This window comes from Marmota flaviventris, chromosome 4 (assembly GCF_047511675.1).
Source record: "Marmota flaviventris isolate mMarFla1 chromosome 4, mMarFla1.hap1, whole genome shotgun sequence".
Lineage (NCBI taxonomy): Eukaryota > Metazoa > Chordata > Mammalia > Rodentia > Sciuridae > Marmota > Marmota flaviventris.
In genome coordinates, this window is record NC_092501.1 from 132885168 (window position 1) to 133461883 (window position 576716).

At 37.9% G+C, this 576716-nt stretch overlaps 2 protein-coding genes and 2 pseudogenes across 2 annotated transcripts; 2 read left to right on the forward strand and 2 right to left on the reverse strand.

Annotated features, from left to right (window-relative positions):
• Positions 1–24570: 24570 nt before the first annotated feature.
• Positions 24571–99220, reverse strand: Cog6 (component of oligomeric golgi complex 6). The gene is made up of 19 exons (XM_027928957.3): positions 99033–99220; positions 96310–96453; positions 94415–94486; positions 91258–91316; positions 83460–83571; positions 81649–81731; positions 81208–81278; positions 78741–78834; positions 72640–72768; positions 72470–72561; positions 70818–70882; positions 65869–65960; positions 61124–61241; positions 47034–47165; positions 46562–46729; positions 43294–43401; positions 42298–42351; positions 39390–39469; positions 24571–25675 (listed from the first exon to the last, which is right to left on the reverse strand). Exons 1-19 carry the CDS (start codon positions 99183–99185, stop codon positions 25528–25530), a joined length of 1974 nt encoding a protein of 657 aa, XP_027784758.2. The 5' UTR covers positions 99186–99220; the 3' UTR covers positions 24571–25527.
• Positions 99221–145306: 46086 nt separating this feature from the next.
• Lhfpl6 (LHFPL tetraspan subfamily member 6) lies at positions 145307–381411 on the forward strand. Its single transcript, XM_071610784.1, has 4 exons — positions 145307–145640; positions 147134–147697; positions 350116–350214; positions 380318–381411. The coding sequence occupies exons 2-4, from the start codon at positions 147313–147315 to the stop codon at positions 380434–380436; spliced, it is 603 nt and encodes a 200-aa protein (XP_071466885.1). The 5' UTR covers positions 145307–145640; positions 147134–147312; the 3' UTR covers positions 380437–381411.
• Positions 381412–383072: 1661 nt separating this feature from the next.
• Positions 383073–400244, reverse strand: LOC114087293 (small ubiquitin-related modifier 2 pseudogene; annotated as a pseudogene).
• A 26100-nt stretch (positions 400245–426344) lies between these two features.
• On the forward strand, positions 426345–426979 carry LOC114087294 (NOP protein chaperone 1 pseudogene; annotated as a pseudogene).
• The last annotated feature ends 149737 nt before the right edge of the window (positions 426980–576716 follow it).

Consider the following 576716-nt stretch of genomic DNA (forward strand, 5'->3'; position numbering starts at 1 on the left):
CAAGCAGAGAGGGAAAGTAGAAAGAAAATTCTGAAACTTCACAAAATATGAGAAGCTTTATTTTCTTTCCACTTCTAAAAGTATTATTAAAACCATTCGTTAGGATATTTCTAATGCACAAATGCATTTGTTAAAAGTATTGGAAAAAATGTATTTGGATGTTTTGCACTCAAAGAATTAAGCCAGTGTCCATGGGGGGGACTCAGGAGGCTGGTGACCCCGACAGGTGCTTTTGGTAGCAAAGCGTCTAGTACATACATATTGTGGGTGCACTTCAGCTATTCAAACCCAGACAGAGGAAATGGGGGAATGAACGGGGGGTGAGATGGGGCTTAGAAATGAATAAAAAGAGAAAATGGCCCAAAACCCTTTGCTGGGGCTCTTCATAGGATGAAAGCCTGCATTGTGTGGAGATGTGAGTCAAAATAAGAAGGTTATTCAGCTATCACAGACTGCATCGAAATATAAAATCATTCTTTTCCAGCCAGTTTCTGAAACTACCAAAAAAAAAATTCTCATTACCTTATTAGCTATTTTTTTTCCTTTTCTGTAGCCCACAGTCTTTTCATATTTTTAGGAGAACAATTAATTTTTAAAAATTGAAAATCTCTCTTTTCTAACCTGTCAGCTGGGTTTTGCATGTTCCTGTGAATTGGATGAATGCTTGGACCTAATTTGATGTTTGCCAAAAAAAAAAAAAAAAAAAAATACTGTTAAAGTCCTGCAGCTCTCTTGTAAGTGTCTATGGGAGCAGCCCTCCCCTCCCCTTCTCTTCTCTAAAACAGCTCCCCTTCGTGTCCCTGTCCCACCCAGGGGCCCTTCACCTCCCTCTATTTTCCTTGGTTGAGAGCCTCACAGTGAATAGGAAACATTTTTAAGAGAGGGGAGGAGGGCTTGAGAAAGAGAATTTGAGGCCAAATGGGGTCCTTGGAGGAAAAAGAATTCAGAACTGCTGATATAACTCAATGGCATTCACTGTTGCAGAGTAATGAACTTTTTACTTAGTTAGCAGCAGTTCACCTAATGTCCTAGACTCATTTGAGACCATTTTCCAAGAAGAAAAGAAAGCCATGTGGTTCACGGCTGTGCATCTGCGCTCGGTGCTGAGAGCCATGTGCCTTTTCTTGTGCAGACTTTTGTGCAAGGGAAAGACAAGCTCTTATCTTTGTCTCTCTGCCTGGTTCCTGGTGTGGGATTCTTTCATATGAATAAACACAAGGGGAAAGTAGGTGGCTTTTCATCCATTTTGAAAAGGTAAACTGGCCTGAAAAATTATGGGCTTTAACTTGATTACAATCTTTCATGTCCAATGTCTCCAGACCTCACTAAATAATAGATAATAGAGGGTTTATGAAATATCCATACATTTATCCTAAAGCTATCTTCTATTTGGTTGACTGAGAGGGTCATGCATTAAGAAACCATGGGATCCTTTTTCTCATTTCTTCCATATTAATATGGACACCTGAACAGAAGTAGTCATTTTCATTTGTTGTATTAATATCTGTGGATTACTTCAACCTCAGATAGAAGGACCCTTTCTTTCAGGGAAGGGTCAACTGCAGGGTGACATTTATGCTTCCTCATTATCTTGGTTTTTATTACCTTGTTTTATACATTCAAAAGCAAGAGAAGGTAATGGGGAGTGGAATGGATCAAATTATGTAGGTGCACGTACAATACAGCATATTGAATCCCACTGTCTTGTATAATTATAATGCACCAATAAAAATAAAATTAAGATAAAAAAAGCAAAAGTTGTGAACATTTAAATCTAACTTGATCAGATATCAGGAAATGGGTTATCTTGATGCTTGAGAATTTCTTCTTCTTCTTGAAAGTAAGCCTGCTGGTGCGAGACCTGTACCTGGGAGGAGCAGGTACTGATCTTGGTTTCCAATGAGAATGCATGATATTTACAGTTCAAATATTTGAAACTCTCACTATTTGACTTAATGACACATATTCTTGGGACATCACTGTGGATTTTGACTGCAGCAGATAGTGGCTAATCTAAGATTCTATATGGGTTATAAACATATTGCCTGGCCAACAGAAAGTTTCTTCCAGATTAGCAGATGCTATGCCTTGCTCATAATACCTCCCTAATGAATACTTGTTAATTTGATCAGTCTAGGATGACACCTCTATGGACTTATTTGGTAGCCAGATTCTTGAACATTCTTTCAATATTTGTACCTGATGGTTCAGTTCTCAGAGGTGACATGGAGGTGGGGGAAACAAACTGGTTTCCGACTCTGGTCCATTTCCTAAGATGTCAGAGACACACCTTTCTGAGGTGACTTCAGGTCAGACTACTGGAGAGGTCCTTGTTCAGTGAAGTCACGCAAAGAATCTGAAAGGATCTCTTCAGGGCCTCCTGGATGGCCCCTGGAGCCTGCAGCTGAGATTTCTACCTCTGACTTCAGCAGGATCCCTGGGCGCCATTTGGTCTTTCTCTGTCCCTGCTGTTGAACCTGAGAAATGGTGCAGCCTGGCTGGCACCTTCCCAGACCACTTCCTCTGGTAAGAAAAGAATAACAAGGCTTTGTAACACAGAAAAATGCACACCACCCGTCCTGGATACCCAGCCCAGGCCAGAACAGGATCCAAGTTCACAGAAGCCCAACCGAAGGGCATGGAAACAGGGCTGTCACAGGAATTTAAGGCCACCCTCCATCCATGATCCCAGACTCTATTATGTTTGCCTCCAAATTAGTCCAGCACAGGCCAGAGGGGTCCAGAGTAAAGTTAGCAATCAGCATAACATCTGCCCTACTTATTAAATACAAGCCCTGCATTGTTCTGAGGTCTTGATAGGACATGGTTTTATTCTTATTCTGTAAGGCAGATACTAGTATTATTTCTATCTTACTGATGAAGAAACTGGAGCACAGAGATCTTTAAATAAATCACCCAAGGTCACAGTTTGATGCTTCAAAATTCTTTGAAATTCTTTCAAAAGGTGGAGTAAAATTCTCCTGCTTCCTTGATGTGAATCAGATTTAGGGATGATTCTAATAAGTATGACGTGGTAAAAGTGATGGGATGTGCTACCTCGGCTAGAATGTAGGATGTGATCTACCAATAATTTTCATGTTTTTCAACCTGAATATATGGAACACCTTGCAGTTTCCTGAGCAACTATTCTTTCCAGTATCGCAGTCCTCTTTTGGCCAAGTCAACTCCTACTCTTTTAGGAATTCATCCTAGGGAGCATCTCCTCTATTTTATGTCCCTTTCACCCCACCTGGCCTCTGCTCTTGCTCTCTACTTCTGGAGAACCTCCCAGCTCCAACTCCAATTTCCAGTGTGACTGAAGATAGCCCTGTGCACAGTGTCCCTGTGTTGACATTATCTGTTTAAATGCTTGTCTCCCTAGTTGGGAAGCTCCTGGACAATAATCACAGAATATTTATCTTTGTACTCCCAGTGTCTGGCAAATAGCAGTTGCTTAAGAACTGAAATAATACACGCCAAGTACTTAGCCTAACACTTGATAACAGTAAGTGCTCGATTCATGGTGAAGCTGCTGTTGCTAATTTATTGATGCATAAATTAGTTACTACTCACCTATTCCTGGCAACAAGTAAAGACAGGAACGCTGAAAGAAAAGAAAGAAAGGACACAAATAAAGTAATGAAGAACTAAAGACATGGAAGATAAGCAATTGACTGAGCCAAATCAAAGCAGACTCACGAGAAAATCAAACAAAGCAAGGGGAATTTGACAAACTTTCCTAGAAGCGAGACAGTCTCCACTAGGAAAATGGTAAGTTCCCTGTAACTTGAGTCACTAAAAACTAGACCAGACGAACCACTTGAAAATATGCAGCACTAGATATCAGAGTTCTGGCCGAGTTAGTGGACTTTTCTTATTTCCAATTTCTCAGACTCATTCATAAAATAATTATAAAAAGGACACAAAGTATTTTTTTACATCTTTTCCCACGTGCTGCCCTTTGTTTTTCCAATGGAAAATATACAATATGTTATATATTAACATCTTCAAGCAAGGAGGCTGAGCAGGACAAGTGGCTAATTTTTTCTTTTCTTTTTTTTTGCAGAGCTGGAGTTGAACCCAGGGCCTTGTGCATGCAAGGCAAGCACTCTACCAACTGAGCTATATTCCCAGCCCAATGAGTGGCTAATATTTAACAATAACATTGGGGAAGACAGAGACAGTCATTACACTGGAAACTTGTTCAAAACAACCTGAATATTCTGATTAGGTCTATAATGGAAATTAAAAAATAAAATAAAAAGTTGGGCAGATTGTTTCTGGGTGTTTGTTGATTTATCTGAACAAAATCGGTCAGAATAAATTTCCTTTAAATAACAACCATTTATAACACACACGTTGTACTTAATTTCTCTGGCTCTCCTTTTGCCTCTTCCTCCTCCCCTCCCCTCATCTGCCCCCCTTTTCATCTGATAGTTCCTAGAAACAAAGCCAAACGCTAAAATAAAAGAGCTGATATTACTATTCTCTTGTTTTCTTTAGCTTTTTAAATATAGTCATATTTTTTCCCACTCTGTCCATCAGAATTTTGACGAGAACACTTCTTTCAGAAGCATCCCTGAAAAGATGATTTGAGGATATTTCTAGCATTCACTTTAGTTGGCTTCTGGATGCTTTGTCTTGATATTTTATTAAAATGTAATACCACATTAAAAAATAACTCAGTTATTAGGGTTTTGTCAGATACTCGGGCAAAACCACAGAATGAGAGAGGTGAATGGGAGAAGGGAGCCTCCTGAACAAGTCCCTCATGTCATTGACAAGGAAACCATGTCCCCAGGTGCAGTCAGGTCACAAAGCTAGTTAGGAGTCAAAGTTAGGACCAGATCCCAGACACCTTCCTTCTTCATCTGGAATTCCTCCATTATACCAAGGACTAAGTGAGGAGAGACAAGAGTTGTATGTTTCCCCTCCATTTTCTCCAACCTCATTCCAGAAACATAAATAGAATGAAACAAACAAACTCTTATTTTGTGACCTGCACTGTTCTATACTTTTGTGTTCCTCAATTTATTTGAGTCACATCATCATCTCCACCTTTCCAATGAAGAAATAAGGCACGATATGTTACTTTGCCAGAGCAACTTACCTGAGGTGACAGATGGCAGACACGGGACGGGACTCCAAGGCCTAGCTCCAACCCTGCCCTCCCTCCCCCCCTCCCCTCCGCTGCCATTACAAGGGACAAAGCAGACCTCCCTCTGGGGCAGGGAAAGTGGTGGGTGGGGAGCCTACTGACCTGCCTGGGTGTTGATGTTTCCCTGATATTTCCATGTGGTCGCTGCAGCTTTGCAGTTCTGTAGCTTCTCTTCTACACAATCACTAAGAATGAGCCTGCAATCTCACTCCTGTGGAATTTTGGGAATATAATCACATTGATTTTGCAATGATGTAAAAATATGAACTTCACCACTTTTTCCCATCTTTGTAAACTACCCAGATATAAATATATTTTAAAATTCTGACCAAATCACTGATAAAAGGTAATTCTAATCAAGAATACTTACCAAAAAAGTATAAAAATCTATAAATAAAGTAAAAATGAATTTTGTGGGCTGTGGCTGTGGCTCAGTGGTAGTGTACTTGCCTAGCACGTGTGAGACACTGAGTTGGATTCTCAGCACCACATATAAATAAATAAAATAACGTCTATCAACAACTAAAAAAATATATATAATAAATTTCCTAATATTGAAAACCACAGATTGAACAGAAAAGCTTTTGAGCATAAGTTGTACCCAACACTAAATATAGTTCTCAAATTTTTCAAAACCACATTCAATGTGTTTCTTATATTTCCTCTCTAAATTCCAAAAACAATTGGCCTAACAATTTTAGAAAATGAATTTCCACTGGCAAAGAGACGCCCTCCAATGTACATTCCATTTATAAATTTTTGAAATCATATGCAAAATAAGTAACGTGAAAGATTTCAAAAGTTGTGATCAAGGGTTCTTTTGGCAGATATGAACTTGGGGCGTATTGGAGAGCATTCTGTAAATAACAAGCTCTGATTTACCCCCCCAAATAGACAGGGAAGCAGCAGGCCAGGCCTTTCTCTACAATGAGACAATTGTGCTCTGAGAACAGCAAGGTGGCTTCAGGCCTGCCAGCTCAGCACACACCACACACTCATGTGCATTTCCGCTCAAATGCCTGACAGACTTCATGGTCTCTGGTCTGATTAACTTTTAGGTTCAGGTCAGCCAATATTTAAACATGGTGGGGTAAAAAATAAGAATGCAAATTTAAAAACATCGATAGATTTTCAGTTTCCATTTCCATCTGTAACATATGAGTTCGGCACGATGGTTTCCATGTGGGCTAGCCACAGCATTTCTTCTTCTAAGGAACTCGTGGACTTTTAAGCAGTAAGGAGCCAATTATGACACGGAAGGAGGTGAAGTCATAGAAAAGAATCAATCTATGTGCATAAAACTACCAGCCTTAATAGAATCCTAATAGAAGTCAGGCTGGTGCAGGGTCACGCGAGGACAGGCGGGAGTTGGTCCAGTTTTCACCAAAGGGGCACCGTCAGTCTGAAACCATACAAGCTCCAGATCAGGGCTCTCATTTTGTTTTTTTCTCTTGTTCTAATAGAAGCCGAGGTAGAAACACACAATAAACTAATAATTGAAAATTATTCACTAATAATTAAAAAGTATGGTATTTTGGCCTCTTTGGTTGTTACTGAGAAATGTGCAAATATCATAAAATCACATGCTCTGGGTGTGCCAGAAGTCACAGAAATAGATGATTCCAGTGCTTAAGATAGTCACTGTGAGGGGAATTCAAATCATAAGAAGACCTTTCTCTGCAAACTGCCAGGAAGTGAATTTGGAAAGTATTCGTTGTTGTTTCCATCCCAACTAAGGACTCTTCATAACACACACACAAAAAAACAAACAAACAACAATAAAAAAAAAAACCCAAATAACCCAATCAATAAATGGGCCAAGGAACTAACAGACACTCCATAGAACAAGAAATACAATCAATCAACAAACATATGAAAAAATGTTCATCACCTCCAGCAATTAGAGACATGCAAATCAAAACTATTCTAAGATTTCATCTCACTCTAGTCAGAATGGCAATTATCAAGAACACAAGCAACCATAAGTGTTGTTGACAATGTGGGAAAAAAGTTCATTCATATATTGCTGGTGGGACTGCAAATTGGTGAAACCAATATAGAAAGCAGTATGGAAATTCCTTAGAAAACTTGGAATGGAACCACCATTTGACCCAGCTGTCTCACTCCTTAGTCTATACCCAAAGAACTTAAAATCAACATACTACAATGACACAGCCACATCAATGTTTACAGCATCACAATTCGCAATAACTAAATTATGGAACCAGCCTAGATGCCGTTTAACAGATGAACGGATAAAGAAAATGTGGTTCATATACACAATGGAATATTACTCAGCCTTAAAGAAGAATGAAATCATGGCATTTGCAGGTAAATGGATGGAGCTGGAGAATATCATGCTGTCAGCCTACAAAAAACAAAGACCAAATGTTTTCTCTGATAAGTGGATGCTAATCCATAATGGGCGGGGGGTAGGGAAGAATGAAGGAACTTTGGATTGTACAGAGGGGGCTGAGGGGAGGGGAGGGGAGGGAGTGTGGGGATGGGAAGGACGGTGGAATGAGACAGACATTATTACCCTGTATACCCATGTATGATTACACTACCAATATGACTCTGCACCATATTCAGCCAGAGGAAGGAGAAGTTGTGCTCCATTTGTGTACAATGTGTCAAAACGCATTCTGGTGTCATGTGTAACTAATTAGAACAAATTAAAAAATTAAATTTAAAAAAAAAATTTTAAAACCTAGTAATAAACAACAGCAACAAAAAATAAAAAGTATTTGTAAATATCCAATGACCTGCACCCCGCTACTTTTCCTTTCCTGGCATTAGGACGGAGGGAGGGCTCAGAGGTAGAGAAGCATGAGTTGGGCAGAAATAGCTTTGACCCCTGCTGAGACACTGCAGCAAGTCCTTCCTCCTCTCAGACCCTCTTCATTCTTTTCTGAAAATTAGCAAAACCCAGGTCTACCTTGTGGGGCTGAACCATAAAACATACAAAGACCTGGCCCCAAATTGTTGACCCCCAAATGGCAGGTGTACAGAAAGAAGAGGGTCTCTGAGGAGAGTGATGGGGTGCAGGCCTTCACCAGCTAGTAACTATGCTGCCCCGAGAGTTGCTAACTACAGTTGGTTGCTCTGTAAGACCTACCAGTTCCTCCGCGGGAGCAAGAGAGCCTGAGGACATTGAAAAAGGGGTATCTTTCTTTTTCTTAAAGAGACCACAAGGTGAATCAAATATGAGGTTACTTGGAGCATCTTTGAGAGTTGAGAATGGAGTTGTCAGGCCAGGAAGGGGGGTCTGAGCAGAGTCCAGATAAATGATTTGTCACCATGGTGCCAGGGGTTAACTTTAGGAAAATGTATCTCAGGTGGTTACCTAGAATTCCTCTGACTTTTGACAACCAAGCCAGTTCAATTGCTATACAGCTGCTGGTGTCCCTGCTAAGGACAAATCAAGAGTAAGCCCCAGCTTCAGACCTTGAACAATGAAGAATTAAGGAAATACAAGCTCCCGGAGGGCAGGAACCTTGTCCGTGTTGTTTAAATTGAATGCTGAGCACAATACCAAATGCCTGCACACATATGATAGGACTCAAGAAATGTGTGTTGGATGAAGGATGTAAACGATTATAAGAAGCAGGTAGAATATATTCTGGAGGTTGAGAGGCGGGGGACACACCAATGGGTTAGTTGAATACATCAAGAAAAGTCTGATGGCGTATTGTAAGACTTTAATTAAAAAAGGGCAAAGGGAGATGTTTCAGGAAACAGCATGAATAGCGGTGAATTGTGGATGTGCTTAGAGAGCACATATCCTCAGATACATGCTCTGGGGTCTAATGACAGATTGCTGCGGGGAGCAGCACCCAACCTGGAGTGGCAGGACAGGGCCTTGCCAGGGATGTCGGTGGGGAGGAGGCCAGGGCCTTGGTATTTAACTTCAGAGAGTGTTAGAAGGGGAAGTTGGAAACTTGATTTCTCCTCTGTGCCCAGCTTGAACATCCTCTCTTCTCCCTTAAATTCTTCTCCCCAGTACTAAACAGAGTCCCAGGATGCAGGCATCAAAAATTTGTTGGATGGATAAATGAGAAAGAAAACTTTCGAGGCAGGAGGATGGGATAAGAAGGACCCACATCCATTTTCAATAACTTTTTAAAAATGCTTTTCATGGGCTGGGGCTGGGGCTCAGTGGCAGAGCACTTGCCTAGCATGTGTGAGGCACTGGGTTCGATCCTCAGCACCACATAAAAATAAATAAATAAAAGTATAAAATATATATATGATTAAAAATATTTTCATTTACTTTTAAAAATAAGTCTTTAGGACATTGTTTTCAAAGGATGCTCAAAACAACTTACTGAAGTGTGCAGATGGTCTGTGTTATCTTCCTCCATCAAGGAAGCAAAGGACGGTGGTAGGGGGTGGTTAATGCACTCCACCAAGGTAGCAAACCAAGGAGGCATGGATCATCACTGTGTCCCTGCAGAGGACCCTGTCCTGGACCAAGACACTTCCAAGACTGCCCCAGGGTCCAACACAAGATCAGTTTGAGGACCAGGTGACAGGCCTGAGCGGCAGGGCAGGGCCTCACTGGAGAGTGCTGAGGACAGGCTGAGGTGCTGGTCGCCCACATTGTAACTCCGCTGGGACACATACCTGGCTGAGCTTGTCTCCAACATGAAGATGGTATACAATGCAATGCTTGGAGATCTTGCAGTATGACTTGACTAGTACAAGTGCTTTCCAGTATTGGAAGAAATAAGCCAACAGACTGGGTGTGGTGGTGCACAACTGTAATCCTAGTGAGCCAGGAGGCTGGGGCAGGAGGATCACACATTTGAGGCTACCCTGAACAATCTAGCAAGACCCTGTCTCAAAATTTAAAAAAAAAAAATTTAAAGTGTTGGGGATGTAACTCAGTGGTAGAGTGCCCCTGGGTTCAATACCGAGTACCAGGAAAAACAGACAGAATAAAAGCAATAAGACAGCAGGATGGTTGGGTGATCTGTCACCTGCTGAGATGATATACAAAGGCCAGACCCTGAGCTGTGGGATCCAGAGGTTCTGCCCATCAGCCTTGTATGAGATGACACGGGGTGGTAGCAGGCTGTCTTCCTGCTGGGCTGGTGGTACCCAGCCTGCCACACCTGCATCTGTGAGGTTTTGCTCTGCCCCTACCTACGACTCCAGGAGCAATTAATGAGGAACAGCTAATGCTCTGACACCAGAGAATGAGAACGTAGGCTTGTTTTGAAAGAAAATGAACATGAAAAAGACGATTAACACTATATTGAGTGAGGTCTTGCAGAGACAAGAAGAGAAGGCAACGAAGCGGTGGAAGCTCTTTTGAAAAAAAAAATCTCTCAGCAACAAAGAACGTTGGTAGCTACACGCTTCGGCGGTTACTAAACTCTTCGGTAATTAAAACTTGATTGGGAGAAATGAAAGCCTGTGATCTTAAGCCTTTCTCATTACAAATAAGCCTTTCACAATTAATTCTTGAGCCGTTCCTCTTACAGCAAAGTTGACAGTGAACTTTGTTCAGTAATTCTGACTAATGGCTAGGGCCACCTCTAGAGACACAAATGGATTTCTTTTTCTTTTTAACATAATAAAATGGATTAAATTAAATAACATTGAAAGGAAAAACAAACACATACGAAGGCGTACAGTACAGAGAGGCAGGGGGAGATGGTGACAAAAAAAAAAAAAAAAGAATAAAAAATTGGATCCAGTGACAGAAGATCTGGGACAGTCAAGATTCTGTCACCTAAGACAAATCGCTTGTCTCTGTTTTCTTTCTTTCTGTTTTGGATCTGTAAACATGGGACTAGAAATAACATGTGACTTTGAGGCTCTCAGCAGAGGCCAATGAGAGCCCACGTGTGTGTGAGGTTGGTGAAAGTCCTGGGGCAAATGTTAGCTGCTCCTGGCACCCCCCGGTGGCTGCCTCTGAGGACAGTCCCATCCCCTCCATAGAAGCTGGGTATAGCATATGCTGCCTTGTGGGGCTCTGAGGCCATGGCATTCCACAGGCAGCCCAAAGGGAAACCCCCGCTAATACGGACAAGCCCTGGTGGAGGATGTTAATTAGGTCAATTACCAAAATTGCCACCTGTGATGCAAACCAGAAAATATTTTTACCTTGCGATACTGATTTCCAATTTTCTTTGCAGGATAGATTTGAATGATGAATGGGACAAAGTCCCAAACATCGTAAATAAGAGCACAGGAACTTAGGTCAACTGTGTTTGGCAATGTTAAGGCACTGGGTTATTGCGGATGTTGAAATTTCATAAGGGAGTTAGGTACTTATTTCGTTAGTTCAAACTACAGTAACAACATCTTTCAGACTGGGTGATTTATAAACCATGAAATTTACTTCCTATAGTTCTAGAGTCTGGGAAGTCCAGGATCAAGGTGCCAGTAGATTGAAAGTCTGGTGAGGGCTGCTCTCTGCCTCAACCATGGTAGCCCCTCAGTGCCCCTCAGATGGTGGCAGAAGTAAAGAAAGCCCCCTCAGGCCTCTTTGATGAGGGCACTATTCTCCTGCATGAGAAACCCACCCTTGTGACCTAACCACATCCCCATCTCCCCTTTCAATACAATCACCTTGAGGGTATGGGTTCCACATATAAATTTGGGGGGGAACACAGACATCCAGACCATGACAGCAATGTATTGAAATATTTCCTTCCACTCTTAGCTTTCATTGTGACATAAAATCATAATTGCTAGTAGTTGTTGGACACCATTGTGTATCTGGCACTGTGCTAGGTTATTTGATTTTATATGGCTTATTTTAATTCTCACAATAAACTTATACATTATGACAACTGATAATCCCCACTTCAGAGTTGAGAAAACTGAGCTTTAGAGAGAGTAACTCTTCCAAAGCCCCACAGTCAATAGCTGGAGTTCACATTAAAATAACGTCTTGGCCAATATGCACATTGGATGTAAAACACTGTGGGAATTTGGAAAAGTGCAAAGGATGTTGCCCAGATGGAGGGAATAGGAACTGATTCAATCACTCTGGAAAATAGTTTGGCACTCTCTTATAATCTTGAATATTCCCATATTCTACAACCCAGAAATTCTACTCCAAAGTAGATTCTCACACATTTGCACTAGTATATGTACACCGGACAGTTACAGAAGCATTATTGAGATTGTAAAACCAACAAAAAATACTAGAAAGGCCCAAATTTGTCAGAAAGATGTGATTTGTCACACAGTGAAACATTATACGACAAAGAGAGATGAATTGGTATTCTCTCTATACTCTTGCAGAGATGAATCTTTAAACTAAGTGGAGAAAATAGTTGCAGAAGGCTACCTACAGGATGATATCACTTTAATAAGACAGAATGCAAGCAAAACTAACAAACAATAACCAGGGACACTTACATATGTGTTAAAACTTCTTTAAAAATCAAGTGAACAGTAAGGACAGATTTTTAGCCATTGGTTCCCTCTTGGGTGGGTGGGGCAGGGAATACATGCACATAGGTAGATGCAATAGTATTGGGAACATTCTAGTCATTAAGTTGGGTGGTGAGGGCCACAGGTGACTGCTTTGTTATGCTTTGTGATTAACATATAAATTAAATATATTATTTTCAGTGAAGCTGTACATAATTAGAACTTCCTTTTTCAAAGGTACAACTGAGACTGAGCTTCAAAGGTAGATGGGTAAATGAGGAGCTTCCTCCTCCCATCTCCACCCACAGGCACTGAAAGTCTCGATGAAAATAAAAAGTAAATCTGACCAAGGTGCATGGTTATGATTATTGAAGTTTATTTTTCTGGTCCCTTCAAGTTGGAGGACTACTTGGGCTCTGGAGCCTGGATAAATAATCCTGCCAGTAGAGCCAAGCCAATGAGAAAGATCTAGGCCACCCACACAGCAATCATGAGCTCCACTGGGTGGGCAAGGAAATTGCAACGGTCCCTGCCCTGTGGCAGCACTAAGCCACCTGTGGAGCCATAGTAGGGGCAACAGAAGTAGCAGTGGGCAAAGCTGTCCAGTCAGCCTGGGGGCCAGCAAGTGAGTGCCAGGGAGATATCAACACCAGGGCACTCCAGCTGAGGCAATGTAAGAAAGTGCATAATTGAGCATAATAGAGTTAAAATATAATTGCCTCATTAAAACGAGTTACTAAATCTCATTCTGTGTGAGTGTGAAGAAGATAGACACGTATGTTAAACAGCAAGAAAAAAAATGAACTGCGTAAATGACTGGGCTGGTGAGATTTGAGTGCCCTGCAATGCCACCTAGAGAGCAGGAGACTGGATCCTCACTGCAGGTTGTGAACCCTGATTTGTGGCTGCTCTTCTGCAATGGTGGCTCAGAATTGGGCTGACCAACTGTGACTCTGTCTTATCTCCTGGACCCAGGAGGTCTCCATTTTGGAAGCTGAAGCTCTGGTTGAGGGAAGCTCTTCCCTATCATTTTGCTGTCGCCAGAGTTTACAAGCTCAAGTCAGCTGTAAAACATGGCACTTTTCATGACTGGATACCTTCATAGCAGAATTCAGAGCTGGAGTCAGGGAAATGTAAGAATCGGTTTCGTTGCTGGGCACAATACTTCACACCCCCCCGCAAAGCAGAACATGTCCTTGCCACCCTGTAAGAAAGCCCATACAAGTGGCACTTTCCCCAGGAAGTGTACACACCCTCAAGCTTTGGTGAGATCCAGGAAGTGCACTCTCCATGAAATCACCCAGAGACAATGCTTCTCTCTCCTCACAGTCTTACCACCTACAATGTTTCCTGGCACTGCCACCTCCACTTCTGCCCTGGAATTCTCCAGAAGGAAGAAACATCTCAGCTTCTCACCTCCTCTAGAACATTTTAACACACACACACACACACACACACACATAAAATGTGATTTCTGACAATACCTTAGGACTTTTTATTACCTCAACAGCCACAAGCAGTCACGCTTCATTTTGTTCTCAATTCTCTAACAGGAGCACAATCTGGCAATTAGCACAAGTTAGGCCGAAAGGGGCAAAGTTAGCTTTTGTCTTAGAACCCTGATGCATTAAAATGTCAAGACTAATGAGTTATTTTCTTTTCTGTATTACAAAGCACATAAATGTTAACAATCTGATGTCAGTAAGTATTGCTGCTAAGAGGCCAAAACATGTGGAATATTTTTTTTAGGTACAGCTTAGGCAAGGAGATGGAGGAAGGAAATGTCCAAGGAAGGAAGGAAGGAAGAGGGTAGTGTAGCCCAATCCTAACCCATGCCGAGAAGCCTGACTGTACCATGCACCCGGAAAAACAGGACACATCAGGTCCACAGGGGAGGGCTCCAGGCTCCACCCTCACAGCTGATGTGACCCACCTCTGCTGGTAAGCCCTTGACTTCAAATGCCCATTTTCCCTTATACGGGCAGATTTCTTTCTATGTGTGATTAAATACTCTGTGGATTCCTCAGATAAGTTCAGGAGTGCGAAAAAGGGGGAGGATAAGCTTTTTAATTACAAGCAATCTAGCCTGGCAAACAGAACTCTCAACCTGTCCAAGTCCCAGACTTCTGAACCTCGCCCAGATCCCCATCTGCTTCTTTCGTGGGAGCTTGGGGAGGGGGTGCTGATTCAAGTTCCCACAGAAAGAATTAGAAAATCTTGGACCAAATGTTTTGCTTTAACAAATGAAGTCTCAGTTCTGGATAAAAGTCAAATTGTTAAGATATTCCACTGCTCTGGTTTGGGGGTTGGGGGAGAATAGGATGGGATGGGGAAAGGACAGAACCAGATTTCAGTTCATCTTGATGAAATTTTAGAGTTACAAAGGATACTCTTGTCCCCACCCCCAGATTTTTTCTGGGTGCAGGCCAGGGGTGGATGGATGTCTGCAATCCCTTAAGTGAGTCTCCCCACCCCACTCTCATACCCAGTCTCCCTGAGCGCCAGGATACTCCTGAAGCCTCTGAATGGAGGCCCCTGAAATGTTATGAAACAGGAATTGGCAACCCTTTCCTTCCAAGCTGCCAAGCTAGAGAAGAGGTTGGAGGAGAGTGGAGGCAAGGAAAGGAGACTATACTGTGTCAGCTGGGTGTCATGACTCGACTGGTTAGGTGCCCCCCACTGTGCACCCACTGCTCAAGTGGCAGGCAGATGGAGGGCAGATGGGCCAGGAGGGTGGAGTCAGAGGCGGCACTGGAGAGAGCGCATCTAGAAGCCAGAAGTGGCCGGGTGGCAGCTGCTGAGTCTCAGCCAGGCTGGCACAGCTATCAGGAAACCTGGAGTGCCACCCTCTGGCAAGTGAGCCAAGGGTTGGTTGCTAAATCCTCTAACAGAACCCTCCCCTCAGGCGCTTGGCATCTGAGCATTAATGGTCTTGGCACTTGTCCTAATTGCTCAGAATATGTGCTCAGTACAGAGTAATTCCTCCATCACTCTTAGTAACTATCTGCACACAGCACAGAAGCTGTGATGTTTTTATACAGAGAATTCCTTTGCCGACCACCAAAATTCTATGAAAATGTCTCAGAGGCTACTGGGTATAAACCAAACTCAAGAGTTTTACATTAAGTTTAGTCTCCAAATTATGGATGGTTTAAATTTAAAGCCAGCAGGATGCCCACCAAGCAAGAAAATTGCTTCCTTATTTTGTTCAAGAAATCATCTAGAAGAAAACTTGCAACACCCAGTTATAAAAAGGATTCATATTTTATCTAAAAAAAAAAACATGGAAGTTGGAAACCAATGTTACCTACATCACTTATTTATACTAGTTAGTATATAATTAAGTCCCAAAACTCACTTTGAGATAAGGCCATGCCAGTGAATGAAATCAGGTTATCTCTAGTGTATAAGACACTGAGATCTTTTGGAGATTAAAGTCATATGCTAGTATTAAAAAAACAGGCAAGCCAAAAGAATCCAAGAAACTCAATCCAGGGAAAGAGAGATGAACAAAATAAATTGCACCTAAATATGCTGAGAGAATTTGGCTTGGTTTATCATGGAATCAAAGCAACTGGAGCTGCCAGTATTTCAATTATCTGTGACTTGCTTAATTAGTAAGTCTATAGCTTATTTTTTATAAGTGTGGAAGAGGAGACAGAGAGCAAGAGGCACCAGAGGAGCAATACCAAAGAAATCTACCCCCACTGATTATTCTTTTTAAGAAACAGATTTTATTGCCTCACTCCCTTGCTAAAAAATTTAATAGCAAAAATGCAAATAACATACTTCTAAGTAACTCACAGTTCAAAGAAGAAATTATAATGAATAAGATTTAAATATCTAGAAATAGCGTAAAACATATAAAGCCCAAACTTATAAAACTAAAAGGAAGCAGAGACCAATCAACCATTATAGTTGAAGTGTTTAACAATATGGCTCAATAGGTTGCATACAACCCAGACTAAAAACAAGAAGGGTACTGGGATGCAGTGATACATGCCTATAACACAGTGACTCAGAAAACTGAGACAGGAGGATCACAAGTGTAAGGCCAGCCTCAGCAATTTAGGAAGACCTTCAGTAACTCAGAAAGATTCTGCCTCAAAAAGGGCTGGGGATGTAGCTCAAAGGTAAGCATGCCTTGGTTCAACCCCTAGGGAGGGGGAAAACCTCAGAAGGACTACAGTTGATTTGAACAAGCCTAAAAAAAGGTATCCTCTTAGCTCACGTACAGCACGGCACCCAGTAACTATAGAAAACTCTCATTTCCCAGCTTAGAGAGGATAATTTACTAAAATAGATAGTATGCTGGATCACAAAGCAAATATAAACAAATATAAAAGGACTGATACACCAAACATTTTCTGGTTACAGTGGAATTAAACTTGAAATCATCAACAAAAAGATAACTAGGAAACATTCATATGTTGGAAATATACTTCTAAATAAGAAATAAGGGGTCAAATTATAATGGTAACTAAAAAATACTTTGAACAGTAATGAAAACATGACATACAAAACTTAAATAGCTAAATCTGTGCTTTCATGGAAATATAGATAAACATATTAAATGGACATTTAAATAAATATATTACTTAAAAGAATATCCAAAAATCAATCTATAAACTTCTACTTCAAGGAGGAAAAAAAAAACAAGTAGAACACAAAGAAAGTAAAACAAATTAATAAAAATACAGCAAAAATAAATTAAATAGAAAACAAGTATAAAGAAATCTACAGTAAAAAATAATTTCCGTGAAAAGACTAATAAAATCCAAACTATTTTATTTGATTAGTTATTTACAAAACTAACCAGAAAAGAAAATTTAAATTCCCAATACCAAGTCCATACACATTAAAAGATAAGAGGATAGTAAGGAGAACATTATGACAATAAATTTTGATAAAATGAACCTAAACCTTGAAAAAATAAAATTTACCAAAACTGACACAGAAGAAATAGAACAATGAATAGTCCTATATGCATTTTGAAAAGCTGAATTTTTAATTTGAAACCTTCCCATGAAGACATATCTAGAGCTAGTTGGTTTCACCTGGAATTCATCTTCCAAACAACAGAAAAAAAGACTTTATCCCAGTTTGTTTAGTACCAGTTACTAGTTACCAAAACCTGACAAGGATGTGAAAGAAAGGAAAAGTACAGGGCAAGTTTCCCTCATGAAAAAAGTTGCAAAAAATATAAATATTACCAAAGTCAGTCAAGAGATATATTAAAAATATAGTATAGTATGACTATGGGGTTTATTCCAGAAATGCAAAGTTGTTCTGACATATGAAATTTTCCATATTAAGAGGGCTAGGAAATGGTTATGTATTTTGGTAATGGAGATTGAACCCTTGGGGTGCTTTACCACTGAGCTGTATCTCCAGCTCTTTTATTTGAGACAAGGTCTCACAAGGTTGCCGAAGGGTTGGCCTTGAATTTGCAATCCTCCTGCCTCTGCCTCCCAGATCCCTGGTGCCACAGTCTGGCTGGGCACAAATGCCGCAGTCTGGCTGGGCACACAATCACGAGCCACCACACAGCTTGTAGATTCAAACAGCAACTCTTTATTCCCGAACTCACACCAGCCGTCTACAATCACGTTCTGGGGAAATCCACGTTCTCTGCCCAAATCCACGTTCTCTGCCCAAATTCACCTCCACTGGGCTTCTGTCTCCCAAAATATATTGTCTGAATCCCGTGAGAACTCAAGGGGAACTCAGGCAGCAGGATACGCCCTATTCCCAGCAGGAATAATCTTAAACCTTAAACCTGGAACCTAAACCGGGAACGCCCTAATCCGCCTTGGTCCTTGAGCAAGGTCACCTACATTCAATGTCACTGCAACATGGGGTACGCTGGCAAGGAAATTGTCATACCTACTTGGCTAATGGCTCCCAGCACCCTGGGATACAGGAGCATGCCACCTCATACCCAGCACATATAAGTGTATATAGAAAAAAGTTTTGATAAAATTCAATGCTCACTCATGATTTAAAGTAATTACAAACTAGGAACACAAGGAAACTTTTTTGGTTTTATAAAGTGTATCTACAAAATATCTACCTAGTGAAATTGAAAGCTTCTTCTCCTTCCAGACGATTCAGAAAAAGACAAAGGTGACCACTGATAGACCCATTCTGTTAAACTATGTAACATTGTTATATTGGTTGAACATTGTGCAATGCCATAAAGCAAAAAGGATAAAAGAAACAAAACTGTTGCTATCACAAATTATATGTGTACCTATTTAGAAGATTCTAAAATATTTGTAGATAAAGTTTAGAATTCATGGGTAAATTTAGCAAGATTACTAGTCAATATATAAAACTAAGTCCAGTGATTTATACAGAAAGAGAATTTATTATGCTCAATTTAGATTAATCTCAGGAATGTGAGATGGGTTTATCATCAGAAAAATTACTAATATTATTTACCACAAAGCTGCACAATCACCTCAACAGATTCTAAAAATCATTTAATAAAATTCAAAATCCACTCATAATATAAAAACAACATATAATAACAGAAAAGAACTTCCTATTCAATAACAATCACCTACTGAAAATCTTTATCAAGCTATATCAAGCATAGTTCTTAAGGGTAAGATATTGGAAACATTACTTTAAAAACTGAATTAAGAGAAGTGACTATTATCATTGCTATTTAGTTATCATTGTGCTAGAGTTTTGGGATGGCATTAAAAAACAATGAGAGGTATGATATATAAATTGCAAAGAAACAAAATCATTTAGCTTCAAATAATATAAATGTACATACAGAAAAATCAATGCAAAATCATTGGAAATAATAAGTCATTTAGAAAGGTGCCTTGGGGCTGGGGATATAGCTCAGTTGGTAGAGTTCTTGCCTTGCATGCACAAGGCCCTGGGTTCAATCCCCAGAACCAAAAAAAAAAAAAAAAAAAGGTGCCTTGATGAAATATAATTAACAAACAAAATCAACTCCATTTCTACATACAAAAATAACTTTAAAAAGTAATTAAAAATATATATCATACTATTAAGAACTATAAATTTCATAGGCATAAACATATCAAAGTTTTCTTAGATCTGTATGGAATTATAACATATGTTTGAAAGTTACTAAAACTATCCTAATAAGGAAAATGTAATATGCTATGATTTTGATTACTACTATAAAGAAATCAATTTTTCCTAATTGATACATAGGGTCAAAGCAACAAAACAATTGCAATCATCTTCTTTTTTTTTTTTTTCCAGTAGCAGGTCTTGAACCCAGGGTTGCTTAACCACTGAGCCACATCCCTAGCCCTTTTTTATATTTTATTTAGACATAAGGTTTCACTGAGTTGCTGAGGGCCTTGCTAAGTGGCTAAGGCTGGCTTAAGCCACTGGGATTATTACAGGTATGCATGATTGTGCAGGGCTCTGACCATATTCTCAATAGCTATTCCAGAAATCTGAGTTGATTCTCTATTATACTGACAAATATTAAGTTGTTATTTGTGGAATAACATAAAGCCAGAATGGCTAAGTCACTCTAGAGGAAGAAAATGAAATAGAACATTATATACTAAGACTTTTTATAAAGCTATAATAATTAAGATAATTGTTATTTGGGCAGGAATAAGTAAATCTACTAGAAGAATGCAGTAAAAACCCATAAGTTAATTTATCCACATTCATGGAAGTTTCAATTATGACAGATGGCATTCACCTCACCCCACCATGATCACACCAAGGAAGCAATACCAACTCTGCATTATTCCCCAGAGGCTGTAGGTTACCAGGAGCAATTCCATGGCTAATGATTTACCACTTTCAAAGTGAGTCTTTCGGTAAATCTTAAGGGTGTGTTTGCACATTTTTTTGGTTAATGCAAATTCTATTATAGCTTATTTTTATATGAATCATTAATCTGTTACTACTCAGTGGAAAAGTAATTTTCTTTCTTGAAAGATGCAGAATAAAGGCAGGGTACCTTGACCTGATGTTTTTGTTTTCTTTTTTTAGCAAACTTTTGGGGCTCTTTTAACACTTGCCTTGCTTATATCTTTATTTATTAAAAGAAATGAATACAACTGTAAGCAAGAATTCCTGGCCTACAATTAAATATGTATTCCAACTATGTGGTATACTAATCAAAAATTTGGTTTCCTTTTAGGACTTCATTTCCAAGGCAAATGCGTTTTTCTACCTCAATTCAATCCTCATTACATTTTATATTCCTTCTGAGGCCTGGCTAGCAAAATAGTGGCCAGCTCTTGCCTGAGTCCTTCAAACAACTCATACCGATGGCATCCCTTGAAAGACTCATAACCTTTCAACACGGAGAACCAACTCTGGATGCTGGCTGGCCCTCCTCCTTCTTGTCACTTTGCTTTGAGTAAGCAAAACCTATGTTTGCTGCCCTGGAATTTCAGATCTGACATTCATGGAAACAAAGAAAATATTTAAGAAAATTAATTTTAAAGCAATAAACTTTGAAAATTGTAGACTGGTTTAGAGTTTCACTGTTTTAAATACACAAAACTAAAATACTTTGCCAAAATATAATGTATCTCCTCGAAGAAAGCAAATAATTCATAAGAATATTTTTGGCCTATCAAAAATTTTCCATGTTTCAGCTCATTTTTGTAAGCTTAGTACCAGTTATTTTTACTTATTAAATTATCAGTGCAAAGAAATTTTTATTTTTAACATTCACTGGCATTAATTTTAGTTGGATTTGATAGACTGGCATGCTGTTATTAATATGGTTATTATATTAATTTCTCAGCTAACTTGTAGTAATTTTCTGTTTAGACCTGTAAAAATATAATTATAGTATGTATTTCCAAAAGCACTCTCTGAGGAAATATAAATATGTATTTTTCAAGGTGACTGATAATCATGCTTAAATATAATCATAGCCCCCAAAGTAACCATTTGTGGGACCATCCATATTATCTAAAAAACATATTTAACTAGGAAAATTAACTGACCTGCTGCAAGTATTAAATATTACTATGTGAATCTGCATTTTACTTGTGTATTTTAAAGTCCATAGACTATAAAAGAGTCACAAATTGGGCAATTACCTAGCACTACCATTGTCAGCTTAAAGAAGATACCTCACTTTTTGACTTTCAAAAAATGGCTGTCAGAAAGGTTTCCCTAAATCTCAAAAATGATAAGATCACAGAATCTGAATTAAGAACATGCCACTGGCATATATATATATATATATATATACACACACACACACACACACATTTGCAATTAATCTAGTTTTATTGACATAAAAATCATGTAACATAAAATTTACTATTTCAAAAGAAAAATTTAGTGGTATTTAATGTATACCATGTTATACAGTCACTATCACTAATTCCAGAACATTTCTATCACCTCAAAAAGTACCTTTTAGCAGTCATTCATAATCTCCTCCTCTCCCTATCCCTGGAAACTGCTAATCTACTTTACATCTCAACAGACTGGCCTATTCTGGATGTTTCATACAAACAGGAGTCAGTGCAGCCTCTTCTGTCTGGCTTCTTTCAATTACCATGATGCTTTCAAGATTTCATCCACATATCATCAGTACTTCATTGTTTTTTATTGATTAATAATACCTCATTTTGCGGATTTATCACATTTTGTTTATCCTCTGATTAGCTGAAGGATACTTGGGTTGTTTCCACTTTTTGGTGATTATAAATGCTGCTATAAATGTTTGTGTACACATTGGTTTCCAATTCTCCTATCAATACTGAACACACAGTGTTGCTAACTAAGTTCTGATGTTCTGTAGGTTAGGTGTATTATATGGTGACTCTAACTTTTTGAGGAACCTCAAACTGTTTTCCACACCAACTGCACCATTTTACATTCCCTTCTGCCATGTATGAGGGTATCGATTTCTCCACATCCACACCAAGTTGTTACTGTCCTTTTAAGATTAATACTGTAATCAGCCAGGTATGTGTGAAGCAGTACCACATTATGGTTTTGATTTGGATTTCCCTAATGACTAATAATGTCAAACTTCTTATTTTCTTATTAGCTATTTGTATATCTTATTTGTAGAAATATCTATTCTAATCCTTTGAATATTTAAAAATACAGTTGTCTTTTTATAATTGAGTTGTAAGCTATATTTTGAAGATACTAATTTCAGATACTAGACCACTACCTATATATGATTTGCAAATATTTTCTTCCACTGTGTGGGGTCCTTTTTCATTTTTTCAATAGTGATCTTTACTGAACATACTTTAAAACTTAAAATTGTCCTCTCCCCATCTTTTGGATGTCTATACTTTTGACATTATTAAAAAAAAAAACTTGCCAAATGTAAGGCCATAAAGATATATAGCTATATTTTCTTCTGAAAGTTTTAGTCTCAGTGCTTATATTTAGAACTGTCATCTATTTTGACTTCATTTTTTAATACAATGTAACATGGGGTAGATTTACAGTTGTTCCAACTCCATTTGCCAAATAGATTATTCTTTCCCCACTGAATGCTCCTAGAAACCCTGTTAAAACAAACAAACAAAAATAAACAAACAAAATAACAAAAACAAATTAAGCATAGCATAGATGCATGGGTTTATTTCTAAACTCTAAATTTTATTCTACTGAACTACAGATGGTCCCCAACTTTCAACAGATAAACTTATGATTTTTCAACTTTAAGACAGTAGGAAAGTGGTTATGTATTCAGTAAAAACTGTACTTCAAAATTTGGAATTTTGATTTTTTTTCCCTCTTTGTCAATGTTGTATAAGAACAGTGAGCTGCAGCTCCCAGTCAGTCACATGATTCTGAGAGGAGAGTGAACAACCAATATTCTACAGCACACTGTGTTGCTAACTAAGTTCTGATGCTCTGTAGGTTAGGTGTATTAAATGAATTTTTTACTTAATGATATTTTCAACTTACATTAGTCTTATCAGGACGTGGTCCTACGGTAAGTTGAAGAGCATCTTTATGTGTCCATCCTCATGCTAGTATGACACTTTTAATTATGGTGGCATTGTAACAGGTTTTTAAGTTTTAAAACCTATTAAGCAGTCCTCTGTTATTTCTATACAAATTTTAGGGTCAGCTTGGCCATTTCTGAAAGAAAAAAAGGTAGATGGAATTTTCATAGGGATTATGTTGCATCTATAGATCAGTTTGGTGTGTACTGGCATCTTAAGTCTTCTAATCCATATTACTTAGGCATTTTCCATTTACTTAGGTCATCCTTGATTTAATAAGGTTATACTTATGACACATCAAAATAGTCCAAAATGCAAACTATGACCTATGTAGCAAATCTAAGTATTACCCTTGTGATTATAAGTGATTATTACCACTTATAATCTTTTATTTTGACTTTGTTCTCAAATCTTATCATATACCACATTTGCCTGCTTGTCTTTGACTAGTTATCTCAGATTTGCCATATATATATATATATATATATATATTTTTTTTTTTTTGGATAAAGATTCAGGGATACTTAACAACTGAATCACATTCCTAGTCTTTTTAAATTTTTAGACAGTATCTTTCTAAATTGCTGAGACTGGCTTTAACTTGTGATCCTTCTGCCTCTGCCTTCTGAGCTGTTCGGATTATAGGCATGCGCTCCAATGTTCAGCTGTTATATATATGTGACACACACACACACACTCTCTTAAATTTTTTTTAGTTGTAGATGGACACAATACCTTTATTTGTTTCTTTGTTTGTTTGTTTTTTTAATGTAGTGCCGGGGATCAAACCCAGTGCCTTACACATGCTAGGCAAGCACTCTACTAACTTAGCCACGACCCCAGCCCTTGCCCTATATTTTTATTAATACCTTTTCCAAAAATAGATTAACAAGATATACAAAAGTATGGCAAAGAATGCTGCTCTAGAAATAGTTCAATATTGTACTTGAGAAAGCCAGATTAAAAGAAAAATACATTTTTTTTCTTAGAAAAAAAAGGAATTCACTAATGGTATCAATTGTTTCTCATAGAACAAATAAAATATGTAAAAATTTAAGCTTTGGATTTGTATTATGCTTTATTTTTCACATATATCACGTATATTTATTGTAGAGAAAATAATACAATTATATACTTTCACCAAAATGGATGATGTAATTCTTTTGCTCCAAAATAATTCATATTGGTTTGAACACCAGATAAATTTGTCTTTGGTTATATTTAGGACCCACACTATATGACAAATGCTATCTTTAAATACTAGACTAACATGTAGCTCAGGATACCTACACATCTAAAACTCAGCAAAGTGATGAGCTCTACTTTGAATTCCATCCAGGGTATTCAGAGTAGACTCCAACCTATTTAAATTACTTTCTTTGTTCTCCCTTTTAGCTGACTATATATTTAAAATGGCATTAAAAAGTATATAACCATTTATGTGCTATGTGTGAAAGTAAAGCAGAAATGAGACTATTGCTATATATACCAGCAGCACAATCCACTGTTATTTTCCTCTTTCTCAACACCCATTTAGAATACTTATTTTGGGAACAAACGTTCAACAAAACTATTTAGTCTACATACTCACATTAATAACAAGAATGCAAAGAAATCTTCAGGTAAAGATGCATTTACTATAATTAATGATAGTTTTAACAAAATTTGGTGTTAATATAGAATTAGTCTTTTTAAAACTATCCTTAAACCTTTCATATTACTTTTTCCCATAGATTTTATGTTCCAGAATAAAGAAGAAATTGCAGAGATGGAGAGGTAGTTAACAAAGAAGAGAATAACTTTATCCAGAAAGAAGATGCATACAATACTAACAAAGGTCAATGTCTAGTTACTTCCATACAATTGAAAATGGAAAAAAATTACTGGGACATATACAATCTTATGGTACAAAGAAATCTGTAACTCAGAAATTTCAAAGATAAATAGACGGAAAAACAAAACAACTTTCAGTATTTTAGGGAAGTGATATTTTGCTAACACAACCAAGGAAGACAATCAGGAGAGCAGTGTCTGCACTTGCTGGGGCGACCGGTGCAGAATACTCTCTGGATCTTTGTATTCATTGACTGGATTCATCACGGCTGCATACACTTCACCATAGGCTCTGCAGATCAATTCTGTAGACTGTTTTACAATTTGCTCTCTGTGGATAAGCAAACAAAGCATGAACACATGATCACTAGGAATTATACAGAAACTTCCTATTTGAATCAACGCATTTCCACATTTACCAAACCTCCACTACTACTTAAAAATCATTGCACAACTACAGGTTATTTTCTTGGTTTAGGGATAAAAGATATTTTAAAATATTTATCATTTATTAAAGTCTTTCTCATTGCTATGTAGGTTCCAGAGGGCAGGGACTGTGTTTTATTCAGTGCTCTATCTTTAGGGAAATAACAGTGTCAGGCTATACTGATGCTTCTCTGTTTATGACCATATTACACTCAATAAACCTACTGTGAATTGAAAATATCATTTATCAAAAATGCACTTAAGGTAGGATGACCTATTGAACCTCCTATCTTAAACATGCTCAGAACACTTAATATCAGCCTGCAGTTGGAGCCAAATCATCTCACACAGGCCTATTCTATAATATAGTACTGAATATTTCAAGCAATGTACACTACACTATAGCGGACAACTGTATTCAGCTGTTTACTCTCACAATCACGAGGCTGACTGGGAGCCGCAGCTCACTGCTGCACAAAATCATGATTATACTACAGCGCATGTTGCTTGTCTAGGAAAAGATCAAACTTCAAAACTTCTACTGAAAATGTAACACTTTTTGCAACAACATGAAGTTGAAAAATCCTAAGTCAAACCATTATAAGTCAAGGGCCATCTTAGTAGACAGTTAAACAAGAAATGAATTGTGACCTCCATCAATGTATTGATTTTGCAAAAGTGATTACTAATACATTAACCTTAAAGAAATAAGTTTGTAATTACTTATCAAAGCTTTTATGTCTCAGAAAAACTGACAGTAAACTGACGTTTCACCTGGAGGCCCTACGCTGAGACCACATCTCCTAGGCTCCTCCACAGCTCTGGATATCATCACCAGGCTAACCATGACACTTGCCTGGAACCAACTGCAGCATTCTCACACGGCTCTAAAAAAGCACCTGGAAGAACAACAGATGCAGCCTTGCAATGTTTTTAAAAATCATCACGCTAGAGAAGAGCACTGGGTTTTCTAAATCTGCAATCACCTCCCTCCATATTGTTGTGACACCTTCTTTTTTTCCCCAGCTGCTTGAACTATTCATGCATCACTATTCCTGGTCCTGAGAATGCCAATCTCTATATCCCGATTTTTACAAAAACTACATAAAAATATGCTTTTCAAGCTTTACAACTACTTTTCTTATAAATGTTTCCTATTTCTGTTAATGGCATCACTGAGTCCTATCATCTCTTGCTTAGAGGACTAAGAACACTCTTACTTGGTCTTCCCCTTTCCCGTCTTTCGAATACTCAGTCCTTTGTAAGCACTGCTGTTAGATACACCTTTCTGAAGCAGACTTTTTTTTTTTTTTTTTAAAGATTTAAATTACATTTATGAATTTATGTAAAAATTATGTAACTTACATGTAAGTTAGGGAAAATTATAATAAAAACAAATAATGAATATATCTGAATCTGCAAACCAATATGGGAACTAGAGGATGACCAACATTCTTTTTTTTTTTTTTTTTCTTTTTTTTTTTTTTTTTTTTTTTTAATTTTTTTTTTTTATTGGTTGTTCAAAACATTACACAGCTCATGACATATCATCTTCCATACATTTGATTCAAGTGGGTTATGAACTCCCATTTTTTACCCCAAATACAAGTTGCAGAATCACATCGGTTACACATCCACATTTTTACATAATACCATATTAGTGACTGTTGTATTCTGCTACCTTTCCTATCCCCTACTATCCCCCCTCCCCTTCCCTCTCATCTTCCCTCTCTACCCCATCTGCTGTTGTTTAATTCTCTCCCTTGTTTTTTTTTTTTTTCCCCTTTCCCCTCACAAACTCTTATATGTAATTTTGTGTAACAATGAGGGTCTCCTTCCATTTCCATAGTTTCCCTTCTCTCTCCCTTTCTCTCCCCCCACTCGTCTCTGTTTAATGTTAATCTTTTCCTCATGCTCTTTGAAGCAGACTTTTAATCAAGTCTCTCCTTTACCCGCTGTCTTTGAGGAGCTTTGGTGGCTTCAGAGAAATCAACATTCCTCCCTCAAGTACTTTCTGGATCACTTCTCTCAGTTGGAGTCCAATGCAGCTCCTCACTGCTCTCTTTGCTCTGAGCTTGGGGACTTCATTTCTTGTACTCACTCCTCCATTTGCCTGATATACATTTGATAACCATTTTGCCTCCAACTACTTTAAATGTCCTAATGTTCTGTAAAAATGTACTCTCATCCATGAAGTCTCTGATCTGCAGAGCTAGAAACAATCATTTCCTTTTTGAAACATCCATGGCACTTTCTTTGTTCCTCTTACGGCATTTACCACTCCTTAAACTTTAAGGTTCTACATTTTCTTAATTCTCATATCCTAATAGCTTTATGCTGAGGGAGGGGAGAGTTCCACATCAAATCTATATACCAACTGCAAAAGAGCTCAATCTTAAAATGTCAAAATTTACTTTTAAAAACATCTGAAACTACACAAATATAAGATATTCATACCTCAGCTATCCTGCAAAACTTCAAGTAACTGGATATTGTTCATATTCTTATGTTCCCTAAAAACCCAGGATACTGTAATTGCTCACTGAATGACTGAAGGAGAAAAATAACTTTTCATGAATTTAAGTAGCCCTATTTCTGGGTCGTTGAGCCATCATTCTTTTTCATAAATACTGGGTTAATGGCTATTTCAGGCCAAGCTTTCTCTCCACATAGTCGAGTATACTGTGTGATCAGACTAATGTAACAGTGATGGTGGTAATAACAAATTGTGTTGTCATACAAGTCAATGCCAAGAAATCACAATCAACAAAACATATTCTTTAAGTTGTTTTCCTGGGAACTATATTCTTTTTGATAATAATAGACCAAATAATATATTTGATGGCTATCTGTGGAAATATATATTCATGGCCTAGGACATAAATGGATGGGTGGAATGGGGAGGGAAGTTCACCTATGATCTTGGATCATCAGTACCTCATTCTGATGAGATCCTATATCCTTAGCAACTAACATTTTATTTAAAACTAAAGCAACTTGACATTTTCCATATATTGCTGAAGCTTCCAAAATTAGAGTAGGTAGAAAAAAGATGCACTTAGTAAGTTCTCTAAGAAAAGTGGACTGATATTAGGGTCTGTGCCACCTTTCTGCTAGAGGGGATAAAGGTAGAATCTGGTTTGGAACTCTACTTAACCAGATGAGACTCCAAGATGTTTTGTGATCTACTGACTGCAGATCTTTCGTATAATTAACTGAACTAACAATGAATGCAACAAATGATGCAAGATAGTTCTAATAAATTAATAGTTGAAAAATACTCTAAACTGGTTTTGAAACAACTGTTGGATATAATATACATTTGATAACCATTTTGTAACAAGGCAGATACTCGATTTTAGAAAAACTGTTTTTAGTTCTTTACTCGATTTTAGAAAAACTGTTTTTAGTTCTTTACTTAGAGCAATATGACAGATTTGAGGGGCTGTCATGGCATTCATTACACCTCATAATTGAAAAATCTATACTTAATCTGAATACAGGGTATATTTGCTAGTATATAAACATACAGAAATAAGGCTGTTGTTTTTCTATTGGTGCATGTTAATTATACAGAATAGTGGCTTTCATTGTGGTATATCTGTACATGCTCATAACATAGTTTGATCAACTGGATTCCCCAACACATCTCCTTACTCTCCACTCCCCTTCTTCATTGAAGACATGAAGATAGGCCCCCCACCTCCAGCTTCCATATATGAGAGAAGACATGTGACACTTGTCTGGCTTGCTGCACTTAACATGATGATCTTCAGTACTATCTATTTGTTTCTGCAAATGTTCTAATTTCATTCTTTTTTATGACTGAATAATACTCATTTGTATATATTGATATACATTTTCTTTATTTCTTTTTAATTGAAGTTAAAAATCAGAATAAGGTATGACTATTAAATAAACTTTAAAAATTGAGACAAACTGATAAATTAGAATTATTGAAAACTCTGCTGTAAATTTTAAATTTTATTTTCTAATCCTAATAATGAAAAAATTTACATATATTAATTCAGTTATAACTTAAAGCACATTTCTGTTTCTAAGATAAATTAGCTAAAAATGTCAACAATTCACAATGTGGCTGAAAAACCATAAGTTTGCAATACAGAAAAACAGATAAAGCAATATTGCTAAAACAAAGATAAATAAGACCACACCAATAAAACCAAGCAAGACTTTTTAAATGTTGTATTTGGTGGAATAGGGCTTCTTCAGTCTATATATAGTAAAGAGACTAAAAATGAACACAGATATGCTGTGGAAGGTGAAAAGTTAGCAAAGCTGGTGAAGAAAAGAAGTCTTTCATGAAGTAGGGAAAAAAAAGGGAAGCAAAAGAAACTTCGCTCTGCCCAGTCAGCTTGCTAAAGCCAACCAGATAGAGACAAGAGGGAAAGGGAGATTCTCTGAAGTGAATCCATGTCAAATTCAAAGTGTAAAGAGCAAGAGCTCTGACTGATAGTGTGATTCCACAGTTCTGAACAAAACAGGGTTCATTCATCACCCCTAAAGTCAGGGAGAGGTCCATCTAACACAGTGCAACAGAATGGCACAGTGAAGGAACTGCTGTCAGAAGACTCAGGTGAAGCTCCGCCACTATTGTTGCCTTTAACTTCCAGGATTAATCCCTCTACTGTGAAGTACTAACTAGACAATATTATAAGACACTTTCAGCTTTTAAATTATACTATTCAATTGAAAAATAAGAGCATTTTAATGAACTCCTGTTTAAAAAGAAATTTCTATGTGTCTATTTACCTCCACATGTACAGACATTATTTTGAGGGATTGGGTTTGCTAAATGATGATATGATAGGTAGGTAGGTAGGTAGGTAGACAAATGAACGATAGATGCTTACATATACTTTTAAGATAAAGGATAAACTACATTATAATTACTTCTAAAAATAAAAAGGAAGAAATAGTAAACTATAAAATAAAAAATAGAGAATAAAACCATTTTAGAATTACAGAAACATACTTTTATATATGAGTAACTGATATTTTAAATTTTCAAAAGTTATACTTGTCCTGGATAGATTATTAAACCATCCAGAGACACCAATAGAGCACCATTTAATAAATTAATCCATCATATTGTCTGCTTTCCTTCCTTGGACCAAATTATTTTTCTAATCACTAATATCATATATGAAATACAGGGTTTCAAATAATGGTGTCAATATAGTGACAGATAATTAATTATCAAAAATGGAAAGGTTTTAGGTATTCTGTAACTAAATCTAAAACAACCAAATCATCAACGGTGCAGACACATACTTCTGGAAACTTGGAACATCCTTATCTACTGATCTCTATAGGAAATGCAATTTTCTTATCAGCAGAATATGCAGGCACTGATTCTAACAGAGAAATAATCCACCTGCATATTGAACAATCACAGTCAAGCCATAGCTAGTAGATGAAGAGTAGGTTTTGAATTGTTACATGCTAGAATCGTAGTCCTGTTTTTTATGAGGCCAAAAGATATCTATCACAAGGGGTAGACATTTTATTTTAATATAAGCTGTGATCATTTATAAAGTTAGACCATTAGTTTTTGGGACTAATTTATTAAATGGTGCTCTACTGGCCTCTGGATGGTTTAATAATCTATCCAGGACAAGTATAATTTTTGAAAATTTAAAATATAATCTTTATACAAATAAAGAATGAATACAAGTAAAAATTCTAATAAATCATTAATGAAAAAATTACTATTGAAATGTTAAAACTGTTAAGCTGATTCACAGGCCATTTTAAGGAATTCATCATTTATAGGCACTTGAAAAAGAAGATTCGAATATAACAGTTTAGATAGAAAACAGTTTAATGTGTCACAGCACATTAACTGTACCTCGGGGGACATCTTTTCTACAAGACAGAATCTACAAATTAACATAACCCCATAGTTTGAGACCTTTGATGAACAGTGAACAGAATCAAACAAAGGCACATTCACTTAAACAAATAATCCTTCTGGACTTTGTTTACATTATTTCCAAATTTTGGAAACTCTTCAATTTGCTGCATTTAGGAAGCAATTTGCTGTACCAGTGTAGCATACAGCAAATATAATAATCACATAGTTAATTTATTATCAGAAAAAAAGAAAAAAGAATTGAAGGAGAAGATTAGCTTGCTACACAAATTTACAGAAGGGCAACATTTTTAAGTTACTTGTGCAATAGAATTCTAAAATTGAGAAATTCTATTTGTCCAGGTACAAATGTCACAATGCTGTAACAACTTAGTGTTATATGTTTAAAAAAAAATTTAAATAATAACTTAAAACCATATGAAGAAATCTTTCTCATTTTAAAATATGTTCAAAGAAATTAAGTGTATTTTAAATATAAAGCACTGAGCTAAGAAATGAAGTGCTTACTTTCAGAATCAGAGAGCTTGTCATTAATCAGTACTTTAGAATTTTGGTTGCTATAACAACATGATACAACTATCACCATTACCATAAACCCAGCAATTCTAAAAATAGTTTATTTCAACATTCAGGTTTTGTTATCACCAATTGAGCTTTATTACAGCATCATGTTTAATAGTGCAATCAAATGTATCACAGAAAAAAAGGTGTCAACAGTTCAAGGCTGAAAATCTAAAATGATGACAATATACTTACGAATAACAGATTGTGTAAACATTTTCTCTTTATCACAATATAAACATTAAAAATGTCACAATGGGTCAGGTCAGTTTTTCACCCCAGGTCATCTGTCTCTCAAAATGAAATGTAGACATGTTTCATATGAGTCCTAGGAACATATCTCACATAAGTATTCTCTATCACATATGCCACACATCTTTGAGCATCCTTTAAAAAAATAAAATGCTATCAACATCTTAGAAAGGGTTAACAAAAATATAGGATAGTCTAAATAGCTTACAAGCTCTATCAGAAGACTTCCAGATTTGATAATAAATTCAGCAAAGTAGCAAGATACAATCAACACACAAAAATCACAATAGTTTTTCTATACACCAATAACGAATCTGCTGAAAAAGAAGTCAGGAAAACAATTCTATTCACAATACCATAAAAAAAAAAAAACCTAGGAATAAATCTTACCAATGAAAATTACAGAATACTGCAAAAAGAAACTGAAGAAGACACTAGAAGATGGAAAGATCTCCCTCATGGATAGGCAGAATAAACATTGTTAAAACGGCCATATTAACAAAAAAGATTTGCACATTCAATACAACCCCCATCAAAAGACCAATGACATAATTTGCCGTGAACAATACTTTATATACAGAGTTATGAAAAATTGTGCTGTGAATGATAAGTATGAATGTAATGCATTCCACTATTGTCATTTATGAAATAAATAAGACCAATGACATTCTTCATAGAACTAGAGAAACACAGTCCTGAAGTTCACATGGAAGAATAAAAGACCCAGAATAGCCAAAGCAATTCTGAACAAAAAGTGATGCTGGAAGTATCACAAGGTCAAATGATACCACAGAGGTACAGTAACACAAACAGCATGGTACTGGCAAACAAGACAAAGCAGACACTCAGATCAATATAATAGAATAGAAGACACACAGACAAACCCGCACAGATACAGTTATCTAATCCTTAAAAAAAAATGCTGCCAAAACACATTAGAGAAACGACAGCCTTTTAAACAAATGGTGCTAGGAAAACTGAATATTCTTATGTAGGAAAATGAAATTAGATCCCTCTCACCCCGTACAATAGTCAGCTCAATACAGACTAAAACCCAGAACTTAGAAACTATGCTACAGCTACAAGAAAACAAAGGGGCAACACTCCAACATACAGACACAGGCAATGACTTCCTCAATAAGACTCCTAGAGCTCAGCAAATTATACCTAGAATTAATAAAGGGAATGGCATCAAATTTAAAAAGCTTCTACAGAGCCAGACACAGTAGCACACACCTATAATCCCAGCAACTTGGGAGACCAAGGCAAGAGAGGATCACAAGTTCAAGGCCAGCCTCATCAAGTTAGCAAGACCCTGTCACAAAAAAATAATGAGGACTAGAGATGCAGCTCAGTGGCAAAGTTCCCTGAGTTCAATTTCTAGTATCACCCCCACTCCCTGCCCTCAAAGTTTCTGTATAGCAAAGGAAACAAATAAGACTTGAAGAGAGAGCCTAAAGAAGGGAGAATATCTTTGCCACTCTTCCAACAAAGGATTAATATCCAGAATATATAAAAAATATTTTAAAAAATACCAAAAGAACTAAATTCATTAAATGGGCACTAAAGACATTTCTCAAAAGAATGGCCAACAAGTATATGAAAATGTCCTCTACATCTTTAGCAATAAGGAAAATGCAAATCAAACTACTCTGAGATTTCATTTCACCCAGTTGCAATGGCAATTATCAAGACTACAAATAATAATAAATGCTGATGAGGTAGTAGGGAAAAAAATACTTATACACCACTGGTGGGATTCTAAAATAGTACAACTTCTACCGATATCAGTATAGAGATATCGTTTTATTTCTTAAAAGACTAGGAATGGAACCACCTGTAATCCAGCTATGCCACTCCTTGGTATTAATCCAAAATAATTAAGTCAACATACCATAGAGATACATGCATTCCAGTGTTTATAGCAGTGAAATTCACAACAGTCAAGTTATGAGCCAGCCTAGGAGCCCCTCAACAGATGAATGGATGATAAAAATTTGATATACATATACAATAAAGTTTTATTCAGTAATACATACACAATAGAGTTTTATTCAGTCACACTTCTTTGTAGACAAATATTGAATAAAATATTCAACAAAATATTACATTCAATATGGGAATTTTTGCTGTAGTTATGTTAAATTTATAGATTTCATCTGCTCCACTAGTAAATTTTCCCATTTATGAACACAGTATGCCTATTTATTCAGATCTTCTCTAAAATTTTAATAAAGTTTTCTGGCTTCTTAATAAAATTTTATAGCTATGTTTGTGTGCTCATTCCTAGAAAACAATACTATGGCTATTACAATAAGGGCTTTTATTTTTCATTACTTGTTCTAACTAAATATTGTCAGTGTATATCAAATGTACTAATTTTTGTATGCTAATTTTGAATCTGGCCAAGTAACAACTCTATTTCAGTTCTATTAGTTTATTAATTATTTGCTTCATTTTTTTGCTAAATATCTAAAACTAATAATTTTTATTCTTTTTAATAGTTAATGACTAACCTCATTATATTGACTACCCAAGGTAAATAGATGTGATAGTCTGACATATCTTATTTTGAAGTTTAGTGAAAATGTTTCTAATGTCTCCTCATTAAGGGTGATGTCTGTGGGTATACTTGCAATGTTCCAACCTGATTACATGATATTTTTTTTCAACTGGTATGTGTAATAAGGTTAAATTAAGATTTTTTTTTCCCTTTATATCCTTTGGCTTTGATATGGTTCCCTTTTAGTACAGTGGCATGTTTAGTTTATTATCTTCATTAAGGATTTTTACAATATCTGAAAGGCTTTATACCAAAGATTTTTAGTATGATTTTTATTAATACAAAATATTCCCTTTGGGCCTTTTAATGCTATTCACCCTGAATTCAATTTTGTCTGTGAATACTGCCTGCTACTCTTGCCTTATTTGGGGGCTACTTTGTTCTTAAATGGTTATTGCATGTTCTACCACAGAGCTTACACCTTTACCTTAGTAAAGATACTTTTGGTGAACATGTAATCAAGGTTGACAGTGGAGATTTTTATTGTTGTTGTTTTTGCTTTTTAAAGATAATATTCCATTACTTTTTAGTTTGCAATGAAAAGTCAGTGGTAGTATTTATCATTACTCCCTGCTCTCTTCCTCTGGCTACTCTTCAGATTTTTCTTTTTATCACTGGTTTTCAATAATTTAATTATGGCATGCCTGGTATAGTTTTCTCTGTTGGGATTTATTTTGCTTTTTGGATATGCAGATTCATGCTTTCCATCATATTTGAAGAAAACTCTATTATTTTTTCAAAATGTTTTGTTTCAATCATAATGATTTTTCATTTTTATATCATATCTATATGTAAGATTATTTAATATTTTTAAATTTTTTATTTGTCCTTTTAGTTATATATGACAGTAGAATGTATTTTGACATCACATATACATGACTTCCCATTTTTGTGGTTGTACACAATGTGGAGTTACACTGGTCATGCATTCATTTGTTAACATAGGAAAGTATGTCCAATTCATTCTACTGTCTTTCCAATTCCCATCCCTCCCCTCTTAATATTATTTTACAATTTCTAAATTTAGATTTTCTAAATCATTCTGTGCTTCAGTTTTGATGTTTCTACTGTCCTCAAGTTAACTGATCTTTCCTTCAAGACTGGCCAGCTGGTTCTCAAGCACATCTAGTAAAATTTTCATTTTAGATATTGTATTTTTCAAGTTTAAAATTCTCATTTTCTAAAATCCCTATTTATTCTCTCAATATAATATAATGTTTTCCTTTAAAATCTTGACCACATTTTTAATAGCTCCTTTAAACATCTAGTAATTTGCAAGCATTAATTTTGGGTCTATTTTCTAGTTTTGCTTCTCCTTCTAAATATTTCTGATTGTATGCTTAGCATTCTGGAAGCTACACTGTTGACTGTATGTTGTCATCCTTCAGAATGCTTCATTTGTTCTCAAGGCAGTTAACTTAGTTAAAATTATCTTGGTCCTTTAGATAACTTGTTTTTAAGCATTGTTAGTGTGAATCTAAAATACCCTTCACTGTAGGATTAAATCAGCCCTTGGACTTTCTGAGGTCTCCAAAGCATGGTCCAAGTTCTAGGTGCTTTTCTGCTCATAGATTCTCAGAAGTTGTTCTTTCTCTGATATTTTCTTTTTTTCCTTCCCTTCTTTCTTCCCAACTTGCTTTTTATCTGTTTATATGGGTACTCCTGATAGTGAATATAGGTAGTAGTTACCAAAAAAAGGAATTCTGTTTCTCTTATAACAAAAAGAAAATGGTTTCTTCATAGGTACATGCTTTATTTCTAACATATATTACAGAGAAAGAATCTTGAATAAAAAAGTTCTCAAGTCATATCTACCTTCTTACATATTCGTTTTAGGTAGCATCTACATTTCCTTTATTTCTTGTCACCCATGGAAATCATTCTGATTCAATAAGCAAAGATTTATTGAGAACAGTTAATATATGCATAGTTGTGGTTTCTGCAATCCAAATTTTCTATTTTCATGCCACTACAAAGTGAATATGAGAGTTTGTCATTGAAAAAGAAGAGCTCCCTTTTAATTGATCCAAATAAAGAAAGAAGGAATTCTTTAAAATGATTTTTTCTTCCTAGTCTTTCCCTCATTATCTATACTGTCTTGCTTCCTGGCTATTTACATTTATTCATCAGTTTATTCTAAGGCTGAGGTGTTTAAACAAAATCTCCTTTGAAAGTCAGTCAAACTTTGGCAGAAAAGGGGAGAGAGAGTAATACGTGTTCCAAAGTACTGCAAAGATAGGGAAAAGTGAAGTTCAGAACACAGCATTAGCAAAACAGGCAGGATTTTAAAAGAATGCTTTACATTTCAAAGAATCAATTGACATATTAAATATGAATAGAAAGACCGGAATTAGGAATATAAAGACGTAAAATAACATTTGCCTAAAAACAAATCATCATTTTAAAAAGGCTCAAAATTCAACTGAATAAAAGTTATTTCCTATTATTTCAAATACTTTATAAAGAATATCAAATATACAAATACTGTGCCTCTACAGTACCAGAAATAAGGATAAAAATTATTTGGGGGAATAAAAGGAATTGTCATCAACAGACAAAGGCAGAAACGCACATTAGAATATCTGTTTGAATGGTGAATGCATAAAAAGTGCTATATATTTTCAAAGCAACCCTGAGTTAAAATAATTGGTCAAATTGGTTATGATTTCAGTTATCCTGAACAAAAATACATTCACAGATCATATTTACTTTTAAGGTATTTTACAAATGACATTTTACAATTTTTTTAAGGAAAACCTCATAATTTGAGCCATGGAATAATGGTGATTCTTTTATAGTCTTTTAGCTCTTTAAGTAGGTTATGTATAAAATGTTTTGGGATAATCAAATATAAAGTCACCAAAATATCATTAAATTCATTTACTCTTACATTCACCTATTAAAGGAATTTCCTATTTCCCTGTCTCAGAAAAATACAGTCCTTCCCACTCCTAGCCAATTCTTCATGCTGAATCAACAGCTGCCTCCTTGCTCAGCTTACTGCTGTAGTCCTTCCCTCCAGAACAACAGGTTTGGACCACATCTGGAACAACACCCTTTTGGATACTTGACATATTCAGTAGTTATTTTCTGAATTTTTTAATATAAATATTTGCTTAAGGGCAGTGGTAGAGTGCTCGCCTAGCATATATAAGGCACAGGGTTCAAACCTCAGCACCACATAAAGATAAAATAAAGATATTGTGTCCACCTACAACTAAAAAATAAATGTTTAAAAAAATATACATATTTGCTTACATGTTTAATTGACCCACCAGACTATAAGCTCCATGAGGACAGAACAAAGCCTTTTAAATCAATTTTTGCCCTGTTAGTAAGAAAGCACTTAATGCACAGTTGTTCAAAGGACAGAAAACAATATATAGATAATTTTGCCTAATTTTCTACTTTGTGTTGACAATTTCGTTAATTTCTTTCTTAAAATTAAGGAGGTAAGTAACTGATCTATCAGTTACTTCTAACTGTAATATTCTAATACTTTGGAATATTACGTGGTTCTAATATTTTAACAAATGGTTCTTTGTCCTGAACCTGTTCCTGATACAAATGGTGTCTGAGTTTTGATGATTTGACATACTATTTTTCAATTCTACAGTGGTGAGAAAACAATACACATTTCATAGAAACCATACTGCAGATTTTGAATTTTGGTCTTTTCCTGGGCTAACAATACTCTAATTAGATGTTGAGCAGCAGCAGTGATCTGCAGCTCCCAGTCAGCGACAGGATCAAGAGGGAAAAGAACTGGCACTCCACATTGTGCAATGCTGCTAAGCTGCCATGGTCAGTAGTGGATTAAATGAGTTTTGACTTTTCATATTTTCAACTTAAGATGGGTTTATCAGTACATATTACTATCTTAAATTGAAGTATATATATTATATTGAACAATTTTATAATACATTTATAGAAAGCACTGTGGTCCAAAATGGTCTATAAAATAATCATCTGTATCACACAATAAATATATTGTTGATCTCCCATGACATATGCAACATTATTCTGACATATTTGTACTCTTTAAATAGGTTATGTATAAAATCTTGGCATTATGGTTATATAGCTCCAATTATTATGAAAATAATTTAAAATCATAACTTAATTACAATCATTTACTAATTAGAGATTTTGGAAAAATTTTGGCAAAGAATAAAAAAATGGACAGTGTCAGGTCAGAACCCTTAGGTGCTGAGGCCAGAGAAAAAGTAAAAAACTATACATCTTCAAAAGTAAATCTCCTAGTGTTGAAAATAATTTTTTTCAAGAAAAGTGCTTGATGGTTAAAAATATGTGACTCTTTAGCAACTATAGACCAAAACCACTTACTTCACTGTAGCACTTAGGAGAAAGTTCAGCTGTGGCATTAATAGGTTGTCTGGGGCTGACAGATAGCGATCAAACTGAACCTTGAAAGAGAAACACAAAACATAAAGTTCACTGATCAGCTTTCAAAACATTTCAAATAGAACAACTTATTTTACGAATTTAAGGATTAAATCTTAGGAAAAATCCCATATTCCAAATAACTAAATCTTTTTGTTTAAATGCGTATTTCTTAAACATCTAACTGAATTTTTCTAAAACTGCCAACTTTTAATAGAGTCACTACTAGCAACACCTGTTTTAAAACCCTGAACCTAAGTCATTCATTTAAATCACCCTCACCAAGTTTAACAAGAAGTAAAGTTTCTCTGGTTCAAGTATATCTTCCATGCATCTACTGTATTTGTTAATCTGCTTGTTTGTCCATTCATTCAACTGGTATTTCTCAAGTACCTGCTATTAGTAAGGTCCTCTGCTAGCTAATGGGGATATAATAGTTAAGAGGATAATCCCTAGCTTCACAGAGCTTAGTGAGACAGATATTTAAAAACCAATAATATAAATACTACAAAATTACACATAGTGTTAAATACTACAATGGGAAAACCAAGGTAGCATAAGTATAAGTCAGGGATCCAGGTTTGTGGGTTTGGCAAAAGCCTCTCTAAGGAGAGGACATCTGAATTGAGAGTTTAGGATGAGCACAAGCTACATAAGTAGGGAGAGGGTTCATGGAGAGGGGACTGCATATGAGAAGGCATGAGAGGAGAAGGAAAATAGCTAGATATGTAGAGATCAGCTCGCATAGGACTTGCACACTTTACATAAAAACATTAGTAAGCCACCAAAGTTAAGTTAGGGTATAATGTGATGTACGTTTTAAGGAACTAAATCAGGCATGGAGAGGAGAATGAATGGAAGACTGCGATAGCTGAAGCAAGGTGCCCAGTAGGCAGCTGTTGCAGCATTTTAGACTCAAGGGGCAGCAAGGAGGGAGGCGCAGAGGCACTTGAGAGTCAGTGCAAAGTCGCCAGGATTTGGTTACTGATAACAGGAAGAGGGGACTGACTCTCACATTCTGGATCTCTTAAGTAATTCACATTATTATCATAATACATAAATGCATTCTTCATCCATCTGTTTAGCTGTGTAACAGCTGTACTGCTTACTAGACCATGTTCATTTTCATGCCAATTCTTAACATAATGCATTGAAAACAGCAGACACTTGGTTAATGACTGCTAAAATGATAAATGGATAGATGTTCTTATTCCTCTCTAAGTTAAAAGCAGTTGTAGGAGAACCTGGGTCTGGCAAGGCAGGGTTAGTTTTGGATTTCCTGAAACCTCCCATTTGGAGGTTACGATCAGTAGATATAAAACCATAAATCACACAAAAAACTCAATCAAAACTTTGTTTCTTCTGAGACATATGCAACTTATTTTTCAGATCAATACCAGACATATAAAATTTTGAATGGGGTTTAAAAATACGTTATAGATTATGTTATGGACTGAATATGTGTCAGAAGGAGAAAAAGGGAGGAAACATACATTTACAAGTAATGTAACTATTTTTGTTTATATATATATATATATATATATATATATATATATATATACACACACACACACATACATACATACACACACATATATACACACACACATATATACACACACACATACATATATATTCATTTTGTGGGGATAAATAAAAATTTATGTGAAATTATTGACTTATGTGTTGAGTTTACATATAACCTTCTCAGAATCTTATATCTTTTGTAATGAATCTAAGATTCGTTTTCACTAATTTTAAGTTGAGCTTTTTCCTTTGCAGTTTTACAGTGTTCACTGATCTAGTTTTATTTGATACATGAAGTTATAATTATTACCTCTATACATAGTGTCTTTTGCGATGACATAATGTTCCTTATCTTTCCTATTAAGTGCTCTAAATTCTCAAGTATTAACATAGTCATCTGTGTTCTTTGTATTTGTTAGGTATTTTGTAAGCCTATCCCTTTATTTTCAGTTGTTTTTAGCTCTTCAGTTATTTTTAGGTTCAGTTATCTTAGTACTAAGTATTTTAAATACTTGGATAGGTGGCATAGTACAGTTGCTAAGCTCACTGGCTCTGCAGGCCAGCTTCCTGGGCTGAATGTGGTTAGCATGAGGACTAAGGAGTTAAAGCAGAAAAAAAAAAAAGGCAGGTATGCTCAGTAAAGGATAAAGGCTGTTATTGTTCATTGCTGTTATTATTACTATTAATAGTAGTACTATTTAAAGCTTTTAAAAGGGATCCTTTGTATAAGGAATAGGGTATATATACATGACTTCAAATTAAAAGCACGAATGGTTATACATATATGCAAAATACATACTTAAGACAGAGAAACATGCTACAAAGAATGGAGCTCATGCAGAAAGGAAGGAACAAGCTCTTCACCTGAAAAGAAGTTAATAAAGTGGAGCTTCGGAAATTCTCATGCTCAAGAGTAATATTCTGTTTTAAAACTGAAATCCAATTTCAATTATCATCTCAGGGACAAGTCAAGAACTATAAACCAGGAACCATGGCAGTAGCAACTCTATGATATGTAGCCCCACTTCCTTATGTCTGTCAGTCTTGTTTCTTCATTAGGTTAGCAATTAAACTCTGAAAATGAAGAAATCCTAAATAGTAATGATGAAGCCATTAAAGTAGGTGAAATGTTACTGTAAATCACCCTCTTGGTTAATCTGATCAGTTAAAGAAATATATGCTCGTCTGGTGTTATTGGACCCGATGTGAACACAATTCATCAAAACAACAAAATGATCATGCATAACCAAATTATCAAATAGAAAAACTTTAGAACAGCGTTTCTTAAGGAAATATAAGCTGAAATGTTTTATTATGCACTTACCATTGCAGCCTTCAGTGCCACAGAATCTAGATTGGGCAAATTGGCTAAACAGCCCTATTTAACAAAAAAGCAGAAACAAGATATGAAAATGTGGATTTACACATTAATTCACTTAGGGAACATGGTACACTAGTGGGCTGCCTCAATTCAGGAAGTCATTTAGCTATTTCCGAAGAAGTATCATTTCTTCAACTTCAGTAAGAACAGTGACTGTGATTTTGAGGGAGTAAGAAGCACATAAGCTCATCAATAGTGGAAATATTATTTATTCATAAGCAAGAAAAAGAAGATGCTAGCAAGATGAGGCTGAAGAATTTCACTTTGATAATTTTAGAAAAGAAAGAAAGAAAGCAGAATTGGTTTCTACTTCTATATTTCTACTGGGGCTGTATAACCATGTTAGGTTATGCTGGTTCTAGAAGCAAACCGCTTTCCTTTAAGGATTTGTTAAATTAAAAAGAAGACAACTACCATTTATACAGCAATCTCTGTATTAAATTAACTGATAAAAACAAGTGACTTTGATAAATGAATATTCTCTGTACATCACATGATATTAGTTTCTATATATTTTCATTACTTTTAAAAAAATATATTTATTTTTTAGGTGTAGATGGACACAACACAATACCTTTATTTTTATGTGGTGCTGAGGATCGAACCTGGGTCCCGCCCAGCTAGGCAAGCGATCCACAGCTGAGCCACAATCCCAGTCCCTATTTTCATTACTTTTAACCAAAACCATTTGTAGTAGGAAGGACACTATTTGGGGGTACCCCACTCAGTCCGAGAACTATACATGAATCATCTCGATTTCAGAACAGTCCTATGAAACAGATACTATTTTTATTCCCAATCTGCAGTTGAGAAAACAGACACAGAGAGAAACTCACCTCCCCAGGAAAACACAGCTAATCAGTAGGAGAGCCAAGATTAAAATCCAGAGGCCACACTCTACACTGACCTATTTCCTCAATTAAGAACACCAATGCTTACCTGTTCAGGTTTGTGTTGCTGTACGGTGTTATAGATGTAACTCAAGCCTACTCTAGTTAAAACATAAGACGCTTGCTCATTTATAAGTGTGTCCAAATGTGCTTCAATCTAAAATAAAACACAGTAGAAAGAAAACAATTTAAAAGAGGAATAGCACTGATGAGAGTAGAAGCAGACCACCCTGGAGGCTGAGGCTCATCACCAGGAACCTGTTTCCTGGAACGGCACTGACAGGAGCCTTCAGACAGCGTCTCTAAAAAAGGCCTTTTCTTCTCCCAAAGAGGAAGTCCTCCTACAAAAGGAAGAGAAAGTCTGACTCAAAAGGAGTGAACACCAAAGAAGATTCCAAGACTACCCACTCACCAAAGAAAACGGTGCTTCTCAGCTCTTTTAAAGCTGGTAATTAGCAGAACACAAACAAAAAACACCACAACAACTGTGTCCACTAAAACACTTAGGAAGAGTTATGAGAAGATGAGGGCTCTGTATGCCTGACCTCCTGACAGTCAACTTGCTGGACTGACTCAACAAATCAAATCAACATCTGGAGAAGCCTGGAGGAAATCCCCCCAGGTTGAGGCAGTAAATCCTCCTGAGGATCCAGCAGGTCTGTGACAAGCAGGGAGAGCTGAACCCGGGTCCAAGATTTCAGGTTCAGAAATGGTCAAGAAGATGTGAGTGGCATGTGCTCCCCAGATCTGTGCTATCTCTGGGGAAGCCACCTAATGCTAGTGGGGGCAGAAGGCAATGATAGGAACACTCAATTCACCAGTGGCAGCATTTCCTAATAGGAAGATGCCTGGACTCTTCCTTCTACCTCATTGGGAAGCCCCCAGTTTTACCAGTTTGTTTACCAATGGTACAGACAACTACCAACTCTGGTTATCTGCCACCATCGAAGTGCTTGCCTTGTTCAAGCAACTGCAACAGCTGTTCTCTTCCCCCTTACAACTTTCATTTATTTAAAGTTAATGCCCAGTGATGTATAATTAGAGCTCTTACTTACTGGACTTATTGGAAATCAAAGAAAAACAAGATGTGCAAATGTAAACCTTTAAAGAAAGTGAAAAAGAGAGTAGTTACTAACAAGAACCAAATAAGCGATCTGAAAGAAAAAAGGAAAGAAACTAACACAGAACAAATATCAAAGAAATAGATTAAAGGGAAGAAATTTAAAGGAAATTGGAGAACACATCCTTAAGATTACATCAATCAAGGGCAGAAGCTTTAGAATATAAAAAATAACATATAAAGAAGATTTAAGAAATAACAGAAAATTTTACTGACCAAAAGAACGGTTTAAGTTTCAAACTGAAATGGCTCTCTGAAGTCTAAGATGGAAAAAGAAACACTTCTAAAAATATGGATAGACATAGCCTGGTCTTTTTACTTGAAACACTGGAAGATGCTAAAAAAGTCACTGGAAGAGCAGAAAAGTTACTAATAAGACAATTAATAGAAAAGGTCTGAAAACCAAGAATTCTTAGCCCAACAAAAAACCTTAAATTGGAGGACCCCAATAAACCAGGTCTTCCCTTAGTCACACTAACACAGCCCTTTCCCACGCTGAATCCGGGGTGCTCTGTGTGACCAGCACTGGCCATGGCACATGAAAAGCATGACCCAAGCACGGGCTTAACTGACACTTCCACATCACGGATTGCTATCCACTCAAGGAGTCTGCTGGTGGATTCTGGGAGAGCAGTGAGGAAATGGCTCAGAGAGGCTTGAGAAAGGGGCATCTGAAATTTCTGCTGATAGAACAATTACTGAAAATGCCCCTATGGTAATAAAGATTTGCCTGAGGAGATTTCTGGAGGAAAAGCTGAAATATATGTCAAAAGTCCAGATGACTCATTTTTATGGGGAAAAAAATAACCAAGGATCTAGAGAACGTGAATAAATTAATAAATTCAATAAATTAATAAGACAAAGAACTTTGTACCATGCAAAAAATTAGTATGGAACACTTAACCTGATACTGGTGATAAAGCAAGCTGATGAATACCTGAAATATTTGAATATCTTAAGAAGAGATTTAGACAACTTTCAGAGATTTGGATTTGAATCAGTGGCAAATACAGAAAAAAAAAGTGAAAATTTTTAAAGAAAATGTTAGTAATTCCACAAAAAGCCACAAAGTTACTCAAGAATGGGGGAAAAAAATCACTCTTCATTACATGGCTCAACCATTAATGGTGTTTACAGTCATAATAATTTAATGCAGTATAAGTCTAAATAAAAATTATAACTACATTTGAAGGATGGGAAAGCTCTCAGTATACCCAATTACTGTGTGTGTATGTGTAAGCAAAGAAATAAATTTTTATCACTCAGAGTACACATTCAATACATTAAATCTATATTTTAAAAAATTAGTAAGTAGCAATACAAATATTTAGTTACAAATATAAATACCAAAAGAGGTAAATATAAGAACTGAAAGAGGTTGTCCTTTTTAGAAGGAGAACAGAAGAAAGATGTTTGGGTGGAGAGGATGGTACACTTTCTTTTTATAACAAACTCTAGAATTACTTAACTCTAAACCATTAATATAGATAATTTTGAAATATTTCTTTTAAAAGAAGGAATTAGAAATTAGAAAATATCACAAATTTAGACCTAGCAAAACACATTCCTCAGAAAAACTCAAAGTTTAACAAATGAATTTTTACTATATCTACTACCTACTTGTGATAATTCAGTTTTGTTTTGTTTTTTTTTAACATCATACCTACCAATATCACTTTAAAATTGGAACTCATGTATTTGGTGAATTTTACAAATAGCTTTATTTTAGCCATCATACAGAATCCTAAGCAATACCATTTGGAGAAGGGGGGACTGGTAATAACAAATTGTAATGTTTTGCCTAACACTGGTTTACACACAGATAAAAATATATCTGTCCTCTGTAACACATTTTGCATTAGCTACAGAGATTGAAAAATATGGCATATTATTCTCAGCTCAAAATCTGAGACTGCATATAGCAGTGAATAACTATTCAAATTATTCATATACACTGCATGCTACCATGCTATACTATGGTCTGAACCAAGTATCTCAACAATTTCATACTCTGGCTCCTCCAAAGCTGAAAACCAAAACACTGAACATGTGGTATGTCTATGTATCCATCCTTCCACCACATTAAATCAAGGGATCATAGTAATTAGGTCACGTTGTCAAAACCAGTAGCTTAAAGTGATCACAAGAAGAAAAATGGTTCCATCATAAGGAATGGTCATTCTTTAGCAAAATTTACCTGAAACTGTAGCATTTCCAGACGTCTATCAGTGAATTCAAATAGGGCTAATGTTGTCTTCATCATATATAGTGAATTAACCATGAAAGTGGCCATATCAGCTGTGCCCAAATTACTGGCTGACACAGTACACATCTGGAGGAGTGGATCCAATACACAAGACAAAACCTGCACATGAAAAACAAAATCAATTCTTTATTTCCTAATGAGTGATACATTCCTGGATTACTGGCATTTCAGAATTAATGCCAAACTAACTGGTAAGATGCCAACTTACAGAAGAACATGAAAAAGAGTAAATGATAATAACCATATAATTTTAAAAATGGGTATGAGTGAATAAATTCATTTAAAATAAAGATCGACAATAAAAAGGGGTTATCTAAATATATGAGTTACAAATGCCAGCATTCAAACAGAATGTACAATAAAGGAGCAAAAAGCAATCACTAAAAATGAATTCATAAACCACCTGCACAAAGTCAGCTTGACGAGCATCCAATGGTATGACTGAAGAATCATGCGATGCCAAAACTTCACGCAGCAACATGAGTGTCTGATTGAGTGCAGCACTTGGTCCAAGATCAGGTGGTGGGAGTTCAACCTAAAATAAAGAACGTTTTACCCACTCAACTTTTATCTTTCCACTAAATTTTTAGGTATACATGCCAGTTCATGATAAAAACAATACATGTACAAAATAAAAAATACTGGATAACACATTAGAAGTCTATAATTTATCAGTAGCTTATTTAGAACTATATTAATCAACACAAAAAGCAATACAACTTTGGTCAGATTATCTCAGAATTTCATTTGAATTGAAGAATTATATTTAATGTTATTTGAAATGACCTTGTTTTTTGTTTGTATGCTTTTAGCCCACATCATAAGAAAAAACAGACTAGTGACATCCCAACTATAATAAAGTTGAGAAACATCACTCATTCTCAGGCCTAAATCTAAATGATCTGTCCAGTTATGTCCAGGTTAGGTGTCCAGGAATCAATTTTTCATCACATACTCCAGCAGTGTCAGGAGGCCAGTCCATGGGTCATACACATTGCAAATCACTTCACAAAAACAATATCATTAAAATCTGGGGCTCTGGAAATCAATTAAACTGAGAATTAAACAAACAATACACAGCATCAATGAAACAAAGAATTGGTTCTTTGTAAAGATAAGCAAGATAGATAAGCCCTTAGCCAAACTAACCAAAAGAAAAAGAGAGAAGATCCAAATTAATAAAATAAGAGATTAAAAAAAAAGGAGAAATCACCACAGACATCACAGAAATCCAGTAGACCATTAGGAAGTATTCTGGAAACTTTGATAAACTGGAAAACCTGGAAGAAATGGATACATTTCTAGTCAAATATGATCTGCCAAAACTGAATCAAAGGACATAAAAACAAGCAGACCAATAACTAGCAATGAGATGAAAACAGTAATAAAAAATCAATAAAGAAAAGCCGAGGACCAGATGAATTCTCAGCTAATTTCTACCAAACTTTTAAAGAAGAATTAATGCCAATACTCCTCAAATTATTCTATGAAATAGGAAAGGGTAGAATATTTCCAAGTTCATTCTATGAAGCCAGTATCACACTTATACCAAAACTAGATAAGGACATTGGTCAAGGAAAGAAGATTACAGACTAATATCCCTGATAAACTTAGATACAAAAATCCTCAATAAAGTATAAGAAAATTGTGTTCAACAACATATTACGAAGATTGTACACTAAATCAGAGATGCAAGGATAGTTTAATACATGCAAATCAATAAATGTAATTCATCACATAAACAGAAATAAGGATAAAAATCACTTAGTCATCTCAATAGATGCAGAGAAGGCCTTCAGCAAAATTCAGCACCCACTCATGATTAAAAACACTGAAGAAACTGGGAATAGAAAGAACCGACCTCAACATCAAAAAGGATACACATGAAAAACCCAAAGCTAACTTCATCGTAAATGGGGAAAAACTGACAGCATTCTCTTTAAAATCTGAGATAAGAAAAGGATGTCCACTCTCACCACTCCTATTTAATATTGTGCCAGAAATTCTAGCTAGAGCAATTAGGCAAGAGAAGGAAATAAAAGGAATAAAAATAGAAAAAGAAGAAGTTAAATTATCACTGTTTGCAAATGATATGATCCTTTACCTAGAAGATCTAAAAAACTCCACCAAAAGACTGCTAGGATTAATTAACAAATCTGGCCAAATAGCAGGTTACAAAATTAACATACAAAAAAAATAGCTTTCCTATATACCAGTTCTGAGAGAGAAATCGAGTACAATTCTATTCACAATACCCTAAAAACAAACAACCAACCAACAAAAACAACAACAACCACAACAACAAAAACCCTGTTAATAAATCTAACAAAGAAGGTGAAAGGCCTCTACAATGAAAACTATATTAACACTGAAAAAAGAAATGAAGATCTCAGAAGATGCAAAGACCTTCCATGTTCATGGATAGGCAAAATTAATATTGTTAAAATGTTAAAATGGTCATACTACCAAAAGTAATATATAGATTCAATACAATCCTCATCAAAATACCAGTGATATTCTTTACAAAACTAGAAAAAAGCATCCTAAAATTCATTTGTAAGAATGTAAGATCCAGGGGCTGGGACTGTGGCTCAGCAGTAGAGCACTCGTCTCACATGTGTGAAGCCCTGGGTTTGATCCTCAGCACCACATAAATAAAAAGGTATTGTGTCCACTTACAACTAAGGGAAAAAAAAAAAAGAAGAAGAAGAATATAAGACCCAGAACAGCCAAAGCAATTCTAAGCCAAAAAAACAATGTTGGAGGCATCACAATATCTGACTTCAAATTATATTACAGAGCTCTAATAACAAAAACTGGCCTAAAACAGACACACAGATCAATGGAACAGAATAGAAGAGACAGAGACAATCCCACATATCTACTATAGTCATGTGATCCTTGACAAAGGTGACAAAACATACACTGGAGAAAAGACAGCCTTTCAACAAATGGGACTTACTCAAACTAAAAAGTTTTTTTCTCAGCAAAAGAAACAATAAGAGAGGTAAATAGGGAGCCTACATCCTGGGAACAAATCTTTACTCCTCACACTTCAGATAGAGCCTAATATCCAGAGTATACAAAGAACTCAAAAAATTAGACAATAAGATAACAAATAACCCAATCAACAAATGGGCCAAGGACCTGAACAGACACTTCTCAGAGAAGGACATACAATCAATCAACAAGTACATGAAAAAATGCTCACCATCTCTAGCAGTCAGAGAAATGCAAATCAAAACCACCCTAAGATACCATCTCACTCCAGTAAGATCGGCAGCCATTATGAAGTCAAACAACAACAAGTGCTGGCGAGGATGTGGGGAAAAGGGTACACTTGTACATTGCTGGTGGGACTGCAAATTGGTGCAGCCAATTTGGAAAGCAGTATGGAGATTTCTTGGAAAGCTGGGAATGGAACCACCATTTGACTCAGCTATTCCCCTTCTGGGTCTATTCCCTAAAGACCTAAAAAGAGCATGCTACAGGGACACTGCTACATCGATGTTCATAGCAGCACAATTCACAATAGCAAGACTGTGGAACCAACCTAGATGCCCTTCAATAGACGAATGGATAAAAAAAAATGTGGCATTTATACACAATGGACTATTACTCTGCATTAAAAAATGACAAAATCATAGAATTTGCAGGGAAATGGATGGCATTAGAGCAGATTATGCTAAGTGAAGCTAGCCAATCCCTAAAAAACAAATGCCAAATGTCTTCTTTGATATAAGCAGAGTAACTAAGAACAGAGTAGGGACGAAGAGCATGAGAAGAAGATTAACATTAAACAGGGATGAGAGGTGGGAGGGAAAGGGAGAGAGAAGGGAAATTGCATGGAAATGGAAGGAGACCCTCAGGGTTATACAAAATTACATACAAGAGGAAGTGAGGGGAAAGGGAAAAATAATACAAGGGGGAGAAATGAATGACAGTAGAGGGGGTAGAGAGAGAAAAGGGGAGGGGAGGGGGGATAGTAGAGGATAGGAAAGGCAGCAGAATACAACAGACACTAGTATGGCAATATGTAAATCAATGGATGTGTAACTGATGTGATTCTGCAATCTGTATACGGGGTAAAAATGGGAGTTCATAACCCACTTGAATCAAAGTGTGAAATTTGATATATCAAGAAATTTGTAATGTTTTGAACAACCAACAATAAAAATTTTTAAAAAAAGAACCAATGAAAGATGTTTTGGCACAACAGAGAAAATTTGATTATGGTTACATATTAGGTGGTATTTAAAAGAATTACTGTTAATTTCATTCAGTGTGATAATGACATTGAGTTTTTTTTTCCCCTCAGGTAATATATACTATTATACTTAAGGGTGAAACTTTAGATGTTTGTCCCTTACTTTCCAAAGCTCAGCAAAACGAAACACAACAAATATATAAATACATATACACACACCCACACCCACACACAGCACATACACTTAGAACAAAATCTAAAAAATGAAAATTGTTGAATGTGAGTGGATATTGTAAAATGCAGAATTTTAAAAAAAATGAACTGTGTAAAATGCAAACTTTGAAATAATAGTGTGCATTTAATTAAAATAGTGTGCATTTTATTAAAAAAAAAAAAAGACAAGACAGCCTTTTTAATAGATGGTGTTGGGAAAACTGGTTATCCACATGTAGACAAATGGAACTAGACACTTATCTCTCAGCCTGCATAAAAATCTACTCAAAGTTAGACCAGAAACTGCAACTCCTAGAAGAAAATGTAGGGTCGATACTCCAGTACAGGCAACAACTTTCAACAGGACCACTAAAGCTCAGGAAATAATACCAAGAGTCAATAAACAGGATGGCACCAAATTAAAAAGTTTCTGTACAGCAAAGGAAATGATCAAAAATGTGAAGAGAGAGCCTACAGAATGGGAGAAAATCTTTGCTAGCTACTATTTTGACAGAGGATTAATATCTAGAATATATGAAGAACTCAAAAATCTTTACACCAAAAAAAAGCAAATAACCCAATTAATAAATGAGCAAGTAAATAAATAAGACACTTCTCAAAGAAATACAAATGGCCAAAAAATATATGGAAAAAAATGTTTAACATCATTAGCAATTAGGGAAATGAAAATCAAAACTACACAGATTTCATCTTACACCAGTCAAAATGGCAGTCATCAAGAATACAAATGAATGTTGGAGAGGATGTGAAGAAAAAGAAACACTTTTACACTCCTGGGGGGATTGTAAATTAGTATAACCACTATGGAAATCAGTATGGAGGTTCCTTAAAAGACAAGGCATGGAAGCACCATATGAACCAGCTATGCAACTGCTCAGCATTTATCCTCAAGAATTAAAAGTCATATACTATAGCCATACATGCATACATGTTTATAACAGCACAATTCACAATAGCCAAACTACAGAGCCAACCTAGGTGTCCATAAGTGGAAGAATAAAGAAAGAAAATATGGTATATGTACAAAATGGAGTTTTTGCTAAACTTTACCTTAATACACATTTTAATATTAATACTATCCCATTCATCAAACCAACAACCCAAAAGTATTTTATGATCTTTCTTTTCCTCACTTCCCTGACCTCATTTACCAACAAGCCCTGTATCACTAAGATATATTCATATATAATGCTGCAAACTGTCCCCATGCTACCACCCAACAGCGAGGCATTGTCATCTGTTGCCTGGCCGACTCCAAGAGTCTCCTGAGATGTCTCATCTCCCCTACTCTACCTTCCAGTCTCCATACATCAGCCAAAATAATATTTTCAAAATGTTTTAAACGTTTAAAAGTAAATAAAAAAAGGTCAACCCTCTCACTAAACCTGTTAAGTCTTCAATGACTCATCCTTGCACTTAAATCCAATTGTCTTAAAGTATGTAACATTCAAAACAAACTATAATCTCTATACTCGTAGCAGATGCGTGGAAAATACAATTTAAAAAGAAAAAAAAAACAACACCCTGAGAACAGCACCAAGAAACGATCCAATATCTGAGAATAAGCCTATCAAAAGATGTGTAAGGCCATAAAATTATATTACTGTAAGAAACTAAGGAAGGGAGAGCTATACCACATTCACAGACTAGAAAATTCATTATTAAGATGTTAAATTCTCCCAAAGTAAATCAATCAAAATCCTAAAAAGCTTTTTACTTTGAAAAATTGACAAGATGATTCTAAAATCCACGTGGAATTGCACAGAACTTAAAATTGTATTGCTTAAAATAGCCAATGCACTACTATCAAAAAAAAGAACAAAACTGAAGGATTTATGGTAATAGATATCAAAGCTGTAGAGTGATTAAAGAATGTGGCACTGGTACAAAGGATAGAAAAATAAACCAATAAAATCAACATTTATAAGATAAAGCCAATCACATGGTCATGTTTTCACTGTAATTCAGAGGGAAAAGACAGTCTTTATGATGGTACTGAATCAAGTGTACTGAATATCCAGGTTGAAAAAAATCCTCACTGCTACCTTACCTCATATTCAAAAATCAATCTGAGAAGGATCAAAGACCTAAATGTGGAAATACCTACTAAAACTCATGAAGCTCCTTGGAAGAAAACATAGAAGAACACCCTCAATGCCCGGGTTTCTTAAACAGAACACAAAAATGAATTAATTTCAAAAGATTAGTACACAGGAAAGGATTAAAATTAAGGGCTTCTATTCATCAAAATATACCATTAAGGGTGTGATAAAACAATTCAAAAACTGAAAATTATTACAAAAGAGTAGGAGGGAAAAAAAAGACAACCCAATGGAAAACTGGACAACAAACTTCAAAAGACTACATCTAGCAGCCAATAAACATGAAAACCTGTTCAACACCATTAGTCTTCAGAAAAATGCAAACTACACACGTGAAATACTGTCCCATACTTTCCACAATGGCTAAAATTAAAAAGACCAACAACATCAAGGACTAGAGAGGCTGTGGAGCAACTAACACTTTCACACATTCCTGGAAGAGTAATAGGAAAATATTTTCAGGAGAAATACCTACTAGAACTCATCAGTTCTATCACCCAGATATATTCCATATCTGGGGATACAAACAACAGAAATGAAAACTTATGCCCAGCAAAAAGATGTACAGAAATATTCACAGCAGCTTTATTTACAATATTCAAGAACTAGAAATAACGCAAACACCCATCAACAATAGAATAGGCAAACAAATTGCACTGTGTTTATATAATCTATCTATACAAAGGAACTTCACAATGATTAAAAAATGAACTACTAAACATGCAAATGGATCTTACAGACATAACATTAAATAAACCATAAGAGCCAAAAATGTATACACTGTATAAATTTATTTACATGAAGTTAAAAAGCAGGGAAAAGGGGGGAGAGAGAGTCAGATGGTGATACATGCTGGGGAAGGTACTGACTGGTCAGGGCAAGAGGAAGCCTTCTCAGGTGCTAGTTAGGTATAATATCTTGATAGGGATGACGGTTAATGAGTACATACATATAAAGATTCAGTGAAGTATACACTATGACTTCTGTATTGGACATTATATATCCATGTAATATCAAAAATTTATAAACAAAGTGATCATTAATAATACTTAATTAATGCCCAAGAGTTTTGTGAAACACATACCCATAATTGTATGTTCATTTTCCCTAATAATTAAGTTGAAGTATAAAGAAAAAATTTCACATTTAAAAACATTCTTCAGTCTACTGAAAACTTCATATTCAGTATATTACTTTCTTTGTGTAGAGATATAACATGAAAAACAGCTCTCATTCTTCTTGTGACTAAGCGCTTTTTATCCCTTTTAGAGTATAAGTTTTGACTTTCCTAGAGAAAAATGAAAAGTTTGCACCATATCAACTGCAAAAGCTCTTTCTAGACTTCATTTCTCTGCAACTTTATTTTATTCTTTCAAATATCTTCTATTTAAGATCTTCCAATTTTCTGTTCTGTAATTTCAAAATCTTCTCGGGCATTTGCTTTAAAAAATGAAAACATATAAACCAAAAAACACCTTTATATTTTAAATTAATTTCCTTATTCTATATACAGACTGTTTTTGCTCATGATAAGTGACATACATATTTGGGCAATAAGTAAAATTAAGGTTTTTTGAATACCTTTGTTTTACTTATTAATTTTTTTAATGTGGTACGGAGGATCGAACTCAGTGCCTTACGTGTGCAAGGCAAGCGCTCTACCACTGAGTCACAACCCCAGCCCACCAAAATTAAAATTTTTTGTTTGTTTTTGGACTGGGGATTGAACCTAGATTGTTCCACATCCCCAGCAATTTTTATTTTTTATTTTGAGAAAGGGTGTATGTTACTTAGGGCCTCGCTAAGTTGCTGAGGCTGGCTTTTAATTGCAATCCTCCTGCTTCAGCCTCTCAAGTTGCTGAGATCATAGGCATGTACCACCACACCTGGCTGGAATTAAAAAGTTTTTAAGTCAATAAAATTATCCAAGATAAAAAATACAAACAAATATCTGTTTGAAATAATGTTAAAAGCATTTCGATTGAAAAATATCTTTTTTATTTATTTTTTCTTAGCAGACCAATCTGTAAGGAACAATCTAAAACTATTCATTTAGAATGAGCACATGAATATACTGGAAATCTTGTTAAGATACATATTCGACTCACTAGGGTTGGAGTGGGGCCTGAGATATTTGCATGTACAATAAGTTCCCAGGTGATCCTTTGCTTTGAGTAGTAAAAAGGGACTCTAAATAACCATAGCCTGGAATTTAATCACAACGTATTTTAAAAGATCATGAAGGGCTGTTTTCAGAGGAATGGGCAAAAATCAGTTCTATTAATTTAGTGTGGGTTTCATTTATAACAGACTATATCCTTTATAAATTAGAATTATATTATTATTACAGTAAGAAGAATTTCAGAAAATATCTGTGTGGCTTGAATTGATACAGCACTATCTTTTGCTCTCCTAGACTTGTAGTCATGAAATGTTCCAGGAAAGCCTGGTAGGGAAGAGAGTACACACATGAGTGTTCAAGTGCTCCAAATGTTTTGTGAGGAAAAGAGGTACATGTTTTAATAAATGAAGTCCTTGAATTTTCTTTTTTTATATAAAAAGTTTCTCTCTGCTTATACCTTTATTATTTTTTAATATATTCTTCCTAACAATTTTACTATCCACTTAAATTTCTATTAACCAAAATTTCCACGTGGGAGCTCTCCTAATGAAAAACATTCTGCAATATGTGTTGTTCTCTTTATAAGGTTAGAATCATTAGAATCATTTTAGAGGAAGTGAAATGGTTGACAAGAAGCAGAATGAGAAAAGATATAATTAATATAAACTATCAAATTCTTGAAAGAAATTTGAAACAGTTTTATGTGTGTCTGTGTGTGTATACCTATAGGCAACACAGATGTTGAAAAGAGTACCATAAGCCAATCTAATTTAATGTGAAAATATCCTTTAATTCAGCCCAATTCATATCTGAGAAAAACGTTTCAGGCTACAATTATTAACAGCAATGACAACAAAAACAACAATAATCATTAGAACCCATTCATTGCTGTATATTCACATTTGCTGCAATTGGTGACTGGTAATTAATAGATTCAAATTACAACTGCTTTCTTCACATTTTTACACTGTTCAAGGTTTTCATTGCAAGAGGCCATCCTTAAAAGCTGCCTTTTGTTATCCATTTTATCTTCCTATTTTCTTGCAACTTTCATTTTAACTTCTATGAGTAATAAAATATAGAGAAATTTAACATTTGATAGGGAGATAAACAAACTGGCACCCACTTTGGAAAGGTAAACAAAGTTCCTAGTATAGACAAAAACAAACTTCAGGAACATCAAAAATATTGAGTGAAACCTTAGAAACATCTAAGAACATACACCTAAACAAATTAGTTAAACAACCTATAATTTTCTTACCAATGAAAGCTAACTTCATCACAAACTAAATTCTAAATGTATTTCCTGTGGAGAACTTTTCAAACATGGCATGTTTTCAAGGGAAAAACTATAAGGAGAAAAAAACTTAAAAAGATTTTGCCATGGAAAAATTAAAAGTTGATCAGAAAAGACTATAGGCAAATTTAAAAGGAAAATGATAATTTATAGAAAATGTTTATAACATAAATGTTAATATTCTTAAGGTATAAAGAATATCAGAAATTAAGAATAAGACATAATCCAGTAGGAAAATGGCAAAGGACTCAACAACTCACACACAGGCAAAAAAGATAAATAAAATGTTCATTCTTTACAGAATCACAGAAATTCAAGTGAGAAAAACTATGAGATGTCACTTTTTGCTCACCATATTGGCAAAGATCTTTTAAAATACCCACTGTCCAGTCTTGGCAAGGCTTGGTACATTTGACAGGAGGCTATATGTAGACTTGTCCAGATGGTTGAAAGTAAGGTAAAGAGGAGTGGCTGCCTACAATCACACAGCATTTGCTGGACATCACAGAGGACTTTGCTCATCTTAGTGAATTTTCGATCTTCAGTATATATAATTTCATAATTTCTTAAAGCAATGCTTAGTGGTGACAACACATACAAAAATTAATCCATGATGGTTTTGCAAAGTGAACACGGTAAAGTGACAAAGGTAAAAGAAAAAGTAAGATAATGACGGAACATGGGCTTTCAAAAAGGGAACCCAGTCATTCAGGTAAGTAGTACTGAGTTCCTTGTGATCTAGGATTTAGGAAAATTTGTTTTCTGGGTCTATAGCTTTCCAGCTGATTCTCTTGTGTTTTTACAGTGGACAATCATAACATTCATCAATAATCTAATGTCTCCTCATTTGAAATATTTAGATCTCTTTTCCCACCCCTGCCTTTCTGAAGTACTGGGAATTGAACTCTGGGTCTGGCCCAGGCTAAGTGCTAGGTAAGCACTCTACCATTGAGCCATACCCCCAGCCCTTTATCTGGTCTGTCTACCTTGGCTATTATCCAAAAGTCTTGGCAAGCATTCTTGATCTTCATTTAGATAGGAATATGCCTCTAGAACTTCTATGTTAATTATGTAGGCTATTAGTTCTATTTATCTTCATATTATTAAAGAAGTATTCTTCCATTACTTATGTACTAAGGTTTTTCTCCCCAATTTGATTAAACATCATGACAATATAAAATTTAACATATTTTACATATTTAATGTCTATTTTTAATCACCATATTTTAATGTGTAAACACTTAACATATATGTATACATATATACACACACATAAACATGTATATAATAGTATCCTTGATCACCTAAAACATTTATTTTCTAACTCTGATATATTCTTATATTTGTGGAATAAATCACACCTGGTCTTAATATAATGATGGGTCTGACCTAATGACACATTTTTTGGAAAGTGAAAAAGTGACTGACTTGTGGTCATCACTACTGCACTACCTTTAACAGGTTTTAATGTCAGTATTATACTATCAAAGAACTGGAATGCTCCTCCTATTTCTCTGTGTTGTATAAAACTGTCCACTCCTCACAGATATGAATGAAACATCTTGGCAATCTGAGATCAGCTGTGCAGAATATTCTTTAGTTGCCTTTCCTCCCTCCCAAGGTGTATTTACATTTACCATCCTTTTTTATTTCATTATTTTTTTCTGATGGAGACAGAACTTTAATTCCTTTACGTGTGCAACGGTCCTCATATACCAAACAAGTAAGTAATACACTTTTAAAAACTATTTGGACACTGGACAGCAGGAATTGAAGGACAGTGATCCTGTGAGGAGGTAACAGTAAGGCAGGCTTACATCTACCCAGTTTATCATTTGGAGAAAGGCCCTGGCTGCAGCACAAGATGAGAAGCTAGTCTCCCTGTTTCCTCTTATCTTTTAACTATTTTAAAATCAATTTATATCATCTTAAAATTTTTCTTCTTACGCAGTTTTCCAGATTATTTCAGCATAAAATTGCATATGGTATTCTCTACAAAGTTTTAATCCACTTCTGCCAATTTTCTGATTTCTAAAGTTATAATCTTTAAATTTTATTTGTTTTTCCTTAATGAGATTTGCTAGAAGGTCATCAATTTTGTTGGTCTTTTAAATAGTTCTGCTTTTCTCTTTTCCAATTTGTCAGAGAAATTTGATTTCATCCTTCCTAATTATCACAGTGTTATTATTATTGTCTTTTGAATATCCAAATATGAAAGACAAATACATTTTTATTTTCAGTCATTGAGTCCCTCATGCAGCTTTGAGTAATATACTTATCCCTGTGCTTTTCTACTTACTGAAATTTGGCTGCTGTCCCTACCACAAGACTAATCTTGTTCAGCAAGGCCACTGGTCATCTATACAGTGCCAGAGAGCAAGCCTGCTGCCTTGTCTTGACTAGAACTCCTCATGCAGCACCTGTCATCTACCAGCCTACCTCCTGGAAGCTCCACGATCTTGGCCTTCTGATAAAACACTCTCATCTTCCTCCTTCCACTGGTTATTCTCTCTCAGCATCATATTGGTAACTTTTTTCCTCTCTTAAATGTCAGTGTTCCCCCAACTGTGATTCCTGGTAGCTTTATTCTTACAAAAAATTATCCCTAGTAACTTCATTTAAACCTAAGGGTTCAAATACATCTTTCATGCAAAACTCTAAATCCAAATGCAGAGTTCCAATTCCAGAGAGGTATTCCACAGGTAGGTCCCTCAAATTCAACTTTTCTACTTTATCTCCCAAATTTTACCCCTTTTCTGTATTCCAAAGATTTCCGATCAACAGAGAAATTATTCCAGACCCATTCCTCTCTCTTATCCATATTCAATCAGTCATCAAGTTTTGAAGATTTTACCTTCACCCCTCAAGTATCTGTCCATCACGGGTATTTCCGAATCCCTCTTAGGTCATGTATTTCCACAAATGGCTTCAGTACTCCCTTCAATGCCTGTCTCCCATCTGGCCTCCCTCCTACTCACACAACACACCAATTTCCAAGTGATTTTCTTAACAAATAAAAAAAAATGTGTTTATTGGTGACTTGTAGCTTGTGTTCTGGCATATTCTATTTATTTCTTCTACTTAGAAGACCCTCTATTTACCTCCTTCTTCAACATCAAAATCCTATATGTCCTTCAAAGTTCCCTTTAGCACCTCTCTCCCGGAAAAGAAGCATGCATGGATTGCCACACACTCCTTCTTTTGTGCTAACACAGCACCCTAAGCACAGGAGTTTCATAAAATGTGATGAGTATAGCAATCACTGATTCCACTGATCATTCTCCCATAAAGGAGACACGACCTAAGGCCAACAAAGGCCACTGCACTCTTATTAGCTAGTGTTTGTCTCTTCATGTTCAATGTTTGTATCATGTATGAATTATTTCAGAAAAATTAATTTACATAAGAACTCATATAAACAAACAGAACCAGAATTGACTGTTAATAAATTTCTGGTGCAAACACATACACAAAGCAAAAAAATATAAGATAGATACTTCAGTTCCATATATTATTGTTGCTTTCCAAAAGAACTTGTGTCATGCACAGTTACCATGAAGTAGACTCCTATTAAGGCTTCTCTGAGCTTAAAAAAACAAAGATGGACCACGTTCTCTGCTACTAACTATTTGACACTATATAATACTATTCTTCAGGATAAAACCTATGCCTAATACGACCAGACAACTGGATGAAGTTATACAATCAAAAATAATATGATCGGACTATTGGATACAGTTATACAATCAAAAAGCCAGCATTGGGCTGGAGTTGTGGCTCGGTGGTAGAGTGCTTGCCTAGCATGTGTGAGGCACTGGGTTTGATTATCAGCACCAAATATAAATAAATAAAAATAAAGGTCCTCAACAAATTTAAAAAAACAGCATGGTGATTGGGACACATCTCTGAAAAAAACTAATAATAAAACAAAAATAAAGAAAAATTTAACCATTATGAACCCATTCCACAGGCCCTGCCACAATACCCTGCTCAAATTAAAATATTACATCTTATAGGACTCTTCCAGGTTTTTGTCATTGATTTATCCTTTGTGGGGTATTTTTTCTAATTTATTTGTTTTTATAAATAATTATAGTATAAAAACCAAAGGAGCACAAAGTTCTTACGAACAATGTTATAACATCAGAGGGTAAAAATGTAAGCTGTTTGAAAAAAAGTTTTTTAAGAGTTCCAGTTTTCTAATCTGTGTGGTGTGTTGGCTCCTACCTAAATATAGTAAGTTTGCTTTAGTTACACATTTTTGGTTATGGAAAAAATGGTAGTGAAACTAGGGCTTGACATTCTATCTCCACTTATGACTCAATGTTATACTATTCCAGGAAGACAGATTATAAACTTGGATCCAGTAAGCCACTCAATATGAATTTGTTCTCAAAGTAAGAACTCAAAAGAATATTGAATAAGATTGGGGGGGGGGGGGGATCATTAACCAATGTAAAGACATTAAAACATCTCTAAATGCGAAAAATTCACAGTCACATAGTTTAAGAACTGTATTTTTCAAACATACCTTGTCCATTAATTTACTTGCATGAAGACTCAAACTATTGAAGAATATTTTTTTGCTTAGCAAATGCATTTCTTCAATGGTAGTCAATAAAGTAGTTGCACTATTTCCAACAATGCCACTAAAAGCAAACAATATTTCAGATTGCAAAACAGAAACTAAAACAATTCAGTTTTTTTTAGTATAATGCTTTAAAAAGACCTATATTAAAATGAAAGTTTTTATTTAGAATACAATTTATGAATCAAAAAAATTATTCCAGCTTCATATAAAATTATGGGTTTTTTTAGTTAATGATGAAAAAGGAAAACTGAAAACAAACTATATGTTGAGCATATTTATTTTGAAAATCCAAAATCCAAAATGCTCCAAAATCTATAACTTTTGAGTGTCATGTTATATTCAAAAGTTAATTCAGAGCACTCTGGATTTAGGATATTCAGATTAGGGATGCTCAACTGATAAAGTCTATGTAAATATTTCAAAATCTGAAAACTTTTAAGTTTAAAATTCTTCTGGCCTTAAACATTCTGGATAAGGGATCCTCAACCTACACTATTTTTAGTATTTCACAATCTCTTTTAGCACAACTGTAGGTTAGAACCTACCTCTGCAATGTGTAAACTGTACCTCTATTTTTCCTCTATTAGAGTAAATGAGTCTTGATTATCCAAGGCCTATTTTTAATTCTAAGAAAGGCATTCCATCAACAGCTCTACTAATAAAATAATTAAATTGTATAAATACTGAGTTCTTTTGATTACCAACTGCTATATCAATAACAACTAAAATTACAGCTTCTCAATTTTAATATGGCTGCTTAAAAAGTAGGACCCTTAGACTAATTATGAAAAATCTGATATTTTGGAATATTCAATTACATTAGTACATTCCATAATTTTTAATTTACTACTATAAAATATTTCTTACATCCATCCAAATGGTTTTCCATTTTTGCCAGAATCTAAGATAAATATCCATATAAAACAAATACCAATTTTATTTTCCTAATTTATATATTAAAAACAATTTTAAATTGTTTTTAGGGAAATTTTTTGTTGATGTGAAAATATACTATAATTTGGTAGCAAGTTATAATTTGTAAAGGCACAATAAAATCATATAATGCCTAAACCAGATTGCTCAAGACAAATATGATGACATCTATAAATAATGATAAATAGTAAGTTAAAAATACAGCAAATTTATTGATAAATTATATATTACATGTGAGTTACTACAAAAGCAAATATTTATACTATATATCTCAATACATTCTACAACTGAAATAAATTGGATAGATTCTTACACAGTTCATACAAAGAAAGCAAATTAGCAGTTAAAAAATATTTAAAGCAAACAGTAAAATACAATCCAATTACTAAACAGGTATCTGTCACAATACCTGTATTTTTAAAAGAAATAAATATTTCAATTAAAAATATTATAAGTGAAACACTAAAATAGATTATAAAGAATTCCCACAAATGCCTATGCAAACAATCAAAATGACTTCCTCAAAATAAATGTATATATTAAGCAATAGTGGATGTAAATTAAATGATTGCAAAAAGAAACTGATACTTTGATGAAAAAAATGAAGAAATATCAAGATATATTTACAGTATTTTGGAGTTACTGGTTGTAATTTACAGTTACTCAGGACTGGAATTTACCGGTTACTGAGTACTCACTAGTGTTCAGTAACTGGTCCAGATACTTACAGACATTTCTTCTGATATTTCACTTCATATTTCTACCCAACATGCTTATTTGCCTATTGCTGTTTTAGTTCTAGGTATTATATACTGATATAGAAGACGAGAGTTAAAACTCTTTCATACAGTTCTTTCCTACCACATATCCAAACATGACCTTCCCCAGCTTTCCTAATACACTTATGATTATAGGGTTCTGATAAATATTTAATGCTTACACCTTTATAAGCACATTAATACTATTCAGAGCTGAACAAGGAATTGGGGCCAGCCAACATGGTGAAGAAGCAGGCTGATGAAGAAGATGAACCCCACCTGACAGCCATGCAGTAGGCCTGGAGAGTAACCACCTGGACTGGAAGACAAGAGTGCTCCAAGAGGAAGGTCAGGAGGAACGAGGGGAAGGGGATTGCTTAATGTGTTAGGCTGTATCTCTTGGAAGTGTACAGCCCATTTAATAGACTGGATCTAAAACAGTGATAAGGGCAAAGGAAAGTAAACAAATACAAAAACAGAGCAGTTACTGACTTAGAGTGAAATGTTCCAGGAAAGGATACAGAATCTAAGTGTGCTAGATTCCTTGTTTCCCGGATTCCACATCCAGGAAGTACACTGGTTAGACTGTGCATGTTTCCTGCTTTTCCCCTAAGTTGGCAATTCCTCTACACTTTTCTTCATGAGTTTCTCCTCTTCCTGACGTCTACACACTGGCATGCCTGAAGACTCAGTTCTAGGCCTTATTCCTCACTCTTTCACTCCTTAAGTAATCTTACCTAGTTCTATTGTTTCAGATATTACCTATACGCTGAAGACTACCAAATTTATAGTTTGGGCCCTCATTTCTGTTATGTCACTAGCTCAAGTTCTACTCTACGTTCACAGGTATATCATATCTGACTTGGCCAAACGGAACTGGACTCTTTACCACCACCACCCCATCAGCCTATTCCTCTCCAATAGTTCCCATCACAACAAGCAACAATATCATCCACCTTGTTATTCAAACCAAATGCCAAGAACTCATCCTTGACTACTCCCATCTCACATTACCTGAACAATTTATGTCCTACTGGCTATAACATAAAATGACTCCAGAATCACCACCTTGAAGACTATCACTCTTGTCTAACCCATTGTCTATGCTTCCTAAATACCTGCCTTGCTTCCCCTTAATGCCACTACATTATATTATCCACATAGTTTCCAGAATAACTCTACTCATTACTCAGCTCTGGTCACACAAAATCCTCTCAAATCTTTCTCAACGACTCAAAGTCAAATCTAGATCTTCAGCCTGGTCTACAAGTCCCATATGACCTGCCTCTCTCTACCTTTCTGACTCCCCTACTCCTTCCAATTCATTATAGAGTCCAACCACTGGTCTCCGTTCTGAGTCTCCATAGTGCAACCTTTTCCTAGCTTCAGAAACAATGTACTTCTGCATAGGAGATCTCTCTCCAAGATCTTTCCATGCCCAACTTCTCCACATTTTTCAGGACTCTCAACTGTCACCTCCACTGAAGGAGCTTCAGAAATTGTCACAAACACGCACCTACTCATACACGGTCACTTCCTATAATTTCTATTTCCTTTCTCCTGCTATATTTCTCTTCAGGGCTCTTATCACTATCTAAAATCATACGTTTCCCTTGTTAGAATATAAGATTAGGAATTGTTTTGTTCATTGCTATTTCCTTAGCAACTAGAAAACCAACAAGTTTACAGTCAACTTTTTAACTGACTAAATGAGGGAATGTGTCACCAAGTAGAAAAGGAACATGCAAAAACACTATATCAAAAGATTTTGTTATCCTCCATACCATGATCAAATATAGAACAATTATAATTCTCAGAGCCTAAAAAACCTATTATTATCTTTAAAATCCAACTGATTTTATTTATAGCATTTTCTACATTAGAAAATAAGTTGTCATTACCTTCAAATAGGTTTTTATGAAGCACCAATCATGGGTATTACCAAACAATTTTTTTAAATTACTTTATAACTTTTTTATAACATACCACTTACTATGTCTATTTGCTTTTAGTTGCTCCAATGTTTTCTAAGTATTTATCATACTCATTTAAAGAAGTCTAACTCATTACAACTGGAGCTAATTTATTGTTAAAGTATGAGGAATATTAATAATAAGTTTGTATCTAAAATGTTATATTAACCCAAATCTAGTGCTATAGCCTGTGGCTTAGTTTTATTTGAAAATCTACCAATGGGATGTGAAGTCCTTTTTTTAGATTGACATTTGAGTGGCTACTCTCAGTCTCTAACAGGTAGATAGTCATCACTGTAATTTTTGTGGTGTTCTGTGAATTAGTGATCCCTGAACCTCTCTGGATCAGACAGTTATAACCCTCTTGGGTTTTAACAGTTGGAATTCTGATCCTGATACAGGCATACTGGATTTTAAATAATTTTTAATGGAAATATATGGAGATTATAAAAAATATAGCTTAGAAGGACATTGTTTTAACAATTCCACATACAGTGCAGATTTCCAGTGACATTTATAATACTGCTCAAGTGTGTACTACCAAAAGACATGCAAAGCAAAAATGAGTGCAAATTTTAGAATAAGACAAAGTTGCTTTTATGTAGAGAAGATAAAACTATCACTCTATTTTATCACTGATAGGAAACCAAATGCTAAAGAACAATTTAGGTTATTTACATCCAGAATAGGATATGTCACTCATTATGTTCTATAAAGTTGCTTCAGTTGTCATGGACCTTATTTACTAATATAGGAAAACTCAAATACTTTGAAGATCTATATTGTCATACAAGTTGTGTGTGTTTGTATATGTGTGGTTATGCTTAAAGAAGAAAGAAAGAAAGCGAAATGACATCAAGGTAAATATGCAGGTATAACAGGCACATAAGGAATCAGACCATGTGGAGGTTCTACCAGTTACACTTAAGCACCCAATGAAAACAAAATATCTTATACTGTCCTCTAACTGATAAGAAATATCCCAAGGGATTTAACAAGCACATTTCATTATTCCACTTACCTGATTGTATGATGATAAAATTTTAGGAGATTAGAAATTTTATATAATAAAACTGCTCCAGGTTCAGCAAGTATCACTTGTTCAATTCGAACCTATTAAAATATGTAACAAAAATTAAACATTTCTTTAAAAATGTCTTTTCTTTATTAATGATGTGGTATGAATAGCATCAAAATTGAAAGAACAATTTCATTCATGCAGAGATCATAAAATACCTTCTTAATAATATTTACTAATAGTAAGTCATAAGAGATGATAAACATCTTAAACATAGGTATACTCTACAAAAATGATCTGTGATCTGCAGAATTTGGCTTAGGGCAATTATCATCAGAAATATCACATAAAATGGGGTCATTCTGAAGTTTATTACCAGTTTGAAAATAAATTTAGTTCAACAATAAATCACAAAAGCAGTTGCTATATTCTTAAAACACATATAATTGGTGAAAATAAATGCTCTGTCACAAAATATTCCTCCCAAAATTAAAGAATTTCTTAAGCTATTGTGCCAAGTTTGTTCCTATTAATCAGAGTATAGGAAAGGAGATAAACTGTAAATTAGTATCAGCATATTTACCTAACTATAAAACTACTGGGGCAATAATTAGATCTGGCTCAACATTAGCTACGAGGACTCTCCTCTAATTAAAATTCCATCTCTCACTGATCTTTCTCTTCCTTTGTATTTCATTGCTAATGAACACACTCTCAACCACACTGATATGTATCTACTTATATGTTGCATCTGCCCTTAAGCTACTACTTATATTGTAGCTTCTTGCTTTCCTAATTCTACATATGAACACAGACACTGCACTGTGTTTTCTGCTTCCTTTACATCTTTGCAGCATCTGGTAGAACAGCACATACATAACAGATATTTAATAAATCCTTTTGAAAGTTGAAGTTTCTCTGTAATTGGATTTCAGAATATGTCACAATGCCAACAAATGAAACCTGATAAAATGAGATTTATAAATGTATGCGTAACACCATACAAAACCTCTCGAATTACAGAAATTAATTTATCTTTACACTGATGTGTTTATAAAATTGATCCTTTGGAATAAGGCAACAGAAGAGCAAATTACACTATACTGCAAATCATGAATGGCATTTGAATTTAAAAATCGTAATTCCACTTGATGATTTCTTTTTAGATCCAGGCCTCATGGAAACTTAAATTATATCTTCCATCAATAAAATGATATTTTTTCTAAATATCAAATATAATTATTAGAGCAAAATATAAAGGTTGTTAACTATAGACAGAGTTTTTCCTTAGCAGATTTATAACACCATCTGAGATTATCTGGCAACCTGCCTTCTAGAATTTAGAGGCATCAGGAAAATATTCTTTATTCCAGTTCTCTTCAGACAGAGAGAAAGGAGTGACGGGCAGGAAAGGAGGAAAAAAATGCAGAGGGAATAGAGGGAGAAAAGAAGAAAGAGGAAAGAAAAGCAATGCCCACCTGAAGGGTCATGCCACAAAGGCTTTGAGGGAAAGCGGCCTCTGTCAGTGAAGGCAGACACTACGACAGAGGCGGGCGGCAGCATCAGGAGATTCACAAATGACACATCAAGACTGATTTGTCTGCCACATAGAAAGGAGCAACATGTCTTATGAGAGCTAGTAAGAGACCAACCATTAAGCAAAAGCCAGAAGTATCAGGAAAAACAACCAGAGACCAGAGAAACAAAAATAAAAAACATAAAAAGAGACTCAAGAAGTGGTAGCAGCAAAGACTGATTGGAAATTAAAATGGCAATGACTGTGAAGGACAAACATTATTATCAGAACTTTAAAGTAGATCTAAAGTTTGTATAACAGTTCTAGCACATAATAACCACTCAGTAAATCATAACTGTACTATGAGAAGGGCAAGGACGGGACAGGCAGACATTTAAAGTAGCAAAACAGGCAGTCCAACAGCAGAAAAGCTGGGCAAGACATAGGAACAGCGGCTCTCTTCTCCAGGGCCAGTAGGAGTGAGGAGGCATGAGAAGTGGTGCTCCTGGGGACCCGGGGAGAAGGGAGCCAGGAAGGGATACTGACAAGCCTCCCTTGCCTCAGTCTCACAGGTAAGGCACAGAGTAGGAAAACATCCCCAGGTCTCCAGCAGTCCCTGGGGGCACCATGAGTGTATCCTGCAGTACAGTATTCAGCTCTACTTCCCATACCATTTACCTTCATAAACACCCATTTTCATAGAACCCACTGTAATTTACATACATTAAATTTTTATTAAAAGAAATAGAATCCAAATGAGGGCTGAATCTTTCAGGAATCTACATTTACATTTACATTAAAGGACCATCTTACCCATGGGCTTAAAGAACAAAAGGTTGTGTGTGTGTATGGATTCTGATGTTTCTAGCTACAACTTAGCAGTGAATACACCTTCAAAAGTAATGGGTTGGATGTTGATGAGCCATAGAATCCTAACACAATATATTTAATTTTAAGTTTAGGGCACAGATTTTTTTTAAACAGGAAATAAGTATAAAGATCATGTCTTAATACATATGCTTGCAAATATTTAGATCTACAACCTATGAAATTTTCTTTATTGGGAAAAGAAAAGGCTGAACAGGATAGAGCAAATAAAAAATGAAGATTCTCAAATGTATCTATGACCACTGAGACCATTTCTTTATGCTTCAAAAAATCAAAATTCCATGGGCTGCGTGCGGATGTAGCTCACTGGTAAAATGCTTGCCTAGTATGCATGAGGTCCTGTTTGGTTTCAGAATGAACAAAAGAAAACAAAGCAAAACAATGTCTCAAAATCAAAATGTCCCCTGTCCTTTAAAAAAAATCATTCCTACAAAGAAAAAAGACTGAATTGACAGAAAGGCAGTCAAAACATCTAATATCATATGTCATTAAGAAAAGGTTAGTTGTTCGTCTAAAAGAAAGAAATGTTGTATTAATGGAATGCAAAAGCAGATAATTTCTAAGAAAAAATTCAGAATTATACTTGCAAAAGAAAATATTAAAGTAAGATTTCTTTTTCCTCAGCTAACAACTACATCATTGAAGATGATATCAGATAGCCAAATGAAGTCACATAAGAGGAAAATTCTTCAATAGTGTAACATTTTCTGTGAGTGTATTAAGGAAGGGAAGGTACAAGAGTTATTGGATCATGAAATAAATCACTACCAAGCTCATTTGACTATAACAACTGTGAACACCTCTAAAGCATTCTCTGCAGTATGCAATAAACATTACTAGCATATGGAAAGACTTAAGATTTCTGCCACTTCAGAAACCAAAAAGATTCTTTTTACACTTTACAAATAAAAAAGGTATTTGTTAACTGTATTTCTTTTTTACCTTTGGTATCTTACATTACAATTTGCCAGGGATGGTCATAGTAATGTCCTATAATTGTTATCAACACCTTTCTGTGTATATACATTTAAGGAAAATGAAATAAGAATTTCTAAGTACATTTTAAAACAAAGGCAGACTTGAGTATAAAATTTTTTATGTAGGTAATGAGTGTTAAACAATTTTTTTTCTTTATTTTTTGTTTATTTATTTTTATGTGGTGCTGAGGATAGAACCCAGTGCCTCACATATGCGAGGCAAGTGCTCTGCCACTAAGCTACAACCCCAGCCCCGAGTGTTAAACAATTTTAACATAGAACATTTCTTAATCAGACTAAGACAGGAAACTATAAGATCCATTGAAATGTCAAAGAATTATAATCTTTTATGTAATTACTTTTTTAAAAAGAAAAGCTGCAATAGAAATAATACTATAAGTAAGGAAGGAGGAGATAGGCAAGGCAGATAAAGCACAATTTACTTATCAAAGTGACTAGGAGTTTCACTTAACCGTAAGTGACTATAAAAAGGCCTAAAAAGTATAGGGGAAAAAAATCTTATTTTTATTTTTCCTTTTTTTTTTTTTTTACTTTTCTAATAACTGCTAGTATACAAAGCAAGCAACATTTATATGAGCTATAAATGTCTGAAAATCAAACTATGGCAAAAAATAGTTCATTTGGGAAACGTGTATTAAATACTTTGCTATTTGTTTATAGTTGTTACACAACTGGACCCAAAGATGATCAAGTTATAGTAATAATTAAATTTGGGTGTGTTGTCTGAGATTTTCTTTCCTGAGATAAAATATAAAGAAAAATCTCAGAAATGAAAGAAATTAGTTTGAACCTTAATTCTTGATATAAATAAGCCACAAAACTCACAAATTTCAACTTCTATATGCTAAATTGAGATCAGTCAACAAAGAAAAGACAACAATTACCAAGTATTCCATAAATACTAATAAAAGAAAAGAAAATCTGCTCCGAAGTTTAGCACTAGGAAGTATACAGTTATCTCATTTAGTCCTCACAGTGACCCTTGACAGCAGTTATTCCCACATTCAGGTTAAGTGTTAGAAAATAATGGTGCAGAAGAGTTAAGCAACATACGATTAAATGGTAAAATGGAAAATTCTGCCCAAGTTTGATTCCAAATTTTGTTCCTCTAATGTAAATAATATTGATGATGATAATAGTATACAATATTATTTTAACCGTTGATTAATAATTATTTATTGCTATAATAAACAAAAGATTACTGTGTATGAAGTAATAAAACAAATTAACATTTTCATAGGAAATCTTTAAGAATTAAAACATTAGTTATTTTAATTTAAAACACTTTTCTCAACTGATTAATGTAAATAACTGTGGGAAGTAATCTGTAAAAAAATAAGTCAATATATGCAAACTAAGAATATTTTTAATTTTCTTTCTTAGAGAAAAAACTGACAATGATTATATTTAAATGTACTTTATTTGAGCTTGGTAAATGTATTAACAAAATAACAGCTTTAGCTCAAGCTATTATCAGTTTCTTTAAACTCATGAGAATAAAGCATTGTTTAACCAGACACTTTTTAACATATAAAAACAAAATATTTTACCTTTAGAGGTCTGCACACACCTTCAGTGATATGCCCAACAACTTCTTGAATATTTTCTTCAACACCTAAAATTAAGTACTCAAAATTAAAAATTTTTTCCATGTAACTTTTTCATATAAGTTCTAAAAGCTAACAATAATACCAGGATCAATGGCATTAGTGACATTTAAAATAACCATTAACAATATTGTATTAAGTTTGATATGTTTGGGGACATTACTAGTTGTCTTAATAACATATTACTAATTGTGTCAATGACTGATGTGTGTCTCAAAAAGTCTTCTTAATTCCTTTGACTGTTAAATAAATAAAATGAACATTCATCGTGAAAAAAGAGTAACTGTATGAAATGGTAAAAAAGACCATGAAACATATCAACTGAAGGAAGATGTGAAGATGTGCTAGCACTTGTTCTACAAAAACCTTATTCAAGGTGCAGCACAGGGCACAAAAACTGACAAGGACAAAGATGAAAAACAAACACTGCAATCTCACAGAAGACACTGACATTTTTAAAATACCAACTACTTATCAGGCACTGTACTGGGTAATGACATTTACTACTTATAACTACCTTCATCTTTACATATAAAGAAACAGGCTCAGAAGATTTAAGTCACTGCTGTAGAATAACCTTTTTCATCTAATTTATACATCCTACTACATACTATATATACTATAAGTAGACTATATATTACTATTTTCTCTACCTCTTAATATTGCCCCTCATGTATACTTTTCTAAAACACTTTTAAAGAAATACATTTTTTTAAACTGGATAATAACAGATTTTTAAAAATTTAAAAATGAAGAATATGCCAATCTAAGATATATATAGCATCTAATATTAAAGAGCTGAAATTTATGAAAGTATTATCACCAATTTGTACATGGCCTCTTATATATCATGTGATAAACCACAGTGATGTACGGCTGAGCCACACAGAACAATCAAGTATTACCAGATGAAATATTTCCCTTCACTTCCTATCAAAGGGAGCATCTCTCAATTACACATCAAACCCTCAGACTCTAACCAGGCCTTCGAAGGCAGTCACAACTAAGAAGATTTGAAATTCTAGAGATATTAGCAGCTATTAAATGTAGTCATTGTTCTCCCTTGAAACCAAGACAAAAATTTTAAGTACATTTAGTACACGTCGTAACAAAACCTCTTTATAACAGTTTCATGAGAATGAAAAAAGATGCTTGGTGATAGAAATAAAAGAATTAGCAACTTAATGACAGTAAGCAAGTTACTCAGTCTGTTTACTCACAGATACAATGAAATTAATACCAATTTTTACCTTTAAAGTGTCAGGGTGAGGATCTGAAATAATACACCAGACACTCCAAAAATGTTTTAGGAGCAAAACAGAGGAGCGTAGGCTTGATGCGGAAGGTAAGAGGGTCTGCTACAAAACTGAACTGTGTATGACAGGATGACAGCAATGAGGAGGAAGTCTATTAGCAGCATGCAGTGGGGGGAGTCATAGCAAGGACGAGGAACGAGGATGTTTACCAGACCATCTAGATGTGAAGTGTTTATCTCAGTGAAGAAGATGGGCAACAAGAACAGAAATAGAGAGCCTCAAGAGCCTAGTGCTGCTTTCTGCCTGGTGTTAGCAATACAACACCCATTGTGCACTCACCTTGTGCTGTTACATGCTTCAGGAGGGCTTCCAGGTGTTCCTTCTCAGAAGCAGTAGCTTGATGAAGCCACGCCAACATATCTCCCACATACCTAATGACAACTACATGTTAGTAAAAATGTCCTGGGAAAAAGATCAACTGATGTCTCTACTGACGTCGATTACTGTACCTCAAAGGGTCGTGGGAGTGCATTTCAATGGGCCTGGGGGTACCTCCAGGGCCCCCTCTTGTAAGAGCATCAATAAACCCGCGAACAACTGTACTTCGCCTGGCTGTTCCAAATTCATCTAAGGTATACCTAGAAGACAAGGTTATATGAGAGATTTGGGTTTTTTTCCTAAATTACATCAAGCTAATCACATAATTTCTAAGATAAGCAAACACAGTTAAAGCATCTTTGGGTATTCTCTTTCAAGTTATATTGGTTTTAAATTAAAAAATAAATATTGTGAGGTAAGTTTAGCATGTTGAAAATTAAGTCTAAAAGTACAAGAAAGAATGCTTCTCCCAAGAAAGAATGCTGGGACTGGGATTAAAACAGTTCCTTATTCCTCAATGGCAACAAGGAATAGCGCCCTGGATTAGCAAAAGTAAGAAAATCGAGCCAAGGTGGGAATCCTGAACTCTTCAGGTTTTGGTTTCTTTGCAGTCCAAAATATGTAGAGTTTTATGTGAAATCATATACCTAATTCTCAGAAGCTGGTTATGATTAGAACTGTGTAATCCAAAATTAAAACTTTTTCTTCTACATTAAAAAATTCTCCTTATGATACTATTACAACTTACCACCCCCCAGATTGTTATCCATTTTTAAAACCTTATTTTAACTCCAATAAATAGAGATTAGATGTTCCTTAAGTTTATTAACCAATCATGCATACATAACAAATATCTCTTATTTTAACAGACATTTAGAAGTCACCTATTGTAACTGAAAATGGGGGAAAGTTTTTCTACAGGGAAGGGGGGGAGGACAGGAAAATTTGGGGAGCAATTTATGAGGATGGCCTGGAGCTGCCAGGAGTACCCATTTCATTGACTGGACTCTGCTCTTATCATTATCATTCCTAACACCCATTCCCCAGTTAAAAGTTTTATTTTAATGTACGCAGGAAAAATATTTGTATCAACCTAAAGTCAGCAGATTTCACACCCTGACTTTTAAATTCCTAACATTTTCTCCCAGTCTAAATATTAAGAATTATTTTTTATTAACCAATAATACCTTAACAAAAGTTACCAACATTTCCCAAAGATTTCCAGCAGAATTCATTCCTTAGGTACTTCTGCATTCTTTGGCATGTTGCTAACTTAATGAAAACTCCACATTTTGTTAAATATGAGAAAGCTGGGAGATGTATTATTTTCAACTAAAAGGAAAAGTGTAGTGAAGTGGCAAATAACTAGAATTTTTAGGAATCCAAACCTTTTTGAGGACTGTTCACTATTAACTAGACTGTGGTTCTTTGTGTGTGTTTTTGCTTTCAATTAAAAGGAAATAGTTTTGAAATTCTCTGCAGTGACACACCAGCCTAGGAAAGGGAAAATGCACTACCAGCAAGGCCTGTTAAACTACATGACCGCCCTCCATTTTTTTTTAAACATATGAGGATCAAAATGCACACTTCTATTTGGATCTCTTACTCTTCAGTTACACATATGATCTATGTGAATAAGGTATCTGATCCTATGAAATAAGGCACTTATGATCAGACAACCCACTACAGTAAAAAATTCATAAACCTTTCACTTTTTAACTATTTTTTTTTTTAGCTCTAGAGAGACACAACATCTTTATTTTATTTATTTATTTTTATGTGGTGTTGAGGATCGAACCCAGTGCCCCATACATGCGAGCCAGGCAAGTGCTCTACCACTAAGCTCAACCCTAGCCCAACTTTTCACTTTTTAAATACATAAAACTAATCTCCTTTCCTAAAATGCTACCATAGTAAAGAAAAACAACATGATTTCTGTTCCAAGATATTCATTGGGGGGACAGTTATACCAGAAACACATAAATTCACTGGTTATTTTAAATGGGAGGGGATAAGCAACCCAGGTAAACACTGCAATTTAACAGATATAATATGGGATATTAGTAAACATTATAATCCTTCTGCAAAACAAATATAATTTAAGCAAAACAGACTGAGCCATGAAGAATCTTCAAAATATCCGTGGCCATGAAACATCTTTCTCAAAGACAGAAAAATTTTGATAAAAATCAGACTCTCTTCCAATAAAGTTCAAAATTTCAAAATGTTGCTTTATAAAGGTTATAAACACTCAAATTGTCTAAACATTCTAAAATTTCCCTAGTGTAATTTTTTTAATTGTGTTCATCTATATTAAATAAAAGAAAATTCTGGTTAAAAGGCAAATTAAAAGAAAGATTTTGATTAAAAGTCAAGTGATAAAAGAATAGTATAGTTGTTTTTCTTTGGAATGCAACAAAAACACATAAAAATGAAGAAAAATAAGTTTTGTAAAAACTACTACATTCTCAAATAAGTTATGTTCTGAGGGTTTAGAAAGAAAAGGTATCTATTTTTTCATTTCCATTTATAATAAATTTCTTTTTAAAGAAATTTCTGTACTTGATGTATTAAAATAATACATTAGTATTACAGTTATATACTACCTAAGAAACACTTGAGTTAGGTTATTTTCAATAACTGATACTTTTCTTGCACATGATAACACATTTGAGACACAATGTACAGAGAAGCTTTTACACATAACTTAAAAGAAGTTCAAATACTGCCATCTGGTGGTTAACATGAAATATTAAGTTTTTCCTAAATTTAATGAAACTACTCCTTGGAAGACAGATGATTACTTAAGAAAAGGCAAATTTTCTCTTTTTAAGCATTCATCATATCCCAGTAAATGTTCTTAAAAAACTACTTCCCCATTCCACTCCCTAATGTCTCTTAAAGTCTTTTAAATTTGCCATCATTGCCCATTTCCTGGCACGTGTCTTTCCCAGATAAACCTTTACCACTCTATTTGCCTCTCCATTCCATCTTTCAAGCTTTTCCCCTGCTTGTCATATAGACCTTAAATACATCCCTACTTAACTATCAGTTTCTTAGTCATCTCCTTTCCAAATAAATAATATCTAAAATTAATGCTATGCCAAGCAATATTCTAAAGCACCTCATGTGAATAAACCAATTTAATCTTCACAAGAGCCCTGCAAAGTATGTACCATCAGTATCTTCATTTTACAGCTAAGGAAAATGAAGCTTTCAAGGGCTTGTTTAAGAAATCTGGCTCAGCACCACAACTCACAATATCTAACCAACCTAGATGCCCTTCAGTAGATGAATGGATTAAAAAAATGTGGCATTATACACAATGGAATATTACTCAGCAACAAAAGGAATAATCATGGCATTTGCAGGTAAATGGATGGAGTTGGAGAAGATAATGCTAAGTGAAGTTAGCCAATCCCCAAAAAACAAGTGTCAAATGTTTTCTCTGACATGAGGAGACTGATTCATAGTGGGGTAGGGAGTGGGAGCATGAGAGGAATAGAAGAACTCTAGATAGGGCAGAGGGGTGAGAGGGGAAGGGAGGGGGCAGGGGGTTAGAAATGATGGTGGAATGTGATGAACATCATTACCCAAAGTACATGTATGGAAGACCCAAAATGGTGTAAATATACTTTGTATACAACCAGAGATATGAAAAAATAAGCTCTATATGTGTAATATAAATTGTATTGCATTATTCTGTCATATATAAAAATATCAATAATAAAAAATGAGAAAGCATTTTCACAACTACAAATTTAAAAAGAAATCTGGCTCAGGAGGTTGTGGCAGGAGGATCACAAGTTTGAGACCAGCCTCAGCAATTTAGCAAGGCCTTAAGCAACTCAGTAAGACCCTATCTTAAAATAAAAAGGGCTGGAGTTAATGCTCAGTGGAAAGTATTCCTGGGCTCCATCCAGGTACTCCCCACACCCCACCCCAAAAAGAAATCTTACTCAAAAATTCACCTTATGAATTCATATTGAATTGCTTCTTTCCAAGTGTTGATCAAGAATGATAACTTACAGTGAGTACCACCTCACCCCAGTTAGAATGGATATTAGCAAAAGAAAAGTAACAAGTGCTTATGAGAATGTAGAGGAAAAGGAACTCTTATACACTTCTGGTGGGAATATAAGTTATAAGAGCCATTATGGAAAACAGTAGGGAGGTTCCTCAAAAACTAAAGGTAGAACCACCATGTGATGCAGCTATCCCACTCCTGGATGTTCAAAAGAAATGAGGTAAGAATGCAAATGAGATACACACATGTCTGTGTTTAACACTGCTTCACTATTCACAACAGCTAATATATGGACTCAATCAACAGATGAACAGATAAAGAAAATATGGTGTATACAAACATGGAGCATTGTTCAGCCATAGAGAATAAAATCCTGTCATCTGCACCAAATGGATGGAACTGGAGGACATCATAAGTGAAATTAGCCAGACATCAACAAACAAGTATTGTATGTTCTTTGTCACACTTGAAAACAAACAAAAAGTCAGGCTGAAAGCAGAACAGTGATTACTAGAGATTGGGAAGGAGGCCGCAGGGTGGAGACTGGAAGAAGGATGGATGGATACAATCCCTGCATGCTGTATGCATGTAGGGAAAGAACACAGAGAATCCCATTAATATATACAGTATGTGTTGGGAAATGGAAAAGTTACATTTCTGTAAAAATGCTGACTAGAGAAGTCAACTGTCCTTTTTATGTGTCTGAAACACAAAAAGGCACAGAAGCATCTTTTAGAACAAAACCTTATGAACAAATATTAATCTGCAGACAATGCTAACTAACACTTGATTAAAATTAAACACCAAATGTTTTACATACCAAGAGACTTATAATCATTGCCAATATCTTGAAGTAAAAATACTAGAAAGAAATTTCAAAGTAGAAACAAGCTGCTAAGCTGCTGATCAACAGTGACCATGCACAACATTCAGGGTACTATGATCTGGCTCTTACTGCTAAATCAAGGGCAAACTTTTGCAATGAATCTCCCAAAAGCGCATGTTTGCTCTCAGTCCACATCTTTGCACCTGTTATTTCCTCAAGCTGGGATGTTCTACTCAGTAGCTTCTTCCATGAAAAATACTTATTCAACCACAGAAATCACTTTATAACTCTTTCCCTCAGGAAATATTCCCTGACGATCATTTCTTTCCCCTATCCCAGAATATGTGAACAACCCAACACCTGAGATTCTCCCTCTAAACCAGCAATTAGTATATTTTATTAAAATGCATTTTCTTATGTCTGTTTCTATAAAATAAAGCAGTTTGATGTTGTGTCTCCAGCATTCAGAACAGTGCTTAACACACTAGAGTGTTGCTATTTTACCCAGAAGTCCCAATCTTTGTATTCTGTAACTCCCCCCACCCCACATACACACACACACACACACACACACACACACACACACACTGGGAACTGAAGTCAGTACCTTATATGTGCTGGCCCAGCACTCTGAGCTACATCCTAAGCCCTGTGTTCTCTGAGTCTATGATAGGATAAGTAATGTTCCAATCAGAAAGTAAAGAAGAAATCCTCTGAAAGAGATGTTTCAGAGCAGGATCCGATCAATGGCTCTGTACAAGTTCCTTGGCTGTTTACTTGGGTTTCTGAAAGCTTATTTTCATACTACTCCAGGCATTTAAAAAAAATATATTTACTTTTTATTTTATGAGAAATAATAAAATACAGGATGATTTATAAATAAACAAGCTAAATGCATAGGATTCTCATCTAAAACATTACCATGGAGTTCTTGATTGGCAATAATTTATAAGGTCAAAGACCAGGATCCTCTCTTTACTTGAATCCTACTGATGGAACCTACTGATAGAAATACTCTTATTTCATCTCTGGGTGATTATATCTCACAGACCCTATATGACTGTCTTCTCAAAGGAAAAGTTGATATAGGAGTTATAGTGACTTATAAGGCAGTTAATGAGATAACAGGCTAATTAAGCCACTCAACCTCCACATATCTAGGAGGACAACTAGATACAGGACACCACCTTGGTCTTCCCATCCATATTGTGTTCTGTAGCAAGTAACATTCAAATAATATACAACAGGGTGAAAATATCACTGAAAAGCATAATTACTTAAACTATTATACATGAATTTGTTAGTATTAAAAAAATCAATAAAATTTATCAAAGAAAATTACTTATATAATACATGTCTATAATGTAGGGCCTTCTTACTTGTATAACACAGGTCTATCCTGTAGGGCTTCCATTGCCTGAGTTAAAACTGGAGATATGTCACACGACTCTTGTGTCAATGCTCTGCATTCACCTGTAAAACAACATTATAACCTTTGTTAAAATTAAAATTGGATATTTATTATGTCCACTGTATACCAGCAATCTAAATTCTATAGCAAAAATGCTTTTAAAATGTAGAGAATATGTCAATCAAAACCTATTTTATATGGTCAACCAAACTAGAAAAGTAAGTTTAAATACTTATATAACCTTACATAACCACAAATGCTGTCAACCATACTCCAGATCTGTATTTTTTTATTACAGAAAAACTACAGTTCTGGAAAAAAAAATCAATGAATAAACATTTACTGAATTACTGTCATATACATGGTAGTATAAGGGAAGGGAAAGGAACACTAAAAATATATTACCAGTGCATTTCCTCAGGAGCAATATTTAAATAGTGTGCTAAAATGTTAGTGTGCATAACTGATATATGGTAATAAAATTATGATTTCAAAATAGTTTGGATTTTATGGAACTTTGTGTGTGTGGTGCTGGGGATCAATCCTAGGGCCTTGCCCATGTGAAGCAAGCACTTTACCACACCACTGAGCTACACCTCAGACCCCAAAAATTTACATTTTAAACTAAAAAATCTCTATGTCAACATTTTCCTTATTTTACTATTCAATTTTATCCATAAAGTGCTTACAAGTAACTACTATGTTCAAAGAACTTATGACTTGTTCAGAAATTCCCAATCTTCTGGTATATGAGGACCTTGCACCAATAGTTTATTTTCTAGCATGCACTGACTGAGAAAAACCCAAGCATCTCTACGTGGCTCCACAGAATGTAGTATTCAAGGTCCAATGGTAAATGTTGAGAACCACTATGTCATCTGTAGAGATCGCAGAAAGAAATGTGAGGCAATGTCCTTGCTGTTGAGAAAGTAGAAATCCAACTAGAGAGATAAGATGTATGTGTGAAAAGTTATATCATAACAGTGTAGCATAATTCTGGATGCTAAATAAATATTTCCAGAGGTTAGTGTTCAGAAAGGGGAAGTCACTATGCTTTACTACAGTTATGGATAATTCTAGAAGACAGAGAACCCTAGCACTAACTTGAAAGTTGAGACAGGATTTGAATTCCAAGAGAGAAAGTCAGACAACTCCTGATGGGAGCAGACAATGTAAAGAAGAAGAGAGGCAGAAAAACAAGCAGGCTCAAAGATAAAATCATCCAGGGGCTGCGGCTATGGCTCAGGGGCAAGGCAGTGGGTTCGATCCTCACGAAAGAAAGAAAGAAAGAAACTGTGTCCATCTACAACTAAAAAAATATGTAAAAAAAAAAAAAAAAAGATAAATTCATCCAAACCAGAGCACTGGGTTTTCCCAGTACAGTAGTACAGGTGTAACTGGCTAACTAGATTTAATTCCAGGTCCTTCCAACAGTGAGCTGGTAGTAACACACAGTAAAATATTATGTGTACCTGTTCCACTCTTGCTCATTTCAACTATCTTCTCTCGTTTTAACAGGCTATTTTGCAAACAATTTACTGAAACATCCTAAAACAAATGTAAATAGAGTATTGTGGTAGGCAAAATAATAGCCCTCCAAAGTTACACACAACCAAATCCCTGGAACCTGTGAATATGATACCTTACACAGCAAACAGGATTTGGCAAAGTAATTGAGGTGATAAACCTTAAAGTAGGATTGTTTTCTCTGATTACCCAACTGGGTCTAAGGCAATTACACAGTCTTAAAATGGAAGAAGATTTAGTCAGAGATATGAGGTGGGAAAAGAGGCAGAAGAAATTCAAAGTGAGACAGTGATTTGACTCATCACTGCTGACTTTGAAGACAGAGAAGGGGGTCATAAGCCTACGAATGCAGGAGGCCTCAAGAAAATAGGAAAACCCCTCAATGACAGCCAACAAGGAAACTTAGACATCTATCCCGCAAATGCAAGAACTGAATTCTGCCAATACACTGAATGAGTTAGGAAACAACAGACCGTCCCTTGAAGCAGCCCTGCCAACACTTGGGTTTTAGCATGGTGAGACCATGCCTGATTTCGAAGTGTCAAATAATAAATCTGTATTGTTTTAAGCCATTATGTTTGTGGTAATTTGTTACAGTGGAAAAAGAAAATGAATTCATCATTTGTAACTTTATGTAAATAACAAGAGATGCCCAATCAGCTTTAATGATAACCTAAAACAGAAACACTGCCTTCATTTTTTTATCATCATCCTTCATCAAATATGCTCTTGGCTGAGAGCAGATGCTCATGATATAAACACAAAGACAATATGTTCAAATGTAAAGTTCACTTTTCTTTTCAAAACTACTTTTGATTACTAAAATCTAATTACAGCAAATAAAGGCCAAATAAAATTATCAAATACTGATATTCATGAAACTACACAACATGAAGGAAATCACTCACTTTGAGCCCACCGGTAAAGTCTTTCATACGCCGTTTCTTGAAGTAAGGCCATCTGTTCCATAATTTCTAAACTAAAAAAAAAAAAAAAATTGAAGATTACAAACCTAAATTTTCAGTCAATAGCTATATCTAAGCACCTAACTATTTTTATTTAATTACATAATGATTTAGCTATCCTATGTTAACTTCATTTTGGAGAATAATTTTTCAATAATTTTTCTAATTAAATAAATGTCAAATTTTAATAGTATCACTTACTTATCAACTACTACTAGGGTATAACTAATGTCAGAGTATAACTTCTGTCTTTCCCAAAGATAAATAATAATGGACTAAGTCCTTATTTCATAAAATGTCATATAGTTTTAAATACAATCTAAAGTGTCTGAGACTTTGGAAACATAAGTAGCAATACTACTAGTGCAGGGAACAGTTACTCACCCTGCTGTTTGCTGGTTTGTTCGCAAGAGAACTTTGACATCATTATGAATCTGTTTTACTCGGCCCAATGCCTTGAAGAAATCCTTTAAAATTAAGAAGATGACTTTAAATATGTCCATGCTGTCAGGTAAAATTATATTATTCTAAATTAAAAGATCACTATAAAGAGAAGACAGACTTTCATATATTCTAATGAAGTCTCTCTATACCAATCCTAACTTTCTTCCAATTTTTATACAAAGTATAAGCGGTATCACTTCACATTTTAAGACACATTAATTTGATGCCTTCCATGTACCAAATAGCATGCGAAGTTGCCAGCAATATAAAATTTCTAAAGACAAAAGTCCCTGTCCTCAAAAAGTGTATAATCTAGTGAGAGACAAATGAAAACCTGAAGACTAACACAAAAAGCAAAAACACGCCCACTATTACATATCTATGACTTAAGCACATCACTCTAATTGCTGAAGATGCTGTTTTATATGTCAGCTATGCAGCCATTCTCTTCTCCTTCCCCCTTACCCATGAACAGAATGCAAAGCTGGATACATAAAAGACGCTCATTACATACCAAGAATTGACTGATGCTGAACTGATAACTGATTTTTTTTTCCTTAAGGAAAACATATTAGAGCCTTACTTTCCAGAAAATGTATTACTGAGACACTCAGTGAGATTCCATCACCACCTCAAGAACCCTTCTTGCCCTTTGATCCCTGATAACATCAGGCTTAAGTTTATATAGCTCCTTCCAATCAGGAGACCAAAATATTCTTTTCTGGCACAAACCACATTGTCTTCAAGGGGAAAAACAAAAAACAAAAAACCCTGAAATTTCTCTTTTTTATTTAACATTTTGAGAGGTTTCATAATTCTGTTGGTCAGTTTGCAAAGAATGGCATAAGCTTAAAAAGTCAATTATATGAAAAGATAAGCAATTTCCAACTCCAGGAAAGATAGAAGTTATAAAATAAGAAACTTCTACTCCGGGCTGGAATTGTGGCTAAGCAGTAGAGTGCTTGCCTTGCATATATGAGGCACTGGGTTCAATCCTCAGCACCAAACAAAAATAAGTAAATAAAATAAAGGTATTGTGTCCATCTACAACTAAAAAAAAATCGAAAAAAAAAAAAGAAAGAAAGAAACACCTACTCAAAGTGACCTCACTGTGACTCACAAATAGGAAATGTGATGAGACTACTGAGGGCTGCGGAGGGGATAAAGAGAACACAGGTGTGTACTGTTGTGCTTAAGGAGGAGAAGAGGAAGTAAAAGACTAAATCATATTTCATGATAGTGAATCAACATAAAACAGTCAATAAATAACAAAAATATATTCTAAATTCAAGATCTAGAACAGAATTTGCAAAAGCAGCAGTTAACAAGGATGAAACCGGCTGATGAGACCGAAGAGACAGGAATGGAACAGTGAGGCAGGTTTCTTTTTTTTTTTTTTTTAAAAAAAAAAAAATATATATATATATATATATATATATATATATATATTTGTAGTTGTACACAATATCTTTATTTATTTATTTATTTATTTTTATGTGGTGCTAAGGATCAAACCCAGGGCCTCGCACGTGCTAGGTGAGCACTTTGCCGATGAGCTACAGCCCCAGCCCCAGGTTTCTTTATAAGTTGTGTCGTACCCTGACTTTTTAAAAATACAAATGTAACTCTGAGAAATAAAAATTAAAAGCTAAAATGTGCATCTTAATTTCTCAATTTAGAATAAGCTTTAAAGTAACATGTGTAGCTGCTACACTCTTAAATTAAAGTTATTCTAATAGAAGCAAGGATACCTCAGTAACTGGCCCTTCTCTTGTACCTCGGAGAAGACTCATTTCATCAGAAGTCAGTTGGAACTTAGACAAGAAGGCATCTGCAACTTGTGCTCGAATTTCTAATCTTTGACTACAATAGGAAAAAAAACAAACAAGGAATAGAAATCAAGCATACAATGCATTTGCATATCTATAAAACAAATTGTACCCTCTGACAATAATTTTGTAAAACAAATTTGTTAAAGATTCTAAGTATCTTTGAAAACCTTGTTTCTACCTTAAATGTTGGAAACTCATTTTATTGGAAATGCATCAGGTGATAAAGTAACTGGAAACTCATCAGGCAAGTTTGTGATACAAACTAGCTGATATTATTCAACATTTGATATTTAAAGGACTCAATCATTATGTAAAAGCAGAAATAAGTTCATAAATGGTCTCTGCATTATAAACTTTCAGCCACTTATGAGTACTGGGATAATTTAAATATATAACTTGACAAGGTTATTTTTGAAGACAGAATTATACTCCTGTTTTCAACCAGTTTCTTCCCAGTCACTAAAATATCCTAACCTTTGAAGTTTTCATATGAAGTACACAAACACCAAAAATCAGGTCCATTCATTTTTTAAATTTTAGATTAAAAGAGAAGTGAAGAATCCTACTAATTCTCCCCAATCTCCAAAGTCACTTCTCTACTTGGGGTTCCCCATATTTTCTATATGATAATTAAAATAATGTTTTAAATTATATTATCTAAATACAATCTTATATAGCCTAGCTGACAATCAGAAAAAGGCATACTCTAGTCTGAAAAGCAACCTATATGGACATAAAGGATTAGGTGGACTGCCAACCATCTAAAGGTCACCTAGGAACATGAACTCCCTGAACAGAACCTGTTCCACATTCCTGGTTTCTCTATCTTGGATCTGGAAGTACATAAATATGATTGTAAAAGTATAATCAACAAAGATACACATGTACAGATAACACGACAAGTCAGCCCTCATTATTTTATTTGCACCTTCGGATCTGGAGGGTTTGAGTTTACAAAACTAAATATTCCAGTTGAATAACATAGAAGCTATACAGTTTATAGTTCTACAAACATAGAAATCTACAAAGGAAAAGTCAGTTGTCCAGGTTTTCACTTTAAACAATAAAACTTAACTGGGTTTGAAGAGTTGAAGAGCACAGGTCTATAACTGTCCTATTACTACTATCTAAAAGTCACCTTCACAGGGTTTATTTTATACTCTTAAAGTTGTAATCATTATCACACAAGATTTAAAGTAATTATAAAACTTCATAAAATTCCTTGAGATAATACAAACTGACTCAACTAAAATCCCTTTTGGAGCTTTTTTGATCAATATTTAGAAACAATTTATTTAGGGGCCAAGGAAAATCAGTCACTTTATGTTTTCACTTGTTTTAACTAAAACTAGTGCTACCCATCTTGATCATACCCCTTAATCACTAAAATTGATCCCAAATAATATGGTCGACTGGATCTAAAAATCAATCCATGAGATAAAGACTGAACCACAGACTTTATATCTACAAAAGAGATGGCCCAAAAACATTTTCAAGAATGGCTATTCTGCTAAAACAAGGGTTAGGTATCAAAAGATGGCAACTTTTAAAGTAGTGACAAAAATAAATTCTAATATATTTTAAAATCATATAACTCTTTAGTTTTATAACATTTACTTTTTCCAAGTAAATCTTTCCCACAACCATTCTGACAGAAAGCTACCTCTAGATGGCTCAATGGTTTGGTCTGGCAGCATTAGTGCACTGAAATGATATTAGTGGGGACTTACAACTTGTAGGCTGTAGCAGAGCCTGCTGTGACAAAAGGCACATGAGATGCAAACCTTGCCCTCACCTCACATTAACACTGACATATACAACTTCTGAGGGGTTTTGATATCTAAAATTTATATAAAATAAATGCTAATACAAAAATATAAATAATCATAAACTACAATTTCTATAGTACTTGAGATACATTCACACAATTACCACATGTAATATAATATACATATGGAAAATATATAGTACTGAATAATATACAGCATTTAAAAATATGAGGTAGATAATAGATGTTAGTACAAAGTGATCTAAGACAAGTTGCAGAACTATATACACAGGAACTTCCATTTTTCCTTACAAAGAAACTACACACACATATGAATTTCCAATACATGCACTTACATATTGCCCAAGTATTTAAATTAAGACTACTCAGTCTTCATGATTCCTTCAAATAATTCCAGAACAAAACACATAAATCTTCTGATACTTTTTTCTTTTCCTGAAGATATACTCTAAGTTCACCTCAATGAAGTAATTTCAAAATAATAAGAAAACACACACACAGGCAGTGTATGAGACAAAATGAAAAATGAAGGAATATAAATGGCAAAACAAAATGAAAAACATGTCATTTTTCCACTATTCAATGACATGCAAAATTAAAACAGTGTGATAATACTTTTCCTCAATAAAATTGGCAAAGTTTTTGATGACAATACCTACTGCTGATGATGGTATAGTAAAAGATATTCTCATGTATTTGGAAGTATAAATTGGTATAGCATTTTGGACAGAAATTTAGGCGATACACATCAGGATACTTTTAAAAAGTTTATATCATTGGGGCTGGGGTTGTGGCTCAGCGGTAGAGTGCTTGCCTAGCACATGTGAAGCACTAGGTTCGATCCTCAGCACCAAATATAAATAAATCAAAGTTTTTTAAAAAAGGATGCTTTAAAAAAGTTTATATCATTGATTCATTACAATGCTAAGAATTAACCCTGAGCAAGTAATCTGAAATGTACATAATGATTTAAAAACATTTTCTGAACCATTATTTTAAGTAATGGGAATAATATGAATACTCAATAATTTAAGAATGGTTAAATATGTGGATTCTTTCACAAGAGAAAATACAGCACCCTTTCCAACTCATGCTATGGTTTAAAAAATCCAGCAAATAAAATAAATTTGTGAATCTTTTATCTTGTCATTTTAGAAACTAGCAGATAAAATAATTTGGGCACAAAAACTTTTTTTTTAAAATACAGAATGTATAATTAACAAAAATGCATGAATTGGACTACATCAGAACTATAAACTGTATAGCTTCTTTGGAAAACAGTCTGCAGTTCCTTAAAGAGTTAAACATAGAATTATCATTTTTGATCCAGCAAGTCTTAGGTATGTGCCTAAGAGATAAAAACATGTCTACACAAAAACCTGTACATAAATAGTCATTGCATCATTATTCATAATAGCCAAATAATAGAAATAATCCAATTATCTATCAACTTCTGAGCAATCCCCAAAATCTTATGTATTTGTACAACAGATTATTCTGCAAAAAAAGCAATAATGTTAACATAGATGACCCTTGAAAACATGCTAAGCTAAAGAAGCTAGACATGTATGATTCCATTTACATGAAAGGTTTAGAAAACAGGCAAAGCTATATAGGAAAATGTAGATTAATAGTTGACTAAGGCTGATGACTATTTGTTAAAGGTCACAAGGTTTCTTTTGGGGTAATGAAAATGTTCTAAATTTGATAGCTGCAAACTCTGTAAGTATACCAAAAAAACACTGAATTATACACTTTTGAGTGAATTTTATGGTTGTGAATTATATCAACAAAGATGTTTTTTAAATACACCAAAATACATAAAATGCCACTTAGCATCACTGTATAAAATATAGCCTTAAAAATCATCCGATATTTTCTTTTATTTTAATACTTTTTATTCTTATTAACTTTTATTTAAGTTGAGCACAATCAGCATTACTCCCACAAAGTCTCAAGACATAAGAATATCATAGGCAATATCAGCAATAAGAACTTAAAATTTAAAAGTAACACAGTCAATACAAAAACCTTGTCATGTAAAAAGCAGCTAGTACCTTGTCATGTAAAAAGCAGCTAGTACCTTGTCATAGTAAACCTTGTCATGTAAAAAGCAGTAAGACTCTGCCCTTAATATCCAGTTAGAAATCAAAGACCACTACACCCAGCAAGAGTTCAGGAATTAGAGAGCAGAAGATAAGCACTATGAGAGCAACAACCTGTGGGAATAAAAGAAGAAATCACTCACTCCTGTTCTTGTACTGAGTAAAGGTGGCTGGATGTACATGGAAAACAGCTAGATAAGAGAACTGTGAACTACAAAGGTCGACTAAACTTCCTATGAAATAAACTAATTCTCAAAGTAATAAGGAAGCACATGAAATATATATATGCATACATAGATACACATAATTCTCAAGGAACATGTATATGCATGCACACACACATACACATGGTTGCCTAGAATTTTTAATTGTGTAAAATATTTTTAAATGTATGATAGGCGTATATAACATACATATACTAGGACCTTAAAGGACTATGTGTTTTCAACAAATACATTCTGGGAAACAGAATTCCAGACAGAATGAATAAGAACATAGAAAAAGTCTGTATGGTGAATAAACACAGTCAAATCAGGAAATATACAACATTACCCACTTTAAATATGTATGCCCACAAAAAAGCAAGCTCCTATGTATTGAGGGGGATAAAATGTGTAAGATCAAAAATTATATTTTTAAAAAATTAATTAAATCTCCAAATCCAATTTTAAAGAATGTTTGAATTCAAGGTTATTTACACATTTTTCTTATCCTTTTCCTTTACAGCATGGTCACTGTAATAAACTATTTTGTGCCTTATCCTCCCAGATTTCATTTCCAGTGAAAATAGAGACTTTATAAACTGTCTAAGCTGGAGGGACCCCTCCATATCACCAACAGTATCTTCTGTAGGATAGGCAGAAGGTCCAAATTGCTTCTAGGTCCAAATCAGAGAGTCTGAAGAAGGAAGAAGTGATGCTCTCTGGATTACCCTAACCTTTCACTAAGCAATGAGAAAATACCTCATACAAGCTTCTGCAATACATTTTTACATGTATATTTGTGCAAAATAAATTGCCTGAATAAAACAATTAGATATCATGTTATCCAAATAAGCCCATAGCATTTCTATTTCCAAAGCAAACTGCTCATTTTTTTAAAAAAATCCTGTTAAAGGAAAAGGTAATATTTTAAAAAGGAAAACAATTCTTTGCTAACCCCTAGGAACCTGTTTCATAACTTCTGCTATGTAATTTTTCTAAAACACACACACACTAATGTTTACTTGGCACATCAAATCTATAGCTCTGAGGATGCTACAATGTCACCAAATTTTCAGTTCCCAAAAGAATATCAGATCAAACTCTTTCAGAGGCTTACTAAAATAATGAAAGTAAACAACCTTGCTTAGTTTTGAGAAAATGTGAACAAGCATAGTGTTCTTATATCGTCTCCCATAGACATTAATCAGTCTCATTTTCATATGTTACAAGCTAATACAATGCTTACTGTTTTCATTTTATGTTCCTTTTCTGACGCTGGAGTAGTTCATTCACTCAAAAAAATATTTATAATCTAATGCATCAGCACTGGAGTTACAAAAAAGAACAAGAAACTGTCATTGTTCGTAAGGAGCTTATAGTTTAGAAAGAAAAAAAAACAATAATTAATAGCAAACTGTAAAAGACACTACAATAAAGATGATAACAGAAAGATTGAACCTGGAACAGGAAAAGTTTAAATCAGCCTTATATGTAAGATGGCTGACCTGTTATCTTCTTGGTTTTAGTCACATTTTTTAAACTAAATCAATGCTGGTTTATTAGCCAACATTAAAGAGAAAAATTTATGTTCTTGATCTATAACTGGGAAATTATTTTTCTAGTAAACTTCTTTCAGAAGAGTGGTTGTAATATGAAAAACATAATTTTGTGCTAAGGGCATAGGCTCACTCTGTCTACAGAAACTCAGTTAACTGCCTCTCCTGTAGAGCTGGCACCTTGTAGCATCAACCATCCTTTCACAATGGTATAGGTATAACTCTCCTCACCACCATCCAACCCACTAACAAGACACACTTTTGTGGTGATGGAACTACTTGGTCTCTTGACTGTGGTGGTGCACACATGAACCTATGCAGTTGGTAAAAATTATGTATTAACTACATATGTACACATAAATGAGCATAAGAAAAATGGGAAATCTAAGTATGACTAGTGTATTTTATCAAAGTCGTTATCTTAGTAGTGGTATTACGTGGTTTTCAAGATAACCATGAAAGATATCTGGGTACAGGCTACAAGGGATTTTTGAATTCTTACAACTGCCTATGAATCTACAATTATCTCAAATTAAAAGTTTAATTAAAAATATTAAAATGTATTTTCAAGCTTAACAGTTACTATGGGAGAATTATGGGAGAGGGCACATCCCAAGAAATACGAAAGATCTGAATACCATTTGGGCTAAGGCAAAGCTTTTCAAATTGTCATCTCTGGGCCACCTGCATTAAAATATCAGGGATAGTGTTAACAGCGCAGGATCCTGAGCTCAACCCAAGAATGACTGAATCACTAATCAGAAAATAGTTGTTTACTTTTATACAATGAGAAGTTTTGAGGAAAAGGCCAAAATGTGCCATCCTATTAAGCTTCCAGATGGTTCTACATTTGCTATGATAAAGTATAAGGAACATGAATGGCAGCATTGTGAGGAAAAAAAAAAGAGGAAAATTGGGGTACATGTAACATCAGACTAAGTTATTCCCAAAGAAGTAATTGTTCAAATTTAATGGATGGAAAATTCTTTCTTATAGTGAGCCAAAAGGTACCACCTGCAAATTTCTCCATTGAGACTTCATTCCAACCTCAGCAAAATCACAGAATAAATCTAGCTTTTTAAAAACTAGACAGATTATCAAATATTTGAAGAGAAACACCATGTCCTTCTTAGATCTATACTTCTAATACATAATTCTGGTTTTTCAGCTCTATGCCACTTGATGAGATCCTTATCATACTACTAACCCTGCTGTTAAACTAAGTCACACATGGCTTTGTTAGCCATGTGTGGTCTCAGTCAACTCTGTTATAGGAGTATAGAAGCAGCCACAGACAATCTATGAACACTTGTGTTCCAATGAAACGTCATTTAAAAAAGCAGGTGCTAGTTGGATTTGACCAGTGGTCATAGTTTGACAACCTATAATCTGTTACTGTACACTGAGCTACTCTACAATAAGCAGTTAAGGTAGTAATACCTCCGCATTATCGATGGAACATGCAGAATACTTAGATTAAAATGATACACCAACCTACAGAGTGAATGACAGGTATATTGTATCACTGTATAACGCTTCTCCCTCTTTATAAACTCCAGACATAAGAATGCAGTTAGTGAGTTTTACCTTAATTATTAACAAATTTTACAGCATTCAACCAACATATTATAATAATCCATATTGCACTTAATTTCATTCACTTGTCAATCAACAGTCTACTTACTTTCATAAACTACAAGGAATATTTATACTTAATTACACCAGAAAGGATTAATCATAGTAAAACCTAAGAGGCAATAATTCTGAAAAAACAGTGTAAGAAAATTATTACATTTTAAAACACAATCGTTTCTGAACTTCATAGTAAACAACACATCATCATTTCTGTTCCAAAAAAAGGATCTCTCAAACTTAGTAACATGTTTAATGCCTTAAGCTACTGTTTTTATGTTTATATTACTACTAATAATAACTCGGGTTTTGGTGCTGTATCAATTTTAACTATACTTATATTATTTTAATTTTGATTTGCAGTTAGGGACAATTTTCTTTCCACTTAACCTCCAAATTAATTAAGAGGTGAGTATACAAATAAAAACTTACCTTTCAGATTGAAGCTTAGTGGTTTTTACTATTAAATCTTGAGTCTGTTCCTTTGCTGCCTAAAATTATAAACATATAAAACATACATAAACATATATACATTCCAATTGCATTATATTTTAGAAAACGAATACCAACACCTATGGAGTTCAGACTCTCCAGAATTTGAAAGTTTAAAATATCCAAGTGACCCAAATAGATGATTCAAGGCTCATACACTAATTTTAATAAGAGGAGTTCCCTCATAAGTCTCAATATACACATAATGCTAAAATTTACAAAAAAGAAAAAGGTATCTGTTGCTGTCTAAAGAACTTACAGTTCATAACTCTTTAGTGAAACAGAAGCACTTGAAGAGCAAGTTAAGGGTGAGAACATAACTTTAGTTATGAATATGCCAGGTTGGGAAACCAAGAGACCTCTAAACAGGGCCATAAATTAAGTCACTAAAATGTAGGTATGGAGCTCAACAGAAATGCATGAGATGGAGACAAAAATTTGCGAGTTGGAATATGTAAGATACCTACCAAATAGAGTGTTGGTAAGGATCAGAGATACCCCATCTAAAAGACAAAGGGCAATTCCTGACCAAAATTCATACCAAGCAATGCTCCCTCCCCCAAGCCAGACTGAAAAGATCAGAAAAAAATGATGAAAAGGAATTCTATCCAAAGATCAGTCAAACATTTATGAAATGGGTTCAAACAAAACACACGTGTAGTAAATAAGACTCTCTCTCAAAGTCTCAAACTGGAGAATGCTACAAAAATAAGGCAGAAAGCAGTCAGACATGGTGGCACATACCTGTAATCCCAGCGGCTCAGGAGGCTGAGGCCAGGCGGATCATGAGTCCAAAGCCAGCCTCCGCAAAAGCAAGGCACTAAGCAACTTAGCGAGAATACAAAAAAAGGGATGGGGATGTGGCTCTGGCTCATTGGTCCAGTGCTCCTGAGTTCAATCCCAGTACCAAAAAAAAAAAAAAAAAAAAAAAAAAAGACAAAAAGCAAGAAAAGAGGCAAGAGGACATGAGAAACAGAGGGTTCATGCCTTGAAGGGACACTAAGCCAGAATTATGCAGAGTGGAAACTACAGAGTGAGTCAATCTGCTAAAAGGGTGGATACCAGAGAAAATACCTGAAGATATTGGATCATTTTCATGCTAGAATACTATAATGTTGTATTCCAGTTGCTGAGATTTCTACAGCTGCCTCAAATCTAGACACTCCAGCTCTGAACTGCTAAGGCCTCGTCCTCCTTCTGCAAACTCTACCTTATTATTTCCCATGCATCCTGACAATAAGAGAGCCCACATCTCACTCTTTAGTGAAGAAATTTTGAATGTGTGTTCCTTACAACCAAATCATATTACTATCAAACAATGGCTACATAAAAAAAAAATGTAAACTTTGATAATTCAGAATAACACTGATTTTTAAAGAATACAGGCGAACATGACGGCTTCCTAGACACTCTTTTGAATTGTGAATCTTTAAATGCAATAACTTCTTCAAAGGCTTACATTTTTATCATTTCACTTTAAAGTTTACCTTTCACCATTATACATAACTTGTCTTGTACAATTTTTTTCAAATATACTACTTACTTAATTCTCAGAAATGTTTACATTTTAATATTTCTGGAAAAAAGAATGCTTAACAAAAGCAATATCAAAATTGCTAATTAGCTTCTTTTTATTCCTAGTCATTAAATTGGTGGCATACATTACAATCAAGAATGTCTAATTGGACAGGCACAGCAGCGCACGCCTGTAATCCCAGTGGCTCAGGAGCCTAAGACAGGAGGATGGAGAGTTCAAAGCCAGCTTCAGCAATGTCGAGGTGCTAAGCAACTCAGTGAGACCCTGTCTCTAAATAAAACACAAAATAGTGTTGGGATGTGGCTCAGTGGTTGAGTGCCTGAGTTCAATCCCCAGTACCAAAAAAAAAAAAAAAAGAAAGTCTAATTAATCAATGAAATAGGATATTTTAGTATAATAGTATAGTGTAACAGAACCAATATTTTCCATTTTTTTCATATTTCCTTACTCTCTATTTATAAATTGTGGTCTTAATTCCAAAATAATAATTAATAGTACTAGTGAAGATTATCATCCTAAAATAATTTCTAGTTAATTTATCTTAAATGTTAAGGATGGTTATTATTCATTAAGTAATAAACATGATATAAATGTAATTTATGAAAGAAAAACCACACCCAAAGGAGTAAAACATAGCACACAAAAAATTACTGATTAATTTTTTTTTTTTTAATACTAGGGATTGAACCCAGGCATCAACCACTGAACCACATCCCTAGACAGGGTCTTACCAAGTTGCTTGGGGTCTCGTTGAATTGCTGAGGCTGGCCTTAAACTTGTGATCCTCCTGCCTGAGCCACCCAACCCACTAGAATTACAGGCATGTGCCACTCTGCCCAGCATACTGATTAAATTCTTAAATGTTATCTCATAATAATAGTCATTTTTTAAATGCTCCATGTTTAAAGTATTTTAACAAGTAGTAAGTAATTAAATTAACCCTTATAATAACCACTATGAATAAGAGATAGAACACTTTAATAAATACTTCTCTTTATAAATGGATAAATTAAAAACATTATAGTTGATGAATGGGAGCTATTAAGACTTCAATAACATTACAACCAAATAAATTAACTTTATGAAAAACTGGGGAGAATGAACAAAACTCAAAATCATGGCTCTAATGGCCTGCTGAGCTAAGAAATGACTCATGCACCAAAATTGAATGTGAACAGTAGCAGGTGATCAACTATCTAAAAAAATTAAAAAGCTATGGAGAAAATCTTCTGCAAGTGATGAAAATGCTTTACATCTTGATTATAGGGGTTGTTTCCTAGAAGTAGAAAGCAATTTAAACACTTCAAGTGGATACAGTTAGCTCTGTACTGACAAGACCAAATATAAAGGTTTCTAGAATTAACTGGGTAATATTAATAAACCAGCACCCAGAGAAACACAAACATTTATAAGTATTTTTAAAAAGTGTAATATTTATATTCAAACTTCCTTTACAGCATAATGCATCAGATATCCATATATTCTGCAGACCTGTCTAATAATTTTGAAAGCTTACTTTGCACCAGGAATTATGCTTAAAATCTAGCCATTCTACAGCACCTGTAGGCGGCTTGTCATATCTTGACAACAGCTGCTCATTGCTTGAATGTCCTCATTTATGCTTTCAAGTTCCTGAAAAGGAGAAAAATTGCATCAAATATTATATATACTATTAAATAAATGTCTCCTCTCTTTGCCAAATCCTTAGTCATTCATACACATACACACTCACACACACATTTTGTCAAGGCATAATAAGAGATTTCCACATTTAAACTAGAAATGCTTAAAAAGACAAATACCTAGTTCTAAAAAGGTATAAAGAAGTTAATCTATTCTCTCAGAGAGTATAGAGAAAACATAAATGTTTAAAAAATATGCATAATTTTTGTTTGTTCATGGACTTTTGTTTTGTTTTGTTTTAGTTTGTGGTGCTGGGAATTGAACCCAAGAATGTTCTACCACTGAGATATAGCCTTGATACCAGTAGGACCATCTTACCCCTAGTTGTTCCAACAAAGAATATCTCCAGACATTGCCAGTGACCCCTGGGGAACAAATCAAGGGGGAGAGGCCAAAGATGCTACCACAAATCTTTTAGTTCAGAGACAGTCCCTAACATATATCTGGCCCCATATGTAAACAGTGCCAAGGCTAAATATCTAGATTTATAAATTCAATAGTAGTTGCAAGACTGGGTGGAGCACTTGCCTAGCATGTGTGAGGCACTGGGTTTGATCCTTAGCACCGCATAAAATAAAGATATTGTGTCTATCTACTACTAAAAAAATTTTAAAGTGGTTGCACAATTGCCTTCTAATTGTTCATCATTCCTTCTTTATTTATGAGCTAAAGCACTTCTATAGAAACAAGGCTCCCCTTAACAACTGCATGATGCAATTGGTAAAAAAGACAAAATAAATGCTTGAGCCTTTCCTCTTAGTTAGCAATTTTCAAAGTATGCTAGTTTCCTTATATCTACTGAAGATAACCAATGAAGATTCAGTTTGATTTTTAATATCATTATAAACTCATAGATTTCATGTTTGATGTGTTTCAGTTCAATGCAGTTACAATAATTACTGATGCTCAAACTGACTTATCTTTGGTCAGTAGAAGCCTCTTTAAGAAGCTTACCTCCAGAGTCAATTCGACACTTACCTAGTAGTCTTCCTAGACAGTTTCCTTACCTTCTGGCAATGATAAAATCAAGTTTAGAGACCATAATTTGGATGTGTTTATCACTACTATCTCTTCCTTTTTTTATGAATTCTACCAAACTTTTCTTTTGCCCTTCTAGGATCCAACAGACGGTCATCTTTTCATTGTTAAGCTTACCTTCAGTCAATAAAATCCTATGAAACTGTTAAAATATTTATTGTAACCATGTATAACACTTCCATGTCATTCACAAAGAAATGTCAATATCGTATTAACAATATTATATATTAACATAATAAAATACTATAGAATTAAAAAAATAAATAAAACTTATTTTCATGGGGAATAAACAGCACTCAAGTTTGATGAAACCTTATTTATACATTGAAGTAATTGATCCCTGAAACTTGCATAATTTAGGATGAAGTAAAAGTGATTCAATACTAATTACTCTCCCATGAAAAAGTAGTTATCCACAGGAAAGTTATTCAATGAGGAGATTTTTCTATTGGAAAACTATTTAGATAAATATTTTTTGTTAAAACACTAAAATTCCTAAGAGAATTTCCTAGAACAAATGTTACACTTTCTAAGAACAAGCATTAGCAGAGTTTAGATTCAGAAATCACCCTATTTCAAATAAAGACTAAAGATACAGCTGGAGTACAGCAAGTCATTTTCTATTTGAACGTGGTACATTAACAGCAAACAAACCAACTTAATTCAAAATAATACTCATCCAAACAATACTCAGTAAGTTCTCAAGAAGTGCTAAACAAAAAGAATTCACATACCTCCTTCACTTCTTTGAAAATGCTTACAAATTCTTCATTGATGGCTAAACTTCTGCGTTCAATATCTCCACGTAAATTTCTTCGAGTCCGCAAACTATTTTCAACAAAAAATGTTGAAAGTGCCTTGAGAGCTTCCAACATCTCCTGTTTCAATTGATAATACAAGAAAATTATTGAGAGTAATTTTTAGGTGGTTTCCTAATCTCAAGATAAAATGTACTGAAATCACTTTTGATGAATTTGTTTCCATTCAACAATCCAAAAACTACTGGATGACCTTCAAACTACTGAAGAGTAAATTTATTTCTGGAATATAATAGGTATATACTTAGCTTACACACAATAGCCTAAATACAAGGTTATTCACTGCAAAATTGTGTGGAATTACAAAAATTGGAAATAACTGAAATGTCCACCTAAAAAAATTGGCTAAACAAGTGATGACATATTAATTTTTCAAAATGAAGAAATCCTTTATGTACTTGGTATGAGCTGAGATACAGTAAGTGAAACTGCAAGGTATAAAGCTCCCGAAAACTATTACAGGTTTTAAGCAGGAGAGTAACACAATATGTTATATACAGCTAAAGTTTATTCCAGGGGCTGGGGTTCTGGCTCAGCAATAGAAAGCTCGCCTAGCGTTCAATCCTCAGCACCACATACAATTAAGTAAATAAAATAAAGGTATTGTGTCCAACTACAACTAAAAAAATATATATATTAAAAAAGTTTATTCCAACTTTTTAAGAATGGATGGTACAGGAAGGTAAGAAAGCAAACAAATAAAACTAAAATAATCTAAGCAAGACTTGATGATGTCTTTCACCAAGATGGTAGCAGTGCAGATGAAAAAGAAATATTCACCGCCCCCCAAAAATTTTAAATGTACAGTCTATAAAAGAGTTTCATTTATGGGTTGCATGGCACAGGTGAAAAAAAGAACTAAAACCAAAAATTATTTATATGCTTCTTGCCTGAATGGATGAATGGTGATGTTCTTTTTAGCAGTGAGAGCAGAATTGGTCTGGGGGAAAATCAAGAATTTTGTCCTTGTTAAGTTTTTATAATGTCAATCAGGTGTTCAATTGAAGGCATAATAATTGACAACTATTTCTACAAAATCTGAAACTGGGTACAGGTGTCAGTAACAGGGTTACAGATTAGAGAGTCATCATATGTAATGCTATTTATAAAATTAAAGGAGATCTATTACCTACAGAGAGAATATGGTTGGAGGAGAGAGCAGAATTCTGTTCAGGATATTCTCATAGAACCTGGCATTCTACAGATAAAAATGCCTACACCTGAACTACTGTATATTCTACGAGGCTTACCCTTCCAGCTTTCAGTTATGTTATTTGAAAGGAAAGTGACCACCACACTAGGGGCTAACATTATCCTGCAGCTATCATTCGTTCAGCCTGTCCTGCACCTAACATTAATTTAAAATATTGTCTGGATTGACAAAAATAAAGTATTTAAATGCAATTTAATATTAGTAAAAATGTTTACAACTACAAATGCTTATTGTAAACACACACGCACACACACACACAAAGACTGCCTTAAAATATTCTAGGGCCTGGCTGAATGGACAGAATCCTAAAGTTATTAGTTACATGACTTAACCTAGTTGCACTCCCTCCATTCCTTATTTTTTCTCCTGGGTAAAAAGGAGAGAATGTTATCAACATTAGAGTAGTTGTATTGCATGAAACAGTAAATAACAATGTTAGACACATTAAGCAATGCCAATTTATGATAAAATAAACATTTGTTAAGAAACAGCAAGTGCTGGGCACTGTGCTTAGGACTTCACCGATATTCTCTAGAGTCCTCACAACAACCCTGAGAAAGTCACTAGCAGTATTCCCAGTTCCCAAATAGAAGCTTAGAGAAGTTAAGGAACTTGCTCAAATCACCATGCACAAATGTGGTGGTTACCGCTAACAATTACTGATGGCCTTAGAACCCTTCTTTTCCAACTCATGACACTGTTATGTTACAAGTTCTTACTGACCTTTTGTTTTCCAATTACCTACATATTTACCTATAAAGCTCTCACTTTTACTAGCTCCCCCCGCCCTTTGGCATTCTTCAGGCGACTGCGTGATATAGAAATGATATTTAGCTATGACAGGAGCTGGAAAGTCCAACCCTAGTTTCAGAAGCAACTTGGTCGGTTGTTTATCTTTAAAAAAAAAATAAAATAAATAGTGGATAAGTCCACAAGTCATAAGCAGCACTTAGCTTACAACAACAAAAACTAGTAGATGAGTTCATGCACGCCTTGGGTAGAAAGCAGATCTTTGGCGCTGCAAACTGTTACTGTTCTCACCCGGTAGTGAAAATGCTCCCTGCTCACACTGTTCGGCCCTACTAACGCCCAATAGCGACGCCCTACCAAGCAGTCCAAGAATTTTGTCTCGGGCAGGGGTTTCTCATCCATCTCAGACACCTTCACACCTGGGGGTGAGGGGAGGCGCCTTCCGAGAGGCCACAACTGGAAGCCCCTTTCCCTTCCAGGGTCTTCTCGGGCTTGCCTTCTCACCTGCCCCGAGCTGGCAGAGCCGCGCGCCGGGGGGTCTCGGGTCACTCGCGGCTCCCCGCGCAGCCGGCACCGCGTAGAGGTCAGAGTGTGCGGACCGACAACGCCCCCTGTGCGGCTCCAACCCCGGGAGAAGAGGGGTTCTAGGACCTGCGGCCCTGCTCGCCCGGGTTACCTTGTCGTTGTCCAGCCGCGTCTCCAGGATCTTATGCAGCTTGCGCGACAGAGGGTTGCTGGTCTGCGCCGACGTCCCGCCTGCCCCATTGCTGAAGCCGTTGGTGGCCCCGGAGGCCGGCACAACGACCACTTCCCCGCCGCCCTCTGCCATAGCGACTAGCGAGCCACGACGCACGACCCGCCCCCAGAGGCGGTGCTGCCAGCTCAGCCCTAACTGGGTAACAGGCGGGCAGAGCGAGAACTGCGCATGTGCATATCGGTCTGCGCATGCGTCCTGATGAGAGCGAGCTCGTCCAGGCTGACCGACTGTGGCTCCTGGGGAGAGAGCAAGGGGAGAGGTGGCGGGCTGGTCCAGGCTGACCGGCTGCGGCTCGCGGGGGGGGGGGGAGCAAGGGGAGAGGTAGCTCCAGTGAGAGGAAGAAATTCGAGGTATTAAAAGGGGCTTCGTGATTCCTGAATCTAAGAAATTCTGAGCCAGTTAAACGCAAAATTGTACTGAATCCTGTGCCTGGCATACGCGTTCACTGAAACAATTCTTGTTAAGTTCACTTTATCCAAATTTCGTCTTTCGGAAGAGTATTTACTGAATACAGAGTATATGATTCTGATAGACTGTAGAAAATACGTTATGTGTGAGAGACACGTCAGTCATCCTGCTACGTTCTCTCTGGCTTTGTGTCTAAAGTTGTTCTGCCAACTCAGCAGCACTATGATTTCTCGTGGAGAATTTGTGTGTGCTGGATGGAAAGGAGCAGATACTCAACATCACCGGCCAAGGTCTATCCGTCTCTACATTTGGGGTTATAACTGTTCTGGCTCCTGCCTCTGGCTCCTCCATCAGCTTGTCCCAGGCCTCTGTAGTCCGTGCTTGAGTTAAAGTCACTTCACGCTCCAACTTTAATTCCTCCTGCAACTGCTTAACACGGACTTGGGCTTGCAGATCTGCTTCTGTAGTGAGCTGCTGCTCATCCCACACTGTTGCTATCTTGCATAACTCTTTAGGCTATACATGCTTGCTCACTAGCAACAGTATTTTCCATACTTTTGGGGGTGTTTGGTGCATCAATCGCCATATTCAAAAGGTGGTCCCCAAGCATCCATAATAGTTGCCACGCCCCCCCCACCCCGGCCTCACACACCACATTTCCCCTTTCCAACTGCCATAGTCTCTGTGCTCAGCATTTTCTTTGACTTCCTGCAGTGCTCACCAATTGTCACATGCATAGCCCAGTTGTGCCAGGGCAGTGGAGTAGATTCTGGAGAGACACAAAAAGGTACCTGGAGACTGCATGAGAGACCTCTGACTTATTGAGAAAAGCTTACAAGAGATCATGATGTATTCTGTTTATCATAGGATGTTTAGCTGCATTCCAGGCCCCTACCCACTAAATGCCAGTAGTACCATCCCCAGTTAGAACCATCAAAAATGTTTTCATAAATTGCTAAATGTCCCTGAGGGCCAAATTTGCCCTGGCTTGAGAACCACTATTCTAAGCCTTAAAGATATTAGCTCCCTAATACTACTTTTGACAAATTACCCAAACTGAACACAGTGTCACACACCTGTAATCCCAGCTCCTCCAGAGACAGAGACAGGAGCATCGCAAATTCTAGGCCAGCCTCAGCAATTTAGCATGAAACTGTTGCAAAATAAAATATAGCTGGGCACAATGGCACACACCTGTAATCCCAGTGGCTAAGGTGGCTGAGATAGGAGTATCACGAGTTCAAAGCCAGCCTCAGCAATGGGGAGATGCTAAGCAACTCAGTGAAACCCTGTCTATAAATAAAAATACAAAATAGGACTGGGGATGAGGCTCAGTGGTTGAGTGCCCCTTAGTTCAGTGCCACAGTCTGGCTGGGCACAAATGCCGCAGTCTGGCTGGGCACACAATCACGAGCCACCACACAGCTTGTAGATTCAAACAGCAACTCTTTATTCCCGAACTCACACCAGCCGTCTACAATCACGTTCTGGGGAAATCCACATTCTCTGCCCAAATCCACATTCTCTGCCCAAATCCACATTCTCTGCTGGGCTTCTATCTCCAAAATATACTGTCTGAATCCCGTGAGAACTCAAGGGGAACTCAGGCAGCAGGATACGCCCTATTCCCAGGAGGAATAATCTTAAACCTTAAACCTGGAACCTAAACTGGGAACGCCCTAAACACGATTATCTTAAAACCGGGAACACCCTAATCTGCCTTGGTCCTTGAGCAACGTCACCTACATTCAATGTCGCTGCAACATGTCAGCAACATGGGGTACGCTGGCAAGGAAATTGTCATACCTACTTGGCTAATGGCTCCCAGCATCTCCCCCCTTCTGATTAATTAAACAACAAGCAATGTGGCTTAAGGACCATGCCTGGTAGGTTGTCCAATTCAACATATGGTTCTTACCCGTCATCGGAAAACTGACCTTTAGGCGTCAGCCTCCTGTCTTAGGTTGATACCACTGCAATTGAATCATACCCGTCACTGACTACCGGTCCAGCATACAGCCATACTTGTGGATAGGTCTATGCACCAGTGGGGGGGTGAGGTTCTTTGCCTCACCTCTGTTGGCCCCCAAATTTGGCCTTGGTGCCAGTGGGGGAGTGAGGTTAATGTGGCTTATGGACCGTGCCTGGTAGGTTGTCCAATTCAACATATGGTTCTTACCCGTCATCGGAAAACTGACCTTTAGGCGTCAGCCTCCTGTCTTAGGTTGATACCACTGCAATTGGATCATACCCGTCACTGACTACCGGTCCAGCATAAGCCATTGGCCCCCAAATTTTAGACCATCACTAGCAGAAGGGAGGAGAATACAGAAATGCCACAACACCAAGCAAATTGACGGCTCCTTGGGAAAAATTGCATCACTGGTGACACCATCAGCAAAGATATGTCAGCACTACCACAATTAACATGGGGTGTGCTGGCAAGGAAATAAAAATTGCATCACTAGTGACACCATCAGCAAAGATATGCCAGCATTACCACAATTCGCTGCACCAAACGATAGTTACATAGTCCAGGCAAGTTCTGCAAGCAGTTCAAAGCGGAGGAATCTATCAATATGTCCATTTCCTCCCAAAGTAAGTTGACTCTTTGATTGAGCATTACTTGTTGAGTTCTTCACCGGCACTGGGATGGAGATAGGAATTCTGGCAATGATGCTAAAGAGACATTATCCTGAAGAGAATTATTAAATATAATGAAAAGGAAAGGTGAAAGTAAACAAACAGATCTGTTAACCTACTTTAAAAACAATCCTTAACAGCCTTTTACCTAATTTAAACTAGTAAACAAACAGATCTGTTAACCACCTTTAAAAACAATCCTTAACAGCTGTTTACCTAATTTAAATTAAACCATTTAAATCACGTGAATAAAAATAATAATAATTCGGATCCATTTTTTCATGAGCGCTCCTCATATAAGAAATATGGACATACGCACATACAGACATACAACACAAAACACAAGAGTGTACACAAACGTACAACACATAAGAAAATAGTAAAGGCCTTGTAGCTTTACCTAGGTGAAATCTCCATTGCAATGTTTAAAAACTCCAGTCAAAAAATAAAACTGATCAGAAAAACATTAACCTAGGTTTGTATGAGCTCAAAAAATAAAAATAGAACCTTATGATGTGGAAAAATGCAATAATAAAATAGCTATTGAAAAAAGCATCCTGGTTAATCACTGTCGCAGATGTAAGAATGGCCAAGCTGGAGTTCTGGATATCAGCTGTTATGGATTTGAGTCAAATCATCTTCTTTTCGATCTGTAGAGACTGTTTTAGTTAATCTCTCTGGAATCCAAATGGGCTGCTGTTCTCCCTGTGGAAAAACACAAACAGACCCCCGACTCCAGACAATCACTGGGTCAGGACCTTTCCATTGTCCTGTTAGAATATCTTTCCAAAGTACTTTAGGCTTATGTACATTTTTTGGATACATATGCCTTTCCGCAGCACTAAGTCCTGATGAATCCAAATTTAAAAAGTTTAGAGTAAAAAGCGTTATTTTAAGTTTATCTTTGGGGGATATATACCCCCTTCCAATTCCCTCTTTTTGCTTTAATAAGTATGTTTTAATAGTTTGATGAGCTCTTTCAACTATGCCTTGTCCCTGTGGATTGTATGGGATTCCTGTTATATGAGTAATACCAAATGATGAGCAAAATTGTTTAAAAGAGGTAGAGGTATAGCCAGGACCATTATCGGTTTTTAACTGTTTAGGAACGCCCACAGTGGCAAAATTTTGTAAGCAATGAGCTATAACATCTTTAGTTTTTTCTCCGGCATGAAGGGAGCCCATCAAAAATCCGGAAGAAGTATCGACTGTAACGTGTAAATATTTTAATTTTCCAAATTCTGGCAAGTGTGTGACGTCCATCTGCCAAATATGGTTAGGTATCAGTCCTCTAGGATTGACTCCAAGATTAACTTGTGGTAAAAATGTCACACAATTTTGACATTGTTTTATTATATGTCTGGCTTGTTCCTTAGTTATTTTAAAACGCTTTTGTAAAGTATTAGCATTAACATGAAACCTTTTATGAAAATTTGTAGCTTCTTCAAATGTAGAGAAAATATGTATGTCATGTGGAGTTTTATCTGCTAAATCATTGCCTAAACTAAGGGCTCCAGGCAATCCTGTATGTGCCCTAATATGTCCTATAAAGAATGGATCTTTTCTGTCCCAGATTAGACTTTGTATAGTGGAAAACAAAGAGAAAACAGTAGAAGAAGGGGAAATCCTACCAGCATCTTCAAGAGATACTATAGCATTAACTACATACTGACTATCAGAAAATAAATTAAATACAGAATCTTTAAACATCAAAAAAGCTTGTAAAACTGCATTAAGCTCTACCTTTTGAGCTGATTGTTTGGGTACTAAAAATGTAAAAGTTTGATCAGGGGTAACTACTGCTGCTGTACCATTATTAGACCCATCAGTGAATATATTTGGAGCATTCATGATAGGTGTTTTTCTTGTTATTTTAGGAAAAACTACAGGATGCTTAGTCCAAAAAGACAACAAAGGATTAGATGGTAAATGATTATCAAATGAAACATTAGATTTACACATGATTATTGCCCAAGTATTTAACTCATTAGCTAACTCATCAATTTGATCCATAGTATATGGAGTAATAATTTTATTGGGAGAAATTCCAAACACTCCCTTTGCTGCTTTTATTCCTTTGAGTATTAATTGTCCTACAGCCTCAGGATACCTAGTAAGAATAGTGTTAGGAGAATAAGATAAATGTATCCATAATAATGGACCTTCTTGCCAAAATACTCCTGTAGGAATATTTTTTGTTGGTAGTACAATAAATAATAAAGGCAAACTTATATCAATTCTATCCAAATGCATATTTTCCATATATGTTTCAATAATTTTTAATGCCTTTCTTGCTTTAGGAGTTAACATGCGGGGTGAATTTGGATCTGATGGACCTTTTAGAATATCAAATAAAGGTCCCAACTCTCCTGTTGGTATACCTAGATAAGGCCTTATCCAATTTATGTCTCCCAATAACTTTTGAAAGTCGTTAAGTGATTTGAGTTGATCTACTCGTATTTGAATTTTTGGTGGACGGACCATGGTTGAGGATAATAGAACTCCTAAATAATTAATTGGAAAATTTAATTGTACTTTATCTATTGCTATCTCTAGATTATAATTTTTTAATAAGTTTGTAAGTGTGGCATAACATTCCAGCAATATGTTTTTATCTTTATGTGCCAATAATACATCATCCATATAGTGAAATATTTGTAGTTCAGGATTTTGATTTCTAAGTGGCTGGATTGCTTTGTTAACATATATTTGACACATAGTTGGACTGTTAGCCATCCCTTGAGGGAGTACTTTCCATTCATATCTCTGATCAGGACCTTCATGATTTAATGCAGGGATAGTAAATGCAAAACGTGGACTATCCTCGGGATGAATTGGAATTGAAAAAAAAACAATCTTTAATATCTATAGCTAAAACATGCCAGGTTTTTGGCAAAGCAGACAATTGAGGAATCCCTGATTGAGCAGGTCCCATAATAACCATCTCATTATTAATGGCTCTTAAATCTTGCAATAATCTCCATTTACCAGATTTCTTTTTGATGACAAAAATGGGAGTATTATGGGGAGATATGGAAGGTTGTATATGTCCTTCCGCTAATTGTTGTTTGACCAGATCATGGGCTACTTGTGTCTTTTCTTTAGTCAGGGGCCACTGAGGAACCCACACTGGTCTTTCTGATTTCCAAGTAATTTTGATTGTCTCAGTGGCCCTTTCTGAAAATCCAACCCATGTCTGTCTGTTCCTTGATCTATTTGTACTGGTGCTGCTATACCTTGCCCTTGTTTTCCTAATCTTTTTTCTTTCCTAAAGCCTTGTCTAGCCCTAGTAGTGGGCGCATTAGGATTGATGTTATTTGTTAACGTCAAACCTAATTGATCTAGGACATCTCGTCCCCATAAATTTATAGGAAGATGATCCAATACATATGGCTGTAGAGTTCCTTCACATCCTTCAGGATCCTTCCAATCTAATATCATAGAACTTCTATGGGGATTAGTCGCCACTCCTAGGCCTCGAAGCGTTTGAGTGGCTTGTTGTAATGGCCAATGTTTTGGCCATTCTTGACGAGATATGATGCTAAGGTCAGCTCCTGTGTCCAGTAGCCCATTAAACTCATGACCTTGAATATTTAGTTTTAGCATTGGGCGAGAATCTAAATTTAAAGACAACATAGCCCAATCTACACCTGTGGAGCCTAATCCCCTGGAACCTCTTTCTACACTATGACTAGGAAATTTATTATGTAGGCTGGGTATTATTAACAACTGTGCTATTCTATCTCCAGGTAGGTGAAATTACTGATATACCTCTTGGAGAACTAGCTGTAATTTTTATTTCACCTACATAATCGGGATCAATTACCCCAGGACTTATCATAAGTCCTTTTAATGTAGATGAACTACGTCCCAGTAATAAGCCTACTGTTCCTTGGGGAAGAGGTCCTTTTACTCCTGTGGGAATGATTTGAACTCCCATCTCTGGAGTTAATACTGCTCTGGCAGAGGCGCAGATGTCCAACCCTGCGCTCCCTCGGGTTTGTCTGATGAGGGATTTAATGGACAATGTGTCCTGGGCACTACCCTGATGGTGTTGCTGGGATCCTCCATTGCCCCGTATATTTGTGGTTGTGGGCCCCGGAGCATTGGGCCCCCCTGTCCGTTTTTTGGCAATGGAGCCTGATGCCTTTCTCCACGATATCTTGGATAAATACCTGGTCTTTGTCCGTTTTTTGATAAGGGAGTACCTTCTATGGTGGTTTGAGAACGGCATTCATTAGCCCAATGTCTCCCTCTACGGCATCGTGGGCAAATACCCGGTATTCTATTCCTTTGATACCTACTTTTGTTAAACCCTCCTCCTATGGGGCAATTCCTTTTAAAATGTCCTGTTTGTTCACAATCATAGCATGTTTTTGGCCTGGCATCTAAAGCCTGTTGTACTGCAGCTGCCAAGACTTGCCCTTGTTCAATAATATCTCTACATAATTTAATATATGTGTTTAAATCTTCATGTCTCCATGGTCTAATAACCTCTCTGCAGCAACGATTTGCTTGGTCATAAGCCAGTTGTTTTATTAATGGCATTGCTTGTTCTGTATCCCCAAAAATTTTGGCAGCCGTTTGAATTAGCCTATCTACAAAGTCAGCGTAAGGTTCATTAGCTCTCTGTATTACCTTAGATAACTGACCTTGTAAATCTCCATGTCCTTGTAAAGTCTTCCATGCCCTAACTGCGTCTGCAGCAATTTGTGCATATATAGCAGGATCATATTCAATTTGTTGCCGTTGACCCTCATAAGGTCCTTTTCCTAACAACATATCTAGATTTCTTTGAGGGTAACCGGCTGCTGCATTTCGCCTAGCTGTCTCCGTGCAAAATTCCTCATTGGCAACCTTCCATAACAAATATTGTCCTCCATTTAGTACAGATTTACACATGCTAGCCCAATCTGCTGGCGTCATGTCCAAGTTAGTAATGGACTCAACCATGCTTACCGTGAAGGGAGCTTGGGGACCATAGGTTGTTACAGCCTCCTTTAACTGCTTCACTGTTTTAAAATCTAATGCACGGTGAATTCGCTGCCCTCCTGCCTGTTCAAGTACAGGGCATGCTAATCTTTGAGGTCCTGTCTCAGGATCCCATTTATCAACTACGGGGTTTGAGGGCCACTCAGCTGTCTCCATCGGTGGGGCTGTTGGTTGAATTACGCCCTCTTGTGATAAAACGGAGTTAGTAACAGCCTCCTGTTGTGGCCTTTTTCCTAACAACCCCTTTTCCTTTAAATTTTCTTCCTCTGTCTGACTAGCTCGAGAGACCTTCTCTTTTGTTTGATCTAAAATGTCTTTCTCCATGGTCTGAACCTCTAACAATTTACTTAACATCTGTTCGGTTTGTTTTTTACTTATTTCTAATCTACTATAAAGATAACGCAACCCAATAAGATAGCACAAAACAAAGCCGAAACTGAATGAAACAAAAACGGAATAAAAAATCATTGTATCAATTTTCTCTTCCTCAGGGCCGACAAACTTCAAACCTTTAGTCAACCATTTTTTCCAGTTTGCCTGAGAAATTTCTAGGGATAGGCAGCTTGAAACAAAAACAAGATAAATCAAAACAATAACACATTGTTTTTTGAATTGGTCACCCATTCTTTCGCTCTTCCTCAGGGGCGAGCAATTTCACTTAACTCCAGGCTTTAGACGTTCCCAGTACGAGCCGCCAAATGCCGCAGCCTGGCTGGGCACAAATGCCGCAGTCTGGCTGGGCACACAATCACGAGCCACCACACAGCTTGTAGATTCAAACAGCAACTCTTTATTCCCGAACTCACACCAGCCGTCTACAATCACGTTCTGGGGAAATCCACGTTCTCTGCCCAAATCCACATTCTCTGCTGGGCTTCTATCTCCAAAATATACTGTCTGAATCCCGTGAGAACTCAAGGGGAACTCAGGCAGCAGGATACGCCCTATTCCCAGGAGGAATAATCTTAAACCTTAAACCTGGAACCTAAACTGGGAACGCCCTAAACATGATTATCTTAAAACCGGGAACACCCTAATCTGCCTTGGTCCTTGAGCAACGTCAGCTACATTCAATGTCGCTGCAACATGTCAGCAACATGGGGTACGCTGGCAAGGAAATTGTCATACCTACTTGGCTAATGGCTCCCAGCAGTTCAGCCCCCAGTACTTCCAAAAAATAGAAAGGACTGGAGATCTGGCTCAGGGTAAAACACCCTTGGTTTTAATACCCAGTATCAAAACGAAAAGAAAAGAAAAAATTACCCTTAAACTTGTGTTTTAAAAGAATATTTGTTGCAGTTTATTGATCAGGAACTACAGCATGAGTTGACAAGGTTATTAGGTGATTTAGGCTCAAGGTATCTCATGAAGTTGCAGTCCAGTATCAACTAGGACTGCATCATCTAAAAGCTTATTGGGGGTTGGAGGATCTGCTTCAAGATGTCTCACTCATATAGCTGGCAACTCAATGCTACATGTTGATATAAGTTAGCTCTGTGGGCCTCTCCACAGAGCTGACTGAATGTCATCATTATGTGGCACTCTTACTGTTAGGTATCTACTATAGAGGTAATACAAAAATTTCCCAAAGTGTGCGATCAAAGATATTCACCACATCATGTTTTGTATTAGAAAGAAACAAAATAGAAGTACACAGGGAGGGAAGAGAGAGAAGTGGGGAGAAAGTTAGGGAGGCAGACAACCAAAGTGTTATCTATGGGGGACTAAACAAACTAGAGTGCTTTCATTCATTCAGGATAACACTTTGCAACTTTTAGCTGGTATCACATAATTTTGTGACGCTAACTATAAGTTATAGTGTAAGCGCTAAAAAATCAATATTAAAATCAAAGTAAGTACTCAAGTGTTTTATCACTTACATATATTTTTGAATGAAGTTTTTCTTTTAGCAAAAATATTTAAGATAATTTTGTATATTGAGTTCCACAGTATACTAGAACACTAACAGAATTAAAAGAAAGGCTCTGACCCAAATAATGGGAAAACAAATCTGTGCATATAAAAGAGTAAAGGATGTTTGCCAAGCTACGGCAAGCTGAGATAAATTAGCATTTTTTTTCTTAATGATAGTTGAATGGAGGGAGGTCCCATCAGGTTTCCCACCCTCATGTGAGTGCTTATTTAAGCTTGCTTGCTTTTTGGCTTCCAAGATAAGTGGAAGTCACATTACATTGACCACTGTGGTTTCATCAAAAGGACATTTATTAAATCCACATTTAGTGAATCAGAATTTTCAGCCTTCTGCATTTTTCATTACATTAATAATAATAGCTCCCATTACTTAGCATCTGCATTTATTGAGTATCAGACTCTGCTAGACTCTTTTCATACACTATTATTATCTTCACAATTACCCTACAACGTGAGAATCATTCCCATGTTATCATGTAATTAGTACTCTGTTACTGATGAGTAATCTAAGGCTAAGGAATCTTTCCAAGGTCATATGACTAACCTCAGATCACATAGCTAGTTACTCGTTCACTTGGCAGTTAGAAACAAGATTCTATTACTGCTTCCTTGGTTCCAATTTTGAGTTGTATACACCTCTCCTTGAAATGTAGGCAAAAGAGAAAAAAAAAAAAACTTTTGCAGGTGAAGTTTCAAATGTGCTCTGTGTTGGTCTTGACATGGTTTTTAATGTCTTCACACTGACAGCAGCATTATTTTTCTAAAACACAGATTTAGTGCTTTTTTTTTTGGCTTTAAAATCCATGATGGCTGTATATAACCAGAGATATGAAAAATTGTGCTCTATATGTATAATAAGAATTGTAATGCATTCTGCTGTCATATATAAATAAAAAATTTACATAAAAAAGAATTATAATGCATTCCACTGTCATATACAAATAAAAAAAATTTTAAAGCCATGATGGCAATTAGTGAATAAAAGAACATTTTAGCAGGGTACACATGAGACTTCATAATCAGACCTTCATGATCAGATCTCACATTATCACTTTAACCTTAATTCTGGCACCTGCTCCATGACTGTGATACTGTATTTGTTGGATACAAACACATCACAAACTTAAGTCTCCATTCATTCACTCTTACAACCCTCTTGTCTCAGTCCAGTCAGGCTGCTATAACAAAATTGCCTTGGACTGGATGGTTTATAAATAATAGAAATTGATTTCTTACAGTTCTAGGGGCTAGGAAGTTCAAGATCAAGTAGCCAGCAGATTCAGTGCTGATGAGGGCCTACTTCGTGATCCAATAGACAGTCATCTTTTCATTGTTAATCTCACCTGGTGGAAGGGAGAGACTGGCTAGTTCTCTGGGGTCTCCTTTATAATCCCAAACCTGGGACCTTTGCTCTTATGCTCTAATCACTTCCCAAGGCTCTGCCAGCCTCCATATATCCCCATTTTTGGGGTTAGGATTTCAACATATGAATTTTAACAAACACTCAGACCTAACACCACTGTCCTAGGAATGCCTGCTCTTGTGAGATTGATCAAATTATATTTATCCTCAGGATTCCCCACAGATATCAATTCTTCTCTGCATGTTCACAATGCAGCTCTCCTTAAGCAGAATTAACTAATCTCTTACGCAAATTCCATAGCCCTTAACATATGATGCCTATTATAACTTGCCTCATCTGATTATTTTAAAAAATGATTTATGTATTTGCTGTTCTCCAGCTAGACTCAAAGTACCTACATAATGGAGACTCTGTCAGGCATCTCTACCTTCCTAGTTTCCAGCACAGCATGTTGCATAACATATATCAGTAAGTTAAATCCTTAACAAATGAAAAGTATTGAAGTTTTATGGTTTTATAAGTTATGGTTCATAAGTGAAGCTAAAAGGAGCAAACTGTGCATGAGTTAAGTAGAAAATTATTTACTGAAGGAATTTTGAGTATGTCTTAGAATCAATAGGAAAGAGAAAGAACCAAGTTTGTAAGAGAGGCAGAAGCCACCAAAAGCAAATACACAAAATCACTGCACAGAACAGCTTGTCATAGATCCACTGTCATCAGATTTTCTACCCACATAGTGATCCTAGACACAAGATTCCTCTGTGGCACAGCTGCTGATGCTGTGCCTGGAAACTGTGTTGCCTAAAATTCTATTATCCCTGAAGAAGTCTCCACTATCCATGATTTTTGTGTCACTTTCTCTTGATGCAAAGTCTAGGACAGGCTGGGTGCTGTGATGCACATCTGTAATCCCAGTGACCCCAGAGGTTGAGGCAAGAAGATTGTTAAATTCAAGGCCAGCCAAAAGTGCAAGAAATAAAATCAAGAATCAATAAATGGGATGGATTCAAACTATAAAGCTTCCTCTCAGCAAAAGAAACAACCAATGAGGTGAATAGAGAACCTACATTTTGGGAGCAAATTTTTGCCACATGCACATCAGATAGAGCACTAATCTCCAGGATATATAAAGAACTCAAAAAACTTAACATAAAACAAAGAACCCAGTCAATAAGTGGACTAAGGAGCTGAACAGATACTTGTTAGAAGAAGATATGCATTCGATGTTCAATGCCTCTAGTAATTAGAGAAATGCAAATCAAAACTAAGATTTCATCTCACACCAGTCAGAATGGCAATTATCAAGAATACAAACAACAATAAGTGTTGGCAAGGGTGTGGGGGAAAACGCACACTCACATATTGCTGGTGGAACTGCAAATTGGTGCAGGCAATCTGGAAAGCAGTATGATGACTCCTTAGAAAACAGGAAATGGAATTACCATTTGACCCAGCACTCCCACTCCTCAGTCTATACCCCAAGGACTTAAAAACAGCATACTCTAGTAATGCAGCCACATCAGTGTTTACAGCAGGTCAATTCATAATAGCCAAACTGTGGAACCAACCTAGATGCCCTTCAATAGATGAGTGGGTAAAGAACTGTGGTATATATACACAATGAAGTATTTTTTTTAATTAGTTACACATGACAGTACAATGATCTTGACATATCAAACATTTGAATCAGATGGGATATAATTTCTCATTTTTCTGAGTATGCAGTTTGCAGAATCACATTGGTCATGCAGTCACGTATATACAGAGTAATAATAATGTCTGTCTCATTCTACTATCCTTCCTATCTTCCCAACCCCTCCCCTCCCCTCCCAACACTTCTCTCTACCTAATCTAGGGTAACACTATTCTTTTTTTTTTTTTCTCACATCTTCATACATGTATTTTGTATAACAATGAGGGTCTCCTTCCACCATCCATGCAATTCCCTTTCTTCCTCCCTTTCCCTCTCACCCCTCTTTCCTATGTAGAGGTAATCTTCTTCCCATGCTCTTCCTCTCTTCCCCATTTACTCAGCAATAAAAGAATAAAATTATGGCATTTGCAGGTAAATGGATGGAGTTAGAGAATATCATGCTAAGCAAAGTAAGCCAGTCCCAATAAACCAAAGGCCAAATATTTTCTATGATAAGTGGATGCTAATCCAAAATGAGTCGGGGGCATGGGATGAGTGGAGGAACTTTGGATGGGGCAAAGGGGAGAGAGGAAAGGGCATGGGGGTAGAAAAGATGGTGGAATGAGACAGTCATCATTACCCTAGGTACACGTATGATTGCACGAATGGTGTAATCCTCCTTTGGGTACAACCAGAGAAGTTAAAATTTCTGCTCTATTTGTGTACAATGAATCGAAGAACATTCTGCTGTCATGTGTAACTAATTAGAACAAACAAATAAATAAACAGGCTCAACAGCCCTGTCTCAAAATAAAATGACCTGGGGATGTAGCTCAGCTATAGAGTGCCCCTGGGTTCAATCCTCAGTACCAAAATAAACAAATAAAAAAAGGTCAAGGACAGATGCTTCTCATTTCAGAGCTTAGATAATAGGTTTGGACCTAATGCCAGGAGAACTGAGAAAATAGAAAATTGATCCAATACAGAAAAAGAATTTATGTACTGTGCAAGCTCCATTCCCACTAACAAGCACATGAATGAATGAATGGATGGATGAATGGATGGGTGGATGCCAAATGTCCACCAGAGGTTGTCCTTCAGATAGGCAATATCAACATATACTCTCCCCACCCCCATACACATATGCTTAAGGAATGTTTTTACCTTATAAGTTCTCAATCCAAGCATCCTAACAGCTTAAATCACAAGACCTAAGCTCAGTTATAAACATCTGTTTTAACAGTTTCAAGAGGCAGCAGAGATTTAATAAACAAAGAGTTTCAAGGGCAGCATTAGAAATGGTATCAGAGGCTCAGGTTTGGCTACCACTGGCAAATTGGGCACTCAGCAGTGGTGGAAGTCAGGTGAAGGGAAAGACAGGTTATAGATTGGATGTCCTTGTCACTGTTTTACTTTGTGCATGGGCATAAATTAGTAAATCAGGGGTGGTTAGGAAGAAAAATGAATGAAGTCCACAGAGTGAATGTTTGTTGTTTTTTTCCATCTGGTTATTGAGAGCATTCATTGCAATGGGGCCTTTTCATTCATACACATATTCATCTGACTTTAGAAAAATTTTAACCCAGGACCCCAAGTGACACAGTCACATATTTCTTCTCTAAGCCTTCTTGTCACCAGTATTTCCACTTTGTTTTGAACAGGTGTTTGGCCAGTGAACCAAACCCTTATCCACTGTTTGTGAACCAGCATAAATTCTTATCTCGATCCTATTCTCTCAGGTAAATTGAACAGCAAAATGTGAAGATTTCCCTTTCCACTGTCCTTCAGAAACATCCATGAAACAGATCGATATCTACAGCAGATGGCTTTTATCTGGTAGAAGAATTACAGGCATCAATATTGCATGCACACTTGGTTCAAATATTCTGCTTTCTATGTGATCAACCACAGTGAACTTCTCTTGAGGCCAGAGTATGGCTGAGGTAGGAGTGATAAAGGAATCAAAAAGACCTTAATGAAGTATTTAATTTGGGTTCTATGCACTGCTGAATATTTTTATAAGTTGGATCATATTATAACATCTGCCATGCTACCCAGTGTAGTGGTCATAAGCATCTTGCCTGGTAGTTATGTGCTATTGCTTGGCTAGAATGCAAAATGATTACACCATATTGTTTGAAATTGTGGAAACCATTTGAACTGTTATATCTCCATCAGTATTCACAAGTTTTTCCAAGTTTTTCAAGGATTTTTTTCATACCAATCTATGCCTTGAGTCCTTAGAGAAGACAGTGTTTAGATTCTCCTTCAAAGACAAAATTAGGGAGGTGCTAGAATCAGGAGGAAATAAAGCCCAACACTTGAATATCTTTATTTCCTTAAGCATGTTGAGTCCTTCCTCCACATTAAACCAAGTATTTTCTGGTACTTCAACTTCTTTTATCATAGGTAAGAATGGAGAGAACCTTAAATCTGTGAACTGAACAATTTAACCTCTTCCAGCTATCAGAGCCAGTACATGGTCTACAGAAACAAGAATTTATAATAAGTGTATCCACCTCAGTACATTCAGTCAGAGCTAAAATTATATTCACCCTTGAAGTGTATTCCTACACATACTACATAAATTGTTGATGATTTCTTCTAAGTAGCAAAGGCTGACATCTGACTAGTTTAGGCTGAAGATCATCATCCTATACAGGAGAGTATGTGCTGTTTGGGATGTCATGGGACGTTCTGGTGTAGGTTGAGGATTTGAGTATTCTAAGTTTTCCAAATCTGATTGCATATGTACATTCCAGTTCTGGAGTCTTTACCAATCAATGTCCTAATTCTCACATAAGTCACTTGGTAAGACAGTGCATTGATTGACATTGGGCAAATCACTTGACAAATTTTGCCATGTTTTCTTTCTTTCTCTCCTTCTTTCCTTTTATTTCCTTTTCTTTTTTCTTTCTGGTTCCCTCTGTCCTGTAGCTATAAGGGACAGAAATTCTTTTGGCATATCTCATACATAGTTGTTGAATCTCAGTTTGTATCTTTAACCAAAGGTTTAGGAATCTGTGCTTGTCATTCTTGGTACTGTTCAGTAATATAAGACAGAGTCACTCACTCCATGATAACTGAATTTTATGTTCTTCTTACAGTAGTAGGTACATGGTCCTCTCAAAGCCCTGCCATTAATAGGCCTGTTTCTCAAGACTGACCACAGGTATCAAGAGTTATCACATGCCCCAAGCTGCTCAAGCACTATCCAATGGTACCATCTAGTTTTAATGTCTTCAGCACCCATCAGACCAGATGACAAATATTAGTTCTCCCATGTTTTCCTTCAGAATTAGTTGTTAATGGACAAATCAAAGATGCTCTGTGATACTGAGTGAATCAAGCTCAGAAAATAGGAAGAAATTTAGCAAATCACAGTTGAAAAAAAAAAGAAACCTGGAGAATCAAACTTAGAAAATTAGCAGAAACAAAGTTAAATCCAGTCGTCAGATGCATAGAAGAAAGGCCTCCCTAGATCCAGTTTGATAAGGACATCAGTGGCCTGAAAGCTGAGTCTTAGATTCTTTAGCTGATTCTCTACACACCTGTCATCAGCCACAGCAGCACTACCGGCCCTGGAAACTGATGTTGTGACACAAACATCACCATTCCTCACAATGCCAGTTTCCTTGTGTCCCTGGACCATGTGTCTGTGTTTGTGTGTCTGATTGGTGGAAACTAAAGTACATTTTCTAGTTTCTAGAAACGCTGAGAAATCAAGGACAAAATCTTACCTTTTATTTTAGTCCCATCAATTCCTCTGTAAAAGCCCTTGTAACTAACTTTTCATTCTGGAGTCCCTGTACTCTGTGCTCCCTCTCCCTCAGGGATTTTGAAGTGCGGATCCCATGTTTCCGACCTGTCTTTCATCATGACTCTCTCGGCCTTTTCTTTGTGCCTCCTATTATTTGCCTTCACTGCTGAGTCCTCAATTTTTAGGCATTGAAGATTTTCACAAAGAAATATCCCTTGATTTCTTTCTTCTTTCTGTTACCTCATCAATTTGGAACCTGCTCCATTTTCTTTCTGCTTCAGAGATTTTTTTCCGAGGTTGTTTTTATCCTCTAATTTGTCCTTGAAATTCTCCAAATTTGGGTTTAGTGATTGAAACCTCACAAGTCACAGATGTAAAGATTTCAAAACCTTTAGCAATAGATTCCCCTCTTCAAATGAAACCTGCAGAAAGGTAGCAGTGACTGATCCGAGGAGCAGGAACATGGCCTCCAGCCCTCTCTCTGCTAAGTGTACCCATCTAGTCGTCTGTGCAGCCCCCGGTGGCTGCAGGGGGGCTGCAGTTGCAAAGCAGCAGAGAGGGTAATTTATTGGAAGGATAAGAAACAGCTCAAAGAACTGAAAAAAAAAAAAAAAAAAAAAAGACTGGAAATTGGGCTGGAAACCAACCAGCAACAAGAGATCTCAGTAGCAGGAAACATTTGCCAGTTTTTTGAACACTGCTGCTAGTTATTTTTCTGCTTTTGCTCAACACTCAAAGCCCTGAAGCAAGTCCACTTTGGCCAAATGCCTGCTCACTGGTCATGACACCATGATCTACTGTCCCAACTCGACAGCACACCACCAGAGAGCTAATTCTAGTCAACGTAATAACTATACATTTGTGGTCCACGAGACAGGTAAGAAAGTAATCTATATAAGAAAGGTGCAAAATCCAAGTAGATAGTAAAAAGATTAGTCACAGTTCCAGCTTGGGGGAGTGGAAAGGGCCAATGCGCAGATTTCAATTAACTTGAGCAGAGAGCCGAGATCAATTGCAACTGGGTGGTGGGGTTAAGAGGTGGGTTAGAAATAAGAAGTGGTGTACCCAAATTAGGCAACTAGATTGATGGGAAAAATTACATTAAGAGTTATATCAGAAGTTGCAATAAAAATAAAATAGCTAAGGAGGGGTCAGTTGTAGCAGTTTGCAAGAAAAAGAAAAGACTTAAAAAGCCCCCTTTCTACATGAACAGGCTCAGTGTATTACCCCACAATACAGGTTGAATATCTCTACAAATTGCCACTAGGTTTCAAGTCCCCATCCAAAATCTCTAAGCACAGCCTGATTACTTTTGAGTAAAGAGATGATAAGTGACTTAGTAATCCAGGATAGTGTAAAAATAAACATACAGAAAAAAATCGAGATAAAATCCTTGGTATCTATAGTTTTGTACCAAATTTAGCAAGCAAAAAGTCATTTGAGGTGCCATAACTGAAGAAAAATAAATGAAAAATAAAAAGAGCCATTCAAACCGTGTGGAATCAACTGAATAATATACATTGTTTTGTTTCTAAATCTGACAACTAAACATCTAATTTCAGTTTGAAAAGATGTGTAATGATGATTTTCATTTAAAAATATGTAGTATTATTTGGTAAGTTTTGAAGAGAGAACCTAATGCCCTCTCATCTGCATGGGATGTGTTCCAAGGCCCCCAGTAGATACTAAAACCATGGATAGCACCAAACCCTATCTGTAGTATGTCTTTTTCTATAATTACATACCTATAATCAAGCTTAATTTGTAAATTGTCACTTTAAGGAATAAACAACAATAAATAATGTTAAAACAATTATAATGATAAGCTATAATAACACTTAGGAATTTTTTATTTGTGGAATTTTCCATTTAAAATATTTGGACTGTGGTTGATCACAGATATCCAAAGCTGCAGAAAGTGATGCCACAGATAAGAGGAAACTACTATATTTATCAAATTTATTTATCAAATTTAAATGATCTGAATCATTAAATCTTTATGGTTAGGCTTCTTAGTACCAGTTATAAGTGCTCAAGTAAATTTGAGTACTTAAGAAAAGCTTGTTTTTGTGTTAAATTTATAATTCCACATTAGATATTTCCTTGAAGTCAAAAATTTTCAGATTGTTAAATCAATCACATTTACAAAGATCTTTGAATATTTAGGAGAATATATGACTTGGGTGAACTTAATATGAAATGTTCAAAATAACTTATAAACTAAAGTTGCATATAAATGCTTGGAGAAACAATACTCTAAATTCAGAAACTACACAAGTATAAATTAGCAATTACTAGATATGTAAGTAGATTTACTTGATTCGTAAATTTTGTCTACAATTCACATTTAAAATTTGAATATCTAGGCTGGGGATGTGGCTCAAGCGGTAGCGCGCTCGTCTAGCATGCGTGCTGCCCAGGTTCGATCCTCAGCACCACTACAAACAAAGATGTTGTGTCCGCCGAAAACTAAAAAATAAATATTAAAAAATTCTCTCTCTCTCTCTAAAAAAAAAGAAGTATCTCTGGGAAAGTTTCTGGGCTATAGCGTTTAATTGCTCTTCAATACTTGGTGAATAAAGCCTTAATTCCTTAGCTTAAATCCAGTAGGCCTTTAAACAAATAAATAAATAAATAATAAAATTTGAATATCTGGATTATTAATGAAAATGAATGTAGATGTAAGGATTCCTTTCTGTACACAAAATTTATTTTTAGATATATATTTTTTAAAAAGCTTCAACTAATAATTTTTTTAAAGGATACTGAGGCATTGTCATCAAAAGAAAAATATTGTCTGACAATCAAAAAGTCACACATGTTCACCATGCTGTCCCTGAGGCAAATGTGCAAAACCCAAAGGCCCATGAAGACCGTTTGAAAACCACAGCTAAAATGCCCTGATCTGAGAGTTATAAAATATGGTTTGGATCTTACCACATGACACCAGCCAACTCAATTTACGCCACTGGGACTTAGTCCCTTATCTGCAAAATACCATAACAATACCTACATTATAGAGTAATCAGACTTTGTGTACAGGCTGTATTATCTAGCCCATAAAGTAGCACACAGTGGCCACATTTATCTAAGCAATTTCACACCACTAGCTATTATTGTACAGTGCAACTATATAACAAGCCTTCCTTCTTGCCCAAGTCTTGCAGAACATTTCCACATTCTCAAAAAAATGCATAAATATTTTCACACATTTTCTATTTCCTTTCAGTTTCTAGTTTCATCTGGCACACACATGTCCATGCACACACATAAATGCATATTTTAAGGTGTAAATATTCATGTACCATCTAAAGCTTGGGCTGGGTCCTCTTTCATGGCAAGGATGCATTTATTCTCTAAAAGCAAGCTTTCACTGGGCTCACAGTCTGTTCTTGTGGTCCCAATCTACAGGGTTGCCAGCTGGCCCCTCTCATTTAACATATAACACATTTAATATCTGTGTAATGATGTCTTCAATTTAAATATCCACAGTTAGTATTTTCAAGGTTTCATTTCTATGCAACAGCTTTACCATATAAACTATCTATTCCCCCTTCTTTCTGGGAGGCATCCACATGACTTTTCTGCATAGACCTGACAGCTTTCTGCTTTTAATTGATTGGTATTGATTTTTCTTTCAGACTATATGAGACCATGGCATCTTAGCAGAGCTAAGCAACCTATCAGAGGCACTCTGATTTCTGTTGCACTCTTTTTCCACTTGAGTTTCCTACACATGCTGTGCTGTTCCTTGGCCATCCTGCCCCTCTGCCTGGAATGCACTTCCTTCCTTCTTCCTTAGCACTTACTCAATAGCTCAGAAATCTCATCTCCCAAACATCTTCCAAGTTGGGTGCATTTTCAAATCATCCTACAAGTGATTTCTCCACTATAATTTCCATGTTCTGTAAATTATCCACTGATTTTTCATTATTCCTACTAGTTTGTGAGTTACTTGGTCTTCAAATACTTGATAACTTATGTACTCTCTGAAATTGTTTAAGTGCTACAATCTGAATGTCTATATTCCCCCCAAATTTTTATACCCCAAAGGTGATAGTATTAGGAAATGGGTCTTTCAGAGGTGCTATTGTTTAAATGTGGAATGTCCTCCAAAGGTCCTTCTGTTAAAGGTTTGGTCCCCACCTTGGTGCTATTGGGAGGTCGTGGAACTTTTAAGAGGTGGGCAGGGCCTAGAGGATAGTCGTAGGCCATTGGGGTACATCCTTGAAAGGAATTATGTGTCACTAGTCCCTTCTTCTTCCTGTCCCTTTCTCTTCATGAAGAGGGGAACTTGCTCCACCACAACTCCTGCCACAATACGCTGCCTCACCACAGGTCTAAAACCAACGGGAGCAAACAAGCATGAACTTGAACCTCTAAAAATGTGATCCAAAATAAACCTTTTTTCCCTATAAGTTTGTTATCCCGGATATTTTATTTCTCTGATGAAAAGTTGACTATCACATAAAAGTAGCATTGTGAATACATCTATTGCTGTGACTGTATTGAAATGCTGTGGGAGAATTTTTGGAATTGGTTTGCTGGGCGAGTTTGGAAAAGTTTGGATAAGCAGGCTAGAGAAAGACTACAGTGCTAAAAGTGGACTTAGCAGGCAAAGCTGGTAAGAGTTCAGAAGACCAGTCTGCTAATAGAAATGAAGTTAATAAAGGCTATGCTTATAAAATTGTTTAAAAATAAGAAAAGATCCATGTGGTCAAGGAGGCAGAACACAGGTCACAACAATTCAGAGTCATCCTTGGTGATAGCCCTGCCCAATGCCACCCATAGCTCCTAATGGACACCAGCCCTCTCCGCAGGTCCCCCAGCAATCAGAGCATGTTCTAACCTCTGCCACCTTTGAACAATGTGTGCGTTAGAATTCTGTCATTGTAACAAAATACCTGACTGAGACAATCAATTTATAAAAAGAAAATGTTTATTTTGTTTATTTTGGGGGGTGGAGGATTGAATTCAGGGGCACTCGACCACTGAGCCACATTCCTAGCTCTATTTTGTATTTATTAAAGACAGGGTCTCTCTGAGTTGCTTAGCACCTCACTAAATTGCTGAGGCTGCCTTTGAACACACTATCTTCCTGCCTCAGCCTCCTGAGCCGCTGGGATTACAGGCATGCGCCACCGCGCCAGCCAAGAAAATGTTTATTTTGCATCATGATTTTGGAGTTCTAGTTCATGATCAGTTGGCTCCATTGCTTTTGAGCCTGTGGTGAGAGAGCACATCATGGCAGGAGTGTGAGACAGAGCAAAACCTCTCACCTTATGGCCAGGGAGCAGATGAGATGAGAAAGCTAAAGGGGGCCTAGACACATATCCTCTTCAAGAGCATGCCCTCAATGACCTAAACACTTCTTATTAGGCCCCACCTCTTAGGTTCCACCCTAGTGACACAGTAGGGACCAAGCCTTTAACACATAGACCTTGAACATTCAAGATCCTAACTATTGCAAACACCCGAGGAAGCTCACCTGAATATTTGTATAGAAGGTAATTTTAGTGCCAATGTGTGAATCAAATCAAAGAGTACCAACTAGTACCTTTATACATACCTACCATGTTCCCCTAATCTTCCTCTCCTATTTAGTTCCCCCCAGTACAATGAAATAGAAAAATTAACTATCTCAGAATTCAGGAAAGTGTGGCATAAGCTTTTAAAAACTATTCAGTTTTGATCCCTAGCACAGAGCCATTGAGTATCTTCAGAAGGAGGATGAGGAAGTTCTATGTTAAAAAGGAAAAGAAGAAGGGAGAAGAGGAAAGAAGAAGGGAAGAAAGGAAGGGTTTAAAAGAAAAGGAAATGTTCCCTGTGTAATTTTTCACTGCTGATCAATGTGGAGAGGTTTGATCCGGCAGTTGCCAGAGTGTGGCCCCACTGGACAGGAACTCCATCATTGCCTGGAAACTGGCTGGAAAATCAAATTCTCAGGCTTCAATCTAGATCCAGTGTTCAGAAATTCTAAGGATGTGTGGGGCCCCAAAATATGTGTTTCAACAACCTCTGCCCCCTAGATTTTGATAGATACTAAAGTTTGTATTCTACTGCCCTGGGGTAAAGCACATGTTTTCTCTCTGAAGGAATACGCAACCACATAGGATCCAAAGACAAGCCACAGCTCTGCAATAACTTTGCACTCTTTCTCTCTCCCACCCTCTCTCGTTTTTACAAACCACCTATGGAAATGGTATTATTTATATATGAAAGAAATAAAAAGCAAAATTTATATTCCTATTACTACATAAATGCCTTGTCTATTTTCCTAGCTATAAGACACCTTGAGAGTTTAAAATCATGTGTTACTCCTCTATTTACCCCAAGCAACGATTAGTATAATGTTTTATACATTTAATACATATTTGTTAGTGAAAAAAATAATGAGCTGATCACTTATACAAGGAGACCGTTCACTTTATTTGAAATGTGCAAAGCATCCCTTTAGAGATGCTTGCTAGTTAATTCTTGTTATTGCTGTCACATGGGCTTTGGGCTCTATGATCATCTAGTAATACCAACATGACGTGTGTTAGTTTCTTAGCCATAGTGGAAGTTAATTATGGCAATTGAGGAACACAATTCAAGTTTAGTATCCTACCAATTTGGGATTAATAGCATTGTTTTCCTATACAAAAAAAAAAAAAAAGATCAGGTTCTTAGGTCAGTGTCAGGTTCTTAAAACACTCAGTAAATCATAGCTGATGATGATAACATTGACATCAGGGTTCAGGGTTATAAAATCTATAAGTAAAGAACTCATTGGAAAATTGTATGTCACTTCTGATAACCTAAAACAAGTTTAGACTGATCAGAAAATTGGCAAATATTTGCTAACTAACCTTCTAGAAAATGTACATACTATCACTGAACTGTGATGAATTTTGAAAATGCTAAGACAGACCATAAAATCAAACACAGATGGTTAAAAGCAATTTCTTTTATGAGCACAGATTTATGGCTCAGTTAATCAATATTTGCATTTGATTTGTGTAACTCGGTGTTAAGCCATTTCTCTACAAACTGCAAATTAATATTAATGAGAAATTCAGTGACATTCAGTAGCAGCCATTCTGTCACTGCGCTGAAGTAATCATTGATTTTTTAATTGTAAATATTCAGGCAGTACAATTTTTGTCAGCTTAAGGCAGTAATTGCTCAGAAACAGAAAGACTGAAGTCGGGTGAGACTCTATCATAGGAAATTTGAAAGTAAAACTGTCAACAGCAGCTGGTCAGTAACATTTCAATCACTTTCCAGCCATTGGCAGATGAAAATGAGTGATTATATCCCTCATAACAAGTAGCTTACCCCTGGGGTTATTTGGTTTGGAATTTGTGACCATTAGGTTTAAAGAGCTTCCTGATGTCAAAGATGGAGTGGTTCATTCTCTCCAAGGAATTCAATTATAAGGCCGAGAAGACAAGTCACCAGCTGGTACTTTCTATCAAGGGAGAGAAGAGCAGAAAGGAAAGCTTGGGAAAAGAGGGAGAATGAATGAATTCTCTTGCAAGCTTTGTGATGTTCCAGGATCTTGGCTAAGAAACCTGAAAACTATGGACAGCATGTTACTGAGCATAGCCCTGCTCTTTATATATGATAGAATAAAAAGTATATCTAGGGCTGGGGATGTGGCTCAAGTGGTAGCGCTATCGCCTGGCATGCGTGCAGCCTGGGTTCGATCCTCAGCACCACATACAAACAAAGATGTTGTGTCTGCCGAAAACTAAAAAATAAATATTAAAAATTCTCTCTCTTTGAAAAAAAGGAAAATTATTTATGAAGTATGTGTCTAACCTACTTTACCATACTTGACACAAATTTATGTAGAGAATTTTTAAATTGGGAATGCTTTCAAAGTCATTGAATTGATATACTATATTTCTATTCAACTTTGGGAAGCAATGCCAAATTTTTACAATCTCTAATGATACCAATATTACTCTTTTCTTAAACAAAAGATTTGAAAATGCCATATATTTAGTTTACTTTAATATCATATGTTAAATAGATGTTATCCCTGAATACATACATGATAATTTGTTAGGTAAAATTTTACATAAAAAAACTTAATTATTTGCTGAAATTATGATGTCCTTCAAAAGGTAAGAAATAATCTAATATAATGAAAGAACACCTAGTTAACTGTCTGTGTCTTCTTTAAGCAATAATATTAATGATTCAATAATGAGGCTCTTTCCATCAGAAAGAAGAACATAAAATACAGATATAAGACAGAAAATGAATGCATATTATTGAGCCTAACTTTTCCATTTGCTCCCAGTAGGGTGCAAAGAATATATTTTGCAATCAAAGCCTTATGTTTAATTCAAAGAAAGCGATCTTTTCCAAAACATCTCATATAATATTTGAATTGCGTTTAAAACTATCCCCACTAGTTCTTCTTTTAAAATGCTATATTTGCATTAGTTGTACATTTTTACATAACATTTTGAATGTCCGTGCATTGTAAGATGTTTGTTTATTAAATGAGTGAAAGGGCTACTTTAAATGTATATTAGAAATAGAACAGAATAGAAATATTAAATAAAATTAGTGTTGTAGTCAGCTTTTTCACTGCTGTGACTAAATGATCTGACCAGAACCATTTTAGGAGAGGAAATGTTTATTTGAGAGCTACTGGTTTCAGAGGTCTTAGTCCATGGAAGGCCAACTCCATTCCTTGGGACTTCAGGGGAGGCAGGACATCATAGCAGAAGAGTGCGGCAGAAGGAAGCAACTCACATCATGATCAGTGAGCAGATAAGACTCCACTGGCCAGATACAAATAATACATCGCAAAGCCACGCCCCCAATTCCCACCTCCTCCAGTCACACCCTGCTACTTCAGGTATCACTCAGTTAATCCCTATCAGGGGACTAAATCACTGATTGGGTTAAGACTCTTATAACCCAATCATTTCTCTTCTAAATCTTTTTGCATTGACTCACATGTGAGATTTGGGGGACATCTCACATCCAAACCATAACAATTAGCAAGCATGAAAATATTAATATAAACATTTTATATATTTGCATGTGAATGTTTATTTTATGCATATGCAAAATATATAAATGAGGACATAAACATGGAGAAAAATATCAGGTTTTCAAGGAGTGAAACATCATGTGGGAGAACAGACGACTCATAGGAAAAAGTCTTCACTAAAAATAAACAATAGCTTGTTTCTTTACATAAGTGAAATTATAAAGGTGTCAGTAGAAAAATTAGGGAAGAGAATTATGGGAAGAGAGCAGAACAGGAAACACCAGGTGTGGGAAGCAAGACACCTAGATAGCAGTCTCTCTGGCAGAGTCTGTTTGATATACCATTGTGCAGCTCTGAAGTCTACTAAAGGTGTGCAAATTCCAGGGGCAATTGTTGAATTATAAATTGCAGTTAATTTTGGCCAATTTCAGCTTTTGATTCAGTTGTGGATTTCAGCTCTTTGTTCAGTTATATGAAGGAATATATATTTCAGTAAAGGTAAATACATGGGAAATTATCAGGGCTAGTGTTATTATAACACTGATTTGTAACTCTATTTCATTTTTTAGTCTAAAAGCTAGTAGGATGTAGCCTCGGTTCGTAACTCCATGTTTTGTTCTTTACATAATTTAAGAAACTAATGAATTAAAAAATTAGTTTATTTTTGGGACACATGTGTACAAATATGTAATTTCATGACATCAATAACTGAAAGGGGGGGACAGAGTTGTAACTGAACAGAAAATTTGTACATTATTGAAGTTAAGCAGAAATAAAGTCAAATTAGTGATATTTTGAGATATTAAAGGTAATTCCAGTAAAAGTCACAAAAAAATAGTTATAGAATTTATAAAAACATGAAACAAGAAGAGAATTAGAATGTTTCGCTGTATAAAATCAACTAATGACAAAAAAGGGAGTGATTCAGGGATAAAAAGAGATAGTGAGGGGCTGGGGTTGTGGCTCAGTGGTAGAGCACTCGCCTCGCACACGCAAGGTTCTGCGTTCGATCCTCAGCACCACATAAAAATAAGTAAGTGAAATAAAGGTATTGTGTCCAACTATAACTACAAAATAAATATTTAAGAAAAAAGAGATAGTGATGGGGTCACAAAAGCTATAAAGCACAGAAAGAACAAATAACAAAATGGTAGCAGGAAAAACCTCCTTACCAGTAATTCTTTACATGTAAATGGACTACAATCTCCAGGCAAAACTCAGAGATTGGCAGAAAGGATTTTTAAAAATGATGTAAAACTATAAGTTGTCTGCAAGAGACACTTTCAACCTAAAGTTACAAATAAGTTAAAAGTGAAAAGATGGGAGTTGGGGCTGTGGCTCAGTGGTAGTGCACTTGCCTACATGTGTGAGGCACTGGGTTAGATTCTCAGTACCGCATATAAATAAATAAAATATAGGTCTATCAACAGCTAAAAAGTTGTTTTAAAAAAGTGAAAAGACGAAAAAAGATATTCCATATACATAGTAGCCAAAAGAGAGTAGGGTAGTTACATTAAAATCAGGCAAAATAACATAAATTTTAAAAGTTCACAAGAGAGGACATTATGTAAGATCTGATACAGCAAGAAGGTAACAGTTGTACATATTTGTAAACATAATAACAGACTATCAAAAGGAAGCAAAAATTGAAAGGAAAAGTAGTCATTTATACAGTGATAACTGTAGGTTTCAATACCCCTTTCTCAGTATCACATAGAGCACTCAGACTCAAGATAGGTAAGAAAACAAAGGACTCAAACAACATGGATGAACAACTAGATCCAACCCAGGACAGTATACTCAGAAGAATGTCTGTTCTTCTCAAGTGCACATGGGACGATTTTCAGGATAAACTACATCTTAGGCCACAAATTAAGACTCAATAGACTTTGGGGCTAGGGCTGTAGCAGAGCCCCCACCTCGCACATGTGAGGCACTGGGTTCGATCCTCAGCATCACATAAAAATAAATAAACAAAATAAAGATATTGCGTCCATCTATAACTAAAATATATTAACAAAAACAAAAAAAGACTCAATAGACTTTGAAGATAGACTCATACAAGGTGACTTCTCTAATTACAACAGGATGGAACCCTACATCAATAACACGGGAAATGATGGAAAATTCACAAGTTTGTAGAAATTGAAGATTATACTCTTAATCCATTGACCAAAGAAGAAATCACAAAGGAAATGGGAAAATACTTAGAAATCAATGCAAATGAAAGTACAACATACCAAAACTTATCAGTCACAGCAAAAGTAGGTTAAAGGGGAAATTTATAGCTTTAAATGCTTACAGTAAAAACCAAGAAAAATCTCAAAACAACAGTTGAATTTTACAACTTAGAAGCTAGAAAAAGGGGCTGGGGATATAGCTCAATTTGTAGGGTGCTTGCCTTGCATGCACAAGGCCCTGGGTTCAATCCCCAGCACTACAAAAAAAAAAAAAAAAAAAAGCTAGAAAAAGAACAAACTAAACCCAAAGTTAACATAAGGGAGAGAAAAATGAACATGAAACAGAGATAAGTGAAATATAGACAAGAAAAACCGATAAAATAAAAAGTTGGATCTTTGAAAAGATCAACAAAATTGATGAGTATTCAGCTAGATTGACTAAGAAAAAATGAAACATATTCAAATTTCTAAATTCAGAAATGAATGTTGGAGACATTACTACCAATTCTACATAAGGATTACAAAAGAATTCTATGAAAATTGTATGCCAACAAAATAGATAAGCTAGTTGAAATAGACGATATGGAAAGAAATTAAGAAAACAACTCCATTTATAATAGCATCAAAAGAACAAAATACTTAGATATTAACTAAGGAGCTAAAAGACTTGTATAATGAAAAACTATGAAATACTGCTGAGAGCAGTTTTCATAGTTTTTCATCAGAGAAGATGCCAATAATTGGAAAGCTACTCCTTATTTATCAATTGAAAGACTTAAGGTTGCTAAGACATCAATACTGTCCAAAGTGATCTACAGATTCAACACAAACCCCTATCAGAATCCTAAAAGCATTTTTTTCAGAAATAGAAACATCCATATTAAAATGTATGTGGAATCTGAAGAAACCCCACAAAACCAAAGCTTTTTTCTTTTTTCTTGGAAAAATAACATAGTGGACTCACACTTCCTAATTTCAAAACTTACTGAAAAGCTATGGTAATAAAAACAGTGTGGTACTGACATAAAGCAGACTTACAGACCAATGGAAAAGAATAAAGAGCCCCAAATTAATCCCTTGTGTTCATGTCCAAATAATTTTTGACAAACATGCTAAAATCATTCAGTAGGGAAAAGACACTTTCCAACAAATAGTGATGGGCAAAGTGGATATCCACATACAAAGGAATGAAGTTGGTCCCTTGCCTAATACCATATGCAGAAATTAATTAAAAAATGATTGGAGACCTAAACATAAGAACTAGATATAAAACTCTTAGAAGAACATTTCGAAAAAGATTTATGACATTGGGTTTGGCAATAAATTCTTGAACATGATGAAAGGCATTGGCAACAGAAGAAAAAGTAGACAAATTAGATTGTTTAAAAAATAAATGTCTATCTATCAAGGATACTATCAACAAAACTAAAAGACTGAATAAGAGAAGATATTTGCAAATCATGTATCTGTTAAGTCACTAGTATATTTATAATATGTAGAGAATTTCTAAAGCTCAACAAGAAAAAAATAAATAGTCCTACTCAAAAATAAACAAAAGACTTGAATAGGCACTTCTCCAAAGAAGATAACATGAATGGAAAATAGGGACAAGAAAAGACATTCAACATCATTAACCATTAAATAAATGCAAGTCAAAACCACATTGAGCCAGGCATCCTCGCACACACCTATAATCCCAGCTATTCAGGAGGCTCAGGAAGGAGGATTGCAAGTTTAAGGCTAGCCTTGGCCACTTAGTGAGATCCTGTCTCAAAAGAAAAAATAAGTTCTGGGGATGTAGCTTTGTGGTAAATCATCCAATATAGGGATGGGGCGAAGCCCACATTGAGATATCACCTGACATCCATTAGAAGACTACCATTAAGAAACTGAAAATAACAAGGTCAGCAAAGATGTGGAGAAATTGGAATTCTTGGTTTTACCAGTAGGAATGTAAAATGTCATCGCTGTGATGGGAAACCATAATGGTGGTTTCTCAAAAAAATTAAAAATAGGGCTGGGGATGTGGCTCAAGCAGTAGCGCGCTCGCCTGGCATGCGTGAGGCCCGGGTTCGATCCTCAGCACCACATACAAAAAAAAAAAAGATGTTGTGTCTGCCAAAAACTAAAAAAAATAAATAAATATTAAAAAAATTCTCTCTCTCACTCTCTCTCACACACTCTCTCTTTAAAAAAAAAAAAAATTAAAAATAGAACTAACATGATCCAGCAATTGCACTTCTTGATATTTACCTAAAAGCAATGAAAGCAATCTCAAACAATTGTTGGTGTTCCCATGTTTTCAGCAGCATTGTGAACAATAGCCAAAATGTAGAAACACCCAAATGGCCATTGACAGATGAACAGATAAGCATAATGGAGCATCTATGTCCCATGGACTATTATTTACACTTAAAAAGGAAGAACATTCTGAACATATTGCAACATGGATAAACCTTGAAAACATTATACTAAGTGAATTAAGCACTCACAAAAACACATCTGATTTCACTTATGATGAGGTACTTAGAGGAACCAAAATTATAGAGACAGATAATAGCATTGTGGTTGCCAGGAACTGGGGGGATGGCAGAATGGGCATCTATTGTTTAATGGATATAGAGTTTCTATTTTGCAAGATGAAATAGCTCTGGTGATGGATGATGGACACGAAACATCATTTTCTCATTAGATTCAATGGGAATTAATAGGAATATTATTTGAGTGGATTCTGTGTTCTTATTGCATCTTATCAGGTGGTGCAGAATTTTAATTTGTCCAATTACTGACGATATTCACTTTGATTTGATTAAGGTGGTGTCTGCCAGGATTCTTCCCTATAAAATTACTCCTTTCCCATTTCTATTAAATAAATATTTTGTAGGAGGATGTTTTGAAACTATTTAATATCCCATTTCTCATCAAACTTTAAACTTATTTGAAGACTTAAGTTTTCCTATTTTATTTCATGAGTCATAATTTATTTTTTATTTTATTCTAGTTTTTAGGTGTAGTTGGACACAGTACCTTTATTTTTTCAGTTTATTTTTATGTGGTGCTAAGGATTGAATCCAGGGCCTCGCATGTGCTAGGCGAGCATTCCACCACTGAGCCACAACCCAAGCCCAGTCATAATTTATTATTATCAATATTATTTTTTTAATACTCAAATTGTCCCAGATTTGCTGGGTGGGAAACCATCCAAGCTGGCTTCTAGGTTCTTTTGCTACTTTTCCATCATTGAGTATTTTTCTTCTACCTTCCAGGATCATCTCGTACTTTCTCTTTCACAGTCTATGTACTTTCCAGTTTGTGGCAAATACACATCACTTCCTCACAAATAAATTCTGAGGTCAAATTGTTACCGCTGTTGACCAGTGATGAGTCCTTGCTTCCCTAATGTTGAAGTATAACATCAGAGAAGCACACAGAGGCAAGGTCAGAGTGGAAAGTAGACGTTTATTAAAGGACAGCAGAAAAGACTTCTCCGGAGGAAGAAGGGGACTCAAGAGGTGGAATCCCTGGAAGTGCGGTTGTCTCTCCTTTTTATAGCTAAAGTCTTCTTGCATTCCTGTCACATTCCTGTCCTTTGTTCTGTTAAGGGTGAGGCACAGGTGAGCCAAAGGAGTAATCTGGGCAGGAAGGACTTTTGGGTCAGCATTTTCAAGTTTGCTGGGAGCCATTTCATTAACACTTCTTTGGGATGGGCTCTGGGCCTTGGGGACATTAACATTCCAATAGTTGTTCTGCTTTTCCCGGAATTCATTCTCAACATGGCCTCCATTTTGGATCTTACTCGATATTAGACCCGATTTACCTAACTACACTGACTACCTGTCTTTAAATCTGGCTTCAAAATGTCAGTGGTCACTACTATCAAGCACTCTTTATTTATAGGAGAAAAACAAAAACCAAAAACAGTTTCCATGGGTCTTCCAAAAACCAGAACATCAAAGATAGGGGAAGGCCCCCTGACTTCTCCTTTACTGGGGACTTTACCCATTTGTGCTTCTCATCTGGTCTCTGCAGACATTGTAATTTAACATGCCCATCCACATTGAGTCATTTTGACAAAAAAAAAAAAATGTTTGAAGGTTAAATCTGAATAGAAAAAGAAGTTGTAAGGAAAGAAGAGACAGTAATTTCATATGTCAGAAAATTACTAATTGTGTATTTTTAGTCTTTATGTCTCATCTGCCCCACTCTAAAAAAAGGGGGAGGGGCATTGATAAGTGCTACTGAGATACAGAGGTCAGGAGTGTCCTCTGAATAGCAGAGGGGAGTGGCAGAGGAAGGACTAGCAATGTCATTCTTGAGCTGAGCTTAAAAGGATGACAGAGTTTTCTTTGGCAGATGAAGTCTGGAAATAAGCATTGAGATTTTGACTTATTCTTTCTCATTTTGTTTTTTTTCCTTATAGCATTCATTTCTGATTTTAGCACTGAAATCCTCACAGAGTGGCAAGGAAAACGTGGATGTACTAAATCCAACAGACCTGTGTTACCGTGTTACCATTTCTAGTAGAACCATTTCTATTCAAATTTACTATGATTGTTTGTTAAATTTTAGCAGCTGGGGATCAAACTCAAGGCCTTGTGTATACTAGTTGACTCCTTTACCCCTGGGCTACATCCTCAGCTGCATTAGAATTTAAAGGCCACAAACTCTCCAGAGGTGAAGAAAGTGTTCTGGAGTTGGGACCAGAGTCCTGTGGTTGGGTCTTGGCTCTGCTTCTTACTCCTTGTCTGAATAGGACAAAACTTCTCTGAGTCTGTTTCTCATCAGTAGATGGAAAAATCCATCTTGCTTGCCTCACACAGCTGTTGTAGGAATTTAATGAGAGAAAATATCTGTAAACACATTCTAACCTGTGACATGTTCATTGAATGTGAGGTATTATCCCCAAGAATGTGCAGTACAGAAATGGACATCCAACAAATCCTTAAGATTTTCAAAATAATTTTTAAAAACATTTTGGAATACTTGTAAATTTATGGAAAACTTGCAAAGAGAGTACGTATACCCCTCACTCAGTTTTAGTTTGCCCTATTGCTAGAGTTTTAAGTACTGTGGCAAATTCATCCACACTTAGACACCAACATTGGTATACTACTATTTACTCCCAGGCTTTCACCAAACGATTTTAGCATCTTTTTTTCCCACTGATTTCCTTTTTAGCTCCAAGATCCCATGTGGGATACCACATTGCATTTAGTCCATGTCTCTGGAATTTCCTCTGCTCCTGGGCAGTTTCTCCAACTTCCTTGTTTTTCTGATCTTGACAGGTTTGGGGAGTTCTGAGGTCAGTATTGAGTAAAATGGCCTCAATCTGCATAGGTCCTTTGTGGTTAGCCTGGGTTATGAGTTTTGGGAAAGAACACCATAGAAGTCCAATGCCCTTTGGTCACATCATGACACAGCTACCTGGTACCCACACAACGTCACTGATGCTGATACCACTGGGTTTTCAGTGATGAGTTCTGCTTCCTCAAATGTTGAAGTCTGAACATTAGAGAAGTGACTGAGACAAGCAAAGAAAGCAAGTTTTATTTAAATAAAAATAGTAACACAGACTTCTCCCAGGAAGGAGAAGGGGGCCATAGCTGGTTTTATGGAATCCCCAGAAGTGAAAGTGTCCTGTCCCTTTTATACATTTTAGGTTTTCTTTGTTCTCCTGCCCTCTTCCCCCTCACCTCTCTCCTTCCTTGTGCATGTGACCAGGTGCAGGAGATGCCAGTGGGATGACCAGAAGGTAAGAAGCAGGCAGGCTGGAAGGGCTAAGATGGAGCCACCAGGCCAGAAGGGAATCACAGCCCAGCAGGTAGTAATTAGCAGCTCCCTGTCTGTTCAGAGGTGCTTCATTAACAACCTTCTGAGAGGGGCAGAATAGGCAGGTAATCAGTAATCAAAGGGCTCTGGAGGTATTAACATTCCAATCTCCCAGGGGTGGCCTCCAACTTCCTGGACACAAACCGGACTCCATTTTCTTGATCTGACCCAATTACCTGTCTACACTGACTGCTGTCTTTAGTTCTCCCTTCAGTGCTGTTCACCTTGGTCACTGGGTAATGGCTGCCAGGTATCTCCACTTTAAAGTGACCATTGCCTTTGTAAGTCTCTCAGTCCAATTCACCTTCAAGGCAGAGGGGGATAAATTCCACCCCCTGAATAGAGTCGATGGGGTGATATCTATGTGTAATAACTGGAATTCTTCTGTCAGGAACTTATTTTTAAACCATCTATGAAAAGAAGCAATATTCATTGATATGAGGTTTTGTTTTTTTATTCTCTGCTTACTTAAACTTTTTGTTAAGAATGAGAAGATTAACATTCAGTCAACTGGCAGAGAACAGGAGATAAATGAAAAGGCACTAAAGACCTAGAAAATCCACCAACTAGAGTATAAGCTTTTTCATGCCTGCAGAGTGATTACCAGTCTAGTCACAGGAATGCCCAAGAGCTGAGCTTCCTAATGAAGCAAACCATACCCCTGAGGCACCAGCAGGTGTCACTGTTGAGTAACAGCTGTGTGGCTTCTGGCTCTTCTGGTCTGTAAGCTCTTGCTGTGGACTGGAGAAGCATCGTGCTGTATCCATCATTTGTAATTCAGCCCAGAATATGTTTTAAGTTTAAATAATAAAAAGTGATTCCACTTCTGAAACCTGATTAAGGTAAAGTGATGTGTGAGCACTTCTGCGACAATTTCAAAATCTGAAGACTTCTATGGAGGAAACATGGGTATTCAATTTAATTTTCAATTCTATTGGTAGGCTTCCTCGTGTTTTTTTGTTGTTGTTGTTTGTTTATTTTACCTACAGCAGTCATCTTCAAGATTAGTTATTCGTTAAAATTTATATATATGTATCAGTGGGTGTTATAGTATGCATATTATTTAGTAAAGACTTTGAGGATCATATTAATGTGTCCATAGGACCCAAAGTTTGTGGATTTTCTAGGTCTTTAGTGCCTCTTCATTTACCCCCTGTTCTTTGCCAGTTGACTGAATGTTAATCTTCTCATTCTTAACAAAAAGTTAAGTAAGCAGAGAATAAAAAAGGTTATTTAAGATGACCATCTGGGCCTCAAATGATAGAGTACAGTACTTTAGGTGGCTGCTAAACTGGATTGCCAGGATAGGTTCAGACCCAGCATGGTGCACATACCTGTAATCCCAGTGGTTTGAGAGGGTGAGACAGGAGGATCGTGAGTTCAAAGCCAGCCTCTGCAAAAAAGTGAGGTGCTAAGCAACTCAGTGGACCCTGTCTCTAAATAAAATACAAACTAGGTCTGGGGATGTGGTTCAGTGGTCAAGTGCCCCTGAGTTCAATCCTCAGTACCAAAAAAATAGGTTCAGAGATAGAGAGGGAGGAAGCAAAGCCTGATTAGAGGAAGGAATATTTACCTTTTGGAGAGTTGCCCCTGAGACTTCTTGAACACAAAGTAAAATATATTTCTACCCCTTTCCCAATGTTCACTTTTCAATTAACATGTATCAGTATATCTAAGATCATTTCCACTGGGAAACTTTTATTTTTGTTTAGCACAGCAAACTGAACGTTGCATCAAAATTTAGGGCATATTCTGATACTTTATTTATATTAAAGACTTGGTCTGAATTTGTCTTCTTTTTTAAAAGGAACTGTGGAAAACATAATAGACTGAATTCTGAACTACCATATTTTAAAACAGAAGTTCACTTGATTTTATATAACATCTTATAAGGGTAGATCATACTTAGATCATAGGTTTGAATATGTTAGGTTATTTATTCTAAATGATTCTAAGATAGTAGAAGATAAATTAAAATATTATCCACCACTTTTTGAGTAGTTAATACAACCTGGGAACTATTTTAAGTACTTTACTCACATTATCTCATTTAGTATTTAAAAATAACACAACGGGAAGAGATTATTATCTCCATTTTGTAGGAAAGCAAATTGGTGTTTAGACATAGACTAAGTAGCTTATCTAAAGTCAGAAACTCAGTGAGTGGCAATGTCCAGAATCTGTTTACTCTAAATGACAACTGACCTTCTCTTATGGGTGTTTCTGTAGCTGGATTAAATTCAGATCAATCCCCTTACAGTGGCAGCAAGACATTACACTATCTCATATCAACATTTAATCCAAGAAACTTGGAAAACCATCTAGACAAAATTTTTTTCTCTTCAATATAAAACAGAGAAAACAATTGGATTTAAGTTCATTGTACTGTGTTGTATTTAGGATCTTGATCTTAGCATGTTCCTGGCAAATGAGTCTTACCTTAAAGTTCATCCTAAAAGGGTGTGCAGACTTTTGGTGCAGACTTGGATTGTTTTTTACTAAGTGAATTTTAAGATGACAGCAGTTTGGCAGAACCTGGTTGGGGAAATAAATGACTAAAAATAGATGGTTTAGATTAATTTAGCACATGGGGAAGCTTGGCATCATATTATGCTATCATTCTCTAACACTGATTAGTACTGATTATAACAGAATCAATATTATAGCTTTAAAATTTTATAAAGGGCATTATTTTTATCTAAGCAATATAGGAGCATGAAATGGGAAAGTTATTCAATGACAAAATGGTTTATCCCTGCATCTAAATCCTTGCTGGGTTTGTTGAACTTTGAAGAAGTTTATCTCACATAATCTTAGCTAACACTGTGACAAGAAATCTGAAACTGTCCTGCTTGGCTGTTTGTGATCACTTTATCAGTTTCGTTACACAAGCTTTAAGTAAGCCATTACTATAAACTAAATGTTTGTTTCCCCTACAAATTTGTACCTTGAGGCCTTATCATCAACTCCTTGGATTTAAAGGTGGGATCTGTGGGAGGCGATCTTGTGGAGCTCTTGTGAATGGGATTAGTGCCCTTATAAAAGAGACCCAGTGGGTTCCCTCTTCCTTCTGTCAAGTGAGAGAAGATGAAGCAAAAAAGAGAACTGTCAATAAATCAGAAAGCCAGTTCTTGCCAGACACTGCATCTGCTGGCACATTGACTTGGGACTTCCTAGCCTCCAGATTGGACACATTTCTATTGTGTATAAGACACCTACTTTTTGGTATTCTGTTATAGCAGCCCAAATGGTCTCAGGCAGCTATGTTTAGAGGAGAGAACAGGATGATCGGATTCCTCATTTTCAACGTTACTTGTCCAAGGTCAGAAAACTAAATCAAGCCCAGAACTGGGTGTGCTTGACTTCTACTTCTCATCAGAGCTCCTTTTAGTGCCTCCCCCTTTTCTGCTTCTCTACACACAAAGACACAAGTTGGCATCAATCAAACACTAGATGTTTATTCTCTATCTGTCCAACCAGACTCAAAGTCTTCTTTGAAAATCAGGCCTTTCCTCTCTTTACCACAACATCATTGTTTTCTGAGCTAAATCCAGGTTCAAATAAGTCTTGTGACAGATTTGGATCAAAAGCAGGTGGTAAGTAAAGACTTAAAACTTTGCAGAATGTTATCCGTTATTCCTGATTGAGCATCGTGACTGTGAAAGAAATAATGGCCTAAATGTGTAAAAGCAAAAACAAAAGAAGAAAAATAATATAATTAAGTGATGAAGTGTTCACAGTAAAGACAGAACATGGACTTAGCTTGGCTTACTGCAGTTTTCAATATCCCTCTACTAAACCAACCCATGCCCATGTTAATGTGTAAAGAATAGAGATGTTAATTGGGATGCCAACCAATTAACAAAAGAGTCAAAGTTAAGCTGAAATGTAACGTGTACCTTTATCTAGAAGAAAAATCACTGAAGATCCCCTCTCCTTTTTGATGCACTTCTGCCACTAGGAGGCTTCTGGTATCAAGAAACCAAATACTTCAGAAGAATCACGTTCTCATCCAAGCACCATCATTAACACAAGCTGTACCACTAAGTGATATGAATGAGCAGATTGATTCACATCACCTTAGGCAAGTGGTCAGATACAACAGCAAATAATTTTATTAGGTAAAGATGCTGCCCAGCATCAATGTGTTTGCAACAAAAGTATATCTGAGTCATAACTACTTCGTTCAATACCCAGACTCTGGATTTGAACTCCGATCTTTAATGTGCTGTGTGGATTCTTTGCACCACTGAACACTGTTCTTTTGTTGTGATGGCCAGAAGCCACTCCAATGTCTTCTGGAAAAGATCCATCTGTCAGACAACAGTGTAGCAGAGCATGTTAAGTGTTCTTTCTTGAGTCAGTAATTATATGGGCATTATTATTGTCTAAGCAGTATAGGGGCAAGAAATGGGAAAGTTAGTCAATGACAAAGTGGTTTATCTTTTTCTTAGTTCCTGATGGACCTTTATTTTATTCATTTATTTATATGTGGTGCTGAGAATCGAACCCAGTGCCTCACACATGCTAGGCAAGCGGTCTACCACTGAGCCACAGCCACAGCCCTGGGCTTAAAGATGATATAAAACTCATGCTAAACAGATGCAAAGTGACTGTTTTTAAAGAAGTTTCCTTTGGAACATAGTCTAATAATATATTTTAAATAAGTTGGTTTTGTGTTTTTTTTTTTAAAAAAACAGACTAATGTTTGAATCAGTTAGTCTTTGGGGAAGCACACATTCAAATCGTCTTAGCAAGGGGACTCTTTAATTGGGGGAAGGATTCTTATAGGGCTTTTTGTTCACAATCACCTCTCAGAGGAATAACACCAGCAGGACAAGGGCGAGGTGGGGTGCTAAAATGCTCAGAGACCATGTTGGAGACTTCAGCTCCCAAGGGTGGCCTGGGAGAGAGGTGTAAAGAGACTCAGAGGAAGTTATTTATGTGGGAGGGGTTGAAGAACAGCAGGGTTGTGTAAAGTAACAGCAGGCAGAAATCCCTAAGGAGAGAGCAGCCCATGAGAAACTGCCCAGGGCAGGGGGCTCAGGGATTAGAAGGCCCAGTGTTCCAGTTTTGGGTGGATTGCTATGAAGTGCTAAAATGTGCAAGCCACCTCCTTTGTCATTCTCTAAGGCTTCAGAAAATCCGCCACCCATGGCGTCTCTTCCTTTGAGATAAACAAGAAGTCTCTTCCACTTTGCATTTGGCAGGAGAGAACTCCAGGGCGACACAGATGTGAGGCCCCACAGTCCCCTGAGAAGAGGCCTGGGTTTCTCCAAGGAATATGCAGAAATTCAGGAGGCTTGCTGGATAGAGGTCAAAGCAACAGAAATGTTAAAGAGAAAATTGATCCAAAGTTACTGTTTTGGGACCTGTGAGTCCCAAAGATGTCAAATTAGCCCAGGAAATGTGGGGTCTCTCCCTCAATCTTCTCCTTCCATCTGTTAGTTAGTATCTGGACTCCGGCTTTCTTCCACCTTTCTCCCACACTGTGGTGTCCTCTGGCTGCTCCAGTCACCTACCGCTCTTAATTCTGTTTTCATCCGTTTTTTATTCCTGTTTGAATCAGTTAGTCACCTCCTTGTCCAAGCTCCTTAGTTCTTACCATGCCGAGACATTGATCTTTCAAAGATTTAACCAGCCAAATAACGTTCTTCTTTCATTCACTTTCACTATAGTTGGCAGGTCAACAAAACGTACCACTTAAGATACAATCTCTGGCCTGGCAAGCCAATGCTAACCGCTGCCATGAGTTCCCTGATTCCCTCCCTGACCCATTAGTAAATCCCTGATGTTGTCAGCATACTGCTCACAAAATAGTAACAGTAACTAAAATTGAAATGAATATGCTAATTTTCACTTTGTGATAGTTCCCATCAGGGTCTCCGAAGGGGGCCAAAAAATAAATAGCAGTCTTCTTCCCCATCTGCAATCTGAAAAAAAAAATTGAGGGGGAAAAGGGAAATATGAGTGGCAGAAACCAAATATCATTTTTCTTATTGAAGATGGCCAAGGGGGCATGTAGGCGAAAGGCAAATGGGGGTTGGAAAATGGAACCCTGAGCTCAGCACACTTGTCAGCTTGCTGCTGTCTCAGTAGTGTGGCTGGGGCTGGCCTCCTAGGGTTACAAACAGGCACTCCTTACCCACAGAGAGGAGTCAGGGAAGGGATTGTGTCCTTTCTGCAATTGCCCGAATGTTCCAACAGTGGGCAGAGGCTGGGTGCTCTGAAGGAAATATACTCCTGAGGAAAATCAGAGAGCTGGGAAGAGGTATTTTCCCTCTATTATTTCATCATGACTATAAAGGAAAAAGTTTAGGAGAATTTTGGCTCCCTAACTGCTCTTAAGAATTATATTATCTAGTTAAATCTTTCCATTTTGGCTTTCTTCTTTTAGATTTTTTTGATTAGCATATTTGGTCCATACCTTATTGTGCCTTATTGTGGTGATAGGAAAATTTTGGATTTTAAGATATTGTAGGAAACAAATCTTTGCAAATTTTCTCAGAAATTATAACTGATTTGTTGCAAATATTATAGACTAAAAAAATTCTTCTCTTCTTCTGTCATATTGATACTACTCATCTTTCTACATATTACAGGAAAATAAAAACAAAAACAGAAAACACAGTCATAACACTGAAGGTGTCTGAGATGATTTTTTGGTGCTAGAAAAAAAAAAGTAAAACAATTCAAAAGTAGCACAAACATGGTAGTGATTCAGTATTAGACATAATTATGTATTGCTTTAAAAGGCACACTAGGTCATGTGACAAAAAATATGTATTATGGTCATTTTCTATTTTGATGACTTAATGTGAAGCATTTTCTATACACAACATAATTTAATACTTCACACTTTTCTTTTGGTAAGCTTCTGATTTTAAATCTGCATGTCACTTTAATTTATAAAAGATAATATATACAAATTATATAACATTTTATATTTCCAAAGTAATTTGCTAACTTTAAATGAATAATGCGAGCATACCCTTGGGACCAGATCACAGACAATACATGCCTTATTTCCATGAGAATTCATGGGAGATATAGTTATACAAATAATTAAGTTCAAAAATTGTGCATAACTATACAAAATAACTTCTACAGGAGGCATGTTTGGAGTCGATCAAACACATGAAAGAAAAGGAAGTTCTTAGCAAAAGAAATTGGCCACCTCAGCTTAATAGGTTGTTGGAATAGCTAGTAAATATGTATATACAAATAGGAAAATTAGCATGCTAAAAGCAATGCACTTTCTCACTGGTAGACTGAACCGGGACCAGGAAACCTGAGGGGTCACATGTCCCTTGAGATTCTTTTCGCTATGTATAAGATAAACGTGATGCAAAAAGATACCCCAGTGATACCCACTTAAATTCATCTTAAGAAGAGACTTGTGATGGGAAAGGATGATTTAGTAATGAAAGAAGGAAGAAAATGGTAAAATGGAGGAATTTATCATGATCTCACAGTATTTATTTTTGTATGCTTCCTTTGTACTAAAACCTATAACTGTATTTTTTCAGCCAGTGCAACTTATCTCATCATATCAGTTGGAGAACAATTGATTTAGTTTCTCATTGCTAGAGAATGGAGGAGATCAGGTGTGGCGGTACACACCTATAATCCTAGCTACTTGAAAGGCTGAGATTGAAGCATTCCAAGTTGGAGGCTAGCCTGGGCAACTTAGCCAGACCCTGTAGCAAAAATTAAAAGGGCTGCAGATGTAGTTCAGAGATAGAGAGTCCCTGGGCTCAATCCTCAGTATTGCACCAACCAACCAACAAAAAACTGCAGTCAAAGGAAATCTCTCTTCCCTAGCCCTATTAGAGTATCTGTTTTGCTGCCTGCTAGTTCTCTTTCGTACTAGTCTATTAGTTCTCCCACCTTCCTGCTTCTCTCTCTTGCTGGTCTGTATTTAAGTGAAACCTCTTTGCATCAGGCCATTTTATACCTCTGAGGACTTCTGTCTCTTGGGATTGCTGAAAATTAAGACTTGAAGAAGAGACATTTCACAGACTGTTTTCATTGCTGATCCTGTTTCTCTGGCCACACTTTAAAGAGGGTCTGTAATTTCTAACACATGCGCAGAAAATGAATGCCTGCCATAGTCACCATTTGCCTGAGAATGGGTCTCCCTGGGCACTGTTCTGTCCTCTCTCATGTGTACTCTGTGTCTAATCTACTTGTCTGGTGCTGGCTTCTTGATTGCAAGAGAAAAGTCAGTGGGAAGAGTCACATAGGTAATAACAGTGACATAAAAAGGAAAGGGTTATTGGTTGACCCCAGGAAGTTCTCAGTTGAAACAGCAGCCTAACAGAGGTCTTGAGGATCCTGACTTTTTGCCATTTGATTCCATCATTCTTAGTGTGTTGGCTTTTGTCTTCATGCTTGCCACCTCATATTGAAAGATGGACGCTGTGCTACAGAATGTTATCATGGCCATTCTCTGGGCTAGAGGAGAGAGGAAGTGGGTGTGATGGTACCAGCACCCCTCATCAGTCAGAACTGTTATATGGCTGCTCATACTTCAGCTGAGCCTGGGAAATGCAAATCTTAGCTTTAGAGCTGCTATAGGAGAGAAAGACATGGAATGATGTATGCCTGTAATTTCAGTGACTCCAGAGGCTGAAGCAGGAGGATTGCAAGTTCAAAGCCAGCCTGGGCAACTTAGCAAGAACCTGTCTTGAAATAAAAATTGAAAAGGGCTGGGGATGTAGCTCAGTGGTAGAGCACCTTGGGTTCAAACTCTATTACTGAAAAAAAAATAAAAATTATATATATACACACACACACACACACACATACACACGAAGAAGAAGAGAGTAGGAAATGACGTTTTACCAGCCAAACTATAGTGTATGCCTTCAATGTGAACTAAAGAAATCCCTTACCGACTTCTCCCCAATGGTCAGGAGTGATTGATTCCATCTTTCCTATTTTTCACTATCATACTCCTCATATAGCACACATCAGTTGTTTAAAAGCCAATAACCATTCTGCAGATTGCACTAGAATAGGGATAACAATCATAAGGTTACTGATTTATTCATTGAATTCCTCAGTTCATCTTTAATTATTGAGTATCTACCTACTTCTGCTAATCACTGAAATACAATGTTGACAAATGTATATTTCCTGTCACTGAGTATATATCTTATCTGTACTGTGGTTAATCAATTAAGAATACTTTCAGATACTCGAAGGAAATTCAACTCACAGTGACTTAAACCTTATTAACAATCTATAATTAGTTATGACAATATGTATAACTCATAATAACAATAATTTGCTTTTTAAAAAATTCAAAAGCAGCTGAACAGGAGCTCCCCAAGATGAGGGTGCTAGGATCATGTTTCTTTGATGCCCTCTGTCCCCATGATTGTAAGATGGCTGCCACAGCTCCAAATATCTCATCCTTCAAGAATGTGCACAATGACAGCCAAGATAGTGACAGAATGATTATCTTGTGCCTCCTTGTTTTATCAGAGAGTGCAATATTTCTCAGAGGTCTCCTTAGCAGACTTATTGGCTAGAATGGGGTCAAATGACCACTAACAGCTTTAAGGAAGTCTAGAAGAGTGTCTGGTGAGGAAGAATTAGGGGATTGGGAATTAATATTGAGTAGTGGTCAGCAAAGAGCATTGTCATAAATGCCTTAGAGTTTTCCACATACTTTTACATTCATGATCCCATGACTCAACGGGACTACTAACCAAACATTCTGGAAATCCAAAATTGGAATAAGAGGTATAAGCAGCATCCACCATGTGGGAACTTCTGGCAATAAAGTCATTTAAAGATCCTGTGAAAGTGTAAATTTAATGCAAAGGTTTTAGAGATATTATAATGTATTTTGCTATAAAACATGCATGTAAGAACCCAAGGAGAAATTCAGAAGATTTTATAGTTTGGGAAGATAATTACATGGTGGAATGAAAAGAGAAATCAAGATGCAAGGATTCTAGGCTCTGCTTTGGATAAACTACTGGCAGTATTCTAAGCCCGTTTCCTCATCTGTAAAATTATGTACTTGAACAAGATTAGAGGATCCCTCAAGTCCTTCTCAAATGTAAGAGAACCTCTATAATCATAATGCTGAAAGTCATAGCTAAAGTAACAATAGAATTCATTTATTTCAAGTTCTTTTTACAAATGAGACAACTTAAGACTCAGAAAGGTCACCATTTGTCTCAATTTACTCATTTAAGTTAGAAATTTGAGTCTCAGTATATAGCACACAATGCTTGATATCACAAATAATTGAATTGCTTCTCAATATAATTTTAAACATTTGGCCTCTTTCTTAGTTTTTCATCTCGGGCAGAATCTCTCTGAGAGCATTTACTCTGTGTAATAAAATGCAAATAATGAGATTCTTTAAAAGTCCACTTTTTAGTGATTAAGTCTTTGGGTACATGATTTTATCTCTCTGTAAAATAAAAATTGAATCGTATCTTTAGAGGTTTTTTTTCTTTTCTTTTTGGAGGACTAGATAATCTAGTGTGCACACTAAAACACAGCAAGGACCCATCTGTGGTAAACATGAATACCATTAGTGTCTCCCCAGCCATCCATTGCAGGTATTTAAAGCTACTCCAAACTTGGGGAAATGTCTTAGGTCCATGTCCCCAGCAGGTTGTGTAGGGGTGAATCTGAATCACACTATTATTATTTTGTCTTTATATGATCATATCTTTTACCTTCATATTATATAGATATGAAGCCTCTGTGTAGTAACTAAGGGTGTGGTACCTAACTGGGAGTCAGACCAACCATTATGCTGCCCACTGAGCTCAGTAACTGGTGATTTCTAGAAGAAGAATAAAAAAAAAACAAAAAACAAAAAAACCAAAGGATTCTAAACCTAGGATTTATGGGTGCTTCGTGGCATAAAACCACCTAACAATTCATTTAAACAGACTTTCTCAACCTTGGCATTTATTGACACTTTGGGCCCAATTGTTCAGGGGACTGACCTGTGCGTTGTAGTTAGCAGGTTCCCTGGCCTTTATCGCCTAGATGCCAGAAGCACCTCTCTAGTCACAGGCCATAACCAAAAATATCTTTAGACCTTGCTGAAGGTCTCCTGAGTAGGAGAACATATTCCCCTTCTCCCTCTTGAGAACTTTATAAGTTTATTATATATGTGCTCTTTTTTTTCCTGAGAGACTCATTAGTTTCATCACATTCGTATAAAGGTCTATGACCTCGAAGAGGTTGGAACCAATCACTTAAAACCTTTCAAACTAATAACAATAGAACACACATCTCCAGTAGTAGTTGTGGGGGAAAAATGTACACCATCATGCTAATTAAATGGTGCAATTTGAAAATGTATTATAGAATATATATCTACCCGTTTATTACTTTCAACTACTTTGAAGACATCCATCAAAAAACCTACATCTGGGAAGTATCTACTTCAAAAACTGCTACTCCCAGATGGCAGGCTTCTGCTTCTTAAAATACTGTCTTCCGCAGAGATTCCCACAGTCATCCACCGATTTTAGTACTAGACTTCCAAAGGGTTAGTGCTAATGATGAGTTAAAAAAAAAATTAAGTCCAGAGGGGAAATCGAAAATAGATGTTTTCTAGAAAAGTAGTATAGATTGCAAGATTATTGCAAGATTTATTAGAAGGATGGAGAAGGGAATGAGGCGCCAACAGGAAGGAAGGGACAGAGAACAGTGAAGGCAGGAAGGAGGGAGGGGGTAGAAAGGGGAGGGGGAAGAAGCAGAGGATGAGGAGGATGAGCCAGAGGGAGAAGAGGAATTCCTTGAAAAAACGTTCCCAAACGCGGTATTTATTGGGAAAGACCCGTTAGAAGTCGCCTCCTGACTTCTCCCTGGATTGTCTGGAAAGACGACTGTCCCCACGGAATCCTTGAGTCTTATGCTTTGAGCCATCTTCTCAGTCCCAAGTTCACACCCGCCTTGTTCACCGCCTTCCAAAGTGACCACTGCTCAAGAACCTTCCCAAAGCTCAGAAAGCTCACTTTACCCACTCTTTAAGGCCCTCCTGCTCATCCACGTCTCCTAAAGACGGTAGGAAAATTGGAACTTAAACCTAAATACTCCGAAAGCCAAACAAGGACCGCGTCCCGTTTTCGTGGCCCCTCGGGAGCACCCGAGAAACCCAGTAACTTTCTCCCCTACTTCTCAGTCCGTCAGCCTCTCCCACTGTGCCCTTTGATGAAGACGCCAAGAGAGGGGGCGGGGAAGAGGGATTCCGGGCTGGCAGAGCCTGGAAGGCTGCTCCCCAGGGGTGGGCTTGCACCCGCGTGGGCAGCGGGGCGCGCCCCCTCCCCGCCGTGCGCGCCAGGAACGTCGCCGGCGGCCGCGCCGCGTCCTCGATCTGTCTGCGCTGGGTCCCGCGGGGCGCGAGGGGAGGGGACAGGAGAAAGAGGAGGGCCGGGCAGCCGAGGGGAGGAGGCGGTGCGTGCCTCGCCTGCCAAACGGAGAGCTGTTCATCTGCGTGCGATCCCCGGCGCCCCGCGCGCGGCCGCAGCGCTCCGCCCGAGCCGCCCCGGAGACTCCGGAGTGGGGTCTGCACTGCGTTCCGCTGCCGGTCTTTCCTGAGACCCTCAGCTCCTGCCGGCCTCAGCCCTCCCAAGTCGGCCCCGGGTCTCTGCGGCTAAGGACAGCGGCAAAAAAAAAAAAAAGAGAGAGAGAGAGAGAGAAGGACGTTCTTCTGTGCCTTGGATGTTCCGGTCCGGGAAGGACAGCAAGTTGTGTGTTGCGCCCGGGACTCGGGAGAGAAGGTGGCTGCTGTGCTTCAGCCATGTAAGTAAAGCACTCGGCTGCCCCACGGGCGTGGGTTCAGCTTCTTTCCCTCGGGCCCCCTCTGACCCGGACGCTGGAGTTGGGCTGGTCCCGGGCTCCAGACTTCGCGAGCTCGGCTGTTCTGCCGGCTCTGCCTGACTGCCGCGTCTGCTGTTGGCATTGGCCTCCGGGGGGTGCTGCCTTCCCATCCTTATCTCCTATTTTCTCCCAGAGCCGGCTGGAAAATGCCTCTTTCCCTCTTTTGGAATTGAGGGATCCTTGTGTGTCTTAATGGGTGGGGTGGAGGTGAGGCAATTGCAGGGGGCTGAATCTGGGCTTGTCTGGACAAGAGCTTCTCATCCATATGGAGAAGAGGGCCCTCGCGCCCCATGCCACTCCCTGCTGGTCTTCGGAACCAACCTCTGGGCTGGGCTCAAAAAGAACTTCAGCCGCTGATCATAGTCGGCAAGATTTACAAAATTAAATGAATGAATGAATGAATGAATGAATGAGTAAAAGAACCCTGAGTTCCCTTTGAATGATATACAGAATTGGAGATGGGGCATTGTGTGGGGAAGAGACAAGTGGGGGCTAGGAATTTGTTATGGACCTCCAAAACTAGAGTTAGGAAGGTGGTGGGCTCTGTGCTTCTGGATTCATTTCTTTATGAAAAGTGTGGGAATGGTTGAGAAACTCGTTTTCAGTGTCAGGAGTGGAAGAAAATGCACGTGGAACCATTTGAATGACTGAGGTTTAATGGTGAGTGCTGAAAAGTGTGGATTACCTTTCATATTAGACAAGTGTTCTGCCACAGGAGTGGTTCCCGTGAAATTATTGGAACCAATGAATCAGAATAGCAGATGTGAAAATAAGACACACGCAGGTTTTCTTTTATACTAGAAGATAGTTATTAGGACTGAGGGAATTCTCAAATGCTACTGATTGAGTACTGGAAGTGTCTGATAATAATTGTGTCCAATGTCTGTGCTTAGATAGTCATAATGCTGGTTAAATTTATGGTATTCTGCAATTGTAAAAATATTATCCTAATTATTTTGATTGGGTTCATGCAGAAATAATACACCCTTAAAGGGACATGGAAAAGTTGCTATAAACTGTGAGCATGAACTTACAAGCCAAATAAACAAACCACAGTGTAGTTCATTTTATTTTAATACCCTGAATTATGTTTAGTGCCAGTAAAAATGCTACATTACTTTTAATGTGAGTATATGAAATGAATTCACTGCTGTGGTAAATAGAATGCATTTCTTTAAGTAAATAGCTGTCAGAGTTCATTTGGGAGCATTTATACGAGATAAAGATGTGAAAACGCTTTCACGTAGTTTGAAAAAGCTTGAGTTATAGGGCAGTTTATAGAAGAAATTAGTTCTTCCCACTTTTGAAGTATTGAGTCAAGTTTGGATATTCCTTCAACTGTAGGCCAACTGGATAGGCGTTATCAATTCTCTGAAAGTATTTAACTTTTCATATTTCCTATTGCTGTTTTCCAGGGACCATCATCCTTACTACAGAGGATGGGAAGTTGATGCCCAGTGAGATTGGAAGATCTGTTTTGTTCATAGACACTCTCCTGTGGATTCTCTGTGTTTTCTGGTGGTTTCACACCTTGACTCATTCCTGCAGTTCCAGAACGTTGACTTCAGGCCCTCATTGCCCTATTTGGTGAAAGATGGCATCCAGCCTGACTTGTACTGGGGTGATCTGGGCTCTGCTCTCTTTTCTTTGTGCTGCCACCTCCTGTGTGGGCTTCTTTATGCCTTACTGGCTCTGGGGATCACAGCTGGGCAAACCTGTGTCCTTCGGTACTTTCCGGAGGTGCTCGTATCCTGTGCATGATGAGAGTCGGCAGATGATGGTGATGGTGGAGGAATGCGGGCGCTATGCCTCCTTCCAGGGCATTCCCAGCGCAGAATGGAGGATCTGTACCATAGTGACGGGCCTGGGCTGTGGCCTGCTCCTCCTGGTGGCGCTCACCGCTCTCATGGGTTGCTGTGTGTCGGAGCTCATCTCCAGGACCGTGGGAAGAGTGGCTGGAGGAATTCAGTTTCTGGGGGGTAAGTGACCTGCTAAACTCAAATTGTTTACCAGAATCCCAAAGCCATGTTGAAAATTATATGTTTCATTTGTCTATTGAGATATTGGATTGGAATTCACAGGAGAAGTAGATATGGAATGGCTTTAGTGATAGACTGTCAAAATCAAAGATTTTTACTGGAATTGCTTCACAACTTCAAGGGCTCTTAATTTCTGTACATGCCTATATATATATATATATATGTGTATATATATATATATATATATATATATATATATATATATATACACACACACACACACACATACATACACACCATGGGCCTGCTAACTACCATCTCGTGGGAGACAGTATCATCTACATTGTGTTGTAGTTGGGGAGTATGGATTTTACAGCTTCTTGCTCTTTTATGTACAACAATAGGCAATTGGATTATCTTTGTCATACTGGGAACTTCAGGTCTTTAGAAGTAAAGCTTTCCTAGAAAAGCACAAAGGGTTTTTGATTCAACATTGTCCTCATTAGCCTCCAAGACTCCTTGATGGGTCTCAAATCAACCCTTGCCCAGACATAAACCATATTTCTGAATAAATGTTATTATTTTAAACTAGAGAACAGTTTTATATTAACAACTATAAACTTAATTATACTACCAAGATAGCCATAGGCCTAATTACCATGTTAGGACTTAAATGTTCCTGGATGCTTTTGCTATGCGAAAAAATAGAAGAATACTGTATTTAACAAATGAGGTGTGCTTGTCCCAAATGGACTGGATAGTTTCACTCACACTGAAAAGGTTTGATTTTTACTTGGCTTTCCTCCAGAAAGTATTGCTTCAGTATCTCTGGTCATATGGTTCTAATTGCACTTTATATATTTTCCACTGTGGTTTTCACCTCCATTCTTCAACCTGACTGGCTGAACTTGTCTGATTTACAATCCACCCTGGTGAAATATGACAACCTCCATAGATAGTGCAGACTGAAGGGAAATGGGAAACCTGGAAAACTTATAAAATGTATTTGTAACCTCATGACAAAGTAGAAGTCTGTTATGCTCCCATTTGGTGTTCTCCTGTATTCTTTTAGCAAGAATACGGAAGAATAAAAAGAAGCATTAATAATGCATAGTTCTGAGATAGCCAGTACATACTTGAGAACCCCAAATGGATTGTTTCAGATTATTTAATAGAAAATGTTCAAGTAACATTTCAAGGGTGTTTAAAATGCAAGTGGCAAAAATATTTGTGCTTTGGAATGAGAATTAGACATGTTTGCAGTTCTTCATTTCCTTCTTCTGAATTAACTTTTTGTTGTTGTTGTTCCTGTGCTTTTGCATCTTAGTCTGCCTAGAGGAAAGTTGAGGAACCTAAAAATTCAGTCCTTACTGCTTCAGTATTCAACACTAATAAAAATCTTGCCTGTGACGTGTGTATGTAGAGAAATATAATAAAACTATTAGGAAACATATAGAGGTTATCATTGAAATAAAAACTCAGTGTTCAAAACTTGTTCAGAGCACAGGTTTTTAGAATAGAACTAATGCCAGAAGCATTTTAAAAATTTTCTTTAAGAATAAACTGGGTTTGCTGTTTGTTTCACTTGGCTCTGGAAAAATGCTTAGGCAGTTTCATTTTCTCCTCTTATGGTAAATATTACTTTCCATTTTTTCTTCATTTTAGGGCAGAGACTGCTATTATTTCTGGCAGAATAGGAAAATGCTTACAAAGAGAAATCAGTTTTTATTGATTATCTTTAAACATATAATGAAGGAAGACAACAGGAAGTAAATCTGACACCCATGAGATTTATGCTTCCCTCTCTGAGCTATGTATAGATTTTTTTTGAATTATATAGAGCTAAATGTTCTACTTTACAGAATACCCAAGGGACAGACAATTGGGAAAGTTATATGTATCTTAAAAGAAACCAGGTTTTTTCTTTGTCTATGCTTTTGGTGTACCCTGATTTGGTAAGAGTTACTCACCATAAACTAAGGTTATGATCTGTTATTAGCAGTTGATAATATTTTATTTCTCAAGTGTATATATGTATTTCTTATATCAGCAAACGGTAATTCTGGATGTAAAACCTAAGAGGGGTTTTCTTTTCTTTTTTTTTTTTGTTCTAATTAGTTGTACATGACAGTAGAATGCATTTGAACACATCATACATAAGTGGAGTCTAACTTCTCATTCATTTGGTTGTCATGTAATCATATACGTACATAGGGTCATAATGTCCAATTCATTCTACTATCATTCCTACTCCCATGTCCCCTCCCTTGGCTTCACTTCCTAGAGGGTTTTTCTGACTCTAACTTCTTGAGAGTACCAGTGAGTAAATATACCAATTACCAATGATAATGGTAACTTTAGAATTAAAAAAAAAATAGCTTGAAATACATAACAGGTTTTGAAAATCTGTTATTAATCACTCTCAGGTAATAAGAGACCAGATGACAGAAGAAAACACTCCAAAAAGAATTTCTCTTATTGTTCATTTCGTAATTGTTTGAGTTTCTAGTCATTAAATCTTATGTGGTAAGTAATTTATTTTGTTACTTTTTTTTAATAAAATGGGTGAGTTTTATAAAGATCTCTGCAAAAATTCCAAACCAGTCAGTTCTGTGAATCTCATAGACTGCGTGTTTTAGAAATGTAATCAACATACAGGGAACTCTGCTGTGAGGCAGATTCTCTTACTAAAAATGATTCGCCCAGAAGGGTTATGTTTAGCTAAAGTGATGGTTGCTCCAAAAACAACAGGAAGCAGGAGAATGGCAAAATACAGAGGCATCCTGCTTAACCCCGCCTGCAGTATCTGGAGTTCGCACATATGGTGTAACATCAGGCAGTAAAACCCCTGCAGTACTTTGGAACAAGTTAAAGGACAAAATGTCAACCTTAATTTTGAATCTTCTTGCTATGGATGGCTAGAGGTAAAAATTTCACTTGTCAACTGATAGAACAACATAAAATGGTCTGGTTGTATATGGATGTTTGCTACCTGTCCTAGGAAAACTGAAGGAATCAAAGATGAGTGCAATTTCCTGTGGTCACTTGGACACAAACTTAATTTCTGCCATCTCTGTCTCATACTATAAGACACGTTTACATTATAATTTTTTTAAAATAGTAAGAGTTGAGTTCTACTTTCAATTGATTTTTAAAAAAAAAAAGCATATAGAAAGACTTTGGAAAATATAATGTATGATGAAAGTGTTAACATGTATGTGATATGGCAAGGTTCCTCTGAGAACATAGAGGTGTTAAAGTTGTTTTTGTTCAACATAAAAGTATGTGCCTTCAAATACTGTTGTGCTCATTAAGGACTCCAACAGAACTTTAGAAAATTGATGGCAAACTCTCTGATGTAGTAGTAAAATGTTTTATTTACCTCTAAAGGAGACAGCAGGAATATTGTGAAGATATAGTAAATCTGTAATTTCTGTGAACTTGTGCTTGTGAATGTCAGTATCTGAATTTGTAGATTTCATCTTAAGAGTCTGCTGATGTTGAAATGAGGGGAAAAAAATCAAAGAAAGCCCCAAATTTCGACTGTTTAGTTTGATGTGTGTTACCTACATGTATAAGAAGGGGGTGGGATGCTAGCCAGCAGCATAGTGTCTTTCCAGTTTAGACACTCCTCTGTTCTAAGAAACCAGGGGAGATCCTCTCCTCAACTAATTGATAGTTGAGTGCTGTTCGTGACACTAATGAAGACAGAGTGTCTCTTGGAGCATCCTTTTTTCTCTGTGTGCTGAAAGCACCATGCCTTTCCAGGGTGCCCTCGCTGGAGGATCCCACCTGGGCCTGTCTTTCATTCTTTGGGGAGATTGCTCCAAACTCTCCTTCCTTTGCTGTACTTTAAGCCTGATCTGTCATCTGATATGTAGGTTATGCTTTCCTTTATATCCAGGCTCTCTGTCAAGTGACAGCTGAATAATAAGATAAATAATAAGTGTTGGCATATTAATGGGCATCCTGGCTTTCTAGTGATGGTGTCTCAACTGAAAGCAGTTGCTCTAATTTTAAGAAATTCTGGGATTTTTAGGATGTTGGGGAGGAGGCAAAGCTTTTTTTGCTCTTCTCTAGGTTAGGTCATATAGATTACTATTTGTGTTTTTAATCAGTTTGCTCTAAGCTATAATATGAGGTCCAGGTGAGTGATCTTTAAGTTCTAAGCCAAAGGGGTGTGTGTGTGTGTGTGTGTGTGTGTGTATATATATATAATAAATTACATATTAAATTTCCTTTTATCTACCATTCTCTTATACCAGAAACAAGATTTTATTGATGGAAACTAAAAATAAGACCCTATAACATTCTCTGTAGTTTGCATGCAGTGGTTTTTCAGTAAGGAATTACCAGTTAAAAAATAAGAAATCCATACAACAGACCATAGGGATGGGCCTTGATGGCCCCTGGCCAACTCGATGTAGCCATGTCCATTTAGGAAAAGCAGGATGATTAAACCAGGAGTGTGGCTTAGGAATCAGCTATTCTGAGCTCTGCTGCTAGGCAGGATGGCACTTAATTCAGCTCTGGCTAGTGAACATGTTTCCTGGTCCTAAGCATCTGTAGGGGAGAAGATGATTTTCTCTTGCTCAGTGGTAGGACTTTCTAGAACCATAGACTCACATCTTTTATTGCAACTGTGCACACTGATCATGCACAGAAAGAAGCTTGAGATGGAGCATAAACAATGTAGCCCTGGGAGGCAGGCTTTGCCACCAGGAAAGAGTGGAAGGAAGCTGCATTGGGGACAAACACCAGCAAGCGAACCAACAGAGTTCATCTACTCCAAGTCTGGATTTCATAGAGGCAGGGATGGTGGCCAATTGATAATTTATAAAATCTAGAATGCCAAACTTTATATTTTCATACCTGATACTTTGTTTTCCCTAGTGCTGGTAAATCAAACCCAAGGCCTTGTGTATTCTAGACAAGCACTCTGCCACTGAGTGACATCCCCAGCCTGTGTGATAATGTTTTAAAATGACATTTTCAGATAATCATTGATAGCAGTTTTATTATTATTTTTACTTATTTTTTTCTAGAGGAACTTGTTTTCTAAGTTTTAACCTAGCAAGTTTTTGATGTCTTCCTATGAAGCTTCCAATTCTCCATATTCTGGTTCCCTACAGTATTCCTTTAATTTTCTAGTGGGCCTGGAAAAAATCACTAGAAAGCTTTATTCCCCATGGAGAATACAAGGTCCTGCCCCACAGAGTGTGTTGGGCAGGTCTGGGTGAGTGAGGCCCAGGTGGAGCACTTGAAATAAATTCCACTGGTGCTCTAGAGCCAGATGGTTGAAAGACCACATTTTGAGAAACAAATCCATGTCATCCCCTTTAAACCTCATGTTATATTATTATTATGGTATAGACTTACAAAACCAATAAGCTTTGAATGAATCATCAGACTTGTTACATCTGTAATAATTATTTTCATGGTGATGGGATTTGAGCTGGAGAACATCAGAATGGCTGTAGGAAGAGATGCCTTAATACTGTGATTGGTTTCTTGCTGACTTTAAGTGATTTTCACCCATCTATATGCACTTATGAAGCAGAAGAACCAAATATTTTCCATGCTTAGAGGAAGACTGTATTTTGATTTGTGACTCAAGCTGTAGATGACAGGCTCCCACCACCATCCCAGGTGCTATGTTTTTACATCCTTCACCCTGAGACAATATCATGTTATTGGTTCATGTTCAATTAGAGTGTTCTCAGATCCTTCATTTCTTTTCTTCCAAATGTACTCAGGTTTTTTTTTTTCTATTTTAAGTCAATGGATTTTATTTCCTACCATTGAATCTCTTAAGTAGTAATAATGATAACAGTTCTTAAAAATGGTGGAATATAAAATTATCCATTGCTCTTGGACCTGTCATATTAACAACCCTGCAACCCTCCTCCCTACTGGAATTCTTTAAATTTTCTTTTTTTTTTTTGACATGGTCCAATTCTCCACTTATTTTTTTTAAATATTTTTTTAGTCATAGATGAACACAATACCTTTGTTTATTTATTTATTTTTTATAATGGTAGTGCTGAGGATCAAACCCAGTGCCTCACATGTGCTAGGCAAGCACTCTACCACTGAACCACAACCTCAGCCCCTCTCCATTTATTTTTGCAGGGTACAGTCTTCCGAAAAGAGTTATTTGATTTTTTTTTCACTTACTTTCCTTTGTTACCACCAGCTAACCCAGCCATAGTCAGAAATAAAGATTACTGAGGCCAGGGTTAGTATGGATAATTAGCCTTGTTAACCCATAGACTGCATATTGGTTAGTTGTCTTTAAAAAAAATGTTGTTGTCAAGGAAATCAACTGATGAATGCAAATCCATAACCACTACCATAGAAAGAACTCAAAAAGCACTCAAGAGATCTTTACACTATTCTATATAGTATCACAAGATGCATAACATTTGCACTCCACACAAAGTTGTCATTGTACACCGACAGTATTTGAACTCTCTAGCTTGGCAAGGGTGTTTTACTGTGGGTGTTGGTTAAAATAAAGAAGAATAAAAACATGAGTTCAAACCTTTTATTCCTGATGTCGTTAAAACTGATCTTGTTGCTCTTTTAAAGTCATCCTCAAGTGTGTTCCGAGGAACGTTAATCCTGGGTGTACCAATATGTATTGATAGGAAAAAGCAAAATGATATAGGGACAAGGAGATTTGAGAAATTCTTGGCTAGGGGAAGTTAAGAGCTTTCATTAGAGCAGAACTTGACACAGAGTCTTTGGTATGTTATGCAAATTGCCAATCTCCTGGGCAGAATGGGTTGAAATATAGTATTGTTTCCCTAACTTACTTGAGCCTAGCACCCTGAAGAGACCTGTGAGTTAGTTTCCATTTCACTTCAGTGAAGCAGGTTATTCATTCTTTTTACAGATGAGAACACTGAAGTTCAAAGAGTGACCCCCAAAGTTATCCCTTTAGTTGATGAATATCTATGAATACTGTCCCCATCACATTAAAGTGTTAATTTATCCTTCCTTATGTTATAATTAGAATATAAAATTTTTGACTGTTGTGGATACGAAGATAATAAGACTCTTAACATAAGTGGTGTTTTGTTATTGTTGTTCCCTCAGTTTTTGCTTCTGGTACAATGTGATATAATGAATTTTTGCCACTTTTCAAAAAGAATATTACAGTCTAATGTGAATAATGTAATGTGTGACAGAGTGGTCATTAAGGGAGAAAAACCAAACAAACAAACATACTGAATTTTAAAAAGCTTGGTAACCATCCTTTGTTAAGGTACAGATAATATTAATTCCAGAGGACACATCTCTTCCATAACCAAGCCAAAGACTTTGTATCGCTCTTTAAAAATCAAGAGTAATGTCCTATATTGCCAATGTTGATCAATAAATTACTATGATAGAAACAAATAGAACTTTTAAAGTTCTAGCTAGATCATAATGAAGGAGCTCAGGGATTTCTTGAGGGTTTATGGGTTTTGAATAGTTATTTTTAGAGGATAGTGCGGTTGGACACAGCATAGCCCAGGTCTAGCCATTGATGTTGCTGACTTATTATTGGGGAATTTGTCATCTTTTCTTTTGCTTATATGATAGAGATCATTCCAGCTAGTAATTTGCTCTCAGAATTCAGTAGTTCTCCACAACTGACCTGCTTATCTCTGTAGTAAATATTTACCCTCCATGTGTCTCAAATTTTTAATAAGTGGACAAAATCTGGTATCTTAATATACCAAAGCATGTGTAAAAATGTTGTTAAATTTAAAAATGAAATTCTATTTTACGGGTCTCTAGTTTTTCTTGTCTTATCTTTTAGTAGGACTCTAAGGAACTATAGCATATTTTTATTTCTAGATCTATAGTGATGAGACTAGTAAATGACACCTGATGTGTTAAATTAATGTTTGATGCATTATTTAGTTTAAATTACTTTTCAATGACACTTGTATCTATAGGGGGCAACCTTATTATTCTGTATCTCACAGGAACATTTCTTCTATACCTCACAGGAATATTTCAAATGTGAAATAAAATAATGCTGTTAATGTGATGACACTAAACAATATCCCTTTAACTGACGTCCCTGTATAATGTTAGTTCTTTGAAAAAAGTATTCTATATATGTTTAAATGATGCTGCATAATACCATGGTTCCATCTCCAAGCACATTTTAATAGTTCAGAACAATTTTGCAACAAATATATCATCTTAATTTTAACATTGTGTTTCACAAACTTACTTGGGAATGTCAAGGTTCCATTTACCTGTAATATGCATTGCTTGCTATCTCTGAGTTAATGGTTGGTAGAATAAACCCTGGGAAATGTTCAGTTAAATATGTTGTGATTCCAGAAGATTGGAATGGGCTTATGAGCATTTGCTTATTAAGAGCCTATTATGGGGCTGTGGATATAGCTCAGTTGTTAGAGTGCTTGCCTTGCATGCACAAGGGCCTGGGTTCAATCCGCATCACCATAAACAAACAAGCACATTATGTCAAATAATGTAATAAAAATAGGGATGTTGTTGAGATAAAACTTGGGATATGGTTTATACTATTGCAAAGCTTATAGTCTTATGGAAGGAACCAACAAGTGAAGTATAATTATAGTCTGAAGGACTCCTAATGCATCACACACACTTCCATGCTTCCTTGCAGATGGAGATCAGATGACTCACTCAGCAACCTTATGTGGTGTGTCCCTTTCCTTTTCCATTCTGTTTTCCCCCTACTTGGTTGTGTAGCTCAAAGGACTACATTCCCCATGACATCAGCATCTGAGCAAATTTAGCCTGAGGGGGGCACTTTGGAGGTGAGAGGCAGGGAGAGGGCAAGTTATTCCTCCCACTTCGGCTCTTCCTTGGGCAATAATGGTAGGCAGGAGGTGTCTCTCCTTCTAGAAACCCTACCCATCATCCCAAATTCCATCAGAAATCACTGACATGATCCTACCTTAATTGGATGGCTGGTTCCTCTAGTTACTAGTAATGCTGTCTTTCTTATGTTAATTTCTTATGTTAAATTCTCTATGTTGAAATACCTTGGATGGTTTCTGCTTCCCTGGGCAGACCCTGGCTGAATTACAACACAAATTTCAAATTCATATCTCAGCCAAGTAGAGGATTATATCCTCCTTGAACTTTGTGTGTGTGTGTGTGTGTGTGTGTGTGTATCTGTGTGTGTAGACAAAAATCATTAAAGTTTAGTCTAGGAGTTCCTAAAGCACAGTGAAATATGAATGAATGCTGCGTATGTTCAGGGGAGAAGCGCCATTCTCTCTGTGAAGGCTCCAGTGCAGAGATGCTAGCTGAGCTGGGGCTCATATGCTGGAGGCCCCCTGGGCCTTGGGGAAGAAGAATACCAAGTCCTCAAAGCCAAGGGATTATAAGAAGATCTGATTTGAGGTCAGGGAATGGCCACAGATTGACCACAGGAAGGTCATTTATTAACATGTTCATAATTGAAAACTGCAGTCACTTACATATTATAAATGAATCATATAGTTGGGAAACCCAATAGATGACTGTCATAGCTAATGTTAGTCATGTTATAGCTCTGTATTAAAACAAAGAAAATAAAGAAACTAGTTACCTCTTGATTTTTCTCTATGAGTTAACATTCATGTCATGTAAAAGCCAATTGCATCAAAGGTCACAAAGCACAAAGTGTTCTTCTGTCATCCCAGTGTAATTTGTAGTTCCCATATATTTGTCACATTGAGTCTTTGAAGAAAAAAAAGAAGTAATGTGCCTTTAAGCTCTAAAATATTTTGATTCTGTGATTAAATGGAATCTTCATTTGAGTCTCCTTGGTGAAACTGTGTGAGCATGGCTTTTTTAGTTGTCTGTGCAGCTGTTCCTCTAAGCTCTGGTGACTGTATTAAAACACATGCCTTGCCCAGTGCCATGGCGCATGCCTGGAATCCCAGAGGCTCAGGAGGCTGAGGCAGGAGGATCGCCAGTTCACAGCCAGCCTCAGCAACAGTAAGGTGCTAAACAACTCAGTGAGATCCTGGCTCTATATAAAATACAAAATAGGGCTGGTGATGTGGCTCCATGGTCAAGTGCCCCTGAGTTCAATCCTAGGTACGAAACCCCTCCCCAAACAAACAAACAACAACAACAACAAAAACACCAAACCAAACCAAACACCTCAAAAAAAAACAAAAAAACACATGCCCCAAAGTTGTGGTGAGATGACCCATATTGTCCTTTCAGTACTCCACTAATATACCTTTTGTGTGGATGGCAGATCACAGTGGGTAATGCTGGGTGAAACTAGGCACACATAGCAAGCACTGGGTCTACATAGGACCATAGCATTTTAATATCAGTGTGATTGGGAAGGGGGACACAGAGCCATGTTCAAGGTCAGTGTAGCTTACTCAGTCCTGGCAATGCTTGGTTCCCATAACAATCCAACTTCCCCATATTATTTCTACTCCCCTGCTAAGTGTGCACAATTGTCTTGGATAGAAGAATAAGATTTTTCCCTGTTCTCTTTATGTCTAGAAGGGGACTTCAGTGGACTAATTTCCTGCAATTTAGTATATGGTGGGACATCACTTTTTGTTATTATTTGTTTTATTTTTCTCATTTGTGATTATGTTAACCAGCCTAAAGAGAATATTGCAATTCCTATGTGTTAAAGCAATTCCTTTGTAGATTTTATAGTCACTTCTCAGAAAGTGTTAATTCTCCTAACGGTGCTTTGAGCAAGAATAGTCATTTTAATCTTAAAGGAAGTTACCCTGGTACATAGTAGGTGTGAAAACAAAAATTTACTATATCTTGGGACTTTTCTTTATTTACTTATTCAATAAATATTTTTTAATTAGGTTTGTTCTAGGCACTGGATACAGAATGCTGATTAAAAATCTAGGGTTCTTGGTCTAATTAGAATTTTAGTCTAGTGAGGGAGACCAATGTTAATTGAATACTCTCAAAAATAACTATAAAATTATAATAAATATTAGGAAGAAAAGGTGCATCATTAGAGGTGATACGAATGGGGTGCCAAAGGCTGAGATTCCTGAAGAAGTCAGGTTTGAGTTGAGACCTGATGCACAGAGGGACAGGAAGGAAGAGTGTCTCTCACATGGGCGATGGCAGGGACTAGGTCCTCAGGTATGAGGGGGCAGGTTGCCTTTGTAGCAGTGTAGAGCAGAATGCACAAGGGAGGATGGAACAGATGAGACTGGAGAGGAGCCAGATGGCTTAGTGGTGGACCTGGCTACTCTTCTTAGTGATCCACACAGCGAGGCCCTGGACCCTGGCAAATGAATGGGGAGGTGAGGCCTGATTTGTGAGGCAAGATGATCTCTTCAGTTCTAGGCAATTTGTGGTTCAAGTTATGGTGGGACTTTGTTATGATTTGGAAATGAGGTGCCAAAAGCTTCTGTGAATGCTGGGCTCAGTGTTGATCTCAGAGATAGAAACCCATGAAAAGATGAAGAGGTTTGTGCAGGAAGGTGGGATGTATTCCTATCCCTGCCCACATAAGAAGCTCATTTATTTAAGGTAAATTGTGAGAGACTTGAGTTGAGAGGTGGTTGGTTGGAAATCACCTGGATTCTTTTACTTAAACCCATCCTTTGAGGCAGAACTATTGTTATATTTTGGAAAAAGTTATAATGACATTTTTCTGTCTATACTTTGTGTAAGTTAGGTAATTCAGTGTCTAGGGTATTTAGTTAGGGGATACAGCTGTTTGGTACCCTGTTCTCTTTCTTCACAGGGCTTTATATGCTTGAGATTACTTATTTAAGTTTTGCAATTAGGTGTATAATGTCTTTCTTCTCTGATGGGTTGTAATCCCTGAGGACCCAGGCATGGTCTATTTTAATGCCCTATTTCTAGAACCTAGTGGAGTGCCTGTGAGAGAGTAGGCAATAATAATTTGCCATCTGCTTGAAACTTGATATAGCATAGACTCTTTGAAAAGCTACTAAGTATGTACCTTTAATTCAGTTTGATTTTGCAACTGTTGATCAGATCCCCTACTTTGCTGAATGGCAGTGCTAGGCCTGGACTTGAATATGACAGTGTCTGCTATCAAGAGGCTCCACATTTCGTATAAAGAGTTGGACAGATGATGTGATGCAGGTGCAAAGAGGATTCAGAGAGATGCCCCCAAGATCCTGTGCAGCACACATACTGGGTAGGCTATGGAACAAGGTCAGCTCATGCAAATCCTTAGCCCAACTCAGCTACAGATCCTGAGTCCTTCCTCTTGGGTCTTCAGTTTTACTATAGAAAAAAACCAAGAAACAAACAAACAAAAAAGCTAGGCAAAGATACATTAGGAATTTTGGAATATTCCTCATTGGCCAGGGGCTAGCCACTGTAGCCACATGGTCATTGAATTTCAATCTTCTCCTTGTGTCCCGCTTCATAGCATTGCTTCTGCCTTGGTTTCCCTGTTTGCCTTGCCCTCAAGTGCTTCAGTAAGAAAAAAGTCTGCAGTTCTCTTGGTTGGACCTGGCTCCTCTTCCTAGTGATCTACAGAGTGAGGGCTTGGATTCCATAAAATGTTAGAGACGCAGAGATATGAAAGATGGGATAAAAATACAACAGATGTGGCTTGGCAGTTCATTGTCATTGGTGGGATTAAGCATCAGTGCTTGCTCCCTGTTTTCACATCCACCTGCTTCCTAGAATAGGGCAGTCCTTTACGGGAATAGGGAGGTGAGTCCTGATTTGTGAGACCCTGGAACGTGATCCATTCAGTTCCAGGCATTTTGTAGTTCAAGTCCTGTGAGACTTTGTTATGGTTTGGATGTGAGATGTCTTCCCAAAGCCCCCATTAACGCAGGAATAGTCAGAGGTGAAATGATTGGATTAAGAGATTTATGACCTTTTGAATGGACTATACCTGGATTGTAACTGGGCAGGTGGGGAGTGGCTGGAGGTGGTGGGTCACTGGGGCATGTCTTGGATGACACATCTTTGCTTCCCTCCCTCTCTGCTTCCTGTCACCATCATAAGCTGAGCAACTTCCATTGGACCCTTCCCCGTGACATGCTGCCCCACTTTGGGCCCTGAGCAGTGGAGTTGGCTGTCTGTGGACTAAGATCTCTGAAACCATGAGCCCCAAATAAACTTTCCCTCCTCTAAGTTGTTCTTGTTGAGTATTTTGGTCACGGTGACAAAAAACTGACTAAAACTTTGGTGGAAAATCAGGTGGACAGTTGGGACTGTTGGGCATGGAGTTCATGAGAAAGATCGGAGCTAAATATATGGATTTATACAAAGAGCATTTAAAAAATCTTCACATGTGAGGCTGTCACTTTATTTGCTCTTAACAAGACATGACTTTTGCTTCTTGACACTTTCTTGACTGTTCTGGAAAGGCAAGCTCCTACTGTGACTGAATCGTCAATCTTCAGCCTCGTGTTGGACTGGGTCTGCTGGATTATGGAGAAGTTTGTACTTTTTTATATTTGTCTAGCATAAAATGCAATAAAAATCAAGGTGGGAAAAAAGGTCATTTTGCGTGAGGTTCATTAACACAGAGTTGCCTTGGGAAAGACAGTCTAGAAATGACCATGAACTAGTAGAAAAAAAAAAAAAAAACAGCAGAGGTGTGAAGGGTGAATATTTTAACTTTTATTTTTCATCTCATGCATAAAGATGGCATTCTATTTTGATCACCTGGTGGAAGAAAGTCAGTTCATTTATCTCTTCCCCCCACCGTGGCTCTCCTGATTATAGCCTCCTGGTAGGAACCATTTAAAATTCAATTTGGCAGCCTGTGCCCTCGGTGCTCAGTAGGTTTCATTAAATTACACAGCAGTGCGTGCGTCTTCCCTGTGTGGCATCTTTCGATATACATTTGATTTCAGTGTAATTTCAGACAATTGTCCTTTGTGGGGAGTGGTTTTACCACGAGAGTCGTGCAGTCTAGTTAGAAACCTGAACTTGAACCTCATGGGATTTTAAGATAGCAGATGATACCGCACCAGGGAGATGCAGTGTGTCTCTCCATACTTTTCTTACTTGGCTCGTTAAGCTTGTAGTGTTTGGCAGATTGCTTCTGTAGCATTACTTACAGCTTAAGATGAGGGTAACAACATGTTTTTCTCTAGGTGAGATGCTTCAGAATTTTACATGCAATCAGATTTTTTAACAATATTTATTTTCCTTGGGATGGTATGTAAAATTAAATGTTAGTACTTTTTCTTGTCTTCATAATTCTCAAAGTACTGCTTTCTGTTGATGGGTTCACATGATTCTATGGCCATGCCTTGTTTTGCAAAGCTGGAGAACCCCAGGTTGTGGACACTCAGTGGGAGACACTCATCAGTTTCATGGCTCTGGGCAAGTTACTGACTCTCACTTTAGTGCCTTCATTTAGTACGAGTAGAGGTATGAACTCATTGATTTTTTTGTGAATTTGAAGTATATGTAAGTCACCTAACATTAACCTGATAAAGTAGATTCCTAATAAATGGGATTGTTTCTAACAGAGTTATTACATAGACATTTACTGAATCCTGCCCTATGCTGGGCAACATTCTAGATTCTGGGGGACAAAGTAACGAACAGAAGCAGACTAATAAATAGTTGTAAAGAAATAATTTTGTCTATAGCATCGAATAGGAAAGGAAAGAAAAGGAAAAGAAAAGAAATATAGAACTTTGGTTGTATTTTCATCTATTTTTACTTTACTGTTGCTCCCCTTGACATATTCTCAACTGGCAAGTGAACTAATGATAGAGTTATCAGCAGCAGATTTTTATATTCAGGAACAGATAATACACTTGGTTGCTAGGTGTATTGGACCTCCACAGACCATAACTTGAAATATCATATAGATATCTATATAGATAGTCTAATGTCTCACAAATGTTTTTCGTTGTTTTTTATTTGCCACTATATTGTGAGTTTGTTTGCTCATGGTGGTACTTTTAAATACCACCTGTCATATTTGTAAGACTCTTTCTTTTCTTTTTTTTTTCCTTCGTGTGTGTGTGTGTGTGTGTGTGTGTGTGTGAGAGAGAGAGAGAGAGAGAGAGAGAGAGAGAGAGAGAGAGAGAGAGAGAGGGGATAGAACCCAGGACTTTGCACATTGCTAGGCAAGTGCTCTACCACTGAGTTATACCCCCACTCTGAAACCCTTCCATCCTTCCTTTAACATCCCCACCTCCAATATACTCACATGTATATATAATTTGTTATAAATATTTGTTCATAAAATTTTTATTTTATTCTCTTTTGCTAACATTGGAGACCAATTAAAAAGTAAAATTCATTTTTCAGAGTTCTAAGTCAATTAGTGTCAGGTACTTTTAATGTAGCATTGTACAATACACAAAACATTTATTTACACATTTTCTCATATAATCTCAATACTGTGCTACAGCTTTGTGTTTGAAACTCTGATTGATGAAACAAAAGGAGCAACTATAACACAGGGCGTAACCCAGAAGTATATACATTTATTGCTTTGGTTCCTAGACGCTTTCTCTCAGAAAGATGTTACTGTTATTCTACCAACAACAAATTTCAGTATTGTGTTATGTAGCTAGATTTTTATTCTATCTTTGAAAAATAAAGCTTGTCAGTGATAGTTGCAGGTGTGTGTTCTCTAAGATTAGAGCTCATTCCAAAGGTTTAGAAGCTTTCATTCTTGATACTCAGGGGAATTGAGCAAAATAAAAATAAAATACCTTTGATGGTTGTATGTAATTCTTTAAAAACTGTAACAAGTACACTGTAAGGGAAAGATAAAAAATGTTTTGAAACTGAAATTAAAGATGAATCAGAAGGATGTAATTCTGAATTATTTTGAGACCAGAGGATCAATCCATTAGAGTGAGAAAAATTTTTCTTGAATATACTTTGAGATGGTTGTTTAATGTAATATACAACTATATATAAGTGAAAGATGCTGTCATAAGATCTGGGTGACCATTTAAAAAGTCACTTGGCATTAAATATTATTTAGTGTCATGGTGCACTATCACCTTGATTTCAAAATGGCTCATTGGTGAATGGGGAGTATCTGTCCTTTGCTGGCTCTGTTCTGCATTCCTTTCTTCCTCCAATCCATCCTCATGTTTCTGACAGAGGATGTTCCTGACACTGATTGTGGCCCTTCATACTTAAAATATCCCTGTAAATTGAAGACCGTCTACGCTGTGCCTCTAGGAGCACTGATCTAGGTCCGCTGGCCTTCTTCTTGTGCATTTTACTTTAGCCAAACTGAATCTTCTAAGGCTTCTTGTGCCCTCTATATAATCCCATTTTTATGCCTTTGTACACATTGTTCCCTTTATCTTCCGGTTCCCTTCCTCATAGGCCCAGTTATGCTTGTCTTTGAAAAACTAATTTGAATGTTGGCTTCTCCATAGCGTCTATGGATTGCACACTGGTCTGCATGCTCCTTTTCCTAGGCTCCCAGGGACTTTATCAACATTCTTGGTGGGAAGTTGGGGAGAGCACTATTTACCATATTTGATTGTCAGGACCCCCTTCTATACTTTCAGCACACCCTGTTACCAATCACTATATATATATATATATATATATATATATATATATATATATATATATATATATATATATTTGACTTATGACTCCCATAAAAGTATTCTGGGAAATTTTGAATCCAGGTATGCTTCTAAGAAAGATACTGGTTTGGGGCCCATGACATCTTTGACATATGTTCTCTGCATTACACTATTCATTTCCCTTCCTTTTTTGTGATAAGGTCATTTCTGTGTCTGATACTCTAATACCTCATTGTACAGTGGAAATTCTCCAAAATTTTGTTTTGCATATCAATAACTCTGTGCTTAAAATAAAGACCTGTTTAAATGTAAATATTTTTGATCAAGTTAATATCAAGTGCTGGTCTTTTTTTTTCCTTCCCATTTTTCTTATATTAGTACCAGTGGCATGGAAATAGTCAAAAGTTGAAAATGTTACCGCAAGATAATTCACAGACATTGCTTTGTATTGATCCAGTCATTTTTGTCAAGGGTCTTTAGCAGGTGCTTCTGCCAGCACACCATGATGATTACCTCAGCCATTTACTTTAAACAAAATGAACTTATTTACTCTTTTTCTGAAAAGGAAAAAGAGAAATTACCAGGGATAGGGGTTGAGACTCACTGCCACTGTGTATTTTAAAGGTGGTAAATGTACTCAGAAACATTCTCTTTAATTCAGTCTTTGTTGGTGGATAAAATGTCTTTTCTGGCCCACTACCAGGACATTCTTAAGTTTGTGTTACCAAACATTTCTATTTCAAAATATTATCAATCTAGGTGGCAGTCCTGCATTGTTGGAAGGACACCTGTAAGTTACCTATTAATGCAGATATACTGGTCACTAGGATCACCTTGCCGCACTGCCTCTGGTAGATGATCAAAATATATCTTATAGTACAGCAACTGATGGGGGTGCTTGGAACTTGGTCCTTCTAGATAAGTGGATCTCCTGAGATCATGTGATGTGAGTTATGTTCTTTTAACTTGCACTTGGAAACACTTATGTTCCTTTCCAAAATGCTAATCTTTCCAAATTTGAAAAAGTTTCCCGAAACTGGACTGCACTTGGCCCTCAAGTATTAGCTACTTGAGTTTTGCGTGGAGGAGCAGTACTGCTGTATCCCTCAGCCTGTAGAAAGAAGGGGTAGACTTAGACAAGTAGGAGGAACAGCAAAATTGGTTAGGTATATTTACTTAATTTAGAAATATATCCCTTTGTGTGTGTGTGTGTGTGTGTGTGTGTGTGTGTGTGTGTGTGTGTGTGATGCTAGGGATTTAACCCAGGGCCTTGTTCATGCAAGGCAAGCTTTCTACCAACTGAACTATATCCCAGCTTCTAGAAATATATCCTTTTAACTGTGGAATTTTTGTTTATGCATTAAAGGTCAGTTTAGCATGTATATGTTTTTTTTCCCTTAAATGTTATAATTTTCACTGTTTCTTTTTTCTTTAGACTGATAATTATGAAGGCAGTGAATATATCTGTCTTAGTTGAAATTTCTTTCATCTCTAGCACATAGTAGGTCTCAACAAATTAGGCCATTAATGATGAATGAATGCAAGGTTGAATTCTATTGTATTAATAAAACAGTAAGGGCAACCGAGTAATCATGTTCTTATATCTAAAATACATCAGGTGACATATTTGTAAGGGGCATGAAAAATGAAAATGCAGGGCCTCTGGTTCAAAAGTCATTGAGAATTTCAAAAAAGTGACAGAAGAGCACTAAAACTAAGGGTACCCCTATGAGGCTGTGCAGGTTGAATACTGAAACCACCCTTCTCTAAAGCAGAAAGGAGGCAAAGTTTGAATTCCCGTTTTGTATTTTTGCTTGGGAGGTAAATGTACTTCGTTCTTTCAATTCTAGTTCATAGTATGAAAACTTTGCTTCTTAGATTCCTGATGAATTAGGGAGAACAAGTGCTTAATCCTAGTAGCTATATTAGTTCCAAATAGGAACTAATGCTTAATTTACCATCTTTGAAGTCAGCCTTTGCCAGTTCTCTTCGTGCAAAATTTAAAGCAGTAACTCCAGGAACCTAAGCAATCTATTCTCATTTGTGGCCCTGCTATTTGACTTTAACTGTGCTGTACAAGTAAATCATTTTGACCTGAGATCTACTCTGTATGAACTCTAGTAGATGATTATAAATTAAAGGAGTGAAAAATGGGCTTATTTCTCTCTAGTTTTGGAGACAGAGGGAAAAATCTAAAGTGGAATTGCCAGTTTCGGGTTCCAGGAAGAGGTAAGAGAAACCTTCACGTTTAAGAAGTCCCGTGGGGGTGGTTCAGCTTACACGTGAAATTGAACTGTAATAAAGCGGAAAGAAGACAGACCTTCTCCAGGACTCCTTGCACAGTACATAAACCTGAATGGAAAGTAAATGTTGGCCCCTCTGCAGTCTCCACAAATTTGAAAGTACACTGGGAAAGTATAGATTATCCTTCAGCCACTGAAAGTCAGTCTGAAGATCAGGAGCAGAGCAGTCTATAGTTTGTCCCCGGCTGTCCTGTGCCACAAAATGAGCCACAAGGAGAACTGTGCATACCTGGCCAGAAAGGAACTGCCTAGGAAAAAGGCAGCCCACATTATAGCTGTCCCTTTGTCCTTCCCACCTTGGGACTTTGAACTGTCTGAAGAGCAGTTTACTGCCAAAGTTTGTAGCTACTGCTTCTGCCATAGTTAACCACCTTCAGATATTGTCACTTGTAAGCAAGAGGTAGGGCTTTGCAAATTCAGATAAAACAAAACAAAACAAAATCTGGTTGCTTGGTCCTGGGCAGAGATTCAGTAGTGAATTAGGAGTATGTTGTGACTAAAATCATCTGACTGTGGATTTTCATCTTATTTGTTAATGTATAGAGATAACAAAGTGCTGGTAACTTGAGAAAACATATTTAAACATCATTATTTCTCATCTGTGTGCTAAAGTTTGAAATGCAAGTAAGTGCAGCCGTAGTTTCAGAAATGGCTGCTTGGTGGGTATGAGCAGAATCTCACACCAGAGCTTATCAACATTGGAGCTTGAACCCTGCTTCTCCCAGGAAGGGCAACACAGCTCTGGTCACCCATGTGTGATCCTCACTGCGTTTTCATATGACGAGATACTCATCCAGCAGAGACAGAGGAAAGGACAGAATGAACGTTTGGAAGACATCTCCTTTCCTGATGGATAGAACCATGCCCCCATGTCCTGATTGACCTGTCCAGCACTTCAGGCCTTGTGAATCTGGGTAGATCATCATCCAACCAACTATGGATGCTTAATCTAGCCCTGAAGTATACCTCGGAGAACAAGATTGAAACATATGGACAATGATAAATGATCTAAATAGTATGAAATGTGATCCATTATGTACCCACCATAGGTGAGACAGGTTTATTTATGATCTTTACCACATCTCTATAAAGCACTGTTGGCTCCATTTCACTGATGAGAAAGCTGAGGTGTGTAGCAAGCTAGCGGCCAGTTGAAATTGTTACTGGGTGGAGGCTTCCTTGGTTGTTGTGTTCCTAAAAGATTTCAGTCGAGAGACATAGGTGGAAAACGCATAAAGGGTTTATTTGGTGAGATGGAGGTATACCTTGACATGGAACTGATGCATCTAATAAAGGAAATGGCCTGGGGTTGCCCGTGAGGCAAGTTTTTATATTTGGTCTGAGAACCTCTCTCCTCGTGTATGATGTATTTGGGGTGTTATTGCAGCTTCCACCATGGCTTAGTGCTTCTGAGCCCATTTTGTTTTGTTGAAAATTTTCCAGCGTAGGTTGTATCAATTTTCTACAGACTAATAGGGAGTTGTCTGAGTGCAGATGGAGGCCCCGGTGGTGTAATGGCCTCGTGGATGCTGCCCAGGTGCAGAGCCTGGACTTCCTTTCCCACCTCTGTTGCTCATATCTTTCTAAGCCACCTACTCTAACAGAATTCAAACATCAATCAGGTAAGCCCAGAACTGTTTCTTCTCACTCTAATGTGCTCCTTCCTGCTGAGACTCAGGTGAATTGCAGTAAAACTGTGTATCTTCTTCTAAGAGACACTTCACATTTTTTCCTGGAATGGTCAGAGAAGGTGCCATGGACCCACATGTACATTTTGAACTAGGCCTGCAGACACCTGTGGCTTGAAAAAAGGAGAAAATAGAGGAAAAATATTTCAAACTTTCTTTTAAAAATATTTTGTAAATATCTCGTATAAAATTGATAACTATTAGCCTCCTTATAAATGTTAATATTAGGTGAGATTTACTGATGCAAGATTATCCCCAATAATTGTTTTGTGGGGAAAAGTAGAATAAAGGCACACTGTCATTTTAAAAACTTATCAGTTTAGGGGTGGAGGGAAGCGATTTGATTCAGTGGAAGAGCCCTTGCCTTGCATGTACAAGGCCCCAGGTGTAATATCTAGCACTTAAAACAAACAAAAAACCTACATCACAACAAAAAAACAAGTTTATAAATTTAAGCTAGAAGTATTTTGTGAAAAGGTATATTGTGTGAATGAATTTAAAAGATTTTAACCTTCAAGTTCAGAAATTTTCACAACGGGATGCAGAGATTCATTCACAAATTTTAATCTATTGTGATGATTATTGATCCCTCCAAATTATCTTCTTTATTCTGTATTTTCATTCATATCTTCCAAGTATTTTCTAATCCCAGTACAAACTCCAGTTCTTTTTAAAAACATGCGTTAAAAAAGCCCTTTGAACACTAGGATCTGATGATATTCATATTTAAGTCGTAGAATAATCTATTTTAGGAATTAATTCATTTTACCTAATTTTTATTCCACTTCATAAAAACAGGAGTGTTTAAGCAAGAAATAATCTCTATTTGCCATTTTCATCTATTTAAAATATTTCACCTATTTAAAATCTCTTATTTATCTTGTGCCCAAAATATCGTATTCATTTGTATATATTACTCGTTATATTACATTTGTTTTTAGAATCTTCAAAAATCAATATGTTATAGCTTTTGTTAGGTTAAAAATCAGTATGCAGTGAGTTTAGCTTTAGACCTAGTTGTTTTTTCTTTATGTGAATATAAGCTAGGACAGTGTCAGTCATCAAACATCAGATTGATGTTTAACCTTTAACCTCACTAACATTATTCATTACTTTCTGGTGACTTCTGATCTTCTTGCCCCTAGGCTTTTGACCTAGATGCTTAAAGACCCTGTGACTCTGGCTGACTTGAAGGAAGAGAAGCTAATGGTCACTAACTAAAGTCTCCCAGAAGTCCTCTTATTTAGGAGAAAGATGTTTTTTCCACCAATTTTTGATGGTTCAAGTACACAGGCTCAGAAGGTTAAGATACAGCTATTTGTGTAGCAGCTGAGTCTTAAAGTACAGGGATGATCAAAGCCAACAGAGGATAGGACAGGCAGGCAGAAAGAGACAGGAGACAAGGAAGCAGCAGAGTTTAGACATGAGCACAAGGAAGATAAGTGGCCAGGCTTGCTGTGTGTAGAAAATTAGACAGTGGTGTGCTTTGCTTCTCTAAAAAGCTACAATAATTAGGGATAACGCTGACACTTTCTTACAGAGAGGCTTTGGAGTAATAGGAGAGGCACATACTCTGTAATGTTCTTTACTGAGGATGGAATTTGAACCTCTCAATTAGGGCTTCTTATTTCATGCGTTTGGAGAAGAGCTGTGTCTGGGCTCTGCATTTGTGCGTATGTTTATGTTTTTAGAATATGAAGTCTCAGACCTTTTCTGATTCTCAATGGGGACTGTGACTCTGACACACAAAACTTTAAAAAATACACTACTGTAACTGTGAGCCTTTGATGAGTACCTCTAGCTGGTTCTGTGTCTTAAATGCTACATTGTATATTTGTGTTCAATTTTAGGTGTCTTTTAAGTAGTTCTATGAAAGTTCACTATATTGCTGTATGATTGTTTCTTACGTAGGACACAGACACAACTCTAGGAGTTCCTTGTCCTGTGATATAATGCCTTGAACAGGTCATGTCTTCCCCCCTGATTTAATGGTTATATTTATAACCTTTTACCTGTGCCGTTACAGACATTGATTGTTACCTGGGCGGTTACAGACATTGATTGGAATAGTTCTTTAGACTTTGTGTGGACTGAGGTACAACTTAAGATTTCCTAAAAAGAATAAGTTTGCCTAAAACTTGAACTACATGAAATACTTATTTTTTAATTGTTTTGGTAACAGTTTCAATTGAGTGGTAATATATTTATGCTGATGGAATTGTCAATTATTACCTACTGAATCTGATTGGATGATTAGATGAAGAAAGCAATGAAATTATAGGCTTCTTCTCCCTGTAAGCTTTCAAGGAATAACTTCATTTACATTAAGTCAATGCCTTAAATACTTAGAAAACACACACTCTCTCTCAATGTGGCGAATACACTGACAGTTATAGTACTTAAAATGTAACTATATTATATCTGTCATAGCTTTAATCATGATTAAATAGTTGTTACCCACGGATGCTAATTATGTGGCCATTTTTCTTGAATAGCTCTTTGATTATTATTCAGTTATTTAAAGTTCCACTCCTACCTCCTCTTTTTTTGCCACATTTTTAATAAATTCTGGATTTAAAAATTATATGAATCTTCTCAAGAATGAAGTAGGACTTTTAATTATCTAGATCATGTGTATTGGTGGTTTGGAACACAAAAGAAATCATTGAAGGAAGTACTGCTTTCTTTGGGTTGTCACCAAAGCCTTCCAAGGATATGTATAGAAATGGAAAAGATTCGCTTCTCTTTATTGCTTTAAAGATGCTGATAAAACTATGGTCTCTAGTTTCAGTTTCCAAAGAAGAGTTTGCCAACAGTACAAGTGACCTGGCATTTTGGTTAAGGAGAGCTTTGGAACCAGATAGTCTTTAGGTTCTAAACCTTACTGTGTTTAACCTTATGAGTTCAGCCTTGTAGACCAGGTCTTCCTTAGGGCAGTTTTGAGACTCTTGGACTTTTAATTTGATGCGAGGGGGAGTATTAAAGGGCTTAAGCAAGGCCAAGTAATGATTGTATCTTCTGTAGAGTAGATTTGTAACGAGGATTGATTCAGGCCAAAGGATGGCCCATCTAGGTGAGAAATTAGTCTAAACTAAAGCAGCAATTGAAATGGAGAAGACAACTTGGAATTCACTATATTAAGGGGTGAAATCATCAGGTACTAGTGTTGGGAACTGGGTCTTTGGTTGTGTCAACAACTGAAATAAAGAACTCAGAAGGTAGGGGTATTTTGAAGGACATCGGTCATAGGGGCGTGTTCAGTTTTGAACACTATTGAGTTTGAAGTAGAGTGAACCTGCAAGCATTCAGCTGTAGTGATTTCACTTGAAGGTGTCGTTGTGACAAGACATAAAATTTGTACTTATCAGTGTATGATGATGTTGAAGTCATCATAGTGAAAGAGATTATTAGAAAGCACATAGAGGGCCGGGGATGTGGCTCAAGTGGTAGCGCGCTCGCCTGGCATACGTGCGGCCCACATACGAACAAAGATGTTGTGTCCGCCAAAAACTAAAAAAAAAAGAAAGAAAGCACATAGAAGCCAGGAGAGCACTAAGCAGAATATATACTGAATAAGAGAAATCCCTTGTAGGATGTACAAGATGATGTTACCCAAGAAAGGCCAAGATATGAAATGGAGAGTGGGTGGGATGAAGAAGAGCTGAAGGTCTCTTAGGAGATGGACTGACAGGGTGAGAAGAATTTTACTCATGGAAGAAAATTATAATATGAATATAAAATATTAATGATAAAAGAGAAAAGAATCTGACAAAGTTGGAAATTGTGGTATGTCTTTGGGGAACTATGCATATTATAATTTTGCTAAAGTGGTAAATATGAGCAAAGAAAGTTTAGGCATGAAAATCTCAGTGGGGGCCAGAAGATACACACATGATTTTTTTAGTAGGCCTCTGTTTCCCTTCTGCATAGGTGTTTCATAGGCTCTTAGAATTTCAAAGTGAACAGTGCATGAGTTTGTTTTTCTCCCACCATTCTCCATTGCTCCAAGTCATTTCCTTTCCATGGGTAGAGCCACTTGTGGTTAATCAAATGCTTAAGACTTCCATAAATTGTTTCATCCACTTTACAGCAGAATAGTCAACATTTTCAATTTTTTTTATTATTCAAGTTCATGCCTCCTGCTCACTTCCAGCTGGACATTTCTGCACATTCAAGAAGACTCACATAGTCATTTATTAATGGCATCTTTTAGCCATTGCTTTTTTTTCAATCATCTTACTGCTAAGCCAATCTGCATTTTGACCAGAAAGAACATCAACATCGTCAAATATCTTGTTAAAATCAAGACACATCATGCCTGTACCATTTTCTTACTGTATGAAAACTAAAACTTAGGTGAATTTAATACAGTTTATTTTCAGAGACACAGTGCTTCTTTCTGGTAATCACCTTTTTCTTGAGAAAGTCTTCAAGGATATTTGGCTAATACTTAAATTAGCAACGTTTTTCAGGCTTTCACAATAAAATTATTGATTTGTGTTTCACAAAGCTAACATTTTCTCCTTTTAAAACTGAGAGAAAATAAGAATTTGATGGGTTGCAAGCCCTGGATTTTTAGCTTACTGGAATCCTTGCCATCAATTCATTGCTAATAGATCCCTATAACAAACTCCGATATCACTTTTTGCTCTCAATAGAAGTGAGCAAGATGCACAAGCTTATTCAAATAGGTATTCAGAGAAATTTGTGGATAAACTGCATAATCTAGAAACTAAGCACAAATCTGATGTTTGGCATTGCCACCCATACATGAATGGATCCATCCATCCACCCACCCATCCACCCATCCACCTACCCACCCATCCACCTACCCATCCACCCATCCACCCATCCATTCACCCATCCACCCACTTATCTACCCACCCACCCATCCATCCATCCATCCACCCACCTACCCACCTACCTATCCACCCATCCATCCATCCATCCATCCATCCACCCACCTACCCACCTACCTATCCACCAATCCATTCATCCATCCATCCATCCACTCATCCATCCATCCATCCATCCCCCCATCCATCCCCCCATCCACCCACCCACACATCCATCCATCTACCCTTCCATCTACCTACCCACCCATCCATCTACCCATCTGTGCACTAACCTTCTAATATATGCCAGGCACTGAGTTACCTATTTCACTGAATAATTGTCTCAGATTTTATGACAATTTTTTTTCAAAAAAAAATGAGTTGTGATCACAATAATAAGCTTTAATTTATTTATTTTTAATTACGCTAGTATTACTTAAAAAACACTTATTTCAAAAACTATCTTTGGTGCAAGATAAGGATGCATGAATACTCATGAAATATGTGAATGGATTTACAGTGATTATGCTGTGAAATACACTAAGGGCTAAATATATTTTGGGGAGCTCAAACAGACATGATCTCTGCCTGCATGGGAGTTGTTCTGCTGGTATTTTCAATTTCCAAGCAGTAATGGAAACCAGTATGGAAAATGGTTTTATGCACCAATGAAAATAGCTGACTGCTCAGGTTGGAGGATGATTGAAGACAGTGAGGGTTCAACAGAAGAATCTGTTTGCTGAATCCTCCATCATCTCCCAACCTCTAGGATTGAGGTCAGTGGAGACAATCAACTCAAATTCTAGTCTTTCGCCAGGCAGTAAAGCAGGTTCTTCCTTGGAGGCTGGACTGGCCACCATCAAAACTTGGCAGGATAGAGTCAGAGCCTGGAGCTTCTGCTGGGCGGGAAGGAGTTTTGACTATGCATGTTACAGAGGGAAAGTGAAAACCAAACAGATATAAAAACGGTTTCAAAGTACTTTCCAAATCTGGTTCCTAGGATAAAATATTCCACATATAGAATTGAGAGAGAGCTGACTTGTTAAGAAGTGCAGCTTTTGGAAATGATTTTGTTTGGGCTAGATTTTTGTATTAATGTATATACATGTGTGAGTGTTTTACTCTATTTACCTAGTTTTATACCTTTTAATGGACTGAATTGAAATGGATAGGTAGAAGCAGGTCATCATCCTGACTAAAATGACACAGCTGTGTTCTCTAAAGTACCATGCACGCTCACCCAACATTCATATGCTTCAAAAGGGTGTTTTTCTGCCTGTGTTTACGTTGTATATCTTATCCTGGGGTTTTTAGACAGGCTATTTCAGCTTCTTATTGCTTTCTCACAGGATTTCATAAAAGGCAGCATTTCCCATTCTCTGCTGCTACAAAAAGTATGAAAATACATGCCACCCATTTTAAGAAACAAATGGGTGTCTGGAAGTTTTCTCTACCTAACGCTAGTTTCGTATATAAAATCTGTCATGTTTTGACTTTTATGGTATTTCATATTGGCAAGAAAAGCCAACTCTCAGGGATGTAACCAAGACCATTTGCTCTAATTCTTCTCCTAGTGGCAAAGGAAAGAGAAAAGTGGTATTCATGAATATCCTCAATACTCTCGTGCAGACAGTGGCAAACATTTTTCTATTAAAAAAAGGCCAGAGAGTAAATATTTTTGCCTTGTGGGCTATAAGGTCTCTGTGAAAATAATTCACCTCTGTTTTGGGGAATTTGTTAATGAATGGCACAGGCTGTTTTTCAATAAACCTTTATTTACAAAATTGGCTGCAGGCAGGATCTGACCTCTGCTCTAAGGTTTGTTGACTCCTGTTAGCAAATCCAGCCCTGAGGCCTGTTTTTATCTGGCCGTGGTGCAAGGGATGGGGTTCACAATTTTAAAGCATTGCTAAAATAGGAAAAGGAGGAGGAGAGAGGAACAGGAAAAGGAAGAAGAAGAAAAAAAGAAGAAGAGGAGGAAGGAGAGAGACACCCCCCCCCAACACACCCCTTAGGTGGCCCACAAAGCCTAATTTATTTCTTTGCTGTTTGGAATTTTATGGAAAAAGTCTTTTAACCCTTCAGCTAAAAGATTATTGACTTTGCTTGATAATTTGGAGTTTGGATTTGATTTTGCACTTATTTTCTATTTTTTCATGCTTCCACTTTCAGTAATACGGAGCAAGAAAATGTATTAGGGAAGAAGGCAGTGTTAAACTTTTCAGAGTATATTGGGTATCAGAAGAAATACTGATAGTTTTTTTTGGTTGCTTCATTCTTTTAAAGTTTAAGATTTTACAGGGAGTTTTCAAAATGTACATTATTCTCTTACTTTGAAAGGTGTTTTTAAGTGAGATCGTAAAAACTAATTATGTTTTCCTTTTAAATTCTATGCCTGAAATTTGGAGTTTCCGGACCTTTATTTGGAGCATAAACCAACCACACCAAGACCTTTTCAATGATAGTGATGTTCTTTGATATGAGCCAAAAAATAACACAGTTAACATTTATTCAGAGGTTACTATGTGAAAGGTACCCTGCTAAGTGCTTACCTTACATTTTCTCACTATTTTAAAAGATAGGTATGATTAAAAACCCATTTTAAAGTCAAGGAAGTAAAGATACAGAGAAAATGGGAAACTTGTCCAAGCCAGGAAGTGGCAGAAATGGGCTTTAACTCAGGTTTGGGGCAAGTTCCCTAAGCAGGGTCACTTTCAGTTTTCTTTCAATGTCCTTCAAAGTGAACTCCCCGTTGTTTATGACTTCATCCATCTCAGGAACCATATGCAAGTGATACTGCAAATAGATGATGTTTGTTGAGAGTCACTGAGACATGCTTTCAGCTTTCTAAGGATTTATTAATATTTCAAATGATACTTCAAGTTGAGCATGTGGAAAAATCCAGTTGCCTTAGAGAATTTAACAAAAAAGGGAGGGGTGGGAAAATGAGCAGTCTCCTGATCCTATGTTCTTCTGTGCAGTTAAATACAGTTTCTACCCTCAAACAGAAGGGCGAATTCCATTTGAAGGGATCCTCCTCCTCTTTCTTTCCAGTCTCTCCAAGGAGATAAAATCATAAGTTTGGAACTTTGAACTTGAGAGGCACATACTTGCCATAAAAAGAATTCAGTTTCTCAAGTTCCCAGAAGTTCTTTCGGCATTTGTTTGAGTTTCTGTTTCAGATATATCTTAGGACGTAATCGTTTAAAAGTTGAGTTAAAATATAAATAAAATGGCCTTTCTGTTGATCTGGTGCCTTCAGATTGTCATTCCCCACTTGACTCCCATGAGCTGATTGGCTCTGCAATCCCAAGGGGATTAATGCATAAAAGTCTCTCCTTTAAGTACACAAACTTAATTTTCCATCAGAGTTTCTATTTCCTCAATCCCAAACTCATTTCACTTACCTATGGCTAGATATTTACCTATATATTTCCCCAAGGCAACCAGAGGAGCCCCAGAGTAGGTGGCTGAGGGAGTGAGGAAACAGACTGGAATTTGCTTGCTTCAGAGTGATGATTCTCACGCAAATAGTTTCGAAAGAAGGCTGGGGTTGTCAGCTTCATTCTTTTGAATTGACTCTGCCAGGAATTTTCAGTTTTACTAGATTATACACAGAATGCCCTTTTATAATAAGCAAATGTTCATTCAGAAATAACCCAAGTAAAGCTGACAAAAAAACAAAACAAAACAAAACAAAACCCTATCATCCCACTAAAATCCCTTGGAAACTATCAGTCACTTCTCAGTGTTTCTTTGGCCATTTCCTCCTCATTCAGTGGCTGGTTTTCTGCTGTGATACTGGTGCCAGCATTCCATCTTATTTTAACAGCTACCCAAATATAAAAACCGCAGCACCAAAATTGTAGTTGCCGCTTCATTTTGCACTATTTAAGAACTACTTTGTCATGTGTAATTTACAGTAAACTTGAACAACAAAATGCAATTAAAAAAAAAGTTTTTTTTTTGTCTATAGGGTTTAGAACTGATATTCTCTTTGATATAAACTGGATCTAATTTTTAAAGAATACTCTGTCACCCCTTGATATTGTGATGTCATTGCTTTCCCTTCTGTTTATTCTTTCTCCATTTGTCTTCCTCCTGGTATGGGATGAACTGGATGGTAAATTTATTTCAAGACAGTTTGTTTTTATTCTAAGCAAATGGTATCTTTTATACTATTTTTTTCTTTTTCTGCTTTTTGGTGCTAGAGATCAAACCCAGGGTCTTATGCATGCCAGGCAAGCGTCTTACCACTGATCTACACCTCCAGCTCTAAGTGACTTTCTTTTAAAAACAAAGGGGGGTTCATTTTGACCCTTGGAATATTATTACAACGATGGAATGGAGGCGTTTAAACTTTGCGAGGGCCACTCATCCAGAGCAGTTCTTCTGCAAAAGTACAATATTTAAATAACTTCTTTTACTTATTATTGATAATAATATTAAGTCAAGATATAATAAAGTATGCCGACAAGTTTTACAAAACCTTGTTCCATCAGCATTTAAAAATTTCTCCCATTAGAGTTAGTATACTGCTCCAATTGCTCATTGGTGGAGGACGGTATGTAGTATTCTTAATCCTTCATGCACAAAAGTCTCTCCTTTAAGTACACAAACTTGATTTTCCATCAGAGTTTCTATTTCCTCAATCCCAAACTCATTTCACTTACCTATGGCTAGATACTTACCTATATATTTCCCAAAGGCAACCAAAGGAGTGTAATATCACCATGCAGCTTTAAGGAGCCTTGTTTGGTGCCACAGTACTTCTTTTTGACATATAGTTCACTTCCAGGTAGGGCGGTTATGGGTGATGAATTACAGGCAGAGCCAGACCATTATTTAGTGCTCCTGAGTTTTGTACTGCATGGTCCACTCACTGAAGTTCAGTGATATAAAGGTGCACAAATATTCCTTCCTCTGACTCCATATGGATATCATTGTCTGGATGGATTTACTATAAACAGATAGTTAATACTCATTGTTTCCTTTACTGCTTCCTTTTGGAAGGAATCCAAGTCCTGGCTGTAGAGTTTACCATATTTTCTGAAATACTTCTCATTAAGCATTCTATAATGGTGTACCAGGTGTTAGGATCAGAGTATACTAAGTCAAGGTTGTCCCTGGCCTTGGCAACTTGTCTGCCGATTTGGCCAAATTTGTAATGTGTTTCTATTAAAAATAAATAAAAATGAACTATCAGAGGACAACAGCTCATAGGCTTCTGGCTTTCATGACTCTGGATGGTGGCAGTGTTTCCACTGCAGTGACAGTAGCAGCCCATGTTTATACCGAGTGCTCCCTACAAGGCCAGCATGGTACTGGGAGGCTACATGTTACAGGATTTTCATTGCCTTTGGGAAATACACAAGAAGAGTCAGTTCTCTTAGGTGACAGCCCTGGGGATAGTGTGTGTTAACTCATTGTACAGAGTGAAAAAGAAGAGGCTCAGAGAAGAAAAGGAATGTAGTATCTCATTCTTAATTTTAAAATTGTTTCTAGTCCCCTGAGCTAGTTGTTATACTTTATGACCTGAAATCATGAATATAATCTGTTACCCTGGCAGGAATAATAAAATACGGAGACATGACAATGGATTAATAAAGATCTGATGAGGAGCAAAAACCTCCCAATCACCTGAAGATATGCTGCCCCCAGGAAGGCAGACATTATGTTCCAAGTCCCATATCTCCACTTGGCCTGTCTGTTTGATTCTTATTAGCCAAGAGGGCATTAAAATATGCAATAGTGCTGCTCACAGAAACCTCTCTGTCTGCTGACTTGCAAGCTTTACCTCTAAGAATATTTGTGGTCCCTCGTGCCATTATCTGTATTCACTTATCAACCCCCTGGACTCATTTATTTTAGTCACTTAAGAATGGGTTTGCCTTTTTCCCTGTACAGGACGTCTTTCTGTATTTTGTTTCTGTCATTAGTAGCTCTAGTGACGTGGGGGAGCACGGACTTTCAGAAGAAGGGATTTTCTTCTTTGATCATCCTTCTACTTCTCTGCTTCCCATGTGATCTTTCCAATGTAGAGTTATGGGAATTCTGTTCCTTTTAATTTTTATTGCATCCTGATTTTCATTTCTAATTTCATTAGCCTTGAATTTTAAAAGGCCATTTTTTTCCACTGTTGCTTTGCTAGATAATTCAGAGGTGCTATGTGGGGTGTGTGTGTGTGTGTGTGTGTGTGTGTGTGTCTTTCTGGCATTGCCCCATGACCTTAATGACTCATGTCCTGAGGAATTAAAAGAATAAATACGATTATTCCTGTTGCATTCATTATCAACTTCCAGTCATCAGCTTTCTGCATAAAATATTTTTTTCCTTGAATACCCTCTATTTCCCCTCTATGAGGAATTTATTCTCCCCTTGGTGCGTGGGGACAAATTACATTCATAACAGCCATTAATGATAATGGGAAGAGTGTGTAAATCTTTGATGCATTGAAAACTGAATGGAACCCTGGTGGTTCTTTTTCTCTATCTTTCCTTACCAGATTTTGTTTGGCAGTCTGTGTTATAGTTGTGTAAAAATACCTTTCCTCATATTTTTACTGTTTATTGCATGCATGCACGCGGTGTACACACACACACACACACACACACAAAAGCGCACAATACTTCTCACCTTGGTCGAGGATTGTTCTTTATGGGTTGGTACCCCCATGAAGGCAGGAACTTATTTGCTTTATTTTTCTCTTCATGTTTAATACTGAGTGTAATGCATTGCCCACGATGGGAGCACAGTAGGTTCTTGCCATCTACAGTAATAAATAAGTCCATGAACATGAACATGGAAGCAAAATGACTGTGAACCCTGTCTGGGCAATATTCTAGTTCTAGCATAAATGTTGTGAGAGTTATTGCATAAATATTTGTTCTGATTTATAATGCATGGGAGAGATTGTGGGGAAGTTACAAGAATACAGAATTTGAAGTTACAGGATTTAAACTCATCCTGCTGGTCTTTGGCTGTGAGTTTTAGCAAAATGTCCTCAAGTCTCTATCTAGCCTGAGTTCTCTGTTGTAACATAGAGCACTACCTACCTCAGAGTGCTGTTGAGGGAATCAAATAAGAGCATGTCATCATTTTGATTCAACAAACATTTATTGTACTTAGTATTTATGTAGTGCTGGGTCCTGGGATAAGTTCTTAATAAATAAGGCTCCACTCCTCTTATCCTGAAATTCATAGCCTGTGAGCGATGTTCTTCTCAAAGTGTAAAGGGCACATAAGTCATGGGTATTTTAACAGTGTCAACCCTGATGCTGTAGGTTTGGGGAGATGTTGATGTTGCTGGTCCAAAGACCAAGCTTGAATAGAAAGGCTGCAGGGAGAGTTGGCGAGACAGTCCTGATGCAGGTGGTTAGTGCTGCTTTATTACAGGCATTAAAATACGGTGAGACAGAAAGAGAGAGAAGTTTGCACTGGGGAAAGGGGAGGAGGCAGACAAAGATTCTTAGAACTGGGCCATCTGGGCAAAAGGTTCCTAGAACTGGGCAGTCTGGATCATCCGGAAGAGATGTTGATTTTGAGCTGATATTGCCTAGGAGGTAACCTGTAGATTTGGACAGTTACCAGGTTCATGAATTGCAGAGTGCCTCTTCTCCTGTATGGTATTCTTTTGCCTTGGTTGGTACACCAGAAGGTGGTTTGTTGTTGGCACACACTACCATTTGTCTGATTGGGCAATGCTGAGAGAATTTAAAGGGTGTTCAGTAAAGACTATGATAGATTTTTTTAAATGTTTAAAAATAAAGTCAAAGAGATGTTTTCTCTCTAGGGAAGAGAAGACAGGGAATTGTCACAGAACCGATGTGATTCTGCAATCTGTATACGGGGGAAAAATGGGAGTTCATAACCCACTTGAATTAAAGTGTGAAATATGATATGTCAAGAACTATGTAATGTTTTGAACAACCAACAATAAAAATTAAAAAAAAAAAGGAATTGTCACAGAACTGCCTGTGATTTAATTCAACGACACATATTGAATATGGTCAAGAAGATTTTCCCCACTCCGTGGGATCTAGGTTAGGGTCCCTCCTGTGCTTGGCAGCATGCAGTGCCTGTCTGCAGCTTGACGCTCCTCACACTGAACACAACCTCTTCTGTTTGCCTCCTCTACTAGACTTTAACTTCTTAAGGTGCAGACAGTTGTCTTCCTGTCTGATTTCTCACCCTCAGAGTGGGGACACATGCTCCTCATTTCTAATAAAATTTTTTTGACAGGTCAGTTTTGCTTATGTTTATGATGAGGATGGCATTTAGAGACTAGAAAGCATTCTGTAAGAAGGTGCTAGATTCTTCCCTTCCTAAAATAGGGTATCCTGCCTAGTACAGAGGAGAGCTGATCAAAGCTTTCCATTCTGTCTAGTATTTCTGCTAAACAAAGAGATAGTCTAATATTGCCTAATTATTTATCTCATATGCCAGTATACAACTGAAGCCAAAACTTGTGTGAGACCTGTTTTGTGAATAAATTTATTGTGGCTTTTTATTTTTATTTTTTGGTACTAGGGATTGAACTCAGGGGCACTCAACCAAGGAGCCACATCCCCAATCCTATTTTGTATTCTATTTAGAGACAGGGTCTCACTGGGTTGCTTAACACCTCACTGTTGCTGAGGCTGGCTTTGAACTCAGGATCTTTCTGCCTCAGCCTTCTGAGCCGCTGGGATTACAGTTGTGTGCCACTGCACCCAGCATTTTGTGGCCTTTTAAAAAATGTTTTATTATAGTTGTAGATGGACACAATACCTTTATTTTACATATGTATGTGTGTATGTTGTGCTGAGGATCAAACTCAGTGCTAGGATCGCACATGCCAGGCAAAAGTGCTCCACCACTGAGCCACAACCCCAGCCCTGTTGTGGCCTTTTTTTTAAATATATTTTTTTAGTTGTACACGGACACAGTATCTTTATTCTGTTTATGTATGTGGTGCTGAGGATTGAATCCAGTGCCTCATACTTGCTAGGCAAGTGCTGTACCACTAAGCCATAACCCCAGCCCCTGTGGCCTGCTTAATGGTATTATCAGCTTGCCTTATAGTAAGCAGAGGAGATGAATGACGCTAAAGGAAGTATTATCTGTGAAAATACAGCATTTCATCATTATGAAAGAATGTTGGATCATGAAAAAATAAATAAGTACATTAATCAGCTGAGAGGTAGCTTCCAACTATGCATGAAGTGCTCTATTGAACTTCCTTGGGGATGGTGGAGAAAGGAAAATTAACATTTATGTAGCATCTTCTCTGTTCTAGTCACCGTGGGGATATTATCTCGTTCAATCTTTACAACCTCCAATGAGACAGAAATTATTATTGCAATTTTTCACATAATGGGATGAAGGGTAGCTATCCTGTTTTAGGCCTCACAGCTCATTCACCTACAAAGCCTTTTATCTTTCTCTATAATTCCAGTATTTTAATATGTAAAATAGTACCTTGATTAACTGGACCATGTGGTAGGGATAGAGTGTTCCTTTTAATTGAAGTTCATCATTGGAGGCCATGAAAATACTCCTTTACTTTGTTCAAGATTGTTCAAAATTATATTGGTGTGTGTTGTTATCTTCGTATTGTGCAAAACATAACACTTAAATTTTTGTTGCAAAAACCCTTGCATTCCTTTATGTGAACATTATTGTGAACATCAGTTTTAATAAACTAATGTTTTGACAAACTCACTGAAGTTTAGTGCTAACTTAGTTTCAGACATTTATTTTGCAGGTAGGGAATAGTGACCTAGAGAAATTACGAGACACTGCTCAGGGTCACTGTGTTTCTTTTTGGAGGCACACTGACTATGTGATTACAGAACTTTCTTCTGAATATAATAATTTGTGCATGTAAATAGTTATTGCTTGAGTACGGGAGTCTTGGCAGTGAACTATTTCTTTATTTTCATAGCAGAATGGGGCGGGGGAGTCTGTTTTACAAAGAGCAAAGAGTTTTCTGATACTGCCAATTATGCAAAATAGACAAGGGTTAGAATAGAAAGATATTACAATACTTCTGAGGCCTGGTTGTAATTGAATTTCACATAGTTACATTTGTCACTTTCCTGCCTAGGAGTGAAGTAGTTGATGCTGTATTGTGATGTTTTAAGTTATGAATTTTGAAGAAGCCAAAAGCTAACTTTCTGTTCTACATTGCTTTTCATTTTGATCATGGTCAGAGATATCTATTTGCCCCATACCTGTATTAATCTCTTGGCCAGAAAGTTGAACTCCCTCTGAACAGTTCCTCTGCCCTCTGAGTCTGTAGGATCCATGTAGCACATTGCATTTAGCATATGAAGCCGTGTACTGTGTGTATATGAGGGGTACAGAGATTCATATGCCATACTGTCAAATAATTTACAACACTCCAGCATTTGACTAAATAGAGATTAAGCTGCAGTGAAAAACTTCTCATGATGGAGTTCAAGATGTTAAGGGGAAAGGACAAATCTATGTGACCATGGCACCGGGAAGGGGATGGGGTGGCAAGGATGGTTGGTACCTGTTGGAGAAGAGTTGTCAATGGTTAAATTAATTGGTTGATCAGAATTTTAGTAGGTCAGAGGGGAAGTGAACAACATTTCAAATCACAGAGATGCAAAAGAATGTGGTTGGTTGTTTGGTGATTCTGGTTTGATGTGCCTGAACAAGTGGGAAGAGATGCAGTAGAGATCAACTAGAAGGAAACGTTGGGATGAGATAGTGGGACATCTTGAATCCCATGCTAAGTTGTTCAGAGCATTCTTTAGGACCTTGGCAGCTATTAAAGATCTGACTTGCATTTATGTGATGATATGTCCTGACATAATATTGTAGTCAAATAACAATTTTGACTTAGTAAAAAAAGTACTGTCATGATTGAAGAGTGTATTAAAGGAGCCAAAGAACGAGGAAAAGAAACCTTTTAGAGGACAAATGATGAAGGTCTATATTAGTGCAGTGACAAAAATAATGGAGAATAATAGCAGAGCATTGGGATCCAATTATGTACAGAATTTACAAGCTTAAATGACCGATAATGTGAAGTAAACTAGAGGAGAGATCAAAGTGCATTGATGAATCAGGAGTCATAAGATATAGTGCTCATAGTGACTGAGAAAACACAAAGGGAGGGAAAAAAGGAGGGACAGAATGAAGTCCAAGGAGCAACTTTGGAAGGAAGGTGATTGTATCAGTTACCATGTGCCGTATAACAAATATCCCTAAATCTTATATCTTAAGACAACAACCACATGCTAAGGATGCTTATGAGTTTATGGGTTGGCAGGGTGGTTCATCAGGTCTGCGCTGGCTTAGGTTAGAGACATCTGCTTTCAGTCATGTGTCTGCAGAGAAGGTGGCTGGTGGCTGGTTGGAAGGAACCTTGCTGGAATGGTGTTGTGTGTCTGGTTCTCATCACCCAGCAGGCCTGCCCTGTTTGTTTTCATAACAGCAGGGGCAAATTCCCAGGTGTACATGGCCTTTTGAGATCTAATCTCAGTACTGACACAATGTCTATTACACTACATTCTCTTGGCCAAAGCAAGTTACAAGGCCAATCCAATGTCATGGGGTGTAACAGCCAATAACATTTTAAGGACTATATCTATAGGAAGGGGTGAAAAATGAGGCTATGCTAGAATCAGTCCATTAGAGTGATTCATAATCATTAGGTGATTATCAAAATAATTTAAAAGTGATATTTCATTAATTATATCCAATTGTTTCCCAATGAAAATTAAAATGAAAGACTTTTCTAAGGTGAACCTGAAAGTGTTGAAATATTTGTTTAAATGACCCACATTTTGTTGGAATTATAGGAATATTCTTCAGAGTTCCCTTCACTTGGTTTCTGAGGCTTTGTATTTCTGCATTTAACTGCATTCAAAAGCATTAATAAAGTTTCCCTTGTTCACCTAAAATTACCCACAGAATAATAGTGTAGGTAGGCACTGATCCTGCAAATAAAACATCCCAAAGCATCATTTCACTCTTAGTACCATCTCCTAAAAGGCTCTCAGTAAATAAAAGCATTTGAATAAATGTCACTGTACCTTCATTGTCCCTGGGTGGAGACCTTCATCTTGCAGCTTCTGAAGCTTGCAGGGCTGCTTTTGCTATAAGGTTGGCGCACTGTAAAATGTCACCAGTGGCAAGGTGTGCTTTGTCTCTGTAATTCGCCTACATCATTCTTATTAATGATGTTTTGCTAGCCCCCTGTAGAGCCTTTGAATAGCTTTTCCAGAAAAGACCACCCACAGTGAAAATATTAAGCCTATCCAGTGGACTTGAATGTGTTCCCTATGAAGTGGAATCTTTATGTAAAATAGACACTTGGGAAGCAATTATTATTAATTACAGACCCTTTCATCACAGCTTTTGATCTTTGGAGTGCACCAATAGTCTACAGCCTTCAGAACAGGGACAGTGTGTCATCGCCTAACAAAGGCTTCTGTGCCACTAAGAACAAAGAGACTTTTTGAAAAATATTCAGTTTACCAATTACTGTCACAATCATAGTCTTTGAATGTGGTCCTGTGTGTTCCTCTCGGTTAATGGATTCTCCTTATATTAATGCTGGCCCTTGCCTCTGTTATAGTTTTTAAGGGGATGTGATTAAGCCACTTGCTGATATTGGGGTTAGGTTACCCATGTGTACAATTTATTTTGATCAAAAAACCTGTTGAGTGAGATAAACACACTGTTTTTGATCCATGAAGGAAACGGTGCATTGCACAGAATTTTTGAAATTTTTTGAAAAAATTCTTGTGGATTTTTTCTGGTGTTCAAATATTCATCCTTGTCTAATAAAAGACATAGGCTAGGGCTGGGGTTGTGGCTCAGTGGTACAGTGCTTGCTTAGCGTGTGTGAGGCATTGGGTTCGATACTCAGCACTGCATATCAAGAAATAAAATAAAGGTCCATTGGCAATTAAAAATTATTAAAAAAGGATAGGCGAACCTATTTAGCTTATTCACACATAATTAAAGAAGTTAGCTAAGATATTCTGAGTCATTGTTAAGTAAAACTTCTAGGTACAGAGAGCTATCATTATATTAGTAATCAAACACTTAAAAATATATATTACTTTTGTCTGTGTTTGAAGCATATTCTATAATGTGTCAAAAATTGATTTTGGGGAATGGAGTAAGGGATGGGTGGGAATGAAAGATGCTGGAAATGAAAACTAAATTTCCCTTTAGAATAAAAAGAGATACACTGCGTTTCCATTGTGTGGAGAGTCTGTGTGGTTAAGATGTTAGTTCTCCCCTAGTAGAAATATAGATTCAGAGCATGCCCAATCAAAATCAGAATCACAGCTGGACTTTATGTAGATGCTGGCAAGTTGATTCAGACATTTAAATGGAAAAATAATAGAATAAATGTAGCTGAAATAATTTTGAAAAATAAGAATTAATTTGGAATACTCTGACATTACCTGATTTCAATATTCATTGAAAGGCTTCATTAATCCAGATTGGTGGTATTGGCAAAGGGAAAGACACATAGATCAGTGGAAGAGAAGAGACAGCTCAGAAGTGTATATATATGTATATATACACAAATGATAACATGGTTAAAAGTTCAGCAATAAGTGAATCTGGGTAAATGTTATTTAAATGTTCTTATTCTTGCAATTTTTTTGCATGTTTGAATTTTTTTTCTGATTTAAAAAAATTCTGCTTCCTTAATAGGAATATCTAACATACATTTAAAAGGTATCTAAAACCCAAATAATTCAATTTTGGAGCATTTCTTTTAACCAGACAATTAAATTTTCCTCTGTACAAGCTTCTCAAGCATGCAAAGCCCATTGTTAACTTAATAAGCATATGTAAACTGAATTTATCTTATTCATAAAACCATAATAAATAGAGTCAGACCTAGTTAATAGCTTTATAATTGTGACTGGAAATGTGTATTACTGCATTACCTCAGACTTATTCGAAAAATTCAAAGAGTAGAATGAAACCACTTCAGTTATGAAAATACAATGACAAGCTAAATGTTTGGAATCCCACAATTACAGTGACCGCCTATTGACCAGTAAGGTACCTGAGAGTAGATGACTTAGTCCTGTCACTTTGGTATACAATTTAAAAGCCATAAAACTAAAGTCAATTTTTGTAATGGAAAATGTAGTTGTGTAAAAAAAAAAAAAAAAAAAAGTCAGATTTACCGACATATTGTTTACTTGGAGTAAAGTCATCTTGTTGAGTTCTGTGAGTTTTCACAAAAGTATAAATCAAGATACACAAAGCTCCACGGCCCCCCACAGGGTTCCCTCTAGCCCCTGGTAGTCACCCTGCCACCCACCCTGACAACCAGTGATCTGTTTTCTGTATCTATAGTTTTACCTCTTCCAGAAGGCTGTATAAATTAAATATATAACTTAAAAAAAACTTTATTGAGATAAAATTTACATACTATTGAGTTTATTCTTTTAAAGTACACAAATCAGGCCCTGGGTGGTGGTGCATGCCTATAATCCCAGTAACTTGGGAAACTGAGGAAGGAGGATCACAAGTTCCAGGCCAGCCTCAACAACTTAGCCAGGCCCTATCTCAAAATTAAAAAATAAAAGATTGGAATGTGGCTCATTGGTAAAGTACCCCTGGGTTCAATTCCCAGTACCTCCCTCTGCCCTTAAAAAAAAGTATCCAAATAAAAGTTTCTGGTATATTTGCAACGATGTCCAGTCATCATTAAAATCAATTTTAGAACATTTTCATCAATTCAAAAGAAATCCAATACCCATTTATTGGTATTCCCATTTCCCTGTTTCCGCACACACTCTACAGTCCTAGGAAACCACTAATCCACTTTGTGTCTAATGTAGCCTTTTGAGTCTGGCAGCTTTCACGTGGCATAAGGTGTTTGGGATTCATCCATATTCTTGCATAAAACAGTATCTTTTTGCTTTTTATTTCTGGGTAGCATGCTGTGGTCGTGCTTATGTGGGTCTCAAATACTTGTTTTCTTTTCTTTTCGGTTTTTAGTTATAAAAAAGCTAAACATTTGCCCGAAACTTTTGTATAAGCACAAGTTTTCATTTTATTAGAGAAACAACTAGAAGTAAAACTATTAGCTTATGTAGTATATGTATGCAGAACTTTACAAGCCAAGGTGTTTTCCAAAGTGGCTGTATCATTTCACATTCCCACAAACAATATATGAGAAATCCAGTTATATATATATATCTTTGCCAACACTGTCTATGATTTGTGTATTTAATTTGAGGTATTCTGAAATTGTAGTAGTAGTATTTCATTGTGATTTTGGGGATGTGTCTAAGAAATTTTTGCCAAAATCAAGGTTACAAAGATTTCTTCCATATTTTCTTTCATAAGTTCAATTGTTTTAAATTTTACACTTAGATCTATTTTTTTACATACGGTGGAAGTCAAGTTTTTAATTTTTTTTTTGCATATGATATACAATTGTTTTAACATCATAGTTGTAAAAGTTATTCCTTCTCCACTGTATTGCCTGTGCACTTTGGTTAAAGATGAACTGACTATATATTTGATTTCAATTTGCATTTTCCTAATGATCAGTGAGTATCATTTCATATTCCTGTGTACCTTCTATGCATTTTCTTTGCTAAAGCATTTCTTCGAAATCTTTTGTTTTCATTTTGCAACTGGATTGTTTTAACAGGAGTAAGTCTTGAGATCTCTTCATATATCCTGAATACAAATCCTTCATCAGATATGTAGTTTGCAATATTTTCTATGACTTCTCTTTTCATTCTTCTGAACAGTGTCCTTTAAGGAAGTTTTTTTATTTCAATGAAGTCTGGTTTATCCGTTTCTATCTGTATTGATTGTGCTTTTGATGTTTTAAAGCTGACTCCTGTATCCCATGACATGCCCCCTATCTTTTTTTTTTTTAAGCCTTTCATCATTTCTGGTACAAGATGTCCCTTGTCTCACCCTGTACTTTGTTTGCCAACACTGGAATCAGCCATTTCTCCGGAAGAGGGGTGGTTTCTTTTGCTATGGTATTAAGGAGGTGGAATTTTGATTTTTTAAAAAAAATCTTTTCTTCCCTTAAATTTGTGAGTAATTCTGCATAATTATTTTGGATGTGACTTTTATTCTTAAGTTAGGTAATATGACTTTTCCAAACATGAAGTAATAAGAAAAAAAGTTCCTAAGTGATTGTGAGTTGTCTTCAGACATATCCCATCTGTCCTGTACCTAACCTTCCTTAGTGGCTAACCACTTGGAGAAGTGTTGTCATCCAAATAGTGAGAAACAATATCCTATTCCTGCATATATGAAAGTTGGCGATTTTCTAGGTAATGTTTTTATAATATTCTAGTTTCATTTTATTACCTAGATGTGCTCTTTTGAAAGCAATATTTTATAATACTTGGAACATCTTTAAGCCCTTCTTGCCTTGGCAATTATTTATCTGTGAGATAAGACAGTGTGGTCCCACTGAATTTTATGGCCTTCATATTTTGTTGGTTTTCCTATGGGTGAGTCAGGGATCGGTATATGTAAGTCTCTTGTCTTTCAAGAAGAAAATGGCTTATAAAATTGCACCTAAGATACAGTATAGTGGACTGGGGTTGTGACTCAGTGGCGGAGCGCTTGCCTCACACATGTAAGGCACTAGATTTGATCCTCAACACCACATGAAAATAAATAAACAAAATAAAGATTAAAAAAAAAAACAGATACGGTATAGCACAGCATTCCCATCTTTGGATCTCTATTGATTCTGATCATTGAAATCAGTAATTAATATCAGAAGAATACTTCATTCATAACACCAGTGGAAAGCAAAAGAAAGAATAAATAATTAAAACAGAGTTTGGAAGTGTTACATATGCTTTTTGATTTGTAAAATTTTATGATTTCAAAATTGGCAGAACTTTTTGGTCTGTAGGTTTTAAGTTTAGCAGCATCTGAAAGAGAAGCCTTGTAGCTAAAAAAGGCCAGATTTGTGTAGTATCTTACTGTTTTGCCAAGAATTCAGGATATAGTGTCTGTGTTCACTATGCTAGTTAATTTGAGAATAGTGGGAAGGCATTTGAGACCAGTTCCTTGGAAAGACTCTCTATAGAAATAAAGTACTGGCCACAGACCACATACCCAGTTTCAGCCAAAAAAGCATAGTAAATGCTTGTTGTTGGTGAATTTAATGGTTCAGCATGTTGATTTTGGTTTCATTGTGTGTCAAAGCACTGTGTTAGTTATTGGGGATGCAAAGATGAATGCAGGTAACTGATGCAAGAGATGACTCATCGGAAACCACTGAATGGAATAGAAGTCAGGCTTGGGAGAAGGATCAAAAGTGCTTGGGATCCCCCTCCCTCCTGATAACAAGGAAGTAAAAGTTAGAACTAATAGGAGTAACCAGACCCTGGAGTGGGGAGAGTGGAATGTGGAGGAGAAAGAGTAGCAGGAGCTGAAGTTTAGATGTGGAAAACAGCAGAATTTGGGGAAGAAACTTTTTAAAGCGATTTGGTGCTGTTAGGGCAGGAAATTGGAGACAGGGATGGTTGTTGGTGAGACTGAAATGGTAGGTAAAGGCAGAGCATGAAAGGATTTGTAAGCCACATTGAGGATCTTTAGTCTCAAGAGCAATGAGACACTATTGAGCAATGCTAAGCAGTAGGTGACCTTGTCAGTTTTGCAATCTAGGTGTGAATTTGAAAGTGTTTGAAATTTAGGTATTGAATTTGAAAGTCACAAGACTGGAAAGCAGTCTATTTTGGATGAGACTTCTATCTAATTCAAGGAGTAAGCAAACAGAGACTTGGAATAGAGAACTAGAGGTAGGGATGGAAAGAGGGCAAAACAGTACTTGCTGGTTGGCTGGATTTGGCATGTGAGGGAAAGAGAGGGGTTGAGTCAAGGATGACCCTGGGTTTCTGGTTCCGTGCCTTTATCTCTGGCCATGTTTGGATGAGCAGGTGCAGACTGATGCTGGGATTCCCACACTGTACTGTCATTTCTAGCACAGATGGCTGGTTTGTCCCAGAACTTCTGGTTCACTAGGGTCAAGTGGACCCAAGAATTTGGATTTCTAAAAAATTACCAGGTGATGCAGAGACAAAAACTTGAGGACTATTAGATTACTGGTTTTCAAATGAAAATGTATATTAGAATCTTCACAGGTGCTTATTAAACATGTAGACTCCTATGCCCAAAGATTGAGTTCCAATCTCTAAAATAATCTATTTGGATCATCAATGAACAATGCAAAATTAATAATGAAAAAATACTTAAAACTTGGACTTTAGGTGTATTCTTAGGAGTTTTCCCACTGATAAGTTCATTTTAGCATCATTTTCTCTTACTATCTTCTTATAGGTTCTTTTCATTCTTTACATGTGAATTTATAATAAGTTAGTTTGATATTTTATGAGGAAGGAATCATTCCCATTCACTGAGAGGGCTTCTGTTCATCTTACCTGTTCTACTATGATCTGCAATCATTATTCCTCCCCAATAAGGAGGCCAAGGACACTCACAGGATTACCACGGGAGCTCCTTGGATTCTTAAGTAGCATCATTGAAGAAAAGCTGTATTGCTGTACCAGAAGGAGCTTATCCTTGCTCTATTAATCCACTGGTGTTTGGTTCCTCTTTTTAGATTTCATCAGTTGCTTTTTGCAAGTAGCCAAACAGCATTGGATAAGCCAGCAAGGTGTCTGATAATTTAATTCTTTGATCATATATTTAGATAGGGTTCTAAAACCATAAAAGACCCTATAGTGGCCATAGATGACTGCAAAATAAATTCTTCCTTGGTCAAAAAGCCTAAACAATTTCCTCAAATTTTACTTCTATCAAAATTTTTCTCTCTTTTAGTAGTAGGTTCACTCCATTCTTCAAGTTTTTAGGCAAAATAAGCTTTATTTCCTTCTGCTCTTCAGGGATGACAGTTAAGTAATCCAGGTCCAGTAGGAAATGACACTTCTTATAAAAATCATGGATAGTTTTTAAGTGGCTGAGATATGAGAAGTGACACAATGGAATTGCTAAAGAAGCTGTAAATTAAAGAATGTTGTGGATCATAAGAACTTTTTGGAATCTTTTAAGACATTATCCAGATGTGTCTAAAACAGTTCATCAAGATATTGCTGTGTCTGTTTTATGCTAATTTGCATCAGACAATTTCTGGATGGAACTGCTTCAGCAGCCTTATTTTGGACTATAGCCACCGATTCCTGAGGCCTGAGAAACCCATGACTTGGTGAGGTTACGTCATAGCAAAGCTGGAACTCGAGTTCATATCCCTCGACTCCAGATTCAGTGCCATTTGCCCTTACAGTCAGCCCTCCAATTGCACACGTTCAACATCTGCAAAGTCAACCAACTGCAGATTGACAATAACTTTATTCAAAAAAATAAACTGTGTCTGTACTGAACATGCACAGATTCGTTTTTCTTGTTACTCCCTAAACAATACAATATAACAACGACTTGCATGACATTTAGATTGTATTAAATACTATAGTAAATCCAGAGATAATGAAAGGCCCACAGGAGGATGGATGTATGGGTTATATGCAAATACCAGGTAATTTTGCATAAGGGATTTGAACATCTGAAGATTTGGGAATACTCAGGGGTCCTGAAACCAATCCCTAGGTTTGGTTTACTAAGGGATGACTATGATTATTGCCAGCACCATGATGGGCAGTGGCATGGAGAGGTATGTCTTCCAGGCAGAACACTGAGTATATTGGGATGGATGGTTCTAGGGTGTGGAGACAAATACTTTACAAAGATCTGCAAATTGGTAGACAAAAAAAGTGGTACACTTTTCTTGCAAGTCAATAACCTCAAAAACAGGAGGCATTGAATGATAAATAATTTGTGGTATGTGTATATAATGGAATATTTTTCATCCTTAAATGAAATTCTGGTAACTGCTATAACGTGGCTGAACCTTAAAAACATTTTACTAAGCAAAATAATTCAGGCACAAAAAAAAAATATTGTATTGTTCCACTAAAATAGGGAACCTACCATAGGCATATTCATAGAAACAGGAAGTAGAATGGTGGGTACCAAGCCCTGGGGAGGAGGAGAGTGGGGAGTTATTGTTTAATGGGTGCAGAGTTTTTGGTTGGGAAGATGAAAAAGTTTGGGGAGGTGATAGTGTTGATGGTTGCGCATCATGGATGTATTTGATGGCACTGAATTGTTATACCTAATAGTGTTGCTGGTTGCACATTATAGATATTTTTCATGGCACTGAATTGTTATACCTAAAAATGGTTAAAATGGTAAATTTTATGGTATGGGTATTTTGCTTCATGCACAACTACCTAGGAAGATGTTTTATTCATTTTAATTCCTTCCCTAGCAATTACCACATAGCTTAATAAGCATTTGTTGAACTGAATTGAACCTGGCGCCAGAGGAGAAGGGATGGAAGAGAAATTTGTCAGGGATTGCAGAGAAGTGGGGATTCCAGCTCACTCAGGCAGGATAGATTCCCACAGTGGCAAAAATAGCTCTTGCCAGAGGTTTGGCATCCTGACAGCAGAGCAGCTTGTCTTACACAGTCATGGGTGGAGCCTTCTAAGAAGGTCTGAGCTGGTGGTGAGGGTCACATCCAACACAATGGAGTGAAGACTCAAGCAGGACAGATAATCTGTTGTTTGTATGCGTGTTTATTGTCATCGTCAGTTGAGTAATTTTTAAAATTTTTTCATAGAGAGCAAAAAGGGAAAAATGGCAGGACTTAATTTGTTTTCCGGCTGTGGTCTTAGAGTGACCCAAACCAAACCCTTCCCTGGTTGGCTGTCCATGAGATCCATTTACCCAGCAAGGGCCCAGCTGGACCTTGGAGAAGGAGGAGTGATATTGGGCAGCCCATGCTGTGCATTTCGATGTCATTTACATGACCTGCTAAGTTACTGGAGACACAAACCTTACCAATCCTGCCAGGTCCTGAATAGCCAGGGTACAACAACTATCTATAGGTATAATTGTTTCTCCATGCCAGAGTCCTTGTCAGCCATTCTGTTTTCACATAAACGTCTATTCAAGACTGAAACATAGTTTCAGTTTCTTTTCTGTTTATTGGTGTGTAAATGTTTTGAGAGAAAAAAATACTTGTAAATGCATTTGTTTCTACTCTCTGGCAAAGTGCCCTTTGATCCAAGTCATTAAGAGGAAATCCTAAATTAGCTAAACAGAGGTTTGAGGGTTCACTTTGATAAGAGTGTAATTTTATCATTTTTCTTCATTAACATAATTGTTCCCACTCTTAGGTAAATATTGTCCAATGGAAACATGTTTTACAGAAGGATGAAACCATTTTTATAGTTATAATATGAATTATAAATCCCAAGCCCTCCCACAATGGATTAAAATCTACAATGAATTATTATATTAAGTAAACTCTTTATAACCTGGTGATCTTATTTCCATAAAAAAACCCCAAAAAAACTTTCTACTGGGTTAGGGCAGAGATAAATTTTCACTCCTTTCAATAACATTAACATGTGTTTCAAGGCACAGATTGTTATAGGAATGCAATATTTCTAATAATGTGTGTATCATATCCTGGGAAGGTAGGGCACTTAAAAGCAGATATTTTAAAAAATAAATCATGTTTAAATAAAACATTATATCCATAAACAACTTTCTAATAAGAATTAAAAGTGTAGTTTCTGGTCAATTTAATTTAAGATTATCCAAATAATACATAGAATTAATTAGAAGACTCTAATGTGCTAGTCTATTTTTTCGTCAGTCTCCTATTTTCCTGCCCACTTTGAACAATGAATATATTATCATGAAAAATGTGCTCCTATATACAGCTTTGTGTTCCATTCCAGCTACTTTTATGATTTGGCAGGAATTCTACCACTCCATCCCCATCCTTTTATATTTCCAAAGAATTTATAGGCTATCTTAACTGTGAGTTTTTTAAAGTTTTAAATCATAATTTAGCTTTGTTTTCATTAATAAGAATCTATATGACATGTATTTTATCTCAGTTTTTACTTGCCATCTTTATGAAATTCTTTCAGAAACGGAGTCTATTTAAATTTCATGAACATGTTATATTCTATAAAAGTTTATTACATGCAGTTTTAATGGAAGAGCACAAAACGAAAGAGACTGACGTGTTCTGTGACAGGTAAACTTTTAATAGTCTCTATGAACCAATGGTGCAACTTAATTAGTCCACTAAATATTTAATGTTGACTTGTAAATATTTCTAATGTCATCTTGAAGAGCAGTCTGAGTTTTGGGGCTCATTCTTAGACGAGTGTTCATTTATAAGCATCTAGAAAGACAGATATATAAGCATCTAGAAAGACAGATGCAATTTATATATATGTATATATAATATACATATATGTATATATAACATATATATAAATTGCATCTGCCCCTGCTTAGTAAAGAGGCACTGACTTCACCTATGCTGTACACAGGTTAATTAAGTCCAATTTCCCCAGTGGCTTATTCCCGATAGTTTACCCAGTACCACCGGGAACCTGTATTTAGTCTCCCATGCCATGGGCCTGAGCAGCATATTATGCAGGAGGTGAAAGAAAGAGTTGGGTTCCAGGAGAGAAGTGAAGTGAAAAACCCAATGACTTTTCCACTTGCTTTCATAAACTGGTTGCTGTAGTTTGAGTCTGAAATGTCATGTGTGGAGAGCAAGCCTTTGACACAAAGGACTGGTTTTTGTGTTAAAGGCTTGGTCTCTAGCTTGGCATTATAGGAGGTGGACACATAGGAGGGTGGAGACTAGTGGCATTTGCTTGAAGGGGATTGTGGGACCCCAGCCTCTTCCTGTTATCTTTTTTTCATTCCCCACCATAAGGTGAATGGGCCTCCTCTGCCACATGCTCACCATGATGCACTATGCCACAGAGCAATCTGGCCAGTGGGTCATGGACTGAACCCTCCCCAACCGGGAGCCAAAATAACCATTTCCTCTTTTTAAAGTTATTTGTGTGTCAGTCAGCTTTTTGTTACTGTGACAAACACCTGAGAAAAACAACTTAGAGGAGGAAGGATTTGATTTGGCTCATGGTTTCAGAGGGTTCAGTTCATGGTCACTAGCTCCATTACTTTGGACCTGATGAGGCAGAACTTCATGGTGAAGGAAAACTGCTGAGCTCACTGTGGAAGCCAGGAAGAGTGTGTATGGGGGAGGAGGGACAAGATAGAGTCCCCAAGGGCATGTCCCTGGTAACCTACTTCCTTCAATCATGTCCTACTCCCTATAGTTAGCATCACCTACTAATAATGCCATCAAATTATTAATTCAAAAATGGATTCATCCACTGAAGAGGCCAGAACCCTGATGATCCAAACAGTTCCCCAAATCCTGGGCACCTCTGGAGACCAAGCTTTCAACACATGAGTCTTTGGGACACTCATATCCAAACCATAACAATTTACTTCAGGTCTTTATTACAGTAACATAGGTGACTATACTTGTCAAATATGAGTCACCTCCAGGGCCAAAGATCCCTGGTGTATTTGGTCCATGGGCTAAGAGCCTTTTCAGAATTCAGCCGTTGTCTGATATGATTATTGCATTTTGTACACATATTACTTTTGTTTTTTAAGTAAAATATCTGAATCATATAATAGAGAAAAGACTAACTGTTTAGGAAAACACTTGGCAGATAATATGGATCTCAATGTGAATAGGAACCATATGTTGCTGCTATTTTAAATGTAAAATGAAAAAACTAAAAGGCTAAGGAAATGTTATGCTGTGTATTGGGGCCACGGACTATATTTGTCATGAGCTCAGTGTCTATTTTAAAATGAAAGCATAGAACAGGGTTGGTAAACTGTGGCCTGTAAGTTCCTAATTTTTTTTTGTGTGTAAATAAAGTATTATTGAAGCACAGCCACGCACATGCACTTAAGTATCATCTGTGATTGCTTTCATGTCACAGTGGTAACATTGGCAATTGCAACATAATTTATGTGGTTTATGAGGCCAAAATTATTTACTATTTGCCCATTACAGAAAAAGTATGCTAATATCTAAGGTAGATGAATAAATCACATTTTACATAGAGATATCTTTTTTTTAAAAATATTTATTTATTTATTTTTAGTTTTCAGCGATACAACATCTTTGTTTGTATGTGGTGCTGAGGATCGAACCCTGGCCGTACGCATGCCAGGCGAGTGCGCTACCGCTTGAGCCACATCCCCAGCCCCTAGAGATATTTTAATATAAATTACAGATACCTTTACATCCCACCCCTAATTCCTTTAGTGAATATCTTATAAAAAAGCAGTATTTCTATATAGTCAAGCTGAATTATTATGCCTAAGAAAATTAATAGCAATTGCTTAATGTAATTTGATACATTCTTATGAAATGTTCTCAGTTGTAACTGGTTTTTCCAAGACAGAGTCCCTCCAGGACTATCCTTGAATCTGGTGACTGTGCCTCTCAAGTCTCTTGAATCCAGACATGCCCCTTTTGTAATGACATTGACTTCCTGAGAAGTCCATGCCTTTTCGTCCTGTAGAATATATCTGTAATATATATGGTTGTTTGCAAGTGGAATCATTGGCTGTGTTCCTCTGGACCCTGGATTTATTTAAACTGGAAGCTAGATGTCAATTACATTGGGGCTAAACGGGGGCCAGAAATTGCCCCAAATGATTCTCAAATCTACTCCAATTCTGAGGATTTGTGCCATTTTTAGTGACACTAAGGTTGACTATTAGCTTATTCAACAAGTTTTTTTAAAGATAAGAAAAAAATAGCATCCGGAGTGCTAGGAATAAAGAGTTGGAGGTGGAACTTGCAAGCTGACATTGATTTCCGACTGCCTTTATTGTTCCAGGCTGCCTACCTTGCGTAATAACCTGACCTTGACTCACTCACTGTTGCTTTTTAAATGGTCTCGTGTCTGGATTGTATTCCCAATCAATGAAATCCTTTTGTCATGGTTGAGTTTAATGGACCTAGACCTGTTTTCCTGATACTTGGGCCTTGTTAGGGTTCTGAATTGTTCAGGTTTGCATTTTAGTTGTATTTCTTTTTAAGTGAAACAATAGCAGAGAAAAACAACAAAAATGATGAAAGATTGTAACTCTGGATAATGAGATGTGAAAGAAATGTGGTCATTGAGACTTTGAGAAAACCAAGCAGTAAGTTAACAGTTGCCTTTAGGTAATTATAATGGCTAAAAATTTGAATGAAGTTTGAAAGCTCTGAAATTTTCCAGCATGGAAGTTTGTAGAGTTGGCACAGTTGCTTGACATGAAATATACTGGATATGGAAGAATAAATCTGCCTGAGGCAGACACGAGCTGGGACTTGCAACCTTTTAAAATGGACTTTCATGGTGTTAGTCTTAAGTTTCCTATTTTGCTTGATACTTATTATTCCCTCGGTTCATAAACTTGTGTTTTACAGCCCAAGTCTAGTTTTTGATGCACCTTACCCCAAATCGTGTAGAATTGTTTAGTGTGTTTTTAGGGCTGTAGACTTAGAGCTGCCAGTGACCTAATGCTGTCCCATTCTTGTCAGGCAGGAAGGCATTTAAGGCAAGAGGAGGGCTTGAGTATGAGGAGCGAAGACACAGCAGACAGAAGAGTGAAGGAACTTAAAAAATTCCCACCTGGCTCCAAGGGCTTCCATCAGCAGGAAGACAGTTAATCAAAATGACAGGTGCAGAGTTATAAGCCCCTCAGAGGGAACACACTCAACAGCTTCATAATGACCTCAGGGAGGTGTCTCAGCTACTCTTGGAATGGATGTGTTAGAATAGCTACAGAGAAGACCTGTTCTAATTCTAATTCAGGAATTGAAAATTAAAGAATCATAATCCATTGTTTTAGGAAAAGTAATTGCCTAAGAAGAATCTGCCTGTTAACTTGCTCACCATGTTGTAAGTAGAAGAGTGGTAAATCGGAACTAGATTCATAATGCACTGGTTTATTATTATACTAGTTTAAGTAGAATTTAAATTGCATTCTGCTCGTCAGACGTGCAAGACATTTGGGTGTGTGGGGAGGGAAATGCAGGTGGAAGATAAAAGGGGAGGGGTTAGGAAGAGGGAGGAGGAGCTGCCAAACTGGCTGAGACTGTGAAATGAGGAAAGGAAGGAAGAAAGGTTGGGTAGGAAGACTGCAGACTTTGGTGCAGTTCTACAAAGATCTTAGCCAGGCTAATGGGGAGTCTTAGAGCCAGAGTTGCCTATTAGAAGAATATTGTGGTGGGCAGAAATGGTAGAGCTAATGGCTAGATCTAATGCTCAAGGGAGCACCTTGGAGGAGGCCTGGCTTTGGCGTGTGTGCAGAGGGACTAAAGACGTTGACAACCGTGTCCTTCTGTTCACTCTCCTTTTCTCTTGAAGAGAGCGCTGAGAGGTAGCTCCATGCCTGCCACACAAGGATCATGAGGGAAACCAGTATCATTCCTTCTCTTCATTCTAGGGCTTTATTTATGTTCTCATGGCAGTAACATAGTTGTATAATTAAACTGAACAGAGAGTGCCAAAGAGTGACCCTCTGCAATATTTATTTCTCTAACATTATAGAATTTGCTCTAGAGGAAAAATTGTTTTGATAAAGAACATTTGCTTCTTGCTGCTTGCTGGGCACGGGGCTGTGATGTAACAAACTTGTAGAAGTCTTGCCAAAAAGATGATGAAAGGCGCTTAATGCATGAAGAGAATGGAATGAGATCCCAGGTCTCATCTTTCCTTCTCTACACAGTGTCAGGTGGAAAGCTGAAGTAGGTGATCAAGTTGGTGTCATGGACAGCAGGATAATTTTTTTCTGTTCTCTGCTTGCTTGAGATAGTTCTTTAGAATGCTCATGGTCTTGGTCATCCCTCATGCCCTTCCTTTATTATATCCTGAGCTCGACCACTTATTCACTTTAATAAATAGGAACAGGTGATTTTGAATCTCAAAAGAAGAGATGAAATCACAGCAGAAGAATGTTTCTGTGTTTAACAAAACTTCAATTAATTTCTTGTTTGCTTCAATTTAGCTGTAAAAATGCAACAACACACAACTTCCCAGATAAAAATTGGTAAGTAACAAAATAGAGTGCGTACACTGTCTCTGAATTCACGGAGTAAGCTGATTGAACACCTGAAATTCCCATTTGGTGATATAGGATGACCTTATTTCCTGCAAAAATAGCTTTAAAATATCCATCCAGTCTCTGTTCTTTTAGATTTTTATCTAAATATTTTCCAGTAAGAAATACATTTTCATTCTTTACAATGCCAGCTAAATAAGAAGACAAGCAATTAGTGGGACTACTCAGTTGCTCTGTTGTATGGAGCTCAGAAGAAAAAGAAGGGACAGAGAAAGGAGGTCCGTAGAACATAGTGTGCGAGGGCATGGATTATGGTAGCATTTTGGGTTGAATGGTGTTCACCCAAAACATATGTTGAAGTCCTATCCCCAGGTACCTGTGAATGTGATCTTGTTTGGAAATATGTTCTTTACAGATAGAATCAGGCTAACATGAAGTCACTAGAGTGGGCCCTAATCTAATATGATGGGGGACCTTACAAGAACAGGGACATTTGGACAAAGACACACAGAGAATGCTATACAATGACAGAGGCAGATACTACACACTGTGCTGCCACAAATCAAGAAATGTTTGGAGCCATGAGAAGCTGGAAGAGGCAAGGAAGGATCCTTCCCTAGAGGCTTGGCAGAGAGCACAGCTCTGCCTGACCTTGATTTCAGACTTCAAGCCTCCAGAACTAGGAGAGAACACATGCTTACTGTCTTATGATAACCAGTTATGGCAGCCTTTGGAAAATAGTATGGAAAATAATATGTGTAGTATTTCAAATGGTAAGAGAGTGAAGAGATTGTACAATAGCAATAAGAAAAAAAAAGATATAATTGCTACTTTCAGTTTATTTGAATTGATAAAGTAGGGATATGTTACAGTTTCATACAGGTATAGCACAGAAGCATCGCTCATGACATTCTCCTCTACCTACCCAGGTCTCCCCCAGAGGATAACCACCCTTACCACTTTCTTAGATATCATTTGAAAGTATGCAAAGTATTCACAAGCACATAAATACCTACTTTCTCTCATACCTCTCAACAGATGGCAGCGTGCTGTTTACACATTTTGAATGCTGATTTTTTTTCACTTCCAACATCTTTTGAGATCTTTTAATGATTCTAAAGCTACTATGAAATAAAGAAAATTTAAATTTGATCTATGAAACCCAGTAATTGTCTTTGTCTACTTTATGTTGCCATCAGGGTTAGTGCCCCACACATGGAATGCATAGTACTACCATGTTTTGAAAATTACCATGTGTAAGGTACTATGCAAAGTAGTTTACATATTTTATTGAACATGTTCTTGGGTACAGGCAGAAGGATTAACAAAAAAGCTTCAATTTCCTTTGCCTAAAGAATATAAAAGAAGTGTTTACTTTTGGAACAGGATCAAATTCCATTTGTGCTCTAGGATCCTGAAAAGAATAAAAAATGGAAATATTTATAGGTAGTCCTGATTACTGCCAAATTGCCTCAAGGTAAGTTTCATGTTCAAATACTTACCCCTTGTCTTTAACTTGTCATTACTGAAAAACACTATTTCTTTGGTGTTATAAATCTAATTTTTCTTTGTACTGAACTTATGTACAGCAAAGTAAAGAGCCTGGTTTTGATATTTCTGAAAGCTCCTAAGTAGGATCAGAAAAACAAAGATATATGTGTATTTTATACTGAGGTTGTGAGCCAGTGACACGCAGAACCCAACATGCCACTCCCAAATTATTGTTGCTACCACTTAACTACGGGGTTATAGGTTATTCCCTGGAAACTTGTAGCGGGCAGTTGGAAGGATGTGAAATGGTGTTTGTGTTGGTGAAGGAGTGGGGAAGTATCTGTGGCATTACCACTATGCTGCAGACAGGGACACATAAAAGACCATGTGTCTTCCAATCTGCTGTAGAAACAAGATGAGTAGCCAATACTTCCATAAGCTCATCCAGAGACCTTCATTCTTGGCATGGACACCAATGGGGAAGGGGAGTCCTTTTCTTCCACTTGATGATATCTTTGCAAGAAACATGGTAGCAGAATCTCCTTTTTTGGGGGAGGAGGGGTGTCAGCAACTTAGCTAGGCAGCTGGTACCAGCCTCCTTTGTAGCTATATGTGACAGGTAGCCAAGTTCTGGCCAGTGAGATATGGATGAAAGGGATATGGGGCACTTCCAAGTCCTACCCTTAAAAGGAAAGTGTGTCTTCACTGTTTCTTATCTTACTGTTCAGATACACATGTGATGGTGGGAATAGGAGCTCTTGGACCCAAGAGGAAAGCCACATGGTGAGGACAGGGGCCTGGGATACTTCTCAAGGGAGAAATAAACACTATCTCACTGAAACCTTGTATTTTGGGGGTACTGTTTTCAGCAGCTTAGATTGCATCCTCATAACTCAACCCAGAGACCTAGGCTGTTCACATCTTCATCTTCTGGATTCATATTTACCTTATTTTCAAGGTAATACCTTGAAGTACCTCACATTTGGTGTCATAGGCTCTATACATAGTACAGTAAATTATATAGTATTTATTTTTATAGGCAGAAAATAACATAAATTTGAATTAATTTATTAATTAAGAATAACAAACTGTATTTGCTTTATATTATTTGGATTATGTACAGGATTGGGAGGAAAATTGTGTTACTACAATAAAAATAAGTTGATAGATCGTTGCTAGTATTTGTGAGCAGTGTCAATTAGTTGTTAGATTGAAAAACGTCAATTAGAGATATATTGTTCAGGGCTGTAAATTTATACCTACTTTAATAGTACTTGGAAGCCACCAAAGGTGTATTAGTTAGCTTGTCGTTGCTATAACAACTTAAAGGAGGAAAGGTTTATTTTTGCTCACAGTTTCAGTCCATTGTCAGCTGGTTCCATTGTTTCTGGCCCTGTGGTGAGGCAGAATATCCTCACCTCATGGTAGTCATGAAGGAGAAAGAGAAAGATAGATAGACAGATGTGTGGGGGGGGGGAGATGCTGCACACACACAGAGAGAGACAGACAGAGAGACAGAGACAGACAAAAGGAATCCTTCAAAGGCACACCCTTCCCACTATCTACTTCTTCCACGTCGACCCCCCCACCTCCTAATAGCCCATTCATCTATGCATCATCAGTGGATTAACCCATTTATGAGGTTAGAGCCCTCATGATTCAGTCACTTCATAAAGACCCCTCCTGTGAACATTGTTGTATCAGAGACCAAGTCTTCTATGCATGAGTCTTTGGGGGGACATTCCAGATTGAAACCATAACATAATCCATATCCATGGATTAGCATCATTCTTTAATACTCTCATGGTTGAACCAAAAATGATTTGAAACATGGTTCAGGGTGTGCAAATGCTGGAGGGAAGAAGACTATCAGGCAGGAGGCGCCTAAGCACTCAGGGGAGGACGAAAAGAAAATGTCTCAAGACTAATTATTCTTTGTTTTTACTGTGTCCTTAGACTTCAGATGAGAGCACTTCTGTACATCACAGCATAGTGCCTAAAACATTAGAAACCCTCATGCACCAGGTATGAGCATACTGAAGTGTTCAGCCGTTAGGAGTTCTCTTCCCCCCACTTCTTAGGACCCTGAACACAGTAGGGACCTGTGAATGCCTATTGAATCAATGCACATGGCACACAGACTCTGCCATTATGTATGGTTGTAGCTAGAAGCGAAGGAGTTGACATACATTTTGTGTGTTCTTTCATGGCAGTGGCATCTCTGCTAATTGGGTACTAGGTGATAATAAGCTTGCCCTCCAGCTGTCTTAAATAGAAGCTAGCTAGCCTTCATGGCCTTAGCCATCTTCCTTGCTTTTGACAACATAGAGTAAATTCTTTGAAAATCAAGGCATATATACATTTTTTCCCATTCCAAAGAGTATAAGCAATACTATAAGTTCATTATTCATTCTGTGTTGTGTTAATTCTTGCCAAAGGGGAAAAATGAATTTACAGGGAATTCTCGGAAGGATGTCTAGAGACCTAAAAATAAAAGTCCATGGTTTTATTTTAACTTTGTCAATAGGGGTGACAAGTGCAAGAATTGTAGCCCACAAGTGCGGGAAGCCGCTCGTAAATTCTATTTTCCACTGTGTTTTATCTTGTCTGCCACTTTCCCTAAAATGGAAATAATTTTTAATATCGAGAGAGAGAGTGAGAGAGAGAGAGAGAAGAAAGAGAAGAGAGACAGAGAAATTCCACTGTCATTTGTAAAAGTGGCAGTGTGGTGAGTGGATGCTCATGGGAACACAGGTCTATTTTAGTAGCTGGTCTCTGGGAGAGGAGGATGCCCTACAGCCCAGCCCTTGAGCTCTTCAGGATGCTGCTGGTCTTGTCATTACTATTCCCCTTTGGGGTCTTCAAGCTGCTTTTAAAGACTAGCCGGTGACTGTAGGACCTGATGAGAAGAGTTGTAATTTTCCATTCTTGATCAGCATGTGCAATATCCAGAGATCAGGCAGAGGAGAAGGGCTGCAATTGTGGCTCAGTGGTAGAGGACTTCCCTAGCATGTGTGAGGCACTGGGTTTGATCCCCAGCACCACATAAAAATAAATAAAATAAAGGCAGAGGAGAGAAAAGTTGAGAGGTAGGTGGTCAGTTTCCCTGTTAAGAAGCAGATTCAGCCTTGTTTCTGGGGGACAGGACAGGACTAGAGTATATTTAGGAGTTTAGAGCTGACTTTGGCTCTTTGGTTCAGAGTGGGGAAATGTTTCTATTTTATTCATAATTTTATAATTCTATTTCATTCATAATTGGACCAGAAGCTCCTTTTCTGACCTTACACACTAGGGAGCATGCAAGCACCATACAGTCATTATATTAAAAAAATATTTATGATTGAACAAAAGTCAAAATGGTGTCTGCCCTTCTTGTAGGACCATCTCATCCGGAAGTATTTGACCATAAACTATCAAGTCTGTACAAAATAGGAGACAGGTCAGATAGAATAATATTTTTTTAGCTTAAAATTTTATGACCACCTATTTTACAGAAATAAGATTAATTTGGAAATTGAAGATTAATGATTAATTTAGAAATAAAGATTATTGGAAGTTCTTAACTCTGACAACATGGTCAAACCCCTAGTGGGTGCAGGAAAGTTTCTGTGATAGAAATAAACAGACATGTAAGAGTTTATCCCTGTCCTACTAGTTTTATAGTATATTTGAGAAAATTAAAAACATCTGTAAAAGCTAAGGAACAAGAAATCAGAAAAATGGGGAATATATAACCAGAAGCAGACCTCAGCTTGATACCAACATTGGGAGTTCTTATATCAGGGTTAGACTTGAAACCTCACCGTCTTTTCTGAGCATTAAATGATTTCTGCTTCTGGGAACACAGGGGCATCCTGTGGAATTGGCCTCCATGATGCAGGTCCATGGATAACAGCACAAGTGTGTCATAGGAAAGAATAAGGAAACAACCCCAGATGTGTTCCTGTCTACTCAAGGAGGTAAATTTGGATTTCATCATTTGGTGGAATACATTTGTTTTTTTCCTAACACAGATGGAACCATGCTGTCAATAGTTCAAAGAGGGACAGGAGACAGAAATCTATCGAAATGGACTTAGCCTCCACTGAAGTTATTGTAGGTTTCTTCTGGAGAATACTGTCCTTAATAAGCAGGAGGATCCTGCTCATTGCATGATACTGTGTTGGAGTGGTTTGAAAGCACACCACCTCAGGCAGCATCATGAAGTTCAAAGATCTCTTTGCTAGGGATATGTGTTACAGTTTGGTGGGCCAGGGGTCAGTTGAGGAAAGGAAGACACTAGGGAGCATGCAAGCACCATACAGTCATTATTTAATAACAAATCTTTATGATTGAACAAAAGGAAATGTAAGACTTTACCCCAGAATGCTAATCCCAGACAGATACACTTTTTACTGCATGGAAGGTTGCTGAGATTTTTTTAAATTTCATTTTTTTGGTACCAGGAGTTGAACCCAGGGGCACTTAATCACCGAGTCATACCCCCAGCCCTTTTTATTTTTTTTCTTTTGAAATAGAACCTTCCTAAGTTGCTTATGGCCTCACTAAGTTGCTGAGGCTGGCTTTGAACTTGTGATCCTCCTGCCTTGGCCTCCCTAGTAGCTGGGATTATAGGTGTGTGTACCATGCCTGGCAGTTGCTGAGATTTTTAAGTGCCAGTATTACTGTGGGGGAGCCAGAAAGTCTGTAGATGTACTACAAAACCTGTAGTACAACTTAACAGAATTCTGAACAAACTGATTAAATGTGTCATTTTGAAATTTGAATAAATCTGTCACTTGAAGATTGATTTCAAAAGATCAAGGTTCTCTCAGTATCTACTGTTTGATTCTTGAAGGCATTCATAACCTAAGATTTATGTTTATTTCAACGTTGCTGCTTCTGAGAGTGGAGATGCACTCAAAACCTTCAAAATTACAGATTTAAAATGAGATTACACATGATTTCAATGGTGACAATTACTACTTTGAGGCTAGATTGTAGGGTCTGAAGGCAAAGCAAGTAGGGACAGAATGAATAAGTGTCTGACTTCATGAGATGGTGTTGTAGTCTCTGATTATGTCGTGTAGAATCAGCACATTGGATGCTAAACACTAATGCAAAGCGGCTGGCCAAACATGGGGTAATACATTAAGAGCGCTAGACAGGCAGAAAGAATCTAGAATGTAAACTCAGGGAAATTTTCTCCAACCACATTTGGTTAGTTGTAGATTGCTTTTGTTATTAGTTGTCATTGCATATTTTGAAGTAATTATTACAGTGAGAATAGTCCCAAATATTTCTTAAACACCAGTATTTGTGTCTTTAATATAGCTTAGGTTTTTTTTTTCTTTTGGGTACCAAAATCATTTTCTCCCTCCAACCTCTCCCATGTATATCTATATCATTAAGATCTACATCAATATCTATAAATCCATCTGCTATAAATATCAGTATCTACATATCTATCTACTATAAATAGCATGGCTATTTAAAATGTAGTTCAATTAATTTCAGATCAACTAGAATTTATTGCAATGTGCTAATCTCTGTACTAGGGCCTTGCAATACAATGGTAAATAAGCTCCGAGAGCTTTTGTCAGTCAATATAATGGATTATTATTGTTATTATATAACACGATTATTTTTAGATTTCTGCATACTTGGGGGCATTATGCATATATTTATTCCTATATAACACAAAGATAATGCTGTGAAACCATGTTAATAGAGGGAGATGAGAGTCTTTATTTTAACTGGCAAGACTGGTTTCTATCTTGGGTGCTGTATTTCTTAAGGATTAGTGCCTATTGTGTAGTATTTTCTTTTTTCTCTGTGACTATCCAGAAGCATTCCTTATTAACATTCTTATATCCATTGAGTTTTATGTAAAAGAGAGAAAAATTATTGTTATAAATCTGCAACCACGAGACTTGGTGAGGATGATGTTTTTATTGCATAGATGATGACGAGTGCCTTTTGCACACGCTGGTCTGCATCATGCAGTTTTGAACCTTCCTGATGGACCAGCTGAAGAAGAGGCAGAGCTCCTCCAATACATGCTGTGACTTGTGGCCCCGTGTTCTTGACCTGGTCATCATTAATAATTTTAAATTGTCACTGTTCTTCAATGTCAAGAGGAAGATGCAAGGTTATTCAGTCACTAAAATTAACATTTAGCAATTGCCCTCCTTTTCTGGTCACTTCTCACTGTTAAATTAACCCATAAGTGATTCTTCTTGAATTAGTAACTAACAGTAAATTCATTATGGCTGACATGGTGAGCTAAGATAAATTAAATGGAGAGAAATCTATTGCCAAACAGGATGATATCCTTCCAGAAATGCAATACTATGACAAAATATATTGTTATGGAAATTAGTTATTTCATTATCCCCTTAATATGAATTTTAAGTGAAAAGAGAGAACTGTTGTCACAATGCTCAGAAATTTGAATTTTAGAAAAGATGATATCATTTCTCAGTGGTGACCTCAGAAACGAGCCCATGATTAGGGTCTATAATGAAAATGGCTCTTTCACAGGGTCTGAGAGTTATAAATATGATTCATGTCTTTAAAAAATAAATAAATAAAAACCAAGACAAAGCTCATGCCATTCAAAGGGTTGCATCAAGACTGGGAGGAAAACAGTAGGTAGCTCGTGTTGCATCTTCTGACTGTTCTGGTTCCTTTGTCCAGAGCTCAAATGCCCTGAACCTTTGCCATAGGTGATTCTCAGGTACATTCTTCCTTTTCTGCAGTCATCTTCCCTTTCCTTTATGTCCGTTGAGGTTATTTTATTTTATTTTCATTAGCCGTATGGCAAAGTTGCCTCTCCTTGGTAGATAATCGAATTATTCAAAAAGTTTTATTTCCTGTGCTGATCTTACATTCTCAACATATCTGTAACCCAGACTAGAATAGTAATCTTAGTTCCATGCTATTTTAGGGCCTGTTTCTGCTTCCTTAGGACATTTACCATGAAAGTAGTTCATTATCTCCATACTTAGTCATGTGAAGGTCCTTCTCCCTGATGGCCTGTCTAGTCCATGATAGCTGGAAATCAATTTGTCTTATTTCTCACTGGGTTCACTGTTGCACAGTAAGTGTAGAGAGAAGTCCAACAAGCGTGGCTGATATTTATGCATGTTTATACCATTCGTTCAAAGTACTTTTAGCCAAAAGACACATATTTTATAAAAATTTGTGCATGCTCCTCCTTTTTGCATACCTTCTATAGGTCAATATATTAATTGCAGTTGTCCTAGAAAGTAAAATCAAGACCTCGTTCCCTTCTCTTTCAATGAGGCTTTGAGCCAGGAAAGGTTACCAGCTCCAAATATGTTCTGGTCCTGCAAATTATGTGATATTTATGAACCCCCTTGAAGACACTGCAGTCTGTCTGCCTCCTATTCTGCTGTTTTCAGACAGGCCTTATCTCTGAATTACAACTTTCCTAAAAAAGTCCTGCTGATTAAATTATACTTATTTTGAGGAAAATTCAGGGTATATAAAGTCAATATAAACTGGATTTCCCTCAATATTTGAACTAAATTGACATTTGTTGAATACAGTCGGCCCCCTGTATTCCCAGGTTCTGTATCCTTGGGATCAACCAGCTGTGGATTGAAAATGTTCAGGAAAAAGTTATGTCTGTACTGAACATGTATCGTCTTCTTTTTCTTATTTGTGTTCCCTAAACAATACCATGGAATAATATTCACATAGCATTTACATAATATTAGGTATTATAAGTCATCTAGAGATGTCTTAAAGTGTGAAGGAAAATGTGTCTTGGTTATATGCAAATACTACACCATTTTATGTAAGCAACCTGGTATCTGTAGATTTTGGTGTGTGTGTGTTTCAGGGGTGGGGCTGGAACCAACCACCACCCATACCCAGGGACGATTACATTCATTTCTCAAGAGTGCAGAGGTGTTCTTAGCTCCTTTCTTTATCTAAGCTTGCATTTCATAATTTAGATCATCACTAGTTTCTTTACATTATTAAAGTATGGCCTGCTTGAACTTCAACTGTCCTGTTATCCACCCTGGCTTTATGACACCTTTTATGTATTCTTATGCCATCTTTTCCTGTCCCTCGGTAATAAGACTGTTCAAACAAACCTTTCTTTTCAGGGTTAAGATCCTGTTAACTCGTATTTATGGAGTCTTTCTTTACCTCTAAGGCTCTCTTCCTTTAAGCTCTTTTCTGTCTCTTGCCTCTCATTGATTCAAATACCAGCCTGGATTCTGCAACTTTTACGTTATGTGTTCACTTGTATCAGTATGTCTGTGTAGCAGAGTAGCTGTGGTAGAAAATGATACAAAAATAAGTTCTATATCTAAGAATTTTCTCTCAGACTTTTTATGTCTTCATTTTGGAAATCTTTCTGGAAAGCTCTCCAGAATCCACTCCCATTGTAGAGTTTTCTAACGATGAAGAGTCCAGTTGGGTCATTCTTCCTATGATCTGACTCTTCGTATTCATAGTCATGACATACTTTTGACTTATATTAGTTTTCAGCAACCTAACTAACCTAACCTAAACTCCCTATAATAATAATGACAATAATAATTACCTGAGACTGCCTGAATTCAGCATAGCAGGCACATTGCATGTATTAGTTCCAAAGCATAAGATTAGATAGAGGAGGAAATAAAGACCCAAAGTAGTTATGTAAATTGTCCAAGGACATGCAGTTAGGAAGGGTCAAGTAGATTTATAATTTTTTCTGCAAAGACCCCTGAAGTTGTATTTCCCTCATCCTACATCTTTAACGTTTGCTAATGTCAGATACCAACTCATATGATATTCCAACTATACTATTCTTTAAGACTGATTTTATTATAATTCAATTTTCCCTTCCTTTCATACTTCTTGCATCCTTTAATACCTCATAAACATTCTTTCTGTACCTGCTTGCAAGTTATTGCCAAAAAGTGTTTGTTGAGACAGGACCTAGAACACAGGAGAGTTGTCCAGCACCAGAAGCTTCCCGTCAGGGTGACTGTCCCTGATGCAGCGCATTTCAGATAGAGTTGATGAACCAGCTCTTTTTAGGTACAGTTAATTTACAAGCTACAAATCCCTCTAACTATAATGCCATTCAACTAATATTTCTATATCATGCCTAAGAATTTAATGCAACTGAAATCAACAGGAGTGAGGCACAATATTAGATCCTGTCTATATAGCAAAAAGAACAAAATAGTGTCTTTTGTGGCTTCAGAGGAGGAAAGAACAAACAAGTCTACAGGTAATTATGTGTATACTGTGATGAATTTCTCCTGGATATAGACAGACCTAGTTGAATGGTAGGGGCCGCATCTTGTCTGGTGGCAGAGGGAGTCTATCTCTCATTGGTCATGTGCAAGCTGTACCTCAAAGGCATTGTGGCAGGCTCTGCAGGCCATGATGATTTCACCTGCACATGGGTTTCAGCCTGGGGCAGGTACATGTGTGAAAGGTGAGTTCTCTGCTGTCACTTTAGCGTGGGGCTCTTAGCACAGTATAGAACAGCACCGGAGATCTGGGTTATGACTTTGCCCACCAAAAATCTTGGACTTGGCAATGCTGTTGACTGTGCACTACTTACTGATAAGAAGCAGGCCACCTGGACTTGAGTCCTGTGCTGCCCGTCAACTCACTGCATATCCTTAGGAAATTCACCGAAATCTTCTGCCTCTTGATTTACCTATCTGAAAAATCTCTTAAAATACCAATTTCCTGTTGAGATTTTTGTGAGGGTATGTTAATATTTGTGAAGCACTTACACAGTGCCTGGTACCTGGTATTAAATGCTGGTTCAATAGAGGGTAGATTTTTGGTGTAGGAAAGGGACATGACAAAAGTCGGAAGCAAAATGCTTTTTCCAGTGAGGATGAGAAGGATGGATTGAGGAGAGGCTGTGCGTGTACCCAGCTGTTGAGGTGAGGTGAGGATTGTAGTGGAAGCAATCAGAAAGCAGATGGATTGGGTAAGAAATAATGAGGGAGGGTGTAAAGAGAATGTGAGAGAGCCACTTTCTTTCAGGATTCCACTAATTTTCCTTTTTGCTCATTGGGTTAGTCTTATTGATTCATAAGTCTTGAGTCACAAACTCTTTTTTGTCTTTTCTGACTTTTGGAGAGAAAAAAAGTTATCAGTCAAAAGCAAATAATCATGCATCTTTCAACTGCTGGGCTATAGGCACAGTAAGACATGTTGTCGATGTCTGGATGGGTAGTAAGTCTTTATCATAACCGTATTTTACTTCTGTAACCTGAAGAAGCCATCCAATTCTTCACTCTCTGTGAAGATGTGGTTAATAAGCAACAAATACCCAGGATAAAGCCAGCACAGCATGACTTACCAGAGCCCTGTTGGTACGTACTGACCAAATGATAGGAACCTGATAATCAGAGGTTCTTCAAATATGAAGGAGGAAATATAAGACTCATTTTAAGCCTCTAATCTCCTTTTCTACACATGAAATAAACACAGAACACGTGGTTAGCAGCTCATAGGCTACCAGTACAACTTGGTTGTGTGTAATGTTTGATATTTCAGGACACTGAAGTTCTGCTCTCCTAGATTTAATTCAAGATGAAAGGATCACAGAGGTACTACAATGTGCAGCCCTCACAGTAACCCAGTTTAAAAATAGGGTATCTTGACTTCAAACAGGGAAGGAGCATTGATTGATTGACACTCTGAGCAAGGGCCTTTGTCTGCCTCTGATTTGTGTAAATGGTCTATCTCAGAACTAGGAAGATAGTTGTTAAAAGAAAGGCAAAGAGTTGGTGTTAGCTTCCTGTCAACATAACAAAATATCTGAGATAATTAACTTATAAAGAGAAAGCGTTTATTTTGGTTCATGGTTTCAGAGGTTGAAATCTCAGCTCAGAACCTCTGGTCTCTTCCCTCAATAGTGTATTTATCATCTTATACTGAGTTTCAGCAATGTTAACTGGTTTGGGGAAAAGAAAAAGAAAAAGAAAAAAAAATATATGTCTATTAATGCTCAATAAGTAAGGATTTTGCTTGTTATTGAAGTCATGAAATGAGAAGAAAATTTTAGTATAATTGATATTTGACCTCAATTATAGGCTGAGGGGGAGTTGAGGAAGAAAATAATCCCTCAAAACTCTTTTAATACTCAGAGTGTGCTAGGATTTTGATGTTGATCTGATCAGTAATTTGAGGAAATGGTACTAACTCAATTGAAAAATTGATAAGTTCAAATGTCAACCATAAGTCAAATAAATTAGCAAGTCTTTAAAAGTGGGTTTATGGTAGAATTTCTACCATTATCGAACTCTCTAAGTATATTTATATTTGAGTTGGATTTGCAAATTTTAGTGTTTGCAAACATTGTGTGTTGAAATGTTTCGATAGACCTGTTTACAATCTGTGGTTTTGAGACACCATAGTAGAAAGATTTATTATAATGATAGTATTTTCATTTCGGTAAACTGTTGCTGGTTTTTGGAGATTTGATTATTTTAAAGTAAGTAATTTTTATGAGTGTGTTGTTTTTGTTATTGTGAGTTGGAAGGGAATTAGAACCTGCTTGTGTTCTAATATCCAAAAACTCACTAAGTAGCTTTCAGTACCATTTGCCTGTCTCCTGACCCATTCTGACCAAAATACCTCAATTTATACGATAGGCAATGATTTGACAACTTTTTTGACAGATAGTATGAACTATGATTCTAAAGAAGAGAAACCCAGTGGAATCAGGATTTCGACTTTTGGGGTCATTTTGAGATCACTGAAAACTGACATAAAGAAGAGCTGTCTTTTTATGTTTTTGCTTTATTTTACGAAGTGAAATGGTCTCCAGGAGTGTTGAGGTTTAGGATAGTTGTTTTCACTTTTTGGTGAGAAGAAAGTGCTTTTGAGAAACTTTGCTTTCTAGGTACTTATGGATAATCCCATTTTACATTTTTGAGCTCTTAAAGGGTTAATTATTTTGATCTTAATTCTTAGCCTTAAAGACAATAGGAATGTTGCTGGGACAATAAGGCACTGGGAATGCACTCTTGCCTGCCATCTAGGTTTCTTAGCTGTGTGTCTTGGCTCATAAGTGTCATATTGCTAGTGTACGATTCATGGATTTATTGATAAACTGTGCCTTAGAGAGATGTATCATTAGCAATGTAATATGTCAGCTATGTGCACCACGTGAAACTTACATGATCATGATGGAATGCTGGTTTGAACTCTAGATCCAATTTTCTCTTAACAGCTTTTTATATGCACAAGTTGATAATATACTTAGCTTTGCTATGTGCTTCATATATGTAGTCACACTTTGAGGATTATGTAAAATTCTTGGACAGTATGAAGAAAGATTATAATAAATGGATTCCAGTGTGCTTATTTATATGTTTTAAAGTTCATTTCATGCATGGGTTCTGACTTTCCAGATAGTTGCTTTGCTTAACATCTGATTTATTAATTCTCATTTTAATATCAGATAAGCTTTGGTTTTGCCGATTTGCTTGTGTTTCGGGGGCTGTGTCACAGACTGGATGCTACTCATCATTGTCATCAGCAAACACCTTTGTTGTTGATTCCTGAAACCACTGGTAGGCTGCCTGAGCATCTGTAGTTTTTAAAAGCTCTCCAGGTGATTCTAATGTCTTCCCATGCTGAGAAATTTGAATACAGGTATTCAAATATCATATAGGTATGGTCTGAAGAAATGTTTCCAACCCTGAGATTCCGTGTGGGTTGGTTCTATGTGAACTATTACAAAGGCTTGGAAAAGATTTGGAAAATTTTTGAAGATGCGAAGTTAACAAAGACAAAATATGCATTATAGGAGAATCTTTCACTACTTGGGATTTTGTATGACACTGTTTCTAATAGAAATCTTCTTTGGTATATTCAAGATAATAAGTTGATTTTAAAAATGTAAGTTGTTTAAAAGTGTGACATATTTGCATGTAGTTTTTCAAAACACAACCACTGGGGACAGTAGCCAAACAACTTGGATCTATTGTCTTGTACCAGAATGGAAGTGTTTTGACACCTAAATTATTGGCATTTCAATACTTCCGGATCTAGGAAAACCAACTCTAAGTTTTGTAAAATTATTAACCAGTTAAATTCAACAAACATGCAATGAGAGATTTACTGAGGGAAGTAAAATCATGGAGAACTGTGAACTTCACTTCTTTAGAAGTTTAAGCTTTATCCTGATACAGGGGAAGCCATCAAAGGCAGGAGGTGGCCTGATAAGATTTTTCACTTTAGAAAGCTCTCTTGGAGTGAACGGATGCTTTGGAAGAAGGGAAAGCTGTTGTGAGGACCTGAAACTAGTCAATAGATTATTTCAACAGTTAGAGCTAGAGTTGATGGCACAAACCTGCCTGATTAGGGGGGAGTGGAACAGAGGGGGTGGGAAATGTGCATATGGTGACCACATAATTTATCCTTCCCATGTGGACCATTGTGAAAGCGAAAGGAAGATATTTAGAATTATCCCAGAATGACAAGCATAAACTAAAACTGATCCAGACAATTGGAGACATATAATGGAGCTAAGTGTGGAGAGAACAAGGGTAACTTCTAGGGATTTTTAAGAAGTTGAGAGAAGTTGGGCAAATATTTGGATCTAGAGGGCAGGAAGAATGTCTGGGCCAGAGACACATATTTGGGTCTTCAGTATAGATAAGAGTGATAAAAGATGATCCCTTGATTACTTAAGGTTATTCCAGATTTTTGGATAAAATGAAGAGAGCCAAGGGTCCTATATGTGTTTGAAAAACCAGAGCAAAAATGTCATTCTTCATTTGATCCCCTTGAAAATCAAAAGCATTGAAAATTAAATGAGTACATAGGAATTATTTTTTCCCCCCATACTATGAACTATGAACTATTCCCTGGCTTTACAAGTGTTATCTTCATTTATGCTCTTTGTACTTCATTACTTGTTTCCTTTCCAATTAGCAAATTGCATTCTAAATCGTCTTGGGCACTCAGGAACTAATTATATAATTTAGAAGTGTAAAAGTTCTCATTACCCCCCTACAGTCTACAGTATTTTTCTTTGGAACCTTTGGAGCATTTGGCAAGACTTTACCTTGAACACAATTTCTAGAAAAGGTATTGTCTTTGGATCACATGGGCAGATCACATGGTTCTTCTAGAACTACAAAGCACACTCTATTTCAGCATGAAAGATTTAAGTGATTATCAAGCCCTGTGCTTTAAATTAATAGAATGTCTCACAGGCTGATGTAAGATGATTTCTGTAATATGTTGGACCGCAGCATTGATAAGACTCCCTCCTGTGTGGGCATGTTTGATGCTTGCTTTGTGTTTTGACTATTGTCTTTGGGATTGTAAATTACTCAGGCAAGCTCATCAGAATAAATTAAATTCAACATCTAATTTTCATCAAGGTTTTTGTTTTATACAGTTTTCCTATTTGGCTAATTGAGGCTTACAGAGGTCTAGTGCTTGGCCAAGGTCATCTAACACTTTAATGTCTTTGCTTTGAGGAGTCTTCTTTTAGTTCCTGTTGATTCGATTCCTGCATTATATATTCATCCATCTGTTAATTATCATCTCGTCATCCTTGTCGCTCTTGTTATGAACTGGCTGTGTTTAAGGACCCTCAACACCTAAGGGATTTATGGGACATCCTGCATGCTCGTGAATTATCTTTTACCTGAAAATGAGAAACATATAGAGATCAATTATTATCATCTCCTGCATGGCAGATGCGGCTCTCTAGGGGTTTGTTACCCCATGCCAGCAAAGTCAAGACAGGGGCTGCTCAGGCTTACCACTAGGTGCTTGAGTGGCGTTCCATGATAAGTCATATACTGTCTGGTATTTGAAAGCTGGCATGGCAGAAGGCAGGATGGCCTAATAAATTACTTCATTTCAGGGGCACAAAGTCTTTGCCAGGATACGAATATTTTGCATTCATTTCCTAGAGGCTATTGAAAGTGTGGCATAGCTGTTAGATATTTTGTTGTGGTTGCTGCTGTTCAAGAGCTTTATCTACCCAGATACAAAATGTAAAACTTCCAGGAATCCAGCAGGAGACTATTCAGAAGAATTAGACAACTGGAACCCATAATTAGCCTCCATAGTCTTGAGCCTTCTAGGATATGCTGGAATGCAAAAACACTTTGAAAATTGCTTGGGTGAAATTTAATTAATGAAGTTGTGTTGCATACCATGAATATACAGAAGGATATACTGTAATTATGTAACTTTAGAGGAACGAATTTATTGGAAACATGACCCAAGTTATGCTCTGTTTTTGCCCTCTCTGGCTAAATTGTTTTCCCATAGTTGCTTTTTTTTTTTTTTTCAATGAAAGCAAATATTTTTTTTATTATTGGCCTTCCTCTTTAGTGAGTAAACCTTTTTTTTTTTTAAGTAATTTCTTCAACTTGTGTTCCTTCTCTCTTTTCCCTCTTTACCACTTCTGTATCATGATGGCTGGGAAGAGCCTGTTAATGTTAATACAGGGACAATCAGTGAGCCAGTTAATCACCTGCCTCTGCCAGATAGCTGGCGCTGCTTTGCTGTCTGACAGAGATAAATTAGAAAGGGAGAATGATGATTTAAAACAATACCTTAAAATGATTATCAAACAAAGGCAAGCATTTACTAAGCTGTTAAACCAGAGAGAAGTCCCCTGGAAGGGGAAAAGGGACAGCCTTTATCTTGCAAAAAGGGCAAATGGTAAAATAAAGTGTCAACCCTGGCACATTTTATGTCAATTCAAGTGACTAAAGGCCAATTTGGCACAGCATGTGTTTGGATCATACGCTGTAAAATGCATGACCTTGTTTCCTGCCACTGATTTATAGCTTCGTGTGCCTCGGGCTTTTATTTTCCTTCCTGAAGAGGAGAACCCTCGACCCTTGATGGAAAAGTGGCAGACCTGCAGAAGAGGCAGGAGTGTGGGGGTGCCCCTCTCCTTGAAGGCGACACCCATGCATCTCCAGCCTGGATTGCTTTGTGAGTGCAGCCAACAACAGGCAGGGACAGGATTTTGTCAGAAATACCACGAAATGTAAAACAGCATGAGATTCTTTGCCAGGTGAAGTGGGCAGAACTGTCACAGGTGCAGCCACTCCATTTATAGGGGATTCAGGTGTGATCAGGATCAAATCAACACCGTTCAACACAGGGGCTCAGAGGGTCCTAAAAGGAAGGTGTAGGACTCTGAGTTGGTAGTTATTTATTGATTTGATCTACTCCTGCAAATTCCTAGAAAACTCACATATTCGTCTGACACATTCTCAGAGCTTGTTTTCTAATATGTGACATTACATGGGGGATGGGAGTCCCTTGTCCTTTCACTCTTCACTCTCATTCTTTTGGCTTCTGGCTGGAATTTGAGTTTACATCAATCAGTATGTTCTCATTGGCTTTTTCAGCTTTGGGAATATATTCTTTTTATAAGTAAATGTTGAATTTGGCACTTTTGCTGCCCCTTCCCTGCCCCTGTTTTTGGAGCTCTACAAGAGAATGACAAGGTGCCTTTCCCCTACTCCCATCATTTGGCAGCCATTGGTTAACACTGGTTGGATAATAGCAAACTACACAGGCAGGTGTGTGGCGCCCGTTTCTTTGGTGAAATCTTGTTTTTGCACCCAGCATGGTGTTCTTGCTTAGATGATCATGGTTCTTTATAACTGGGTGAGAACGATAATCTGATATTCATCACAGGTATAAACATGATGCCAAGGGACCCGTATGGATGCCAAAGTACCTTCCCTTTATCAGTTCCGTGTTTAGACTAACTGGACTTCAAGAGAATAGACTGAGCCTCAGATGCAGAGAGGGGACAGGGCTTTTGTTCTGTGCTTTCAGAAGAGACCCTGGCACTTAGAGCTTGGTCACTTGTGGTTTCCCTCCACCCCTTCACCCGTTTAATCTATTCATAACCAGAGAAATAAGGACTTGTAAAATGATGGAACTTGAAGGGGCTTTGGAAGTCACCTCTATTTGTTTCATGTAGGAAGGGAGTGAACTCAGTTACTTTAATTTGGACAGATTAAATAATCAGTGACTAAGATGAGAGTAGAATGTAGGTCTCACACATTCTCAAATCCTCTTAGACCCCACCATTCAGGCTTTTTTTTTTTTTTAAACAAGAAGAAGTGGTTATGAAGATTATGGATTTCAAGAATCTTGTTGGAAAGAGTGGGTTCAGGATGAATTTATCCCTTTAAAAAAAAAAACTGGTTCTCAGAGTTGCAAAGAGAGTGTCATTTCTTGATGACTGCATAAAGATCTAAGTCTTATTCTCTGTGACACCTTTTAGTTTTGCTTGGGAAAATCTAACCTCCTAGCATTCATTTTGACAAGCCAAGAGCCATTTGACACAGTTCTTCCTGGGCAAGCTATTCATTCTGTCCTAGGTTTCTTGTGTACGAGGCTGCTGATTTTGAGGTTGATCTAACCTGGTGCTTCTCAGAGTGTGGTCCCCAGACCAGCACCAGCACCACCAGCAGCATCACCTGGGAGCTCAGTGGAATTGCAAATTCTCAGGCACCATTTCTGACCTAATATATCCCAAACTGGGTAGAGTCCAGCAATTTGTGTTTTAACAAGTCTGCCCAGTGATTCTAATGTGTGCTCAAGTTTGAGAACCACTGATCTAAATGATTCTTTCTGTACTCCCTTTGGCATAGACTATAGTTATGAAACTGAATGGGTCATAAGGGAACATTTATACAAGAAGAAACTAAGACTCACAGATAACTAATTATCTCTTGAACTTCATGAGGGAGGAATAACTGTTCTGTAGCTCTAGTCTATGGCTTTGTTGGTTTTATTGGGGTTGGGGAATCTACATCCAAATTATAAGTTCTGTCGAGCGAGGACCACACCTGGCATATTCCCTGTATATTTCCTCAGCTTCTGTCAGTCTCTGGAATACACTTGAGACTGAATATTGGTTGAAGAATAAATGCACGAATGACTATTGAGAATGCTTTGGCACTGTGGTATAGTGGAAAACACGTAAAATTCAACAAGGGGCAAGTCCAGAATCTCAAGTTTGATCCTCTTTAACTGGGTAAACTAAATTGTATTGCTTTATCTTTGGGCTTGAGAATTCTCATCTTTTTTACAATAAGATTGAGCTAGAATTGGTATTCCAGGACACCCCAGTATAACATTGAATAGTCTGTGACAGAAAATACACAGACAAGATGAGTGCAGATAGAAATCTTAAGCTCCATTAAGACTGGCTTTAGTTAGTCTTTCTCCATGAGATTTCCCATTTCCGTATCTCCATCAAGTGCGGGGTTTCTGTTCTCTCCACTAAAAGGCTCAGGGGTCACTCCAGTTGAACTGGGCTAACTGGGCTGCGCCAAATAACCACACAAGAGACACAAATACCTTTTTCTTTGGGGTCGCTGTGACAGCTCCTCTGACTTTAAGGGTCTGCAGAAAGAGAGAGAGCACTTGCTGACCCCTTTTATTGAGGAGAAGCTATTCAAATGAGGCAAGGGGTCAGGTTTCAGGGGGCTGAGTCTATCTTCATGATGTCCACTGTCAGCAGGTTGACTGACACCTGGGTAGGCCACACCCAAGGGCACAGTAAGAGAAGGAGACACACACAAGGCACTTCCATGGAAGATACTATCCTAAACAGGGCAAGGGGTTATATTACAAAGGAACAGGTGAGCATAGCTTCACTCATGGGGCTGTAGCAAGACACACCCATGCACGAGACACCGACCCTTGAACCCAAGAAGGGTGGGGAAAGCTCTGCCACATTTCTGCGACTGAGCGCCTCAGCACCCAGCCGGGAAGTGTGACCCAGTCACGTGTAAGGTTGGTCTCCCACAATCAAGGTCTAACTCTCCTAAAATATTGTTATGTTTTTTTTTTCTTTTTGTGACCCTCAACCCCAATTTTTAAAAATCATTATTTGACTCTATCTTGGAAGTAATGGAATATATTCATACTTAAACTGCTAACAGGAGAGGCTAAGTTGTATGTACCATTTAGCCAACAAAATTCTGGTACAGTAAGCATGGCAGAATACATACTCAATAAGTGGAAAGGCATTATGCAAACTAATGAGGGTCATATATATGTTGTGGCATCATAAAGGCCTGGCTTTGGATCTTGGCTTAGAAGATGTAACAGTGAAACTTATCTTTTTGAAGTTTAGTTACCAACCTGTCAAAGAAGTAATACCTAATTTATAGAACTCTTATGAAGAATAAATACAATAAGAATGTCAAGCTCCTACTACGGTGCCTGGATCATAATAGGTCCCCAGTAAAGTACAGTTTACGTTCCTTATTTCGACATTTCTCCATGGCCTACCTTTCTGAGCACCCTAGAGAGATTGTATACTTATTTCTTCACTCTCAGAACATTTTATCTTTGTATACATTTTTCCCATACAATTTTCAGAATATATTTTGAGAAAGAGATTCAATCAAGAAAAACACTGGGAGATGGAGGATAGAAACGCATGTCAGAAGCGAGGCTAAATTTAGAAGATTCACAACCTTGGGAGTATCAGAGAGGAAACATTTACTCTTAGGATTAGAAAAAAAAAATAGTTTAAGGTCAGAATCCCATGGAATTCTAAAAGAAGGGTAGTCCCCTTTTTGGGAAGTTGAAACCATTCTTTCAATTGGGGGTTATATGATTTGATGTAAAATGATTCCACCTCACATGGATGAACACTGTAAAAACCATTGTTAGATTATTCACTGTTATTCAGAAAATACACTTTGACACTTGCACAGAATAGAGGATAAGGCATAATAGGGATAGAGGATAAGGAAAGGTCAAGGTATACAGCCTGTGAATGGTGGGATATTTTTTTCTTTGGGAACGCAGAACATCTGGGTCATAAGTCTCAATGAAGATGGTCTTTCTGTGGCCAATAGCAGAGAAATGAAGGGCAGAACAAAGTAGCTTGTTCTTGGGTGGATCTTTCTAACCCAGCCTGCCATCCTGTCTCTCCCAGGGCTGGGGATGGTCCTTGGAACCAAACTGGCAGGGAGTGCCTGGATCCCCATCTGTATTCTGCCAGATTCCACACACGCCAGGCCCCATCAATTGGCTCCGTTTTTGGGATTGAAGAGTGATCCAAAGATATGAATATTTTCCAAAACAACTGCAATGGAGTAAAATATAAAATGAGGATAGGGCTGGATCGGTCACTTTGTAACTGATGACAGAGACACTTGATCTTATTTCTTACATGCTTTCTGTACTCTGAAAAGAAGGAGTGAAAAGCATCACTTGTTTTTTTTGGTCAAGGAAACAGATTCCACATGGATTTGTAGAGTTAGGGTGAGATAAGAAAGAACATGAAGACAGGCTGAAGCATGATGGAGAAGATAAGGATCCGAAAGAAACCATAGACAGATATCAAGACTTGATATGATCTTTCTGCTTATAAGATCTTCAAATAAAAAGGCATTTTGATGAGCTATTGCACTTCTGGAACAGAAAACAATAGGTATTAATTAGTACGTGGTCCCAGGGAGACCTAGGAACCACTTGTCAGGAAAAGGAAATGTTCAGAGGAGGCATAGGCATAGACTGGAATGGATGAGAAATCTGATTTCCAGAAAGTTATGGAAAACATTACAGAATGATAGAAAGTTACAGTAGAAGGTTAGGAAGGGACCCCATGTCATTGCTACTGTGGAGAAGTATTTCTCAAGGAGAGCTCTGCCCCTACTCATATTCCACAAGAGTAGATTCCTAACACAGGCAAAATCATGCTCAGTAGCACCACATACAGAAACATGCACAGCAAATACCTCTTCAAGGTAACTCTTGATCTAGAGAAAAGTTAAACGTGTTCTTAAATTGGTAATTGATTGTAAAATTTTTACTAAAATTCAGAGGGAAAAAATAGTTTATGTTATCTTCCTAAACTTTGCCCTTAAAAAAAAAGAAAAATTAGGTTTTGTAAAGAAAGAAAGAAAATAGGTTAACCTGAAGTTATTCATTTTTCATAAAGCAAAATTTCTGTCGTTGTCGAATAGTATACTCTAAAGCATTCTTTGTTCAAAAAGTCAAGCTAATTGGGCTGAAAAGCTCAACAATTTCCCCTTGACTTTAGTTGACTCCTTTGTTTATGGCTCTTATGTATTCATTAGAGATGGCAAAAGTACTTCTTTTCTGTTTTTCTTTTGGAGGCAATTTTAATAAATTGTTAGAAACAGAGTGCCATGCTTGGTTATGGATGTCCACCAAAGATGAAGTATGCTCAGTCTATTTGTCATGCCTTATAGTTCATCCTCATTTGTAAATTTTTAATCAAAAGTGAGTACATGTATAATAATATACTACTCTAAGAAATTAACAGATTTGGAGGAGGTAGCTCTGTGGTAGAGCCTTTGCCTGTGGTAGATGGATGTGCAGGCCCTGGGTTCAATCCCCAGTACCACCACCATAATAATAATAATAATAATAATAATAATAATAAATAAACAGATTTGGCACAAAATGTTAAGATTTGACAATTTGGGAAGTGAATTCAAAGTATTGACTATATTAACCCATGACCTTTTGTATATTTGAAGTACTTTATTAGAAAATATTTAAAATGATAATTAAAAATACCAGATCCAGTAATTTAATTTGAAGTTTAAATTGCAGTTTTTCCTCCAAATATTTTTGTTTTGTTTTACTTACCAATCAGAAAGCCAAATTGCCCATTTCTGTAAAGAATACATCCTTTCAATTAATTTCTATGACCCCTAGCTTTCTACCTTCTCCATTTGCATGTGTATTCTTTCTCTGGACAGATGCATTCTGACCTGTTGACTAACTTAGAGTTTGGTGGAGAATTTAGGTTACAGACCAATGATTTTAGACCTATGTAAAATACAGTTCCTCAGGCACATGCCAGCCCCAGCTCCCAATGCTGAAAGCAGAAGGAGGACTCAGGTTCTGGTCTTGCCCTTTCTAGTGACTTCTCCCTGGGGAGGGACACAGTAGTCCTCTTGGCAAGGAGGACAGATATCTCCACAGTTTGTCCCAGGGCCAAAGTGACTTCTGGAAAATAGTGTCATGTGAAAATAGGTTTTATAATGAGGAATGGGGTAAAAAAAAATGAAGAATGTTACTTAGAAGCCAGCACCACTCAGCATGTGTCATTTATAGCATTCTACAGACTTAACTCTGCCTTTGGTGGATGATGCTGTCTTCAATTTACTGTTACTGTCTGTTGAGATGCCTTGATGGTAGCAGACTCCAGAACACTGCATATTTATTATTAGCCTTCGTTGTTACCATCTGCCCATGGGCAGTTGAATAGAAGGCAGCCTTCTTCAGAATTCTCATTGAGCACCTTGAGTTTGTGTCTCAGAGCCTATTCTATTTCTTACAAGTTGTGATTTTAATATTATCTAGTTATACCATCTAACCGTCTTTTCTTTAGAATCCTTTCTTTATTGATCATCTTGGTATTCTTAAAGAAAAAGCATTGCTAATACTAGAATATAAGAAAGTCTTGAAGTAAAAAAGATAGTCAAATATGAAATTGTGAAATGAAAAAATAATCAAATTATAATATATGCACATGCCAATTTTTTCCATGCTTTGCACCATATACCAAACTAATACCAAATATATTATGTTCCTAAATGTGAAATTCCAGGATATAAAACTTCTGGAATAAAACAGAGGAAGGAAGTATTTATGACCTTGTGTTAGGCTAAGATTTCTTAGATCAACATTAAAAGCATGATTCATAAAAGAAAAGAATTATAAATCTGTTTTCTTATCCCTTATCTGCTAAATAACTTGTTTATCCACATTGTTTTAAAACACTCATAACTTGATAATAAGAGAACAATTAAAAAGTGGGCAGAATGTTTGAACAAATATGTGGATGTCAGATTATCACATGAAAAGATGTTCAACCTGATTTTTCTTTAGGGATATATAAATTAAAACCACAATGAGATACCATTCAGCATCTATTAGGATGACTATTTAAAAAGTCTGGTATGGTTAGCAATGAGGTGTCCTTCCAAAACTCCTGTGTTTTTCTTCCCTGTGTCTCCTACCCGTCTCTCTCTCTCTCTCTCTCTCTCTCTCTCTCTCCTTCCTGTTTGCCATGATTGAAGTAGCACTCCTCTGCCAGGCCTTCCCACCGTAATGTCTGCCTTACCTTGGCACAGAGCAATGGAATTGGCTGATTATAGACTGAACCTCTGAAATCATGAGCTGAGATAACCTTTTTCTCTTTGTAGTTTTTTTTTTTGTTGTTGTTGCTGTTTGATATTGTGGTCACAATGATGAAAAACTAACACAAAGACTAACTAACCATACTCAGTGTAAATGACATGAATTGGAACTTTCAAGTTCTGCTGGTGGCAATGTACAATGTTACAGCTACTTTGGAAAGCAGTTTGACAGCTTCTTTAAAAGGTCACACATGTGCATACCAAGTTGTGCTAGTCAGTTTTTTTGTTTTTGTAATAAAATAACTGAGATAATAACATTTTTTAAAAGAGAGTTATATTTTGGCTAAGGTTTCAGGGGTTGTAGTCCATGATCAGTTGGCCCTCTTGCTTTGGGACTATAGTGAGCCAGCACATCATGGTGGGGAGTATGTGGTGGGACAGAATTGCTTGCCTCATGGCATGGGCAGCAAAAAGACAGAATGAGGCTAGGGTCTCAATGTCTCTAAGGGCATGCCCTGATGATCTAACTTCCTATCAACTGGGCCTCATCTCTGAAAGATTCTATTACCTCCCAAGAGTGTCACAAGCTGGAGACCAAGCCTTTAATCTATGGACCTTTCAGGGACACTCCAGATCTAAACTATAGCACCATACTATCCAGCCATTCCACCTGTGGATATTTACCAGAAAGAAATGAAAGTATGTATTCTTATGAAGTCTTGTGTCTGAATGTTCATAGCTGTTGTAATAGCACAAGATGGAAGCAATGCAAATATCATCAATAGATGAATGGATGAACAAATTGTAGTATAACTATATGCACTAGAACATTACTCAGCAACAAAAAAGAATGAATAGATGATATAAGGGTGAATTTTAAAATAATTATGCTGAATGAAAAAAGCTAGATAAAAACATATATGCTGGATGATTCCATTTATATAAAATTCTTGAAAATTCAAGTTAATTCATAGTGAAAGAAAGTTAATCAACAGTTACCTGGGATGGAGAAGTCTGGAAAGAGGAGAGGGAGGAATTGTGAAGGATCACAAGGAAACTTGATGAGGCCATGGATGTATTTATTATTTTAATTTTGAGGGTGTTCTTACTATTATCTGTACATTAAAATTTATAAAATGGTATACTTCAGCTTTTTGTGTATAAATTATATCTCAATAAAGCTATTAAAAAGAAAAACAAAGAAGAAGGGGGGAAAGAAAGAGAAGGAGGCAGATGGGAGGAAAGGTTTTGAAATCAGAGACCTGGGCTGGGGTCCTGGATCTTCTATTTACTTGCAAATTGCATAACCTCTCTGAGCTCAGTTTTCTTTTCGATAACACAGAGTTACTAATATCCTCCTCATACACAGATAATGTGAGAAAAAATATACTTTTTCAATATGCAAATCCTCAAGAAATATTTGCCATTATTATGAATATCATTGATGATATTTCACTTGCAGATACAAACTGCAGCAATTTGGGTCATTTACCTTCCACATGGGGGGCGGGAAATGTCTGGAGCCCTGTGGGGTGGGAAGGATGTTGAAGTAGGTGTGAGGTGGATGGAAGAAGCAGGTATGTCACCTTTTGCTGTGAGATGGAAGATCAAACCTGCAACTTGTTAGACCTCTGACTGCACAGGAAATGTGTTGCAGCTGCCCTCCTGATTGGGGTCTACGGGTCCCAGCATGCACTGGTCCAATTTAATGTGGGCCACAGAGCACTGCTTGTAAGGACGTGCAGTTTCTGTGGTCTACCCCCAACAGAGAGGAACTGAAGCAAAAAACGGCAATAAATTCTTAATGCATTGCGCACATTATGTCTCATGTAATTTTTAAACAAAAGGCATACCATGAATTTTTTCCCAGTATGCTGGAATATATTTATGTTTACCAAAAGATGGCCAGCTATTGCTTGGATAAAGCGAAAAGCTTTTATAAGCACAAGAATGTTTATAAAGAAATTGTTTAGACACATGCATGTCCACAGTTCAAAATATATATATATATTGTGGTTTCTGTTTCCATTAAACATCTACTTCTTGCCTAGCCTGGAGCGTGGAAGTAGATGCAAAGCACTAGCCATTTAAAATCTAAATCAGACTTTAATAAGGGAATGTCATGTTTCATTTAAAAGCTTCTCTTCACCTCCTTTTCTTGTGCTGTCAAGTGAAAGAAAAGCTAGCTTTATAATTACACGGCTGCCTCTGCTTCAGATTATATGTGAGATCTCACATTATTTTTCCACACCTTTCTCTCTCTCTCTTTCTCCCTGTTCCACCTCCTCCCCTCTCTGCCATCCAGCCCTCCCCCACCCTGGCCTTCTTCCTCACCCTTCCTTCTTAAGGACTTGACGGAATGATGGAGCTCTGTTGATTAAGCTGCTGAACGGAAGTGGCCCTGATTAATTTAAGGGTGACAAGCAAAAAAATAAAATAAAATAAAATAAATGACTTGAGTGTAAAATGTTTCTCACTGTGGATCATCATCCTAACCTGGCTGGGTAGAAAATTAGGTAATTTGGTTTTCCACTGCTCAGCAGAGTGTGAAATCAGATGGAACTTAACTTTGACAAATGTTTACTCTCTTGTAGTCAGTGTCCCTACTGCTGTTCTGAGGTTCTTCAGGTCCTCTCTCACAGTTGATCATGGTATTTGCAACTGGACACTATTCTGACCCTCACCCCTCCTGAAGAACTTGGCAAACTTATCGAGAGCTGCAACTGCAGGTCCTCATTCAGATATATTTTGTGGCAGCCTCTTACTTTCTTTTTTTTCTTTCCTAATCACAACTATTAACTGCACTGTGGATCACAGAATAGGAAGTCCACAAAAGCAAGCACTGAATATTGGAAATCATCACATTATTCCCTAAGAGTTATTGTGAGAAAGATAATGCACAAAAATCACTGCTAGAGTTTGCATTGACTGTCCCCCAGAGGCCCATGTATGGAAGTCTTAATCTCCCAGGCTTAATCTCCACAGCCTGGACACTTTTAGGGTGAGGGAGGCTAGTGGAAGGAAGTTGTCATTTGAGGTCATGCCTTTGAAGAGAGGGCATTTTGGGACCCCTGGTCTCTTCCTCTCTCTCTTTCTCTTTGCTTCCTGGACACCATGAGGTAAACAGTCTTCTCTGCCACTTGCTCCTGCCGTGATGGAATGTGCCACCCCAGATCTAATGCAACAAGACTAACCCACCGTGGGCTGAAACCTCTGAAACCATCAGCCAAAATACATCTAGCCTCCCTATAAATTGTTTATCTCAGGTATTTTGTCATAGTGACAAAAAGGTGACAAACACAGTTCCATCATGGTAGAGCATAAAGTTATGTGATTTTATTTCTTTTTTCCTGGGGCAGTGTACTTGGGGTTATTTTTTCTGTTAAAAAAAAAAAGAACTTAGTTGATGCTTGATCACTGGCCTGCCAAACAGGTCAGTTTTGAATGGAAATGTCTGAGATAAATGGTAGGGGATGCGGAGAGAGATGTTTCATAGATTCTGTGTAATGACTAATGAGGACTGAGAAACCATTGGTAATACCTCTATGATAGTAAAGAAATCCATCTGTTATGTTTTGAATTTGCATTTGTTCCCCAAATGCACCTGTGTTTACATAGGACTATTTGGAGATGAAATGATAGGATTGTGAGAGCTGTAACCTAATCAGTTCATCCTAGTTTGAATAGGCAGTTGGGGACATGGCAGGAGGAGGTGGGTCACTGGGGGCATGCCCTGGAAAGGTAGAAATTCCCTGTATCCCCTCCTCCTTTCTCTGCTTCCTAGCCCCATGAATGGAGCAGTGCTCCTTCACCATGTCCTTGTACCCTGGTGTCCTGCCTTACCTTGGGCCTAGAGCAATGAATTCGGCTGACCAAACTTCAAGAATCATGAGCCCAAATAAACTTTAATTTCTTAAAGTTGCTCTTATCAGGTATTTTGGTCACAATGATGTAAAGCTGACTAATAAGCCATCCAGGCATAAATAATTTTTTTGGTACTTAAGACAAAATGTAATTTAGATGATGTATAGATGTACGTATTGTCTTCCGTTCCATCACTGGAAACCTATAGAAGGTTTAGACCTACTGGAAGATTCTTAGCTTTGGAAGAAACCAAGGAAGTCATCTCCACCTGACACATGAATCCACGTGACCCTCAAACAATATTAAACACATTCAACGTGAGGGAACTCACTACTATTGGATATTTCTGTTGGGAAGGTCATCCTTCTTTTATCCAAAATCAGCCTCTTGGCATTTTAACCAATTGATGAAACTTGACATTCCGGAGCCTTTGAGAATAAATTGAATCCTCTTCTGCCTGGAAGGCCCTCAAATTTTTCAGATAGTGCTCATATTTCCACTAAAATTCTTAGTTCACTCACCACGTAAAATAGTCCTCACTTATTTTAGTAGTTTCTAAGTCTCCTCTAGGGTCTTGCACAATTCCTTGCACACAGTAGGTCTCAGTGAAGGTCTTGACAGAAGCCTGACACCAGTCATATCCACTGAAATTCTACTGGCAACTGCATTCCACTAAGATCCTACTATTTGGAATGTGGAAATAGCAGTGATTCCTAGGATGTTTTGAGGTTGATATCATCAATGTTTAAACTATTCATGTGACTTCTATTTCCTCCTTCCTTGGTTGGTGAATCCACCCTTCCTTTCTCTTTTTAATTTGCACCAGTGCACAGAAAAGAATGTTTAGGAGAAAAAGACATGTTGATATAAACTAATCTAGCATGAAAGATCTAGAAAAGAAGCCTGACCTTTGAGGAAAATATAAGTTCTTTTTTTAAAAAAAATTTATTTTGCAATCTGTACACGTGGAAAAATGAGAATTTATACCCTATTTGAATCAAATGTATGTCAAGATCATTGTATTGTCTTGAGCAACTAATAAAAAAAAATAGAGGAAACAGAAAAAAAATAAAAGTTCTTTTTCCTCCCTATTTGATGAGAACTAACTAGAAATTTTATTTGTAGTTAATTAGTTCATGTACTAGCCAGTTCATTTCTGTTTATTTCAGAAAGGTCATGTACATTGCATATGAAATTATGTATTTTTCTTTAGCTTTTGGCATTTTGTGGGTTATGTGGGTATTATGGGGCTTTATTATGTTCTTCCCCTCCAAAACAATTCATATGTTGAAGCCCTAGATTCCAGTACTTTAGAATGGGAATGTGTTTGGATATAGTCTTTGAAGAGGTGATTAAGTTAAAATGAAGTCATTAGGCTGACCCCTAATGTTAATATGACTGTTGTTCCAGAAGGAAGACCCTGTGAAGACACAGGGAGAAGGTGGCCATGTATAGGCCAAGGAGGCTTAGAAGAAATCAACCTTGCCAACATTTTGACCTTGAACATGTAACCTCCAGAATTATGAGAAAATAAATTTTTGTTCTTTAAATTGTCTAGTGTATGGTACTTTGTTATGGCAGCCCTAGTAAACCAGTAAAATGAGAAAATGCCTATTGTGTAAATTCTCAGTGTGAACCCAAGCTAAGATTAAAGAAGATATAAAATAAAATATCTTATCAGATATAACTACACATATTTGGTTATTAGGGATAATATTGGATCTACTGATCTTATTCATCTGAAATTTTTCATTTGAAATAAAACCAGTTCTTCTTGTTTTTAAGAGTTTTGAAAGGAAAATTCACAAAACATGGTGACTAAATTATATGCTTTAAAACCTTATTCTCTACAATAACTAAATTAATGTAATTTGAGGCATGCTAACAGTCCTTGTGGTGACTAACTGATGTGCTGCCCCACTACACTCATATTTTTATTACTTTGTCATGCATCACCAAAGCTATGATTTTGCCAAGGAATTATATGCCTAAACTTCCAATTTCATCACTTTATTTTATTCTTATTTTCACATGGTCTCTAATCACATATAATTGTTAGCCTGCCCAAGGATTTTTGGAAGAAGCTTTTCATGTTTGGCCAAAGAGCACATTGTGGGAAATTGATCCGGTGACCCAAATAGGCACCCAGCAAGTTACTGACAAAATGGGGACAGAACATTAATTATGTGTCTGCATTACAAACTGTGGGTTACCAATTAGTGGGTTGCAGCCAACACTTACATAAGTTAGAATAGAATCAGGTGGGCAATATCAGATACATTGATAACCTTCCTTAACATAGTAAGGCTAATCATTGTATAAAATTCTGTTGTGGTTATATTCATTAACTCGACATACATATGGCACCTGCTGTATACCAAGCACTGTCCTTAGATGCTTGGGATACACCAACAGACAAACAGACAAGGATCCCCAACCTCATAGAGCTTACTTGGAAGTGGGAAAAAGTACATGATAAATAATAAGCATAATAAGTAAATTGTGTGATATATTAAGAAGGTGACTGTGCTGTGGGAAAAAAGAAAAAGTGGCAGAAGGAAAGGGGATTAGAAGTGGTAGTGTGGGATGGATACATTGGTAAATAAGATGGTCATGATAGTCCTCATTGCATGGAGGTTTGAGCAGATAGGAGGTGAGGAAGTTGGCCAGGTGGATGAGCCAGAGGCAAATAGTGTAGGCAGAGGGAATAAACCAATGCAAAGGCGTAAAGGTGGGAATTTCTAGAGTGCTTGTGGAATGGCAGGGAGGCAGTGTGTCTGGAGAATGAATCAGGGAGTGTTGTATCAAAGAGGTCAGAGTAGGCCAGATAACATAGCTCTTGTTAGGCCATTGGAGGGATTATGGATCTTGTATTAAATGCAGCTAGGAATTTCTCAGGTTCTGGGCAGAGGACTCATATGTGTGGACTGTGATAGACAGTGCATTTATTATTCTAAGTCTCTCAATTTAAAAAAAAAGACTAGAAGAGATGGTCATATCAGGAATTCTTTAAAACTCCTGTGCAATGGAATTTCTGTTTGTAATATGTTGGGATAAAGTTCCACAGATGGTCTCTTAGTATTTGGAAGTGGTTTATCAAACCTGAATAAAAATAAGAATTGCTTGGAGCTTTGTTAAAGATCCTGTCTCCCAACTTTACCCCAGACCTGCTGGATCAAAATGTGCATCGTTTAAAAGCAACTCAGATATTTCTTTTCTATTCAGGAACATGTTCAAATCACTGACAGTTTGAAAAATCTGAGTTCCATTGCTGCCATTTCCTAGCAGCTAGGCATTGGTCAGGTGACAACCTTGAGCCTCAATGCCTACCCCACAAGGCTGTGTTAAGGAGTTGAACAGTCTGCCACACACACACACAGGGAACACTCAGTAAATGGGAGCCATGTAAGTCCCAGGGCTTGTCCCCGGGTAGCTCTTGAGAGTGGGAATAACTGGTAAAGGATGCATAGGAGAGTGGTTTACCAGAAAATGAGTTCTTCCTGTCAACAATCAGTTGTTCTTCAGGCCCACTGGACTGTTTGCTAGCTGTTCTCAGAGTGTCATGTGGGCCTGATGAAATCGGTGAGCCAAGGTCCCCTTTCATCTGACTAATTATAGTGAAGCATGAAAAAAATGTTAATTGCTTGACTCTTGGCTCCTGTTTTCCTTAGCATCATGCTTCCCTGCCCAGACTCACTCTGAGGCAGCCCCTTGTCAAGCTTTGGAACACGTGGTTGATGCCTCTTGAGGAACTTCATGACCACAGCAAGAGCAAGGGTTCAGGTCTGTGCTCACGGAGTAAGTGGAAAGAGAGCAGAAAACAATGAACCTTTTCTTTCTCCCTAATGAAATGCCACAAATAACCATCCTTCATGGTGGCAATAAGGTTGAAAATCCAAAGAAGGATCCTCTGGGAAGCCTTAATATACTTTGTAAGAAAATTGTTAATTGTTAGGGGAGAAAAAGAGGGCGATTTTAGGCACAGTGTCACATTTCTTTTAATGCATAGACTTTCTAAAAGTTGAATTTTAATTGAATTAGGGAGACTACAAATTATATTTTATGGTCTAAGGACATAATTCTGGGCTGTTCAAAGGAAGATAATTTCAAACATTCTAATAGCAGAATAGAATAACACGAGAAAGGATAACTTAGAGTCTGTTACTATAATGAAAGGTATATACATATTCACATAAAAAATATTGTGACCGAGTTGAAAGAACCTGGACTGAGAATGAGAAGACTAGTCCTGCGTCAAACATCAACTTTCTTTTTTTTTAAATTTTTAAAATATTTTTTTAGTTGCAGATGGACACAATATCTTTATTTCTATTTATTTATTTTTATGTGGTGCTGAGGATCTAACCTAGGGCCTTATGCGTGTGAGGCAAGCGCTGTACCACTGAGCCACAATCCCATCCCTCAACTTCCTTTTTCTGACTGCAATAATAGCGACAGTAGTAGTAATATTCAGAATCGAATGAGCACTCATCATGCGCCAGGCTTTATGAGAAGGACTTCACTTTTAACCCTTATATATAAAGGAAGTTCTATTACTGCTTCATGCTATGCATTAAGAAATTCAAGCTTTTTAAATTTTTTTTTTAATTTTTACTTTTTTTGTGGTGCAGAGGCTCAAACTCAGGGCCTTGTTCATGCTAGGCAAGAGCTCTGCTGCTGAGCTATACCTGCAGCCCAGTCAAGGACACCCAACCCCAGTAGGCCTGGGAAGGGAACTTCCTTGGTCTGACTGCAGAGTTTGTTCGTACTCAGAACCTTGAGCTGTTGCCTCAGATCATAATTTCTTATGATCGCAGACAGCGGGAAATGAAGCTCTGGATCTAGACCTCAAAACTAGATCCTTTTGAGAAGATACTTCCCTCAAAAATAGGGTGGAGGGGAGAAAGGATACGCCTTCAGGTCAGGGACCCTCAGCATCACTTGGGAATGTGTTTGAAATTCCCATTCTCGGCCGCTCCAGACCTATTGAAAAGCCTTGTTCAGGGTAGAGCCTAGCAATCTGCATTTTCCTGAGCTTTCTGGGTGATTCTGATACTTGCTCAAGTTTGAGAACCACTGGTCTGAGGGCACACCGTCCAAATTTCTTATCCAAGTTTAATAATGCGTATTTGTTTTTATGTTGAATATTGGACTTGGTTTGGGTCAGATTATTTATTTCGAGATTTCCAATAGTGTTAAAAGAGGTGTAGAAGTTTTTACAATTATTAAAAAAGAGAGACATACATTTTACAAGGTTTGAGAACACTCATTGTGATTCATGATTTCTAAAGAAATTTATAATTTAATTGAGGGAACAATGCTTCCATTAATCTATCTTCAGGTGCCCAGTAATGAGTTCAGGAGATGAAGAGGTTGCTGGTGGGAGGTAGAGTAAAGATCGAGACTTGTTTGGGAGAAAAGCACTGAAAGATGCAAAAGGACTTGTCCTTGAAAAGAGGGTTTGGGGAAATGCACTGAGGTCCTGGAGGGGTCAAGGCAGAGAGAAAGAGGCTCTTTGGAAGGTAAAAGGACCAAACTGGAAAGTAGAGTTTGGAAAGGAAGAATGAACTCGTTTGTATTTCTGGGGAAACTCTGGTAGCATCCCGAGAAAGGCAGCATCTTTGAAGAGTCAGAGTCAGAGTGTTCTGTCAGAGACGTGTGCAGTTGTACCAGCTGTGATCATTCAGCAGTGACAGAAACCCAAATGAAAGTGCCTGAGTCAAAACAGGATCTCTCAACTCATGTCAATAGAGATCAGAGAAGAACTGGCTCGGGGCCTGCCAGGCCGAGGAGCTCCAGCAAGTCACTATTTATGGGTCTCCTTATTATCTCTGTGCCAACCCCTTTCTCAGGGAGGTGCCCTTCTAGCATCACTAAGTTAGTGGCCTGAAGCTCCAGGCCTGTATTAAGTCATCAAAACCCCAGATAGTATCCTAAAATTGAGCCTTTACTTCAGACAGTCTAGACCAGGTCCACATCCTTCCCAAAAGATGGTAGGTAGGGCCGCTGAAACCTCAGCGACTGAGAGTGGGTTCCTTTGGGAAGCGGGACTGTGGTTACAGAAAAGGTGTGTCTAGGGTGGTTGAGGGATGAGCCCACTAGAGGGATCACCAAGGGAGCAGAGGACCCAGGATGCTGTTTGATCCAGGTACAGACAGATGAAGGCTAGGTTCGTATTCATTCCTGCAAAACCCAAGAGGACAAACTATGATCATTGCTGTACGGAAATAATCACCATGACTTTTAACAGGTCAGTAAGAGGAAAACAGCTCATTGTCCTGCCTGGGGTGTAGGGAAGAGATTAATTGGTGCTATTAATACTTATTGTGAAGTTGAGAAGTTTGGGGGAAAAGAGAGCCTCACGGTATTACCAGGGGAGGTTTTTGTAGTTGCTGGGGTGTTATGGGGGGGGGAGGGGGGCCCAAAAGGAACTGTGCAGCTGGTGGTACCCAGGGGTGTAGAACTGGACATTTGCTCCCTACATCCTTTACCCTTGAATTTTTAGCACAAAGAGCTGACAGTACTTTTCTCTTACTTTCATTAAATTAGGTATTTGGGGGCTTGTGTATCTTTCCACAGTGTAAATGTTGTAAGCTTTAAGAGCAGACTTCCGAACCACAGTTGCAGCCTCTAGTTATTCAGACTTGTATCCTCTACTGATTTTTTTCCCCATAATTTTAACCTTTGAAGTGAACAAATTTCTGGGTAAAATGATGAACATGACTTTCTAGAATTAAAAACCATCTTGACATTCCCTATTTCATATGTAGATAGGAAAAAAGCAAATTATTGAAAGGCAGCTAAGTTTAGCTCAGCCTTCACAGAGGAGGTGCTCTACCTTAATGGAGCAGCTGACCAGGAAACAGATTTCCAGCTGATTCTGAGTTGGGCATTGGATAACTCTGATCTTGGGAAAGCTGCTTGTCCTCCGGAAGTTCCTCTAGAAGCAGAAAAGTGTTTGTGGATTGGTTTGGAAAGAGTCACCCAAAAGTAAAGTGAAGTCAAGATGTTAAATATGTCAGGCAGTGATAAAGGTTTAGAGTGACATGGAAACACTCAGTGGTTTTTCATCTCATAACTGATAGGGACTCTGAGGCGGGATGGATTCAACATAGTTGTCTGCAGAGCCTGCAGTTATAGCTGAGAAGAGCAGAGCTTTCCAAGTGTGTACTAGCACTGAAATCAGTGTCTTCATTAGAGTATTAATCGCGGTAGAAGTGGGAATTAAACTTGGCAACATGACAGAGAAACTGACATCAGAGATATTAAATTGAAAAGATCGCCACTCAAATCAAATCAGATAATGCTATTAGCGTCATCTCTGGCACTCTCAACACTCTAAAGGGATGGGAGAAAATAAGCCCTAAGTTAAACAGCTGCGTGTGCCTCCCCCCCCTCTTTGGGATTGCTGTCATAATCTCAGGAGATTAAATATAAAATCAAAGCAGGAGAGCTTCTTGCTGATTGACGCCTATACAAATATTACAAATTCATTAGTCACAAATTAATTTTTCCTGTGGCTGTACAAAGTCAGAAGAGAAAATTCTGCTTATGAGAAGCGAATTGTGCTAGTATATTTTAGCCAAGCGCTTATTAAAAAAAAATGCTCATTTTGTTCTAATGAGTCTGTTCCTTGTGCCTCTAGCATGAGAACGGCACCAGGGATGACATGAAGTTCCTACTGGAAATTTGGTAGAGTTTCTGTAAATAGGAGCATTCTGCATTCTCTCTTCATTTCCCCACCCCCTCCCCGGTCATGACGAAGACAGTCAAATTGGAAACTCTGTATGAAGACTAAAATCAGCTCTTTCATAACTCTTTCACCTTGACCTTTCTCTCATAGTGTTCAAAGTCAGTGCCAGTAATGAAAGCCCTTGTAGTTTTGTGATTACCTGATTTTCTCTTCTCTTTTGCTCAGCATTACCATAAAACCTGACATTATGCCCCCAATCTGCCTCTCATGGAGACTGCAGTAAGTGGGGGTTTGGCTTGAAGCCCATTAATGGATTTTGAAAGTAGTTTACTTGCTCCAGATGAAGAGCAAAGCACTCCATCGCTGAATCCATACTCCCTGCTGAAGGTAATAGTTCCATTTTATTTTTCTGGCTCCACAATTTACATCCAGCAGTTAGATTTGGGATAGTCGTCTGCCTTTGGGATTTCAGAGTGTTATGATTTTAGTGCAGGGGTTTCATGGAGCCACCTGCAGCCTGCACATCAGAGAGGCTGCCAATGCTGTGGTCATCTCCTCTGGCAACTGAGATACACCCAGAGTTTTGTGGAAAGTAATGATAGCTCTTTACCCCAAGCTGGTCATTGGAGATGTCTTGGGTAGGAGCGCCCCCTGGATTTCAATGATGGCTAGTAGAGCAAACATTTTCTAAAATGGGATGTAATTAGCCTTTTCACTAAATGATAGATCGCCTGCCTTCCCAGGGAGACTATTTTTGGTCTGGCTACTTATGAAGTTATGTGCTCTTTTCTGTAGCTCTCTGCTGAGGAGTTACCCCGTTTTGTCCAGGAAGGATATCACTCTCTTTGGCATTCAGACACCTGGTACCTTTTGTATTTGGGAGGTATAATTGTAATTGCATGCATGTATTACGTATGTGTATGTGTGTTCTTTTTAATTATACATGACAGTAGGATTCATTTTGACCTAATTATAAAGGCATGGGATACACTTTGTTCTAATTCAGTCCCTAGTACTTCCCCTTCCCCTTCCCTCCTCCATCTCTTTACTCTACTGATCTTTCTGCTATTTATCTGTAGTTTATTTTTTTAAATTAGTGTCTTGTGGATGTACACGATAGTGATATTCACTGTGGTGTAGTCATATATGTACATAGTGAAGTTATATCAGATTTATCCTACTATCTTTCTTTATCCCATTCTTCCTCCCTTCCCTTCATTCCCTTTTGTCTCCCCCAATAATCTTTCTTCTATTTTTTATCTACCCCCCCTTATTTTGGATTAACTTCTTCATACCAGAGATAACATTCTATCTTTGATTTTTGGAGCCTGGCTTATTTCACTCAGCATGATAGTCTCCAGTTCCATTCATTTGCCAGCAAATGCCACAAAGTCATTCTTCTTTATAGCTGAGTGATACTTCAATGTGTATAAGTACCACATTTTCTTTATCCACTTCATCTGTTGAAACGCACCTATGTTGGCTTTATAGCTTGGTTATGGTGAATTGTGCTGCCATAAACATGAACGTGGCCATGTCACTGTAGTATGTTAATTTTAAATCCTTTGGGTATATACCAAGGAGTTGGAATAGCTGGGTCATATGGTGGTTCCATTCCTAGTTTTTTAAGGAATCTCCATACTGCTTTTCAGAGTGGTTGCACGAATTTGCAGTCCCACCAAACAATGTATGAGTGTGCCTATTCCCTCATATTCTCACCAATATTTACTGTTACTTTTATTCTTCACAGTTGTCATACTGATTGGAATGAGATGAAATCTCAATGTTGTTTTAATTTGTATTTCTCATTGCTAGAGATGCTGAATATTTTTTCATATATTTGTTGACCATTTATATTTCTTCTTTTGAGTAGTGCCTGTTCTGTTCCTTTGCCCACTTATTGATTGACTTATTATTTGTGTGTGTGTGTGTGTGTGTGTGTTAAGAGAAGAAGCTTTTTAGTTTGATACCTTCCCATTTATTGGGTTTTAATTTTACTTCTTGCACTTCAGGGGTCTTGTTGAAGAAGTCAGTTTCTAAGCTGACACATTCGAGTGTTGGGCCTATATTTTCTTCTAGTAGGAGTAGGGTTTCTGGTCTAATTCCTAGGTCTTTGATCCACTTTGAGTTGAGTTTTGTGTGGGGTGAGAGATGGGGGGGTGTCTAATTTCATTTTGCAACATGTGGATTTCCAGTTTTCCCAGCACCATTTGTTTAAAAGGCTATCTTTTCTCTACAGTATGTTTTTGGCACCTTTGTCTGATATCAGATAACTGTATTTATGTGGGATTGTCTGTGTCTTCTGTTCTCTTCCAATGCCTGTTTTGGTGCTAGTACCAGCATGCATGTAGTTTTGAAGTACTGGGTTTGGGTTTTGAGAGAACCTTCTTCCACCATTCCCCTTGCTATACTGGAGATTGAACCCAGGGGCACTCTACCTTGGAGCTATATCCCCAGCCTTTTTAAAAATTCGATGTTTTATTTTGAGTCAGGGTCTCTCTAAGTTGCCTAGGCTGTCTTTGAGTAGCTGGGATTACTGGTATGCACCACTGGGCCCAGTTCAAAGAGCCTTCTTTAGGGTTTTGATCTACTACATTTTATTCAACTTGTTTCATCAAGGTTTTGGGGTACTCTGTGTTTCCCTAAAGCTGTCAAGTGTTAGAATCCTGCCCCTCAGGTGATGGGCTAGGAAGTAAGACCTTTGGGTGATTAGGTCATGAGGGTGGAGGCTCTGTGAATGAGATTTGGTCCTCTATAAGAGAGGCCCCAGAGAGCTCCCTGGCCCCATGTGAGAACACAGCAAGAAGATGGGTCCTCCCCAGACTCCAGATCCACTGTCCATCTTGGACTGCTCAGACTCCAGAATGTGAGAAAGAAACATCAGTCATTTAAAAACTCCTTGGTTCATGGTTATTAATTAGAGCATCCTAAGCAGACTAAGACACAGGGATGGAGCTGACTGAGCTCTCCTTTTCTCTTCTTCTCTGATCTCTTTTAAGAGCAACCATTAATTATATACCTGCTGTGTACCAGGCCCTTTTTAATCTATTGTCTTATTATACCTATATGTTTGCTTTGAGAGATTGTTTCTCCTGACTTGAAATAAAATAAAAAATAAAAAAACACTAATGTTCAGAGAGGTAAAATGACTCCCAAGGTCACCTAGTTGGTTAATCATTGAGCTGGATTTAATCCCAGGTCCCTAAATCCTGAGTGCTTTCATAACTCTACTGGTCCCAACTCTGGCCAAGCAGCAGCACAACCTGGAAAATTCCAATAATAATAATAATAATAATAATAATAATAATAATAATAATTATTATTTATTTACATCCCAAGTTTCTTATATCCTCAGCTTGAGATGGTTCCTGGCACTTAGTAGGCATGTTATAAATATTTATGCCTAGCCATTTTGAGTAGGTAACAAGCAATACTTTAATCATTAAATCAACATATACAATTGGTCCCTTCCATATTCATGAATTCTGTGTCCATGAATTGAACCAACCATGAGAACATTTGGAAGAAAAATAATTTTATCTGTACTAAACATTAATGGACTTTTTTTCCTTGTCATTTTTTCCTAAACAATAGAGTATAATAATTATTTAGATGATATGTACATTATAGTGGGTGTTATAAGCAATCTAGAGATGATTTAAAGTATTTAAAAGGATGCATGGGTTCTATGCAAGAAGCAGCACATCATTATAGAAGGGACTGGGCACCCAAGGACTTTGGTGTCTGGGGGTCCTGCAAACAATCCTCTTTGGTACTTAGGGATTTGTGCACTTACAAAAAAGCCCAATATGAAAGTACAATACAAATGAAAGGTACTGTTGTTATAAAACAAGTTATAAGAGAAATTCCACGTATGATTGACTGGAGTCACTGAATCCTATTAAAGGAAATCAATGGGTCAGAGTGAAAGAAGTTGTAAGTTGGGAATTGTACCTAGCAAAGAGGTTTGGGGAGACCATTGCCCTGAAATCTGAACAGATCCAGTGATTTGAGAGACGTTTTTATGTTAATAAAATGTATTACAAGATCTGAAGGCACTACACCGTAAATCTACTTGGAAAATAGATGACCCTGTTTGATCCACAGTACGTGTTTCTGAAGGCCTGATTTTCTCTATGTGAGAGCTGGTTGGATTCACCTGTTTCCCATTGCTCCCGTCTGCCAGCAGATGTGAATGTGGAGAGTAAGGAGAGCTGGAGATGAGAAAGGGGTGCAGTCATTTCATGTTCTAACCAAATACTTATGATTGACACATGCAGTGGAGTACCTACACAGTCAAATGACTTGCTTGCTTCTAGCTCTTTATAAGCAACCTGTCAATATAAAGGGAAATTTCTGAACTCTGTAATTAATTAGAAAAGGGATGCCCATAATCGGAGTCAGAGACCCCTTTATCTAGTCACTGCATAGTTCTGTTCTGTGAATATGTCCATACGGTTAAGTGTAGCATATTTTAGTCAAATTAAATTTTCAATGACTGTCAAACCTAATTCCAGTTAAATATATTAGCCCATCTATAGTTTACTGAGCTTTAGTTTATAGCTTATTAAGGTTATTGTGGATTAGTTTTGTACTTTGATATTCCTGGGATAATTTTTTACGTTAACTAAACATTGTTTGCGTAAGGTGAGCACTCCAACCTGACTATGGGAATAATATCGAGCAGGGGTTAAAAGTGTGGTGGAGTCACATTGGACATGAGCGAATCAGGCTCTGGAAATGAGCTGCTTGGATGCTTTTTAATAAGAGACCTCAGACAGGTTACCTTCGACATCCTTTAATCTCCCCATGTTTAAAATGGGGATTGGAACATGTCTTCACTGACTCTTTCTCTGCTACCAAAGGGAGAAATGAATGGTGAAAAATGATATGAACGACTTAGCAGAGTAGCTTCCTATGGACAGTACTGAGAGCGAACAAGCACTGGCAGCAGTCTTGCAGATGGCCGATGGCACTGGAGACCACTGTGCTTAGTGGTACTTTCTTCCTTTTCACGTGGTGGTTGCTTTAGCACTATGGCCATCACTAGGAATAAAAAGCACCTGCCCAGAGATTTGGGATGATGTGTGGGGGACCCTTGGCAGAATCCTCTACATGGGGTCTGGGACTCTTCAACCTGGCAGTGTAATGATTTTTTCCTTTTGGGGGGAAATAAACTAGGTTAATGTGATATCTATTGTCCAAGATTTAAAACTTGGTTACTAAATCTTTGCACCCTCTCAGAAGGACCAAAATATGTCCTGGGTTGCAATTCCCTGTGAAGTCTGTATTTTTTAGCTTAGAAATCATGCTTGCTTGCTGTTCTATGTAGGAACAGGGAGAAACTGGGCTCCCAGGGTTCTAAACAGTAAAAGAGAAGTTACTGGATATCACTGTGGGCTGTGATGTCTTCCTTGAGGACATTAGTAGTAGTCAGAGCACCCTGTGTTCTTAACCAGAATGCTCTATTAACTCATTAACAGAAAATGTATCTTCTGTAGAGCTTTTAATGTGTGGGAAAGTTGGGGGTGGAAGCAAATAAAACTACAGTGTCTTTGCCAAGGACAACTATTGCTAATATTTTATCATAAGCCAGGCACCTCCCATGCTTATGTTTAGGTTTTGGCTTAAAAAGTGGTGATTATACTTTCTATGTAATTTGGTTCTATGTACTTTTAGTTTTATAAATATTTCCTATCTCATTTCAGATTTTCCATTAGTAGCTAAGTGGTATCATATTCATGGGACATTTTTACTATTCTTTTGTTATTTAATACTAATGCCCTTTAGTAGTCTTTCTCTATTATAAATCATATTTTGATGCCCATTGGGTATCATTTCCTGAAAATATATTCCTCAGGGTGAAATTACTTGATCAAGACTATAAGTATTTTAAGTCACCTAATGTGTATTGGCAAATGGCATTTTAGAAGACTGGAACAAAATAGGGCTGGGGTTATGGCTCAGTGGTAGTGCGCTTGCCTTATATGCGTGAGGCACTGGGTTTGTTCCCCAGCACCCCATTAGAAATAAATAGATAGGTAGGTAGGTAGGTAGGTAGATAGATGGATAGATAGATAGATAGATGTATTGTGTCCATCTACAACTAAAAATATTTTAAAAAGAAGAAGACTGGAACAAAGAAGTGATCAACAGTAAGGAGATGGTTATATAATCTACGGCACATTCACATGATGGAATATATACAACTATTAGAATTGTTTTAGAAGAAAATCGACATTGCTCATAATATTACTATTTGCCTTTTTGGAAGAAAAGTTGAAAGACTTGTATTTTATACACACAGAACAAAGACATAAAGGAAACATAATAACAACCAATGCCTTTGGTTAAAAAACTTCGGGTAACTTTCATTGTCTCTTTTATTATTTTAATGCATTACAAAGTGTCTACAGAAAATTGCTTTCTAAATGTATTTAACTAAATGGATGATGGTCCTAAGGTTCTAGCATTCATATGAATCCTTCCGGCTGTTTTAACGTTCTTAAACAAAAATGATACGCCAGTGTTACTAAGAGAAGCACGTGTCCATTCTTCAGTCTCTTTAGTTTATATGCTCTGGAGTCTTAATTTTCGTAGCAATTCAGGAAAGACTGCCTGCTCACAATGTGTTCATTTCCTAACTCATTCATTCATTCATTCAGAGGTGTTCATTGAGCACTTGAAGTGCTGGGCACTGTATTAGGGATAAGGAGATGGAAAGATGAATGAAAACTATTTCTGTCCCCCCAGTGGAAGTCACAGCATAATCTATTTGAATGGACATTTGGCTCATACCAAAAATTTAATAGCCAAAGTAATATAATTTTTTACCTCTAGTTATTTAAATATCTTTATGTAGTTATTTACATTTATTTTCTTGACATATTACCTGTGGCAATGTTTATTACTTTGAATTCACTATATAATACAATAACCACATGTAGTTATTTAAATCTAAATTAATTAAAATTAAATGAAATTAAAAATTTATTTTCTCTATTGCCCTAGTCATACTTCAAGTTTAGCTGGTGGCATCAGATAGTGAAAAAAGTTATATTGCAGAGCCCTGCTGTAGGAAGAGGGACCTGTCCTTTCCCATCATTTTCACTCCACATCCTTACCAAATCCCTCCTAGACTTACTGTAGCCTCCCAAGAGGATTCCAAGTGTTTCCCTTGAAATTGACTTTGCACATCCTCGTCAGACAGGTAATCCTTGCAGAACTGTGTTAGTCAGCTTTTTGTTTCTATGACCAAAATACCTGACATAAACAGCTTAAAACAGGAAAGTTTGGCTCACCGTTTTAGTTCATAGTTGGCTAGCTCCATTGCTTGGCTCTGAGGTGAGGAAGAACATCATGTTGGAAAAACATGGTGAAGGAAAGTTGTTCAGCTCATGTCAAGAAGGAAGGAGAGAGAGAGAGAGAGAGAGAGAGAGAGAGAGAGAGAGAGACACACACACATTCAAGACCCCCCCCCCCCTCCAAGTAATCAGCTTCCTCCAAGTTGGCCCCAGCTCCTAAAATTTCTACCAACTTCCATAATGCCATCAAATTATAAATTCTTCAGTGGATTAATCCATTGATGAAATCAGAGCCCTTATATTCACTTCTCAAAAGTATACCTCTGAATACTGTTTTGCTGGGGTCCAAGCCTTCCACACATGAGTCTTTGGGGGACACTTCATATCGAAACCATAACAAGAACTCCCCTTTGCCCTGTCCAAAGTTCCTCCCCTTTGCTCTGTCCAAAGTTCCTCCATTCCTCTCATGCTCCCCCACCCACTATACCCATTATGGATCAGCATCCTCATATCAGAGAAAACATTCGGCATTTGGTTTTTGGGATTGGCTTACTTAGCATAATATTCTCCAACTCCATCCATTTATTTATCTGCAAATGCCATGATGATATTCTCTTTTAATGCTGAGTAGTATTCCATTGTGTATATATACCACATTTTCTTTATCCATTCGTCTACTGAAGGGCATCTAGGTTGGTTCCACAATTTAGCTATTGTGAATTGTGCTGTTATTAAACATTGATATGGCTGTGTCACTGTAATATGCTGTTTTTAATTCCTTTGGGTATAAACCAAAGAGTTGGATAGCTGGGTCAAATGGTGGTTCCATTCCCAGTTTTCCAGGAATCTCCATACTGCTTTCCATATTGGTTGCACCAATTTGCAGTCCCACCAGCAATGTATGAGTGTGCCTTTTCCCCCACATCCTTGCCAACACTTATTGTTGTTTGTATTCTTAATAGCTGCCATTCTGAGTGGAGAGAGAAGAAATCTTAAGAGTAGTTTTGATTTGCATTTCTCTAATTGCTAGAGATGTTGAACACTTTTTCATACATATTAATTGTATATCATTTTCTGAGAAGTGTCTGTTCAGTTCCTTGGCCCATTTATTGTTTGGGTTAACTGATTTTTTTGGTGTTACGATTTTTGAGTTCTTTATATACCCTAGAGATTAGTGCTCTATCTGATGTGCATGTGGTAAAAATTTGCTCCCATTCTGTAAGCTTTCTATTCACCTCACTGATTGTCTCTTTTACTGAGAAGAACCTTTTTAGTTTGAAACCATCCCATTTATTGATTCTTGCTTTTAATTCTTGCGCTATAGGAGTCTTATTACAGAAGAAAAAGTAGGCCCAAATCTTCATCATGTTGGATTAGGCCCCTTGTAAATCTTTTTTCCTTCTTTTACACTGTAAAGTCTTGGAGTAGTTTATACGTACCACATATGGGACTCACAAATCTTTGTTGACTAAATTTTGAGACATACTGCAGTCACTATCTTTATTTTCATAGCATCATTTGAGGGCCTTAAATAGCAGCGTGGTCTTTATTCTATTGAAGTTTGAGTTGATTGTCCATTTTAGGGAGTTAATTTTTTCCCACCTGCTACATATAATTAGAAACAGGGATTTTATACTGATCATTTTGTAGGGCTTCCAGGAAAATCAGAGCTCGTTAAATGCAGAAAGAATTGCATTACCAATTGAAAATCTCCCAAGCCAAATAAGCAGCAGTGAGTGAAGACAAGCTGCATCTTCTGCAGCCGTCCACTCTAGCTTCACTTTCCAGATTAAATGAATAATTGAAGCCTCCTTGAGACTTTGTGTGTGGTGTTATTGTTTTAATCGTAGGCGTTATCACTGCACATATTATAGTTGTACTCTTGTGGCAGATGCTTAGCTGCACAGCTAATTACATGGCTGCAGATGTAGCTGTAATTCCAGCATTAGCAACCACTGGCTTGCGATTGCCAGGTCCTTTCACTACACACTCCAGAGATCAACATTCATGACGTGCAGACTGACATACCTGAGAAATGCCCAACCACTGGCAAAACTAGGACTGCCCTCTTTGTGGGTATCCTATAAGTCTTATTCATCCTTGCCCCCATTACAAATTATGATTTTATCCACCTGCTCTGGTCCCCTATCAAGCTTTTATGGACTTCTCTCCCTCTTGTGTCTTCTCTATCTCATCTATGTGGAGTGTAGGAAATAACTAAATAATTCCTGTGTCTTTTCTGTATCAGTAAAGAGGAATAAGTGAGGCATAAAAAGACACCAGGTCCCCTACAGCATCCTCTTTAACTCATTATTTTTCCTTTTTTTTTTTTTGTTATCTGTTACTACTTCTGGTCTCCAGCTTTCTAGCTGACATTAAAGGAACAGCAATTTGGATTTGATTTAAATTGGTGCTTGCTTTAAATTTCATATCTAGTATCTTTATTGTTTTTATGTAGATGATTACTTCTGTAGTTCTCTAAATAGAAGTCTAAACTTTATTCCAGCTCTCTAGAAGTTTGTGTAGTAGTTCACAATCAGCAGCCAAGAACCCATCAGAGCTGAACAATCTTCAGGCATGTCATGTTTATAAGAGAGATGGGAGTCTTTGGTACTGTGCAGATCGTGCATGAGAGATGGAGTAAAAGGAAGGTAAAGCCAACAGACAAAGAAAAAAAAAATGAGGAACCACCTAAACCCAACAGTTTTCTTTTAAAGATGTTTTTGTTCCTACCTTTCAAATGTAGGTTGAAAGATATAGAATGTAAAGCAATACCTGCAAAGTCACAGGTTTTGAGTCCAAGTGGTAGGTGTGAGTGATCATTTAGTTTTGGAACCATGTTGCTTTGGTAAATATGTAAGGATGTTTTAAAACTAGTCAGCACCATCCATTGCACAGCCACATAAGTGAGGAGTACTGTTTTCGGCTTCATGTTTCTCTTCAGGAAATGGGAGCTCTAGCCTGGCCCATAGATGTTGAATCTACTGGGACCATATGTCAACATAAGGTGCACTGCAGTTAACCATTGCCACAAGACACAACTACATCTTAATTTTGTAGTTAAGTTTTTCTTCATGTGGGGATAGGAGGGTTTGTCTAATTTGAGAAATTGAGCTTAGAAGTTGCATCTTTAATGGGGGAAGAAGATGGGATGTGTTGGAGAGTGAGAGGGAGGTCATTGTGAAGGAAAGGATTGGGAAAAGAATAGATTGCTGGGATAAAAGAGAACATAGCTTCACCAATTATCCATTACCTGTTCTCAGAGCTGGCATTAAAACTCTCAAAGGCTGATCTTTTACTCTTGGACATTTTTATAATTTGCACTCAACCAGACATCTTTATTGGAGCAGTCATAATGAAATTATTATAAACTGGTGGCTTAAAAACAACAAATATTTATTGCTCATCATTCTAGAAGGTAGAAAGTCCAAAATCAAGGCCCTGGAAACAGATGCGTCCAATGAGGCCTCATTCTCATAGATGGCACCTTCTCATGATGTCCTTACAGGGTGGAAGGTCCTCCATGACCAGGGCCCACATCCTATCCATGCAGGTGGAGCAGCTGTGACCTATTCCTCTTCCAAAGAACCCACTGCTTAATACCACCCCATTGTAGGGAAGGTTTCACCATGAATTTTTGGGCAAACACAAATATTTAACCATAGCATTGGAGAAGGCTTCTGAAAAATTGATTTCTTCCTTTTCCTCCGTGGGGTAAATAGCAAAAGCAATTAAGGAAAGCATTTCTTTAAATGTCACGTAAAGGTTTGCCTACAAAGTAACCCAAACATACTTTACCATGCAAAGTCCCTGACATAATTCTATGGACCATATATATTACATGAATGTGGGAGCTTGCTAACTGTTTGTCAAATGCTTTGAAAGCATCAAAGCACTTTCAAAGAAGCCCAGTATGATTAATTCATAAAACACTTCATCAAGGCATGTAGGTGCAGAGCCTTATTATTGTTGTTGTCATTATCTTTCTTATTTCACAGTTGGACACACAAAAATGTAGGAAGGTTAAGTGCTTTGCCCAAGGTCACTTAGGAAACCAGCGATACAACCAGAGCAGGACAGGCGAGCTCCAGGCTGCGGCAGCATCCTTTGTCTACTAAAAATGGAGACATTGTTCTTTTCTTTTTTTTTTTAATCTGCTAGAAATCAAGCCAAAAAGTCATTGCAAAGTTTTGAATATTGAATAATCTCTATTCTGTCTCCATTTGTTTCTTGGCTAATGGCAGAGGGACGTAGAGGATTGCCTGACTGACTATTGGCCCGTTTATCAATTTTAACCAGTTTTGGAAGAAATGCTTCCAAAAGGAGTGGAACTTTTTGTTTGTGATGGTTTCCAAAAATGCCTAAGATTACGTTTCATTTGTGAGAAACTGCTTGTGTTTCATATATCAGTGATTCATCTTCCTTTTTATATTAAAAAAAGGTACTTTTCCATTTCATTGAGTTTTGACTCTTGTGTGAAGTGTCGCTTCCTCAGAAGATAGCATTTGTACCAAAGTGTCTGTCATGTGCTGACTAAGTACTATTGAATGAATTAACAAGAATATTCAAACAATTTTAGCAAATTTTAATAAGCAAAGGCACAATTTGAAGCTTTTCTTTTGGGCTACCTACTCATTTGAAATTATTGAGCCAGAGTAATACAATAAGAAGCTAAACTGTATTCTTTTGACTTGCATCACCCTGGTATGTTAGCATTTTCTTCTATTCTATAAAAGGGGCTCAAAGTGACCCCTGCATTTTAAGCTGGTGAGATTGCACTTACCCTTTGTAGTGACAGATTGCGATGCCTCTCTTACTGGCAAATCTATCTTTAGAGAAAAGCGAGACACCCTGACCACAGTCATTGCATTGTCAGTAATACTCTGTAACTGCTTGGGATGATACGGTTTATACCCCTATGTCTGTTCTCATTAGTGACCTGCAGTAGCCTCTGTCTGCCTCAGAGATTTCTGGTTTGTAGGTCCCCCTGGGATAGGTTTGTATATATGCCATCCATTTAAAAGTGATGGTAAAGGGTTGCAATGCATTTTTAAAATGTATTAGTTGATCCCATCTATACTGTTGATAGCAAAAGCCCTGCTATCTCCCTATATAGCAACTGTATTGTTGTAGCTGTCTTTCGATGGAAACAAAAATGACACTAAGACAGAAAACATCTGCCAAAACGGAGACCCAATCTATAGTGCTTATTGAGCACTCCACTGGAACTGTGGAAGTCAAGGTCTTGTTCCATGAAAAAAGCCCACCCCCACCCTCCAGTGAATGTGTGTAGTTCCTCAATAAGAAAAAGGATCAGACCTATAAATGGTCATGCCTGATTGACAAAGCTGTGTGGAATGGGTGTGAGGGTCAGCCTGTCTAGCCTCCAACCCTTATTGACCCAGTGGATTTCATGGCCTTCAGCAGATTACTCATCCCTGAACCTTATTTTTCTCATTAGTAAAATGGGTATGGCAACACTGATCCTGACGAGCTTTTGCAAGGATTAGAAACCTTGTTGGTAAGGTGTCTTACAAAGCCTTCAACTAATAAACACCCCATTATTTCTTACTAAGAATAAGTGTGGACTGAGTGTTAAGTTGTTGGTATATGTGTAAATGCTATAGGAGGTCAAAGCAAATTTAAATTTATTTCACTACAGTTTCTAGATTTTAAAAATTGGGCTCATTCATTTTTTTTTAGTTTCATCCTGATTTCTTTTGTTCTGTGAAAACGTACTTATTTTCATAGCTGCTTTCATATCTGTTGGCTCTTGATTATCCACAGTGACGGAAGCCAAGGAACATATAAATAATTAAAATTCCAAGGTAGAACAACAAGAAACCTTATTTTAGTATGTTTTCTAGTGCAATCTTGCAGCAAAATGAATTCATTTTTGTCTTCCTTTTATTTCTTTCCCATTGACCCCATGGTGCTCCTCAATGACATCAGCAATGACTAAAAGATGACTATCATATGGAAGAAGAGATTTCTTTTGACTCGCTTATGAATTAAGTAATTAATTTTAGTATATTTGGAAAAATGGCTGAACCCATTTCTTTGAACCTAAAAAATAAAATTTCCAGAAAACCTCTACAATCCTTTGTATGTGTTCCAGAATTTAGATTTCTTTGAATCTAAAAAATAAAATTTCCATTCCACATTAAAATGCCTTTAAGGCATTGTTCGGTTATAAAAATCATGATGTTGATAATGCGAACTATCTGACACTTCTGAAAACATTCCTATTCATGATTTGTATGCAGCATGATTTTTTTTTTCTGATGATTTGTCTTCCTTCCATATTTTGCTTAATCTTATATTAAGTGTAACTGTTACTCCCTAAGTGGTCACTGACTAATGAGGGGAAAGTGAGTCTGAACATATGGGGTATTAGTAGAAACCTTTCTAGAATTGAATCCACAGGTTTACAAATGGATAATTGTGAATTGTGTGCAGATGAGAACTGCCATGTTTGGGCGTTTGTTTTCGTCACTATAAATATCAGTATGTTCCCTCTGTCTAAACAAGGAAGGGAGGAAAAAGTCCATCAGCCATTCTGAAGGTTAGGGCGATGATAGGCAGCCTCATATGTAAATCTCTAGGGAATTTGTCTATCACACACAGGCTGTACCACGTCGTTTTGATATTCAACCCCCCAAGTGAGAATCTCTGCACGCAATGAAGGATCTTCTTGAGAGTGGTTTGTTGCAAATGCCAGCAAGGTACGGGCTGTTGCCATCCAGTATTTAAAACCTTCACAGCTGACTGCAGTCTCCTGCTTACCTGCTTGTTTCTGTTACAGGGAGTTCACATTGATGGAGAGAACTTTTTTAAAAAGGAAAGCACATCCTGTAGAGGAATAAGGAATATGAGGGAAAAATAAAGGGAAGAGGAGAAAAGAAGGCGAGAAGGAGGCGCTTTCAATTTTCCATCACTAGCTGCTTTCCCTAGGAGAATCCACATCATTTATGAATCAGGGTCATGTGTTCATGAAGAAATGGTTTTTCTGATCAGCCTGGGGATGCTCTCAATTTTCTAACAACCGCAGCACACTAAGGAGACATCGAACCCATTTCTAAAGTTTAGACTAAAGCAAATAGGTAGATGGCAGAGCCATGTTCTGATGACTGCTAAGAGGGAAACACATTTTAGGGTAAAAGAATGTGGATTTAGGGAATAGCAAGTTCCTCCTGGCTATGTGTTGTTGAATGTGAAATAGCTTATGAGCAACTGAATGATCTGAATGAATTAAATGAATCTGGAGCTTGGTAAAGAGGATATGATTGGCAAAAATAACTGGCATAATTTGCATGCAGATGACAAAGCATAGTTCTGGGTGGATTTGAGACCAGGGCAAAGGACAAGTAGCTGATTATCCAAGAAAAGGAAATGGGTACATAGCTGGTTGCTAATACCTCTGGGGGAGGGGAAGGATCACCCTTTCCAACATAAGCAGTTACCCCCCTCGTAAGCTCTTTTGCCACTTCTGGGCAGGAAAGAGAGAGAGAGGGTGGGTGGTCTATAAAAAGACAAGAGACTCGCACTCTCATGGGCACCTGAGTCCCAGCTTTCCAGAGAAGTCTATCTCTGTCTCTCTGTTCTCTCTCTTAAATAAAATTTGCTTTGTATGCTTTGTCTCGGTGTTTCTTGGGTGTTTAATCTTCAACACAGGGGAATCAGGATCTCTCTCTCTCTCTCTCTCTCTCTCTCTCTCACACACACACACACACACACACACACATAAGTGTAAACAGAATATTTGAGAAGAACCAATCTTGTAATAGTCCTCCTCCAAATGAACGTTTTTAAACTGAGAAAAATAATTATTCAAGTAAGAAGGTAAGTAATGCTTCTTGTGGCCTGATCAGTAACAAACCTTCTTCCTTATGGGATGCCAAGTTTCAAACTGCCTTAAGCATCTTGAGCCCCTTGTATGTGCTGAAAAGCAAATAGCAGTGAACCTTAAGCCATTCTCTTCCCATGCAGGATTCACTTACATGAATATCTCAGCCTTTTCCTGTTTATCAGTCAATAAGCTATTTACATTGGCGGCTCCATCTTCTTTCCCTCTGCATTGATTTTTGGTGTGTCTGTAAACTTCTAAATTTGGTCCACTTGAATTCTGAAACCAATGAAGAAACCTGCTTCAGTGTTTCATCTAAAAAATATTAAAGGAAATGGAATCTGTACCAATAAACTGTGTGTTTCATGACATCATAAAATGCCTTTCCCTGGGGCAGAATTGGATGAGAAGTAGCAAGATATGGTTTTGTTAAAAAATTGTAACCAGGAAGACAAGGGCTTGGGATAATTCAGACCTATTGTTTTTGTATATGTGACATTTTTATGTTAGATTTGAGTTAGGGGGCATGGAAAAGTTTCATTTTTTGGTTGCTCTCCAAAGTCACAATATTGGTGGCATTTCTCAAGTCTTTGCTCCAAATGTGACCCCCAGAGAGAAGACAATGAGGAGGGGTGTATAGCTAGAGAGCTGGGACAGAGCAGAGATTAGGCCACAAAAATTCCCCTCCCCTTTTAATAAATGTTCAAATAAGTCTCTTCTGTGACATATTACTCTTTTTACCATTTTTATATGTTTCCAATGCGGTTTTAAGTTTCTTTCAATAAGTAGTGTTTGCTTTTAATGTGAATATACTACGTTTATAATACAGACTTTGGAAACTATAAAAATGTGTTTTAACACTAAAATAAAATTTATCAATAATCTGAGTCATTAGAGATTTTACACACCCTCTCTCTTTCTCTTTGTCTCTCTCTGTATGCATATGAATATGCATATGCACACATACACATATATTTTTTCCCTACATTCAATTATATATCTCTCTAAGTATATGTATTTATAAACACATACACACACACACACACACACACATATATATATATATATATATATATATATATATATATATATATATATATAACATAACATAATATACAAATCTGTAGAGTTATATATATTATTCTTCATTTTGTGTGTGTGAGGAATTGGCTCATGCAATAGGCTAAGAAGTCCCATGACCTGCTGTCTGCAAGTGGGCAGCCCAGGAAAGCCTATGATATAATTCTGATCCAAGTTTGAAGGCTTGAGCACCAGGGGAGCCAGTGGTTTAAAACTCTGCCTAAGGATAGGAAAAAATGCAGTCCAGTTCTAGCAGGCAGACAGGAAGCAAGAGTTCCTTCTTTTTCTGCCCGGGACTGAATGAAGCCCACCCACCTTGGGAGGGCCATCAGCTCTACTGAGTCCACTGATTCAAAGCTAATCTCATCCGGAGATACCCCTACAGACACACCCAGTAATAAGTTTGACATAGGCATCTCATGGGGTTGTCAAATTAGCACAAAAAATGAGCCTTCACACTAAGTAATGGAGCTAGATTTTAAAAAGATAATATGTCCAAAGTACATCAGTTAGTTAAGCACATCATTAATCATGTATTTTTGCCATAATTTGTTAATAGAAATAGTGAATACTCTGTTTATGTACTCTGTTATGGAAAAAGGAAATCAGTTTTTGTAGTTGGCACAAAATTTAAAAAATACTGATGACATATAGTCAGAATAGATACAAGCATGCAATCATTACCTGAATTATTTTTCATTTGCTGCACTGTGGACCTTTTTCTGTGAGGTAGCTTCTCTACTTGGGGACCAAGGGGAATGAGGACACAACGCTTCATTTCTTATGGAAGTGCTACCAGTTGTTTGTGCTTCCTCTGGGGGGGGTGTGGGTGGAGAGAGGTGATCCTTTACAGTCTTTACTGGGACTCATAACTACTCTTGCTTTGTTATTCTGTGATCTTTGCTACTTTCAACATCTCTTGCCCAGCAGTGGTCTCACCTGAGTGGCATGAAGACATCATGGTACCAAGGAGAAAGTCAGTGCTGTCTTGGAAACCCTGTGTGAGTGGCTGCAGATGGTATCTGCAGCATTCACAGCTCCCCATGTTATCTGTTGTAAGATATGCCACCACCATAGCACCCTTAAAAATTGGATAGATATTTTAATTCATTGTACTCTGATATCACTGTCTGCTTTAAAAACTATGCTGGGAAGGTATTTTTTTATTTCTTCATGGCTTTACTACAAAATAAAATTTGATCAAATAATCAAATTGAAAAGATTGATCTTTCACTTTGTTACTATCATTAAAGGTTATTAAGCACATCTCTAATGTCATTAACAGATGAATGAATGGGCAAAGAAACTGTGGTACATATATACCATGGAATATCATTCAGCCATAAAAATGAATGAAATCTTGTCATTTGCAGCAACATGGATGGAGCTGGAGACAATATGTAAAGTAAAATAAGCCAGGCACAGAAAGACAGGTGCTGCATGGTCTCACTCTTCTATGGAATATAACATCATTGATCTAATTGAAGTTGAGGGTAGAATGGTGGTTACCGGTGGCTGGAGGGGGGCGGGTGATGGGGAAAAATTGATGAATGGGTTCTAAGAAGTTGTGGCATGCTGTTACATAGTATGGAGATTATAGATAAAGAAAATGTACTGTACATTTCAAAAAGCTACAAGAAATGAAGTTGAATGTTTTTGCCATAAAGAAATGACAAATGTTTGGGGAGATGGATATGTTTAACCTGATTTAAACACCACAAGGTATACATGTATTGAGACATTACTTAATACCTCATTAATAATGATTTTTTAATGTATCTGCTAAAAAAATAAATTTTAGCATGCTATGAAGCACATCTAAACACATTTCTTGTATTTTTTTAATCCTTAAATGGGTTAGGATTACATTCAAATTCCAACACTTGGCAAACAAGTCTTCCTGATCAGGCACCTGCCTATGTCTCTGACACCCTCACCTTCCAGTGTGTCAGTCATTCTTTGCCTGTGCTTTCTGCCCTACTTATAGTCTCACAGATGGTGCTTTCTGCCTGACATGCTACCCCCACTCCCACTACCCATCCCATCTGTCTGCTGTGTGGTTCTCCAAGGATAGTCCTGGGACTACTTGAATCAAGATCAGATGGAAAGCTTATTAAAACACAGAATTTTGGGTCACATCTGAAATGTACTGCATAGATTCTCCAAAAAAAGCAGTGTTGGACTCTATTTTTAACAAGTTCAATCTAAAATGTGAGAACCACTGATCTACAAGCTGATTTCCTTCTTTGAAGATTCAATTCTGCCGCCATCCATCTGGGAGGCCCTCCCTTCCTCCCTGCAGGCTCTCATGTTCTCTTCTCTCTTCGTGGAGAGGGTCTCCTCTCCACCTGTTCCCCTGACATTGTGAGGAGTGAAACGTGTCACTGTTGGTGGTATGTGCCTGTCTCTGCCACGGCTGCACAGGCTCCTTGTGGGTAGGAACATTATCTCACAGCTTCCTTTGACCAGTACTTATCTCAAGGCCTCATACAAAATAAAGTGTAATGAATATTTATTTATTGGTTCATTGCCAACTGAGACTTAGTGTGTCATGGCATATTGAATGAACCTAAGAACGTTCTTTCAATTAGTCACAATGACTTGTTAGTGTGACTTAGGAAGTTGAGAAAGAAGGTAAGGAAACATTTTCTTCTTCTTTCTAAAAAGAGGCAACTAAGGGGAAAGTAATAATAGCACATTTTAAGTTATGAGAGAAAAGTCAAATCTGAATAGAAGTAAGTTGTTAACAACTTGTGGGCCCAGTTTCTTCTCATATGAAAAGTGAACATTGACTCAGATCAAAGAAAAGGAAAAAGCAAATACAAGTGAAATTCTCTTCATGAAACTGAAAGTTAATTTGTGTTATTATTTTAAACAAACCCATAAAATAGGAAAGCTGTATTATTATAACAAATTATTATATAATAATTTGTTCCTTTTCTTTCTAAAGCGATATTATTTAAGCCTTTTTTTATTACATTTTCACAGACCACAAGGTACAGAATATTTAATATAGGGCCATAAAAAAAGGCATACCCATAAAATATGTGTAAGCAGAGGCTCTGTGGCAGAATTCTTCTGGTGTTACAATTGCAATTTTATTCACCCAACATTGCCCTCCAATCAATGGCCACATATTGAATAGTTACCCTTTCTCCAAACTGTCCCAACATATTGAGGACATTTTGTGTAATTGGAAATTTACTAAATGGTCAGCTAGTCCTGCAAGTTTTCCCTCTTTGTGTCTCTCTGTTTCTCCAGAATAAAGGATAGAAATGGTCTTCACATGCTCTGTAGTCATACAAAAAGAATCTAGCGAAGATTCTGAAGTCGCACTGATGACTTAATTTAGCTTTAAGGTTGCTCTTTGCCAGACTCTCATTTGCACAGGTAATTATAAATTTGTCTCTGTGGAAATTCATATCGGTATTGCAACTGACCACGGGGTGACCTGTTGATATTTACACCCACATGTAAATACCATTCCCTCCCAGAATCCTCCTGTGTCATAAGCTGCACTTGGATTTCTCACCCATTTAAAGTGTTCTGAAGACTGTTAGCACTGGACCTGGGCTAGTATTTGGTTCTCATAAATTCTTCACAACACGGTAGTTTTGTGTTGTAGTTGGTACCCCTGTCCACTGAAGAGTTCTTCCATTCTTGAATGTCAGTGGGTGGCATACTCACATAAAGTGACCCAAGTAGGACTCCTGTGGTTGAAGCCAAGAGGGACTTAAAGAAAGAAGAATGCTCAAATATATAAAATCTTGTAATTTAACTAAATAAGTGAAATTGGACATATTTATATTGGGAGAAATTAAACTAAGTTTGTGTAGTGTTGTAGGAGAACAAAATGTCACGTGGGTCATGTAAACCATCCTTGGCTTTCATTCTTTCATTCTGGAGTCCCTCAGGAACTCAGTGATTATCTGGATATTTAAAGTCATGTACCTCAGCATAGCATATTGGATGAGTAAGTTTTTAAAAATGTATTTCTGTTTAATACATGTGCATAGGTACAAACACACACACGTGTGTGTGTGTGCACACTTGTGTGCACTTTGGGATTTTTCTCCTTATTCTGGAATAAGTGAACATTTCCCTAGAGACTTTCGGTTCTTAACACACACCTATTCAAAGGGGACAGGAGAAGTGGCATTAGGGCCTGGCCTGCGTGGCTACAGAGAGGACCTTGGCCATTTTTATAAGTCTGGCATTAGAGGAGGAATCCACGGAAGCCTCTGCTCCTTGGTCCGCATCCCCACCTTCCAACTCCACCCCATATTTGTGTCCCTGACAGTTGGAGGGTTCGGGGAGTGCTCTAATCTCTGGAGACAAACACCCTGGCTTGGCTTCAGCTGTCCTCCTCGCTCTGTAACTGCCACTCACACAATGCAGAGTTATCTTTGAAGGGCTAGTACTGTCAAGGGATTTTAGCTGAAGTTGCAGAAAGGAGTGTATCAGGGCAAAGGACTGCTGTTAATAAGGAAAGGAAAGAAACCTTTCAAGTTCATTAAGAGGGAAAAAAGGGTTCCTTCTCCCACTGCTGAGCCTTGGCATATTCCCCAGGAAATAAAACAAACAGAAGCTGTGTGTTGTTTATCAGACTTCAAAGCACAAATCCTGTAACAATGAGGACACCCTGGGGAATGGGAATAGGGGCACATTTGCTTCTGCGTTTGAACTCATTCTAGTTGTCTTCCTTACGTACTTCTAATGGGGGAAAGGGCCTTTAAGAAAGTGGATGGAAGTTGTAAGGATGCTAGTAACTCAGAAGGGGAAGGCATTTTAAATTAGTGATTTTAATCGTTACTATCTGATTTCTTTCTCCTGTGCCAATAACTGAATAGTTGAGAAAGGATACAGAGTCACAGGAAGAAGGCATGAAAAGGTGAAAGAAAAATGGATAGAGAGCCAGAAGACCCAGGAATCCCAGGCTCTGGCCTCAGCTCTCTCACTTATTTACTATGTAATTTTCAGAATACCACTTTCCCTTCCAGTGAGAGCAGGTGGAAAAGAATAAATGCTTTCTGTGTATCTCATTCATACCATCTTGTGGACAGAGATTAAGACTCACTTGGTGATGAGTTGTTGAAAAAAAAAGCTAGAGTAAATCCTTTATTCTTTGGGAAAAAACTTTGGATTTTCTAGGCTAACAATGAATGGGAATGATGGCCGTGTTTACATTAGCTTAAAGTTTTGCACTACATGAATAATACCTAATGTCATAAAATGAATTATTGTGTGTTGATTAAACTTTCTGCAGAGTTGTCCATCCTGGTCTCTAGATACAGTGCAAACAACACAAAACACACCTAAGCAATAACAGGCAATGTAAGACAAGTTAAAATTCCACTTAACACCATCTGTCGATGTTCTTGCTAAATCTGTATGCAAGGGTTCAGAGATAAGTCTGGGACACAGCCTTGGAGAGAGTCTCTAAGCCCCAATGACCCACAAGGTGACAATTTTATGGGACTTGCTGGGTGGGCTGTGAGTGGCTGAGGACTCTAAAGGCATCCGAGCTGTCTGCCCTGTAGTTAAGGGACCACCTTTCCTTTCTGCCCTCAGTGGACGGCAAGTTATCTTGGTACCTCCAGGGAATTCATTCCCTCACGTCTTCCAGTAGAAAATGCGGAAGGTCTGAATCAAAGCAGTGGCAGCGAGGGTGGAGTTGAGGGAGCAGACTTGAGCAGTGTGGGCAGGGTGGCAAGGTGGAAATGATAGGAAGTCGTGCCTCCTCTGCCTGCAGAGCCTCTCTCCTCCATCTGTCTTTCACATTCATTCAGTACAGGTGTCACTTCCACCAGAAAACCTTCTTCCTCCGTCCACTCGGATGCTGCCCCAGCCTCCAGCTTCTGTTTCTGGCATAACTGCAGGATGCCAGTTTATTCTCTTGGCTGTCTCTCTGGCTGGTCTCTGAAGTTCTTTCTGAAGGACCCCTTGGGTTCAGCTGTGTGGCTGGCAGTGGCTAGAATAGATCTTTGCTCACTGTGGTTGCACGATGACTATTTAGAGAGCAAATGTCTGAATTCCTGGAGTAGAGAATCAGGGAGAAGAAGGCACATAGGGCAGTGATCAGATTTCTGATTTGAACGACTGATTGAAATGTGTAGTACCATCATGTAATAATGTCTTGCAAATGGAAAAGCATTCTCTGAAACCTGAGTTTAGTAAACTTGTTTTGAAATCAGTGTTGTTTTGCACCTAAATTCTCTTTAACTTTCTAGTTCAGAAAGTTGGTGGATCAGGAATCAGGCTTTTTCTCTGTGGTTTGACATATTCATCTATTAGTAACAATTGATTATAATTAATAGATCAGCATAGCATTGACTGCAATGATATGGGACTGACTGCTTCTCTGCTTGGTAAGTTAGAAGTATATGTTTACAGCTGAATTAAAATCTATTTTATCAGGCTGGGGTTGTGGCTCAGTGGTAGAATGCTTGCCTAGCACCTGTGAGACCCTGGGTTCAATCCTCATCACCACATAAAAATAAATAAAGACATTGTGTCCATATACAACAAAAAAAATTAAAAAATCTATTATATCCGCAGAATAAAATAAAAGTTTCATTTTGATTTGTTTGATTTTTTTGATATATGTATTTGTAGATAGACCTTTATTTTATGTGGTGCTGAGGATCAAATCCAGTGCCTCACACATGCTAGGCAAGTGCTCTACCACTAAGCTACAACTGCAGCCCTTGTTGAGATTTTTTAAAGTCTGTATCTGTAACTGAAAGAAGTTTCCTTTTTGATTTAGTTTTTAACAGCTGATATGTAATTACCATAACAAAAACTGAAGAGGATAGTGATTGAAAAGTTGAAAGTGTAAAAAAATAGAATATGAATAAATTACTAAATAACATTAAAGTGAAAGCAAAGCTCATTATTCCTTAAGTCTGACAAGAGCTTTCTTAGCAAATTAAACACAGTGGATGGTTTTCCTTTGTACTTCTTTTAACACACTCAGTACAAAATACTATATATGAGAGAGACACTGAAAAAAAAAAAAGAGTTCATCTTGCCCATTTAGTTTAGCAAAAGTTTTATCAAAGGGATCTTTTATTTTAGCTGCCTCTTTTGACTTTGTTTTGATTCTCTGTATTCTACATGTGTGGAGAGAACTGAGATGGCTAGCTGGATTATGCAAACCTCACTTCACTGCAAGTTCTGGATATAAATACCACCCTCTTGTTGTACTTTTTAAATATTTCCTTTTCTCTTCCCTGAGGCATACTTGACTACTGGTGATTTGTGTCCTCATATCACAGTGTGATCATATCTATGTCTGGACCTACAACTGGTTGTAAGGGCCTTGCAGAAAGAGGCAGCATGTGGCATTTTTATCTTTGTTTTCCCCCCTTGTTGAGCACACAGTGGATGTCCAGCAGAAACTTGTGAAATTAATTATCCTTTGGTTCTGTGTTTCATTTTGGTAGCCTACTTGGTCAATCAAATCCACAAACGTGGAGTTCATGCCATTAGCCCATTTGGCCTTCCAAAGATAGGACTTCCTGTATTCGTTTGAGGATTTTTTCCTAATTGAGTTTTTGGTCCCTATTGCTTATATGCATTTGCAAAGAAGCAGCACTGTGATTTGGAGGTCCTGCCCAGGAGAGGATGACCTGGTATAAGGCACTTTGGGAAACTCTATGTTGCACATCTTTTATGTGAGAGCAGTGGTTGGTGGTGCACATAAGGCTGGAGGAGTGGGCAGGGATGGAACCCTGAACTGAGTCACCACAGGAGCCTAAGTTTTGAAGGCTGAGTTACTTCCCAGCTGCTGGCAGCATGGGTGTGATGGAAAGTGGAGGGTGTGAGAAAGAGGTGGGAGGAAAGAGGAAAAAATCTGTCAGGGAGGCCAGGAGACAACACGCAGAGCCTAACCTGAAGCTCTGAGGACATCTCTGCTGCCAAGAGAGTTAAGAAATGTCATGCTAGTAACTTTCAGTTGAAATCTTTACAGGTAGGGTTTTTCTTCTAGAAGAGCAGTAGGAGTTAACGCTAGCCTGGGGCGTACAAACTTGAGTTAAAACTCCGCCAGCATAGGAATCCATGCTTGGGCATCTACCTGATAGAATGTCGAAATCTGAACCTGTTTAGGCTTTTGCTCTTACATTTTGGCATCTTCCAAGTATAGAAACGGTGAAACGAGGTTGCTGACTAATGATAACGTTAATTCCCCTCTGAAGCCAGCATTGAGTTTTTGATGGGCGAAAAACATTCTACGACTTGGCTTCCTGGGAGACTTTATCCTATGTGGGGAAGTCGTAAGTGGTCGGTAATGAGACCGTAAAAGGATAATAATGTTGGATGTTTTCAGTCAGGAAACTACATTCAGATAATTTCCTGGAGACTATGAATAATTTTGATGGCCTTCAAAGTGCAATTCATGACATTACTTTTAGGACATGGCCAAGGATGAAGAGCACCTTGGAGTCATTGTGCCAATGACAGAAATGTCAAGCTAGCTCATGGCTCTTGGCCCAGTTCAAAAAAGCAGCCATTTCCCCACCAGGAACTACTCAGTACCAGGTGATCTGCCAAATGATTGGAGCACAGGTGATAAGATCCAGTCCCTGTTGCCCTCACCCAGCTCACTCTTTGGAATCAAGTAATTAAAGCCAGATAGAAATGCTCGATGACGGTACAGCAGCTGGAGAGGGAACTGCTTAATAGTCTTTTTGTATTATGGAAAAATTAAAAGGGAAAGAGGAATTATGGAATGAAGATTTTCCGGAAAGGAAACAGGAGAACAAGTGTGAGAGGAATATCCCAAGTAAGAGGCTTGCACCGATCAGCTACTACGAATGAAGTTTGCATTACATACAACAAGTTTGAAGATTTGGGTTTGGTAGGAAAAGACAGCAACACTTCAAAGATTTCACTGACAGTAGTGGTTGGGAAAGACTGATTACAGTGCATGGAAGGGATTTTGAACCAGAGGGAAAGAAGTGCAGCATTAATATGCAGGCAGGAGGGGTCTGAAGCCCTATGGACATGGAGACACCTTACAAAAATTATGAAGGATGACTGTTGAAAATAATTTAGAGAAGATTCATTCCTTCACCCATCCGACAAATGTGTACGGAATGCTTTAGATTTAGAAGAAAGGACTTACAGGATAAAGCCAGCAGATGAATCAAGGCAGTATAAAAGTTCTGTTTCTCTCTTACACATTTGATATATGGTGAACAGAAAGTTACTTTTAAAAAACCTTACCAATGAACAACAAATGCGATTTATCCTTCAGTGCCATTGTATGATAAATGCCTAACAGATTTGCTTAGGAAAAAAAAAATGTTTGCTGATGAACTGTGGAGTCTTACATAATCTCAATTATTATTTATTTTATCTGGACATATGAAAGAGGAGTAAAGACTTTAATTAATTTTATAAATGCTATAAAATGTGAAGGTATTCCAAACAACTAAGTTCGTTGCTGACTGACTAATAGTTCAGCCTGGCCATCCAGAGCTTGAGCTTCAAAACTGTTAATTGAATACTTGCCTAAATAAGCACCCTGAAAGAGAATGCTGTAATTTCTTTAATCTTATTTTTTCTTATTCCTCAAGTACTGTGTAGTTAGCACACTCATAAGGTGCTTAAAATCTTCTGTTCAACATGGTGATGTATAAACACAGAAATAGTCACTTCTGATTTTATCACAACACACAGCAGTTCTTTGCATGTCTCCAGGGCATAATTAATATTTTTCAACTTGAACCCATGCTGATGATGTCAGGTGGAGATGAATCTAAATTGAGAGATCTCTCCCCTCTGCCCAGAGTGCCTAAGTGTTCCATTTTTCTCTCTGGGAGTATCTAGAATTATGGGACAATATTGAGAGAACCTGAGGAAAAAAATCGAACAAACTCAGATCCAACAGTTTGGCTGCAAAACAAGATTTACTAAGTCATGCTGCTGAATCTGAATCTCTCCACCTGTGAAAGATATAGAGTTAAAGAATGGAGAAAGTGGACTTTCCCTCATAAACAGAGCCTGCCCTGCTTAAAGACTGGCCTCAGGAAAGAAGCACTTTTTCATAGAGCAGAAAGCAGTGTTCCAAGTATGACCAGGAGCTCTCTACCCAGTAGCACCAGACTCAGGAAAAGTCACTGGATTGAAGAGGAAGCCACAAGGGATCTTCTCCAGCCCAGTCTTCTGTGCAGTATGAGGAATCCTCCAAAGGTCACTATAGGCCTCTGATAGACCTTTTTTCAGTGAAAGGAGCTCTCTGTCTCACACCAAGCAGATGACTCCTTTTCTTTGTCTTCATGTTGATTCAAACCAAAACCAGGATTCTTCTAATGGGCTGCCTCTTCTCTCTAGGCTACCCAGGGATTCTGCCCCTGGAAACCATGTAGGAGAGACTCCATTATTTTTGCGATTTTGTTTTTGTTTCCTACAGATGAATATTTCAAATATTTCCCGACAAGGGTTATTGAGCCATTTCCAGTTTGTCTTTTCCAGATGAGCTTCCCTAGTTATATGACCTGCTCCACTCCTCACTCTTCTTTCTAGAATTGGGTTTCCAGGACTGAAGGCAGAATTTTGGTGGGCTCTGATCTCAGAACAGCTAGTATTCTCACTTTCTTTAACTTAGCATTTCATTAATTGAGTAGTGGTAATTTAAAATTTGGAAAGTTGTGGGAAAGTACTTCCTACATGAGGAGGAGTGAGTTCTTTGGGGCTCGCAGAGACAGGCAGGACTAGATTTTTTTGAGCTCCAATCTATGTTCTATCTAGAAATCACCTCAGTGAATGTCTTGAAAATGATGGCATGGGATGGCACTAGCTTTCTCAGGTCACTCTAAAAATTTGTTACTGGTAAAAACACTTATTCAAAAGAAAAATGATTTTAAAGTATCATTATTTTATGGCTGTGGTCAGTACAAATGGGCACTTTCTTTTTGTGGTTGCTGATTTCTGTGAAGTCCCATGAGAATAAGGAATCTCTTTGGTGATCAGATCTTCAATCCTATCTTTATTGCCATAGCAACCAAATCTGGTTTTGCTGCTCAAATTAGGTGATCAATTGTTATCTCTGATTTATGTTGTTTGACAGCAGCCATCCCTGAAGATTATTGATTCTTTGTTCTTCTTTAGCTAATAAGTGCCCCTATTAGAAGACCATATTCCCAGATATAATATATACTGAGCTGTCTGAAGGACTCCTGCAGTATGAGTCTGAGATCTCCTTCCAGGATAATTAGCTTGAATAACAGTTAAGGCTGTGATTTCCCCATTGTATGTTATTGATTAAGGCGAGAAACAAGTACACGATTCTCAGCTTTCTGGAATAGATTATAGACTTTATATACACAGTGACCAATCTTCAAAACCCAAACAAAGTAAAACTTTAGGTTTGACAAAAGACTGTAGTTTTTTTTTTCTCCTGTGATACCTGCATTTATTTTAGATGGACAGAGTGTCTTTATTTTATTTGTTTTATTTTTATATGGTGCTAAGGTTCCAACCCAGTGCCTTACTGGTGCTAGGCAAGTGCTCTGCCACTGAGCTACAGCCCCAGCCTGATACCTACATTTATTTCCATCAACATTTCATATGTTATAATAATAAAATCATATTTTGCTACACCTTTAGTTAATGGGCATGATGTAGCAGAATAAAAGAAACACAGATTTGGGCTTCTTCATATTTTTATAGCAGTTTCGTATTAAAACATTTTTATTGGCATTCTCTCATAATGGAACCAAGTACTATGGATCACTCCAAATTCAATATTTATAGTCCTTAGCAACTATTATGGTTATGAGTTTATCTTCAGTTTCATTTGGATTCTATGCCTGATTAATTAGCTATTTTAACTTTGTTAGTCTAGGCCAAATGTGAAATGAGGATTGTCATCTGCTATTTTATATATGGTTCATTTATTTTGCTGTTTTATTTTATTTATTTATGTATTTTGGTACTGAGATTGAACTCGGGGTCACTCAACCACTGAGCCAAATATCCAGCCCTATTTTGTATTTTATTTAGAGACAGGGTCTCACTGAATTGATTAGTGCCTTGTTGAGATTGGCTTTGAACTTGCGATCCTCCTGTCTCAGCCTCCTGAGCCTCTGGGATCACAGGTGTACACCACCACACCTGGCCTAAGGTCCATTTCTTAGCACCAGTCCCTCAATTCATTGATTTGTATCAAAATTACCATTGGAAGGATTTGCTTGGTTCCAAAATATTACTTCTAGTTTGCTGTGATCCACCTGTTCTCACCATAGTTTCTGTGTGGAACTGCAGATTTATTAATATGATACTCCTTTGAGTTCTAATTCATGCACTACTTCATGGCTGAATTATAAAAAGAAATGCAAATCATAGATCTATTTGAAAACACCTTTCTGAGCATCTCCCTAGTTCATAACTCCCTGTATGCCTGGCATAGTTTGCTTGTATAAAATGTATGTATGTCTCATAACTGGGACAATTCCAAGTCCCAGTTCTTGCATAGCCTTGTCATCAGCAATAGGAGGGCTACCTCATCATAATAAAGGCCTCCACATCCAATCAGCATCAACTTATTAGGCTTTCTCAGTTTGCATACCCATAAAGTCTTTAGACTGAGGCTGATGGGTGGGAGTTGCAGACCAAGTGCCATATGTTATATGTGCAATTCATATCAGATTTTTTTTTTTCATTTAGATAGGGTCAATCAAAGTAAGGGTGCAGTGCAGTGCTGAGAGCCACGGCCGAGTCTGTATGGCCCCTGGCATTTTGCCAACAGTATTGATTGACAGGCGAGGCATTACTATCCGCCTCTGCCGCAACTTTTGAGTTCTCACACTATTTTGGAGTTCTCGTGGGGATTTCCAGGGATTCCCCGAGAGTTCCCATTGGTTGGGGAAGTGCAGGAGGAGGGATTTCCGGGAGAGATATTTCTGGCTGGGGGTTCCTGGACAAGCGGCATGGCGTTCGGGAGGATTCCCCGGGAGCTGTGTGAAGTGTTTTCCTGCAGTTCAAAAATAAAGTTTGTTTCTGCTTCCGTGGCTCGTGATTTGTGCCCAGCCAGACTGCGGCAGTGCAGTACAACAGAGCCCCCTAGCAAACCATTGCTATAGGAGAATTCTCCACTGCAAAGAAAAATAACAGAGAATCCACACCTCCCTGCCTCTTTCTGTCCTGATTTGTCTGGTTCAAAGTTTCTAGCTGAAATCTTCAGACTTTCTCATTCAATGGTAGAGTGTCTCATTCAGGGGACTCATGGACTGTCATAGGCACCTACTGAGAAATTAAGGTAAAGTGACCTTTACCCCTATTCAAATAAATATTTGAATGTAATATGTATGTTAATAAAAAGTTTGAATATATTAGATCATTTTATATTGGAGGCACTTTTGCTATGCTGAGTAGTTTATTAATATAAACACCCTGCCAAGACTATCTCTGATCAATCTCCACTAGTTCTATCAAAACCACCTCCATCCTTTTTATAATTTGACAATATGTAAATTAACAAAGAAAAAAATGGTTTTATGGTTGGAGAAAAAATGTAGGGATAATGATAAAAGAGACTGAGGTCATACGAGGTTGGAATCATTTGGGTAGAATCACACCAGGGTCTTAAACGAAGGAAGGGCTGTGAGCATTTGCTAATCAATTCTGTGCTCTTGTCATGGCCCAGAATCTTTTCAACCCATCACCTTTGATAGAATCTCTCTATTTGAACTGACAGTAATGATGAAATCTGTTTCCTGTTGCTCTTTTGTGGGTGAGGTAGAGAAAGAGTACTCCTGTGTAATTCCCTTTGGATGATAATTCTCTTTCCTTTCTTGAACTTTCTCAGGGGACCCTTTTTGTAGAATTGGACAGCACTGGCCAGGACTAGCTTGTATTATAACAGTTTGGTTTGCTATAGCCATTTCATGGTAGAGAACAATAAACATCCCTATCCTTATCCCAAAGAATGATTCCAAACATATCAAGGGAGTCTCCCCCCTTGTTCTCACAACGCTTTAAATCCTGAGATTTGTTGAGGATCCCACTAAGTAGAGGAAAGAACACCGCTGGAACTTGGAGTCACACAGATCTGATTTTATTCTTACTTCTTCCATGTACCACTTGTATGACTTACCTGAATTTGTTTCCTCATCTGTAAAATGGTGAAAGTGACATGCACCTCTCATTTCATAGAGTGAGCTCATAAATGACAAGTGCACAGCCTAGCATTACACTTACTTGCAGCTTATAATGGGTTTATTTTCTTTTCCTAAAAGTCTTTGAGTGACATACAACTTTATAGCAATAAGATGGTAGAATTTGAAAATATTTGTAGAGGGAAATGACCTAAAATGAAAACAATCAACAATTATGTGAGAACAAAAAGCCAGATATTTTCTATCTGCTAAGCTTTCTAAAATATAGTGTGTGAAATGTAGCAGCACACACACACACACATACACATACACAGGCCACCAAAGCAAAGGAATTTTAGTTGAAGCTTAAAAGAAGCTCCCTATTGAGGAAGCCCTATTTGGGAAGGTTAGAGAAGGAATGATTATCATTGTGACATGTGGATAAATAAATAATTGGGGAAGTTTATGAGTGTTGAGCCAGAGGTGGATGTTAGCCTGCTGTGGTCCCCAGGCTTTCTGAGAGAGAATGAGAGAAAGGGGATCAGCTACTGAGCGTCCACTCATCCTCAGAGAGTTAGGGTAGCCATAGTTCATTGAAAGGAGATTGACAGCTGGTTGCTATGCTTCCTAAACCTATCTGAGGCAGGAGACCCAGTAGAGTCAGCCCCATCTCTGGTAAGTTTTGCCCCGAGATGGGGCCTAAATTAGATGATAGACTAGATGATAAGACTCAGCCACAGGGCTTTTTAAAATACCTAGTCTGCTCTTCTGTCTGTTGGAAGAGATTTCTAACTCAAAGATACTAATAGTTGCTGACATGACAAAGGCCTGGAGTAAGCTCGTATTAAGGGGAGAAGAAACTCCACTTGAGTGTACCATCTTATGCTGGGGTGAGAATTTTTTCAAGCTGTATATTTCAATTGCAAATTTCTGAGCAGATTTTTATCTTGCCTTTTCCAAATGCATTAGTCTGTTTTCTATTACTATAACAAAATGCCTGAGGCTGCATCATGTATAAAAATGAGGTTTATTTAACTGAGGTTTGGTGGCTGAAATTCCAAGATCACTCAGCCTATCTATTTGGTCTTTGGTGAGGATCTTATGGCAAATGACATCCCAATGCAGGGAATGTCTATGGAAGGGATCACATAGCCAGAAGAAAACAACCTTCTCTCACTGGAACTTATTCAGGTCCCATGAGAACTATATTAATTCCACCTGAGAGCAGTGCCCTTAATGACCTATAATTACCTACACTAAACCATGTCTCCTAAAGGTTCCATTACCTCTTAACACCACCACATTGGGGCCTGAACTTATACTACATGAACCCTTGGGGAAAAACCTTAGGCACAAACCAGAGCACAGCCATCCCTCTGCCTCCATTCATCCCTGTTCCCTTTCCCAGGTATATCCTAGATCATATATATTCATATATATATATGAATATATATATATTTTTAACATAGAATAATTTTAGCATCTCTGAATATTAATCATCCTTGATAATGTCCTAACTGTGGGGAGAACTTGCTTAAAGGAAAGTGACTTGGGATGATGTTAAAGTTCTCCAGACCAGCTCTAGGCTGTAGAATTATATTCGCTGACCATTGCCCACACACAGCTATAAACATACACAGATGAAAAGATATCTTGTTATAAAGCACTGACAAGATCACAGCGTCTTTTTTCCTCCATTCATATGTCTAAAAAGCAAATTAAATATTTACTCTAAAGAAGCCTAACTCCTGCATAGAGCACGTGTTAGGAGTTCAAGTCATTCAGGAGCACAAATTGCCAACACTGTTTGCGTTTGTTTTCCCATCAAATACTGTTGATTAAGTGCACACAAATGTTACCCTGGGTTCTGTACCATGTGACTTAAAAGAAACAGTTATTGATTTTAGGAAATCGTAATTCGGCTTTGCTCTGAGAGAGATGTTGTGCATCTTGGGCTAGCTGATTGTGGTGTTGTCTTTTCTCCCACAAATGCGTGCTGTCTCACAAACAGGCACTTTTTATATTTGGACCATTGTTCTTGTTGAAGTGTCTCCTCTCTAGTCTAAGAGAGAGCTTTGGGTACAGTCGGGGGAATGATCTGAGCGGCCATTCCTCTCCCAAAGGAAAAGGTTGGAATTTCTTATTAATTCAATCCGAGGACTTTTCATGATCTTGCTTTAAATAATCAAGCCTGGATTCTTGAACCTTGGCTTTTGTAAAAGTGAACATGAGCTTTGCTTTTTCTCGAGCCTGTTCTCACATGTCTTATCAAGTGAATTACCATGTATTTCATGTGAAGTTTTGATTGGAACACCTGCTTATTTGCAGAGACTAGTTTGTCATGGAATATGTGTTAGTCTGCTTCCCATCACTACAACAAATAGTTGAATAGTCAACCTCTAAAGACAAAGGTTTATTTTGGCTCATAGTTTTGGATATTTTATTCCACAGTCAGTTGGCTCTGTTGCTTCTGTGGCAGGGCAGCAAATCATGATGGCAAGGTGTGGCTGAGCAAAACCACTCACCTTGTGAGCTGCAAGCCAAAGGGAAGAAGAAGAAATAGCCAGGGTCCTACAATGCCCTTCAAGGCACATCCCCAATGACCTAAAGACCTCCCATTAAGTCCCACCTCCTAAAGCACCACCACCTCCCAACAAGTCTTTAACCACATGGACCAGTGGACCTGTGGGACACACTTAAGATCTAAATTATAGCAGCATAAGAAGGGAAATTTCTACAGATGCTTAAGGGATTAATTGAACAGCATAAAATAAGGAAGGGAGGGATTAAGATATATAAAAATATATTGATCTTTTTTTTTTAAATCTCATTCATTCTCTCTGATGATTGTGGGAACCTGGAGAGTTGAAAGGGATACTGGGGTACATCCCTTGTGTTGGTTATGATGTTTTCAAACCTACTTTAAGTGATTCTTGCACATCAAAGCCTTTGCCAAAATGCAGCACATTTTTCTGAAGGTGTTTCTATTTTAGGTTGTTGGTAAGTTTCCTTACTGCCACCAACGATTATCCTTAAATTCCCATGATTATGTTTATAGCCTCAACTAGGAAGGACCCTCAGGCTGTCTTGTCAGGCTGAGTTAAAAAATTCCAAACTGAAATGTGAAGACATGACATTTAGGAAATGGAGAGATAAATGAGGGTATAACAAGAAAACTGTTGTGTCCAAAGAGACTTAAATTACCAAAAGAAAAATCTTACTTTTTCATTTAAAAGGATTGATAGTAAAAAGTAGAGGGTTCAACAGTTGTTTCTCCTTATTGTTAAAGCATTGGAGGATAAATGAGCCATCTTCTAGGGAAGCAAACCTTGAGGCAGAACTGAGTGGAGTGTGGTTTTGTGCCCTTGGCAATGAATGCTCAGCATGGTCTATATTCTTAACCTTTGCCGGAAAAGAGCAAAAGGAGGGAAGGAGATAGGAAGAAAGGTGCGGGGAGGGGGGGGGCGCTTGAGAAAAGAATTAGGGAACTAAGTAAGTAATAAAAAGTAAGAGAAAAAGAGAGAATGAAGTAAAGGAAACGGGAAAGAATTTATTTTCTTAAGATATACACACACAGACAGTGACTAGTCCAGTTCACACAGTCACTGACAGACCTGGACTTAGAATAGAGGTAGGTCTTTATAATCTGTCTCCCTCTTGTTCCTTTGCTTCACAGTGGGAAGTCCTTTTATAAGCATTTGAAAATCCATGAAGATTATTATTGAAATGAAAACTCCTTGGAAGGGAAACTGTGTTTTAGGTTGAGTTATTTAAGTTTAAGGGAGCCAAATAAGATTTTGAAAGACCCCCAAAGGTCACATTTCATAGATGGAGAAAGAATTGAATTGAAAACATCTGGAAAGAAATTCTTAAAGTTATTTCTTTGATATTCCCTTACCATATTTTAACTTCGCAACAAAATAATAACACTGGCAGTCTCATATCTCACATTCTCCTCCAAATTTGGACTTCTTAGCCCTCTTTAAGTTCTGTGTGTGGGGTGTGTGTGTGTGTGTGTGTGTGTGTGTGTGTTGTTTTGAAGTTTCCTTGTCTTTCTCTTCTCTCTAGCCTTTTAATGCCATTTCTGACTCGGCTTGCTTCCATTTAGCTTGATATTCTTTCTCGTGTCTCATTTTTCTTTATGCTTTTCCATTTGCCTCATTCAGTTGTTCCCCTGTGTTTCCCTTAACCTCCCTCCCTGCCTGGTACTTTTCTGCTGGTTGGTGGTGTCCTTCTCTGCTTTTCCTCTTATTCCTTTTGTTGTTGTTGTTGTTTTCTTTTGCAGGGCTGGGGATTGAACCCAGGTGTGGCACAAGCCAGTTAAGTGCTCTGATGCCACCGCCTTTTCTCTTTAACTCTCTTTCCTCCATTCTATCCCTATCCTGCTCTTTCCTCTCTCTCCTTTCCGTGGCCCATGACTGACATTGGAAATCTGTTATTAGACTCAGCTCTTTCTCCATTATGCAATCCAGTGTACCCAGGACCAGCTATTATTACTGTTTTTCCCCCTCTTCTGATGAAGACTTTCCCACAAAAATAAAAGCTACTGGATGATATTTATAATGTTCGAAGGGAGTCTATTTGGGCTGAACTTGACATTTTAGACTCTGGGTTTCTGATCATTCTCCTCTCCAAGTTTTAATTTCACTGTGACATTCTGTAAGAACATTCTGTTATTTTCTATACCAAGAAGCAGTGGATAAATAGGAACACTTACATAGCTTTAACTGTGATTTACGTTGGTATTATTTCATGCAATAACCCGCATTCACTTTAATGGTGTGGCTTGATGGATACGGGTAATGTATACAATAGCTTCACCACCACCGTTATCAAGATATAAAACAGCTTCCTCACCTAGAGATCCCAAGGCTTAGTCTTCTCTCTGATGTGCTTTTTGTCTTGTGGTTTTGCCTTTGTGCAGATGTAACTTTTCACTTCTCTTGAGTAAATGCGTGGGAATGGAGTTGCCGGGATCATACAGTAAATGGAGCTTTAATTTTATAAGAAATTGCCATACTGTTTTCCAATTTTTTCCCCCTCATTCTCAGCAGCAGAGTACAAGAGTGCCTTTTATTCCACATCCTTTCTAACACTTAGTATTGTCAGCCTCTTTAACTGTGTGGTGTTATCTTTTGCGATTTTAATTTACATTTCTCTCATAACTAGTGCTATAGGACTTCTTCTTGTGCACGTGTTTTTACCCACTAGTATACCTTCGTTTGTGAAGTGTCTGCTCAAATCTTTTGTTCCTTTTGATTTTGTCTGTCTTCTTCAATTGTAAGGATCTTTTATACATTCTGATAAAAGCTATTTTGGGGGGATACATTTGCAAATATTTTCTCCCAGTCTGTTTCTTATAATTTTGTTTTCTTAATTGTATCTTTCAAATAGTCAAGTTTTTCATTTTGATGAAGTCCATTTTCGCAGTTTTTTCTTTTCAATTCTTGCTTAAGAAATCTTTGCTTAACTAAATGTCACAAATCTTCTCTCCTATTCTTTATCTTTTATATTGAGACCCCTAATTTATTTATGCTTGATTTTTTAATGCAGTATTGGTCCCTCTAGGGATGATCACTTGATCCAGTAGCATTTATTGAAAAGTTTATCATTTCCCTCATTGAATTGTCTTGTTATCTTTGTCAAAAGTATCTATTAATAATTGCATAAATTATCATTAATTCCTGGGAAAATCCTTACATGGTCATGAGGTTGTCCTAATTATACAGTGGTGGATTCAGGTTTTTTTTTAATTGTTTTTATTTTTTAGAATTAAAACCAACAATCGATAAATGGGATGGACTCAAACTAAAAAGTTTTTTCTCAGCAAAAGAAACAATCTGTGAGGTGAATAGGGAGCCTACATCCTGGGAGCAAATCTTTAGCCCTCACACATCAGATAGAGCACTAATCTCTAGAGTATACAAAGAACTCAAAAAGCTAAGCACCAAAAAAACAAATAACTCAATAAATGGGCCAAGGACCTGAACAGACACTTCTCAGAAGAGGATATACAATCAATCCACAAATATATGAAAAAATGTTCATTATCTCTAGCAATTAGAGAAATGCAAATCAAAATCACTCTAAGATTTCATCTCACTCCAGTCAGAATGGCAGCTATCAAGAATACAAACAACAATAAGTGTTGGCGAGGATGTGGGGAAAAAGGCACACTCATATACTGCTGGTGGAACTGCAAATTGGTGCAGCCAATATGGAAAGCAGTATGGAGATTCCTTGGAAAACTGGGAATGGAACCACCATTTGACCTAGCTATCCCTCTCCTCAGTCTATGCCCAAAGGATTTAAAAACAGCATACTACTAGTGGGTTCAGATTCTGTCGTGAATTTTTGTCTGTTAACATTTATGTATTCTGGTCTTTTGTTCTCTTTTCTTGTAACGTCTTTGACTTATTTCAACATCAGGATACTTATACATCTCATAAAATGATTTGGGATGTGTTTCCTCTTCTTCTCTTTCTGAAATAAACTTCTTAGGGCTGGGATTGTAGCTCAGTGGTAGAGCATTTGCCTGGCATGTGTGAGGCACTGGGTTCAATTCTCAGCACTACATATAAACAAATTAATTAATTAAATAAATATCCATCGACAACTAAAAAAAATTAAAAATAAAGCTTCTTAGCTTTGGCATTATTTCTAAATTTGTGTTTTAAAATGCTGTGATAAACCCAGTGAGAATGATATACTTCATGTAGCTATTCTCATTCCTCCCTCAAACCTTTACATTTCTGGACTTGTTCTAGATTTTTAGGCCAAATAGTTTCATGGATAACAGTGAGGACATCCTGACATACTGAAATCCATTTGAGCAAGGAAATATGTTGATCCCTTGACTTTTCCCAACCTACCAACCAAAAGTGTATTTCTGTAATCTAATGTCAGTCTTTTACAGACTTGGGGGTAAAGCTAAATCCTTTAGTTTGTCTTTTAAACAATCCTCTGAGATTTGGAAAAGAATTTTTTTTTTCCCAAAAGGGCTCAATTTTCTGCCAGTCTACAAGTTATCCCCAAAAAGATTTGGCTCAGGTCAAATAATAAGCACTTATAAGAAACTGACACTTGTGTAGATGTGAGTCCAGATTCATTAGCAATGGCTTTCGCTCTTTGGAAGCTTGTGTCCTTTCCTTGCTTGCTGTTAGACTGTTCCTCTTTCTTTGGTCACCATGCTGAGCAGTGCATTGCAGCTTTTATCACCTTCAGCCTCTGGCAGTCAAACCTCTAAAAATCAATATACTCGAGACCTGTCTAGTGTTTGAGAGGGACGATGTGGTTTCAGAGACATATGCATGCCTATATTCCTATACACATATGGCTTATCAGAAATGTAATCAAACTTCTCCAATTTCTTCTTTTTTTGCTCTCCAACTTCTTTTTTTGCATGTGTCTGTTCATTTAACAGACGTTGGTTGCGTGGTTTAATGTGGTAGGAAAACAGCTTCCTGTCTCTACTCTGGCACATGGTAATCTTATTTGCCACTAATGACTAGAGCAGATGAAGTAAATTCTTCGCAACATTTGATAAATACATTACCACTACCTCGAGAAGTAACAAGAGGCTTAAAGCCTGTTCCCTAGTGAAATAAAACCAGGTTATTGTTCTCATAAACCGTCTTTCTTCCTTAGGCTTCTAAGTAGGTCTCACTGCTGCTGTGATGGCATGTCTGCTTTCTCCAGAACTAATGAAACTCTTGGAGATTTATAATACAGGTCATTATTTTTGACAAGATAGAAGAAACGATTTGTTGTTCAAACAATAAATGTTTTTATGTTAAACATGGATGGCCACACCTTTCTTTTGGGGATGGGGTTAGAGTGTATTTTTATTTAAAGAATTTTAATATTTATTTTTTAGTTTTCGGCAGACACAACATCTTTGTTTGTATGTGGTGCTGAGGATCGAACCCGGGCCACACACATGCCAGGCAAGCGCGCTACCGCTTGAGCCACATCCCCAACCCCCCTAGAGTGTATTTTTAAATCCAGTTATTTCAGAGCATTCTGGGAAAAACGTCAGCTCTCCCACTTCCTGTCTTCTTCAATGACCGACCCAGATTGCAGGGCCGGCTGAGCAGCTGCTCCTGCCTCTTGCAGCTGCTCCAGGTGGTGTGTTCTTGGGGACTCCATCCAGGTTCTCAGAAAATTTTATTAAGTGATGTAGACATTTAAACAATGGAAAACCGCTTGACTCTTATAAACAGACTCTCCAAAATGACAATAGTAATAAAGACAAAAGTGAAGGAGCTATAATAACATTTACTTTTCCAAACAGTTAAGATGTCAGAAATTATAGGCACTATGAACTATTGGATGAATATATTTCTCCACCCTTTGAACTGTATTGCTAGGAAGCCAGAAGTGATGAATATGTGTAATAATATATTTGTTCTATCTACAAAAGGCAGTTCTTTAAAGTATTAATGTTGGTCAGGTGATGCTAAAATGGAATTTTGGAAAGAATTTAAGTACTTCAAGCAATCCCTGACTCTTATCAGAGTACCCCACGATTATAGCTCTTCAGGAAATGTTATAGAGAAAAGGAGAGTGTCACCAATCCAGACAGTCAATGGCATTGCATGATGTTTTAAAGTGTTAACTATAGATCTCAGTAACCTTGGTTTTATTGTGCTATTCTCTTAACTTGTCCTGTAGAGATATAATAACGTTTACAAGAGACATATTAAAAGGTTATTATAGTAGTGTCAGGTCTAATATTCCTTAAATCCTCAATTTTATATCAATTTTTAAATTATCTCCACAGATGGAAGTAAACTAGGTTGGACCATTCAAAAGAGTAAATAATTCTGAAATTAATCACATTTGCCTGGGAGATGCAGTAAGATACTCAATTGAAGTATATTCAGGCCAGCACATATCAACTCTCAACACTCCTGACCCTGACCTTGAGTTGGGCCTCTTCTAGTTCTCTCTCATGGTTCATGATCTAGTGTATTGAAGAGAGAGTTAGATTTTTCTTTTCTTTAAATGTGTCATACACAACTTGCTTGTTGAATTCTTTCTCTAGTGATGGTAAAGATATTGCAATAGTCTCTTTTCTTCAACCCAGAGTCATGGTGTTAAATTAGAGATTGAAGGACTGGATTAAGGGAAGGGTCTCACCTCAGGTCAGGTAGCTAGTGATGAAGTAGAAACAGAAACACTCCCTTACCAACTGTGGGCCCTGAATTTCACTTAGCTTCTTGTATCAGTTTCTAGTCCATGACAGAGATTATAACACCTGCCTTCCCAATGTCAGATATTTTAATGAAAATCAAATAACATTATTAATGTAATATGTTTTTAATTTAAGCACTACAAAACACATGATACACAGAAGTTATTTGCTTTTTTAAATGAAAGGCAATGCATAAATTTAAATATCCATTATGATATACTTCAAGTCTTACTTACAATAAAAACACAGGTACTACAAAAGTCTATAATCCATGTAGCCTAATCTTTCTTAATTTATTTGATGCTGTCTTTTTAAATTTAAAAAAAAAAAATTATTTGTAGATGGACTCAATACATTTATTTTGTTTTTATGTGGTGCTAAGGATTGAACCCAGTGCATCACACATGCTAGGCAAGTGCTCTACCGCTGAGCCATAACCCCGGCCCCTGCCTTTCTAAAATTTTTGCATGCATATTCAATGAGACATTGTGCCGCAGCCTGGCTGGGCACAAATGCCGCAGTCTGGCTGGGCACACAATCACGAGCCACCACACAGCTTGTAGATTCAAACAGCAACTCTTTATTCCCGAACTCACACCAGCCGTCTACAATCACGTTCTGGGGAAATCCACGTTCTCTGCCCAAAATCCACTCCACTGGGCTTCTATCTCCAAAATATACTGTCTGAATCCCGTGAGAACTCAAGGGGAACTCAGGCAGCAGGATACGCCCTATTCCCAGGAGGAATAATCTTAAACCTGGAACGCCCTAAACTGAAACGCCCTAAACCCAATTATCCTAAACCGGGAATACCCTAATCTGCCCTGGTCCTTGAGCAAGGTCACCTACATTCAATGTCACTGCAAAATGTCCTATTTCCACGAGTCCTTCCACTAAGGAACATGGGGTACGCTGGCAAGGAAATTGTCATACCTACTTGGCTAATGGCTCCCAGCATCTCCCCCCTTCTGATTAATTAAACAACAAGCAATGTGGCTTAAGGACCGTGCCTGGTAGGTTGTCCAATTCAACATATGGTTCTTACCCGTCATCGGAAAACTGACCTTTAGGCGTCAGCCTCCTGTCTTAGGTTGATACCACTGCAATTGGATCATACCCGTCACTGACTACCGGTCCAGCATATAGCCATTGGCCCCAAAATTTTAGACCATCACTAGCAGAAGGGAGGAGGATACAGAAATGCCACGACACCAAGCCAATTGACGGCTCCTTGGGAAAAATTGCATCACTGGTGACACCATCAGCAAAGATATGTCAGCACTACCACAATTAACATGGGGTGCGCTGGCAAGGAAATAAAAATTGCATCACTAGTGACACCATCAGCAAAGATATGCCAGCATTACCACAATTCACTGCACCAAACGATAGTTACATAGTCCAGGCAAGTTCTGCAAGCAGTTCAAAGCAGAGGAATCTATCAATATGTCCATTTCCTCCCAAAATCCGTTTCCCCCCAAAGTAAGTTGACTCTTTGATTGAGCATTACTTGTTGAGTTATATTCATTGATGCATCAGTTTATACAGTTTACTGTATATAGCTATCATAGAAGCTGTAGTTTGGTTTTATCTTTGTCTTCACCGGCACTGGGATGAAGATAGGAATTCTGGCAATGATGCTAAAAAGACATTATCCTGAAAAGAATTATTAAATATAATGAAAAGGAAAGGTGAAAGTAAACAAACAGATCTGTTAACCTACTTTAAAAACAATCCTTAACAGCTTTTTACCTAATTTAAATTAGTAAACAAACAGATCTGTTAACCACCTTTAAAAACAATCCTTAACAGCTGTTTACCTAATTTAAATTAAACCATTTAAATCACGTGAATAAAAAAAAAATCATAATAATTCGGATCCATTTTTTCACGAGCGCTCCTCATATAAGAAATATGGACATACGCACATACAGACATACAACACAAAACACAAATGTGCACACAAACGTACAACACATAAGAAAATAGTAAAGGCCTTGTAGCTTTACCTAGGTGAAATCTCCATTGCAATGTTTAAAAACTCCACAGTCAAAAAATAAAACTGATCAGAAAAACATTAACCTAGATTTGTATGAGCTCAAAAAATAAAATAGAACTTTATGATGTGGGAAAATGCAATAATAAAATAGCTATTGAAAAAAGCATCCTGGTTAATCACTGTCGCAGATGTAAGAATGGCCAAGCTGGAGTTCTGGATATCAGCTGTTATGGATTTGAGTCAAATCATCTTCTTTTTGATCTGTAGAAATTGTTTTAGTTAATCTCTCTGGAATCCAAATGGGCTGCTGTTCTCCCTGTGGAAAAACACAAACAGACCCCCGACTCCAGACAATCACTGGGTCAGGACCTTTCCATTGTCCTGTTAGAATATCTTTCCAAAGTACTTTAGGCTTATGTACATTTTTTGGATACATATGCCTTTCCGCAGCACTAAGTCCTGATGAATCCAAATTTAAAAAGTTTAGAGTAAAAAGCGTTATTTTAAGTTTATCTTTGGGGGATATATACCCCCTTCCAATTCCCTCTTTTTGCTTTAATAAGTATGTTTTAATAGTTTGATGAGCTCTTTCAACTATGCCTTGTCCCTGTGGATTGTATGGGATTCCTGTTATATGAGTAATACCAAATGATGAGCAAAATTGTTTAAAAGAGGTAGAGGTATAGCCAGGACCATTATCGGTTTTTAACTGTTTAGGAACGCCCACAGTGGCAAAAGTTTGTAAGCAATGAGCTATAACATCTTTAGTTTTTTCTCCGGCATGAAGGGAGCCCATCAAAAATCCGGAAGAAGTATCGACTGTAACATGTAAATATTTTAATTTTCCAAATTCTGGCAAGTGTGTGTGACGTCCATCTGCCAAATATGGTTAGGTATCAGTCCTCTAGGATTGACTCCAAGATTAACTTGTGGTAAAAATGTCACACAATTTTGACATTGTTTTATTATATGTCTGGCTTGTTCCTTAGTTATTTTAAAACGCTTTTGTAACATATTAGCATTAACATGAAACCTTTTATGAAAATTTGTAGCTTCTTCAAATGTAGAGAAAATATGTATGTCATGTGTAGTTTTATCTGCTAAATCATTGCCTAAACTAAGGGCTCCAGGCAATCCTGTATGTGCCCTAATATGTCCTATAAAGAATGGATCTTTTCTGTCCCAGATTAGACTTTGTATAGTGGAAAACAAAGAGAAAACAGTAGAAGAAGGGGAAATCCTACCAGCAACTTCAAGGGATACTATAGCATTAACTACATACTGACTATCAGAAAATAAATTAAATACAGAATCTTTAAACATCAAAAAAGCTTGTAAAACTGCATTAAGCTCTACCTTTTGAGCTGATTGTTTGGGTACTAAAAATGTAAAAGTTCGATCTGGGGTAACTACTGCTGCTGTACCATTATTAGACCCATCAGTGAATATATTTGGAGCATTCATGATAGGTGTTTTTCTTGTCATTTTAGGAAAAACTACAGGATGTTTAGACCAAAAAGACAACAAAGGATTAGATGGTAAATGATTATCAAATGTAACATTAGATTTACACATGATTATTGCCCAAGTATTTAACTCATTAGCTAACTCATCAATTTGATCCATAGTATATGGAGTAATAATTTTATTGGGTGAAATTCCAAACACTCCCTTCACTGCTTTTATTCCTTTGAGTATTAATTGTCCTACAGCCTCAGGATACCTAGTAAGAATAGTGTTAGGAGAATAAGATAAATGTATCCACAATAATGGACCTTCTTGCCAAAATACTCCTGTAGGAATATTTTTTGTTGGTAGTACAATAAATAATAAAGGCAAACTTATATCAATTCTATCCAAATGTATATTTTCCATATATGTTTCAATAATTTTTAATGCCTTTCTTGCTTTAGGAGTTAACATGCGGGGTGAATTTGGATCTGATGGACCTTTTAGAATATCAAATAAAGGTCCCAACTCTCCTGTTGGTATACCTAGATAAGGCCTTATCCAATTTATGTCTCCCAATAATTTTTAAAAGTCGTTAAGTGATTTGAGTTGATCTACTCGTATTTGAATTTTTGGTGGACGGACCATGGTTGAGGATAATAGAACTCCTAAATAATTAATTGGAAAATTTAATTGTACTTTATCTATCTATAATCTCTAGATTATAATTTTTTAATAAGTTTGTAAGTGTGGCATAACATTCCAGCAATATATTTTTATCTTTATGTGCCAATAGTACATCATCCATATAGTGAAATATTTGTAGTTCAGGATTTTGATTTCTAGGTGGCTGGATTGCTTTGTTAACATATATTTGACACATAGTTGGACTGTTAGCCATCCCTTGAGGGAGTACTTTCCATTCATATCTCTGATCAGGACCTTCATGATTTAATGCAGGGATAGTAAATGCAAAACGTGGACTATCCTCGGGATGAATTGGAATTGAAAAAAAAACAATCTTTAATATCTATAGCTAAAACATGCCAGGTTTTTGGCAAAGCAGACAATTGAGGAATCCCTGATTGAGCAGGTCCCATAATAACCATCTCATTATTAATGGCTCTTAAATCTTGCAATAATCTCCATTTACCAGATTTCTTTTTGATGACAAAAATGGGAGTATTATGGGGAGATATGGAAGGTTGTATATGTCCTTCCGCTAATTGTTGTTTGACCAGATCATGGGCTACTTGTGTCTTTTCTTTAGTCAGGGGCCACTGAGGAACCCACACTGGTCTTTCTGATTTCCAAGTAATTTTGATTGTCTCAGTGGCCCTTTCTGAAAATCCAACCCATGTCTGTCTGTTCCTTGATTTATTTGTATTGTTGCTGCTATACCTTGCCCTTGTTTTCCTAATCTTTTTTCTTTCCTAAAGCCTTGTCTAGCTCTAGTAGTGGGCGCATTAGGATTGATATTATTTGTTAATGTCAAACCTAATTGATCTAGGACATCTCGTCCCCATAAATTTATAGGAAGATGATCCAATACATATGGCTGTATAGTTCCTTCACATCCTTCAGGATCCTTCCAATCTAATATCATAGAACTTCTATGGGGATTAGTCGCCACTCCTAGGCCTCGAAGCGTTTGAGTGGCTTGTTGTAATGGCCAATATTTTGGCCATTCTTGACGAGATATGATGCTAAGGTCAGCTCCTGTGTCCAGTAGCCCATTAAACTCATGACCTTGAATATTGAGTTTTAGCATTGGGCGAGAATCTAAATTTAAAGACAACATAGCCCAATCTACACCTGTGGAGCCTAATCCCCTGGAACCTCTTTCTACACTATGACTAGGAAATTTATTATGTAGGCTGGGTATTATTAACAACTGTGCTATTCTATCTCCAGGTGAAATTACTGATATACCTCTTGGAGAACTAGCTATAATTTTTATTTCACCTACATAATCGGGATCAATTACCCCAGGACTTATCATAAGTCCTTTTAATGTAGATGAACTACGTCCCAATAATAAGCCTACTGTTCCTTGGGGAAGAGGTCCTTTTACTCCTGTGGGAATGATTTGAACTCCCATCTCTGGAGTTAATACTGCTCTGGCAGAGGCGCAGATGTCCAACCCTGCGCTCCCTCGGGTTTGTCTGATGAGGGATTTAATGGACAATGTGTCCTGGGCACTACCCTGATGGTGTTGCTGGGATCCTCCACTGCCCCGTATATTTGTGGTTGTGGGCCCCGGAGCATTGGGCCCCCCTGTCCGTTTTTTGGCAATGGAGCCTGATGCCTTTCTCCACGATATCTTGGATAAATACCTGGTCTTTGTCCGTTTTTTGATAAGGGAGTACCCTCTATGGTGGTTTGAGAACGGCATTCATTAGCCCAATGTCTCCCTCTACGGCATCGTGGGCAAATACCCGGTATTCTATTCCTTTGATACCTACTTTTGTTAAACCCTTCTCCTATGGGGCAATTCCTTTTAAAATGTCCTGTTTGTTCACAATCATATCATGTTTTTGGCCTGGCATCTAAAGCCTGTTGTACTGCAGCTGCCAAGACTTGCCCTTGTTCATTAATATCTCTACATAATTTAATATATGTGTTTAAATCTTCATGTCTCCATGGTCTAATAACCTCTCTGCAGCAACGATTTGCTTGGTCATAAGCCAGTTGTTTTATTAATGGCATTGCTTGTTCTGTATCCCCCAAAATTTTGGCAGCCGTTTGAATTAGCCTATCTACAAAGTCAGCGTAAGGTTCATTAGCTCTCTGTATTACCTTAGATAGCTGACCTTGTAAATCTCCATGTCCTTGTAAAGTCTTCCATGCCCTAACTGCGTCTGCAGCAATTTGTGCATATATAGCAGGATCATATTCAATTTGTTGCCGTTGACCCTCATAAGGTCCTTTTCCTAACAACATATCTAGATTTCTTTGAGGGTAACCGGCTGCTGCATTTCGCCTAGCTGTCTCCACGCAAAATTCCTCATTGGCAACCTTCCATAACAAATATTGTCCTCCATTTAGTACAGATTTACACATGCTAGCCCAATCTGCTGGCGTCATGTCCAAGTTAGTAATGGACTCGACCATGCTTACCGTGAAGGGAGCTTGGGGACCATAGGTTGTTACAGCCTCCTTTAACTTCTTCACTGTTTTAAAATCTAAAGCACGGTGAATTCGCTGCCCTCCTGCCTGTTCAAGTACAGGGCATGCTAATCTTTGAGGTCCTGTCTCAGGATCCCATTTATCAACTACGGGGTTTGAGGGCCACTCAGCTGTCTCCATCGGTGGGGCTGTTGGTTGAATTACGCCCTCTTGTGATAAAACGGAGTTAGTAACAGCCTCCTGTTGTGGCCTTTTTCCTAACAACCCCTTTTCCTTTAAATTTTCTTCCTCTGTCTGAGTAGCTCGAGAGACCTTCTGTTTTGCTTGATCTAAAATGTCTTTCTCCATGGTCTGAACCTCTAACAATTTACTTAACATCTTTTCGGTTTGTTTTTTACTAATTTCTAATCTACTATAAAGATAACGCAACCCAATAAGATAACACAAAACAAAACCGAAACTGAATGAAACAAAAACGGAATAAAAAATTGTTGTATCAATTTTCTCTTCCTCAGGGCCAACAAACTTCAAACCTTTAGTCAACCATTTTTTCCAGTTTGCCTGAGAAATTTCTAGGGATAGGCAGCTTGAAACAAAAACAAGATAAATCAAAACAATAACACATTGTTTTTTGAATTGGTCACCCATTCTTTCGCTCTTCCTCAGGGGCGAGCAATTTCACTTAACTCGAGGCTTTAGACGTTCCCAGTACGAGCCGCCAAATGCCGCAGCCTGGCTGGGCACAAATGCCGCAGTCTGGCTGGGCACACAATCACGAGCCACCACACAGCTTGTAGATTCAAACAGCAACTCTTTATTCCCGAACTCACACCAGCCGTCTACAATCACGTTCTGGGGAAATCCACGTTCTCTGCCCAAAATCCACTCCACTGGGCTTCTATCTCCAAAATATACTGTCTGAATCCCGTGAGAACTCAAGGGGAACTCAGGCAGCAGGATACGCCCCATTCCCAGGAGGAATAATCTTAAACCTGGAACGCCCTAAACTGAAACGCCCTAAACCCAATTATCCTAAACCGGGAACACCCTAATCTGCCCTGGTCCTTGAGCAAGGTCACCTACATTCAATGTCACTGCAAAATGTCCTGTTTCCACGAGTCCTTCCACTAAGCAACATGGGGTACGCTGGCAAGGAAATTGTCATACCTACTTGGCTAATGGCTCCCAGCAACATTGTTAAGTTATTTTATTTGAATAAACTCATCTTATTTAAAACAGTATCACAATGTCATCATGTGAATGTAGTTCTTCAACTAAAGCATTTACTTCTCTTAGGTAGAAGAATGATTCAACTCCCAGGATAAGGCTAAAAAAGAATGGCCCTGTATGTTTCCTTTTCCAGTGTATATAGTTGAGCAATGTCCGTCAGCTTCTCTTTATCCCAGGGGTTCATAAAAATCTTGTAAAGGTCTGGATTCCAGGGAGACCTCTTTGCTCTTAGCATCTCAGTTTTACCCAGATTGCCCCTGGCGTATGCATCTACTGTCTGTTTGGAGAGTGTTATTAAGGTCAGACTCTCTGAGGGGAGAAAATTGGGACATATCAAAGCCAAAGGGTGTATTGGGAGAACAAGAATGGCTAGGCAAGGGGTCGTCATAAAGGGAAAAAGACTAGAATGTCCTTTCCTTTAATCTAGTGACTGTCGCACTTAATGCAATCAATGGACATGTCTGCTTCTACCGTCTACATTTAGGCACTGGTCATTATTCCTGCTACTCTTCCTTGAACTTGAATTATGTCCTCAACATCTGAACTCCTATATTTGAAGGAAAGACTTAAATAGGCAGCAGAAAAGGAATGTGTGTGAGATGTCCAGCATCTGGGTATCATCATAATGAACCATATCAGAGTCTGTGCAAAGTCCCTCTCCCCACCCTGCAGCACCCAAGTGGGACAGCTCTGGTATTTGTAAAGAAATGGTGGAGCATCTCCCCACTGTTCCACTTCAGATCCTAAGAACCTTATTGTACTGTTGGCAACTGTGGTTTTATGTTGGCATCCACCAAAATGCACGACCCTCCTTTTTCTTATGTTCAAGGCTATATTTCTGAATTTGGCAATTTGTATTGAAACCAGAGCTAATGAGCTTAAGAGTTTCTCTTTGAAGGGCAAACATTTCAAATATTAAGTTCTATTAATGTTGCATAATGTGGGAGGGCTGGTGATTGTTTTCAGTGCAATTTAACTGCGTTGATTTTCTTTTTCTGTGATGCTTTGTCTGGATTAAGCCTCAGGTATCCTGTGGATTGCCTGACTTCCCTTTGCAGCCCAGTGGGGAGTGGGACCAGCTGGTGCAATTCTGCTGACCTCTTTTAAGCTCTCTTACACTCCTTTTTTTTTTTTTTTTTTGTTAGAACTTGATGTAGCTGTACATAACAAATTTTCTGTAGGAAGCTTTTGTTCCTTTAATGTGCAGGGGTCCTCCTGGGGCTCCATGAAGTCCACGTTCATTCAGTTCATGGCCCTGGTCCAAAAATATTTCTTAAGACTATCTATTCTCAGAAGAGCAATATTCACACATACATATATTTCCTGTAGCTTTATGCTTCTTCTTTCTGTAGTTTTATTACCATACTTAGGATTTTTTCCCCCTAATAATTAACAGAAATGATTTGAATGTGCTTGAATCTTTAGGAATATTAATGAAGGATATAACTTGATAAAGCTTTAAAAAAACAGGAAAATAAAATCAATTTGGTTTATGCCTACTTTAGGAGACATAATGAAAAGAGAGTATTAGCAGTAGAGATTTGTGCTATAGGACATGGAAAGAATTAAACTATTATTCTAATACCATGATTGGTGATAACAGCTTTTGTTCTAATAATAACAAAACATTACTTTCATCTTCTGAATGACATAAATTTAGGCACAAAACAAGATCATTTAGGTTCACAAATAAAATATTCAGTATTGCAGCTTTTTGTGAACCGTTTTCACCTCTTGGTTAGGTTATGTAACAGGTTGACTGCAGGTCAGTTGTTTCTTTGAAAAAATTACCAATGATTATAAGTCCTGATCTTCTTAAACCAAAAAAACATACACTCAGATATGAGTGTTTCTAATAAAACCAACTGGTGGTTTACATTTGTCTATTGCTCATCACCCAAAAGGTTAGTCACTGTAGAATAAAACAAATGTTGAAGCTTTTGTTGTTGTTGTTGTTTCTGCTAGAAATATGGACAAATTTATAATTTCTTCCATTGGCTCTGAACACTATTTTTAACTACCTCTTCTCCCTTGCGAAAACAAACAAACAACAAAAGAGGTCTCAGGCCTGAGAGAAAAAGTAAACATCTAATTCTGCTTTGGTACACATTTCCTATGTGATCATAAGTCAGCAACTGGAGTTTACGTCCCTGCTTCTTCTAGACGGTAGAGATAAGATATTATAAAATATTAATATGAATTTGAATTAAACTCTTCATGGCAAATTTGTGGAGCTTGAGGGTCCTTTCAAATCACCTTTCAGATATCAGCATTTTTTTCATCACTGTGGTTTCTATGAGAATATAAATGATAATTGTCTTTCAAGTTTGAGTCTCTAATATTTAGTGACGGTATGCTTACAATTTAGTCTAATGTTATAATTGAGCTTGGTAAAATATAATATGGACAAAATACAGAGATCACAAAACGTCCTGTAATGTTTGGAAAAGTACAGTATTAGCTAGAGCCACAGGAAAAGGTGGGATTTGACTGTTTTGGCCTACAAAATGGAATTCACTTAGATCAGATCTACAACAAGCCTACTCTTCAATGGATAGAAGCCACCCTTTGAGTTACTGCTGGGTGTAACAAATGAGTACAGGCAAAGTTGGCTTGAAGTTCCCAGAATCTAAGCATCTCTCAATAATTAGACACATGGACACATGTTCCTCTCTATCTGTATCTGGATAAGTGTCTCACACCCATCTACACATGTACACACATGCACACACACATATGTATAAATGTTATTTTGAACCTTTTAAATGGATAGCTTCCTAAAAGGGATTAACACTTTTCATAACTTATTAAACTAAACAAAGCAAACAGAATGAATTAGACCTCAGACTAAATATCAGATCTGCCACTCATCTCATACTGTGATACAGCCGGACCTTGTAAGTTGCATTTGGTTTTATTGCCATCTTCCAAAAATATTGTGCTTTTTAAGCTTTTGCTAGTTCTAATGGCTTTCCTATTTTCTCTCTCATTATCGACCATCATCTCTCTGCTCTTGTAAGACCTATGGCAAGACTCAACCCACCTACTCATGGCTTCACATTTAGAAAATGCTTTGCATTTAGAAAACAGGTTACCAATCTTGTAATATTTGTAGACAAAGTGTAAAAGCAAATCATTTTTGAAATTGATTGTGCAAGAGTTTCTCCTCCAAGACATAGTGAAGAGTTTTTGTAGTTTGACTTCTGTGATTGATCTCAGTTACATTCTAGATACTTTAGATTGCCAGGTGGATGTTTGTAGGTAAGTGCAATGTCACTGTAAGGAACCAGAGATGGTAAATCTGTTGCACAGCTGCTGAAAATCACCGATATTTCAATTTTAGTTTGGAATTCCTTTTGTTTCTTTTGCACATTAGAATCACTGATCCCTTAAGCATTGACCTGGAGTAGACTTGACAATTGGGTTATGATATTGTTATTATCTCTAGGTCAGCATAATACCATTTAATTTTCAGTGTGGGATCCAGTGGTGTCTACAGTAATGAAATCTTCAATGTTTGGATAATCTGGATCATTCTATATCTGATATTCTGTCCTTTGAAAAATTTTATCATGTAAATTAAAGGTAGGGCAGTGTATTGCATAAATTTTGGCTCATTTTTAAATCTAAAAGTTGAGGTGAATGTTAACTATTTCATAATCACTGTATTTTTAAATGATAAAAATTATAATCTTAAAATTACAATTTTAATATTAAATCTTAAAATTATAATTTTAGTATAAAATTATAATTATAATTATTTTTTTGGTAAAAAGGATTATAGATAACTCATAGTGGTTGCAACCTTTAAAAATTGATTTTCCTATCAATATTACTTTCTCACTATTCATAATATCATATTCATTTGTACTTTGGACCATGAGACTTTAGAAAGTATTAATTTTAACCTTAAATACCTTTATAATTGCGTAAGTAGAGCCTATTTGCCTGATTTGGAAATGAGTGTTCGTTTCTTAGGTCTGCCATTAAGTGCATTTCAAACCTTTATGAGTTTAGTGCATATTTCAGCCTAGCTGTCATAAAACATAATGTGAAATATCCCTGGTAGCCAGGCACAGTGATGCCCACCTATAATCCCAGTGGCTTAGGAGGCTGAGCAAGGAGGATCTTGAGTTCAAGATCAGCTTCAGCAACTCAGTGAGGCCCTATCTCAAAATAAAATATAAAAAGGGCTGGGAGTGTGAGTCAGTGGTTAAACATCCTTGGGTTTGATCCCCAGGACAAAAAAAGAAAGAAAAGAAAAATCAGTGGTCATTTGGTTGAGAGACTCAACTCCTGGTTGATCTAGACTTCTGCATCTGTGAGAGGTAGACATATGAAATGCAGTGGAAAAGCTCCCTCCTACTGTGAAGTAAGTAGACTTCCTTTGCCTCTGTGAAAGCTGCAAACTGAGAAGTTTCCATTTTTGCATCCACATGGTTGAATCAGTTATAGAAGGTATGATAGTGTCAGGATCAGTTTCCCAGGTCAGATCTTGTCCTATGCATCTGTTTACATTGTTTTGCCTGCTTCTAACTGGCCAAATTCCCCAAAGTTCCTTTCATTGTAAATCTAATCTTGTTAATGTTCCCTTTTTTTTAAAAAAAGAGGAACATTATTCTTATTTTTGTCCTGAAATAAACACAGTAAGGAATTCATTATAGTCTTCCAGTAAATGGTTTCTGTTATAGGCATTTTAAATATTTCCAAATGATCTTGTTGGATTAACATCAGAAAATGAATAGAATATTTCGCTTTTCTGGATTCAGTGTTCTCTCATGAATGATGGTTTGAATAACTGAAAGTTCCATTAAAAATAATTATCACCATGTGATTTCTCTTAGTCAGGCTTTCCCATATCTCAACCCAGAGCTACCATCAGATATGATCCTAGTAATTTTGTACATTAAGTGGTACATTGTTTACAGAAAATAAAGTTGGAGATATTGGAATGAACAATGATTTATATTGTGTCTAATGCATGGTCTTATGCTTCGTGATTATAGAATTTATTCAGTGGGCCAGATTCTTGAGATAACATCATTCCTCCCTCTTCAAAACACACTTCTCTGTTTTGTACCCTTTCCCATTTTCTACTTGATGAGTGAATGAGCACAGCACAGAAGAGGCAAGGCTCCCCAAGGAGCAAGTTGAGTTCCAAAAATGTGTTTGGAACTGAGAATGTTACCACATGATATTTAGAATCTTAGGCCAGCCAGCAGAGCCTGTTGAACTCAAAATGTACCCTGAATAATGGTGCAATGTAACTCTGTCATTTTGGAGAACATTATTTCTACCAAAAGTCAGGCTTCTAAATTAAGTGCCACCAACAAATTTACTCTCACTAAAACACTGTAGCTTTGACCTGTGCGCCTTCCCGTTTTTTCCTGGGAAGTGGGAGACAATCTCCACAATTCTGAACATGGGATTGCTATAGCCTAGGGCCCACCACGATGAAGATTAGGGGTTTGGGAATAGGGTGGTGCAAATGTTCTGGGTCAAGAAATTAGAACAAAGATAGAAAATGATGTGTTAGAGTCCAGACCGAGGGAGAAGGAATGAAAAAGTAGCCCCAGGTAAGGTTTCTCTTCTCTTCCTTCTTCCTTCCCTTTACTCTTTCTGTTTCTTACTTTCCATTCCTTTCAAAAATCATCAATGGCTAATGGAGGGTGGAAAAGAGCGACAGCCTAAACACTGTATTTTGTGAAGGATGTAACTCTCCCAACTTGCCTCCTTCTCTTTCCTCTTCTGCCCGGCAAGAAACCAGCTCTTGAGTGACATCGTTTTGGGTGAGAAGTAGGTGGGTGAGACTGAGCCTGGTGTGCAGAACGTGTGCTCCATGTTGTTGAAGAGGCCTCAAGTCCTGTAGCCGCAGGTTACAGAAAGGGGATTCCTTTGATGGGATCTCAGATCTCACCAGTGGTGTGTGTTGTTATTGCTTCTTATTTAGGACACTCAGTATTTTTCATGGGATTATCCTCCAACTCAAGAACTCCACGTCTGAGTTGACCTATGCAGAGAAGTTGAATGAATCTGATGAAAATCAGTCATTTGACCAGGATACTTTTTAAAGGGATTGATTCCTCGATTGGATATATCATTTCCAAAGCAGAAAAAGATGTAACATTAGTATATAGGCATTATTACTGAAAGAGAAAGTTAAAAAAATGTATAATTCTCCTCTAAAATTCCACTGTTTTACTCCAAGGGCCTGCACTGTACTAACTAGGACATATTCAAAGTCAGTGCATATTAACTCTGTGCTCCTGCGGGGTCAGTTCAGATATGTGGCTTGAAGGGATTTGTTCATTTAATCGCCTGTGGCTAATTAACTGACTTTGTTAGAATGCAGCCCCAGAGAGCCTTAGGTCAAGAGTTCAGTTTCCCTGTGGACCAGTTTATCTTCTCTGTTTCATGGTCATTGATTACACACCTAATCCCTATTTAGGTGACTTGCAAGGTTATGTTATTGATTACAGAGGATTGGGTATGGTTACATCAAAGCAAACCCTTGATCAGAGCAAAATTGTTGCATATAGTTGACAGGTCAAAATATCACACCAGTTACGATTTTAAAGTTTGTGTTGGATGGGATCTGAAAGAAAATCCTAGGTTTGCCATTTTGTGAGAATACTTTGGACAACATGTTTCACTTTTCAAAATCTTAGAATCTCTACACAATAAGATGACATCAGCTTCATCAAAAAATTGTAAGGATTAAGGAGGTTATAATGTTAGCTATTACATGCAGGGTGGAATATGATTCTTGTTTCCACCAGCCCAGCTCTTGGGGGATGCAATCTCCACACTTTACATACAGGACCTTTTCCACCCTTCTGTATTCTGTCAATGGCATCTGTTCAACCCTCACCACCCATTCTTGTTCATGCAACTGCTGTCTCCAGCTGTAGACCAAGGGCAATTTGTTCAGTGGTTTCATTTCTTCAAGAGCATCTTTAAGCTGAATGATGCTGAGTGCTGAAGGTTACATGGCACAAGGAGAAGATAAGGGTCTCATAGAAATGTAGACAAAAGATAACTAGACCTACTCTGTTGAGGGAAATTGCAGGGATGGGCTTCAAGCTGAATTTGAACCCCCAAGTTCTTCCACTTTATCAGGACCTTCCAGTTAGTTATAGTCCTAAATTCAGTTTTAAGTTTGTGTCTCTGAGTAACTACTCTGCTCATTTCCTCATTTGTAAATTTGTTGGTCTCCTAGGAGAGGGTTGGAAATAATAGGCACCATAAAGAAGACCTGGCATACAAATTATAAATAAGATCAATAAAAATATGATGGAATGATGCTTTTTAATTCTCCTTCTAAGATTATTAGCTCTTTTTTTTCTTATGGAGAGAAAAATGCAAATGTGATACTAATTATGAAGATCCATCTGTTATACTTAAAGTACTATGCTGGGGGCGGGGGAGGGCTAAATTTAAAGCTCTTCTGCTTTACCATCTTTGAAGACTCATTTTGGAGAGGTTGTTTCCGTTTCCTTTGGAGAGGCTTCAGTGTCCTCTAAGGTGGGGTTTCTACTTGGAAAACTCTAAGCGGCCATTTGAAGAAGCCAGGTTATTCTGACAGTACCATTTCCTTTTTCTTTTTGTTTGTTTTATTCTGCTACAAATATGCAGGCTGTACCAATATATGTCCCTTAATGAACAATCGAATAATTACTTGGAAAAAACCCTGTTAAATAAATTATGAAAAGCAAGTAACTATGAATCCCTGAGTAATTATTCCAAATGTTTGTGTCTTTCAATACTTCACCTGGCAGGGAATTCAAAGAATATTTTAACAAAAGTTTGTTGAAATCTGTTCAGTATTAAGACTGGGCACTGTTCCATTAATTTTGGCTGGGTCCAATTTAGTACATGGATAGGTAATTAGTCTGGCTTCTCTAATCCTTTGCTTTTTAATTTGTAAAATTGGAAAAGTTATTTTCAGCAGGTCTTTACAAAGTCACGAATTAAAGACCCTCTCTAAGACTCCAAATCCAGGTTCTTTTCATTGTCTGATCTGACATCAAGTGGCCTGCAAACAGAAATTGTAAGTTACCAATGTAAAGACACTGAGGAAAGAAAAAGAGAGAAAGAAGGAGAAAGGGAGACAGACAGACAGGGCGTTTAGTTCAGGAACTGAGCCAACCATCACAAAGGTAAGTGGAATGAGTCCTGAAGTTGTCCTCACCATCAATCAAGGATAGAGTTTGAAGAAGGACACTGTTGTCAGTAGTGCCAAATGATACAGAGAAATCCAAAAGGCTGAGAACTGGCACTAGAAAAAATTCATGGTGCAAGAAAAGAAATTAAGGATACAATATCAGAGCCCTCTGAGCCCTTCAAGTCCAATCTTCTCAACATGACACTCGTAGAAACAAGGTCAAGATAAAGACACTTGGGCAAAGCCACACAGCTAATGAGGAGTGCATCAAGACCTGTTTTCTCTTCTGACTTCCAGCCTGGGGCTTCAGCTATCAGCCCTTCCCTTGCCATGGCAGCTAGTTATTGCCCACACAGACCTTTAGCACTTTCCAGAATGATACTTTAAATGTGAACATGAGTCTTCCCAGAAAGTTTCTGCCCATGTGGAAACTTTTTTTTTTTTAAATTGCAAGACAAGTATTCAGTGTTTTTCTTGCTTGCTTCTTCCAGAGCTTCTTACACTATCACTCTCACACATCATCTCTTAATATGTAGAGATGTTATTTCATGATGGGAAGCACAAAGCATTTGTGATATGACATTTAAAAGAATTTAATGGATTACTTATTGAAACATGGGCAATTTTATTTAATTTTTTAAAATATTGTTTTAGTTGTTGATAGACCTTTATTTATTTATTTATATGTGGTGCTGAGAATCGAACCCAGTGCCTCACCCATGCTAGGCAAGTGCTCTACCACTGAGCCACAACCCTAGCCCCTTATTTATTTTTTTAAATTATATTTTCTCCCTCGGTCACTGAAGAATATTTGATCTTTGAGGCAGTCTGTTCCCCTACTCCAGGAATTCTGAATTTAACTGATGAGAAAAAGCAATATATCTGAAAGATGAATAAACTTTTTCTTTCACATCAAAAACTATAATTGGAAAAATGCTTAAAATTTACTTCTTTGGCTCTACAAATTGTTAGCTCTATTTTAAGTTGTTTTTACTTTGGTGGTTTCTGGTCCTTTGTTAGGCTTTTTTGATTTCCTGATCAAGTAAGAGTCCAATAACCAATGCATCTAACAAGGCAGGTGTCAAGCACCGGAAGGGTATAACTAAGCGATTATAAATAAAATTAAAGGAAGGGCCTAGGTATTGTCTCTCTGATTTTTTAGTAGAATATAGACCACACCAAAGCTCTGTTACAAAGCCAACTCACGATTAAACTGTAGAATTAAGAAAGTTTGCCCTATGATATACTTCCTTGTCTTTATGAGATATTATATATTATTGCACAATTTCTGCAGATTGTTCTCTCCAAAATAACTCCTAGTCATCTAGGTTAGAGATTATGTGGTCTCCTTCTCTGTCCTTTTAAATGGCAGCTTTCTTCATCTGATACTTCATGCTTCAGACTGTGTGTTGACTGTCAAAACTTAAAAGCAGTTAGTGTAGACTAAAGGAAAGAGTAGCCTCTATCACTATTAAAACAATGTCCAACGCCCGGTGTTTGTAATCTCAGTGGCACGTGCTTGTAATCCCAGTGACCAGGGAGACTGTGGCAAGAGAATTGCAAGTTCAAGGCCAGCCTCAGAAATTTAGTGAGGCCCTAAGCAATTTAGCAAGACCCTCTCTCAAAATAAAAAATTAAAAGGGCTGGTACTGTAGCTCAGTGGTAGAGGGCTCCTGGGTTCTATTTCTAATACCACCCCCCCACACCCTCCCCAACCCCCAACCCCCACCCAAATTCTCTATCACAGCAAGAAGAAAGGGAAGGATTGAATACAAAGGAAAAGGGCAATGAAGAATGAATGAATGATTCTTTCCTCAACTAAACTCATTGTGTATAACTCAATGCAGTTATTTGTTTATTTTATTGGCTTTTTACTTAAGCAAACCATGCTTATTTTATAAAAACTTACCAAAACATCAAAAATAAAATTACTACAATTTTACATCTTTGCAGATACTGTGAACATTCAAGTTCATTTCTCTTCAGTTATTTTTCTCGTGTGTATTACATTTTATATTTTGAGACCTTTCTGGTGTACTCTCCTGGAATGTTTAGTAGCTCCCTAATCTTCTCTTACATCACCAGTTTTCAAACAATGTGGTCTCCAGACTCCTTTACACGCTTCAGAATTATTGGGGACTCCAAAGAACTCTGGTTTATATGTATTGTAGTTATTGATGCTTACCTTTGTGGAAATTAGAACTAGGAAAGTTTAACAATATTTATTCATTTAGAGACCATATTATACTTAAACCGTGTTAGTATAAATAAAGAACTATTTATACGCACAAATAGGTACTTGTAAAAGACAGTGGTAGTTGAACGATATTTTCAGATAATTATGGGTGCCACACCAAAATTTGACTAGTGGTTGTTTCTGAAATGTAGATTGAAATGTGGAATCCATGAACTTCTCATATTCTGTTAGGTAAGTAGTAATGCATACATATGTATGTGCTAACTCCACCAGCCTAGCTTGCATTTTGAAAGGAACATTTACCACTGCGTAATTTTGTGCCACCATACATGAGTCATTTGGAAAAACATTGATTTCCTGAGTTGTGTATGTCTTCCAAGTGTTGGTATATATCATGTTATAATATGTAAAAATATATATTTATTACTATCACTGAGGATCTCATCTGAAAAGTCCAAAGACTTGTTGGCAAGCCACCAAGCATACTATGATGTAAACAAATGTTCCAAAATGCTGATTTTTCTTGAAAGCTCAGATTTTATCACTGGCAACAAAAAAAAACTTTTGTAAATGCTGGGCTCAACTTTTTGCATTGTCCTGAAAACTTTTGCCAAATACAGAAGTCTGAACAATACTTTGTCATTTTTTGTTTCAAGTAAAAACAGTGTTTTGTGAGAAAAATGAGACTAGTTCAGCTTAAATCAAAAATCTTCTGTGCAAGTGTTTTATCTCAAGACATCCATCACATTTCTCTGTGTGTACTTCCCATTTTATCAAATCAAATATTAAAACCGTGTACTCAAGGTGTGATACTAATAAAATTGATAATTTTCACTTCATCGATGATATTCTTAACCGACGCTGGCATTTTTTCTTTAGTTGAAGGATGGTGGTAGAAAAATACAGTTTTCCATGATTAGAAACAATTTAACTTGGCACCAAAATGATGAATACATTTGTGTCCCTTTGACTACTGTATGATATACAGAGGGGAACATAGCCTTGGAATCACTCATGCTATAAATACTTGGTAGGGAAACTGACAAAGCAGAAAGCATGCACTCTGCCATTAGAATCCTGGTGTCTCTCAGTGTACTTTTTTAGCTCTGTGATTTGGGACAAGACATAATTTAATTTCTCAGTTTTTTCATCTGTAAAATGTCAATAATAATGGATTTTCTCACTAAGATGTTGTAGAATTTAAGTGAGACTACTGTACGGAAAGCACCTGATAGGGTACCCATTATGTAGGATATAGCTGTTGGATTTGTATTAAGAGCATGGGAATATCTCTCCGAATCCGGGGCTTAGGCCAAGAAGTCTCTTATCTGGACCGTATCTGCCCCTTGAGAGTGCAACTCGAGAATCCATTAAATGAAATGTCAGAAGCTGGAGTGACACACAAAAGTCCAAAAGCCAGATGAGTGTCTATGAGTCCCCCAAACAGGAGGAGGGTCACAGGTATGTCCAGAGAGCCAGGGAAATAAGGGTAAGAGACCAATGGGCTGAAAGAAGTAGAAGAAATAAACTGTATTGCAAAGGAGGCCCCTGGATTATTCCAACTCTGTGGCAGAGAGGGTTGGTTGATAGGGCCATGCTGGAGACTAGGAATTCTTACACTCTTAGGCTGGGTGAGAATTTCCTTGCCAACGTGGCAGCTTTGAGCAGCTATCACAGGCTTCAAATTTCCAAGCATCTGAGATCACTCACTTCATACTTAACTTGTCAGTTTTATTGTTATCCCTGATGTCATATTGATTTTTGATATAATCATTTGTCATCAAATATTGGATTGACACTGATTTTTTTCTCTGGAGTCTTCTGTACAGATCACTGACTTTTGAACAGATGTGCATGTCCAGATGTAAACTCCTGCAACCTGTCAGGAGTTTCCCCTGGCTTAATTGCTGCTTTTTGATATGTAGTCAGCACTCCTCAACATGATGGATCATCAAAGGATTATACATACATATTGCATGCTCTTTATACAAAGGGTATTAAAGATAGTCTTGCACACACACATCTAGCATATAAGTTATAAATTTCTTTTGTGTTTATTTTATTTATTTGGTGCTGGGATCAAAGTCAGGGTCTTGCAAATGCTAAGTCCAAGTTCTGTCACTCTGGTGCTCTGTACCCACCAGCCAAGTCATTATAGGCACAAGAAATGTATAGTTTTATTAGGATTTTGGGTTTGTTTAGTTTGTCAGTTGACTTGTTAGCTACCGTTAAATACATGCCATGGTGAAAGTTAACTGCCATTTGGAGAGAAAGGGATTACTCACCAAATTAGTTGTTTCTGATACTTAATCAGAACATTATAGCAACTTATAGGTAGGAGAGCTTCTCTAGTCAGTTCCCTAATACTGAAGATGAGAAAAAAATCCAACTTGGAAAAGTCACAGTTACAAATAGAATCCACATTTATTGATTTTAGCATAAAAGAAAGGTCTTAGTGATTAAATAATTTAAATGAGTTTTTGTATATGTATTCTTTTGTCTCATGGGAGGATAAATTGAAAAGACTTTACTTTCTGTTTGGGTATTTATTCACTAATGATATATCATATGCATATATGTAATTTTTTTTTCCTGCATTTCAGCCACAAAAATTAAGGCAAAACAAAACACGTTTTGTCATCAGTTCAGTAATTGATTGTTTAATTCATTGATTAATTGACTTAACAACCACATATTGACTGTCTGTCTTATACCAGGTATAAACAACAATAAATAAAACGGGTAAGAAAAAGCATATGACTTTGTGGGATTTAATTTCTGGGAATTGGTAACAGACAACCTTAAAAAAATAAATTGTAGGGCTAGGGTATGCAGCTCAGTGGTTGAGCTCTTGCCTGGCATGGGTGAGATCCTGGGTTTAATTCCCACGACTGCAAAAAATAATAATAATTACAAAGTCTATTAAAAGACGTTAAGTGCCAAGAAAGAAAAGAATAACAAAGCCAGGAAAGGAAACAGCAGCGGGGATGGGGTTGCAGTCTTAATGAAGGAGGTGAGACAGACCTAACAGGGATTTGAGCAAAGACCTGACATAGAAGAAGGAATGAGCCCAGCAGAGCTGGGGAGGTCTGAGAGAGGAGCAAGTGGGGCTCAGGGACAAGCCAGTACCAAGACCCTGAGGAAGACCAAGAACGGCAGTGAGTGCTGAATATAAAGTCAAAGAAGTTTGGGTGGGTAAGGAGGAAACTGAAGGGGAGAAGCCAGTTCCATCAAAGATGAAGTGATCTGTCTAATGTTTTAGTGGGATCACTTTTGCCACTGTGCTGAAGTGACACTGTAGGAAGTGTCTTAGTCTATTTGTGCTGCTATTAAACAATAACAACAATGAAAGCTACAGACTGGGTAATTTATAAATAATTGAAATTTAATTCTTGACAATTCTGAAAGCTAGGAAGTCCAAGATCAAGGAGCTGGGAGGTTTGGAGTTTGGTGAAGACCTCCTCCTCGTAGATGGTGCCTTATAGGTGTCTTCAAGACGCAGAAGGGACCTAACTGGGCCTAACCTACTTCCTCTATCCCTGTGAGGCACTAATCCATTGAAAAGAGGGGGTGTCTCCTTCAAAGACTCCACTTCTTGATATCACTACAATGTGACAGGGAGGTTAAGTTTCTACACAGGAATTTTGGGGAACACATTCAGAACATAAAAAAAAGGGTCAAGGAAAAAGGTAGGAAGGAATTGCAAGTAATCCAGGGGAAATATAATGATGGCTTGGCTCAAAGCAATATTTTGGAATCATGAGAAATGGCTAAATGGTTTGAAAATAGGGCCAACAGTTTTGGTGACAAATTTGATATGGAATATGAGAGAAAACTACCACGGGAAGTTGGAATTTTTATCCATTTAAATGAAATAGTGTTTGTTGGGTAGCTTTGGGGTTAGTGAAAGGGGAATGGTTTTAATCAAATTTCCCTTTCAGATATGATGAATTTGAGATTTCCATTAGACATCAAAATGAGAAGAAAAGCTGAGAAGTCAAGAACAAAGATATTCAATATTGAGGTTCAGACAAAAGATATGCCATATGCTGCTTGTGTAAGCTTGTAGGTGTCAACATATAATCTGTGATGTCACAGATCTGCTTTCCCAAAAGACAGACACTGAGATGGGAACTTGCACCTGACAGTTTATTGCTAAGGACTCTGGAGAGAAATAGTTGTAAAAAATAATAAGATCATCAGTAAGTGCTTCCACCAATCCCAAAGAGAGCTCTCGAGTTGCAAAGACCCTACACAGACTTTCATAATTTATACCCCCCCACACACATCAACAAGTTACTAGAAGCCCAAGAGTGTGACCTTGAGTGAGCCAGCTCTGTTCAGCTGAAGGCAGTGACTTGTAGAAGAACAAACTTTGGGATATCAGCTATCAACAGGAGGGGAAATGGATGCCTTCTCCTAAAGAATGGGGGATCTGGATGACACACCCAGCATCCACTGCAGGTAGTATTTAAGTCTGGAGGAAGGGTGAGATCACTAGAAAAAAAAAATGAGTGTGGTTAGAGATGTCCAAGGACTGATCCCTGAGCTCCAGGGAATTATGAGGTTTTAACAGGGTGGGGAAATAAGAAGGAAAAACCAAAGGACTCTTGTGAAGTAATCTTCAGAGCTGTTCAATGAATGCAAGGAGAGGATGGAGTCCTGCCAACCAGCAAAGAAATGTGCTTTAAGGACATAGTGATCACCTACTTTAAGTGCTGCAGAGAGGTCAAATATACTGAGAATTGACCTTTAGATTTTGCAATAATGGTGAGACATGGTTAAATGGTTTGAAAATAAGGCCAACGGGTTTGGTGACAAATTTGATATAGAATATGAGAGAAAACTACCAAGAATTCTCCAGGTCTTTGGGTTCTTGATAGGTGACTAGAGCCAGACTGAGCCAGCTCAAAAGAAAAAGGGAAAAGATTTAGAGATAGTGCACGCACACCATTCTTTTAAGGAGTTTTATAAAAAGAACCAAAAAAAAAATCATTATCATTAATCACATTCAATACAAATATAAAGCAAATATTGTCAGACTGAATAAAAATGAAAGACTCAATTGTATGGTGCTTAGAAAAATGCAATATAAATTCAAAGGCACAATTAGTTAAAAATAAAAGGTTAGGGAAAAAGTAGATCATGCTACCAGTAATCAAGAGAAAGCTGGAGTGGCTTTATCAATAGGAGACAAAGTAGATTTTAGAGCAAAGAGTGTCATCAGGAAGTAAGAAGATCATTTCAGTGATAGAGGGATCAATGTATTACGATACTTAAAAATCCTAAATATTTTTTCACCTAACAGTAGAGTTTTAAAATACATGAGGCAGATACTGATAGAATTTCAAGGAGAAATAGGTAAATCCACAATTATAGTAAGAGATTTCAATATCCTTCTTTTGCTAATTGATGGAACAATTAGAAAAAAAAGGCATCAAGGAAGTGGAAGAATTGAACAACACTGTCAATCAACTTGCCCTAGTTAGCATTTGCAGAACACTCCACTGAACACGAACAGAGCACACATTTTTTTTTCCAGGTGCAAAAGGAACATTAACCAAGATGTCCTTACTCCAGGCTGTAAAACAAGTCTAAATGTGTGTTAAAAGATTCAAGTCATATACATGTTGTTTGATCACAATGGAATTGAATTAGAAATAATAATATAAAGATACATGACAGTTAGTAATTATTTAGCAACTAAGACACTTCTGAATACCTATGAGTCAAAGAAGAAGTCAAATAAAATAAAAATTAAAAAAAAGGAAATTAGAAAGTATTTTGAACAGAATGAAAATAAAAACAAATAATTCAAAATTTTCAGATACTGTTAGAGTAATATTTGAAGGGAAATTTACTGTTACTTTTCTGTTAAAATAGAAATGTCTCAAATTAATGGTCTCTACTTTCACTTAAAAAATCAGAAAAAGAAGCATAAAGATAAGAAAGGAAAGCATAGTATTAGAGTGGAAAACAATGTTATCCAAAATTGAAAGTGGGCGGGGGGATATTGGTGAAATCAAAATCTAGATTTTTGAGAAGATGAATAAAATTAATAAAGCTCTAGTCAAGCTGATGAAGTGGTGAGGGGAGGATAAAAGACATAAATTACATATATCAGGAATGTAAGAGGCACAATCACTAATGATTCTGTAGTTATTAAAAGAATAATAAGGGAATATTCTGAATCACTGCATGCCAATAAATTTGACAACTTAGATGAAAAGGAAAATTACTTAAAAAACACATAAACTAAAGGAAGCATAGAAAATATCAGTAATACAATATCTATTTTAAAAAATGAATGTGTGTTAAAACATAGTCTCTATAAGAAACTCTAGTCCAAGTTAACTTCACTGATAATTTTTACCATCCGTTTAAGAAGAAGTAATAGCAATTCTTCAAATCTTATCCAGAAAATTGAATAGGAGAGAGTATTTCCCACTTCATTTTATAAAGCCAACATTATCTGTAAGGCCAGATAAAGACATTACAAGAAAAGAAATCTACAGATCACTATCACTCATGAAACCAAGAGGCAGAGTTCTTTAAAAATTTTACCAAATTGGGCTGGGGTTGTAGCTCAGTGGCAGAGCACTTGCCTAGCATGTGTGAGGCACTGGGTTTGATCCTCAGCACCACATAAAAATAAACAAAATAAAGGTATTGTGTCCATCTACAACTAAAAAAATAAAATAAAATAAAAATTTTCCCAAGTCATATGCAACAATATGTGAAAAATATAACATGCTGATTAGAATTATCCCAATAATTCAGAGCTGGTTAAATATTTTATAAAATCAATCTACATGTGACATAATTTTAAACTAACTAAGGCATCTAATAATTCAGTAGATGCAGTAAAACATTTGAAAAACCCAACATTCGTACCTGATAAAAACTCCACACATACTAGGAATAGAAAGAACTTCCATAGCTTAACACAGGGCAGCTATGAAAAGCACATATTTAAAATAAATTTTAGCAATGAAAGATTGAATGCTTTCCCTGAAGATCAGAAACAGGAAAGTCTCCCACTTTCATTCACCATTGTTGGACTGGAGGTTCTGATCAGTACAATAAAACAACAAAAAGAAACACAGTCACCCAGAATATGAGGGAGGAAGGAAAACTGTCTTTATTCTCAGATACCATGTATGTACAAAATTAGAAGGAATCCCCATAAAAAGCTTCTTGAACTAATCAATGAATTTAGCAAAGTTACAGGAAATAACACAAAATTTAATTTATATTTATGTATTTATGTATATATTCTCAAATACATAATTGAGAAAAATTCAGAGGCAAGTCAGTGGATGAAGAAAAGAGCTAAGCCCAGCATGGTGGCACATGCCTGTAATCCCAGGGCTTGAGAGGCTAAGGCAGGAGGATCACGAGTTCAAAGCCAGCCTCAGCAACAGCAAGGCTAAGTAACTCAGTGAGACTCTGTCTCAAAAATACAAAAAAGGGCTGGGAATGTGGCTCAGTGGTTGAGTGCCCCTGAGTTCAATCCCCAGTAACCTTCACCCCCAAAGATTAGAGCTAGAACAATTTTATATGCAATAAAACAAACTTTGATTAATATATCCCATTTTATCTAAAAATTAAATTAAAAATGGGCCAAGACCTCTAAAACCATAAAAATGTATAAGCAGACATAGGAGAAAATCTTTGTGATCTTTGCTTAGTCCAAGATGTATTACCAAATGTATAATAAATAAAAGAACAAATTGAGAATTTGGACTTCATACACATAGAAATTTCTGCTCATTATAATACTTTTGAGGATAAGTGAAATGTGGTATATATGTGTAATAGAATGTTATCCAGCCATAAAAATAATTAAAGCTGTAGAACGTGACATAGCATGGACGAACCTTGAAAATATGCCAGTTGCTAAAGGGCAAATCCTATATGAATCTACTTACCTGAACTATCAAGAATAAACAAATTCATAGAGACAGAAAGTAGATGAGAGGCCACCAAAGGCTGTGGGGGATGAGGAATAGGGAGTTACTGCTTAATGGATACAGAGTTTCTGTTTGAGGTGATGAAAAAGTTTTAGAAATAATGATGATGGTCAGTCACATAGCATTGTAAGCCTAATTATTAATGACACTGAATTGTACACTGAAAATGATTTAAATAGCAGATTTATGTTATGCATATTTTACTACAATAAAGACTATTAGAATGAAAAGTCAAGCGTAGACAGGAAGGAAATATTAGCACATCACATATTGATAAAGGACTTGTGTTGGAATATACAAAGAGCTCTCTAAACTTACTAGTAAGAAAAAAATCCACTGACCAAAAAAATGGGAGAAAGATCTGAACAGACACCTCACCAACAATGACACATTTGGACAGCACATAAAAGCACAAACATGAACATTAGGAGTTAGGAAAGTGCAAATCAAACCACAGTGATCTACCACTACCTACCCATTACAATGGCGAAAATTAGAAAGACCACACAAAATAGGGATGAGGATGTTAATGAAGTGGGACTCAGAACTGCTGATGGAAGAGTCAAATCCTTTGGAAAGCAGTTTTGCAGTTACTTCCCAAGTTAAATATCATGTGACTAAGTCTCTCCACTCCCAGGTATTTCCCCCCAAGGAAAGCAAATATATGTCCATACACAGACTTGTATACAAATGTTTTTCAGCTTTGCTTTTAAGTCAAAAACTGGAAACAATACAAATGTTATCAACAGGTAAATGAATGAACATTTACAATGGACTGTTACTAAATATTAAAAATGAACGAACTATTGATATATCCTGAAACATGGATGACTCAAAAGTAATTATGCTGAATGAAGGAAGCCAACAAAGATTACATGCTGTATGATTTCATTTTATTCTTAACTCTAGAGGATGCAAACTAACCTATCATGTCTGAAAGCAAATCATTGCCCATGGATGCGGGCAGAGGTGTGTACCGAGGGGGAGAGATGAGGTATTACAGGTGGACCCAAGGGAACTTCAAGGAGTGACACTTATCCTCATTATCTTAATTGTGGTCATGGTTTCTTGGGTAAAGACATACCTAAGCTCATCACTTTAAATATGTGGTGTTTATTGCATTTCGCATATACCTAATAAATTTGTCTAAAACAATTTAAGGGTACAAAATAAGACTGTAGCTTTTATACTGGAAAAAAATGCTAAGATATTTTCCCTTAGTACATCTAAAAGTTCTTGGAAATATTCTAGGAATGTACAGTGCTCTCTTGCTAAGTTTTACGTTAATATTTTAGAAACAGAAATAAGATGTGGTAGCCATATAGATTCCAGATCTCTGAAATTATACCAGGACATTTTCATCACCTTGATAAATTTTTTTTAAAGAGAGAGGGAGGGGGAGAGAGAGAGAGAGAGAGAGAGAGAGAGAGAGAGAGAGAGAATTTTTTAATATTTATTTTTTAGTTATCGGCGGACACAACATCTTTGTTTGTATGTGGTGCTGAGGATCGAACCCGGGCCGCACGCATGCCAGGCAAGCGCACTACCGCTTGAGCCACATCCCCAGCCCCTCACCTTGATAAATTGCAGTAGCATTTTTAACTTTGTAAAAGTCCCCATAATAATAAATTGGATGTTATTATACTACCTATTTATGTGAATGTAAACTGGCACATAAGCAGGTGATAAACTTTTGGTAGCTACACTTTGCAGTGTCCTTTATTCATGTGCCCTTCTACTTCACATTTATACAATATGGATGTCTATTCCCCCCAGATTATGATTATCAATATCAGACTGAGCTCATAGTACAATAGCTGACAGCTGCACTTAGCAATCTATTCATAACTTCTCATGTTCCTCCTTTTCACAGTGTTGGTTTATTTAAACTTTCTTAAAACTTCATTCTCTAAATTGGTAGGATTGACATGTACTTTTTCTAATTTTTATTGAATTTCCAAATCTAGGTTCAAGCAACTTTTCACTTTATCATGTAATTGCACGTAATTTTGCTTATATTTCCATCCTAATGCATGAGCTACTTTAGGAAAAAGCTGTAGTTTTTATAACTGCTCTGAATGTCATCTTTTAGAATTTATGTGTTCTATAATAAAAATTTTATGTACACATATATGGATTTTTCAGTATAAGTAAGCATTCAATACCAGGGAGATCTTGCTTACTTCCCTCGGATCGCCAGAGCTCATCCCACTCCCATCCTTCACCTTGAGCATGCGGTAGTCTCCCGGCTGATTTTTGGGGGTCCAGTTTCAGTTCTAGCTAGAGTGAATGCTCTAAAAAGTGATCCTGTCACAACACCACATAAACCCTTCTGTAGGTCTCCATTGCTTTGGAAAAAATATCCAGACTACTCAGCTCGACTTAGACAAGTCCAGGTGTGCCGCTCCCCTCTGTCTCATCTTGCTCTACTTCCTTTCTCACCTTGACTCACTCTGCTTTAAAATCCTTTCAGTGGTTTGTCACAGACCCTCTTTCCTGTGCCTGGGATCACTCTGCCACCTCCTGTTTCTCTCTCACCCCTCTTGTCTCCGTGTCTCGTGTCTCAGCTCACACACCACTCTCCCTGGAAGCCTTCTTCTCAGGCTTTGCCCCTCATGCATCGTGAGACATCCTGTACCACTCCTATCAGAGCCTTCACTGGAGTGTTGAAGTTTCCTGTTAACCGTTTTCCTCTGTGCTAGTCAGCTTTTCACCATTGTGATCAAAATCCCGACAAAAACAATTTAAAAGAGGAGAAGTTTATTTGGGGCTCAAGGTTTCAGAGCTTCAGCCCATGATGGCCCACTCCATTGCTGTGGGCCCAGGGTGAGGCAGACCATCATGGTGGAAGGGCGGGCAGAGGAAAGCTGCTCAGCCCACAGTGGCTGGGAAACCAAGAGGGGGTGGGGAGAGCACCCCAAGGACAAAATATGACCCCCAAAGGCATATTCCCAGTGATGTTCCTCCAGACACACCCCACCTGCCTACATTTACCAGCCAATAATCAATTAAAAGTATCAATCAGTCAAAGGAGTGTTGAGAGCCACAGTTTAGTCAGAATGACGCCTGGCATTTTGCTAGAGGGAATGGTTGAAAGGTGACCTTGCTCTGGGATTAGGGCGGATCCTGCTGCCTCGGTTGCCCGCTACTTTGGAGTTCCCCTTGAGTTCTCGCGGGTTCCGGGAGAATTGGCGCGCTGAGCCCGGTGGAGGGAGTGTATTCCCGGAAAGTGTGTGTGCAGTGCCGGTGAGAGTTCGGGAATAAAGAGTTGCTGTTTGAACCTACAAGGCTTTTTGGCGGCTCAGTTATTTGTGCCCAGCCAGACTACGGCAAAGGAGTTCATCCACCATGAGGTTATAGCTCTCATAGTCTAATCATTTTACCTCTGAACATTACTACGTTGGATATCATGTTTCCAACACATTTTGGGCAATACTTCATACCCAAGCCATAAATCCTCACCCTTTATGAGCTCCTTTGGGTTGGGGTCCATGTTTTTCTCAATCATCTTCAAGTTATCAAGGACCTGCCTATACAATCTGTATATGGGAGGAGCTGAGTAACAAATGGATCGTCTTGGAAAGGAAAGGCTGTGCACATAATCAACAGAATGCTTTTATGGTTATTTTAGAGCAAAAAAGGAGGACTTTCCTCTTTTCTATTTACTTCCTCCTATTGTAGTTCATTTCAAGGCCAAAAAAAAAAAGAGGGCTACCCATAAATAAAACCTAACTTAATTAGTTTAGTTTGTTTGTTGAGATAAATGTTATTCTACTTGTGCATTTAAAAATTAAACCCACCTAATTTCACTTGTGTGAGATATCTAGAATAATCGAATTCACAGAGACAGAAAGTAGAATAGTGCCTACTAGGTGCTGGGGAAGTAGAGACTGGGGGTTACTGCATAATGGGTACAGAATTCTAGGTTGCATGATGAAAATTTTTTATAGACAGGGTGATGGTTGCATAACAATGGGTGTACTTAATACCACTGAATTGTACCTTAAAAATGATTAATTTTTTATATTTTGTATGCTTTCATATTTTATATATTTTATCCCAATAAAAATATGTAGATATACATAAATATTAAACCAAACTAAAATTGTATTGCAAATAAAATTATAGTTTTATATTAAGGTTAACTTGTATTGAAATTTGAGCAGGTCAAGAAGGGAAATAAAAGATACAGGGTGACAGTCACTGGGAGATATAAAGCAGAAAGACCTTGGGAAAACAGTTCATGTTACATAATTTTTTTTTTAGACAAGTATATATCAAGCCACTTTAATATGTCAAAGAGATGTTGGCAGCAGAATCAGTTGTCTCAAATTATTATTTTTCTATCAAATCTTAATTTGCTGTTAATACCAGGAGAATTCATACATATTAATTAGGCAAAAGCATATCTTTTAATATTTACTTACTTTTGAACTTTGGTAGTATTGATCAATGTTGCTTTGATTAAAAATTGATTAAAAATTCTTTTGATATTTCAAATCCTTCTTGCTTTATCTTTTTTTTTTTTTTAATTGTGTTGCTTCACGACATGATGCTTAAGGTTTCATTCAATCAACCCTTTGTGCCAATGTTGTGTTAATCTATATTAGGTCTCATCTCATGTCTAAAAAAAGTAATGTAACCAAAGTCAAAAGAGTACTCCAGTTATACCTGTGTTAATCATTGCTTTAATTATAGTGTCAAATCCTTAAAGCACTTGATAACCATAGGGACTTTGGGGGGGAATTTTTTGTAGAGTTTTAATTTTACCTCTATAAACTTCTCAAAGAATGTTTGATATTAAACAGAAGTCTGGATTCAGCTCTTGGTCTAAGGAGCCCCAACTTAGTAATAGCTTAGTACAAAGCCCTATGTCTTCTTGACATTTAGCCATGGTCCATGGTGTGATTATATAGAAGGTGGTGGGTATGTTACCAGTGACAGACCAATCTATAAAGTAAGTACCAAACTAAACAAATACACACACAAATGATCCAGGAATGCAGTTTTCCCACTGCAACGAAGAACAAGGAAATGGATGGTTGTCAGATAAAGAGAGAACAGAAATCCTCTTATACTCTGATAATGTATTAGACATTAAGGGTTTCTGTTTAGTGCAAGAGACTGCTGATCATTGTGTGGTCACCACTAGAATATGAAATAAATTTAAAACAATAGAAGAGCAATGAGGGTTCTTTGGAAGTACAATTCTCAACTGTAGAAACTGGCATTTGTGAAGCTTCATAAAGCTGAACTTGGCACCTTATATATAGTCCTTGTAATCTTACATATTTCATTGCATTGTGTGTTTGAAAAGTATATGCTTCAAATATCCTTGAAGCAAGACTTAGCTAAAGTCATTTGATATATGAAGTGTTGATATTCCAGCCATGTAAATCTTCATGTAAGATCTGAGATAATCTGAGTATTGCAAGATTTGTTGAGAATTATACACATGTAAAAATCCTTCCTTTGATTCTTGGCTGCATTAAAAACCACGCAAATAAGATTCCTGACCCAAAATAAATTGCTGAGGGAAAAGACCCTGCGTGGGAACTTTCTAGATAAAAGATTGCATATGTACAAAGAACTTGTGACTATTGCCCATTGCCTTCTCTTCTTAAAGTTGACTACCCCAGCATCTTTTCTTCAGAATTTGTGATACCTAACATCACAGCATGTCCTTGTGGTCTGCTGCCATTCTGTACAGGATCACCAGAGAAGCCCAACTTCCTTCATAACTTGTTATATCCAGGTACTTGCCCATGGATTACTGACCTATGATGATTTCTGACAAATCTGCCAAAGGTTGCATGAGATAAGAGATAAGGTCATCTCCTGAAGATTTAAGCAATAATAATAGCAACAACAGCATCCCCAAACCGATTGTTTATGCTTACTCCATCCTTTATATGACCATGCTAGTCAAGTGTTAAGATAACACAGTTGTTCTCTGTGAGTATTCAGGTACTCAGGTTGGTTTCCTTTGCGTGTATTTTGTTAGGTTAAAGGAACAGAATTCAAATATATTGTTAAAGAGGGTTTGTTCATATGGCCGGCCTTCAAATTATGTCAGACAGAAACCACTTTTCTCCCTTTCCACATCCTCCCCCAAAGGTCCTTCTGTTGGACTGGGTTGAGTACGTTGAAATAGATGACGGCTGTGTTTTTAAAGTAGCCTCATTAATTTCTTCATTGTTTACAGTGGAACTGAACTTGAGCCTTGAGCTTGTCAGTCCATTAGCATGGGATCTTGCCAGGTGAATGTTCATTTGGAAATGATAACAACTTCTAGTATGAAACATCTGACTTCATGCCTTGTAAAACAGAACGTGGAACACCCAGTGAAGTCTAAATGACATTGAGAATGGTTTTTAAATTATTTCAATATGTTGGATGAGTTATAATGCTAGACTCTGTCTCATCACAGTATGTGTGATTGGTGCGTTATGAACCTATGGCTTCAAGGTACAGAATCCAACATCTAGTAATATCTCTAGTAGTGATTTTTAAATGATAATTTATAAAATATTTGTAAAGAAAACATTTTTATAGTGGAGGAATTTTATACCAATGAGTTAATGTAATACCTCAGCATCACTTTGCCACATTTGGAAGTTTTGCTTTCAATCTTTTTACTTTGTTCCATGATTGACAGCCTGTCTTTTAGGAGGTCAATAGGAGAATAAAGTACATGCACAGTATTATTCGCCAGGAATAAGAATACCCTCCTGGCAAAACAGAAACTAAAATGCACAACTCCTTTTCTATTCTATTACCAAACTGTTTCCTAGTTTTGAAGACATTACTATCATATGTGTATATATGATTACACAACTGAAGTAATTCTATATCATGTACAACCAGAAAAATTAGAAGTTATTCTGTCTATATATATATATGTCAAAATACATTCTGTCATGTATAGCTAATAAGAAAATTTAAACAAAGAAAGTGAAAATGCAGTTCTTTGAAACTTTTCAGATAGCATTTTGAAAGTTTTCTAAATTTTGACCAACTCTGCCTTCCCCTTCCTTATCAAAAGTCTTGAGGTGATAATTTTTAATACCCAATCTTGGTATTCACAAGTCACTTCTTGAAGGAGGTCTTGGGTTATACTCACATATAAAAAAGCTTATAATTTTGATGTTAAGAGAACTGGTGTGACGGCTTCCAGTCTCTGACTTCCTTTAGAACAGCTCTTTTATTTGTTATTTTATGGTTTTTATGGCAACATAGTACATACTTGTACATCTTTATGGGGTACTGTATGATAATTCAATACGTGTGTACTGAATTATGTGTAATGATGAAATGTGTGTAATAAGCACTTCCATCTCTGACAACAGTAATCATTTCTATGTGTTGGGACCTGTCATACTCTTGAAATGCATCATAGATTCTTATAACCACCACTTACCTAGTGCTATAGAAAATCAGAAATATTTGTGCTCCTTATCTGACTTTTTTTCCATCCTCCCTACCCCCCTGCATCCTTCCCAGTGGCCACCATTCTTGCCCATAGCAAACACCATTCTTGTCCATAGAACAGTTATTTTAAATACCAGTCTTATTTTCCCTACACTGCTAGCACCATTCATTACTACTCAAGACAAGGTGTAGTTTCCACTTTGATAGGCAAACGTGTGCTCCTATGTTGAGAATTGTATAATGAAACAGAATAGAAAATCTTCAGACACTTCAAAGTCTTTGGAAAATAAGTCTGATTTCTAAGAGGGTGGTTAACATCCATTAGAAGTGAAGCTGTGGGAGAAAAGTGGGTGGAGACAGACTCCATTAGCCAAATCTGAAGGATGCCTGCTATAGTTTGGATGGGAACTATTTCCCCAAGACCCATGTATTAAAGGCTCTGCCCCCAGTTTCACATTACTGTGAGGTGGTAGAGTCCCATGTGAGGTCTTCAGGTCACTAGGGGTGTGCCCTCGAAGAGGATTTGGGGACCCCAGTCTCCTTGCTCCAGCACATGCTCCTGCCATGATGCGTTGCCTTGTCTAAAACAACGGGGCCAACTGACCATGGACTAGATCCTCTAAGTGAACCAAAATAACCTTTTCTTTTTATAAGCTGATTATGTCAGGTATATATTATAGTGACAGAAAGCTAACAGGGCCTGCACGGTAATATGAAGGCCAGGGACGGCTAAGCAAATGCAGATGGTGTGGGAGACTTTCTAAGACCACACAGTCAAGCAGTGCATTTATTGAATCATCTCTTTGTACTTTTGGTTACTTTGTTGAAAATCTACATTTTTACTTCTACAAAAAAAAGTATCTTATTTTAATAGCTATAAAAAGTGCTTTTTTTATTCTTAAGTATTTCTAGAAAAAAAATTTAGTTGGTTCTAACTTGTATTATTAAACCTTACTTTGGAAACAAAATCCTCAGGAAATATAAGAAAAAAACCTTATGAACTTTGTGTGGGCAGCAGGGGACATGATTTTTTTTCTATTTATTTGGGGCTGACTGGCATGTACAGAACACATCATGATTAGAAATTTTAATGAAAAATAGGATTTAGAAGGAATTATGAACTTAAAACCTTCCCCCAAATAATTAGGAATATAACAGCTTTAGTTGGAGTTAAAATATTTTGATTAATTTCAGAAGACTAACAAAACTCCTGCTTCACATTGAATGAATGAGCATTTATTAATTGTAAAGCTTTTTACTTTCTTTTTTCCCCTCTGGCTTTTCCAGAGAAGAAGATGGGAATACCAAATATGATTTGAGACCATTTTATCCAAGGATTCCTGTAAACATTCCTCTCTTGTCTTGTATGACAATGTGTAAAAGACTTTGACCCTGGGCCACTTGCCTTACACCAGTGACATCAGCTTGAACCTACTGAGGAAGGGATTTCACTTGTACTTTGCAAGATGCAATAAAGTACTTTTACTTGAAAGAAATCTTAGAGAAACAACTTGTTATTAACTTTTTTCCCCCTTATGCTTACATCTGTTTGCTCTTGTGTCAACAAGACTGAGGTCAGTATAGAAGGAGTGCAGCCTGCTTTGAGTTTTGTGGTGCTGTGTCAATAAGCAGCGTGGGCACACTAGGGCACCCAACGTTTAAAATGTAGACTCCATTCATTTATTTGGGCATTGGGAAGTGCAATCGACACCCTAATCATTTCTTTCAAAAATTAAAATAAGGAAAGCATTACTGAAACATTTGAAACAAGGTAAATCTATTGGGTCTTTATTCTACTCATTGGATAGCACCTGATATTGTCACTAAATATTGGATCATTTTCCCATTTGATTCCTAGGCAGCTCAAGATAAATGTGATTTTTTTTCCTATGCTGTGAAGTCCAGGGGACTCATTGACCACAGTGGAAATTTTATGTTAATGCTAAAGGGGAAGCTGGTTAATTTCTCAAAGATAAGGCAATAGTGTGAGGTTTCTGTGGCCAAATCAGATATTTTATTTGTATGACTGACGAAAGTGCACAGCTGCTAGTTGGAGCTTTAAGGAATTCTGCTTTAATGAAGGGCTTTGCAGATGTGTGTCCTTTAAAATGTTTGATAATCACTAGTGTTGCACACATTCAAGCTGATATTAGCTTCTCCCCTGGTTTTAATATGCAGCTTTGACTTCCCCCCAGCTGCCACTTGCATTGTAAGCAGATTCCTAGATAAAATGTGAAATACACACAGTTCTATTAAAAAAAAAAGTGGGGGGGGGGTCATAGAAAAATGACCAGTTTCTTTCACTCAGATATTAATTCTATTGCATCCTGAGAAAACAAATAACAAAAAAAGCTTTACTCTCTTTTCTTTCAAATCTTATTTTAGAAATCAGAACATAGCAATTACTTAGCTTTGAATTTGTTACAGTCCATATGGAAACTTCTGTGTCCCAATGAAGATACCTAAATTAATTTTTTCCTTTAAGTTCATTGAATATTTAAATAACTCTGCAGCATTTTTTTTTCAAATCCCATTAAAAAAAGAATTAGTTATTTCAGTATACGCCCCTGTTCATAAGAAAAAAAAATCTAAATATGATTGATGAGAGTCAGAAAGTGTTTATTGAGATTGTTTATCTCATTCATTCATTCACTCTTTCATTTAATCTGCCAAGACTGGGTAAAGTGGGATGGTGAGGTGGTGAGAGTAGTTAAGTTTGGCTTGGTTTTGTTTTAATTTGAGCTTATCTCACAAGATGCTGTGAAATGTCATTCTGGCTTCTTTTGATGCAGGTCTGTCTACAGATGAGGTACAGAGACACAAGACTAAATCCTCTCTCTCTCCTTCCTCATAATGCTCCAATTTTGCAATAGTCCTGACTCAATGACTCCAAATCCCATGCCCCTTTCTCCCTTTCTTTGGCTTTCTAAACATGTTTGTGTTATGAATCATACTGAGACAGAAGGCCCATTTGGAGGCAGGGGCTGGGTCTCCTTGTCACCACCTCACTAAATTGGAATGCAGCCCACAAAGTCGCCCAGCCCTCGCCCAGGATCTCTGCCTGGCTGGGGGGTGGGGGGGGGAGAGTTCATTGATGTGCTGAACATCACAAAGACTTAATTCTGAGCTGAAAGGTTAAAAAGAAAGGAGGGGGAGGGGAAAGGAGAGAGGAATAAAAATGAGGCCTGTGGAGAATGGTTTATTCAGCTAATGAACTTTTGCAGAATGGCTAACAGGGAAGAATTTTACTGAAGGAAAATTGCTCGCTCGTTGATGTGACTCCTTTTCCCCTTCTCTTTGCCCTTTTGAGGAAGAGAAGAGTCAGAGGAGCTGTCAGTTACACGATGGAGGGAAAGAGAAAAATGGTATTTACAAAAGGCAAAACAAAAACTCCCACTTTGATTTCCCGATTCTAGCTTTGAGGACCGCAAGTGCCTCCTAGACTTGCTGGGGCAGCCTTGTCTTATTTAATATTATGCAGCTGCTGTGACCTCATCTGGCCTCATCAATCTGTGGCACAGGAGTCAGAGGAGTCGAGGGCTTCACACGGGTTCTTCTGCACCATGTCTGCCAACAAGACAGTGCCTCTGGGAGAAAGGGTGGGTAGTTAGTCTTTATGGTAAAGTCCTGCCTTGTTCTGTCTCAAGAGGGACATGAATCACACAGGATGATGTCACAGGAGAGAAAAGACAGTGATAAGAAGTGTAAAGCAACTTGGTCTGTCCCATCTTGGAATGAAGAGTTATCTCCATGTGCCTTTAGGCTCTTCTAAACTGTAATGCTGTCCCTGTGGAGGCAGGATAGAAGAAATCTGCAAATGACATTTTAAAACAAAAAATGCATTAATTCGTGTTTGAGCAAAAGAAAACCTTGTGTGATTGTGCAAAAAGTGACAAGTGTTTATGTGCCTATTGTAGGCAAAAAGGTGAAAATAGGTGCTGGGACTAGCAGAACTGAGGTTTTAACAACTTTAGGTGGGAAATTTGATTTACATGCCATTTACAAATTATTTCCGCCACCTCTGATGTCGGTGTTATAAAAGTTTAAAAAACTGCACAATGACTTTATAACTTCCCTACCTTTGATTTATGTTCACACAAACTGTAAACGAGAAAGCCTGCACTTTCTCTTGCAGCTAAATAATGCATTCCTGCATTAAGTAGATGAATCTTACCCTACTATTCTCCAGTTGCAAATTTGTGATTTTATTGCCCAGATATTTAAGAGATTGTATGGAAAAAGAGCCCAAGGTGGGGGAAGGGAGGCGATCCTTTATTCTCTACCTTTTTATTCTTTTTTTTTTAACATTTTTTTTAAGTTATAGAAGGACATGATACCTTTTATTTATGTATGTATGTATGAATGTATGTATGTATGTATTTATTTATTTTATGGGGGTTGCTGAGGATCAAACCCAATGCCTATAATGCAAGGCAGGTACTCCATCACTGAGCCACAACCGCAGACCCCCTTTTTATTTATTTTAGTTGTTGATGGGCCTTTATTTTATCATTTATTTGTATGTGGTGCTGAGAATCAAACCCAGTGCCTCACACATGCTAGACAAGCGCTCTACCACTGAGCCACTTCCCCAGCCACTTCTTTTTATTCTGTAATCCTAAGTTTCTTTGGTAAACTCTACAGTTGGAGGAAATATAGAATAAATGGACTGGTCAACCAATGTCCTTCAATAATGGAGTCTAACATCTCCATTTTAAATGTGTGTGTATGTAGTTTTATTTATTTTTTTAACATCTTAATGTTTGTCATTCATACAACAAACATATGCCTACCATCTTTACTGTGCCAGGCATTTTACTAGACCCTTGGAATATATTGATGAACAGAACAAAAAACGTCTGCTGTCTCAGGGTTTTTAACCTAAGGCATGATCCTGGTTGAATTGTAGAACCTGATTCTAATTGCTCAGATTATTTTCCCCCAATTATTCTCAATGCTCTTACTCCCAATAGAGAACTTCAATTCCTATTTTCTTTTCTGTTCCCTTGCAGTTTATATTTTCTCAGTATTCTCCCTTTATTTGTTCCCAAGGAGTCTGTGTAATCTCATTTCTGGGACATTTCTTTAATTCACAGGCATTCTGCCTTTCATTAAGCACGTCCCAAGGGCAGAGACATGGACAGAGGTGATATCTGAAAGACCTTTTTAGTCCTAATTCTGTAAAAACCTAAGCATCAAATTTCTACTTGAGGTAGGTAAGTATTGTTTTCTTTCCTCTCTTCATTTCTTAATGTATTTTCCAAAGGTCGAAGAGCTATTCTGACTGCAAATGAGTCAGGTTTAGATTTTTCCCTTTTGTTTCAGCACTTAAACTACATAGTTTTGCTGCTTATTTTATTTATTCTTCCATTCATTCATTTGCTCCTTTATTCCTCACCCAGTAAACTTTTTGTGCCAGACACTCTCGCAGCTGCCGAGGAGAGCAAGGATGAACCAACAGCCATTGCCCTCCAGAATTCAGTCTGGCAGGAGATCAGGAGGCTTCTTTGCAAACATAATTCCTGACTTGGAGTCATGAGAAACTGAAGTATTTCTTCAGCTTGCCTTGGAATTCTGTATTTTCCATGGCAGATTGTCCTTGCCATTAGAGGAATACACTGTTTACACGCTGAATGCAGAGTTGGGTTTGGCACATGCATGTGTATACACACATGCACACACAAACACCAAGATTTATTTTTTCTCAGCTTTGTTGATCTGTTTTTCCTTCTTCTGTCTGCTGAGGCAACGTGGTGATATACAAGTCTTTCAAAAATCCGACAGCATTCATGCCCAACTGAATCATTTCATTCTGTACTCTCTGTCGGTTCCTGGAAATTAACAATAGGCCATTTCAGTTCAGTCTTTGATCCCCCCAGCTCAGTCATGGTATTTTTCCAGATGTTTCTGTCTTGGGTTGCTATTACAAAAAGGCACAGCACAAGTTAATCCAAGCCAAGTTGGCCTGTCCCAGGCACTGAGGAATGTGTTCACCACCAAATAAACTAGTCACATGCTACATACATAACAGTTTAGGAAAAGGGAGAAACTCAGACTTTAATATCTGAGCAATCCTTTCAATTGTGTTTTTAAGAAAAAAGACCCTGCTCAAATCGTGAATTTTACTCAAGTCCCCGTGTTTCACAAAGGCATTGATTTAAACTGGTTCTAGTAAATTATTTATGTTTTGAAATAAATTAACATGCTAATCTTCTCTCAGTTTAATTTCCCCCAACTTGTCTAACACTTGCAACCATGTCAGTGCCAATAGGCATGGGGGCTGGGGGAATGAATCACTAAGGATACCATTTAGGTGGTTGGGCAGAGACAAGACCAATAATTGGCTGTATTATGCCTTCTATCAAAGTTTCATAAACAAGACTTTCTTAGCACATTTTAACATAAGCAGTAAAAATGAGCCCACAGCAACAGGAATTTGAAGCACTTGACTGAACCTGAAGTTAAGGAGAGTAAGTGCCAACAGTGCCCCAAGAGAGATTTTAGGAGACTCGGCTCACTCAATGCAGAGAGGCCCTGCTCCATCTGCACTCCAGGCAAAATCAACCATGAGGGCTCCATCACATGTTCCCAAGCACATGCTCTAAAGCTCAGTGTGGCAATTGAAAAGCTATTTCATAAGAAAAAGCACGCCAGTCCCCATGATGGGGGGTGGGGGTGGGGTACCACTGAACTGTATCTAAAATCTGACTGTAGAAAAAGTCATTAGGAGGAATGTGTTGTGTGAGCATTGACACTTCCGTTCTCACAACCAATGCTGATGTGTTATTAAGGCTTCCTAATTTGACTCATCTGCTTTGATTTGGTGTGTAAAATGCCACACATCACTTGCTCTCATATTCTTTGGCTAGACATCAGTTAATGCCCACTTCCAATTGAAAAGAAGCTGGAAAATGTAGTTTAACAAGAAACATTATTTACCGAGGTTGCTTTCTATGTAGGAAATATCTTTCAAATGCTTTTATGCTCTACGATCTAGTAATGCTATGCCTCTGTACATTCCACTCAGAAATGGATAGATGTGTGATTGAAATGACATATGAAGATGGTCACAGAATCATTTTTATTACCACCACAAACTGGAAATGATCCAAAAGCCAATCAGTTGTAGAGTGGATAAATTGTGTTTTTTTTTTATACAGCAGAATTCTGTACTGCAATGAAAATAAGCTAATAATAATTACACTCAGTACTATGGGCAACTCTTCTAAATATACATTTGAGTGAAAGAAGCTATAACAGAAGAGTACATAATTTATGATCCCATTTATATAAGCACAAAGACAGGCAAAACCAATCTTTTCTGATAGAAGTTAGGATAATGGTTGCCCTTGGGATGAAAGTAGAAAGGTGGCTTCTGGGGCACTGGTCACATTGTTTTTTTAATCTGAGTGAAGATTACATAGTGTGTTCAGTTTATGAAAATTCTTTGAGCTGTGCCCTTGTAGGCACACTTATCTGTGTGCTAGATTTCAATACACTTGTGCAAATGCAAATACTCATTCCCTTATTAAAGAGAGTAACAGCAGAAAAACATATTTAAAACATACTTTAAAAAAAAAGAGACAAAGAGAGATGCTCAGGGTTTGAAGTTTAAATAGAAACATGATGTATGAATATTTAAATCATATTTCCCATGTTCAAGAGTAGGATATTTTCCTTAGTATCTATCAGTGTGGATATATTTTGTACTTATTATTTGACTGCAAACTCTTTAAAAGAGTTGGCATAAAATGGTATTCAATAAAAGCATGCTGAACTGAATTAAAGTGAATAACAAATACTATTTTCCTCCAGAAAGTATTCCAGACTTCTTTAGTTAGATATCATCTCTCCGTTTTCTGAAAGTCCCTAATGTTTTGCATTTCACTTAATGATGCATATAGTACTACTGTGTGTTTTCATCTAATTTTGTAAGCTCCTTGGGCAGGGTCAATTCTACTCATCTTTGAACCTTCTGTGATAACCTGCAGAAGACAGGCAGTGCCATGAGGAGCTTAAGAAAGGACATGCTGGTGTCAGACTGCACGGGTTCAAGCTGCTTCTCCGCCCCTTATAGTTTGTATGATTTTGTGAACACTTGGCTTCTTTCTCCTTCTCTGTAAAATGGAGACAAGCGTGAAACCTACTTCTTAGGGGTTATTGTAGAGAGGAAATGAATTAAGGTGTAATAAAGCTCCTGACACATACTATGTGCTCAATAGGTGTTGGCTGCTAATTTTAGTCATCCTTGTAGTATCATCATAATTCCTATTAGGATTCCTCCTGAGAAATCAAAGAAAAGAAAAAAAATGAAAAGACCCCAAACTAGTGATCAAAAATGATACATAAAATACACAATTGCTTAGTAAAGACCCTGTGTGCTAATTCTTTAACACAGTTGTTTCTCAGATATTCTTCAAATACAGTGCACGGATCATTTGTGCTAAAATATAGTATTCCCCATCAATCTGGTCATTTACAATTAATAGATTCTTTTATATAAATGTTGGCAGTCTCCTGATTCAGTTAGATAGGCTAGACTACGGTAACCAATAGATCCAAGAATGTGTAATGGCTGAAACACAATGGAAGGTTTTTTTTCTGGCTCACATTACAGTCCAAGTGGATATTACCAGCAGCTTCCATGTGATGATTCAAGGACCTTGAGCCTGTCTGAAGTCATGCCCTTCCCTAAGCCTGGTCTGTACCTATATCCAGTTGAAAAATGGGGAAAAGGGCATGGTGGAGGGTGCATCCATTTCTCAAAAACCATGACGTGAGATGGCACCATCACACCCTCTCACATTCCTTGACTAGAATTCAGTTAAGTCCCACATCTAGTTAAGTCCCACATCCAGTTGAAGAGAGGCCAGGAAACATAGTTTCAGGATGTGCCTCGGAAGATGAAATTGAATTTCATGAAGAGCTACAGTATTTGCCATTATTGAAAGGTACATCTCTCCCCTCTGAGAGTTCTGCAAATACAGAAGCATACTAAGAACAGATTTCTTCATATAGCCTCAATAATCTTGAGGTCTTTCCTGAAAATCATCAAAGTCAGCTCTCTGTCCTTTGTAGACAATTCAACCATGGCTGACATGAAAGAGCCTCACTGTATGGCCAAGACTTCAATGGAGCTGAGAAGTGGAATCAGGCAACCAAAGTCCTATGAATCATTCCTGGATACATCACTGTTTTGGAGTCAGGCTCCAAAGGAATCATTTCAAAGGCTATGTCCTCCATAGCTCACTAGATTCTTCTAGTATGTTCACAGAAGAGTAAAGAATGTCTCTAGATTCTTATCCAATTCACATAGCTTGAGCACCAATATTTTCACTGACCGAAACCCACACCTCTTACATCCATTTTTCCAATTATAAAATCTTCCACAGTTTAGAAATATCAAAAGTAAATCTACAGGAGCCACCCTGAAGTGTGACCTTTTGATGAAATACTAGTTAACTACAGTTGAAATGTGTATTTCTAGAGCAACAACATTTCATACTGCCCATCTGCAAATACGTTTATTATAAGCAACATAACATCATCAAAAGTAAATTTAGCCCTTTACTCAAATATCCCTCTGACAGAGATGTTCACCTGGGAAGGTTCCCCTGTAGTAAGCCACTTACTTCTAATACGGTGATTTAAACATGTAATCATTGCTTGAATGTTGATGGGAAGCCAAGCAGGTGTGCTGTGCTATCAGGAAGTTGTCAGAGATTTCTGCCATTATGTTTTCTCCCTGCAAAGATTGGTAAGGGACAATGATTTCCTGATTTAACAGCCTTTAGAAAAGGAAGTAATAAACTATTAACATTTTTTAGAGACTTTGTTTTTGGAAAACCATACTGAAGTTATTGTGGGCTCCTTGATCATCTCAGTGGGGGTGTCCTCTGGGTGATTTTGCTCAGAATATTCGTGGTTAGGTTGTGCTACAATGAGTTGCCCTTCCCCCAGGATGTGGGAAACACCTGGTGTGAATGTCAATCAACCTTCTTTTTTTTGGATATCTGAAAATTTCTGTCTTTCATGATGATCGTTTGTTTGTTTCTTTCATGAAGATCCTTGTTGTTTATAGGATGGGGAAAATGAGGAGCTGTTTCCTTGAAGTGTGTTTTTGGATCCTAGATCTTCGTTTCTAAGTTCTAAAGTGGTTTTTAAGTTCAGTGGTGGTGTTCCAAAAGAGGGTTGGAGACCATCCTACTTGCATCAGGGGGGCTGCTATCTTCTTTCTCTGGGTTTTCACCATGGCAATGGGAATAGAATTTCCAGCTTTCTGAGCTCTTCTGTATTCTTAAGTAAGCTTGCATAATACTGCTGGGGACAAAGCAGATGCCTGCTTGAAAGCCAAAGGAATGAATAAATTTGGCCTCAGGATTTTTGAACTGTTGTCAAAGAGGTTTTGTTTTTGGCTTCCACCTCCCCCCATCATAGTTAGAACATTTTTCCCCCTTCAGATGATATCCTTATTATCCAAAATGTGATGTAGACATCTGTCAGACAGTTTTAACACACAAAAGTTATGGACATAATACTTGGGTGCCGGAACAATGATTTCTGGAGTCTGTATAGTCTTTTAACAATTTTTATTTTAAATTAAACATTTTTCTGGCATTTCATGCTGAGCATTATCTAGCACAGAATTATTGTGTCTGGAACAAAAGATGATAAGCTCTTGAGAACCTGCTCAGGGATCTTGCCGTGCTACTGAATAGCATTGAACGATGTTGGAGTCTTCTTTTTCTAGAAAAGGCTGAGGCCAAAAGGAGCCTATTATAGAAGAGATTATTTTGAATGTTCTTTTTCCCTCCCTCTCTGCCTCCTTTCCTTCCCTTCCCTTCCCCACATCATCTCTTCTCTAACCAATTGGCAATTTTGAACACTGTAACTAGAAGATGTTCTAGTAAATTTTATCTAAGTTTATTTATCAGTGATCACTTCAGGAAATGAAGAGTTGTTGCATATATTGAATAGTCATGTCCAAGAACATACTGTGGAAGCAAGGCATTGAATCACTAAGTCTAGCTTGGCCCAGAGACACACATGAGTACCTAAAGCTCATCAGGGCTAGGAGCACTGGGATTGCACACCCCGAATAAAGAAACCTCACAAGGCCCATATCTCAGTACATTTCCATTTGAACTATGAAACATTTGTATATCAGATCCAATGAACCAAAGAATATGTCAAGGGAAAAGTCACTGACCTCCAAGCGGAGATGCAGTCAAAGTCCCTACACATTCCTCATATTTTTAGGGTTCACTAAGTTATTTTCCCATCATGGAGCTATGACTTGGTGTGACTTTCACTATCCATAATGGCTCTTTACCAAAAAAATCCAGGTCACTTCGATGGAACAAACAAAACAAATGCAAGTTCTCACTCTCCTATAGATGACAGACTTGGCCAGTTTTAAAAATGATAGCACAAACCTCTTGTCCTTTCCATTACTATTAAAAATATTTCTCTAAATTATGTTTCTGGTTAGTCTTCTGGGAGCTCCAAACTGGATGTCTTCCTTTTTCAGATATTAACAGACAGTTGTCATTTGTAGCAGGGCGTCCACTGTCATGGTCCACATATATTGGAACTGGATTTTTATTTTTTAATGACACAAGCCACAACAGTTCCATCTGAGCAGAAGATTGAAGATAAGGAATAAGGGTGTACTGTATGTGTGGTAGAAAATTGGAAGACACCGTATCCAAAATAGAATGGGTCCAAATTGTGAGAAGATGCATTATTTATTAATGCATTTTAATTTCTTATAATTAGAACTGCAAAGTCTCTGGATATTTATAATTGGCTATTGCAAGCAGTAATCCTGCAAGATCTATATAAGGATCAAATGAATTACACTTAATTAAAGTGATTATGCCAGGAACTTTATGACATTGTTTTTAATTTGAAAATGAAAAGATATCTTAATTACTATAGGATAATTCCCTGGCCTTTTCTGGTGATCTGGGTTAAGACTTCTGCCTGCCTTACAGCAGGCAAGTTTAGTTTATAAGTTAGACCACCGAGATAGTGTCATCAATAAAAGAACAATTTTGATTGATATGACTAATTTTATTAATAAGTTTATCTAAAATTCAGTTATTTACTCAGCATCATTGAAGTTTATTTAATAGTTTTTGATATTTCATTTTCACTTATTTAATTTCCAGTGTTTTTCAAGAAGGATTTGAGATAGCTAGCATAAACATCCTGCTTTACCCTATGGCAGGTCAAATATGGGTGAGTAGTCTGTGGCATCCGCTTCAGCTGCTCACTTATTATGCAGGAGGAAAGCAGAGTGCTGAACGCTGCGTCCTAGACAGTTACCGGCCACCTCCTGTTGACTTCTGGAAGAAGGGCCCTCTTCTTTCCCAGGAGAATTCAATACTGTTTGTCTTACTGTAATAAGTGGGTTTTTTTTTAGATAGCTATTAATGACTGGCTAAATAAGTCAACTTCTGTAACTTCTGTTCTCAAAGAAAACAAATCGATAGGTCATAAATTAGTTTTTATTAATAATCATGAGCCAAAGCAGATGTACTGTGTTACTTAGGTATTTGAACAATGAATATAAAAGTGAAACAACACCCTTCTAAACAAATATGCATTATGTAGGGAGCATCACTTCCATAGATCATTACATTTATCTCCTATTTGTGGCTCACATTTTTTCCCTCAGGTACAAGCAGGTATCTTCAAAAACACTTCCAGGTCATTCTCCTTAGCAAATATCAAGTTTTGAAAACATGATGTATTTCTTCCAGTTTTCAGTTTCTTAAGCCTTTTGACTCCTACTCCATTTGGTATTTACCTGGAGAAGATCAAGAAAGTTAGTGAAGATGTTTGTAGCTAAAAATCTGGAAAATGGAAAACTTGCGTGCCAAATCAATACCTTAGCATGCATCAAGGTGAACTCCATGATGAGATATGGCTGGAACGTGGAATAATCGGGGAGGCATAGTCTGAAAGAATCAAAATCTTCTGTAGAAATTATTTCTCAGGCAGAGGCTCTTACAACAGAGTAGGAGAGATTAGGAAAATCATTAACTACTTGGTCAGTATAGACCAAAATTCTGAGGAGATCCACAGAATCCAATGAAGAAATGAATTAAACACAAATCGATACAATTAAAGCATGAAAGGTATACCTCAAGTCTTCATATGGGTCTCAAAATTCTTTTGATAGAAGCAAATTAAATAATGATCTGACTTAACTCCAGCAACCTGTGCTGTGAGACCTCTCTGGGGGAGAGGCTCCATGTGGTCTTGAGATCCATGTTGATCCAATGACTGTCAAATAGTTTTCTTGGTGTACTGAAGATAGTAGTGTGAAAAATTACTCTGGATAACTTGCAATCCTAGAGTGTAACCCTAGGTCCTATTTATATTCAACCACTCCCAGTATATAATGGTTGTCAGCATGACCACAGAATTCTTTGAAGCGATTCACTTGTTTCCATGATGACTTAAAATTAAATGTATAATGTTTAAAAAATTTCTCCCATAACATTAAAAGCTATTATATTAATAAATTTGAGTGTTTATGGCACCTTGTTGAGTATCCACATTAAAGTTTTTTATTATATTTAAGTAGATATTTGACTATTTTATTTAGACTTGAAGTTTTAAGTTGAATCTTAATTTTTTAAAATTTTGTTTATTTTTGGTATTGGGGATTGGACACTTGCTAAGAACATGCTCTACCACTTAAGTTGAAATCTTAAAAAAATTTATAAGCAATGTGGAACCATTTGAGATAACTTAAAAGCCATTAAGCTTTAACTTATTATATTCAAAAGAACTACTTATGTGTGTGGTAGCATTTGTTTGTGCTGAAACAATTATGGAACATTAACAGTAAATTTGTAAACATTTTATAAGTTTTGAGTTTGATTAAATTAACAAATGCAAGCACATTGTTAATCAAAGATCACCTAAAAGCCCTTGTTAGCATTGGCTAAATTTTAAAAGAGAAGACAAAGATTGTATAAGTTGGACTTTGGAACTTTGAGAATAGTCATTTTTAAAAAATAACTTCTGGATATTCTCAACTGGGGGCAAAAACCCACACATTGATACTATTCTGACACAATTCTTCTTCCAATGGTGTATTTTTTTATCAAAAAGAAAAGGCATCCAACCAGACATTTTACATAACAATCTCAAGCCCTGACCTGGCGTATTATCTGCTGCTTTCAAGGCGCAGGACTGAGCTGGACCATGGAGTGAAACCACTGTGAACGCCTTATTGTCGTTTCCCATTCATCCTGAACTCTGGGGAGCTCAGTTACAACACAGAATAATAAATTAATGTCAGTCACACCCATGAGGCCTCTTTAAGGTTAACCATTGCAAGGATAGTTTGGACAAATTCCATCCTTTTCTTTAATAGGATGATCCTGCCATTAAGTCAGATTTGGCTTAGGAAAGGGCCGTCACTGCCCTCAAGCAACTTGGACTAATCTTGCGTGTCCTTCATTAGTACCTTTACCACATGCCTTCTTTCACCCTGGAGCTCCTTAGAATTTATTCTTCCTCTCCCTCTGATGTGGCCTGTGAACATTACCTTAATTTGCGCACCTGTTTATGCTATGAGGCAGATGTGCTGGGAGCTTCTTTTAGTCTGTTTGTGTGTCAACCTCTTAAAATTAGCAAGAGTGTTTATTGTTCCCTGCCCCCAATCTGGATTCTTGCTCCAGAGTTATCTATTTGTGCCGGATGCTGGAATCGTGGTTTGCAGAGACAGCTCAGAAAATGTTTACGTCGTCTAGAATTTGGGTGGAGGATAAAAAATGTGAAGAGAGTAAATATTTTAGAGTACACAAACAAATCTGTTTCTCCTAGCACAGCTCTGTGATTCATGGGGCTGATCATTTAAATATTATCCCAAAGGCTTGATCAAAACGAAATGAAGATGACAGTCAACTTTCAAAATGAAGTTATTTCTTTCGCATTTGATAGGTGAAAATGGTTTTCTGACTCAGAAAAGCGAAAGGCTGCTGACTTAGGCAAATGTTGCATAAAGTTCAGGAAGGACTTGATGAGTAGTGAAATTGAAATTCTGAGAGACAGATACAAAGTTGCAATGGATGAAGACAACCTGCATTATATGATTTATCAATTAGACTCTCTGTGCCCAAGATGACTTACCTAAAATGAGGGAGACGCAGGTCCACATATGTGTGTTCATCCTTATTGGCTATACTTTCTGCCATTTTATTTAAGCCCTGGATTTTACATATTCTGCCTTCTCCAGCTCTCTTATGGTTTTTATGCATTAATTCTGCTTATGCATTCTCTTTTCTCATTCCAAAGGATCTGTTAGAAAACTCACCACACAGCACACAATATTTGGTTGGTTGGTTAGTTTTAACTTGGGGCAGAAAGTGGAAAGGTGTATACTGAATTAATCAATCCGTTCATTTTGCACAAATAACATATTGAGCACTATACTGATGCTTCAGATGCTGAGATGAAAAATAACAGACCAGTCTTGGCCCTCTGAGCCTAGTCTAAGAAGCCGAGTGATCACCAAAACAAAGATGGTGTAACTAACTCTAAAATTAGAAAAGTGCAGAGAGCTGTGAGTCAGAGGAAACGAAATGATGGAGGAACCTATATTAGATGGAGTGACTAATGAAAATTTTACTGAAAAAATAATATTGAAGCCAATGGTTCCCAAACTTTCCTATGCAATGAAATCACCTGGGGAGTATTTAAAATATAGCCAGGTGGTACCTGGCTCCCACCTGCAGCTGTACTTATTAAATTTGTATGGGCGTGACAGACAGCGGGGGTTTTTTAGAAGCTTGGTGGTTCTATTAGGCAGCAGAGTTTGAGAGTCCATGATTTAGGTTAAGATCTAAAGATTGAATCAGAAGTGACCTGGTAGAGAAATCACAGTCCTCTTAAGGTTGCATGGATTATGCACCAGGGGATGGAAAGAAGGCTCATTTGTTGGATCAAGGTGAAAGATAAGACTGTTGCTCACTGACCTAAGGCAGTTTGATCATGCACAACACTGAGATTAATCACTCTAAACAGTGGCAACTAAGAAGTTTTCAAAGTTAGGTAAGACAAAGCCACTCCATTTTTACATTGCTACTAGGTTAGAAAACATAAATTTCAAACAAAATTCTATCCCACACTTACTAACTAAACATCCGTTAGCAAAGCAGGCCCCAAACAGTTGATGCGGTCTGTTCCTTAAGCTCCATGAGGTCTCAGCTCTCTGCACTTCTAAGTATGCTGAGCTTGCCCTGCATGAAAGGTTTGAGACAGAAATACTAGCACTGACTGGATAGGATTCCAGGCCTACTACTTGGTATTGTAAATCAGAAGTTGTCCTAAACTAGTGGCTGGGCACAGATCCAACAAGGAAAGAAGCCACAGGCACCAATTCTCAGAGAGGTGCAAGATTAAGCCTAAAGGCTATAAGACACAGGCTTGGCTGGTTTCTTACATCCTCATACAATGGTGGGGGAATGTCTAACATTTTTATTCATGCCCATACTTTGAATATCTTAAATACCACCTCATCTCTAATGAGATCCTATTATTACATTCATCATGCTAATTAACAAAACACTACTTTCACCAATAAAAACCCATTGTTGATGTTTATTTGCTATCAGCCAAGTTTCTGCTCTTGATTGATACACAGATAATAGAAGGGTTTGTAGTAGCTGCCTCTGGAGCAGGGCTCTTTCTGATGGAACGTTACCTTGCCACCCTTGCCTAACATTCTTCTCAGTATGTAGCTCGATGACTCCTGGGCATAAAAGTTTAAACTAACTGATCTATGCATAATATCACACTGATTATACTGAAGTAATTTAAAGTAAATTGCAGAGTTTGTTAACAGAGAAGCCTGGAAAGATTGGAAAGGAAACAAGAATAAAATTCTTGGTTGGGAAAACAGACACTGATTAACTTTCCTTCTTGCTACTTAAAGAACTTGAGAGCAAGGAAATAGAGGAGGATGGGATAGCCACTTGGATGTTCTCTTTTCTTCACTGGCAAATGCCTTCATTGTCTAGCTGTGTGAATGGCTTGAACTGGCAACGGACAAAAGCTTTTTTCCTCCCATATTGCACGAAATGTATTGATCTCTGTTTTCCCTTCCTTCTCAATATCTGAAGATTTAAATTATGAGTCAAAAGACCCTTGCTGTAATTATTAAATTGTCTTGCTATCTCCTTGCGTCACTGTGTATCCTGCTGAGGAAATTCCTTCCAGGAAGCTTTGCATTTTTTTTTTCAGTAATGAGGTTCCATCTTTGATCAAGAGAAAAATCAAAGTGAGGATTTCAGTACTGCGGGAGTCACAGCCCTAACCCCTAGCAGCCTGTGAAAGCTACTTTCCCACAGCGAGTTCAAAAGAGAAGGCAGGGATTTTGAAATCTGTGTTTGATTTCTTTTTGATACTGCTAGATTACACAGTTTCAACTACGGGCTTGGCCTTTATGTTGCTCTCAATAGCAGAGATATTTATGATGCCTTCTCCAGTCCCAGCCACTCCTCTGCTTTTGTTGCTGGAGGATTCTTTTGCCTCATTGCAGATCATTTTTAAGGTTTCTTTTCATGAGTCAGCATTTTCTAAACTCTTTGTATTATGATGGAATCTCTGATCACAGTCTATGTCTGTATTGTCAACAGAAATACAGTGTGGGCCACATATATCATTTTAAATTTTCTAATTACTACATTTAAGAAAACAAAACCGCATGAAACTAACTTTAACACTGCATTTTGAGTAGCCCAAGCTATCCAAAGTATTGTCATCTCAACATGTAATAAATAAAAAAAAATGATTTGTGAGGCATTTTTTTCTTTTTTCTTCTCCTCCTCCTCCTCCTCCTCCTCCTCCTCCTCCTCCTCCTCCTCCTTTTCTTTTTTTTCATACAAAGTTCTGGTACTTGGTGTATATTTTGCACTTATTGCAAATTGGAATAGCCACATTGTAAGTGTTCAGTAGCCAAATACAGATCAACCCTCGCACACACTCCTTATGGACAGCCTAGAACAGTGAGCTCAACATTTCCCACCGTGAACTCAGGTTTCCCTCATCTGCATCATCGTGAAGCTGATGAGTTTCTCCCCTGAAGAGAAAGCAGTGAATTCTCAGTTTTGAAGGAAAGAAACAGAGAGGAAACAAACTGTACTTGTTTTCTTCCTGTCTAGCCTCTACTTTCATTGTGGCTTATGTAAGAGGACTCACACAAATGACTTTGGGTCTGTATGCACATTTCTAAAAAGTCCAAACAAATGATGTAAAGTTACTCACATTTGAAAGGATTTGGGAAGATGCGTGTTTTAGTCAGCTTTCTTGTTGCTGTGACTAAAAAACCCAAGCAGCACAATTATAGAGGAGGAAGAGTTTATTTGAGGGCTCATGGTTTCTGCAGTCTTTTAAAAAAATTTATATATACGTACATACACACATATATATAGATAGATAGATAGTTGTAGTTGAACACAATATCTTTACTTTACTTATTTTTTTTAATGTGGTGCTGAGGATCAAACCCAGACCTCGCGCATTCTAGGCGAATGCTCTACTGCTGAGCCACAACCTCAGCCCCAGTTTCAGAGATCTTAGTCCATAGAAGCGCAGCTCCATTTCTCTGGGCTTGAGATGAGGCTGAACATCATGGTGGAGTGTGTGGCCGAAGGAAGCAGCTCACATCCCTGTGATCAAGAAGCAAAGACTCCACTCTCCAGATACAAAGCCCAAGCTATGCCCTAATTCCTATCTTCTCCAGCCACAACCTGCCACTTCAGTTACCACTCAGTTAATCCCCACAGGGGGATTAACTCGATGTTTGGGACAAGACTTTCACAATCCAATCATTTTTCCTCTGAACTGTCTTGCATTGCCTCAGACGTGAGCTTTTTGGGGACACCTCACGTCCAAACCATAACAATGCGTAATTGTTGGACTCAGAATACTCAGTGTGTCTGCTATGGATATTTGTAATTATACTCAACATAGCCATGAGATCAGAATTTAATATCACATAGGCTCTATGAAGGAATAATCTAAATTGGTTTTCTATATATGAAGTATACATTTTTAATTTGTCATTTTCTGTGATACTTTGTCTATGTTCGTTTCTTTGGTGGTTAAGCTTGAAAATAGGTGAAATTAATATATAATAGTGAAAAGGAATGAAGGAAGTTTAGAATAAACACGGTGGTTGATGCTGACAGGTGACTCGGGGCTGAGAAGATATAAAGGGATATTCCTGATATCAGCTATCCTTTTAAGAGTCTGAAAAGTCTGAAAGGCATTCTCTCTAAAGCAGCACTGTCTAATGGAACTGTCTAGAAATGATGAAAATGCCTTATGTCTGTGCTGCCCCTACAGTGGCTGCTGGCCATGTGTATCTGTGGAACATGTGGAATGTGGCCAGCATAATGGTGGAACTGAAAATTTAATTATATTTTCTAAGAATTTACATTTTTATTGAACTCAAATATTTTTTTACAAGCTAACATTAGCAGAAAGTACCAAGTAAAGCATGTGATAGCACGTGACCACCATCTTTTTTTTTTTTTTTTTTAATTTGGCCATTAATAATTTCCACCTCACCTTTGGTCTGCCTGCCTGGATCAAAGTTTATTTTATATCTTTTTTTTTTTTTTCTTCAAATCCTGACAGAGTTTTTTGATCTTGGAGCCCCTTCAGCCCCTGATAACAGAATTCATCCTGCCCCAAAGGCAAGAAAGAGGTGGCATGAGCCATATTATTTTAGCCTTTCAATGAATTTCTTTGCTTTTCCAGTTTGATCTATATAGAGCACTCCCCTTTCAAACTCACATTTCTCCTTTTTCAATAAGCAAGAGTTAATTTTTACTATCCTAAGCTTCCAATTGAATCAATCCTCCAGACCAATATGAGGAGAAATGAATAACTAAAAACTACTTTAGATTGTAATGCCATACTGTCTTTTGCAACGAGATAGCTGTAAATACTATATAAATGTGTTTAGTTAATAGATTTTTTAATAGAAGCAGCAGGATAAGCCAGATTGCACATTAAGCCCTTTTGGTTTACAAACACTTGTTTGTGTTGAAACACTGAGAACTCTTTATTGAAGTTCTTATAGAGTCTGAATAACTAGAGGTTTTAAAAATGTGAGTACTTACACTCACTGATTCCAGAAAAATCTTGGGTTGTAGGGTGTAGTGGCTCCACACACGTCAAAAGATTGTGAAAAGTGCTTTCCTATATTAAGGATCTGGTGGCTCTTGGTTAAATCCAGTCAATGAACAATATCCAAGATGGCAGCCTAGTAACAACTGAACTTCCAAGGCTGAAAGTATGGATTCTGCTGAGTTACCTCAAAGATGGGGACCAGCAGAGATTGAAGTGGCTACAGTTGCTCTGCCTTTGGCAAAAGAACTGGGACAGTTAGGCAATGGAGAAATATAGGTAACATTTTTCACTGTTGGATAAATTAAAAGAATGAGCCTCACAGACTAGGTCCAGAGAATCCAATGTTACGTTGCATTTTCTTTTTCTTTTTAAATAACATCTTTCACCAAAGAGTTCAAAGAAATGTGCTGCTGTCTCTTAAATCTTCATGTAACATCTCCGAGGATGCTCAGGAGACAGAATTGCTTACCCAGCAGCTCAACAGGAAAACAGGTAAAGGAGAAATACGGGTTGGAACCAGAGTCTTTCCCTTTTTTTTTTTTTTTGTTTTCCTTGATTATTGTTGCATCATTTACCCCAGCCTCGCAGCTCTCAGAGGAGGGCCAGTGGAACATTCCGAGGAGGGACCAAAAGAGTCCTTAAAGATGTGCCTGCAGAGTGACAAGGTGTCTGCTGAGGAGCTGCCTCACCCCTCAAACACCTTTTACGCTCCTTGGCAAAGTTTTTCTTTACACACACACACACACATACACACACACACACACACATTCTGAGTTTCCTAGATTTCAAAATAACTTGGAAGTTAAAGCTTCAACCCAAGTCCCTCTGCAAGCACATCTTTACCAGTTCTTAGGGCTGTTCCTTGGCCCTCCTCCGAGGGCTGCGTGGCTGGAATGTGTGATGGAACAATAATCAAGGAAAACGAAAAAGGAAGGACTTTGGCCCCAACCTCTATTTTCCCTTTGCCTTTTTTCCCCATCAAATTCTTTCAGAATAAATTGGGACTTTCTGAGCAAAACCACCAACCAAATAAAAGAAGACGTGATAGAGATTATTTTCTTCAACTAACCAGAAGCTCCCAGAAATAGGAGCATATTGGAAATATGATTATCAGCTTCAAAATAAAAGTCTGTGTATTGAGAAAGGAAAAACTTAACAATCCTGAAAACAAGAATAAGGAGGAGAACAAACGGCTAAACCTTGAGATGCCAGAGGAGAGAGGGATAGATGACCTTACTTTCCTTTGTCATGGATGGCTTGCAAGGATTAATTAAGTAAAAGTCTGTAAATTTCTTCAAGCTCTTTGGATAAAGGAGCTATTTAAATATAAATTATGATTATGCAGCTTTGCATCTCACATGTCAGGCATGCCTGGTTAGCTGTGTCTGATGTGTAAGTTATGTTTCCTCCAGGTTTTAAAGATGAGGATCCCTGCTTGACCTTCCCTCTTTGACCCAATGTTAAGGGAGAGATTTACAGTGCTATGTGTGGCATCTGAGAACAGACACCTCTTTGAAGTTTGGCCTTGTGCTTGGAGAAACTAGAGCCTCTATGTATGCCTCCTGTTGGAGAACTTTCCCTAAGAGACATCTGGGGATGGAGGTGGGGACCCAAGTCAGCAAACTGTGGAAGTAACTTTCTGCTTTTTAATCTGTCCATTTACTATACTAACTTAGTGCCCCAGAGAGTTAAACAGAGCGTGAGCAAGGGATATATTTTTAACTGAGTCTGGAAGTCAGAAATAAGGATGTTGGCATGATCCTTTTGAGGATTCTATAGAAGTCTTCTCTTCCCTTTTCCAAGCTTTATGGGAAGCTAAGTTTGGGTGACCATCTTGAAGGGTCATCTTTCTTCTGTGTCTGTGTGGCTGCCCCTGTCTCCATATTAGGACACCAGTCATATTGTATTAGGGACTCACCCTCCTCCAGTCTGACCTCATCTGAACTAATCACACTTAAAACTGCTGTTTCCAAATAAGATCACAGTCTGTAGTGTCGGTGGTAGTTAGGACCTCTCTATATCTCTTTTCTGGGGGAGAGGGCAACACAGTCAAACCCATAATACCAGGTTGGTGTCATTTTTAAATTATATTCAGGAGCCCAACCTTGCTCTCCTATGGTAACTCCACAAGTCAGCAGGGAGGAGCAGCACAGCTCTGTGGGAGCAGCCTGAATCTCAGCTTCCCCACCCTTCACCCCTCCCAGGCCTCCTTTCTCTTTCCCACCTAAGCACTTACTCTTTAGACTCCACAGAGACCCCCCTTCTCCCCCGATCAAGGCTCTGAGGAACAACATAAAGCTGTGGAACTCCATGTTCCATTGGGTTCCTTTTCCAAGTAGGCAGTTTTAAGGAACATAAATTCTGAAAATAGCCCTTTTATAAAGCTTGTTTGAAAGCTGTTTCATTTCCTTTATTAGTTTTAATATAAAGGAAATAGAGTCCAGCCTCCCTCCAATGTCCACTTAGAATTGCCACCATCAGCCATTCAAATAGATCTGGATGAAAAGCCTAATACAAACTGAGGGCTGATACCACCCATCCCCCTAAATTTTGACATTCTTATAGAACCGTGGCCTACAGCTCACTCTGGAGAATCCAACTTCCTCCTTTTGTAAAAACTGAGAAGGTGGAAAATTCGTTCTTAGAAATACTGAAACTGATCCACAGCCAAGCCCACTTGCTGAGCAGCACGAGGTCCACCAACAAAACCAATTACTGCCCAACGCAGAGTCTGACTGAGACCAGGCTGTGTCCACCAATGGGACCCTTAGTTATAGTTTCTCAGGCTCCTGGGAAGATCCAAGACCTGCTTATCAGTCCCCGGGAGACTGCAAGTCCCCTGGCAAAGAGTAAGAACTGTAATTTTTAGATGCTTAGATCTTGAAAAGACGTTTCTGGGAAAGCATACACAAAACAACCCAAAGGGGAGAATCTGATGATAACTCTATAAAAGGAGGGTTTATATGGTCTCAGCTGATCCATATTTTTAGAAAATTGTTTGGATTCAGGCTGCCTGAGTGTAATACTATTGCCAGAAACAGCAATGGAAGGGAGATAAACATGGCACTGAAGTTTTTCTTTTTATGCCTCCCATGAAGCCCTGGGTGGTACAAATCATGCTGGACAGCCTTTGATTAGCAGCTGCTCAGTTCTACTCGGAAAAGGAGGCATTTAACCGAAACAATGCTCTCCCTTCATAGATAAGCTAGGAATTTGCCACTGAGGATCGCTCCCCTAGAGACAGCCTGGTCTGAGCCACCTCTTTGGCACCTCTGGAGGCTGTTCTTTTTGCATCATTGCAGGGGGGCAGTGACTGGCCGGGCTGCTGGTTGGTGGGGGCCCACTGGGGAAGTCCGTGTCTCATTCCACACTGTACTGGGTAACCTCTGAACCTTTTTGAATGTGGTGTGACCTATTCAGGTAACATCAGCCACTTTGTTCTTGTCTGTGTGACAATGTGATATTGCAGAAAAAGTTTCGGATGAGAAGTAAAAGATTTCATTGCATTTCTGATGCTTTTCCCTGCCTAACTGTGACATGGAGCATGCCACTTAATCTTTCTGAGCTGCAGCTAGGATTCAGCCTTCTAACACTAAGCTACACATAAAGGGAGACAGATGATGTGCTATGGATTCATGAAGGCACAGGATAAACTCCAGATACCTTACCGGAGCATCAGTTTTACTCCAACATTCTGGGGAAAGCATTTTTTATATATTAAAAACAGACTAACTGTGGAGTAGAATGGAAAATTCCACAATAAGTTTTCAAATAGATATAAGAGAAATCTGTTTCAGAAGAGGACTGGTTGAGGAATATTTTGAAGCCCCAGATGAGATTCACTTTGAGAGGCCCTTTCAATTCTTACCTTTGGGAATTCAACCCCCAAACCTTTGGATGCCTATTACCAGCCAGATTTCACATCCCACAAATTCATATGTTGAGGTTCTAATCCTCCGACATCTCAGAATATAACTATGTCTGGAGATAGGCCCTTAAAGAAGTGATTAAGAAAATGAAGCCATTAGGGTGAAGCCTCATCCTACTGATGACTTTATAGAAGAGGAAATTCAGACACACCCAGGAAAGACCACGTGAGCAGAGAGGGAGAAGGCAGCCACCAGCAAGCCAAGGAGAGGGGGCTCAGGAGAAACCAGTCCTGCCCACTCTTTGATCCTGGGGTTTTAGTGTCTAAACCATAAGAAAATTAATTTCTGTTGTGGGAGTCACCCAGTCCGTGGTGTTTTGTTATGGTCGCTGAAGCAGACTAATACAGTATCCCTTTGCCTACTAAAGGCAGGCCAACTTCCTTGGCCCAGAATTAATGACCTTCTGCAAGGGTCATTGACCCCCCCCCCCATTCCCATCCTGTGTTCTTTCCTTTCCTTTCACTTCTTTGATGCCTGCCTCCTTCTATTTTCATTTTATGCCTTCCCCTCTCTGGGCCTGTTCCCTTTACCCGACAGAACTGTGTCCATGTACTGAACTCCCTCATCCTATAAAGGCCACCTTACATTATTTCCAGCCTAAAATTAACTGACTTCTATGGTGATTATTAGTTTGTTTACTAACATGACACGGATACAACTTTGAATTGTGGTTGTTTCTGCATTCATTTTCTTCCTCTCAAATGCTAGAGTAAATGGGCTGTTTCTTCAGGTTTTTTGTTTGTTTACTTTTTAATTCTTTCACATGACAAGCATCAGGCTGGGTGGGGAGTCAAAAGCTTGCCTGCTCCATTCATGAAGCAGAGATCTATCCGTATTGTTTCCTCTATTTAACATGTTTTAAAATATGCTTTATATTCATATATTTATTATATGTGTATTACAAATAAATTTTTTATTTTTTAAAAATGTTAATTTTTTAAAAAAATTTGTTCTTTCTAGATATACATGACAGTAGAAATCTATTTTTTAAGTATTTTTAAATATATTTCATTATTTGAACCCTGGGTCTTGTCTTAATCAGGTGTTCAATATTCAAGTTTTTGTTTGTATAAAACTCATATTCAGATAATTATTCATCAGGCTAAAAATGAGTATTCTCGATCATAACTTCTGTTAGTTCTGCAATGTGAGATACAGCATTTACTCATTTGACAGTTTGATTTTTACTTTTTTTTTAATGTGCTGTTTAAAAATTATGAGTAATTTAATTGTGAGTTCTCATCACAATATTTTAAATGGAATATCTTTCCCATTGTGAAATATTTGGTAAACATCATTCAATATATGTTTTTAATAAATATTTCATTTTTTAGATGTTAAAAACTATTAAAGATAGAATAAGGTAGTTTAACTTACAGCTAAAGTTAAAAAACAGAATTGGAAATTCTCAAGTACTTTTAAAACTTGTTTGGGACTGATCATTAAACCACAGATGGAAAAGTAAAGAGTTTCAGTTATCCTTGACATTTCACGAGGGAAAGAAAACAGAAAGGAAAATCATTATAGATGTCTTAAAAGAAATTGCTTCCAAATTGTTGTCTGTCAGCTATTCCAGATGGCTTTACTGTTTTTTTGTGTGGAATTGGTGGTATTTTTAAAAGACCTAAGGAAAATAGATGAGGTTCTTATTTCCTGATGTCCCAGAAGGTAGATGCAGGAAAAAAATATCTTTAAAGAATTTTGAATGTGTTGGCCACCTCTACCACCATATTGATGGTACCTATCAATACTCTTATGATATGTGTATATTCTCTAAAATTGTAGTGGTGAAAAGAAGGCTTTATGAAAAAAATATATCCTATGTTGAAAACTTAGTAGAAATCTGTTATAAATGTCATATATAGACTATTCAAATATGTACATATTATATCCAAATAATGATATAAGCTACATACATAATTGTTATATAATTATATGTAAAGTCTATATATGTGTATTTGCAAATAAACACGTATGTATGCATTTATATGTGCATATATATATTATATCTGCAATATATAATATATATATTAATCCTTACCACATCTCTATGTTATGAGTGTTATTCCTGTTTTACTGATGAGGAAACGTGGCTAAGAGAAAGGCAAGAATGTTGCCCAGCATTACAAAGCCAGAGGGGAATGTGGTACCAAAGAACAAAATTATAACAATTTTAGTTATGGACTTAATGGCTTTTATTTGCGATTCAGGAATCTAGACAGCCTTCATCCTACCACACAGAGCAAGAGCTCCATGGGCAACAGCACACAGTGGGAACAAGGAAACGGAACAGTGGGGAAAAAACCTGGTTAACATCAGATGACTTTTTGGGAAGGGTAAAAGCAAAGGGGGCTTCCATATCATTCTGGCTAAAACAGGCTATCTGAGGATTTGGCTGTTATTTCTCTCTCCTGGTTTCTTGAAGATCAGATAACAAGTGAGTTTTGGCTGGGGGCTGTGCAGCTTTAGCAAGAGCAACTCCATTTGGGTCTGGTCTGTTACCATCGAGCACAGGAGCACAGTCCAAATCCATGGGCTCTTATAAACTCTGTTTAGCAGTGACCATACTTCTAAAGCTGTGCCCTTAATCACCTTGCAAACATGTCTCAATCAGGCAACAAAATGAGGAGGAAAGACCTGGAGGCAAGGCGAGCCTCTGCCATGGTATTTATCAAGATCATAATCCACATAACTTCATGATTTAATTTTCTTGTTTGCCAGCTAGGAATACGTAGTGGCTGCCATCAGAATATCCAGAACTTAAAGAGAAAAAAATGCCACATCAAATATGATATGCTTGTTTTCAGTACCGCATAGGATTTTCATCATTCCGTTTTTAAAAGTATTTTTAAATACTCTCCCCCCTTGAAAACTTCAAGTGGCTGTGGCAGGTTACAGACTTCACAGAATCCTCATCTATGCTCATCTGGTAGAAAGTCACCCGCTGTTCATTTCATCAGGTGTAGATTTTACTACTTCTTATAAATATGTCTGGTGTCCTACTTCAGTGTTGTTGTGGGTTCTGATTAACTTAGTTATGGACCTTAGAAAGATGTGAATATGAAGAGCGTTTGGGAGCAAGGAATCTGCACATGTTGGTCCAGGGTTTTGGTGGGGAGAGAGTTTTTCCTCTTCCTTATCAATATTATGTTAGAGCTGAAACAGCTTTCTAAAATAGAGCTTACCTATTCAGAGAAACTCAAACATTCCCAGGGAACTTATCATCCCTTTAGAAGATTTCTGTACCTGAAATCTTCTAAATTTCTATACCTGTCTTCAGAATTTTTTGAAACCAGAAAGGGAGATACTGTCTTCTGAAGCCAGCCCTCTTTGTGACTCTATCCTGAGGGGTTCTCTACTCAGCAGTCTCCCCTCTCCTGTGTGACTGTGGTAAGCTACCAGAAACCAGAGCACCTAGCAGGGGTTGGGTGGCTTTGTACTTTGCTTGATGTCACACTATCTTCAGTATCATTCATACTGGCCCCGAGTCAGGGTCAAAGCACAAAGCAAGTGACTTGACTAAAGCCACCCCCAACAAGGCCCTCTGGCTCCAACTCTGTCCTTCCTGTACTACAGGCCCCCACCTCAAGACCTCATTTGTTAAATTCTGACGACGTGCTGCGAAAACTGGAAATCCATTAAGTAATAAAATGAATTTAGACACTTATCTCTCACCCCATACAAAACTCAACTCAAAGTGGATCAAGGACCTAGGCATTAGACCAGAGACCCTGCACCCCCTAGAAGAAAAAGTAGGCCCAACACATCATCAAGTCAGCTTAGGAACTGACTTCCTCAACAAGACTCTTAAAGTGCAAGAAGTAAAATCAAGAATCAATATATGGGATTATATAAAACTAAAAAGCGACTTCATAGCAAAGGAAGCAATCAAGAATGTGAAGAGAAAACCTACAGAATGGGAGAAAATCTTCGCCACCTGCAGCTCAGATAGAGCATTAATCACCAGGATATACAAAGAACTCAAAAAACTTAACACCAAAAAAAACCAAATAACTCAATCAATAAATAGGCAAAGGAACTGAATAGACACTTGACAGAAGAAGAAATATGAATGGTCAACAAATATATGAAAAAATGTTTAACATCACTAGGAGTTAAAGAAATGCAAATTAAAAGTATACCCAGATTTCATCTCACTCCAGCCAGAATGGCAATTATCAAGAATACAAGTAAGAATAAATGCTGGTGAGGAGGAGGGGAAAAAGGTACATTCATACATTGCTGATGGGACTGCATTTTAGTGCAACCACTCTGGAAAGCAGAAAACTTTTAATGGAACCACCATTTGATCCAGTAATCCCATTCCTTCATTTATACCACAGAAGACTTAAAATCAGCATACTACAGTGCCCTTCAATAGATGAATGGCTAAAGAAAATGTGGTTCTTATATGCAATGGAATATTACTCAACCATAAAGAAGAATGAAATTATGGCCTTTGCCCATAAATGGATAGAACTGGAAACTATCATGCTAAGTGAAATAAGCCAATCCCCAAAAACCAAAGGCAGAATGAATGTTCTCTCAGGTTTGCAAAACCTGACTCACAATAGACGAGGGTTGGGTGGGAGGAGTGGAAGTTCAACAGATTGGAAGGGGGTTGGGGGATGGGAGAGGGTATGGGAATGGGAAAGACAGTAGAATGAATAGACATAACTTTCCTATGTTCATATGAATACATGACAAATGTAATCCCACATCATGTACAACCACAAGAATGGGGAGTGCCACTCCATGTACATATGACATGTCAAAATACACTCTCCTGTCAGGTATAACTAAAAAGGACAAATAATAATAATAAAAAATCTCGACCATGCTCCTTCTTCACTTATTTTAGTGGTTAAAAAAACAATTAAAAATGTACAAATTAATATTTCTCACAACCCTATAGACAGGTTCAGCCCCTGTTTCTCTTCTCCCAAACCCACATTCCTGATTCTCCTTCTTCAAAGAAAATTTGGTCACAGCCCACCAGTTCCCACCCAGCCAGCCCCTTCTCAGAGGAAGGATACACTATGTATTAGCAAGACAGTAGCCGCCCACATGATCTGCGCAGCACTGGGGCAGCTGGGGTTAACCAAAGTCTCCATTCCAACAGGACAGAACCCCCCAAACCAGCTCCACTTCCTTCAGGAGGCAGGGGACAGCAGGAGCCTGTGCTGTCTACACACTGCCCATCACTAGCGTCCCTGGTGTCACCTTAGCCAGGGCCTCTGGGAAGATTACACAATGAGTGCATGGGGCATAGAAGGATGTTATTTCCCACACCCTGAGCAAACCCTGTATACCCTCGAGGGCAAGGAAACTGAGTTATCAGCGAGCGCTTTATCAGGAATCAAAGACATGGTCCATGGTGATGTCAAGGGAATGCTGGGTGGTGGCTGCGGATAGCGTTCTGCTTCATGATGCTGAGTTGTGCTGTGTGAGGTTTGAGGTTCCCGGTATCATCTGCATATGTTCTGCAGCCTGTCCCACAAAACAGTGCACCCTGATGCTGGTGTATTTCCTTTTCGTAAAGCAACTATAACATAAAATAAAAATAAATGTTTAGAGTGTTCCCTCCCCTTCCCTGTTATTTCATATGAGAAACTACTTCTATGTGCTTTTTACAGTGTTGTGACTTTAAACACAGTTTGTCCAGTATCTCAACAACTCGGTAAGAAGCACTGGTATATCCATTTTATGGAATAAACTGTTGGGGCTCAAGTTGAGATTTGCTCTGCCAGTGTGTAGTAGCAGACCCAGTATTCCAACATGGGACTCTGATTCCAAAGCTCTTGTTCTGGACAGTGTACCTTTAGAATATTCATCTGAATTCAGGTGACCACAGTTCACCAGTATGCACCAAATGGAGTCTGGTTTGGAATTAGCGTGGTATTTTCAAAGCAGAGCTGGAATGGGTTCCAGGTGCTCAGTGTATCTTAGAGTTGGGATTTTGCTTTTGTTTTTTGCTTTGTCCAAGATTTGTTTGGTATTTCTGGGATAAAGCTGAAGCAAGCTGGTCCTATTTTAGGTTGTTGGATAGTCATTTGAGAAAAGCGAAATGATTAGAAGCTATCTGTCGCAATAGAGTTGTATAGAAATCACTTTTCAAATTGACCCGCCCCAGTTCAGCATTCTTGTGTCACTTATGGCTGTGGGATTCTGACTTTTGTGTTGGTGTCATAAGTCTGCATATGATCTGCGATATGGTCCTTCCTGGGCCAAATGAAGGAAAAAAGATAATGCATGAATGGGGACAGGAAACTTTATATATATATTGAGGTTGAAACCTTCTATGACAAGCACACCATCCCCCCGAAAAGATGGGTTTTTAGACCCATAAAGGAATGTAAAAAAACTGGGTAGATAGATGATAAAAATTTTTCAAAACCTGTTAATCATAAAATCTATATGGTGGGTGTCTGTGTGTTTATTATAAATTTATTCCAACTTTTATGTAAATCTAACTTTTTTTTTAATAATATCATGTTAGAAAGGGAAAAAAGTGAATGTAATCATTCTTAGCTGTAGCGCTGTGGTCAGTTCCAGAAAATATATTAATTGTGAAGACACAAGCAAACAATAAGACAGAGACTCTGCTTTGGATTAGGTAATGTTTTTGTGTAGGTCCTTACTTTAAAATCATGAACACCTAGAGCTGCTAATGAAGAATCTGAAATTGGCAGGTGTAAGGGAATGTAATGTTTGCAATTCTAAGACAAGCAGCAAGATCATTATTAATATCCACACAAACAGCTACAATATACCGAGTCCCTAATATATGGCAAGCTCTGAACCAGGTACTTTTATTCAGCCTTTCATTTATTTCTAATAACAATGCTAAAAATACAGGCACCATGCTAGAGAGATGGGAACCATTAGGTGTATTTTATAGACGAAAACCTGAGCTCAGAGGAGTCAAAGCCATGCTGCTCAAGGTCACCCATCAACTGAGGTGGTATCACGATTGAAACCTGCCATGAAGGACTTCAAAGCCTGAGCTGTTATTTCACTAGACCCTCGCTGCAGCAAGCGTGGTCCTGGGCAGCAGTGTGATCCTCGTCGGGAGCTGGTTTGAAACTCAGGAGATCAGCCCTGATCAGAATTAGAAACCAGAATCTCCATTTTAACAAGGCCCTGGATGTTTCTTGTGCATATCAGTCTAGCAACTCTGTACTGGACCAAGGCGTTCTGGAAAGTTGGGAAATGAATCTTTATTTTTCTCCTGGTATGAGAGACATCATAGGAAACTGATATTTCTTCCGTCTCAGAGGTGTGGCCGCAGTGCTCAGCCCATTAGCTTCCTTTCCAGCAGCCTGGGTGAAGGCAGTGAAACCAAGTTCCTATTCCTATAATAGGAGTCAAGCATCCCGAGTTCATGACCCATGTGATGAATGGCTGTTAGATCACCCCACCTATCTGTGACTCTTATTTCTTCATCCATTAAGTGGGACATCAGTTGTGGCTCTACCCACCTCCCAGAAAAGCTAAAAATGCCTTTAAAGTTAAAAATCAAACAACAAGCAAAAAGGAACAGGCAAAAGCCCTCTCATTATGGTAGAGGTGGACTAATCCTCCCTCAAGTGTGAGGTCACCACCTATGGCTGTTCCACTAGCACTCAATGGGGTGTATATGGCGGATGTGATTGCTGGGTCATGTTCATTGCTCATGGCTAGGATGCTCTTGCTGGGGGCCTCCTTGCAGTCCCTCTCAGAAGAGGATACTCTCTGAGAGAAAAGGACTCTGTCAATATTAGGTCAGTGTGTGCAAAAACACATTGGCATGAACCAAATCCACCACCTTTTCCTATCTGCAGCACAGATCTACAGTTTAACAATGAAGACCATTCACTGAATGCCAGCTGGAACCACCATCTCTGCCTCTTTACAAACCCACCTCAGCTCCAAGAGGCAGGTGTTGTTCCTGTTTTACAGATCAGGAAAACCAAGCCCTCAAGAAGTGAATTGATGGGCCTGAGATGCTCTTAACTCCTGAGATTAGAAAGATTTTTGCTTTAAGTCAGATGGCATTTTCCAGAAAACTTTCACATACCCTTTGCAAAATCTCCCCCAAAGTTTCATTGTTTGAAACAACTTCCCACCCCCCAAGCAATGGGACCCTAGGAAGAGAAAAGATGACAAGTCACTCATGGCTGAAATTAGCTTGCGAATTTCTGCTCTGAGCTAAGGAACAGGTATTCCGGTACCCAACCCACTGTATCTGTCTTTGATGTCTTCTTTCACATGAGCTGGAAAAGGAAAAGAGATGGGAATCAATGAAATATTTAGGGGGAAAAAATCTCAAGAAAACACAAATTATACAGTCTTCTTCAAAATCTTTTCAAGCACAGAAATAGTCTCACTGTGATTTTATAAAATATTTCCCATGGTTAAAAAATTACCATATTCCCATTGTCTACTTTAGTGCTGAGATAAACGTCTGATGATAAAAAGCTCATTGCTCATCTTGATGCCTGAAGGTGGGTGCTCTTTGTGGACAGAAACTCTTTGTGTGCTAGAGCTCACATCTGGGTCACCAGCACCCAGGGAGCAGGCAATTTTCAGGATCCAAAGAACCTTCTCCTTGTCTTCAATCACAGGCAACAGTAAGAGTGTTCCCCATGGCCGAAGCAGAGTCATTCTTGGAGAGAAATGGTAACTTGAAATCTGTGCTTATGTTCCTCTGCATTCCTCCTCTTCCATTTACATGCAGGGTTCAGTACCCATGTGGACATAGAAGGCCCAGAGTTGGGATAGTATATAAATATAAATATATATATAATAACTGTTTATTAAAAAATTATTTATATATATATAATTATATATATATAAACTATTACATGTTTAATGAGGCTTTTGTAAATATCAAATAAATATTCCTATTACTTAATATTTGACAAATTTTATGAATGAGTGAGTTGGATTCAGATCAGTACAGTAGCGTTTCTGGTCTCCCAGGAGATGTAATATTTACATAAATAACTGCAGTGCAAAATGGTAATCCTCAAATAAATCATAGAGTGTGTCACCATAGGAGCTCAGAGAGGAGTGAAATCCATAGCTCGCTGCTGCTGGGGTGCCCAGGCAAGGCTGTATACGGAGGCTTCATTTAGTATGTTGACAGTGGATTCTGGGTAAGGAAGGAGAGAGCATCTCAGAGAGAAGGAATCCGAAAAAGCTCAAGACATATGTAAAGAGCCAGCAGCAGAAGGTGCAGTAAGTCAGGGATCCCCAGTTGGAAGTGCCTTTGAGATTGGCCAGGGCTATAGCTGCTTAACAGGATGGTTCTAGCCAGTTAGTTGCATGTGAGCTCAGCCCCGGGACCTCAATTATTCAAGAGACATGAGACATCAGGGTTTAAAGAAATGAAGAGTAAAATGTGATGCTGGCCAAAGCCAACATGTCTCCACTTGACCTCAGGTTGTGGGTGGTGAGTATGTGACTCTGGAATAGACTTCTGGCCAAGCATTGGGACCATGGTAGGTGGAAAAGATCCTTGAACTGGGATCCAGGAGTCCTGGGCTTAATCTGGGCTCTGTATCTTTGGTCAAGCCTCTGATATCCTTTGTGCCTCAGTTTCCAGAAAGTTCTCGGAATGGAGATACGGTTTATCAGAGCCACACTGAGCCTCCAAGTAGAATATTTACATAGTTCTGCTTGCATTTTCAGGGTCTGAAGAGTTATAATACTGGCCCTTGCTGTTGTTCCCTCTCCACCACGGGCTTTATTTTGTTATTACATTTTGTCAAAGGGCCCTTATCTGAGATGGAAATGGAGGGATATCACGTCCATAAATTAGCATATGGAGACTTGGAGATGGAAACGTGCCAACCCCTTCCAATGGGAAGTCCAGATAACAGGCTACAAGATCGAGCAGCTTTCCTGAGAACAGTAAAGAAAACGATTTCCCTCGGTGCTTGCCACAGAAAGGAAGATAAAGGAACTAGAGGACGGATAAAAGTATCCAAAAAAAAAACCATAAAAGATGAATTGATGGGAAACACGGGTGTGACCACTGAGGGGCAGTGGGTGGAAAAAGTCACGCTATAAAAAAACATAATAAAGTGTGGAAAAAGAATGGAGCGATAGTCATGGGGGAAAAAAAGTGAGATCACAAAAACTTTCAAAAGTAGCCTGGAAAAAATAAGGCTTTATGAGTTGGCCATGAGGACGCCATTCTTCCCACCTGTGGAGAGTAATTGGCCCTGGCTGACTAGAGATTTGTTTTGCCTTCTTGGCAGGAGCCGAATTGTTATGTTAATATTCCGCTGCCTAAGTGTTAAGTGCTGCCTTTGAATAGAAAGAGTTTTACAGAAGGGAAAATTCCCAGCCCCACGTTCGTTCCTGGGCCACTGAGCTCTTCACACACTTCAGGCTTCGCACTCAAATTCTAAAAAAATAATTAGTATCATGGCAGATATTTCTAGCATTTTGTGAAAACTAAGAGAACTACTAGAAACTCTCCTGCAGGTGGTTTATGGACAAAGAGTGCATCCAGGCTAAGGTCTGGGCCCAGGAGCTCATTTGGACTAAAGCATAGACTTCTTTTTCTACCACAGTGTCATTGCTCAGGCACTCAAGTGCCCACCTCTTTGCATGTATCTGTGCCGTCTCTTTTCTATTAACATTGGCTTCTCCTTAAATGTCATTCCGCTGACTGAGCTCTTAAAATATTTTAATTGTCCTTGAACAGAGTGAGCCCCAAACCCCTGGGTACTCAGGATGAAATGGCCTCATCATCAATGCATTATTAAATATTTTGAATTATTGAGTCATCTGTTGGGTTTCTTTCTTTCATTCTGGCAGCATCTCTCTGCAGTCGTAAGATCTCTTGCAAAGTGGTCTTCTGCCTCCCCTCTGGGTAGCTGATTTCAGTGGTGGTGCTGGGTGCTCACCATAGATTGAGCTGATTTACAATTTGTGATTTGCTCACCACCCCTTCAAAGTTGCATTTTTTTTAGGATTGGGGAGGGGGGAAGGTTGCAGCTTAATTGCGAGAGAGCCTGTAGCTGCAAATGATCTCACGCCTCCTGCAGCTGATCACCTGATAGCACCTTCCTCAGGCTCTTGTCTCCTTTCACAGCGCCTTTTCTCACTTCCACTTCCAAATGCACAGTTTTAAGAAGTGTGATAATGTGGCTTTTTTCATGATGTCTTTTATGGCAATGTCAAAGGAACTTGGTTAAAATTAAGCTCATGCGGTAACCACAAGGTTTATAAATCTAATAAAGAAAATCCCTGTAAATACTATTAAAGTTTGTGAGCTAGAGATTCTAATTGAGCTACTTATTGCCCAGGAGCAAATTAGACCACTAGATCTATTCAAACCTCATGGATCACCAAGATACCATTTGGGCAATCGCTTCAGATTTTAGACTGTTATGCGAACCTCATGTCAGCCTATAATACCCAACTGGAATCTAATTCAGGAATTTTAAAACTCTGCTTCCTTCAAAACTTGATCCCACAACTTGGTTTAGCACTGCTAAAACTGGACAGTGGCAAATTTCTTTCATTAAAAAGATGTTCTCATTTTCACATTTAATTGTCTCTACAGTATAGTACTTTCAGCACCGACCATAAAGTGCTAGTTAATGTCAATCCACACCCTAAGGGCGGTTAGTTAACAATTGAAATGTCCTCTTTAGAAATTTGCACTCCTGGAGAGGTTAATTAGCATGTTAAATTCCCTAACCAGAGAGGATACCACAGGATATTAAAGGCAGAGCCTTTGAATATCACTGTCTGTTCTTGCCCAAGAGACTTAATAATTAGCATAAATTGTATTCGAGATAATTTTTAATCGAGGCTATGAATAATGTTCAAGGAATATGATCATATGTAAAGATCTATATTGGCCCCTCTGCCCTTACAGGAGTAGAGTATATATATACCAGTCAGGTTTGAGCAGTAAAATAAAGCACTAGATAACTCAAATAGGAGGAGATGCAGCCTATGAATTTGAAGATCTGGGAAAGTGAAAGTCAGAGAAGCTGCTTTGAAGAATTGTGTTGGGATCCCAGGAAGTGGATTCTCTGCTCTGCAGCGGGTGATGAGGAGGAGTCTGGAAGCCAGTTCTAAAATATCCCATCTACGTCTGCAGAAAGGCTGCCCCAGGCTGCAGCCGCCAGTGGGGACAACAGTTCATCCTTCCCTTTTAGCTTCTCAGTCCCACACATCAGCTTCTCCTTGACACAATGTGACAAAACTCCTGCCAGCAGGAGAGTTCCCCAAACAGTTCCATAGCCTCTAGTCCTACCTTGAAAGGAAGAAGCTAAGACTAGGGAGACTTTGATTTTTTTTTTTTTTTGAACCCAGGGCCACTTAATCACTGAGTTATATCCCTATTTAGAGACAGGGTCTCGCTGAGTTTCTTAGGGCCTTGCTAAATTGCTGAGGCTGGCTTTGAACTCGTGATTCTCCTGCCTCAGCCTCCTGAGCCGCTGGGATTACAGGCATGCGCCAATGTGCCTGGCTAAGATTTTGACTCTTAACAAGCAATATCAGGCCCAGGACAAGAATCTGACAAGCCCAGCATCCTTTCCAGGAATGACTGAAGTCCACAACAGCCCTCCCCAATGCAACCTCCTGTGGTTACCAAAATGGTGTGTATTTGTGTTGCCCACTAGCACCCTATGTATGGCTATTGAACACTTGAAATGTGGCTAGTGCTACTGAGGGATGGAATTTTGAGTTTTATTTAATTTAAATAAACTTAAGCGTAACTATCTATGTGTAGCTCAAGGCTGCTGTTTTGGGCAAGCAGGTGAGAACCCACATTTTTCCTCCGCCTGACCCCTTTTCTCTTCCATTTCATGGAAGACACTGTTCCCTGATTGGACCTGAATTTCCCTGATCCTGCTCTCTGGTATTTGTTGGGTTCATGGTGTGTCAAGAATTTCATGTGAGGTACTTGTTAGGGTGACTATGTGATTGGGGGAGGCAGGATTTCCCTGAGTTTATGAAATTGGTTTCCCAACTGCTTGTGATGCTCACTGCCTATTAAACATCAGTTGCGTATTTGGTGGCATTCAGTCTGAGACACACTCTCGGGACTGAACTTGGGCACTCTACCACTGAGCCACATCCCCAGCCTTATTTTGTATTTTATGTAGAGACAGGGTATCACTGAGTTGCTTAGCGCCTCACCATCACTGAGGCTGGCTTTGAACTTGCAATCCTCCTTTCTCAGCCTCCAGAGCCCTCTTGAGATGCACTCTCACCATGCAAACAATGTACGCAGTGGAGGTGCTGCTGATGTTTACCTACAGACCCAAATAATTGTGACAGCTAATTAGCCTGTTTGCAACATACACTTATCTCACAGAAATGTTTCCCAAATCTTTAGTCTGTGGCATTTTTTCCTTTTAGCAAGCAGTAGCAGAGAACAGAGCAAAGACTACATAAATATTAATATAAAAATTCAGATGACAAGTTGCGAGTTGCCTTCTATGAAACAATATTTTAAAAAATGGCTCATGGTATTTAAAAAACTCATACACAGGGGCTGGGGTTGTGGCTCAGAGGAAGAGCGCTTGCCTAGTATGCGTGAGGCACTGGGTTCGATCCTCAGCACCACCTAAAAATAAATAAATAAATGTTTTACAAAATAAAATAAAGGAATTATGTCCACCTCCAACTAAAAAATAAATGTTTTTTTTAAATCATACACATAACACAAATTTGCTGTGTATAAAATTACTCCTAATTTATACAGTTGAATCTACATTTGATAGCTTCACAAAGATAGACCAGTGTTTTAACAAAAGATCCTCGATTGCCAGGTCTTCTGCCACTTTCTGAACCAATAGCTCACTTGCTATACATATAGGAGTTTATAAGCTCCTTTCTATTCGGTGTTCAAAAATGGCCAGCATAAAACTGGACTAATATAGGTGTTTGTGATTTCATGACACCTATTTTTCAGGCATACCAAAAAAAAAAAAAAAAGAAAGGAAAAAGAAACCTTAGCAAACCAGACTATCATTTGTTTCACTACTAATGGCTTAAATGTTACTATTTTTCATTTTTTTAAGTATTTACTTTCTACTGACTCCAAATACCTTTCTACTTTTGTCCTTAAAAAAGCAGAACAGAGGAATCCTTCTGTAGGCCTTTCAGGGTTTGTGAGAAGTGGGGTGAGAGGGACATAGATGTATGTAACCAAAGAAGTGAAGAAAATGATTTGATGATGTATCAGTGCATGATTTAGAATTTGACTAAGGAAAAAGTAACATGTTTTTTGACATTAAACTCATTTAAGTGTAAATGTTTGTAATGTTTTATAAAATAAAATGATAACTCAGCACTTTTTCTTACACTTAAATGATGTAGTTGTGGGATGCCAACGTCCTATTTCCGTTTCATTTCATTGTCCTATATTTTATTTTATTTTTCTTCCTTTCTTCTTTCTACTACCCTCTGTTTTTTTGTTTGCTTTTAATTTTTTGTAGTTATAAATAGACAAAATTCTTTTATTTTGTTTATTTTTATGCAGTGCTAAGGATAGAACCCAGTGCCTCATGCATGCTAGGCAAGTGCTCTACCACTGAGCTACATCCCCAGCTCCCTACCTTCTTATTTTTATTTATTATTTTTAGTTATACATGACAGCAGGATCCATTTTCACATAATTATACAAGCATGGATTATATCTTTTTCTCAGGCGGGCTCTGGAGGCTGAGAACCCCATTCTTATGGATGTACATGATTGTGGGAGTCATTGTGTTGTTTTCATGTATGTACACGGGAAAATTATGTCAGATTTATTCCACTGTCTTTCCTTAGCCTATCCACTCTCCCTTCCCTCCATTCCCCATTGTTTAATCTACTGCACTTCTGTTCTTCCATTCCCACCCCCCCCGTATTGTGTGTTAGCTTCCACATATCAGAGAAAACATTCAACCTTTGGTTTTGGAAACTGGCTTACTTCGCATAGCATGATAGTCTCCAGATCCATCCATTTGCTGGAAAATTTAAATAAACAATTTAAAATAGAAAAAAAAGTTACTCACAAGATCTCAAAAAGTGGATGTGTTTTCTATTAATTTCAGAACCAAGTATCTTGAAAATGGTACCACAAATGTTTATTGAACATGCATAAATTTCAATGTATACAGAGTTTGGCATCCTCATTAATTACCTCTTTACCTGATGATGGATAAAACTAATTAGGATTTGTCTTCAGAATAGTGTAAATTCTATTTCGTGGTGGGGGGGGGGGAAATCACTGAAGAAAACAGCCTAGTCAGCAAAACCTCATATAATACTGCTTTCTGGATTGTTCTTCACCTTCAACACAATTCATCCTTATACAGTTGTACCTAGGACATGATTTGTGATTTGCAGTTACAGTGATTCTGGGCACTCCCTCTGATGGAAGCAGGTCTGTATTTGATGGTCATTTTCCTGTGGACCAAAGGGCAGGCTGAGGGGAAGGATGCCAGGGTAGGAAAAAGAGCGCCAGTACTTGGGGGATGTGTCTGCTTAGGTCTCAGCATGGTGCCTGGGAGGAGCTGGAAAGCCGCCTGACCTTAGATCCTGTGAGCAAACAGGTTATTTATACTTAGTCACCCTCTGGGAGGTGAAAACAGGACAAAAGAGGGACAGGAAAAGACAGAAGGGACTCAGAGCATAAATATTGAAGCTTTCCTCTTCTAGATGCATTTAGGGCTCTGCCATTCCTCCTCCACATTACCATATTAATGCATTTCCCAATGGGTACCTCCTGTTTAGCACCTGATAACCCTCTTTCTCACCCATCCAGCATAGTATTCCTTGGTCCTACTGCCTCAGCAGCTTGTGGTACTAACAGGTGATGAGAATGCTCATTGATTGACAGGACAAGATCTTACTTTCAGATGAGCCCACAGATTCAAATAGTGAGTGTTGAAATCTCATTCAGGTTCTTGTAAAATCATATTAGGTTTTGATGCAAAATTAAAGACTCACTAATGGAAAGCTGTCAGCGCAGTGTGCGGTCATGATAACTTCATTTACATTAGAATCAAGCCATCGCTTTCTTCAGTTTAATCCTCAAACCTTTTGGCTTCCGCTGTAAGGAGGATGCAGATTACAGTGTGTCTGTCTTGTGAAGTATTTCTGAGAGGTGTAGATGCTCAGTCATTCTCAGTGGAGCATAAAACAGGCAGTACAGTTCAGAGGTTCAATCAACATGCTGAAGTGGTTCAGGAAAATCTTTTGTTTCTTTTGCCCCTGGTAAAATTTGACAAGGTTGAAACATTCTATTTTGATTTTCACATGGGAAACAAAAAAATAAATAAATCAAAAGAATGATGGATAACCTACTAAGAAATTTTGCTTGCTCTTAAATTACTTGTTTACATGGATTAATGGTGGAATTGGTTGGTTTTTTACAAGAGTGATTAAAAGGGCTGTGGATTGTATTTCCTAAACAGGATTTGCAAGGCTTTTAATGCTTTTGAAAGGCCAAGTTGGAACCAAACTGAGCTGTCAGGCTTTTTTTTTTTTTTTTCTTTTAGGCAAACTTGATATTGTTCTTAGAATTAAACTGACCTCCCTTAAATGGGAGTTTAGGATGGTGCTTTCCAAATGCAGGCTCGGGGTCTTGTTATGTTGCAAATATTGATCCTTTGTTCCTCTTACCCAGGGAGGCAGAGGTGCACTGGTAAAAGCTCTCTTGTCTTATCTCTTTGCAGGCTTGTTGATTGGTGCTGGCTGTGCCCTCTACCCCTTGGGCTGGGACAGTGAGGAAGTCCGGCAGACTTGTGGCTACATTTCTGGCCAGTTTGACCTGGGTAAGTTATCTTCATGAATGGCACTTCTTTTACAAAAAGAACCTCACGTGATATTTCCTAGAAGCAGAAGGTGGAAAAATAATGGAGAAGGAAACTATATTGCAGCTGGTAGTCATGTGTGACGATATATGTACACTCTTTTATCCATTTGTTTAGTGATAATCTACTGTTTGTCCAGCACAATGATTTGTACTGTAGATGCAAGGATAAGAAATGGCCCTGCTTTCAAGAGTTTAATATTCATTGATCAAGTCATTCAAAATCACGTATTTACTCATGGGCTGAGAACAACTGTGGAATTCGCAGTCTAGCTGAGAAGACAAAGCAAATAGAACAATCAAGGAAATGACAATGAGGGCAGAGGAATCCGAAGCAATTTCAGTTCGAGGTAATAGACCACTTTCTGAAAGAGGAGAGAATGGAGACAGGTCTTGGACAGGGTGAGTCTGTGGCTTCTCAGGAGTAGACAGAGCACTTAGCAGTTAAACAAAGGAACAGTACAGCAAAGGGACAAGAAAAGCTCAATGGGAAACTACTTTGAGACCCTCCCCATCAGTAGGCCTAGGTGCCACTGTAAAGATATGGTGAGTAGGTAAGAGTTCACACACTGAGGAAGGGCACCTCATCGATTTGCTTTTCTGTGTATTGAGAAAATTTTAGGTATTTTCCAACTGTAGCTATAGAGTCTCTTACTGGGCGACCTATCAAAATTTTTCACAGTACCATATACTGTGCATCATTTTAATTTGTAATAGTTGGGTAACGTTTCACTTCATTGATTAACCTACACTTACTTAATTGTTACAGATGTCCTAGGCCAGAGGGGGTCTTGATTTCAGGGAGTCCCAGTAGATCAGATCTGGGCACTCACTCCAAAAATCAAATGGAAAAGATGGAAAGCAGGGAAGGAATTTTTTCAGTATATCCATACTGGGGAAACAAGGGGAGACCAAATGTCCTCAGCCCAGTCTTCCGGGGGTACTGATAAGAGTTGTAGCTTTAAATGTGGACAGAAACAAGAGTGTGGGGCAAGAAGTTTGCACAGGTAAGCCGCCTTGGTCAAAGTGTGGTCTGGTTGACCAACCATCAACTCAGGTCTGGTTCTGAGAAGTCCTGAAGACTCTGGTGAAGTCATTATCCCTTGTGGGACAAGATGATTGCTTCTGCTTTGGGGGACAGCTGCAGTTTGTATTGGGGGGTAATGGTTTCTATTAGTGGGGGATGGTTCCATCATGGTGTGATCCGTTTGTAAGGCTCACTGTTCCTGGAATCTTGAAGATGTCTTGCTTTTATCTTAGTGTCTTCAGTCTTAAAGTGAAGTGGCACAAGAGAAGTTAGGTGAAACTAGAACTAATCATCCTTGTATCGCCAGTCTTTAGGCAGACACTCCTCAAATGGTTAATATATCTGTTGCATAGTTGAGCAGGAATCTGACCCAAAGATTAAGGTAGAAAGGAGACAGATACAAAATGAAGACAGAGCTGGGCGTGGTGGTGTATGCCTGTGATCCCAGAGGCTGAGGAGGCTGTTGCAGGATTATTGTAAGTTCAAAGCCAGCCTCAGCAAAAGCAAGGCACTAGGCAACTCAGTGAGACCCTGTCTCTAAATAAAATACAAAATAGGGCTGGGGATTTGGTTCAGTGGTTAAGCACCCTGGCTTCCATTCTTGGTACCAAAAAAAAAAAAAAAATGAAGGCAGAGATGCCAAGTTTTGGGTATGTGTGTTTTTGGTTTTGACTTTTTAGTTACCCATCAGACATCTTTAAGCCCAAGAGTCAGTGCTTCTTAGTAAAAGCAGCCTCTAATTCTCTATTATATAACTACTTCCTTTTTCCTTTGTGGTTGAAGTTAGTGTATTCCAGTTTCTGTTGTTTTAAGACATATGATACTGAATCATTTCATGACTGTGTTATCTCTACTGAGTTATTTCCTTCAGAGTATTTTTCTAGAATTAATATTAATAGATTAGAGAACCCACAAAACACTTACTGCTATATGGAAAAGTAAGTATGTTTTCCTCACTCATCTCCATGTTCATGGCTAAGGCTCCTATAGCAAAAGGCAGATTAATAAAAGAGTACAAATTTACTTAAAATAAGTTTTGCATGACAAGAGAACCTTTTATTTTGGCAGTGCTGGGAATCAAACCCCGGGCTTCGTGTATACAAAGCAAGCACTCTACCAACTGAGCGATATCCCCAGCCCAATAAGAGAAGCTTCATAGGAAATAAAGACATGATGAAAAAGGGTAAACTTGTGTACGTTTTATGCAGGTTAATGAGGAAGTGGGTAGGCATGGAGAAATGTAATTAGACAATGGGAACACAATGGAATGGAGGTAGATCCGGGGAGAGCTAGTGAGGCCAGTTTGTTCAGATTCCTCTGTGTCCCTGTCTTCAGAGCTAACGGCTGTGTTGTAGTACGCTGCTGTGACTAAAAGATCTGACCAGAACAATTATAGAAGAGGAAAGTTTATTTGGGGCTCATGGTTTTAGAGGTCTTAGGATCCTGTCTCCTGCTTCAAGGGGCAGTTCACACAATCCCTCCTAGTTTTATAAGATCTATAGGGGAGAAGGCAAGGTAAGGTCAGAGTGACCTTCCTGCTTCTGTTATTTTCTCAAATATATTTGGGAGCAGCACACATAATGTGTCCCAAAGCCAACTGTTGCATAATGATAGCAAGTGTATTTTCCATAAGGAAGGAACAGATTCCTGACAGTTTATGTTACAGCTGGTTAATAACTTCGTCATCTTCTTTTCACATGACATATCTCACTCTAAGAAGAAAACTTCTGTTGGTCAAATGGCAGTATTAGTAAATGCCAGATCATTGATTTCTATGTTAGAACATACCCATGAAGATTTTTTAAGATAATGAAGAACTGATACAGTATCAGAAGTCTGTGAATTTCAAAACAAACCAATTGTATTAGACTCAATGGATGACAACCACCCTGCTTTCCTCAAAATTAATTCTGAGTCCAAATACTAACCTTCTTTTTCTTTTCTTTTTTTTTTTTTGGTACCAGGGATTGAACTCAGGGGCACTCAACCACTGAGCCACATCTCCAGCCCTTTTTTTGTATTTTATTTAGAGACAGCATCTCACTGAGTTGCTTACCACCTCACTTTTGCTGAGGCTGGCTTTGAATTTGCTATCCTCCTGCCTCAAGCTTAGGAGCTGCTAGAATTACAGGTGTGAGCCACTGCGCCTGACTTTTAAATACTCACCTAATTTGCATGGATAAAAAGAATCATAGCTTCCCCTTTGCCTGTTCTCCTCTCCTTTAGGACAGGTTTTCCTGTCTGGATTAGTTTTCTGATTGGCACAAATGTAGAAAAGAGAAAAAAAAAATGCTGGCACAAAATTGTCCACCAGCTTTTTTGTTTTGTTTTTTGGAAAGCAAACTGTGCCCAGGGAGATATTTTAATATGATGTTTGGCATTTTTCTTTCTCCCGTGTTTGAAGCATTCCTGGCTGTTCCACGCAGGCCCAGACTTGATTAGAATCCTGTTCTTGCTGACCTGTTGTTATTGTGCATTGCTATATTAATTAGCAGATCATAATGAAACTCCCTTCCTGTTACTGCTGCTGTTTTCCTGCGGCACCCTAATATTTTGTATCCTCTCAGACTTTGGGTTAAAAATTTGAATGTCACATTAAAACCTAAAGACACTTGTGATTTTTTTATTCATTGGTGATCATAATTTCTTATTGAATTCCATAAAACCATTTTGAGGAATGATAGTCCTGTTTTAATTTCTTCCCTTTTGCTAAATGTCTCTTAGACTGGATGAGAAGGTGCAAAGTTATCATCTACAGATAAAAGGAATTCTAGGTACCCTGAAAAATATTTTGTGCTTATTGACCTCTGTTGCTTTAGGTTTTTATTTATTTATTTATTTATTTTGTTTTTGTTTTTTTTAAAAGAAAGAGGAGAGAGAGAGAGAGAGAGAATTTTTTTTTTTTTTTTTTAATATTTATTTTTCAGTTCTCTGCAGACACAACATCTTTGTTTGTATGTGGTGCTGAGGATCGAACCCAGGCCGCACGCATGGCAGGCGAGCGCGCTACCGCTTGAGCCACATCCCCAGCCCTTAGGTTTTTATTTTGGGAACTCTGTTATCTTTTCATTCAAAAGAGACCCAAAGAGAAACTGTACATCACTAGGCCCATCCCACCTAATTTCCTATGCTTTCTTCCTTTAAAAACTTGTTATTACTCCCCTGAACTCCGAGGATGGGTAAACTCTGTGGATTAGTGAAGTCAGAAATTACAGCGCTAGCCGGGTGCAGTGGTGCATGCCTGTAATCCCAGTGGTTCAGGAGGCTGAGGCAGGAAGATTTCTAGTTGAAAGCCAGCCTCAGGAATTTAGAGAGGCCTTAAGTAACTCAGTGAGACCCTGTCCCTAAATAAAATATAAAAAGGGTTGGCGATGTGGCTCAGTGGTTTTTGTGCTTGGTTCAACCCCCTATGCCACAAAAAAGAAAAACAGAAATTACAGAACTAAATTGAGAGTGCATTTAGGACCAGGGCTGGTGGACAACATGAGTCCAAGGGTGAGCATCCTCCCTAAGGAGGGCTCTGGGGCCACCTTTCAGTGGTATGCACACTGCTGGTCCCAGCCACACCCTGCCTCTTCTGAGTATGCAAGCTCATCTCTACCTCATTTCAGAGAGGACACTTTGTGGGCACATGGTCCTCTCAAAGGCTGGGAAACAGTAATGTTAGTAAAGCTCCTGCAGTCCTTTGTGTGGACCCTGGGTCCCTTTCTTGCCATGCTGGGGTTTTTGTTTGTTTGTATGTCGATGAAGCTGGGAATTGAACTCAGGGCCTTGCTCATGCTAAGCAAGTGCTCTACAACTGAACTACGCCCCTGGCCCTGGCATCCTGTTTTTGAATTGCTGTTACTCTCTTGGCCAGAGCATCCTGAAAGAAGTATTTGCTTTGGTTTCTCCATGGTGGATCATTTAAAGAGTGAATTCATTTCAATTATTCAGCCAACACATATGTATATCGTGTTTACAGTGTCAAAGAACTATTTATGACCCTCGGGGTGTTTAAAACTAGATATTAACACAGATAATATTCATATAAAGTATGTCGGACAGGCAGAGTGTCAGGAGCTACAGTGGGCATTGTGGTTGACTTGCTGAGCTTATCCCACCCTAGTTGATCCGTGAGAGTCAGAGATTGGCAGGCATTTATGCAGAGAGCCAGACTGTAAGCTTTGTAAGCATGTGGTCTCTGTGGCAGCTACACAATTGTGCAGCCATAATGTCAATAGGTATATGGGACATAGGTGGCTATGGCCTAATAAAACTTTTATTTACAAAAGCAGGCAATGTGGTCATAGTTTGGTAATGTCTAATTTTGTGCAAATAACACCTCTGACAAGTCAGAAATGGTTTCATTTCAAATTACATCATTTACTGATCCTTGGGGCCTCCAGGGTAGCCATTCAGGATTGAGGGCAGTTGGAAACTCTGCACCAAGCAGCCCTGTTCAGTTACCCCAGTGAGCGGTGCAAATGCTGAAGTTTCCAGGTTGGGTTGTGGTGGGAAACAAGGTGCACTGTAAATCTATCTTGGTCACAGTACCCCTTGCACTGGCATGGGATGGGAAGGCTTCGACCCACTGAGGCCAGTGAGACTGGAGGAGGTATAAACAGAGGTTTCTGAAGAAGGCACCAGAAGATGTGCTCTCCCTTCCCTGACTGCCCCTCTGACCAGGTGGAAGCATAAACAGGGGAGTAGGGACAGAGGTGGATCAGTCATCCATGAAACTCACTTACCTACACCTGCACCTGAAAGCAGCCTGGTAATAATTTGGTAGTTATTTGCTAGATCACAATTCAAGGCCATCAGACCTTGCTTGGAGCTTCCTAAAGAAGTGTGTTTACCTGAGCACTCAAGGCTATATAAGCTTTAGGCTGGTAAAGAGTGGGTGTGGGTGGGCTATAGGGCAGGCAGGGGGAAGAGTCAGGAGGGAGCCTACTTTATGTTCTACTTTCCTGTTTCAACTTGTTTTAATCCCAAATATCAGTCATGAGACAAGATACAAAGTAATATTTTACTTAGCTTGGGGGTAGGTGGGTAGAAGGAACCTCCAAGGGAAGAACATTTAAACTGAATCCCAAACTGAAAGTAGTAGTTAGGCAAGAAGAGATTTCATAAGAAACTTACAATCGTGGTTGTAATGCAATGTGGTAGGAATCTACAATAAAAAAAAAAAAAAAAAACTTAGAAAGCAAAACGAGAAAGAAGGGTATTTTTGTTTTGTTTTTGCAGGCCTTAATGTTTTTATAAGTCTACTGATGATTTATCAAGCATTTGTGTATTAAGTGTAATCTTGAAGTGATTTTGCAAAAGTGTCCACTTTTACAGATCAAAATTGTTACCTTGCCATGTTTGAATTAGCTTATTTATCAAGAAGAAAGGAGCATTTGTGGAGCATTTTTAATACAGGAAAACAGGAGTGTCAATAGGCTTCACAATGAATGTCAAAATTCTCCAACTGGAAGTGTCATTTGCCTTGATAGTAGCTCTCGACCTATAATGTTAGAATCAGAAGCTGTCCTGTCGAGAATGTAGATTTTTAGTATCCATGCATCAGAAACTATGACTCTCATTTTTGTTTTAAACACAGATCATGTTTAAGTTACAAAAGCCTGACTCAACACCTGGATAAAACTAAGAAGACAGTTAAAATCTTTTATTACAGCAAGGACACAGCAGGGATGAGCTGCAGACTTGACTGATCCAGGGACTCAAAGAGATGTCCAGGGCCCATGTTTGGGAAGCACCATCTGTAGATTGGCTACTACCATCTGCCATCTGTAGGCTGGCTTCATCCTGAAGCTAGTTCTTCTGTGGTCATAAATACATTTGGCACTTGTGACTCTGTCCAAAAGAGAGGGCAAGCTTCTCTCCCAGCTCCTCTACTCAGTCAAGTTGGCCAAATTTGTTGCATGTTTGCTCATGAACAGAAGCTGCTGCTAGGGGGATGTCATATGGTAAGTGGCTTCTTGGAAATGCTTAGAGTTTTCTGGAACTGGATTTTACTGAGAAGTTGTTGGATTTGTAAGTTGTAGATGAAGCTAAGAAGCATCAGTCTATCCTTTTTATCGTCACTGCTCCTTCCATTAATGTGGTTGTAAACAAGGGGTCAGTAATGATTTATGCTTTGAAGCATAAACAGTGGTGATTTTACTTATTACTTTTTGGGAGTTCAAAACAGTACTACTGATAAGAATAATCCATAGTATAGCCATCTGACACATAACAAAAGTCAGGACGGTATTTGCTATTGGACAGGACCATTTTTAATGAATATTTGCTGATCAATCTTTGTTCTTCATTTTATATTTCATATCAGAAAATTTGAATTTATACATCAAGCATAAGGTCTTTATAATCAGGTTGTCCAATTGATTTAATTCATGCCTCAGAGATATTTTCATCCACCAAAGAATTTTCTAATTATATCCCCTTATGATCAAAAGTAGTGTTTCAATTAATTTGTCTTGCTAATTTGCCAAGTAAATTTGAGTAATTATTGCTTTCATTTTGCTATTTAATTTGATTAAGAAGCCATCATGTTTCCTGTTCCTGAAATTATGCTGTTGGTGTCTTACGAACAGGAGCGCAGCAATGTTGGAGAAAATGACAGTCTGTTTGTTTCTATTTTCAGTCTAGGAGAGAAATCCTTTCTAGTCTTGTCTGATTAGTGGCCAGCCCACCCGTCTTTGGACACATCTCCTTTAGCTCTTTGACACCTGACTCATGTTTTCCTTCCTCAAATTTAATCATACTTGATTTTCAAGAAGAACAGGTGGGTAAAGATAGAAACAAAAATAGTCTACTTTTTTTTTTTTTGAGCCTTTTCAAGCTTGGGGTCTGTGGGTCCTTCTCCAGCTAAGCGATCCTAGTTTTCCTGTCATTCACATAGAAGACTCTATTACTGGAAATGACACTGGAGCTGACACTAGAAGAACCTACTGTTGGCCTCTGTGACATCTAATGTAATAAGCATCACTTTGGCCAGAAGGCTCCTGGGGCTCATGTGGACCTCTGTGGATGCTTTGTGCTCAGCCAGACCAGGCAGTGAAGCTCTGCCCAGGGATTTCAAGGTATCCAAGTTTGTGCCAGAGCAGAACTTGCCTGTCACAACCAGCAGCTAAAGGGTCCTCCCTCAGTTCAACAAGAGACCCCTCCCACATGATGCATTCACTGGTTATTGCTTGAAGTGAATATATTATTCCATTAGGAGATTGCTAGTTGAGAAACTGTTTAATACTAATGTATTGAACATGCATTGAGATTTGCACTGAGATTTAACCCGATTTTAGGTCCTTAAAGCAACAATAGTGTCTTGCCTTCTACGTGGCTATGAATGGAACTATTCTAAACTTTCCGTTTAGGTTCAAGTCACTGGAAGTCATTGGAAGGTTCAGTATGAGCCTGGATTCCCTCACGTAGAGCTTGATTGCAGGAGGATGATAGAGAAAAGCCAGGAAGCTTCTAAGAGTTAAACCAAGCCAAACTTAGCTCCAGATAATACAGGGAAACTTCCACAGGCCAAAGAAACCAAGCTGGTGGGTGATGACATGACTGAGTGCAGTATTCAGGTACCTCCAGGGCAAAAGCCAATCAGGATTCTGGTCACATCACTCAGTCTTCTTAGTGCCTTCTTTTCTTGTGATAAGGGGTTTTCTACATTCATTCCAGAGCACAGAAAGAATAACACATTCATCTCTGGGACATTTATTCAAACTGCCCCTTCCAGTAGATTTCATGATAACAAAATTAGAATGTGAATGTTTCCACTTTAAGTTATGACTTAGTAAATGACTCTGGTTCTGCTTTAGGAAAAAGTGCACCATTCTGTACAACCATAAATCTCATTCTGTCTGTATCCCTAAATACATCTTTGCAAGTTCCAGTCATCTGGAATTCTGGGACAGGATTCTTGCAGTTAAAGCACTTAGCTTGGTGTTTGAAATTCAATAGATGCAAGGACTTATTCGACAAATAATTATTAAGCACATTCTAAGTACCAAGTTGTGCCACACAGATAAAATTATGAATAAGATAGGTGGCACACACCTGTAATCCCAGCGGCTCTGGAAGCTGAGGCAGGAGGATTGCGAGTTCAAAACCAGCCTCAGCAAAAGCAAGGCACTAAGCAGCTCAGTGAGACCCTGTCTCTAAATAAAATACAAAATAGGGCTGGGATGTGGCTCAGTGGTCGAGTGCCCCTGAGTTCAATCCCTGATACCCCTCCAAAAAATTATGAATAAGATAGACATGATCCCTACCTGCATGCTGTATATCTGCCATCTACTGAATGGTGAAAAGAACCCCAGAAAGGAGGACCAGGGGAAAGGAAGGAAGCAAGAAATGAAGAAAAGAAGGAAAAAAAAAACCTTACTATAAATTTTTAACAACTAAAAAAGCAACTGCTGTCACATTTCTGCATATATTTGGCTCCGAATACCTGGCAAAAATGGTAGCATCATTCTGTAATAGTTTAGTCTCCTCCCAGAAAAAATCAAGATCAGGGTCATAGTTTAAAGAACCAAATACTCTGATAGGTGAAAACAGAAAATTGCTTGAAATTCTTTTCTTCCTCAGTTCTTTTTTTGATTAGGTTATTTCAGTGCAGAATCATTCCCCCTCTTACATTAATACCTTTAAAAAACCTTATTCAGTAGCTTACAGCAATCTATGGCAATGGAATTCAATAACTGAAGAAAAAGGGACATTCTCTTGGAAAATGTGTGGAAAATAGGATGTCTTGAGGCACTGCCAGAGAATATGCTGGTCTCTCCTTTCAAGATTCTTCTTAATTTTTTTCAATATTTTTATTTGAAAAACAAAGGTCTACCTAAGTGCTGTGCCTTCTTAGATGGAGTGTAAAGTCCTGAAGGAGATTTAGGAAACTGAACAGTTTCATTCTGATGATTCTTTTGTATTAGGTGCGCTCAGCTCTTTTCTACCATGTCTCATTTGAATGTTAAATGGGAGCCAGAAAAACACTTCATTTCAAATGTAACTGGGGAAGATATTTTTTAATGTTTGGGATCATTTCTCAGGAGTGAATTTTATTCAACAGACTATGTCAGTGAGGTAGGTAAGGAAGAAAGGACAGTTGAGACAAATTGTCGGTGTGAGCACTGTCTTGCTTAAACCCATAGATTTTATTAAAATGTTCTGGTAGCTAGGGTTTGGGGATAATGTTTCAGGACACCAGCTGACTACTTCTGATAATGTAATACCATATCCGTGAAAAGTCCCCTGCCTGCTCATTGCCTTCATGGGGCTTATAATTGAAAACATTCACAAATGTGTCTTGGAATAGTCTCTTCTCTAATCACGTGCGTTTAGACCAGTAACACTATTCTGATGTTGCTGGGAGATTTGTCTTTTTTTTTTTCTTTTTTTATTAGTTGCTCAAGACAATACAATGATCTTGACATATCATCCATTTGATTCAAATAGGGTATGAATTCTCATTTTTCCACGTGTACAGATTGCAGGATCACGTTGGTTATACATCCATGTGTATACATACAGCAATCCTAGTGTCAGTTGTATTCTGCTGCCCTCCCTATACCCCCCTCCCCTCTCCTCCCATCCCATCCCTATTGTTTATACTACTGTGTCACTTATCTCTCTCTCTCTCTCTCTTTTTTCCTCCCTTCCCCCTCACACCATCGCATATGTATTTTGTGAACCCATGAGAGTCTCCTTCCATCTTCCGTGCAATTCCCCTTCTCCCTCTGGGAGACTTGTCTTTATGAGACATTTGAAGAGAGTTCTTTCAAATCTTTCTATAAGAGTCCTTACTCCCAAGAAAAATATTTCTGCCCCAGAACTGAAAATTCATTTTGGTGGGCTTCCTCAGGTGTTAGTGATCTGCCCCTGTGTTTTTTGCCTTCATTTCATAACAAAAGATGGAAAGTAGCCACTGGTCTTAACAGGTGTCCCGCAGTTAGGCAGAGGTCATTTGTAAGCATTATTCATTGGGATCACCAGAAATGATAAAAGGACTCATCTGACTTCTAGTCTGATTTTTAACCTAGTAATATATTGACAAACATAAGGAATAAAGAGAAATTATAAAAAATTCACTAAATGAGCAATGGTCTATAGTGGGACTTCATTTATCAGATCTTTTCAGAAAATACCATAGGAAAGGATTATTCCAAATAAATGTATTTTCCCCCGAAAGTGTTAGTTAATGGGAAACAAACAAATTGACCAGCTATGAACTGGATTTGAATCTCAGTGTCAATCCCTTACAACAACTTGATTCTGGGCAAACTTTCTGAGCTCTCAGGATCTCAGTTCCCTCTCTAAAAGGGGATAACAATACCTGCTTCTCACATGACTATTGAAAAGACTCAGTATGACAGCCTGAATTGTTTTGCACATGGAAAAAATACAACAAGTGTTAGTTCTCCATTCTCCCTAAAATCCCAACACAGTCTTTATTTTAATCATGTTGTTATGGTTTAGATATGAGTTGTCCATTTTTTCATATGGGTGAGGCAATGCAAGAATGCACAGATTGGAAATGATTAGATTCTGAAAGCTTTAAATTAATGTCTGGAAGGCTCTGCTAATATGGTGTCACTGTGTGGTAACTATAAGCAGGTAGTATGTGGGCACTGGGAGCATGCCCTTGGGGTTCATATTTTGTAATTAGTGAGCAGAGCTCTCTGTGTTTCCTAGTTGACACGTCCTGAGATGCTTTTCTCTGCCATATTCTTCTGCCATGATGCTCTCCCTCATCTTGGGCCCAGAGCTATGGAGTCAGCCTACCATGGACAGAACCTCTGAAACAATGAGCCAGAACAAACTTTTCTTCCTTTAACTTGTTCTTTTCAGGTCTTTTGGTCACAGCATTGAAAAAACTGACTACAGCAACATTGAAATAGTTTTAAGGATGAAGTATGTTATGTCCCCATCATTTAAACCAGAATATATAAAAAGTAAACAAACAAACAAAAATTATACTGTTATATAGAGTCCTTCCTAAGAGTTCTGGACACACATTAACTGCTGTGCACCTTTACTGAATAACCAAGACTGAAAGAACTTTCTAGTTCTTTCTGGTTTTGTTTTGTTTTGAAGCAGTTTTATGTCACGCTCTCACCTATTATATACTGCTATTATTAGTTATGTCTTTTGTTCTTGCTCCCTCACTTCTAATTTGTGTCCTGTCTAATTATAAGTCATTTTGCAGCCACACATTAAAGAAGCACTGTTCAGTTTTCTGTTTCTGTGAACTTCATATCATTGAAGCACTGACATTTGTATGCTCTGGCCAGTGCTTTTTAACTTCCTGATTTAGGGTCATACTTTGGACAGCTGAATATGCCATTTGCATAAGCATGCTTCTTAGGGTTAGCAACAGGATGCTTTGATGACACCAGTAAATGAGTTCAATGTTATGGTAACCTTGATCCACAGATTTATTTTAACTTAAGGTTTCCAGACCATTTCAAGGGGCCCATAGTTCATCATTAGGCTTCAGAGAATTTGTAAACCTACTGAAGCAGTATGTAATTTTTATGTGCTAGGTACATGTGATTTTCTTTTCATGATTCTAATTGGTTCTTGATATCTGAAGACATTAGAATCTCTGGCAAACAACATTGGGAAGTCTAACACTGGAAAGCTTAGGGATCTGAATGTTAGATATAACCTCCTGAAAAACCTCAAATCTCCCCAAGAGGCTGGAAAGCCATGGAACCCCTTTGACTTGATTTCATTATATATGAAAGTATTTGTCAGAGGAATGGTGTAGGGGAAGATGTCCCCACGTACAATAAGCATTGTGGAAATAAGTACTCCTATACACCGTTCTATTTAGAAATCACATCTGTGCAATTGACTGCTCAATCTTCTTAGTGAGTTAAATATGCTTTCATTTATGATCTTAACCAGTTTTGTTTGTGCCACATTGGAGACAGTTCTCTATGGAGGTCACATTTCAGCATATCTTGTGATCAGAGGCACTTTTTCTGGATTATCTTTTCAAAGATATTTGTGTAGTAAACAGTCTTGGAAGACAAAATTAGGGCCAGGTTTGTTTTATTGTTCAGTATAATATATATTATCTCCTTCTGAGGTAAAAATTGAACAGATTTTCTTGCAGCCCATTAGGAAAGATTCTTCAACTGTGACACAAACCCACTGTTTGCTTTTTCTACTTGGGCAGGCAAAGTTAATGGACACAAACAGGAAGCTCATGTTGCCGGATGGTGCTATGTGAGTAACACAGTCCTCTTGTCTGTGATCCAGAAGTCTCCTACCTTTTGCCAGCATCCATGAAATTTTGGCAGTCTCACTCTAGCTCACAAACAGAGTAGAACCTCAGATCTTTCACAGTTCTCAACAGCACTGTTAGTATGACTATGATTCATTTTAAAATACTTCAGCATAATGATGTAGCGCGTGTTCTTGAGGCAAAAACCTCAGCTCAAGTATACACTCCAGGGCAGATACTCAATGCTGCTAGTACAAATACTGCTGTCATTCATATCTCGACCGATACCAGAAGCTTTACTAATTGGTGTAACAGTTGTCAGAAATGTATTTTTATTCATATAATTAGTGCTTTATTAATTAACATGGTGAATGTTTAAAAATGGACTTTAGTTGGTAAAATCAAAATATTCAGGACTATAGATTGGCTAAAATAGCTTGAGCTATATCGTATCCTTGCATGAAAGGATTTAAGGATCCATCCAGGCACAGAGGCATTCTTCTTGGCCTGAGTAATAGTCAAAATAATGAACAACCAATATGTCCTAGACTCTGAGGAATCAGAACTAAAAGAAATTCTGTTCACTGTGCTAAAGCAGCCTCCCATGGGGAACCTCCTGGGACAGCCATTAACTCTGTTATGCTCGAATTCGGGACCCCCAAAAGACAACCAGAGACCAAGATCGATGTAAGCAGCAAAGAGGTGTTTATTGCAGCTAGCTCGGTCCTCTGCGCGCACACAGCAACAGGTGACGCTGAGAGGCCCCGAGCCCAGGGTTTGCAGTAGTTTTATACATTCTTTGGGGAAGGCAGGGACCCCCACATACATCATAGCATCTCTTAGCAAATCATCACATACCGTGGGAAAATCAAATAACAACTCTAAAACATGATTAGTGTATCAAGTGGCGGGAAAGAATCTGGAAAGAATTATTGGTTAGTTCAAGGGTTTGACGCACTAAAAAATTGATTGGTTTAAATTGTGAGGATGTCGCAAGGGGGGTATGTGCCAAACTGCAGGGCTTCTAGTTTAGATACTGGTCACCACACCTAGGTGGGGGCCATCTGGAATTTCAGATATGTGGATATCTTGGGCTATCTTAGGTGATCACCATCTGCGGCTTTTCCGAGAACTGTTTCCACAGAGCTTTTCTGTAGTATTTTCCTGACTTTAGGACTACAGTATGTCAGAGGTTAAGTTTCAAAGCAAAATGAGGTCCCAAGTAGAATGAGATTGCTTAGGTCTTTCAACTCTTTGTAATCTGGAGCCTGAGGCTAGGATTTTCTATTGTCCTCAAGGGAAAAGAGACACTGTAGGATATTTGAGGAACTTGGATCCATGGCTGTTTACCTACCAGTACAGAGGTGTATTTTCATATTTTGACCACAATACAGCTGTAATGATGCATTCAAGTTGTGTGCTCTGAGAAATGGCATCTATGGACAAATCACCCCAAAGGGTTCTGGTTTTAATCTTCCGTTTGAAGCATACCTGGTTGGTTGTTGTCAATGGGAACAGAAACCTGCCCTGGAAGCTTGCCCCATTTGTCTGTAGTGGTTCTTTCATACAAGTTGGTAACCCAAATACCTAGAAAGACAGAAAGTTAGGATGATGCGCTATTTTGTGCCTGTTCTTTGATGGCTGTTTGTTAAAATAAGTGTCTATATGTGTAGCCGGATTTGGTCTGAGACTTGCTTTCATTATAATTTGTGAAAGAAAAACTATCCCTCACAATCTCTTACTTTTTTTTTTTTTTTTAGTGGGTATTGGAATTTACCAAAAAGGGTTTCAAGGTTGGGCTTGACCAAACTGGATTTAGTTCCGATTCCAAGAGCTGCCTTACAAGCCTGCAGGGATCATCAAGAAAAACCTCTTAGACTGAGGGTAGCTGACCAACATCAAAGCAGTGCTTGCTGCAGCACAGTCCCATTTAACTGGATGCCTAGAGAGGATATGCAGAGGCCACTTGGCAGCTAAGGGAAGTGTGATGGGTACCGACAGGGAGGGTGGATGAAATGTCATCCGGATGGAATGTAGCACCTCTTCCCACAGGTTTGTTGGAAAATTGGCTGCAGCCCTGGGACACACTGAGGAACCGTAGTTTAGAGACACACCAGGCCTTTTCACACTCTCTTTTTGGGCCATCCATGAATCAAAGACCTGAGTTTCAGGTAGTCCCAGCCTTTATAAATAGCAGCTACAGACAGAAAGTAAAGAAGAATCTTTATCTCCCTACCCTGAGTGAAACCCTGCTGGTTATCTTAGCAACCCCCACACGGAGATCGGATTCTGTGTCAGTTCACAGTGGGAACACAAAGGCCACCACTGTACATTCTGTACACAGAGCCAATGTCATCTTAACAGTGGATGATCTCTAGTGAAACTTTTAGGATGGCTTCAGTGCTAAGGGTCAAGGATTAATAGCAATTGCGCTTGCAGACACTCAGCCGGCAGGACAAGACAAAGGGTAAACTGCTTTTTATGTGTACATGGTGCAAATGTGTGTATTAAGAACTGTATCCAGTGGGTCACAGAACAGAGGCCCGTTTCATTGGTAGGAGCAAAAGAATTCAGAAGCCGCTCCACTCTCTCATCCTTCTTTTTTTTTTTTTTTTTTTTAACACTTTCACTGAAATTTAATGCTGTTTCTGGAGGAGCCAAGGTACTTTTGTTTCTTTGGCATTCCTTTGCCTTGAGAGGATGCCAAGAGGCAGAGCACCCTTGCTATCCTCTTCATGGCTCTGTGATTCTTGTTGGAATCTCAGGAGGAGGTGATGCAGGGCCTTGATTCAATGTAAAGTCTAGAGGGAAGGATCCTGAGTCCATCTGGTACTTAGAGGAAAAAGAATGAGGTTCGCTGTGGTATGAAAGGAGAACTCCCCCAGGAACCTAGAGAGGAAGTGAAGAAATGTCTGTTTCTGTGTGGTCCTCATGCCTGGCAACATGGCAGGAATGTCCATTTCTTAGAGCTCTGACTTCCCCATCTCTGCGTCTTTCTTTCTAGGTGGCCCCTGCTCCTTTTGTTTGGTCTAGATCTCTTTTACACTGGTGGTTTACATATACTGACATGAAGTACACACAGTCAGCCCTCAGCATCCATGGGGGATTGGTTCCAGGATCCTTCATGGAGGCCAGAGTCAGAAGATGCTCAGGTTTCTTCTGTAAAATAGCCTAGGACTTGCATACAAAGCACACATCCTCCTGCATACTTTAAATAATCCGTAGATGACGTATGGTTCCTAATACAGTTTAACTGCTGTGTGTGTGTGTGTGTGTTGTATGTGTGTGTGTATGTATATATATTAAACTGTATCATGTAGCACAGTTTGGAAATGTGTGCATATTTTTGCTCTGAAGTAGGTTGAATCTGTGATGCATAGATAGCAGATACTGAGCGTCAGCTGTTTCTCCAAATGTCCAGGATTGTTGGCAAAAGAGAAAAAGGTTGTTGGCTTATTTCTCCCCCTTAACTTTATACTTTGCTTTGAGTATGTGAATCACCTTTTAAAATGCAGGCAAGTAATTATGTGGTGTGTATACTCATTACCAAAATAGGTCTAGATGTGTGTGGGGGGGTACCAGAGATTGAACTCAGGGGCACTCAACCACATGAGCCATATCCCCAGCCCTATTTTGTATTTTATTTAGAGACAGGGTCTCACTGAGGCTGTGCTAAGGCTGGCTTTGAACTCAACAATCCTCCTGCCTCACCCTCCCGAGCCACTAGGATTACAGGTATGTGCTACTGCGCCTGGTAGGACTAGATTTTTTTTTTTTTATTAAGAATAAATAACACAGCTACATCAGCCTGCTTTACTTTGACAACCAGGAAATTATAAATTATAAGCAAAAGAAAATAGTCACTGAACAGAACCCATTTAAGAAAGTCATTAGAAAGTCATTCCAGTATCCTGGACAATAGTGTCCTCATGAATAAAATATAGGAGGTGACATGGATACAGGATTATCAAACTCGGGGCCAAATCTGGTCTGCATGTTTCTGTAAATTAAAAATATATATATATGAGAATCCAGCTATGCTCATTCATTTATTTTGCATCTGTGGTTGCCTTTGAACTAACACACTTACTGTCTGGCCCTGCTTAGAACCAGATTTCCAACCCCTTGACCTGTGTGAACTTTCTCCCAGGTCTCTTTGGGTCTAAAATCTGTGATGCTGTGATGTGTTCAGTGGCAGGAGAAGTGAGAGAAGGATAAAGTCAAAAGGACATGGAAATAGAGGCGGGATGCGCTGGTTCTTGACAAGGCTTGAATTTAAAAGAGGCTGTGTCCGGTTCAGGTCTAATCCCTTCACAGTAATCCCTGCCTCCCGTCCCCCCTGCCTTCCTGTTTTGCCTGAAGCATTCACAGCTGGAGTTGCCTGGAACGACTTTGATTGCACATAAAAATCCTGTCGTCTTTCTCTGTGGAGCACATGCTCTGCTTGTATAAAATCCTTCAAATGTATCAGCTGGAAAAATTCCTTTCCTTCTGTGAGATATAATTGTTTCCCATGTGGAATATAGAACCACTTTATCTTGCCAGGCCAGAGGCATTTTGTTGAGGAAAATGGGTTTTCTGTGCCCCTGTGTGCTGCCCTGGTCCTGTGTGGTGCTCTGATGGATGGGTGCTCTGTTCCCTCCCACCTGGGCACAGAGGTCCTGCATACATATCCATCTCACCTATCATTTGTTAGATTGCATGATTAATGCTGGAAGGTCATCTTGACTTAAGTGATTTAATTTATTGGCTGTTTGCTTTGTTGATTGTGGTTGGTAGGAACAAGAGGAGGTTTTATCTTAGATGGGATGTGGCCAGAGGGCAGGAACCATCTAAGCCACCTCATTGTGTGCTGTGCTTTATAAAGCTACACTTGCAAGTGGGATGTAAGAAGTTTGTTAGGCACCTTTTCATCACTGTGACAAAAATACCTAAGAAAAACAACTTAAAAGAGGGAAAAGGTTTATCTTGGCTCATGGTTTAAGAAGTTTCAGTTCACAGTCACTTGGTCCCATTGCTGTGGCCTATAGGGAGGCAAAATATCATGGTGGGGAGGGTGTAATGGAGCAACACTGCTTACCTCATAGCAGCAGCCAAGAAGGAGAGAGAGAGAGAGACTGACTCATTATCCCAGTTTCTCATTTTGCCTGCCATATTACCCACGTATTTATTGATTTTTTTCCTTATATTTACAAACATAAAAGTCCTTCACTGATTTTGTAGTACATGTACATGAATATAAATAAATATACATTTAAATATTTAAACTTTTTAAACCTTAATCTTGAAATGACATCAATATATAGAAAAGTTGCAAAAATAACATGAAGAATTACTACTGTATAATCTCCCCCTAGTTTCCCCTAAAAGTAAATGTCATCACATTTGCTTTATCATTCTTTGTCTCCTTCCCGCTCATTCTTAGAAATTACTTAGGTAATTCCTTTAAAAAAATGCCATTGTATGACCTGGCCATACAGTTGCCAAAATTAGGAGATCAACATTGACATTCTATTTTTACTCAATATATAGACTTTGTATTGATAATATTTTTTAGTACAGAATTATTAATAAAAGAAATGGAATTTATTTTCTATTTCTTCTTGTGGAATTTCTTTGTGTTTTATGGTTTTCTACTTGCAGAGTATAACAAGCACAAAGCACTCTTTAAAATACCCAGGGCTGGGGTTGTAACTCAGTGGCAGAGTGCTTACCTAGCATGCATAAAGCCCTGGTTTCAATCCCAGCACCACTAAATAAAATAAAATAAAATCTCCTGATGCTCTAAGTTTAAAAAATAAAATTAAATTTTGCTTCCCAAACCTGTACACCACTGTTAGAAATTGTTAAGATGTAGGGAAAGATTTTAATAATAGTAATAACAATGCTGCTGATGAACGGTCATGTCTTCTTTCCCCTAGTAACTTGGGCTTGGTACTAGTGAACCACACATCAATTTCAGCCCCTCTTCTGTATCTTCTGCCCTTTTCCTGAGCTGAAGCAGCTATGCAAGTATGTGATCTTGGAGAGTACTTCCTGGTAAATTCCTATGTCAATGATGCCCCTTGGGGAACAATAAGTTGGCTAAAACTATTTTTTTTTCTTTTTCCTCAGCCCCTTAAACCAAGGGTGGAGCTAAAATATTCCTTTCTGAGCCAGAGACAAAATCAAGCAAATTAAAATTATGACTATTCAGCAAAATTTCTGTGGAAACCCAGAAGGAAAACCTATACCATGCATACAATAGAAATAATTTGAGAAGTTTTAATTTTTCCTTTTCTTTAAAGTCTGAACTTGAATTTAAGTGTAGTGTTTGAACAGATGGTCATTCCCCTTAATGTTTCCCTCTGTACTGTATAGGCCCTTCCTATTCTTTCCATTCTGGTGACAGAATGAATTAAACTGCATTGGATAAATACAAGGTTGATAAATATTTTCCCGTTAAACTTTACCCCCAATATATCCCCTGAGAGGTAGTGCTGTTGTAAGCTGTTTGTGCATAACATATCTTTTCCAAAGACTAAATCCCTGCTCCCTTTAACATGTGTAGATATAGAGAATACTGGGTACTGCCATAGCTTGGGGTGTGGGTTCTCACAGACACATCTGCACTGTACATTATGTATGACTTCCAGCATCCCAGTTAGCTTTATGGAAAAAGTAGGGCACATAATAAAGGTGTGTGATGAGGGGATCTTTTTTTTTTAATGTCTTGCTAGAACATCACGTACTGTCATACATACTTTATGTGTTTTGGGGAAAAGATCGTTCTGTTTCAAAGAGAGTCACATCCTACCGTACTGGGCCAGACCAACTGAACCCTGGGTGCAGCAAATGAAAGATGCACGAGTGACCCCATCTCTACCATTTAGTCCCTTAAACCTGAGAAGAAATGAGCTGGACAAACAGAAAGGTTTAATCAGTCTCATACATTAGAGTTGAGAGCTTTTGTTGAGGAGAAATGCTGGGCCCCTCACTGTGTTGACTCCGGAGACATCAAAATGTCCACTTCTTGGAATATTCTGTAAATAGACTCAGTACTTGGATAGAGGTGGGGGAGATATCTACCATTACCCACATCTCCTCACCACCTATTCTTTAAGGACACACTGTGGTGATGGTGGGGGTGTGGGGGTGTGGGGTGGGGGTGTGGGTCTCCTTCCCATTATTTGCTTGAGGACAGCACCCCCTGGGGCCCATCCCTAGGGAGTGCAAAAAACTACAACATAAATGGAGGAGCCCTTAGTCACGTACAGTTCAACCCTGATAATTAATTTGAATTCATACTTCCAGTTATAAGAAGACATAAGAAACAAGCAAAGGTTTTAAGAAGAACCAAACCTCACATTCTTCCTTCAACCTTTTGACTTCTTTATTTTCTGCCACCAACCAAGTTCTTCTCTTTACAGACACCTGAAGTATGATTTCTACTACTTGTTCCATTAAAAGTTTGAATTAAAGACTTTGTATGTTTTAGGTCAAAGGTTCAATAATTTTTCTTTTTACGAGTGGCACTTTTGTTCAGTAACTTCACAGAAGAGCAGGTGGATTTGGTCTCATGGCATATTCTTTTTGTTCTGTATTTTAATGTTTATGTAAAGAAGGTCTGAATAGGAAGAGGTATGAAGGAATTTATTCAAGAGTAGAAAGAACTATCAAATTTTGTCTGTGGTGGTTAAGATTACAGAAGATTTTTTCTCTTTCCATTGATCCTATTACCTTCTGGCTTTTGTTATTTATGAGGAACAAGGACAAAATCTAATGTGTCTGTTTCTTTTACCTAGACTTTACATTTATACCTTAAGGCATTAACAATTTCAAAATATCACAGAAAATATTAAGCCTTGATAAATGAAGTCTATCAGCTTTGTTTGTCCTGATGCAGGCACTTGTGGTTACAAGGCATGCTGGGAGCTCAGCAGCATCCTTATAAGAAAAGAGAAGTAACTTAAGAACCCATAGAGCTGAAGTTCAAAATAGAGACAGGAAGACACAGCAAAGATCAAGATTCTGTGACAAATGGTGTACTAGTCAGCTTTGCATTACTACAACCAAATACCCAAAGCAACTAACTTTATAAACAGAAAAGGTTCATTTAGCTCACGACTTTGAAAATTCAAGTGTAAGATCCGGTGGCCCCATTGGTTTGACTTCTGATAGTAGATAACATCTTGGCAGGACATATGTAGCAGCAAGTGATCATAGCTTTAACCAGAGCACAGAGAAAGAAAAAGAGATTGGGGTTACACAGTCTCCTTCTAGGACATGCCCCCAATGACCTAAGGACCTCCCTGAAGACCCCAGTCCCCAAATGTTCCGTCATCTACCAGCAGCCCTAGAGGGGAATTGGAGAATGCCCAAGACCTGGAGCCCTTCATCAGGCAGCTCAAGACAGAACCAGGCAGGCCAAACCCGCCAAGTCTGGAGGCACATGGTAAGCTAGGTTCTCATGCCGGAAACACAGGTTGTCAGAATCCCTCGAGCAAATTTGTTTTAGACTTCACCTCGACACATTCTTTAGAGTACCAAGATTGCTTCCATTGTTTTAGGAACTGGGGGGTGGGGGGAATTCTGTGAGATAGAGTCCTCTGATAATTAGAACCTTCCAACCAAGGTGGACCTGGAATGCAGAGTCTTTTAAGAAGACTCACCAAGTCAGAGGGGTGACATGAACTTTTTTTCTTGGCATATGAGTTCTAGCAGAGATTGACTACTAGATTCCTAGCAAATAAGAAACATACATTTAATTGAGATCTTCCTCACATATTATCTGAGGACAGAAAAAAAATTCTAGAATCAGTTTGACCCAAGTTCAAGCTCAAGTTCACCATTTACTTAATATAAATAAGGAGCTCATTACTTTGCTTTCATGGAAATCAGATTGAGAAAATACAAACTTTCATGGAAATCGGATTGAGAAAATACAAACTTTCATGGAAATCGGATTGAGAAAATACAAACAGATTTGCCTCTCTAATACCCTAAAAGGATCATAGACGAAAATGATTAACTGAGGTGAGGTGTCATTTCTTAACGGTTTAGCCCCTCACTCAGTGTTTACATGACAGCTATTATATAATCATTAATGTTGGATTTCTACTGTCAGCACAAGTCAAGGCTCTGATGTCCATTCAGGCCTCGAATGTGTATTGGTTGTCTTCCTGGGTCCAGGCACTGCTCTGAGCACAGGACACACAACAGGCATTCGCAGTCGCACATCATAGACACCAAAACATTAATTGAACAAATTAATGGAAGGCCAGAGGTTAAACTGCAATGTCCTTAAAAGATGAAAAGATCAATGGAATTCCATTGTTATTTGAAGTAGGGCCAAGTTCTTTGTAGCGCCTCTTTCTCTATTACTTCCAAAAGATGCACTAAAAACTAATTTAAGCCACCCTAAAAAAAAAAAAAAAAAAAAAAAAACCCGCCACACCTCTCCACACCGCTGCCCCACACTGGAGCTGCCCTGGAATGCTGCCACGGAGCCTTTGTCTGTGGACTTGGCATGTGGCTATGGTATGCTGCTTTCTGTCCCATTAACCTCTATTTTATCTGTCAAGAATAGTATTCCCCATTGTTGAAAGCAGCAATTTGCCAACCAAGCAAGCTTGGAGTCCTGTTTGATGGAGCATTACAGAGAGCAAAAGGGAAAGTTTAAATAGATTTGCCTCTCTAATTTCCTGAAAGGATCACAGACAAAACTTGCCCTCTGGTAAAATGCTTTCTGTTTGCATTATAATAACAAACATTTATTGCCATGACAGGGAAAAAGAGAGGCCCCCAGAGGCTCTCCCTCCGCCCCCCCACCCCACCACACACACCAAATTTCCTGGTTCCAGTTAGTTCTATTAAAATTCATGGGAAACTGTGCTACTTCAAACATATAAATGTAAACGTCTCCAGTTTTCTAATAGCCTCAAGTATTCAGTAAGACATTTTTCTTATATGACTATAAAACATGGTACTTTTTTTAAAAAAAATCATTGAGCATGTGGGTTTTAACAATGAAATCATGCTCAGGAAGAAAAATCTACTTTCCCTTTCTTTGAAGCAGTTGAAGACATACTGTCAAGTCTACGACTCATAAATCCAGTCTCTCAGAGACTTTCAGATGTTTCACTTTATAGTTTTATGAAAAGAAAAATTTATATCTGTGTTATTTCATTGAATTTCTATAAAACTTATGTGTAATATACACGGAATGTATTTAAATAATGCAGCTAATGTCATATTAGAAAGTAGGCTTCATGTGACCAAGGACCCTGTCAGTATAATTCACTGCGGTATCTCCAGTTTCTATAACTTTGCAAAGCAGAAAATAGGTAATTAAGATTTATTTGTGATTGTGGAGTATCTTATATTTCTATCCAGAAAATTGAATGAAAATTGTAAAGAAGAAATTTCCAAAATTCAAGCTCTCAAACTCAGGGAATGATCATGCAACAAGGACTTAAGAGTCTGATTTTGCTAAAAACACTGACACTTTACTTGGGCCTGCAGATATAAAAAGCTTGGCATCTCTTGTCTCCGTTTTTCATCTGTGTCTTTTGCTTCAAGTCAAGCACCTTGGATTCCAGGAACAACAATTCTGATCCTTAAAGATCTTGTGATGAGTGGAAACTACCCCAAGGCAGGAGCAACTTGACCAGGCCTTGCGTGATCAGTGCTGAGATAATAATGAACCAGGCCATAGTGTGACAAGGCTGCTTGACCATGCATACATCTGGTCACCGTTGCCTTCCCATTATAGCTATATGATTAAAGTTCCCTTCCTGCATTGCCGTGTGACTAGAGTTCCTTTCACACTTTCACCATTACTTTTCCTCTTGGTTTTTAGAATGAGCAGCTAGACTTGAGGTTTCTTGGGCCCCCCCAGAGTCAGGCCTCTGGACCAGGACTCCAGTAACAGTCATACTCAACCTCATCTTTTGCCTTACACCCCAAAAGGCATCCATGTCTTACTTGAGCAATACTTTAACAAAACCTTTCCCTTAACCCAAACACACTCTTTTCTGGCCTCCCATGTTTGTGCTTGGCTTGCCTCTACTCATCTGGCAAGACTCTGTTCAAATTTCACTCCTAATTTAAGGCATTCCCTCAGTGACTTGACCACACTATATAGAACTCTTGAGATTTGCTGCCTTTGTATCTTGGACTTTTTTTCCTTTCAAGAGCCTATCATAATTATTACATAAGTGTAAGAATATTATTGAGTATTTATTTCCTTGCTGGACAGTAAGCTGGAGAGCAGGAATTATATTCATCTTATTCTCCACTAACTTCCTAGGACTCTGTGATGGCCAGTGGGCCCAGGGCCCTCAATACGTATTTGTTGAATCCATGAATGAGAGGAAAAAGGGAGAGAAGAAAAGAAGGAGGGAGAGAAGGAGGGGAGGGAATAAAGAACCAGGGGTTTAATGTTTCTTCATGTTTGCCTGAATCCTGTTGATACTTCTTGGTCTTACTGGACTGATCTTGATTATTTTTTTTGCTTTTCTAAAGATATGTGTGTGGGAGTGCTCGTATATTTCATATATTTTTGAGGCTGGTTTGATGAGATGGCTCTATTTCTATGTAATCCAGAATACTAGAACAAATCAAAGTCACCTTTGATTTAATTTTTTTTTCAAATTACCTAATTATCTTCATGTCTGAAATACAGGAATATTTTTATTTCAAACTGCACTAAACATTAATTGCTCATTTGGTCCTTAATCAGCCGCTGGATTTAACCACAAAATGTATAAATCATAACATATGAACTTGCATAGATGTGTAATCAGGGATCACATTTTCTTATATTGCCAAACATTTTAAGAACCTTTGCTTAGTTTTCTCCCAGCTTTCATCTGATGAGCCCACCATGTGTTTTGTGACATAAACTAGAATGCATCCAGAAACATTACAGTGATTAGAAACTACAGTTACACACTGGTGTCGACAAGGAGTTGGACTTGCCCTTGAAAATGGCAGCACAAGGAAGAGTGGCTCAGGCTCCGGGTCTTTCAGGGACTGACAGGACTTGGGTGAGTAGGTAGGTGGGGTGCTTAAGCCTTGGACACCTGAAGAAACTAGGAGCCCCTCTGGTAAAGAAAAACAAGAAAACTTTGTTCATTGCTGCTATCTTAGATCTGGTTCCCCTAGAGCAAATGCTGAGGTGAAGATTGGTGTTCAAGTGGTTCAGGAAATGAGCCAGATTTCAAAGCAAAGCGATGAAGGACTGAATACCAGGCACAGGTGCAATCTGAGGTGAGGTCCCAGCCTCGGCTCACAGGTGTTCTGGAACATTCCTTACACTGCACAGTCTGCCCCATCGAGAGGCAAGAAGTCACTGGGTCTTCACACTTGTGCCCCAGTCCTGAGTCATGACCTTGGCTACAGGTCATGCTGGGGACCACTTCAGCTGTCAGAGAGTAGAGGCAAATTGGTTCCATTTTCTCATGGGTCCTCTGAGGTGGGTTTCAAGTAAGAGCTGTTAGGAGCAAAACACAAGCAGAAGTTGTGGACTAAGAGCCCAGAAACATCAGCCGGATCCAGAGGAATGGGGCGGAGCATCTACACCACCAGTTATAGTTTCCCCTCCAGGCACAAGCCTCTGAAGTTTTTATATTTTATTGACTTAACTATAGGAAAAAATATTATCCCCTCTAACCTTGGCCCTCTGAGGATCAATGCGTTAGTAGCCTCCCCCCACCTTTTCATCTTTAATAAGCAGTGCTGCTGTCACATATACTATTCTGAAATAATTATCCTTGCCAGCCTCTTTTTCTCAAGAAAGTGTCCTATAATTAATAAAGAATTATATATACTCTGCTTTGCGTGTCAGGTCGTGGAACTGCATGTAGGTCAATACCTTGTTAATAATGAGCAATGGCTTATATTCCATGTCAGGAGCTCCGTGTGGAACAGATAGACGACACATTCTGCTGACTCTTTGGAAGGGTCTAAACCACTGGCCATCTTTTATCTGCCTTCTAATTTTCCCTTCTAGATTTATTTAATCAAGGTAAAGAATAATTCAAAATGGAGATAATTCCCAGGACTCACAGCCACATTAGCAAACGTGGTCCGTGAAGGGGGACTTTGTTACCCTTGAAAAATGCTTATGCTGTCTATCAGAATTAATGGAGGTCATTGTGCCTGTGAGACCTACCCAAGGTGGAGATGTGATCCTTTAGAACTGAGCTCCCTGTTAAATTTAAAATACTCTGTAGGAGGTTTGGAAATACATACTTGCTTTTGGGAACGTCTTTCCAAAAATTCATTTCCAAAATAGGATTGGAGTTATTCTTAAAATAAAATCCCAGATTTACTGTTTTTTAGGAGATGGTTGTCTGCCTGCTTTGTTTCCTTTCTTTATTTTTATTTTACCTTGTCTTTTATTTATCAGTCATTTATCGAGTGCCCACTGCGGGTCAGGCACAGTGATAGTGGATAGTTGGGAATAAAATATAGGAAGTCTCCCCTTATTGAAGTTTTCATTCTAGAGATGGAGACCAAAATTAAGTGCACACACTGAATTTATAATCCATGGAAATTGCTGTGGAGGCAATGCAGTGAGCAGAGGCAAGAGAGCAACCACAGAGGCTACAGCCGGTGGGAGGTGTCTTTTGGGAGGTGCCACTGGGAGATGGAGCCAGTTAGTTCTGCAACAGTCTGGATGTAGAATTTTCTGGATAGAAGGAATAATGAATGTGGAGCTCTCATATCAGCAACTAGCTGGATGTGCTACAGAGAAGGTGGCCAGTGTGGCTGGAGAGGCACAGGGGGAGGGTGACCATGAAGCCAGAGAGGACAGCAAATACCAGCTTATTCGAGACCCCAGAGCCCACAGGGAGGAGACGGATTTTGGAGAATTCTTTCGAGGGTTTTAAGTCAAAAAGTGACTTGATCTGATTTATCTTTAAATAGATAGTTGCCTTCTTTGCTGCTGGTGATTATGTGAGTAGAAGCAGAGAGACAGACAGGTGGACAAGGGCAGCAGACACAGTGGCCAGGGATGCCAGGGACTCTGCAGACACTTTAGAGAGGGACACAGGACATCAAACTTTGCTCGGCCTTAAATTTCCTGTCTGAAAGATGGGGATGACATTCACATACCTGCCACACTGTGTTCTCATGAGGATTAAATGCATCAATATATTTTTTAAAAATGTTATTGAGACAATGTTTGTACATCTTTATAGGGTTTATTATTGTTAGTTCAATGTATGTGTATAACGTGTGATGACAGGATAATAAATATTTCTCTTGGAACACTGATCTTTTTTATGGACTGGAAATTTCATACTCTTCTAGTCACTTTGAAATATACCATAGATTGTTTAAATCAACTATTACCCTACCATGCTATGGAAGAACCTGAACTTCTCCATCTTCTGAATATTTTCTATCTCTTATATACTTTATTTTCATGTTCCCTTGCCTCTTGATCTTCCCCGTCTCTAGCAATCCCTCTCCATTTCCTTTTTCCGTGAGATTGACTTTATTAGTTTTTACAAATGAATGAGAACACGTGGTATTTGTCTTTATATACGTGACCTATTTCATTTCACATAATGACCTCCACTTCCAGCCATGATCTTGCAAATAACAGGATTTCATTCTTTTTTTAAAAATATGTTTTTTTAGTTGTAGATGGACATAATACCTTTTTTTAAAATTTAATTTGTTTATGTGGTACTGGGGATAGAACTCAGTGCCTCATGTATGCCAGGCAAGCACTCTATCACTGAGTCACAACCCCAGCCCCAGGATTTCATTCTTTTATGACTGAATAATATTCCACTGTGTGTGTGTGTGTGTGTGTGTGTGTGTGTGTGTGTGTGTGTGACATTTTCTTTATCCATTCATCTGCTAATGGACACCTAGGTTGATTTCCATATTTTCGCTATTGTAAGTAGTTAAAAGCATTAGTATTCACTTCACATAAATTTCTCCTAATAATTTTGTGTAAATAGTAATACGTATATGTATTTCTGTTACTCTTATTGCATATAGAAGGGACAAATTCAGGATGACAGTTGGGCTGAAGACTGAACAATGCAGCCTGCTGTCTGTGGGCATGGTAATATCTGGGATACTTTAAAGATGAGGAGGCTCTTGATCTAATTGTGTTGCTTTTCATGCTGACCACAAGCCAATAACTTGCTTAACGTTGTCTCACCTTGCCTTATCTACACATGGGGCACATAACGACTACCCTTCCTATTAACTTCCAGTGAAGATACTGTGCTAATTAGCTTTGCATCACTGTGACCAAAATATCTAACAAGAACAGCTTAGAGGAGGAAACATTTAGTTTGGCTAGTGGTTTTAGAGGTTTAGGCCATGGTCAGCCAACTCCATTGCATTGGGTCCAAGATCATGGCGGAAGGGCATGATGGAGGAGCACTTCTCGATTCCTAGTGGCAAGGAAGCAGAGAGAGAGGTTTGCTAGCTACATCCTACCTGCCTATAGTCACCACCCATTACAATAGTCCTTTCAAACCATTAAGCCATCAAATGGATTAATCCACTGATTGGATTATGGCTCTTATAATCTATTCATATCACCTCTATTTCTGAATTTACTCACACATGAGCTTTTGGGAGATGCCTCATATCAAAACTATAAACAGATATGAAGTTAAACTGCACATTAAATCTAACAGTCTTTGCATTTCTCAATAGAGAAGTTATTACTTTTATCACAAATGAACAAGGCAAGAATGACTGACTTATGCAAAAAGGGACATGGTTTTCAGCCTATAGTTGATGCAATTGAAATCCAAGTGTCCTGCTATTTATGTTTGTTTCTAAGGTGATGTGTAAGCAAGAACAAAAGAAAGAGAGGGAAATGGTTGCTGTTGGAACATTGTCTGATAAGATGGTCAGACAGGAGGAAAGAGGAGTAAGAATTGGGGCAGAAAGGACAGCATCTAATGTAACATATAGAGGTCTTCTTTACTCTGCACATAAAAAGAATAATGTGGATACTATTTTAAAAAAAAAGTTCATGAGTGCAGAAATCACTTTCATGAACTCAGAAAAGAAATTTTCAATAAATGACTTTTTATTCTTGGAATCTGGAACCCAGGTTTAAATCCTGGTTCAGTTTACTAACAATTGTAAGCATATGATTTTGGGTTAACCACTAACTTTTCTAAATCCTAGCTTGCTTCTCAACAGCATTTCACCTCAGTGTTGTTGGAAGAAACCAACAAAGACCATATATGAAAGAAAATCTTTCTGTTTTTATTATTATTATTTATTATTAATAATCAACCAACTGAGACAGAGGGAGCCATTTGGCTCTTGTCATTGTTTTCATTCGAAGGACACTTTAAAGGTGTTGACCCAGGGAGAATCAGGGAGTTTTGTTCTATAATTCGGATAATAAGAGTGTGATCATTTGACAATGTCATGTAAATATAGGATTCATTTTAGTTTTGCCCTTCAAATGGTTCTCTTCCTTAAAGTGGCCTGTTTGCAGAAAGATGGTACCTGTATCTTGAATTCTTATTCTAAAATGCCTTATTATGCATGTGAGTTTGGGTTAAAGGTGTCAAATTAGAATCAACTTCTCCTTCTTTCAGCCAGGGCTGTGGGCATTGGTGAAGGGAACAGGCTTTTGTCCTCTTGGCTGGTCTGAGTCACAGACCTTGAGAGCCTTCTGAAATGCATACAACCAACTTACTCTCAAGATAGCTTTCAGTGTAGTATCGCTCCATTAGAGTGAGAACACCAGGTTCTTTCAGAGCACACACGTCGAAACAAACAAAACCTCCTTCAAAGCCCTCTTCATCTGTTCTTGCTCTCTCTCCCTTCGTTTGTCCCTAGGGAAGTGTGAGATCGGCTGGGCCTACTACTGCACGGGAGCAGGTGCCGCTGCCGCCATGCTGCTGTGCACATGGCTGGCTTGCTTCTCGGGCAAGAAACAGAAGCACTACCCATACTGAGGTGGAGCCATCAGGAGAAGCCGAAGAGAAGACAGGCCACAGGGGCTGGAAGGGGCCAAAACTTCCGGCTACTTCTAAAAGGTGGAATAGTGGTTCTGATTCAATACCGTGCTAATGAAGGGAAACCCGATGGAACAAGGAACTTTATTTAGGAAGGGAGGGTGGTGGGAGGCTGGTGACAGAAATGGAGAATGATGGAGGAAAGAAAATATGGACCAAAGGCTAAGAGTTGCAGGGTATCGGGTGTTTCTATTCCACACAATATTGTCAGCATATATCGCATACACATGCAAAGCAAATCTATATATGCAAACAAGAATTTTGGTTGCTTTTTTTTTTAATGGCGAGGACTTGGGAGAATCAGAAGGGCTAGTAGAAACAGTATTATGTGGGAAGCAGGGTACCCCACAAACGTTCCCTGTAGGTAATGCCACTCCTGAAAGCACACGAGCACACACGCAGATACACATCCACACATGCCCACGCAACACACGTAAATCATCACAGACTGTGGGGGAGGGGTTCCCTAGTGCATTACTCCTCTGTTTTCTTTTTACTATCCATTGAAAACACAGTATTATCCCTTTATAAAACATACATTAAACCTAATAAATGGACCAATATGCCACTATATCAGTATTTTGTATATCCTGCATAAACTCTTTAGCCACTCTACATGTTCTCAGTGTTTATGCAGGCTTTTAGAGTTAAGCCTTCATATTTCAATATTATTCAAAGGTATGCAACATTTCTCTGAGTAGCTTCTGATATGATATTCTTATGAAGTCAAGGGGCAAATTTCTGTCCACTATAGGAGAGACTTCCGTTGAGGAGGTGAGAGTCATGAGAGACATTTTCCAATCATTAGATCTTGTTTTCTTTCGTCCATTATTGTACTGTGCTGTACCACATTTATTTCAATATTCATTTTGTAAAAAAACAATTAAAAAGTGCTATTTTGTTTGTATTTGAAAAACTCTGTGAATAAATTTCTCTCTTTGTTCAATAGCTAGATGAATCCTAGAGTGTTCATTCAATTATCTGGTCTGTTTCTTTAATTTCTTCAATATAGCCTTCCAATTGCAACTGTCCTATTAATCTTCCTCTTCTCTTAAGACCTTCCATTATATCACTCACTGATTATTCAACCAGGAATTGTTCTAGACATACAGTGTATTTAAGGTGAGACAGTTTCCATTTTCAGCTTAAATTCTTTGCAACCAGCATTATAACTTCCTGTGCATTGAATTTCAATCATAACCAAATTCTCAAAAGGATCTAGAAATTTGGGTCATTTAAGAAAGATTATCTTGTACTCCTGCTCATAGCAGAAAGCAAGACTTGACTAAGGAAAAGGGTTGAGATCCTTTCATGACCCTCCTAACAGAACCAGTTCTACCAGGAGCAAAAATTGCGTATTAGATAATGGATACATTCTTATTATGCAAGTCTGAGGTGTAGCAAATACCTACAAATTCGGTTTCGATTAGTTTCTAAATTACATGCTTTTCATATTTGGAAATGGAACAGTATAGCTCTTTACACATGTAACTACATTTTCTGTACTCTGTATACATATTTATCAATTTAACTTAAACATCAAACTTACTTCAGTTACTTTTAATCATTTCAGGGTGAGGATCCATGCTGCATTGTTCTTGCAATGCAAGAATCTCACCAATAAAATTCTGGATTTTCTGAGGCTTTGTTGGTATAGAGAAAGTCATTCCACTCTCAAATGCTGCATTTGTAACGTGCTGAATGTCCTTTGATTGTGTCTCATTGTCTGCTGAGCAAGGGCTTCTCCACTCTGTGGTTTCCTGCAGAGAGGAGAAGATTGCACTTTGCTTCCTCAATTAGCCCATCATTTTCATGAATTGTTGGTGCTTTTCATTTTTTTTTAACCTTCACCTTCCTGTCAGAATAGTATTATGACTTTTCAGCTTCCATTATTCGGTCAGACTTCTCTATGGAATTCATCAAGGTCTCATTTGTTGGACATGCCTACCGATGGCATTGTCATTTTTCATGTAGTCCATGTGATTTTAAACATTAGAGAGATTCATTAAAATAAAAAGCTGATCACTTTACATGACAAAGTCAAATGACAATCTCTTGTGTTACAAGTCCTAGCTAATCATAGGATTTTTTTTTTCTTGCAGGATATTTTTGAGAAGTATCTAAATTATTTTTTTTTTCATTTTAAACAAGAAGTTTATTTAAACAACAAGACGCTTGACTTGAAGGGAAAACTATCTAGGAATCTTTTTTAAGAGTAATTTACCCCTACTTAAAGACAGATTGCCCTACATGTAACAGCTACGTACAAAAAAGTTATAAAATTGTCCTTGGTTTTACAATGATAAATGAAAAACATTAAAATTCTCCAATCGAACAAGGTATGCAAGGATTTTTATGTTGTTCAGGTTTTTTTTGTTGCTGTTTTTTTGTTTTTTGTTAAAACAGTGAGAGCAAAATAACTTACTGGAATATAAAGATAAGAGCTGAATGAGCATGCCACTAATGGAGAAAGGGGATATTTTCACAGAACCAGTATTTTTCCCCATCCCATCTCCATTTGATGTCAATCAAAACATATCATTGGCCATTTAGTTTTAAAAAAAAATGCAATATGCTTGTGCACATACACCAGTTACTTTATGTACAATAAAGGAATGGGGAAGGGGAAAATGAAAGAATAAAGAAAACTATACTGTAGTAGTCAGGATGTGGTGGAACCAAATTGCAGTTTTCTAATTGAGAATGTATTCTTGGTCTGTAAGAACAGAGTTCTGGAGTAAAGTAGCAGGTTCCCTTTTTAGTAGACACCTCCTGTCTGCTGCTGGAACACATCAATTGTATCTTCATCCTCCATTTCCAACTGTGCAGGTGTGTCTGTTTCATTAATTGGCTGCCCGTCAAATCGGAATCTGATCTGCCTCATCGACAAACCCTGTCGTTCACAATATGCTTTCATTAGTTTACTAAGTGGTGTATGCCTCTTAATCTTAAACTGCACCACAGAACCATCCTGCCCCGCCACCTTCAAGTTAATATGATCGTTGTTCTCATTCTTGACTCCTTCCTTGGGCTTTTCGTCGCCATGGCGAGCGCCGGAGTCTCCTCAGCTGCCGCTTCACAAAAGAGGTACCAGGTCCGCACCGAACGAGCACACAAGCAGCTCCAGGAGCGGCAGAAGCTATCTAAATTATTAAGGATCATATATACTGCTTTTGAAATGAAAATCAGGATTCATGAAACAATAACAAAGTGTGTGAAAAGTGTATCCAGATGCTCTTCAACTTATGAGGGGGTAACATTCTGAGAAAACCATCAGAAAGTTGAAAATATTGTTAAGTCAAAATGCAGTTAAGAACTAAGGGTGTATTTCAGTGGTAGAGCACTTGCCTAGTATGCATGAGGTCCTGGGTTTGATCTCCAGCTCACCCCACCAAAAATATTTTTAGCACATCTAACCTATCAAGCATCTTACCTTAGCCACACAGTCCATTGTAGGGTACCAGTTGTTTACTCCAGTGTTGCATGAATGACCAGAAGCTGTAGCCTGCTGTCACTGCCTAGCATCACAAGAGAGTATCATAGCATATCATAACATCCCTAGCCCAGGAAAAGATAAAAATTCAAAATGCATATTCACTATTTTAAAGTTAAAAAAATATTATGCCCAATATAAAGCCAAAAACCCCATCAACCAAGCTATTTTGAGGGGTACTATAGATATTCATAGCATTCTTATTTGTAAACACTTAAAGGAGGAAAGAAAAACCCCATTTTCATGGTTTCAAAAACTCCTTGCACGGATGTGGTGGCGCGCTCCTGTAATCCAGAGACTCAGGAGGCTGAGGCAGGAGGATTGCAGGTCCAAAGCCAGCCTCAGCAACTTAGCAAGGCTGTCAGCAACCTAGCGAGATCCTGTCTCAAAATTTAAAACATAATATAAAAAGGGCTGGAGATGTGTCTGAATGCCTAAGCACCCTTGGGTTCAATCACTTGTATAAAACAAACACAAAAAACAAACAAGCAAGAAAACATTTCATTGTTTATAAGTGGGAAGTTAACCTCATTTTCAGGTAGAGAAAGGGTCATACAAAGCAGTTAATCCATGACATTTAGTCAACCCTTCCAGGTTTCAGCAATTCATTTATGTATTTGGGCAGCAACCATTGAGCACTGCTACTTGGTAGACATTCTACAAGATACAAACACTAAATACAATACAGCCCTAGTCTCAGATTGGCCCTGTGGTTGTGGTGGAGAAAGTAACAAGAATGTCAGTGAGTACCATGACCTACGATGTCAACCTACCCCCAATGGGAGGGTAGGTTTACCTGGGAAACAGTTTCTCCCAGGTAAAGAATCTAACACAACAAAATAAAAAGGCATAAAGACAGATGATAATACAATTTTCCTGGAGCAGAAATATTGGAAATATTGGAAAAAGGTATTCACCTGTGAAGAAGTAAAATCAAGAATCAATAAATGGTATGGTATCAAACTAAAAAGCTTTTTCACAGCAAAGGAAATAATCAAGAAGGTGAAGAGAGAGCCTACAAAAGGGAAGAATTTGTATGTAGAATCCATATAGAACTGCTACAAAAGAATCATAAGAAGACATACCAATTTTTTAAATGGGCAGAAACTTGAATGGGTTATTTCCTAGGAGAGGATATACAATGACTGCTAAATTCAATGGAGTGGGGGCCAACATTAATTGAAAAGAAAATGAAACTTAGAGATCTACAATGAAACACCAGTTAACATACACTAGATGCCTAAAAAAAATAAAAATTGACAACAAATGTCAAATACATGAACACATGATTAGAAAATAATAGTTTCTTATTATATTACCCCTAATAATTCCCTTCTAGGTATTTATGCAAAAGAAAAATATAATCTCAAGATGATTGTATAAGAATGCTTATTTTAATTATATTTATCATTTCCCTAAGCTGGGAGCAACTCACTTGCCCACCAATGCATAAACATATTGTATACTTAAAGGTGGAATGCTAGCCAGTAATATAAAGGAGTGAACATCTGGTACATACAATGATATGAATGAATTTCACAGGTGTGTTGAGAAAAAGAAGCCAGATACACAGGCAAAGAAATATATGGTGTTAGAAGTTGCAACTGTGTTTTTCCTCTTGTGAAGGTGGAGGGATTGACTGGTAAGACGGGGAACGTCTTACAATGATAGATATGTTCCAGATATTGTTTGAGTCGATGGCTACACTAGTGTATACACTTGTGAAAATCCATGAGTTCATGTATTTAGCATCTGCACGTTACTGAATGTTAGTGGTACCCTAATGAAAAAGTGAGGTGAGCCGGGCCTTAAAGGTTAATGGAACTGTGAGTCATTTTACGTGGTGGCAAGGACAGTTCACATGGGGCATGATGGCACACGAGGCTAGGGAAGGGCAAGAAGTTTATTGTGTGCCATGCTAGGATGGCTAAAACTTAAAACCGATCCTGAAGGATTTGAAGTAGGGGGAGACGAGACATGAACAACTTGTGTCTTTTAGAAAGATTCCTGGAGCAAGTTTGGTGAGTCTCTGGGTAGCAGTGGTGAGGAGAAGAATTATGAATTTGTAAGCATTTCTCCAACAAAGTTGTTGAACATTCACTGTGGTCTAAGGGTTTGGGAAGTGGGTGTTGTCATCCATATGCAGAATGATAGGAGCAAACAAGACAAAATTAGTGGAAATGGAGAAGATGTGATAGATTAGAGAAGAGGATACAATCAGCAGGTCTCTGCAATATAGAGTGGGAAAGATGAGGAGAGTTAATTCAGGTCTCTGGTGAGCAGTTGGGTAGATGGGGATTCCACAGAGACATAAAAGAAGTGTATTCCACATTGTACACATATATTAAAACAAGGTGTCTGCATAAATATATATGTGTGTGTGTATAGCTTCTATTGTTTTATTTGTAAATTTGTCAATTTCTTATTTGTAAATTGAGAATAAACATAGAAGAAAAGAAAATGATAACACAGAAAGAAAGGCAATCTAGAAAATCTTTCAAGAAGGTTCTTGTCAAAGGAGCAATCAGGGACCTTAGAGGAAATTCAAAAGAAGATACTGTCATAGACTCCAAGAGCAGAGAAGAGAATTTCAAGAAGAAGATTCTCAGTGGTATGTGTGGTGAGTATATTGGGGGAGACTATATATATATATCTTTGATTTGGTAACTAGAAAGTTAATAATGACCTCAGAAAAGAGTGATTTTAGTATAGTGATGGGGATGGCCCTGAGATTGTTAAGGTAGAAGAATGAATAAGAGATAAAGAGAAGATAATTATTGAATAACATTTCAAGACCTTGACTGTAAAGGGAAGGAGAATAATAGAATTTATTCTGCATTTTCATTAATAATAAAGATAACGTCTTTGTAAAAACTGTTTTTGCAATTCTTGGTGACTTTGTCAGTACTGCAAATGCTCTTGTGCCCTTCTTTGATTTGGACTTTCTCTGATAAGTTGGACAGTCTCTGTCTCCAGAGAGCCTTCATGGAGATAAGCCCACTAGACTGTAACATCAGGTCCCAGCAAGCCTACAGGACCTTTAAGAAGCTTCCTGTAACCTTGAGAGCAATTTGGGAGGGAACTGAATTGGACTATTTCCCCAGATCAAGGCACAAGGACGCCAGGAACTGCACCATTGTCAACATGTAGCCATGGGAGTCAACAAGAAAAACAATCGGCTGTCCTAAAAGGGCTCACCTGTTTAGAAAGAGGACACTGTCTCATCATCCAAGTTTTTCTTTTTTTAATTCTAATTTGTTGTCTATGACAGCAGAATGCACTACAATTCATATTACACAGAGCACAATTTTTCATGTCTCTGGTTGTATACAAAGTATATTCACAGCATTCGTTTCTTCATACATGTACTTAGGGTAACTGTCCGTCTCATTCCACCATCTTTCCTCCCACTTGCCCCCTTCCTTCCCCTCCTACTCCTTTGCCCTAGAGTTCATCTAATCCTCCCACAATCCCCCTCCCAACTCCATTATAAATCAGCCTCCTTTTATCAGAGAAAACATTCGGCATTTAGTTTTTTGGGATTGGCTAACTTCACTTAGCATTTATATTCTCCAGCTCCATCCATTTACCTGCAAATATCATGATTTTATTCTCTTTTATTGCTGAGTAATATTCCATTTTGTAAATATATACTACATTTTCTTTATTCATTCATCTACTAAAGGGCATCTAGTTTGGTTCCACAGTTTAGCTATTGTGAATTGTGCTGCTATGAACATTGATGCGGCTGTGTCCCTGAAGTATGCTGTTTTTAAGTCCTTTGGGTATAGACTGAAGAGTGGGATAGCTGGGTCAAATGGTGGTTTTGTTCCCAGTCTTCCAAGGACTCTCATCCAGGTTATTTTTAATGCTTTATTTTTGCCTCTCCAGGTTCTTGTAAATATTACATCTGAAAATGTTTGACAATAATGAAAAATGATATTACTTTAAATATGAACAGGAGCAAGGAGAGAGCCTAGTGTTGCAAGGCCACCAGCAACTAGATCTGAATCTGGAAACTCACAGCATATATTTTTTCCTTAACAAGTTTCAGAATTGTCATTTTTCTGGATATGGGGAGGAAATGTTTCCTGGCATTCAGAAGCTTCTTCTGTGCCTTCTAGATGTGATTGCCCAGAGTACCCAGAAGTGAATATAACTAGGCTTCTGATAGCCTTGTATATTTTTTTGAACTGTTAATTCCTTTAAAAAGTATTTACTGTTCACTTCTTATGCATCAGATATGATGATAGGATCTGTCATTGACATATTTTACCTTTCACTATAGCCCTTAAATTTTTTTACTCATTTTAATCATTTGAAATGAGCACTCTTTGTTATAATTCTTTAAGCAAATATTAGCCTATAATGCCAATAATGATTTTTAAATGAATGTTTAACTCATAGCACATACAGAAATAAGCTTTGCAATAAGGGGCTTTTTATAGAAGGCTGTTTTTCTGCACTCACTTGAAATGAATTAGGATTTGCATGAGGCACATTGGTAAGTGGTTAGTTTCCAAGTCACTTTACGGCAAACACCCTGTCTTTAAGGGACCTCTGGGATTAAAAATATAGCCAATGCAAGGACATCTGTGTATTAGGGCTAGTTATCAGCATTGAGCTTAGAATCTCTCTTTGGCTAAAACTTCATGCATTTGTCAGTGAGGGCTTCAGAGTCAGAGTGGCCCAGTTTGAATCTTGATTCCATTGTGTACTCATTGTGTGAACTTAACTCTTTCATTTGTAGAATGGACAATAATCTTACTTTTTAAAGTTCCGTGCGGATAAAACAAGACAACCTATGGAGAATCTTCATGATTCTTAGCACATGGTAAGCATAAAATAAATGTTAGCTTTTGTTATCATTTTTCTTTTTATTTCTTTCACTCTGGGCACCAGTATTTTGACTAATAGTAAAGGAAGGTTCATGTATTCTAACAACTGTAACAATATTAACAGGAGTAAAAGTCCTCCAGATTTTATAGCACATCTGAAAAGGTTTATTACAAATACTGTATCAATACTTGATCATAAAACTGTCTAGTATTTTCTTTGTGTGTCTAGACATAAAGTCATTTTTGACAGTTTCTGATCCCTATCTTTATTTCTTCTGTTGATCATTGTTTTCCATGGAAGACAAGGGAGTGGGTCTTGCTAATTTGTCTTCTCTGCAATCCACACTTTTCTCTCCAATGTTGTCTTCCAAAACACATATCTCAAGTATAGGAGACATTTTGTTCTCCTCCAGTTTCCCTGAACATATGACTGTGGTTTTGCAGCATTAGCTGAGATTCTCAGCTGCACCTTCTAAACCATTATCTGTGTCCTTTTTTGCCATCTGCCTCTTCCCTATCTGCCCCTTGTCATCAGGAGAAGGGAGTTTTGAACTCACTTGACAGAAAAATCATTTCAGTTTATACATGTGCAAAATGATTATGGGCAAATTTTCCATTGCAGGATTTTTGATAATAGTAAACTAGAAATAATTTCTATGACCCCAAGTAGGAAACTCCTTAAATAAATCATGACATATCCATTTATAGAAAACTTTAGATCTTAAAAGCTTAAAAGGCTGCTTTTCTATACTGAAATGTAGCACCAGTGTCTATTTGAGAAAAGAAGATGCTGAAGAGTCTATCAAATCTGTCAAAATTTCTGCCAACATTTTTAAAGAATACACATGTATTTCCTTTGTACACATGGACTATTTCTGGAAAGATAAATAAGAGCTAGATGATAATGGTTGCCTCTGGATAAAAATAAGAATTGGTAAGGCTTATTTAAAGAGCTCTTAGTTATGGTTGAACTTGTAACTGTTAATATCTATTAAAAATAATTTTAAAATAATACAAAGAAAAAATTTAAAGTGTTTAATACACTTAAGAGATTGGATACACTTATCTCTCAATATCTATAGAAAATAAGTCCTTTAATCGCACAGCTTATTTTCAAAGACATCCCCAAATTTTCTGCCAGTACTTAGGGGGGAAAGTTTCAGCTATTGCCTTAGCCACTGTGTCCTCACATCCCCACATAATGCCTTTGTCTCTGTGTCTCGGACCCTGACATAAAACTCAGCTCCTTCATTGGTTTAAAATGCAAACAAGCAAGAAAGCAAACAAACAGCATCATGAACAATTATTAGTGAACAGTAGACTAACTTCCTTTTCCTGCTCTTCCCCTGAGGTCTCTCCCAATAAACCCTCCAGCCTGTTCTCTTTCCATCCAGCTGTCTTGTCTACCCCCTTCTTTTCTTGAAAGTGCAAAATAAGTTATTCTAATTTCCTGCATAGCAGTTTTGTGATTCTATTTCATTGCTTAGGGATGTCATGAAGCACATTCTGTATCCTCTGACTCAGTTGGCTACCAAGACATTTTTCCAAATAAGGCAGCTTATCTGCAAAGGAATTTTATCAGTTCTTAAAATTACATAAAACAAAACAATTATGCTAAAGTAAAAATGCCAAAAATCATATCCAATTTACGTGCTTCTGAACACAGTCTTTATGTATTAGGGTTTCTTCAGGGCATTGTCTCTTTTCCAACACCACTTACCCAGGCATTCTTCTGGACTCCCATGGTTTCAATTACACTATTTACCAAAGACCCCCAGAGGGAGGCACATCTTCATCCATAGACCTCTTGCATCTAAGTGCATATACGACATCCTCATCTAGCAAATTCATACATATATCAAATCCAGTCTCTCCAGTACTGAATTTATAACCTTTCTCCTAAACTAGCTCTGTCTGTAGTGTTCCTTGTCTTTGTGTATTTTACTACTATGAACCAAGTTGCTCATGGCAGAAAGTTGTCATCCTTGATACTGCCCTGGTCCTCATCCACTTCCCTCCATCTCTACCAATACTATTTTAATCCAGTTATTGTTAACTGGCCTGAGCCAACTTGGTCAATTCCACTTTCAGTTTCTCATTGGATATCTTGTTAGCTTAGGATATTTGGAGGGTGATAAGCATCCTCCTCCATATTCTTGCTACCAGATGAGATGTCACATTTAGAGCAAGGCTTTGATCAGATTCTACCAATATACAAACATTTGTTTGCAAGTAAGCACAAAAGCTGGCATTCCATCCATTCCATTTATTTATTCTTTAGGTACTTTGAAAAGTACCTATAATTAAAGGCTTACTTGAGCACATATAGCAATAGTTTAGCAGTAGGATTCAGCCCACCTTTTGAAGCCAAATCCTTTGGAAGCAATGGGACACAGAACCAAGTGGTCCTAGGCTTAGGGTACCACTCCTAAAGGCAAGTGGCTGCTAGGTTCTGCAGATCCTCAGAACTCTGTTCATGCAGTGACAGAAGTGGCTATGCAGTTGATGAGTCAATTCATTAATTTTGAGTGCCAGTCATTGCACCAATGAAACTTTCTATCTAATGTTTCTTCTACCATTTAACAAACCAGTAGAGATTTACTGGTGATATATGAAGTCATTTGTTGGAGCAACTTTTCTGATAAGGGTATATTGAATGTTAAGTAACCATCTTTATTGTAGTTACACACATAATACATACATATATATATGCATATTTATATATTATATTTTATATATTGCTTTAAAAACATACCTTTCTTATCCATGTATTCCTAACTCAACTTTTTGCATCTTCTCTTGCACTCTCCTCTATACCCATTTTTCACAGTAGTGAAATAATCACGTTTTAAAATCACAAATCTCATCATTTTCCTTTTCAATGACCTGTCACTTCTCTTACCTGATTTGTGTGTATCTTAGCACTCCATCTTTTAACACTCTTCCTAGCTATTGTACTTGATGGCATGGTGCTCCTATCTGTTCCTTCATCTGGCCATGACCTTCTGTTCCTTTTGCACTCTCATTTGCACTCCTGTCCTCCCACCTAGAGCCTCATTCTCCACTGCTCTTGGCCCTGTACATATCTGAGGTCATTCCTTAAAGGGCCATGGTTTAAGGAAACATTGCTCCCACTCCATACGATGTGAGATTCCTGATAGAACTTCCTGTGACCAAAGCTGTAACTAATGAATTGCTGAATATCTGTCTCTCAATGAAGTGTCCTCATTACAGACAGAAGGATGGTGTCTCTCTCATCCACTTTGCACTGCCTTTGTCTCAGTTAGTGGTCAGGAAGTATTTGCTGCAGGACTGAGTTAAATGAATGTCTGTATTGTACCGAGGATGTTCAGCCACATGCTTACATCTTGCTTCCTGTTGTCACATGTGACTTATGTAATTATGTCTGAGAATACCAATTGGTATAGACATTTTAATGATATTCTCTGGAAAATGACATGACACATTGATTACTCAAACTAAATCTAGATTAGATATATATCTGATGCCCTTTGACATTTAAATCCTAAATCTTCCTTATCTGATGGTTTCTAATAGTCTTTGAAAAACCAAAACAACATTCAGGACAAGAAGGAATACAGATAATTGCATACCATGCCTGGGAGAAGTTTACCCATCACTTTTTCTCATCGTCTTCCTCAGAAAAGTATAGGAGGGGTCAAAGGTGAGTGCAGGAAGTCCTTTAAAATGAAAGTCAAAAGAATTTTCCCAGCAAACTAGGTTAAAATCTATGCTATAAATTAACTCCATATGGGAAATCCTACAAAGTGCAAAGTCTATTTGTCTGCTTTGCCTCAGTAAACACAGAATTTGAAATCTATTTGCTTATATTGCAAGTATTGGGTTTCTTTTATGGGATTATTCTGTGGTGTCCTGGAGGCAATGGAAGAGATAATTTATGCATTGAAAGATTGCCAATAACCTCTCAGGTATTACAATGATCACAAAATTTCCCTCTACTTGTGTCACTTACTGAAAATACAGATCCTTGGCCCTAATTCTCAGAGGTTATTATTGAGGAGGTATGACACAGAGCCCAGAAACTTGTACTTTAAAAGCTCATTAAGACGATAAAAGATATTAAGGGCTGGGGTGTAACTAAATGATAGAGCATTTGCCTAGCATGTGTAAGCCCCTGGCTTCAATCCCCAGCACTGCAAAAAACAACAAAATTATTTTAAAATAGAGAAAGCCATAAGGAAGATACAGCATACACACATGTTAACCTTAATTGTGAAGCTAGACCTCCTTTTATTTGCTGTGAAGAGTTCCATCCCATACAGCACCTGCTGGATATCCTACTTGGGAGCAGGGGCACCTTGAGTTTGAAATGTAGGTGAATATTTTTGCATATGAAGGTACAGAAAACAGGATACCCTTTGTTTTTCTCCAAGAAGTGGATGACATCATCATTTCAGTTCAATTTACTGAAACTGGTGGGACTTATTCATTTCTCTGTTTTAGAAAAATCCAACTTCCACAACAGATAAAGGGATGGATAATAATCCAGGAAATCCCCGGGAGAACTCCAAAGTAGCTGGCGCCTGAGGCGGACAGCAGGGGTCCATACACAATTGAATACACAACCTGCTTCAATCCAGCATCATCTTAATGGCTCACCTCTCAACCATTACTTCTGGCAAAATGCCAGGGGCCATTCCGACTCTGTGGCTCTCAACAGTTGGCCAACTCCATAGCTCTGGGTCCAAGATGAAGTGGAACATCATGGTGGAAGGAGATGGCAGAGGAAAGCAGCTTGAGACATGGCCACCAGAAAGCAGACGGTTCCACCCACCAAGGCCAAAATATAAACCCCAAATAAAATCCCCAGTGACCAACCTCCTCTAGCCATACCCTACTCGCCTACAGTTTCTACCCTAATGAAGGACTCTGCATCTCTCTTCCATGGACTGTTTTTAATAACTCAAGCACTCATCTCACTGGACACTGTGTTTGCTTTAAATTTCATCTCAAGGTTGAAAATGCGATAGTTGAGACCTATGTGTGTCCAATCAGGTGCTGGAAGCAGAAATCTTCCAGCAGGAGGAGCAACCAAAGGACATAGTGAGAACACAATGCACCATACAGGAACGAGGGAACCTTTGTACTGTTGGGAGGTGGTGCATACAAGAAGCTGAGTGTCCTTACACTACCCGGTGTCCTCCAGGGTGAATCAGCCATGTTCAGCACGAAACCCAAGTCCCCTAGAACTGGTGACTAGAATGAGTCCTTCACTGCTGCCTGAGATCAGCTCAGAATGTAGTTATTTCTCCGGAACCCAACCTTCCCCTCCTCTGTCTCTGGAGGCTGCAGGCAGTCATTCCCATGGATTCAGGTGACCCCGGGACAGGAGGAGTCATTCCCACGAGTGCTTTCACTGAGAATTAATTGCTAAGGCAGACATGTTTAGGCACTGGATTTTTTTTTCCTCCCCTGCCTTTGGAAAGTGGTTGTAAGTCATTCAGTTAGTTAGGGGGGGGGGGGGGGAAGCATAAGTGCAGTTTGAACTGTTTGGAAAGAAAGGAGACAGAAGGAAACATTGTTTTGACCTGTTAAATGATTTCTGTTTATAGCATATTACCAGAGAGACAGAAAGAGAGTGAGTTCCATTGGAGCTGTGAATTTTTCTAGAAAAACAGGAAGTCATAACCATGAATATTTATTAAATGAAGTATTAGGAACAACACAGCTTTATGAAACATGCTGCATACAATTTCCTTCTCCCCATCCCCCGCTCTCCTGTCCCCTCCCCTCCTGACCCCTTCCTTCCTCTTCTTAAATGACAAGAACTCTGCTGAGTGTGAGCATATACTATAAAGAAAAGGTTACCGTCTTTTGGAAGCATTCTAACATGGAGGCAGTCATGTCCATAAGTAGAACTACCATGGTGGAAGTTTACAGTGTCCTGTGAGGAACTGAACAGGAAGCGGTCACTCCACCTTGACAATGGGGAAAGCTATATGGAGGAGTTGTCACTTGAGCTTTGTTCTTGTTGAAGAAAAAGAAGCCACTAAACTGAACCCTTGTCAGATTTTGTTACAGTCATGTGCACACGTGCGTGCACACCCACAGAAAAGTAAAGAAATGGACTTTTCAAGAATCTTAAAGCAGGGTTTTAGGCAGACTAAGAAAACGCTGTTTACAAAAACTTACGAATAATTCAGCCCAGCCTTAATAGGATTAACAGGTTGTCTCAGTCTTTGTGTTCAGATCTTTAGGACACAACTTTGGCTTAGTGAAGCACATAAACGTTCACTTTCTGTAAGTTTTGTTATGTCTGTTTTTGTTTTTTTTTTTTTGTAGAAAATTGTTAGATGAGTAAAGATTAAGTACAAGCTATGGATAACTTGCAAAAATTACTGGTACCATACCTAGTGGATATTACTGGTACATTCTTTGTCAGTAATAAAGATGGCTAGCTATTGACCAAATCAATGCAGGGAGAGGGCACTCCAGGAAGCAAGGGCAGTGTGGGCAAAGGCAAGCAGACAGATACCAGTCTGTTCTGGGAAAAGAGGAAGTGGCTCCTTAGGGCAGGAAAGCAGGGCCAGAAAGGATTGAGACCAGTGAGTGGAACAAGGGACAAGGGCCCAGCTACCATGCTGATGACAGCCGTGTTTCTACCTCCAGTCCTAACTGTTCCCCTCTCTTCCTTTATCTCTCCTCCCTGGTACTCCCCCACCAGATGTATGTTGGTGCACTTAACAGTGTCCCCCAGTTCTGGGAGGCTGTTTGTTTTTCTTCTATTGTTTTCCTCTCTATTCTTAAGGTTGCATAATATCTACTGGCATATCTTCAGGTTTGCTTTTTTATTTTTTTGCCAGTTCATATATCCTGTTCAGCTCCTCAAATAAAAATTTTAGCTTGGCTTGTTTTTTTTTTTTTTAAATGAACTTTTCACTTCAAAATTTCTACTTGGTTCTTTATTTGTTTGTTTTTAATATTACTCTCAGTTTTAATTTGTATTCTCCAAAGAAACAGAATAGATATATGTGGAGATTTATTATGAGGGATTTGCTCACATGATTATGGAGGCCAAGAAGCTTCATGAATTACCATCTGCAAGCTGGAGGCCCAGAAAAACTGGGGGTGTGGCTCTAGCTCAGAGCTGAGGCCTGAGAACTGAGGAGCTGGGAGTGTAAATTTCCATCTTAATCCAAAGTCCTGAGAACAAGGAGTGCAGGTTCTCAGGCAGGGCAAATGGAAACTCAAGTTCACAGAGGGAAAAATTTGCCCTTTCTCTATGTTTTTGTTCCATCAGGCTGGATACACACACTGGTGAGGCCTAGTTTCTTTATTTACTCTACTGATTCGGATGCTAAGCTCCAGAAGACACACACAGAGATCATGTGGGGATCCCTTAACCTACTCAAATTAACCATCACAATTAACCACCACACTCCCTCTGTTAATATTCTCTATTTGATGAATCATTGTTATGTGTTTCTTTAATTCTTCAAACCCATTTCCTTTAGTTCTTATTTATAATAGCTGCTTTAAAATCTTTGTGTGCCAAACCATCTCTCCTCAGAAGTAGCTGTTGTTGCCTGTCATTTTTTTTTCCTGGTGTATGGATCACTTTCCTCTTTCTTTGTGCTCCAATTTTTTGTTAAATTCTGGATATCTTAGAGAATATGCTGTTGCAACTCTGCATATTTTTTCCCTTTCCCATTTCTAAGAATTGATTTTTTTTTCCAGTGCTGGGAGTTGATCCCAGGGGTGTTTTACCACTTAGCTTCAGCCCCAGCCCTTATTTTATTCATTCATTCATTCAGAAACAGGGTCTTACTATGTTGCCAGGCTGACTGAAACCTGTGCTCCTCCTGCCTCAGCCTGAGTCACTAGAATTACAGGTGTGTGCCATCACACTGGGCTACTCTTTTTTTTTTTTTCCAATTAGTTTTTTAATCCTGGAGCAGCTTGGCTGGATGAATTCCGTTGAGTTCAGGGAATTAATATCCTTCTCAGTGTGCAGACTCTGAAGTCTTGCTCAAATTTCTCTTTTTTGCCTCTTGCCCTGTCTTCCTAGGGATTACCTTCCCAGGTCTGCATAAGCCTGTTGTAGGCCACAGACTATAAGGAAGCCCTTGTCCGGTTATCTTCTCTTCCTGTTTTCACAAATATCTCATGTGTGCAGATTGGAGTTTACCTGCACATTTTATGGAGTTTATAATCCACCCCCCCACCCCCCCATCCATCCAGGGGCTGGTAGCTTGGAGTACTCTTCCCTGCTCCTCCTGAGGGGCCACAGTGTTGGACACATGCACAGACTTCCACTCCACTGGATGGCAACGATTTTCTTTTTTAAGCAGAATCTATTTTTAGCAGAGTTACCCCTGGGTCAGAGTAGCTTATTTTCAGCTAGTGTCTGATCAGAAGCTGTATAAAGCCTTTTTCTCCAATAAGGCTCAAGAAATTTTGCTGATTGAGTGGTATATGGCATGCAGAATGCTTTTGAGTCAGCCCACATCCCACTTTAATTGCTGAGTGAATGCAGACTGGGCATGTGCACAGCCTTTCAGGGCCCCAGGGATGACTTTGATCACTGCAGGATGCTTCTTGGCTGACTCTTCCTGATTCTCTCTGAATCTTTTGCCCTTTTGCTTGTTGCTACTAGTACCATGGAGCTACTTGTGCCTTCTCAATTACTTGTCACCAATATGGCCATTGTTTTGGACAACACCGTTAGAAAATGAGTTTTTCTGAGCTCTGTTCCAAAGTTATTTCCCTCAGGTTGAGATATGGAGTTCTCCATTCTTACCAGCCATTTTATCAGAGCTGGGTATGGGATGACATCCTATGTCTACCGAGTGTCACCCTGAAGCTTTTAGTGCTCGGAAGATGGTTTCCCTTTATTCTCTCTGCTTGGCTCACAGGTGTGGAACTTCCTCCCCCTGAGCAATCTCTGGTGCAGAAGAAAGTCAGTATTTTCAGATCGAAGTGCTTGGGCAGAGCCTGCCCCTATAAATATGAACTGGGTAGGAGAATGGAGTTGTGTTCCCTCCTCCAACATGACACTGTGGAAGATGAGAGACACTAGTGGCCTATCCTTGCAGGTTCTCATCTAGAAGCTGAGGGAAGCAGGCGATAGTCTTTTTGCCTATGTCTGCTTCCAGGGGTTCTTCTACCACATGGAGCTCTAGTTAGTGGGCTGATGGCAGCTGTCAAGATGCAAATGCCAGACTCTCACTGTTCACAATCAAGATTTAGTAGAACTTGACTAAATATTTTCCTGTGTGCTGTTTATTGCTAGGGGAAATATCCAGAGATGCACAGTTTATATTTTCATCCAGTTACATGCATGCGGCTACCTAGAACCTGACATGGCCATTCCCCTTCTCCTATGAGGCCAGTTGTTACATTTTGAAATTTCAGGATAAATTAATTGGCATCCAGCAAGCAGACTATCAGTTTACATAAATGTAAAATAATTATTACTGTTATTGTTAAGGAAAATAATTTCAAATGATTTACAATTGATAAATATGTATCTGTTAAATGGATAATATTCTACCAAGTTATTATATCCACACTGGTGAAAATATTATCCATAAGTCAGATTCAGTATCAATGTTTTTCTTTTCTTTTCTTTTTTATGTTTACTAAATTAGAAACCCCCAAGTCAAAAAAGATGCAAGTGGTTGGTAAGTCTGCTGATTAGTTTTCAGGGCAAGGCCAGGGCTCAGAATCTCAGGGGTGATTTCCCACTGAAGATGACTCCTGGCTCTCTATCAAGTGTAAAGTTGCCAGGATTATGACGGCTTCCGCCTGGGATAAAACAGCTCATGGCTTCCTAATCTGCTCTCATTACATTCCACTCTGGAAAGTCATTATTATTTGTTTAATCTCCATTGCATCATGTAGAGATGGTTTTAAAATATAACCAGCTAATATGAAGCTTGCCAAGTGAAGCATTTCATATACTTTTTGTGGGGGAGTCAAATTCTCAATAATTAGTCTATCATATCTTGGTTTTCATCTAAAATCCTGATAGAAGCATCTTGAAATGTTACCTCCAAATGACTGGTTTAGGTTCTTCAGTGTTCATGGTGTAATCACTGAGCTACAACACTTGAACAAGTTTCCTGAAATCATAGAAATGGTTTTAGCAGCCTTAAAGTATCACCATGAGTTGGCTTTTATAATTTTAACTTGAAAGGTTGATGTGAACAGGACTCAGTGGCAAAACCTGTAATCCCAGTGGCTTGGGAGGCTGAGGCAGGAGGACTGCAAGTTCCAGGCCAGCCTCAGCAATTTAGCGAGGCCCTAGCAGCTTGGCAAGACCTTGTCTCAACATAAAAAAGTAAAAAGGGCTGAGGATGTGGCTCGGTGGTTAACTACCCCTGGATAAAATCCCCAGTAGAAGAAGAAGAAGAAGAAGAAGAAGAAGAAGAAGAAGAAGAAGAACAACAACAACAACAACAACAACAACAACAACAACAACAAAAGAAAGAAAAGGTGATACAAGTGTCTGAAAATACATTTGTTCCATTGGCTCAAATTTGACTGCATGACAGTTGTCCCTTTCTCACTGTGACTAGTGAATAAAGAGGAGGAGTCCCTTGCTGACTGCCAATCCCTGCCCCTGAGTTAAGTGCGCACCCAGTGGGGCAGGGAGGTTTGCTCATAGAGCCCTCAGTTTGTTCTTTGTCACTACTAATGTCAACAAGTGTTTTCCAGTCAACACCAGGAAGCACAAATTAAGCCTCTATTTCAAACAGTTTCTTTTTCTAAAATATGACTTTGTCACCAGGAATCCAAGGCTCTACTGCTCATCACCCACTAAAGCTCAGGAGACAGAGGTTGGTGAAAGAAAAGAGGTTTATTCAAACAAAGCCCTTCTTGGGTAAGATGACAATATTTTCAGTCTCAAATCTCCATCTTCAAGGGGCTCAAGGGTGTGAACAGCTTTCATAAGTGGAGAGGGGACAGAGTGGGGCAAAACGCAGGAAATATACATATGTAGATTTAGGTAGTTTGTGCTGGTCAGAATCATGTCACTGTCTCAGTTTCCTTGGCATCTGCTGGGGGCCAGGGGGTGCCTTCTCAGTTTCCATTCTCAGCATGAGGAAACTCTGGGTGCTGAAAAGCAGTTATCAGGAAGTTGGGAAGCAGCTTTGAATTACAAACGGGCTCTGTTCCAATTTCACTGCTGGATAGGTCAGAGTGCCATGAGCCACCAACCTGTCACACATGGTGCACGTAGGCCAGGAGCTGATTCCTACAGTATCATGCTGCAACTCAGTTCTGACACCAAATACCCAGAGTTAGTGCAGACTCCACAGGTTCAAGTCCTGGTCCCCAAAAAGAGTGCACTCACCTTGGACACCAGCTTTCATTTTAGGTATCCCTTGTACTTCTGACCAACTGGCTGTAAAATCAGGAGTTGTCACCATATAACCCCCTCAATTTTGATGAGCAGCTTGAGTAACTCACAGACAGGAAAGCACATTTATTTACCTCACAGTTTATGAAACAGAATACAAATCAGGACCAGCTAAAAGAAGAGGCAGTCCTGAGTATGCAGTTCATGTTTGCTCCTCATGGTATCGGGCTGAGCACCCTTTTCAAATACCAATGTGTTCACCAACCTGGAAATGCACTTGAATTTCAGTGTTGAAACTAAAAAGCTTCTGCACAGCAAAGGAAACAATCAACAAAGTGAAAAGGCAGCCTAAAAAACTGGAGAGATATTTGTGGCCCCATACATCAGATCAGGGATTAGTAGGCTACATACTCAAGGAACTTGATAGCAAGAAAATAAATGACCTGATTTAAAGATAGACAAAGGACTTGAAAAGAAGACATACAAATGGCAATAGATATGTGAGAAAAGGTTAACATAAGTAATCATCACAATGAGGTAAAAACTACAATGAGATATTACCTACCTACCACCTTTTAGGACAGTTATTATGAAAAAGACAAGAGGTAAGAGATGTCAACATGCTGTGGAGGAATGTACACCCTTGGGAGGAATGTACATTAGCATAGCCATTATGGAAAACTGTTTTAATATTTTGAGGTTCCTCAAAATATTAAAAATAGAACTGCAAGATTCTTTGGCAGTTTTACTTTTGGGTATATAGCCAAAGGAAATGAAATCAGGTTAGGAGATATCTGTATGATAATGTTCACAAGAGGCAAAGTATGGAATCAATCTAAGTGTCCATCAGCGGTAGAATGGATCAAGAAAACGGGGTACGTATATAATAGAATGCTAATCAGCCTTAAAAGAGGGAATATCCTCTGATTTGTTACAACATGGATGAACCTGAAGGACATTATGTGGAGTGAATAAGCCAGCACAAAAGACAAATACGAATGTTCTCACTGTTGGAATGGAAAAGTCATGCTCAGAGAATTTAGAATGGTGGTTACCAGGAGACCCAGGGGCCTGGGGAATGTTGATCAAAGGATACAAAATTCCTGTTAGACAGGAAGAATAAATTCAGGAGATCTATTGTATAACATGGTGACTATAGGGAATTACAATGTATCACATATTGGAAAACTGCAGAAAGAGTTGATTTTAAATGTTCTAATCACACAAAGTTTGTAAGGTAACACATATTTTAATTAACTTGAAATCATCTCCCAATGTATACATATGTCAAAATGGATGTGGCACATTATAAACATGTACAGTTTTTATTTGACATCTAAAAAAAAGAAAATATCTTTAAATAATTCATTCATTTCTCCATTTGTATGACTTTGAATTCAGTAAATTATTTTCAGAGAATTAAAAAAAATGGTTATCATCATTTGTACTGAGCATACACAAAAGAGCGTGACTCTGAGGTTACGTTATGATTTTGGGCTCTTCTTTGTTTTGATAGTTGATAATGTTTGTTGAATATTTGCTATTTTCCACTCATTGATCTCAGCTCTCTATGTGTCTTTCATTCTCCTGGCAAATCTATACGATTAGATACCTATTGGCCCCACTGTATGCACAAGGAAAGAAGACAAAGAGACATTGTGTCCAAAGTAACTTGTACAAAGCCACAAAATTGATAAGAAGCAGAGCTGGGATTTATACTGAGGAAGTGTTCTTTCAAAGCTTGTGCTTCTTACCTTATACTACACCACTTGCAACAAGAAAAACATCAGCTTTGCATTGGAAAGTTTATGGTAAACTCAGTTGGTTTACCATAAGAGCAATTCTTTATTTGAAAAACGATACACAAACATCATTGGTTTAATGCCTTAGAAAATACACTAAGGATCCAGATCCAATAAAAGACAATTCAATAAAATTCAACTTTTGAATAGTGGCCATTCCTTGGATTCTTGTGAAAGAAATCTTCATTTATAGATTAACTATCATGACACTTGCAGAGTCAAATTCTATGTTTGCTCTGGGGACCTCTTCACTCTCCTTTATCATGAAGTTATACTGAGTTGTGCTATTTGTTTTTATTTTCACATGGTAATGAAACAATTTTGAGTCATTGGCCCATTGGAAAAATCATAATAATAACAATAAAAGTTCAAGTTTGAGAAAACTTTAAAAAGTTTAAATGATGTAAAATATATTCATAATGAGTCATTTCTTTATCTGTAACATGGGAGAAGTCACAACAGTGGGCTGGTGTGAGATTCTCATGGCAATAATATACAGAAAGTGCCTGAGTGGGTGGAAGAGTGAGCCAACAGGCAGACAGAGCTGTGGTCTTGATTGTTATGGGGCAGGTGCCAACAGGCCTGCTGGAACACTCTGATCAGAACTCCATTTCTGCTGTAATAATTTCTTATTCTGAAAAAATTTTTTTTTCACCTTTGTGGACAGGGACTTTTGCTTTTATTTTTGGCAATTACAAGGAGCGGGGAATGTCAGTCTACATAGTCCAGGAGAATTTTTTGCCTAGAGATCTCACTAATGGAGAACATCAGGAACAAAAGTTCAAGGCAATCAGAAATATGATGCATTTTGTCTTTTGTTTTCATTATATACACACTGATGCAATGTAAATTTCTTCTGTTCATTTGTCATCCTAAAATTGGAATGACTTTGAAAAAAATGATGAAGTGTTCCTTTATACTTTACTCATTTATATACAGGTATATTATAAACCTTTCCCATAATTTTTATGGAGGAGGTAGAAGACACATTTAAATTAACTTGATTAATTTTTTAAAATTACTTTTTACTTCTCCCAAAATTCAGGAAGCTGAATTTGAATTAATCTTAATGAAACACTTTTTTTTTTTAATTAGAAAAATTCACATCCCAAACTTTTGGGCTTATTTGCCTTAATTCTATCTGATTTTTGCAATTCAGAAATTCGGCCCTATAATTTTTCAGGGCTGCTAGATATCAAACAGATAACCAACTTCAGCTGCTACAACTGTGTGAAGGGGTCCTTGTAATGGACCCCTTCACAAAGTTGGCTTTTCTAACTGTATTTTTTTTCTTTTTTCTTTATATATATCAGTGGAATGCATTATAATTCTTATTACATATATAGAGCACAATTTTTCATATCTCTGGTTGTATACACAGTATAGTCACACCAATTCATGTCTTCATACTTATACTTTGGACAATAATGATCATCACATTCCACCATCATTTCTAACCCCTGCCCCCTCCCTTCCCCTCCAACCCCTCTGCCCTATCTCGAGTTCGTCTATTCCTTCCATGCTCCCGCTCCCTATCCCACTATGAATCACCCTCCTTACATCAAAGAAAACATTTGGCATTTGGTCTAACTGTATTTTAGTAAAATAAAATAAATAAATAGGGGAAGGGACAAAAAGAACTCTGAACTGCAAATACTTAGAGCCAGCTTCTTAATTTGTGCTTACAAGGTGTACTGTGTAATTCACTAAATAACTTGCTTTAAGACAGTTCATGGGTGGAGTTTGGGCTCTGCACAGAGAAGTCTGGAATTTATCTCTAGCCCTCACAAGGGCTTGGGGTACTCTTGGCAACTCTTTCTTTGGCCTCTGACTTGTTGCTCCCCTTTGTAAGCCATGTGTTTTCTATGAGTTTTTATGTTTCTTCCCTGCCCCTTCCTAAGTGACTAGAGACTGTTCTTCATCTTGGAGAACCAAAACTCACACGTGTAAGGCTGGGGACATAGCTCAGTGATGTTATGCACTCATTCTAGATTATGAACCCCAGGCCACCACTTGGAACCCATGATAGCCTAGACAAATTTCTGGCATTCTTGATTTCTTTTGTAATATAGGAATAATACTATTTCTAAGACACTATAGTTACTTAAATGAGGTAATATATGTAAACATCTTAGCTCAACGTTTAATACATGTTAAGGGCTAGTAGCTTTTATAGAAATCTTTTGTTGTTTTGTTTGTTTGTTTACCATATCCAAAAAAAACAAGAGGCCTTTTGTAAAGTGCATGGAAATATCTCCTTTCTCCTGGCCAGTGTCCTATGATGCCTGACAAGATAAGTGTCAGCAAGGCCACCTCCATCATTTGCAGGGCTTGGAGGCAAGAGTTAAATGTATGTTCACTCCCACTTTTTTCCCTCTTTCCGCTCTGTCCCTTAATGCAAAATACCCCAACCTTACAAGTGTGTGTTACTCAGCTTGAATGTGCAAGCACTATCCAAATGCATACCACTTTTGTCCTGCGTATAGCCACCTCTTGGCCATCTCTTAGGTCTAAGGATAGGCTATCCAGGAAGAGCCCCTTGTAGACCTGGCAGTGGCTTGAGCCCTTGGTCAGGATTCCATGATGCCAGGTGCCTGGGGTGTGAGGGAGAAGAGGAAGGTGGCATGAGGAAGGTGGATTTGGTGCTTTGGAACTCTCCCCTCAGGGTGAGGCATCACTGGACAATAATGACCAGAGCAGGATAATCCATTAGTAGTTACCAGATCCAAGTTCAGGAGCTCATCACATTGATGGTGAAAGAACCAGTTTTTAGAAGGAGATGCTTCTTTACACTCTCTCTAGACAACCTGAGCCTGTGCATCCTGTACACTCAGGGCAATGCTGTCGGCAGGGTGTGCAGGAACCGGCCCCTCTCACTAAGGTCTTGACTTTTATCAAGAAGCCAAAGGGCTTCAGTTTTGGAAATGCCATTCCCCTTTTGCAGCAGCCCCAACTAATGGAAATTCGCTCTGGTGCTTTGTTCTTGCTGTGGTAATGTCTGGGCTCCCTTCCAGAGGTCCTTCCAGAGCTGCAGGACAGACCTTTCTACCCCTTTCTTTTTCTAATATTTCTTTTCCCTGGAATTTGCTGGGTGGACACTAAAATAACATAAGCAGAAACTCGAGTACTAGGGATCAGAGGAGAATCTCAAGTGCAATGGGAGGGAAAGGTCCAGGTACTGGTAACAGCATCAACCTCAGTAAGGAAACCCTTCAAGAAAGCCTCTTCCCACTTCCTGCAGCATCAACTTTATGGCCCATCTGCTCCTTCAAAATATACAGTTACAGCTACATTAGCAACTTTCTTTTCATTGTATGTTTTGCAGATTGCTACAAAAGATTGGGGTGAAGTGTTAACTTACTGGGAATTTATTTATTTATAAATAATTTGGCAAGGAAAACAGTTGTAGAGTATGATTCAATAACCAAACACACAAGAAAGATGGAGCACATGTGGTAGGTAGTAAAACTTCCCCCGAAAAGGAAATCAATGCCCATAGGTATGATTTGTCATTTGGAATTTGGAATCTGAGCTATAATGCCATCCCTGGAGTATTGGTATTTAGTGCTGGAAATGGAAGCTTTGCTTCCTTCTCTCCTGAACAGAAATATTTTGCACTGATGACCCCAAGGGCCCAATCCCCTGCTTATGACCTCACTAACTGACATGGACAATTTCTTTACAGCTGCGCTGGTCTGAGGAAGTATTCTTGTATACAAAAAGGTGTACATGAGAAGAAAACTCAAAAAAAATTTTTTCCTGAAAAAAATGACATACCTGACATTTAACAAGTGGATTACAGAATGCAAATTTCTTAGTATGTTAATAGGGATTGTTATGGTCTGTGTCCCATCTTGAGTACATATGTTGAAATCTAATCTCATATGATGCATCTGGAGTTGGGGCCTTTGGGATTTGATTGGCTCATGAGGCTGGAGCCCTCATAAATGGGATTCATGTTCTGATGAAAGAAACACCAGAGAGCCCTCTCACAGTCTTTCTGCCCATATGAGTCTGTAGCCTGCATCCCAGAAGACAGTTCTTATCAGAACCCAGGCAGTCAGGCGCCCTAATAAGTATTAAACTTCCAATCTTCAGAATTCTGAGAAATAAATTTCTGTTATTTATAAATCACCCTCTCTGTGGTTGTTTGTTACAGCAGGCCAAAAATGGTACCATCCAAACAGGTTTCTACCAATAAAAAGTTTGGGAAATGTTGAATTGAAAACAAATCCAAGAATGCATGTCTTTGCTGCAGGATATCTCAGAGCTTTTATTAGACTTGAGTGCAATATTATTTCAAGTGACAGGCTGTAAAATGTTTTCTCAAAATAGAACATACTTTAAAAACTGCTGGTATAGATCACTTTTTATTCCTCGGTCTTTTTTCCTATCCCCTTCCCAGTTAAATCTTTTTAATGTCTAAGAATAACATTTCTTTTAAGACACGATAATTAAATATGTTCCATGGGGGTGGAAAAGGTTGATTCATGGATATTGGGGTCCAATATTACCACAAATTATCCATTTTAGCAGGAGAACAGGAAGACATTCTGTGAAGTTTCTCGTGGAAAATGAGATCTGGGGAGCTATTTCTGGCACAGGATTTATATCGTCATCTGTGTCATTTAGGTAGCACATAATTGCATAAATCAGGCAGGGACCACCCAGAGTTGCCATCTCCATGCCTCATAATAAGCTTTCCCTTGGGTGTACCCCTTTGGTTTTTCTGATCATCTCTCCTAAGAGACCCATTCCTATACTTAATGGGATTGGAATTTGTGGATAATTGCAATAAGTTAAGCATTTAGAACAACACTATGGTTTTCCCACAACACTTTTTATCATTTATTCTTTTCCTTTCTTTATTTAGTTCAACAGATAACCAATGGCCCAGAAGAATTGATTGGTCTTCTTTAGGACATTTGAGCCTCTTGCCTTCATTAATTCAATAGACTTTCAGCCTTGAGGGGTAGTGGGTTTGATTCAGGGCAGAGGAACTGCAGAAAAATAAGGCTTGCACCTCAACTGAGATACTGGGAGTTCCTGCATATGCTCTTTCATTGAAAGGATGAAGACTACTTTTGGTCATATGGTTATGCTGACAGAGAGTGTTATCACAGATTCTATAAATGTGGTAGTCATGTTCTCTAGATCTCAAATTAGTACACGTTATCTGGCTAAGAGATACATAGTTTTTTAACTTGTAAAGTTACTTACTCTTTATAAGATATACACAATCCCATTTAGTTACACAGTAATGTAAATGACTCTATTAGAGAAAATTAAAGGAAATAAATATTTTTAAAATCATAAGTGTCCTAAGAAATCTGAAGTATATGGTCAAGATATGAGATTGATTCCATGATGTATTTAGATTATAGAATCAACCATAAGAATATATTTGATACCCTTTTTGCTATTATATGTGTGTGTGTGCATGTGTGTGTGTACACACACATTTCTCTTTTATGAACTAAGATGATGACGATGATGATTTTTCACTCTGCTTCGGATTGAACTCAGGGCTTTGTACATGCTAGGTAAGTGATCCACCACTGAACCACATCCTCAGCCCTGCCACAGTTTTTAAAGGAAGATTTACCATTCAATTTGCATCAGTGAGTGAAGCTTCAAGGTTTATTGTGGTTGTTGTTTTGTTTTGTTTTATTTTTCCTCCAATGTGGTAGTTTTTTCACCCCAACACATCATATGCATCGGAGTCATGGGACTCTCACTGGTGACCCACCGAATTTAAAATTCAAATCTCTAGTTTCCTGTGTTATTTGGAATTATCACCTCAGTTGCTTTGTCTAGTTCTGGTTTATTTTAAGGTAAATAGGTGAGCATAAATGCATACCACCTTTTCAGGAGGGGCAGAGTGTTTGCTATGAAATTCCCTCCCTCTGGTCCTGTATTTGGGTCAGAGTTTGGTTGAAGTTGGACAGATCAGGGCAGTTGAACCTGATTTTAAAATGTTGGCAGAGCTGATCTGTGGCCCTCTACACTCTATCTTTCCCTGCTTCACTCTATCCAGAGTAAAACTCGTAAGTTTGTAAAACTTTCATCCCCCAGTCCCATGTATTAGTCAGCTTTATTGTTGCTGTGACCAAAATACCCAACAAGAACAAGTTTATAGGAAGAAAAGTGTATTTGGTGCTCTGGGTTTCAGAGGTCCAGACCATATTGGTTGACACCGTTGCTGTAGCTCTAGAAGCAATGGGCCACACAGATCCCCACACAGCTGCTGAACGGAGGATGAAAGCAGCTCAGGACATGGCAATCAGGAAGCAGAGAGAGAGAGAGCTGTGCTCACTCTGGATACCATATAAAACCCAAAAGCACATCCCCAGTCACCTATGGAGATAGGTCACACCCTACCAGCCACACAAGCTGCCTATACTTACCAGCCAGTTTAATCCATATCAGTGGATTAATCTACCAATTAGGTTATAGTTCTCATAATCTAATCATTTTACCTCTGAAAATTCTTGCATTGTCAAACACATGAGTTCTAGGGGAGCACCACACAGTCAAACCATTGCACCCCACGAGAAATTTCTGCTATCCTTGCTCTTTAGATGACTGTTAACTCACTTCCTTAAGCCTGTTAGTGTTCACTTCACCAAGGGAAAGTGCTAAGTCTGAAAATCTGGAAACTTTCCATTTCTACTATACTTTTTCCTAAACCCATCACAGAATGCTTAAGCAAAGTTTCTCTAAAACATTTTTTTTTTCATGGAGAGAGAGACCCACACCAGGCTCTTATGTCTTATCCAGCTGGACTCTGGTAAATGCTTAGCAAGTACTTGTTGCTGATTTCTGTGGTGTAAATACTGCTGCCATGACTGATTTTGTAACCAATGTATCAACATCAAGAGCAGAGTTTGGAAGAGATGGACATAATTGGTTCTCTTAAGTCAGATTTCCACCCAACACTGAGTCTGCCCCTCTAGGCCACTGGTTCCCAGATTTTGGTGTGAATCACTAGTAGTGCTATTAAAAGGTTTATTCAAAGTCTCTGCAGCTGAGGCCAGAGCATCTGAATATCTAACAAGTTTCCCGTATGGTCCTGATATTGTAGTTTGAGCTTCACTTCCTATGTTTATTCCTATATGAGGCTTGGCTTGTATATGTAGTATTGCCGTTTCAGATCAAGAACTCTAAATGTTTTCTAACACCACCAAATCTACTGAGCTATCATTAAAATAGACTAAATTTACTAAGATGTAATTAAAATAGGATCTAATGTTCAAGATGAATAATGATCATCATACTCACTTTTATATAATAGTCTATATTCAGCTCATTACTTTTCATTATACTGAATGTAAAATGTGCAATGGAAAGCCAAATTCCATATATTTTAGAAATTAGATGAAATTTTTATGAAGCACATAGCTCATCTTAAAGTAGTGAGAATATTTGCATCATATGTTTTCTTTATAAAAATATGATACGCATGACAGCTTTCTTTGTTTCACCATCAGTTTTCTTCCAATAGGATTGTGCCAAGTGTGCCGTGAATATAATGACTTGTTTATGACGAAAAAAAAAAGTCAAGTAAATGTACCAACTTCCTCTGAAAATGTTTGCGTTATTTCAAAAAATGTTTTGTGCCATTGGTTTGATCCTCTGCAGTGAATGGGTATCATTGGAGATGATTTCACTGCCTTCAAGCTAATCTTTTTCTGAAGTCTACATTTTCCCCTCAGATATCTACCGAGACATATTCCCTACTCAAAGGTGCTTACAATTGAATTGGGGTTTTAAGAATTCCTTCTATCAACAATTAGAAAAGAATATAAGAGGAATTCGAAACTGTGGCTGGTATTGATTTTTGCATGTATTTTCTAGATTGTTTGATGGTAGAGACAGAGGAGTAAATAATCGCCACAGAGTGTGACAAATGCTAGGAGACAGGGACTAAGGTCTCCCTGATGACTCAGGACAGCTTCACAAAGGAGGAGAGCTGAGACTTAGGGATAATCAGAAGCTGAAAGGCAGAGGAGGAGGGGCCTTCCAGACAGAGGAATGAAACTTAGGCAGCCTGCTCAAGAATAGAGAATTTCAAACTGTTCATCTGATTTAAGTGTTATCCGACTCTGTGCCCAGAACTGTGTTTGGCCCTTGGGAAGGAGCATGAGTGGCACAACTCCCGCCTGCAAACTATTTATGGGCCATTTGGGTGCCTACAACTAGCAAATAATAGAGAAAGAAAGGGGGAAATATCACAACCAAATGCCACCAAGCTTACAGATATCAGGTGATGTGGGGTATTGTGAAAGGTGTGACAGATGTGGCTGAAGCACTTATGAAAGTCCTGGTTCAAGGTACTCAGCAGCCAAACAAGCGGCTTTTAAACAGAAGCAGGAGAGAACATGTTGCATGGAAACAGGAAGAAAATCTGTGACCAGAACAGAGAATGTTGGTGATCCTGGGGAGGGTGCTGTGGGAGGCCAGTTCAGAGTCCTCATTCCCTTTGGGGAACATGGAAAAAAAAAACAAAACTTTTGAACCTTTAGGTTTTTTTAACCATGGAATGGAGAAAGTACTACTTAACTCAGATACTTGAGAGGACAAATGAGACAACTCATGTGGAAGTGGAATGTAAACTACAGTGTGCTACAAACTACATGGGTCATTGTTAATAAATGCGATTGTGGAATGCTGTGTTGCTTCGAAGAAGCCACCGCTCCATGCCTGTGTTTTTAGGACCTCGTGGGTGGTATTTTTTTCAGCCTGAGGATATATGTTGTACCGAATTTAGATTTTCCCACTGAGATGAACAACCTTGGAACCAAACATGTCAGATTAAATAAACCTATATATATGTAAAAAGAAAAGTTTGATCTGATTTCCAGTTTATTGTATTTATTTTTCCACATTTTAATTGATGCATTGTAGCTGTACACAATGGTGGGATTTACTGTTACATATTTACACATGCACACAATATAACTCTATAAATTGGCTAATGTCATCCCCAGTACAGTTTATTTAAGTGACAAATTCTCAGTAACTTTAAATAAATAATTGTTAATGCTGTAGTGATTTTTTTTTATGGTGTATATGTGTGTGCTTTAAAAAAATGTATTTATGTATTGTAAGCAGCAAAAACGTGCTTTATTCAAACTGAAAAATTATTAACTTCTGTTATGAACACTGAACGTACTTTTAGGAAACATTGTTTTGAATGAAAACAGTGCTGTTAAAGAAGCTCTTGGTGAGTTGATCTACCCATCAAATAAAACCTAAGCAGTTAATGAGCCTGGTTCTAGGACCAGGGCTCTACAAGGATTCTATTGGCTATTCTCCCATCCTGCCACCTAGCTATGCCCATTAAAGTGACATAAATACAATAAACACTATTTAAAAGCTCTTTCTTTTGCATATCAGAACATTTAAAAAAGAAAAATATATATTTTACAAAAACAGTTTCCTATATATTTGCATAAGAAGAGAGTGTCCCAAACAGATTTCAGTTATTTTCTTTGGAAAGTTGTGTTCTTTCTTGCACAGAAACTTCAGAAAGGCTGTCTCACCCTAGTTCTGACGTTTTCACTGTTTGTAGGAAGCCACAAAAGCGAAGTCATTAGCTTGTTGCACAGAGCTCCTGGGGGCCCTTGTGTCTATTTTGGGTCCCGCATCTGTTCAGCACATGAGGACTGATTGCACTTCACTTTTGAAATTTAGTTTCATTGCATTTCTTGGTAGAACCACCCACTTGGATCTGGCAAATTGCATATTACTGAATTTCTCACCATCATGTTTTCCCTACAACACATCTGGAATAAACATAGATTTAAAAATATAAATGTGAATTATATTTCTGTATTTGAGAAAAGAAAAAAAAACTTAGTAGACGACTATCACTTTTCATTCCAAATTGCTCAAAAGCTCAAAATACTTCTCAAATATGGCTGCACATATTTGAAAACAATATGGTAAGCAAATGATAGTGGCCATATTTAAAAAAAATTTATTTATAAAATCAGTTGGTGGGCTACATTTGGCTCCAGGCCATAGTTTCCTGATTTGTATATTTGAGGTGATCATGTTTGTATCTTTTTGAGTTTGGGGAAAAGAACTTCAATTCTTAAATACTGTTGACCATAATTCCTTATAATCCAAATTTCAAACCAAAGCTAAAGGTTTTATTAATTCTCAAGGCTCAGCAGAATATCTAAGTCAGTGGAATGGATAAATCAATGTGGAGGAAGAAAAAAGTGGACATTTGAAAACATTATTTTAGAAGTTCTTTTTGATTGACCATCTTACAAATCTTAGATCTAATTATCTATAGAAATAAGCTAGTATGGTGTACAACTTTCTTCTGATGGGCATTACATGTCAGAATCTCCTTGGTCAGTTCTTATTTTCTTGCATCTTGGGAATTGTAAAGAGACGTTCTTGATGACCTCACATGCTTTGTGAGGCATCTTGTACACTGTGCATAGAACTTCTTCCCCTCCCATAGCCGGACAGTCCTTGTGGTACCTGTGGCTGGGTTTCTGGATTTTTGACAGCTGCTCATCCATGTGAGGTGCTAGGTTGGAAGAGAACCTTCCCATCTAACTAAGTGTGCTGGTAGTTGGGGGGCTGAGAACTGGTGCAACCGAAGAGTTTGCCCTTTACTGGGGAGTCATTAAGGCCTTAAAAGTCAGAGAGGGTCAAGACTTTAATTACCTTTTTTCCTCTGAAACATTTCTCTACGATAATCTTTGACTGTTAGTTGTGCCAGCCCAAGTTATTTTAATCTGTATAGCTCATTATTTTTATCTTTCTTATTATCTTAGGTTAATTTATTCTATCGTTTGCAGTAGCTTAAAGGTAGAAAATAAGGGTTTCCCCCCCTTATTTCTATTCTCATTTCTGTTATTTAACATATACATATGTTTAATCCATTTCCAATACTCTTGGACCATTTCTTTTTAAATTTTCCTATATAAAACACACACACACTCACAGAGACACACACACCCACACATGAAGCATTTGTATACGAAGACTTTAGTTATCCAAGAATGCTATGAACAGTATATGGAATATTATTATAGTTAGCTCCTATTGTTATAATGTTTATTTTATAATTTGATGTTGCGAATTAACTGCTCATAACATTTCCAACAAGGTTGAATTCATTTATTCACTTAAAGAATCATTCACAGTGCAAAGTTTTTAAAAGTACAACATAATGTACTTACATAAGGTAAGTTTTCTCCCCATATAAAACATCATCCCTGGTTTCTCATCACTGTGCCCAGTGACTGAGCATCATCTATGGACACTGTGTCTCCACCAGACATATCCTGCTGCCCCTATAATTTGCACACATGATATTATATTGCACATGCTTCTCTGGACCTTGCTTTCTTCACTTATCTTATGTTTTAGAAATTAGTCATTTTAGTAAATATAAAACATTAGTGTTTTATTGTGTGGATGGACTGTAGCTGATTTAACAAATATTATTAAGGTACATTTATGTTATTTTCAAACATTTTGCCAATACAAGCAGTGCTTTAATAAATATTCTTTGACTATGTCTTTTTGCACATGTAAGGGACTATGTGAATAATAAGCACCAAGTAACAGAAATGCTGAGTCAAAGTGATGTCCCATTTTGTGATTTATAAGGCATTTTCAGATTAACCTCTGTAGATGTGTACCAACATGCATTCCAAGCAGCAACGCCTTTCGGTTGTTTCCTACTTCCTCCACATGCAGTGGTTCATCAAAGTCTGATCTACGTTATTTTGATAAGCAACAAATGTCCTCCCCTTGGGGGGCTGGGGATATAGCTCAGTTGGTAGCGTGTTTTCCTCTCATGCACAAGGCCCTGGGTTCAATCCCCAGCACCACCAAGAAAACCACCAAAAAACAACAATAACAACAACAACAAACCCCACCCCCCAAAAAAAAATGTTCTCCCCTTGAATTTAAAGTTGCAGTTTTCTGAGGACTATTTGGACAAGAACTTTGCCCAATTTTTAATATAATTATTAATTCTTTTTTTCTTGATCTGTAGTTCTTTGGATATTAAGAAAATTGGGCTTTTGTTTTAGACCCATGCTTTGAACTCTTTTCTCAATTTTCGTCTTTTTTGATTCAGTCAGTTGTAATGTTAAATAAATGAATTCACCCATGTTTCCTTCCTATGTTTTAAAAAATTTCTTTTTTTAAAAATTTAATGTTAGGGGGTTGGAGATTTAGCTCAGTGGAGGAGTGTTTGCCTAACATGCACAGGGCCCTAAGTGTAGTCCTCAGCCCTGAAAAAAAAAAAAAACAAAAAGATTAATGTTAGATTTATCTGGAACTTTTGGAGCAAAAAATGAACTTCATTTATCCAGCATGTTATCCAGTTACAAAACTCTATTAATTGATGAATCATTCCCAACCCGCATATACAGCCTTCTTTATCATATTGTAAATTCAAGTGTGTTTTTAAATAATTCCTGATATCTGTATTTTCTTCTGTTAAACTCTCTTTTCTGTTTACATTATTTAAAAAATTATTTGTTTTAAAATATAATTTATTTCCTCTTTTATTATTTTTTGCAGCACTGGGGATTGAACCTGAGACCTCATAAATGACAGACAAGCCCTTTACCACTGAGTTACATACAAACTCCTTGCTTTAAACATATTTTAACATCAGTCCCCCGATTTTTCTTTTGTAGTTATGCACACACAGACTTCTTTTTACAGATTTTAAAATTAGTTAAAAGTTTTTGATTCTTATTTTATAGTGGGAAGAAATACAATTTGTAGTTTAATTTAGACAGAAATTTTATATATATATATTTGGGTTTTTTTTGGTACCAGGGATTGAACTTAGGGGCACCCGACCACATCCCCAGCCCTATTTTGTATTTTATTTAGAGACAAGGTCTCACTGAGTTGCTTGGCAACTCGCTTTTGCTGAGGTTGGCTTTGGATTTGTGATCCTCCTGCTTTAGCCTTCTGAGCTGCTGACGCCAGGCAGAATTGTTATTTTTATAATTACTGTCTTCTTATCTCAAAATGGCATAGGACTTGCCTTTTATTTAAGTCTTCTTTTACTTAATTCTTATTGACCTAACTTATAACTTAAGTTTAATTCTAGTAATTTTTGTTTGTTTGCTTATGGTCACTCTTATAAATAAGTTTTTTTTCTTTCCATTTTCTTTTTTATAGGTGGTGGTTGTTTATATACAGTTAAGGCTATTGATTACATGTTCATTTTTAATTCAACCAACTTACAGAAATTGTTCATTATTTCTAGTAATTTTTCAATTAGATTTGCTTGAGGTGTTTTCAGTTCTACAATCATATCCTCAAAAATATAATTTTATATTTGTTTAAAAAATTGCTTTAAAGTAGAGATGTTGGTCAAAGAAAACAAAATTTTAGTTAGACAAGGAATAAATTCAAGAGCTCTATTGCACATCATGGTGACTGTATTTAATAACAATATATTGTATACTTGAAAATTGGTAACAGATTTTAAGTATTTTTACCATTAGAAAAAGAAAAGTATGAAAGGTAATGCATGTGTTAAATATTGTAGCTATTCCACAAGGTATACATAGATCAAATTGTAACATACCCCATAAATGAAAAATCATATATACAGTTTTCACTTGTCAATTAAAAAATAAATTTAAAAATTTGTCTGTTTTATCTCTTTCTTGTTACCTCCATTAAAAAAAGTAATGGGGCTGGGGATGTAGCTCAAGCAGTAGCGCGCTTGCCTAGTGTGCGTGCTGCCCGGGTTCAATCCTCAGCACCACATACAAAGATGTTGTGTCCGCCAAAAACTAAAAAATAAATATTAAAAAATTCTCTCTCTCTCTTTAAAAAATAGTAATAGTTTTGATAGATAGAAGACATATTTTAAAAAAGAGATGTCTAACCTCAATAAGAAATCTTTGAAAAATTTAGCATCAAATGTAAGGATGATTTTACTTGAGATATTTAAAAAGCAAATGTTTAAATTTACACATGTAAATGTCTGTTTATTTAAATACATAAATATTCCCAGGTATGATGTATACATATATGAGCGCGCGCACACACACACACACACACACACACACACACACATTTAAGGGAATTCTGTAAAATTTTCAGGTGTTTGTGTGTGTGTACACAAAGAGAGAGGCAGATGAAGAACTGTTCACATCTGTTCAAGCAATTGAATTTTTTTTTTCCTTTGTATTTCTCTCTGTCATCAGAAAGCACAGTTTTCTTTAGCTTTTGGTCTTATACATCTTGTCCTCTGTTTTCTAACAGGATCATTACTATTACTAAATAAAAATTGAATCATATAGACTCCAGAGCTTTTCCTAATTGTAGCCAAGATTTATAGAATTTTATGTTTTGTATTGAATTAGCCAATTAGAAACAGGCCACGATATGTCTCTGCTACAAGGCATTTCAAAAGTTTAATTGGATTTTATGAGCTCCACTCACTTTACCAAACACCCCCCAGGAAATCCTTGAAGTTAATAATTGCAGACTTGTTTGTGGTGGTTGGTTTTACCTGTCAACTTGGCTGGGCTGCAGTATGGGGTTAAGCATTATTCTAGGAAAGTGTTTCTAGAAAAGTGCTCTTTGGTGAGATTTACATTGAGTTGGTAGACTTTAAAGAAGATTGTCCCCATCCTGTAGATGGGCCTCACCCAATCATCTGAGGGCCTGAATAGATGAAAAGGCTGACCTCCCTGGAGCAAGAGGGAATTCTGTGACAGTCACAGTTGGCCTTCCCACTTAAAATGAAGCTTAGATTCTTTCTGGGTCTCCAGCATGTTGGCCTACCCCACAGATAATGGACTTGCCACCTTCACAATCGCATTAGCCAATTCCTAACGATGAATTTTTACACACACACACATACATATACCCAGATGTTATTAGTTCTATTTCTCTGGAGAAATCACACACACACACACACACACACACACACACACACCCCGGATGTTATTAGTTCTGTTTCTTTGGAGAAATCTGACCAAAAGATTGTTCTGGAGTTTCTACATATGTTCATTCATTATAAACAGATTTTGAATGTTAGATTTATTCTCGGCTCCTAAAGGGAGACAACAGGGAGATGAGGTCCCTTCCCAAACTCCACACATTCCAGATCATACTAAGAATACTAGAAAGGAAAACAAAAACAAAAGGTGGTGGTGTGGGCCTGTGGAATTTCTGGCCTGGTTGGAATTTCTGGCCTGGCTGGAATTTTGGAATCTTTACATGTTTTGCAAGAAATCTTACACTTAGCTTTTCTGAGCCCTGTGTTTATTTAAAATTCTCCATGTATCCACAGGCTACACCAAGACTTAAAGCCATTGCTGGGTTTTCCTATTCTATAGTTTATGCTCTTGTCAAGTCCAGCTCTCTAGGGTCCATCTTTTCTCCTTTCTTCCTTTGTTAAAAGTAAAATAAATCCTATCATTTACATGTCTTTGTACAAACTTGCTATATTTCTGCAATAATGATTTCCTTTTCTTTTTCCATTCGTTCCAGCTCAAAATGGGCAGGGCGCTGGTTTTAGAGCCAATATTTCCGTTTTGGTGCTGTAATTTGTAATGGGATCTATCTGAACCTGGTCTCTCTCAACCTCATTTTCCTCAGTAGCAATATGGTATCTACCTTATAGGACTATTACAAGGAACACATGAAATCACTTTTGTGTAAATAACTGGCATATTTCCTAATATTTATAGGGACTTGATAATGCTCTCCTACACCTCAAAAAATACTCTTCTTTTTAAGATCCAGCTCAGATATCACCTTCTATGCTGCATCAGTTAAACTATTGGGCTTGCTAGATTCAAATTATAAGTAGGTGCAGAATTATTGGAGGTTTATTGCAAAGAGATATGGGAATTTGAGTAGAAGGTAGTCACTCGGGGTTTTGCATCTTTCCTGACAGGATGTGTATAAAGCGCTTCACAAGAAAAACAGCCCTATATTTTAGGGGCAACAAATAGCACTCCAAGAGGGTGCTTTCTCATTCTTGGTTACCCACAGGAAAGAATTTAAAAATGGCAGTGGCTTCCTATCCCTTTACACAGCTATGGAACACCTGTATTTGAAGGTTTCAAAGCAGGGCATGGAAGGCCAAATAAAAGCCTTCCAAAAATATGCATGCTCTATCCCAGGAGTCCTTGAATATATGTTAACCACATGGCAAGAGGCTTTGCCAATGAGATGAAGGTTGCACAGCATGAAATAGATTATCCTGTGGGCCTTATGTAATTGCACATAATGGGGGCGGTGGGGTCCTTAAAAGTGGAAAAGGAAAGCAAAAGTATCAGATAGATGTGCCAGCAGAAGAGATGTGACAGCATGAGGAGGACTTGACCCAGGTCTGCTGGCTTTGACTATGGAGGAAGAATACCATGGGCACTGGAGTATGAGCAGCCCTAATGGCTGGGAATGGCCGAGGCCACAGCCATTAAGAAAATGGTGGCTTGGTAGACAGCCCTGCTGACACGGGTGTTAACACACCATGCCAAATTCTGAATGGAACCCAATTGAGCCCTGGTGTTCTGCAACTTCTGCTTATAGAAATTCTGAGAAGAGGAAGGGGGTTGTTTGAAGATGAATGGAGGTTGTTCATGGCAGCAACAGCAAATGAATACAGCAAATGACTTCACAGATGTTGTCCACCTACCTGGTGCCCAGCCTGCATACAGATGCTCCAGCTCATGCAGGGACACCTGGACCAATACATATTGATGGGTTCTCAGAGTTTATTTGATCTATAGATCAAGGATCAGGGATTAGAGCAGCATATGCCCACACCTCAAAATGTAGTGAGTTGGGTCCCTTTGATGAAAAGGCAGCAGTGCAAATGCAGATTGTGGAGCTTCTCTGACAATGATGTCTGAACCAAGTGCCACTGGGAGGTCTCTGCTTACTCTCTTAGGTACCACGTTACTTTCTCTTTTGTGCAGTAGACAGTCACTCAGCATACGCAGACTGAGACCTGGCTAGCATTTCCTGGCACTTGCATCTTTCATGTTCTATCTGTAATTATTTGTCTTAATTCTAGTTTCCATCTCCACTTCCTACCTTATCTCAGGCTCATGGCCTTTGTAATCGTCTATGAACAAACTCCAGAAATTCATTCATCCTAGTTAGTTTCTGGGACTAAATATGATTTTTGTACCCAAAGTAAAATACTCTGATGTTTGTTTTCCTACCATAAATTTTTGCACAATCATGGCCTTTCCACATTTTCTGATTCCTTCATGGCCACTTATTCTAAAGAAAGAGAAATATGTTCAAGTTATTACATCTGTGGAACCATCATTATCAACTTCCCTTGGTTTTCATGTGCATGGTCTCTATCGTAACTGCTGTCTTCTAATCCTTGTCTGGTCATTCAATATAAAATATACAGAGAAGTATAACAGAGAAGGCCGCCCCTACCCCAGTTTACTAGTACAGGCCTGAGCCTGAAATTTAAAACTCTCATGCTCATATTCCAGCTGTTCTGTTCTGGCATTAGAATTTTTTTACATCAGACATTCCTGGAGGAAACAGGAAGCCACAGTTGCCCATCTCTCATGGCATGCATGTGTTGCTATTTAAATCCTACCAACTTTGTTTCTTCTGGACAATACTGTTATCTTGTTTATACAGCTTATTAGTATTAATAAGTATTAATAAGCTTATTAGCTTATTAATACTGTTATCTTGTTTATACAGCTTATTAGTGAAAAGCAAATCATTGAAAAGGCAGTCCAGATTCATTAGTGGTTAGTATCATTTTTGCAACATTGGTTCTGAATAATAGATCATTTTTGTGATGGGACACCTCAGCATCAGTTGAATTTCTCAGTCTTATTGTTCAGCCCCAGAGGTCTTGAACAAGTTGTCACATTTCTGCCCTTTAGAGAATGCGCTCCTTGTGCTGAATTCTTTGCGAAGTACAAATTCAAAGCATACCTCCAAAGAATATTCCTTTGTTAAGGTTTTGGACACAAGGTCTAAGAAAAGACCTGGAAAACTTGAGATATATCTTAAAAGCAAATGTTATATAAGCCCAAATTTGAATAAAACTTAACTTCTGATCCAAAGCGTTCTTTTACAGGGGAGAATATTTTTTCCCCCTTAAAATTTAAATTGTTCAATGACTTGAAAAATTGTGCTGTATATGTAATATGAAATGAATTGCATTCTGCCATCATGTACAACAAATTCGAATAAATAAATAATTTAATAAAGAAAAAAATTAAATTGTTTTTGTTTAACTGATAGTTAAAAACATAGAAATTGAACAAAATTATGGAGTACCATGTGATGATAAAATATATGAGTACCCCATATAATGCTTAAATCTGATTAAATGGATCTGCCTCCTCAAACACACATCATTTCTTTGTGGTAAAAATCTTCAAAATCCTTTCTTCTGGCTTTTTGAAATATGCAACACATTTTTATTACCTATAGTTAATGCGCTGTGTCGTGGCACATGAAAATTTCTCTCTCCTTTTTAAACTATAATTTAATATCCCTGGACCAGCTTCTCCCCATTCCTCCCTATCTCCACTCTTCCCACCTCTGACAACCATCCTTCAACTCTCAATGTCCTTAAGACCAACTTTTTTTGATGCCGCTTATGAATAAGACCTTGCATTACTTGTCTTTCAGAGCCTGACTTATTTTATTTAGCACCAAGATCTCCAGTTTCATCCATGTTGTCACAAGTGATAGAATACAATTCTTTTTTAATGGCTGAATCATATTCTATTGTGTATGTATACTGTTTTCTTTATTTATTCATCAGTTGATGAACACACTTAGGTCATTTTCAGGAGGTAGATTTAATGTTTATAATCTTCACACAGCTCTCTCTAAGACATTTGCATGGGCATCATAAGAAGCACTGGGTGATTTTCTCCTAAGGACTTCAAACATAAATGGCATTGAGAGGATCCTCTATGATAGACGTTGAACATGTACACCTGCAAATTTTAGCCTTTAATGGACTTATCTCAAAGAAGTGGAGGGAAATCAAGTACTGTAATGGAAACAGGTTTATCATAAAACAAAACCTAGCATTATAATTCTATATTTATTCTAGCAAATATTCACTTTTCCATGGTCATCAGATATTATGTCAAGCATGAACCAAGTGGCATAGCTATTTTCTATTTATTATCTCAATCCATGCAAAAACTTGGGGAAAAAATGAACAAAGATCACAGAGACAAAGTATTTGAGGTCCTCTGATGAAATAAAGGCTATAAGCCTTGATTTCCCACGGATGTCTTCTTAGCCTCTTTGCTTTGATGTAAACCCAGATTATTTTTTTTTCACTTGATGAAAATGTTCCTGTGAAGGATGAGCCAGACAGCTTATGACAGGAGGGTGGAGTCTTCAAATGCACACTAAAGAATGACCTAAAGCTTTCAATTGACTGTACTCTTCCAGCTTTGAAAATTGTTCCAAATCTGCCTGATTTTCCTAAAACATCTCCTTTAGTATATTGGACAGCTTTCCCTGAAAAACACCTCCCTGTGCTCTTAAAGTCTGAAGTTGCCCACATTTATTATTTTCCAGAAAGCCAGTCCATTGCTCTTTTAATTTATTAGATCACTCTGCTATGTGTTCTTACATTACAGAAAAGCTCTCAGAGGCAAATTTGTGGAAGAATTCTTTGGTATTGAATTCTGTACCTATTTTTCTTTTACTGTGATTTTTTCCCCCTGTGAAGCGAGATGAAACATTCTGAAATACTATTTTTAAAATATTTTTTAGTTGTCAGTGGATTATTTATTTATTTATGGTGCTGAGGATCAAACCCAGCCCCCCCCCCCCCTCCACACACACACACATGCCAGGCAAGCGCTCCACCACTGAGCCACAACCCCAGCCCCCTGAAATACTTTTAAGGGCAAACCTCATTTATATATATATTTTTCCTATTTGAAACCAGTTAAGGTGGAGGAAACTATTTTGTACAGATACCAAGAAATGTGTGATTTAACATGAGTGTTTCCCAATCCTTTTGAATTTCTGGGTGGCATGCCTCAATGAATTATGGAATGAGGCCAGAATAATTATGCTGCAACACACAAATTCTTCATCAAACTCCTATTATCTCTTTATTTGCCCCATCAAAGGACATTTTAACTCATGAACACAATTGAGGTTTTTTTTTTTTTTTAAAAGCAAAAACTAAAGAACATTTCATGATATGAAAATTAATGTGATTGATTCAAAAGAACCCTAGCAGACCTTGTGATGTAAATAAGCATATGGGGTATCTGGATGAAGGTGGGGCTGTTTAATAAACTTCTCAAAAGCCATGAAGAGCACAGAATTCTGTTTGGTCTGGAAGGAAACAAATTGAGTGTTCTTAACCAGGTACTCATGACTGTTTGTGAAGTGCAACATTTTCCTCCAACACAACGTCTCACTGTTGGTCCATCATTTCAACCTTGGGCATTTGAAAAACTTTGAGAATATAAAAGTGCATTTCTTAACTATATTAACAATATTATGAGGGGAATTCCATTTCCACACTGGCATTTTGGTGACTTTTTAGATGATATATTATGGCACAACTTTATTTTATTTTTAGTTGTAGATGGACACAATACTCTTATTAATTTATTTATATGGTGCTGAGGATCAAACCCAGTGCCTCACACATGCTAGGCAACCGCTCTACCACTAAGCCACAACCCCAGTCCCTGTGGCATAACTTTGTATTTGGAGTACAGAGTGAATTTTTCCAAAACCATTTTTTTTCTTTTGTAATACTGGGGATTAAACCCGGGGACACTTTAACACTGAACTCCATCCCCAGCCCTTTTTATTTTATATTTTGAGACAGGGGCTCACTAAGTTGTCAGAGTTGCCCTTGAAATTGAGATTCTCCTGCCCCAACTGCCTAGTTTCTGGGATTACAGGTGTGCACTATCATCACATCTGGTCTAAAGCTATCTCTTCATGGGATGAAATTTATTATTTACAACTTTCAGTAAAATAAACCCAAACCGGTACAACTATTTCACAACATGGCTCAAAAGTGAAGAAATAGCTTCTAAATATCTCAGCATATAGCTGAGGACCTTTGCCAACAATGCAACTCAGCCACACAGGAAATTCCTGATATCTGGGGATTCGTTTAGGCACATATACTTCTGGTCATGTAGGGGAGAAGTTCGTACTTATATTCCACTTGAAGATTCAAGTTTAAGATATAAACTTGGCAAGAAGCACAGTGCAAAGGTTTCTAGAGATGGGACTATGTTTAAAGCTTTCAGAATATTAAATAATCTAATTACTGTGATTCATCAACAGGTTACTCAAATAATTCTTCAAGACATCATAAACTCAGAATGAAAGCGCTAACCCAAATTCAACTGAACTGAGTCATTATAGCACTTTAGATAAAAATCTTTCCTTTTGGTCATTAACTCATTCATATACTCATTCATTTATTCAAACAAATATTTTCTAATGACCTAGTAGAAAGGGGGATACATTATCTCCCTTTAATACTTATATCTCATTCTGACATCCAAGGTGAAAAGTCGGTTTTATTATATCCATTTTTCAAATAATGAAAGAGCCCCCAAGAAATTAACTTTCTCATCACACAATGAAGCAAGTAATAAAACCATTATTTGAAATGAAATTTGACTTTCAAATTCTGAGACTTTACCTTTAATATCACTTTACCTTCTTGGTACACACAGAAAATATTGTTCTTCAAATCATGTTCCCTGGAACATGAATTCCACAAAATGCTAGCAATGTTGTAAAAAGGGGTTTTATGCCCAAACAAGTTCACAATATGTTAGTAGATTATACTCTTGTTTCAATTATCTACTCCCCACAACTTTATAAGGGAGTCACTTATCCCTGCTCATTGCCATGTGATGGGGACATGTTTTCTGGGAATATGTAGGCATCTGTTGTCCCTGGGCCCTTGGGCTTTGTGTGTGATAAGCCTTGGTCTAATGTGAACTATCAAAAAGAGCCTCTCAAGATGGCTTGGAATAGTCTACTATTCCTCTTGCTCTGACATCCACCACAAAAAATAACATGTTCTAGGTCAAAGCTGTTCTTTACCTGAGCTCTTGAATGAGAAGACCAGAATGCAACTAGCAATATGCGTTATAAGAAACAGATCTTTATTACATGGTAAGCTAATGAAATTGAGGGCTTGGTGGTTATAGCTGCAAAGTCGTCTCATATAAAAATATGGTGCAGTATTTTCCTATGGTTTGTCCTCCAAGGGTGCATGAGTTACAGCCTTGATCCTCAACATGGCAGTGTTGAGGTGGTGGGACCACCAAGAAGAGGAGACTAGTGGGAGGTAGTTAGGTCATTCTGGATGCTACTTTTGGTAGGGGTTAACATAATTTTTGTGGTACCCCAGTTGGTACTCATAAGAGTGGGATGCTATGAAAGTTTAACCCCCAATTTTCTCTGTGGCCTCTTGTCTCACCATGTAATTTCTCACTCTTTCTCTCATACATGCTGCCAACATGATGCCATCCTCCATGATGTGATGCAGTGGGGTGAGGTGTCTTGCCCCAGCCAGCACCATACTGTTTGGACTTTCTACTTTCCAAACTGTGAGATGAATAAACCTCTTTTCTTGTTAAGTTCTCATCCTCAAGTATCTTGTTACAACAGTGGAAAACAGAGAAAGACAATTTCCTTCTCAGATTTCAACAAAGAAATGGAGAAGCCCTATGATAAAACAAAACCAAAAAAAATTTTTTAAACAGAATGGATTAAACATAGACACTTTTATCTACTCCCTCACAAATTACTGTTTAAAGGAATTTAAAAAAAGAAACCACAGGACAAAGATAACAGGAAATAAGTGAAGAGCAGACAAGAGATGGCATGAAAATTTTGGAAGTTGTAGAGCAGAAGATTGAGTAATATTTAAAATTTCTAGACCAATGAAAGCAGATTTAAAAGCTAGCCAAAGGATGAAGCCAGAAACAGACCAATTTGAACTCTTAATTTCTGCAAGATTCAAAAATGAAGACATCAGATATCTCCGAAGTTAGAATAGTTCAATTTGAAAGCAGGGATGGGTTTGAAAACTTAATATAAATAGCAATTAGACCCAGTGCTCCCCTCCTTTGCCTCATGCAAGAAAATTATTTTCTTTCTCCTACAGTGGCAGAAGGTGTGAATTTTCATTCCTGGAGAAATTGAGCCAGAGGTAGGTATGGCTAGGTTTATTTTCCCCAGGTAGGAGATGGGAAGGTTCATTTTGGGTAAGTTGATCAAACCCTGAGCAAGACCTAGGAAAAGAACTTGGGACACTCCAAGAAAATGGCCACTCTATTGCAAGAGTGAAGCTCACCAGTGGACAATTCCTCTGCCCACCAAAAATCTATGTTCATGATATGAGAATAGACATCAGGAACCTGACTGGCACTTCAACAGTAAGAGCTGGAGAACAGTGAAGCAATGCCCTCAGGCTTCGGAGGGAAAACAGTGTTCAGTTTTGAATTCTATCATGAGGCAACCTGTTAATGTAAGGTTAGAAGGAAGACTCTATCAGACACTTAAGGTCTCCAAACATTTCTCCTAAGCTTTGTTGGGATTTCCCTGGAACATCTTCTTCAGCAAATTAAACAGAATAAGCCAAGAAAGAGAGCGGTTTATACTTCCATGAAGCAGGGATGTTAAAGAACTAGGGAAGCAAAGAGGACTCTGGGATTCTAGAAATGGAAGATCACCCTGTGATCACAGCTGCTGAGCAGTTGGAGAGCAGAACTGTTGCAACAAGAGACTGGAGGATTCCAGGAGGGATATCTTCAAGAAGAAAGCTACGTGGATAGAATATTTAATGTGTTTGAACTAATTTTGTAGAAGAGTCTCAATCATGTTAGGGAGTTTGGTGATAAATTGTTGACAGACATGTAAAATTAAGCAAACAAAAAAAAATTTCATCCATAATTCTGGGTACAGCAAAAGTTGCTAAACAGAGTGTGTCAGTCAGCTTTTCTGTTACTGTAACAAGTAACTGAGATATTCAACTTATAAAGAGGAAATTTTACCTTGAATTGAAGTTTTAGAGATTGTGGTTCATGCTGGGTTGCCCTGTTGCAGCACATTATGTAGATAGCATGTGGTGAAGCAAAGCCTTTTACTCCATGGCCAGAAAGTGAGAGGAAGAGGAAAGGGCTGGGGTCGCTTTATCCCCTTCAAGGGCATACTCCCAATGATCTGAAGACCTCCCAGTAGACCCAACCTATTAAAGTTCTACCACCTCCCATGGTGCCATGGGCTGGAGACCAAGCCTCAGACGCATGGGCCACTGGGGGACTTTTAAGATGCAAATGATAGAAGAAAGGTTACACTCGGATGCTGGCTGGGGAAGCATGGAGGTTCATGGCGAGCCTTCTGCAGGCCCCAACTCAAGCTGTTCATCCTTCACCTGGGACTGCTTATGGGGTCTCAGTGTCCAACGAGCTGCTGACAGTGGACAGTGATGGCTGAGGAGGTGTGTGGGACAGGTTCCTCATCAACTCCAAACCTATTTCCACAGTTTGGATAGAGAGGAGTCCATCCTTAGACCAAGTTCAGACCTTTCTCCCCCAGATGGCCCAGGGGAATGAAAAACCAAGAAAAGAAATGGCAGTTGCTCCACCTGGTCATTTCAGTGTTGGAAATATTGTTGGGACTCTAGGAAAAGTTATACAAAAGGACATGGCCTTATCTGAGGTGGGTCACTCAGATTCAAAAGAAATGGACAGTTCAGAAGAGAGTTCACAAGAGAATTCAGAGGACAGTTCAGATTCTGAGGATGAAGAGGGCAGCATCTCCCTTGGTTAGCATAGATAATATTAAGCTTTCTAATTCAGAAGGTGTAAAAGGCGATATTTAAGTTTTGGATAGTTCAGCGAGGAAAGAAATAATGGAAGAAAGAACGAAAGAAAATAAAGAAATTGATCTGAAAGGAAACAGGTGGTATATATCTGCTAATCCTGTGAAACAAAGGTGGTTCACTGGCTAGTTGGCATTTCTGGAGCCTACAGTGCTCTTATGTGTCAAAGGAAAAACTTTAGACAAAGTTAATGGTTTGTTTGTGCCAAGAGCAGTTCATGAATAGGGTACTACTCAAAAGAGAAACGAAGAGATCCACAAAGTTCCAGTCTAGTGATGGCCAACATGGAAATAAAGTAGAGAAATTATTTGATTGGCTACAGTGAAGCATTTACCTTATTTGGAGATGTTTAAAAGGAACACTTTAGGCAAAGTTAATGGTTTATTTGAACAAAGAACAATTTATAAGTTGGGCAACACTCAGAATGAAAAGGAGTTTAGAGAACTCCACTTTGTAGTGAGGGCAGACATGGAAATAAATGCAGAAATAATTTGATTGGTTACAATGAGGCATTTGCCTTATTTAGACAAGTTCTGATTGGTTGAACTGTGATTGGCTGAAGCTCAACTGTTTGTGTTTGGCTGAAATTGTTATTTGTTACCAAAAAAAAGCCCTCCTAAATTAGATTTCAGCTTGTTTATATACTGAGGTAAGTTGTAATTCATTACATAGGATCTCAGAGTACTGGAGACAACCTCAGGATTATGGCCTCCTGCTTATTAAGTTAGCATAGGAGATATCTGGTTTTCTCAGAGAAACCAAAATGGGCTTTTAAAGATTAGTAATAGGTAGCATTTTGGCATTTTTCAAAGGTAGAATTGATTTTTGATCTTGTGCTAAAGAGATTTAGTATTTGGAAGGCTTAATTCTATGCATGTTAATGAGTGAATTTGTTGGAATCTTCTTTTTCTTAGAATGGATTTCCAGAAATATTAAATTATTTTAAGGTAAAAATACAAATTGCCAAAACAAAAAAGAAAAAAAGGTAACACTTGTGGTTCAATAGAATAATAGTCATATAGCCCTAATAAGATAAAATGAATATACTGATTCAAATCCAAACTTGTTAAAAATTTATAAGAGAGATGTGGAGATTGAAGGGAGAGAGCAATGTACACTGGAAGTGCCTATGATGTCATATTTCATTGACAGCAATAAATGATATCAAAACTAAAGGATCAAGAAACAGAAGGTAAGTGTGTTACATCGACTGAATTTAGTAAATTGTAGAAGATAAGGAAAAGGAGTTTAAGGTGTCTTGTGCATTAGCTAGAAAAATGAAAACAAAATTTCACACAATAATATGGAATTTTGGAACATAGGAAACAAAGGAAAGTTTCCAAAATCTTCCAAAGAAGTTTAAAAAAATTTAAAAAATCAGGTCTCATCCAAAAGTGATTGTATGTGAGAAAGAATGGGATAAAGCATTGCAATTGCTATATTTAAGCCTGTGGTAGCACCTGATTTTTATATTGTGTTCTTTTTTATTTGAAAACAAGTAAAACCTCAACTTTAAAATAAGAAAATGCTGTTCATTCGATGTGCTCACTTATTTGACCACAGATTACTTTTTAAATGGTTCTTGAAGAACAAATGATCTATGGATTTCATTTTGAGAAAAGCAGTTCTGAGAGGTGAGAGAAACAACAAAGCAAATCTTTGTAAAGGAATAAATGTGCAACTAGGTCCTTGCACGGCCCCTGTTTGTGTCGGTACTTAGTGGAATGGTGAATCTTCCCGGAGTTCAAGTGCACTGCCTGGGAAGAACTTGCATGGTTCTTTCCACTGCTTTTGGCCAGGTCAGCATCATTCTATGGATTTTTCTTGGGGGAGTGTGAAGATTTCTGTAAAACTTGATCTCACCCTAGCATATCTACAGCTGGTCTTTGATGATGGTATTCCCGGCACTCAAACGATCATCATTTATCAAGTAAATTGCCAAATTCATTCCTTGGAATGTCTGTGGACTTTGGAGTAGTCCACTGCTTTGTGAAGATTCTGGTTTCTTGAATTTCCGATGACATACCACATTTCATTGGGGGTTATAGGATTACAGGAGGTGGGAGGAAGGGCAATAACCTGATATCCCAAATGTATCTGTTCAGTGCCACTCTCTCTGTTTGGTATGTAATACTTTTATGAGAAGGGCCAAGAATAGACTTTCGGGAAGCTCCTTTGCAGTTCTGTCTCATACTGAACTTATTCTCTAAACTTGGATCTAAAGTGTTTAAGAACTCTTTCACACGTACTGCCTTTAAGCCTGACCTCCTCCTTTTTATATTTGTATTCAAGTTCCTGATCTGACCCATCTTAAATACTGTGTGGCCTGAGAGATACCTTTTGGACACTGGTCTGTTATTCAATATGCTTTTTCACCTTTCGCAGCCTCATGTCACCCCAATTTCATAACAACCTTACTATGTATTTACCCAAAGCTTTGCCTGAAATGGTGACCACGTGGAGGCCAAGGTAATGAATCAGCACAGTAAGTAACCACTGATTAGTCAGTTTTGAATGAATTCGATTGTAATGTCATAGCCCAAATTTCTCCAGCATATCCAATGGATATTATGTCAAATGGTTTGTTGAATTCCAGAATTATTATATCTATCACTTTCTCTTCTGCTGGTCTAGTGATCCTTTAACTAAAAGAAAATGTAGATAATTTTATTTGACATCTTATATTAACATATTCTGGTTTCATAATCACCATTTCTTCTTCTGAATATTGCCCACAAGCCATTCTTTCTAATACATTAATTTTAGAATTTTCCCTGAGACTGCTGTCAAAAGCAAAATAATCTACTTTCTTCATTTGAAAAAATTAAATTATGTGGTCATGTGCTTCCAGCACTTCGCCGTAGTTCTTCAAACATCATTGACAGTGTTTTATGGATCTTTTAAAAAGCAGTTTCAATATTCTGACACAGTTTCCTAAAACCACACTATTTTTAGCTCATCGTAGGCTTCAAATCCTACTCCATTTCCTTGTGATGACTATTATTCTACAGTCCTCATATCAAATCAAAACAAGGTGTGAAGACCATTATCAACTGCAAATGTACAGGGGCTGGTAATAATAGTCAATTCAAATATAGCAATAAGGTATCTTTAAACCCAGTAGCTCTGTAATTACATCAAGCTTAAGTTGACTAAAGATTTCTACTAAAAGATAAAGATGGTCATGCCGATTAAAAAACAAAACCCAGGACTGGGGTTGTGACTCAGTGGCAGAGCGCTCGCCTAGAATGCAGGAGGCACTGGGTTCCATCCTTAGCACCACATAAAAATAAATAAAGATATTGTGTCCATCTATAACTAAAAAAATGTTAATAAAAAATAAAATAAAATAAAGATATTGTGTCCAACTGAAACTGAAAAATAAATATTAAACAAAAACAATAGAAAAACAAAACCCAATTATTTTCTACTTATTATCTGACATTTAAAAATATAAGCACACAAAAAAGTTGATGGTAAAAGTGTGAAACAATAAATATACTTATGCAAATGCAAAACAAAAAATGCAAGTGTATTAACATCAAATGAAGTAATCTTGGAAGTCATTTTTAGATTAAAAGGAAGATATTTTATGATGAAGAACTCCTCAGAAAGATATAGCGATTTTAAATCTGTATACATTTAACATATAATCTCAAAGTAGATAAAGCAAAATTTGAATAGACAAATCTAATAAAACAATAAGATTATTTAATACAACTGCCTCGTTAACTAATAAAGAGTTCTTGACAAAATTTCCTTAAAAATATAGCTGTGAAAAAAACAATTAACAAGCTTGAACAAACATATATAAAATGGTGCACCCACAATTTCCAAATAAACATTGTTTTCAGGCACATGTGCAACATTTACAAAAACATGACAGATCATAAAGTGAATCACATGAAATTTAAAAAAGCCTAATAATATAGACTGTGTTCTGTGTTCTCTAACCATAGCGAAATTAAGATAGCAACCAATAACATAAAGCTAATTACAATATTCTCATATGTTTAGAAATTAGGAAACAATACTTCTAAATAACCCATGGGTCGTGGAAGAATGGAAATCAGTAAGTATTTTAACTGAATTATAATGGAAAATATTTATTGACTCATTTGGGATGTAATTATTGCTGTGCTGGGAGGAAATTTATAACCTTAAATGAACATATTAGAAAAAAAGAAAAAGAGAGTCTGACTATAAATGACTTTGGCATAGAAATAAAGAAGTTAGTAAGAGAACCAAGTTAAATCTAAGGAAAGAAAACTAGGAACCAGGGATTCGGAAGATGGTGGTATGTGTTTAGGGAGCAACCCTCAATTCTTCCACATCCCAGAAACGAACCAGCTGAACAGAGGGCTGGGTGACACAGAAACACTTTAGAACTCAATATTGGACAGCGTGAGACTTGGAGGGACTTGAAATTTGGTTACTGGAGCAGAAAATTAGGAGAAATTCCTTGACCCTGAACCATGAGTAAGGTGGGGTCAGAGGGGAGGGGTAACAAAGACAGAAAGAAGGAGAGGGAAAGTCTGTAGTTTACTTCCTTAATGACTATGAATAGGAAAAACAGGAGCACAAAAGACAGTGAAGGACATCACACCATTCAGCCTATATTTTTGGCAGAAAACTGTAGGAGCAGGGCAGCCATTTTACAGGGTCCACAGTCAGTCAGTTTGCCTAGAAGAAATAAAATCAATACAGCTTCTCCTTACCAACAAATAAAACCAGAGGGAACACTACTGAAACAGGTTATCTCTATAATCCATCTAGAAGAGATTTTGGAGGGATCCCTGCTAGCTGAAGGATACCAAAACCCCGGCCGGTAGTTGCAGACTTCAGACAGGTGGAGTGCAGTAACCAGAGAGCAGAAAGCCCCCAGGGAATGCTAACCCCAACCCAGAGCTTCAGGAGCTCAGGTAAAGACCAGCCAACTGACACTCTGCCCCAGTCACAGTGACGGGTAAAATCTCAGCAAGTTGCACTAGCCAGAGTGGAGGCTTCTGCACCACAGGCTGCCCACAGAGAGCCTGCAGCCACTGGCCCCACAGTGGTAGACAGCCACCAAGGGCTTGGATAGATCGGTCACTGTGAATAAGTCCTAGTGGAGAGGAGCAGGTAAGTACTGATCCACAATTGCCAGTCATACAAGCTTGGACAATGGCTCGTATGACAGTCTACCCAAGTCACAAGGATGGGTGAAACCCCAGTGATCTGAAGCAGTCACGCTAGGGTCTTCTGTGCCATACACCACCCGCAGAGAGTCTGAATTCACAGGGCCCACAGTTGCAAATAGCCACCAAGTTCATAGATAGGGCTGCTACAGAGAAGCCCCAGCAGAGGAGAGTGGTGCTCACTCAGCAGCTAGCCACAGCCTTTAGCTCTGTATCCTGCACCCCTGCACCCAACAGAAACAGCCAGCAGATGCAGCACCCTCCAAACACAGACTTGGGCCTCTGGGATGAATAACAAGCACCAGTTAGGAAGAAAAAGTATAACAACCAGGGAAATAGCTCCTGTGCCCTAGCACCTCTCTGAGCATCCACAGCTGTGAGTCCCAGAGTTTCCAGGTAATGTAATTCTGGTTCAGATGCATGCACCCAGAGAAGGCATTTCCTGAGTATAATCCCAAGCAGGCAGTGCAGAACCCCAGGTCATAAATGACAGCAGAATACCCCACAAAGGAGCTAACAAAGGAGCATCCCATAGACACCACCCACCATCCACCCACTGACCTGCAACCTGTGGACTCTAGAAGGGGCAGCAGCCTTCTAGCCTGCACCGGGTGGCTCACCCAGCACCAATTCAAACAGACTACAATACCTCTACCTAAGATGGCTATACTCCCAAACACTCTAAAATATACATGAGGGAGCCACACTGAATCTGACAGAATCAGTGTAACGAAGAATTGGTTCTTTGGAAAGGATAAATAAGATTGATAAACCCTTGGCTAAACTACCCCCCCCCCAATAGAGATAAGACCCAATCAACAAAATTCATTAGAGATGAAAAAGGGGATATCGAGTTTTCAAGATGGCGGACCAGAGGGAGGCAGCATTCTGTGTTACTCTGTGATCCAGATCTCACCTAGTTGGAATACTGCATCTCTGAGAGTGTTAGAGGACCTCTATCCAGCTGCTCTCTCCAGATATCACCAGCGCTGTGACCCCGCGCAGGGCTCGGGCCTCAGTGTTGGAGCAGGACCCAAAACCTGAAGTTCCAGTCCACACAAGACTCGGTGAGCACCTTAGCAGAATCACCTATCAACACGTCTGCAGATCTCCAAGACTTCGCTCTGCTCGCATGCAGGTCATTCAGCTATTACCTACCCACAGCACACTGCCATCTCCCAGTTCCCCCAACCTCACCAGACACCCCAGCGCTGAAAGCAGGCTGCCGCCATCTTGGCTCAACATTCTCGCCTTATTAGGTGGGGGCAGTTCCCATATCAGATCACCAGGGACCAGTGGATTTTCCACAGAAATCACCAGCGCTGCAACCACCCTTGCAGAAATCAGAGCCTCTGGGCTCAAGTAAGTCTCCGGATTCCTGACCCAAAGCCCGCAGTTCTAGCTCACGCATGGCTCACCTATCAGCACCTCTGCAGAACTCCAGACTTTGTGCTGCTCCCATGCAGGTCACTCGGAGGCAACCTATCCACAGCACAAGGCCATGGCTCAGCTCCGGTACATCACCAGATACCCCAGCGTTGGAAGCAGACCCCCACCATCTTGGAAAACATTCCTCACCATTTTGTGGTGGGCGTGGCTAACAGATCTGATCACCATTTGAGCAGGTACCTGATTTCCAATTCCTCCCCCCTCCCCAACTGCGTTAACTTGGCACAGTGATCACGCAACACAAGATCAGCTCTCAGTTGGACAAGAGTGCAGTGCAAACAGGGCACTGCCCGCCTGGTGTGAGCCTGGGGGTGAGAGGTCCCGCAGTTGGGACCTGATAAATAAGAGAGGAGAGGGGACTAAAGTCTGGAGCGTAACAGAGAGATCAGGATTTGGGAAATCTCCAGGCAAGGGAGGGAGACTATACTGGGGGCTCAAGTCAGATGAGTGGTCACAAAAAAAGACCCATGAGGTGCTATTTCCCTGCTGGGACTGGTGGGCAGCACTCCCCACTTCCAGACGCTCCACACCAGGTCCAGTCTTCACACCCTGGTTACCTACACCATCCTGAGGGCAGAGACGCCTACTGGATGAGACAACCCCACCTACTGGATGAGAAGAGGAAAGAAACGGATCTCTAAGAGTATTTTACTTTTTCTTTCTTCCTTTTTTTTTTTCTCTCTTCTTCCTTCTCTTCTACCCTTCTATCCTCTGGCCTTCACATTCCCAACATATGTAAAACCAAGAACTTTGCATGAAATAAGACTTTGAGGACTGAGTCACCTGAATAATATAATATAGAGAAATTGCATAAGCCCTTTTTCTTCTTCTTTTTTCTCTTCATTTTTTTCTCTCTTTTCTTTCTTTCTTTCTTTCTTTCCCTTTTTCTCTTTCTTCTTCTTTCACCCTCCAAATTATACTATTTTAACATCCTGTATTTTTCTGAAAACATATGTATTTGTTTTATGTACTCTACTATCTTCCCACATAATTGTCTACCCCAAATCATCTCCTATCTAATCTCCTGCTACTAACTCTCTTCACTAGATTTCTCCTTCACATTTCCTAATATATATTAACTATATACCCTCACATCTTCTCCCCTCAACATATCGTCCTACAACTGACCCCCAGTTTATTGTCCACCGCCAGAAACTGTAAACCTTTTTATAAAACTACTGATTATATTTTAAATAATAATCAAACATTTCTGGAAATTGAGACTAAACTGTAAATGTCTTAATAACAACAATTTGTTCATAAGTGATGTATTGTTGATATTGGGATCTGTGAACATTGTCCTTCCTCACAAAGGAGAGACCTTGGAACCCTACAACAGCACTACAAATCTATAGGGTAAAAACAATAACACACCAGATCCACAGAGCTGGAAAGACACATGAGCAATATGAAAAGACAAGGGAAGAAAGTACCACAAACAAATCAAGACAACACATCATTAGAAGCATTGGAGGCTACAGCAGAAAAAATGACAGAGAAAGATTTCAGGATATACGTGGTTAAAATGTTTGGGGATCTCAAAGAAGACATAAGAGAACAAATACAGGTAGTGAAAGATAACTTTGACACTGATCACCTCAACAGGGAGATAGAGATTATACCAAAAAAAAAAAAAAAAAAAAAAGAAAGAAAGAAAGAAAGAAAAAGAAAAAAACAAAAGTCCTTGAAATGAAAGAAATAATAAACCAAATTAAAAACTCAAATGAAAGCATCACCAACAGAGTAGACCACTTAGAAGATAGGACTTCAGACAATGGAAGATCAAATAAACCATCTTGAAAAGAACATAGACAACACAGAGAAAATGATAAGAAACCATGAGCAGAACATTCAAGAAATATGGGATAGCATAAAAAGACCAAATTTACGAGTTATTTGGATAGAGGAAGGCATAGAGATCCAAAGCAAAGGAATGAACAATCTATTCAATGAAATAATATCAGAAACTTTCCAAACATGAAGAATAAATTAGAAATCTGAATTCAAGAAGCCTACAGGATGCCAAATGTACAAAATCACAACAGATTCCACACCAAGGCACATTATAATGAAAATGCCCAACATACATGATAAGGAGAGAATTTTAAAAGCCACAGAGAAAGGAATCAGATTACATATAAGGGAAAATCAATTAGGATAATGGCAGATTTTTCAACACAGACCCTAAAGCTAGAAGATCCTGGAAAAACATATATCAAGCTCTGAAAGATAATGGGTGCCAACCAAGAATCTTGTACCCAGCAAAATTAAGCTTTAGATTTGAAGATGAAATAAAAACCTTCCATGATAAACAAAAGTTAAAAGAATTCATAGCCAGAAAACCGGCACTACAAAACATCGTTGGCAAAATATTTCATGAAGAGGAAATGGAAAACAGCAATGAAAATCAGCAGAGGGAAGTAGTACACTAAAGGAAAACTAATCAAATAGGAAAACCAATTCAAATAAAATAAAAAACATAAACAAATATGGCTGGAAATACAAACCAAGTTTCAATAGTAACCCTAAATGTTAATGGCTTAAATTCACCAATCAAAAGACATAGGCTAGCAGATTGGATTTTAAAAAAAAGATCGAACAATATGCTGCCTCCAGGAGACTCATCTGATAGGAAAAGACATACTCAGATTGAAGGAAAAGATTGTAACAAATCATACCACTCACATGGACTGCAGAAGCAAGCAGGGGTTTCCATAGTCATATCAAACAAATAGACTTCAAGCCAAAGTTAATCAAAAGGGATAAAGATGGACGTTACATACTGCTCAAGGGCACCATACACCAACAAGACATAACAATCATAACTATATTTGTCCCAAACAATGGTGCAGCTATGTTCATCAAACAACTCTTCTCAAGTTCAAGAGTCAAATTGACCACAATACAATAATCTTGGGTGACTTTAACATACCTCTCTCACCACTGAATAGATCTCCAAACAAAAGTTGGATAAAGCAACTATAGAACTCAATAGCACAATCAATAACTTATACTTAACTGACATATATAGAATATTTCAACCTGCATCAAGCATATATACTTTCTTCTCAGCAACACATGGATCCTTCTCTAAAACAGACCATATACTATGCCATAAAGCAATTCTTAGCAGATACAAAAAAGTAGAGATACTACCATGCATTTTATCAGATCATAATGGAATGAAATTGGAAATCAACTACAAAATAAAAAATAAAAATTTCTCCATCACGTGGAGACTGAATAATATGCTGCTGAATGAACAATGGGTCACAGAAGACATCAAGGAGAAGATTAAAAAATTCCTAGTGGTAAATGAGGACATATCGAAATCTCTGGGACACTAAGAAAACAGAACTAAGAGGAAAATTCATTGCATGGAGTTCATTGCTTAAACGAAGAAAAAGTTAACAAATAAATGACTTCACACTACTTCTCAAAGCCCTAGAAAAAGAAGAACAAATCAGCAGCAAAAGCAGTAGAAGGCAAGAAATAATTATAATTAGAGCTGAAATCAATGAAACTGAAACAAAAGAAACAATTTAAAAAATTGACAAAATGAAAAGTTGGTTCTTTGAAAAAATAAATAAAATTAACAGGCCCTTAGTCACGCTAATGAAGAAAAGGAGAGAGAGAACTCAAATTACCAGCATAAGTAATGAAAATGTAATATCAAAACAGACACTACAGAAATACAGAGATAATTAGAAATTATTTTAGAATCTTATACTCCAGTCAAATAAAGACATTGAAGGCATCAACAAATTTGTTAAGTCATATGATTTGCCCACATTGAGTCAGGAAGATATACACAATTTAAACAGACCAATATCAAGTGAAGAATTAGAAGAAGCCATCAAAAGCATACCAACCAAGAAAAGCCCAGGACTGGATGGATACACAGCTGAGTTCTACAAGACCTTTAAAGAAAACTAATACCAATACTCTTCCATTTATTTCAGGAAATAGAAAAACAGGCAGTAATTCCAAACTCATTCTATGAGACCAATATCACCCTGATCCCCAAACCAGGCAAAGACACATCAAAGAAAAAAAAAACAACTTCAGACCAATATCTCTAATGAATATGGATTCAAAAATTCTCAATAAAATTCTGGCAAATAAAATCAAATATAAAAACATATCAAAAAGATTGTGCATCATGACCAAGTGGGATTCATCCCAGGGATGCAAGGTTGGTTCAACATACAGAAATCAATAAATGTAATTCATTACATCAATAGACTTAAAGATAAGAATCATATGATCATCTCAATAGACACAGAAAAGCATTTGACAAAATATAGTACCCCTTTATCTTCAAAACACTAGAAAAACTAGGGATAACAAGAACATATCTCAACATTGTAAAGGCTATCTACACTAAGCCTCAGGCTAACATCATTGTAAATGAAGAAAAATTGAAGGCATTCCCTCTAAAAACTGGAACAAGACAGGAATGCCCTCTTTCACCACTTCTATTCAACATAGTTCTTGAAACACTGGCCAGAGCAATTAGACAAAAGAAATCAAAGGGATATGTATAGGAAAAGAAGAACTTAAATTAGCACTATTTGCTGATGCTGTGGTTCTATACCTAGAAGACCCAAAAACTCCACCAGAAAATTTGTAGAACTAGTAAATGAATTCAGCAAAGTAATAGGATATAAAATCAACACCCATAAATCAAAGGCATTTCTGTATATCAATGACAAAGCCTTTGAGAAGGAAATGAGGAAAGTTACCCCATTCACAATAACCTAAAAAAAAAAAAAAGATACTTGGGAATTAACTTAATGAAAGAGGTGAAAGATCTATACAATGAAAACTACAGAACCCTAAAGAAAGAAATCAAACAAGACCTTAGAAGATGGAAAGATCTACCTTGCTCTTGGATAGGTAGAATTAATATTATCAAAATGACCATACTACCAAAAGCACTCTACAGATTTAATGCAATTCCAATCAAAATCCCAATGGCATTCCTCATATAAACAGAAAAAGCAATCATGAAATTCATCTGGAAAAATAAGAGACACAGAATAGCTAAAACAATCTTTAGCAGGAAGAATGAAGCAGGTGGCATCACTAAACAGACTTTAAACTATACTACATAGTAACAAAAACAGCATGGTATTGGCACCAAAACAGACTGGTAGACCAATGGTACAGAATAGAGGACACAGAGACTAACCCACAAAATTACAATTATCTTATATTAGACAAAGGTGCCAAAAACATGCACTGGAGAAAAGATACCATATTCAACAAATGGTGCAGGGAAAACTGGAAATCCATATCCAACAAAATGAAATTAGACCCCTATCTCTCACCATGCACAAAACTCAACTCAAAATGTATCAAGGTCCTATGAATTAAACCAGAGACTCTTAGTCTAATAGAAGAAAAAGTAGGCCCTAATCTCCATCACGTGGGATTAGGCCCCAACTTCCTTAATAAGACTCCTGTAGTGCAAGAATTAAAACCAAGAATCAATAAATGGGATGGACTCAAACTAAAAAGTTTTTTCTCAGCAAAAGAAACAATCTGTGATGTGAACAAAGAGCCTACATCCTGGGAGCAAATCTTTAGCCCTCACACATCAGATAGAGCACAAATCTCTAGGGTATATAAAGAACTCAAAAAGCTAAGATCCAAAAAATAAATAACCCAATCAACAAATGGGCCAAGGACCTGAACAGACACTTCTCAGAAGATGATATACAATCAATCAACAAATATATGAAAAAATGTTCATCATCTCTAGCAATCAGAGAAATGCAAATCAAAACTACTCTAAGATATCATCTCACTCCAGTCAGAATGGCAGCTATTATGAAGACAAACAACAGTAAGTGTTGGTGAGGATGTGGGGAAAAAGGTACACTCTTACATTGCTGGTGGGACTGTGAATTGGTGCAGCCAATATGGAAAGCAGTATGGAGATTCTTGGAAATCTGGGAATGGAACTTTCATTTGACCCAGCTATCCCTCTCCTTGGACTATACCCAAAGGATTTAAAAACAGCATACTACACGGACACAGCCACATCAATGTTTATAGCAGCACAATTCACAATAGCTAAACTGTGCAGCCAACTTAGATGCCATTCAGTTGATAAATATATTTTAAAAATGTGGTATATATACACAATGGAATTTTACTCAGCAATAAAAGAGAATAAAATCATGGCATTTGCAGGTAAATGGATGGTGTTAGAGAAAATAATGCTAAAGTGAAGTTAGCCAATCCCCCCCAAAAAACAAATGCCAAATGTTTTCTCTGATATAAGGAGGCTGACTCACAGTGGGAGAAGGAGGGGGACACGGGAATAATAGATGAATTCTAGATAGGGAAGAGGGGATAGAGGGAAAGGGAAGAGGCAGGGGATTATCAAGGATGGTGGAATGTGATGGACATCATCCAAAGTACATGTATGAAGACACGTATTGTGTGTCAACCTACTTTATATACAAACAGAGATATGAAAAACTGTGCTCTATGTGTAATAAGAATTGTAACACATTCCGCTGTCATGTATTTTAAAAAATAAGATCAATTAAAAAATAGAAAAAGGGATATCACCACAGACATTTCTGAAATCCAGAGGGTCACTAGGAATTATTTTGAAAATTTATACTTCAGTAAACTGGAAAGTCTAGCAGATATTGACACATTTCTGGATATATATGACCTACCCAAATTGAACCAAGAGGATGTAGAAAACCTAAACAGACCAATATCCAACAATGGATTGAGGCAGCAATGAAGAGCCTTCCAACAAAGAAAAGGAACAGATGGATTCTCAGCTGAGTTCCACCAAACTTTTAAAGAAGAGCTAATTGCCAGTCTTCCACAAATTATCCCATGTAATAGAAAGGGAGGGATACACTCAAATTCTTTCTATGAAGCTAGCATCACTCTGTTAACAAAACCTGACAAAAACACATCAAGAAAATAACAGAATTCCTGATGAATGTTGACACAAAAATCCTAAATAAAATATTAGCAAACCACCTTCAAAAACACATTAAGAAAATAGTATGTCGTGATCAAATTGGTTTCATACCAGGGATGCAAAGTTGGTTCAACATATGCAAATTAATAAATGCAATTCACCTCACAGACTGAAGAATAAGAATCACATGTTCATCACAACAGATGCAGACAAAATCCTTTGATAAAATCCAGCACCCATTCATTAAAAACATTGAAAAAATTATGGACAGAGGGAAGTTACCTCAATATTATAAAAGCTATATATGGAAAACCCAAAGCCAACATCATACTGAGTGAAGAAAAACTGAAAACATTTTCTCTAAAATTAGGAACACGACAAGGATGTCATCCTCTCTCACCATTCCTAGTCAATATAGTTTTTGAAATACTAGCCAGAGCAATCAGGCAAGGAAAGGAAGTTAAAGGACTACAAATAGGAGAAGAGGTCAAATTATCTCTGCTGAGATTATGACTCTATATGTAGAAGACTCAAAAAACTATACCAGAAGACTTCCAGAGCTGATAAATTCAGCAAAGTAACAAGATACAAGATCATCATAAAAAGCAATAGCTTTCCTATACTCCAATAAGGAATCTTCTGAGAAAGAAAACAGGAAAATTATTCCATTCTAAATAACTTAAAAAAGTATATACTTGAGAATGAATCTGACCAAGGGGCTGAAAGATCTCTACAATGAAAACTATAAAACACTGAAGAGAAATTGAAGAAGACCTTAGAAGATGAGAAGATCTCACATATTCTTGGATAGGCAGAATTGATATTATCAAAATGGCCATTCTACCAAAAATAGTATACAAATTCAAGGCAATTTCCATCAAAAATATCAATGATGGTTTTCAGAGAATTAGAAAAAAAAGTTCTAAATTTACATGTAAAAATACAAGACCCAGGGCTGGGGATGTGGTTCAAGTGGTAGCACGCTCGCCTGGCATGCTTGCGGCCCAAGTTCGATCATCAGCACCATATACAAACAAAGATGTTGTGTCCTCCAAAAAGTAAAAACTAAATATTACAATAATTCCCTCTCTCTCTCTCTCTCTCTCTCTCTCTCTCTCTCTCTCTCTCACACACACACACACACACACACACACACACACACTCTTTAAAAAAAATACAAGACCCAGAATAGCCAAAGCAATATTGAACAAGAAGACCTATGCTGAGGCATCACAATACCTGATGGTCTCAAATTATATTACAGACCTATAGTAATAAAAACAGCATGGTATGAACATCAAAACAGACATGAAGGCCCACAGAATAGAAGAGAAGACACAGAGTTGAAGCCACATAGATACAGTCCTCTGGTACTCCACAAAGTTACCAAACACATGTAAGAGAAAAGGTAACCTTTTAAACTAATGGTGCTAGAAAAACTGGATATTTATATGTGGAAGAATGAAACTTGATTCCTTTTACCCTGCACAAAAGTAACTCAAAGTGGATCAAAGATCTCAGAATTAAACCAGAAACTTTGCAACTGCTAGGAAAACAGAACAAAGCAAGCAAGAAAACAAACAAGCAAAAAACATGGACTCAAAACTCCAACATATTGGTGCAAACTCTGACTTCCTTAACATGATTACTAAAGCTCAAGAAATAAAACCAAGAATCAATAAGTAGGATGACATCAATTTAGAAAGCTTTAGCACAACGAAGGAGAATGTGGAGAGAAAACCTGCAGAATGGGAGAAAATCTTTTCCAGCTCTTCCTCCATGGAGGAGATTAATATTTAGACTATATGATGAATCTCCATACTGCTTTCCAAGTGATTGCATCAACCCAGAGTCCCACAGCCATATATGAGTGTAAATTTTTCTCCACCTCCTTACCAACATTTATTGTTACTTGTATTATTGATAATTTGCTATTCTGACTAGAGTGAGCTGGAATCTCAGTGTTGTCTTAATTTGTATTTTTCTAATTGCTAGAGATGTTGAACATTTTTCATATATTTGTTGACTGTATTTTTCTTCTGTGAAGTGCCTTTTCAGTTCCTTTGCTCATTTATTAATGGAGTTATTTGTTTATATATCCTGGAAATTAATCCTCTATCTGAGTGGCAGGTAACCAGTTATCCCATGCCTCAGTATATACCTAAAGGATTTAAAATCAGCATATTATAGTGATGCATCCACATCAATGTTTACAGCAGCTCAATTTACAATAGCTAATCTATGGAAACAACTGAGGTGCCTTTAAATTGATGAATGGATAAAGAAACTGTGTCTCATAGACAAAACAGAGTATTACTAAGCCATAAAGAAGAATGACTTCATGACATTTCCCAGCAAATGGATGAATCTGGAGACTATCATGCTAAGTGAAGTAAGCCGGTTTCCAAAAACCAAAGGGTGAATGTTCTCTCTGATGTGTAGAAGCTAACCCTCAATAAGGGATGGGAGTTAGGGGAATAATGGAAGTGCAGTAGATTAGACAAAGGGGAATGGAGGGAAGGGAGGGGGAAAAGGAAAAGGAAAAACGTGGAATGAATCTGATATAATTCTCCCAAGTACATATATGATAACAACACAGTGAATCACATTATTATGTACATCCATAAGAATGGTATTCTAACTAGAATAAAATATATTTCATGCTTGTATAATTATATCAAAATAGATTCTGCTGTCATGTATAACTAAAGAGAACCAATAAAAAAATGAAAATAAAGACTGTATGAAGAACTCAGAAAATTTAACACCCCCCAAAAAATCAAATATTTTTCAAAAGAGTAAGTACAAATGGCCAACAATATATGAAAAAAATCCATAGAACTCAGGGGAACTGCAAATCAAAACTACATTGAGATTCCTTTTCACTCCAGTTAGAAGGGCAATCATTAAGAATACAAAATAATAATAATAATAATAATAATAATAATAATAATAATAAATGCTGGCAAAGATGTGGGGGAAAAGGTACACTTATACATTGTTGGTGAGACTGCAAATTAGTACAGTCACATTGGAAAGCAGAATGAAGATTCCTCAAAAGACTGGGAATAGAATCACCATTTGACTTAGTTATTCCCCTCCTTGGTATCCACCCTAAAGAACTAAAATCAACAGAAGCATATCAGTGTTTATAGCAGCACAATTCACATAGCCCAGGTGCCCATCAACAGATGAATGGACGAAGAAATGTGGTATATATACACGTAATGGAGTTTATCTCAGTCAAGAATGAAATTTTGGCATTTGCTGGTGGATGGATGGAACTGGGTAATATCATGCTAAGTGAAATAAGTCAGACTCAGAAAGCCAAAAGTCAAATGTTTTATTTCATCTGCAAAAGTTAGATTGAAATAATGGGGGGAAAACAAGGGGTGGGGGAACAATCCCATGAATATAGAGGGGATATTAGTGGAGTAGGGGATATTAGTGGGATATTAGTGCAAGGTGATTGAGGAAGGACCAGGGCTGGGAAAAGGGAAGAAATGTGGAATGATATTGACCAAATTATGCTATGTACATATATGAATATACCACAGCGAATTTGCCTTTATGTATATTGATAAAGCACCAATTTAAAAAAACAAATGAAAGAAGACCAGTAGGGTTAAGGAACGGGGGAGGATGGTGGGGGTGGGGGTGGAGGTGAAGGAAGTAATGGGGTCTAAGATGAAGGAAATTATGTTCTATTCATGTATGATTATGTCAGAATAAATCCCATTATGGTCTATAACTATCATGTACTAATAAAAACATTGAAAAATTAAAATGAAAAATAGGAATAGAATAGAGAGGATCAACATGGTTTGTCATTTGACACACACAAAAAGTCATGAACTCTAGGTAATATTTATTATACACAATTGTACCCTAATGTGAGTTTCTAAGAAACATAGACTATTAAAGTGAACAGAAGAATTCATAGGATATTTACATAAATCTTTACCTATTCAGGAAGTTGAATCTACAATTTAGAAGGTCCTTCAAATAAAACCAACTACATTTGACTTCATATGTGGATTCTTCCCAGCATTTAAGGAAGAAAGTGTCACCAAGCTTTTACAAAGTTTTCCAGAGAGAAGAAAAAATTCAAAAACGTCCCACCCAGTTTTATGAAGTCAGTATAATTTTGATGATAAAACTTGGAAAGAACTATAAAGAATGTTCTATCAGGTTAACTCTACTTATAAACATAAATGTAAAAATCCTAAATAAAATGTTAGCAAAAAGAATCTAGTCTTGTATTAAAGGAGCTCGTATTGAAAATACATAAAAAATCTTATACTGGTATCACATTATGCTCTTATATAGAATCTAGCCTTATATAAAAGGAGTTTATATCTAAAATACTTTAAAAAACTTACACAGATTTATAAGAGACAGGCAACCCAATAGGAAAATGAGCAAGAAAATTGAACAGACATTTCATAAAAGGAATATATGAATGGTAATGAAATTCTGAAAAAAGTGTATAACTTCATTGGTAATCAGCAAACTGAAAATTAGGAGGATTGGGACTGGGGATATAGCTCAGTTGGTAGAGTGCTTGTCTCATATGCACAAGGCCCTGGGTTCAATCCCCATCACAACAACAACAACAACAAAATTAAGGGCATAATGTGATACCAGTATGGATTCACCAGAAGTGCTATCATTAAAAGACTTACTATGAAGCATAATCTGTTGAGCAACAGGAACCTTACGCTCTGCTGAGAGTGTGAATGGTATACCAATTGGGAAATCTCTGTGGATGTGACCACTGAGTCAATAGATGAATGAACACCCTATAGAAGGAATAGAAATTTACCCAAAGCCTTATCCAAGCCATAACCATCTTTTCCCATCTCCCCATAAAACAATGAAGAAAAATGGGAGTACAAAAGTGCAGGCCAATAAAAATGCTCAAAGTAGGAATTTCAAGTTATCAATAAATAAGACTGCCAGGTTTATCATTGCTCAGAATTCACCTAATGTTCTTCAGCTCCAGTTGGTGTTCAAGTATGTGGATGGGGAGATTCAAACTTTCCTCAATTATGTCCATCTAATCCAATCTATGGTTTATAAGACAAAAGCAGAGTTTTCTGAATATTGTTTCTAACTGTTCACATTCTTATTTCTACCATAGTAGCTAGTCTTTTTTACATTGTATTTTCTTGAACCATTATGGACAACGATCATAGCCCTGCATCAAAGCAAATCCAAGGCATGGACTTCCTCTGGAAGTGTTATGGAGCTGATCACCTGTTATAGTTTGGATGTGAGGTATCCCCCAAAAGCTCACACGTGAGACAATGCAAGAAGGTTCTGAGGAGAAATGATTGTGTTGTAAGAGTCTTAACCCAACCAGTGACTTAATCTCCTGATAGGGACTAACTGAGTGGTAACTGAAGTGGTAAGGTAAGGCTGGAGGTGGTGGGAATCAGGCATAGCTTTGAGTATATATTTGTGTTTGGCGAGTGCAGTCTCTCTCTCTGCCTCCTGGTCACCATGATGTGAGTGACCTCCACCACCCTTTCCTGCCGTGATGTTCAGCCTCACCCTGAGGAATGGAGCTGGTCTTCTATGGACTAAGACCTCTGAAACTGTGATCTCTCAAATACATTTTTCCTTCTCTACAATTGTTCTGGTCAGATCCTTTAGTCACATCAGTGAAAGAGCTGACTAAAACATCACTCCTAAAAGAGCCATTGGTAATTGACAGTCTCATTTTCTTCTTGTGGAATGGCTGAAGTTAAGTAACTAGGTACCAGTGTGATCTGAGGGCATTTTTTTGCTTGACAAAAGTTATTTGGATAAAGTCGTGCAGTGTTAATATGGAGAGCTGTTGCAATCCAATGATGTCTTTTTATTTGTGGGATATGATTTATTAATTTAGGCAAGTGCTATCCCAAAATAGCTCTGATTTTTTTAAAGAAAAGCTCTCTCTGAATTCTTATTTATTCCTTTCTCCTTATTTTATGTCTTTTTTATTTTTTTTAATTTAAAAACCTCTCTAACACAACAAAACAGTACTGCAGAATTGGCCTTAGTGATTTATTAGTATTTGATGTGATTTTAAAATCCTTTAAAAAGTTATTTCTTGGCCCTTTCCCAAATGTCTGGAGAGGCCATATTTTCTGCTTGATGGTTTGTAAGAACCAAGTTCTAAAGGGAGAGAAAGGAAGAAAAAAGCGTAGGGAAGAAGACAGACCCTCAGTTTTCTCTAGTGTTTTTTTTTTTCTTCTTCTTCTTCTTTTCTGTCCTCTGTTGGCCAGCTTCCAGAACACTGGGTCATCATTTCTCCCTCAATTTGATCTTGTCTCAGGCCCCCAGCCCATCATCCTAATCCAGAATTGCTTCCTTTCATAGTACAACCTTGGTTTGAACTACTCTCTCCTTAGAATACTGCTATCTGTATTGGAAGCATTTAATTAATGTCAGTGTAGCAGATGCAGTTGGAGCCTCAGGGATCCCATTGACAGGCAGCTGTGGGTGCTGCTGCTAATCCATAATTCAACTGTCTCTGGATATTTGCCCTTGTGATTTCGGAGTTTCCTTTTAGGAGATGTCTGGATAGGATGCCCTTCCCATCATGCCTTGGGAGCCCACAGCCAATGATTGCTTGGGATGGGGTCTACCAAAAACCCTCTCTCTAGTGAGACAGACTCCAAGGTCCAATTTAAACTCCACTTCTCTCTCATCAGATCAAGATGAGAACAGACTTCCCTTTAAACCATTGTCTTGTTTAAATATTCTCCTTTCCCTATTTTTTTCACTTTCCTGCAGGTTTCTCCTGAGAGCACTATTTACATGAGGATTAGAGATTTATGCCAGCTTCAAGTTAACTAGTTAGCCTGCCATAGTTTCACGGGCGCTGGAAGAAGATAGGAGACTTCTGTGTCAGAGAAAAACAGTTTATCACACATGGCAATGGCAGTCGTCAGAGTACCATCATTTTCACATTGGCTTACCAAGTCTCACTTACCACAGATGTTGCCAAGAGAGTCAAGTGATACTTGAACATAAAGTTGGTTTCAATGCAGAAGAGAATCCTGGAGCTTAGGGAACCTCAATCTTTTATATCAGGTAGCGAGCCAAATTGACACTTGTCCTGGAAGAAAATGTTATTATGTTAGTCACCTTTCTTAATATCTGAGATAAATCAATTTAAATGAGGAAAGGTTTACCTTGGCTTATAGTTTCAGAGGGTTTCATCCATGACCGCCTCCACTACTTTTGAGTTTATGCCAAGTCGGTACATCATGGTGGGAGCATGTGGTTGCCAATCTCATTGTTTGGTGGCTGAGAAGCAAAGAGAGAGAGCATATCTGGGGCCCCAATATACCTTTCCAGGGCATGTTCCAATAACCTCATTTCCTTTCACTATGTCCCATTTCCTAAAGGTTCCATTGCCTTCCCATAGTACCACAGGCTGGCGACCAAGCATATGGGCCTTCAGAGAATACTTAAGATCCAAACCATAACTCATTATCTTTATTGTAGGGGACAGTAAACAAACCTACATTTTGTTGTGGATGAAGACATTATCCCTAGCATCTATGGTTCTGCTATAAATAATTTTGAACAAAAATAATTCAGAAAAAAGCAACCAGAATCTCTGCTTGTAAAATATACAGAAATCCAAGAGACTCATGATAAATTATCCCCAGTAAGCATTCCATTAACAAATCAATTTTATATGTATTTTTGTTTCTGGGTCTGCTCTGTTGGAACTTATCACAGTGAAAATAAAAATGAAAAGCTAGAGGTCAAATCTGAAAACTCCAGTAATACGGATTACTACTAGATGATATTATATACTTTTCTAGATGATTAAAGCTGAATAACAGTGAAAAGGCATTTCTGGTGGCCACATATATTTGACTTTCTTTTCTGGGGCCTTTATTTGATTCATTCGTGCTCCTGAGAGAAACATGGGTATTTGTCAAGAGAGCAATGTCAATAAAAACCATTTCCAAATGGGAACATGTATATTAAATGTTTAATTCAATGATCTTTGCAAACTACATCTTTAGAATAAAGTACTTAAAACCCTCCCTTGATTCTAGTTCAACTCATTGCACTATTTTCCCTTCCTCCCTTCCGTCTCTTCTTTCCTCCTTCTTTGTCCAGTCTCTCATCGTTTCTTTCTTTTTTGGGGGGGTGGGTATTAGGGATAAACTCCAGGGCACTTGACCACTGAGCCACATCCCCAGCCAGCCCTATTTTGTATTTTATTTAGAGACAGGGTCTCACTGAGTTGTTTAGCACCTCACTTTTGCTGAGACTGGCTTTAAACTTGAGATTCTCCTGCCTCAGCCTCCCTAGTCACTGGTATTAACAGCCATGTACCACCACACTCAGCATCTTTCTTTCTTTTTCTTTTTTTTCTTTTTGATCACTAAGGCTCAATGACTCAATTTCTTGTTTGAAGCATTATAACTTTCTTATCAAAAGTATCTGCATAACATGGAAAATGGATAATTCTGAGTTCTATGAGGTATGAAAGGAAATGAATTGCACGTGAGTCTTTGTGGATATATATGCAGGTCAGACAGATGCATGTTTCTGCATGCTTAACACAAGTGCATGTTATATATGCACATTTAAAAGTAAGTTCTATGGTCCATCTGGATTTTTATGAATATTTCCCATGTTGGATGCAAGCAATTACTGTCTGCCTCAGAAGTTTAAATGGATACCATCTGTCACAAGTCTCTATTAATCAGCACAAGAGCTGTCACTGCTCCTTGAGCACCAGTAAATAGAATGTGCAATGTGGTCAGCACAGAAGAACATACATAGTCATTCATATTTTTCACACAAAAAAATTAATACTGTAAATCAGTAACTATCCGAGTGCCCTAAGAAGACCAGTTTTCAAGACTTCAACACAGAAGAAGAAGGAAGGAAGTCTAAAGCATTTTAGGACATTCTGTAAGTCAGCCCTTTCTGTCTTTAGGAGATGGTGCATATTATTTGAAAAGGGGAAGTGAATCTCAAAAACATTAACCATCATATCAAAGCTTCCAACACCCAGGAAGTGGCAGAATAGGGACATAAACCCAGGTCTGATGCACTCTCAGTCTTCTTTTTAACCAACTGGTTTAAGCTGTACTGCTTGGTATGATGACTCCACCTAGATAAACTCTCTAAGAGATTTGCATCTCTAAGCAAAGATACTTTAAAAAAAATACCTTGGCCTTACCCCAGATCAACTAAATTATGCTTGTGGAGAAGGGGCTCATATTGATACCACGATCATCTGCAGATGTGCATTGAGACTTGAGAGCCTTCTGTCTAAGCTCAGCTCATTGCTTTCTCAGGCCTCCTTGGATGCTCCACATCACTTCAACATACGACCCAGTTAACAGACAATCCAACCCCTAATGCTGCCTGCTTTCCTGCCAGTGACACCATCACTCTTTTAATCTTCCCTAAGCCTCGAAATACCAGGGTCTTTGTTTCCCCTCCACTTTTCAGAGTCTTTAATTACTGTATCTGTATAGTTGTTACTGAAGGGAAGTTAATTCTCGTCTCAGCAGCTCCAGTTTATTCTCTGAGTGGTCTCTGCTTCTGCTGCCCTCCATGGTATCCTCTTTGCACGAAGGAGAAGGGATGTCTTCCTCTTCCAGGATGAGCACTAAAAAGAACATGTGCATTGACTGTATGTTTCAATGACTGACATTAATTTTCTCTGTAAAGTTCCTTTTATCTTCTTGACTTTTTAATGACTCTCTAGAAAATTTTCTTTAAAACAATGCCTTGACATTAACATGATCCTAAATTAAATAGATTCAAGGAATCTTTTATATGCCGGAGTATACAGCAATTCTCTGATACATGGTAATTTTCTTAAGAATAATTTTTTTTTTACCAACATGAATATACACATTTTTAGAAATGCAGATGATATCATGAAATTTTACCTTATAATATTGGATGTGTTAATTAGTTGCACACTTATGTGTCATTTATATATGAAATAATGCTTTATTATTATGAATTATAGGAACACAGAGAATTGTATGATATATATCATAGTTGTTTAGCTTATATGATTTTTTATTTTCATATCTCCTGAAAACATTTATTAGAGCCCTTTACACCTATTTTAATATTAATTACTATCATTAATAGAGAATTTAGAATTATCAAACACCTTCTTCAAAAGACTATCACCTTAAATTCATGATATTTGTGATAAGAAATCTGAATAAAGTGCTATTACTGAAAATTATATCTCAAGCTATAGTCCACATTTATATATTTATTCATTTATTCATCAAATATTACTGAGCATGTTATATGAGCTGAGAAGATATCTAAATTCTCTTTTTGTGCTGGAGATATAAAGATAGATGCAGGGACTAAAAGTCTGATGGAGTTATATCGTAGTAGGGACAGACATCCAAGAAATATTTCTCAGGTACATTCTGTGAAGAGCTATGATGTCAAACAAAGGAGGGGAGGATGGGGACTGATGGTGAGGATTGGGATGTTTATTTAGGGATAAGGCAAAACCTTTCTAAGAATTGTATTGACCATGTCTTTATGTTTTGCATTCTGTGTTCTTGAGCTCTAGGTCCTTGTTGCCTATGAAGGGACAGTCCCTCCCAGGGTTAGACACTTCTAAAGACAGAAAACAACTCTCTCAAGGGGGCGCTTTTCAAATACCAACCAACCCATCCAGTGCACACCCTCCACCACTTCTTCTATTGGCTCTAATTACGACTACTGTCCTCTTGCCCCATTCACTCCAAGACCAGTTACCAGATAACTAGAAATTATTCAAACTAGTCAAGCCTAAGCCTGCTTGCCTGTTGGGAGCAGGGAATGAATTATGGTCCTTGAACTGCCCAGAGACTGGAGGAATTCCTATCTTGGGAATTTCTTGGTGCAAAGGCACTGATGGAAGATTGTCCAGTTGCTCTGGTGATACCCTATTCAAAAGGGGATTCTGGGCCAGCCACAGAGCTGTTTTGTTCTTGACCTTAAGTTTAAATGCCAGCTGCCCATGGGTAGAGAGTTATGGGCACAAGCTGATAATTATAATTAGGCTGCACAAAAGTTTGTCTTTCACTTTGAGTGCTTTGAAGAGTTTCTCATAATAAATCTTTTTAATGATATAACCTATGTAATAAATGTGCTGAGCTGACTCCTGGTTATGGCATTTCATCAAGAGTGTGGTGCCCACCAGATCCCATCATTTTCTCTATTTGTGTTTCTGTTTGTTTTTTCTAATCCCCATTGCCTCTCTTCTGGTTTCCTGAATTAACCATTGTGTAGGTTGTGACACTTGTCCTGTCATGGAAACCATAATAAAGGCTCTTGCCTGCAGTTGGCTCCTCAGTCTGCCTCCTGACTGACCCTGGGACTTCTCCACATGACTGTGTGGCATAGCATGCCCTCCTCTTGCCATCTGTAACAGGGCACTTGTCTCCTGATCTGTTGGCTTTATCATACTTCATATTTTCTATCCATACATTATATCTTAAAATATAAGGGTGACATCTGAAGAAAGATCTGGATGAAGTAAGGAGTGAGACATGATGATATCTAGAGAAAGAGCATTCCATGCAGAGAACAGCATGTGCAGCACACGGACAATATGGCTAGAGCAGAGCGAGCAAAAGGGAAACACTAAAAGATAAGTCAGGAAGTAGAGGGTTGTGTTCATCAGCTTGTCATTGCTGTGAACAATGAATACCCAACAAAATACCCAACAAAAACAACTCAGAGGTGCAAAAGTTGATTTTGGCTCATGGTTTCAGAGGCTCAATCCATGTGTCTATGTTCGGCCAATACCATTGCTTTGGACTCAAGGTGAAGCAGAACATCATGGAGGAAGGGTGTGGTGGAGGAGCTCTGCTCTACTCATGACAGCCAGGAAACAGAGAGGGGGAAGAGACCCCAGGGAAGATGAATCCTTCCAGGGCAGCACCCATTGATCTACTTCCTGAAGCTACATCCCCTTGCCCACAGTACCTCCCAGTTAAGCCGTCCAAAGGACGATGGATTGATTAGGCTACAGCTCTCATCAGCTAATCATTTCATACCTTCTGCTCACACGGGAACTTTCAGGGGACACCTCATATCCAAACCACAACTAGGGTGGTGATGAACTTAAATAGGGCAGACTCTTGAGGTTTACTTGAGACTCTAGTAATTAGACTACCAATGGGGAGAAACAAATGGCAAATCTAGATAATGCATTACTTTTCTAGATAATGAGTAACTGTCATCAAAGGGAATGGGGCCAGACATAGAAGTGATTCAAATCTCCCTCAATGTAGTTCCCCTTTCATGAATGACAGAAGAGAAATCCTGTTTCCTTATCATGTTTTCTGACTGTAATGGATTATTGCATTGAATTATGAAAGAAGCACAATGTTTCTTCAAACTAGAGTCCTTGCATTTGACCTTGGCAATAATCCCCCTCCCCACATCCTATTAGGTGTTTTGACTAAATGAAGCTTCTTTTCCTCTTAGTTTTCTTTAAGTAGGGAAATATTTTAAATCAAAGGTACTACTATTGGAGTAGGTCATAACGAATAATCTTTGGCCAGGATTTTTGCATATATACTGACATGCAATATTTATTATGCATGTGGTGGGCACAATATTTAGTATTCATATGGTGGGCACAAATTAATTAGAAACTCTTTCTTGCATATCTTATAACTATGATAGGCTTGAGGAAGGCTCAGGAGTATAAAATGTTATTCACCTCAAAGAGTAGTCGTCAAGATAAACACAGATAAAACAATTACAATTACAATGTATAATAAGGAGCCAGATATTGTGGTATGTATTACAACTTTTCTATAATTCAGAGGAAAGAGAGATAAGCAGTGTTGGAATAATGGAAGAAAAGCTTGATGTTAATTTTAATTTTGAATTTCTTTAAAGCCAAAATAAAGATTTGGATAGAATAATGGTAGAGAGATGGAATGAAGGGAAGAAACAACCACTGAGTGAATGTGAAAGTTGGTCCCTGGGATGGCAACTCTTTAGAGAGTAAAGAGCTGGGCCAGATTAGAAAGAATTTAAAAAAAAAGTATGTAATAGTTTGGATCTTTAAACAAGGCACATGAGAGTTTAGTGTAGGAGATAAGAGTGTCATTATTTTTTTGGGTGTCTTTGTTTATTTATTTATTTTTTGTGGTGCTGTGGGCTAAAACAAGGGCCTTGCATATGTTAGGAAAGTGCTGTACCACTGAGCTACACCCTAGTCCTCGTTGGTCACTTTAGAACAAAGAAGTGACAGGATGTGGATCATATTTTAGGAGATCTTTTTTTTTGAAATGAAGCCAAATGGTTGAAGGATAAATTTTTTAAAAATTCAAGGACACTAGGTGTGAAAGTTTGTTAATTTCCTAGAGCTGCCATAACAAAGCACCACAAACCTAGTGGTTTACAACAACATATTTATTTTCTTCTAGTTCTAGAGGCCAAATGTCCACAATCATGATTGTCTTTCTGGAAGCTCTGGGGAAGAATCTACTCCATGCCTCTCTTCCAGTTCTGTCAGTTGCCCGCAACTCTTGGTGTTCCTTGGTTTGTAGACATAAAACTCCACTGTAGTGCCCTTGTGGTCATATGATACTCTCTACCTCTGTCTGCATCCAAATTTATCTCTTTCTATAAGGGCATCAGTCACTGGATTAGGACCCATCCTAACCTATGATGGCCTCATCCTAACTGAATTGTGTCTACAAAGATGTTATTTCCAAGTAAGGTCCCATTCATAGGGACAAGGTTTAGGGACCGAGCATATCATCTTAGGGGACATCATTAAACTCATAACATAAGGATTTGGTGGTCACGTAGGTGCTATGGACTGAATTGCGTCACTTCAAAATCTGCAGGAGGAATGCCTGACCCCACTGTGGGGTATCTGGAGATGGGGCTTTCAGAGGTGATGGAACTGAAGGACATGTGAGCAGAGGCTTGTGATAGAATTAGTGGTCTTGAAGAAAGGGAAGCTACAGATTGTTCTCTCGATTGTTCTCTCTCTCTCTCTCTCTCTCTCCCCATCTCTCTCTCCCCCTCTCTCCTTTCCCTCTCTATCTCTCTTCCAACAATAAGTTTGAAAGCCAAGCAGAGAGCCCTTACTAGAGAAATGAATCAGTCCATACCTTAAAATAGACATCCCAGCTTCCGGAACTGAGAAAGAAATTCCCATTGTTACGCCACCCAGGCTATGATATTTTGTTATGACAACCTGTGCTGACTTATACAACAGGCATGAGGAGGTTCATTTATGTGTGTGTTTATTCCCCTACTTTATTCCCAATAGAATTTAGGCATCTGACATTAGTATAACAGAAAGAATGGAAAAACACATAAGGATGCAATCATTTGGAAGGATAAGAATTATAAAACAATACCTTTCAACACCAGTCAACAATTTTAAAAAGATGTAGAAGCAATAGAAAATTTCTTGAGAAAACATAAAATACTCAAGTTAAATTAAGACATAAAAACCTTGATTAGACCAATTACCATAAAAGAGATTGAACAGGTAATTAAAGAATTTCCATTAAAAAGATACTAGAGCCAGATGGTCTCACAGCTGAATTTTATTTAACCATTAAGAAAATGGATGATTTTACCATTTATTTAATATTTTCAACCCCAGGAAAGGATGGAGAATTCAGTAGTTCCTTTCATAAAGCCAGCTTAAGTTTAATATCAAATTTTATAATGATAGTACCTACAAGAAAGTGATAAACCAAAACCTATATTAAATATAGCTGAAAAAATAAAATACCAGCCAATAAAACACAGAAATATATCAAAAAACTAATACACTACGACTAAGTAGTGTGTATTACAAGAATGCAAAGCTTATTTTTATCATATTTTTATTATAGTCTGTCCAATTCACTTTATTAAAATTAAAGGAGAAAGCATGTGATTAGATGAAGAGATGAAATTTTATTTTATGAAATGGAAGAAGTATTCTTAATTTAAAAACTTGAAGCTATGTGGAAATAAGTCAACACTATTTGTTTGAAGAAAAACAACAACTATTATTCTGAATGTTAAAACATTAACATTGAAGGGCTGTCAAGGTGTCTGCTATTTCCACAATGAATCAACCATGTTTTAGAGGCTGGTAGACAGACTTCTAAGATGGCCTACGGTGATCTCTATCTCCTGGCGTTTACATCCTCATACAATACTCTCCTCTGGAAACTGGGCTGCTCTTAGAGGTTTCTTTTGAAGGAATAAAATATGGCAAAGGTGACTGGCTTTCACTTCTAAGATGAGCTTACAGAAATCGTGATTTCTAGCACCTTCTATTCTGTTTGGCTCTTCTGCCTTACTGCCTCTGATGGAACCTTCTAGCCAACAACCAAGGAACCAATAACTCTATAAAGATGTGACTCTTTCCAACAACCACTGAGTGACTGTGAAAGTTGGTCCCTGGGATGGCAGCTACCCAGACCCACCACCAATGTGTCCTGGGAGAACTCCAGAATCTGGAGGATCCAGTTAGACTGTGCCAAGCTCCTGACCTATAGAAACTGGGAGATGGTGAAGGAGAATACCTTTGCTGCCTAGGGATGGGAGAAATACTATTAATAAGCATTAGAAAAAGGAAAAGCAGAATGATTGGAAAGACATGTATCTTGGAAGGCTGATGAGGTAGGTCATAGGAGGAAGGGTTGTAATGCTACGTGGGAGAGTCAGCAATTATCTTTTTGCTTATATGTTGTTGTATGATACTGTTTTACCTTTGGCAAAGAGAATGAATTAGCATTGTAATTTGAAAAGACATCAACACATAAATGTCCTAAATAAATGCAGCATTAGAATGGGTGGCGGGGAGGGGCGGGGAGACACATTTTCCTAGTATTGGATGTTTCCTTTCTGTGAAGAAAGGTGATGTAAGTTCTAGTCTCTTTCTGACCTTTTGCTCGTCCAGTACAAGGCGCAAGGGGGAATTAAAAGACTTATTGATTGGTAGTTTGGGGGAGGCTCATTCTTCAGGCATAGCTCAATCTAGCTCCTTTTCTCCTTGTGAAGGAAAGCCCTCAGGGAGCATGCATTTTGCTCTATTTCTCCTAGGGCAGGACTTCTCCCTGCAGGATTACAGGAGAGTCATCAAGGCTGCCACAGTAGGGCTCTGGCTGGGTGACAGATTGTGCCCACAAATTGATCCAATTTGCACAGTAAACAAATATGAATTCTAGTTAGTAGGTTTGCTTTTCAGACTGCTGTGGGTTTGCAACTCTGAAATACATCAGGGTATTTTAGACTTGAACAAATGAGCAAATGTGAAGATAATGAAGACCAGGTTTCTCACTTTGGGCTTTGGGATGTCACAATATGGAAACATTCTGTGGAGTTGGATTTGAATTAGAGATATTAGTATAAACAAATATTTTTTAAGATAGTAGCAAAGTAAAGTTATATATATATACAAGTGAGCATAAATAAAACACATATATTTCCTATGTTTGATGTTATCTAGGTCTGTCTCCTTAAAGGACTAGAGGCAATGACAGCAGTGGCAATAAGCATACCTAGTTCTCTGATTTTATTTTATAATCACTATTTTCCATCAAAAGGGACTTCTGGTCTTCTTGAAGTGGCCTTTTTCTGGTGCCTGGGCAGTGAGAATATAAAATGAGCCTAGAACAACTTACAACATCCAAAGAAAAGAATTGTTCAGAGATTCATGTCAGAAGGACCCAGAAGTGTGTTTGAAGAGTTTCCCACTGGGCAGATCTGGGACAATTTAAATATGAAAATAAATGATAGACATAAAGTATCAATGAGTAGAACAAGTTTTAGGAGTCTATCTGTTTATGAATAAATAAGTAAATAAATAAATGTTATGAAGAAAAAAAACACCTCTTTCTTACAATCAAATACCAACTAAAAACATAAAAAGAAAAACGGAGTTAGAGAATCTTCAACGGATACCTAATTTAGCAGGTGAAAATTTCACAATTAACATGATACTTATGCAGTCACAAAGTCTCTCTCCTGCAAATTACTTACTGATTACAAAGAGGAAAATAGTAATTTTACTGAGAAGTCTGTTGAATGGTGAAACTCTTCAACTTAACATCCAGCAAACTGGGAGAAACTAATATCAGGCTCATGCTCAGGTTCTTTCTAATAAGAGTCCTATCAGGAAAAAAAAATTAAAAAAAAAAAGAGTCCTATCAGGGACACAACATCATTTAAAAAATATTCCTGCCTGCAATGAATAACCTAAGTCTAATCATCAAGAAACATTAGGAGCCTGAACCCAAATTGAGAGACACGTTAAAAAATACCTGGTTTGTACTTTTCAAAAATAACATAGGTGGAAAAGACAAACAAAACCTGAGGAACTCTTCCAGATAAAAAGCTGTTCAAGAGGCACTTACGATTCTGAATATGATTTTGAACCATGTTAATAAAAGCTATGGAGGACATAATTGGAGTAATTAACAAAATTTAAATATAGATTTAACTAGAGAATGAAGTTTCACCAGTGTTAGGTCTCTTGACTTAGATAACCTGTGTTTATGGGTAAAAGGATGTGATGTTTTCACTTATTCTAAGTTGGTTTAGAAAAGAATAAATATGTGTATATGTATATAGAGATACACACAGACACAGAATTGTAGAATGAACAGGCATTTAATAGAACTATTTATTTTGTGATATGTATTTGCATATGCCTGTGTGATCTATATGCACATATAACATATCAATAATGTATATCAACAATACATATCTCATTTAGTACATACATAAACCTCATTTAGTGCATTTCATATATACACAAACACTATAGGAGTTCCTTATACTTGCAACTTTTCTGTAAGTTTAAAATAAAAAATTATTAAATATTTGGTAATGATACAGATTAGTAAGTGTTGAGAGTGAGTTTATTAAGTGAATTTGTTTGGAAAGTACATTCCTGATTTTGATTGGGCCCAAATAGGTAGATTTGGGATTGAGATTCAGTGTACAGAATTCAAACCTTTGATGTGTATGGTGTCTTATTGTAAAGTCATTCAATTTCTGCCTACAAGAGGCTTCAATTTTAGCCCTCACGGCATTTTGACATTTGATATTTCACTGCAGCTGGTGGTGATTTTGTCCATAGTCATTTGTATTAATTCACTCTCAGCATCTTGACAAAGGCTCTGAGCTGCACCCAAGATGAGTGGATTTGAGCCTGCAGGTAGACTGCTTAGCCACAGACATTGTGGAGGTTTTGTTCACAATGCCAAGTGGAATTTCTTATGGGAATTTTTTTTTTCCAGTTTGTTTGCTTTGCAGGTTTTAGAGTCTGCAAAACTATCAGTGACTGTCACCCTGGCAAAGCCGAAATTGTGGATCTATTTGGTACTGTTGAATTTCTGCTTGGGTCTTTGATGATAATCATTACTAAGCCTTGGAAATATATGTCTTTCTTCATTGTGGGCTCTGGTTTGGCTTGCTTTCTAAATTTGGCAGGTGTGGAATGTGAAAAAAAATGTTTTCTGTTGACTCTTTGGACTCTATAAAAAATATGAGGCATACAAGTATCTTGGTGTTATAATTTCTGAGGCCCTGAAGAACGTTCTGGGGGAGAAAATCTAAGTGGCAGCTGCTGAAGGCTCTCCAAATCTACTGAGATAACGAGAATTCTACAGGCTGAGATTGTGCAGAATAAGAAATTCAAATAGTTTTTGACTTTTTGTCTAACAAGAACTTTAGACTTTAAACTTCTAAATTCTAAAAAACAAACAAACAAACAAACAAAAAAAAAACTAGAAGAATGTCTTTATGTCACCATAAAGAAATGATCATTGTTTGAGGAAATAAACATGTTTATCCTGATTTGAACATGATACTATGTATGTGTGTATGTATGTATGTAAACCTCACATACTACTCCATAGATCTGTACTATTTTATATATCAGCTAAAAACAAAATAAAAATAAAAAGTTTAAGTCCTCAGTGCAAGTCAGTTTACTTTACATCGTAAAATTTTGAACTTCAATCTTCCATAATATTTAACATCAAATTATCCTTGCAAATTTGAAATTGAAAAAGGGTTTATATTAAAATCTGAGGCATCACAATTGAGATGGGATAAATTGGCTCTCACTCTCCCAATTCCTTTATTGAAGTTCTGACTCCCAGTACCACAGAATGTGACTGAATGTGGGGATAAGGTCTTTAAAGAGGTAATTAAGTTATTGAAGTCATTAGGGTGGAACCTAATCCAATATGATTAGAGAAGGAAGAAACAGGTAGAGAAAGAAGTCCATATGAAAAGTCAAGGAGAAGATGGTCAATTACAAGCCAAGGAGAGCAGCCACAGAAGAAACCAACCATATTGACACTTTTATCTGACTTCTGAACTCCAGAGTTTTGAGAATATAAATTTCTGATGTTTAAGCCAGTGAGTCTACTGTACTTCAACATGGCAGCCCTAGCTGACTAAAACATGAATGTTGTTGGATTTTATTACTCACATATGCCTAAAAATCTATATTGGAGCAACAGTGGATATTATTGAGGAAATATAGGAACAAATATATATAAATATAGGAACAATCCTGATAGATTGCTTATCCCTTCCTCACAAGGAATTGAAGAGTTAAATCCAAAGGATCAAGAGATCAAATGGGAGATGGTGTTACAAGGAATGTGTCTACTCCACTCTTGATGTTTCCTTCCTGTAAAGGAAACACAATTAAATATAACTCTGGAAATCTTTCTGCCCTTTACTCATTTTATCCCAAAGTGGCAAGGTGTGGTGATTTATTTTATTGTTGTTGTTGCTGGAGTGGGTTGTTTGTTTTTTGCAGTGCTGGGAATTGAACCTAGGGGTACTCTAGCATGGAGCTACTCTCCAGCCCTTTTTATTTTATTATTTTTTAAAAATTTGAGATGGGATTCTCACTAAGTTGCCCGGGGTGGCCTTGAACTTGCAATCCTCCTGCCTCAACCCACAGAGTAGTTGACTGATTTGTTCTTTTGATACATTTTGAACAATTAATTGGGCATAAATAGTGCAGTTGTGACTTCTTGGGAGCAAGCAATTTTCAGGAAACATGAATTCCATTCTGTTCTTCCAAGACATCTCTGCACAGTGCAATGTAACAGGGCAACAAGACCTGTATCACACCACACTCTAAAGAGAGGTGTAGTTTAAGGTGAAGTCAGTAACTGATCTTTCCCCTCCTTCATCAGAGCTAAAGAGAACCCAATTTGTATAACATGTGTTTAACTTGTTACTCATTCAGTTCAATGCCAGGTTCAATTTAATGTTAATTAAAATGGTTCTTGATGTGGATAGAAAATAATGTAGTGCTTTACAGTTTATATAATGCTTTCATATACATTATTTGAGCCCCCTCTTATTATTGGTGGCTTGGTGAGCTATGAGTTGCAAAAAGCAATAAAGGTAATCCACAGCAATCACTCATAACTAGTTCTTCTGGTTCAGGGATCTTTCTGCTTTATCATGAAGTGGCTTGGCGCAAGTTCATTATCTTGGCTGTGCGATGAGAAGTCAAAAAAGCAGTGAGCTCCAAATAGCGATATTGTCAATGATATTTGTGCTTAAATTACATGAAATAAAATCTTAAAATAATATAGCAACTGTACTGTAGGAATCCACAGTTGTATAACATTCAGCCTCATTTTAGTTCAGAGGCAAATGAGCATCACTATCCTTTCAGCAATATCTTAGCATTAGTAAATGCTACAGCATCTTAAATGAAAAAAAATATATATATTGATCTCTTCTAAATTGTCCTTCTCTCCAAAAGCAGAGAGGAAACCATAGATCTTTAGAGATTTCACACAATTTCTGACAGCAGCATTGTGAGGGTACAACATTCATGATTTGTCTTTGCATCTTCAATTCCTTTTTTCTGTTTCCCACCTTTATCTTATGTCTGCTGTAGCTGAGGATGGGACTGGGTCAGCAGAGAAATTTTCTTTTTAATTAATTTTATTGTGTCCTCTAGAGATTTACAACATGATATTATGGGTACACATAGATAATAAAATAGTAACTACAGTGAAGCAGATTAATACACCTATTATGAAGTTGCTATTTTTATAAGAGCTGCTAAAAATCTATTTAACAAAAATCCCAAATGTAAGGCATTTATTGACTACAGTCCTCAAAGTGCACATTAGATCCTAGAATTGTTCATCCTACATATCTGCTACTTTGTATTCTTTGACCTACATCTCCCCATTTCTCAACCCCTTTCCTCTCCACCCCTGGCAACTACTGTTTTATTCTTGATAGCAGAAAACCTTTTAATAACCAGTTTGCCCCCTACAGTCCAGGCTTTAGCAATTATTAATAGACATCTCGTCTGCTCCAGTGGTTTCTCTTCATTCGGAGACTATTTCCTCCTCTTGGCCTTCATGTTTCTTCCTATTTCTCTCTCATCACCAAGAAATCAGCAGCTTCACTCTAGGAGATTTCTCCTAAGGTTCTAGCAAGAGAGGCTGTAAAGGCCCTTGTCAGAAGATATTTACACATTTTAGACCAGAGCTTTCTTATCACATCATAGCTGATGTAATGGTACAGCTGTCTGACCAATAAACTTGGTGGATAAGATCAGTTTTTCCAGGCAGGGCTTTTTGCAGTTTTCATATCATAGTATGAAGGCAGCTTTTGAATTTTTCCTATGGAATCAAGCTTGCTCCCAAGAAATAGATAAAATAAAACAAAATAAAAATGAGACATGCTATCTCAGGGACCTCAAATAAGGGGCGATTTCACTTTAGCACTTTGTAGATGAAAGTGTATTGTGTTGTGACACATAGAGCCCTTATCATCCAGAGCCCTGCTTTTAAAGGGTGATGAAAGTCTTCTGGCCTCTTAGTTCTTTTAGCTTTCTATTTTTAAATTTTGAATCACCCAAAGGTGAAGAAAGAAACCTCTGTGTCTAGAATTGACATCTTTATTTGAAGTGAAATATTATCCATTTTCATAAATTATTATCAATACAATATATAATAATAACATATTAGTCCAGATATTTAACCTCACTTCCCATGAGTATATGAATAATTAAATAGGTAGGCTTTTTTAAAAAAAAAACTAAAAAATTACTAGATATTATTTTCTGTGACAGTCATAGTTCACTAATGGAGGAAGCCAGACAGTCTAGTAGCTTTAAATCCACAGCTATAGTTGGGATCTAGAGTGTTCTCCAAAGGCCTGTATGTCAAAGGATTGGTTGCCAACTAGTAGCATTATTGGGAGGTAATGCAACCTTTAAGATGTGGGGCCTAATGAGACATTTCAGGTCACTAGTGGTGTGCTTTTGAAGAGGATTGTGGAACCCTCATTTACTTCAGGCCATTAGCTGAACTATGTGCTCCTGCCACAAGGTGGTGCCTCACCACAGGTCCAAAAGCAATGGGCCAACTGATCATGGCCTGAAATCTCAAAACCTCTTTTTAAGTTGATTATTCCAGGTGTTTGTTACAGTAGTGGAAAGGGGACTATCACATTCTCTTTTTAAATTTCAACTTCTTGTCATTGTGAAGAAGTTTCCACTGACTTCCTCCTTTATCCCCACCAATTACCATCACTGGGCTTGTGCAGATCTAAGCCATACCCTTCAGATCAGCTGTTCCCACCAAGGCATGGAAGGAAGTCACACATTCTGAAATACATCTTCAAATATATGATTATGTTCTCAGACTGTGTCAGGATCATTTGAGCAATCTGATTAAAACGAAAATGTGGATTATTTTGCATGGACATATATAGTTTTCCCTTTGCTGGCTAGCTGAAGTCTCTTTGAAAGAGAAAGAAATACCATTTAATTTCACCAACTTAGCATATGTTGCATAGAACCAGTCTAGAATACTCTCTCTATTTTATGAAATATCCAATGTGGGGAATAAATGAAAAAAAAGTACATTTTCAGGTATAGTTCCATTGATATAACTGTATAGGATTTATACTTGTTCTGTTGGATGAATATAACTTCCACAGGGAAAAAGAAGGGAAAGGATTTTGAGTGCTTCCATTTTATCATTCTCCTTAAAGAAAAAAAAATCTTCCCAACATGTATCTTTCTGTGCAGAAAAATTTAACTTGGAAATGTCAAAGAAAGATGGTAGCTTCTGGCAAGACCTTGACCCAATCATGTAAAGTGGGATTAATCGTGCTTCTTTGCCCAGAAAGCTATTTGGAATCCTCAGATGAAAATAGAAGTGGAAAGCATACTTATAAATAATAAGTAAGGGTTTTTCCTACTAAGATCAGCAAAGAGTCAAGTCAAGGGGCTTTTATGTGTCAGAAATGCTGATTCTGCAAAGAAGGATGATGTGTGAAGTGTGGGAGACGTGTGAACTACATGCACCTCCCCTCACTTTTACATATCTCCCCCGCCTCTGTGTCCCTGGCATGTGAACTCGACTCAGTACTCTGGAGACAATAACTCTCTGTGCCTTGCAACAGGCCCCATTAATGCCACCAGGTACATTATAATTATTCTCTTGGTACAGTGGAACTCTGCCACATCTGAATATTTGTCTTCAGCAGTTTCATACTAAATTGACCTTTAGTTTCACACTATTGCTAATCATGATTCAACACCCCATTATCTCATTTCTTGAAATTTTTTTTAAAGGGGATATACTTAGAGTGGAAACAGAGAAAGCATAAAGGTATCAAACATTTGGCAACCGTGGTATAGAAAATAGATATCAAAATCGATATAAAAATCGATATCAAAATAGAAAGTCATGTCACATAACGGTTTTCCCAAAGAGAGACTATTAAGCAAAGATTTTTCCATTATTCTTTCTCCACTTTATCCTGGGGAAAGATTTCCACCTTTAATAAATCTGCTGAAATTATAAATGTATCTTTTAAAGACTTTGAAAATTATGTTACCCACGTATCCAAGAAGAAAAATAGATTTAATGAGACATTTCTGTTTCTGAAGAATATCACATTTTCACAGTTTATTTATAAAGTGATATTTATGTGTGTTTGTCTAACACATAATCACTTTGCTGAAATGAGTTTCAATTAATATTAACAATGCTGAGGAAGACAGAAGGCTAACAAAATTTTCTCCAGATTCCTTAATAAATAATGGCAATATGTAGAATCTGGTGATTTGTATTTTCCAAAAAATTTTAAGTATGTCTTAAACAGAAAGTATTTTCATAGTCTCAGGTAACAACTTCATCAATACTAGTGTTTTTCTCAGTACTACCGGGTTTTAGAGCTTTCTCATTGATGCTAATTGGGATGTGGCCCTCAGATAAGAATTATTTTAAGTCCTAGAATGGAGAGTAGCATTTCATTTACTGGGAATTTCAATCCAATCCAAATGTTTGCTATCTTGAAACTAAGGATTATGAAAACTAATTTGGAGGTAATTACTTGGCCTCTGTACATGGGAATCTCCCTTCGAAATTTCAAGAGGTGACCTCTTTTTGCATATACATTTTTTGGGGGGAAGTGCCCAGTTTTCAGAGGTGATTTCCTCTTAATATTTACATAGCTTTTTTTTTATTTGCAAAGAGAAAGGTGGGTAATAGTCTTCAAATTCAGCATCCTGCTGTAGATATTTCTAAAGGTCATAAGGAATCAGATTTTTCTAAATGATATACCCTATTATAATCTAAACAGAATTTTAGCAAAAAATGTTCTATGTTAAAGTTTAAAGTAAGCTCACTCTGATTCTCAATAGTTGTAAATCATTCTGGAAGGATTATCATTCTTACATATAACTCACAGTCAAGAGGCAGTTGACAAATAGGCTGTGGTTGAGATTGATACCCTCAATCCTTCTTGTACAGTAAACCTAGAGTTTCAAAGGCCTTGTCCCATGCACAGCCAATTCTAAAATGCTTCCTTGTCTTGCAGCAAATTGACTGGAGGAAGTCACTGGCTTAACAATATCCAGGCTTATAGACAATGTATTTAAATAGCTTATTTATGTGACTGCTGTCCTCATTGAACAATCAATTCTATGATGGGTAATCTTGTCAGCTGTCATGGCACACACATTTTTGATAACACTAGAAAAAGACAAAAAAATACTGTTTTTCTTCACTTCCTCTAAGTTCTAATATCAAATGTGTGGAGGTTTTGGCTACACCAACCAATTCTCCCATTGTATATTGGATCAGGTATCCTACAATATAATCCAACCAGCTATCCTATGCCTGTGACTAACCTAGTGTCCCATAATAAAACACAATTCTGACTGTCCATGTCCAGAGTTAGCATGGACCCCACAGGTTAAGGATTCAGTCCCACAAGACCACCCTCCACTCCAGATGCCAGTTGGAAATACTGAGTCCCCAGGTTTCCCACAACTTCTTCCTCAGGTTTGATAACAGAGCACAGAACCCAGGGAATATTTACTTATGATTACTTACTTATTACAAAAGAAATTTTAAAGGCTAAAAATGAATAGCCAGATGAAGAGATTCATAGAGTGAGGTCCAGAAAGGTCCTGATCATGGGAGCTTCTGTCCCCGTGGAATTTGGGATGTGCCAACCTCTGGACATGTGGATGCATTCTTGTTCACCAACACAGAAGCTTTCTGAATAACTTTGGTGAGGCTTTCTAGAGAGGCTTCACATAGCCATGACTGGCTACTGGTGATCAACTCAACCTTTAGCTCTCTCCTTTCCTTGAAGATCATTGTGTGAGACTGAATGTTCCAATCCTCCAACGACATGGTTGGGTCTCTGGTGCCCCTGTCCCCATACTTAGGGACTTTCCAAAAGTCACTTCATGGGCTGGGGTTATGGCTCAGTGGTAGAGCACTCGCCTAGCATGTGTGAGGCCGTGGGTTCAAACCTCAGCACCACATAAAAATAAAGAAAAATAAAGGTATTGTGTCCAACTACAACTAAAAAATTAAATATTTAAAAAAAAAAGTCACTTCATTAGCCAGGCGTAGTGGCACATACCTGTAATCCCAGTGGTTTAGGAGGCTGACGCAGGAGGATTGTGAGTTCAAAGCCAGCCTCAGCAACTTAGCAAGGCATTAAGCAACTTAGTAAGACTCTGTCTCTAAACATAATACAAAAAAAAAAAAAGGGTTGGGAATGTGCCTCAGTGGTTAAATGCCCCTGGGTTCAACACCCAGTACAAAAAAAAAGTCACTTCATTAACATAAGTTCTAGTTAGTTGGAAAGGCCTTATTATGAATAGCAAGATGTTCCTTTCCTTTCACCTTTACCCCTCCAGAGCTCATTCAGGATCTGGGGGCAAATGCCCAAATATTGTAACAAAGTAATTTTCCTATCACTCTTATCACTCAAGGAAACTACAAAGGTTTTAGGAGCTCTGGCCAGGAGCTATGGATGAAGACCAAAGTATATATTTCTTATTAAGCCATAATATCACACCTGGTAAGGAGTAGACACCAAATGTTTTAGAACAAATGAATGTCTACTCAAAAACCTCTTGGGAGACCAATTTCCTCATTTGCAAAATTAAGATATAAAATTAGATGCTCTATTAAGTGACTTTGAGCTCAATGAAACTTCTAAAAACTCATAATTCTACTTTTTAAAGGGATGCATTTCTCGGATAATTTATGATAATTGTGTTGTGTTGTTCTCTGGAGGATATTGGTTCACCTGGAAGCCAAGAACTGTGCGTACTTGGAAAGGAGGCTGGGGAGGAGCCGCCCTTTCATGTGTGGCCAGATCTGCAGTCTCTCAGCCTGTTCACCAGCCCTTCCCTGACTGCCAGAATCTGAAACCAGGGAAGACCCAGGCACATCTGGACATGAATTCCTTAAATCACAAAGTTGTTCTTCAGGAAATACCTTCAGAATCCACTCAAGGGCAGTTTGAAAACCTCTTTTCAAGAATCGATAACACACAGAAGAAACCAGTTTATCTGGTCAATGACCCTTTGACATCACAAATTCAAAATCCTCCATGCAGAACACAATCTCCCCTGGAAAACAACAAAAACATGGGATCAGTTGATGACCCCAAAACATGGGTCATCAAGGAGCATGATGACTGTCTACACTTTCGCAGAAGAACCCTGGCACCTACTTTCCATGGTCAACATGCAGCTTCTCCCCTCTCCCTTCCTATAAGTCCCCTTTCTGACCAAGAAGGGAAGCTGATTTGAACTTTTTACTTTATGCTGGTCAACTTGGCTGTAAAGCTCTTTCTTTATGCAAAAACCAGTGTCATAATATCGATTTCTGTGTGCATTAAGTAGTGAGCCCTTTCTTGGTATCAATTCATGGGCAACTTTGCTCCTAAAAGCGTGGAAGAGGATGTCATGGTGACTCTGCCTGCATGTACCACCACGCCCGGGATAGGTATCAGGTAAAATGCCTGATATCAGCTTTTCCATCCCTATGAAAAGAACAACTTATAGGAGAAAAAGCTTGTTTGTGGCTCATGGTTTCAGAGGTCTCAGTCCATAGTAGCTGCCTCCTTTGCTCTGGGACCAAGTGTAAAAACTCATGGTGGACTCCAGAAGGAGAGAGATGGGGGCGAGGGGGATATTCGGGGAGAGGTAGCAGGGAGAACAATTCTTCCAGGGCTGTCCCCAGTGACCCCCCTCCTCCAGCCATGCCTCACCTGCCTGCAGTTACCACCAAGTCAGTCCATTCAAACTAGGATGGACTAATTAGGTTACAGCATTCATAATCATTTTACCTCTGAATATTCCTGCATTAACAGGATCTTCTGGGGGACACCTCATATTCAAACCATAACATCGGAATATCAAAGTTAGAATAAGACAGGCCTCCCCCCTATATGTTCAGATACACAAAGCAAATGGTTTCAAGAACTCTTCCCGTAAGTCTTGTTTGCCTCACCTAGACTAGCAATATGGGAACAATTTTCAAAGTGAATTTTGAGAGGAGACTGATAAAGAGAAATCTTTGAAGAAAGGAAAGTCTTTGCTGTGTTGTGCAATGGGTACTGAAGTCCGGCTCCAAACCTTTCAAGAAAAGCTGTAGAAGAATAATGTAGAGAGCTTTGAAGAACTTTGAAATCTGTTCTCCTTGGAGTGACTTCAAAGGACTGAGGCCTGCTTCTTGCCTGAGAAAACTAAAGCTGACTATGGACTGAGGTCTAGTCCACCCTAGAAGGAAAGCGAATGCAGACTGCTTAGCGGGTAGACCTGGGGAAGTTACAGCCTTGGGAGTAGACTCTGTCCCTCCCTGTTTGTAAGTTAGGAGAAGAGACCACATGGAGTCACTTTAGGGGGAGAAATATTATGAAGATAGAACAAAGATATTTTAGGTGAACAGGGCCCGTTGAGGATGTTAGAAGCTCTTAAAAGATCTCCAAGGATATGGCATGATGTTTAAATATCTACCATGGCCAGAGAGGCCAGAGCCAGTTTACAGTCTTGCCAGATTAGATTTGTAGAATGAAGCAGATTAAAACTGACTGAAGGGAGAAGACCTTAAACTAAGTAAATCTCAACACTGGATATTTCATTGCTAAGGTGATGCTTGTGACTAAAAATGACTATTTTATGTTATTTGAGACTGCAGGAAAGTGATAAGCCTGCCAGGGTTTTCAGGGTGTAGCACAGGAAGATTGTTTAATACCATTTAAAAAACTGGGAAAGGCCGGGCATGGTGGTGCATGCCTATAATCCCAGCGGTTTGGGAGGCTGAGACAGGAGAATCTTCAGTTCAAATCCAGCCTCAGCAACAGCCAGCCTTGCAACAGCCAGCCTTAGTGGGGTGTTAAGCAACTCAGTGAGACCATGTCTCTAAGTAAAATACAAAATAGGACTAGGGACATGATTCAGTGGCCGCGTGCCCCTGAGTTCAGTCCCCAGTACTACCCCCGCCAAAATAAAACTGGGAAAGGTGAAAATGAATTTGTGTTTTGATCTCAAAGTATGAAGAGACTTAGTATAAACTCAGAGCTACGCCACATTTGCCTTATACTTGCTAGATCCATTGCACTCCACTGATTTTTATTTTGTGTACGTGTTTGTAGTATTTGAAGGATGTATGTTGATCAAGAGAAAATGAGGAAAAAACCTTTAATGAAAGACACTTTTTGTAGGTATTGCATTACTAGCAGGAAGTGCTAGGATCCAGTCTGCTAAATCTGTGAGAACCTCAGAGGTAACTTGCTATTTAGCAATATCTGCATTTGATCTCTAGTAGATAGAGTGATGCATGGTACAGATTCTCTTTCTCTCACCTGTTGGATGAGTCCCTGTTAGACTATTAGGGACTGCCCCAGTTTCTTTCAGACAGCCCCCTTCATCCAAGATCAAATCATCTTTCCAGGTTGTCCACATTCAATGACCAATCAAGGCAGGGATATGAAGGATTGGCCATTTTGCTCTAACTCAAATTATCTGCTGGGCTATTTGATATTCTGAGCTCCCTGTGAGGTCATCTGAGACCCATTGGACAGCTTTGCAGCTTGGCTTCTTCCTTGGCATTTTCACAGGTGTGGATACCAATGGCACTCTCTGAGAACTAACCTATTCACTATGCTCTGTCTTAGACTGCTTCCCAGAGAGCTTGCCTGGCAACAGCGGCCTTCGAGATTAATTTATATTCTTGAAACATTTGTTCATTTAACATTTTCAGGTTTGCACATGCATAGTGCTGTCCCTATAAAGCTGTGAGCTTGGAACAACTAAATTAGTATGTGACTATGTGGGTAGAAATGTGTAAAATCTAATTTGTGAAATTAAAATTGATGAAATGTGTCATTTGTGAAATTTAAATCATAAGATACATTGGAGCTATAGCTCAGTGACAGAGTGAATGCTTAGCACATGCAAGGCTCTGGGTTCCATCCAAAGGTCTTTTATATATATATATATATATATATATATATATATATATATATATACATATATTTATTTTATTTTTATTTTTTTTCCTTGAAGTTTCAATGATGAGCATGATCTCATGGTGGCATTTGCAATTGCTCTAACCTACAGACAGCCTTAACTATATATGCTCATGCTTAAACCAGTTTCTGGAACATTTCCATGTACTTTGTCCTAAATACAAGTTTCTTTTTAATAAAAAAAGAGAAAATTAACAATTTTATCACTCTCCAAAGAGTAAAGCCACAGTGACACAACAAGTATTATGATCCCTCTGTGCCGTTCCCAAGAAGAGTTGATCAAAGGATGCAGTCACAGGCTTTCATCTCCATTTCATTTCAAGAGTGTGCTCACACTTCAGTTTCAAAGGCAGTCAAATCTTCCATTTAATGAGTCTTTAAAACTAGCTGTGCTTTTGTCTAACCCATACATATTTATAATTAACTCATTATGAAATTGTATTTTTCCATGATGTCACAAGGCTACCCAGAAGGCAATGCCTTTCACCTGGCCCCATTATAAGCTTGATAAACATATTTAGTAAGATGAACTGTTATGGGTGAATAGTTGTTTTATAGTAATTTTCTCTGATGCCAATTTTCTTTCAAATCATTGCTCCTTAGGGCAAGAAGTATGTATGAACCTCTGCACTTGCTCATAACAGTGTTTGGAATAAGGCTTTGCATGCAGCCCATGACTTAATACCACTTAATTGAATTCAACAAAATTGGTTTAACAGCAAGTCTTTTAGTAAAGAAGCCTGTTTTGAGAAGTTATTTTACTATAAATTTCTCTCCCAATAACTTTATTATTGCCTATGTAACAGGGAAGTCTAGATTGATAGAGTACAGAATTATTTCTATGCCTTTTAATTCTAATTTCACTTTCATTCCAAACTCATGCCAAGCTGGAGCAAAAATTGCTAAATTAACTTCTGGTTCCAACATTTCTGCTCACACCACAAAGAAGCAGCTAAAGATGTGATGAAGGGAGGAAACAGACTCTCCCTAATTTTTTTTTGTCTTTTAGAGAATATCTGAATTACATGTATGTCTAATTTCCCTCCTGGCCCCAATACTACTTCAAGTGGGCACACATATTTATGTGTACCTAATGAACACACACACACATGATTTTCAGGTATTTTGATTATTATGCAATGTTACTACTACTCTGAGGGCATTTTGTCTTTGTACCATTTGTGGTTTTATGACTTTATATGTTGTATTAGAGTTCTCCAGAGAAAAAGAACCAATAGGAAAAAATACACATATACATATATGTATATCGATAACACTATATATAAAAATGCTATATATATATAAAATACTATAAGAGTGGATTTATTAGGTTGGGTCACACAATCAGGGGCTAACTAGTGCCATAATGGCTGCCTGCAGGCTGGAGAGCCTGGAAACTGGTAACTGCTCAGTCTAAGAAACTGGAAGCCTCAGAATGAAAGAGAGGCCAGTGATGTCTCTCTCTGCCAGTGCAGGTCTGCAGGGGCTTTCACAGGCTTAAGAACCTGGATTCTGATATCCACAGGTGAGAACAATAGCTAACCATGCACTCACTGGAGAAGGTTTGAGTGTGCCTGCTCACGAACGACTTATTTTTCTAGTTTTTCATCTATCTGGCCCCTGGCTGTTCAATGACGCTGCCCACATTCAGGGCCTGTATTCTCCTCTCCATTCACTGTGACTAACCTTCTCTGGAAACATCCTCACAGAAACACCCAGAAATATGCTTTACTGATTTTTCTAGTCCTCTCTCAATCTAACCAAGTTTACAACCAAGATTAGCCATCACACATGTCTACAGTTGTGATGATTTCATTGATGACTCTCTTCCCTACTATTCTTTACTTTCCTTGGGGGAAGCCATTTTATCTGTCTTGCTCATTATTTTTTCCAGTGCATTCAGCACAATGCCCAGCACATGGGAGATAATTAGTAAATATTGTGGTCTAGTCCCGGGTTTTAGAGTTCTCTATGTTGGCACAATTAGGATTTTTCCATCTCTCTTTTCCCTTTGGAAAATTCTTGGATTCCTTACAACTTTTGCAGATGTTCACCATTCAAGAGTGGGGTTGCTAGTTATGATTCAGTGATAGTAAGTGAAGCTTGTTAATGATGTTGACTTAGAACTTAAAATGTTAACAGTGACTCCTGAGAAGTGATAAAGATTGTAAGCTGGGTAAATGGTCACCAGGAAAGGTAGAAGGCTTATAGTTACACTTTCATATGTGTGCTAACACACACACACACACACATTTTAAATACATTGTGGCAGCTATTGTTACATGCAGAATTGCTGAATTCCTGTGAGAAAAGGAAGATAATTCTACATTCCACTCCCCAAAAAAAGAGACTCTCCTAATTCAGGATCAAGGTTTTGCTAGAAAGAATCTGAGCCAAGAAAATTCATGAATGATTGAAAGGAACTATAGATCCATTAAATGTGTTTTATCGTCTGGAAGACCTACAAGCAGAAATTGATAGTTTGTATTATAGGATGGAGAAGAGAAGCATAGGTATTAAAGGTAATAGCCATGAAAACTCAGCAAAAAGAAGTCAGTTCTAAGGAAAAGGCTCCATGAGGTGTGTATTCCTTGTCTACTTGCTTTCCAGTACAGAACTCATCCCAGATTTTAAATGGGTTGGATGTCATCAGTAGAGATGGACAGACACTGTGACTGAAATGGAGAGTTTTGGGAGGCAGGTAGCTTCTGATGTTGATCCCTGACCTGTGGATTGCAAAACTATATTGCTAGGCATTCATAGCACAGTTCAGCACACAACACAGATTCAGGCCTCTCAGGCTAGAGAGGCCACTCTTCTTCACTAGGCCATGCACGTCCCAAAGAGTACACTCATCTAATCTTCCCTGTCTCTCTTTCTTCTCCTCCTTCTCTTTCTTCCTCCTATTTCTCCTCCTTCTTCTTCATATTATTTATAGAAATATTAACTACTATCATCTGTCCCTCCTGCCACTGCCTTATTCTTAGTTACCATACCTTGGGAGAACTTTGAATTGGCTCTAACAGGACAGTTTCATTCCACTTTCTCTTAATTCTGATCCACCTTCCACACAGATAGGAGTAAAAATTAAATTTCTCTAATTCCCCAGCTTTTCTGCATAAAAACTTTCAGTGATTATCTATTGTCTATAAACTAAGCACTTTCTCATGACTCATAAGAATGCTTATACTGTGATTCAGGCCACAAGTCCTGTAAGTTCTATTTGCCATCTTGTGTTCTTCTAGAGATCTACTTATGGTTCCCTGTAGAAAAAAAGGTCTCATTATCATCCATGTTTCTGTGCATAGTGCTTCTTGTAATGGGAATCCCCTTTCCTCTTTTCCTTGGCTATGCCTACTTATTCTATCATCTGAAACTGCAGCACAAGGTACATAATTAGCCAGGTAACTGATATCACGTGATTTCCTCATTTATCGCTGTGCAGAAGCCAGCCTCTAAGAAAGCCCAGTGATCCCTGCCTTCCAGGATGCATGCCCCTGTGTAATTAAGTAATGTCCTCCCGCTGAGCGGGAGCTGAATTTGGTGATGTGCTTCTAATAACAAGAATACAGCAGAAATGACTAGATATGACTCAAAGACTAACTCATAAAAACTGGTCTCTCTTTCTCTGTCTCTCCAATTTTTCTTGAAGCAGGTAGTTGCCATGAAATGAATAACCTTATGGAGAGGCCCACGTGGTGAGGAACTGAAACCTTTGGTCTGTGTCCACATAGGTAAATATGGAAACCCTTCCTTCAGCCCCAGTCAAACCTCAGGCAGCTATAGCCCCCGGAGACAGTGGCACTGAAACCTCCTGAAACAGACCCATCCAGTTAAGGGGCCACTTAATTTCTGGCCTATACAAGCTATGAGATAAAAAATGTTTATTGTTGCAATATGCTACATTTGGGGGTGATTCATTCACAAAAATAGATAACTGTACATCATGCAACAAATATTTACTAAGTTCCTTCTGTGCTCTGAGGACAGTTCTAAAGAATTCACTAGGGCAATCAAAACTAAATGCTTAGTCCTCATGGGAAAAAATTATCATTAAGTTTTTAATATCCATGTTTATTAATATTATCTTGAATGCACAAACATATCTCTGGAACTGAAAAGATGAGGATTATTATTTAGTTTGTGCTTCAACTCTCTTACCCCTAGTGTGATGAGATGAGAGTCCTATACATGAAGGGGGTTGCAAGTAAGGAACCCTAAAAAAAAAATCAAGCTAGGAATTTATATAGGATGGGCAGCTGTCTCCCTTTCCCTTTTAAGAGAGACTTTGGAAACATAGTAGGATGTTTTGTGGAAATGAAAACAATCTCTCCAGGGAAATGATAAGCTACACTATCCAGGAATGTCTCCATAGTCCTGGATCTCATCCTCCCTCAAAATGTACACACATACCTCTCATGGCTGGATTTTAGCCAATGTCCCAGGTTTCAGAAAAATTAGCCCAGAAATCCCTAACTGTGAAAAACCTAAAAATATTTTTTTTACAATCCACAACTATTTATACATGATAACCATAACATCAATCATAAAATGGAAAATTTTTGAAACAGACTGAATACAATAGTGAGAATGGTAAAATAAATACGAGAAACTGGAAATTCTTTGCATCCAGTGTCAGAAAATATCCAATACCTAAAATAAATCTAACTAACAAAATATGCAAGATGTGGGAAACTAAAAAACATTACTAAGAAAATATAAATAGACATTAGAAATTTATCAGTGACTGAAATTCTCAACATCGCTAAAGTGTCTATTTTCAAAATGATCTATAGGTTTAATGTAATCTCAATGAAAATTCTAATTGGTTCTTTTGTAGAAATTGATAAGCTATTTCTCAAATTCTTGTAGAAAAATAAGAGATCTAGAATAGCCAATGCAATATGGAAAAAAAATGAACAAACTCCAGCAATGAAGAATTTTTATAAATTTACTATGTTATCTATTATAAATTAAGTTCCATGATGTTGGCTTCAGGATAGATAAACAGATTAGTAGACCAGTGGGAAGAGTCTAAACATGTACACATGCATACACAGTCACCTGATTTATTACTAAAACTCCATTGTAATTCAGTGGGTTAAAAGATAGCCTCCTCAATAAAGAGTGTTACATCAAATGAATGTCCATATAGAAAGAAAGAAATATTGACACCAGTACATAGCATACACAAATCTTAAATCAACAAGGTTTGCAGGAATAGATGTAAAAGTTAAAACAATTAAGCATTAAGCAATCACCTCCTACAAAGAAGACTCCATAGAAGAACATCCTCATGAATTTGGGAGCACACAAGATTTCTTAAACCAGAACACAGAAAGTACTACCCATAAAAAAAATGGGTTAATTGTTAACAATAACAACTTCTGTCCTTTGAAAGAAGAAATGGATTCACTAAGACAATGGATAGGCAAACTATAAACTTAAAGAAGATATTTGCAATGTGTATATTCTTCAAAGGACTCATCTTGAAGAGCAGAACTCCTATAAATAAAAAAAAAAGACAATGAAACCTACGTCACAACCTATGGCTGATGAAAGATTTAGTTCTGTTAATTTTTTACAAGTAGTTTTTATTATTCCATATTTCTGCTACTCAAAGGACCAAGGTCTGTCAGCACTGCAGTCCAGTTTCAGTGGAAGGAATGCTCTGTACAACTTCTGAACATTTATGCTTGACACTCTTTTATCTCTCTCTCTCTCTCTCTTTCTCATTTAATCATTCATCTATTTATTTGGTGCAAAGCCCAGGGCCTTGCATATCCTAAGAAGGTGTTCTACCACTGGGCCCTACATTAAGTCCTATACAGCTGCTTTTTAAAAACAGGAAAATAAATTCTGAAATTTAATGTTGTGCCTAACAGGATGGTATGGGATATTTTGAATGAACAAATTGGGCTTTTTCGCTCTCCAACTTTTTGCTAAAGATTCAGATTCATACTTGATTTAAATAAGTTCATCAACTCTGTTTGAGCAATCAAACTAGTAATGCTTCTGATCACAGGTTGATTAAAAATTCCACTGATCTGCATTTGAAGGTGGGGAGGACTTTAAAGCCCTTGAGGCATGGTCTAGATACTTCCTCTGAGGGTGGAGTATGATGCATCTTGTCTTTTTTTTGTTTGTTTGTTTGTTTTTGGTGCTGGAGATTGAACCCAGGGCCTTGTGCATGCAAGGCAAGCACCAACTGAGCTATATCCCCAGCCCTTCATTTGTCTTTTGATACAGCAGCAATTTGCAAGTCTGAATATGTTATGGCTTCAAAATCTAATAAAGCTTTAAAATTTCTTACAGAGACAAGGAATTAAACTAGAGAAGACTGAAGTCCTGCGTATTCATAACCTGGAATAGGAATACTGGGAGCAGCTAAGAAGCCATAGAATTTGCAGGCATCAGTGTTCCATGAGCATCAATTTTATTCTGTCATGTAAAAGGGAAATGGCAAATACTTTAATGATGGCAATATGAGAGTAACTAGCCTGAACCATTTTAGTATTAAAATATTGATATATAGGGGCTGGGGTTGTGGCTCAATGGTAGAGTGCTCGCCTAGCATATGTGAGGCCCTGGGTTTGAGCCTCAGGACCACATAAAAATAAATAAATAAAATAAAGGTATTGTGTCCAACTATAATTAAAAAGTAAACTATTAAGAAATATTGATAAATATTATGAAGGACATATAAAGTACATGAAATTTTCTAATAAAATCTAAGAAGTCAGCTTTTACCCACTGAGGTCTCCCTTTGGCAACAAGTCCTAGGATTATAGGAAAAAAAATGCAAGTTCCTCTTAAGGGGTAAAGTTTGTGAAGCACTCAGAGCCCACATGGGCCAAATGCTGTTATTTTATAGTTGGAGATTGTGAGGTTCAAATTGGCTAAGGTAGTGGCAGAACCAAGACCAAATTCCAGAGGTCTGCCACCCTATCTCCAAGGCTTCTGTTTTCTTTCCAGGATATGAAAGGCAATGTTGCATGAAACGTGGAATCCATACCTCAAATTGAAGCAGCATTTATTGGTTTACAACACATCTTAGGAAAAGAACTTTCAAGACTCCCATGTTCCAGTTTGCTAAGCTAAACTGAATGAATTGATCAGTCTTCACTGACCGCACAAGAGATATTTAGTAATCAGCTTGTGCAGTTAAAAAGTGTTCCTCCAAACTCACTTAAATTTAACACAGATGTCCTGATTGGTTTTCTAACACAGTGTGCCTAAGGATAACTATGGGGAAGGGAACCACATCATGATGTTATTTACAATGATAACCCATCATGATCTTGGCCTGAAAGTAACACTGAAAAGATGCAGGCATTAAATAATACAGCATATATTCATGTGGGGACATATAGTTCTGCTGTAGCTATGGTTATAATTTTTAAAGCAACCTTAGGCTCTACCACTTTTACGGTGGTTGTTTTTTCTAAGTTATAGAAATTGGGGGAACAGATTCATTGGGTCTCTGTGAATAAGAATTGGATATTCTTTCTAGGTTTTATAAGGATTTTAATGTTTTCTAAGTTTTATATGAGAAGAATTTGGATGAACTTAACTTTAAAAAAATACACACCTAGGCTTTTTGGATTTTGCCAAAAGGCTCTGTGGTAGTGGAGATAGCTATTTGCTGCCTGGGCTGTGCTGGGTAGGTCCTGGAGTCCATGGACCAGCTGTAGACATCACACACCAGGGCACTGGAGTGACCCATTACATGTCCCTCTGCTATGGTGGTTTACTCCCTATGGTGTTCGAGTTTGCTTTCCAAGGCAGTGTATGTGCATGTTTCATTGAATGTACATCCTTCCTCTTCCCATCATGAGAATATTTCCATAATTTCTACTCATGGTCTTTTGAATGAAACAATCAACCCTATTCTATTTTTTCTACTTTAAAAATAAATCCAAGACATGGTGATTTCTTTTCCCTGACATTGCATACAGTATCAGAAAAAAAATATGAGTATATTTTAAATAAATTTTTACATTAGAACTGTTTCAAATTTACAGAAAAAAAAAATATGAAGATGGTACAGAGAATTTCCATATACTCCAGGCCTGGTTTTCCCTGTTACCATCTGGTATCAGCATGGTACACTTGTCATAATTAATGAACCAGGATTGATATATTATTATTAACTAAAATCTATACTTGTTCTTATTTGTTTTTGAGTAGTAGGGATTGAATTGAAGGCCTCTTGCCTGCTGGGCAAATGCTTTACTACTGAGCTACATCCCCAGCCTCTAACCTAAAGTCCATGTTTGTGATAGTCAACTTTCTTTTTTTTTTTAATTTAATTTTTTTATTAGCTACACATGACGTTACAATAATCTTGGCAATTCATACATTTGAATCATTGGGGTATAATTTCTCATTTTTCTGATTGTACAGATTGCAGAATCACACAGGTCATAGAGTCACCTATATACATACAGCAATCATAATGTCTATTCTATTCTGCTGCCCTTCCTATCTCCCCTACTCCTCCCCTCCCCTCCCATCATTTCTCTCTATCCCCTCCCATCATTTCTCTCTATCATTCATCTCTATGTGATAGTCAACTTTCTATTACTAAACAAACAAACAAAACAAAACAAAACAAAACAAAACAAAAATCCTGTAATAATCAACTTGTGAGTATAAAAAGTTTATTTTGGCTACTGGTTTCAGAGATTTGAGTTCATGATCAATATAGTTTCAGGACTGTAGTAGGGCAGCACATGAGATTGGAGCCAGGTGGTAGACCATAGCTACTTACCTCATGGCTCATGAGAGAGAAGAAGACTGGGTTCCCATAATTCCCTTTGAGGGCACCCCCACTCCCAGGACTGGAAGATACCTCCTGATAGGACCCATTTCCTGATGTTTCCACCACCTCCTAACACTATCAAGGTTGGAAATAATCCTATCACACATAGATCTTTGGGGGACACATCAGGTCCAAACTGTAGCAATACTTACTCACTTTCCTTAGTTTTTACCTAATGTTGCTTTTCAGTTCCAGGATCATATCTAGGATGCTACTTTGCATTTAGTAACCATGTCTCCTTGGGTTCCTATTGGATGTGACAGTTTGTCAGACTTTCCTTGTTTTTATGATCTGACAGTTCTGAGGGGATACTAGTCAGATATTTTGCACCACTGCCCTTCAAAGGGGATTGCCTGACTTTTAAAAATAGATCAGACTGTGGCTATGGAATTTAAGGAAGAAGACCATGAAAATAATCCACCTCAATCTTTATAATGCTCCTCAGATCTTACGGAGGATGAATGCTATCCATGTGACTTATCATTCTTAATGTCAGCTTTGATCACCTGACCACAATGGGTGGTGGCTGAGTTTCTCATCTGTGAAGTTAACCTTTTGTTCTCCTTTCCTACCTACTCCTGTGAAGAAAGTCACTGTGCACCGCCTGCCCTTGAGTGGAAAGTGAGGCTTCCCCCTCCTTAAGGGCAGAATAACTAATAATTTATTTGGAATTGGTCTGCAATTTTTTCTTTCCCATTCTCTATTTATTTGATTATTCACTAATTTATATCATTGTGAACTCATTGATAGTCCCCACTTATTAAAGTTTCTGCCACTTCCACTTCCCTCTAATAGCACTAAACTGGGGACTAAGCCTTTAGTACATGGGCCTTGGGGGACATTTAAAATCCAAACTATATAGGATTTTATGTGGCTCTTGGCTCTTATGTCCCTTTGGCATAGTCCCATCATCACGGGCTTTTTTGATTTGTTGAATCTTATTTGTTTTTAGCTTTTCTGTCATTATAAGTTGCTCCAAGCCTATCTTATACATTTCCTGCCCAGGACCTGGAATTACTACTCATTTCTCTAAAGAACCTTGGTTCTTTGAGAGAATGGTATTCGAAACCAAAACCTGTGATCTAAGCTGTTAATTAATATGGGAATTTTGCTGCTTCTAGGTCCTGTGAATACTATTCACATGTATGTATAATATTTATTTACATGTTAATATTTCCATAACCATATTGAGCTAAACCATGAGTTCATCTTGTTTCCAACTCTAAACCATCACCACATAGATCATGCTAGCCATTTTTCACTTGCATATCTGCAACCTCCTATTCCAACAGTGAGAAACCTGGCTCCTATCATATGTCATTCATTCACATGTTCATTTCCAGTATGCATGCATACTCTGCACATTGAACCACACAACTGTTAAGACCACATTCCCTTAAGAGACCTTGTTTCAGACATTTGCAATAAAGTTGAAACATGCTGTGTTTCATTTGGGAATTTCTGACCTCTTGGATGATTCTTAAAATTTTTCATACATAAGATTCACTCCTTTGCTGTAAAGTTCTATGGAATTGGACAAGTGCATAATGTCATATACCTACCATTATAGTATCATTCAGGGTACTTATGCCATCTTAAAAACATTCTGTGCGTCACTCAGTGGACCCTTCTTCCATCCCGTAAACTCCTGGCAATCACTGACCTTTTGTTGTTTCTATGATTTTGCCTTTTCCAGAATGTCATATATTTGGAATACTATGGTATAGAGAATTTTCAAATGGAATTTTTTCACTTATCAATATACAGTTAAGATTCATCTGTGTATTTTTTGGCCTGAGAGCTATTTTTTATTGTTGAATATTATTATATTGTATGGAAAAATAAACCACAATTTGTCCATTCATTGATTGAAGAATTTTTTTTTTGTTTCTTCCAGGTTTGGGAAGTTATGAGTAGAACTACTATATTCACAGGAAGTTTTGTGTGCATCCAACATTATGTGGACTTAAGTTTTCACATCAGATATATAAATGCCAAGAAACATGATTGCTAGATCATATGATAAAATTATGTTTAGCTTGATAATCAGCTGATGAACTGTATTCCAAGGTGGCTGTACTATTTGCATTTCTATGAACCATGAAAGAGCATTCCTACTACTCTGCAACCTTGCCAGCAAATGGTATTGTTGGGGTTTTAGATGTTAGTCATTCTAATTGATGTCTGGTGACATTTTCTTATTTATTGCATATACTCTCACTCAAATAATAAAGTGTGTGGATCATTTGGAAAGATTTTAGAAGCCCTTCACCCACTCCTAATCATAAAGCATATTGTTCACATAATGTAGTAATTGAGGTTAATTTTCTAGTTCATACAAAATATTCAATTGCTGTGATTACAATAGAGGTCTTTCATAAAACACAATTGTTAATTTCTATTATTCTTTTTCTTGGGAAGAGAGGGGCTGCAGCAGATATTTTATATCCAAAATGAAGTTTAATTTCTTTTTTTCTTTTTAGGTACAGAGGATTAAAATCAGGGGCATTTTTGCCACTGAGCCACATCCCCAGCCTTTTATATTTTTTATTTGACACAGGTTCTTACCAAGTAGCTTAGGGCCTTGCTAAATCGCTGAGACTGATCTCAAACCTGTGGTCCTCCTGCCTCAGCTTCCCAAGCCACTGAGATTACAGGCAGGTACCATCACGCCTGGCTCCAAAGTGAAGTCTGTTGGCACACTTTTTTTTTTCTGTCACACTCTATGTAGTTCACACATTTCCTCCTCAGTTGCCATTTTTCACACAGTTAAAGAGACAGTATATCACAGCCCATTTGATAGATGAGTCAATTTAGACCCAAATAAAGTAGGTGTTGACTAAAATAAGCATTTGTTAGCCATTGGTAGAAAACCTCATAGGTTAGTTTTGTGTTCTTTTTTGTTTACTCTTAACCCCAATCTAGCAGAGAAAGATTACTCAGGAATTTTGAATCACTGGAAGCATAAGATATTTGGGTTTTCAGATTTCTTGTGCATTTGTCTGCTGATTTGGTTCGCCTGCCCAAATTATGCCTAAAACATTACCAAGTTAACAGAGCATATTACACTTTGCTGACCACATGTGGCTGACCAGCTCTAGTGGTGTAGGTAGCTGTGCTGGTGGTGAAGGGGAGATCTAGGAAGCTCTGGTGTACCTGAAAATGGATGCGGGAGGCTGGCCATGTCCAGCAAAGGACATCAGGAGTATCATTCCAGCACTCAATCATCCTGTTCTTTGTTTTTCTCATTGTTTTCAGGGAAGATGGGAATCGAAAGATTCATCTTCACACAGAGACCCACATAGGAACTCCATATTGGCACTGAAGGATTTGTCATTTACCTTCATGCATTTGATTTGCCTGCTTTTGGTAACGTCTTATGTTAGAAAATATACTTACACTTGCTTTTTTTCTTTTTAACTATCACATAATCACAGTACAGCTAATTTATAGTTGTGTTAGAAACTTCTTTGGAAACACAGAATTTCATATTCAAAATGTACAGAGTGGGAGGAAGAGATAAGAATAAGATGAAAAGACTCCAGAGATGAAAGCTGTTAGTGGAGACAGGTGTAAGTGGCTTAAATCATCTTTTATTCTGTAGCACACTAGGTGAGCACAAAACGCAGTTTCAAAGCTATGTCACACGTTATTATGCATGTATAAAGGTGACAATCACCCAGTTGAATATCTGTGAAATTAATTACTTCTGGGGAGTGAAATTGTATATGACAGCTATTGTCCCAGAACTTTTTGAGTCCTTTTCCAAAGTTTAACAATGCCATAATTGGTAATCATGAAGCAATAACAGGCTGAGTATTTATGGATATAAATTTCCCTTTTATTTTACCAGGGGTCCTGGAGTGAGGACTTAAGCTGGCTTTGTGCTGAAGTCAGGTCTGTGTATACAGGTCAGTGACAACCAGTCAAAAGATTGACAGGGCTCCCTTCATAGGAGGACAGACGAGTCTCATGGGAGAGGCAGTGATTGAATGCATTGATGAGTTGTCCACAGGGCTACAATTCTAAGAGCACAGGGACTGCCACTTAATTCCTCAGGCAGCAAACTTTTATGGAAATGCGTCCTCAGGGGAGCAGGAGGCAGATGCCCTCATCAGGTTCAGAGAACAAGAATGGGGCATGTGGATTTTAATGAAATAACACCTGAAGCCCAGCACCCTGGGAAGGTTCTTTAAGTTCCCATAGAAAACAGGTTTGAATAAGCTGAGAACAAGTCAAATAAAGGAGCAACATCTCTAGCGGTTTCTCCATTGCTAGACCTAAGGGTGGATGAGATGTGGAAGAGTTCCAAGTCTGTGCAAAGATGGCAGAAAGATTGGTTAAGATAAAATCAACACCATGGTATAAATTATTATTAAAAAAAATTGTTGGGAACAGGGCCAGGCCCAGAAGATGTGCATTTACAAAATACTCAGCAATAGTGTACATCAGAGCAGAGGAGGGGCAAATGACATTGAAAGGAAAACAAAAGTGAATAATGTTCATCCTGTGGCACCTGTGACTCGTTCTGGGACCCCCACCTCCCTGCCTTTTTAAATTGATTTTATTATTTTTTTAAATACACAACAACAGTAGAATGCATTACAATTCTTATTACACATATAGAGCACAATTTTTTGTATCTGTGTATAAAATATGTTCACGCCAATTTTTGCCTTTATACATGTACTTTATTTTTTTTGCATTACAATTCTTAATACACATATATGCCACAATTTTTCATATCTCTGTTTGTATATAAAGTATGTTGACACCCAATTCAAGTCTTCATTCATGTACTTTGTATATTGATGCCCATCACATTCCACCATCCTTGCTAATTCCTTGCCCCCTCCCTTTCCCTCCCACCCCTCTTCACTATCTAGAATTCATCTAAAGACCAGGGATCAGGAGCCTGAAGTTTCAGGAATTTCACCAGTAGAGGGTTACAGACAGAAGAGCATTTGCTGGGACCCATGTTGCATTCACAACTATCTTTATGAGCCTCCTCCTTGGTAGACTGTCTTTAAGTGCTGGAAATACAAATGTGAATGAGATAGAGTCTTTGCCCACAGGCTGTCATAGACCAGAGTGAGAGGAGACATAAGTCAGTTAATGACATCATAGAGTCATAGTGTCCTCAGTGCTAGGCTAGATTGATGCACAGAAAAGAATATCCAATTAGACATGGGGGAAATTTAAGAAAGAGTATTAGGTTTGGAAGGACTGGGAAAAGAAGTGTATTTTAAGCAGTTCTTCGTAGATTTCTTCAGCAGATACTTATTGAATACACAAGGAAGGCTCTATACTAGGGTTTGGAATAAATGGTAAACCAGACAAACACTGTACTTGCTATCAGGGATGCATAGAAGAAAAATTATAAAGACGAGAGTCCATTGAAGAAACCTCAAGCAGTTTAGTAGTACTGGTAAACAGGCATGTTAGTCATGTTTTTGTCACTGTAACAAAATACCTGAGAAAAATAAATTACAGGAGGAAAGATTAATTTGGGCTCACAGTTTCAGGGATTTCAGTCCACAGTTGGCTGGTTCCATTATTTCTGGGCCTGGGATGAGGCAGTGTATCATGGCAGAAGGGTGTAGTAGAACAAATCTGCTTGCCTTATGTTGGCCAGGAAGCAGAAAGAAAGGGAGGAAGGAGTCAGAGACAAGATATAGTTCCTGAGGGCATGCCCCTAAAGACCCAAGTAGATCCTACTTTCTACAGTTTCCACCACCTTCCAGTGGTCCATTCAGCTAAAAAAATCCATCAGTGAATTAATCCACTGGTGAGATTCAAGTTCTTGTGAGCCAATCACTTCCCCAAAGCCCCACTTCTGTACATTGCTGTATGGAGGACCAAGCCCTCAACACATGAGCTTTTGGGGGATGTTTCAAGTCCAAGCCATATTAACAGATATATACAAAGAACAGAAAATGATGTTAGGAAGGTCAACAGAGGCCAGATCATTATGGATCAAGACCTGATCTTATGCCATCGAGTGATGATACCTCTCATTGGTGTCCACTGCTGGTGAGGTTGATCTATTGAGAAGGGAATAAATGAGAAGTGTGAAAGGACTTAGTAAACTTTTAAAGTCTATACATTAAAGACATTTTCATGTGATTCGGCACACCCTGGCATTACTTAATATGACTATTTGTTAATTAACTCTGTCTGAAAGAATCAGCAAGCCAACCATGTTAAACTCCAACAGTTGATATAGATCACAGTGAAATCAGGCAGCTTGGTCCTGAGACACCTACTTCAATTACTTTCATCCCTGTGTTATGGAAAAGGAAATTTGAATACTTTCTTAATTCAGGCAATACTCTGTGGACTGAGAGGCTTTAGGGTCTCTCCAGGGGAGCAATGGTTTGTCCAGACTGATAGCTTAAGCAATCCCACCTGCAATCCACTCAAGTGCATTGTTAAATTCAGGACATATTTGTGGTAACAGGGATGGAACTGGAGATCATAATATTAAGTGAAATAAACCAGGCACAGAAAGACAAATAGTACATAATTTCATCCACATGTGGAATATTAAAAAGTTAATTTCACAGAAGTAAAGTATAGAATTGTGGTTACCAGAGGCTAAGGAGGGTGGGTGAGGGCAAGAGGAGAGATGGCTTAATGGGTAATAAGGTACAGCTCAATGGAAGGAATAAGTTTTGGTGTTCTACTGCTCAGAAGGGTGATGATAGTTAACAATATTGTATTGCATAAATCAAGATAGCTAAAATCGAGAATTTGGAATGTTCTCATCACAAAGAAATGAAGATTCGAGATGATGACTAGCCTACATCTCCTGAGTTACCATTACACAATGTATATTTGTACTAAAATGTGACACTGGGGCCCCATAAATAGGTATATTTGTTATCTGTTCATTAAAAATAAATGTAAAAAATAAGTTTTCAATATGCTAAAAATGTTCTTTGGATTCATACACTTAATTTGTGCTGTGTAGTTCCACGTAGGATGGAAGTGGCAGCTGTTGTGTCCTTGAAATGTTCCATAAAGCTTGTCATCTTTTATTTGCTGTGACAATAATCCACAACAAAAGCTCCTTAGGGGAGGAAAAGTATTTTTGGACTATGGTTTCAGACGTTCAGTCTACCATCGACTTCATTCCTCTGAGCCCGGGGGGAAGCAGAACATCATGGTGGATGGGCATGGTAGGCAAGTGCTGCTCAACTCATGACTGTCCTGGAAGCAGGGAGGTGGGGGAAGGGGCCTCAGGAATGACAAACCCTTCCAGGGCCCCTAATGACCCACCTCTCCAGCCATGACCCACCTACCTACAGTTACCACCCAGTCAACCCATTCAAACTAGGATGGACTGATTAGGTTACAGCTCCCGCAATCCAATCATTTCACCTCTGAGTATTCCTTCATCAACACAGGGTCTTTTCGGGGACAGCTCATATCCAAACCATAAAAGGAACTTTGTAAAATAAAGCCATTTTCCATTTCACTATTCTGGCAATTATCTTCTCATACACTTATTGGAAATATGGGGGGACTTTTCTCTCATTTGATTGATTTCTTTGCTACATCTAGAGAAGCCTTGAGTAAATTCCCACTTTAAGGATTTCTTATTTTATTGTAGTACCCAGATGTAGCACTGTCAACAGATGCAACCTGGTGATTGCCCAACTCCTGTACCTTCTTTTGAATATTTTCTAGGCAAGCAGCTCTTATTTCTTATTCTGGAGTTAAGTATCAGTAGCATAGAGACAAGAATATTCAATATCCTTGTATTCTTTCAATTCATCAGGAAAAATTCTGTTTGACTATTACTTTTGTCAAATCATTAAATAAAATAAGGACCTGACACAATTCCATTTCCAGAAATACCATAAATTACAATAATGACAGATCTTTAGAATCTATGAGACTTTTGGCAAAGGAGTCAGATTAGTTAACCAAATGTTTAACACTCCCTGGTGTTTTAAAATTCTGCTTGTTTCATTCATGAATTCTTTTTACCTTTTTGTTATTAATTCTGTTTAAACCTAATATTAATTATTAAATTTAAATTCTGTGGTCCTAATTGTTAAAATATATAATTTGTTCTTGTAGTAAAGGTAATATCAGAGTATTTGATTCTACAAAACTGAGTTAGTTAGATTTTCAACAAGCCACGAAGAATTAATTACTTGAGGCTCAGTGGATCTCCTAATAAACTACTATTTTTAAAATTTAAAAATCTGTATATTCTAAAGAGACACTAGATGACCTCAACAAAACAAAGATGCCTAACTTGTATATGGGCTAGGTTCTGACTAATAAAAAGAGAGCATTAATGCAATTATTGCACAAGGGTCTTTGAGCTCTTCACAGAATGTATCAGGAGAGCTCGACATTAGTGGAAAGAATTAAGCCAACAAATAAATAAAGTGGTATTCTGAAATGATTCTTAAGTATATTATTAGTAAAGTTGGTGTTTCCCAAGTCATAAATTGTAATAACAGGACATATAGATGAGTGAAATGATATATATCTGCGTGGAGAATAGAAAAATAAAATTCATAGGAAGATATTTTCACTTAAGACACAGGTACACACAATATACAGAAAATGAGACCATCTTAGTCATTAAAAAGGTAGATAAGGAATGTTGTTGTGGGTTTTACAATAGTTGAAGTAAAATATATCACAAGTTTACCAGATTCTTTTCTGTCTTCTCTTTACTCTTGCATACTAAATTATTTTTAGTTGTTCTTTGATAGTAATTGGAAAAGAGCTCAATGGGGGAGATAGGATATGAGTGAGGGTGGGCAGGAAAAGGTGAAGAAAGAGAAGAAAAAACTGAATATAACTTAGTTATGAGTATTTTTATCAAAATTCATTGAAAAATACACTGAAGATCTGTGTATTTTACTCTATAATTTTTTTTTTCTTTTTTGGTACCAGGTATTGGTAGCAGGTACTTAATCATTGAGCCACATCTGCCCTTTTTAGTTTTTATTTTGAGATGGGGTCTCACTAAGTTGCCAAGGGCCTTGCTAAGTTGCTGAGTCTGGTCTTGAACTTCCTACCTCAACCTCCTGAGCCACTGGGATTACAGGTGTGTACCACTGTGCCCAGAAACACATATTTTTATCTCATACTTATTAGTTGCATAGAAATAATGGTATTATAGATTAATTAAATTCTAGTTGGTAGCCTTGTGCTATCCATTCTGTTTTCAAATTTTATTAAACTACTTAATTGCTCACCCACGGCTTGATATCTTTTACAATAGGTCTAATACTATAAGACTCTGGGGTAATTTGCATGTGCTTCATATTTATCAGGTAACCATGTAAACCACTTGGGAGCTGAATTTATTGATCTTTTATGCATTCCAAGACGAATAAAGCAGATCACCTCAGTGTGGTGTCTTCAAAAGCAGAATGTCTTAAGAAACAATATCCAAAACAAATAAGAATACAACTATATCCTGTGGAGCAGCATTTTCCAAAAGTGTTTCTTGGCCTGCTAGGACCTTGGTTGTTAATAGTCATTAATGACTAAAGGATCCTGGGGTCAAGTACCCATATGCTTTGGAGAGTCAAAGCTAAACTTATTTTTTTTTGCCTTAGGTTTTTAATATGTGAATGATTTATGAATCCCTTCAAAGGTACTATAGAGTACAGCATTTCCCAGTTCCATCTGACCTTGAAAGTCGGTGCATGGTGGAAGGCAGTGGTCTGTTGAATAGATTTGGAATATCACTGTGGAGAGAGCAATGGAAACTGAGTAACTTGGTGACTCTAGTGGAAATCCTAGTAGGTGTCTGGGTCCCTCCCAAAACCTGAGACTAAATAGTTAACAATACTAGGGGTAGGTATAATCAAGACCTAAAAATAGAAACAGGAAATGATTAAACAGCACTCTCTGTGCTTGTGTCACTCAAGCACATTTAATTCTTTCAGGAGATATGGAGCTGTGTTAGGAGACCCACTTACAGGAGCTGCTCTAAGCCTAAAACCTATACCCTTTGACATATATTTGAAAACTTCTTTGTAGTTCTACCTTGTGTCAAATCCTGATCTCAGCAGAGAGGGCAATAGTGCCCATCCAAAGGTGTCATGGGGAAACCGGCATTCTAGAGGGCATATTGGAAGGAAGAAGAGTTCTCTAGAGAAGGCAAGTCAGGAAGATTCAGATAGCAGCATCCACGAGGAACACATGCAATTCAAGGATTAGGCATTTCCTGGGATTTATAAAAAGGCCTGTGAAGCAAAAGGTGGATGTCCCCAAAACAGATGTTCATGGGACGAGGAGAATGGGCAATGGATGAGGAGAATGAGACCAAACTAGAGATATTCTCTTGGCCTCTTGACTTAAGTGTTATTACCAGTTTCTTAGCAATAAGCAATTGGTTTCATAATTTGCTTTCTTTTCTTTTTTGTTTATTGCATACAGTAACTTTTTTGAGTCTTTTCCTCTGCATTAGGTATTATTTTGTCAAATCGTCACAACAAGCCTATGAGTTGCTAAAGAGGAAATGGAGCCTTTGGATGGTAATGCAATGTGTCTGGGGTGTGTACTGAGCTGTGCACACCAGTCTATCCAACATCAGGGTCTGTACCTTTCTGCTGCAAGCCATGACCCCCTCCTTTGTTAGATTCCTGCATTCCACAGAAGGCATTCTTTATTCTCAGCCACTAACAACCAGTTCTTTGTCAGCTTTTGTCATTCTTAGATGAAAGTATGCCTCCAGGTTTCATGCATAAGAACCTGTATTGGATGTCATCTTCCTAATTATACACACAGAACCACATTTTGTCTTATGTGGCTCAATTCTACCTAGATGTACTGAGGATGATCGGATGTCCAGTTTTCCCAGGTCATTCCTGGTTTGTACATTATTCTTTACTTTCAAAACCCCTATTCTAGATTATAGACTGCATCATAGAACATATTAATCATTAAATTATACATCACACCAAATATAGTTTACATTATGAAAAATTCTTTGCCAAGAAATTCAAATAATATACTCTTGAGTGGGCAATAGAATATTCTATAGGAAAAAATAAAGCAGAAGAAGGCTTAATTCATGCCTTTGATTTTTGTTGATGAGGGAAATATGAATAGTTGGAGTATGGATAGTCAAACGTATAGCATCCAAATGTACCAGGTATACTAGCAGGTAAAACTTTTATTTTTTTCAGCAAAATGCACAAATATTTCTTTCTATGATATCTCATCATATGACAGATCAGACATGCCCTGATGACCTACAGAATTGAAGAAATGGTTATTATTCACTGCTATTGTTACCAGCAGCCTGGCCAAGGGACTCTGCTTGGATCCCAACTCTTGGATTGGGCCACTTGCCTGCCTAAGAAATAGACAGAAGAAGGAAAAGGGGAAAAATGTGCTTTATGCTCCCCAGTTTGATCAGGCTACATACAATTCATTCAGTAACAGAACTGAGATTTTGTTGTTGTTATTTATTATCAGCTGTAACTATTTGACACAACTATGTATTTCTCCTTTGTAGTCTTTTTTCAGGTTGTAATTTTACATTTACTTGGGTTATATTGTGATTAAAATATTCAGCACTAAAACCTACAACCAACAGAGTCTGACTTACAGCAAGCACCCAATAAATACATTTAAAAATCATGAATGAATTAAAGGCTCCTTCAGGAGCAGACAGATGAATAACAGGAGGAAGAAAACAGGAAGATTAAATTTCCTAATTTGTATTGGTCAGGCAGTAACCATCTAGACTTCTAATCTTCTTAGAAGAGCCTTTCTGGGATTTGTTATTGGGCTCTGCTGTCACCTGCATGCCAAGATGAAGAACAAAAGCTGTAAACAATTGCTTGTGTTTACAACAGGAATCCGGGCTACTGATGAAAAGAGTCAACTATCAAATTAGGTGACGGAAGGATTGATTTTTCTCTTATATTAATCACAAAAACAAATCTGTCTCTTCCTCCTCTATTTTTCTGTCTTCCAATCCATGAGGAAGAATAAAAAGAAAAGAAAGGCAGACTTTCTTTTACATGAGTTAGGCTAGAGAAAGCAAGGGGCTGACTAAATGTGACTGATAAGGAAAACCTAGTAAGGACCATCACTGTGTTTGTGAGGACCATAAAAAGAGTGCTCAAAGGATCAGAAACAGAACCACCATAGGACCCAGCTATCCTGCTCCTTGGTATTGATCCAAAAGAACTAAAATTAGCACACCATAGTGATACAGGCGCATCAATGTTTATAGCAACACAATTCACAATAGTCAGGTTATGGAACCAGCCCAGCTCCCATCAACAGATGAATGGTAAATAGGATGTGTAATGCACACACAATTAGGTTTTACTCAGCCATAAGAAGAATGAAATTATGACTTTTGGTGGTAAACGTCAGGAGGACATCATGCTAAGTGAAAGAAGCCCGACTTGGAAAATCAAGGGTTTAATGTTTTCTCTCATATTTGGGTGCTAGAGCAAAATTAATGGGGGGAAAAGGAGAGGGGCTGATCCATGAAAATAGAAGGAGATCAGTGGAGTAGAGGGAGGGGACTGTCGGGGAGGGAGGAGGGATGGGAAAAGGGAGGAAGGGTAGGATGAAATAGACGAAATTATCCTGTGTGCGTCTATAAATATACCATGGTGAGTTCCTCCTTTATGTATATCTATAAAGCACCAATTTTAGAAAATAAATAGAAGAAAGACCAGTAGAGTAGAAATGGGGAACAGGGGAGGCAGGAAGGGAGGGAAAGAGGAAGTACTGGGGAATGGAATGGAGCAAATTATACCCCATGCATTTATGATTATGTCCAAAGGAAACTATAATGCACAAATAGAAACATTTTTTTAAAAAATGATTTTAGGGCAACTCCATTCAACTCTGTAATTCTATATTACATAGTGGCGATTCTTTTGGATAACTTACTTAAAAGATGTTTCTAAGATTCTGTGATATAAGAAAAAAAATACACATTTTGTCTTTTCCCTTGGTTTTTGGCACTCAGCTCCTGGAACCCTTGGAATTTCTCGAGTCCTAAGAATGTGCCTTTTGTTTGGTATTGAGATGACTGGTAGCTGGGGCCCTTAGATAGCTTCAGATTCTGAGCTGGTGGCAAGAAAGAGCAAGGCACTATTAGAGGGTTGCACCTTTCAGTCCTACCCCTAATCTCAGACCTCGGGAGAGAGGATTTGTCTGGATATGGTTTAATCATCAATGAACAACAATTTAATCACTCATGCCTACATAATTAAATCTCCATAAAAACTCCTACATGAGGGGGTTTGAAGAGCTTCTGGATGGTAAGCATGGTATTCCTGGGGATGGTATGGAAGCTCTGAGCCCCTTCCCTCTTTTCCATCTCTATGCATCTCTTCCTGAGTTATTTTCTTTATAATAAATAGTAATCATAGTAAAGTCTTTTCCTGAGCTGTGATCTGTTCTAGAATATTGTTGAACCCAAGGCGACCATTGAAACCTTCACCTTGTAACCTGATGTTCATGTTTGGCCTCCCAAGAGGAAGAAGTCTGGTGGGACTGAGCCTGAAGCCTGTGGGTTTTTGCTGACTCTGGGTAATTAGTGACCAAATTAAATTGTTTAACACCAGCAGGTGTCTGGAGAGTTGGATAGTTGTTAGATGTAGGACATTTAGTGCCAGAAGTATTGTTAAAAACAGTTTAAGTGCTATAGAATATGTCTTAAAAGATCCAAATACTGATTTTTCTCTTTTCCCAATGTAAGCTTACTAAAGACCATCTGTAAATTGATTACTCTCAGTATTCTATGGATGGCTTCAATCATAACTTGTGCTTTATCTGCTACCCAGACTACTGTAAGTTCCCTGAGTCATGGAGTCTAACCCCTCATGTCCTCAGTATCTTTTGAGTCACTGGTAATATTGAAGGCGACCTGCAAGCTACAGGTAAACACAAAATCCAGACCTCTGGATGCACCATCTTAGATATGGAATATCTGCCACTACCACAGGTCTCCACAGGTTCCTCAGAGTGCATAGAGAAGTAGGCAGAAATATGACAACTTAGTGGACCCTGTAGCCCAGGGCCTGGCTGAAGGATAGACATGCAGTTCCTTCATTCCTCTTTTCATTAATTTATTCCATGCTATGTATCATGGGTCTATTATATGCCATGCACTCTGCTGGGTACCAGGGATAGAAAGATGCTACTATCTTCCTGAAGAAGACAGAGAAAAGTCTGCTTTTGAGGACTGTATGTCTTGGGGTCTCATGGGTGATGAAGCGGAGGCAGCTGGAGATTGGTCAGGGAAGGCTGGGAGACAACTCAGCAGACACTTGAAACCTCAGTGAACAGGTGGTGGGAAGGCTCCTCCAGGCACTGAGTATGATGTGCCACAGCCAAGAGATGTGACGGAGCAAGGCTTGGCCATGCAACTCGGGTTGCGTGCAGGGCAGGAAGGAGTGAAAGAAGACAATGAAGTGGTCAGCAGGGGCCACATGGGGGGCTTTGCAGGGGTGTCTAAGGACCTGGGATTGAACCTGAGAGTTTACAGGGAATGACGTGACCAAGTATGAAAGCTAGGAAGGAGCAATATGTCGGTTTTACTACTTTTCTCTGATGCATCTTAAAGTTCTGGCAGAGTCCAGAACCAGCAGAGTGCATGGCATATAATAGACCCATGATACATAGCATGGAATAAATTAATGAAAAGAGGAATGAAGGAACTGCATGTCTATCCTTCAGCCAGGCCCTGGGCTACAGGGTCCACTAAGTTGTCATATTTCTGCCTACTTCTCCATGCACTCTGAGGAACCTGTGGAGACCTGTGGTAGTGGCAGATATTCCATATCTAAGATGGTGCATCCAGAGGTCTGGATGGTGATTAACGGGGATGGCCAGCATCTCATTGGGGGGGTTCTTCTTCCTGCCGAGGAGGGTGTAAGCCACCTGAAAACTTAAAATCTAAAATAATTAGTGAAGAAAAAAAACACAAATAGAAATGTATTTACAAAAGCAGAGCTCCTGATACATCCAGTCCACACCAGAGCTGGAAGTAGACGAAGGAAATATGCTCCAGTGGCTTATTTAAGAGGGTCGGTCAAAGGCAGGGATAAGGTTTCAAGGGCAGAGTCTTGCTTCATGATGTCTTGCAGTCAGCATGTTGATTGGCATCTTGGCGGGCCCTACCCATCTCAGATGCTGTGTGGGATCTTTGGCAGAGCGTGTGGGAGCGGGGGGGGGGGGGAGTTCACCTACATCAGGTGGTCTATCCCGGTGGGGTGCCACGGGAAGTTCCCAATGTCAGACTTACCCCCTCAGGAGGCTACTATGGGCAATGTTCCATACACAGCCCACAGACAGCTCCCAACAGGTGAGGGTGGCTCATTGCCTTGAAATGGGTGCCCCGATCACAGAATCCCAGACGACAGATTGCTCACCAAAAATACACATTGAAATCCCAAGGCCACCTCCAAACTCACGGTTCAGTGGTCCAGGGTCTGAAAGACGATAGGAACAATAGTAAATACCTTGAACAAAATAACAGCACACAGAAGAACTCTGAATTTGGATTTGGGAAAGCCACATTTACATCCCAGCTCTGCTGTAGCCCAAAGGGTTCTTTGCCTCACTTTTCTTATCCATAGAGGAAGGTGAGTTTGCTAAGAGAGAAAAACTTCCAGGGACATTAATGGGCATAGTTATTTTGAAATATGTGCTATACTTTGTTTCCGTTGCTCTTTGGAAATCAAAAATCATTTTCATTATTTAAAAAATGTAAAGATTAATTACATATAAGTTGTTCTGTGTTAAAATAAAGTTGCTATCTTAGAATGTGGAGCATTAGAAATAGTTTGAAGCTCTGGAGAAAACTCTGCTCTGAATTACCAGAAAGTCCAATTGAAGAACTATTGAGGAGGAAAAAAATAAGCCCATCAAACTTGTAATTAGATTGCATCCTCAGTAGTTACTTTTATACTCTAAAAATGCTACTCCTTTTTTTAAATGGAGTAGACATGGCATTCCCACCATTTAAAAGCATGCTTTGGATAGTATATGATTTCATATTTATTATTCTTGGAAAATTATTATTTTGAGGTTTCTGCAGAAAGATTTGCAACCCACACTGTCCAAATAAAAAAATACTGTTACCACCTCCTTACCCAGATGCACATTTCTCAACCTTGTACCAATATCCAATCTATTTTTCTTAAATGCTGTCTGTGTGCAGAACAGAATAACTATGTAAAATATTTCCTCAGGAGATTAGAAGTAATAATTTGTATGGGATAAATATGGGTGAAGAAAATTCTGATAAATGTTCTCATATCCAAGTGCCCTGAGTCACAAGAGGTAGTGAGTTCTCTGTGGTACCAGGGACTATATGAGAAAAGACAGTAGGGGCAGAAGGTATTATTCTTTTTAAAAACTTTTTATTGGTTCCCTCTAGCTATATATAACTATAGAATCAATTTTGACATAATTATACAAGAATGGAATATATCTTATTCTAGTTAGGACTCTATTCCTGTAGATGTACATGATGGTGGGATTCAATGGGATGTTTTCACACATGTACATAGGAAGATAACATCAAATTCATTCCACGGTCTTTCCTTTTTCTATCCTTTCACCTTTCCTTCATTCCCCTATGTCTAATCTATCGAGCTTCAATTCTTCCCCTCTCCCCCCTTATTGTGAGTTAGTTGTACATATCAGAGAAAATATTCAACCTTTGGCTTTTGGGGACTGGCTTATTTCACATAGCACAATAGTCTCCAGATCCATCCATTTACTGGAAAATGTCATAAAGTTATTATTATTTAGGGCTGAGTAATATTCCATTGTGTATATATACCACATTCTCTTTATCTATTCATCTGTTGAAGGGCACCTAGGTTGGTTTCATAGATTAGCTATTATGAATTGTGCTGCTATAAACATTGTTGTAAACATTGAATGCATCACTGTGGCATGCTGATTTTAAATCCTTTGAGCATGTGCCGAGGAGTGGGATAACTGGGTCTTGGTGTTTCCACTCCTAGTTTTCTGAGTAATCTCCATACTGCTTTCCAGAGTGGTTGCACCAATTTGCAGTCCCACCAGCAATGTATGAGTGTATCTTTTTCCCCACATCCTCACTAACATTTATTGTTACTTGTATTCTTAATAATTGGAATCTCAGTGTACTTTTAATTTACATTTCCCTAATTACCACAGATATTGAATATTCTTCATATACTTGCTGACCATTCATACTTGTTCTTCTGTGAAGTGTCTGTTAACTTCCTTTGCCCATTTATTGACTGGATTATTTCTTTATTTTAAGTTTTTTGAGTTTATTATATATATCCTGGAAATTAATGCTCTATCTGAAGTGCAGGTGGCAAAGACTTTCTCCCATGCTGTAAGCTCTCTCTTCACACTCTTAATTATTTCCTTTGTTGTGAAGAAGCCTTTTAGTTTGAAGCCAAACCATGTTTTGATTATTTATTTTTTGATTATTGATTTTTTTGATTATTGATTTTTTGATTATTGATTTTACTTCTTGCATTTTATGAGTCTTGTTGAGAAAATCAGTTCCTGAGCCCATATGTTGGAGTGTTGAGCTTACATTTTCTTCTAGTAGATAATCCTTTTATCCCCCAGGGCTGAGGACCAAACTTAGGGCCTGTCATAAGCTAGGCAAGCGCTCTGCCACTAAGCTAAATCCCCAATCTCTAATATTTTTGACTTGTGTGGGAAGGTTTTTATCTCAAGAAGAAAAATTAGTGTGATAGGCAGAGTAATAACACTAAAAAATGCTCACTACCTTGCTAGGCGCAGTGGTGCACAGTGGCTCCAGAGGCTTAAGCAGAAGGACCATAAGTTCAAAGCCAAAGTCTCAACAAAAAGTGAGGCACAAAGCAACTCAGTGAGACCCTGTCTCTAAATAAAATACAAAATAGGGCTGGGGATGTGGTTCATGGTCGAGGGTCGCTGAGTTCAATCACCAGCGCCAAATAATAATAATAATAATAATAATAATTCTCACTATCTTGCAATCTGTTAATTTGCCCAGCAAAGGAGAATGAAGTTTGCAGATGGAATGAAGTTTGTTAATCAGCTGAACTTGAGATAGGGAGATTCTCCTAGATTATCCTGGTGAGCCTGATTCAATCAGTTGAATAGATAAAGGAGCAAAGTTGAGGTTTCCCTTAAGAAGAAGAAATTCATTGGCTTCTCTATGCCTAACATTTCCAGCCTACCCTTGCTGACTGGATCCTACAGATTTCAGACTTGCTCAGCTCCCCCCCACCCCGATAAATGTACAAGTCAATTCCTTGCAGTAAATCTCATAGTGCATGAAGTCCTAGTGGTTCTGCTTCTTTGGTTGAGCCCTGAATGATGCAAGGGGTTAGGCAGTTACTTGGTGTCAATGCATTGACATTTTTTTCATTGAGGGTGACCTTGTCTTATGAGCCAAAATAATAAAAGCTCAATTTTAAACCCTGTATAACAAATGAGCCTTATATTGTAGAAATGTCTGTAAGAACCAAGGCTGTCTGATTTTCCTGCTTCATCACAGCTAAAACTTCTAGTCTATTATATTTCTCCTATGAGTAAGTGCATATAACACACCTAACAAACAATTAGAAACAAATAATGGCTGGAAACATCCATGCAGATTTAAAGACATTTTCTAAAAGGAGCACAGTAAGCTGGAAGTAAAATCATATGCCATCAGAGTTAGATGCTGGCATGAGGTGTCTGAACATGGAGCGCTGTAGGTAGGCACAGACTCAGGGTTAGCAGAGTGCTGGGAGCCATTAGCCAAGTAGGTATGACAATTTCCTTGCCAGCGTACCCCATGTTGCTGACATGTTGCAGCGACATTGAATGTAGGTGACCTTGCTCAAGGACCAAGGCAGATTAGGGTGTTCCCGGTTTTAAGATAATCCTGTTTAGGGCGTTCCCAGTTTAGGTTCCAGGTTTAAGGTTTAAGATTATTCCTGCTGGGAATAGGGCATATCCTGCTGCCTGAGTTCCCCTTGAGTTCTCACGGGATTCAGACAGTATATTTTGGAGATAGAAGCCCAGAGAACGTGGATTTGGGCAGAGAACGTGGACTTCCCCAGAACGTGATTGTAGACGGCTGGTGTGAGTTCGGGAATAAAGAGTTGCTGTTTGAATCTACAAGCTGTGTGGTGGCTCGTGATTTTGTGCCCAGCCAGACTGCGGCATTTGTGCCCAGCCAGACTGTGGCATTTGGTGGCCCCTACGGGGAACTTCTGAAGCTTAGAGGTAAGTGAAATTTCTCGCTCTTGAGGAAGAGAGAAAGAATGGGTGACCAATTCAAAAAACAATGTGTTATTGTTTTGATTTATCTTGTTTTTGTTTCAAGCTGCCTATCCCTAGAAATTTCTCAGGCAAACTGGAAAAAATGGTTGACTAAAGGTTTGAAGTTTGTCGGCCCTGAGGAAGAGAAAATTGATACAATGATTTTTTATTCCGTTTTTGTTTCATTCAATTTCGGCTTTGTTTTGTGCTATCTTATTGGGTTGCGTTATCTTTATAGTAGATTAGAAATAAGTAAAAAACAAACCGAAAAGATGTTAAGTAAATTGTTAGAGGTTCAGACCATGGAGAAAGACATTTTAGATCAAACAAAAGAGAAGGTCTCTCGAGCTAGTCAGACAGAGGAAGAAAATTTAAAGGAAAAGGGGTTGTTAGGAAAAAGGCCACAACAGGAGGCTGTTACTAACTCCGTTTTATCACAAGAGGGCGTAATTCAACCAACAGCCCCACCGATGGAGACAGCTGAGTGGCCCTCAAACCCCGTAGTTGATAAATGGGATCCTGAGACAGGACCTCAAAGATTAGCATGCCCTGTACTTGAACAGGCAGGAGGGCAGCGAATTCACCGTGCATTAGATTTTAAAACAGTGAAGCAGTTAAAGGAGGCTGTAACAACCTATGGTCCCCAAGCTCCCTTCACTGTAAGCATGGTTGAGTCCATTACTAACTTGGACATGACGCCAGCAGATTGGGCTAGCATGTGTAAATCTGTACTAAATGGAGGACAATATTTGTTATGGAAGGTTGCCAATGAGGAATTTTGCACGGAGACAGCTAGGCGAAATGCAGCAGCCGGTTACCCTCAAAGAAATCTAGATATGTTGTTAGGAAAAGGACCTTATGAGGGTCAACGGCAACAAATTGAATATGATCCTGCTATATATGCACAAATTGCTGCAGACGCAGTTAGGGCATGGAAGACTTTACAAGGACATGGAGATTTACAAGGTCAGCTATCTAAGGTAATACAGAGAGCTAATGAACCTTACGCTGACTTTGTAGATAGGCTAATTCAAATGGCTGCCAAAATTTTTGGGGATACAGAACAAGCAATGCCATTAATAAAACAACTGGCTTATGACCAAGCAAATCGTTGCTGCAGAGAGGTTATTAGACCATGGAGACATGAAGATTTAAACACATATATTAAATTATGTAGAGATATTAATGAACAAGGGCAAGTCTTGGCAGCTGCAGTACAACAGGCTTTAGATGCCAGGCCAAAAACATGCTATGATTGTGAACAAACAGGACATTTTAAAAGGAATTGCCCCATAGGAGGAGGGTTTAACAAAAGTAGGTATCAAAGGAATAGAATACCGGGTATTTGCCCACGATGCCGTAGAGGGAGACATTGGGCTAATGAATGCCGTTCTCAAACCACCATAGAAGGTACTCCCTTATCAAAAAACGGACAAAGACCAGGTATTTATCCAAGATATCGTGGAGAAAGGCATCAGGCTCCATTGCCAAAAAACGGACAGGGGGGCCCAATGCTCCGGGGCCCACAACCACAAATATACGGGGCAGTGGAGGATCCCAGCAACACCATCAGGGTAGTGCCCAGGACACATTGTCCATTAAATCCCTCATCAGACAAACCCGAGGGAGCGCAGGGTTGGACATCTGCGCCTCTGCCAGAGCAGTATTAACTCCAGAGATGGGAGTTCAAATCATTCCCACAGGAGTAAAAGGACCTCTTCCCCAAGGAACAGTAGGCTTATTACTGGGACGTAGTTCATCTACATTAAAAGGACTTATGATAAGTCCTGGGGTAATTGATCCCGATTATGTAGGTGAAATAAAAATTATAGCTAGTTCTCCAAGAGGTATATCAGTAATTTCACCTGGAGATAGAATAGCACAGTTGTTAATAATACCCAGCCTACATAATAAATTTCCTAGCCATAGTGTAGAAAGAGGTTCCAGGGGATTAGGCTCCACAGGTGTAGATTGGGCTATGTTGTCTTTAAATTTAGATTCTCGCCCAATGCTAAAACTAAATATTCAAGGTCATGAGTTTAATGGGCTACTGGACACAGGAGCTGACCTTAGCATCATATCTCGTCAACAATGGCCAAAACATTGGCCATTACAACAAGCCACTCAAACGCTTCGAGGCCTAGGAGTGGCGACTAATCCCCATAGAAGTTCTATGATATTAGATTGGAAGGATCCTGAAGGATGTGAAGGAACTATACAGCCATATGTATTGGATCATCTTCCTATAAATTTATGGGGACGAGATGTCCTAGATCAATTAGGTTTGACATTAACAAATAACATCAATCCTAATTCGCCCACTACTAGGGCTAGACAAGGCTTTAGGAAAGAAAAAAGATTAGGAAAACAAGGGCAAGGTATAGCAGCACCAGTACAAATAGATCAAGGAACAGACAGACATGGGTTGGATTTTCAGAAAGGGCCACTGAGACAATCAAAATTACTTGGAAATCAGAAAGACCAGTGTGGGTTCCTCAGTGGCCCTTGACTAAAGAAAAGACACAAGTAGCCCATGATCTGGTCAAACAACAATTAGCGGAAGGACATATACAACCTTCCATATCCCCCCATAATACTCCCATTTTTGTCATCAAAAAGAAATCTGGGGCTGCTTCTTGGACCCTGCGCCTACCAGAGCATACAACAAGCACTAAGCAGCCGAATTACGGCTCCCGGAACTGAGCCCGCGGGGACTGCTTCTTGGAGCTTACATTTATAGGAGCTTACACCGAGCACGGAGTGGCCGAGTTCCGGCTCCCGGAACTTCCCTGGCCCGGGGCTAGGAGCCCGCGGAAACTGCTTCTCGGTCCGGGTCCTGCTGAGGGCCGGTCAGGACTCACCCGGTGCTTTGGTTGCCCGGCAAGGGGAACGAAATGCTGCCATTCGCATAGGATACCAACATGGCAGAGATCTGATGTCTGCAGAAAGCGGCGGAGGAGGGAACTTCATCAATACCAGTGGTGACATAAGCAGTTGGTCTCCTGGTAGGGGGGGTGAGGCACAGTCACCCGAGTCTCCTCAATTTGTCGTCGAGCCAGAGGGAAGGAGCCGGGCCGCCGCCAGCGCCCGGAGCAGGCCCAGCGGCTCGCCAGCGTGGTGACCGCGTGACCCCAATTGGAGAGGGGGCGGAGCGGAGCCGCCACCCGCAACCGCAAGGTGGGCAGACCCGCGACCCAGTGGTACATGGGCGTGGTAGGAGGGGCAGGGCAGAGCCGCGGTTCGCGCTGTGACGAATGAGCGTGCAAGGTAAACAGACCTGTGACAGCCTGGCGGGTCAGGCCCAGTGGCCTGCCAGTGTGGTACACACGTCACCCCAACTGGAGTAGGGGCAGAGCAGATCCTTCTCCCACGCCCGGATCAGGCCCTGCCGGTGTGGTGGTCACGTGACCCCAATCGGGGGCGGAGCAGAACCGCCACCCGTGCCCGCAGAGTGAGCAGACCAGGGATCAACCTGTAGATCAGGCCCAGGGGTCCGCAGGCGTGGTAGGAGGGGCAGGGCAGATCCGCCGCCCGCGCCTCCAAGGTAGGCAGACCTACAACAGACCTGCGGATCAGGCCCAGGAGCCTGCCGGCGTGGTACAAACACCACCCTAATTGGAGTAGTGGCAGAGCAGAGTCGCCGCCCGTGCCAGGAACAGGCCCAGTGTCCTGCAGGCGGGGTAGTCACGACACCCCAATTGGAGTAGGGGCAGAGCAGAGCCTCCACCCGTGCCGAAAGGTGGGCAGATCTGCGACCGACCAGCGGGACAGGCCCAGTGGCCTGCCGGTACGACAGACACGTCACCCCATTTGCAGTAGGGGCAGAGTAGAGCCGCCGCCTGCGCCTGCAGGGTAGGCAAACCTGCAACCGACCGGCGGATCAGGCCCAGTGGCCTGCCGGCGTGGTACACTCGTCACCCCAATTGGAGTAGGGGCAGAACAGAGCCGCCGCCAGCTCCCAGAACAGGCCCAGTGACCTGCCGGCGTGGTAGCCACGACACCCCAATTGGAATAAGGAGAGAGCAGAGCCGCCGCCCGCACCTGCAGGAAAGATACGCAAGCAGTATGAAAAGACAAGGAAAGAAAGGACCACAAGCAATGCAGGTCAACGCAACTTTAGAAGAGGTAACAGCTGCAGCAGATGGAATGTCAGATAAAGAATTCAGGATATACATGCTTCAGATGATCTGGAGTATCAAGGAAGACATTAAACAGCAAAATCAGACAATGAAAGATCACTTCAACAACGAATTACGCGAACAAATCCAGGAAGCAAAGGATCAACTATACAGGGAGATAGAGGTTATAAAAAACAAACAAACAGAAATCCTAGAAATGCAGGAAGCAATAAACCAACTTAAAAACTCAATGGAGAATACTACCAGCAGAGTAGAACACTTAGAAGATAGAACATCAGACAATGAAGACAAAGTATTTCAACTGGAAAAGAACATAGACAGCTCAGCAAGACTGTTAAGAAACCATGAGCAGAACATCCAAGAAATATGGGATAACATTAAGAGACCAAATTTAAGAGTCATTGGGATACAGGAAGGTACAGAGCTCCAAACCAAAGGAATGAAAAGTCTATTCAATGAAATAATACAAGAAAACTTCCCAGACTTGAAGAATGAGACAGAATCCCAAATCCTAGAAGCCTACAGGACGCCGAATGTGCAAAATCATAAGAGATCCACACCTAGACACATTATAATGAAGATGCCCAACATACAGAATAAGGAGAGAATTTTAAAAGCTACAAGAGAAAGGAAGCAGATTACATTTAGGGGTAAGCCAATCAGGATAACAGCTGATCTGTCATCACAGACTCTGAAAGCTAGACGATCCTGGAATAACATATTTCAAACACTGAAAGAAAATGGGTTCCAACCAAGAATTGTGTATCCAGCGAAATTAAGCTTCAGGATGGAGGATGAAATTAAAACCTTCCACGATAAACAAAAGTTTAAAGAATTCGCAGCTAGAAAACCATCTCTTCAAAACATCCTCGCCAAAGCATTACAGGAAGAGGAAATGGAAAATAACAATGAAAACCAACAGTGGGAGGTAGGACAGTAAAGGGGGGGGGGATAATCAAAGAGGAAAACAAACCATGTTTAGTAACAGAAATAAACAAATATGGCTGGAAGAACAACCCATATCTCAATAATAACCCTAAATGTTAATGGCTTAAACTCACCAATTAAGAGACACAGGCTAGTAGAATGGATCACAAAACAAGACCCAACAATATGCTGCCTACAGGAGACGCATTTGATAGGAAAGGACATACATAGGCTGAAGGTGAAAGGTTGGGAAAAATCATATCACTCATATGGACTTCGGAAACAAGCAGGAGTGTCCATACTCATATCAAATAAAATAGATTTCAAGCCAAAGTTAATCAAAAGAGATAAAGAGGGACACTACATACTGCTTAAGGGAACCATACACCAACAAGACATAACAATCATAAATATGTATGCCCCAAACAATGGTGCAGCTATATTCATCAAACAAACTCTTCTCAAGTTCAAGAGTCTAATAGACCACCATACCATAATCATGGGAGACTTCAACACACCTCTCTCGCCACTGGACAGATCTTCCAAACAAAAGTTGAATAAGGAAACTATAGAACTCAATAACACTATTAATAACCTAGACCTAATTGACATATATAGAATATACCACCCAACATCAAGCAGTTACACTTTTTTCTCAGCAGCACATGGATCCTTCTCAAAAATAGATCATATATTATGTCACAGGGCAACTCTTAGACAATATAAAGGAGTAGAGATAATACCATGCATCTTATCTGATCATAATGGAATGAAACTGAAAATCAACGATAAAAGAAGGAAGGAAAAAGCATACATCACTTGGAGAATGAACAATAGGTTACTGAACGATCAATGGGTTATAGAAGACATCAAGAAGGAAATCAAAAAATTCTTAGAGATAAATGAAAACACAGACACAACATATCGGAATCTATGGGACACATTGAAAGCAGTTCTAAGAGGAAAATTCATTGCTTGGAGTTCATTCCTTAAAAAAAGAAAAAACCAACAAATAAATGATCTCATACTTCATCTCAAAATCCTTGAAAATGAAGAGCAAAACAACAGCAAAAGAAGTAGAAGGCAAGAAATAATTAAAATCAGAGCTGAAATTAATGAAATTGAAACAAAAGAAACAATTGAAAAAATTGACAAAACTAAAAGTTGGTTCTTTGAAAAAATAAACAAAATCGACAGACCCTTAGCGATGCTAGCGAAGAGAAGAAGAGAGAGAACTCAAATTACTAGCATACGGGATGAAAAAGGCAATATCACAACAGACACTTCAGAAATACAGAAGATAATCAAAAACTATTTTGAATCCTTATACTCCAATAAATTAGAAGATAGTGAAGGCATAGATAAATTTCTTAAGTCATATGATCTGCCCAGATTGAGTCAGGAGGATATAGAAAACCTAAACAGACCAATATCAATTGAGGAAATAGAAGAAACCATAAAAAGACTACCAACTAAGAAAAGCCCAGGTCCAGATGGGTATACAGCAGAATTTTACAAAACCTTTAAAGAAGAACTAATACCAATACTTTTCAAGCTACTTCAGGAAATAGAAAAGGAGGGAGAACTTCCAAATTCATTCTATGAGGCCAACATCACCCTGATACCTAAACCAGACAAAGACACTTCAAAGAAAGAAAACTACAGACCAATATCTCTAATGAACCTAGATGCAAAAATCCTCAATAAAATTCTGGCGAATCGGATACAAAAACATATCAAAAAAATTGTACACCATGATCAAGTAGGATTCATCCCTGGGATGCAAGGCTGGTTCAATATACGGAAATCAATAAATGTTATTCACCACATCAATAGACTTAAAAATAAGAACCATATGATCATCTCGATAGATGCGGAAAAAGCATTTGACAAAGTACAGCATCCCTTTATGTTCAAAACTCTAGAAAAACTAGGGATAACAGGAACATACCTCAATATTGTAAAAGCAATCTATGCTAAGCCTCAGGCTAGCATCATTCTGAATGGAGAAAAACTGAAGGCATTCCCTCTAAAATCTGGAACTAGACAGGGATGCCCTCTCTCTCCACTTCTGTTCAACATAGTTCTCGAAACACTGGCCAGAGCAATTAGACAGACGAAAGAAATTAAAGGCATAAAAATAGGAAAAGAAGAACTTAAATTATCACTATTTGCAGATGATATGATTCTATACCTAGCAGACCCAAAAGGCTCTACAAAGAAACTATTAGAGCTAATAAATGAATTCAGCAAAGTGGCAGGATATAAAATCAACACACATAAATCAAAGGCATTCCTGTATATCAGCGACAAATCCTCTGAATTGGAAATGAGGACAACCACTCCATTCACAATATCTTCAAAAAAAATAAAATACCTGGGAATCAACCTAACAAAAGAGGTGAAAGACTTATACAATGAAAACTACAGAACCCTAAAGAGAGAAATAGAAGAAGATCTTAGAAGATGGAAAAACATACCCTGTTCATGGATAGGCAGAACTAACATCATCAAAATGGCGATATTACCAAAAGTTCTCTATAGGTTTAATGCAATGCCAATCAAAATCCCAACGGCATTTCTTGTAGAAATAGAGAAAGCAATCATGAAATTCATATGGAAAAATAAAAGACCCAGAATAGCAAAAACAATGCTAAGCAGGAAGTGTGAATCAGGCGGTATAGCGATACCAGACTTCAAACTATACTACAGAGCAATAGTAACAAAAACAGCATGGTACTGGTACCAAAACAGGCGGGTGGACCAATGGTACAGAATAGAGGACACAGAAACCAATCCACAAAACTACAACTATCTTATATTTGATAAAGGGGCTAAAAGCATGCAATGGAGGAAGGATAGCATCTTCAACAAATGGTGCTGGGAAAACTGGAAATCCATATGCAACAAAATGAAACTGAATCCCTTTCTCTCGCCATGCACAAAAGTGAATTCAAAATGGATCAAGGAGCTTGATATCAAATCAGAGACGCGCCGTCTGATAGAAGAAAAAGTTGGCTACGATCTACAGTCGGTGGGGTCGGGCTCCAAATTCCTCAATAGGACACCCATAGCACAAAAGTTAATAACTAGAATCAACAAATGGGACTTACTCAAACTAAAAAGTTTTTTCTCAGCAAAAGAAACAATAAGAGAGGTAAATAGGGAGCCTACACCCTGGGAACAAATCTTTACTCCTCACACTTCAGATAGAGCCCTAATATCCAGAGTATACAAAGAACTCAAAAAATTAGACAATAAGAAAACAAACAACCCAATCAACAAATGGGCCAAGGACCTGAACAGACACTTCTCAGAGGAGGACATACAGTCAATCAACAAGTACATGAAAAAATGCTCAACATCTCTAGCTGTCAGAGAAATGCAAATCAAAACCACCCTAAGATACCATCTCACTCCAGTAAGATTGTCAGCCATTAGGAAGTCAAACAACAACAAGTGCTGGCGAGGATGTGGGGAAAAGGGTACACTTGTACATTGCTGGTGGGACTGCAGATTGGTGCAGCCAATTTGGAAAGCAGTATGGAGATTTCTTGGAAAGCTGGGAATGGAGCCACCATTTGACCCAGCTATTCCCCTTCTTGGTCTATTCCCTAAAGACCTAAAAAGAGCATGCTACAGGGACACTGCTACATCGATGTTCATAGCAGCACAGTTCACAATAGCAAGACTGTGGAACCAACCTAGATGCCCTTCAATAGACGAATGGATAAAAAAAATGTGGCATTTATACACAATGGAGTATTACTCTGCATTAAAAAATGACAAAATCATAGAATTTACAGGGAAATGGATGGCATTAGAGCAGATTATGCTAAGTGAAGCTAGCCAATCCCTAAAAAACAAATGCCAAATGTCTTCTTTGATATAAGGAGAGTAACTAAGAACAGTGTAGGGACGAAGAACAGGAGAAGAAGATTAACATTTAACAGGGATGAGAGGTGGGAGGGAAAGGGAGAGAGAAGGGAAATTGCATGGTAATGGAAGGAGACCCTCAGGGTTATACAGTGGAGGAGGTAGAGAGAGAGGAGGGGAGGGGAGGGGAGAGGTGGGGAGGGGGGAGGGTGGAGGATGGGAAAGGCAGTGGAGCACAACAGACACTAGTATGGCAATTTGTAAATCAATGGATGTGTAACTGATGTGATTCTGCAATTTGTGTATGGGGTGAAGGTGGGAGTTCATAACCCACTTGAATCAAAGTGTGGAATATGATATGTCAAGAAATTTGTAATGTTTTGAACAACCCACAATAAAAAATTAAAAAAAAAAAAAAAAAAAAAAAAAAAAAAAAAAAAAAAAAAAAAAAAAGAAATCTGGTAAATGGAGATTATTGCAAGATTTAAGAGCCATTAATAATGAGATGGTTATTATGGGACCTGCTCAATCAGGGATTCCTCAATTGTCTGCTTTGCCAAAAACCTGGCATGTTTTAGCTATAGATATTAAAGATTGTTTTTTTTCAATTCCAATTCATCCCAAGGATAGTCCACGTTTTGCATTTACTATCCCTGCATTAAATCATGAAGGTCCTGATCAGAGATATGAATGGAAAGTACTCCCTCAAGGGATGGCTAACAGTCCAACTATGTGTCAAATATATGTTAACAAAGCAATCCAGCCACTTAGAAATCAAAATCCTGAACTACAAATATTTCACTATATGGATGATGTATTATTGGCACATAAAGATAAAAACATATTGCTGGAATGTTATGCCACACTTACAAACTTATTAAAAAATTATAATCTAGAGATAGCAATAGATAAAGTACAATTAAATTTTCCAATTAATTATTTAGGAGTTCTATTATCCTCAACCATGGTCCGTCCACCAAAAATTCAAATACGAGTAGATCAACTCAAATCACTTAACGACTTTCAAAAGTTATTGGGAGACATAAATTGGATAAGGCCTTATCTAGGTATACCAACAGGAGAATTGGGACCTTTATTTGATATTCTAAAAGGTCCATCAGATCCAAATTCACCCCGCATGTTAACTCCTAAAGCAAGAAAGGCATTAAAAATTATTGAAACATATATGGAAAATATGCATTTGGATAGAATTGATATAACTTTGCCTTTATTATTTATTGTACTACCAACAAAAAATATTCCTACAGGAGTATTTTGGCAAGAAGGTCCATTATTATGGATACATTTATCTTATTCTCCTAACACTATTCTTACTAGGTATCCTGAGGCTGTAGGACAATTAATACTCAAAGGAATAAAAGCAGCGAAGGGAGTGTTTGGAATTTCTCCCAATAAAATTATTACTCCATATACTATGGATCAAATTGATGAGTTAGCTAATGAGTTAAATACTTGGGCAATAATCATGTGTAAATCTAATGTTTCATTTGATAATCATTTACCATCTAATCCTTTGTTGTCTTTTTGGTCTAAGCATCCTGTAGTTTTTCCTAAAATGACAAGAAAAACACCTATCATGAATGCTCCAAATATTTTCACTGATGGGTCAAATAATGGTACAGCAGCAGTAGTTACCCCTGATCAAACTTTTACATTTTTAGTACCCAAACAATCAGCTCAAAAGGTAGAGCTTAATGCAGTTTTACAAGCTTTTTTGATGTTTAAAGATTCTGTATTTAATTTATTTTCTGATAGTCAGTATGTAGTTAATGCTATAGTATCTCTTGAAGATGCTGGTAGGATTTCCCCTTCTTCTACTGTTTTCTCTTTGTTTTCCACTATACAAAGTCTAATCTGGGACAGAAAAGATCCATTCTTCATAGGACATATTAGGGCACATACAGGATTGCCTGGAGCCCTTAGTTTAGGCAATGATTTAGCAGATAAAACTACACATGACATACATATTTTCTCTACATTTGAAGAAGCTACAAATTTTCATAAAAGGTTTCATGTTAATGCTAATACTTTACAAAAGCGTTTTAAAATAACTAAGGAACAAGCCAGACATATAATAAAACAATGTCAAAATTGTGTGACATTTTTACCACAAGTTAATCTTGGAGTCAATCCTAGAGGACTGATACCTAACCATATTTGGCAGATGGACGTCACACACTTGCCAGAATTTGGAAAATTAAAATATTTACACGTTACAGTCGATACTTCTTCTGGATTTTTGATGGGCTCCCTTCATGCCGGAGAAAAAACTAAAGATGTTATAGCTCATTGCTTACAAAATTTTGCCACTGTGGGCGTTCCTAAACAGTTAAAAACCGATAATGGTCCTGGCTATACCTCTACCTCTTTTAAACAATTTTGCTCATCATTTGGTATTACTCATATAACAGGAATCCCATACAATCCACAGGGACAAGGCATAGTTGAAAGAGCTCATCAAACTATTAAAACATACTTATTAAAGCAAAAAGAGGGAATTGGAAAGGGGTATATATCCCCCAAAGATAAACTTAAAATAACGCTTTTTACTCTAAACTTTTTAAATTTGGATTCATCAGGACTTAGTGCTGCGGAAAGGCATATGTATCCAAAAAATGTACATAAGCCTAAAGTACTTTGGAAAGATATTCTAACAGGACAATGGAAAGGTCCTGACCCAGTGATTGTCTGGAGTCGGGGGTCTGTTTGTGTTTTTCCACAGGGAGAACAGCAGCCCATTTGGATTCCAGAAAGATTAACTAAAACAGTCTCTACAGATTGAAAAGAAGATGATTTGACTCAAATCCATAACAGCTGATATCCAGAACTCCAGCTTGGCCATTCTTACATCTGCGACAGTGATTAACCAGGATGCTTTTTTCAATAGCTATTTTATTATTGCATTTTTCCACATCATAAGGTTCTATTTTTATTTTTTGAGCTCATACAAACCTAGGTTAATGTTTTTCTGATCAGTTTTATTTTTTGACTGTGGAGTTTTTAAACATTGCAATGGAGATTTCACCCAGGTAAAGCTACAAGGCCTTTACTATTTTCTTATGTGTTGTACGTTTATGTACACTCTTGTGTTTTGTGTTGTATGTCTGTATGTGCGTATGTCCATATTTCTTATATGAGGAGCGCTCATGAAAAAATGGATCCGAATTATTATTATTTTTTTTATTCACGTGATTTAAATGGTTTAATTTAAATTAGGTAAACAGCTGTTAAGGATTGTTTTTAAAGGTGGTTAACAGATCTGTTTGTTTACTAGTTTAAATTAGGTAAAAGGCTGTTAAGGATTGTTTTTAAAGTAGGTTAGCAGATCTGTTTGTTTACTTTCACCTTTCCTTTTCATTATATTTAATAATTCTTTTCAGGATAATGTCTCTTTAGCATCATTGCCAGAATTCCTATCTCCATCCCAGTGCCGGTGAAGAACTCAACAAGTAATGCTCAATCAAAGATTCAACTTACTTTGGGAGGAAACTTACTTTGGGAGGAAATGGACATATTGATAGATTCCTCCGCTTTGAACTGCTTGCAGAACTTGCCTGGACTATGTAACTATCGTTTGGTGCAGCGAATTGTGGTAATGCTGGCATATCTTTGCTGATGGTGTCACTAGTGATGCAATTTTTATTTCCTTGCCAGCGCACCCCATGTTAATTGTGGTAGTGCTGACATATCTTTGCTGATGGTGTCACCAGTGATGCAATTTTTCCCAAGGAGCCGTCAATTGGCTTGGTGTCGTGGCATTTCTGTATCCTCCTCCCTTCTGCTAGTGATGGTCTAAAATTTGGGGGCCAATGGCTTATGCTGGACCGGTAGTCAGTGACGGGTATGATCCAATTGCAGTGGTATCAACCTAAGACAGGAGGCTGACGCCTAAAGGTCAGTTTTCCGATGACGGGTAAGAACCATATGTTGAATTGGACAACCTACCAGGCACGGTCCATAAGCCACATTAACCTCACTCCCCCACTGGCACCAAGGCCAAATTTGGGGGCCAACAGAGGTGAGGCAAAGAACCTCACCCCCCCACTGGTGCATAGACCTATCCACAAGTATGGCTGTATGCTGGACCGGTAGTCAGTGACGGGTATGATTCAATTGCAGTGGTATCAACCTAAGACAGGAGGCTGACGCCTAAAGGTCAGTTTTCCGATGACGGGTAAGAACCATATGTTGAATTGGACAACCTACCAGGCACGGTCCTTAAGCCACATTGCTTGTTGTTTAATTAATCAGAAGGGGGGAGATGCTGGGAGCCATTAGCCAAGTAGGTATGACAATTTCCTTGCCAGCGTACCCCATGTTGCTGACATGTTGCAGCGACATTGAATGTAGGTGACCTTGCTCAAGGACCAAGGCAGATTAGGGTGTTCCCGGTTTTAAGATAATCCTGTTTAGGGCGTTCCCAGTTTAGGTTCCAGGTTTAAGGTTTAAGATTATTCCTGCTGGGAATAGGGCGTATCCTGCTGCCTGAGTTCCCCTTGAGTTCTCACGGGATTCAGACAGTATATTTTGGAGATAGAAGCCCAGAGAACGTGGATTTGGGCAGAGAACGTGGACTTCCCCAGAACGTGATTGTAGACGGCTGGTGTGAGTTCGGGAATAAAGAGTTGCTGTTTGAATCTACAAGCTGTGTGGTGGCTCGTGATTTTGTGCCCAGCCAGACTGCGGCATTTGTGCCCAGCCAGACTGTGGCAGCAGAGCACACTCAGCATTGGAATGGTAGCCATCAGAAGTGGTTAACTCTGGTCTCACTCTTGTTGCTTTTTTGGATGTGCCAATCCTAGCTTTCACTGGAACTTTGTGAGCCGTGGCAAGACTGTAGATCACTGCATGTTTGATCCTCGAAAAAAGATTGCTCTCTGGAGGTTAACCCTGATAATCCAGGTGGCTATTTGCTTCAGGATTTAAGATAAATTGACTTGCTTATTAGGATTTAGCAACTATCAGTCACTCTGACATGCTTGGAGAAGCGAGGAGAGAAAGCTACTTCGCTAAGGGAAATAGTTTTCTATTTTCTTATGTCACCCTTGGTCTAAACTAGCCCGCTTGGGCTAAGAGGGCACTTTTGCGGGTAGCCTCTTGGGAGAGGGGTGTTGATGGAAGACTGATGTGTGGAGAACTATAATGGACTTACTTCAGAAACTTACTATAAATAGTCTTCAAGATGGATAACCGTCTGCAAGTCTGAGACATGGGGATAGTTAGCTTTGTAGGGGGTTGGCAGAACTCGTAGACACTATATCTGCCAAAACAATCGATTGGAAAAAAGAAAAATTTAGTTCATGCCAATGGGATGCCTTCCAATAGCTTCTACTTGAGCTGAAATGCTCCTATGTTACAATAATGAGGAATTTGCAAGGGAATAACTCAGGCCTAAGGATGAGCTTCACTGAGTATAGTAATTTTTACCTCTGGTTTGGTGCTGTGAAAACGTGCTTCATGGGTATGGATTGTCATTTGTGAAAATCTCGAAATACAGATTTGAATTCATCAAATTGAATATTCAGCCTGAGTTCACCTATCTCAGTTGCTGATGCAATAAGAGAGAAGGATTTTAGTGAGAGATTTTAAGTCTGATTTGGGGTTGAGATGGTCCCTAGAGAAATTTTTTCCAGCAAGAAAAAGCCCAGAGTCCTTAAAAAATGGATAAAGAGAGTCTGTACAGATATCAGGACTGTAGGACCCTAAACATAGACAAAAGTTCTCAGAGCTAGAGCTGCCAGCCCAGCAAACTATGTGGTTTCCTCTTTCAAGACCACTCCCAAGTGAGTGTATAAAATTCAGAGATATCACCCCCCAACATGAACAACTTTGTTTTTCTCTTTTCCACTTCCGAATTAAAATGACCCCTACATTCCTCCTACTGCCCAGAGAGCTGCTGGATCTGTCCTATCACTCATAAAGGGGGTTGGGATAAGGGTTTGGAGAGGAGGGTGCCTATCCTTTGGAGAGGAGGGTACAAGGGAAACAGAGCCAATAATGAAGTTGGTTCCATTTTGTTTTCTGCATAGAGTTGGGAAAAGAATAAAACCACAATTTTTAAAAAAGTTAGAAAAAAAAAGGATTAAAGTTAGCCAAGAGCATTAAGCAGCCAAATAGCTTTTAAATGTTATTTATATATTAACAAGTGAGGAGTAGCATTAGTCTAGGTTCTACAGAGAAACAGAAGCACAGGATGTGCATATATACACATATAAAGAATGAGAGAAGGAGAAGGCGAGGGAAGAGAGAGCATCTTATTTTCAGGAACTGGCTCTCATGAACTGCAGGAACTGGGAAGTCCCAAAACCGTGGAACAGGCAGGCTGGAAGTTTCATCAAGTTGATCTGTAATCCTAAATCTGAAGACACTTGAAGATAGAACTCCTTTCTCCTCAAGGGACCTCAGTTTTTTAAGGTCTTCAACTGATTAGATGCGTCTCTCCCCAACTGGTGGAAAGTAGATTACTTCACTCAATGCAATAATGTAAATGTTAATCAAATCTAAGTAATGCCTTCACAGCAGCATCTGGATTGGTGTTGGACCATATAATGGGGCACCAAAGCTTAGATGAAAATTAACCATCACAGTGGCAAAACATCTTTTTAAAAAATTAAATAATGGATTTAAAATTGTATTAGGGATTTTAAAATTAAAGTATAGGTATCTTCAGAATGGAGGGAATCATTTCAGTTTGTTAAGTAGAGGACCCATGTTCTAGTCCAGCTGTTTGACTTGGGGCAGGTGTTGACATCTCTGAGGCTTTTCTCTCCCTCTGTGAAATGAGTGGGCCGGAGTCTCTGTATTAGTTTATTCTTTTTTCTTTCCCTGAGCCAATAAAATCTTAATGAGCCTATGAGGTAGGCCCACTGGAGTCTATGTTAGATGTTAGAAATTCCCTTAATGTCTACATTATGAATATGGTTCTGAAATTATTACCAAGTTAAAGATTTTTGCCAAGTGACAACAAGAGTTTCACAGCCAGTCTATCCTGCTCCCAGCTTTCCATTTCCTTCCAGTGTGAGGCAGTTTCCAATCCAAGACCTTTCTTCATGAAGAGCTGGAGGCTGTAGTGTAGGATATTGGTCTTGCTAGGTACAGCTCTTGGTTGAATGTGATGGTTCTTTTGTTAATGTCTAATTAATGACAAGGCACAGCCATATGGTTTAATGAGAAAATATCATTAAAACAATAAAAATGTGACTCCCTAGTCTTCCATTAGAACTCTCCAAAAACAAAAGTCCTTCATATTAATTTAAAGCCACAATAAAAAGGGACTTCCAAAACATTTTTAAAATATTGCATTCAGTGATGCACTATATTAGATTTAAGGTAATAAATATTTTATTTTATTTATTTATTTGGGGGGGGTTACCTGGGATTGAACTCAGGGGCACTAAACCACTAAGCCATATCCCCAGCCCTATTTTCTATTTTGTTTAGAGACAGGGTTTCACTGAGTTGCTTAGCAATTCACTTTTGCTGAGGTTGCCTTTGAACTTGATATCCTTCTGCCTTAGATTCCCAAGCCACTGGGATTACAGGCATGCACCATCACACTTGGCATAAATATTTTTATTTCGAAGTAGTCAGTAATGTTAGGTGTCATCATCCTAGACATCTCTCTATGAACATATTCAGAGAAGACAAATGCATAGATTTCTTTATTGAGTGCTTATTATGTGCCAGGTCCTGTTTCAACCTTGGGGGGAAAGGAGATTCAGGCGAAGTCCCTCTATCATGGAGTTTATACTGAAGAATGCAAGAGTTTGGATCTTGACTATCTCCCCAAAGGCTCAGATGTTCTGTGCCTGCTGCGATCCTAGGTTGGCATTATGGAAGATGGTAACTTTTAAGACGTGAGGTCTAGTAGGTGGACTTTAGTTCATTGGAGGTGTGCCCTCAAAGGGGATTGTAGGAGCCCAGTCTCTTCCTCTTCCTCTGTTTTTGCTTCCTGGACATGAGATAAGCACTTTTGCTCTGCCATATGCTCCCACCATGAAGTATTGCCTTGCTACAGGCCCAAAAGCTATGGAGCCAATTGATCACGGACTGGAATTCAAAACCAGGAGACAAAATAAACTTTTCTCACTGGAAATCCATATGCAACAAAATGAAACTGAATCCCTTTCTCTCGCCATGCACAAAAGTTAATTCAAAATGGATCAAGGAGCTTGATATCAAATCAGAGACGCGCCGTCTGATAGAAGAAAAAGTTGGCTACGATCTACAGTCGGTGGGGTCGGGCTCCAAATTCCTCAATAGGACACCCATAGCACAAAAGTTAATAACTAGAATCAACAAATGGGACTTACTCAAACTAAAAAGTTTTTTCTCAGCAAAAGATACAATAAGAGAGGTAAATAGAGAGCCTACATCCTGGGAACAAATCTTTACTCCTCACACCTCAGATAGAGCCCTAATATCCAGAGTATACAAAGAGCTCAAAAAATTAGACAATAAGAGAACAAACAACCCAATCAACAAATGGGCCAAGGACCTGAACAGACACTTCTCAGAGGAGGACATACAGTCAATCAACAAGTACATGAAAAAATGCTCACCATCTCTAGCAGTCAGAGAAATGCAAATCAAAACCACCCTAAGATACCATCTCACTCCAGTTAGATTGGCAGCCATTATGAAGTCAAACAACAACAAGTGCTGGCGAGGATGTGGGGAAAAGGGTACACTTGTACATTGCTGGTGGGACTGCAAATTGGTGCAGCCAATTTGGAAAGCAGTATGGAGATTTCTTGGAAAGCTGGGAATGGAGCCACCATTTGACCCAGCTATTCCCCTTCTCGGTCTATTCCCTAAAGACCTAAAAAGAGCATGCTACAGGGACACTGCTACATCGATGTTCATAGCAGCACAATTCACAATAGCTAGACTGTGGAACCAACCTAGATGCCCTTCAATGGATGAATGGATAAAAAAAATGTGGCATTTATACACAATGGAGTATTACTCTGCATTAAAAAATGACAAAATCATAGAATTTACAGGGAAATGGATGGCATTAGAGCAGATTATGCTAAGTGAAGCTAGCCAATCCCTAAAAAACAAATGTCAAATGTCTTCTTTGATATAAGGAGAGTAGCTAAGAACAGAGTAGGGTCGAAGAGCATGAGAAGAAGATTAACATTAAACAGGGATGAGAGGTGGGAGGGAAAGGGAGAGAGAAGGGAAAATGCATGGAAATGGAAGGAGACCCTCAGAGGTATACAAAAGTACATACAAGAGGAAGTGAGGGGAAGGGGAAAAATAATACAAGGGGGACAAACGAATGTCAGTAAAGGGGGCAGAGAGAGAAGAGGGGAGGGGAGGGGAGGGGGGATAGTAGAGGATAGGAAAGACAGCAGAATACAACAGACACTAGTATGGCAATATGTAAATCAATGGATGTGTAACTGATGTGATTCTGCAATCTGTATATGGGGTAAAAATGGGAGCTCATAACCCACTTGAATCAAATTGTGAAATATGATATATCAAGAACTATGTAATGTTTTGAACAGCCAACAATAAAAAATTAAAAAAAAAAAAAAAAAAAGCTATAAAAAAAAATAAAATAAACTTTTCTCTCTATAAATTAATCATCTTGGGCATTTCATTGGAGTGATAGAAAGCTGACTGATGAAGAGAGGATGATAGGAAAAACACTTTCAAAATTATGTAATAATTCTAGGCAGGAAAAGAAAACCACAAACAGATAAAAGAATAGAGTGATGGTGGTGAGTGAAATTTTAGATAGAATTGGTCAGTAGAACTTCTATGTGAGCCTTTTTTTTTTTAAAGCAGAAACCTGATTGAAGTAAGAAGTGAAGGAGGGAACCCTGAGACCCAAGAGCATCCCAGGTAAAGAGAAGAACAGGTGCAAAGGCTCTTAGGTAGGAGGTGGGATTGGGCCTGGATGATCTGAGCCACTTCAAACTGTCCCTTCTCCTTAGAAGACACTGCCTTCACCAACCCCAGGAAGCTCCTGTTATTATTATTATTTTGTTGTTGTTGTTGTTTTGTTTTTTAACACTATCCTTGACAGATTGTTCCAGTATCACCAATCCACTTTAAAATGCCCCAGCTTATCAAAGTGATATTGTATGTGTGTAAGTTTACGCTTTAACTGCGGGAATGAATTAAAGCATAAACCAACATGTGAGCCGACTTAACATCAAAATGCCATTCCAAGGGCAGCAAGCAGCACTTTCCCTGGGGAAGCTCCTAGAAGCACACTGTTAACTGCGTGTTCATCCATAAGCAACACAACTATAGTAATGCTGAGTGTTGGGAAAAGCTAGTGACTAATTACCATCATGACTATTGGAAATGAGTTCTCAGTGTTGAAACTGAAGGTGTTAACTTCAGGCAGATCTGCCCCAGCCTAAAGAGCCTGTAAGTATCCAGCTAACTTTGTAATCTGTGTTCTTAGGCATGGTGCCCTAGAATTACCTTATCATAGTGGCTTAAGATGGGGTTTGACTGAATGGTGCACGGGTGCAGACAAAAAGTCATAAAATTCTGCTTCAGGAAGGCTGTCCTGTCTTCCTGAAATGGAGCTTTCAGAACTTCACTGACCTTATGGGACATTTGCATGAATGTTTTGTGCCTGCTTTGCTAATGGGTGTTTTGTTAAATAGACTGTGGTTGAAGACAGTCTGAAGCTTGCTTTCTTTATAACCTAGCAAGATTTGGGATGGGGAGTGGCTAAAGCTCTCTGCCTCAGGCTTTGTAGTCAGCTACATTTATCCAAGAGTTGTGCAGGACTAAGCTAACTTACTTCAATCTGCAACAAACAATTAACTCTGATTTTACCACCCCGCAAAAGCCCTCCCTGTACTCCTGATATTGAAGTCAGGAGCCCTTTACCACTCAGCTACATCTCCAGTCCTTTTTCATTTTTTAAATTTTGAAACAGGGTCTTGCTAAGTTTCTATGGCTGGCCTCCAACTTGGGATCCTCCTGCCTTGGCCTCCTGAGTTGCTGGTATGCTTCTACCTGCCAGTTTTACCTATCCCTCCTTCCATGTACTTAGGATCCCTGTGATGTGTCTATCAAAATGCTTATTGGTTTTCTCACTTTACTGTGGGTTCCTGGAGGACAAATGCTATTTCTTATGCTTCTTTGTATCCCGAGCATAGGGGACTCTACATCCTGAAAGGAATAATATTTATTGGCTCTAAACTATGTGCCAGGTACTATTGTGTGCTCTGAAGAAAATGAACAGACATAGTTACTTTCTCTTGGAATTACTGTCTAGTGACAAGTCCAAAATCTAGAATTTTATACAAGCAATTATTTAAATTAATGAAGTGCTAGGAAGCAGATTTGCAGGTTACCAGCATATGTAATACAGGGATAGCTGAAGATAGGAATGAGAAGGATATTGTATTTATAGAATATAAATTAAGCCATAGTTATTTATGATAATCTTTAATATCTCTAGAAAAATAGGTTAAGGCACTGAAAATCTTGTCAAAAGATGTAGGAATCAGGTCTAAAGAGCCTTGCCTTTTTAGTCATTAAAATGTGTCCATACTAATGCTTAACAAAAGGTTTAAAAAGTGACTAATCCCCGCAGTGCGTACTTGAAGCCAAAGCAAATATACATACAATGCTTCTAGCTAGGTGCCTGGCATCTTAGTAAGAGATTCCATCCATCAAAGTCATGTTTAGTCTGCAAATGCCAGGGGACTTATTTGACCAGGACACAAGTTGATTTTTCTACTGCAAAGTTATTGATGGATGAGGAGACAGAATAATAGGATATCAGAGCTGGAAGGGGTTCCAAGAATATGAATGTCTTGGCCAAATTTAAACTCATTCTTTGCTGAAGAAGTCTATGGATTTCCTGATCAGGGTGTCCTGCCTTCTGGCTATCCCTCAGAAGCACACTGGGGGCCAGAGCTGTGAGATGAAACAGCATCCATCAGAGGGTACAGCTAAGGGCACAAGGAAGGCAAGCATACATGCATGGGTCTTGGAAATGGTCCCTGCTGTCTTAGACAGGATTCTAAGGACGGAACTGTGCTGGTCATGTCATGGAACTTTTAACATTTTATCTTTATTTTTTATATCTTCCAAATTTCTTGTAATGAGAACATTATAGTAATAACACCTAAAAGTTATTAATAGTTCACAGTGGACCAGCATTATGCTATTCATCTAACCACCAAAGCAGATGTATAACATAAAATGATGTTATTATTCCTAATTTCACAGATGAAAGTTACGAAAAAAGAAAGCCCAAAGCTACCTAATTCTTAGATGATAGGGCTTGAATATGAATCTATGTCTGTATTCAAGCTTAAGCCATGATCACTGTATGCTATTCTAAAATAAATTAAATAATTCAATATTTTAAATGTTTTGTACTATGGTGGGAGCTTTTGGGCAAATAACACCAACTTTAAGCAAAATTATTTACTAAATAGGCTTGGTTTTTAAAATTTTTGTTATTCTTTTTAGCTATAAATGACAGTAAGATGTATTTTTATATATTATATATACTTGGAGTGCAACATCCCATGCTTGTTTTGTACATGATGTGGAGTTACACATGGTTGTGTATTCATATATGAACATAGGAAAGTTAGATTTGGTTTTATTCAGTAGAATGACATCTTAAGTTGTAACCACAGTTAACCAAAGCCTTGGAGCTATGTAAATTTATTTGTTTAATGTTTTAAGACCGAGTTGGTCATATAGCTTTAAAAAAGCATAAGAGAAAATATAAAATCTAATCAAGTTCAAAGTTCTTTATCAACATATAGGAAACACACTTGTATCTCAAATTCAAAAGTTTTAGATTAGAGAGAAAATAGCTACACATGTATTAAGAACCAGAATAATTTAAAATCAAATCAAGTAATCTGAGTGGGAGTTAGTGAATTGATGGGAAAAAAGCTAATATGCTAAGTCTATCTGATAGAAATAGACAAATCCCGTTTGAAGTCACAATATCATACTATAATTGTTAGGCCATAAAATCTACAAAAGTCAGCTGCCTAAACTTTTCCATACTGAAAAGACCCTTTACCTTCATTCAGGTCATGAAATAATGGTGCATTCACACAGGCTCCTTTTCAATCATTACTCTATCATATATTAGTTTTGCATGTTCTTGTCTTTTATGTAAATAGAATCACACAGTATATACTACATTGAGAATGGCATCTTTCAGTCAACATGTTTGTGAGAGTCATCTATGGGTGATTGTTTATTCTAATTGCCTGAATTCTCCTGGGTTAATGTTCACAATTTATTTTCCTATGGTTGATGAGTGTTGCAGCCAGTGCAAGTATAAACATTCAAGTATTTGACTTTCAGTGGATATATATTGCATTTCTCTTGGCTGTGTATTTGGTAGTGGACTTGCCAAGTTAGAGGATGTATATCTACCATCTTTAATAGAATCTGCTAAATCCTGTTCCATAGTCCTTGTTCCAATATATCAGTAATGTATGAGGGTTCCACTTACTCCATAGATGTTTCTGATATTATCTGTTGTTACCAGTTTAACTAGGCTGGTGGGTGTGTTGGGGTACCTCACTGAATTTTATTTACATGTTCCTGAACTCTACAATTCTGAGCATCTTTACTGTATCTAGTAAGTTCACTAACTGCCACCTAGATTACTTGTTTTGATTTTAAATTTCTTTGGTTCTTAATATATGTATTGGTACTTTCTGTCTAATCTAAAGATCTTTAAATTTGGTAGGCATCTTTTATGTGAGGTGCCTGTTCAAGTCTTTTGCCCATTTTAATACTTTGTTCTTTGATTTTTGTTTTCTTACTGATTTATAGTTTTCTATATTTTCTGGTGTGTGTGTGTGTGTGTGTGTGTGTGTGTGTGTGTACACATACATGTATATCCTTTCATTGGATGTATTGCAAACTGTATTTTTCCTGCTCTGTATGTTTCATATTCTCTTATTACATTGTTTTGTAAGTACAATTCTTGGGCTTCTGTTTTTCAATGTATCAACACTTTTCTATTATGTTTAAGCATAGAATGTCCTTTTAAAGAAATCTTTGCATATTCCTAACGCAGCAAAGTTTCTTAATTAGCTTTGTAAATATTCTTTGATTATACACGTAAAAGCTGTTTATTGTAGAAAACATATAAAATTTAGAAAAGTCCAAAGAAGAAAATAGAAATCAATAGCAATCTCCCACCAGATGATATGTTTTTGTATAATGCTGTCCTTATTAACTGACTTACCCACATGAAAGACTTCTATTTTAATTATTATATATCCTATTAAGTCATACAACTTATGTTGAGTCCTTTATAATTATATGTTTAACTTCTTCTTTTTTTTCAAATACTAGGGATTGAACTCAGGGACACTCAACCACTGAGCCACATCCCAACTCTATTTTGTATTTTATTTAGAGACAGAGTCTCACTGAGTTACTCAGCACCTCACCATTGCTGAGGCTGGCTTTGAACTCATGATCCTCCTGTCTTAGCCTCCTGAGTCACTGGGATTACAGGCATGTGCCACCGCCCTCGACTTAATTATTGTTATAATGAAATAAATTGTCCCGACCGTCAGGACACATCAACGAGGGCCGCGAACCTAGGTGAGGAGGAATGAAGGGACAAGAGACACGAGGGATGACAGCAAGACAGGAGTTCTGATCAAGCTGCAAACTTTTATTGTTCACACAGGGGTATTTATATGCTGAGGATGGGGAAGCTCTCTTATCGGCAGTTGCTGGATGTGGGTGGTAAAACTGCCAGCTGCAGGATGTCTGATGATCCTGATAACCGCAGGATGTTTCAGGAAGATAGGTAGCTGCAGGATGTCTCCCAGGGGGCTGTTTCTTGTAAATGTCAGGCTATTCTTTGAAGGAGAATTTCCTTCTAGCCCCTGACATTTCCCCCTTTCTTATATAAAATATTTGACCATACCTTATTGGCCATGTTTTTTAGGGGGTGATAGAGGCTCTGTTCCTCTAGGAGGCCTTAGAATATCTCCTGATCCGAGCGAGTGTCTTCACTAGGAGATTTTGTGGCCTTGGCATGTTTTTGGAGGAGACTGTTTTGAGGGAGAAGCATGCCAACCGCCATGCACCAGAGCGTGTCACTCAGAGGTCTTGGGTTTTGGGATCCGTGGATCCATCCTCCTGCAGTCCTTCCTGCACCCTCCGTTATTTTGGCCTAACGTCCTCACTCCATGGGTGCGTCCTCCCCCAAGCGGAGGGGCCCATGGGAGGAGGGATAACTTAACCCTTATGGCAAGGGCAGAAGATGGTTGGTCAGAGCTGTTACTTATACTTTTATATAAGAAAGAGAGATCTGTGGGGATGTAAACTTAAGAAATAAGCCTGTGAGAAGGGTGGAACATCCTTTTAAATGTTGGCAGCGTGGTCTTCCATCTCCAAACGATGATAGTGGACCTGTTCAACAGAAGTGCCTTAAGCAGGATCCTCACACAGATTGTTGGCTGCATAGAGGAAAATTTGTCCTCAGGGGGAGGGCCTCCATCCCTGGGTTGAGGTAAGTCATTAACCTGTTTAACCAGGCGTTCTGGCAACCATCTTGGGGCTGCTTGCTCTTGGTCCAAAACACAAGCTGAGCCTCGTCCCCAGATGAGGACAGGATCTGGGCCTTTCCATTTATTTGTAAGGGGATCGCGCCACATAACAGGTGGGAGAACAGAATTGGACGAGGGATGCCAGTGTCTGTCTGCGGCCGAATGGCCTTCACTGTCTAGGGTAAGAAAATTAAGGGCAAATAATGCATGGTTAAGGCGATCCCTGGGAGTGGTAAATACAAGGGCGGAAGCCTTAAGGTGGGTTAGCCAAGTCTTTAAGGTAAGGTGTGGGCACGTTCCACAATGCCTTGGCCCTGAGGGTTGTATGGAATTCCAGTAGTATGACAAATTTGTAAGGTAGCACAAAACTGTTTAAACTTGGCACTGGTATATGCAGGACCATTATCTGTTTTAATATGTATTGGTTTATCCATTACGGAAAAGGCTGAAACAAGATGAGAAAGGACATCTTTTGTAGCCTCTCCGGAATGTGGTGATGCAAAAATAAAGCCACTGAAGGTATCTATAGAAACGTGTATATATTTGTTTTTTTCAAATTCAGGAAAATGAGTAACATCCATTTGCCAAACCTGATTGGGCAGTAATCCTTGGGGGTTAACTCCCAAGTGTTGAATGGGGAGGGAGACAGCACAAGCAGGACATGCTTTTACTATTTCTCGCGCCTGTTGCCTGGTAATTTTACAAAGTAATCGAAGGCTCTGAGAATTTAGATGGTGAAGATTGTGTAACTCCGTGGCCTTTTGAACGGAGCCAACAAAAATTGGAAGGATGGAATGAGTTGCTGCATCAGCTTGGGCATTACCTTGTGTTAGAGGGCCGGGAAGATCAGAGTGTGCCCTGATGTGTCCTAAGAAAAATGGGTGTTGTCTGGCCTGAATTAGCTGCTGAAGCTGGTGAAACAGAAAGGCCACATTGGAAGAAGCCTTAATGGCGGGTGAAATCTCCAGCAGGGACACAGAGTGAGCAATGTAGGCACTGTCTGTATAAATATTAACAGGCTTATCAAAAAATGTTATAAAAACTTGTGTTATGGCAAACAATTCCACAAGCTGTGCTGACTGATACACAGTATCAAAGGTGGTGGGCTGGTCATTGACAACAAAGGCCGCACGGCCATTACTGGAACCATCTGTAAAGACAGTAAGGGCTTGAGGAATGGGAGCCTTTTGAGTAATTTTGGGAAAAATAAATGGATGCAATTGGGCAAAATGTAAAAGGGGGTCATTGGGGAGGTGGTTATCAATTGTTCCCAAAAAGCCTGATAGGGCAATACCCCATTCATCCCCTGTCTGTAGTAAAAATTGGGTTTGATCCTTAGTATATGGAATTAAAATATTATCAGGGTCTTTGCCAAAATGTTGTCGAGAAAGCAAGCGACCTTTAATAATAATAGAAGCTACCTGAGCAGGATAAACAGTAATAACCTTGGAGGATGTGGTGGGTAAATGGACCCAAAGCAAGGGGCAGCCTTTATTTTTAAAATGTGGATCCCGCTGCCAAAATATTCCTGTGGGTGTATGAGGAGTGTGTAAAATAACCAGAACCAGAGGAAGGTTATAAGAAATTTGTGTAACAAACTGTTGGGCAATGGCTTCTGTGACTTGGTTTAATGCCTGTCATGCCCCGGGAGTAAGCTTTCGAGGGGAGGAGGGGTGGGAATCACCTCTCAAAATATCATTAAGGGGTAAAAGTACACAAGTGGGTAATTTTAAATATGGTCTTAGCCACTGAATATCCCCCAGTAATTTTTGAAAATCATTAAGGGTGTGAAGATGGTCCACACGTAGTTGTATTTTAGGAATTTGGATCTGATTATCTTGAAGTTTCAGGCCCAAATAGGTATAAGGGTCCTGTGTTTGAACCTTACCAGGAGCTATCTGTAGTCCCAAGGTAGTGAGGGCTTTGTAAAGGTCCAAGTAACAATTATTAAGGTCATGGGTATTAGGTGCAACAATTAACAAATCATCCATATAATGTAAAATATAAATTTGTGGCCATCGCTCTCTCACAGGGTCTACTACCTGAGCGACGTATTTTTGGCAAAGACTAGGGCTGTTGGCCATACCTTGGGGAAGAACCTTCCATTGAAATCTCTGCATAGGGCCCTGAAAATTAATGTGAGACAGACTAAAGGCAAAATAGGGTCTATCCTCAGGATGTAAAGGAATAGTAAAAAAGCAATCTTTTAAGTCAATAACCATTTTACAATAGTTTTTGGGAATAGCCACTGGTGTGGGAATGCCTGGCTGTAGTGCTCCCATCGGGCGCATAACTTTATTAATGGCCCCGCAAATCTTGTAAAAGGCGCCACTTGCCTGATTTTTTCTTGATAACAAAAATAGGAGTATTCCATGGTGAGGTTGAGGGCTCTACATGGCCGGCTGCCAGCTGTTCCTGCACTAACATGGAGGAAGCCTCCAATTTTTCTTGGGTAAGGGGCCACTGATCCACCCACACAGGAGTCTGAGTCTCCCAAATAATCTTATTTGCATGGGGTATAGGAGGGTCAGGGACCGACACTAAAAATCCGAATACCCAAGTCCATATGTATTTGTTTTTTGTATGGGTTTTATGGGCTCAACCAGTCCTTGTCTCAGTCTCCCAAGGCCTGTACCAGGGACAAAATTCATACGAAGCATTTGATGAGTCACCATGGAATTGGGACTGGCAAGGATAACTTCCATTTGACTCAAAATATCTCAGCCCCATAGGTTAACAGGGAGGTCAGGAACAACGAAAGGAGTGACAGTTCCCTTATTACCCTCTTTATCAGTCCAGCTAAGAGCTCTAGAGCTGACCAGAGGATTTTTTGACTGTCCTATCCCTTTAAGGTCAGTCAAGGATGGGGTGAGGGGCCAACTTGATGGCCAGTGTTTTTGAGAAATAACTGTGGTATCAACTCCAGTATCTAGAATTCCTTGGAATTCCTTTCCTTCAATAAGTAGGGTAAGGGTGGGTCTATTGTGAGAAATGGGCTGAACCCAATACACATCAGAGGAGCCCAAGGAGGCAGTCCCCCGCGGTAGGGTTTGGGCGGTGGAAGTGCCTCCTGAATCTAAGGGAAGGAGTATTAATTGTGCAAGTCTTGTTCCTGCTGGGATGGCTGCAACTCCATTAATAGCTGTGGCCAGTATTTTTATTTCTCCAGTGAAATCATTATCAATAATGCCAGGGAAGACCTGAACACCTTTTAAGGTAGTAGAGGCTCTTCCAAGAATAAGGGCACACGTATGAGATGGAGGGGGACCCATAATTCCAGTGGGTATTATCTGGGGCCCTTGCATGGAGTCTAATATTGTATCGGTGGTGGCACAGAGGTCCAGTCCTGCGCTGCCTGGGGTGGCTCGTTGGAGGGAGGCAATCGTGGAGAAGGATTTTGAGGTAGGTTGGGAGTTTGGGAGGGAACAAACCTTATTTCCCCTGGGTTTGTCCTGGGGGAGGTCGGGGCCAGAGGCTGGCCCTGAAAGGAGTTTCCCGAGAAGCGCGAAGAAATAAGCTGTCCAAGGGCATTTGTCTTAGATCTACACTCATTGGCCCAGTGACGACCTTTACCACATCTAGGGCAAAGGGTGGCTGGGGGCTGTTTAGCCCCAGTTTGAGGAGACGCTATCCCTAGGCTTTGTTTGCCTGTCGGACACTTGCGTGCAAAATGGCCAGGTTGTTTACAAGTAAAGCAAGTACGTGAGCCAGGATTGCGAAAGGCCTTGGTAAAGGCGGCACCTATGGCGAGACCCATGGCATGGGCTGCACCCACCCCGGCACAGAGTCTAATAAAGTCAGAAAGTTCCCCTTTATCCTTATGTGGTCGAAGAACATCCTGACATGCCGGGTTGGTATTTTCAAAGGCAAGATGTTTTACAAAGGTGCTTTCGCTTTCGCTTGGTCCAAGTAGGCGTTCCGCGGCTAGGTTAAGCCGGGCAACAAAGTCGCTATAAGGCTCGTCAGGCCCTTGTCGGATTCTTGCCAGGGAAGTGGTAGCCGAGCCCTTTTGAGGGAGGCGTCTCCAAGCATGTAAGCCAGCCGTCTGAATTTGCGCCAAAAGTCCAGCAGGGAAACGCGCCTGTTTAGGGTTAGTGTCAAAAGGTGCATTGCCCACTAGCTTAACATAAGTCCAGGATTTAGAGGAGGCCTTAGTTAAATTTTTTTGAGCAGTTTCCCGACAGTGCTCTTTGAAATCTGCATTCCATAACAGGAAGTCTCCGGGGCACTGAGGGTAGCTCGGGCTAAAAATTTCCAATCATTCGGAGTAAGCCATTGTGCGCTGTGGCTTTCTAATAAAGCCAACGTGTAGGGCGCAGTGGGGCCATAGTGAGCACAAGCCTTTTTAAGTTTTTCAAGACAACGCAGGCTTAATTTTTTGTAGACACTCTGGGTTCCTTCCTGCCTAGGGGTGAACTGCTCATCCTCTGAGTCCTGATCTTCCTCTTGCCCTTCTCCCGCTTCCTCCCCTTGATCCATTTTCCCCCCTTCCTCCTCTTGATCCTCCTCTAAGTCTTTGTCCTCATCCTGGGCGGGCTTATCTGTCTGACTGCGGGTGACTGGGAAGGTGAGAACAGGTCAATGGCACGGCTTAGCCTTTGTATTAGACCGCCTTGGGCCAGCTCGGGTTGACTCCGTGCCTAAGGCTAATGAGCGGAGCTCAGAGTCAAGGGATCTTAATTCTTTTAAAAGTTGGATCTGTTCCCATCTATGTTGGAGAGACTCTCGCAAGGGAGCCAGGTTAGGCAAGGGAAGTGGAGAAAAAATATCTGAGGGGGCAGTTGGCCCCTGAAGGGCCGGAGCACAAAAGGCAGGAGGGATATAGGAGGGAGGTGGATGTGTAAGTCCTATAGGCTGTGGCAGGGTCCTGAGAGGTGGCGGGTCTTCTGAATGGTAGCAAGCTGCTTCCTTCTCCAAGGTAGCCTCCTCCCCAGGGGTCAATGTGTCTCCGGGATTTAAAACTGGATAAAGGCGGTTGGTAACCGTTGGAGCCTTATTCATTAGGGTGGGATTCTGAGGGGGAACAGGAAGGTTCCCAGGGTCCTGGGGAGACTGAGAAGGATCTATGTCTATACTAACTGAAGGGCATGCCGAGGGGGGACGAGAGGGACGAGAGGTCTTTTGCATAGCCTCCTCCCCAATCCTGACAAGTTTTAAGGTACCATTGTCAAAGGGTGAACTTTTAAGAATTTCATTAATTAAGTTCCAGTAAGAAAAGGTGGGAACAGGCACCTTTTCTGGGCCAAAGGATTCATAATAATCTTTTACACAGTCTCCAGCTCTAAGCCATCTTTTACCATCAATGGTCCCTTCAAGGGGAAACCACGGACACAATTCTCCTATGTATGAAAAGAATAATTTTAAGTCCTTTTTCTTAACACGCGCCCCCCGCGTCTTGAGGGCCTCCTTAGGCCTGACAAAAATCATGTGATGAGACTGCTTGTCCCATGGTGGGTCACTCACCGTGCATCGTCCCCACTCTCCTCCTGGATCTGTCTCTCGGTGGTGTCTGCCGAGGCAATCGCGAGCTTGGCCAAGTCTTCCCGGAGGACGGCGTTCCCCCTCAGTCAAAGGCTTGAGCCCCAGTCATTGGGCGCCAAATGTCCCGACTGGCAGGACACATCAACAAGGGCCGTGAACCTAGGTGGGGAGGAATGAAGGGACAAGAGACACGAGGGATGACAACAAGACAGGAGTTCTGATCAAGCTGCAAACTTTTATTGTTCACACAGGGGTATTTATATGCTGGGGATGGGGAAGCTCCCTTATCGGCAGTTGCTGGATGTGGGTGATAAAACTGCCAGCTGCAGGATGTCTGATGATCCTGATAACTGCAGGATGTTTCAGGAAGATAGGTTGCTGCAGGATGTCTCCCAGGCAGGATGTCTCCCAGGGGGCTGTTTCTTGTAAATGTCAGGCTATTCTTTGAAGGAGACTTTCCTTCTAGCCCCTGACAATAAATATTTACATACCTGCCACAGTCTGGCTGGGCACAAATCACGAGCCACTGAGCAGGAACAAACTTTATTTCTGAACTCCACCAGCACACTCCACACATGCTCCCGGGAACTCCCCGGAATGCCACGCGGCTCCTCCAGGAACCAGCAACCAGAAATATCCCTCCTCTGGCACTTCCCCAACCAATGGGAACTCGACGGGAACTCCGCGAGAACTCGCTGGCATCACCTCTCAACCACTACTTCTGGCAAAAATGCCATGCGTCATCCCGACTCGGCTGTGGCCCTCAACACATACCTAGATTTTAAATTACATCTAACAAGTATTGATAAATAAATAAATATATAAATAAAAATATTTATTGAATTCCTTGAAGTCTGTTGTGAGATGCATCCATTTGCCCTCCTTCACTGTTTAAGGAGACCGTCAACCTCATGGCACACTTGCCATTATAGATCTAACAGATCTTTTGTAACTGATACCCCATTGGGAAACTTTTAGATTTATATTGTTTTGATTTGTAGCTTTTAAATGTTTATCAATCATCTGGATTTTATACTTTGTGACTGAGCTTCATAACTGCCTCCATTAATGTTTCAAGGTCACACTCATTTTTTTTTTCAGGATTCCAACTAGTATATAATAATAATATTCATTTCTTTATAGGTAGACATATATTTAAATATAGAGAAAGACATAAGGAAAAGCAAGCGGCAGCTGAGATTTCAAGGTGTGGTTAAAGAGATGGTTAATTTTATGAGAAATGTTTTAATAATCTATGTATTTGACAAATGAATAGTAATTTTTAAAAAGAATACTTTGGTTTATTGCATGATCTTACTTACTGGTTTTGCTTTCCTAAGGCATGAGCGGCTCTTGGTTCTTTGGTAATAATAAATTGCAGAGTTCAGCAACCCTCTACCCCATTTGACAAAACCGCTATAGCTCATCAGGGAAGTCTGCTTGGTTTCATCACGTGGGCCATTTCTGACTGAATTTTTGTGTCTGCTCATGGAACAAAATTGACCACAATTCTGCAGTTGCTTGTCATGAGATGAGGAAGGAGAAGAGCAGCATAAGTGCCAACCAGTGATGATTTCTGCTTTCAGTGTTTAGATTTTACAATTATGTACCATATTTTAAATGAGCCCTGGGGACAGGTCAAGTAAGGTGAAACACTGAAGATCATTTAGCAATACAGGGCAAATTTTAAAACAAGAAACCTACTTATTAAAGGAAATAAGAAAAAAAAAAAAGGAAATATTTGCAATTTAATTTAATACTTGTATTTAATTATCAGCTTGTTTTAAGTCTGTCTAATTAGTTTGGAGATATTTTCCCTTAGTCAGTCTCTCCCTGAAACCCAAGATGTCATTATCTCATTATCTGATGGCAATTGCTAAATCATTTCTGTCAGTTAATGTGCCATTAGCTGAACTACTCCAAAGGATGTTCTTTGTAAGATGAAAAGGGCATATTTTAACTAGGGATTTCATTTTTAAGGACTTCAAGACCATGGCCTCTACCCAACCATGTAGGTAACAAGGAGACATCTGGAGACATGGGTCTCAATCCCTGATAATTCGGGTTTGACTTTGAACTTATTTTTAATGTATCTCAATATGCTGCCTGGAAACAATGTCTTAAAGGTGTGAACAATGGTTTTTGAAGTTCTAAAGGGGTGGGGGAGGCAGATGAAGATGCAATACCTACCTAAGCAGAGAGGGTGTGTTTTCCTAGGCATTAAATGGAGCAAATGTCTTCTGACCACTTTAGGGTACTTATTACTAAGACTACTATAGGGTCCAGAGCTTTGCTATAGTAACCCTTTGATTTCAGTCTCTTTTGTGACTGTTGATTCATTGAACATTACCTCTGACTCTCAGCAACATCATCATCATCATCATCATCATCATCATCATAACTGCAATTTTATTGAGATCTTATTTAAAAGCTCAAAAATGGAAGGTACTATTAATACTGGTGTTAGAAATTGGGATTGGGTTCTCATTCCCCTGGTGTTGAAGATTAAACACTCAAGAAATGTAGAGCAAGAGTAGAAAGTGAGTTTTAATTAAGAGGGAGAGACAAAGATAGACTTCTCTGGAGAGAAGAGGAACCAGAGCTCAGTATGGGGAGGTGGTGTGTGTGTCTTACCTTTTTATAGACCCCAGGTTTCCTCTCCCTCCCCATCTCCCTAAGGCAGGAAAAGAGCAGCCTAGGGGGTGATCATTAGCAGCTCCTTGTGCAGGGAGGAGCGACTCCCTCAGGTGTTAGCAACTCATTTCCTTTTCTTTGATAATTAGTCAGTTAGCCCTCATCTTTCCAACCTGATCATTTACTATCTACATAGACCACCTGTCCTTTGCCCTGTCTCATTATGGTTGTTATTCTTAAATTTTAAGAATTTATCTTATCATTTATTAGCAGACTTTGATGCACACTTAAAAATGATGGAGCTGAGCTCATGGATGAGAAATATGGTTGCAAATGATGGGCCTGGGATCAGAACTCAGTTCTGTCTCTATGCATAGGCCACAAGCTCAGTCAACATGCTACACTTTCCTTTATCACTTGATACCTGCTCCCCCCACCCTGCTCCATCTGCATGATCATTTGTCCTGCTATGCCAGACAGAGGCTCACAGATGTCCGTGTTCCCATCTCCAGGACCTGTGAAGACATTATGTTACACATCAAAAGGGAATTAAGGTTTCAGATAGAAATCAAGTTGGTAATCAGTTGATTTTCAAATGAGATTATATTGGTTTAACAATGTGGGTGTGATGTGATTACCAGAAGGAGGCAGAAGATAAATCAGAGCCAGAGAAGATGTGATTATAGAAGTAGTGATTCTCGGTGACACTCAAGGGACTGAAGACTGGCTTTGAAGAAAGGGAGAGTGGCTATAGTCAAGAAATACAGGCATCCCCTAGAAATTGCAAAAGACAAGGAAACAAATTCCTTCTGTGATGGTTAATTTTATGTGTTGATATGACTGAGCCACAGGATGACCTGATAAAGATTTCTGAGTGTGTCTATGAGGATGGCTTTGAATGAGATTAGCATTTGAATCATTAGACTGGATAAAGCAAGATGGCCTTTCTCAACATGGGTCAGCTTCATCTAATCCTTTGAAGGCCTGAATTAAAAAAAAAAAATCTGAATAGGAAAAAACAAACAATCAAACAAACCCTCAGAGGGGGAGAATTTGCTTTCTCTGCCTGATAGAACTGACACATAGTTGTCTCCTGCCCCTGGGATTGGGATTTACACCATTGACTGCCCTGGATCTTAGACATTTAGACTTGGACGAGAATTACAGCACCGGCTTCTCTGGGTCTCCAGTTTATAGATAGCAGATTGTGGGATTTCTTGGCTCCATAAGTTGATTAGCCGACTTCTCATTTTATATATATATCTTTTGTTTTTCTGGATATATTAATATGTTCTTTTAGAATATTTAAAAACAACTCTCTTAATACCTTGATTTTTGTCTAATAAAACTCATTACACATTTCTTTTCTCCAGAAATTAAGCAATACAAATAAGTTGTACTGCTTAAGCAGCTAAGTTCATGGCAATTTTTTACAGCAGTCATAGAAATACATTACCCCTGCCTTTGATAGAATGAGAACCTACATTAGCAAACCAGGAAACATTGGTGATAGAAGCCAAGCAAGACCCATTGAAAACAGACAAAGCACATGGCCAAAAAGAGGTGTAAAATCCAAGATGAGTTGTTACTACTCAATGCCAAGCACTGGGGTTGGAGACGGCACAAACAAAAACAAGACTGAGCAGGAACACTCCAGGAGGTGAGAGAGCATGGCACAGAGACTCTGCCATGTGGAATAATAAGAATATGTGTTATTTTTGTCTAAATTATAAAAATACTGATTGTTTTATTTTCATATACTTTAAAATATTTGTACTATTCACTAACTCAGAAATACGTTTTGATAATTAGACACAATTTTTATTGTTTTACCACAGTTACTAATGTATTTATCACCACAAGTATTCTACAGAGTGATCTATAGAGTCAATGTGATCCCTATCAAAATTACAATGTCATTTTTCATAGAAATAGAAAAAACAACCTTCAAATTTTTATGGAGCCACAAATGCTCTCAAGTAGCCAGTCTTGAACAAAAAGAATAAAGGCATCACATTCCCTGATTTCAAAACCTAGTATAAAGCTATTCTAATAAAAATAGCATGGTAGTAGCATCAAAACAGAAATCAATGGAACAGCATATTAAAAAAAAACCAGAAATACAACTCACATTTGGTGTTCTTTTGACAAAGATTCCAAGAACACACAATGGGGAAAGAGCATCCTCTTTAATAAGTGGCAGTAGGAAAACAAAATATTCACATGCAAATGAATGAAATTGGATTTTTATCTCAAACCATGCACAAAAGTCAACTTCAAATGGATCAAAGGCATGGTGTGAAAATATAAGATGGTGAGAGCAAAGCATAGGAGAAAAGCGCCACAACATTGGTCTAGGTGATGATTTTTGGATATAACCCCAGAAACACAGGCGACAAAAGCAAAAACATACAAATGGAATTGTATAAAACTGAAAAGATTATGTACAAGGAAGGAAACAGAGTGAAGGAAAAACCCCAGAGCAGAACATTCGCAAACCCCATGTCTGATAAGGAATGAACAGCCAAAACCTAAAGAACTTAAGCAACTCAATAGTGAGAAAACATACAATCTGATTAAAAAAAAATAGGCAAAGGGCCTGAAGAGATATTTTTCAAAGTAAATATCTAAACAGGCCAATAGGTTTGTGGAAAGATGCACAGCATCATTAATCATTAAAGAAATGAAGATTAAAAACAATGAGCGATCACTTCACACCTGGAATATGTATGTGACATGTGAACAGCTGTTATCAATGACATGAAAGATAACAAGTGTTGGCAAGGGTGGGTCTGTCAGAAAGGGAATCCCTGGACATTATTAGTGAATTGGCACAGCCACTCTGGAATTTGATATGGAGATTCCTCAAAAAACTAGAAGTAGAATTGCCAGCAGCCTCACTTCTGGGTCTATTCCCAAAGGAATTGAAATCAGCATGTCGAAGAGATATCTGCACTCCCGTTGCAGCTTTATTCATAACAGCCAAGATATAGAAACTGCTTAGGTGTCCATCAATGGATGAATGACTAAATAAAATATGTATACACACACACACACACACACACCATGGAATATTACTCAGCCCTAAACCGAAGATCCTGTCATTTGTAGCAAGTCAAATGAACCAAGAAAACATTGTGAAAAGTGAAAGAAGCCAGACATGAATAGACAAATACTATATGATTTTACTTATGTGTGGAATCTGAAAAGGATGAACTCCTAGAAGTAGAGAATAGAATGATGATTATCAGAGACTAGGAAGAATTAGGCAAAGATAAAGGAGTTTTTGGTCATCAGGCACAAACACATAGTTAAGAGGAATAAATTCTTGGATCTATTATACGTGGGGTGATTGTAGCCTCATAAAATTCCACTATCCATAGATAACTACTGTTAATATCTAATATATAATCTTCTAAACTGTTTTCTCTACATATAATTATACATATTTTTAATAAAATAGGATCATATTACTATTTTCAAAGCTTATAAAATCATTTTAAATTGTATATTGTTAATGCTCTTTTATAATGTTACTTTTAGAACCAAATTTTTATCATATAATTCTTCTATCCAAAACCTTATATTGGACATTTAAATTATTCTTACTACCTTAAAAACAGTTATTAAAGGGGGCCGGGGTTGTGGCTCAGAGGTAGAAAACTCACCTAGCATGCGTAAGGCACTGGGTTCCATCCTCAGCACCACATAAAATAAAGATATTGTGTCCACCTATAACTAAAAAATAAATATTAAAAAACATAGTTATTAAAATATTCATATGCTATACCTTTAATCATAAAAATATGATATTTAAAAGTACTAATTCCCCATACTTAGATCAACATTAGTTTTGATGATAATGGAAATTTTTCCTAAATTGATAAGTAAAAAGCTATTCATTGTTCTATTGCATTTTTTATTATTAGTAATAGATAAAATATTTTTCCTCTACTCACTGAACATATATATTTCTTACTCTGAAAAGGCGTATGTTTATATCTTCCATGTTCTTTGTAGAGGTCACCTCTCCTAAGTTAAAACTCTGCCTCTCTACCTCATTCCAAGTTAAGATAATCATTCAAGTTCATTTAAAGTTATATTCAAAATATAAATTTTTAAAATACAACTTACTATATTCTTAAATACAAAATACTATATATATGAAGATCAACTATACAAAATTATATTCCTTAATTCATAGTTATTATAATAATTAAGTATATTTTTATTCTTGTTAATTTCATATTGTATTTTCCCTACAAACTTTACAACTATTGTTTGTTAATGCCTTACACAAATATCAATTCTAATATAACAACTTAATTTAAGATAATAAGGCTATTACCTATCGAACAAACTAGTTGTAAAACTGACTTTCAGCATCTATACGGACTCCATTTTATAATTCTGTGGCTCAGCCTATTACTAGAGTCAAAACAAAATCATACATTTGGTTAAACACTAGGCTTTTTTTTTTACTGTAATATCCTTTTCAACTCAATAATGTTGACTTTAACAATTTTCACATGCCTAACAAGTAACTTTTGCCAATTTTCTTGGCCTGATAAAAATATTTATTAAGTCACTTCTCATTATTTAAATACTTGTATAATGCCAAGCCATTGTCTACAACATAAGACTAATGATATTCTAATTTATATCAACTTTCTCTTCAATTTTAAATTTAAAAAGGCGGAAAACAGAATAAATATCACAAAATTATTTTTAAAATTTCTCTAAATTGTGATACTAAAAGTCTCGCTGCTACCAAGCAACACATGGAATAATAAGATAAATCAGATTTCAAAGGATAGAATCTAAACCTGTCATTGTGGAAATGGCTGAAAAACCTGACACAGGAAGTTCAACCTCCAACCACAGTGTTTACAGCTATCTAGACCTTGTGAGCTATCAGGTAAGTAAAATCTATGGAGAGACTTCTATAGACCCATTCCCCAAGTCCACCTCTAATGTACCTAGCAATGTGGACTGAAGAATACATCCCAGTATTTATTAATGATGCTCATATGATGGATGATGTTACCCATACTCATATTACACCCATCCATGTGACTGAATTTAAGCATACTTGCCACAATAGGAATCTACCTATTTGTTGGTCCCATAATGAACATACCAGCTATTTAAAGGTAACTTTAAAGGAAAGAACAACACAGGAAGGACCTAGACCAACCAGCCATACTGGTCCGTAGAATTTAAGAGTGTATTTATATATCTGGACAGTTGTTAAGATAGAATGATTATTGAAATAGAATTTTCTCATAACAAGCCAGTTATTTCCAAAGAATGTCCACCAATATTTTACTGCCCTAATCATGCTACAATAGAATTTGGCATCTTTCCTAAACAAATATGATGTACAAAGGCTTTGCCAGTGCAATATAAATTCTCTAGAGGTGATAGATATGTTTTGGATTGATCTTCAAAAAATTGATAAAAGACAGTTATATCAAGATGCCACTTTCTACAAGAAGTCCAAAGCCAGGAGGACTTAATGGCCACTAAATGTGTTTCACATCTATTTCTTAAAAAGAAATTTGGAAACAACTATGTTAAATTTGGATCCTTAATTTAGTAAAAGATCTAAGAAGCTAGAAATATAATTGAGTTATCTAAAGCTATTTTCAGAATACAAAAATAAGATTAGATACACTTATCATTTTTATTCTTTAAAAATCTATATGATTTAAATTACTCCCTTTTTTGGGGTATTATTTACAGCCACATAATGAAGTCCAAATCAAAAACTGATTGACATTACACTAGAAAGATCAATAACTTCCAGTTGGATTTATAACAGTCATTTTTTATTTTATGATAATTTGTATCCTATATATCCTAATGTATTCTTTCAGGCTTATATCTGTCTTCATATTCACTTTGTTTATGGATATAATCCATTCTCTAATGATACTGTGACCCCTGAAACTTTCAGGGGAAATATTCTAACTTCCAGAAAAGATGATATCCAAAAAAGATCTCTGGCATTTAATTGTTGCCTTATTTTTCCATCTTATAAATGGCCCCGTATCTAACTTTATAGGCAGGAACCACAAGAAGGGTTCCGGCTGTGGCTTGTGAGCCTATATTTAATCTTCTTATGTTTTCATTATTGGGGATATAAAAATTAAAAATTGAATAATAGATATTCTGTAAATTGTAAAAAATGTGATCTAACTAATCTCATTTTCTTAATAATTTGGCTCAAAATATTTCTAAAGTCCTATGCAATTAGGTAAGTATTGATAAGAGTTTACAAATAAATTAAATGTTCTAAAAGCTATTATTATAGGTATCAATAATAAGCTGTCTGCTCTCATCAAACCCAGGCTTAAATGCCATGCTAAATATAAGCATGCCTGTATTAATGCAGCCAAATTTCATGCTTCTGAATGAAATTTTAAAAAATTAGAAATCATCTGATGGATGTTTGGCATAACAATAATAATGGTTTAAACCTTGTGGGAAATACATCAGAACACCCAGTAGACTTTGAAAAGTAGAACCAATCTCATAGGGGGTTGCATCTCTAGCTGCTTGAAGACTTTGTAAATTGATTGGCTCCCATCCTAAAAACATGTTAAAACATTCTATATGGTAGATTATTGCAATGATATGTTTGCTACTAATTCTTTTTATACTATAATAATAGATTATGATGCCCTCAGATCAAGGATCCAGTGACTTGAAGTAATTACCCCTCGTCTGCATTCATCAATTAAAATGGGGGGTGGGGATGTTGAGAGCTGTCCGTGGGCTGTGTGTGGACTATGTTGCACATCGTAGTCTCCTGAGGGAATAAGTCTGGTATTGGGATCTTCCCATTGCTCTCCCACAGGGATTGATGGCCTGATGAAGGTGAGCTTCCCCCTCAAACTCTGCAAAGATTCCACATAGCACCTGAGATGGGTGTGACCTGCCAAGATGCCAGTCAACTCGCTGACTGCAAGACATCATGAAGCAAGACTCTGCCCTTGAAACCTTATCCCTGCCTTTGATGGAACCCCTTCAATAAACCACTGGAGCCATCTAGTTCCAGCTCCCATGTGGACTAGATCAATCAGGGGCTTTGCTTTTGTAAATATATTTCTGGCTATTTATGTTTTGTTCTTCACTAATTATTTGAGACTTTAAGTTTTCGGGTGGCTTACACCCTCCTCGGTAGGAAGAAGAACCCTCCAGTGAGATGCTGGCCATTGTCCCTGTTAATAATTCACACCTTCTCCTTATTCTTTACTCTTAAAAGTTCTATTTAATTAAAACAAGGGTCTTTCCTGGGCTTTGATGTTAAACCCCTCTTCCCGCACCCCACATCTTTCTTGGTTTGAGGGTATGGTTTCTCTCATTGAGGCTTCAAGGCAGTTCCACCACCCCTTCTTCTGTTGTGGGACTTGATGAATCCTTGGCTAATGAAGGGTTTCCTTGGTTTGAAGACTGCTGTGGTATCATTACTGACTACAGCAAAGGATTTGTGGAAGAGAGACTTTGTCTGCCTGGACAGTGTGCTTCCATCCTGAAAAAGTTGGATTTTACCACCAAAAAAAGTTGAAAAAGTTGGATTTTACCAAAAGCAAAAGTTGGCTTTTGCTTGCTGTTCACTAATCCATTGCTTGCATCTATCTAGTAGTAAACTTTTTTTAAAAGTTAAAGGAAAAAGCTAAAAAAAAATCCCAGTTTATCCTCAAACTTGCTTTTAATGGCATTAGACATGTCTGTATTACTTAGGTGAAGCTAAGTTATGCCCAATGGCTTACAATAATACAGGTGTATTTCTTTCGTATGCTGCATGTAAATCACAAGTCAGCCGGGGGTTCTTCTCCATATTGTCTTCACTTGGGGACCCATGTTGACAGAGAAGTTACTATATAGAGAATTGTTAGTTGTGAAGGCAGAGGAAAAGAGAGCTCTGAGGATCCCACACTGACAGCTGAATCATCTGCCATATTGGCCAGAACTCATCTCATGGCCCTACTCCATCATAGGTGAGGTAGAAAGTGTAATCCCTCCATATGCCCAGAAGATGGAGACTTGAACATATCTAGGAAACATCATTAATAAGTATCACAACATTCATCACTAAATTCAGCATGCTTTTTCCCCATTTTTCTTCTTTTAGTACCTCAGTTGGTGGCACTGTCACCTAATCTCTGAGTGCTGGAAAACTGGAGTCAAGGGGAAGAAACAATCACCACATTATGGGGTCACCATGACATAGTAATCTTCTCTATACATCATGCATTTACTTTTACGTCTAATTGTGAACTATGATGTAATGAATTCTAGCATAGTCTAGAAATGCTATTGCCTATAGGACTAAATGGATTTTCTTTAGCATTTGTAAAGAAAATTTTAATGAACAAAATACTCAGTGACATATGGATATGAAATATATCCAAACACATCATGTTTTCTGAATCATGTAGGTCATTCTTTCTAGTTGAGAAGCACATGGTGGGAAATACGATTACTGTGCTTAAATGAGACATTTCTTTCTCATCTGGTACAGGCAACAACTCAGATTTTTGAGTTTAAAAAGCCTTCCCCTCATAATGTTACTTTAGCAAAATCCTTGCCTGTGCGCTGAGAGTCTGCTTAGTGTCTGAACTGCTTAGGTGTCTTCATATCACATTTACGGCAGGCACCATGCTGAGCATTGGAATCTCAAAGATGAATTACTTCTCTGTGCTCAAGGAGCTCACAGCTGCTGGACAAGGCAAATGGCAGCATCCTAGTGATGCTATGCCAGGATTAACACAAGACTCTGACGAAGCAGAGGGAAGAGCAACAAGCTCCCCATGGAGGAGCTTGGGAGGGTTTCTCACCAAGTTAATGGTTGAACTGGGCCTTGACATTGGAGTAAGACTTTCAGGGGTTTCAGAAAAGACACTCCAGGTAGAAGAACAGAAACAGGCTCTGTGTCCAGAAAGGGGGAGATTTATGGAGAAATGCTTTGAGGTTCAGGTAGCTAGGGAGTCAGGACAATGAGGAGGAGGGATGAGATGAAACTAGAAAGACACTAGAGCTGAAATTTAATGGAGTCTGTATATTATGCCAAAAAATTTGGGGTTTAATCATGCAGATTTTTGGGGAAATCGAAGTGTAATTTGGGACCCAGTTGAACCTAGGAGATAACAAGGTATGCAAAACCCATCATGGAGATTCTTTTGTGACTATTTGTTTTAAAACTCATGGAAGCTAAGAAGACTCCAGAGAAAAGATCTCACATAATATCAACAACAGGGTTTTAGACATCCACAGGAATGCCTATCATACTGGAAGTCACCAAGAGAAGCTAAGCACAAGAAGGGCCAGAGACATCTGAGAGAGAATTCGCCTCAAGGGAAGAAATTTTTGCTTCTGATTCCAGCTAGCAACAGAATAAGAAAACAAGAGAGAAATGGTTCCAAGTGCACACGGGAGAATGTGTCTTTGATCTGGCCACTCTGAAGGTAGGAGATGGAAGAGAGAGTCTATTTGGGAAAAGCCAATAGAAGACTAAGACATCAGAAAACAAGCATAGGACCCTAGGAAGAATCTAACTTACAGCATAGGAATTCACCATTCAGTCTGAATCACAGCAGAGTGATGCACAAGCAATCCTGAGCTGGGAATGGCAGCCCAGGCAATATGGGCAAGGGTCCAAGTGGAGTAATGGGGCTTTACCCAGGCAGTGGCCTGGGTACAGGTATGCCCAGGGTTGCCTAGGTTGGCAGTAGTCCAAGAGGTAGACTACAGGATGTACCTGTGTAAGGCAATACCTCCAGGCAGTCCCTGAAAACAAGAAAAGGAAGGGATTTTCAAATTACAAAATGTGTGTGTGTGTGTGTGTGTGTGTGTGTGTGTGTTGTGAATGCAACTTCAATAGATAGATCATGCTTTTTCATAAGAAGGGGAAAGACATCCTCATCTTTGCATTTTAGAGGTATCACTTCAGGAGGTGAAATAAAAAGATGCTCCAGGTAGGACAGAAAGGATTAAAATAATAATTAGAAGATGTATGTAAACATCCACATGAAATAAAGCCTTTATTAATGGCAGTAAGAGTCAAAAGAGAAAGGATATAGAGTTTGATAGAGATTTTGGAGACAAGTCTAGTAGGAGTTGGTGGCCCAATAGAGGAGGGAAGAGAGATTGAAAATTACTGAGTGTGGCTGGCCGTCAGGAATTTGAGAGAGGCAGCAGACTCTCTGGGAGCCCTGCCTTCCAGAGATGGTCTGTGAGTGGCCAGAGATGGCCAGCCCCAGGCCACGTTTGAGGGAACAAAGCGCGGTACTCCTGATCTTGGCCCTGGGCCCATTCTCTCCTATGCCTCATGGCTCACAGGTGCAGAGTTTGCTTAAATATTATGGAGTATCTTTCAGTGTGGGACTTGGAGACACTCTTAACAATTTTGTGTCTTCGTTTTTCCGTCTTTGATACAATAATAATGTTCTTGGGTAGAGATTTATGAGGCAATGCTTGCAAAGCCCTTTGAGAACCTTGGCTGAAGGCTCAGTATAAATTACTTTATTAAGTATTGATGAATACTTCCAGTTTGCAGGTTAGCCTGAAGAGAGGGAAAAATACCTTTGTTTGAAAAGACATCTTTCTCATGTGATTTTTTTTTTTTGAGTGATTGATGGATCAGGACATCGTGAGAGGAAAGGAAAAGGAAGAATGAGGGGATGAATGAGAGTAGAAATGCTTGTAGATGGGTATTTCTTTAGGTGTGTGGGCTGCAGACAGCTAGTGATTAAAATGCAGTATTGCAAGGTATCATCTGCACTTGTTCTAGGGAAGCAGGCTCCATTCCTCACTATCAAAATGATTTATGGTTTCTGGGGGTTCTAGCCTGTGCACTTCAAAGGGGTTAACACAGACACATAGAGCTATAAACAGCACATTGCAGGGGCTTTCAGCACATTGCAGGGGCTCACTGTGCGCTGACAGGGACAGAATACTGGGTAGTAATCAGAGCCCACCGCCAGCTGTCTTGGACTATGGCAAGTGCTAGGTAACAGTGCTTCTCTGTATTGTGCACTTTTTAAAATGAGGTATGAAGTGGATCAATGAATCCTTAAAGAATGGTGCAAATAAGCCATGAAAGTGGGGCACATAAGCCAAGGACTGGACCATCCATGGAGCTCCTTACACCCCAAGTATCTATGCTTCTTTTCTCATCATTGACATCAGCAGTCACAAGAAATGGAGAATGGACCCCTGGGCTTGTTATTCTCTTTGCTCTGCTTGTGCATTTCTCTCTTCAGTTATTTTTGGCCTTCGCTTCTCATTCTGACCTCTCAGTTCTTCCATCATAGAATGATAGCATTTAAAGACCCTCAAAAAAGATCTATCTTTTCATTTTTAATAGGAAGAAATTGAGGCTCTGAGAAGTTGCAGGGATGCTGTCTGAAGTTGCCCAGCTAATTATTGGCAGAAGCAAGCTGTTAGCAGCCTTTCTCCCACACATAGAGCCCGTTTCTCAGCTGAATATAACCCCTCCTCTGATCGAGACCTGCTGCACCAGGAGCTGGCAAACGGTAACCTACATTGCCAGCTAAGGGTATGGCATTGTCAGCAGGAGACTGACATCCACAAGCCCAAAGTAAAACTCTAATGAGACATCCTGAGCACTCAAAACAAGCACAGAAAAGACATAAAGGAACAGGCACTACGAAGGTCAAAAGGAGTCACTGAGCAATGGATCCTTTTTTGGCATATTAAACAGGCCCACAGGGGAAAAGAGGATGTTAAAGAGTGATCTCAGCTGCCTGGTTCATCCCAGGGAAGGGCTCCAGGGAGAGCACCATGGTACCTGCTCAGGCGGGCACTTCTGTTATTTTTTCCGGGGAGTTTCATCTTTGATTGTTTATGTGTATGTGCTCCTTCAGCTTATGGGTGTTTACTCTTCTCTAGTAGGGAGCTATATTTGTATTCTATGGGAATCATGGTGCAGGTGGGTGGATGTAACTCATAGTAATAAAGTTCTGAAATAGTCACAGACACTGTGACACCAAACACCTAATTCTACATTTGCTTCTGCAAATGTTTCTTATTGCAGACAGGTAGGGAATTCAATTTAAAAAAAAACAACAAAAATGTTATTTATTAGATTTGCTTCTTTGGGGGCTTTTAGCTTCTGTTTCCTAGGATTGTAGAGATTGGCATTTTACATTTTTTTTTATTTGTTAATTTTCTTTTTTCTTTCTTTCTTTTTTTTTTTAAATAGGGTAACCTACTCATATTATATACATCCAGAAACACACTTGAAATCCATAAATTTAACTCTAGCTTCAGCCTCTGAATCATTTAAGCTGGTGAGATTTGCCAGGTGGCACAAGCTGCCGTGTTGACATCAACATTGTGGAAAAGTGAGCCTGTGAATGGGCAGTTCAGGTTCCATGTCTGTGCGGATTACACCTCCAAAAAATGGTGGGTAGATCAGTGAGAAGAATTAGCCTCTAAGAGTCTCTTCATCAGGTGGTTCACTGAACAACCCCAGAGTTTAATGGTAAATAGAGTAAAAAAATCATAAGCATACACGAATTTCTTTCTGGTCTATCCCAGCTAGCTAGATGACCAGAATTTCAGTCCTGTATAAATCCACCCAGATTTCTGAACCCCTGTAGTCACTCTAAGAGACTCCTGGTGTTCTTGGTGTCCAGTGGCCCCGATGCTCTGGAGGGAGTTGAATGGAGCATTGTTTTTACTGCCAGTGGGCACCAATGTGGAAGCCCATGGAACTTGCCTGTAGCTTCTAACCACCCCCAACAACTTCACAAGTGGCATGTTAGGAGAAAAACAGTGAAGCTAAACTCTGGGTCCTAACAAGCTTCTTTATTCAGTTTCCAAGAAGAGCCTTTGAGATAGTAGTTTTTTGTTGTTGTTGTTTGTTTTTGGTTTTGGGGTTTTTTTGGACTAGGGATTGAACCCAGAGGCACTCCACTACTGAGCTACATCCCTGGCCTTTTTTTTTTTTTGGAATTTTTTTTAGAGATAGGGTCTCACTGAGTTGCTTAGGGCCTTCCTAAATTGCTGAGGCTGGCTTTGAACTAGTGATTCTCTTGCCTCAGCCCCCTGAGGCACTGGGATTACAGACGTGGGCCACCACGTCCGGCAGAGGTAGTAGCTTTTACTTAACTATTCTTACTTATTCTCCTTCTCACTGAGGCCTCTGTCGTTTTCCCTGAGGAATCATGTTATTCCTCTCTCTCTATCCAGCCTCCAAGTGATCCTTCTAGTAGATTCTCTCCTAGACCCTTTAGTTTCAACCTTGACCAGTCTCATGCACCATGAGTTTTTTCCCCATCTCTCTCCCCTCTGGGAAAATTCCTTCCGTTATCTGGTGGAGTGCAGAGTAGGGATGAAAGGCCATAGGGGGAATGGAAAAAAGGGTCGTTCCTGTCTTTTAACCACTGTGATCGCTTAGTCTGAAACTGGTGGTCGACCTCTTGATGTTCACTCATATTTCTTTTCCCTCAAACTCTCAGTTTCTTTGCAAAGAAATTCTGGAAGGACAACTTAGCCAGCCCTTCAGATATGATTAAACACTCTTAATTGGATAAAGATAAACACTTAGCACAAGGCACCAGGAATTCTTGTTTTACCTACTTGGGACCTTAACATCAGTGGAAGGATTCTGGCTTTACAGTGGTGTCTTCAATTTAATTCTCAGGGAAACAGACTTTGAGTCAAAAACTGGGTTTCTGGAGATCATAGGGGAGTGCTCTTGGGATTATTTGTAAGGAAATAAGTAAGGCAGCAAGATTGTAAGAGATGCAAGGAGAAGAGTCAGACTGCAAAGTGGTTGCAATAGAGACTACAGCCAACCCCATGGAAGTTCTGGAGTTGAAATGGCTTTCAAATTTATCCAGAACTGAGTCAAAGAGACCAGGCCTTTGTACTTCAAAACCTACTAATCACTGGATGTGCATTTTCTATTACGTCCCTGGGAAGGGTGAAAACTGGGGCAAGGCATCTGCCTTCATTGGAAGGCAATTCCCCAAGAAGGAGTCATTAATTAACATTCCTGGCACCTGGGGCAACAAGTGCCTTGATCCAGAAGGGGATTCCAACATCCAATACAAGTGGCTAGGCTTCCTTGTTTGTTTCCTTTCCCACTTAGGGCTTATCTGAGTCCTTCAACTTATAGAGATACACAATACTCTCAGGGCAAGTTTTTGCCATTTTCCTTTCCATGGTTCATTTTAGCCCACAATCTGATGAGTAATACAATCAAAGCATGAAAGTACAAAATCACATGCTCTCTTGCCACAGTGCCTGGCCCAGAGTCCGTGGGAAATGAAACCTGTTAGCAGGACCCTTACGCCCCCTCCTCGGGGTGAATCTGACTGGTGCTGCAGCATCTACTAATTCACATCTTCTTTTTTTTTTTCTTTGTTTTCAGTTAATTTTCTAACTTATGCATAAAACTATAGATATTTTACATACTAATTGAGTAGTATGTGCTGGTTTGATACATCTAAACATTATGGGTAATGTATAAACCAGGCTAAACACATCTTCTCAAACATTTATTGTTTCTTTATAAAAAAAAAAAAAAAAAAACCTTGCAGAATCCTTTTTTTTTTTAGTTTCATGAAAAACAAAGTACATATTGTGAACTCTAGTCACTCCTATCTAGTTGTAGCTCAGTGCCTCTTTTTAAAAAAAATTTTTTTTAGTTGTTGATAGACCTTTATTTTATTTATTTACATGTGGTGCTGAGAATGGAACCCAGTGCTCACACTTGCTAGGTAAGAACTCTACCACAGAGCCACAACCTCAGCCCAAATCAGCCTTTCCCCCACCCTCTTCTCCAGCTCTGGTTACCACCATTCTACTCTCAAGTGCTATAGGATTGGCTTTTTAATATTCCACATTTGAGTGAGATCATGTGATATCGGTCCTTCTATGCCTGGCTTATTTCGCTTAACATAAAGATCCCCAGTTCCTTCCATGTTGTCATAAAGGACAGGATTTTATTCTTGTTTTATGGTGGAACAGTATTCCATTGTATTTGTACACCATACTTTCTTTGTCCATTCCTCTGTTGATGGACACTTAGGGTTTTTTTTGAGCTGTTTAAACTTTCCCTTCTACAAAACAGTTATCCCTCTACTTGGTACTCCTCACTCATTGTTCCCCACCCATAGTTATATCCTTTCACAATTTTTCATATTTATTTTATTTTATTTATTCTAATTTGTAATATATGGCAGCAGAATGCGATTCAATTCATATGACACAAATAGAGCACAATTTTTCATGTCTCTGGTTGTACACAAAGTATTCACACCATTTGTGTCTTCATACATGTTCTTAGGGTAATGATGTCCATCTCATTCCACCATCTTTCCTACATCCATGCTTCCTTCCTTCCCCTCCCTCCCCAACTTTTCATATTTTTAATTAAAGAAAGTTTAATTTGTGGCTTGTTCCTTTCACTTCATTTAATTTCTTTTATATTTTTTTGCTATAATAATACAACACTATCAGAATAATTACATTTTTATCATATAAGTTCCCTTCAAAACTAGACAAAATGCCAATGCTTTAATTCCTTCTCATGAGGGTACTCTCAGGTGTAGTAGCTGGGCTCACTCTCCATCTGTTTTCCCTTGTAGTGAGCCCTCCGACATGCAGAGACTGTGACACTATGGTTGCAGGGATGAAGTGGCTTCTCCTATTCAGATGAACTTGTGCATGACTCGGATGTAAAACAAAGTGAAGAGAATGAGGTATATAAGGGTCTCTAACTGTTTTCCTAGGGTGGATCCAGCAGGCCTAATAGGCCCTGGAGCCAACCATTTTGGAATGTTCTTGATGCATGGATTGAAGCTGAGATAGGGTGGTCTCGCAGTCATTGATTTTTCTTGCCACTTCCCAGCTCCCCTTCTTCCTGATGGTGCTGGAGGTAGTGGTTATCCTGGAGAGCTAATTCTGTGATATTATGCTTGGGATTAATTCTGCAGACTCGGTTCCCAACAATTTACTAATCACCCAATTCTTTTAATTTAAATTCATTTCTATTTGTTAACTCAGACTATATCCGGATGTGTTAAAACCCAGTGATTTTTCAAAACATTCAGATAACCCAGAGATCACAGTTGCTATAACATTTGCAGTTACCATCCCCATTTGGTGACAGATCAAGATAAGAAAATCTACAAATTTATATTTAATGCTTCCTTGTCCTCACAAACCTCTTTGCAAGGCTGGAGCCCAGTGAGAAAAGGTTAGCTAGGGAATCTCACTTGCATGCTTCTCTTTCTCCCCATCTTTTGACCTTTGCCATGTTTCAAACAAACAGAAGAAACTTCTTATGTTATGACTTCTGCTCTTAAAAATTTCTTCCTCTGGCCACCACTGGGTCAAACCCTTCATAATTCCTTTGTCCTAAGGACCCAGCTTTCAAAACATTCACCTTCTGGCTAATTCTTGTAGCAACGCCTGCAACAGGTTCCCCCTGTCCTGGTCTCCTTACTTTTCATCTTTCTTCCTCATCTACTGACAACTCCTTCTGTTCCACAAATAAGAGTATCTTCCTGTTGCCACAGAGACACCCAGATTCCTTGAGGGATATGAAATTGTTCCTCTATTTCCAACTTGGAAATGCATAAATCAATTTGATGCTGACCTGTATGGTGTTCTTATAAGAAATGTTTTCTATGGGATCATGCCAGGAATGTCACCCCCAGTCCCAGCCTGTTGCCTATGGGACCAACTCAAACATAGTATCCACTCTGTAGTGTGGATACTGGTCCCAACCCTCAGGACTGGAAAAGTGTGGAGCAATCTAAGGATGTAGCAGACTGTTGACATTGCTCTAGAAGCAGGTCAGTTAATATGGGGCACACAAGACACTTTTTGTCTTTTCCAGCATAGAATTCTTTCCAAACAGCAGAGCTGATGTGTAAAACAGATGAGACAAGGTGGATATGTGACTTAGTGATTTATTACTATGCTAACAGTCAGAGTCAGTAGAAAATTTAATAAGTCAGCAGTGCCCAAAAGCCTTTTCCACAAGGTCTAACTGACCTGTGCAGTGTCTCCCTAAGTTAATTCCACGTGTGTCTACATATAATCCTTAGTAGCTTTCCATCTTTTATCCAGTGATCTTCCAAAATGGGGCTACCAGATTTTATGCATACTGGAATAAATTTTTAAACTGATATATATATATATATATATATATATATATATATATATATATATATATATATATAAACTCACTGTTTTAACTTTTTAACTCAATGTTTTATTTACATAAATTTTATAAAGCATAGGCACACACATAAATGAATACAGCACTATATGCATATTACCTATGAATAAATATTTAAGTATAGCACTATATGTGTGTTACCTATGAATAAATAAATATCTGAGTATAGCATTTTATGTGTATTACCTATGAATAAATATACATATATATTTATTCTTGAGATGCACAAGTTCAATTATTTTTTAAAATGGTAGTGATGTGTGAGCAAAAGCTGAGAAAACATTGCTTTGATCAATGTAGTATTAGTTTCTAAATTTCTGAAGCATCAGAATTTAGTTTTGTTTTTAAATGATGATATGATCATTTTCTTCTACCTATTGTTTGAAAAAATATGTAATGAACAAAAAATTGTAATGAATTCAGTAAAGCTTTAGAATTGCATTATATTTTGTCACAGTGGCCTTTACATATTTGAAGAATAACAGTAGATATGGATGTATGGAATATGTATTTTGTGCATATGTATTTGTATATCTGTTGTAATTATTATATGAACCTCCCAGACGCTGTATAGCAATGTTTGGGAGGTACTGGTTTAGCGGTTTTCATGTGCCTTAAAAGATCTTGGGTTCCCAGACGTAAATATATTTTACAACTCATTTGTCTAAAAAGAGATACATTATCTAAATTGAGATAGTGAGAAATAATAAGCCTGAATCCTGCTTGTGCTAGCAAGCTTTTTGTTACTGTGACCAAAATACCTAACACACACAACTTGGAGAAAAAAAGGTTATTTGGGCTCATGATTTCAGAGGTTCCAGTCTGGGGTTGGCTGGCTTCATTGTGGTGGGCCTTGTGGGAGGCAGAACATCATGGACAGAAGAGTGTGGTGGAGGAATTCTGCTCAGAAGCAGAGAGAGTGGGTGAGGGGAGGAAAGGACTAGGGGGAAGATGAACCCTTCCAGATCATGTCCCCAGTGACCTGCTTCCTCCTGTTAGGTCCCACCTCCCAGTAGAGACAATGTGGATTAATTCGACTATTGATGGATTAATCCCCTAATGAGGTCAGAGCCCTCATGATACAATCATCATCTAAAGGCCCGAGCTCTGTACACATGAGACTTCAGGGGATATTTCAGATCAAAATCATACCACCACCAGAGAACAAAAATATTTTTAGCAAGCCATGCATTAGTCATTTGTCTGAGTTACTTCTCCTTTGGAAAATTAACAGCGCACTATAATCAGCACAAGAACAGGACAGTAAAGTTTGTGTGAGGCTTCTGGAGGATAGTGGGAAATGCCTTAGTGCAGGAATAGATTTATTCTACTACATTTATGTGTACTATTATTTGTTTTATGTAAGAGTCACAGGATAGTTTCAAGCATATGTCTACATCTATATCTGAAAGTGTAGCATGCATTAATTCTGTGCTGCTTTTCTTTTACAAATATTAGTGCTGATTTTCATAGTTTAAGCTTGGAGTTGAAGAAATGTGATACTAGATTTAGGGTCAGACCCTTCTTCTTTATTAGGTGAGGCTAAGGAACTATGTCATCACTAGAACACTGCAGGGGCAACGATTCAACAGAATGAGGCTGACAACCAAAGGTTTTCATTTCCTTTTCTCAGTCAAGGTGAGGAATGGCAATGAACAAGAATGAATCATGAGCCCTTTCTGGTTGTGGTGATTGGAAATTGAGCACCTGTGTGGCTCACCAGTAATATATGAGGGACAGAAATAGTTATATTTTAATTTTCTTATCATCATGATTGGGTTTCTCAGTTGTTCCTGAAGCTAATGGAGTATGTCTTTGTAACATAGTATACACTGAGGAGTTGGAGCATTCTTTGTAGCCAAAGCAGGTCACTTAGTCTTCTTCTATCACCTCCTCCTTCAGAATTTAATTTGAGAAATTGTCAAAAGGAAAATGTTTACTGTAAATGAGTCACCCTTTGCTGAAATCATTTTAGCAAATGAACTTAGAGTCCAGAAATACAGCCTCAATAGAGATCCATTCATGGTGATTGTTTCATATCCCCCCGAGCTTCCATAAGTGCCCATCTGGCTCTTGTGCCCTAGGTGAGGGCACCAAGGGGTGAGAGAGCTCATTTGCACCATACAAAATTCAAATGTTCAATTCCTACTGCCTGGAAATCTCTCTCACCCCTGTCCATCTCCAATTAAAACCTACTTCCACTTAAAACTTCTGCTTAAATGGCAAGTCCTTGGAGACTTCTGGCCCCCATTTTAAATTTGGGGCTTTTGTTAAAATCCTTCATTGCACACTATGCTACCCTTTATGTTGCAGTTTGTTATAATTTTCCTAAATAACAATTTATAATGTCATATTTATGTATTATTATTTGTTTTATATAAGATGAACAGGACCGTTTGGAGTATATGTCCACATTTACATCAAAGAATGTTATGGGAATCATTAGAAGGGGACAAAATATATTTATTGAATAAATAGGCCTTTTATACATAATTTTAATAATATTTTAAAACATTAGAATTTAAGTAAGTAAAATCATCCTTGGTCACTTGATTATGAAGTTATTCCTGTTATCCTCAAGGAGAAACTAAAAGCTCTCATCACTATGTGGTATTAGGATGGTTGAAATGTCTTTTTCAAGAACAAAATAACTTGGTGATGGTCTGGTTTATAAACAGTTACTGAGTCAACCATCCACTTGCAATGTTGGTGATGCAAAATAAAAATTTTGACTCATAAATCAAAGATAACATACATGTAGAACATCTGGATTCATGTCTCTGGTTTAGGAAAGAAAACACTGTAGTATTGGGTACCTAAGGTTAGAAAATAAAATGTGATGAAATTAAGGGCTCAAGGTGTCACAACATGCCAGCATGTTGAGAAATGAAATTCCCTTAAGATCCCGTTAAGAAATAATGAGAAATCAGAGTTCCTTTCAGTATTTAAAATAATCCAAGAAGTAGCCTACATTTTTCCTCAGTAAGAAGGAATAATTGAGATGTCATAATTCTTTGATTTTAATTGAGATTAGATAAATCAAACATGATTACTCATATCTATCAGCTACTTTCTTTGTCTAGGAGCAGATGTTACATAAAACTAATTTTAAAAAATAGAAGTCTGTTTATTTCTTTATAAATGTAGATTGTTCGTATCTTTCAAAATCACAAGGGCTAACAGGAAAATACCATAAAAGGAATCCCTGGTGGTGAAGAATGTTGGGGCCTCCACCGTTAATGGTTGCAAAGAGAGGGATGGATGTCTAGTTTTGCCAAATAACATAACAATTTTCATGCTGGAAAGCAGCATAAATTAGGAAATAAATGATGAAACACAGCACTTACAGTTGGCCTATTAAAAAGCCTTAATTAGTAACAGTTCCTGGGGAGGTCCTAAGGGTATGACATATGTTCCATGGAAATATAAATTAAGAACTTCCAGGCAGCCAAGGAAATTAATTATTTTCCCTAATTCCCAGCAAATGGTCTTGCCTTCTACTTTACAGAAAAATTATGCATAATCAAATAGGAATTCCTTTAGCCTGCGTGCACCATACCATATCTACCACCCTGCCTGGTGTCTACCTGGGGGAGATGAAGCAGCCCTTTGTCTGGGACTGATGCCTCCATCTGTGCTCTGAAACTCATCTTGACCAGTTTCAGACACTATCTGAAGGTCTATCTTCCTCCTTTCTCCTCATCTTCAATCTTCATTCTTTACTTTTCTAGCATTCTGAATTCATTAGATCTTTCCCATCAGCCCTAAAATACTGTCAAATCTCTCAGATCTGGAATAATCAAAAGTCTCAGACCACACAGTATCTTCTAGGTACTGCATTTTCTCTTCCCTCCTTTTCGCCCCCACACTACCATAATCCACTTTAAGACCATTGTCATTTTTTATCTGTCTTCTCCAAACTCTCCCTAACTTCAATCTTGACTCCTCTAATCCTACATCTGTCAGCTTAATGTGTCTTTCTAAAGTGATACATCTGATAACTCACTTCTTAATTCCATTTAATGGATCCCTGGTTGCTTTAGTACAACACTTGCAATCCTTTGGATGCCTTAACATGTTTTTTTTTTGTTTGTTTCTGTAATCTGGTTCCTATGTTCCTCTACAATCTAATGGACTGTGTTCTCTTCTCTCAGCTCACTCTATGAACTCTTGTCCTGATGATGTTCATTTTCTCTGGGTCTGCTCCTTTACATATGCTATTTTCTTTGCCAAAGAAGTTGTTTGTAGCTGATCTATAAATATACGGTTAATTTTTACAAGACAGTCTCTTATCTGACCACCTTGACACACATTCTTAAACATACGTTCAAATATTTATGCTGTAGATTCTACTGGCTCTTCTACTGGACAATTGTGTCATGCATAACTTTTCTTACTTTCCAATCTTACATTTCAGTTCTTAAAGATGATTACTTATAAACAATGAAATTCAGCTTGCAGAAATCTTGTCACGAGTGACAACTGGTGCCAAAATAAGTAAAAGTGATATCTTCGGAATGTGAAGAAAAATACTGTCAACTTCCAATTATATAACCAAAATTACTGTCACTCAAGAAGGTCAAAGTCATTTTTGCAGAAATATCCAAAGCAATTACGACTCACAGGCTTTTACCATGTAACTGCTAAAGGATGTAGTTCAAGAAGCCAATTAACCTAAAAAGAAGTTGTGGAATACAGTAAGCAACAATATTTTTTATGCATTGGTAACTACAAATTAGTATTGGCTATAAAAATATAACAATAAAAATGAGAATTTATGGATGCTTAAAAAAGTGAAATTAAAACAAGAAACAACAACAATAAAAAAAAAGAATGGAAGATCAGAGTTTGAAGGTTCTAAGATGTTTGTATTATTTTCAAGGAATATACAAATACTGAGGAACATAAATAGTGCATATGTGCTAAGGTAAAGTTAACCATAAATCAGTAGAGATCCATCGATGAATTCAATAGATAAGATGAGGAAAGAAGGACAGCAAAGAAAAGCATAGAAAATAGAAAAAAAAACATAAAATAATGTGGCAGAAAATAAATCAAATATGTAAATAATCCTAACATTTAAACAAAAGTCATTAACTTATTAAAGTATTATCATATTTGATTTATAATATTCAAGACGTCACAATGAAACTGGAAAAAAGAAATCTCCTAACTTCCATGGGAGAATGGTAGGACACAAAGCCATTAATTACTCTAAAGACTGTTGAAGAGGAAGAACACAGCCTATATCCTGCTTTTCCAGAATAAAAATGTATTTCTGACTAATTGAATAGTTAAGAGGAAAAGCTCTTTTTTGTGTGTGAAATTCTAGCTAAGAAAAGCAGGACATGATAGAATTAGAAAACCAGTAATTCACAGCCTGTAATGAAATAGTAGTTCTATGGCAAAAAATCATCAACAGATGTTAAAAGCATTATGAGAACATGGATGGAGAACTTTCAGATGGAGTAAACAAGGAGAACATCATTAAGATGAGACCATCTGGTATCATGTGCCTATATGATGGTGTAATTGGTGGTACAGCATTACCTACGATTCCTGCCAACAACACCAAAAACTCGAACCTGTCTTGAAATACAACCTCCAGCTAATGGAAATTATAGGAGACAGAAAAAAAATAAATCAAATGCTATCACATAGAAGCAAACAACCAGATTCAGAATGTGGGATGTTTTACAAGAAAAATAACCTGGGTTTCTAACAGATCACTGATGTAGAATAAAAACAGAAGAACAGAGGAATCTTGAATAATGAAAGAGACTTAAATGGCAACAGAAAACACAACAAATGAGGCTTCAGTGAATTCTGATTTTAACAAACCAAGGGCAAAAAGATACTTCATGAAAATTGGGGAAATTTGAATATAAATTGATGATTAAATATTATTAAAGAATTAATTTTTTAAATTAACTGTTTAGATTTGAGGATGGTATGGTGAATGGTGAGGGGGAAATTACTCATTAGTTATGGGATTTATTTTAAAATACTCATGAAGAAAGAGAAGAAGGAAAATGAGAAGAAAGAGGAGGAATTGGGAGAGAAAGAAAAAGACAAGAAAATATTAGGTGGACATATTGAAACAGTATGGAAATCATCCCTCTGGCTATGGGTTTATGGGATTCATTGTACTATTTTTGGGTCTCATTTGAAATTTTTCATAATAGCAACCTGTAGGAACGGGAAAGTTTGTAACACATGATTTTTAAGGGCCAACTCTGTGCTGTTTTTTAAGAATCAAACTTAAGGAGAAATTAGACCAAAAAAATAGATAATATAATTTTGTGAAAATATAACAGGAAAATAACCAAGCAAGGCTATTACTAGTCCTATCAGGAAAAAGGAAAAAAAGAGGAAAATTATTCTACAATTAAAGAAAGACACTAACGATGATGAAAAACATGATCCACCAAGTGTATAGCTATCATAAAACTATATGCATAAGTAAAGTCTGATAGAAAATGAAAAATCCACAGTCACATTGGAAAATTGAAATTATATATATATATATATATATATATATATATATATATATATATCTCCTCAGAAATTGTGATCAAGTGGTAAATTTAGTAAGGATGCAAGAGATCTGAATAATGCACCTCCTAATATCACTATTAACTATATACTGACAACTGGAGGGATCACATGCACTTTCTTTCACATTGCACATTATGGGCAAACCAAGTCAGATGGCCAGGCTCAATGTCAAGGGAATGGGGAAATGTAATCCCCCAAGTGCCTTCTAAGAGGAAGATATTGAAAAATACACAGCAAAGGAGGTCATGCTCACCCAAATCATAAATAACTTCATGAGAATAAATGACAAATTTAAACATTTACATGAAGACGTAAGTTTTTGAGAAGATCATAAATTATCAAAACTGACTCAAGAAGAAACAAGAGTACCTAAATATAACCCAAACTATTAGAGAAACGGAATTAGTAGTCAAGAAATACATCATGTCTCTTCCATTTAATTAGGAACATTTTAAGAAAGATTAAAAGCTACTCAACTTCTCTGATGAGTCTATTAAAACTTTGATTAAAAAATAAATAAAGGTAGAATAAGAAAACTAAAGGTCAATACCATCAATGAACATAGATGCAAAAATCCTAAATATAGTACTAGTATTACCAGTACATTGACTAAGCAAGAATCAAAGGATGCAGTCATAAAACATCTTTTTTTTGTTTTGTTTTGTTTTCCACTAATCCTTTAAAATAGACTCAGGGAGGTGGATTTCTTTCCCTTCCCCGAATGAAACAAAAGCAACTCACGATTTTTCTGAGGATTTTTGTTCCTCAGTAATTAAAAAACCTAAACATAATATCAATTCAGAAATTTGAATGTTAAGCCCCATATCAAAGCACAGACTTAACAGGGCGCAGTGGTGCATGTCTGAGGCAGGAGGATCACAAGTTCAAAGCCAGCCTCAGAAATTTAATGAGGGCCTAAGCAATTTAGCAAGACCCTGTCTCCAAATAAAAATAAAAAATAAAAAAGGCTGGGGATGTGGCTCCCACTTTAGGTGGGAGTCAAATATCAATCTATTATGTCCTTAACCACAGGTGCTCTGTGGTTAAGCATTCCTGGGTTCAATCCTCAGTACCAAAAACAAAAACAACAAAAAAGAAAACAAACTCAGGCTTGTTTGCAGGATGAATCTTTCTTCCTCAGTTGACTGGACTTAGTAAGGACCAGGGGCTGTAGAAAGGGGTCAGAGGTGGCTGCTTCTTTTTCTTGCTCACCTCCTTCCAGACTTAAATGCTGCTCACTATTTTGAGGTTGAGGATGAGGTGTACATAGGGAGAAAAGGATATATAAAGAGAGCCAAGAAGTTTCTTATGGTGCATGTCATTATTGTAGCTCACATGTGCTCTCTAGGTCTAATAGATGCTTAAAGTTAATGCTATGTTTTGTGAGGATTTTTGAAAATGTTTTTGCTGTTGTCATTGCTTTCGGTAGTTCCTTCCCCTTCACCTGCTGCTGGAGATCTCTTGCCTGCAATTCTCCTAAAGCAGACAACCATGTCTCCATTTCAGCTTCTCACATGTTCCTTTTGTAGGCTTTAGGAATCTTGCCAGACCTTAGATTTTTTTTTTTTCTGTGACATCCACGTGCCCCTCCCGTGGTTTGATTTTTCAGGACTCACATCAGTTCTCCCTTACAATTGAAACATCTTGTCCTAACAAACTCTGGGAAGAATGCCGATCCCAGATGCCTTAGGTATCTGCAATAATTATGCCAGCCCATCTCCAGCCCTTTACACTTTAGGTGGGAGTCAAATATCAATCTATTATGTCCTCTTAACTTTGGATGACACACAGCAAACCCTCAAAGTAGTTCTCTTGAGTATTACTCCACTAGGTTTAAGGAGAAGAGCAGACAACCTACCCCAAACATTTCCTTGGTTTCAATTAGGCAAAGCGATCCTTTCCCAGGTAATAGCCTCCTGCCTCAGCACACAGTGGCAAATGGCTTAGAGAGCTGGGCAGAAGGGCTTGAGGTCTGTATGCTTCCCCTGCTGCATGCGTGTCTATGCAGTGTGCAACAATATGCAGACTTCTGCAGTGATCAGCACCACCGCCCCCTTGAAATTATGGAAGCAGGCCAAAGTGGCTCATACCATATGTGATTCTTTATAGAAAAATGTGCTTCTGATCTTCTTTTGAATGCTAACTCTACTATCTCCAATGCCCTTCATAGAGGTGAAGGATTAGAAGAGTCATCTAAGTAGCCTTTAGCCACCTCACCTTCAAATCCTACTGGGTACACTGTTTCAGACACTGTGCTGTGTCTGGTAGTTTTCATCTTAGAGTCTCCACCAGAACTACCAGCTTAAAAGCCTGTTGAACTAGCAAAGCAAGTCCTGCTGTCTGCTAATTAAACCAGACCAAACAATGGACAGACATGACCACAGAAGGCTTATCCTGAAAATGTAGTGGTGGTTCAATCAGAAGACGGACTCTCTTAATTCATTCTAATAACAAATTAACAGAGAAACACATGTGCTTATTCCATTGGGTGTAGCAGAAGCCTTCAAAGATATTCAAAATTCCTTTGTGATTAAAAATTCCTAGAAATCTAGGATTGAGGGAAATTTCATTAACTTAATAAAGTATATTTTTTCCAAAACATGCAGTAAACATATTCTTTTTTAATAATATTTTTTATTTCTTTTTTAGTTATAGTTGGACACAATACCTTTATTTTATTTATTTACTTTTATGTGGTGCTGAGGATTGAACCCGGGGCGTTGCGCATGCTAGGCAAGTGCTCCACCGCTGAGCCACAACCCCAGCCCCAGTAAAGATATTCTTAATGGTGAAACAATATAAGGATTTTAATTAAGGTAAAAATAAGATGGGGATGTTCACCTACCATCACTCTCATTCAACATTATATAGGAGATTCTAATCAGTGTAATGACACCAGAAAAACAAACAAACAAACAAAAAATGAAAAATGTATAATGCTTGAAAGGGAAAAACACTATTGACCTTTTCCTCTGACAATATGATTGTACACATAGAAGATCCAAGAGAAGTTATAAAAATATCAAAACTAATGAAAAATTTCATCAAGACCTATTGAAATATAATCAATAAAATTGATAGCCTTATACACTAGTAATAAACAATGAGAAGATATAGCATGGAATAGTTACAAAAAATATAAGAAATAAATCTAACACTAAAAGTATAAACCCTTTAAGGAAAAATTGCAAAATATTATCAAAAAGGCATAAAAGTATATTTAAGTAAGTAGTGTGTTTACGAAGAAGACAATTTCATTTTCCACAACCGAATTGACAAAATAAATGACATTCCGATCAAAATTCCAACAGATTTTCCATGAAACTGAGCAAATATTTTAAAATGCACATGGAAGAAAGCAATCCAATAATAATCAAGATAATTTCTTATAATAGAAATAAGAAGACTCCTTTTACTAGATTCTCAAAGACTTATTAACACATGAATGTATATAATAGTTTAAGATGATTAAGACAGAATAGCAATCCCAGAAATAGATAGATCCAAACATATCTAGTCCTTGGTACATAATGGAGGAAATAACACAAATGGAAGGGAAAATAATGAAATAAATTATTCTGATGTAATTCATGTTATATGTGGGGAAATAGAATAAAATGAGGTTCCAGCTCATATTATACATAAAAATAAACTAAATGCATTGAAGGCCAAAGTATTAGAAAAAAAATTATTCTAGTAAAATAATTTAAAATCCTAGAGCAGAAAAGTATTTCTTAAATAAATCAGATCATAGAATAAAGCAAATCAAACAACAAAATAAGAAAAAATGATTAAAGAATTAATCAAAACAATAAAGAAAGTAACTGATTAATTTGGCTAAAATTTTAATAACATAAATGTAAAAGGTACTACAAAGTTAAAATACATGCACTGTGCCAACAGAATGTTTGCCATATATATAAGAACTAGTATTGGTAGTATATAAAAAATTACAATTCTATAAGCAAAATGGGCAAAAATTTACAGAAAAGAAAAACTACCAAGTGCATGAAAATATGCTCACTTTTATTAACTATTAGATAAATGTTTGTGTTAAAGGGAGCTTAAGTAACAGACAACTGATGTTTGGCTTAATTTAAGAATCAGAGGGGACAATGACAATTTTAAAAATCTAATTATTCCAGTATTGGTGAGAATACAGAATAATGATCAGTACAACTACTTCCAAAATCAGTGCCAGTCAAATGGTATAATTTGGAAAATTTGGAAATACACAAACTTTATATTTTAGCAATTTTAATTTCTGAATACAGCCCACCTCTCACACAAACCCAAAGAGATACAATGATATTCACTATGGTATTGCTTGAAATAATTGAATTTAACCCAAATATCCTTTAATAAGGGAATGAAGATAATATGAATAATGACTAATAATGAATGGGGAGAAAGGAATGAATAATAAATTACGATATGTGCATGATAGACTTAATATAATTCTTAATATGTTATATAAACATGTTTTTATTAGAACTATGATAAATTTATATAGCACTTGAGTAAACTTATTGGTTTCACAACAAATAGAACTTGAAATGAGAGGAGCAAAACAAGTTTTAGAATTATGGACTATATTTATTTTTACCAGAAATGATACTATACAGGAAATGATACTATAGTTTTTCTGAGTATATAAATGTGTTTTAGAAGTTTAAATGATTGCTGCTGCCTGTGAGGTACAGAGTTGGGTTAGAAAATAAAGAATACTGCAACACTATTATACTATTTTAATATTTTTAGCATAATCTTGGAGTTAAAAAATAAAAACAAATAGTTTAATTCTCAGTGGTGGTTACTTGAAGGTTGTTCTCCATTACCAAATCTTTTTTAAAACTTGATTTAATTACATTAAAAAGTGGTGTTCCATTGAGGGGATCATAGAAGACTTAAGGATTAGAAGATGTGGTCCTTCAAGATGGGGACCATCAGTCAGAATGTGTAAGAGACGCTATGGTGGGGAAACACTGATATTTAAGAAATGATAGAGGACAGATCAAATTGGTTGAAATATGTGGTGCATGCAGTTATTAGAGGGAGCTACCTGTGACAAACTGGAAGTCCTTCAATACTGGGCAAGTGAGGTATGGCATAATTCAGTGGTGAGTCAAGACTCATTGACAATATCTAGGTGAAAAATAGACTTTTGAGAATGGAGAAGGGGGAGAAGGAAAGAAGAGGTACTGGGAAACAAAACCGACTAAATTATATTGTTATATTGTGTGCATGTCTAAACATGTAATAATGAGTTCTACTATCATGTATAATTATAATGCACCAATAAAAAAGTATTAAAATTAAATAACTAAGTAAAAAAAGATAAATGATTGAGTAGATCTCTCTACATTACAGAAATTGGAAAAAATGTATGCATATGCCCGTGGAGGTAAAAAACATTGAACTTATAAATTAATAAGTTACATGTGGCCTTCAGGAAGGTAATTTCATCTGAATAATTTCAAGAAATGAGTGGACAATAAGGAAATGGAGGTGGTAAGAGCAGACTGCTTGGTTCAAAACAGGAGACAGAAAGGAAGTGTGGCTGGTTGAGGTAGTACTGAGACCGGAAGAGGTGCTATTTTTGATGATAGGAAACATGTGAGTATACTTACCACCAAAGAGAAGGAAGGGTGGAAAAGAAGAGCAGATCGGGAGACTGAGGCAGGAGGATCAAGAGTTTAAAGCCAGCTTCAGCAACAGCAAGGCACTAAACAACTTGGTGAGACCCTGTCTCTAAATAAAATACAAAATAGGGCTGGGGATGTGGCTCAGTGGTCGAGTGCCCCTGAGTTCAATCCCCAGTACTAGAAAAAAAAAAAAGTAACATTCAATAAATAGATTATGGGGAGAGTAGCATCCTGGAATTGGAAGCAGTACATGAGATTGAGACAAAATTAAGAACTTAGATATATAAAGGAGAAAAAAACATATCCTCAGAAATAAGAACAAAAAAGACAAGTGAAGACGCCAATAAATTCTGAGTTGGAGATGCAGAAATGCTAAGCTCACATCTTAGTTACTCTTCATTCTTCATAGTTAGGGGAAGTGACCTGTGGAGAGTGAGGATTGTGCCCATGGGGCTGTAGACTTTGAGTGGAGAATTGTGTATAGTTGCTCAGGCAATTCCTGGGCAGACGGAAGCTTCCATCTGACTACTGATGTTTCCACTGGGGTTGAGATCCAAACGTGGAAAAAAAGAGTGGACACCAGATTATCTCAGCCACTTTAAATATTTAGGAATAACAAGCATATGTTGCTCTGTGAAAGTTTATCTCTTAAGAAAATCTTGGATTCCAAAAAGGCACTACTTCAGGGAAATATTTACTCATCTAATGTTAAGAGAATTCTAATAATTCAGGCCCAAGATTTACCACAGAATGCCGGCTGCTAGCTGCTTGCAAAATAGTTATAATTAATTATCCGAACAATTTTTTTTTTTTAAGATCCAGAAGGATGCAAGGATGCCAAGTACAGGAAAGACTAAAGGCACTGATGAAAATGTGTTTTCTGTTAAATAGGTTATGGAAGAAAACCAAAAATATTGAAGTAGTAAACATTTCAAAGAGAAATGGTGGAGGGAATCCAAATTCCCAGTAATTTCACTGGAGTGAGTTCAGTAAGATCTGTATGAGGTTTATTCCTCCCCCCACTAACCCATGTCTTAAAATAAGCCACCAGGATATAACAAAAGTGTGTCATGTTCTAATTAATTTAGAAAAATAACTCTGTAAAACTGGATTCAACTAACATTAAATTCCCGAAGCTAAATCAGCTAAATCACATGCAACTGAACCCGAGATCTGAAACTACAGCCAGTGGACCAATTCCAACCTACTGCCTGCTTTTTTTTTTTTTTCTTCTCATGGCTCGTGATCTAAGAATGGTGCTTTAATTTTTAAATGGTTTCATTTTAAATGGTTACATAAGTACCTTCATAATATCTTTGATTGTGACTCTTGGCCAGCAAAGCCTTAAATATTTACAACTTGGCTCTTTACAGGAAAAGTCTGCCAACTTCTGAACTCAATGATCACAAGACTGGGAAAATAAGAAAAAGAGGCAAGCTTCAAGGGGAAGAGCATATTTCCAGGTATAATTGGAATATGAATATGATGTAGCTTAGCCACTAATATTAATCCATTTGCACTAACTTTCCTGTAGTTGTAAGGGGTCTGCCCTGTGTTTTATCATTTTTCTTTGTAGTGACTTAGAAAAAAAAAATCAATCCTATGCATTTGAACATGGCTGGCATGAACACACAGATTGATTCTGTGATCCTATCTTGCCTGTGTGGATCACTGGTATTGACTGTGGCTAAAGAAATTGTAAAATAGATCAAAATCATGTGGGAGGTGATGGCCACAAGGCACATACCTGTGTGCGTGAATGGCTGTGAGTTACTGAAGATGGTGAGTTCTGGAATTAAATTAACCATCTGTTGAATGAATTAAAGGTGAGCATGATAATTGAGTCAATGGAGAGCAAAGACGGTGGGTTGTCTCCATGGGCAAAGTTGTGACTTATGCAGTCATTGGGGAGATATAAAGAATGTCCATGTGCTTCTGCTTTTCAATGCTTTATTCACTCAAATCACTCAATACAATTTCACTCTATAGGTTCTTAGTCAGGAAAATGACAATCCTTAATGCTGGACACTACAATAGACATAATTGATCCAAAGCAAACAATTCTAAGTTAACTCTAAACACTGCAAACGCATCTAATCATGACAGACTTATTACAGACATTCCCTCTGCATGCTAAGCTCAAGTGCCAGATCTAGTTTCTCAAGTCTTAGGCCTTAAGTCCAGCAAATGCATACTCATTCAGACCACAGTGATCAGGTCAGGAACTCATGGAGGCGTCTCCTGGTGTGGAGTTGACGGCCAGTTGAGGAGAGTGTCCTAAGGAGAAAGTCACCATTCTCACCAGGGTCAGGATGTGACTGTAGAGTTTGAGAGCTATAAGGATAATGCAGAAGATCAGGCAGATGATGAGAAGAGTTGGGATGTCAGTCTAGGTTCTCATCAGGCTCTCTGCCGCAATCTGGCTGGGCAAAATAACCGGGGGGTGATGAGCAACTTGTGAAGGTTGATACAGTGGGAGTGGGAGCCTCTTTATTGTAGGATAGCATGGGTATATATACATAACTGAATACACAGCTTAACTTAATTAACATAAACTAGATACAGCAGTCAACCAATAAGGAATCCTCATCATCTTAATGATTACACACAGCTTAACTTAATTGACATAATCTAGACACAGCAGTCAGTCATTAAGGAATCTCTATCATCTTAATGGCTCGCTGGCGTTACCTCACAAATCACTCCCTCTGGCAAAATGCCAGGCACCATCTTGACTTGTCTGTGGCTCTCAACAGCTCTCCAACCTGTGGGCATCTGTGTTGGCTGGCTAAATGTCTGTTCATTCATTTGCTCCATCATTTATACTAAATTTGGGGGCTTCTGCTTGCCTTTTCAGTCCCTATCACCTGTTACTGGGTTTCTTAGTGACATCTTACCTTCTAGGGTCAGGACATATGGTTTGGTGGTTTCTACCCTGATCTCATACCTCTGACTCTTATCAGGGCAAAGACAAATGACAGTGACTTCACTGAGTTTTACCATGGTTGTGGAAAGTGACTTGTCTTTATCAGGCTATGCCTGATGGCATATTAAAGGGCTCTGTAGGCTGGTGCCTGGTGGGACTGCAAGTTTATTTAAAATGGAATTGCTTAGGCTGAGGCCATCCTTACATGGGTCTTCCTGGAAATCCTGCTTTTCTGGATGTGCTGAAGAGACACACATGGTCAGCCAGTCCAAAGTTTGTAAAAGCAGAGATACATGGTGCCACCTGGAGGTAGATCCAATGCTTTTTAAAAAACAAAACAAAAAGGCAGAACTTAAACCAAGTAAGATTCTTTAGCAAATGAAACTTAGAAGTTGCCAGGGTCAGAGTTTCTTCCTCTGTTCTCTATGTGGGATTTGGCCATATGTGGATTTCTATATGCAATGGTTGCTTTTGAGTGAGTGTGGGTGATTTGTCCCACCAAGTGATTCACTCCTATGTAACAACAGCATTCAGACAATGAAAACACAGAGCTAGGGGTGCTTCTTATCTCTCACTTAAACTTTTAGTAATCTCATGAGTAAGTATTAGTTTTCCAGTTACAGATAGGCAAGCTGAAACAGAGCAGTTCAGCAACCTGATCAAGGTCAAACCCCTAATGTTTCATTTGTTTGTTTTGTTACCAGATAGTGTTTGACACTGAATTTTGGACAGTGTTGTTGTTTTTTTTTAATCATTGATTTGTTTGGTAATTATTTTTATTTACTTGTACTTTTAACAAATTTATTGCAGTATAATTGAAACAAGCTAAACTTCACATATTTAAAAGCATATAATTTGATTAATTTTGATGTATGCATATCTGTGAAATCATCACCACAGTCAAAATAATAACAAATATATTCACTAACCCCCCAAATTTCCTCGTGCCCCTTTGTAATATTATGATCCTGTTCCTCCATCCCACTTCCCAAGCTCTATCTTCAAGTCACTGTAGATTAGCTTGCAATACTAGAACTTGCTATAAATGGGATCATATGAATATGCTCCTTTTTTTCCTGGGTTCTTCTATTCAGCATGATTATTTTGAGATCATCCTTGTCATAAACATGGACAAAGAGCTTATTCCATTTTATTCTTGAGTAGTATTCTTTTATATGAAAATATCATAGTTTGCTTATTCTTGCTCTGGATAATAAATTTTTTGTAGTTGTTGTTATTATTGGTTTTTTTTTTTTTTTTTTTTTTGGTGGAGGGGTTCCAGGGATTGAACTCAGGGCACTATACCCTGCCCTATATTGCCTTGTCATATCCCCAGTCCTATTTTGTATTTTATTTAGAGACAGGGTCACACTGAGTTGCCTAGCACCTCACTCTTGCTGAGGCTGGCTTTGAACTCACCATCCTCCTGCCTCAGCTTCACAAGCTGCTGGGATTACAAGCATGTACCACCTTGCCCTGATTTTTTGTTGTTGTTGTTTTTATTTTATCTATGACAAAGCAGATACAACATTCATGTACGAGTGTTTATACATGTGTTTTCATTTCTCTTGAGTAAATACATATGGATAGAAAGGTTAGCTCATATTGTGTGTGTTTAACTTCTTACAAATAAGAGACCCAGAATAGCTAAAGCAATCCTTAGCAGGAAGAGTGAAGCAGGTGCATCACTATACCAGACCTTAAACTATACTAAAGAGCAATAGTAACAAAAACAGCATGGTGTTGGCACCAAAACAGACTGGTAGACCAGTGGTACAGAATAGAGGACACAGAGACTAACCAACAAAACTACAATTATCTTATATTAGACAAAGTTGCCAAAAACATGCACTGGGCAAAAGATAGCATCTTCAACAAATGGTGCTGGGAAAACTGGAAATCCATATGCAACAAAATGAAATTAAACCCCTATCTCTCACCATGAACAAAACCCAAATCAAAATGGATTAAGGACTTAGGAATACAACCAGAGACCTTGTCTCTAAGAGAAGAAAAAGGAGGCCCTAATCTCCATCATGTCTTCCTTAATAAGACTCCTGTGGCACAAGAATTAAAATCAAGAATCAATAAATGGGATGGACTCAAACTAAAAGTTTCTTCTCAGCAAAAGAAACAATATGTGAGGTAAATAGAAAGCCTACATCCTGGGAGCAAATCTTTACTCCTCACACATCAGATAGAGCACTAATCTCTAAGGTATATAAAGAACTCAAAAAGCTAGACACCAAAACAAAAACAAAAACAAATAACCCAATCAATAAATGGGCCAAGTAATTGAACAGACACTTCTCAGAAGATGATATTCAATCAACCAACAAATACATGAAAAAATGTTCATAATTACTATCAATTTGAGAAATGTAAATCAAAATCACTCAAGATTTCATCTCACTCCAGTCAGAATAGCAACTATTATGAATACAAACAACAATAAGTGTTGGCGAGGATGTGGGGAAAAAGGTACACTCATACACTGCTGTTGGGACTGCAAATTGGTGCAGCCAATATGGAAAGCAGTATGGAGATTTCTTGGAAATTGGTAATGGAACCACCATTTGACCCAGCTATCCCTCTCCTTGTTCTATACCCAAAGGACTTAAAAATAGCATACTACAGCGACACAGCCACATCAATGTTTATAGCAGCACAATTCATAATAGTTAAACTGTGGAACCAACCTAGATGCCCTTCACTAGATGAATGGATAAAAAATTGGCATATATACACAGTGGATTATTACTCAGCAATAAAAGAGAATAAACTCATGACATTTGCAGGTAAATGGATGGAATTAGAGAAGATAATGCTAAGTGAAGTTAGCCAATCCCAAAAAAACCAAATGCCGAATGTTTTCTTTGATATAAGGAGGCTGATTCATAGTGGGATAGGGAGCAGGAGCATGGGAAGAATAGATGAACTTTAGAGAGAGCAGAGGAGTGGGAGGGAAAAAAAAGAGGGAACCTGGGGTTGTTAATGAGGGTGGAATACTATTCTATTTATTTAGGAAAAAGTATTCAGTCTTTATTTTGAAAAATTTCAGACCAACAGAGAAAACTGAACATGTTATAATGAACACAAATATATATGTTTCAACTTGATTTTCCAGTTTTTAACCTAACACCTATACCTTTTTCCCAATGGCTCTCACTATTCTTGTCTGGGTTAATTATTGTATTGAAGTTGCAAAATGGTACTTTTCTAATTCTATCATTCCTTCTACATTTCTTAGCTAAATTTTTCAATAAGAAGAGCTTCCTCCCACATATACAATTTTAAATTTAATATCATTTTTGTCTCATGTATTTTTTAACCTTATGCATTATAACCCATAACTGTCATTTTTCTTCTTGATGCATAAAACTTAGTTTCAAATTTGGCCTGATGCCAACTAAATTCATTTCACCTTTCCATTAGTCTATTTCTGACACAAATAGATGTTCCAGACACACTTTTACCTAAACACCATGTTTTTTTCTTTCAAAAATGCATATTTATGCTAGAGATTTCTTAAAGTCAGTGAATTGAGAACATTTTTTTGACAGATTTACAGTAAGTATTTTATTGTATGTTGTTGTTGTTTTTTTAAATCCCTTTGCTGGACTTGGTGTTATTTCTAAACAATATAGTACAAAACCCTGCACATATGTTTTTTCATGCCTGTGAATTGGTAGAATAGAATTCTGAAAACAAAATTGCTGAGTCAATGAAATGCATGCTTAATTGTTATTAAATGTTGCCAGATACCCCCTCTAAAGATTGTACCATTTTGCAACTCTCCTTAGAATGCAGAGAGGATCTGTTTTCCTTCTGCTCAACAAAGTAGAGTTTCATTGTTTGTGGTTTTGGCCAATCTGACAGGTGAGAAATTATTTATCAGTCTAGTTTTGATTTGCATTTTTCTTTTTATGAAAGAAGTTGAGCATAATATCATATGTTTAAGAATCATTTGCATTTCTTTTTCGGTGAATTACTTGTTCATATCTTTTGATGATTAATTTATTGGGTTAATAGTCATTTTATCTCAATTTCTGGGATTGCTTTGTACATTAGAGACATTAGCCATTTGTCTGTGATATAAGTTGACCGTTAATTGTCACAATTTACCATTCATGTTTCCCCTTGGATTAGGTTTTCTTTTTCTTTTCTCTTGCAAAGTTTTTGACTTTTATCGAGTCATATTTTTTATCTGCTTTGACATGGTCTCTGAATTTTGGATCAAATTTATAGCTCTAAGGTTTTAAAGAAATGGACTTAGTTTTCTTCTACTTCTTTTTTAGGTTCATTTTTCCATCTATACATTCGATCAATTTAGAGTGGATCCTTGTTAGTAATGCAAGGTATATATTCAGCTTTACCTTTGTTCTAAATAGATACTTAATCACCCCAACATTATTTATATATAAAAAAGTCCATCTCAAGCTTATTAACTTGAGATGCTACCTTCATCATATACTGGATTTCAGTATATTTGGGAATTTCTTTAAGAACTTATTTTTTTTTTATTGAAGGGCTAAGGACTGAACCCAAGGTTTTGCACCTGCCTGGCAAATGCTCCACCACTGAGCTGTATTCCCACCTGAAGAACTTACTATTCTATTATACTGGTTTATTTATCCATATGCCCATGTCATAATGTTTTAATTCATAAACCTTATGGTATATTTTATTATTTATTTAAGCTTGTGCTCCATTTTTACTATTGGATTTTGAAGATTTTTCCCCCTGGCTTTTCTTTTCTTTCCTTTTTTTAAAGCATTTTTTTAATATTTATTTTTTGGCTGGACACAATATCTTTATTTTATTTATTCTTATGTGTTGCTGAGGATCCAACCCAGGTCCTCACACATACTAGGTGAGCACTCTACCATTGTGCCACAACCTCAGTCCTTCCTGGCTTTTCTTGCTTACTCTTTTTTCCCAAATAAACTTAGGATCTGTTTGTCTGGTGTCAGAACAATAGTTTTGAGTTTTCATTGAGATGTTAGTACTAATTAGAGATTACAGATTACTTAAGAGCCACTTGAAGCTGAACTATGATATTGGATCTGCTTATCCAAGAATATGGTATATCTTTCCATTCATATCTATATGAAAGTGTGATGATGGGCAAAGATGCAACTTTTGCAGTCGAGGGGGAGAAATAAAGAATGTCCACATGCTATGTCCTTTTTAATGCTTTATTCACTCAAAACCACTCAATCCAATTTCACTCTCTAGGTTCTTAATCAAGAAATGTCAATCCTTAATGCTGAGCATTGCAATAGACATAGTCAATTCAAAGCAAACAATTCTAAGTTAACTCTAAGCACTGCAAACACACTTAATCATGACAGACCTATTACAGACCTTCCCTCTGCATGCTAAGCTTAAGTGCTAGATTCAAAGTCTTAAGTCTTCCATCTTAAGTCCAGCATTTGCACACTCACTCAGACCACAGTGATCAAGTCAGGAACCAATGGAGGCTTCTCCTGGTATGGAGTTGATGGCTGGCTGAGGAGAAGGTCCTAAGGAGAAGTTGCCGTTATCACCAGGGTCAAGATGTGACCCTAGAGTTTGACAGCAAGGAGGATGACGAAGAGGATCAGGCATATGATGAGAAGACTTGGGATGTCAGTCCAGGTCCTCATCAGGCTCTCCAGCATGTGGGCCTCAGTATTGGCTGGCTTGAATGTCTTTTCATTTGTTCCATTATGTATACTAAATTTTGGGACTTCTGCACCTCCTTTGGTCCCTATCAGCTGTTACCAAGTTTCTTAGTGACATCTTACATCTTAGAGAGGACATATGGTCTGGCAGTTTTCGCCCTTATATTACCCTTCTGCCTCTTATCAGGGTTATGACAAATGACAGGTGACTTCACCTTGACTCTTATTAGGATTGTGGAAAGTGACTTGTTTTATCAGGCTATGGCCAGTGACATATCCGAGGGCTCTGTGGCCTTGCCTGGTGAGACTGCATGTTTATTTTAAGATGGAGTTTTAAAATGAAGTTGCTTAGGCTAAGGCCATCCTTACAAATCAACATAGGTATTTTTCCATTTAGAACACTTAGGAGTGTTTTAAGTTCTGTTCATCAGATTTTTCACATTTTTATTGTTTATCTCAGATATTTTGTCAATTTTAATTGCTATTGAGAATGGGGCAGGAAGTATACAAAATTAGCCTGTAGTATCTTGCTACCTTGGAAAGAAAAAAAAATTAATTAATCATTCTTCATTATTCATTGCTACAATATTTAGTTACTCCTGTAAAGGAAATTCAAGGATAGAGGAACACAGCAAAAGACACCACACTAAAATCCAGACTGTGGAGATATGCTGTAAAACAATCTCATCCCACCCACAAATAAATGGCAAGAGTAAAAACAAATGGGAACTTTTACAAGTTGAAAGAAACTTAAGAGAAATACCAACCAACTGTCATATGTGGACCTTGTTTAGATCCTGTTTCAAATATTAAAAGAAAAGAGAAAGGTACTTAAGCCATGACTAGTCATTACGAAACTGGAGTTTGAGATGACAGTAGATTTTCTGCTTCACCAATTTCTTTCTGGTTTCTTGTCTCACAAATTTGAAGAACAAAATCCATGGAGAAATGACAGCAGGAAAGAGTGAATGGAGTAGGATTTATTTAAAGGAAGAGACAAAACTCCCATGATGAGAGAGGGGATCTGACCAAAAGAAAAACTGGTTTTGGTACATTAGCCCAGGGGCTTATATGGGTTTTGAGGAGAAGTGTTGGCCCAAATCAATGCTAAACAGACATTGAAAAGTACCAAAGCCATTGGTCAAAACCTATGTTAAACTGGTATTGAAAAAGTATCATAGAGAGTATCGCCTGCATCCTTTAGCCTTTTGAGTTTTAATCCTTCCTATCATTTCCATGCAGCTTCACCCCCCACTTCCACTTTCCACCTATGGGACAGAGGAGTTGGCTGGAGTGTTCCTATTGGTTAGCTTCATGGTCTTTACACTTGAAAAAGGACTTGATGCGTCCCATTACCCTGACTGCCTGACAGTGGACTATCTATTCTTATTCAACTAGATAATTCTAAGGAACTGTTACTTTTAAGTGTGATGATGGTGCTTTGTTTATGGTTTTTATAAAGAGCCTCATCTTTTAGAAATACATACTGAATTATTTACAGATTAAGTTTTGTGATGACTGGGATTGGCTATAAAATGTTCTAATGCTGTGAAGCAAAAATGAAAGAAGTTTGGTTCATAATTTTTAAAGCTGAGTGGTAAGTACACCACTTTTATTATTGTTTATGTTGGAAATTTTCCATGGTAAAAAAAAAAGTTTATAAAATAACATTAGAAAAAGTTAAGTGATTTCAGAAAAATGAATTGGTCTTCTCATTGAGATTGTACTAAATTAAAGATGACTATGTAAGGGCACCCCCACCTACACTGAAAATCTTAATTAAGCTTCTCCAGAGACTCTCACCATAACTGTTCTTATACTATCAGCAAAAATTTCTGCAACAGAGTTTTCAGGTGTGGTGTAGAAGAAGGGTGTGATCAGAAAAACTAACCCATGGCCTCCCAGAGGTATTTGCATTTTTGTATCCAGGCCTGGGTTCAATGCTCAAAACATTGGAAAAATCTGCTTTTGTGTGGACTTCTGCAGATTTTGAGCCTCTGAGCCCCACCCCCTACACACTGGGTATAAAGTTCTGAAACTTTCTGAACTTGGGGTTCAGAGGGATTGATGAACTATGGCAAAAGCCCCCCTTCTGAACCTGGCTGCACTTAATAAACCTGCTTCCTGCCAAATCATCAGTGTCCAGCCTCATCTATCCCACAACAACTAATTACTGTAGAGTTCCAGCAAATGAGGTTACTGACTGAATGTTAGGATGGCCTTAGGCCTGAGATTAAGCAACTTTGTTTTTAAAACTCCAGTTTGAAACCTGCAGTTTCACTAGGCATACCCACAGAGCCCTCCAATATGGCCTCAAACAAGTTACTTCCCCTCACCCTGATAAATAGAGTGAAGCCTCTGGCTGGCTGTTCTCCCCTGATAAGAGGGAAAGTCGAGAAGATCAGGGTGGAGACCACCAGACCAGATGTTTCTGACCCCAGGGTAAATTATGTCATGGAGAAATCTGGTGGTAGCTGATAAGGACTGAAATGAGGGTCAAAACCCCCCAAAATTTATTATAATAATAGAGCAAATGAACAGGGATTCAGCCAGCCAAAACAAGGATGAGCCTGATGAGGACCTGACATCCCATCACTTGTCATAGTTTCCTGAGCCTCTGTGTGATCCTCACCTCTCTCAAATTCTACCTCCTCCTCTGGACCTTGGTGAGAGCCGCAACTTCCCCCCATGACCCTCTCCTCAACTGGTCATCCACTCTATGCCAGGAAAAGCCTGCCTTGGTTCCAGACCTGGTCACCGCGGTCTAAGTGAGTGTGCATCTGCTGGACATAAAGCCTAAGACTTAAGACTTTTGAACTTAACATGCAGAGGAAATGTCTGTCATTAGCCTATTGTGATTAAGTGTGTTTTGCAGTGCTTAGAATTAATCTAGAATTGTTTGCTGTAAATTGATTATGTCTATTGTAGTGCCTAGCATTAAGGATTGTTGTTTTCTTGATTAAGAACCTATAGAGTGAAATTATATTGAGTAATTTGAGTGAGTAAAGCATTGAAAGGGTCAGAAGCGTGTGGACATTCTTTATGTCTCACCTCCACTGCATATGTCACAATTTTGCCCCCTTGCGACACTGAATCATGTAAATATAGGGATACCAGTTCTTGGGTTGCAGAGTATTGGTTTTGACTATGATTACCAAAGAATCATATGTTAATTCAAGTTTCATAGAATAAAATTCCATGATCATACCTAGAAAACCAGTTATTAGAGATTTAACGATTTGAATGGCGGTTCCCCCCAAAAGATATGTCCACTCACAACCATGAATATGATCTTATTCAGTAAATGGGTCTTTGCAGATAAAACAAAGTTAAGAACCTTGAGAGATGAGAACATTGTGGAGTAGATTTGGCACTAAATCCAGTAAGAAATGTTCTTAGAAAAGAAGGAAAGAAAACATGACATGAAGACAGAGGCAGAGATTAGAGCAATGCATCCCTAAACTAAGGAGTGACCTACCACAAACCAGGAGAGGAGCATGGGATGGTTTTCCCCTCAAAACCTCCAGAAGGATCTACCATTTCTAAGGCCTACACCCCAGATATCTGGCTTTGAAAACAGGAAGGAATTAAAATGTGTGTGTGTGTGTGTGTGTGTGTGTATTGGTAGTAAGGATTGAGCCCCATCCCCATCCCTTTTTATATTTTATTTTGAGACAGGGTCTTGCTAAATTGCTTTGGCTAAATTGCCAAGGCTGGCCTTAAACTTTCGATCTTCCTGCCTCAGCCTCCCAAGTCACTGGGATTACAGCGTGTGCCATCATGGCCAGCAGAGTCTTAGTGTTTTAAACTGTCACATTTGTGGTAATTTATTATGACGGCTCTGGCAAATTAATCAGGTGAGAGAAACAAAGCAGGTGTTAGAAATATCTGAGTGCCATGAGAAATCAGATGCATGCTCTGAAGTAGCTCTGCTGGCAGACTTGACTTTGTCCTTCCAAAGAAAACTAGGCAAGTAAGCATACTTAGTAAGGCAGTTCATCTCAGATATCCCTAACACAGTGCTGCCCCTCGCTCTGATAGGAAGAACTTGAGGTTACAATCTGCCCAATTGATAGATTAAAATTGGGGAGGGCAAGAGGAAGGGGTACAGTTATGACTGGATCACTTAGGACACTATATGCATTATGATTGGAAGCCTGAGGACAAAGGACGATTATAGTTGGGTCTTGTGAAAAGGCAGCAGAGTCTACATTCCTGCCCATATGTAGATATATGATATACAGGAAAGAGACCTCAGAATAGCTATATTTTAGCCATATGTTTTTGTAACTTAAAATGGCTCACATTTAAATATCAGGACATTCAGACTACAGGATTTAACTTTGACAGAAAAGAGAATATGAATCTTACACAGGTGCACAGACAGAGGCAAAGTTGCGAGACAAGACAGATCTAGTGACAGAGATGAGAGAATACCTGATAGCACCCCTTTCCTCATGTAACTAAGCTGAACTTCAACTCTGTTATTTCTTGCAAAAATGTGTGTGTGTGTGGGGGCATTCAGGAGCTAATTCCCCAAATCCAGCCTCTTTACATTTTTTTAAAAGAGATAAAATATTGGCCCATCTCTCTAGTCTTCTGGGAAGTTCGTCTTCCTTCCTGATTCCTCAAATATGCTCCTGGATATTATTTTTAAATGAATTCATTTTAGTTGAATTCTGCAAGCCTAGATCTATGGATTTAAAATTAGGTTGTTAATACTAAAGTATATGAATATGTTTAGTGTCATTAGTGATTCTAAAGTTACAGTTTTGATCAACTTAGGGGCCAATTAACTTTACATTGCCCTAAGACTTCATGCTGGCTGCACTTAAGTCTAAACTATATCTTTGATCATTAATATGATTAAAAGAGTGTGGTTGAATGAATATAGATGCATTTACTTTGAAGAAGAAATAACTGTGAAGGACACTGTGGGTTCGCTTACTCCCTTGAATGTCCTTCTGGTGCAATTTCGTATACTTCAAAATGGGAAGACTAAAGGCTGCATTTCCCTGTCTTCCTTGTAGTTGGGATTTGGTAACTACCAATCAGATGTATTTCTGGAAAATTTGAAAGACAGAAGTTGGATGACATTGTAGGTTTTGAGAAATATGGCAATAGACTCTGTTCTTAAGTACATTCTCATTTCTAGCTTGATGGGGATGGAGGTTGGGTACCAGCATGTTTGTTTTTTAATCTTGCATATGGAGCAGGTGCAGTGTGACTCCATTGTGATGCTAGCAGCTTCCTGACCCCTGGATTGCCTCCAGTAGGGCACATTCCTGAAGTTCCTGGAGTGTCTTCCAAATTTCCCCATCTTCCTGATTGAGGCAGACTGCAACTCCCCTGGCAGGCCACTTCTGTGGAGATTCTAGGAGGCCAAGCTTGGCACCTACTCCTTACATGCTTCCAATAATTTGATAAGTAACTATTTTAAGTTTTCAAAAATCTCCTTTGTTTCAAATAGCCAGAGAAATTTACTGAAAGAGTTCAAGTCCAGCTTTTTTATATAAGCTTCTTCTAAGAATCATACCTGCTTAGTAGTGTCAGTCCTAGTGTGGAGAGAAGGGTGGTTTAAAAAAAGATTACACTTGCCATCTCATTTTGTTCGAAAATGCTCTTGGAAGGGCATCTCAGAAACATGAACAGTAGTGATCTTTGTGTGGTGAAATTATGGTGTTTTCTTTATTTTTATAAAGGTAGCAGATGCTGCAAATTGTTTAGATCTGCTTGGCCCACCCTGGATTCACCTGCAATTTCAATAAACAGTTTCAGAGCACACCAACTATACTTATCAACAGCCTCCTGTCTCTGGGCTTTGATGTGGGGATGTGTGTGGCCTGCAGGAGGCAGGTCAAAACTCCTGGAGAGGTTAATGTTTCAAGAGAGATGCTTTCCTGGTGAGGGACATAAATTGCTGGATTAGAACCCATATTTCCCTGTGTGAGATCATTTTCAAACATACATCTCAGAGAGTCCCCAGTGAGCTTAAGCCCCAGTGCCCCACAGCAGTGGCTGACTCATTAGTGCTTTGCTTACTGTTGTCCCTCGTTGACTTGGAGTTCTGCCCTCCCTGTCTCAGAATCACTTCCCAAATAAACAACTTGCCTCTCACCCCTTGCATCAGGGTCAGAGATTCAAATTGAGAAAACAATAAACGTGTATTACTCTTAAAATCCTGTTACAAGAGATTGCCGACGTATCAAAATACCAAATGTGTGTTAAAGAGACTATTACTGTTTTTTTTTTACTTATATTATATTAAAGGTATAAATCTTTACTTCCCACTATGGTGGGATCATATTTGAAGTATTAATAATGGAGGTTGTTTCCAGATCTCTGAGTTCCTGGAAAAAAATTTTTTTTTTTCATTTCTCTGATTCTGTATATGTTCGGCACAGTAGAATCACAAAACCGTTGCTAAAGGCAAACACAACCAAACACAGCAAACAACTGTTTAACCTAAGAGAAAAACAATTTGGTTGTACACTTGATTAGTGATGTTTTCCTGTGCCAAGAAGCTAAATGACTTTCACAGTATTTGGAGAAAGGAGTGTGAAAAGGGAGAAGTCGCTGTCCCCAGAAAGCACAAGAGAGGCTAAGAGCTCTGGCCAGGACTAGAAGCGTCTCTCACCTCTGGGGCAGAGGCAATCTGGAGCCGTATGGCGATCTTATTGCCCACTAAAGCTGCCTAGCCTCGGAGGTTAGCACATTGTCTCTCCTGGAATTATTCTCAACTGAGCTCTGAAAATTTGTCAGCACCCTATCTGACCTATCCATGTGACAATCACTGTGAGATACGCCAACAAAAACTCCATCTTCCCAAAACGAGGTAGGAGGTGGAGACACCTCACAAGATTATGCTGGAGTGAAAGGTAAGTAAATCTTTCCTTTCCTCGAGTAAACTTTACTCATATAAAACTGCCTTGAAATTTGCCTACTGAGCTGGGAAAGTGGTTGCATTATAAGGGAAATCATAATTGCTGGTGTTTTCAGTGCTTATAGTCTGTGCTCGTCATTTCATGGCAAACCTTGGCAATAGATATCTTCTTTATCTCATTTTACAGATGAGGAAACTGAGGTTCAGAAAAGGGAAGTATATAAGGACTGTACCACTAACATATGCAGAGTTAGACTTCTGACACTAAGGATGCATTGAATTCTTAACAACTATAGCATATACAGCACAAATTCTTCCTACTACTGCATTACAAACACAAGCAATGAAAGAGGCACATTAAGCCCGAGCAAAAACAGATTATAACTGGTTATCACGTTGTGGTGTTGCCAATGATTAATTACCTCCCATTGTCCACTAAGATATGACATTATTAATCATCTTGATGCTATTTTTACTCTTTCCGATATATTGCTGGAGTCTGGGGTTTCAGAGCACGAGCATTAGATTCTCATTTTAATGTTATAAGAGCAATAGGCTTTGTTTATGCCTTTTCTTTCTCATATTATCACCAGGGCCATTAGGACAGATTCATTTGTTGTCATTCCTTGTTCTCATTACAACCTTTATCACAATAATATGGTATTATATTGGAATTTTAATGGCTCATATATTCGGTGAAACATGATGGCAATAAACTATAATGCTTTGACCTCAGCTTTTTAATATTTGATGCATTGTCCATTCCCAACCTACCTAACTCCCTCCTTTCCTCTTGCTCCTTCAGTGGGGAGGAGTGGAT

Bases quoted from the DNA above. Each gene is read 5' to 3' on its own strand.
- Lhfpl6 (XM_071610784.1), top strand. From the start codon at position 147,313: ATGGCATCCAGCCTGACTTGTACTGGGGTGATCTGGGCTCTGCTCTCT. The intron at 147,698-350,115 runs GTAAGTGACCTG...ATCTCTTTGCAG, and splicing joins AGGAATTCAGTTTCTGGGGG to GCTTGTTGATTGGTGCTGGC. The intron at 350,215-380,317 runs GTAAGTTATCTT...GTTTGTCCCTAG, and splicing joins TTCTGGCCAGTTTGACCTGG to GGAAGTGTGAGATCGGCTGG.
- Cog6 (XM_027928957.3), bottom strand. From the start codon at position 99,185: ATGGCAGAGGGCGGCGGGGAAGTGGTCGTTGTGCCGGCCTCCGGGGCC. The intron at 81,279-81,648 runs GTGAGTAACTGT...TTTTTTTTTTAG, and splicing joins ACAAACCAGCAAACAGCAGG to TTTAGAAATTATGGAACAGA. The intron at 61,242-65,868 runs GTAAGTGGAATA...GTTTGCTTTTAG, and splicing joins TTTTATCATCATACAATCAG to TGGCATTGTTGGAAATAGTG.